The sequence below is a fragment of the Leucoraja erinacea genome, chromosome 4 (assembly GCF_028641065.1).
Source record: "Leucoraja erinacea ecotype New England chromosome 4, Leri_hhj_1, whole genome shotgun sequence".
Classification (NCBI taxonomy): Eukaryota; Metazoa; Chordata; class Chondrichthyes; order Rajiformes; family Rajidae; genus Leucoraja; species Leucoraja erinaceus.
In genome coordinates, this window is record NC_073380.1 from 59,432,187 (window position 1) to 60,008,902 (window position 576,716).

General features: G+C 45.8%; 7 protein-coding genes across 14 annotated transcripts; 3 read left to right on the forward strand and 4 right to left on the reverse strand.

The window, feature by feature from the left end:
• The first annotated feature begins 3,432 nt into the window (after positions 1–3,432).
• Positions 3,433–60,047, forward strand: LOC129696462 (AFG3-like protein 2). Of its 3 annotated transcripts, none has more exons than XM_055634377.1 (17): positions 3,433–3,634; positions 17,366–17,465; positions 24,900–24,971; positions 25,573–25,685; positions 26,895–27,047; positions 29,117–29,191; positions 30,644–30,765; positions 32,724–32,997; positions 34,459–34,596; positions 39,736–39,889; positions 42,894–43,001; positions 45,650–45,775; positions 49,480–49,590; positions 52,765–52,880; positions 55,989–56,189; positions 58,379–58,573; positions 59,288–60,047. In XM_055634377.1, the coding sequence occupies exons 1-17, from the start codon at positions 3,545–3,547 to the stop codon at positions 59,531–59,533; spliced, it is 2,394 nt and encodes a 797-aa protein (XP_055490352.1). In that variant the 5' UTR covers positions 3,433–3,544; the 3' UTR covers positions 59,534–60,047. The 3 variants fall into 3 exon arrangements, with proteins under 3 accessions (XP_055490352.1, XP_055490351.1, XP_055490353.1); XM_055634376.1 differs by having other exon boundaries at positions 3,434–3,634; positions 30,641–30,765; XM_055634378.1 differs by lacking the exon at positions 24,900–24,971 and having other exon boundaries at positions 3,434–3,634; positions 30,641–30,765.
• Positions 60,048–65,014: 4,967 nt separating this feature from the next.
• On the reverse strand, positions 65,015–77,231 carry tubb5 (tubulin, beta 5). Of its 2 annotated transcripts, XM_055634381.1 has the most exons (4): positions 77,074–77,231; positions 76,060–76,168; positions 75,835–75,945; positions 65,015–66,474 (listed from the first exon to the last, which is right to left on the reverse strand). In XM_055634381.1, the coding sequence occupies exons 1-4, from the start codon at positions 77,128–77,130 to the stop codon at positions 65,399–65,401; spliced, it is 1,353 nt and encodes a 450-aa protein (XP_055490356.1). In that variant the 5' UTR covers positions 77,131–77,231; the 3' UTR covers positions 65,015–65,398. The 2 variants fall into 2 exon arrangements, with proteins under 2 accessions (XP_055490356.1, XP_055490354.1); XM_055634379.1 differs by having other exon boundaries at positions 75,835–76,168.
• Positions 77,232–102,747: 25,516 nt separating this feature from the next.
• LOC129696464 (T-complex protein 1 subunit zeta-like) lies at positions 102,748–107,420 on the reverse strand. Of its 2 annotated transcripts, none has more exons than XM_055634382.1 (2): positions 106,777–107,420; positions 102,748–104,632 (listed from the first exon to the last, which is right to left on the reverse strand). In XM_055634382.1, exon 2 carries the CDS (start codon positions 104,569–104,571, stop codon positions 102,997–102,999), a length of 1,575 nt encoding a protein of 524 aa, XP_055490357.1. In that variant the 5' UTR covers positions 104,572–104,632; positions 106,777–107,420; the 3' UTR covers positions 102,748–102,996. The 2 variants fall into 2 exon arrangements, with proteins under 2 accessions (XP_055490357.1, XP_055490358.1); XM_055634383.1 differs by having other exon boundaries at positions 106,706–107,420.
• Positions 107,421–111,965: 4,545 nt separating this feature from the next.
• On the reverse strand, positions 111,966–139,538 carry impa2 (inositol monophosphatase 2). 2 transcript variants are annotated; one of them, XM_055634385.1, is made up of 9 exons: positions 139,339–139,538; positions 130,014–130,147; positions 128,932–129,036; positions 125,777–125,822; positions 119,945–120,053; positions 119,224–119,332; positions 116,250–116,401; positions 115,012–115,168; positions 111,966–112,148 (listed from the first exon to the last, which is right to left on the reverse strand). In XM_055634385.1, exons 1-8 carry the CDS (start codon positions 139,423–139,425, stop codon positions 115,026–115,028), a joined length of 885 nt encoding a protein of 294 aa, XP_055490360.1. In that variant the 5' UTR covers positions 139,426–139,538; the 3' UTR covers positions 111,966–112,148; positions 115,012–115,025. The 2 variants fall into 2 exon arrangements, with proteins under 2 accessions (XP_055490360.1, XP_055490359.1); XM_055634384.1 differs by lacking the exon at positions 111,966–112,148 and having other exon boundaries at positions 114,811–115,168; positions 139,339–139,535.
• Positions 139,539–140,604: 1,066 nt separating this feature from the next.
• LOC129696053 (centrosomal protein of 290 kDa-like) lies at positions 140,605–167,540 on the forward strand. The gene is made up of 8 exons (XM_055633460.1): positions 140,605–140,619; positions 142,886–143,167; positions 147,000–147,139; positions 151,993–152,067; positions 155,354–155,447; positions 162,191–162,365; positions 165,202–165,296; positions 167,394–167,540. The coding sequence occupies exons 1-8, from the start codon at positions 140,605–140,607 to the stop codon at positions 167,523–167,525; spliced, it is 1,008 nt and encodes a 335-aa protein (XP_055489435.1). The 3' UTR covers positions 167,526–167,540.
• A 5,328-nt stretch (positions 167,541–172,868) lies between these two features.
• On the forward strand, positions 172,869–200,432 carry mppe1 (metallophosphoesterase 1). 2 transcript variants are annotated; one of them, XM_055634386.1, is made up of 9 exons: positions 172,871–173,197; positions 181,079–181,187; positions 183,046–183,149; positions 183,917–183,997; positions 185,454–185,562; positions 187,976–188,050; positions 193,081–193,203; positions 194,984–195,124; positions 198,211–200,432. In XM_055634386.1, the coding sequence occupies exons 1-9, from the start codon at positions 172,938–172,940 to the stop codon at positions 198,403–198,405; spliced, it is 1,197 nt and encodes a 398-aa protein (XP_055490361.1). In that variant the 5' UTR covers positions 172,871–172,937; the 3' UTR covers positions 198,406–200,432. The 2 variants fall into 2 exon arrangements, with proteins under 2 accessions (XP_055490362.1, XP_055490361.1); XM_055634387.1 differs by lacking the exon at positions 194,984–195,124 and having other exon boundaries at positions 172,869–173,197.
• A 9,625-nt stretch (positions 200,433–210,057) lies between these two features.
• On the reverse strand, positions 210,058–429,379 carry LOC129696467 (guanine nucleotide-binding protein G(s) subunit alpha-like). Of its 2 annotated transcripts, none has more exons than XM_055634388.1 (12): positions 428,667–429,379; positions 359,334–359,406; positions 357,808–357,862; positions 357,554–357,673; positions 283,042–283,139; positions 220,695–220,749; positions 219,923–219,996; positions 217,281–217,339; positions 216,323–216,443; positions 213,265–213,395; positions 211,527–211,594; positions 210,058–210,568 (listed from the first exon to the last, which is right to left on the reverse strand). In XM_055634388.1, exons 1-12 carry the CDS (start codon positions 429,058–429,060, stop codon positions 210,422–210,424), a joined length of 1,395 nt encoding a protein of 464 aa, XP_055490363.1. In that variant the 5' UTR covers positions 429,061–429,379; the 3' UTR covers positions 210,058–210,421. The 2 variants fall into 2 exon arrangements, with proteins under 2 accessions (XP_055490363.1, XP_055490365.1); XM_055634390.1 differs by lacking the exon at positions 428,667–429,379 and adding an exon at positions 361,219–361,406.
• Between the last annotated feature and the right edge of the window lie 147,337 nt (positions 429,380–576,716).

The window sequence follows — 576,716 nt, forward strand, 5'->3', positions numbered from 1 at the left end:
GTGCGTTAAGTTTGCATACTAATCTCTTATGTGGGACCTTGTTGAAAGCCTTCTGAAAGTCCAGATATAACACATCCACTGGTTCTCCCTTATGCACTCTACTAGTTACATCCTCGAAAAATTCTATAAGATTCGTCAGACATGATTTACCTTTCATAAATCCATGCTGACTTTGTCCAATGATTTCACCACTTTCCAACTGTGCAATACCCAGTCTAGAATAGCCGGCTCTCTCGTTGGTTCCTCTACATGTTGGTTTAGAAAACTATCCCGCATACATTCCAAGAAATCCTCTTCCTCAGCACCCTTGCCAACTTGATTCACCCAATCTATATGTAGATTGAAGTCTCCCATTATAACTGTTTTACCTTTGTTGCACACATTTCTAATTTCCTGTTTGATGCCATCCCCAACTCCACTACTACTGTTAGGTGGCCTGTACACAACTCCCACTAGCGTTTTCTGCCCCTTAGTGTTTCACAGCTCTACCCATATCGATTCAATATCCTCCAAGCTAATGTCCTTCCTTTCTATTGCGTTAATCTCCTATCTAACCAGCAACGCTACCCCACCTCCTTTTCCTTTCTGTCTATCCCTCCTGAATATTGAATATCCCTGGATGTTCAGCTCCCAGCCTTGGTCACCCTGGAGCCATGTCTCCGTGATCCCAACTATATCATAGTCATTAATGGCTATCTGCACGTTCAACTCATCCACCTTATTACGAATGCTCCTTGCATTGAGACACAAAGCCATCAGACTTGTTTTTACAACACTCTTACCCCTTATACAATTATGTTGAAAAGTGGCCCTTTTTGATTTTTGCCCTGGATTTGTCTGCCTGTCACTTTTACTTTTCACCTTGCTACCTATTGCTTCTACCCTCATTTTACATCCCTCTGTCTCCCTGCTCATGCACCCATCCCCCTGCCTTAAAACAGCAACAGAGGGTGGAGAATGGTAGGAGTGAAATAGGTCGCAGTTGTTCTCTCCCCCCCCCCATCCCCGTCGCTCATACACCTCCCACTCAGACTCATAATCGTATAGAATTCATTGGAAAATATTCTGCCCCAGTAACAAATATGCTATTCATTCAATCCATCCAAATAGAGACACAAGACTCTGAAGATGCTGGAATCTTGAGCAAAATACGAAGCGTCGGAGAAATTAATCGGATCGGGCAGCATCTGGGGGAGGAAATGATTAGGCGACTTTTCAAAAATAAGGGCCCCGAGCCGAAACGTCTATTCCCTCCCCAGATGCTGCCTGACCCACTGCGTTCCTCCAGCAGTTTGAGCTTTATTTCAATCCAAATGGAAATTGGAATGCAACATTCTAATTTCTTTGTCCAATTGAAATGGTCTGCTTAGCTTCAAAGTTTCAAATCATATTATATTGTACATTGAGGGTTTTTTTACTGACCTAAATGATTTACATTAGAAAACTGTTATATACTGCTAATCCAATCACGTTATACTATCCTTGACTGTTTATGTAAAAAAAAGGAAGATCTCATCTTTTATCCCTTTCTCGACGCAATCCCAACTTGTAAATATGGTTTTCTACTCTCTACCCTTGTAAAACAGTTTGGTCTGCGTGTGTGTTCAAAATCTTTTGTAGTAGGCGCCAAAAAAATAGTTTGATTATTACAATCTTCCAGAGGGTTTCCTAATCATCTATGAAGGATTTATTTGAATTTTGCATTTCAAATAAACTCAGAGCTGATCCACTGACATAGTTACAATACAATACAATATAATACAACAACAGACAATCAAAATAGATATCATGAATTACTTTTCATTGAAAGTCATGGACCTTTGGAATAAGTTGCCAGCAGGTTTGAATTCATTGTACGTGTTGGAACAGGAGATTAATTCGTTTCTGCAAGTGGAAGGAATCACAGGTTAGGTGGGATAGTATTGTCTGTGTTATGATCTTTGGGGATACATACCAATATTAAGACTTATTCCTTTTGAATCTATATTCCACAGTCTGATGAGCAGGGTGCACATGAGAACATGTCGAATTTAACTATTTTAGATAGTGATTCTCAATATTTTGTCCTATCACCATTCCTTTTGGCTTTGCATCATCTTCTATTACATAATTTGATCTCCCCTGCAGTGCACCCCATCTCGGAGCTTCAATTATGAATCTCCACACCCCCCCCCCCCCCCCCCCCCCCCCCCATTTTCTTTATCTCTTTATATCTAACTTTTCATTGATTTGGGATGCTAGGTTTGTTCTTCTCTCCATAGATGTTGCCTTTCCTGAGTATTTCCAACAGCACATTTTGCATTTATTTAGTAAATTGATATCAGGTTTTATCTTGTGTAGGAAAGAACAGTAGATGCTGGTTTAAATCGAAGATAGACATAAAATGGTGTAACTCGGAGGGACAGGCAGCATCTCTGGAGTGAAGAAATGGGTGACGTTTCGGATCGAGACCCTTCTTCAGACTGAAACATCAAGCTACATTACACTGGCCTGTTTCTTTAATCGTTACTTTGTTGCACATCTTTCATTCATTTGTTCTGTATCTCTCTGCATCATCGTCTATATCTCTCGTTTCCATTCCCCGTGACTTTCAGTCGGAAGAAGGGTCGCGATCCGAAACATCACCCATTTCTTCACTCGAGATGCTGCCTGTCCCGCTGAGTTACTCCAGCATTTTGTGTCTCCCAGGTTTCTTGTTCTTTTTCGAGGATTGCATGACAGCAGGGTTGCCTGATCGATGCTATGGTGGGAGTTGCTTCATCATGTCAGCACAGGACTGGTACACACATCAACGATCTGACCTGTCCCTACATTTTCCAGATGTCACTGTAACATCGGGCTGGTGTTGGACAGGCCTGATGGGTATCTATCTCCCTTGTGTTCGCCGTTTGCCTCACCATTTGAGGATTTCTCAGCCCGCCGAGAGTGAAGGGAGGCGGGGGTCAGCGCATTTCCTCAGGCGGCAGGTTTATGAACTCGTAGGAGTCGAGCAGATAAATGACAAAGAAAATAATCGTGAAGAAGATGAAGAGGCAAAGGGAGGGGCAGAGCATGCAGCAGCGACACAGACAGAAGAGGATCAGGGACATGATAGGAGCAGCGGACGGACGGCTCGGACCGCGCTTTGCCCGGGGCTTGGGCGAGCCCGTGACGTAACTGTGTCCGGGGGCGACGTCACCGCAGGAGCGGCTGCGGCATAACGTTACCGCGGGCGGAGCTGCTGTGTGACGTCAGTGCGCCTGAAACATCACGTGTCCGCGTCCCCCGGGGATGAGTCGCCGACTCGCTCCAGCACAACCGTGTCCCAACTGCCCGACACCGACGTGGGAGGAGCAACTGTGCCGCGTCATCGTGGGAGGGGCGACCGTGTGACGTCACCGCAGGTGGGCCTGTCGCATGACGCAACACGTCGCAGCGTCAGCGCAGACGTCGCCGTCGCCGTCCGCCGCGGCAGGTCGCTGTCATGTCCTCGCCTCAACCCGCCGCCCAGTAACCGCCGCCGCCACCTGAAGCCGGAGAGGAGAGGAGAGGAGGGGAGGGAGTCATGGCGTACCGTTACCTGCTGGCCGCCCGCTGTTGCCGCGGCTTGTGTAAGAGCCCGGGCCCTCGGCGCTGCAGGCCGCCCTGGAGGCCGGTAAGTGGTCAATCAGCCCAATCCCCTCCCTCCGTGCCCATTACCCTGCACCCAGTCCGTGCCCTCCACCCCCTCGCCCCGTGCCCATTGCCCCCCCACCCCCCCCCGTGCCCTTTATGCCCCCCCCCCCCCGTACCACTCCCCCCCCCCCCCCCCCCCCCCCCCGGGTCCCCCGTCCCTGGAGGTACATCCCTTAATAGAAACATAGAAATTAGGTGCAGGAGTAGGCCATTCGGCCCTTCGAGCCTGCACCACCATTCAATATGATCATGGCTGATCATCCAACTCAGTATACTGTACCTACCTTCTCTCCATACCCTCTGATCCCCTTAGCCACAAGGGCCACATCTAACTCCCTCTTAAATATAGCCAATGAACTGGCCTCGACTACCCTCTGCGGCAGAGAGTTCCAGAGATTCACCACTCTCTGTGTGAAAAAAGTTCTTCTCATCTCGGTTTTAAAGGATTTCCCCCTTATCCTTAAGCTGTGACCCCTTGTCCTGGACTTCCCCAACATCAGGAGCAATCTTCCTGCATCTAGCCTGTCCAGCCCCTTAAGAATTTTGTAAGTTTCCATAAGATCTCCTCTCAATCTCCTAAATTCTAGAGAGTATAAACCAAGTCTATCCAGTCTTTCTTCATAAGACAGTCCTGACATCCCAGGAATCAGTCTGGTGAACCTCCTCCTATGGCAATATGGCAATAATGTCCTTCCTCAGATTTGGAGACCAAAACTGTACGCAATACTCCAGGTGTGGTCTCACCAAGACCCTGTACAACTGCAGTAGAACCCTCCCTGCTCCTATACTCAAATCCTTTTGCTATGAAAGCTAACATACCATTCGCTTTCTTCACTGCCTGCTGCACCTGCATGCCTACTTTCAATGACTGGTGTACCATGACACCCAGGTCTCGCTGCATCTCCCCTTTTCCTAGTCGGCCACCATTTAGATAATAGTCTGCTTTCCTGTTTTTGCCACCAAAATGGATAACCTCACATTTATCCACATTATACTGCATCTGCCAAACATTTGCCCACTCTCCCAGCCTATCCAAGTCACCTTGCAGTCTCCTAGCATCCTCCTCACAGCTAAAACTGCCCCCCAGCTTAGTGTCATCCGCAAACCTGGAGATATTGCCTTCAATTCCCTCATCCAGATCATTAATATATATTGTAAATAGCTGGGGTCCCAGCACTGAGCCTTGCGGTACCCCACTAGTCAATGCCTGCCATTGTGAAAAGGACCCGTTTACTCCCACTCTTTGCTTCCTGTTTGCCAGCCAGTTCTCTATCCACATCAATACTGAACCCCCAATGCCGTGTACTTTAAGTTTGTATACTAATCTCTTATGTGGGACCTTGTCGAAAGCCTTCTGGAAGTCCAGATACACCACATCCACTGGTTCTCCCCTATCCACGCTACTAGTTACATCCTCGAAAAAAATTCTATAAGATTCGTCAGACATGATTTACCTTTCGTAAATCCATGCTGACTTTGTCCAATGATTTCACCACATTCCAAATGTGCTGCTATCCCATCTTTAATAACTGACTCTAGCAGTTTCTACCAGGACAAATAGACTCAGATATAGTTGCTTTCCGAAAATTATAACTACTCAAATTCACACATGCACTGACTTCACAGCCCAACACCCGGACTTCCATCTGTATATATGTATATAGCGCCGCAGAATTGTGCACCTATCCCCCCCCCCCCCCCCCCCCCCCCTCCCCCCCCCCCCCCCCCCTTCTCCCTTCTGTTTTTTTTGTTTTTCTGTTTCTTGTTTTTTTGTACTAAATTATATGTATGCACTGAGTACGAGCAGCTTTCAATTTCACTGTACATGTATAGTGACAATAAATGGCATATCTATATCTATATCTAGTTTCCCCACTACCGATGTTAAACTAACTGGTCTGTAATTCCCCGTTTTCTCTCTCCCTCCCTTCTTAAAAAGTGGGGTTATGTTTGCTACCCGCCAATCCTCAGGAACTACTCCAGAATCTAAAGAGTTTTTAAAGATTATTACTAATGCATCCACTATTTCTGGAGCTACTTCCTTAAGTACTCTGGGATGCAGCCTATCTGGCCCTGGGGATTTATCGGCCTTTAATCCATTCAATTTACCCAACACCACTTTCCGGCTAACCTGGATTTCACTCAATTCCTCCAACTACTTTGACCCGCGGTCCCCTGCTATTTCCGGCAAATTATTTATGTCTTCCTTAGTGAAGACGGAACCAAAGTAGTTATTCAATTGGTCCGCCATATCCTTGTCTCCCCATGGTCAACTCACCTGTTTCTGACTGCAAGGGACCTACATTTGTTTTAACTAATCTCTTTCTTTTCACATATCTATAAAAACTTTTGCAGTCAGTTTTTTGTTCCCTGCCAGTTTTCTTTCATAATCTATTTTTCCTTTCCTAATTAAGCCCTTTGTCCTCCTCTGCTGGTCTCTGAATTTCTCCCAGTCCTCTGGTATGCTGCTTTTTCTGGCTAATTTGTACGCATCATCCTTCGCTTTGATACTATCCCTGATTTCCCTTGTTATCCACGGATGTACTACCTTCCCTGATTTATTCTTTTGCCAAACTGGGATGAACAATTTTTGTAGTTCATCCATGCAGTCTTTAAATGTCTTCCATTGCATATCCACCGTCAACCCTTTTAGAATTAATTGCCAGTCAATCTTGGCCAATTCACGTCTCATACCCTCAAAGTTACCTTTCTTTAAGTTCAGAACCATTGTTTCTGAATTAACAATGTCACTCTCCATCCTAATGAAGAACTCAACCATATTATGGTCACTCTTGCCCAAGGGGGCACGTACAACAAGATTGCTAACTAACCCTTCCTCATTACTCAATACCCAGTCTAAAATAGCCTGCTCTCTCGTTGGTTCCTCTACATGTTGATTTAGATAACAATCCCGCATACATTCCAAGAAATCCTCTACCTCAGCACCCCTGCCAATTTGATTCACCCAATCTATATGTAGATTGAAGTCACCCATTATAACTGTTTTGCCTTTGTCGCACGCATTTCTAATTTCCTGTTTGATACCATCTCCAACTTCACTACTACTGTTAGGTGGCCTGTACACAACACCCACCAGCGTTTTCTGCCCCTTAGTGTTTCGCAGCTCTACCCATACCGATTCCACATCCTCCAAACTAATGTCCTTCCTTTCCATTGCATTAATCTCCTCTCTAATCAGTAACGCTACCCCACCTCCTTTTCCTTTCTCTCTATCCCTCCTGAATATTGAATATCCCTGGATGTTCAGCTCCCAGCCTTGGTCACCCTGGAGCCATGTCTCCGTGATCCCAACTATATCATAGTCATTAATAGCTATCTGCACATTCAACTCATCCACCTTATTACGAATGCTCCTTGCATTGAGACACAAAGCCTTCAGGCTTGTTTTTACAACACTCTTACCCCTTATACAATTATGTTGAAAAGTGGCCCTTTTTGATTTTTGCCCGGGTTTTGTCTGCCCGCCACTTTTACTTTTCACTGTGCTACCTATTGCTTCTACCCTCATTTTACACCCCTCGGTCTCTACGCTCACACATTTAAGAAACCCTTTCCCTTTAACTCCATCCACCACTATCCCATTCGACACCCCACCCCCCCTTATTCAGTTTAAAGCCACCCGTGTAGCAATGGCAAACTTGCCTGCCAGAATGCTGGTCCCACACCTGTTAAGATGAAATCCGTCCCTTTTGTACAATTCCCCCTTACCCCAAAACAGATCCCAGTGATCTAAGAATCTAAATCCCTGCCCCGTGCACCAGTTTCTCAGCCACACGTTCAGGTCCCGTATCGCCCTGTTCCTGCTCTCGCCAGCACGGGGAACTGGAAGCAAACCGGAGATAACAACCCTGGAGGTCCTGCTTTTCAACATTTTTCCGAGCTCTCTAAAGTCACGCTGCAGAATATTCATCCCCTTCTTTCCGACATCGTTTGTGCCGACATGCACTACCACTTCCGGATGTTCACCTTCGCCCTTGAGGATTTTCTGCACTCTGTCCGTGACATCCTGGATCCTGGCACCGGGAAGGCAGCACACCATCCTCGCATCCCGTCTGTTGCCGCAGAAACCCCTGTCCGTACCTCTCATCATGGAGTCTCCCACTACAATGGCCTTGCCTGCCTTAGGCCTTGGTTTTGGCTCAACAGCCCTATTCGCATCGCAAGCCAGTCCGTCGCTCAGTGTAAACACGTCTTCTGTCCCAACAGCTTCTAAGCGGGTGAACCTGTTTACAAGAGGTACACCACCCGGGGACGTTGGCATTCCATGCTTCCCTCCCTTTCTCACTGTCTCCCACCTTCTCTCTTCCAGTACCTTAGGTGTAACAATCGTACTGTAGGACTTGGCGAGGAACGACTCCGTTTCTCGTACGAACCGGAGGTCATCCACTTGCTTCTCCAGTTCCCCAACACGGCCCTTCAGGAGCTCTACCTGGATGCACTTTTCGCATTTGTAGCAGCCAGAGGCACCAGCGGTGTCCTTGACCTCCCACATACTGCAAGCATCGCACTGAATCAGCTTGCCTGACATCTCCTTCTTTCGTCTCTACCTCTCAAGCGTATTGCGTGGTCTCCTCAGCGAAGACTCTCGAGCCAAAGACTCACACCTTACTCACAAGGCCGCTCACTCACTGCCGCTCGCTAAGAGCCGTCTTGCTTAAATTGACTGATAAATTGCCTGATTTACCAATTTACAAAGCAAATTCCTCACTTTTCAACTGTTTTCACCCCTCTGACTCACTTCTCTCCTCCCACTTGGGCTAGAGCCAATCAGTCGTATCTCTTGCTAATCTGCTGCTGCTGTCCCTCCCAAATCTACAGCAGTTTATCTCTGCCCCCCCCCCCCGTGCCCTTTATCCCCCCCCCCCTTTTATCCCCCTTTATGCCCCCCCCCCCGTGCCCTTTATCCCCCCCCGTGCCCTTTATCCCCCCCCGTGCCCTTTATCCCCCCCCCCGTGCCCCTTTATCCCCCCCCCCCCCCGTGCCCTTTATCCCCCCCGTGCCCCCCCCCCTTTATCCCCCCCCCCGTGCCCTTTATCCCCCCCCCGTGCCCTTTATCCCCCCCCCGTGCCCTTTATTTCCCCCCCCCCCGTGCCCTTTATATCCCCCCCCCCCGTGCCCTTTATCCCCCCCCCCCGTGCCCTTTTTCCCCCCCCCCCGTGCCCTTTATCCCCCCCCCCCGTGCCCTTTATCCCCCCCCGTGCCCTTTATCCCCCCCCCCCCCGTGCCCTTTATATCCCCCCCCCCCCCCCCCCCGTGCCCTTTATCCCCCCCCCCCGTGCCCTTTATATCCCCCCCCCCCCGTGCCCTTTATCCCCCCCCCCCCCCGTGCCCTTTACCCCCCCCCCCCCCGTGCCCTTTATCCCCCCCCCCGTGCCCTTTATCCCCCCCCCCCGTGCCCTTTTATCCCCCCCCCCCCCCCGTGCCCTTTATCCCCCCCCTCCCGTGCCCTTTATCCCCCCCCCCCGTGCCCTTTTTATCCCCCCCCCCCGTGCCTTTTCCCCCCCCCGTGCCCTTTATCCCCCCCCCGTGCCCTTTATCCCCCCCCCCGTGCCCTTTATCCCCCCCCCGTGCCCTTTTTACCCCCCCCCTGCCCTTTATCCCCCCCCCCCCCCCCGTGCCCTTTATCCCCCCCCCGTGCCCTTTATCCCCCCCCCCCGTGCCCTTTATCCCCCCCCCGTGCCCCTTATATCCCCCCCCCGTGCCCTTTATCCCCCCCCCCCGTGCCCTTCCTCCCCCCCCCCCCCCCGTGCCCTCCTCCACCCCCCCGTGCCCTCCTCCCCCCCCCCTGCCCTCCCCCATGCCCCTCCACCCCCGTCCTTCCGTCACCCCCCCCCCCCCCCATGCCCTGTGCCTCAGTCCCCTTTACCCCCAGATGCCCGATGTCACCCCAGTGCTCTGTGCCACTTGGCGCTCTGCACTCAGCTGCCTAATGCCCTGTGCTGCCCTGCTCCAACCCATGCCATGCTCCATCGCTGTTCTGCTGTACCCCATGCCCTGTGCCTGTGCCAGCCCAACCCTCCTAGTGCCGTGTGTAACCCCTCCCCTTGTGCCCCATGCCCACATTCCTTTCCCCCTTGTGCCTCCGTCTCTGAGCCCCTCACCCCCAACCATATGGCCCCCGCTCTGGCTACGGTCATATAGAGTGTGATTTAGATTGAACTCCTGGTGGAGTTGTGGCCTCCACACGTGGTTCGTGCTATTGACATATTGTGTAACTCCCCAACTTCTCCACATAATAAGTAGCACCCAGTATGTAACGCTTAAATAAAACCTGAGAATATTTACTTCGATCTTTTCAGAATAAGATAGTTTAATCTGCATGTGTGAGGTTATTTCAATGGCTGGGAATCATTTCTTGCAAAGTATGAAGGTCAAAGGGCAAATTGATTAAAGTTATGATGGTTGCCTTTTACTGGTTGTTAAATACCTTGTTGATATTTTAGTACTAGCAGATTATATATTTGTATATCAGGTAGTATCTTGATATAAAATTTTCACTTTGATGAAAATTGTTTTCTTTTAATGTAGTGAGCAGTTTTCAAGTACCAATTTGAAAGTGTAGTCTAAGTTAATAAAATGATTTTAAAGAACCAGGAACAGTTCTGTTTTAATTGTGTTTTTAAGGGATCAATTACAAGGAAGTTATTTGGTTCCAATCTTTGCTTTGGTGGTCTCTAGTGATCAAGCATAACTTTGATGCCAGTTTTGAGGTGATTGTTGGGGCCAATGTGGGGTCTAGAGATTTTTCCAGATTGTGGAAACAAGGAACTGCAGATGCTGATTCAAAATGCTGGAGTAACTCAGTGGGCCAGGCAGCATCTGTGGACAACATGGATAGGTGACATTTTGGGTCGGGACACTTCTTTAGATTGATTCAGATATCAGTCTGGCGAAGGATCCCAACCCGAGACGTCACATTTCTTTGTTCTCCAGGGATGCTGGCTGACCTGCAGAGTTACTGCATCATTTTGGTATGGAGTAGCTGATGCTCAGAAATGACAGCTGATGGATGGGTAATTTATGAGATGATGCTCTCTTCCTGTCATTTACACTGACCTTCTGTGTGCATCTGATGCAGGGACCTGACGTGCTTAGTGCCACCTTGAGTGTTCCTCTATTTTATGGAGCCATAGCCAGGGATTGCCAGTAGCCGGTGGGGATATTGCACCTTTTTCAAGATGCTTTTGTAACCATGTTTGATTCTTTTCTCTTGTCTGCGAGACAATCTGTGCCTATGAAAGTTCACAATGACATTTCTGTTTTAGGATTGTGGTTTGGGGATTGTGAATGCTGTGGCCTGTCCAGACTTGGGTCTGGATCCGGAGGATCAGTTCAGTTTAATTTATTGTCGCGTGTACCGAGGTACAGTGAAAAGCTTTTGTTGCATGCTAACCAACCAGTGGAAAGACAATACATGATTACACCGAGCCATTCATAGTGTATAGATAGAGTGCCCTCCATAATGTAAGTCCTATAATTTATGTATTTGTCCCTGTACTCTACAATTTGAGATTTGTAACAGGAAAAAAACCACATGTGGTTAATGTGCACATTGTCAGATTTTATTAAAGGGTATATTTATACATTTTGGTTTCACCATGTAGAAATAACAGCTGTGTTTATACATAGTCCCCCCCATTTCAGGGTGCCATAATGTGTTTGAATGCCTCCTTAATGCAGGTATAAGAGAGCTCTCAGCACCTAGTCTTTCCTCCAGTCTTTCCATCACCTTTGGGAACTTTTATTGCTGTTTATCAACATGAGGACAAAAGGACCGAGAAACAAGAATAAAACTGTTACAGACATCAGCCAAACTTTAGGCTGACCAAAATCAACTGTTTGGCAAGAGTAAAGTATGGGGGAGAGAAGGAACTGCCAAGATCCAAAGCATACCACCTCATCTGTGACCGATCAGAAACACTCGGGTGTCGATTGTCAATGACCACTGTCCGCAGAAGACTTCATGAACAGAAATACAGAAGCTACGCTGCAAGATGCAAACCACTGGTTAGCAGCAAAAATAGGATGGTCAGGTTACAGTTTGCCAAGAAGAGCCAGCACAGTTCTGGAAAAAGGTCTTGTAGACAGATGAGATGAAGATTAACTTATATCAGAGTGCTGGCAAGAGCAAAATATGGAGGAGAGAAGGAACTGCCCAAGATCCAAAGCATACCACCTCATCTGTAAAACACGGTGGCGGGGGTGTTCTGGCCTGGGCATGTATGGCTGCTGAAGGTACTGGCTCACTTATCTTCATTGATGATACATCTGCTGATGGTTATAGCATTATGAAGTGTATAGACACATCCTAACTTCAAGTTCAACCAAATGCCTCAAAACACATTGACCGGCGGTTCATTCTACAGCAAGACAATGCAGTTAAAATAATGGTCAATTCTTGAGTGGCCAAGTCAATCACCCAATCTGAACCCAATTGAGCATGCCTCTTATATGCTGAAGAGAAAACTGAAGGGGACTAGCCCCCAAAACAAGCATAAGCTAAAGATGGCTGCAATAATGGCCTGGCAGAGCATCACTAGAGAAAACACCCACCCTTTGATTGAGGGGGGATCTTATAGAAACTTACAAAATTTGAAAGGGGTTGGACAGGCTAGATGCAGGAAGATTGTTCCCGATGTTGGGGAAGTCCAGAACAAGAAGTCACAGTTTAAGGATAAGGGGGAAATCTTTTAGGACCGAGATGAGGAAAACATTTTTCACACAGAGAGTGGTGAATCTCTGGAATTCTCTGCCACAGAAGGTAGTTGAGGCCAGTTCATTGGCTATTTTTAAGAGGGAGTTAGATGTGGCCCTTGTGGCTAAAGGTATGGAGAGAAGGCAGGTACAGGATACTGAGTTGGATGATCAGCCATGATCATATTGAATGGCGGTGCAGGCTCGAAAGGCCGAATGGCCTACTTCTGCACCTTGTTTCTATGTTTCTAACTGGTGATGTCCATGAATCGCAGACTTCAAGCAGTCATTGCATGCAAAAGATATGCAACAAAATACTAAACATGACTATTTTCATTTACCTGACATTGCTGTGTCCCAAACATGATGGTGCCCTAAAATGGGGGGACTATGTATAAACACTGCTGTAATTTCTACATGGTGAAACCAAAAAGTCTAAAAATGGCCTTTATTAAAATCTGACAATGTGCACTATAACCACATGTGATTTTTTTCTATTACAAATCTCGTATTGTGGAGTACAGAGGCAAATAAATAAATGATGGGTCTTTGTCCCAAACATTATGGAGGGCACTGTACCTTCATTCTCACCAATCATAACCCGTGTGCAGATAAGGCCAATTAGTGAGTTTGACCTTGGAGTTGTTATTGCGCTCTTGTGGCTGGACCTTCTTGCGAGGCTGCTGGCGAGTGGCCAGCGGTAACAGGTTGTATGCAAAACCAACGTGGGCATGAAGGCCCCCCCGCCCCTCAGCCACTGAATCATACAAGGTGGCAAATGCCTGGCTTTGTCCTGCCCCGTATCGGTCTGGCGGGTTGATTTTACAGCCTAATCTTGTTTGGTACTACAGTGTGGGTGGTCTTTGACAGGAAGTGTTTGGGCCTTGTGACTATGCCAGTTCGGTGGGTGAAGTAGTCAGTTGGTTCTCGACGTATGCTGGCTTTAACCAGTCGACGGATACGGTGTCAGGTTTTCCGTTCTGATAGATCACAAAACATTTGGGTAGGCTTTGGATGATTTTGTATGCTTGCTGAAGAGGTCAGCGGACGGCTTCGTAGCTGCATATTTCGCCGTAATCGATCAATATACCTGCTTGGATCATAGGATCTGTCTGTGGGGATTGGTTCGACAAATTCACCGGGCAACTTCAGAGTTGTGCCGTAAACCATTTCCACCGACGAACATCCTAGGTCTGCTTTCACTGCCGTACGAATGCCAAGCAGAACCAGAGGCAACCGTTCACTCAAGCTCGATGCATCTAAGAGCGGCTTTCAACTGCCGATTGAACCGTTAAATCAGGCCATTCACTTGTGGATGATACGCAGTCGTTCTAATCCGGTTCGTACCCACGAGGTCGGTTCGTGTTTGAAACAGAGCAGATTCGAATTGCAGTCCTCGGTATGTTGTGATCGTACTAGGGATCCTAAAGGCCAAATCCATCGGTCAACAAATTGTTTCCGCTGAAATGTTGATGACTGGGATAGGATTCTGCCATCTTGTGAGCCGGTCTTCTCAAGTGAGCAGATATGTGTAGTTATTTCACAGTGGGTATGGGCCGACGAAGTCACATGCTCAAAACGGGTGTTTGGTGCAGGAAACTCACCAAACGGGGTCCTAGTGTGCCTGGAGATCATTGATTGTTGACACGATAGACAAGTCTTCGCCCATAATCCAAAGTCACACTTGATGAAAGGCCAGATGAAACGTTCGGAGATTAGTTTTATCGTAGCCTTCTTGCCCGGATGTGATAAGTTGTGCAGCGCGCTGAAATCTTCTCGACGCGTCGTCTTGGGTACAAACGGCATTGGTTTGCCAGTGGAATTGTCACACATGATGGTTCTCTCGTGTCACCGATAGGTTCATCTTCCAATTTTCGGGCTTTATGCGTCCGGTGGTAATGGATAAGACAGGATCAGTATGCTGCATGCAAGTCATGGCATAAAAATCCTTGAATGTGTTTGATGCTGGAGCATTGCAGAAAGAAACATAGGCATAGAAAAAGGATCCTTGAATGTGCACCGCCATTCAATTGATGTCCAACTCTCCCGAGAACCCCTGATCCCTTAGCCACAACACAAACTCCCCTTAAAGTAGGCAAGAAGTGGCCTCAACTACCCTCTGTGGCAGAGAGTTCCAGAGATTCACCACCCTCTGCGTGAAAAAAAAAGAACAAAGTCCAAGTGGCAGATTTCCCGCGGTGAATAGCTCCCCACATTTGTATGAGACGTGTATGTGAGCGGTTGGTGATCCGTATAAATAGTGAAGGGACGGCCTTCCAACAGATGGCGGAAATTCTTGACGGCGAGGTACATAGCCAAGAGTTCTCACCCGAATGTACTGTACCTCATCCGAGTGGGTGATAACTTTGCCGAAAAGAATGAAAGATGCTCCCACCTGCCATTGACTCGCTGCTCCATGACGCCTCCCATAGCGTTGACAGAGGCATCTGTGGTGGGTGATAATAAGGCATTGGGCCGCTGATGGACCAGCATAGTTACGTCGGCAATGGTCCTCTTAGTGGCTTTAGTGCAGGAGTAGGCCCTTTGAGCCAGCATCGCCATTCAATGTGATCATGGGTGATCATCCCCAATCAGTACCCTGTTGCTGCCTTCTCCTCATATCCCCTGACTCCGCTATTTTTAAGAGCCCTATCTAGCTCTCTCTTGAAAGCATCCAGAGAACCTGCCTCCACCGCCCTCTGAGGCAGAGAATTCCACACACTCGCCACTCTCTGTGAGGAAAAAGTGTTTCCTCGTCTCCGTTCTAAATGGCTTACTCCTTATTCTTAAACTGTGGCCCCTGGTTCTGGACTCCCCCAATATCGGGAATATGTTTCCTGCCTCTAGTGTGTCCAAGCCCTTCACAATCGTATATGTTTCAATGAGATCCTCACTCATCCTTCTAAACTCCAGAGTGTACAAACCTAGTTGCTCCATTCTCTCAGCATATGACAGTCCCGCCATCCCGGGAATTAACATTGTAAACCTACGCTGCACTCCCTCAATAGAAAGAATGTCCTTCCTCAAATTAGGGGACCAAAACTGCACACAATACTCCATGTGTGGTCTCACTAGGGCTCTGTACAACTGCAGAAGGACCTCTTTGCTTTGAAGGATTGCACTGCATCTTTGGGTAAACACAACGCTTTCTTTGAAGATGTTTTGACTAAACCTTTGAGTAAGTTTGTCAAGGGTAATAGGGAATTGCATAGGTAAATGCGACGTTCAGTAGAAAGCATCATCATCATCATCGTTGAAAACATCAACGTGCACGGTGCCTTACAATGCTATGTATAATAGTGATCGCAGCTTCCCGGCTGGCAACAGGGGAAAAAAGTTAAGCGAGAGCCCAGCTAATATAGATCTTGCTGCTATAGCTGCTCATGAACGGCCACCTAGAAGAAACCCACTGTCTGCGTGGAGTTTGCATGTTCTCCCTGTGTCCACGTGGGGGTTCCTCTGGTTTCCTCCCACTTCCAAAAAGAGTGCAAGCTTGAAGGTTAACTGGCCTCTGTAAAATTGCCCCAGTGTGTAGGGAGTGGATAGGAAAGTGAGATAACACAGCTCGTGTGACCAATTCAGCCTACGTAATACAAATAGTGATCCTCAATTCATCAATTGTGTAATATTCAAGTTGCATTGTGATAACAAGTTTTAGCAGAACTACCTGTGTTGTACAATTGTAGGAAGCAAGCAAGACCATAGCTGGAGTATTTTACGTAGTTTTAAGCCTTTTAAGGTCAGAATCGAATCTGGATCTCTGTCTCCATAATGGGCTTGTCCCACAGGCGACTTTTTAGGCGACTGCAGGAGACTCTGTGGTCACCATATGGTTGCCACATGTTCGCGGGTGGTTACCGGGGAATCCCCTTCATGGTCGTGAGGAGTTCCCACATTCTGGGAACTAGTCGCGGCCTCATTATAGTCGCCGCAAAATTTTCAACTTGGTGAAATATTAGCGGCGACCAAAATGAAGCCGCCATGGAGAGTAGCGAGAATTCACGTGCCGTAGGTGGGTCGTCAGGAGGTCCTAGTAGGTTGCCAGGTCGAAGGTTCTAGTAGGTTCTCGTAGGTTGTAGCCGATGCTGACCGGTGAATTTCATTGGCTCATTGGGAAAACAAACGTAAGCACTAGTTTTCTAAACCAAGGATAACCGACCGGTAATGTTAAATGTCCGCCGAGCTTCACAACCATGTATCTCTGGCTTCTTAAAATTGGTCTCCACTATTTCTCCCCCATTACCGTACACTGTGCTTTAGCCATCTTAATTACAGCGGCAACCTTCCTGTTCATCACGATGTGTGTCTGTATCACCTTGGCTTTGCACCATGTGAATTTCCCTGGGACAGCCCTGTCCCCCTCTTGCCCTGTCCCACACTTGCATAACGGGCTGGTAGGAAGCAATGGGTGCGTGCGTGCTGGCGCGTGTGTGTTAGTTCCACTCTGACAGTCGCCGTTCCAGTTGCTGGTTTTTCAGGTAAAAATCGCCTGAGTGGGACAGGCCCATGAGGCAGCAGTTCTACCATCTGCGCCACTGTGCTGTCTTACGTGCTACTGTTATAAAGTAACATACAGCCTTTAGATTTCTAGCTTGCAGTAACAAAAATAAACTTATTTCTATAGAAAAGACCTTTATTGCAAGTCGGACTTTCTCTAGCCCTAACACCCTTTCCTCCTTTTACCCAATTGTCTTTATACTGCAATTTTCTATCACACAAGGTTTTTTAGGCAGGTAACTACATATAGCAGAACTACCTGTGCTGAGGTTAATTTTGGATGGTACAATTCCCTTTGGACTAAGTCCTACAATCTAAATGATTTATGAAAAGTATTACTTTTTAACATAGCTTCAAATGTATTAGTTGCAGCACAATGGCACTAAATTGGTTTTATTGTTAAAAAGCAAGCAAATATGAACAAGATAGCATAACATCTCAACAAGAACGTCACAGAAATACAATGTCTAGTTGAAGGATTTATGCAATTCTTTTGCAGTCTTCTGGTTGTGCGTTTAACGGTGTGGATTTGGAAGAGAAAAGCCTGCTGACAAATGTGCTTGGTGCCTACCGACGCCTCTGCTCAAGACCCCCAAAAGGTGAGGTGCTTTATAATTCCAATTGTGTATCATAATCACTAAATACTGAGTCTGTTTTTTCAAACATCCGACACATTCATTTAGACTTACGGTTTTAGCGATACAACATGGAGACAGGCCCTTCGGCCCACCGAGTCTGCGCTGACCAGCAATCACCCCTGTACACTGGCACTATCCTACACAGTAAGGACAATTTACACTTTACAGAAGCTAATTAACCTACAAACCTGTATGTCTTTGGAGTGCGGGAGGAAACCGGAACACCCGGAGGAAACCGGAGCTAGTGGAATCAAGGGATATGGGGAGAAGGCAGGCACGGGTTATGGATGGGGGACGATCAGCCTTGTTTTTGTTTTTTTACCTTGCCTTGTAAAGCGACTTTGAGTCCCTGAAAAGCGCTATATGAATTCAATTTTTTATTATTATTATTATCACAATGAATGGCGGTGCTGGCAAGAAGGGCCGAATGGCCTCATCCTGCACCTATTTTCTATGTTTCACCTGGAGAAAACCCACACCCTCTCAGGAAGAATGTACAAACTTCGTACAGACGGCACCCGTAGTCGAGACTGAACCTGGGTTTCTGCCATCATGCACCACCGTGCAGCCCAAATAAGAAAGCTTCTGAAAAGCAAATTGAGAATTCTATATTTTTTTTAAATGAGGCGTTTAGATATCTTTGGCTCAAATTCTAAGAATATCATTGTTCTGTCTGGCACATATGACAATAAATCACTCTTGACTTCATTTTAGAGATTGACCAAGTCATTTTGGATCTATCTGTTTTTTAACAGTTATGTGAACCTCATTTGGTTTTTATTTGAAGATAAGGAAGACTACAGATGCTGGAATCTAGAGCACAAGATAAACTGATGGAGGAACATGTTAGGTCAAGTAACATCTTTGGAGGCCATGGGGGGATGGGGGGGGGGGCTGACGTTTTGGGTCATTCAAGACCCTTTATTTTGCCTGAAATATTGACCATCCCTTTACCTGCACAGGTGTTACTTGATCCACTGAGATCTTACAGCAGTTTATTTATTGTTACCAATAATCTGGGGTTGCTGGAGGTGGACCAGCATTCTGGCAGGCAGGTTTGCCACTGCTTCAAGGTTGGGTTTAAACTAAACAGTGAAGGGGAGGAGACAAACTGGAGATATAGGGATGGAGTTAAAGGGAAAGAGAATATAAGAAAAGTTAAGAAGCTCAGGAAGGGATTTGGAGAGTATGGCCAAGTAAAGTAGGAATTTTAAAATAGGGATCGATGTGAAGGGTGAGGGGAGTAATAATGGATTAAAATTATTATATATGAATGTACAAAGTTTAAGAAATAAAAGTGGATGAGCTTGAGGCTCTGTTAGAAATTGGCAAGTATGATGTTGTGGGAATTGCATAGACATGGCTGCAAGAGGACCAGGGATGAGAATTAAATATTCAAGGGTATACGTCCTATCAAAAAGACAGACAGGTGGGCAGAGGTGGTGGGGTAGCTCTGTTGGTGTGGCATGAAATTCAGTCCCTTGCGAGGGGTGACATAGAATCAGGAGATGTAGAGTTAGTATGGATAGAACTGAGGAATTGTAAGGGTAAAAATACCATAATGGGAATTATCTAGAGGCCCCCAAACAGTAGCCTGGATATAATGTGCAAGTTGAATCAAGGGTTAAAATTAGAATTATGCAATGGGAGATTTCAACATGGCAGGTGGAGTTTAATAGTAGGATTAAACGAGTACTTACCAGTACGAAGTTTGATCTGTATTTTATGAGGAGTTACGGTGAGGGATTAAGTGAAGACCCCAGCTCCAGTGCGCATGCGGCATACTTCGAAGCAGCGGTGTGAAATCACAGAATAGACACAATATTTGAAGTAAGATAGTAAAGATCACGAGACATCAGTTTATTAGCTTGATCTGTATAATGAGGGTGGGAGCGGCGGGCACTTAATCCCTCACCGTAACTCCTCATAAAATACAGATCAAACTTCGTACTGGTAAGTACTCGTTTAATCCTACTATTTTACTTCGGAGTCACGTGAGTGATTCCGTGAAGACTTCAAAGGTCTGTGATTTCAAACCGTGTAACAGTTTTTATTTCACTCACTGCCGAAGTTTATGAGGGAGGAAGTGTTATCGTAATCAACCAGTGGATCTGCTTTCAAAAGAAACAGAAAGGTATTTGTTAACAATAACAACATAACAGAGCTCCTCTGAGCTTAAATTAATATTGCAGTTTGTAATATTCTCCTGCAATTAAATCAGGTTTATCAACGGTTTATAATAAAAAATGTTCTGAACGCGGTTCCCTTGACCATTCTGCTGTATTGAAAATGTGGTCAACCGGGATGTCCATTCGTTCAGCCGCTGATATCAATGCTGCCCTAGTGGAATGGGATTAAATGTATTATTATCTATTCCGGCAGCTTTCAGTACCTGTTTGAGCCACCTTGGAGTGGTTTGGCTCGTACCCCGTTTTGGGTTACTGTGGTTGACCCATAGGCTTTCCTCTCCCTCTAAGATAGTGGGTTGTGTCTATATATAGTAGTAGATGGGTCACCACACTCAACCTGGACTCTGGTGGGTAGGCCCGGAATCCCACCAGTGAATCAGGCGTTCCTGGTCCATATAGCCATATAACAGCACGGACTACAGCACGGAAAACACAGGCGATCTCGACCCTGCTAGTTCGTGCCGAATCCATATACCTGCGAGTTAGATTTTACCAGACCTAAATATGAACTTGATGCGTCTGGGGTAATCACCATGTATCCAGTCTAGTTTATGGAGTGACCGGACTCTTTGAGCGTGTACGAGAGCCATAAGCATGAGCCTTTTTTAAAACACAGATTAAGCAAGCTGAGGGATCTGGCTGGTGCCATTCTCTGAGGTATGTCAATATCACACCAATATCCCATACATGGGTATATACCTGGGTGTTTGGGGCTTATATTATAGTTGCCCTTCATAAGTTTACCTTCAGTGGATGGGATCCCATGCTCTGCTGACATGCGGTTTTAGATAAGCAGATAAGGCGCTCCATGCTGTATTTACGGCACTGTAACTCACCTTTTAGTCATGGTGTAGATGTTCCAGGAACTCCAATACGTCAGTGGTTGAATAGTTCGTTGTCCCTGCGTCGTGGCAGTATTTTACCCATGTTAGCTTTTAGTGACTGTTCGCAGGGATGCCGACATGGTGGTAATGGTTCCTTTGGATAATCCCAGTCCCTGGTAAGGTCTATTCAAAACCTGCACCCAGGAGTTAGATGTTTCCCTGGCATGGGTGGCTTATGCCTGATACTGGGTTGAGTCAGCAACCATGGTCCACTAGGGAAATCCATAGGTGACTCGCCCACCGTGTCGTGATGAACTGGGAACCATGGCTGTAGGCCGGTCGGGCACGTTCAATATCTCGGAGACAGATCCCATCTGTATTGCGAAGTGCCCGACTGATGAGGCAGAAGGGAGGAAGGCAAAGCAGAAATTCCCCCTTCCAGCGTATAGGCATCTATCGCTGCTGCCTCTAATCTGGTTCCTAAGTCACATACATGGGTTACTGGTGATTCCGTCTTGTGCAACCAAATTGATATCTGGCTTTCAAACTGCTTAATAAATTTAGCAGATATTTTGGGTTATGACCATCTATTCAATGTAATCATAAATTGTACCCCGTGACATGGTGTCTCCCACTGTGTTCTAGCTCCCTAGGACATAGGCAGCTGATAGTTAAAATGTCTTTTGACACACCATTGCCAGATTTGTTTGACCAATTTGTTGCACAATAATGATTATTATGCTCCCCATATGGTTGATATAAGCCACCACCATAGTATTATCAATCCGTAACCATGCATATGCTTTTTAGCCCAATAGGCGATCACCAATCCCAAGAAGTTGATGCCCGGTATGTGTAGTAACGATGTTTGTGAATTGGTCCATCTGTTACCTGTGCTGGATATGGAGTTTAGTTGCTCCCCAGCCTAAAGTACTGGCATTGGTTTTTAAAAATAACCAAGTTGGGATTGGTGATGATAATAGGGCTGAAAACTATGCCAAATATATGTCTGCCCACCACCTTAATTGTGATATAGCTTCAGTGGGTACATTCATGATTTGATTATAGTGACCCAAGTGTCTTGGCAAAGTAACAGTCATATGGACGGAATTGTTATTGAAGCCCAGATAATCCTTGGTAGTAACGCTTCAATTCTGGTTTATCTGGGCGTGGGATGAACCTCAGCTTTAGGGAGCTGTTTCGTAGCTAGAACTGCTCCACAGCTAATTCCTTTGTTTCCCCTAATATGAGGATATCATCCAATATGTGCCATGATTATGCTTGTTTTCTTAATATTTTCATGGCCATTTTTAATAGTTTAGGGCGGAGGTTTAGACCATATGAAATACTATATGCTCCCATGGTTGCCCTAACCGGGATATCCATGATCCAGGTAAATATATTTAGGTATCTATAATGATCCTAGTGTATGGTATAAGATAGTTAGCATCTCCCATATCAACGCTCCCCATAGGTATCCTAGGGAGATCAGATGTCTGGCAGTGACAAAACTCCACCTCCATCTTAAAGTGGATATACTCAACAGATTTATTTAGTGATATTAGATCAATGATGATGCTACATTCATCATCTTTTATAGTTTTGGTGAATATATTCGATACAAATTCCAATCTGTTTAGTAATGTGCCTGTTTAGTTCAGCTTGCCTTCTCACTTCTCTTTTCTTAGAGGGAGAAACAGCCCTTTGGGCGCATTGCTGAACTGGCAGTAAAATGCCCAATTTGAATTCGTTTTTATCCTCTAATGCTGTTGAGTATATTTTGGTTATTTGTGACAGCATCCCATGCTTAGCCCACTCCCCATGCAGTTTAGTAGAACACCCTTGTTTTAGTGTAAACTGGGAGGAACCAGACTACCTACCTCCATGCTTGTTGTTTTTCATGAAGGCGTAGTTTGCTGGTATGCTGGTGCTGTCGGTGGGGCGGCGCATCTTCCCACGGCTCCGCTCTGGGCCCCGTCTAAAAAGAACTATGGGGGATCTGCAGCGGTCACCAGGCTTTCACCAGTCCTTGTTTGATATTGCTGGTGGATGCCGAGGGGTGCTGCCAGCTGGGTGTTGGATGTGATGTCCTGCTCGTCCCATAGCCTGCTCCCTCTTCCCCGCAGCAGCGGTTTGCATAGCCCCATATATTCGGGGTTGCGGGCAGGTCTATATGCACCATCGTTCAGTCGAGTATCCCAAATATGGGAACATCTTAGGCGTCAGCACCAAAGGCGAGCAAAGGTGGTAACATCTTGACCTTCTGTAGAATTCGCTGCTTGTCTGTGAGTCTACGAGACCCAGCTGCCTGCGGATTTGCCTCTGGAAAGGCCTGTTCCTGCAGGGCTTTTGTTGGGAAGATGGTCGCGTGGAGGAGCCATGTAGTGGCCCACGACACCCAGTGGCTCTTCCTGATCATGCTCCCCTGGCATACTGCTGTTCTCGTCCGCCTGCCCAGCGCTTAAGCCAGCCCTGGCCTCCTTAGCCCTTAAAAAAGGAGCATAAAGGATGCGCTAAATGGGAGGAGGCAAAGCACTCCACTCCGCTGTTGCATCAATCCCTCGACAAGGGAGATGGCTAGTGCAATAGCACTGGGGTAGGAGTCAGCTCCCTTGGCATTCAGCCAGTGCCCCTTTACACCGGCGGCACAGGGAGCGGCTCGGTGTCGAGTGAGCGGGAGCATTGAAATAGCTCCACCGCTACCGGTGGCTGCCTCCCAGATAAGGACCCTCGTGTGGAGTTGGGCAGGCAGTCCTTCTCCTGGAGGTGAACTTCATGACCTCCTCTGGCTTGGGGAGACAGACATACTTATTTTTGCTGTCTCCAACCTGTTCCAGTTTGGAGGAAGATGGCTCCTGTAGAACCTGTAAATTGGTAAGATTTCCCCTTACCTGTAAGTAGAGGCTGCCTGCCGTTTTCCAGGCGGCGTTGTGGCGGTTCCCGGGCGGTGATTCTCCTGGTCAGGAGTCTGCAGGGCTGCCGGTCGGGTTTTTTAAAATTTCCCGCCGGTCCGCTGCTGTACGGAACAGCTGTTCAGCGGACCGGCATAGCGCAGCTCCCTGCAGCGGTCCGCAGCGTTAGCGGTCCGGGTGGCACCTTTGGTCCGCAGCGTTAGCGGTCCGGGTGGCACCTTTTCCCCGTCACTGTCGGCCCCACGCTGGAGTCGAAACGGGGCCCGCTCACCATGCCTCACTTTGCTCCCGCTGGAGCAAAAACCACAAGGCCCGAATAAGGTAAGTACTTACCTCTCGTCCTTGGATGCGGGAGCTAGCCCGACTCCCGCTGGCTGCCGCGTTCTGCACGCTGTGCGATAATGCCGCATGCGCACTGGAGCTGGGGTCTTCACGGAATCACTCACGTGACTCCGAAGTAAAATCCAAGGAAAGCATTCACTTAATGGTAAGACCTTGATCAGCATTGATGTACAGTGGGATCTTAGTGTCCAAGCCCATCATCCCCTGTAGATGGACTGATGAAGAAGATGAAAATTATGGGTGCCTTCATTGATTGGGGCATCAAGAATAAGAGTCAGACAGTCATGTTGCAGGTTTATAGGACTTTGGTTAGGTCGCATTTGTTGTGTGAAGTTCTGGTTGCCCCCATTACTGGAAGGATGTGGATACTTTGAAGAAGGTGCAGGAGAGGTTTACCAATGCCTGGATTAGAGACTATTGCCTTAAGAAGCGATTGGACAAGCTTGGATTGTGTTCTCTGCAATGTCGGAAGTTGAGGGGATGTGTATAATAAGCATATTTTTATGAGCGGTAGAGATAGGGTAGACATTCAGAACCTTTTTCAATTCTTTGATGGTAAGCGTGCGCTTTTGTTGGGCTGAAGGGCCTGGTTCAATGCTCATACTCGCCAGCTCCCTGATTCATTCGGTTTAAATCATTTGAAGAAGGGTTTCAACCCTAAACCTCACCCATTCCTTCTCTCCAGAGATGCTGCCTGTTCCGCTGAGTTACTCCAGCATTTTGTGTATCTTCGATTTCAACCTGCATCTGCAGTTCTTTCCTAAGCATTTGGTTTTAACTTGGTTTTGTGAATAAGTGTGGAATTAGCAGCATGGGATTCATCACCATGAACAAGTCTTCATCATTGTACCAGAATATGTGCACTTACCTGTTTACCTTACCATAGGAGATATTATAAAGGCGGATACCACTCTGGGGGAAATAAAAACGGGGCAATTGTTTCGAGCAAAATGGATATCTCAAAATATAATTATATTAACTTCTAATTTTTGAATTCTCATTTTGATAAATAATGAGCTCCATTTAGTTCAATGCAATGGTGAATTATGGATTCGAAAGTCCATTATTTAAGAACGTTTAATAATGCGTATACTGTATAGCATTTGAATTAAATTCATATTTCTGCAGGATTTGAAAAATATTTTCCAAACAAATCCAAAAGAGCAAGTGAATCCAAAGGATCGTCCAATGAGGCAAAAGGTATTGCAAGTAGTTAATTGCAAAGATATCCCAATTTATATGATTATAATCATTTGTATTAATTTCAAATTCTGAGTGAGCCTAAATTAACAGGACACATGGATTATTGTGGGTAAATGTCATAGCATGCCTTATGGATGGTATTTACACCTTTTGGAAGTGTTTTCTGACCAGATAAAGTGTATTCCATTAATCCATGTAGAATATCCATTCAATAAAAGAAACAGAGTGCTGCAGTATGTCAGCGAGTCAAGCAGCTTCACTGGAGAACGTTGATGGTGATGTTTTGGGTCGGGACCCTTCAGACTGATTGTAAAGGGGGGGGGAAAGAAATATGGAAGAGAGGAGATGCTGTTCCTTCGGATTATATGTGGCCTCACTCTGGCATTGGAGGAGGCCCAGGACAGAAAAGTCAGTGTGGGAATGGGGAGAGGAGTTAAAATGATTAGCAACCAGGAAATGCAGCAGGCCTTGGAGGATTGAGCGTAAGTGTTCGGGGAAAAAGTGGCCGAGTCTACACGCGAGTCCCACTGTATGGCGACATAACAAATTAAAGATAGAGACTGACTTGCTCCTCTTTGATATCGATGTATTTTCACAGAGACAAAATCTACAAATTCTCAGAGTCCAGGGACAAATGGTTCAGGTGGTGGAAGCGGCGGAAAGAAAGGCGGGCGAAAGGATGATTCTACCTGGTGGGCCAGGTTGCAGAAGGTAACTGCGGAGGACTTTGCTTTCAACCAGCCCTGCAAGTTTCAGTTTCCAGAGTTCCTGACACTTTTTAAAATTCGAAGTAAAATATAGTTTTGGAAACATTTAGCAATTCGGGCAGCATCAATGGAGAAACAAACAAGTTAACATTGGAATTAACGAGATGATTTGAACACCGTATCTCCATCGCAACCTTGGCTTCACTGACACAGAGCTTCCTGTTGTCCTATCCATTTCTCCCCATCCTTTCCACAACTTTCATATTTTTGATGGAGTGTTTTCAACCAGAAATGGTTTGTTTCTCTATCCTCAGAAGTTGTCTGACCTGCCAGTGTTTTCAGTATTTACTTAATATGAGGGACATTTATTATGATTAAAGGTTATAGATTTGCAACATTGGCTTTTTAAAATTCTGTACTAGAATGTGTGTGCTGATGGTAAGGCAAGCGTTTATTGCTCATTTCTGTTATTCCCAGAGTAGAGGTACAGAAAATCAATCTGGTTCTTGCCCCTGATGACTAACTGAAAGTCTAACTTTGTTTTAATTTGTTTTCATGAGAATTGTCAATAGAATTTTCTGTTCTATGTTCATTTGCAGCATTTAAAAGACTTTTGGATATGCACATGGATATGCAGGGAATGGAAGGATAAGAATTGTGTGCTGGCAGATAAAAGTCAAAAGTGCAGGGCATCAAATAGAATTTGATTTCAAGACTGAATTCGGTTGTGAATACAGACATTCCCCAATTCACACAATAGGCAACTAACGTAATCCCTCAATGACGTAAATAATTCTGCACTCAGTCCCGAGTGCAATCAAGGCACTTTGTAATTTCCACAACACTGTACAATCACTCATTTACGTCCGAAAAAAGCCCACAATGGCGGCAGTGCTTACCCAGAAGGCCGCGTGGCACTGAAAGTGTCCTGGACGCAGCCTGATGCTGCTTAATTGCTGTTCTGTGAACGCTTGCATAAAATCTGGCTCACAGAAGATTCATACAACATAACCCTTATGCAAGTCAGGGAATGTGTGTATGTGTAGTGTTTAGAATCAAAATTTACATTGTTAGTATTGTGCCATAATATTGGTTTAATGTTGTATATTTACAGCAGAGCAGATATTCATTTCATAAAACTACTTCATCTTAATTTGTAATAACGAATGAACTATTTACATAATTTCATATTTAATAGCCTTTTACTTTCTAGGGTGATATTCCATGGGATGATAAAGAATTTCGGCTTTACTTCCTTGGAGGAGCAGCATTTTGGGCAACGGTTACTTATTATCTTTTCTTCAGGAATGTTGGTCGTGAGGTTACGTGGAAAGACTTTGTCAATAACTACCTATCAAAAGGAATAGTAAGTGTTGAACCACTGTATATGTCTCGCCACGTACCAAAATCGTGCGGGCTTATAGATAATTGTCGACTGTAAAATAGTGTCCAGGTAGTCAAAAATACTGGAGAAACTCAGCAGGTGAGGCAGCATCTATGGAGCGAAGGAATAAGGCAACGTTTCGGGACAAAACCCTTCTTCAGACTGATGTGGGGGTGGTGGGGGCGGGAAGAAGAAAGCAAGAGGCGGAGACAGTAGGCTGTGGGAGAGCTGGGAAGGGGAGGGGAAGGAGGGAGAAAGCAGGGACTACCTGAAATTGGAGGTCAATGTTCATACCGCTGGGGTGTAAAATACCCAAGCGAAATATGAGGTGCTGCTCCTCCAATTAGCGGTGGGACTCACTCTGGCCATGGAGGAGGCCCAGGACAGAAAGGTCGGATTCGGAATGGGAGGGGGAGTTGAAGTGTTGAGCCACCGGGAGATCAGGTTGGTTAATGCGAACTGAGCGGAGGTGTTGGGCGAAGCGATCGCTTGATCTCACCGATGTAGAGCAGTTGACACCTAGAGCAGCGGATGCAATAGATAAGGTTGGATGAGGTGCTGGTGAACCTCTGCCTCAGCTGGAAAGACTGCTTGGGTCCTTGGATGGAGTCGAGGGGGGGAGGTAAAGCGACAAGTGTAGCATTTCCTGCGGTTGCTAAGGAAATTACCAGGGGACGAGGTGGTTTGGGTGGGAAGGCACGAATTGACCAAGGAGTTGCGGAGGGAGCTGTCTCTGCGGGAAGCCGAAAGGGGAGGAGATGGGAAGATGTGGCCAGTGGTGGGATCCCGTTGGAGGTGGCGAAAATGTCAAAGTATTATCTGTTGTATGTGACAGCTGGTAGGGTGGAAGTTGAGGACAAGGAGGTCTTTGTTACGAGTGGGGTGATGGGGAGTGAGAGCGGAGCTACGGGATATAGAGGAGACCCTGGTGAGAACCTCATCTATAGTCGAAGAGGGGAACCCCCGTTCCCTAAAAAATAAGGACTTCTCCGATGCCCTGGTTTGGAACACCTCATCCTGAGAGTAGGGGATAGTCCTTGCAGGAAGCAGGGTGGGAAGAAGTGTAGTCCAGATAGCCATGGGAGTCAGTGGGTTTGTGGTAGATGCAGGGAGTGGATAAGAATGCAGGGAGTGGATAGGAAGGTTGGATAACATTGAACTAGTGTGAATAGGTGATCAATGGTCGGTGCGGACTTGGTGGCTGAAGAGCCGGTATCCATGCTCTATCTCTAAACTAAACTGAAATGTTATCTTTACTATTTGGTGTATGGGAAATTTGGATTCTCAAGTGCCATGAAATGGGCTAATGGTTTGATTAACTTTAATAATGTTTAGGTCAATTCAGTTTCTCTGGAAACCTGCAGAAATTTAATTGTAATTCCTTAGAAGGCTTAGAAAGTTTGGCATGTCCCCAACAACTGTCCACAACGTCTACAGATGCGCTGTAGAAAGTATTTTATTGGGATGCATCACAGCATGGTTTGGAAACGGCTCCATCCAAGACTGCAAGAAACTGCAGAGAATTGTGGACGAAGCCCAGACCATCACACAAACCACAACCTCCCTTCCATTGACTGCATCTACACTTCCCGATGCCTTGGCAAAGCCACCAGCATAATCAAGGACCAGTCTCATCCCGGTCACTTCTTCTCCTCCCCTCTCCCATCGGGCAAGAGGTACAGAAGTGTGAAAATGCACACCTCCAGATTCAATATACTAAACTAAACTGAACCATTGATAGGATGCATTTCAAATCTATGGGACAAACTATAAACGTTTTATGACATTATCAAACTTGTATGGGAATCATTTTTGTGGAAGTATTTCATGTTAACAGCTATTTCCATAAATAAAGCCCCATTCTTGACTGCAAAGAATCAACATTATTTTATATATGTTATTTATTTTACCTTTATTATAAACATTTGTACTTGCATTTGAACATGTAATAACTATATGGAAGATGGATGCCTTGTACCACAGTTGGCCTGGTGAAATGAAGATGAGTTGTCAAAGAGCTTGTTATGAACTAAAACTTTTCTCCTTGTTAGGTGGACAGGCTGGAAGTCGTAAACAAACGCTATGTTAGAGTAGTTTTTTCTCCAGATAAATTAACCATGGATGGGGTAAGTTTATTTATGCAATATTCTACTTTGAAGATTGTTGTGAATTGAAATGTGCACTATTTAACAGAACTTATGTTTACATGTCTATATGCCACCATTTTACAATAATGAAATATTTTGAGATGCTTATCAAACGTGTTACTGAGCCTCGGGAGATAAAAACAGCAAAGGATGGATTCTATAAATTATTCAGTCCTGGCAATATCCTCGTAAATCTTCTCTGTACCCTCTCCAGTTTAACAACATCTTCCTGTAACACGGTGCCCAGTACTGAACACAATGCTCTAAATGCAATCTCACCAATGTCTTGTACAATTGCAACATGACCTCCCAACTTCAAAACTCAGATGATGGAGACAAATGTAATCAATGGCTTCATCTCCCTTATCTGGGAAGGACAGGCTAAGAGACCCCTTCTGTCATCCCAAGGGTCTTTCTCGACTGCCACCAGCCACTGAGTGTGGCTTTCACCGTGAACCACAACACACATGAGCTTCACCACATTGCAACTTTCAAAGGGAATGGAAGCAATGCCATCGGTACATGTGGACTTCTTTGACCTTGCAAAATCCTTTGAAAGTTGATTGCAAGGGACTTTGGAGCATTTTCTCTCAAATTGATTTGTCGCCTAAAATTCATTTACATTCAGTGTCTTCAATTTGATGACATACGGGTTATGCTTAATCTTTTTCACCATATTACTGCAACAAATCTTCCCGATGGAATTTAACTAATGTACAGGCCAACTCAAAAATTGTTCATCCTAATCACTTCCATTCTTGAAAAAAAGAGACAGAAAGTGCTGAAGTAACTGAAGTAACCAGGCAGCATCCCTGGAGAACATGGATAGGTGACATTTCGGGTCAGGACCCTTCTTCAGACTGATTGTGGTGGGGGCAAGAAAGCTGTAACAGAAGATGGACACGATAAAGGCTGGCAAGCGATGGTGGATACAGGCGAGGGGGATTTTTGACAGCAGATGATTTGACAAAGGCTTGATATGAAAAGACAAGAAGTGTGAGATAAGGATAGAACGGGTATGAATTGTGAGGCCAGAGGAAGGAATATACGTGGAAGGGGTGAAATGGGTGTGTGTCCAGGTGGTGCACAGGGAAGGGGCAGGGGATAGTTTACTGATAGTTGCCTAAAATTGAGAATCCACTGTTTATGCCGTTGGGTTGTAAGCTAGCCAAGCTTGCACTTACGCCCACAATTTGCACCTCCTCTATTAAGAAGGGTCCCGACCCATAACGTCACCTGTCCATTTTCTCCAGAGATGCTGCCTGAACAGCTGAGTTACCCAGCATGTTGTGTCCATCTTTGATATAAACCAGCAACTGCAGTTCCTTTTTATTACCTTTAATTAATTAGATTCAATTTAAGGTGCAATATACACTTTCATTGTAAGAGAGTGTAATTGGTCTGTTGCTCGTGTGCTTGTTTCTACAGCAGTACGTATGGTTTAATATTGGCAGTGTGGATACTTTTGAACGGAATCTGGAGTCGGCGCAGCAGGAACAGGGCATCGAAGGTGAAAGTCGGATACCTGTCGTATATTCCACCGAGAGCGATGGGTAAGATTTTGGTTTCTTTGCTATTAATTTCTCTTTGGAAATGTGTTCTGCGTAACAAAAGCAAAGTCAAAATTAAGAACAGTGTAGTCCTGCACATGCAAGAATAAAGACATTGAGTATTTAGAAGGACCATCACTTTTCTTTTTGTACCTGCCATCCTGTGGAACCATATCATATGTACACCAGGATCTTGATGTAAGCTAACAGCGTACAACCCAGTGGTATGAATATTGACTTCTCTAACATCAAGTAACTCTTGCTTTCCCTTTCTCTCTGTCCCTCCCTCAACCTAGTTCTCCGACGAGTTTCACTGCCCTACTGATTAATTTTACTGTTTCTATGCCTCGTTGTCACCTTCCCCTCAGCCAACAATGAACCATTTCACATTTCCTTCATCATTGTCTGCTTTGATCTGTCGTTTTCACACATTACATTCTCATTGAAACGACACCCGTTCCTTCTCTCCAGAGATGCTGCCTGAGTTATTCCAGCATTTTGTGTCTATCATCTATACTCAGTACTGATGAAGGCCAATGTGCTGAAAGCCTTTTCTGACCACTCTACCGGCCTGTGACACCACCGTGAGATATGCAGGTTCCCCTTGTAGCCGTCTATCTGTTGTCCAGGTGTCCAGGACAAGTGGTTTATTGTCGAGGAGGAACCTCCAACTGCTTTTGCCAGCCATGCAAGCAGTCTCCACGCTTAACTCTCACACCATCTGAGCTGTGATGTTTGGCATCATGGTATGCCGCCTGACCCACTGAGTTACTTCAGCCTTTTGTGTCTATCTTTGGTGTAAACATCTGCAGTTCCTTCCTACACTAATAGTGTAATGTTCAGGGAACATTTAAGATTGTGATCTCAACCTGGGGCTGGAACTTTTACATTTTTTCCTGCCTCTCCCTATTTCCAGTTTTTTCTTCTGCTGCCCCCCCTCCTCCCCCCCCCCCCCCCCCCCCCCCCCCCATCCCCCTCTGCAATGTCTGAAGAAGGGTCTCGACCCAAAATATCACGTATACATTCTCCAAGGATGTTGCCCAACCCGCTGAGTTACTCCAGCACTTTGTAAATTGAGTACAGTCCCTCCAAAGGCTGTGGTGGGATTTGGACTTGGTTTCTGGATAATAAATCTAATAACAAACTGTCATGCGGTTGCATCCTCCCAGAGTTATCCCATCATATTGGCTCCTTGATCCTGATATTCAATTAGATCTGTGCGGCAAGTCTTTCAGAGCCATTGTTCTGCATAATCTGAAATAAAAACAGTACATATTGCAACTACCCACCAGGTGGGGCAGAATCTGTGGATGAGTCGCAGTTAGAGACCATTCATTAAAACTGAAATGTTAACTATTTCTTTTTCACAGGTTCTCTTGACCTGCAAGAATTGTAGGCAATTTCTTCATTCCGAAATGCATACATTTAAAAAAAAAAAAAAAAATTGGGTCCAAAGATAACAGTTGCAAAATGATTGGTGCGCATAAATTTCTATTGAAATTAGAACTCCAACCTTTTAGATTGTGAATCTTGTGTCATTAAGTTTCAGCAATTCAACAATGGGCAATTTTCTGTTAATTAGAAATGTCCATAAAACATTAGAAGAAGAAACAAGGAAGTGCAGATGCTGGTTGACAAAAACGACACAAAGCAAAGATCTTATAGCTCCGCTATAAGATCTTTGACACAAATTGCTGGAGGAACTCCGAGTCAGGCAGCATCTCTGGAGAAAAAGAATGGTTGGCATTTTGGGTCTGGACCCTTCCTCAGAAAAATCACCCATCTTTTTTTTTTTTTCAGAGATGCTGCCTGACCCGTTAAGTTACTCCAGCAATTTGTGTCTTCTATAAAACATTGTATTGTCGTTTTATTTATTACTTGCGTGTTTCAAAACATTGGATTTGGTGCATAAGATTTGATAATGAATTCTCCCATGTTACATTTGAATCGCCTTTGCTCAGCTCGTTTCTGTTGAACATGCTTCCGACTATGCTGATCATTGGCTTTCTGCTGTTTGCCCTGAGACGAGGATCAGCGGGCATCGGCCGATCGGGGCGCGGAATGGGTGGACTGTTCAGTGTGGGAGAAACAACAGCAAAGGTTCTCAAGGACGAAATTGATGTAAAGTTCAAGGACGTGGCAGGATGTGAGGAAGCGAAGTTGGAAATAATGGAATTTGTTAATTTTCTGAAGAATCCAAATCAGTATCAAGAACTTGGAGCAAAAATTCCAAAGGTGAGCTGCCTTGTTTTCAGGCAAAGTCCAAGCTGATTAAGGTATAATTAACAACTAGAAACGAGGAACTGCAAATACTGGCTTATAAAAAAAGGACATTGGAGTAATTCAGCAGATCAGGCTGCATCTCTGAAGCCCATGGCTAGGTGACGTTTCGGGTGGGGACCTTTCTTCAATCCCAGCCCGAAACGTCACCTATCCATGTTCTTCAGAGATGCTGCCTGACCCGCTGAGTTACTCCAGCACTTTGTGTCCTTTTATGGTATAATTAAGGTTTACGGGTAGCTCGTTGAAAGTAGTGCCATTAACCAGTCCTGTAAGTTTTATTTTGGCATTGAGATATCTATTATACTGAGACTTGGAGGTAAAACATTTTTAATATTCTGCAAATATGGGTAACCAGTACACTATATAAACTTGGTTTTCTTGGACATTTACCAGAAATAATTAAAGTGGTCTGCAATACCTTCATGTCCCCACCACTTCCAGTCTTTCACTGATAATGCAGCAGCATCTGTTGTAACTATAAATTTGACTGACTTTTATGTCAGTTCCAGAGGCCTTCTTTGGCAGTTAAATCTTTATTCAAAATTAAAGAAATATATACCAAAGTTCAAAAACCCGCCTGACATTCTCAGTGTCTATATATTAATTAGTGTTATATTCGGTAATGTTTGCAACTATTTTTAAGCCGAGCACCGTTGCCACTCTTGTGGCCCCTGGAGTGATATATCTTTCGTTTGATGGGCCTGGACTCTGTCCCTCAATGTCTCGCAGTGACAGAATCCTAGACTGAGGTCCTCACCCACAGAGCCTTGGCGTTGGCTGCTCCAAGCTTCAGCGAGTCCCTCAATGTTCACCAACCTTTTGAGTGAATTAAAATTGGATAATGTTTAGTCAACATGCTAGGAAGAAAGCAGAGTTGATGTTTTTAAAAATTATTATTATGCTAGGTAATGTTTGAATATGTGGGCCAATTTATGTTGTTGCCCGCGTGAAAACATTTGTTTTGCATTTGGTAAGGTAGTAAGTATGTATGAAATATTTCCACCATGTTACCTTTTGTGTTGATCTACACATTACGCCTGTGATTTAGTAAAAGAGCTTCATTTGGAGGCACCAGAGTGACGCAGCGGTAGATTTGTTGTCTTACTACACCAGAGACCCAGATTCGACCCTGACTACAGGTGTTATCGGTGTATAGAGTTTGTACGTTCTCCCTGTGAACGCATGGGTTTCATCCAGGACCTCTGGTTTCCTCCTACACTCTAAAGACGTACAGATTTGTAGGTTAATTGGCTTCGATAAAATTGTAAATTGTCCCCAGCAGGTAGGATAGTGTTAGTGTATGGGGTGATCATTGGCTGGCATGGACTCGGTGGGTTAAAGCGCCTGTTTCAACGTTGTATTTTTACAGTCTAAAAGATACTGTCTAATGAAGTTTACATCTTTCTCTTACAGGGTGCTATTCTCATGGGCCCTCCAGGCACTGGCAAAACACTGTTAGCCAAGGCCACTGCAGGAGAGGCCAATGTTCCATTCATCACTGTGAATGGTTCTGAATTCCTGGAAATGTTTGTCGGTGTCGGACCTGCCAGAGTAAGTCTTTTTCCACTTGTAAAATAAACCGATATAGTAGTTAAAAATAAAGTGCTGGAGCAGCTCAGCGGCGGGTCAGGCAGCATTTCTGGAGAGCATGGATAGATGACATTTCGGGTCGGGACCCTTTCTTAGACTGAATTTTGTTTGTGGGGGGGGGGGGGGGTGGAGAAGCTGGAAGAGAGGAACAGGACAAAGCCTGGCGAGTGATAGGTTGATACAGATGGGGTTTTTGATAAGCAAATAGTTGAATAAAGGCCAGAGATGAAAAGACCAAAAGGTGTGAGATAAAGATAGAAGAGGTACAAATATCCCTCCCTTGTCTTTAAAGCGCCATGGACTGCTGGAAACTTAAACAAAACAAAGATTAAATGTAAGTTAATATTTGTGAAGCTTGCATTTCTTCCACGGGCAGCCAGGGCACTCGGATGTCCCGATGCGGGTCGTTTCAGCGACTGCGCATGGGGCCAAGATGCTGATTTCACGGCAGGACTACTGGGCTGACCCCCTCCGACCCGATATTTGCCAAATCTGATGAAAATGTGGTAGTGACGCTGGCCTCCGAGAGCAGTTGAACACTACTGGAACTGGCCTGCAAAGTCTGCCTCAGAAACATAGACACATAGAAAATAGGTGCAGGAGTAGGCTATTCGGCCCTACGAGCCTGCACCGCCATTCAATATGATCATGGCTGATCATCCAACTCGGTATCCTGTACCTGCCTTCTCTCCATTCCCCCTGATCCCTTTAGCCACAAGGGCCACATCTAACTCCCTCTTAAAAATAGCCAATGAACTGGCCTCAACTACCTTCTGTGGCAGAGAGTTCCCGAGATTCACCACTCTGTGTGTGGAAAATGTTTTTCTCATCTCGGTCCTAAAGGATTTCCGCTTTATCCTTAAACCCCTTATCCTGGACTTCCCCAACATCGGGAACAAGAAGTCGGCCATGGTTATGGATCTGCCCGGTCTGGCCGGGCTGGTGTTCCAGAGTTCCAGGCAAATTGGACCCATTGATTGGTCGCAGAAGTCCCGATGATGTTAAGATCGGCCACTTCACCAGGCCGAGGCTCCACATTTTCTGTGGACTTGCATGTGTGAATTCAGTGCGCCCGCGTAATGTTGTCCAGATTAAAGGAGGTGCCGGACCACCAGTTGCTGAAAAGTCTGTGGTGGACCTTTACCATGATTGCTCACAGGCAAATAGTTAAGACTGTGGCTGCAAATTACCAGCTAAATGCTAAAGCCTAACACTATAGTTATACAATGCATTCTCTCCTCGAAGCAGGTTGCTATTTGGCTCTCCATTAAAATGTTTTAGTGCTGTATATATTCCATTAGTTGCAAGATAGAGACAGACAAAATATAACACAAAATTAGGGTCTTTCCATTCTGGTATGAATCCCTATCTGAACAATGGTAATAAACATTGCCAATTTGTACCAGCTTCTATTCATTATTAAATGTTGACACTGAGGTGATATGCTAACTTGCACTCTGTGTTCAATGGTACTTGGTGACTGGAGATGCCCAGTGTTTTTTCATTTCAAAAATAAACTTTAGTTAGAATAAAGAGTATATACAAGACAAAAACCGTGCAAAAACTCTTCATGCATTTACAGTGTATATATTCAATAGTGTTATTCTCAGTATAGTTCGCACCTATCTAAAGCACCTTTGCCACTTGTGTGGCCCTCTGGGGTGATATCCCTTCCCTTGTTTGAGGGGTGTCCCCACCAGACTCTGCCCCTCAATGTCTAACAGCAGAAAACATTAGATTGTGGTTCTCTCCCATGGAGCGTTGGTGATGGCTGTACCAAGCTTCAGTGCATCCCTCAATGTATACTCCTGCAATCTGAAATGGGCTAGTAGGCACCATTCCCTGATGGACATCTCTCTGTGCTGGGAGACCTACAAGTTGCTTGTCCTATTTGCACAATACAAGACGGCCTGCAGAGGGTGCCCTGCAGAGGGTGCCAAGTCATTTGGATTCCTAACATGCGTTAATGCACTGTTGTGAGAGAACATTCTTGTTTTTGGGTACTCAGTTTTGGTTTTAGAGATACAGAATGGAAACGGGCCCTTCAGCCCACTGAGTCCACTCGGATCATCGATTACCCGTTCACACTAATTCTATGTTATCCGACTGTTTCATCCACTCCATGCACACTTGGGGGGCAATTCAAAGAAGCCATTTAACGTACAAAAGGAAACCCACATAGTCACAGGGAAAGCAAGTAAACTTCGCACAGACACAATCCAAGGTGGGGATCGAACCCGGGTCTCTAGCCCTGTGAGGCAGCGGCTCTATTAACTGCACCACTGCCGGTACTTATTATTGTGGGTGACTTACAGCTTTGCTAGTTTTGTGATTTGAGTAGTTTCTGCCAATGCAGAAGTGCAGGTTCTTCCACAGAAGATGCGGCTGTCAGGACAGGCGGGTATGTCGTTTGTGAGGTGGTGTGCTGCTTATGTGTGCTCTCAATACCTGATCTAATTGACATCCAGGGCACTCCTCTAAGCTGTCATAGGCCAGAGATTCGCAGAAGTCATAACCCCCTGAAGGCAAGTCCATAACTCCCTGCAAGTGGCATCGCCACTAGATAGAATGGTAAAAACGGCATGTTGTATACTTGCCTTCATGGTTTTGGGCATTGTGTATAAAAGTCGGGAAGTCATGATGCAAGAGTTGGTTAGGCTGCATTTGGAGTATTTGTGCAGTTCTGGTCACCACACTATCAGAAGGATGTTGAGGCTTTGAAAAGGGTGCAGGGGAGGTTTACCAGAATGATGCCTGTATTGCAGAGTATTAGCTACAGGGAGCAGTCCAACTAACTTGGATTGTTTTCTCCGGAATGCTTGAGGTTGCAGGGAGACCTGATAGAAACAGGCCCTTCGGCCCACCAAGTCCGCGCCGACCAACGATCCCCGCACATTAAGACTACACACACCAGGAACAATTTACAATTTTACCAAGTCAATTAATCTACAAACCTGCACGTCTTTGGAGTGTGGGAGGAAACCGGAGATCTCGGGGGAGAAAACCCACAAACTCTGAGCAGACAGCACCCGTAATCAGGATCTAACCTTAGTCTCTGGTGCTGTGAGGCAGCAACTTTACCGCTGCACCATCTGTTCTGTTACTAGAAGCTAGAAGGAGGTGATGGCCATTTGGTCCTTTGAACCTCAATATGATTTTTGCCAACTCTCCATTTCTATACAGGTGCACAACTTTTTATCCGAAAGCCTTGGGACCAGACACTTTTCGTAATTCAGAATTTTTCGGCTTTCAGAATGGAAGATTTTTAGCGTAGATTTTAACGGCTGGCTCAGTGGTAGAGTGCTCGGCTCATATCCGCAAGGTCGCAAGTTTGCGCCTCGATCCCGGCAGTTACTCGATCGCGAGTTTGAGTCTTCAATGTAGTTTTTTCTTGCAGAATAGGAGAGAATAGGGAGGGTTAGGCTGGGATCATTCTCTGCGAGATGATCTTAGTGCGGGAGACAAGTATAGGAGAGGTGTACTGACTGTGTGGGCAGAACTTTGGAAGTGATTGCCCACCATTCTCAAAAGCCGCTGTGTCTCCCTGTCCCTCTAACTCCAGAGGAATCCGCTCCCCGATGGGCCGCTACGGCGACAAGGTGCAGTTCGCCCACAGCCCGAGCTGCGCCCCCCCAAGAACAAGACGTACCTTGCACACCATCAGCTTCTGTGTGTTCCTCTGGAGTTAGAGCAGGGCTGGGCTGGAGTTGCTGATCTGGGATCTCCGTGCTTGCAATGGGCCTGGGGGTCGGTGTCCTGATGAGGGGGCGCAGTTCGGGCTGTGGGCGAACTGCCACTTGTCGCTGTAGCGGCCCATCGGGGAGCGGCTTCTGGTGGTCCTGACGTCTGTCAACTCCTGTCCAGGGGGATGGCCGGAGTCGTCGGGACCAACAGGAACCCGCTCCCCGATGCGCCGCTACAGCGACAAGTGGCAGTTCGTCCACAGCCCGAGCTGCGCCCCCTCATCCGCAACCCGGGTTCCTCTGGAGTTGGAGCGGGGCTGGGCTAGAGTTGCTGCTGGCTGTGAGTCTCTGGGATCTCCGTGCTTGCAGTCGGTGTCCCGTTGGTCCTGACGTCTCCGGCCACCCCCCTGGACAGGAGCTGAGACTGGGAAGTGTACCGCCCTTGCCCCCTCCCTCTGCAACTGCAAATAACCCCACAGTTCCCAGTCTCAGCTCCTGTACCGGAGACGTCACAGCCCGAGCTGCGCCGCCTCATCCGCAACCCCAAGACGTACCTTGCACACCATCAGCTTCTGTCGCTACGGGGAGCGTGTTCCTCTGGAGTTGGAACGGGGCTGGGCTGCTGCTGGCTGTGGGTCTCTGGGATCTCCGTACTTGCAGTGGGCCTGGGGGTCGGTGTCCCGTTGGTCCTGACGTCTCCGGTGACTGGCATTGACCCGCTGGCATCGCCGACGTGAAGACAGTGCAAAGCCCCCGTACCGGTGCAATGGGCGGGGAGCTGGAGAGGAGAGGGAAGGGGTCACACACATGGCCGGGAAGCAGAGGGGTGTAGGTGGGGTGAAACTGAAGGGAGCGACAATTTGCTTCTGCCTGCCCGCTGACTTTAAAAAGTTCCCACGCAAGACTCACGATACACTGTGTATCGTGAGTCTACCGTGGGAACTTTTTAACTCAGCGGGCAGGCAGCAGCAGATTGTCAATTTTTAACCCTCCCGCGCAATATACCCTCACCTTCTCTTTTATGAATGGGGATTTAGTTCCCCTTTCTTCGAGGACCGACCGGAGGTTCCGCTGTCACCTCTGCGGGCTGCCCTCGGTGAACGTCTTCAAGGACCTTTCTTCAAGGACCGAAAAAATGTCCGCTATTCGGAACTTTTTGTTATTTGGAACTTCGGATAAAAGGTTGTGCACCTGTACTATATTCTGCCTTCTCCCCGTGTTCCTTGATGCTATTTTGTATCCAGAAATGTTATGTATCTCAGAAGAGACCTTCACCTTACAATCAGGTATTTTTTTACTTTTGGGTGTCCAAAGACTGAAGAGCATTGAATGCACGGGTTTTCTTATTTTACAAATTGATATAGTAAAATAAAACACTGATTTTAGAAAAGTTACATCCTGTGCCTTTCCCCTTTAGGTGCGAGATCTATTTGTAATGGCTCGTAAAAATGCTCCCTGTATCCTGTTCATTGATGAGATAGATGCAGTTGGAAGGAAAAGGGGTCGTGGTAATTTTGGAGGACAAAGTGAACAAGAGAACACTTTAAACCAGCTCCTGGTAGAAATGGATGGTTAGTAAAACCCACTGGCTGAGCAACGTGTTGTTGAGGCTTTAAATAGTCATGTAGGCAAAGCCGTGAGACTTGTGTAGGTACAAACACAAAGTGCTCTTCCACTCTGGACTTGCCCACATCTGTTCCACTCTTGGACTTCCCCAAATTGTAGTTTCTTATTTCAGCAGAATTGAGGAATTACTTAACATGTTGCATTATCAATCATTGCCCAATACTACAACTGATTTGTGGAATTCAAAATATTTTCTTAACTGCTTAACTGATCTATGATCAATCAGTTATAGAATCAGAGAGAGAGAGAGAGAGAACGCACAGAAATAGGCCATCCAGCCCAACAAGTCTGCGTAAACCATGAGGTGACACAAAGTGCTGGAGTAACTCAGCACGTCAGGCAACATCGTTGAAGAACATGGATAGGTGATGTTTCAGGTCGGGACCCTTCTTCACGGATCATTATATACCATTTATGCTTAACAAGCACTAATTCTATCTTTTATTTGTCCCACATTCTAATCATCCCACCTGAGATCCACCACTCACCTACACACTAGGAGCAATTTATAAAGATGTAGCGGCACCTAGTGGTGGGGTGGAGAGGGCAGAACCCTCTTCATTGGCCTGTGCGGTCATGTGACCACGGGGTGTTGGTTTTCGCAGGTTTTGGGGGTGTGTTGGTTAGTTAGTCAGCGATCCTCCCAGCAACAGGAGCTATTGACAGATAAGATTGATTTAGCTTGGCGTCATGTTTGGCACCAACATTATGGGCCGAAGGGCCTGGTACTATGTTGATTTTTTTGTATTCTAAACCAGAGCGTGCAGAGGAAACCTACTCAATCACAAGGAGAACATGCAGACTCCACAAAAACAGCACCGGAGGACAGGATTGAACCGGGGTCTCTGGCGCTATTAGGCAGCCGCTGCACTAGCTGCCACCTTTAAAAAATATATAGTATTTGCACTACATCAGTAGTTGATAAATGGTTCAATTCTAGTATTGTGTGACGATGGTACATAGTTTAAAGCTGCAAATATAATATGATGGCCCATGATAAAGAATACCATGTGAGCACAGAATCATCTCAACATAAACAAATATTTAAGCTTGAATATTGATGCACTAGAAATATGTAAAATTATGAGGCATAAATAGTAAATTAACCCACAGACCAGCACTTCTGTGGCTGTGGGAAGAAACCAGAGCTGGAGGAAACCCACACGGTCACAGGGAGAATGTATAAACTCCACAAAGGTAGCACCCGAGATCAGGATCAAACCTGGGTTTCTCTGGTTTCTGGCACAGTGGCGCAGCTGATTTCTACCAGCTGTGCCACTGTGCAGCTCATATTTTAGGCAACAAGAGCACTTATCTGTTATTTTCAGAGGGGATTGAACAAAACATTGTTGGTTGTAATTAGGATAATATGTTCATGTAGTAAAAATAAGAGTAGTGTAGTATACTGAATGGTTGTGCCAGATTGGGAGATGATGTTATTGGATCCTGTGAAGAGGAAAGATTGGGAACCTTGGTTGACGAGATATTCACGTATAGTCAAAAAACAAAAAGGAAGCATAAGAAGTAAAATATGGCAGGGCTTTTGAGAAATATAAAGGGCCTAATAGGCTCTGTCCAGGTTTTTGAGGGAGAGAAGAGAGATCGCTGGGACATAGACAGAGATGTTTGTAGGCACAATCATGGTTCGAGTCAAGTATGAGGCATTGGACTTTGGAAGATCAAATGTAAGAGGAATGTCTACAGTTAATGGTGAGACACTAAGGAGCGTTGATGTCCAGAAGGATCTTGGGATGTGGTCCATATCTCCCGGAAAGTGGTGAAGAAGGGATAGGGCATACTTCTCTTCATTGGTCAGGCACTAAATATAGAAGTTTTGGAAGTCATGTTAAAGCTATATAAATATTTGACCAGGCCACATTTGGAGTAACGGTGTGCAGTTGGATATATTGCTGCATTACTGGAAGAAGATAGCAACTTTGGAGAGAATATTAGCTACATGGAAAGTAGGACTAACTTGGTTTGTTTTCTCTGGAGTGTTGTAGATCAAGGGGAGACCTGAGGAAAGTGTATAAAGTTATTAGGGGCATTGATTGGGTAGAGAGTAAGTCTTTTTTACGAGGATAGAAATGCCAAATACCAGAGGGCATAGCTTTAAGATGACCGGGGGAAAGTTTAAAGACATTTTGAGGCAAATTTTTTATTTTACACAGTGTGGTTGGTACCTGGGACCCTCAGCCAATGGTGGAATCAGATATGATAGCAACATTTAAGGTGCATTTAGGCAGATGCATGAATTTGGAAGAAATGGACCATATGCAGGCAGATGAGATTAGTTTAAATTGGCATTTTGGTTGGCACTGTGACTGAGTAGGTTTCTTCTGCACGTTCTGGTTTAGAATTTTTTAAAAATCAACATTGTACCAGGCCCTTCGGCCCATAATGTTGGTGCCGAACATGACGCCAAGCTAAATTAATCTTACCTGCCTACACATGGTCTATATCCCTCCATTCCACGTGTGGTTTCCCCCCTAGATTCTAAAGACATGCAGATCTTGCCCTGAACTGTTCTGTTTAATAATTTTTCATTAATAGTAATAATGAGATTGCTCCCAAAACAGAGCAGAATATCAAATTCAGAACCAACCACAAGATCTGAATTCAGTTTTGTGGAAACCATTTGTTCGCCAAACATAGTGGCAAGATTTATGTAAATAGCACTCTAATTTATAACACTATTTTACGAAAAGCTGTAAAATTAAAAGAAACTTGGAATTTTGTCAACCTGTTCAGACTATGTGATTGAGTGGCAAGTATATTAATGTTATAACAGTGTTGCATTGAAAGTAGCTGAGCCCCGATCTTCCCGGCCTTCCTATTGTATGCAAGCGTGTTTATGATTATGACATGGAAAGAAATTGTGATGATCTTCAGATTTACACGCTTTGTTTTTCTTGAATGCTAGTTTAGAACTGCTGTTGTTTTTGACAGGATTCAACACTGCCATCAATGTGGTGGTGTTGGCAGGCACGAACCGGCCAGACATCCTGGACCCTGCACTGATGAGACCTGGTCGATTTGACAGACAGATTTACATTGGTAAGTCCGAAAGTGTGACATCAGTTTATTTATTAAGTGCAAGCTGCAGCTGATGAAATGTGTAGCTGTTTATGGCAGCTTGTGTTGTGGAGAGTAATAATGGACATTGAAGTTAATGAGGAGAAAAGAACTGCAGATGTTGGCATACACGGAAGATAGACACAAAGTGATGGAGTAACTCAGTAAGTCAGGCAGCATCTCTGGAGAAAAATAGACCCTTCAGAACTTGGGTGACATTTCGGGTCGGGACACTTCTTCGGACTGAAGGACCCTTCATCAGTCTGAAGAAGGGTCCCGACCCCACACGTAACCCATCCTTTTTCTCCAGAGATGCTGTCTGACCTGCTGAGTTACTCCAGCACTTTGTGTCTTTCGTTGAAGTTAATGATGCATACTTCATTCACTGAAAGTTATCCGTGTCGCTATAGCTCTTCAACAAAATCTCAGCAGTGAAAAATAATCTGTCCCTACTAGGTACATTTATTATAGTGGATACTAAATAATGTGGTGTGTTAGTTGATCTCATTTGGGGCTGCAGTTGAAGTGTTTTTGTTGATTTTAAATCAAGCAATATTGGGACAGGGATCGAGGTGGAGCCAGTTGCCAAGAATTCTAACCAATGGCATGTTATACCAAGAGGTTTGTTCATGTAGAGGTCAGTTGGCTGTGATTCTTATCATGGTGAAATACTGCCATTTGCAAAGAAATCTATGCAAGAATAATAGTCACAAGAATTCTGGGAGGATGTTGTAGTTTCTGTGTGTGTGTGTGTGTGTATATATCTATACCTATATCTATCTATCTATCTATCTATCCAAACGTGTGAGGATTCTGCGAGGAAAGAAGTAAGCTGGGTTTAATCCAAAAATCATTTCAAGTTCTAGTTCACATTTATTGGTCACATGCACCAATTGGTACAGTGAATTTGAGTTACCATACAGCCATACGAATAAACACAATACACGATAGAGATTAACATAAACATCCACCACAGTGGAATTAACGTTTCTCACTGTGATGGAAGGCAATAAGGTTCAGTCATCTTCCTCTTTGTTCACCCGTGATCGGGGCCTTTGAACCCTCCGCAGTCGCCGCTACGGACGGCCCAATGTACAGGCCCTCTCGCCGGGATGATAGAAACTCCGCGATGGCAATTCCATGCTGCACCCGCTGCTGAAGCTCTGGGCCGGTCTCCGGCAGGAAAGGCCGCGCCAATCTAGTTGGTAGGCCTCGAGCGGGGGGGGAGGGGGGTCGAAGATGCGACACAGACGCATCTCTGTCCAGGTAAGTGACTGAGAAACGGTTTCCCCCCCCCTTTATTCCCCACCACCACCTCCCACATAAGACATACTAAGAAACATTAAAACATACATTTAGACACACTAAAAATAACAAAAAGGGTGGAAGGACTAACAAACTGCGGTGGCGCCACCCGATGGATCACTGCAGTGGCCAAATTGACTTCGGCTTTAGTTTACAGTAAATCCGATAACTATGTAAGATGCAAGTTCCGGCCTGTTTGCATGGTTTATGTCATTCTGTAGAAATGGAATAACAAGTGGAGATCTATGATCTTTTTATAGGAAGATAAATGTGCAACAACTTGAGCTGCTCGTCCCACATTGGGGAAAAGTGGAAGACAGGTCATTTAGGAACGCTTGTACATTTAAAGAGAACCCATACTTGGAGCAGAAATCTTTATAAGAGGTATTAAAAAGCAGATAACACTGCAGATCCTGGAAATCTGAAATAGCATAATACTGGAAATACTTGGCAGACTTTTATGTTCTTCCTGCAAAAAAGAAACAAACTGTTGGAGGGGCTCAGGATTGGACAAAAGGACAGGCGATGTTTCGGGTTACAAGTCTTGGTGCAGGGTCGCAACCCCAATATAGACACAAAAATCTGGAGTAACTCAGTGGGTCAGACAGCATCTCTGGAGAAAAGGAATTGGTGATGTTTCGGGTTGAGACCCTTCTTCAGACAGTCGGAGAAAGGGAAACGAGAGATATAGATGGTGACATAGAGAGATATAGAACAAATGAATGAAAGATATACAAAAAAGTAACGACGATAAAAAGGGAACAGGTTAGCCATGTGCTAGGTGAAAACGAGTTACAGACAATGAGACATCAAGACGACTTTGAATCTGGTATGATGGGTGGGGGAGGGATGGAGAGAGAGGAATGCAAGGTTTACTTGAATTTAGAGAAATCCATATTTTTATAGCATGGGTTGTAAGCTGCGCAAGCAAAATATGAGACGTTGTTCCTCCAATTTGAGTTTGGCCTCACTCTGACGATGGAAGAGGTCTAAAACAGAAAGGTCAGTGTGGGAACGGGAAGGGGAATTAAAGTGTTTGGCAACCGGGACATCAGGTAGGTCCAGGCGGACTGAGCGAATGGGTTCAGCGAAACGATCGTCCAGTTTACGTTTAGCCTCTGAACAGTCAACTAACCCTTTGCCTTTACAGATGCTGATTGACCTGCTGAGTTCCTCCAGCAATTTGGTTTTAGCTGCAGATTACAGCAACAGCAGTCCCTTCTGCCTCTATTTCAGTTTCTATTACAGCAGTTTGTGCAACATGGCCTGTTTTACTTCTATATGCCCTGTAATATTAATTGGCTTTAACTTTCTCCTTTATAAAGGGCCACCTGATATAAAAGGAAGGGCTTCGATTTTTAAAGTTCATCTTAATCCTTTAAAATTAAAATCTTCCATCAATCAAGAAAATTTGGCAAGAAATCTAGCCGCTTTAACTCCAGGCTTCACAGGTATCTATACATCTTGTAAAATGAATATTGTTTAATGCAATTTGTACAAATATGATCATCTCCTGTCGGTTAGTAAATTTATGGTTATATCTGCAGTTTTAATCTCGTATTAAATCTCATTTTTGTATAGTTATAACATGAATATGGGTAAAATGTTTCCTTTTTAAGAATTGATAACTTGCAGTCTGCATAAAGTCCGACGTTGTTCTTAAACCTCCAAATGAATTTTGACCGTTCTCATGAAATAATGCATGTAGTTTAAACAGCAAAAACTCAGGGTAAATTATGGTAATTGATAAGAAATTGGCATGTCTAGAAAGCAAGGGATACTGATTGAATAGGATCTACACAGGAATAAGTAACGATATACTTTACACCAAGAATTTCTGTTCCAAAGCTTATTGAAAATGTGTCTGTTGTCTTAACAAGACCAAATGATTGGAATTGCATTTATATGAGGATATCCTCAAAACAGCTCGCAACCAACAATGAATGTTTGAAGTATAGAATAGAATAGAATAGAATAGTTTCTTTATTGTCATTGTAACATGGACCATGTACAACGAAATTTAAAATGTCAGCCAGTCAGTGCAGCATTCAAACATTTCTAAAAGCTAACGATACATACACGGTAAAATAATAAAGATAAACAACTAAATAAATATCACGAACACAGCACGCATGCACACCCAACCCTCCATCCTTCTGTCGATTTCACAGTTACCACAGTCCCTGAGTAAAGTAGTAATAGTTACTCGTAACAATGAAGTCAGTAACTAGGGATTCTGGATTGAGGGGGAAAATTCTTTCCCATTTACTGGAATGATACTTGTGTAAGGATAATTGTGGTTGTTAGAGGCCCTTTTCCTAATGCCAAGAGACTAGAAGTTCATCAGGTGATGGGCACAGGACCACTTGTTGTTGGCTGCTGATTTGGTAACTTATCCTCCCTAATTTCAAAAATACATCATTGGTGCGATGCTGTCCATGTTTGCATGTAGCAGGTGCCAGCAAACATCCAGATTTGTACTAGTGTGATGCAAATGACGGTGACACAAATAGGGCGGCATGGTGGCGCAGCGGTAGAGTTGCTGCCTTACAGCGCCAGTGACCCAGGTTTGATCCTGACTACAGGCACTGTCTGTACGGAGTTTGTTCGTTCTCTCCGTAACCTGCGTGGGTTTTCTTCGGGTGCTCCGGTTTCCTCCCACGCTTCAAAAGCGTGCAGATTTGTAGGTTAATTGGCTTGGTAAAATTGTAAATTGTCCCTAGCATGTGTAAGATACTGTTAGTGTGCGAGGATCGCTGGTCGGACCGAAGAGCCTGTTTCCGCATGGTATCTGACATTTAAACCACGTTTAAGATGTTGACCTCCAACAAAAGATGGTCAGACTTCTTGCCATTCCGTGAAACTGCTGTTGCTGAATCGCTTAGCATTGGGATCCTGATGGTGGCCAGTTAAAAGGTGCTGGCATGATATCACCATTGACAGAAACTTAGCTAACCAGCCACATGTATAATGGTTATTGGACCAAAGGCAGAGGTTGGGTAAACTAGAGCAAGCGACCATTAGTCAAGAGAGTCAAGAGTCAAGAGTCAATTTAATTGTCATTTGGACCCCTGGAGGTCCAAACGAAATGCCGTTTCTGCAGCCATACATTACACACAAATAGACCCAGACACAACATAATTACATTTAACATAAACATCCATCACATAACTGTGATGGAAGGCCAAAAAAAACTTATCTCTCCACTGCACCTCCCCCCCCCCCCGATGTCAGAGTCAAAGTCAAAGCCCCCGGCTGGCGATGGCGATTGTCCCGCGGCCATTAAAGCCACGCCGGGTGGTGCGAGGTCGCACACCGGGTCTTGGTGTTGGAGCCCCCGGTGTGTGCTCGCAAAGTCCCGCGGCCGTTCCAGCCGCGCGGGGCAATGGTGTTAGGCCCCGCTCCAGGAGCTCTTCGACCCCGCAACACGGGCGGGAGAATTCGCCGTTGCAGGAGCCCCGAAAAGCAGTCTCCCTCCAGGGAGCCGCGCGGGGTCGTCCGAGCCGTCCGCAGACCCGCAGTAGCAGCCTCCGACTCAGCAGCGGCATCGGCAGCAGCAGCAGCGGCAGTGGCAGCGCTCCTCCACCGCTCCGCCCGCTCCGGTCTCGGCCAGCTCCGCGACGGCAACGGTGAGTCGGCACCAGAGTCCCCGGCTTCTTCCCGTTGGAGGCCGCTCCTCGTTGCGGCCTCAACGACACCTGAGACCCGACGAGAAAAGGTCGGGTCTCCAGTGCAGGGAGAGATTCAAAAGTTTCCTCCCACCCCCACCCCCGCCCCCCCCACACACACACCCCAACATAAAATAACAAAAACTACACAAAAACACAGACAAAAAATAATAAAAACGCGGACAGGCTGCAGAGGCCGCTGCTGGCCAGAGCCGCGAGGCCACTCTACTTATTGATTCTACTCTACTATAATTTCATGTTCATAAATTCTAGGAACAGAATTAGGCCATTCAGCCCCGCATTAGAGGGGCTGAAAGAGGAAACAGGAACCAGGAACCAGCAGAATGGCCCCTTTCTAAGCCGTAAATATTATATTCTATGACAATGTTTTATAGAAGGGAAGTCCATGTTTTGGTTCGCATTGTACAGAATGATTACAACATGGAGGAAGGTTATTCAGTCCTTTTGAATTAATTCTAATTTCTGTAAAGCAATCAACTGTTCCAGTGCCAGCACACTTCACAACCCCACCATTCTATCCAATCCCATCCCATCCCATGAATTATTTTCTTTTTGGTACTTATTCAATTTCCATGTTGTGGACCACAATTAAATTTACCTTCAGCACCACCATTAATATTCCACATCAGACCTTAATCACTGGCTGTGCTTCTTTTTAAGTTCATTTGATTTGAAAATTGCCATTCTATGTCCCTTGGTTATTGGCCGCTCTACTTATTGATTCTACTCTACTATAATTTCATGTTCATAAATTCTAGGAACAGAATTAGGCCATTCAGCCCATCACGTCTACTCCGCGATTCAATCATGGCTGATCCATCTTACCCTCTCAACCCCATTCCCCTGCCTTCTCCCCATAAGCCCTGCTACCCGTACCAATCAAGAATCTGTCAATCTGTGCATTAAAAATACCCATTGACTTGGCCTCCACAGCCGTGTGTGGCAATGAAGTTGTCTGTGGTTTTATGCTCTTAAAATTCCTTTGCAGCTCCTTTTGTTCCAACAGGCACAGCGCCAGCTTTTCCAGTCTGTCCACATAATTAGTTCCTTATTTCTGGAGTCCCTTAACTAAAGCTCTTGAGCACACCCTCTGAAGCCGTTGACTATTTACTAACTTGTGTTACCCAGAGCGGGACAGAATATTGCAGATCAGGCTGAAGCAAGGATTTCTAAATGTTCATCATTGCTACTTTCCTGTTACTCTCTGCCTTATTATCTTTATTACACTTGCAAATTCCATTGGAATGCCAAATAACGTTGTTCTCCATTTCCCTCCCCGTCCCTTGCACGAGAAAATGGTGTATCTGTGCCTGTAAATGGAGAAATTTGTAATGTTTGAATGTTTTGAATAACGTGGCAGTGAGTGAAACATTGTTTTCTGCTGCTGCTGCTGACTCACTCTCTTGGAATGTGATGTTGGAAGTGAATCATATCATGTTTTTTGTTCTTGGTTGTTCTTGCTTCAGGAGCAGACATTGCTAATGTATGCAATGAGGCTGCTTTAATAGCTGCCAGACATCTATCGGAGTCCATTATACAGAAGCACTTTGAGCAGGCCATTGAACGGGTAATTGGAGGTAAGCGTTATTATTGTCACGTATACGGAGATACAGCAAAAAAACTTTGTGTACTATCCAGTCAAATCATACTATACAAGAGTATAGGGGCGGCACAGTGGTGCAGCGACAGAGTTGCTGCCTTACAGCGCCGGGAGACACTGGTCCAATCTTGACTGCGGGTGCTGTCTGTATGGAGTTTGTACATTCTCCCGTGACCGTGTGGGTTTTCTCTGAATGCTCCAATTCCCTCCCACATGCCAAAAACCTGCAGGATTGTAGGTTAATTGGCTTCTGTAAATTGTCCTTGGTGTGTAAGATAGAACTAATATACAGGGATCACTAGTCAGCGCAGACTCGCTGTTTCTACGTTGTATCTCTAACCTAAACTAAACAAAACCGTAGATGTTGTAAAAAGTGACAAATTACCGAACGATTTGAAGCTTCGATGTCTAGAATTAAAAATAACCTGGGGCAGTGATCCCTGCACACTAACACTATCCTACAAACTAGGGAAAATGTACATTTTTACCACAATCAGCTCCTTAGTTTTTTGACATTCAAGAGGAGACTGGTGCCCTGATCAGCCATCTCCTCCCAGTAGGCCTTCTCATTGTTATCAGAGATCAGGCCCACCACCACAGTGTCATCAGCAAACTTGATTATAGAGTTGGAGCTGAACTGGGTCTCTGGCGCTGTGAGGCAGCAGATCTAGTGCTGCCGCCCCCTAAATATTGACCAAGAATTGATTTTTGTTATATTTATAAGTGCTTATTTTTTCAACGATAAAACACTGCAAGTACAAATCTTGTTTCAAGCATATTGACCAAAAATTGATTTTTGCTCTTATTTTTAAGAATTTATAAGAATATATGTTAGTATATATGACAATTAAACACTCTTGACTTAATTTTAATTGTAATGGGAATGTGGGTCTAGTGGATGTGGGAGTGAGGCTGATTGAACCGTTGCTATCTAGTTGTATTATATAATAGTTGCAATTCATTTTTGTAATTATTTGATGTAATTGGATTTGAGTGCTGAGCTTTCCTTAATAATAAGCAGACTGGAAATCATGTGAAAATTAAATCTGCAAGTACTGCAGGGCAATCAACATTTCATGACATGGCAAACAAGTATGAGGAGTCATCGCAACAGGAAGATCATTCTGGTAAACAGGATTCTAGAGGAAGCAGAATTAAGGAAAAAACACCATGCATTGAAACAAAAGAATCAAATGAACAGGAAAATCGTGGCACAATAATAGTAGTCTATGAAATGTGTGATACAGTGAGCTCATGATGGCTGTGGAAATGGTGGGGCTCTCAGAGGGGAAATGGAAGCTGATAAAGCAAAACAGGCTCCTGTGTCTCGTTGGCCAGCGCTGCATCGAGCTGCAGTCTCGCTGCTCCAGCCACTACGCACCCTGCCGCTGTTTGTGTGGAGTTTTTGCACGTTCGTCCTTTGACTGCATGTGTTTCTTACCAGGTGCTCCAGTTTCCTCCCCTTTCTCCCAGAAATGTGGGTTGATGGGTTAATTGGCTTTTGTAAATTGCCCCCAGTGAGAGGATGAGAGGTAGAATCTGGGAAAGTTGACGGGAATGTGGGCAAAACATAATGCAAGGAAAGCATATGAGAGATTGGGATTGCTGTGTCCTGCAGATTTTTTCTGATGGCAGATAAGTGTGAAGGGGTGACAGGTCAGTTGGCTATTGGGTAAAGGGATCGCTCGGTCTGCCAAGGCCTACTGGATATCCTGGTCGCTAACCATTTTAACGCCCCTTCACATTCCCACACTGACCTTTCTGTCCTGGACCTCCTCCATTGCCAGAGTGAGGCCGCATGCAAACTGGAGGAACAGCACCTCATATTCTGCCTGGGTAGCTTACAAACCAACAATTTGAATATTGCATTTTCCAATCAACTAACAACCCAAGCCCCCACCCCCTTTCTGCCTCGCGCACCCCCCATTCTTCCCCCCCCTCCCCTTCCCAGTGCCCCACCAATTTCTCCCCTAATCCTCCACGTGCATTACTTACTCCGACTTCACCAGCGGCAGCAGCGATCCGACCTTGGAGGATCGGCCGCGGGCCCGGTGAACGACATCGTCGGGAGCTTGCACGTTGGTGACCTGTTCTCCGGAGCTCCCGCGACAACAGCTGTGTCCTCTGGACTGGAGGGCCACAGCTTCGGCGGCTTCGACCACCCTGGGCCGCGAGGTTGAACCGGCCCGTCCGCGGAGCTTGGATTCAGCCGCGGGACTGACATTACTTACCATCACCCGGCGGGGTCACAACATCCGAAGCCTGGATCGCCTCGGAGCAGAGGGAGAATAAGAAGGGAAGAGACAAAGACTGAAGACTTTTGCCTTCCATCACAGTGAGGAGTATTCAACACACTGTGGTGGATGTTAATTTGTGTTTTTTGTGTGTTTTGCCATTTTTTTTACTATATGTAGGACTGCAAGGCAACGAAATTTCGTTCAATATGACAATAAAGGCTACTTTGACTTAAGTCATCAATTCTTTTGTCTCATGCCAACCATCTGCCTATACAACATACCCCACGCCTGTGTTCACCCATTATTGTAATCCTCCTCTCTTCCAGCTTTAATTTCTCTTTCTCTCCCGCACCCCCCCCCCCCCCCCCCCCCTACAATCTGCCTGACCTGCTGACTTATTCCAGCACTGGGCCGGATTCTGTTCTTTTGTTCACTCCCAGTTTCTATCCTACCTGCTGCACTTTTTTCCTGAAGCTTTCTTTGTTCCAAACAATGGATACCTTTATTCTTTCATTGTGTTCTCTGCCCTTCTATACTTAATATTGAATAGCTTCAACTTGGTTCCCACATTAAAGAATGATCCTTGTATTCGGAGGCAGTACAATTTACATCTTCACCTTGACCACATGTGCCATGGGTGTTCTAGGATATAATAACACGTAGAAACATATGAAGACATCTTGATGGCCAACAACAATTTTATCTTTTATGTGCTAAAGGTGGAAACTTGTATTATTCTGACTGGAAGTCAATGTTTATTTTTCTTCAATACAAATTATTTGATACTTTCTGGATGTAATGATCATAAACATTTTTCAAGGATAGTTGCATGTTTAATCTGTTGTTTATTTTTCTGGCAAAATGTTGCAGATGTTAGTGTGAATGTTTGTTTTCTTCCTGCTGCTTTATCTTAGGACTGGAAAAGAAAACTCAGATTCTACAGCCAGAAGAGAAGAAAACAGTCGCGTATCATGAGGCCGGCCATGCAGTTGCTGGCTGGTTCCTGGAGCACGCCGACCCTTTGCTGAAGGTCAGATAAACCAAGCTGCCCCATCTACAACTGCCTGCATCTGGCCCATATCCCTCTAAACCTTTCCTGTCCATGTATCTGTCCAAATGTCTTTTGAATGTTGTTAAAGTTTCAGCCTCAACTACCCCCTCTGGCAACTAATTCCATATACTCACCAGCCTATGTGTGAAAAAGTTGCCCCTCAGGTTCCTATTAAATCCTCTCACCTTAAAATCATGAACTCTGGTTCTCGATTCTCCTACTCTGCGTAAAAAGATTTTGTGCAAGCTATTCCCCTCATGATTTTATACACCTCTATAAGATCTCCCCTCATCTTCCTACTTTTCCAGGAATACTGTCCTAGCCTGCCCAACCTCTCCCTATAGATCAGGCCATCAAGTCCTGGCAACATCCTCGTAAATCTTCTCTGCACTCTTTCCAGCTTAACAACATCTTTCCTCTAGCAGGGTGACCAAAGCTGAATACAATACTCCAACTGTGGCCTCAGCCGTTTCTTGCACAGCTGTAACAAAACATCCCAACTTCTTTACTCAATAATAGCCTGAATGTTATCTATCTGTGGCACCACTTTCAAGGAACTGTACGCCTACACGCCTAGTTCAATCTCCCCTCCAACACTCCACCAGAGCCTTACCATTTATTATGAAGATAGGAAGCTTATACAATGGATTGGATTATACTGATCACTAGTCAATGGTAATGTGACACAAGAGACTGGAATCTGGAAATTAAACCACTGGAAAAACTCAATGGGAGAACAAGCGTCTGAAGAGTTTAAGGGGTTTGGAGTTTCATACAGAGAATGGTTAATATCTGAAATTTGCTACAAAGGTGGTAGTGGAATAGTAAAAGGATAGTCAATGTTTCAGGTTGAAAACTTGCAGCAGGACTGAGATTCCAGAGGGGAGATAGTAATATAAACAGATGAGAGGGAGATGACTAGGTCACATAGTTCTCCACATAACCGCTGCCAAGATAGCTATATGACCACTTTCTTTGTGATATGTATCAACAACATAGATGTGAATGTAGGAGGAATGATTAATAAGTTTGCAGATGACATGAAAATTGGTGGTGTGTGAAAATGACATGAAAATTGGTGGGCCCCCATCAAAAATTGTCCTGTTTGTTCCACTGTTTTACATCCATATATCCCTTCGTTATCACCTCTTCCACAGCCAACAATGGACCATTCCACCTTTCCTTGGTCATCGGTGACAGCTCTGATTTGTTCTGACCCTTTTCACATCTCTAGTTTCCCTTTCCCCCGACTCTCAGTCTGATGAAGGGCTTCGACCCAAAACATCACCTATTCCTTTTCTCCAGAGATGCTGCCTGTCCCGCTGAGTTACTTTGGCATTTTGTATCTATCTTTAAGGCATTCGGCATGCTTGACTTAGGAGAATATGAAAGCTGGGAGGTTGTTTTGCAACTTTACAAAACGCTGTTTAGACTGCATGCAATTATGGGCGCCATACCATGGGAAGCATGTAGTTACGTTGGAGAGAGTGCAGGGGACATTCACCAGGTTCTTGCCCAGATTGGAGCTCTTTAGATATGGGAGGAGATTGCATGGCCGGGCTTGTTTTCCCTGGTGTGAAGGGGATGACCGATGAACAGGTGTCAAGGGTTATGGGGAGAAGGCAGGAAAATGGGATTAGGAGTCTGAGAGCCGCCATGATTGAATGGCGGAGTGGACTCGATGGGCCAAATGGCCTAATTCTACTCCTATAACTTGTGAACATGACCTGAGAGGTATATAAAATTATGAAGCTTCTATAGGATACCTGGTCAGAATATTTTATCCATGATCGAGGTGTCGAACCAAAGGGCATAGGCTTGAGATGAGAGGGAAGAATTTTAAAGGGAAATTGTTTTATATTGAGAGTAGTTTATATCTGGAACCTGCAACCAGAGGAGGTAGTGAAATCAGATACAATCACTATGTTTAAGAGACATTTAGACCAACATATGAACAGGCGAGGATCGGAAGATATTCACCTAATGCAGGCAAATGGCATCAGTGTCGATGAGCAGAAAAAGGGTTGCTGAAGGTTACATTTGAGCAGCAAATGACATTTTGAGTCTGGATCCTCTTTCAGTCTGAAGAAGGATATTGACCCAAATTGTCATTGCCCACTCCTCCACGGATGCTGCTTGACATCCACAGTTCATCCAGTAAATTGTTTTTTGCTCAAGATTCCAGCATCTGCAGTCTCTTGTGCTTCCTGTAACATTTGATGACATGTTGAGTGTTATTTTGGGTCAGTATTCCTACTGAAAACAATTTAAAAAAACAATGTGAATAGTGTAAACCAACATTAGCAGTTCCTTCCTACATATTTAAAAAATGACAATGCTTTTTGACCATTAGAAGTGTTGCATTAATATAAGCTGTTAATACACCGCCCTCCGTAATGTTTGGGACAAAGACCAATCATTTATTTATTTGCCTCTGTACTCCACAATTTGAGATTTGTAATCGAAAAAAATAAGAAAAGTACACATTGTCGGATTTTAATAAAGGGTATTTTTATACATTTTGGTTTTATCATGTAGAAATTACAGCTGTGTTTATACGGGAGGTAGATGGCAGTGGGTCTCCAATGAGGTAGATAGTTCTCTAGTCGTTGGTAGGATGGTTCAGTTGCCTATTAGGATGGTCAAGGAATTGTCCCACCCCCACCTCTTTCCCAGCTTTTTCCCCCACCCCACTGCAATCAGCCTGAAAAGGGTCCCAACTTGAAAAGTCACCTTTTTTCCACAGATGCTGCCTGACCCACTGAGTTACTCCATTATTATGTGTTATGCTTAGGCTCCCTGTGCATGATGTCTACTCGTGCATTGCCGTACAGCAACATCTCGGTAGTGTTTCACATTGTTTACGGAGGTAGCACCTGAGTGTAGAAGTATTTCCACCATTGCCTACAGCACATCTCTTGAGCAAATGAAAGAAGAAGGATCTTGCATTGATTTGGTGCCTTTTAGCCACAAACACTCATCTATAGAATATCAGGGCCATGATCGTTTAAGTTTTGACTTTCTAGTTTTGCAGGGCAGTAGATCTACGCAATGAATTCTAAGTTTCTCTTCTTGGATCATTTTAAGGTATCCATCATCCCTCGTGGTAAGGGGCTGGGTTATGCCCAATATTTACCCAAAGAGCAGTACCTCTACAGCAAGGAGCAGCTTCATGATCGCATGTGTATGACACTGGGAGGACGAGTTTCAGAGCAAATATTTTTTGGTAAGATTACCACAGGAGCACAAGATGATTTAAAGAAAGTTACCCAAAGTGCCTACGCCCAGGTATGTTGATGCTTTAACCATTTTTATGAGATATTATTAATCAACTTCAGTTTACTCCAGTGTTGGTGCTAAATAACAATGAATGTATCTGAATGGATTGAATAGGTTGAATAGTGGAGCGCAGTTGCTCAGCGGTAGAGTTGCTGCGTTACAGCACCAGAGACACGGACGGGTTCGATCCTGACTACGGGTACTGCCTGTACGGAGTTTGTACGTTCTCCTTATGACCTCGTGGGTTTTCTTCAGGTGCTCCGGTTTCCACCCACACTCCAAAGACGTACAGGTTTGTAGGTTAATTGGCTTTAGTAAAAATTGTAAATTGTAATTCGGCACCAGTATGAAGGGTAGTGCCACTGGACGGGGTGATTGCTGGTCTGACCTTCAGCAAAGGGTCGGCGTGCTCCAGGAACCAGCCAGCAACTGCATGGCCGGCCTCATGATACGCGACTGTTTTCTTCTCTTCTGGCTGTAGAATCTGAGTTTTCTTTTCCAGTCCTAAGATAAAGCAGCAGGAAGAAAACAAACATTCACACTAACATCTGCAACATTTTGCCAGCAAAATAAACAACAGATTAAACATGCAACTATCCTTGAAAAATGTTTATAAGATCATTACATCCAGAAAGTATCAAATCATTTGTATCGAAGAAAAATAAACATTGACTTCCAGTCAGAATAATACAAGTTTCCAGGGGGGGGTAAGGTTGGTGAATGTCTGGAACTCGATGCCAGGGATGGTGGTGCAGGCAGATACAATAATGCCATTCAATAGGTTTTCGATAGGTAATGGTCAACGCGGACTCAGTGAACTGAAGGGCCTGTTTCCGTGCTGAATCTCTAAAGTTTAAGGCCTCCTTTGTAACATTCTGTCCTCTGCTGCAGATTGACCGCTATTATTTTTTAATTCAGTGCTTGTCCAACAACATGGTCACAATTAAGATTATAATGACCAATGTCAGATTGTTCAATAAAGCAAAGATATAAGAATTCTTTATGCCTGGGATCTCAGAATTTGTTTCCAATTAATGACCCAACCAGGGAGAGGAATTAATTCCTTTCTCTCTGATGATCCCTGAAATCTGTCGCAAGGTGTACACAGAAGATAGATGCAAAATGTTGGAGTAATATGGGTCGGCCACCATATCTGGAGAAAAGGAATAGGTGACGTTTCCGGTCGAGACCCTTCTTCAGGGGTCGGCAACCTACGGCCCCCGGGCTGAATGCGGCCCATAACCCAAAATCATCCGGCCCGCAGGCGGATTTTGTTTCCCGTATTCATCCGGTCCACCGACAGCCTGCCCTGAGCGCGGCCGAGCTCTGGCAGTACGTATCCTGTGCAAAGCCGCCGGCACGGCCGCGCGCCTTCTGTGAACGTGTTTAAGAAAGAACTACAGATGCTGGAAAAATCGAAGGTAGACAAAAATGCTGGAGGAAACTTAGTGGGTGAGATTTCATGAGGCTGCCTCACCCACTGAGTTTCTCCAGCATTTATGTCCACCTGTGAACACGTGATTTGATGCCTGCCATCCGGGACGGTGTGGGGGCGGGATCCATGTGTACACGTGATAGATGTGGCCCGCCATCCGCTCACAGACATGCGTCCCGGCCCCTATGCAGAACAAGGTTGCCGACCCCTGCTTTAAATCTTATGTACAGCACATTATACTGAGAATCATTGCACTTAAAAAATAGCAATTTTGTTTTTGTTTTTATGATTTTGCTTCCTTATGCATTCACGTTATATTGACAATATCTTCCCTGTAAATATTCATGTTACATTAAAAATGCGTTCCTTAAAAATATTTTCCCTGATGAAAAACCTGATGATGAAGCATTAGTAATGTCCACGCGGTATACAGCTGTATTGGATTGATGCTTGTTATTTATGAAATTAGTCAAGTCACAATTGTCCTGAGGCAATCATATTCTCACTTGGGCTCCAAGAGAAATTTTTTGGAAGGGGAACAATGAAGAATAAAACTGATTAGTCAGCACGGTGTTAAGAAATCCTGGAGATGAGTCGTTTGATGCCCTATCTGCAGTAAGATGCCCCAGCTGCACTAGTCCTACCTGCCTGCATTTGGCCCATAACCTTATAAACCCACGCCCATGTTAACTTATCTGTAGGTGAGGTGAGGTACATCAGCATGAGACTCGGTTAACTTTGCATTATTTTTTCCCCTACCTAGATCGTTCAGTTTGGTATGAATGAAAAGGTGGGGCAGGTATCCTTCGACTTCCCACGACAAGGTGAGATTACTTTGGAAAAACCGTACAGTGAGATGACTGCCCAGCTAATAGATGAAGAAGTGCGATCACTCATCAATTCTGCCTACGAGAGGACTCTGAAACTTCTGACGGAAAAGAGAGAAGAAATTGAGAAGGTTAGAAAATATTCCTTTATCCATTAGAGTCCACTAGAGTCATAGTCACACAGCGGGGAAGCAGGCCCTTTGGCCCAACCTGCCCACGCCGACCAAGATACTCCATCTACACTAGTCCCATCTGCCCACGTTTGCATGTGCTGCCTCTTGAAGCTTAGCTATAGCACGGATCTCTGAAATGGGAGGGGACATCAAATGAGTTGTTCTACGTGCATTTCCCCAATATCCATCGGGTCTTTGCCTCAACCCAGGGATAAAACCATTTGAGTTTCCCATGTGGACCTGCATAAAATGCGTTCAAACTGAAATACACTCGCACAGAAATGTCAGTACTCATACTACTTATGTTGCAGAGTATGATGCCCTTTGGTAACTGTCACAACTTTAGATGAGAACATGGCCTAGTGGGCTTCCTCCCACACGGCAAAGATGTGCAGGTTTGTAGGTTAATTGGCTTTGGCTGGTGTGCAGGACAGTTTTAATGTACGGGGTGATCACTGGATCGGTGTGGACAGGGTGGGCCGAAGAGCCTGTTTCCACGCTGTATCTCTAAAATCTAAAGGAAGCATTTTCTCAACCCCTGTCCCTCCCTACCTAAAGCAAAACCTCTATTGATTCACGCCTTCATACTTTATGAAGAGTCCAGTACATTCTACTGAGGCGTCCTCCTTCTATGTGTAGAGCTGTCATTTTGTGCTTCGTTGGACTTTTCAGGTGGCCCAGCGATTGTTGGAGAAGGAGGTACTCGACAAGGCAGACATGATTGAGCTGTTGGGACCGCGACCCTTTGCTGAAAAATCAACGTATGAGGAGTTTGTAGAAGGGACGGGAAGCCTCGATGAAGACACGTCTCTACCCGAGGGCCTAAAGGACTGGAACAAGGAAAGAGAAAATGGGAAAAAAAAATCACAGAAGGACAAGTTGCAGAACACATCACCAGAAGAGTTTGATACTAAATGAGAGCCATTATTCGGCTGAGTGCTTTTAAAATAACGATCCCACACTGGAAAATGATGCTTCCTTGTCTCTGTTCAGACCTGTTGGTTAATCATTTTAACATCTTTATATGGTTCACCAACTGAGCTGTACACGTCCAGTGTACTTTGTGGGTAATTAATTTCTGTTGGTCTGACTGATGTCAAAATGAATAAGAAGCTAAAATAGCAATGTTTTCCATTTGTATTTTAACAAAGATTGATTAACTCCAACACTGGAAGATTCCTGCCTCTGCCTCTGGTGGCTATGTCTGAGAGAATTTTTATTTACGAAACAGCTTTGCTTTGGTTTTCAAGAGGAAATGTGTGTCTACTGATGGGCAGGACCAGGGTGGTAGTAAAATGTTAACGTGCACAGTTTTCAGTACCTTGTGATGGTGATCCTGCTTACAGTTCAGATCTGAGCTGTTGGAGGCATGATTGTAATTAATTTATGTAAATAGTGTTTATTTTGAAATGAAAATAAAAGGTAAAATATTGATTTATTTTTAATCGGTCTTGGGCTGGTGCCCAGGGATAATTTAAAAGGAAATGCTGTAGTAACTCAGCAGGTCAGGCAGGCAACATCCCAGGAGAACATGCATAGACGACATTTTGGGTCGAGACCCTTCTTCAAACCGAGTCTGAAGAAGGGTCTCTGGGTGGCACATCGGTAGAGTTGGTGCCTTGCATTGCCAGAGACCCGGGTTCGGTCCTGACTACGGGTGCTGTCTGTACGGAGTTTGTACGTTCTCCCCATGACCTGCGTGGGTTTTACCCTGGAGCTCCGGTTTCCTCCCACACTCCAAAGACGTGCAGGTTTGTAGCTTAATTGGCTTGGTATAATTGCAATTGTCCCTTGTGTGTGCAGGATAGTGTTAATGTGCGGGGATTGATGGTCAGTGGGCCAAAGGACCTGTTTCTGTGCTGTATCTTTAAACTAATCTCTAAACTAAACTCAAAATATCACCTTATCCATTTTCTCAAGAGATGCTGCCTGACCTGCTGAGTTACTCCAGCACTTTGTCTCCTTTTGTGTTTAAACAGAATTTGTAATTCCTTGTTTCTACTCTTTAATCTTCATCAAAGATTCCCACTATATCAATGCATGGTGCTCAATTCCATCCATAAAATGTAAACTGGAAACACCAATGGATATAATTCCTAAGCAGATCTAACTTTCCTGAAAAGACCGTCAATGTTGGCTGATGATATTTTCAAAAAAGATGTGGTCGGCTGTTGACGTAGACACAGGACTGATTGATCCTCCAGTTTTTCTCGCTAACACCCAGGATTTGCTGCTTTTAGTTTCGATTATGCCAAAATAACAAGTTAGTGGAGAGTTAGTCTAGTCTGTCCACTTGATAACAGGATGATGAAGTTCATAGAATGGAGATTTAGGCAGACGGGAAATTTGATGTTAACCATATGGTTGAATTCAATTGGGAATATTTTAGACGAAGATCAAAGTATTAATCTGTTACGAGTTCTGCCTGTCAGCAATAAATTATGGAATCTTGGGACTAAATCAAAGATAATCTCCAGGCAACCAAAGATACAAACAACACATTTGGAAGGCTTCATAAAAATATTATTTAAATTGTTAGCTATTCTCTATTTTTTGCAAAGGTAAAATGTAACAATGACATGCGGCTTGGTAGGCTAGGACTTTATTCCATGGAGCGCAGGAGGATGCGGTGTATAAGACGATGAGAGGAATATATAAGGTAAATGCACAGAATCTTTTACCTAGAGTAGGGGAATCAAGAATCAGTGGTTTAAGATGAGGGGGTAATCAAGAAAGATTTAACAGGAACCTGTTGGGTAACTTTTTTTACACGAAAAGGTGGTGGGTGTATGGAACAAGCTGCCAGGACAGGTAGTTGAGGGGCCTAATAGGTACTATCACAACTGGGTTACAAAATTTTGAGATTTAAAAATTTAGACAGGTGGCAATTGGTTTAATGTTTGCAATTTTCCCATCAGATAAAGCATAACAATAAGTTTAATTTGACACCTAATTCACTTTCATATCTCAAGTAATATAAAAGTTATGGCCATTTTCATACTCGGAAATTAGCATCTTGTTCCCTATTGATTTTCTATGGACATAACAAAAAAGCTGTGATCGTGGACAGGTAAGAGAACTGAATGAAATTTTCAGTTATCATAGATTGGCAAAGTAGTTAGTTACCCAATTGTAGCTAATTTCAAACTTCAATTTACTAGATCTAAACATCTATCCATTTCTTAATAAATGATTAACATTTTTAAATAGCGCGTGTCCAAATAATATTCACAAATAATTCACAATAAAACATGATTTTTAAATCTCATTTACATCAATTTATAGGCCAAATGGAAGGAATTTAGTGTTCAATTGCTGTAAATTAAAGTCAATTAAATCGGCTTTCTAGTGGGTTCCTGTGAACGTGCTGGTTTAGAACGTTCACATTGCGCTGGATTTGTGCCCTCAAGTGCCCAGAAAAATACTGCGGGATATAAAGAGCCAAAAATGAGCTACTCGCTATAGAAAACTTTAATTACAGGGTTATATACATGCCCCATTTCATGTAAAAATAAGGTACATACCTTTAATTGTTTGCTTTATAAAACCCTGGGGCTGCGAGAATGGGGGCCATAAAAACTAATAATACCTTTTGCGACTTTCAGCGATTTTCCGTTAATGATTTACTAGGCTGAACATTTTTGATTGCAAACAGCCTAGGACAGCGCCAAAATTGGGTAACATGCCTACTGGTATGGTTAGAAAAAAGGGGGAGAACTGATGAGAATGTTGGGAGAATAGAATGGGATTAGTTTGTGTGAGTGTTTGGCACAAACTCGGTGGGCTGAGGGGAGAGTCTTGTTGCTCTGTCAGTGTTAGGTGCTTGCCGATTGTAGTTGCGGCAGGTACCATAACATTTAATATGCATTTAAGCAGGTAAATGATAAGACTAATTTAGACGAATACGAGTCAAATACAGGCAAATGGAGCTAAGCTTAGATGGGGCACTTTGGTCGGCATGGGCAAGTTGGACCGAAGGGCATATTTGCATGTTGAATTACTTTGACTATTTATGTTAATTTATCTCAATTTAATGCCTCAATTTACACTCTTCAATAAAAGCTCCTCATTGATGCTACTCCCAGTTCATATTTCTCTAGTGTACAGATTTTGTGATGAGGAATAAAACAGGAAGTGCTGGAAATACTCCGCTTTGGATCTTTGTCCCTCCACAGATGCTGCCGGTTTTTTAAAATTGAAGATTTGCAACCACTGCAGATTTTACGATTGTCATTTTGAGTTTTTATCTTAATTCCGAGCCAGGAGGGGAAACACTTACACAGATTCAGCCAATTCTGAAGCAATAGGAGGCATTGTCATACATCATGGAAAACAGGCCCTTCGGCCCAACTTGTCCATGCTCATCAAGATGCCCCATCTAAGCTAGCCCAATTTGCCTGTTTGGCCCATATCCCTCTAAACCTTTCCTATCCATGCACCTGTCCAAATAATGTCTAAATGTTGTTTTGTATTAGCCTAAACTACTTGCATATACCCACCACCCTCTTTGTGGAAAAAGTTGTCTCTCAGGTTCCTATTAAATCTTTCCCCTCTCACTTTAAACCTATGCCCTCTAGTTCTTGACTCCCCCCCTCAATCTTTGCACATCCCCTCAGCCTTTCCACTCGTCACTTTAATTTCTTGTTTCATGTATTTTGTGTTTTTATGACTATTGGCAGATCAATTTCACTCCTGGGATAAATAAATGTTCTATTATATGGTATCGTATTCTACGGGGGGGAGGGGGAGGTTGTGTGCATGCAGCCTGTCTGTGCCCCTCAAGATTTTATACACCTCTTTAGGATTGCCCCTCAGCCTTCTGCGCTCCAAGGGATAAAGTCCCAGTCTGCCAAATCCATCACAATGACTACTCGGACAATAGCAGAGGAACAGGTTGGTTACACAAGGAAGTGAAAACTTGACTTCACCCCAGATGGGAATCGAACCCACAATCCCTGGTTTAGGAGGCCAGTGCGTTATCCATTAGGCCACCGGGGCTTCATAAGTACACAAACTGGGGGACACTTTCTTTGACTTCAACATGCGCTGAAGTACCCAGTCACAGTTATGATATCTGGTGCACTCATATTTTGTAAAGTTTACATGCCTTTGAGTCGAATGTTGATCGCTGGCCAACAGATGCTGATCCTCTGACCACCCAGCTTTCTGCTCTGCTGAAAGCTGTCTGCACTTCTGGAACTAATTAAGCTGTAACTGGAACAATGCCAACAACGGCAAGCTGAATCCAATGGATGTTTCTTTCTAGCCACCACCTCCATACTTGTAACAAAGTTAATGCGGCCCGGTGGCGCAGCGGTAGAGTTGCTGCTTTACAGAGCCAGAGACCCAGGTTCGATCCTGACTACAGATACTGTCTGCATGGAGTTTGTACATTCTCCAAGTGACCACGTGGGTTTGCTCCGAGTGCTCCGGTTTCCTCCCTCACTCCAAAGACGTACAGGTTTGTAGGTTAATTGGCTTCGGAAAAAAAATGTAGTGTGTGGGATAGTGCTGGTGTAGGGGTGATTGCTGGTTGGCACGGACTTGGTGGGCCGAAGGACCTGTTGCCATGGTGTATCTCTAAAGTCTGAAATCTGTTCCTTTTCTCTCCTCTGCTTTCTTAAACCACACTTGAGTACCACTGGGTATTATAGAACAGTACAGAGCTAGAGCAGGCCCTTCTGCTTATGATGTATATGCTGTACATCTTGAAGCAAGCTTTTTTATTTAAAACTCAGTGGTGAATGCCTGGAACTCGCTGCCAGGGATGGTGGTGGAGGCAGATACTATAATGGCATTCAATAGGCTTTTAGATAGGCAGATGGATATGCAGGGATTAGAAGGATATGGGTCATGTACAGGTGGACAAGACATGGTCTTGGTATAATGTTCAGCACCAACATTGTGGGCCGAAGGGCCTGTTCCTGAGCTGTACTGTTCTATGTTGATGAGATGAGTTTAACTTGGCATCATGTTCAGCACATTCTCCCATGCTCCAAAGACATGCAGGTTCGTAGATTAATTGACCACTGCAGACTATTCATAGTGTGCAGGTGAGTGGTAGATTTTGGGAATGGATCAAGTGCAGACAAAGAAGATTAGTTTAACTTGGCATCAAGTTTGCCACAGTCGTATCAGGCTAAAGGGCCTGTTCCTATGTTGTACTGTTCTATGTTTAATACCAGGTGTAATGTTATAAGTGAGTGGTGGGCAAGCAATTTAATTGTCTCATTGTCTAAAGAGTCACCTCTTCAGTGCGATTATTTAAAAATGATTGATGTTCAGATATTACAACAGACTTGTTTGTTTACATGTAGCTCATTAGTATTCCCTGTACGTTTCCAGGTAGATAATAAAGCCAATTACATTTTATTGAATGTAGAAACAAAGAACTGCAGATGCTGGTTAATACACAAAACGACACAAAGTGCTGGTGTAACGCAGTGGGTGATGCAGCATCTCTGGAGAACATGGATATGCATATCCTCTGACTGATCAACTGAGTTACTCCAGCACTTTGTCCTTTTTGTGCCAGTTTTATTGAACTGTAAATTATTTCGATGATTGGACTTTTCACTTTCATGCACTTAGGAATTACAGCAAAGGCACTTTAAGCATGTGATGGAGGATAAACAACACAATGGGATTAGTTTCTCATAGTCCAGAGAACACTCGTGGACATTGACAATGGCAGATAGAGTCAAGTGTTCATCAAAGATAATTCAGCGGGTCAGGCAGCATCTCTGGAGAGAATGGATAGGTGACGTTTTGGGTAGAGTCTCTTCAGTTGCTTAATTGAGTCTCGTCTTGTTCCTCCTCGTTTTCCTCAAAGTATTCGTTCTCGTCCGTTGTAGCGTCTTGGTACTGCTGGTACTCGGATATCAGGTCATTCATGTTGCTCTCCGCCTCGGAGAATTCCATTTCATCCATCCCTTCCCCGGTGAACCAGTGCAGGAAGGCCTTCCTGCGGAACATGGCTGCGAACTGCTCCGATATCCGCTTGAACAGTTCCTGGATGGCGGTGCTGTTGCCGATGAAGGTGGAGGACATTTTGAGTCCGCAGGGCGGGATGTCGCAGACGGCCACCTTCACGTTGTTGGGGATCCACTCCACGAAGTAGCTGCTGTTCTTGCTCTGGATGGCCAGCATCTGCTCGTCGATCTCCTTCATGGACATGGCCCCGCGGAAGATGGTGGCCACGGTCAGGTAGCGGCCGTGGCGAGGGTCACAGGCGGCCATCATGTTCTTGGCGTCGAACATCTGCTGGGTGAGCTCGGAGACGGAGAGGGTGCGGTACTGTTGACTGCCCCGGGCCGTGAGCGGGGCGAAGCCAGGCATGAAGAAGTGCAGTCTCGGGAAGGGCACCATGTTGACCGCCAGCTTCCTCAGGTCTGCGTTGAGCTGCCCGGGGAACCTCAAGGAAGTGGTCACGCCACTCATGGTGGACGAGACGAGGTGGTTCAAATCCCCGTAGGTGGGTGTGGTCAGCTTCAGGGTGCGGAAGCAAATGTCGTAGAGGGCCTCGTTGTCGATGCAGTAGGTCTCGTCCGTGTTCTCCACCAGCTGGTGGACGGACAAGGTGGCGTTGTATGGCTCCACCACCGTGTCCGACACTTTAGGGGATGGCATGACGCTGAAGGTGTTCATGATCCTGTCTGGGTACTCCTCGCGTATCTTGCTTATCAGCAGAGTCCCCATTCCCGACCCCGTGCCTCCTCCCAGGGAGTGGGTGAGCTGAAACCCCTGTAGACAGTCACAGTTCTCACATTCCTTCCTCACCACGTCCATCACCGAGTCCACAAGCTCAGCCCCTTCCGTGTAGTGTCCCTTGGCCCAGTTGTTCCCCGCACCTGTTTGTCCTGACAACCAGAGAATGAAGAAAGGATTACAGGTCCACTCAACTCCAAGTACTTTTACCGCACCAAATGTGAGGGGGTAGGGGGTTATTGAATAACTTCAAATAGCACGTTTAGTTTGTGTCTATCTTTGCTTTAAACCAGCATCTGTAGTTCCTTCCTACACTATCTTTAGTTTAGAGATACAGCACAGAAACAGGCCCTTCGGCCCATCAAGTACACACCTACCCGTGATCACCCCATACACTAGCTCTAACCGAAATACTGGGGACAATTTACAATTTTTACCAAAGCCAATTAACCTACAGACCTGTATGTCTTTGGAGTGTGGGAAGAAACTGGACATCCGGAGAAAACCCACACTGTTACAAGAGAACGTACAGACTCCGTACAGACAGCACCCGCAGTCAGGATCAAACCCGGGTCCCTGGTGCTGTAAAGCAGCAAATCTACTGCTGCGTCACTGTGCTGTCCCTTCTGAAGTCCCAGTCTGAAGAATGGTCCTAGCCCACAGCGTCGCCTACCCACGTTCTCCACAGATGCTGCCTGATCCGCTGAGTTACTCTAACACTTTGCGTCCTTCACGTGTCTCTCCCCCCTCCCCCCACCCCCCCCTTCCCATTCCGAACTGTCACACAAAATTTCCAAGAGGATTTGGTCCCCACGGTAAAATTAATTGGACATCAAAATAGGTTTTAAAAGTATTTACATAAGAACAAAGAATCACTGATGCTGGTTTATACAAAGGTATACCAGTCACTGAAAGTAAGCCTGCAGGTGCAGCAGGCAGTGAAGACAGCCAAGTTGGCCTTCACTGCGAGAGGATTTGAGTTTAGGAGCAAGGAGGTCCTACTGCAGCTGTACATGTGCCCTGGTGAGACAGCACCTGGAGTATTGTGTGCAATTTTGCTCTCCTAATTTGAGGAAGAACATTATTGCTATTGAGGCAGTGCAGCGTAGGTTCACCAGGTTAATTCCCGGAATGGGTGGACTGGGCTTGGATTCTACCACTGCGCAACTGTGCCGCATTTGTAACGTGTCTCTTCAGCTCATCCCAGATTTATTTTGTGACGCAGACAAGGAACTGCAGAGTGAGCTGAACAAGGGCTTGACTGCTGACTAAGCTGTACAATTGTAAACTCCCTACGTTGGTCTCTGTAGTCAGCAAGCCTGGCTTTTCAAAAGGGTAATCTACCAATGATAAAGGGTTGAGGTCACTCCTGCTGCATCATCTCAATCAATGGACAACTGCAGCGGAGAACAACATAGTTTGTGTAAACCTTCCAACACCATTTACAAAACAGAAGGCAGTTACGGCAATGTGTGGGGTGGGGGAGTGGGGCAGCAAGATTTAATATACAGTGGGGCAAAAGATACAAGGGAGAATGTTATAATCATTTTAATTCAGGGTACTGCAGGTGCTGGTTAATACAGAAGATAGACAGAAAAGAGATGAGAAATTGGGAGGACATGTTGCAGTTATACAAGACATTGGCGACACACATTGTGAGTATTGTGTTCAGTTCTGGCCACCATGTCATAGAAAAGATGGTGTCGAGTTGGGATGAATACAGAAAGGATTTACAAGGATGATTTCAGGACTCGAGGGTCTGAGTTACAGGAAGAGATTGAGCAGGCTGCTACTCTATTCCTTGGAGCACAGGAGGATGAAGGGTGATCTTATAGAGGTGTACAAAAACATGAGAGGAATTGATAGGGTAAATGAACAGAGCCTCTTGCCCAGAGTAGGAGAATCGAGAACCGGAGGCCATGGGTTTAATGTGAAGGGGAAAAGATTTAACAGGAGTATGAGGGGGTAACTTTATCACACATAGGGCGGTGGGTGTGAGGAACAAGCTGCTGGAGGAGGTAGTTGAGGCATGGACTGTCGCAACATTTAAGAAACCTTTATACATTGATAGGATAGGTTTGGAGGGATAAGGACCAAACGCGGGCAGTTGGGACTCGTGTAGATGGGACACGTTGGCCAGTGTGGGCAAGTTTGGCCATATCCATGTACCTGCCCAGGTGCTTTTTAAACATCGAGGCAGTACCTGCCACAGCTACCTCCTCCAGCAACTCTTTCCACCCGCCATCTATGTGGAAAAAATTACGCACACACACACACACACCCCCTTCCCTTAATGGTAAGGTTAGATGTTAGAAATAAATATTTTAAATCAGGGGATATTTAATATATTGAAGAAGATACAAAAGGAAATGTGGAAATAGTTTTCAATTGAAATTGAATGCTTTCTAAATGCAGTTGAATTAGGAGAATAATTTGCAGGGAAATGAAGCTGATCAATGGGACAACACAAGCTCAATGGGCCGAATGGTTTAATTCAGTGGGAGGCATGGTGGTGCAGTGGTAGAGTTGCTGCATCACAGTGCCAGGGACCCGGATTCGATCCTGACTGCGGGTGCTGTCTGTACAGAAAGTGTATGTTCTCCCTGTAACCACGTGGGTTTTCTCCGGGTGCTCCGGTTTCCCACCACACTACAAAGACGTAGGTTGATTGGCCTAAAAAAAATTGTAAATTGTAAATTGTCCTTGTAATGAGTCGATTCCCTGGTGTGTAGGATAGTACCAGTGTACAGGGTGATAGTTGGTCAGAGTGGGCTGAAGGATCTGTTTCCGCACTGTCTCTCTAAACTAAACTACGCCACAACAATTTGGTGATGCTATCCTATCCATGAGTTATCTTCCGCGGGGAATTTCAGGGGAACGGGGGAGGGGATGGCAGGCGGGAGAAAGCTCTTACAATAAGACAGTTCACTGGCCATCTGGTTTGTGTAAGACAGAGACGATCCTAGGCCCCAAACCCCCCCTCCCCCCAGAGTAATTCCACGGTGAAGTAAATAAATCTGCTGCGGCTGCATCCCTGGGGCCGGACAACCTTCAAAATTACATTCTCTCACAAACGGGCCAAAGCAGCAAAGTGCAAACGCAAGCAACAATTTATCTTAACTGCATCATTCCTTTGCGATGGTGTAATCTTGTCCTCTTGCACAGATGTTATCTGCTTGAAGGCACAGGAGGAGTCGAACTTTAACTCAGACTTCAATCCCACGGGTAAACACATACAGTCTCTTGCCCAGAGTAGGGGAATCAAAAACCAGAGGGCATCGGTTTAAGCTGGGGGGGGGGGGGAGATTTAATAGAAACCCGAGGGGTAACTTGTTTTACACAAAGGGTGGCGGGTGTATGGAATGAGCTGCCGTAGGAGGTACTTGAGGAGGTACTATCACGTTCATAAGTTGTAGGAGCAGAATTGGGCCATTCAGCCCATCAAGTCTACTCCACTATTCAATCATGGCTGATCTATCAGTACGGAGTATTGCGTACAGTTTTGGTCTCCAAATCTGAGGAAGGACATTATTGCCATAGAGGGAGTGCAGAGACGGTTCACCAGACTGATTCCTGGGATGTTAGGACTGTCTTATGAAGAAAGACTGGATAGACTTGGTTTATACTCTCTCGAATTTAGGAGATTGAGAGGGGATCTTATAGAAACTTACAAAATTCTTAAGGGGTTGGACAGGCTAGATGCAGGAAGATTGTTCCCGATGTTGGGGAAGTCCAGGACAAGAGGTCACAGCTTAAGGATAAGGGGGAAATCCTTTAAAACCGAGATGAGAAGAACTTTTTTCACACAGAGAGTGGTGAATCTCTGGAACTCTCTGCCACAGAGGGTAGTTGAGGCCAGTTCATTGGCTATATTTAAGAGGGAGTTAGATGTGGCCCTTGTGGCTAAGGGGATCAGGGGGTATGGAGAGAAGGCAGGTATGGGATACTGAGTTGGATGATCAGCCATGATCATATTGAATGACGGTGCAGGCTCGAAGGGCCGAATGGCCTACTCCTGCACCTAATTTCTATGTTTCTATCTATCTCTCTCAACCCCATTCTCCTGCCTTCGTCCCATGACCTCTGACGCCCTTACTAATCAAGAACCAATCAATCTCCACCTTTAAAAATATCTTGACGCCCACCACTGCCATATGTGGCAATGAATTCCACATATTTCCCACCCTATGACTAAAGAAATTCCTCCACATCTCCTTTCTAAAGGTATCACAAAGTTTAAGAAACACTTAGACAGGTACACGGATAGGACAGGTTTAAAGGGCTATGGGCTAAACGAATGCAGATGGGACTAGCATAGTTGGGGCATGTTGGTCGGAATGAGCAAATTGGGCCGAAGGGTCTGTTTCCACACTGCATGACTCAATGTTATAAATACTGTTCAGACTTTCCCCACAATCCTATAGCATTGGTTAAATCTCACTATGCAGAATTATGGAGATGAATTTACATCATTTCTATTTGTTTTACTATGTGTCATATTCAGCTTGGCTTCATGGTATTCAGTCAAATCTGTATGTACAAAATTGTCAGGGGCTCAGATTCTATTTGGGTACATAGAGCAGCACAGGAACAGGCCTTTCGGACCACAATGTGCACTGCGGACGACTTGATTGTAATCATTCTTTACTCAGAGAGTGGTGGCGGTGTGGAATGAGCTTCCAGTGGAAGTGGTGGTGGCAGGTTCGTTGGTATCATTTAAAAATAAATTGGATAGGCATATGGATGAGAAGGGAATGGAAGGTTATGGTATGAGTGCAGGCAGGTGGGACTAAGGGAAAAAAAGTTGTTCGGCACGGACTTGTAGGGCCGAGATGACCTGTTTCCGTGCTGTAATTGTTATATGGTTATATGGTTATATGTATAGTTTCTCCACTGACTGAATAGCATGCAACACAAAATCTTTTTACTGTAGCTCGAAACTCGTGACAATAATAAACCAAACTAAACTGCTGTATTTGCCTCCACCATTACTGCTTGTACCTGCCAAGTTCCTCCAGCAGTTTGCGATCCGCTCTGGGTTCCACCTCAAGTCTTTATTTAAAATCGGACTTTATACAGCGTGGAAACAGGCCCTTCAGCCCACCGTGTCCGCACCGAACAGTGATCACCCCATACACACACCAGGGACAGTTTATGATTTACAGCACCCAATTAACCTACAAACCTGCACGTCTTTGAAATGTGGGAGCACGCCGAGAAAACGCACGCGGTCGCAGGGAGAATGTACAAACTCCGTACAGGCAGCACCCGCAGTCAGGATTGAACTCGGGTCTCTGGCGCTATGAGGCAGCAACTCCCCTGCTAAGCCACCGTGATGCTCCAAGTCCTTCTAATCATCTACCACGTGAAGTTCTATGCTCAGAATAGTTGGTTAACCAGAACTTCTCATCGTTCCTCAGCTGTTTCTACACATAGTGCAAGTTAGGACACATGTCCAGATTCAGTTCTCCAGCCTAAGCTCATCCAACGCCTGCATCCTCTCAGTGTCCTCACTTCATTTCCCTGCAGTGGGCTCCACGCCAGAGAAACAGCGGCCTTTTGATATCCCAGCCCCCCCTCATTCATCAGCAACATTTTTTTTTTCCAAAGGGCTTATTGCAGCCAAGCCTGTTAATTGTACATGCTCCGGGAATCAGTCCCTGGCCTGATCAGAGGGAAACCTCAACATTCCCTTTGCTCTGCTCACCCTGAAACAAAAGAAGCTGCCTCACATTTACCAGAATGCTGAAGATAGACACAAAATGCTGGAGTAACTCAGTGAGTCAGACAGCAACCCCAGAGAAAAGGAATAGGCGACGTTTCAGGTTGGAACCCTTCTTCAGACCCGAATGCTGCCTGGATTAGAGGGTTTCAGCTATAGGGTGATTTCACGAAAGGTCACTGGAGCGTAGATCCGCACCCACGTGACAGAAAATTTTAACTGGAGGACACTTGTCACTTCCGGTACATGTTAGTGAATGGGAAAACACGCACTTTCACACCCGTTAAAAACATCGAAAACGGCCAGTTTTTGAGCTGCAATTTACTGTGCCAGTCGGGGTGACCGTGAGGCACAGCTACCTAAATTTACAGTCCAAAAAAAAGATAGATTCAAGAGGGAGCTAAAGGTGCAAAAACAGCGGAAGTGCTTAGCGGACATTTGCCGTGGAGATTTAAAGATCCAAAAGATCGGGAATTATCGCGTTTGCTCGCTGCATTTCATCAAAAGTAAGGCATTATTGACTTTTTTATCTTTATTCATTTATATATGAAAAGTTTTAAAAGTGAAAAATCCGTCAGTAAAATTGCAAAATCGCCCATGGTTCTCAGGTGGGTTTTAACATGCAAAATGAAAACGCTTGAAAGTTTACGATTATTTAAATGGTAAATGGAGCTTCAGAAGCATTTTCATTTTGCATGTTAAAACCCACCTGAGAACCATGGGCGATTTTGAAATTTTACTGACGGATTTTTCACTTTTAAAACTTTTCATATAACAAATGAATAAAGATAAAAAAGTCAATAATGCCTTACTTTTGATGAAATGCAGCGAGCAAACGCGATAATTCCCGATATTTTGGATCTTTAAATCTCCACGGCAAATGTCTGCTAAGCACTTCCGCTGTTTTTGCACCTTCAGCTCCCTCTTGAATTTACCTTAGTTTCTATCTTTTTTTTGGACTGTAAATTTAGGTAGCTGTGCCTCACGGTTACCCCGACTGGCACAGTAAATTGCAGCTCAGAAACTGGCCGTTTTCGATGTTTTTAACGGGTGTGTAAGTGCGTGTTTTCCCATTCACTAACATGTACCGGAAGTGACAGTGTCCTCCAGTTAAAATTTTCCGTCACGTGGGTGCGGATCTACGCTCCAGTAAACTTTCGTGAAATCACCCTATAGCTGAAACCCTCTAATCCAGGCAGCATTCGGGTCTGAAGAAGGGTTCCAACCTGAAACGTCGCCTATTCCTTTTCTCTGGGGTTGCTGTCTGACTCACTGAGTTACTCCAGCATTTTGTGTCTATCTTCAGCATTCTGGTAAATGTGAGGCAGCTTCTTTTGTTTCAGGGTGAGCAGAGCAAAGGGAATGTTGAGGTTTCCCTCTGATCAGGCCAGGGACTGATTCCCGGAGCATGTACAATTAACAGGCTTGGCTGCAATAAGCCCTTTGGAAAAAAAAAATGTTGCTGATGAATGAGGGGGGGCTGGGATATCAAAAGGCCGCTGTTTCTCTGGCGTGGAGCCCACTGCAGGGAAAAGAAGTGAGGACACTGAGAGGAGGCAGGCGTTGGATGAGATTTGGCTGGAGAACTGAATCTGGACATGTGTCCTAACTTGCACTACGTGTAGAAACAGCTGAGGAACGATGAGAAGTTCTGGTTAACCAACTATTCTGAGCATAGAACTTCACGTGGTAGATGATTAGAAGGACTTGGAGCATCACGGTGGCTTAGCAGGGGAGTTGCTGCCTCATAGCGCCAGAGACCCGAGTTCAATCCTGACTGCGGGTGCTGCTTGTACGGAGTTTGTACATTCTCCCTGCGACCGCGTGCGTTTTCTCGGCGTGCTCCCACATTTCAAAGACGTGCAGGTTTGTAGGTTAATTGGGTGCTGTAAATCATAAACTGTCCCTGGTGTGTGTATGGGGTGATCACTGTTCGGTGCGGACACGGTGGGCTGAAGGGCCTGTTTCCGCGCTGTATCTACGCTCCAGTGAACTTTCGTGAAATCACCCTATAGGGAGAGGTTGGACAGACTTGGATTGTTTTCACAGGAATGTCAGAGGTTGAGCGGTAACATTTGAAGTATATAAAGTTATGAGCGGCATAGATAGGGTAGACAGTCGGAACCTTTTACCCCAGGGAATCTTTGAGTAAAAAACAAAGTGCTGGAGTAACTCTGCGGGTTACTGCCATATGCGCTGAGCTACAGTGAAAAGCTTTTTACCAGTCAAGGGAAATACTATACATGATTACAATTGAGCCATCCACAGTGTTACAGATACAGGATAAAGGGAATAACGTTTAGTGCAAAATAGAGTCTGATTAAAGATAGTTCCAAGGTCCCCAATGAGGTAAATGGGAGGTCAGACTGCAGTCTAGCTGGTGAGAGGGTGGTTCAGTTGCCTGATAACAGCTGGGAAGAAACTGTCCTTGAACCTGGAGGTCATGGATAGGCAACATTTCAGGTTGTGACCCTTCTTCAGTCTGATTGAAGGGGGGCGGGGAGTTGGAAAAGAGAGGTGGGAATGGGACAAAGCCAGGCAAGTGATAGGTGGATACAAGCAAGGGAGGGGGGGGTTGATTGGCAGATGGGTGGACAAAGGCCAGAGGTGGAAAGGAGATAAAAGGGGGTCAGATGAGGAGTGAAATATAAGACCAGAGAGGGGGATATAGATGGAAGTGGGGGAGGGGTAATATTAACCCTTTGATTCCTTCTCCTGAGGGTCAGGTTTCAGCTGAGCGTAGATTGACCCGACCTCTGGAGCCAAAACAAATGAGAAACCAAATTGTGGAAAATAAAAACTGAAGATGCTGGTTTATACCAAAGATAGACATAAAGGGCCAGAGTAACTCAGCGGGTCAGGCAGCATCTCTGGAGAAACACAATGGGTGACATTTCGGATCGGGACCCTTCTTCAGACATGACTATTCAACAGTCTGGAGAACGGTCCTGACCCGAAACATCACCTATCCTTTTTCTCCAGAGTTGCTGCCCGACCCGCTGAGGTCCTCCAGCACTTTGTGTCCATCATCAGATGAGAGGAATGGCTGCAAACCTTCACCCTGTCACTGGGTCAACAAAGCCCTTGAGTATAGAAGTTGGGGGGGTCATGTTGCAGTTATTTAGGACGTTTTTGAGGCTGCATTTAAGTATGGTGTTCAGTTCTGGGCTCCACGTTAAAAGAAAGATGTTGTCAAGCTGGAAAGGGCACAGAGAAGATTTACAAGGCTGTTGCCAGGACTTGAGGGCCTGAACTATAGGGAGAGGTTCATCAGGCTAGGGCTTTATTCCTTTGAGCACAGGAGGATGAGGGGTGATCTTACAGAGGTGTATAAAATCCTGAGAGGAATAGATCGAGTAGACACGGTCTCTTGTCCAGAGTAAGGGAACCAGGAAACCAGAGGATGCAGGATTAAAGTGAGGGGGGGGAAAGATTTAATAGTTATCTGAAGGGTCACACAAAGGGTGGTGGGTGTATCAATAGGGATAGGAGTAGAATTTAGGCCATTCGGCCCATCAAGTCTACTCCGCCATTCAATCATGGCTGATCTATCTCTCCCTCCTAATCACTGTATGGAACGAGTTGCCAGAGGAGGTAGTTGAGGCAGGGACTATGGCAAAGTTTAAGAAACAATTAGACAGATAAAAATGGATAGGACAATGTTTAGAGGGATATGGGCCAAATGCAGGCAGGTGGGGACTAGTGTAGATGGGACATGTTGGCCAGTGTGGGCAAGTTGGGCCAAAGGGCCTGTTTCCACGCTGTATCACTTTAGAGCCCGGAGACTCACCAAATATGAAGTTATCCGGTTTGAAGAGTTGTCCCAGGTTCCCCGAACGAACACTGTCCATTGTCCCGGGCTCCAGGTCCAGTAGGATGGCTCTGGGCACGTACTTCTGGGCTGCAGGGAGTGAGTGGGGTATTGGCAAGAGATGAGTGGAGAGTCGTAGATTGAAATGCAGCCCCTTCCCCTCCCCTCCCGAGCCCGCCCGCCCGTCCCCAGTCACCCACTCACACGACGCCTCGTTGTAGTACACATTGATCCTCTGCAGCTGTAGGTACGAGTCTCCAATGTAGTTTCCCGCAGGGTCAATGCCATGCTCGTCACTAATCACCTCCCAGAACTGTGAGGGGCAGAGAGGGAGGGAGAGGTTAAATGTCGGGATCGAGGGAGGGGTGGAGGGGAGGGGGAGATGGAGGAGAGATGTTTGGGGGATGGAGCTGAGGAGGACGGGTGTATGGGAGGAGGGGAGATGGGGGAGGAAGGAGCGGAATGGGAGGAAGGGTTGAGGGAGGAGGGAAGGCAGAAGGCTGAGGGCAGAGAGGAGGAAAGGACAGAGGGAAGGGGTGGGAGTGTGGAGGTGGATGGGGCAAGAGTGTGGAGAGGAGGATGTAGAAGTGTAAGGGTGGGGATGGGGGTGTGAGGGGTGAGGGTGGGGGGGGAGGTGAGGTGTGAGGGGGTGGGGGGGGGGTGTGAGGGTGAGGGGGTGGGGGGTGGAGGTGTGGGGGGTGTGAGGGTGAGGAGGGGGGGGTGTGGGGGGTGTGGGGTGAGGGGGTGGAGGGGGGGGTGAGGGGTTGGAGGGGTGAGGGTGTGAGGGGGTGGGGGTGTGAGGGGTGGGGTGGTGGAGGGTGAGAGGGTGAGGGGTGAGGGGTGAGAGAGGCGGGAGGGGGAGTGGAGAAATAGGGTTGGAGGGGGTTAAGAAGGAACTGCAGATGCGGGAGAATCGAAGGTTACACAAAAGTGCTGGAGAAACTCAGCGGGTGCAGCAGCATCTATGGAGCGAAGGGAATGGGCAACGTTTCGGGCCGAAATCCTTCTTCAGACTGATGGGGGTTGGAGGGGATCGGTCCCCGGGACACGAACGACCCAACTCGTAATCGGGGCGTGAAACTCGGCCGAAATGGACAGCTGCAGCCAGCGATGCAAGACGTGGAGGGCGGTGGGGACTGGGGCTGGGGTCTGCAGCGCTTCAGGAGGTGGTAACTCTCCACACAAGCTGTGCCCCGGGCCGGGCCGGGCTGGGCTCACCTTGCTGCCGATCTGGTTGCCGCATTGTCCGGCCTGGATGTGGACGATCTCCCGCATGCTGTCTACTCCTGATGGGCTCCGGCACTGGCTGTCGGCGGCCGCTGCCTCCCGCTGCCCCTTATATACGGGCTGGGCTGGGCTGGGCTGAGCGCATTCCTCCCCCGCCCGCCCCACACAGCACAGAGGCGGGGCGAGGGGCTAGGGGCGTCGGCTCTGTCTCCCCGACCCGTTACACGGGGACACAGGCTGGGCTAAGGAGCAGGGCAGGAGATACAGAAAGCACATCTGTGGAAGGATGTGCTGGCGTCGGAGTGGGTCCAGAGGAGGTTTACCAGAATGATCCCAGGTCCTAACACAACTAGAGAGCGGTCCTGAACTACTCTGGATGGGTCTCCACCCGAAATTACCCCTATTAGACACATAGAAATTAGGTGCAGGAGTAGGCCATTCGGCCCTTCGAGCCTGCACCGCCATTCAATATGATCATGGCTGATCATCCAACTCAGTATCCCGTACCCTGTACAACTGCAGTAGAACCTCCCTGCTCCTATACTCAAATCCTTTTGCTATGAAAGCCAACATACCATTCGCTTTCTTTACTGCCTGCTGCACCTGCATGCCTACCTTCAATGACTGGTGTACCATGACACCCAGGTCTCGCTACATCTCCCCCTTTCCCAATCGGCCACCATTTAGATAATAGTCTGCTTTCCTGTTTTTGCCACAAAAATGGATAACCTCACATTTATTCCACATTTATTCCACATTTATTCCTTCTCTCCTGCCTGTCCTGCTGAATTACTCCAGCATTTTGTGTCTTTCTTTAGTCCTGAGCTACCACCTACCTCATTGGCGATCCATGGACTATCTTGATTGGACTTTACTGACTTTATCTTGCACTAAACATTATTTCCTCTTGATCATGTATCTGTACACGGCGAATGGCTCGATTGTAATCATGTATTGCTTTTTCGCTGACTGGTTAGCACGCAACAAAAGCTGTTCACTGTACCTCAGTACACGTGATAATAAACTAACCTAAACTAAAATGATCGGGTTAACATACGATGAGCGTTTGATGGCACTGGGCATGTACTCACTGGAGTTTAGAAGGATGGGGGGGGGGGGGGGGTAACCTAATTGAAAATAGGTTACCCCCGAATAGTGAAAGTCCTGGATAGAGTGGATGTAGGGAGGATGTTTCCACTAGTGGGTGAGTCTAGGACCAGAGGCCATTTCATTAGAATAAAAGGACGTACCTTTAGAAAGAAAATGAGGATTTTTTTTTTTAGCCAGAGAGTGGTGACTGTGGAATTCATTGCCACAGAAGGTGGTGGAAGCCAATTCATTGGGTATTTTTAAGACTGAGATTAACGGATACATGATTGGTAAGGGTGTCAAGAGTTATGGGAGACGGCAGGAGAATGGGGTTGAGAGGAGAAGATAGATCAGCAATTATTGAATGGCGGAGTAGACTTGATGGGCTGAATGGCCTAATTCTTTGCCTATCACTTATGAACTATGAAGAAGCCTGAAGTCCCATACCACCAGGTTTAGCAACAAGCAAAGGATGAGGAGTGTTCTCATATTGGAGTGCAGGAGGTGGACGGGAGGTGTATAAGTTCATGAGAGGAATAAATAGGGCGAATGCAGTCTTTAACCCAGAGTAAGAAATTAAGTCTTTAACCCAGAGTAAGAAACAGAAGAATAGGCTTAAGATGAGGGGGAGGGTGGAGGGGAAAGACTTAATAGGAACCCAAGGGACTACTTTTTTACAAAGGGTGACTGGTGTATGGAATGAGCTGCCAGAGAAGGTAATTGAGGCAGGTACTGTCACAATGTTTAAGAAACATTTGGTCAGTTACATGGATAGGATAGTTTAGAGGGATATGGGCCAAATGCAGGCAGGTGGGACTAGTGTAGATGGAGCATGTTGGCCGAGGTGGGCAAGTTGGGCCTCTCCTACATTCCTTCCCTGGCTTCACAATTTACAACTAAGCTTAGTTTAGTTTAGAGATATGGCACGGAAACAGGCCCTTTGGCCCACCGAGTCCGCACCAACCAGCAATCCCCACACACTAACACTATCCTATACACACTCAACACAATTTACAAGTTATCCAAAGCCAATTAAGCTACAAATTTGTACGTCTTTGGAGTAAACCGGAGATCCAGCAGAAAACCCACACAGGTCATGGGGAGAACGTACAAACTCTGTACAGACAGCACGTGGTCGGGTTTGAACCCGGGGCTCTGGCGCTGTGAGGCAGCAGCTCTACCCCAACGCCACCGTGCTGCCCTAACTTCAATTGGTCTGTCTCACACCTTCTGCTTTCATCTCTGGGCTTTGTTCCAAACTTTTGTCTATATATTAAAAAAAACTCACCTGTATCCACCTATCACTCATCAAGCTTTATCCTACTCCCACCTCCATCCCAGCTTTCCCCTCCCCCACTGCACCCACCTCCACCATCTGAAGAAGGGTCCCGACCCACAACGTTACTTATCCATGTTCTCCAGAGATGATGCGTGACCCGCTGAGTTATTCCAGCACTTTGAGTCTTTTTTTCACTCCTTCCACTGATCCACACACAGGCCTGAGGTCGGAAGATGGATGAAGTAAGACTGAGTCAGACAGTTAACATTGGCATGAGCAAGGGGGGAAGGGAGGCAAGTGTGTGAGGAATTGATGCAGCCAGACTCTAGCTGTCTGATGCTGGCTCACCATCGAATGACTCAGTATCTTCCCCTAAGTGTACACGACAGAATTGTAAGCAAATGTTTGCTGTTATCACTACAAACAAACTCCTCAAAGCTGATGGATGGATTGAGAACACTGAACATCTTTAGCTTAGTTTAAAGATACAGCATAAAACAGGCCCTTCAGCCCACTGACCATTCTGACCATCGATCACCCGTTCACACTAGTTCTCAGTTAAATAGAATTTATAATCTTTTCATGTTTAAAGCACCTACTGTAAATAGACTACTTCCTCAGTCACAATAGAGAGACTTGCATTTCTATAGCACCCTTCACATCCATTTTAGCATTCCGAATCTACCACCTAGCAGTGTTTAATTTGGTTTAGTTTAGTTCAGAGAAACAGCGTTGAAACAGGCCCTTCGGCCCACTGAGTCTGCGCCGGCCAGCGATCACCCGTACACTAGTTCTATCCTCCACACCAGGTACAATTTTACAGAAGCCAATTAACCTACAAACCTGTACGTCTTTAGAATGTGAGAGGAAACCAGAGCACCCAGAGAAAACCCACACGGTCACAGGGAGAATGTACAAACTCTGTACAGACAGCAACCGTAGCCAGGATCAATCCCGGGTCTCTGGCACTGTGAGGCAGCAACTCTGCCACTAATGATAAGTTCATGTCATAGGAGCAGACAAAGGCCATTCGTCCCATCAAGTCTACTCCGCCATTCAGTCATGGCTAGTCTATCTTTCCCGCTCAACCCCATTCTCCTGCTTTCTCCCCATAACCCTTGACACCCATACCAATCAAGTATCTGTTAATCTCCGCCTTAAAAATACCCAATGACTTGGCCTCTACCACCGTGTGTGCCAATGAATTCCACAGATTCACCACCCTCTGGCTAAAGAAATTCCTCCTCATTTCATTCAAAAGGTGCGTCCTTTTATTTTGAGGCTGTGCCCTCTGGTTCCAGACACTCCCACCAGTGGCAACATCCTCTCCACATCCACTATGATGAAAATAATGAAGTAAAATATATTTTTAAATATGTAAGAATATCGCTATGTGTATGGGAAAAACTAGAGAGCTTAGGTTTAGTTTAGTTTAGTTTAGTTTAGTTTAGAGATACAGTGTGGAAACAGGCCCTTCAGCCCACTAAGTCCTCGCTGACCAGCAATCCCCACATATTAACACTATCCTACACACACTAGGGACAATTTACCTTTATACAAAGCCAACTAACCTACAAACCTGTATGTCTTTGGACTGTGGGAGGAAACCAAAGATCTCGGAGAAAACCCACGTGGTCATGTGGAGAACGAACAAACTCCGTACAGTCAGCACCTGTAGTCGGGATCGAACTCGTGTCTCTGGTGCTGCAAGAGCTGTAAGTCAGCGACTATACCTCTGCACCACCGTGGCTGCCCCAGGAGATTAGACGGTGAGACTTGGAAATTAATAATGGGAAACAAGGAAACTGTGGAGGCTGAGAACAAATATTTTCTAACTATCCAGTAGGTCATACTCCCTCATACCTACTATCTCTGCTCAACCCTGAACCCATATGAGTGTGGTCAGTCCCACAGAACAACACAACTCAGAGCTCAACTAACCTTGTATTGATACTTAGTAACGCTGCTGTCAGTATCATAGAAAATCTTGCCAACAAATACATATTGCAAGAAACTTCAAAAAGACTTACTAACATGTAGTATTATATGTTACAAATAATATGACGTATGGGTGTGTGTGTATGTCTGTGTGAGTGTGTGTGCGTGTGTGTGTGTGTGTTTGTGGAGGGGTGTGTGTGTATGTGTGGGGGGGGGTGTCTGTGTGTGTGTGTGTGGGTGTGTGTGTGTGTGTGTGTGTGTGTGTGTGTGTGTGTGTGTGTGTGTGTGGGTGTGGGGTGAGTGTGGGTGTGTGTGTGTGTGTGGTGGGGTGTGTGTGTGTGGGTGTGGGTGTGTGTGGGTGTGTGTGGGGTGTGTGGGGTTTGTGTGTATGTGGGGGGGTGTGTGTGTGTGTGTGTGTGTGGTGTGTGGGGTGTGTGTATAGTGAGTGTGTGTGCGTGTGTGAGTGGTGTATAGTGAGTGTGTGTGCGTGTGTGAGTGGTGTGTGAGTGGTGTGCGTGTGGGGTGTGTGTATAGTGAGTGTGTGTGCGTGTGTGAGTGGTGTGGTGTGGGGTGTGTGTATAGTGAGTGTGTGTGCGTGTGTGAGTGGTGTGCGTGTGGGGTGTGTGTATAGTGAGTGTGTGTGTGTGTGTGTGAGTGTGTGTGTGTGTGTGTGTGTGTGTGTAAGTGTGTGTGCGTGTGTGTGTGAGTGGCGTGTGAGTGGTGTGTGTGCGTGTGTGAGTGGTATCTGTGTGGGGTGTGTGTGTATAGTGAGTGTGTGTGCGTGTGTGAGTGGTGTGTGTGTGGGGGGTGTGTGTGTATAGTGAGTGTGTGTGCGTGTGTGAGTGGTGTGCGTGTGGGGGTGTGTGTGTGTATAGTGAGTGTGTGTGCGTGTGTGAGTGGTGTGTGTGCGGGTTGTGTGTGTATAGTGAGTGTGTGTGCGTGTGTGAGTGGTGTATAGTGAGTGTGTGCGTGTGTGAGTGGTGTGTGAGTGGTGTGTGAGTGGTGTGTGTGTGGGGGGTGTATGGTGAGTGTATGTGCGTGTGTGAGTGGTGTGTGTGTGGGGTGTGTATAGTGAGTGTGTGTGCGTGTGTGAGTGGTGTGTGTGTGGGGTGTGTGTGTATAGTGAGTGTGTGTGCGTGTGTGAGTGGTGTGTGAGTGGTGTGTGTGTGTGGGGGGGAGGGGGGTGTTGTGTGAGGTGTAACATAAACATCTACTTATTTTTATATGTAACATATTTATTTATTGTGTGACAGACTTTAGAGATACAGCGCGGAAACAGGCCCTTCATCCCACCGAGTGCGCCAATCAGCGATCACCCCGTACACTAGTTCTATCCTGCATAGTGGGGACAATTAACCTACCAACCTGCACGTCTTTGGAGTGTGAGAGGAAACCGAGGCACCCGGAGAAAACCCACGTGGTCACAGGGAGATCTGTACAGACAGCACCCGTAGTCAGGATCGAACCCGGGTCTCTGGCGCTGTAAGTGCTGTAAGGCAGCAACTTTGCCGCTGCGCCACCGTGCCACCCTAGGAACCGTTACCTCCCTGGGACAAAGGTTCTGACTGTCTACCCTATCTATGGCGCTCATAATTTTATCAATTTCTGCAGGCTGCTTATTCCTGTTGGGAATTTTCTTGCCTCATGACTCATGGATAAGTTACCTGCTGCTGGGAGAAGGAAGTACCTTCAGGCCACGTTGTGTAAGAGAAGAAGCCTCAGAAGAATTTATTCCTAACCATGAGTAATTAGATAAGCCCTGAGGACCATCCACATTATTTACTGTAATTGTCAGCGATTATCTTCCTATTTATCAACATACATCACCCTGAAGAACTGTTGATGATTTTGTTTTAATCACCCTGTTATAGGTTTTGGTCAGGCTGTTATAGGAAAGATGTCGTCAAGTTGGAAAGTGCGCGGAGAAGATTTATGAGGATGTTGCAAGGAATTGAGGGGCTGAGCTATAGGGAGAGGTTGAGCAGGCTAGGACTTTATTCCATGGAGCGCAGGAGGATGAGGGGTGATCTTATAGAGGTGTATAAGATCATGAGAGGAATAGATCGGGTAAACGCACGGTTCAATGATGCTTTTATTGGTCACGTGTGTGAAGTGTAAATGCACGGTGAAATTCTTTCTTACATCAATCCAGTAGAGTATTGCCATACAGCTAATTGTACAGAAACAGCCCACTAATCCCGCATGCAAGTGGTGCCATGTTTTGGTGTTTTTAGAGTCCAGCTTGTACTCAGCTTTCTATCCAGGGCAGGGGGGTCGAGAACCAGAGGGCATAGGTTTCAGGTGAGGGGGGAAAGAATGAATATCAACCAGAGGGGCAACCTTTTTACACAAAGGGTGGTGGGTGTGGAATGAGCTGCCAGAGGAGGGAGTTGGGGCAGGTATTATCACAACATTTTTTAAAACATTTGGACAGGTGCATGGAAAGGGCGGGTTTAGAGAGATACGGGCCAAACGCTGGCAGATGGGACCAGTGTAGATGGGACATGTTGGTCGGCATGAGCAAGTTGGGCCTGTTTCCACACTGTATGACACCATGACTCTTGAGTTCATATTGTGTTCAGGTGCACTAAAAAGTAATGGAAAACCACACATCACTCCTCATTCCCACACTTGTTGCATTTTCTTCAGCCATTGAAAGAAGCGTTTGTTTTCCCTACTTCCCAATGTGCCGTGACCATGGCCATGCCCGACAACAGGCTCGGTTCGCCAGGGGACGGGAGGCCAGCACGCCGGCCCCTGCAAGCCTCGTGCAGCGGGAGTCAGGGAAGAGACGGCAACATTGGCAGAGGCTGGACAAAGGGAGGGTAAGAAAAACCGGGGGGGGGGTCTTACCTTCTGCGTCCTCAAGGTCGGCTGCGGGAGGTGCCCCACCCAAGGAACAAAGGCTCAAGAGGGCCGTGTAAGAAGAGGGACAACGGTTCGCGAGACGACCGGAATAGAGGCAACGGCTGCAACGGGCCTGGTACACGTGATAATAATGAAACCATTGAACCACTCATCCCATCCAATGTCAGTTGATTCTCAGAGCAATCCCACCAGTTCCAACCCTCCTACTTATTTTTTTTTCTTTTTCTCTTTTTTGTTTTGTATGGATTTATTGACATTTGATCTGTTCAATTAATTTAATCAATCTCTGTAAAGCACTTTGGTTCAAATACTGGTTTTGTTGAAAAGTGCTATATAAATAAACATTATTATTATTATTATTATTTCCTTCTAGCCTATTCTCTCTGATAAACCTTACAAATACCCTCTGATCTTCGTGACACCTTTGCAAAATAACCCCCTGCTCAGGGTAGGCAGTTACTAAAGAGGACCAACTTTACGAAGCTTTACGTTCCTTCAGGAGGAGATGTGATGGGATTTATATTTTCATGTGGGGGATAGAAAGGGTAAATACGCTGAGTCTTTTATCCAGAGTAGGGAATCAAAAATAAGAGACATAGGTTTAAAGGTGAAAGGGACAAGATTCAATACAAACCTGAGGGGCAATTGTCTTTTTACTCGGAGGGTGGTGGGTGTAAGGAACGAGCTGCCAGCGAAGATAGTTGAGGCAGGTACTTTAACAGCATGTAAAAGATATTTCAACTGGTACATGGATAGGAAAGGCTTAGAGGGATGTAATTACAAGGGACAGCAGAGGATGGTTTACGAAAGAAAGATATAAAATGCTGGCGTAACTTAGCAGGTCAGGCAGTATCTCCAGAGAACATGCATAGGCGACTTTCCAGGTCGAGACTGGAAAAGGGTCCAATAACAAACTGTCACCTATCTATGTTCCGTGTTCTCCAGAGATTCTGTCTGACACAAGGAGTTACTCCAACATTTTGTGTCTTTCTAAGGTTCAGAGAGATATAGGTCAAATGCGGGCAGGTGGGACGAGCTTGGATGGGGTATCTTGGTTGGCGTGGATGTTGGCTTATTTCTGTACTCCATGGCTGTATGACTTGAATAGGGACATCAATTGGGTGACACTGCAGTGCAGCGGTAGTGTTGCCGCCTTAGAGCAACAGAGGACCAGGCTCGATCCTGACTACGGGAGCTGTCTGTGCAGAGTTTGTACGTTCTCCCTGTGACCGTGTGGGTTTTTTCCTGGGCAATCTGGTTTCCTCCCACACTCCAAAGATGTCCAGGGTTTGTAGGTTAATTGGCTTTGGTAAAATTGTAATTTGTCCCTAGTGTGTAGGATAGTGCTAGTGTACGGGGATGATTGGTCGGTAAGGACTAGGTTGGCCGAAGGACCTGTCTCCGTGCTATATCTCTAAAGTCTGAAGACTGTTGTACTGCACAAAGTGATTTAGTTTAGTTTAGAGATACAGCCGTGAGGAGTGAGAAGGGACTCTGTAATTATTGTTGAGGGCAGCAGCTGGTTGTATGTGGAGATGTGAGGAGTGTGATCAGACATTCACCGTAAGGCAGGGGTGGCTTCAGCTGCCCACAGTCAGTTGTTCTTTCATTCAGTGCTCGGCCACAGTGACATGTGCAGTGAGGACCATGTGGGCTGTGGGCTTTGTCAATAGGACAGTCTTGTTTCATGATGGGCAGACACTGTTATTAACACAGGGCGGCAGGAAGTCACACCTGCCCACAGCCAGCCTCATTGGATTCCATGGGTCTTTTCCCAACAATAACATTTACAGAGGCTTAGTTTAGTTTAGTTTAGCTTAGTTTAGTTTAGTTTAGTTTAGAGATACAGCGCGGAAACAGGTCCTTCGGCCCTCTGAGTCTGCACCGACCAGCAATCCCTGCACATTAACACTATCCTACACACACTAGGGACAATTTACACTTACACCAAACCAATTAACCTACTGTACATACCTGTACGTTTTTGCAGTGTGGGAGGAAACCGAAGATCTCAGAGAAAACCCACTCGGTCATGGGGAGACAGTACAAACTCCATACAGACAGCAACCGTATTCGGGATCGAACCTGGGTCCCTGGCGCTGCAAGCGCTGTAAGGCAGCTATCTCTACTGCTATCCAGAACAGTGATTTTAAATAAATAGGCCTTATCTTTCTTTCACTTTTGCAGTCAATTACAATTACAATTAGATTGTCAGCTTGGGGGAGTATTATAAAGATACAGCATGGAAACAGGTCCATCTGTCCACTCGTATACTCCAGTTCTACATTACCCCACTCCCTACACACTAGGGGCAAATTACACAGGGCCAATTAACCTACAAACCCACATGTCTCTGGGATGTCGAAGAACCCCACGCGGTCACAGGGAGAAGAGTCAAGTCAAGTGAGTTTTTATTGTCATGTGTCCCAGATAGGACAATGAAATTCGTGCTTGCTGCAGCACAACAGAATATGTAAACATAACACCAACAGGAGATAAAAGTGCAGTGTGTCTATATGCCATAGACCATATATATACACAATAAATAAACAAACAGATAAAGTGCAATAGACTGTTATTGTTCAGAGCTTGTTTGATGTTGTGTTCAGTAGCCTGATGGCTGTGGGGAAGAAGCTGTTCTTGAACCTGGATGTTCCAGATTTCAAGCTTATGTACCTTCTTCCTGATGGCAACGTGCCAGCTCTCCATGGTCGGCACCCAAGATCCGAATCTAACCCAGGTCTCTGGAGCTGTGAGGCAGTAACTCTACCAGCTGCTTCAGTGAGGCTGGAGGTTGATAGAGAAGTGAATGATAGCAAGTTCAATAGACAAGACAGGCAGGAGCACGGCAAAGGAGCGAGGAAAGACTTGGATTAAATTGCATTTGTTTCCATATAAGGAAACTGCAGATCCTGGTTTACCAAGAATAGACATAAAATGCTGGAGTAACTTGCTGGGTCAGGCTGCATCCCTGGAGGACACGGATAGATGACGCTTAGGCTCAAGGCTGAAGAAGGATCCTGACCCGAAACATGTTCACAAGAGATGCTGCCTGACCTGCTGTGTTACTCCAGCACTTTGTGTCCTGCCTGACGGGTACGGTGGGTGAAGGCAAGGTGTGTAAATGTACAAGGGACTGGGAAATTATGGCTTTTACAGAAATATGGTTAAGGGAGGAGAGGGGAGTGTAAAGTGAGTCAACAAAATCAATCCATCCTTACCTGCATCCTCCTATCACTTGCCAGTTCTTGCTCCACCCCCTTCCCCTCACCTCTCCCCTCCATCCATCTGAAGAAGGGTCCTGACTCAAAACATCATCTGTCCATTTCCCTTCCTAGATGCTGCCTGACCTGCTGTGTACCTGCAGAGTTATATTTGCGCATTAGGAGAAAGAATCATATTTCAACAGGAATGAATGAATCTACAAGCGCTATGAGGGCCTCAAGCATTGATGAAATCTTCCATCCAACGTGAAACACACCAAACCCGCCATAAATGTTCCTTCTGTGCTTTTCCTCTCCATATTTCCTTCAATCTGCTACTGTGCTTTAGACGTTAGAGATACAGCGAGGAAGTGGGCACTTTGGCCCACCGAGTCCATGTCGACCAGCGATCGGCACTATCCTATACATGAGGGCCAATTTACAATTTTACCAAAACCAATTAACCAACAAACATGTGGGAGGAAACTGAAGCACCCGGAGAAAACCCACGTGGTCAAAGGGAGAACGTACAAACTCCCTACAGACAGTACCTGTAATCAGGATCAAACCCGGGTCTCTGACAGTGTAAGGCAGTAACTCTACCACTGCGCCACCGTGCCACCCCTGTGCTGGTGAACTTTGTTGTTCAAGTCTTAAAAGTGAAGAGTGTGTAATTGTGATATGTACCGACAACAGAGCTCACTAGCTGCAACATAACACACTTGTCAACACACTACTCATAGATAACATAGAAACAACAAAAAGCAATTCACTTTGTTCGCTCGTGTGTCAGACGATGTAGCTCGCTGTTGGCTTCCGTCGTTGTCCAACATGTTGACAGAATTGTTGCCCGATGTGTCACGGAGTGCATCGCGTCGTCGCTTCCAGGGATCACCGTGAGGAAGCTTGGCCATGATACGCATTAATTCACTAAAAACCACACATACACACCTGAACCTCCACCGTCTCTCTCACACACAAATATACACACGCGCAAATACATGCACGGTTACGCACTTTATACCCACCGCCTCCATCTCACACACACACACATCAACAACACACTTGAAACCCACCGCCTCTCTCTCGCATGCACACACACACGCACACACACACACACACACACACACACACACACACACACCACACACACACACACACACACACACACACACACACACACACACACACACACACACACACACACATACACACACACACACACACACACACGCGCACACTCACACACACACACACACACACACACACACACACACACACACACACACACACACACACACACACACACACACACACGCGCGCACGCACTCACACACACACACACACACACACCCACACACACACACACACACACACACATGTGCACACACACGAGCTCACACACACACACACACACACACGAGCTCCACACATACACACACACACACACACACACACACACACACACACACACACACACACACACACACACACACACACACACACACACACACACACACACACACACACACACACACACACACACACATGTGCACACACACGAGCTCCACACACACATACACACACACACACACACATGTCAGAGGGTGCAGGATCTTTACGTGTTTTTCACACCTTCAGACTGGGAAGTGCCAGGAGGCTGATGAGGCTGATGAGGGGAAGGGGAATGACCCTGTTCAGTGAGGAGTGAAGTGGGTGGGAGATTGACAGGGACAGGGGCATCACGCTGACAGCTGTGTCCTGAGCTGGTGGTGAGTTATTTCCTCTCAGCTGGTGTCCGCAGTGAGAAAGCACAGCAAGGCTGTCCGCTCATTATTCCCAATGAGTCAGAATGGCAGCCAGCATCATTAGAGACCCACACCACCCTGGCCACGCTGCCATTTCACTCCTGCCATCGGGGAGAAGATATAGGAGCCTGAAAACCGTAACGCCCAGGTTCAGGAACAGCTTCTTCTCAACAACCATTAGGCTATTGAACATTACATACACTAGCACTATCCTGCACACTAGGGGAAATTTATGTTTTTTTACCAAAGCCAATTAGTGTACGCAGTGATCACTGGTCGGCATGGCCTCGGTGGGTGTAATAACATAGAACTGGTGTATGGGTGATCGATGGGTGGCATGGTCTCGGATATGAATCATGTGCAGGCAGAGAGGAGCTGGTATCATGTTCGGCACAGACATTGTGAGCCGAAGGGCCTGTTCCTGTGTTGCCATATTTCATGTTCAAAGTACAGGATCAAACCAAATGCAATTTTGAAAGGAACTGTTGGTTTTTGTTTCGAGTTTCCTGTCGATTTTATTTCAGCCAGTTGATAAGAAGCTGTGTTTTGCGGACCATTGCAGGCATGCAGAGAGCAGCGTTGTTTCTGATGTAAAGCTTCATGAATGCATGGAATGCAGAGCACAGCGAGAGATATGGCCTCACCAGGCCTCTCTGCCCACACTAAGCACCCACACTCTGTGACTTGTTTGTTCAGATCCATGACTGGATTTAAAACTGGAGACCAGCTGATCACACAGAAGGATTTATGTTCAAGTAATATAATTGATATTATATTTCGGGCAGCACAGTGGCGCAGCGGTAGAGCTTCTGGTCAGATAAGCTAGCATAAGTTGCAGGGCTAGAGGGAATAGGGCAAGGAGGGTGGTCCGATGGGCCAAATGGCCCTTTTTATGTCCCATAGGACCATTCAGCACTGGAACAGGCCCCTCTTGTCCATGTCAACCATGTTGCCATATTAGGTTAGTTGCATTTGGCGCATAGCCCCCTAAATCCTTCCTATCTATATATCTGAGCAAATGTCTTTTAAAAGTCAAAATTGTATCCATTTTAGTTTAGTTTAGTTCAGTTTATTGTCATGTGTACCAAGGTACAGTGATACTATTATGGTGCGTGCTATCCAGTCAGCGGACTGACATATACATGATTTCAGTCAAGCCATCCACAGTGTACAGACAAAGGGAATAATGTTTAGTGCAAGATAATGTTCAGTAACGTCCAATTAAAGATAGTCCGATGGTCTCCAATGAGGTAGATGGTAGGTCAGGACCACTCTAATTTTCTATAGCTCTCTCTGATCATTACAGATCATTCCAGATCTGTACAAAAGTATTTTCAGAGGATTGAGACCGAAGGGAGGTGAGATGGTGCTAGAACGTGGCGACTCTTTATCAATCTGGTCCCAGAAGAAGATCTGCTATCATTCATTACAGTATTACAGGGAGCCTAAACGGGATGGATGGCACGAATGGCCTCTTTCAGGGTTGGACAAACTTGGATTGTTTTCTTTGGAGCGCTGGAGGCTGAGGAGGGACCTTATAGAAATATATGAACGGAAATGTGCAGAGCAATGGTTACACAAAAAAAAAGCTGGAGAAACTCAGCGGGTGCAGCAGCATCTATGGAGCGAAGGAGATAGGCAACGTTTCGGGCCGAAACCCTTCTTCAGACTGATCGGGGGCGGGGGTGGGTGGGGACAAGAAAGGGAAGAGGAGGAGTAGCCAGAAGGCTGGAGGGTGGGAGGAGACAGCAGGGGGGCTAAGGAAGGGGAGGAGACAGCAAGGACTAACAAAATTGGGAGAATTCGATGTTCATGCCCCCGGGGTGCAGACTCCCCAAACGGAATATGAGGTGCTGTTCCTCCAATTTCCGGTGCTGCTCGCTGTGGCCATGGAGGAGACCCAGGACAGAGAGGTCGGAGGCGGAGTGGGAGGGGGAGTTGAAGTGCTGAGCCACCAGGAGGTCAGCTTGGTTATTGCGGACCGAGCGGAGGTGTTCGGCGAAACGATCGCCCAACCTCCGCTTGGTCTCACCGATATAGATCTGCTGACATCTAGAGCAGCGGACGCAATAGATGAGGTTGGAAGAGATGCAGGTAAACCTCTGTCGCACCTGGAACGATTGCTTGGGTCCTTGAACGGAGTCGAGGGGGGAGGTAAAGGGACAAGTGTTGCATCTCTTGCGGTTGCAAGGGAAAGTGCCCGGGGAGGGGGTGGACCGAGAGGGAAGGGAAGAATTGACAAGGGAGTTATGGAGGGAGCGGTCTTTGCGGAAGGCAGATATGGGGGGAGATGGGAAGATGTGGCGAGTGGTGGGGTCACGTTGGAGGTGGCGAAACTGACGGAGGATTACTTTTTGTATGTGACGGCTGGTGGGGTGAAAGGTGAGGACTAGGGGGACTCGGCCCTTGTTGCGAGTGCGGGGATGGGGAGAGAGAGCAGTGTTGCGGGGTATGGAAGAGACCCTGGTGCAAGCCTCATTTATGGTGGAGGAGGGGAACCCCCGTTCCCTGAATAGTGAGGACATTTCAGATGTCCTGGTGTGGAACGCCTCATCCGTGGAGCAGATGCGGCGTAGACGGAGGAATTGGGAGTAGGGGATGGAGTCCTTACAGGAAGCAGGGTGGGAAGAAGTGTAGTCCAGATAGCCATGGGAGTCAGTGGGTTTATAGTGTATGTCGGTTAGAAGTCTATCACCTGCAATGGAGATAGTGAGGTCAAGGAATGGTAGGGAAGTGTCGGAGATGGTCCAGGTGTATTTGAGTGCCGGATGGAAGTTAGTGGTGAAGTGGATGAAGTCAGTCAGTTGTGTGCGGGTGCAGGAGGTGGCACCAAAGCAGTCGTCGATGTAGCGGAGGTAGAGGTCGGGGATGGGGCCCTGGTACGTATTGAACAAGGATTGCTCGACGTAACCTACAAATAGGCAGGCATAGCTGGGGCCCATGCGTGTGCCCATAGCTACGCATAGCTAAGCAGAGCAATGTTGTTTTACACAGAGGGTGGTGGGTGCCTGGAACGGCAATATAGAAATATCTATGCGAGGCATACATAGCGTAGTCAGAACCTTTTTCCCAGCGTGGCAATGTCAAAGTCTAGAGGGCATATCTTTAAGGTGAGAGGGGAAAAGGTTAAAGGAGATGTGCGGGGTAAGTTTCTCACACAGAAAGTGGTGGGTTCCTGGAACTATCCGCCAACATTGGTGGAGGAGGCATTTAAGAGTCTTTTGGTTAGACACATGGATATTGAGAGGCATGGATCACGGGCAGGCAGGTGAGATTAGTTTAGAATCTAGGAAAAAAGGAATTGCAGATGCTGTTTTACAAAAAAAAGACACAAAATGCTGGAGTAATGCAGCAGGTCAGGCAGCATCTGTGGAGAACATTGATAGGTGACGTTTCAGGTCAGGACCATTCTTCAGACTGGTATCTTGGCATCATGTTCAATACGGATATTTTGATCCAAAGTATTTTGATCCTAAGTGCCTGTTCCTGTTCCTGTTCTATAATCTATGCACAGTATCTATGATATGGTGTAGAAAGGAACTGTAGATGCTGGTATATAGAAAGACAAAAAGTGCTCAGTGGGTCAGGCAGCATCCGAAGAAGCTCTCAGGACCCTAAACGTCACCCTTCCTTTTTCTCTAGAGATGCTGCCCACTGAGACCCGCTGAGTTACTCCAGTACTTTGCATCTATCTATGATCTATAAACTTTGGTGGAGCCTCAGTAATTATGAACCATGCATTACCTGAAGGCGATGAATATACTTGTGGTGATTATTATTATCATGTAATTGGCTTGCAAATAACATACAAGTTTCAGCATAGCTAAGGCATGCTTCTGTCATCTGCATTTATTTTATGCTTCTCTAAATAGGGAAGAATCTGAAGCAATAACTTATTTTTTACGTCTATAAACTGCAGCTAATGCCCAATGCTAAATTTAGAAGATGCACGGAGCCTCCTGTTACTGGGTGTGTGCAGTGTGGCAGGTGTCAGAGGACCTCCACAGCCCATCAACAGCTGCAGGAGGATAGAGGGTGTGTGAAAGACTCTGCTCAGACCGGGATTTGAACCAGTCATTTGATGCTCTCAGCTGCCTGTCTCCTGGTCTCCAGCCTGCAAACAGACCCCTTCCTCCGTAAACACACACAGAGGGTGGCACAGTGGCGCAACGATAGAGCTGCTGCCTCACAGCGCCAGAGACCCGGCATCAATCCAGATTTCTCTGGTCTTGAAAAGTCTTTCAATCTCCGACTAAAGATCAACATTTGCAGAATCGAATTTTGATTTTCTGCGTTTATAAATTGTTTGATACCTATTTTCCCTGAAGCCTGGTTCTAACTTTAGAACAAAAGGAGAGGCAAAGTACTGGAGTAATGGCACGGTGGTGCAGCAGTAGAGTTGCTTCATTACAGCACCAGAGACCCAGGATCAATCCTGACTACAGGTACTGTTTGTATGGGGTTTGCACATTCTCCTAGTGACCGCGTGGGTTTTCTCTGGGTGCCCTGGTTTCCCCCACACATTCCAAAGACATACAGGTTTGTAAGTTAATTGGCTTCTGTAAAAAAAAATATTGTCCCTAATGTGTGTAGGAAAGAACTAGTGTACGGGTTATCGCAGGTCAGAGCAGGTTCGGAGTGCCGAATGGCCTGATTCCGTGCTGTATCTCTAAACTAATCTGAACTCTGGGGAAACAAAGCAGAAGCATTCACACTTTCATTTACACTTTAGACTAAAAATATAGCACGGAAACAAGCCCTTTGTCCACCGAGTCCGCGCCAACCAGCGATCACGCTGTATACTAGCACTATCCTACACACTAAGGACAATTTACAAATTTACACAAGCCAATTAACCTACTAACCTGTGCATCTTTGGAGTGTGGGAGGAAACCGGAGCACCCGGTGAAAACCCACACGGTCACGGGGAGAATGTGAAAAAGCTCCGTACAGCCAGCACCCGTAGTCAGGATCGATCACTGGTCTCTGGCGCTGTAAGACAGCAACTCTTCCTTTCCGACCGCCAATCTGCCTCATCCTCCACCCCAGGCACTCACCACTCTCCACGTAAAAACCTGCCCACAAATCTTCTTTAAACTTTGCCCCTCTAAATGTAACGCAATGCCCTCTAATATTTGACATTTCCACACTGGACATTTTTGGAATGCATTTAGTTTAGTTTAGATTAGTTTAGTTTAGTTTAGTTTAGAGATACAGTGTGGGAACAGGTCCTTCGGCCCACTGAGTCCGTGCCGACCAGCGATCTCTGTACATTAACAATATCCTACACACTAGGGACAGTTTAATAATTTTATCAAAGCCAATTAACCTACAAACCTGTACGTCTTTGGGATGTGGGAAGAAACCGGAGCACCCGGAGAAAACCCACGCGGTTACAGGGAGGACGTGGAAACTCCACACAGACTGCAACCCGGGTCTCTAGCGCTGTAAGGCAGCAACTCCACCACTGCACCACCTTTTCACAACCATAAAACATTTCTTCTGCTTTGAGATTTTAAAACAGCCTTGGACATGGTGTTGTATCTCGCTCCTTTTGTTGCTGTCTCCTCAGCCACTGGAAGACCCAGATTTCACTGTGTAGCAGGCTCCTGTTATGTGATGGAGCTACCAGAGCCTGCTACATCATCTTGCTCTACTTTTATCTCCATTCCAAGGTTAGCGATAGAGCATGGAAACAAGCCCTGCGGCCATTGAGTCCCCGCCGACCATCCATCACCTGTTCTCATGATGTTATCTCACTCTCGTAGCCATTCCTCACACACCAATGGCAATTTACAGAGGCCAATTAGCCTACAAATCCGCACGTCTTTGAGATATGGGAGAAAACCTGAGCACCCGGAGGAAACCCACATGATCCGAGGGAGAACGTTTAAACTCCACAGACAGCACTCGAGGTCAGAATCGAACCTGGGTCTCTGGTGCTGTGAGGCAGCAACTCTACCACTACACCACTGTGCCATCCTTAATATGTGATTAAAGTGGCCTCTGGAAAAGTCTGATATAGTACGATAGAATTTATTATGTGGAGATTAAAATTGTTTTAAATCAGTGTGAGGAGGGAGTTTAGACTCGATGAAGTACAGATACTGGATCCGGACCCAGGTCTCAGGCGCTGTGAGTTAGCAGCTCTGTCAGCTGCACCACTATGATGAAAGAACAGCTCCAGGAACTGTTTGCCTCTCTGTCCATGCTCGTAGTGCCATACAGCACGGAAACAGGCCCTTCGGCCCAACCCGTCCATGCCGACCAAGGTACCTCATCTATGCTGGTCCCATTTGACAAAGAGGAGTAATGGGGAACAAGGGAACAGAGCCCGTCATTCATCCTGCCCGCTGCTAAGTACAGCTTCTCTTGCCTTGCACAACTGTTGTGGCTACAATAGCTTGCTTGCTAATCTCAATCGAGTAAATGGTTTTGGTTACTGGGGGAAGGGAGAAATCTCTCCAACTGAAGAATGAGGAATTTCTATAAATAAACATTGCTAATTGAAGTTTATTTCAAAGGGAGGCAGCAGAATACACATTCACTCTTCCTACAGTATATTCTTAAAAGGGGATTTAAGTGAAAATAACCTGCACCCTTCCGTATTGTTTATTAAATGTGGTTTACAGTCTCACCAGGGAACTGATGGGCGAATAAGGAGAAACTCTTATTGCTGGCAAATAAGGATTGGGTAATGATTAAAGAGGATTTGAGCAAGAGGTGAGGAAGAGGATTGAGCAAGAGGATTGGGCAATGTTTAAAGAACAACAGAAGATAACTAAAAAGGCAATACGGGGAGAAAAGATTTGGTACGAAGGTAAGCTAGCCAAAAATATAAAGGAGGATAGTAAAAGCTTCTTTAGGTATGTGAAGAGGAAAAAATTAGTTGAGTAAGCAATTTAGAATGGAGATGAGGAAACACCTTTTCACACAGAGTTGTGAGTGTGTAATTCTCTGCCTCAGAGGGCGGTGGAGGCCGGTTCTCTGGATACTTTCAAGAGAGAGCTAGATAGAGCTCTTAAAGACAGTGGAGTCAGGGGATTATGGGGAGAAGTCAGGAACAGGGTACTAATTGGGAATGATCAGTCATGATCACATTGAATGGCGGTGCTGGCTCAAAGGGCCGAATGGCTTACTCCTGTACCTATTGTCTATTGTCTATAGTTAAGACCAAAGTTGGTCCCTTGAAGACTGAAAAAGTGAATTTATTATGGGGAACAAGGAAATGGCAGATGAGTTGAACAGGTTCTTTGGATCCGTCTTCTCTAAGGAGGACACAAACAATCTTCCTGATGTACTAGTGGCCAGAGGATCTGGGGTGGCAGAGGAACTGAAGGAAATCCACATTAGGCGGGAAATGGTGTTGGGTAGACTGATGGGACTGAAGGCTGATAAATCCCCAGGGCCTGATGGTCTGCATCCCAGGGTACTTAAGGAAGTGGCTCCAGAAATCGTGAATGCATTGGTGTTCATTTCCCAATGTTCTATAGATTCAGGATCAGTTCCTGTGGATTGGAGGGTAGCTAATGTTATCCCACTTTTTAATAAAGGCAGGAGAGAGAAAACAGGGAATTATAGACCAGTTAGCCTGATATCAGTGGCGGGGAAGATGCTGGAGTCAATCATAAAAGATGAAATAGTGGCACATTTGGATAGCAGTAACAGGATTGGTCCAAGTCAGCATGGATTTACGAAGGGGAAATCATGCTTGACTAATCTTCAAGAATTTTTTGAGGATGTAACTAGGAAAATGGACAAGGGAGAGCCAGTGGATGTAGTGTACCTGGACTTTCAGAAAGCATTTGATAAGGTCCCACATAGGAGATTAGTGGGCAAAATTAGGGCACATGGTATTGGGGGTAGAGTGCTGATATGGATAGAAAATTGGTTGGCAGACAGGAAACAAAGAGTAGGGATTAACGGGTCCCTTTCAGAATGGCAGGCAGTGACTAGTGGGGTACCGCAAGGCTCGGTGCTGGGTCCGCAGCTATTTACAATATACATCAATGATTTGGATGAAGGGATTCAAAATAACATTAGCAAATTTGCAGATGACACAAAGCTAGGTGGCAGTGTGAACTGTGAGGAGGATGCTATGAGAATGCAGGGTGACTTGGACAGGTTCAATGAGTGGACAGATGCATGGCAGATGCAGTTTAATGCGGATAAATGTGAGGTTATCCACTTTGGTTGCAAAAACAGGAAGGCAGATTACTATCTAAATGGTGTCAAGTTGGGAAAAGGGGAAATACATCGGGATCTGGGGGTCCTTGTACATCAGCATGCAGGTACAGCAGGCAGTGTCGAAAGCGAATGGCCTTCATAACAAGAGGAGTTGTGTACTTCTGCAGTTGTATAGGGCCCTAGTGCGACCACACCAAGAGTATTGTGTGCAGTTTTGGTCCCCTAATTTGAGGAAGGACATTCTTGTTATTGAGGGAGTGCAGCGTAGGTTTACAAGGTTAATTCCCGGGATGGTGGGACTGTCATATGCTGAAAGAATGGAACGGCTGGGCTTGTACACTCTGGAATTAATGAGAGGGGATCTTATTGAAACATATAATTTTATTAAGGGTTTGGAGACGCTAGATGCAGGAAACATGTTCCCGATATTGGGGGAGTCCAGAACCAGGGGCCACAGTTTTAAGAATAAGGGGAAAGGCATTTAGAACGGAGATGAGGAAACAACTTTTTCACACAGAGAATTGTGAGTCTGTGGAATTCTCTGCCTCAGAGGGCATTGGAGGCCGGTTCTCTGGATACTTTCAAGTGAGGTTGATAGGGCTCTTAAAGATAGCGGAGTCAGGGGACATGGGGAGAAGGCAGGAACGGGGTACTGATTGACGATGATCAGCCATGATCACATTGAATGGCGGTGCTGGTTCGAAGGGCCGAATGGCCTACTCCTGCACCTATTAATAATAATAAACTTTATTACGAAGTCAAGGTCCAGACAAGGGGCAACATTACATTAAAAATGCATTGCATATCAAATATCATAAATACATATAAAATCTTGGAATATCACATTAAAACATCATAATTTATATTTATTAAAAAAAAAACCCAAAAAAACCCCACAATACATAAGTTAAAAATCCAGATTAAAAGATGATCAATGTCCTACAACGAGACAACGATACCAGTGTCTCCACAGCTGGGATACGTAGCGTGTAGTGCTAACCCTTATGTTTGTCAAGGCCACAATAAGCACATTTTTAGAGTCATTTATCCTGCAAATGAATTTATACATGTGGTGTCTTAGGATAGCTTCTAAAGATTCAGATTCAGATTCAGATTCAGATTCAGATTCAATTTTAATTGTCATTGTCAGTGTACAGTACAGAGACAACGAAATGCATTTAGCATCTCCCTTGAAGAGCGACATAGCAAACGATTTGAATTAAAAAAAAATAATAAGTGTCCGGGGGGGGATGATTGGCAGTCACCGAGGTACGTTGTTGAGTAGAGTGACAGCCGCCGGAAAGAAGCTGTTCCTCGACCTGCTGGTTCGGAAACGGAGAGACCTGTAGCGCCTCCCGGATGGTAGGAGGGTAAACAGTCCATGGTTGGGGTGAGAGCAGTCCTTGGCGATGCTGAGTGCCCTCCGCAGACAGCGCTTGCTTTGGACAGACTCAATGGAGGGGAGCGAGGAACCAGTGATGCGTTGGGCAATTTTCACCACCCTCTGCAATGCCTTCCGGTCGGAGACAGAGCAGTTGCCATACCATACTGTGATGCAGTTGGTAAGGATGCTCTCGATGGTGCAGCTAGTAGAAGTTCACCAGGATCTGAGGAGACAGATGGACCTTCTTCAGTCTCCTCAGCAAGAAGAGACGCTGATGAGCTTCTTGATCAGAAAGTAAAGGTATTGTGGGTCCAAGAGAGGTCATCGGAGTTGTTGACTCCCAGGAACCTGAAGCTAGAAACACGTTCCACCTCCGTCCCGTTAATGTGGATGGGGGTGTGCGTGCCGCCTCTGGACTTCCTGAAGTCTACAATGAGCTCCTTGGTCTTCTTGGAGTTAAGGGGCAGGTTGTTGTCAGCGCACCATGGTGCTAAGTGCTGGACCTCCTCCCTGTAGGCCAGCTCATCGTTGTTGCTGATGAGGCCAATCACCGTTGTATCATCTGCATACTTGATGATGGTGTTAGTACCATGTACAGGTGTGCAGTCATAGGTGAAGAGGGAGTAGAGGAGGGGGCTCAGCACACAGCCCTGAGGAACGCCGGTGTTCAGGGTGAGGGTTGAAGAGGTGTGTTTGTCTAACCTCACAGACTGGGGTCTGTTGGTTAGAAAGTCCAGTATCCAGTGCAGAGGGAGGGGTCGATGCCCAGGTTACCGAGTTTGGTGATAAGTTTTGATGGAATAATGGTGTTGAATGCTGAGCTGTAATCGATGAACAGCATTCTTACATAAGTGTCTCTGTTGTCAAGGTGGGAGAGGGCGGAGTGAAGTGCCGTTGAGATGGCATCCTCCGTACTCTGTTCTTGCGGTAGGCAAACTGATAGGGATCCAGTGTGGGGGGTAGGCAGCTTTTGAGGTGTGCCAGGACCAGCCTCTCGAAGCACTTGGTGATGATGGGGGTAAGTGCAACTGGGCGGAAGTCGTTGAGGCTTGCCGCAGTGGAGTGTTTTGGCACTGGCACGATGGAGGTGGCTTTAAGGCAAGTGGGGACAACTGCTTGGGCAAGTGACAGGTTGAAGATGTCAGTCCAGACGTCTGTCAGCTGCGCATCACAGGCACTGAGCACGCGCCCGGGGATGCCGTCAGGGCCAGCAGCCTTACGTGCATTAGTCCTACTCAGTGCCACGTACACGTCGTAGGGGGTGAGTGTGAGGGGTTGGTGATCGGCAGGTAGCACAGCCTTGATGGCTGTCTCTAGATTGTCCCTGTCGATTGTCCCTAAAGTGCTGACTCCTGCAGCCACAAACATATTACTGGCACTACACCATCTAGGTTTCCTTAGCAGTGTTCTCATGGCATCGTTATATGCCATCTTTAGTCTCTGCAAACTTGTCTTTAAATAGTTCGACCACAGGTGCGCAGTGTAGAGTGGTGTGCAGTATGCTCTAAATAGTGACATCTTCACCACATCTGCACACGCACCAAATTTACGCAAGAGAATATTCGCCTGTACATACAGCATGCGTCGTTGGTATAAATATCCTCATCATCTGTCATTTGTTCTGTAATAATATGCCCTAGATATTTTATCGTATTACAGACACTGAGATTATTGTCAGACAATTTAAAATCAGGATATTTTAGACATTTATCCTCTTTGGTTCTACAGATCATAACAGCACTCTTACTAACATTATATTTAATGTCATGTTCCACACCATACACAGAACCTATAGTAAGGAGCTGCTGGAGACCAGCGCTAGATGGACTAAAGACCACAAGATCATCTGCATACATAATATGGTTCACTAGAATAGTACCAATCACGCACCCAGTATAACAGGCTTTCAATTGTTTAGACAGATCATCAATATATAGATTAAAAAGGACTGGGGACAAAATTCCCTCTTGTCTAACACCATTGCTAACCCCAAATGGGGCTGAGGGGGGAGGGGGGGGGAGGGACAAGAAAGGAAAAAGGAGGAGGTGCCCGAAGGCTGGGGGATGGGAGGAGACAGCTGGGTGACTGATGAAGGGGAGGAGAGCAAGGACTAACAAAATTGGGAGAATTCGATGTTCATGCCCCCAGGATGCAGACTCCCCAAGCGGAATATGAGGTGCTGTTCCTCCAATTTCCGGTGTGCTCGCTGTGGCCATGGAGGAGACCCAGGACAGAGAGGTCGGAGACGGAGTGGGAGGGGGAGTTGAAGTGCTGAGCCACCGGGAGGTCAACTTGGTTATTGCGGACCGAGCGGAGGTGTTCGGCGAAACGATCGCCCAACCTCCGCTTGGTCTCACCGATATAGATCTGCTGACATCTAGAGCAGCGGATGCAATAGATGAGGTTGGAGGAGATGTAGGTGAACCTCTGTCGCACCTGGAACGACTGCTTGGGTCCTTGAACTGAGTCAAGGGGGGAGGTAAAGGCACAAGTGTTGCGTCTCTTGCGGTTGCAAGGGAAAGTGTCCGGGGAGGGGGTGGTACGAGAGGGAAGGGAAGAATTGACAAGGGAGTTATGGAGGGAGCGGTCTTTGCGGAAGGCAGATATGGGGGGAGATGAGAAGATGTGGCGAGTGGTGGGGTCACGTTGGAGGTGGTGAAACTGACGGAGGATTACTTGTTGTACGTACGTGGCGAAACCACTTGCTTTGTTGTTGGACAGCTTGTTCATGGCATGATACACCTCATGTGACATAATCACCATCGAGTTATTACTTTCAATATTGTCCACCCTATACAAGTCACCTTGGACAGTTGAATAAAGTGCTATAATGTTGTCGCCATAACTCCGCGATATTAGCTGTTCCGGAGATTCCATCTACAGTACATGGTAGAGATGTTTTGCAACTGTTAAGAGCTCTCACTTCCTTCCAAAAATCTGTAGCATTGTTACTTAGGAGCTTCTTAGCCATGGAATCAGCCCTCATAGCTTGCTCATTTTTACAGATGAAGCGAACAGCACACTTATACCTTGCATTAGTGAGGTTCTTGTGCTCAAACACAGGCCCCTGTCTGGGTCTACCTGCCATAGCCCATGATTTGGTGGCTTCACGGGCTTCAGTGTGATACTCAGCTACATGCTTATTCCAGCCAGGTCTGATGTTATGTGTCTTATATTTATATTCTTGCAGTAGGGCTTACTGCCTACATATAAGGCGCTTACTATATCATTATACATGGAGCAGATATCTCTCCTATGCTTCATATCTTTACAATTAACATTACTACACATTATTGCATCTTTAGGTAGATGAATATTGCTTAAGGATTTATCTGTATTGTCTATTGTCTATTGTGATCAGGATTCAGTGAAAATGGTTTTAAAGTTAGAGAAACAAGGAACTGCAGATGCTGGTTGAAGTAGGTTCCCGGCCCCGAGTTAGTTTACTTTAGAGGTGCAGAGTGGAAACAGGCCCTTCAGCCCACTGATTCCGAGCCGACCATCAATCATCCGCACACTAGTTCTACGTTATCCCAGTTTCACATCCTACACACTAGGGACAATTTACAGAAACCAATTAACCTACAAATCCACACGACTTTGGAGTGTGGGTGGAAGCCCAAGCATCCGGAGAAAACCCACACGGTCACAGGGAGAACGTACAAACTCCGTACAGACAGCACCCGTAGTCGGGATCGAAGCCGGGACTCTGGCGCTGCACAGGGACAGGCCCTTTGGCCCACAATATCTATGCCAAATGAGATGCCAGGATCTATCTCATCTGCCTGCTCGTAATCCATACCCCTATATTCCCATCTAAAAGCCTCTTCAACACCACTATCATAGGCGAGTGTGCAACTACATGGCATATGTTGCAGGTGAGAGGGGAAAGAATGAAAATAAACCTGATTTAATAGAGAACCCTTTTACTCGGTGCATATATGGAACATAGGGCGGGTGCAATTACAGTTAATGAAACATTTGGACAGGTACATGGATAGCAAACATGGCTTAGAGAGATATTGCCAAACGCAGACAAATGAGATTAGCTTGGATGGAGTTGGGCTGAAGAAGGTTTCCATCCTGAAACATTACCTATTCATATTCTCCAGAGATGCTGCCTGAGCCGCTGAGTTACTCCAGCACCTTGTGTTGCTCCTATATATGACTCTTTGGAGACTTTGTCGCTCCTGTTGTGACAATGTTGTCCACCAGCAGAATGTTGCGGACTATGGCGGTGCTGGTGTGTATCAGTTGGTGTTTGACCGTGGCGTTATCCCAGACGGGGGTTTCCCAACCTTCCACCAGCCCGCCGGTGGACAGATCGATGCCCACCGGGAGTGTGGTCCTCTCCTCCGCCTCCAGAGCCTTGCCCACCGTCTCCTGGGGGTGGTAGCCCGCGTTCTGTGCCAGTGTCTTTGGAATGACGAGGATGGCATCGGCGAAAGCACGGAAGCCCAGCCTGGCCGCGCCCTTCACCTTGGGCTGGGCGTGGTTGGCCAGCCAGTTACCAATGCGTATCTCCACCGCCCCCGCACCGGGCATGGCACACCCGTCCTCGAAGGTGTTCTTCACCGCCAACATGCCGCACCGCACGGCTTCCCGGAGCTGGCCGGTGACGTGCTGGTTGGGGCCTCTGATCACCACCGTCACCGAGCGGGGGTTGTGGCATCCTTCGATGAAGGTGTACGTCCTCTCCCCCATGGTCTGCTGGTGCACCAGGCCGGCCTGGCCCAGGATCTCCGTGGTCAGCTCCACCACAGAGCTCACTGTCTGTCCACCGCAGGCCAGGGGCAACCTCTCCATGTCGCTCCTCTTGGTTCTCCTCAGAGCCACCACACCTTCCCTGGCGAGTTCCTCCAGCGCCAATGGGTCAATACCCTTCTGGTTGACCACCACAAAGCCCTTGCCCGAGTGGCCACACACCTCCCTCTTCAGCGCAAGGATCTTGTCCACTTTCTCTTGGGCAGTGCGTCTCTCCGCCTTCGTGAAGCTCTCCCGATCCTCCACGTCCTTGTGGAAGCAGCTGGCGTTGTCCCTCGGCCTCCCGAGCTCCAACGCCATGTTGAGGCCAAGGATGAAGGCGTCCTCCACCCGCCTCCTCATGCCAGGGTGACGGGCACCGTGCTCCAGCACCAGCCCCTTGACCAGCGTTGTGTCCAACTCCATCCCCTGACTCATCTCCACCAGTCCCACCAGCCTCAGGTCCACCGGCTCCCTCCGGTGAGAGATGGCCATCACGGCCTCCACCACCAGCTGGGTCAGACCCTCGGCCAGCATTGGGCAGAGCTTGGTGCCAAGAGAAGTCCGTGCCACCTTCCTCATGATGGAGTCCTCCTGGTCCTCCCACAACTCATCCAGGCAACCGATGGCTTCCTCCTTGGCCGCCTCCAGCCCCTCCACGATGAGCCTGGGGTGGACACCCTCCGAGACGAGGATCTCGGCCCGCCTCAGCATCTCACCCACCAGCAGCACCACGGAGATGACGCCGTCACCCGCGGTGTCGCCCATGGTCACCGCCGCCTGGGCAACGAGGGAGGCGGTGGGATGTTGCAGCCGCATCTCCCGCAGGAGGGCCCCTCCACTCTTGGTCATCCTCACCTCACCGGCCTCGGACACCAGCATCTTCACCGTGCCCCGCGGTCCCAGGCTGCTCTTCAGCAGCTCCTGCAAAGCCCTGGCCGCCGTGACGTTGATGGCGAGAGCCTCTTCTGCCGCTCGTCTCCGCCACATTGCCGTGGCTTCAGCACGGTGGCACTGACCGGTCACTTTATCCTGTGGCCAAGACCAGGAGCTGGGGGAGTCATAGAGTCATAGCATCATAGTTATTGAGTTATGAGTTATAGTCACAGAGTCACAGTTTATAGATTCATAGAGTCATATAACACGACCATGCTTCGGCCCAACGCCCACACCGAGCAACATGTCCCATCTACACTAATCCCACCTGCCGACGTTTAGCCCATATCCCTCTAAACCTGTCCTATCCATGCAACTGTCTAATTGTTTCTTAAACGTTGTGATGGTACTACAGTACCTTAATTACCACCTCCGGCAGCTCGTTCCATACACCCATCACCTTTCGAGTGACCCCTCGTGTTCCTATTAATTCTTTAACCCTTCACCTTAAAACTCTGGTTCTCAATTCCCCAAATCTGGTCAAGCGACTCTGTGCATTTACCCGACCTATTCCTCTCATGATTTTGTACGTCTCTATAAGTTCTTCCCTCATCTTCCTGCGCTCCAAGGAATAAGGGCATAGCCTGCTCAACCTCTCCCTATAGTTCAGGCCCTTTAGCCCTGGCAACATCCTCGTAAATCATCTCTGCATCTTTTCCAGCTTGACAATATATTTTCTATAACATTGTGCTTTAAGAGTCAAGAGTCAAGAGTCAATTTAATTGTCATTTGGACCCCTAGAGGTCCAAACGAAATGCCGTTTCTGCAGCCATACATTACACACAAATAGACCCCAGACACAACATAATTACATTTTACATAAACATCCATCACATAGCTGTGATGGAAGGCCAAAAAAAACTTATCTCTCCACTGCACTCTCTCCCCCCCGATGTCAGAGTCAAAGTCAAAGCCCCCGGCTGGCGATGGCGATTGTCCCGCGGCCATTGAAGCCACGCCGGGTGGTGCGAGGTCGCACACCGGGTCTTGGTGTTGGAGCCCCCGGTGTGCGCTCGTAAAGTCCCGCGGCCGTTCCAGCCGCGCGGGGCAATGGTGTTAGGCCCCGCTCCAGGAGCTCTTCGACCCCGCAACTCGGGCGGGAGAATTCGTCGTTGCAGGAGCCCCGAAAAGCGGTCTCTCTCTAGGGATCCGCGGGCTCCCGGCGCCGCTGTCCGCAGACCCGCAGCAGCAGCCTCCGACTCAGCAGCAGCCTCCGACTCAGCAGAAGCAGCAGCAGCAGCGGCAGCAGCAGCAGCAGCGCTCCTCCACCGCTCCAACCGCTCCGGACTCGGCCAGCCCCGCGACGGCGACAGTGAGTTGTAGCACCTGAGTCCCTGGCTTCCCCCTGTTGGAGGCCGCTCCTCGTTGCGGCCTCAACGACAACGGAAACCCGACCTGAGAAGGTCGGGTCTCCAGTGCAGGGAGATTTTAAAAAGTTTCCCCGATATGCCCCCACCCCCCCCCCCCCCTCAATGGCACACACACACACCCCAACATAAAATAACAAAAACTTAAAAACAAGACAGAAAATAATAAAAATAATAAAGAGTCAAGACTCTTGACTCTTGACTCTTGACTCTTGATTGACGGCGTTGAAGTAGAGATGGTTGCAAGCTTCAACTTGCCAGGAGTAAATATCACCAGCAACTTGTCACAATGAAAAACACAAACAATAATAAACTAAACTAAACTGAAGTTGGGGACTCCCACTAAATAGTTAAGAGGAAGGTTGTTGTGAGGAGAAATGTAGTTAGTTAAGAAGAACGAACAGGACGATAGTGAAGGTTTAGTTTAGTTAGTTTAATCTTTTGTCACGTGTACCGTGGTACAGTGAAAAGCTTTTGTTGCGTGCTAAACAGTCAGCAGAAAGACAAAACATGATTACAGTGGAGCCATTTACAGTGTACAGACACATGATAAGGCAATAACATTTAGTGCAAGATAAAGCCAGCAGAGCCCGATCAAGGATAGTCCAAGGGTCATCAAAGAGCTAGATACTAGTTCAGTACTTCTCCCTAGTTGTGGTAGGCTAATTTAGTTGCCCGATGACAGCGGGAAAGAAACTGTTCCTGAATCTGGAGGTGTGCTTTTTCATACTTCTAAATAAACTAAACTAAAATAAAATAAACTTCTCCCGTCCAGTCCCGCATGGTGTGAGCATAGCCAGCTACATACAGAGCACTATCACCTTCTTATCTTGTCTCCTTGCACCAAAAACAATTTGCAACGTTATTGCACTTGCTTTGCCGATGTACTTACTTGCTGCAACCCTGCCACAGCAGCAGTTCAAACTGTGCAACACAAGGAAGTAGTCTCAATAATGACTCACTCACATCCTCACAAGCAGGATAGGATATCGAGCATTGTCGCTGGCAACAGCACACATGGAGGTTGGGATCTGAATCAGAAGCAGAACATGCCACAAACACTCAGTGCATCAGGCAGCATGGTATCAGTTTATTATTGTCACCTGTGCCAAGATGCAGTGAAAAAGGACCGGCCCACCCTGGTCACTCCTCCCTCTTCTCCCCTATCCCATCCAGCAAGAGATACAGCAGTTAGAAGACGCATACCTCCAGATTTACCGACCTAATCTAATCGTGGTCTTGTACACCCGTATAATCAAGGACCAGTCTCACTCTCTTCTCCCCCCTCCCATCAGGCAAGAGGTACAGAAGTTTGAAATAGTGTGACACGCCTCCAGATTCAGGGACAGTTTCGCCCCAGCTGTCATCAGGCAACTAAACCATCAACTTCTTATCGAGTCCACATCACAAGATTAGAAATTGTTCAGCCAAAGCTGAGCACACTTCTTGGCATCTGCATACAACGGCGTCTTGTGCTTGTCGGTGGTGGTGGAAAGATTGGTGAAAACAGGGCCGCGACGTGAACGCTCTTTCCTTGACCCCCCTCTCGCCAAGTAAAGTGTGGTCCTGACCTCCCATCTACCTCATTGGAGACCTTTGAACTATCTTTAATCAAACTTTATTGGACCTCAATGTTATGTCTTGTACTAAATGCTGTAGCCTTTATCCTTTATGTGTGCACTGTGGATTGTAATCATGCATAGACTTTTCTTTGAATGGATAGCACGCAAACCAAAGCATACACATGACAATAATAAAATAAACTAACCTAAACTATCCAGGCAAATCATATCGTCCATGAGTACATTCAAGCCATACACAAGTACAACAGGTAATGCAAAAAGTAAAGTACTAAATATTTTAAGTTTAGTTCCGTTTAGTTTACAGTTACAGCAGGGAACAGGCTCTTCATCCCACTGAGTCTGCGCTGACCAGGGATCTCTATAGGCTAGCACTATCCTACACACAATTTATAATTTTACCGAAATGAATTAATCTACAAACCTGTACATCTTTGGAGTGTGGGAGGAAACCAGAGCACCCAGAGAGAAACCCCACACAGGTCACGGGGAGAACTTACAAACTCCGTACAGACAGCGCCCGTGGTCAGGATTGAACCCTGTCTCTGGCACTGTAAAGCCGCAACACTGCTGTGCCACTGCTGTAACATACAGTGCTGGCCACTGTGCTGGGCCGGTAACATACAGTGCTACAGGATTATAGTTACAAATTACAGAGAAACTGTAGACAAAAGGGGAGCACAGAGATGCATCTGGTGGAGCTGCTGCCTATCAGTGCCTGAGAACTAGGTTTGATCCTGATCTTGTGCTGTCTGTACAGAATTTGTATGTTCTCCCTGAGACCTCGTGGGTTTTCTCCGGGTGCTCCGGGCTCATCCTAAAGACATGCGGGGTTGTAGGTTACTTGGCCCTCTGTAAATTGCTCCTAGCATGAAGGGAGTGGATGAGAAAGTGGGATAACGGAGAACTAATGTGAACGGATGATAGGTGATCGGTGATCGGTGATCGGCATTGACCCTGTGAGCCGAAGAGCCTATGTTTCTACGCTGTATCTCTAAATTAAACTAAATACTAACATCTTAACTTTTCTCCTTGGTAAAAGTTGGATCTAAAAGTCTATTCTCTCAGTGATTCCACAATATTATTATTGGGATAACATATGATGAGCGTTTGAAGGAACTGGGCCTGTACTTGCTGGAGTTTAGAAGGATGAGGGAGACCTCATTGAAACTTACCGAACAGTGAAAGGCCTGGATAATGTGGATGTGGGGAGGATGTTCCCATTAGTGTCTAGGACCAGAGGCCACAGCCTCAGAATAAAAGGACGTACTTTAAGAAAGGAGGTGAGGAGGAAGGGTGGTGAATCTGTGGAATTATGTTCTTGATTAGTACAGGTGTCAAGGGTTAGTACAGGTGTCAAGGGTTATAGGAAGAAGGCAGAAGAATGGGGTTGAGAGGGAAAGATAGAACAGCCACGATTGAATGGTGGAGCAGAATTTATAGACAATAGACAATAGACAATAGGTGCAGGAGTAGGCCATTCGACCCTTTGAGCCAGCACCGCCATTCAATGTGATCATGACTGATCATCCCCAATCAGTAACCCGTTCCTGCCTTCTCCCCATATCCCCTAACTCCGCTGTCTTTAAGAGCCCTATCTAGCTCTCTCTTGAAAGTATCCAGAGAACCGGCCTCCGCCGCCCTCTGAGGCAGAGAATTCCACACACTCACAACTCTCTTTGTGAAAAAGTGTTTCCTTGTCTCCGTTCTAAATGGCTTACTCCTTATTCTTAAACTGTGGCCCCTGGTTGTGGACACCCCCAACATCAGGAACATGTTTCCTGCCTCTAGCGTGTCCAAACCCTTAACAATCTTATATGTTTCAATAAGATTCCCTCTCATCCGTCTAAACTCCAGAGTGTACAAGCCCAGCCGCTGGGCCAAACTGGGTCAATGGGCCAAACTGCCTAATTCTGCTCCGAGAAATAATGAACATAACTCTTCTGAACTGTAAGAATATTTCTGCCACTTGCTATTTCTAAACAGAATTTACTTAATATTTGAAACAAAAATCTTTTCTCTCTACTGTGTTTACCCCATCTTTATTATCTGGGCAAACTGCTCATTTTCTATTTTACTCGTGCATTTTAAAAATATCCAGGAATATTTAATTCCCACTGCTCGCTAGATTTATTTCTATTTTGCCACTAATTCACCCATGAGTCTTGTTACCAATGCCACATGTTGATATAAGAGCCTTCTTCAACTGTTTCCCAGCTCAGGTTTGAATTGGAAGTATATTTTTATTTGAGACATTCTGCCCATTCCTGACAGACTCTGGTTATTTTGATTGATTGAATATTATGTTTGTCCCATGTGACAAGTCACAGTGAAATTCTTTGCTTGCATACCTAAGGTATGCAAATAGTCGCTACCTAAAGGCCGCTTACAACATTACAAAGTACCCCCGTGTCAGGGACATCCTCGGAAATCTTCTCTGCACCCTTTCAAGCTTTCCAGGTGATGGAGAAAATCAACTTTCTCAGATAGGGCTGTTAATTTTGAGGCAGATTGTTCATAGGTGATATCAGTCAGCAAGCAACTCTTCACACAGCGCTCTTGGCAGGGACCCTCTCTGGGGGAAACAGACTCAAATGTTGATGACTTCCTCCTGTTCCTGTCGTCTCAGGGAATGAACAGTTGCTATTCATTCCCCAGATCCTATTTGTGTAGGGAAGTAATTGTTACCCTTCACTATGGTCCTGTACTTTCTCCTTTACTAACCAACCTTGCCCTCACTACCACCCAAACAGATCTTCTTTGCACACACGTGAACTGAATAGCACGTTTCTTTGTATTGAATTCTGTATTTACTTTGTGTACTAGTCATGTCTCTACTATTTATTTCATTCCCCTTACATGTTTTTCCTCTACCTGCTAAATTTTTGTAAGGTGTCCTTGAGACTCTTGAAAGGCGCCCATAAATAAAATGTATTATTATTATTATTAAATAACATTTAAATTTATTTAAATAATTTGTACGCGTATAACAACACTGGAGCTGAAATGGCGCAGTGCTAGATGTGCTCTATGGTGGCAGCTAGTGGCTGAAGCTGTTAACTGCTCACAGGCCCAAACATCAAGCTGTTACGTCGAGACTAGGAACAGCAGATGCTGGTTTATAAAAAAAGTCAGTTAGACTGCGATGATTTAAAAAGGTCCTGACCCGAAACAACATAATTCCATTCTCCACAGATGCTGCCTGACCCAACGACTTCCTCTGGTACTTTGTATTTTGCTCAAGATTCCAGCATCTGCAGCCTCTTGTGTCTCTGAGATCAATCCTGCTGGGCTGCACTCAGCTTGGGCAGTTTACAACCCAGCAGTGTGAAAGGCAATCTCCCTAATTTCAAGTAACTCCCGCATAACCTCTCCGCCTCCCCCACCCCATCCCACCCACCTGAGTCGTCCTACTGGTTCCACTATTCACATCCTTGTATCACACCTTCTCCAGCCAACAATGGGCCATTGTGGACTCTACCCTTCCCGGGATCATCTGTTGCTGGCTCTGATTTGTTCTGGCCTTGACTGAACTCCAGTTTATCCCCTCACCCTGGTATTTCAGTCTGAAGAAGGGTTCTGAAGAAAGGTTGGAAGGGATACGAGCCGAGCGCACACAAATGGGACCAGCTCACCTATACAGGTCGGTCAGCATGGATGGGCTGGGCCAAAGTGTCTGTCTCTGTGCCACGTATCTCGAGCAATATCTACCAAAGTGTACCTCAATCGTTGATCTCGTCACTACCAAACGCCATCCATTCAGGTAAGTAAACAAGACTGTCCCTGTAGATTTCCAAAGGCAGTGAATGTGTCATACTGGACAAACAGTGCAGTGTGTCCATGTCTTATAAGTGAATATTGCACTATTCACAGTGCAGTGTCCCCGTCTCAGTAGTGTGAGTATTGCACTGTTCAGTGCAGTGTCCCTGTCTCAGTAGTGCGAGTGTTGCACTGATCAAACAGTGTACTGTCAAAATTCATCCACAGTTTTCATTTCCGTTGTAAGGGGCTTTGATATTTTCTGCTGCAAAGTCCTTGTTTTCATGGTACTGATTAAATACTTTGATAGTCTTCAATAGTGTTTGATAGAAAATAGTGGAATCAAGATCCAGAGGACATAGGTTTAAGGTGAGGGGGGAGCGGGGAGAGAGATTTAATAGGAGCCAGAGGGGTATCTTTTTCATGCAAATGGTGGTGGGTGTATGGAATGAGTTGCCGGAGGAGGTAGTTGGGGCACGTACTATCGCATTTACATGGATAGGACAGGGTTAGAGGGATAGGGGTCAAACGCAATCAGGTGGGACTAGTGTAGATGGGACATGTTGGTCAGCATGGGCAAGTTGGGCTGAAGGGCCTGTTTCCACGTTGTGTGACTCTATAACTGGATTACATTTTGGACATAGGGATCTTTTCTAACCTTCTCAACTTCTTTCTTTTCCATCTTGAATCTTAATGTACCACTGAGAAGAACGGTGTCCAAAAGAGTGAGAGATTTGAACTGCTACAACAACATAAATCTGTTTATTAATGAATAATCAAATTAGATTTTATTTCAATTGTTTGTCACATTTTCAGTAAACCTGGTAAAACCCTAACACAAGATGATTCTTTTAAAAACAAGGATTTATTTTTCAAGTAGTCTGGAAATCCTTGTTTGCGTGGTTGACCTTGCGGCAAAAAACTCCTGCAGTGAACAGAATGAAAATCAGATGCAAAAATGGTTTGGCTTCAAACTATGTTCGTGAAGGTGGGGAGGGGGGGGCGGCGGTGGCAATTTGCAATAGGCTGGAATTTATCTACTTGTGGGAATCGATCACAGTCAATAACAAATCAGGAGGTTAGTTCAGATCCAGCTCAATATTCATTACCATGCAATAAACCCACTTCCTCTCATCTCTTTCTTCACTGTCTTCCTTAGTTTTTGGCCTCTTCAGCACTAACACATATAATGACTTGGCAACAAGTTTGTTGAATACCCAGGTTTGCAAACTCCTTCTCTTTAGTTTAGTGATACAGCATGCAAACAGGCTCTTTGGTCCAGCGCCGACCATCGCTCACCCATTCACGCTAGCTCTGTGTTATCCCACTCTCTCAATCCACTCCCTACACTAGAGGGCAATTTACAGAAGCCAATTAACCTATAAATCCACATGCCCAGAATCAAGGGTCACAGTTTAAGAATAAGGGGTAGGCAATTTAGGACTGAGATGAGGAAAAACCTTTTCATGCAGAGAGTTGTGAATCTGTGGAATTCTCTGCCACAGTAGGTAGTGGAGGTCAATTCACTGGATTTTTTCAAGAGAGAGTTGGATTTAGCTCTTAGGGCTAAAGGAATCAAGGGATAAGGGGAGAAAGCAGGAAAGAGGGTACTGATTTCGGATGATCAGCCATGATCATATTGAATGGCCGTGCTGGCTCGAAGGGCCGAATGCCCTACTCCTGCACCTATTTTCTGTTTCTTTGGAGTGTGGGAGGAAACAGGAGCACCCAGATGAAACTCACGTGGTCACAAGGAGAACATGCAAACTCCGCACTGACACCCAAGGTCAGGATCGAACCTGGGTCTCTGGTGTTCTGAGGCAGCAACTCTAACCCTGCTCCACTGTGCCGGCCTCTTTTAACTCCTTTGTCAGTGTGCTTTAGCAATGTGAGCCCCCAAAACGACCACACAAGAGATTTTCCCAATCCGAAGACACAGGATAAAAATACACCCATGGGTTGGGCAATGGTGGTTTTACACTACCTCTGCTGTCATTTGAGGGTGATGTGACCGGTCTTCACGAGCAAAGGGATGGCTAACAGCAAGCAGTGCCAGTGAAAGTAAGCAACAGGGTGCAACCCACCATTGGCAAATGGTTTAAAGTTGCAATGCGAATCTGAAAAATGGACATCTAAAGTGATGAGCAAAGATCCTGGAAATCCAAAACAGAAATAGGTGGAAAGGACAAAAAGTGCTGGGAGTAACTCAGTGAACAGGCAACATCTTTGGAAAACGTGGATAGAGGACGTTTCAGCTCAGAACCCTTCTTCAGACTCAACATGGATAGGTGACAAAGTGGGTTGAGACCATTCTTCAGGCGGCCACATATTCTCCACTTTCTCCCCGCTCCTCCAGCTGTATCCACCTATCACTTATCAAACTTTGTCCCGCCCCCACTTCTCTTCCTGCTTTCACACCCCACCCCTAACTACAATCAGTCAGAAGAAGGGTCCCGACTCGAAATGCCACCTGTCCACATTCTCCAGAGATGTTGTTCAACCCGCCGAGTTACTCCAGCACTTTGTGTCCTTTTGTGTAAACCAGCACCTGCAGTTCCTTGTTTCTACACAGAAAAGGGGTGGGAGACGTGAGTAAGTCAGGCCACATCTACAGAGAGCAGATTTCTATGAAGAACTTTAGACCTGAAATGTTAATTCTGTTTCTGCCTGAAATGTGATCTGGTCTGGTCCGCAATTGGAGATGCAGCCCCAGTGATTCCAGCTTGATCCTACTGCCCAGGTGGAGTTTGTACACTGATTCCTCGGGTGCTCCGGCTTCCTCCCACATGCAGTCCATTGGGTTGTGGCTAGTGTAAATTGCTCTTGATGCCAATGGCTGGTCGGAGATTCAGGGGGATGTGAGGAACTAGGTAGCAAGGACAAACGTGGCATATAGCAGGGACATGAGGGGCAGCAAAGTGGCGCAGCAGTAAAGTCGCCGCCTTACAGCCCCAGAGACCCAGGTTCGATCCTGACTACAGGTGCTGTCTATATGGCATTTGTACGTTCTCCCTGTGACCTACGTGGGTTTTCTCTGGGTGCTCCGGTTTCCTCCCACACTCCAAAAACGTGCAGGTTTGTAGGTTAATTGGCTTCTGTAAATTGTTGCTAGTGTGCAGGATAGCGCTAGCGTACGGGGTGATCGGCGTTCGGTGTGGACTCGGGGGGGGGGGGGGGGGGGGGGGGGGCCGAGGGGCCTGTTTACGTGCTGTAACTCTATTGTCCATAGTGGGGGGGGATATACGTCTGATGGGAAGCAGCATAGACCTGATGTGTCAAGTGGTTGCCCAGGTTGTAAAAAAATATGAAAAGATATTGAATATTTAAAGAGTCTTCAGATTTCTAGGTTATTGCAGCACCACCTGTAAGTTTTCCCTCTCTCTGACTGTCCCCATCAAGGATATCTTTAGCATAAATGTCCTGCTGTTGGCTGGAACTCGGCAAGCCGGGCAAATCTCTAATTTTACTCCCTGTTCAATTTTATGTTCACCAACCAACTGACCAACCCACTGGTCTCTCGTCCTCCCCGCTTCCTACCCCCCACGTGCAAGATATTTTGGTTGAAGTTAGACGGAGCTAAATATGTAGGAGTGTGGGGCTTCCAGCCGACTCGTGCCACCAAGCAAGGATGAACCTCTTCCCCATGTGATAAACTAGTACAACCCTTATTACAGAAGTCGCCGGAGTCCGCAGGCTTCATTGACAGCGGCCGACCCATTAACTGGTCCATAGATGGCACTCGGCAGCTGCCCGTCACCAGTGTGTTAGTCGGACGGTGGTTTCACTACCGATGCCATCGTCTTTATTTGGACTGGGAGTCGATCGCTTCTTCCGTGCTGTCATCCCGCTCGTAAGCCACCGGCTCCAGTTCCCGGGCAATCCGTTGTGCCAACTGGGAAGTGCCGGCCGCAACCACCCGACGGGACATGAGGTCCAGAGGTCCACCTGGAAACAGGAGAGAGAGAGAGAGACAGACAGCTGAGGGAAGCTCAATCTCTCAGCGGCCTACACCCAACACCGGCAGGTCTTTGTGTAATAAAAACAAACTACACATGCTGGTTTACACCAAAGATAGTCACACAATGCTGGAGTAACTCAGCGGGTCAGGCAGCATCTCTGGGGAACATGAATAGGAAACGTTTCGGGTCGGGACCCAAGAGATCATAAAAGGGGTCGAAAAGCAGAAAAAGAGGGTGACAAAATCTAGAAGATGGACATAAAATACTGGGGTAACTCAGCGGGTCAGGGAGCACCTCTGGAGGAACACAAGTGGCATTTCGGGTCAGAACCCTTCCTTGCGTTCCAACCCGAAACGTCACCCGTGCCTTTTCTCCAAAGATGCTGCCTGACCCTCTGGGTTATTCCAGTATTTTGTGTCTAACTTCAGTGTAAACCAGCATCTGCAGTTCCTTCGAAGGGCCGAATGGCCTACTCCTGCACCTATTTTGGCAGATGGGTGTACAAGGGCCAGAGATAAATAGAAGATAAAAGGGTGTCAGGTAAGGAGAGAAGAGGAATGTATTATAAAGCCAGCTGAGTGATACAGGTGGAAGGAGAGAGGTGTGGGGAGGGGATTGGGGGAAGGATGGGTGGGAAAGCCTGGATAGAGTAGATGTGGAGGAGATGTTTCCACTAGTGGGAGGATCTAAGACCTGAGGCCATAGCCTCAGAATCAAAGTGTGTACCTTTAGAAAGAAGATGAGGAGGATTTTCTTTAGTTGGAGGCTGGTGAATCTGTGGAATTAATTGCCACAGTCGGCAGTGGAGGCCAAGTCAATGGATATGTTTAAGGCGGAGATTGACGGATTCTTGATTAGTACAGGTGTCAGGGGTTTTGGGGAGGAGAATGGGGTTGAGAAGGAAAGATAGATCAGCCATGATTGAATGGTGAACTAGACTTGATGGTTCGAATGGTCTAATTCTATTCTTAGAACTTACGAACTGGGAGGTGGTATAGGAAAGCGAGAGGGGGAGGAGGGGGGGATGTTCATTAAAATAGGAGTATTTAGTTGCCAACAATTCCTACCTGCTGTGTCAATCAGGATGCCGCCAGCCTCCCTGACTATCACTGCAGCAGCTGCCATATCCCAGCAGTGTAGGCCAAACTGGTAGAAGGCCTCCACATCTCCCGTGGCAACGTGGCACAGGTCGAGAGCAGCACTTCCTATGATCCTGATCCTGGAGGAAGCAACGGAGTAAAATCACTCAAGGTCCAGGGGTCCTGGTGCCGTCCGGGATAGAGACGACCATCTCAACGACATCTCATCCACCATCCCAACATCTCAATCCTTGCACGGTGCATCATATGGCATATACACGGTGCACTTAGTTTAGTTTAGAGATAAAGCACAGAAACAGACCCTTCAGCTCGCTGAGTCCGCGCCAACCAGCGATCACCCTGTTAGCTAGCACTACCCAACACACGAGGGACAATTTACAATTTTTACCAAAGACAATTAACCTACAAAACTTGGACATCTTTGGAATGTGGGGTTGATTAGTGTAAGGGTGTCAGGGGTTATGGGGAGAAGGCAGGGGAATGGGTGTTGAGAGGGAAAGATAGATCAGCCATGATTGAATGGCAGAGTACACTTGATGGGCCGAATGGCCTTATTCTACTCCTAGCACCTATGAACATAAACTTATGAACCCGGAGCACCCAAGGAAAACCCATGCAGTCACAGGGAGAATGTACAAACTGTTCAGACAGCACCCATAGTCAGGATCATCCCGGGTCTCTGATGCCGTAAGGCAGCAACTCTACCACTGCGCCACTATCGTTAGTCACCTCAGCTATTGCAATGGCAGCTCCCAAACCCACAGTCTCTATTGCCAAGAACAAGCTCTTGGGTATATGCAAGCATTGCCACTTTCAAAGGTCATGCCATTCTAAAGCATAACACAAAGTGCTAGAGTAACTCAGCGGGTTAGGCAGCAGCTGGTGAGGGAATGAGGGAATGTACAGGCCATGTTACGGATTGGGATCCTACAGAATGATTGCAGCTGGGGGGGGGGGGGGGGGGGGGGGGGAAGAAAGCTGGAAGAGGTGGAGGCAGAACAAAGCTAGGCAAGTGATAAGTGGAGACAGAAAGCACTGCAGATGCTGGTTAATACACAAAAAAACACAAAGTGCTGGAGTGACATACGATGAGCGTTTGACGGCCCTGGGCCTCCACTCGCTGGAGTTTAGAAGCACGAGCAGGGACCGCATCAAAACTTACCAAATAGTGAAAGTCCTGGACAGAGTGGATGTGGAGAGGATGTTTCCACTAGTGCGAGAGTCTAGGATCAGAGGCTCAGAATAAAAGGATGCACCTTTAGAAAGGAGATGAGGAGGAATTTCTTTAGGCAGAGGGTGGTGAATCTGTGGAATTCATTGTCCCAGACGGCTGTGGTGGCCAAATCAATGGGTATTTTTAAGGTGGAGATTGATAGATTCTTGATTAGTACGGGTGTTAAGGTTTATGGGAAGAAGGCAGGAGAATGGAATTGAGAGGGAAAGACAGATCAGTCATGAATGAATGGCTGGTAGACTTGATGGGTTGATGTACTTCTGCTCCTATAACATGGATTAACTCAGTGGTCAGGTAGCTTCTCTGATGGAACATGAATATGTGATCTTTCAGGTTGAGACCCTTTTTTAAACCAGCTAGGTGGATACAGATGAGGGGAGGATTTGCTCGGCAGATGGGTGGACGAAGGCTCAAGATGAAAAGGAGGCAAAAGGGAGTCAGATAACGAGAGCAATGAAATGTAAAACCAGAGGGACAGGGGAGGAAAAAGGGGTGGGGTGGGGGCAGAAATGGTGCACACCAGGGAGGGGGTGGGGTGCAAAGGAAAGAGAGCGCAGGCACTGGGCAGTAGGCGGATTACTTAAACTTATAGAATTCAAGTCCCTGGAACTCCCAACCCACCAGCATCGTGATTCAAGGCAGAAGCCATCACCACTTCCTCAAGGAGTGATTGAGGACAGGAAATTAGTTTAGTTTAGCTTAGTTTATTATTGTCACGTGTGTCGAGGTACGGAGAAAAGCTTTTTGTTGTGCGCTATCCAGTCAGTGAAAAGACTATATGTGATTACAATCAAGCTGTCCACAGTTGCAGGATAAAGAGAATAACATTTTGTGTAAGATAAAGTTCAATAAAGGCAGATTAAAGATAACACAAGGGTCTCCAATGATGTAGATGGGAGATCAGGACTGCTTCCCAGTTGTTGAGAGGATGGTTCAGTTGCCTGATAACAGCTGGGAAGAAACTGTCCCTGAATCTGGAGGTGTGTGTTTTCACACTCCTGTACCTCTTGCCTGATGGGAGAGGGGAGAAGAGGGAGTGACTGGGGTGAGACTGGTCCTTGATTATGCTGGTGGCCTTGCCGAGGCAGCGCGAGATGTAGTTGGAGTCAATGGAAGGAAGGCAGACACAAAAGTCTGGAGTAACCCAGCGGGACCGGCAACATCTCTGGAGAGAAGGAATAGGTGATATTTTGGGTCGAGACCTATCTTCAGACAGAGGGAAGGTTGGTTTGCGTGATGGTCTGTGCTCATTAAAAATTAATGTCAGCATCATCCGTAAATAACTGTATATTTAGTCAACACAAATATTCAGTCTTTGATACTTTAATAATGGTATTGAAGTCGGGAAGCTTCAGTCGCAGAAGGTTTCGACCTGTCCCGACCTGGGGTCCGATTGCCCGGCGCTGGAGAGCTGAGATCCCCCGCCCGATGCAGGAGCTTGATTGCCTCGACACGGAGGGCCCGCCGTCGGCTATGGGAGCCAAGATCATCCCGTCAACGGAAGGCTCAAGGCTCCCAACCACGGGAGGAGTTTGAACTTTTTTCCGCATTCCATCACGGTGATGGATATTCATGTTAAAATGTATTTTGTGCGTCTTGTTGTTTTTTATTGGTATGACCGTGTGGCAAATCAAATTCCTCGTATATAGCAAATACTTGGCTAATAAAGTATAATTATTATGATTAGCAGAGTTTAATCCTCCTTACCCATGCGCCTGTACTGAGATCAGCTTCTCCATATTGTTGAACAGCATCCTTACTGCCGTTGGTTCTCGAATTGACCCAAGTTCAGTTAAAATCAGAGCTTTCGATATGTCTGGAACATAAAACAACATTCAGTGCATCAACACCAACCCCAATCATCAGCAGAATTGGCTGCAATGTGCCCCAAGGTTTCCCCACACCAGTCATGGAATCGTACAATTGCCATTAGTTTTAGAGATATAGCGTGCAAAGAGGCCCTTTGGCCCACCGAGTCCTCACCGACCAGTGATCACCCCGTGCACTAGTTCTATCCCACTTTACCATCCTGCACACGAGGGGCAATTTACAGAGGGCCAATTAACGTACAAACCCGCTATTCTTTGGGATGTGGGAGGAAACCGGAGCACCATGTTAAGACCAATTCCCGGGGGGGAGGGGGAAAAGGAAATCAGTCACATTACATCAGTCTAAAGAAGAAGGGCTTCGGCCCGAAATATTGCCCATTTCCTTCGCTCCATAGATGCTGTCTCACCCGCTGAGTTTCTCCAGCATTTTTGTCTACCTTCGATTTTCCAGCATCTGCAGTTCCTTCTTAAACACATTACTAATGTAACGGGATTTGTTTCAACACAGAAGGTGATGAGAGCCTGGAACGCATTGCCAGGGGGTGGTGAGGGAGGCAGATACGATAGCGGTGTTTAGGCGACTTTGAAAGTTAACGGACCTTGTTGTTTGGATGCTTGAAGTTTCTCTCCATTACAGAACGCTCCGTGACCTCTTCTGCCCGTGTACATCTTCTCCTTGACGCAGTTATAGATGATGCCCAGCTCAAGCTGTCCATGCACAGCAAAGGAAAATGAACAAAGAACAGATACAAGGTGAACAAAATACAGAATACATCTAAAGCCCAGATAAGATGGGAGAGAAACTGGACCAACAGTATTGCGTCCTAATCTGAAATTTATTTTACTTTGGTTTCATTGACAAATAAATTGGCCTCCTCATTTGCTTTTTCCCTATTTTGCAGAGCACTGTAAACCAATTCCTTTGAAAAGTGATTGCATGGAATATAGAAACATAGAAAAATAGATGCAGGAGCATGCCAGTCAGCCCTTCGAGCTAGCACCGCCATCAAATATGATCATGGCTGATCTTCTTATATCAGTACCCCGTTCCTGCTTTTTCCCCATATCCCTCGATTCCTTTAGCCCCGAGCTAAATCAAACTCGCTCTTGTAAACATCCAGTGAATTGGCCTCCACTGCCTTCTGTGGCAGAGAATTCCACAGATTCATAACTCTCTGGGTGAAAACATTTTTCCTTTTCAGTCCTAAATGGCCGACCCCTTATTCTTAAACTGTGATCCCTGGTTCTGGACTCCCCCAACATCGGGAAAATTTTTCCTGCATCTAGCCTGTCCAATGCTTTAAGAATTTTATATGATTCTATAAGATATCCTCGCATCCTTCTAAATTCCAGTGAATACAAGCCCAGTCGACCCATTCTTTCATCATATGTCAGTCCCGTCATCCCAGGAATTAACCTGGTGAACCTACACTGCACTCCCTCAATAGCAATAATTAGGTGACCAAAATTGCACACAATACTCCAAGTGCGGTCTCACCAGGGCCCTGGACAACTGTAGTAGGACCTCCTTGCTCCTGAACTCAAATCCTCTCGCATGCTTACTTTCAGTAACTGATGTACAAGGACACCCAGGTCTCGTTGCACCTTCCCTTTTCATAATCTGACACCATTCAGATAATAACCTGCCTACCTGTTCTTGCCACCAAAATGAATAACCTCACATTTATCCACATTGTACTGCATCTGCCATGCATCTGCCAACTCACTCAACCTATCCAAGTCACCCTGCAGCCTCATAGCATCCTCCTCACAGCTCATACTGCCATCAGCTTTGTGTCATCCGCAAACGTGGAGACGTTACCTTTAATTCCCTCGTCTAATTCGTTAATATATATTGTAAATAACTGAGGTCCCAGCACCGAGCCTTGCGGCACCTCACAAGTCACAGCAAATAGTCCCCATGCAAGTCTGAAGAAGGGTCTCGAACCGAAACATCACCTATTCCTTTTCTCCAGAGTTGCTGCCTGACCCGCTGAGTTACTCCAGCCTTTTGTGTCTGCCTTCCTTCCATCGACTCCAACTGCACCTCAGCTTTTTGTGGCTATCTTCACATGCAAGATCTCATTGGTTTTACCCCATAAAGGCCTGTTGCAGCTGTCCCCTCAATCCATATCATTCTCTCCTGCCCCGGCCTTCAGCCTTCTATGAGAAGCGAGTGTGAATTCTTGAAACATTGATTTGCATTTGATAGTTGGGAGTGAAAAATAATATGACTTGGTGTTTCCAAATCTATATCTATTCCAAAGTGTGGTCGTCCTAACATGGGATTAGCTTCCTTTAGTGGTCACTGCGATCATAATCCACCGTGACCAGTTCAGCCCTTTCTCTGCTACCTGTAGAGATTTCATCCATACAAAACTCTGAACTCAACCGAAGAGGGCTACAGGTGTCGGCACTCCATCTGGTGAATAGATGGTTAAGTGGAAATGTGGGTGTGCCCAGAACCACATCACCTGGGCCACTGAGAACAAAGGGGGGGACCCAGCGGGGGAGGGGGGGCATGGGGGATCACCTGCAGCTATGTGTGGTGGCAGACCTGGTTCAACACTGCGAGCAGAAGATAAAACTGTTCGATTAACTGTTTGTAACTTTGTCTGCACCAGAAAACACGGCAACTCTTGTGTACTGCCTTGGTGAAGTCTGCTGTATGATTTCACCAGGTTGTTCATAAGTTATAGGAACAGAATTAGGCCATTCGGCCCTTCAAGTCTACTCTGCCATTCAATCATGCCTGATCCATCTTCTTAACCCTATTCTCCTGCCTTCTCCCCACAAGCCCTGACACTCTGGTAATCTCCCTCTTAAAAATATCCATTAACATTCTCCACAGCCGTCTGTGGCAATGAATTCCACAGATTTGCAACCCTCTGACTAAAGAAATTCCTCCTCATTTCCTTTCTAAAGGTACGTTCTTTTATTCTGAGGCTGTGGCCTCTGGTCCTAGACTCTCCCATTAGTGGAAACATCTTCTCCACATCCACTCTATCCAGGCCTTTCACTATTCAGTAAATTTCAATAAGGCCCCCCTCAACCTTCTAAACTCCAGTGAGTACAGGCCCAGCGCACTCAAACGCTAATTATATGTTAACCCAATCATTCCGGGGATCGTTCTCGTAAATCTCCTCTGGCCCCTCTCCAACACCAGCACATCCTTCCTCAGATATGGCGGCCCAAAACTGCTCACAACACTCCAAATATGGTCTGACCAGTGCCTTATAAAGCCTCAGCATTATATCCCTGTGTAAAAAGGGATCGCCCTGCCAAAAAAAGCATTCCACTGTATTGAGGTACATGTGACAATAAAGCATAGTTGCATCATCGAATCTTTGAGCTGTCAGGTGCCCAGTTCATGCCACCAAAAGTTCTATCAACCACCTTAACCACGAGGGCCTGTGCAACTGCAGTCTCACCTTCCACCTTAGCTATCCCCCGTTCTCCTTGGGTAAATCTAGTGTCGGTGGCCTGCTCATGGTTACCATCTCCGGCAGGTCCATCCTTGTCTACTCTTCTGAATTGCTCTAGGAGCTGCCACCTAGGTCTTATTCTTTGCTGCACTCTTGCCCTCGGTCGCGATGACCACAAATTCAGGAGGGGCAATGGTGGGTCACGTGTTCCTCGGGCCAGGCGGTTCAAGGGGCTCAACTGGTTAAGCAACGAGACTCGATCCTGAACACGTTATGGCACGATCTCGGCATGGTGGCGCAGCAGTAGAGTTGCTGCCTTGCAGCGCCAGAGAACCAGGTTCGATCCTGACTACGAGTGCTGGCTGGACCGAGTTCGTACATTCTCCCTGTGAGTACATGGGTTTTCCCTGGGTGTTCCGGTTTCCTCCCACATTAGAAAAGCGTACAGGTTTGTAGGTTAATTGGCTTCAGTGAAAATTGTAAATTGCCCCTAGTGTGTAGGATCGTGCTATTGCACAGGGTGAAAGCTGGTCATCGTGGACTCGGTGGGCCTCAAGGCCTGTTTCTGCATTGTATCTCTGAACTAAACTAAAATACATAAATACAACCATCAAAGTCCTACAATAGTTAGAGATAAAGGGAAGAATATAGTTCTCAGTATAGAACTAATCGTATGTCTGTCCATTGTAATGCGTGCTAGTATAACAGGGGTCGCTGGTCGGCACGGACTAGGTGGACTGAAGCTGTGTCTCACACACAGAAGTGGCCCACTTTCGCCACGTGGTAGACACTGTCACAATAATGCTCACAATTCATACGTGCAGCAAAGAAACTGGAGCTTTCGCTGTTGCACCAGGGATTTTTTGTTGGCCATTTTCTCAGCTGTAGAAACATAGAGAAACATAGAAAATATGTGCAGGAGTAGGCCATTTGGCCCTTCGAGCCTGCACTGCCATTCAATATGATCATGGCTGATCATCCAACTCAGTATCCCGTACCTGCCTTCTCTCCATACCCCCTGAACCCTTTAGCCACAAGGGCCACATCTAACTCCCTATTAAATATAGCCAATGAACTGTGTGGCCTCAACTACCCTCTGTGGCAGAGAGTTCCACAGAATTCACCACTCTCTGTGTGAAAAATGCTTTTCTCATCTTCCTTTATCCTTAAACTGTGACCCCTTGTTCTGGACTTCCCCAACATCGGAAACAATCTTCCTGCATCTAGCCTGTCCAACCCTTTAAGAATTTTGTAAGTTTCTATAAGATCCCCCCTCAATCTTCTAAATTCTAGCGAGTACAAACCAAGTCTATCCAGTCTTTCTTCATATGAGAGTCCTGACATCCCAGGAATCAGTCTGGTGAACCTTCTCTGTACTCCCTATATGGCAAGAATGTCTTTCCTCAGAGTAGGAGACCAAAACTGTACGCAATACTCCAGATGTGGTCTCACCAAGACCCTGTACAACTGCAGTAGAACCTCCCTGCTCCTATACTCAAATCCTTTTGCTATGAATGCTAACATACCATTCGCCTTCTTCACTGCCTGCTGCACCTGCATGCCTACTTTTAATGACTGGTGTATCATGACTCCCAGGTCTCGTTGCATCTCCCCTTTTCCTAATCGGCCACCATTCAGATATAAGTCTACTTTCCTGTTTTTGCCACCAAAGTGGATAACCTCACCTTTATCCACATTATACTGCATTTGCCATGCATTTGCCCACTCACCCAGCCTATCCAAGTCACCTTGCAGCCTCCGAGCATCCTCCTCACAGCTAACACAGCTCCCCAGCTTCGTTTCATCTGCAAACTTGGAGATGTTGCATTCAATTCCCTCGTTCAAATCATTAATATATATTGTAAATAGCTGGGGTCCCAGCACTGAGCCTTGCGGTACCCCACTAGTCACTAGAGACGTGTAGGATGGAAACAGGCCTTTCGGCCCAACGCGTCCATGCCGACCAAGATGCCCCATCTAAGCTAGTCCCATTTGTCGGCAGTTTGGCTCAAATCCCTCTAAACCTTTCCTATTTTAGTACTCGTCTAATGCCCCTGTCCCACTTAGGAAACCTGAACGGAAACCTCAAGAGACTTTGCGCCCCACCCAAGGTTTCCGTGCGGTTCCCGGAGGTTTTTGCCAGTCTCCCTGCCTGCTTCCACTACCTGCAACCTCCGACAACCACCTGCAACCTCTGGAAACCGCACGGAAACCTTGGGTGGGGCGCAAAGTCTACAGAGGTTTCCTAAGTGGGACAGGGGCATTAGGGTCTTTTAAATGCTATTATGGTGCTTGCCTCAACTATCTCCTCCAGCAGCACATTCCATACATTCACCACCCTCTGATCCATAAAGGTCTGAAAGCTCCAACTATACAACAGCCTTGAAAAAAAAAACTAGTAAAATTTCGCACCAACACCAATTCCTGAAGTCTCAGTGTGTGCAGTCCCATTGCCCAGTGGTGCGAGGAGCTGCCTCACAGCTCCAAGGTCACGGGTTCTATCTCCACTCTGACACAACTCCCCAGCTCAAGGGGCAAGAGTGTTCAGAGCTTTTCACTGTACCCAGGTACACGTGACAATAAAGTTAACTCAAAACTGTTCATTAGCTGATCTTGGGTAAGGTGGAAAAGTGGCAATTAATAGCTTGCAGGACCAACCAATGATTCCTTGACCACTCCCCAACCTCACCAAGTTAGGACAGGCAAGGTTAATTACGTGGACCGGAACAAGAGAAATCTAGACAAGGGCACTGGGACCCAGGAAACAGTTAACTCTTCAGGACAGGGGTGGCAGGGTGGTAGCGTTGCTGCCTTACAGCGCCAGAGACCCTGGTTCAATCCTGACCACGGGTGCTATCAGCACGGAGTTTGTACATTCGCCCCTCGACCTGCATGGGTTATCTCCGGGAGCTCCAGGTTCCTCACACACTACAAAGACATACAGGTTTGTAGGCTAATTGGTTTGGTAAAATTGTGAGTTTTAGAGATCAAGGTGGTATTCGTTACCTCTTTGTTGACAGCCAGTCCAATCGAGACTGCCACCACTGGGTTTCTGAAAGAGAGAGACAAGTGTCAAACATTCCATTCTTCGACTTACAGTGCAGTTAGGCCACAAGGAACTGCATGTGCTAGCTTACAAAACAAAAGACACAAAAGTGCTGGATTAACTTAGCATCTCTGGACCGCATGAGTTTTCTCCGGGTGCTCTGGTTTCTTCCCACACTCCAAAGGACGTATAGCTTTGTAGGTGAATTGGCTTGGGTAAAATTGTAAATTGTCCCTAATGTGTAGGATGGTGCTAGTGTGTATGGGGTGATCGTTGGTCAACTTGGACTGGGTGGGCCGAAGGGCCTATTTCCATGCTGTACCCCCTAAACTAAACTTTCAGACAGTAGGTTCCAGCCACCCACTACTCTCTGGGTCAAGATGTCTTTTTCTTCCAATCTCCTCGAACATTTCCCCAAATTACTTCAGACTTTGAGGGGGGACCTCTTTGAAATTTACCAAAAAGTGAAAGGCCTGAATAGAGTGGTGGTGGAGAGGATGTTTCCACTTGTGGGAGAGTCTAGGACCAGAGGCCATAACCTCAGAATAAAATGATGTACCTTTAGAAAAGAGATGAGGGGGAATTTCTTTAGTCAGAAGGTGGTGAATCTGTGGAATTCATTGCCACAGACGGCTGTGGAGGCCAAGTCGATGGATATTTTTAAGGCGGATATTGACAGATTCTTGATCAGTAAAGGGCCTGTCCCACTTTCACAACCTCTGCCGAGTTTGCCTTTGACTCATACTCGCAGCATGGTCATCACACGGTCATAGGAGGTCGTAGGTAGGTCGTAGCAGGCTGTGATGCTAGTCCTAGGTACTCGTGGCATCAAGTAGGTCGGGGCATTTTTCTAGCATGATGAAAAATGTCCAAGAGTAAAAAAGGGCGTGAATTAGGTCGTGAAAGTGGGACAGGCCCTTAAGGGTGTCAGGGTTTATGGGGAGAAGGCAGGAGAATGGGGTTGATAGCGAAAGATAGATCAGCCCTGATTGAATAGTGGAATAGACTTGATGGGCCGAATGGCCAAATTCTGCTGCTAGAACTTGTGAACTTTGGTTTTGAATGTTTCAGTTTCCAAGGCTGACTAGAAATAGGTTCATTTTCCCACCTCAGAATTTACAAAGTGAAATTCTCAGTTCAGATTCTCATAGGTGTCAATAATTGATAGCCTTGTAGAATGTACACTTGAACATAAGAAATGGAAGAAAGATGTGTCTATTTGGCCCACTTCAGCCTGCTGTCCCATTCAATGAGATCATGGCTGATCTCATACCTCACTTTTCTGCACTAATCCCCTATCTCCTGATTTCTTTAAATCCTAAAATTCTCATTCCACCCCCAGTTCTTTAAGAATGTTGTATGTGGTGCTCAAAACCCACAAACTGAGCACTGATCAATTTCTATTTGTGCATGGGTAGGGCTGGTCAATATTGTGGGAGCTGGGGAAAATAAAGAGAGTAAAGGTGTGGGTGGAAAGAAGTCAAAGAAAACAATAAAATGAGATGTGCAGAGTTACAAGAAGGTAAACAAAGATTTCCCAAAGTACTGGATCTCCCGGTTGCTCACCACTGCCTCTCCCATTCCCACTCTGACCTTTCTGCCCTGGGCCTCCTCCATTGCCAGAGTGAGGCCACACGCAAATTGGAGGAACAGCACCTCATATTTCGCTTGGGCAGCTTACAACCCAGTGGTGTGAACATTGAATTCTCTAATTTTAGGTAACTTCTAGCCAATATTCTCCCTTCTTCCATCAGGCAAGAGGTACAGAAGCGTGAAAACGCACACCTCCAGATTCAGGGACAGTTTCTTCCCAGCTCTCATCAGGCAACTGAACCATCCTTCCAACAACTAGAGAGTGGTCCTGAGCACCTATCTACTTCATAAAGAACCCTCAGACTATCTTGCACTAAACGTTATTCCCTTTATCCTGCATCAGTACACTGTGGACGGCTTGATTGAGATCATTATAGTCTTTTTGCTGACTGGATAGCGCTCAACAAAAAAGCTTTTCATGTACCTCAGTACATATGGCAATAAACTAAACTAAACTAGAGGGATTTCTCCCCACAGACTGTGTTGCCAGGATTCAAACAAGCAACTGACACCCTCAGTGAGAGAGAATCAGAGAGCAACTGTGACATTTGGGCGTAAAACTCGTTGCCTGGCAGTTTGCACAACAAGCTTGCTTCTGACCTGTGCGTGCTTGAGTAATACCAACATCAATGATGAAATCTGCCACTCCCTCATTAAAAGAAACAGTTCAGGCCAAACTTCACCAGAATTCCCTAATATGTGGCTGAGGTCCCATCTGTGTCAGTGCACATTGTTTCCAAACCACAAAACACCATGGTCTTGGAGCTAGCAGGAGACAATAGAGAACAGTGCAGCAACAGGAACAGGCCCTTTGGCCCACAATATCTGTGCCAATTAAAGCACGGGCAGCACAGTGGTAGAGTTGCTGCCATACAGCACGAGAGACGCATGTTTGATCCTGACCACGGGTGCTGTCTGTGTGGAGTTTGTACGTTCCCTCTGTGGCCACATGGGTTTTCACCGGGTGCTCCAGTTTCCTCCCACACTCCAAAGATGTACAGGCTTCGGTAAATTATAAATTGTCCCTAGTGCTTAGGATAGACCTAGTGTATGGGGTGATCGCTGGTCAGTGTGGAATCTGTGGGCCGAAGGGCCCGTTTCCACGCTGTATCTCCGAACTAAACTAAAACCCCAGCTAGTCATTCTTTCCCCATGACAACACTGCTCCCATCTCTGGCAATGTCACTGTTAGTATTGAGGCAGCACAGTTCACACTAGTTCTACGTTACCTCACTTTCTCATTCACTCCCTACACACTTGCGATAATTTACAGAGGCCCAGTAATCTATAAACCCGCGTGTCTTTGGGATGTGGGAGGATACTGGAGCACCCGGAGGAAACCCAGGTGGCTGCAGAGAGAACGTGCAAACTCCACGTGGGCAGCACCCGTGGTCAGGATCGCACCCAAAGTCAGGATCGCACCCGGGTCTCTGGCGCTGTGAGGCAGCAGCTCCACCAGCTGCACCATTGTTTCTAAGAGGAGAACAGATTGAAATGAAACTACTGGAGGCATGACTTTTACCCATGTACAAAGTTGCACGTTCCGTCGATGGGGTCTATTATCCAGGTGGGATCGTCAGTCAGAATGCATTTGTCACCAGCTGCCACCGATTCTTCTGCAATGAACCTGCAACAAGGAGCAATGTGCAATTAAAGTCAGTCTTTGACACTGTGTGGCAGCAGCTCCACCAGCTGTGCTGCCCCATGCACTCATTATAAATGTGCTAATTCCCACCCCAAATATTGAGCCAAAGAAACCCATTGTCACCAATGAAATTGTATTTGGTCAGCTGTCATTGTATTTTAACCTAAGAAGTTTTAAAACCTCAGCTTATTTAATTTTCAAGGAGATTCTTCCACTTGGTCCATTTGCATATTTGCTGGTGATGAATAAAGTCCAGTTACCTCAGCAGTTTTTGTTTCCATGCTGTATCTCTAAACTGTCTCCTCGGCCCACTGAGTCCACGCCGACCAGCAAAACCTGTACACTAGTTCTATCCTACACACTAGTGACAATTTACAGAGGCCAATTAACCTGCAAATTTGCCCGTTTTTGGGATGTGGGAAGAACCCGGTGCACCCGGAGAAAACCCACGAGGTCACGGGGAGAACGTACGAACTCCATACCGTAGCACCCATAGTTAGCATCAAACTCGTGTCTCTGGTGCTGTAGGGCAGCAACTCTACTGCTGTGCTGCCATTAAAGATACAGCGTGGAATCAGGCTGTGGACTCAGCCAGGGCTCACCATAACCATTGTACGGCCATAGTGTAACCAATTGTGGTCCTTATTGATCCATGTCCGATCATTCTTGTAGAGAAACGGAACTGGTTGCTGGTTTAGAAAGAAAGACACAAAGTGCTGGAATAACTCAGAGGGTCAGGCGACATCTCTGGAGAACATGGTTAAGTGATGTTCTTCACACTCTGGTCCCGACCAAACACGTCACCAAACCCTGTTCTACAGAGATGCTGTCTGAATCGCTGAGTTACTCCAGCACTTCCTGCCGAATCATTCTTCACTGATAACATTCACGTCAAGTGGGAAATGGTAGAAAATAAAAAGATATGTTGAGCGTATAAATCCAATTCAACAATCACTCACCTGTGTGAAGGAAACTTTGTGTGTAGAGTAGAGATGATGAGCTTTTCCACCAGTTGATCTGTTTCTGTGACAAGGTCTGCCGCCGAGGACTTTGTTTGCACTCGTTTTTCAATCCTTAATGCTTCTCTGATTATCTTAGAACAAAGATAGATGAGTGTCTCGTCGGCCCTTCACTCTGCTACAACTGCAGAATCGTACAGTGTGGAAACAGGCCCATCGGCCCAACTTGCCCAACATGTCCTGTCTACACCAGTCCCACCTACCCGTGCTTCTATCACCAGCCCATATCCCTCTAAACCTGTCCTAGCCATATACCCGTCTAAATGTTTCTTAAATGTTGCGATAGTTCCTGCCTCAACAGCCTCCTCCGGCAACTCGTTCCATACACCCACCACCCTTTGTATAAAGAAGTTACCCCTCAGATTTGTATTAAATCTTTCCCCTTAAACCTATATCCTCTGTTTCTCGACCCCCCTACTCTGGGCAAGAGACTGTGCGTTTACACGTTCTACTAATCTCACGAATTTGTACACCTCTATAAGATCGCCCCCTATCCTCCTGCATGCCAAGAAATAACGTCACAGCCTGCTCAACCTCTCCCTATAACTCAGGCCTCCAAGTCCTGGCAACATCCTTGTAAATCTTCTCTGCGCCCTTTCCAGCTTGACAACATCTTTCCTATAACATGGTGCCCAAAACTGAACACAATACTCTAAACGTGGCCTCACCAACATCCTATATAAATGTAACAACACCTCCCAACTTCTTTACTCAATATTCTGAATGATGAAGGCCATTGTGACAAAAACCTTTTTGACCACTCTATCTACCAGTAACGCTACTTGCCAGGAAAATTGTCATTCACTTTACTCGCATTTCATAGCATGGTAGAGTCCTACATCATGGACACAGGCCCTTTGGCCCATTGAGTCCTTGTTGACCATCAAGCATCCATTTTACACTTGTCCCATTTTATGCACAGCACATTCTACCATTTGCTACACAAAATGGACGATCGACTGTGTAGTAAAGAGGTCATATAGCCTTTGTTGTTGTGCCCGATCTTTGTAGAACATTCTAGTTAATCCCATTTCCCCGCTTTTTAGCTTCAAATAATAATTATTAAAAAATTCCTTTTGTAAGTTACAATCGGACAGGTACATGGATAGGAAAGATTTTACTTTAGAGATACCGCACAGAAAATAGTTCCTTCGGCCCACCAGGTCCGCGCCGGCCAGTGATCACCCTGTACACTAACACTCTCCGCAACAATAGGTACAATTTTACCGAAGCCAATTAACCTACAAACCTGTCCATCTTTGGAGTGTGGAAGGAAACCAGAGCACCCGGAGAAAACCAACGTACAAATTCCGTATAGACAGCACCTGCAGTCAGGATCGAACCCTGGTCTCTGGCGTTGTAAGGCAACAACTCTACCACTGCGCCACTGTGCTGCCCCAATGGTTTAGAGGGATAAGTTCCAAATGCAGGCAGGTTGGACAAATGGAGATGGGACAGCAATAAGGAGCGATCCACACAGGTACTAAAATGTTACAAGAGAGGGTTCTTCCAAGAAGAAGACAATTCTTCATTGGCTTCAAAGCCTGACATTTAAGTAAAAAAGGAATAGTTTCTGATTGGAAACATGCCAATTATTTTAAGCCCAAACTACAAAGAATAATGAAACAAATGTGAAATGCATATTATCTGAAAGGGCTGACAAAGTTGACAGGGCATAATCTAATGCCAAAATAGCAGCAAATCTTATGCTGCTCATTATTTTGTTCAGTTTATTGTCACGTGTACCTATGTCTTATGATTCTCAGCCATTCATTCACCACCACCGATACAGAGCAGTTGTAGTTTGTATAGTCTGTACGATACACTGTTTTGACAAAAACCCTTCTAAACCCACAACCTCCACCACAATAGTTTAGTCTAGTCTAGAGGAGACAAAGTGCGGGAACAGGCCCTTCCGCCCATTGTGTCCTCGCCGGCCAGTGATCCCCGTACATTAGCACTATCCTACACACTAGGGTCAATTTACAATTATACCAAGTCAATTATCCTACAAACCTGTATGTCTTTGGATTGTGGGAGGAAACCGAAGGCCCCAGAGAAAATCCATGCAGGTCACGGGAAGAACGTACTAACTTCGTACAGACAGCACCCGCAGTCAGGATCGAATCCGGTTCCCTGGCACTATGAGGCAGTAACTGTACCACTGTGCCATCCCAATGAATGACATTACTCCACAGTCAGAGAGCCATGGAGTACAGAAACAGACCCTTCGATCCAACTCGTCCATGCCACTGTGTTGCATCGTGTGGAAGGCCAAGGGCAGCAAAAATATGGGAAAACCATCAGCTAGAAGCTGCCCCCCTCCAAGCCACAAATCCTCTTGACTGTACTTTCATCATCGCTGGTTCAAAATCCTGGACCCTCTACCTCGCAGCATGGTGGATATATCCATACCTCAATGTCTGCTGCTGTTCAACAAAGTAGCTCACCACCGCCTCCTCATGGACAGGTAAGTGCTGGCTCAGCCTACGAAGCCCATATTCCCTCAATGAATAAACTAGAGCTGCACATTTGTAATTTGAGTAACGATGATCAGGGTTGGAGCATGTATGTGCCCCTGTTGTAGTAATCCCTTCACATGTCCCTGCTCTTTCCGAGTCTAATCTTCAATTGATCCTTCACAAACATTGCAATGAGACTTTTGGATATGCGTATGCAGGAGGTGGAGGGATATGGATTATGAGCAGGCAGATAACAGATGATCTTGGCATCATGTTTGGCACAGACATTGTGGGCTGAGGGGGCTTTTCTTGTGCTGTACTGTTCTATGGTTAATTAGACTTGCAAAAACTAACACTATAAAGTTACTAGCTCCGATTCTCAATTTTTGCCCAACAACAAAAAATATACTTAATCAAAAAATTTCAAAACGCAAGTTTACCCAAAAACATATGTTGTTGAATACTGGACAAATCTGGATCTTAGCATTTGCTCGTTATAGTTTTAGTTTTAGAGATACAGCGTGGAAACAGGCCCTTCGGCCCACCAAGTTCGCATCAGCAATCACTCGTACACTAGTTCTATCTTTAGCACTATCCTATACACTAGCGACAATTTTCAGAAGCCAATTAACCTACAAACTTGCTCGCCTTTGGAGAGGAGGAGGAAACTGGAGAACCCGGTGAAAACGCACCCAGTCACAGGTGCTGGCATAGACTGGATGATATCAGGCTTTAGAGATACAGCATGGAAACAGGCCCTTTGGCCTACTAACTCCAGGCTGACCAATGATCAACCTGCATACTAACACTATCCCACACACTAGGGATAATTTACAATTTTACCAAAGCCAATTAACCTACAAACCTGTTTGTATTTAGAATGTGTGAGGAAACCGGAGCACCCAGAGAAAACTCACATGGTCCCAGGGAGAAAGTACAAACTCCATACAGACAGCACCCATTGTCAGGATCAAATCCGGGTCTATGGTGCTGTAAGGCACCTCTGTGTAGCAGATTATGTGCAGGCAGATAAGGGTTGGCATCATATTCAGCACAAATTTTGTGGGCTGAAGGGCCTGATCTTGTACTGTACTGTTCTATATTTTACCCAGCAAAGAAAAATGTACTTAATGAAAATTAATCAAAGTAATTCCTGTTATCCTTCACCATAACACTGCAGGGGTGAACATGGGGGTGCCTGGGATTGTTTGGTCCTGCTTGCTTTGTATAAATAGTCTGACAACTAAAACTGCTGAACTATTAACTTCACCAACTGATAACTTCACAATGCAAGGAACTAACATCCTCACAGCTCCTTCGAAAAAGGTCATGAAATAAACAGTGGAGACACAAGGAATTGCTGATGCTGGAACCTTTGGAACAAAACACAAGTGCTGTTGCCTAACATGATGATTTCAATGGTGCTTTATTGTATCATGTGCAAAACGCAGTGAAATTTAAAAAAAGAAAAAAAGAGATTCTCGAGTTATCAGATTTGGCGCCATTTCTAAAGTTCCAAAGTCTGGTCCGCTCGCTCGGTCTTATGGAGCAGCACCCAACCCAGGCGAGCCCCAGGCTGCTGCTGGGCCTCCAGCCATCACCTCCATCTGGATCGTTCAGCAAACTGACGTCTCTCTTCACGCCCGGCCACCTTTGCGCCCCAAGGGCACCTCCCGCAGCCGACCTTGAGGGAGCTTAAGTTAAGACCTCAGTTCACTTTCCTCCAGTACTTTATGCTCTGCTCAGGAAATAAACAGTGCAAGGGCTGAGAAGGAAGAGTAAATTGGAGCCTGCAAACTCATCAAGCCCGCCCTGGCTCTTTGCTAGAGCGCTGCAGCTTATCACACTCTCCCATAGCTCTGTAAATGTTCCTATCCATGTTCTCCAGAGATGTTGCCTAACCCACTGAGTTACTCCAGCACTTTGCATCCCTTCAAGACAATTTTGATCTATCCTGACCAGAAACCTTGGATAAACAGGGTGATTCAATCTCCGTTAAAGTCCACATATGAGTTTGCTCAAGTAGGGCGATTTTGCACTGTACAAGGTGGTCAGTTATGATTTCCACAAATAAGTTTAAAACATTTTTAATTTCTAGAGATGTAGCGTGGAAACAGGCCCTTCGGCCCAGCGAGTCCATGCTGATCACCCATATGCTAGTGTTATGTGATCCAATTTTTGCATCCTACACACTTGGGGGCAATTCAGTCTTGACAGCACCCAGAGTGAGGATCAAACCCGGGGCTCTGGCAGTGTAAGGCAGCGACTTTACCCCCGCACCACCATATCAACAAGGCCATCAGGGATGCCAAGAGATGATGTCAAAACAAACTGGAGATTCAATTTAATCAAGTGGATGTCAGGCAGCTGTGGCAGGGCCTTAATACCATCACCTGAAAGCCAGGCTAAATCCTGAAGTCAGGGGCGATCTCTGACAATGATGCATGTCAGTGCCTTTTACTTCCGTTCTGCAAAGAGGCAAATAAAATCCCCCCTGGGCAAGTTCCACCTCCCCCCACCCCCAACCCCCCCCATTTGGTCCATGCATCTTGATAGCGGAAGTCAGGTGACAGGCCTGGATGGATGGAGTCCCTGGACCGGTTCTGAAATTGTGCGTCAACAAACCAGCCACAGTCTTCACCGACATTTAGGGAGGCATGGTGGCACAGCAGTAGAGTTGCTGCCTTACAGCGCCAGGTTCGATCCTGACTACGGGCGCTGTCTGTACGGAGTTTGTACGTTCTCCCTGTGACCACGTGGGTTTTCTCAGGGTGGTCCGGTTTCCTCCCATACTCCAAAGATGTACACAGGGTTGTAGGTTAATTTGTCTTCAGTAAAATAATTGTAAATTGTCACGAGTGTTTAGAATAGTGTAGTATATGGGGATCGCTGTTCGGCGTGGACTCAGTGGGCCGAATGGCCTGTTTCCGTGCTGAATCACTAAACCTCTCACTTCCATACTCTACCGTCACCATCAGCTTCAAGGAAATCTCCATCGGTCCAGTCTCCAAGAGAAATAAAGAGATTGTTTCTCAATGACTGCCACCTAGTAACTCTAACATCAACCACAGAAAATGCTTACAAATGTTGGTAATGACCCACATTTTTCCCAGCCATTTGGATTATCCAAATCTCCTGCCTACAGGAAAGATAAGTTTTGTTTAGTTTGCAGACACAGAATGGAAACAGGCCCTTTGGCCTACTGAGTCCGTGCTGACCAGCGATCCCCATACACTGCACTATCCTAAACACTCGTGACAATTTACAATTTTTTTAACTGCAGCTAAATTAACCTACAAACCTGTACATCTTTGGAGTGTGGGAGGAAACCGGAGCACCCGTGGAAAACCCATGCAGTCACGGGAAGAACTATGTACAGGCAGCACCCTTGGTTAGGATCAAACCTGAGTCTCTGGCACTGTAAGACAGCAACTCCACCGCCACGCCACCCTATAGGTCAATGGAGGACGCCATCTCTCTGGCGCTACATTCATCCTGGGTCACTTTGACAATAAGAACCTATGTTAGAAAGCTATTCATTGATTATAGCTTAGCCTTCAACATCAAGTAGTAACGAGATATGAGTGTGGCCATGGTAACGTGGGTCTTTGATTATATTGGCTGCCTTTTTGAGGCAATGCCTCCTATTCCTTCGATGGTGGGGAGGTCATGACCCACGACGGACCAAGCAATATCTACCACGTTCTCCAGTCTTCTCCATTTCTGGGCGTTGGAATTACTGAACCAGACCATGATGTAAGCAGTCATTATGTTCCCTGTCCACCTGTAGATGTCGGGTAGAGTATTCAGCAATATTCCAAATCTGCTAAGTAAGGAGACGGGCGATGTGCTGGACCCAGGATGATCTTCAGAGATATGCACACCCAGAAGATGCAGGGAAATTGTTCCCCATGTTGGGGGAGTCCAAAACCAGTGGACACAGTTTAAGAATATGGGGTAGGCCATTTGAGACTGAGATGAGGAAAAACATTTTCACCCAGAATTGTGAATCTGTGGAATTCTCTGTCACAGAAGGCAGTGGATGCCAATTCACTGGATGTTTCCAAGAGATAGTTAGATTTAGCTCCTAGGGCTAATGGAATCAAGGGAATGTTGGGCGAGTCCAAAACCAGGGGCCACAGTCTTAGAATAAAGGGGAGGCCATTTAAGATTGAGGTGAGAAAAAACTTTTTCACCCAGAGAGTTGTGAATTTGTGGAATTCCCTGACACAGAGGGCAGTGGAGGCCAAATCACTGGATTTAAGAGAGTTAGATAGAGCTCTAGGGGTTAGTGGATTCAAGGGATATGGGGAGAAGAGGCACGGGTTATTGATTAGGGACGATCAGCCTTGATTGCAATGAATGGCAATGTTGGCTTGAAGGGCCAAATGGCCTCCTCCTGCACCTACTTTCTATGTTTCTGTTTCTATGATATTGGGTAAAAAGCAGGAATGGGGCACTGATTTTGGATGATCAGCCATGATCATATTGAATGGCAGTGCTGGCTCGAAGGGCGGAATGGCCTACACCTGCACCACCTATTTTCTATGTTTCTATACTTCCGCATGGTAAGAACAGACAAAAAAAATGTTGTTAAACATTTTGTACCCTGCATCCATTTATCCAACTGGCAATCATACCATACAATTAACATAGGGCATAGAAGTACAGCACAGGAATGGGCCCTTTGGCCGACAATTTCCATGTTGAACATTATGACAAGATAAACTAATTCCATCTACCTGCACGTATTCAATATCCCTCCATTCCCTGCACATCCATGCCCTTATCCAAACGCCACTATGGTATCTGCCCCCACTACCACCCCGCTACGCAGCACGCTCCACACTCCCACCACCCTCTGCAAAATAAAAAATACCCTGCACATCGCCTTTAAACTTTGCCCTTTGCGCCTTAAGATTATGCCCTCCAGTCTTTAACATGCCTTTCGTAAGGCATCTGGACTCTCCTTCAATAGGCATGTATTAGTTCTCAACTGCTCTGTGGGACATGCAGTCTCACATTCAAATCACGTAGAGTGCAGGCTTACTCCTGCATTATTCACTGTATTTTACTGGTAATTTTTGACTACCTCAACATGAAAGCATGTACATCTTCTCTGTAAAATCTTAAAACCTCTACACCCCAGCCCCTATAGGGTGATTTCACGAAAGGTCACTGGAGCGTAGATCCGCACCCACGTGACCGAAAATCTCAAGTGGAGGACATGCTATACATCCGGTACATGTTAGTGAATGGGAAAACACGCACTTTCCCACCCGTTAAAAACATCGAAAACGGACAGTTTTTGAGCTGCAATTTACTGTGCCAGTCGGGGTGACCGTGAGGCACAGCGACCTAGATTTTCAGTCCAAAAAAAAGATAGAAACTAAGGTAAATTAAAGAGGGAGCTGAAGGTGCCAATCCAGCGGAAGTGAACAGCGGACATTTGCCGTGGAGATTTAAAGGTCCAAAATATCGGGAATTATCGTGTTTGCTCGCTGCATTTCATCAATAAAGATAAAAAAGTAAATACTCCATTACTTTTAATAAAAAGCAGCGAGCATACGCGATAATTCCCGATATTTTGGATCTTGAAATCTCCACGGCAAATGTCCGATAAGCATTTCCGCTGGATTTGCACCTTTAGCTCCCTCTTGAATTTACCTTAGTTTCTATCTTTTTTTTGGACTGTAAATTTAGGTAGCTGTGCTCGCTGCACATTTCATCAAAAAAGCGTGTTTTCCCAAAAAAGTCAATAATGTCCTGCACCTTACGTTTTGATGACCTTTCGTGAAATCACCCTATAGAGACAAAATGCTGGAGTAACTCAGCGGGTCAGGCAACATTCCTGGAGAAAAGGAATGGGTGACATTCAGAAAATCTTCAGAAGGGTCTCGACCCGAAACATCACCTATTGCTTTTCTCTAGAGATGCTGCCTGACCCGCTGCATTATTCCAGCATTTTGTATCTATCTTTGGTGTAAAGCAGCATCTGCAGTTCCTTCTTACACACTGTGTTGTTCTATGTTCTACAACTCCTGCTGTTTTCTTGCTAGGATGGGAAAGGTTTAGAGGGATAAGGGCCAAACGCAGACTGGTGTAGATGGAACATCTTGGTGGGCACGGGCAAGTTGGGCCGAAGGGCCCGTTTCCACGCTGTATGACCCTGGGACGCTGACTAACAGTACGATTAAACTACCACCGGTGTGATTTAATTTCTGTCGAGGCGTAGACTCTACTGCGCGTCCCACATTGCAGTATGTGGTCTCAAGGTCCTGATGACATTCAGAAAGCAATCGCCCTGACTATACGAGGAACCAGCGTTTAAAGGCAGGCAGCTCACACTACTTCCTGCCATCATTTCCTGTATATGCACGGTGTAGGTTTGGAGGGAAAGGTCTTACAAGGAACAACAAGGCTTATTGCAAATATTAATATGACACAGTAACGTAGGAACAGTCGCTTTTGCAAACTCCCCATCCCCCCCTTTTTCCGGCCTAGTAACCAGTTAATGCAAAGCTAGCTTTTAGCATTATAATCAATTTTGTTTGTTTTTTTTTCTTTATTACGAAGCAAGCAACCGACCAGAGCATTTGGATTATTGCCAATTTAAACCCAGTATTTCTGTTTACAAAATGCAAGAAAGACAGGCTCCCTCTCTGCTGCAAACTAGCAGAAAGTGGGTGTGCTGCTGAATGCAAACTAATCCAGAGATGTCATGAGTTGGATTAGAGGCGGGCAGCTTGTCCCATTGAGCTGCCGACCCTCCCTGAGCAGCGCCTGGGCACCTGCACACTCACCTGGCCGGCGTCTAGCGCCACTTGCACGGCCGCTTGGAGGTACTCCTGCAGCGGCAGCTCGCTGCCCTTGTCCCCCGAACCTGCCATGCCCTGGTCCGCTCCTCGACTGGGCTTGACTGATGGGTCGGTCGCCTGGCTCTCTCATCCAAACATACTGGAACACACAGAGACACAAATCCACTCTCTGCTGCTCCCTAGTGCTTTCACTGTTCAGCAACATCGCTCAACAGCAGCAGCAGCAGCAGCAGCAACAACAACAACACTTGTAGGGAGGAACTGCAGATGCTGGTTTAAACCTGAGATAGACACAAAATGCTTGAGTAACTCAGCGGATCAGGCAACATCTCGGGAGAGAAAGAACGAGTGACGTTTTGGGGCGAGACCCTTCTTCAGTCAGAGAGTCAGGGGAAAGGGAAACGAGAGATATAGAACAATTGAATGAAAGATATGCCAAAAAAGTAACAATGATAAAGGAAACGGACCATTGCTAGCTGTTTGCTAGGTGAGAACGAAAAGCTGGGGAGGAGGGATGAAGAGAGTGGGAATGCATGGGGTTACTTGCAGTTAGAGAATTCAATACTCATACCACTGGGTTGTAAACTGCCGAAGCAAAATGTGAGATGCTTTTCTTTCAATTTACGTTCAGCCTGACTGACAATGGAGGAGGTCTAGGACAGAAAGGTCTGTGGGAATGGGAAGGGGCATTAAAGTGTTTGGCAACCGGGTGATCAGGCAGGTTCAAGGCCCTGCTCCAGGTACTCATAAACCCCGCAACTCGGGCGAGGGAAGTCCCCGTTGCGGAAGCCCCGAAAAGCGGTCTCCCAGCAGGGACTCGCGGGCTCCTGTTGTTCCTGTCTGCCAGACCTGTGGTAAGCCTCCGAATCCCCGGGGTCGGGTCGCAGCAGCGCTCCACCACCGCTCCTCCCGCTCCGAACTCGGCCAGCTCCATGATGGTGAGTAGGTCCGCAGCTCCGTGACTGGGGCCCCAGGTCGTTCCTGCCGGAGGCCACTCCACGGTGCTAGGCCCCAACGACAACGGAGACCCGACAGAGAAAAGGTCGGGTTCTCCATGCAGGGGATAGATTTTTTAAAGTTTCCCCCGCCCCCCGCCCCCCCCCCCCCCCCACCCATACCCACACCCATACACAAAAAAAAAACTACATTCAAACGAGACAAAAAAATAATAAAAAAGACAGAAACGGACTGCAGAGGCCGCAGGGCACTCCACGGCCATTTCTTGCTTTGTACATGATTTGCGAGTCAAAAATGCAAAACCGGCCGGTGAACTTCAAAGTTTCCCCCCGATGTGCCCCCGCCCCCCACACACATACCCAAAATAAATAATAAAAACTACATTCAAATTAACAAAAAAATAATAAAAATAACGGGACAGACGGACTGCAGAGGCCGCTGCGCCATTTCTTGCTTTGTACATGATTTGCGTAGTCTTAAATTTAACCGGGTCGGTGAACTTCAATGTATGTGACTTAACATAGAAACATAGAAATTAGGTGCAGGAGTAGCCAATTCGGCCCTTCGAGCCTGCACCGCCATTCAATATGATCATGGCTGATCATCCAACTCAGTATCCCGTACCTGCCTTCTCTCCATACCCCCTGATCCCCTTAGCCACAAGGGCCACATCTAACTCCCTCTTAAATATAGCCAATGAACTGGCCTCAACTACCCTCTGTGGCAGAGAGTTCCAGAGATTCACCACTCTCTGTGTGAAAAAGTTCTTCTCATCTCGGTTTTAAAGGATTTCCCCCTTATCCTTAAGCTGTGACCCCTTGTCCTGGACTTCCCCAACATCGGGAACGATCTTCCTGCATCTAGCCTGTCCAACCCCTTAAGAATTTTGTAAGTTTCTATAAGATCCCCTCTCAATCTCCTAAATTCTAGAGAGTATAAACCAAGTCTATCCAGTCTTTCTTCATAAGACAGTCCTGACATCCCAGGAGTCAGTCTGGTGAACATTCTCTGCACTCCCTCTATGGCAATAATGTCCTTCCTCGGATTTGGAGACCAAAATTGTACGCAATACTCCAGGTGTGGTCTCACCAAGACATAGAAACATAGAAACATAGAAATTAGGTGCAGGAGTAGGCCATTCGGCCCTTCGAGCCTGCACCGCCATTCAATATGATCATGGCTGATCATCCAACTCAGTATCCCGTACCTGCCTTCTCTCCATACCCCCTGATCCCCTTAGCCACAAGGGCCACATCTAACTCCCTCTTAAATATAGCCAATGAAGTGGCCTCAACTACCCTCTGTGGCAGAGAGTTCCAGAGATTCACCACTCTCTGTGTGAAAAAAGTTCTTCTCATCTCGGTTTTAAAGGATTTCCCCTTTATCCTTAAGCTGTGACCCCTTGTCCTGGACTTCCCTAACAACGGGAACAATCTTCCTGCATCTAGCCTGTCCAACCCCTTAAGAATTTTGTAAGTTTCTATAAGATCCCCTCTCAATCTTCTAAATTCTAGAGAGTATAAACCAAGTCTATCCAGTCTTTCTTCATAAGACAGTCCTGACATCCCAGGAATCAGTCTGGTGAACCGTCTCTGCACTCCCTCTATGGCAATAATGTCCTTCCTCAGATTTGGAGACCAAAACTGTACGCAATACTCCAGGTGTGGTCTCACCAAGACCCTGTACAACTGCAGTAGAACCTCCCTGCTCCTATACTCTCAATCCTTTTGCAATGAAAGCTAACATACCATTCGCTTTCTTTACTGCCTGCTGCACCTGCATGCCTACCTTCAATGACTGGTGTACCATGACACCCAGGTCTCGCTGCATCTCCCCCTTTCCCCATCGGCCACCATTTAGATAATAGTCTGCTTTCCCGTTTTTGCCACCAAAATGGATAACCTCACATTTATCCACATTATACTGCATCTGCCAAACATTTGCCCCCACTCACCCAGCCTATCCAAGTCACCTTGCAGTCTCCTAGCATCCTCCTCACAGCTAACACTGTCCCCCAGCTTAGTGTCATCCGCAAACTTGGAGATATTGCCTTCAATTCCCTCATCCAGATCATTAATATATATTGTAAATAGCTGGGGTCCCAGCACTGAGCCTTGCAGTACCCCACTAGTCACTGCCTGCCATTGTGAAAAGGACCCGTTTACTACTATTTATTAACGAATAATAAATTGGTATGTTCAAGATATCCAACGTTATTGATAATTCTTATTGCTCTTTTTCGCAATGTGCATAACGGCTGTAGGTTGGTTTTGTAGGTGTTACTCCATATCTCCACACAGTAACTTCTTCAGACTCAATTCAATCTGTCCGAAGAATGGTCCCAAACCGAAACGTCGCCAATCCGTGTTGTCCAGAGATGCTGCTGATGATGGAGAAAGGAGATGCTCCAGCGCTTTGTGTCCTTTTGTGCAAACCAGCATCTTCAGCTGTTTCTGCAATTCAATCCAACAGATCTTCACCCAAGCGCTGTGCAGCTCTCCCGCCGACAGGGGGCGCAGCAGATACCTCTCTATTCCCTACTCACTACGCAGTCGCGGTTTGATCCTCCCGCCAGCAGAGGGCGCAGCCGACACGTCCCCACACAGGCGCAGTGCGGACCTCCCGCCGGCAGGGGGCGCAGCAGACACGTCTCCACGCAGGCGCAGTGCAGACCTCCCGCCGGCAGGGGGCGCAGCAGACACGTCTCCACGCAGGCGCAGTGCAGACCTCCCGCCGGCAGGGGGCGCTCGTGTGGAGGCCGCGGGGCGCCGCCGTCGCCTGGCAACAAGAGGCCCGGGCGCCGCTGCCGGAGCCGCCGCCGGCCATGGACGTCCCGCCCATCCACAGGTGTCTCTGGGTGAGTAGGTGCGAGGGGACAGAGGTTCACCCCCCAACTCCCGACCATGAACGATGCACCCGCCCTGCGCCATTCCCGATCGTACCAACCCAATCCTAGCATTAAGCATACCCAACACAACCCAACACAACCCAACTCATCCCAATCCATGGCATCCCAATCCATCCCAACCCATCCCAGCCCAACCCAACCATTCCTAATCCAACCCTACCCTGCCCAACTGTATCCAGCCCTAATCTAGCCTGCCCAGCCCAATCCAATCCATCAAAACCTAACCCATCCCAGCCCATCCCTGCTCTAATCAGCCCAACGCTCCCCTCCCCAAGCTTTACTCCATCCTAAACTACCCTGTCCAACCCTGCACAGTCCAACCCAGCCCTACCCTACCCGGCTCCACCCTGCCCATTGCTTCCCTACCCAGCCAACCCAACACAGCTCATCCCATCCCAACCCAACCGAGCCCAACCCTTCCCTGCCCAACTCAACTCAACCCTTCTCTGCCTCTACCTTGCTCCTAACTCACCCTTTCCTCCAGCCTACCCTCTTCTCCCTGCACCAGCCCCATTCACTAGTGGTGACAGAAAGGGGAGCTGAGGTAATATACTGAAAGGAAGGTGTAGAAGAACAAGATTGACCATTTCACAGTCCCAGCTGCAGCTGGCCATAAAAGCCTGTTGCAGTTGTTGCCTCCATCCGGTCGTCCCATGAACCGTTGTCCTTCCCCTTGTCTGGTCATCTTCAACCTTTGTGGCCCGGGGGTGCTTCCTGCAGCCGACCTTGAAGGCACAGAAGATAAGACCCACCCCAGTTCTTCCTACCATCCCTTGTTCAGCGTCCATTGCCAACGCCGACTCCCTCCACCTCCTCTCCAGTTCCCATTCTTCAGGGCGAGCAAATGTTGGGCTCAGCGGCTTCTCTCTCCTGGCTCCTCGGTGGGAGAGCCAGGCCACCCATCATGGTATAGCAGGGCTGCCAACATTGGGTGAGAGTTGGGAGTGAGAAATTGCGAGAGACCAAGCCCGAGGGAGCATATAGCGGCCAGGGGGGGACGGGAGGAGGGATGGAAGGAGGAGGGCATCCCCCTCCCATTGGAATTGTGCAATATGGTGCATACTGCAGCGAGTCTTTTAACTTACACTTGAATACAATATATATACTTTAAATTGGATTGGAGCGTTTTTGAAAGGGGGGAGGCTGTGCGATCACTGACCACTGGCCTTGGGGGTACCCGGTGAGGGAGTGGAGCATCCGAGTGGGAAGAGGGTGTGGAAGTAGGATGTCCCCCCTCCAATGGTAGGAACTTTTTGAAATTTGATGTATTAAAATCATGTTTTAGTGCACTGTAGAAGTATGATTTCAATGTTTTTTGTATGAAGTATTTTTAAGAGGTAACTTTATCCACACAAAGGGTGATGGGTGTATGGAACAAGCTGCCAGAGGAGGTAGTTGAGGCAGGGACCATCCCAACATTTAAGAAAAAGTTAGACTGCTACATGGATAGGACAGGTTTGTAGGTATGGACCAAAAACAGGTAGCATAGCTGGGACATGTTGGCGGGTGTGGGCAAGTTGCGCCGAAGGGCCTGTTTTCACACTGTATCACTCTATGACTACATTATACCTCCACCATGCATGAATGATTCAAAATCAGGTGATCGAGTTTTATTGCCATATACTCAAGCATAGAAACATAGAAAATAGGTGCAGGAATAGGCCATCGGCCCTTCGAGCCAGCACTGCCATTCAATATGATCATGTCTATTCATCTAAAATCAGTACCTTTCCTGTTTTCCCCCCATATCCCTTGATGTTGTTAGCCCCAAGAATTAAATGTAACTCTCTCTTGAAAACATCCAGTAAATTGGCCTGCACTGCCTTCTGTGGCAGAGAATTCCACAGATTCACAACTCTCTGCGTGAAGAGGGTTTGTTCTCATCTCAGTCCTAACTGCCCCCACCCCCCCTTTATTCTTAAACTGTGACCCATGGTTCTGAACGCCCCCAACATCGGGAACATTTTTCCTGCAGTTATAGTAAGTGAAAATCTAGCAGGCAAGCAGGATGCTTTCTCCAACCACCCCCATTTGAAGTTCACAATCTTCCACCGTTTCTACCCAGTGCTTGGTACTTACTTCCAGCAGCCACTGGTTGTCCTCCAGGATGCGCTCTCTCTCTCCTCTCAACCCCCCTCTCTCTCCCCTCCATCTCTCTCCTCTCTCCCTCTGTTTCTCTTCTCACCCCTCTCTCTCCCCTCCCCTTCCCTCTCTCCTCCTCCCCTCTCCCTCTCTCCTCTCTCCCCCTCTCTCTCCCCTATCTCCCTCTTCGTCCCACCTCACTCTCCCCGTCCCACCTCACTCGTCCCCTCTCTCCTCTTTCCCCTAACTCCCTCCCCTCTCTTTCTCTCTCTCTCTCTCCCTCTTCTCTTCCCCCCTCTCTCTCTCCCCCTCGCGTCCCCTCTCTCTCTCTTTCTCCCTCCCTATCTCCCTCTCTACACTCTCCCCTCTCCCCCCCTCTCCCCCCCCCCTCTCTCTCTCTCTCTCTCTCTCTCATCTCTCCCTTCTCTCCCCCATATCTCCCTCCCACCTCACTCTCCCCCTGGCTCTCTCTCCCCCTCTCTCTTTCTGTCTCTATCTCTTTCTCTTTGCCCCCCATCTCTCTCTCTCTTTCCCCGTTTCTCTCTTTCCACCTCTCCCTCTTCCCCCTCTCTTTTACCCACCCTCTCTCTTTTACCACCCTCTCTCTTTTACCACCCCTCTCTCTTTTACCACCCCCCTCTTTTACCACCACTCTCTCTTTTACCACCACTCTCTCTCCCATTATCTCCAATCTTCCCTACTCCTCCCATTATCTCCTATCCTCCCTCTCTCTTCACTCTTTCGTCCCTCTCACCCCTCTCTCTCTCTTCCCCCCCCATCCCACCTCACTCTCCCCTACCCTCTTTCCCCTCCCTCTTCTCTCTCTCTCCATTCACGCTCCCCCTATCTCTCTCCTCTCACCCCCCTCTCTCTCCCCACTGTCTCCCTGTCTCCTTTTCCCCTCTCTCTCTCTCCACCTCCCTTTAAGAGTCTGTCCCTTTGGCACAGAGACTCTCGTGGCAGCGGCGCTTCAGACGCCTCCGATGGCCCAGGCCACTCGCACTGTCCGCAGTTCTCAGGTCGGCTCGCCTGCCCCGACCCCGCAAAAACGAATTTAAAAAATACCCGCGGTTTTTTGGGTTACGGGTCGAAAACCCGTATATTGCATATTGGGAACAGTTTGCAAAAGATCTAAACACACTACTGAGGACTCCTCGTATTTATACTTAATTTATGGCCATTCCGAAACCCCCCCCCCCAGGTTTTACAACTGATTCACCTGGTTAATTCCATCTCCGGCTGCTTGGTTGGATGTGCAGTTGGCGGCTGCACATCCAACCAAGAGAAGAGGCGCGACGTCACTCACAGCCGCCAACTGACGCGCTTCCCCGAACCGCACAGATCCCTGGCACGCGGCGCTAAGGGACAAATTGCGCAGGGACTGAACTCAGCGTGAGAACTCGGTCGTGAGCGTGAGGGCGTGAGAAATTGCTCCACGGCGTGAGTCTCACGCCGAAAGCGTGAGAGTTGGCAGCCCTGGTATAGCCATGGCTCACCAGGACCTTCAGCCACGAGCATCTCGTCGATACCTAAGATGAGTAAGGGTGTGAAAACTTATGGTGAAAAAGCAAGAGAATTATGTTGAGAGGGAAAAATCGATCAGCCGCGATCGTATGGCAGAACAGACTCCTTGGGCCGAATATCTTAATTCTGCTCTCATGTCTTCTGGTTTTAACCCAGCTCCTGTATGTTTCTATAGCTTTGTGCTGAGAATGATCACCTGCAGAGGAAACTGAAGAAACTCCGTCAGAAGAATGAACTGCTGGAAAGTGATCTCTCAGAAATCCAGGAAAAGCATCGCCTGCAACAGATGATGAGGGATTTAGTAACCACCAGAGAGTGAGAGCCCTTAAGGCATCAATTTCTTCTACTTGTGTAAAGAGACAGCATTAGTAGTTCTTTAGTATCATGTACATGTACAGTGACACTCCACAATTTTACCCAAGGAAAAGGAAAGTGTATAAATGCACCCCCATGTTATGGCAGTTCGGATAATGGAAGTTTGCCCGAACAGATTTGCCACCAATAAAATTGAGATACAGAATAAAACTTGTCCTTACGGATTTCATGTAAAGAAAAATAAATAAATGAACACAAAATGTGTACAGAGAACTGAACGAGTGTACAAGGACAAAGGTTGCACTTGTCGGTTTACAGCAGGAGGGCATTAAGAGATTTTCTTTGGAAACTGACAAGGCAATCTCGGCAATTGATACTTGCACGATGATAGTTTCTCAAACAAGGTACTATAAATTTCTAGCTAATTAAAAAAAACACCCTTTTAGAAACATAGAAACATAGAAAATAGGTGCAGGAGTAGGCCATTCGGCCCTTCGAGCCTGCACCGCCATTCAATATGATCATGGCTGATCATCCAACTCCGTATCCTGTTCCTGTCTTCTCTTCATAACCCCTGATCCCTATGGACACAAGGGCCACATCTAACTCCCTCTTAAATATAGCCAATGAACTGGCCTCAACTACCTTCTGCGGCAGAGAATTCCAGAGATTCACCACTCTCTGTGTGAAAAATGTTTTCCTCATCTCGGTCCTAAAAGATTTCCCCCTTATCCTTAAACTATGACCCCTGCTAACAATACAATCCGTATTCCCTTGCCTGTAGACCACATGGCTGTGGGGCTAATACAGAGAGGAAAACCCCCCAAAGATAACTTTCACATAACATGGGATTCAATCGAGGCGGGGGGAAGAAATTGCAATGCATTTTTCTAGTACCGCAACCACTCCTTAACGTGAGGTTTCACTGTACCGTGTTATTAAACCTCTGTCCATGCAAATCTCCACACTTACTGTTGGCTCAGTCCACAGTTAATAATTGTGACCTTACTTGATTTATTTTAATTATAGTATTATAGTTGATGTCATAGGTGACCTATCTCCACCTTCCCATCTTAAGATTTAAATAATTCTCACACTTGATTTAACTGATGCTACTGTGTTAAGCTTTTCAAAAAAAATGCTTTGTACTCTTTGTAAGTAAATACATAACTTCATATATGTACATAATATATATGCATAGGAAGGAATCGCAGATGCTGGTTTAAATCAAAGGTAGACACAAAATGCTGGAGTAACTCAGCAGGACAGGCAGCATCTCTGGAGAGAAGTAATGGATGATGTTTCGGGTCGAGATCCTTCTTCGGTCTGATGCCTGACCCGAAACATCACCCATTCCTTCTATCGAGAGATGCTCCCTGTCCTGCTCAGTTACTCCAGCTTTTTATGTCTATCTTTAATATATATGCTTAACATATTTACATAATAATATATATATACAAATATATAACTGCAACTGACATGCAGCGAATGGAGGGATATGGGTTATGTGCAGGAAGATGTGATGGTTGTGGCATCATGTTCAGCACACACATTGTGGGCTGAAGGGCCTCTACCTATGCTGTACTATTCCAAGTCATAACTGCCTTGTTGTGATGAGTTCTAAATTATCCAGTTTCTCTGGTCCTGTACAATTATTTCTTCCAATGCTCTCTGCTACTTTAATAGTATCATTTTTACCATGGATATAAATTATATCTACGCCTCTTATACACACAAAATGCTGAAGTAACTCAGCGGATCAGGCAGCACTCTAAATGGATGTGACATTTCTGGTCAGGATCCTTCTTTAGTTATGGAAAGAAGGGTCCCGACCTGAAACATCACCTATCCATTTTTTCCAGAGATGCTGCCTGATCCGTTGAGAGTTAGTCCAGTATTTTGTGTCTTTCTTTGATATAAACCAGCATCTGCAGTTCCTTGTTATTACTATCTACACATCTGCTCTTTACCTTCCTCCCCACCAGAATAGTCTGAATGCTCACTGTGTCTTTATCAAATGAAAGTCAAAAATATTCCTGGCACCATTGGATTTCTGTGCCTCCCTTAACCTTGAACATTAATTTCCACTGATGGAGTGATTTGAAAGATACCGCATGGAAACCGGCCCTTCGACCCACAGGGTCCACACCAACTATCGATCACCCATTCACAGTAGGTCTATCTTATCCCACTTTCGTATCTATTCATTAAACACTGGGCATAATTTCACGAGGCCAATAGCCGACAAACCTGCATGTCTTTACAATGTAGGAGGAAAGCAGAGGGCCCGGGGGAATCCCAAGAGAGAACATGCAAACTCCGCATAGACAACACCCGAGGTCAGGATCAAATCCGTATTTCTGGCGCTGTGAGGCAGCAGCCCCACCAGTTGTGCCACTGTGCGCCCATAGAAAACATCTGGCGGGCAGTGGTGGTATTCGAACCCACACCTCCAAAGAAACTGGAGCCATATCCAGCACCTAGACCTTACGGCCATGGTACCAATACCAAAACCTGTTGTTGCCACGTGTTTCCTCCAAATAAATGGTGTTGCTATGGGCCCCACATATCATTGGTATACTTGTCTTTTTAGAAACATAGAAATTAGGTGCAGGAGTAGGCCATTCGGCCCTTCGAGCCTGCACCGCCATTCAATATGATCATGGCTGATCATCCAACTCAGCATCCTGTACCTGCCTTCTCTCCATACCCTCTGATCCCCTTAGCCACAAGGGCCACATCTAACTTCCTCTTAAATATAGCCAATGAACTGGCCTCAACTACCCTCTGTGACAGAGAGTTCCAGAGACTCACCACTCTCTGTGTGAAAAAAGTTTTTCTCATCTCGGTTTTAAAGGATTTCCCCCTTATCCTTAAGCTGTGACCCCTTGTCCTGGACTTCCCCAACATCGGGAACAATCTTCCTGCATCTAGCCTGTCCAACCCCCTAAGAATTTTGTAAGTTTCTATAAGATCCGGTAGGCGGCGCGACTCTGGTCAGCAGCGGCCTCTGCAGCCTGTCCGCGTTTTTATTATTTTTTGTCTATGTTTATATGTAGTTTTTGGATTTTATGTTGGGGGTGTGTGTTGGGGGGGTGGGAGGGGGGGGGGGAAACTTTGAATCTCTCCCTGCACTGGAGACCCGACCTTTACGCAATACGGGTCTCAGTTGTCGTTGGGGCCTGTACAACGAGGAGAACCTCCAACAGAAGAAGCCGGGGACTCTCCTTTTGCTATGACTCACCTCACCATTCGCTTTCTTCACTGCTGGCCGAGACCGGAGCCGGGTGGAGCGGTGGAGTAGCGCTGCCACCCAGGCCGCTGCTGCTGCTGCTGCTGCCACTGCTGCTGCTGATAGAGGCAGCTGCTGCGGGTCTGCGGACGGCACCAAATGGAGCCCTCGGATTTACCCGCTTTTTCGGGGCTCCTGCAACGGCGACTTCTCCCGCCCGAGTTGCGGGGGTCGAAGAGCTCCTGGAGCGGGGCCTAACACCACTGCCCCGCGCGGCTTGGAATGGCCGCGGGACTCTGCGAGCGCACGCCGGGGTCTCTAACACCAAGACCCGGTGTGCGACCTCGCACCACCCGGCGTGGCTTTAATGGCCGCGGGACAATCGCCATCGCCAGCCGGGGCTTTGACTTTGACTCTAACATCGGGGGGGGGGTGGGGAGAGTGCAGGGGAGAGATAAGTTTTTTTGGCCTTCCATCACAGCTATGTGATGGATGTTTATGTAAAATGTAAATTATGTTGTGTCTGGGGTCTATTTGTGTGTAATGTATGGCTGCCGAAACGACATTTCATTTGGACCTCCAGGGGTCCAAATGACAAATAAATAGACTATTGACTATTGAGATCCCCTCTCAAGCTCCTAAATTTTAGAGAGTATAAACCAAGTCTATCCAGTCTTTCTTCATTAGACAGTCCTGACATCCCAGGAATCAGTCTGGTGAACCTTCTCTGCACTCCCTCTATGGCAATAATGTCCTTCCTCAGATTTGGAGACCAAAACTGTACGCAATACTCCAGGTGTGGTCTCACCAAGAACCTGTACAACTGCAGTAGAACCTCCCTGCTCCTATACTCAAATCCTTTTGCTATGAAAGCTAACATACCATTCGCTTTCTTCACTGCCTGCTGCACCTGCATGCCTACTTTCAATGACTGGTGTACCATGACACCCAGGTCTCGCTGCATCTCCCCTTTTCCTAATCGGCCACCATTTAGATAATAGTCTGCTTTCCTGTTTTTGCCACCAAAATGGATAACCTCACATTTATCCACATTATACTGCATCTGCCAAACATTTGCCCACTCACCCAGCCTATCCAAGTCACCTTGTAGTCTCCTAGCATCCTCCTCACAGCTAACACTGCCCACCAGCTTAGTGTCATCCGCAAACTTGGAGATATTGCCTTCAATTCCCTCATCCAGATCATTAATATATATTGTAAATAGCTGGGGTCCCAGCACTGAGCCTTGCGGTACCCCACTAGTCACTGCCTGCCATTGTGAAAAGGACCCGTTTACTCCTACTCTTTGCTTCCTGTTTGCCAGCCAGTTCTCTATCCACATCAATACTGAGCCCCCAATGCCGTGTGCTTTAAGTTTGTATACTAATCTCTTATGTGGGACCTTGTCGAAAGCCTTCTGGAAGTCCAGATACACCACATCCACTGGTTCTCCCCTATCCACGCTACCAGTTACATCCTCATCCTCATTTTTATTCAATATGTTCTGTTTACAAAATATGAATAGTAGAATTGTAATTTCAGGTTTATTCAGATTGTAGTTGAATTGATGTTGAAGGCATTATAGAATAATACAAAACTTCACAATTTTATACACATAAAGTGCTCAGATGCAGACTGAACCTCAAGCATGGCTCAAAGCTGGGCTTAATGCTGCAAAGGCAGATGTAAAGCGGAAGTAAGTATTTATCCGAGCGTAATAAAGAATGTAATAGAAATGTGTTCTATGGTACAAAACCACATGAAATAAAAATTATCCATAGGAGGCCAAGAATAGTTTCTTTAAAGATGTTGGCCGACGTTACTTTAATTTTTACATGTGTCCCATGAATTCTTTTACTGTCATCTTTCCTGGAAATCTGTTGTCCTTTTTGTAAACCATTCTCAGACGATGAAAGAATCTTCTGAATGAAACACCATTATTTTAAGGAACTAATGTAGAATAAATATAGATTTATGTGGTCCATGTCTCCAGAGCCAGTTGGGAATGATTGCATGTTTTGAGAAAATAGGTGCATTTTGCAGTATTCAGATCTGTGAGTAGTGAAATCTGGAAGCACCTTTTCCACACAAAGGGTGATAGTAATCTTGTTGTGTATTTGGATGCTTGGAACAGACTTTAACAAGGCTCGGACACGGGAGTACACTAACAAGCTTCTTTATTCCAGGACGCCACCTTGAGTCTCCCCCACACATGCGTACTTGCACAAGACATCACATATACTAATTACATATGCTAATTATATCACATACCTAACACTCCTCCCCCTTTAACTTGGAGGCAGGTAACACCATTTCTATTACATACTGTACCTAACAAATCTTATGTTTACTTCACCAAAGACTGGGGTCAATTTAAATTGTCAAAACTGAAGTTGATGGGTAAATGTGTCAATGCACAACGCATTCATGTAATTGAAATACAAGTTATCTTTTAACTAATTTAGTTTAGAGATACAGTGAGAAAACAGACCCTTCGGCCCACCGATTCTGCATCGACCAGCAATCAACTGTACACTAGTTCTATCCTACACACTAGGGACAATTTACAAAAGCCAAATACCCTACAAGCCTGCACATCTTTGGAATAAGGAAGGAAACCGGAGCACCCGGAGAAAATCCATGTAGTCACAGGGTGAACGTACAAACTCCGTACAGACAGCACCCAAGATCAGTACCATCTGTACAGACAGCACCCAAGATCAGGATCGAACTAGGGTCTCTGGAGCTGTGCCACTGTGCCGCTCTAGTTGACTAATGGAATAAACTATAAATTCTGATGCCTTACCCATGATCTTACCCGCTTGTGTTTTCTTTAAGTTGCCTGTTCTGGGAATCTTTTGCCAAGAAAAATGTTCATAACGTTTGGTCTGAACTATGTCTCAAACTACATGAGACATATTTATTATGAGACATAGAGCTATACCACATGAAAACAGACCACTTGGCCCAACTCATCCATGCCGACCAAGTTGCCTAACCATGTAAGTTCCACTTGTTTGGCCTGGTTAATATGCCTCCAAACCGTTACTATCCATGTATCTGTCCAAATGTCATAATTGTACCCATCTCTATTATTTTCTTTGACAGCCCATTCCATATGCGCACCATCCTATGTAAGAAAAAATTGCCTCTCAGTAGTTGCACCTTGCAAATATTTTGCACCTTAAACCTATGCTCTTTTATTTTAGACTCTTCAATTCTGAGGAAAACTGTGGTCATTTATCTTATCTATGCCTCTCATGATTTTATATAACTCTATAACGTTACCCCTCAGCTTCCCACGTTCAAAAGAAAAGAGCCTCTCCTTATAACTCAATCCCTCCAGTTCCGAAAACATTCTGATAAATCTTTTCTTTGTACCCTTTCATTTTTAATGACATCCTTCCTATAGCAGGGCAGCCAGGGATGGAAGATTGCAACCTTCACGTGGTCCGCCCTGTTTCGACTAATGCAATCAACTAGACGTGCACAAACAGAAGATCAAATAGAACAAGTTGTCCTACAACTTTAAGCTGTGCATGCCACACGAAAGAAGAAGAAGCAGGGCAGCCAGAATTGTACCTAGTATTCTAAATGTGGCCTTAGCAATGTCTTGTACAGCAGTAACATGACATCCAAACAATGGGCGGCCCGGTGGCACAACGGTTTAGTTGCTGCCTTATATCAAATGCAGCGCCGGAGATCAGGGTTCGATCCCAACTACGGGTGCTGTCTGTATGGAGTTTGTACGTTCTCCCCGTGACCTGCGTGAGTTTTCTCCAAGATCTTCAGTTTCCTCCCATACTCCAAAGACGTATAGGTATGTAGGTTAATTCGCTTGGTAAATGTAAAAAATTGGCCCTAGCGGGGTTAGGATAATGTTAATGTGCGGGGATCACTGGTCGGCACAGACCCAGTGGGCCTGAAGGGCCTGTCTCCATGCTGTATCTCTAAAAAAAACAAAAAAACTCCTGTACTCAATACCCTGAATGATGAAGGCAAGTGTGCTAAACACCTTTATCACCTGTGTCAGCACCTTCAAGGAACTATGTACCTCCATCTCTAAATCTTTCTGCTATAAAACACTTCCGAGAGCCCCGAGGTTTAGGTTTATTACTGTCACGTTTATCAAAGAACAATGAAAGCTTTTTCTCGCAAGCGATCAATCAGATTAGATAATACTATAAATACAGTACATACAACCGTCAAACAAGTGCAATAGATAGGGCAAAGGGAAAGTAAAGAGTGCAGAATATAGTTCTCAGCATTGTAACACATCAGTTCCATAGATTATGTAAGTCCTGCCCAGGTTTGTGTTACCAAAATAGAAAATCTTGTATTTATCTGAGTTAAACTCCATCTGCCATTCGTTGTAATCTTCGATTATCTTATTCACTGTCCACTATACCACTAATTTTTGTGTCAACAACAAAATCACTAACTGTGCCAGCGACAATCCCTAAACAAATGTGTAAAGGCATTTTAGATTCTTATGTGGCTTATGGGATTGGATTTCTTGTTTAAACATTTAGCTTGTGTGTTTGTTAACATGTAGAAAACTCATTACTGAATATGAAGTTAGTTATTGTCCTATACCATAAGTGTGTATAGGTAGTTTAGATACCAGTTTGGCATTGGGCTTGGTTCTCTTGGTTGGGTGCTTATCCTGGTGTTATAGCAGAAGTACTTTGTGTTTTAACGGTAATTCAAATCATTAATATAAAGGGCAATAGTAATAAACAATAAACAATTAACGTGAACTCAATAGTCAGCACAATTCAAAATTATAGGAACAGCAATAAGCTCAGTGGTCAATGGCCTACTTTTGGTGCTGCTCGTTGGTTAGGATATCAAGAATTGAGCCATGGCACTTAGGGATAAACTGGGGACAGCTGGATTATGTGGTGGTTATCTTAATCAAGCATGTGTTATTTTAGAAATATTCGATCTGCAACTAAAGATAATCCCATTAATTTCCCCAGCCGGTTGTTGCATATGTACAATGCCCTGCAGAAGCGATACGAGGAAGAAATTAAAAGCAACAAAGAGCAGAGTGAAACCATTTCAAGAATCACTGTGAGTTATTCATTTTTTTAAGGTTTTTTAGTTTTGGAGAAACAGCATTGAAACAGGCCCTTTGGCCAACCGAGACCACACTGATTGACAATAGTACACAAGTTCTATCTTACACACTAGGAACTATTTACAGCAGCCAATTGACCTACAAACTGCTCTTTTAGTTTAGTGTGGGAGGAAGCTGGAGCACCCGGAGAAAACCCAGGGAGAACGTACAAACTCCGTACTGGCAACACCAGTAGTTAGGATCAAACCTGGGTCTGCGGCTTCCACGACGCCACTGTGCCACAGTTATTCTTAATTTTGTTAGTATTTATGCATGCCAATATAATGATGGGCGTAACATACACAGTACAGGAATTGCAAGAGTAGTCCAATTTGAATTTGATCCAAAACAGGAGTACAATTATATTTTGGTTAATGGTTCATCAGTTCTTCATTCCAAGAATCATTTGGATGTTACACATAAATTAAATTATTTATATCGGTAGCAGCAGTAAAATAAAAATAACATAAATGTCATAATTTCCTTCTGCAAAACATCTTTGCAGTGTTTATCATTCCATGATGCCGTCAGTTGCTGCTTGATATTTATGGGTATCGACATTCCTGCTGCTCTTCATGCTATTTTTGGGATTTCTAAACATCCCATGTTAGATTAAAAACATTAAATCTGAGACCTATCTTCTTTGCTATTTAGTGCTGATATTGTATTTTGGTTAAGCGTTTTATTCTTCTGAAGTAATATAACTTAAATTCTCTTGTAATCATCTATATATTCCTTTTTATCAGACTGCATTTAGTAAAAATGCTGAAATCTTTAGATCTATAGTGAGTGTACCTCTTTTGACGGAACTTTTCTATATTCTTGCTTGTCTATATTATGTTATAGACAATAGACAGCACAGAAACAGGCTCTTCGGCCCAACTAATCCGTACTGCCTAAAATGACCATCTAAGATAATCCCATTTGTCTGCATTTGACGGAAATTCATCAAAACCTTTCCTATCCGTACATCTGTCCATATGTCATTTAAATGCTATTATAATACCTGCCTCTACATTCTATTTACCTACTTCTCCCTGTGTGAAAAAGTAGCCTCTCAGTTTCCTATAAAATGTTTCTACTTTCCGGTTAAACCTATGGTTTCTAGTTCTTGATTCCTCATATGTGGGGAAAAAGATCCCTGGATCCCATGCGATCTAATCTTCCAGAGCAGTCTACCATGCAGAACCTAATCAAAGACTGTGCTGAAGTCCAAATAGACCACACCAACAGCAACCTTCTTGTTTACTTAGAATCCTTTCCACTACCTGACCTACCACAAATGCTAGACTCACTGGTCTCAGGTTCTCTCCTTAAATAAAGGCACACCATTAGCCAACCTCCAGTCATCCGGCACTTTACTTGTAGCGAACTATGATGCAAATAACTCAGCCGGGGCCCCTACATTTTCTAAATCTTCCCACAATGTCATAGGATGTACCTGAACAGACCCTGGAAATGTATCTACATTAATTGTTTGGGGCGGTACAATGATGCAGCAATAGAGTTGCTGCCTTACAGCGCCAGAGACCTGGGTTTGATCCTGACTATGGGTGCTCACAGTACAATGCTCCCTGTGACTGTAGGTTTTCCCCAGGTGCTCAGGTTTCTTCCCACATTCCAAAGACGGCAGGTTTGTAGGTTAATTGCCTTCTGTAAATTGCCCCTAGTGTGTTGGATAGAAGTGGTGTACGGGGATTCGCTGTTCGACACAAACTCGGTGGGCCGAAGGGCCTATTTCCATACTGTATCTTTCTCTCACACACAAATGTTTTAAGATGTCTTCCACCTCCTCTACTGTAATGCAGACAATCTCCGAGACATCCCATTAAATTTCCGTAGTTCCCTCATTGTAAGTATTTACTCAAATCAGCTGCCCCGGACATTTTTTATGATTGGTTTTATTGTATTTTAACGTTGTGTTTTTACCTGCTTTTAACTATTTATACTGTTCCATCAGGGACTGGATGTTTTTAGTGTTATTATGTGTGAAACGTTTTAAATTTCATGTGCGATGCTCCGCTATTCCCTGGGAAACGTCTTTTAATTTTGCACTGTACAACTGTTGTTTGCAAGATGACAATAAAGGTTGATTGATTGATTGATTTTGAATTTTATCTTCTTCCTGTGTAGTCAATTGACAATATTTGCACAGTTTGAAGTTTGATCTGTATTCTATGAGGAGTTACGATGAGGGATTACGTGAAGAACCCACTCAGCACGCATGCGCGGCATACTTCAAAGCAGCGGTGTGGAATCACAGATAGACACAGTTATTGAAGTAAACATAGTAAAGACAAGTAGACATCAGTTTTTGAATTTGATCCATATTATTGAGGGTGGGAGCGGAGGGCACGTAATCCCTCATCGTAACTCCTCATAAAATACAGATTAAACTTCAAACTGGTTCTCGTTTAATCTTACTATTTTACTTCGGAGTCACGTGAGTGATTCTGTGAAGATTTCAAAGCTCTGTGATTTCAAACCGTGTAACAGTTATTATTACATCACTGCCGAAGTCTTTGAGGGAGGAAGTGTGTTATCGTAATCAACCAATGAATCTGTTTGTAGAAAAACACAATGGTATTTTTTAACAATAACAACAATGAAATTAAATTGCTCCCCTGGGCTTAAATTAAATATTTGCAGTCCGTAAAATCTTTCCTGCAAATAAAACAGGTTTTGCCAACGGTTTATTATAAAATTTCTGAACTGTCTTTCCCCCGACCATCCTGCTGTAGCCAGGATGTGGTCTACAGGCACGTCCATTCTTTTAGCCGTCGACGTGGATGCTGCCCTGGTGGAATAAAATTTGTACATGTTAGTGTTTATCCCAGCAGTTTTTAGCACCTGCTTGAGCCATCTCGCAATGGTTTGGCTCGTCACCCGACCATAAGGTTTTTTTTTGTACTGTGCATAGTCCCCAACTGATGAGGCAGAAGGGAGGAAATGCATAGAAGAAGAATTTCCCCAATCCAGCGCGAACGCATCTACCGCTGCTGCCTCAGGGTCTTGTTCCCAAGCGAAATACATAGGTACCTGGTGATGCAAATAAATCGATATCTGGCGTGCCATATTGCTTGATAACTTTTGCAAATTTTTTGGGGTTTAACATCCATTCGATGTTGTCATTAAATTTACGTGACCTGGTGTCTGCCACTGTATTTAGCTTACCTGGCAGGTAAGTTACTGATAGCCAAATATGTCTTTCGACACACCATTGCCAAATTGTGTTGACCAACTTGTCGCATGATACCGATCGTATGCCGCCCATATGGTTAATGTAGGCCACCACCGTAGTATTATCTATTTGTAACCGTACATGCAAGTGATGCATATTTGTGCATATGCTTTTAAACCATAAAAGTCACCCAACATCTGTAGATAATTAATGCCCAGTGTAAATGGTAACGATGACTCTGGGTTAGTCCATCTACTACTTGTTAGTGATAGGTTGAAATTATGCCAAACGTTTTTTACCCACCACTGTAGTTATGATATTGCTTCAGTGGGTAACTTCATGACACGATCATAATGACCTGTATGTCGTTTTCGTGCCTGTACCTTTGCTCTTTGTAAGTTTTGACAGTGCAAAGGTCTGAATTGGGTAGCCGGAAATGCTCCTACCATTTTCCCAATTACTCTGTTACTTGTCGAATAGTTGGGAGTACGTGGACCATTTTGTCTCTTGGCAATGTTACAGTCACGTAGACTGAATTAATTGTGAAGTCCAAGTAGTTCATGATTGTGGATGGCTTCAACTTAGATTTATCTGGATGTAAGACAATCTCAGGGTTTCGAATAACTGTTTGGTAGCTGATACAGCTAACATAGTCAATTCCATAGTCTTGCCTATTTTTTTATGATATCATCAAGATATGCCATGACAATATGTTTTTGTCGTGAATATTGCCAGAGCTGGTTTTAGTATCTTGGTGAATAATCTTGGTCTGATGTGACCCGTTGGGTAACGCCTTAAATTGCCAAAGCTGCCCCATCCAGGTAAATTTCAGGTATCTGCGATGATCCTTGTGAATGGTACTAAATAGTAAACATCTTTAAGATCAATGATTGCCATGAGTATCCTTTGGAAATTAGTTGTTTGGCAGTAACAACCGTTTCCATTTTGAAATGTATATACTTAACAAACATATTTAGTGAAGTTAAGTCAATGATGATGCGACATCCACCATCTTTTTGGGTTTAGTGACGAATATTTGATACGAATTCCAAGGGTTCATGTTTCCCTTTGTAATTAGTCTCACCAGTTCAGCTTGCCCCTCTCGTTTCTTTAACGGTGAGGGAAAATACCCTCTGGGGTAAATGTTGAACTGGTGGCAATTTTTCTAGTATGAATTGTATTTTGTATCCACTAAAGCCATTGAGTATATACTGATCACTCGTGATAGACTCCCGTGCTTCTTAAAACAGGTGTAATCTCCCCCCTGTTAGTATTAAGCCCCTATTTTCTATACATTGGTAGGAACCAGACCCACCTACCTCCATGGTTATGGGTATTCTTCTGTTTCCTGCCGGTCCAACGAGTCTTGCACGTTGTCTGACGTGGCGGTGATGTTGGGGGGTGGCGCATTTTGCATGGGGCCTGCTCTGGGCCCTGGCCTGAAAGGCTTACGGGATTGGCATGCAGGCCCCGAGCTTTCACTAATACCATGAGGTAGACCCTCCTGGTGGACGCGTTAGAGGTACTGCTGACTGGTTTACGTGTGGTGCTCATTCCAGACCCTGCCCTCTTGCACCGATATTTTGGACACTTCGTCCAGTTTTTTAAGCTTGGTTTGGTAACTTAGCCAGACAGCAGGATCTGTGGTTGTGAGGTCGGCGTTCTCACAGTCCTGTAAAATGTTTTGAGTTGAGGGCAGGTTTTATAACTTCCTGAGAAGTTGCGGAGCACTGCGAACAGTAGGGTCAGGTGTTTTGCCATACTACCCTGACCCTCTGCAAAAATGATAACCGACGCCAGGGATATCAAATTCATTTTAAGATATTTGGGTTTTTAAAAGCGATGCTCAATGACCCCCCAATAACGGTGGGCACTTTGAGTAAATGCAATTTAGGGGAGGTGTGATGAAATCCAACACCTGTCTTGGAGAGGTTTTTTGAAAAGAACAGGTAGTAAGCTGGCCGTCAGTTGAGACTGAAAAGCCATCTCGCTAGTGGTGGAGCCACATAGCGGCCACACCCAGCAGCTCTTCCTGATCCTGTACCTCAAGCATACTCCCGATGTTGTTGAGCCAGTGACCCCTCTTCTTGACCAGCCCAGCTCTGGTTCCCATCAATCCCTCGACAAAGGAGATGGCCAGTGCTGTTAGGCACTGGAGTGGGAGTGTTAGCTCCCTTGGCGGACTTGCCCCTGCTCCTGAGGCAAGTCTCGCTGGAGTTTTTAGCTCCATGACCTTCCTCTGGCTTGGAGAAACAGACACTCTTGTTTCTTGTTTGAAGTGCTGATCCCATCTTCCGTGTCTGTCTCCAGCCTGAGGTTGGTCCTGACCTTGCTGTTAGAGGCGGTCTGCCGTTTTCGGGCGGCATTTCAGCGGTTCTCGGGCGGCGAGTCTCCTTGTCGGGAATCTGCAGGGGTGCCGGCCGGTTTTTAAATTTCCCTCCAGTCCGCTGCTGTTGGTCAGACAGCTGTTTAGCGGACCGGGCATCAGCGCAGCACCCGTGGCTGTGGACCGCAGTGTGTGCGGTCCCGTTGCCGCCTCTCCCCCCTCCACTGTCGGCTCCTCCCTGGAATCGAACGGGGGCCGCTTCCCTCTGCTGCTTTGCTCCCCCTGGAGCAAAAACAAACGCAAAGACCGACTTTACTCTGAAGGTAGGTACTTACCTAACGTTCCTTGCCTTCAGGCTCGTATCGGGAGCGCCTGACCCTCCTGCCGCTGTTGCACTGCTGGCGTTAATGCCGCGCATGCGTGCTGAGCGGGTTCTTCACGGAATTACTCACGTGACTCCGAAGTAAAATCCAACCTTTGCTACCATCACTTTTATCTTTTCAGATTAGAATACTTCATTCAGGTTCAGGATACTCAGCACCGCTATAGAATTTCATTGTAAAGTCTGTCAACGAGTGTCTTTGCAGATTGTATTAACAGCAGGGGTGTAATGCTGTTGCTTTACAGTACATTTGTCAGACTGTATTTGGAGTAATGTGAACAGTTTTGAGCCAGGGATTTTCTGAACAGGGATGTGCTGCCGTTGGAGAGGATGTTTATGAGAATGATTCTAGGGATGATTCGGTTAACGTATTTTAAGCGTTTGACGGCTCTAAGCCTGGAATTTAGGATGAGGGGGGAACTCATTGAAACTTGTAGAGAGGATGGTTCAACTGAAGGGAGAGTCTAGGACCAGAGGGCACAGTCTCAGAATAAAAGGACGTACCTTTGGAATGGAGATGAGGAAGAATTTATTTCGCCAGAAGGGGATGAATCAGTGAAATTAATTGCCATAGATGACTGTGCAAGCCATCTTTGTGTATTTTGGGAGACCGATTCTTGATTAGTAAGGTGTCAAAGGTTACAGGGAGAAGGCAGGAGAATGGAGTTGAGAGGGAAAGAGAGATCAGCCATGATTGAATGATGTAAAATAAAAGTCAAGTAAAGTCCCTTAATGCTTGGCCAGATCTTTTTATTTAAACGACTACACTTACTGTTTTAGAGATGTGGCGATATTTTGCCTCTTCCAGGTGACGATTCACGAGTTAGAACTACAGCTTGTGACAGCGAAGCAAAGAATTCAGCAGCTGGAGAACCTGCCCGTGGGCAGAAGGCGAAGCATGTCAACTGCAGAGAGGGACTCTGCACCTGCCAAACGTGTGTCCCGTGATGTCACTGCTTGCTCACATGGCTGCAATAACATCGGTGAGGCTTCAACTGGGTGTATTGCCTCCTGGAGATCCCGACCTTTAATGCAACGCAGCAGTGCAGATGCTAGCACTAGTGTCCACTCCTCATCTGTAAATATAGTGGACGGCACAGTGGCTCAGTGGTAGAGTTGCTGCCTTACAGCGCCAGAAAACCAAGTTTGATCCTGACTACAGGTGCTATCCGTACGGAGTTTGTATATTCTCCCCGTGACCGTGTTGGTTTTCCCCGGGTGCTCCAGTTTCCTCCCACACTCCCAAAACGTACAGGTTTGTAGGTTGACCAGTAAAGATTGTAAATTGTCCCTAGTGTGTAGGATACTGTTAGTGTACGGGATCACTGTTCAGCACAGACACTGTGGGCCAAAGGGCCTGTTTCCACCCTGAATCTCTAAACTATATGGGAGTAACTATTTGGGACGGCTGGTGGAAGAAGTGCCATAGGGAAAGGCAGCTGACTAGGGTCATGGTGATCAGGAATATGTTTACTTGCTGAGAATTTATTTAGCCATTAATGCTACCCAGGCATTGAAACGCACTCTCAGCATAAATTGAGCCTGTAGCTCAGTGGCATAAATGGCCTGAAAAAGGTCCCGACCTGAAAAGTCACCTATCCATTTTCTCCAGAGATGCTGACCTGCTAAATTACTCCAGCACTTTGTGTACATCTTAAGCAAGAAAGGTGGTAATTCAACCTGCTGTGCCTGCTTCAGCTCTTTTGAAGAATGATCCAATTAGCCCTACAACCCCCTCCTCCCTATATCACTGCAATTTTAGTTTTAGTTTAGTTTAGTGATACAGTGTGGAAACAGGCTCTCAGCCCTCTGAGTCCACGCCAACCAGCGATCACCCGTGCACTAGTTATTCCCTAAATTGACCAAAGTAGATAACCTCACATTATATATTATACTCGTTATAATCCATCTGCTGTTATTTAACACACTCAACTCTCCTCTCTGTAAACCTTTGCTGATACATGTGTTCTGACATCCTAATCTTGCGTATATTTCTGGAGTGAGTTGATGGTCCATTTGGTCCAAGCAGTATTTTAATCAATATAAATTGTACAAAGTTGATGCACCGGCACTGGTCCCTGAGAAGCCCCACTATTTACAGCCCAGATCTTACACAATTTCATTTTATGAGTACAATATCAAAACGGATTTCTCATTGTCAACTGTGTAAGTTACATAATTGAAGAACTTTTATAAATGTTTGCCATATGATTCATGTAATTGTGTGGACCTTGCCTAGTCATGCTTTCTTAAGCGCTCTGTTATCACTTCATAAGTATGATATCCAGTGCTTTCCTAATGACTGATGTAAACTGGCATGTCGTTCCTGCTTTCTCTCTCCCTCTGATTCTCCTTTAGTTCTCCCTGATTCAATTCAACGATACTTTATTGTCACCTAGGCGCAGTGAAATTCATTGTTTTTGCATACAATCCGGATAAAATCATGCAGCAGATTTCCGCTAGGCAGTACACAAAGAGTCGCCATGCTCTGGCGTCGCCAAAGTTTCATAAGTTCTTAGAACAGTCCTTTCTTCTCGTAGTGGTGAAGCAGGCTGTCGCCGCACATGGCCACAGGTGGGTCCCATTTCTCTCTCGGCTGCCCCCGTCACTCCTGCTCCTACGTTCCCTGCTGATCCAAATGCACATTGATTTTCTCCCACGATATTTCTCGAAAACCATCCTCATCACCGACATTAAATTAGCTGATCAGTAACTGCTGGGTTTGTCCTCCTGTCTTTTTAAAGAAAGAAGCAATGTTTGCAATCATTCAGTCCTTTATTCCCACCTCTCTACCTATGAAGGATTGGAAGATAGTCCAGTCAGGATGTAAGGATATGTGTGGAATTTTGTTTTTTTTTGGTAGATGTTTTTTAAGACATTAAGAAAACCCCCTCTGTAACTAATTGCAATAATTCCTCCAGATGATATAGTTCTGATATCCTCTATATCGCACAAATTCTCTTTTTAAAAGGGGGAAAAAAGTAGTGTGATACAAATTAAATTTGACCTAGTTCTGAGCTCCTGATCTCAAAGATATTATCATGGTAAAACACAAATGGGAACTCATTTTTTCTTCCTGGAGGGAGGCCTTGACAGAAAAAGACCTTGAGAGAGAGAGCAGGGGCAGAGAGAGAGAGGGAGGGTTTCCAAGATTATCTGCTGTATTGGAGCTTTGGTTAGGCGGCGGCCATATTTGGAGTATTGTGTGGAGCAGTTCTGATCGACCCATTGCAGGAAGCATGTGGAGGCTCTGGGGAGGCTGCAGAAGCGGTTTACCAGAATGCTGCCTGGATTGGAAGATATTAGATGTAAGGAGAGGTTGGAGCCTTGGATTGCTCTCTCTGGAGCATTGAAGGTTGAAGAGAGACCTGATAGAGGTATATAACAATATGGGAGGCATAGATAGGGTAGATGGTCAGAATCATTTACTCAGGGTGGCAATGTCAAAGATGAGAGAGCAAGGGGATTTTGGAGGCAGAAATAATAGTAGCATTTAAGAGGCTTTTAAACCTATGGGGAAAATGGTGAGATATGCATCACATGCAGGCTGAGGATATTAATTTAACGGCATCACATTCAGCGTGGAAATTCTGGGTCAAAGGGCTTATTTCGGTGCTGTTCTGTGTTCTAAATTACGGGATCATTGTGGTGATTGGGTTGAGAAATACTACAGAGAGAGAAAAAGCAGAGGAAATTTGTTAATATAATTAAATCAATTTTAAAAGTATTAAATAACTTGTTTGCAGGTACATTGCCAGATTTAAACCTCCTATGTTTGGAGCGTTGTATTTTTATTTCACTATTTGTGGTTTGCTTTAGAACTTCTATTCAAGATTGAAAAGCTGAAAAATGAAAGAGACAAACTAACAAAGGAGAAAAACAACTTGAAGAATGAGCTGGCTGGATTGGATAAGGTAATGTGTAGAAAGCAACTGCAGTGCTGGTTTGTTCTGAAGATAGACACAAAATGCTGGAGTAACTCAGCGGGTCAGACAGCATCTCTGGAGAGAAAGGATGGGTGATGTTTTGGGTCGAGACCCTTCTTCCGACCCTTCTCCAGTCTGAAGAAGGGTCCCGACCCGAAACATCACCCATGCTTATTCTCCAGAGATGCTACCTGACCCGTTGAGTCACTTCAGCAGTTTGTGTCTATCTTGGGTAAGGTAATGATTTTTTACAACTTGTGTACAATTTTCAAACCTGTAATTTATGTTACTGTTATGTTACTGGCCTTGCTTAGCCATCACGTCACTATCCTTCAACCTCCGAAAGTGTTGACTTTAACCATTCAGGTCTCCTGAGATGAACACTTCAATTGTGAAATATATTCTATACCATGAAGAATTATATCCCATTGCTGGTATGATTGAGAACTAATGAAACTCAGTTTATGATGGATTATGTGGAGTAGACCCAATAAGTAACCCCTGCCTTCTCTCTCTTCCCCCCCCCTCCCTCTCCCACACTAATCATCCTACTAGTTCCACTGTTTGCATCCTTGTATCGCTTTGTTATCACCTCATCCACAGCCAACAAAGGACTGCTATGGTTTCCACCCTTCCTTGGTCATCTGTTGCCAGCCCTGCTTTCTTCTGGCCTTTTCTTACCTCCAGCTCCTTCCTCCCTACGTTCATTGTGAAGAAGGGTCCCGACCTGAAACGTCACCCATCCTTTCTCTCCAGCGATGCTGCCTGACCCAACTCCAGCACTGTTGGAGTTTTGCAATACAGGTGAAGAGATTGTGATGCAGCATATAGTCTGATTTTGAAATATTCCATGGAATGGAGTTAAAATGTATGATGCCACGTGTCTATCTGTTACATTTCTGAAGTGTGCATTGCTTACTGCCTTCATTAACCATTTCTCATGCAATTCATTTCAATAGCCTTTTCTCCAAACTTTTACATTTAGCATGGAAACACATTTAACTGCAGATGCTGGAATCTTGAACAGACTGCTGGGGAAGGGGTCCCAACCCAAAACTTTGTCTGTCCATTTCCCTCCACAGATGCTGCCTGATCCGCTAAGTTCCTCCAGCAATCTATCTTTTACTTTTAACATCCAAGCTTGTCATTGCTGATTGATTTATCCTTTTCATTTAATTTAGTTTAGTTTAGTTTAGAGATAAAGTGTGGGAACAGGCCCTTCGGGCCCACTAAATTTGTGCTGAACAGCGACCCCTGGTTCTAGTTCTATCCTACACACGGGGGACATTATACAGAAGCCAATTAACCTACAAACCTGCACGTCTTTGGAGTGTGGGAGGAAACCAGAATACCCGGAGAAACCCACGCGGTCACACGGAGAAGGTACAAACTCTGTATAGACAGCACCAGTAGTCAAGATGGAACCTGAGTCTAGGGCCTGGTAAGGCAGCAACTCTACCGCTGCGCCACTGTGCCGCCCCCAAACTCTTCACTTGTTTTTGAACCTAACTTTCTTAAACATTTTTTGTTTTAAGGAAATCTTTTTAAAGTAACGTGTACAATTGCTGTTAAAGAGGGATAAGTCATGAAATTAGCATACATAGAGTTCTCGTCTAAGCTGTGTCTAATCTATAATCAGGAGTCACCTTGTGGCTAAGGTATTGCTGTAGTGTAAACATTGGCAGGTTATACATTGCCTGGATTCCAACGCCCAGGAGGTTAATGTTTAGCACGGTTTTACTATTAGTTACCTAATTGTTGCATTCATTGTCCTTTGGTGCCAGTAGAATATAAATTACAATTCAGTTTGCTATGAAACAAGGACCAAGTAATATTAAGATACAATGTGTAGGAAGGAACTGCAGATGCTGGTTTGCACCGAAGATGGAACAAAATGCTGGCGTAACTCAGTGGGCCAGGCAGCATCTCTGGAGAGAAGGTATGAGTCTGAAGGGTCTCGACCCGAAATGTCACCCATTCAATCTGCAAACATTCCTTCTTCAACCATTGAAAAATCACATTTTAATAGGATATCCAGTTTATTGACTTTGTAAACTAATTGTACATTTTGTATGGGCATTGCAGGGATTCTTTGAAGAAATTGAAGATTTGAAGTATGCTCTGCAGGAGTCTGGCAAACTGAATAAAGAATATGAAAAGTGTTTGCAAAAATTGTGTGAAAAACAAGGGCTTCCATTTCCCATGGTCACAAAATAAAAGAAAATGAACTAACATTTAATCAATATAAAAGTATTTTTATATAGTAATAAAAAAAAGCAAAATAAAACAAAAATATAATTGCTGGAAAACTGATAAAACACGCAGGGTGCAAAATAGTCAGTAGGAGCATATGTCCTAGGGGCAGGAGGGGGGTGGGGGCAGGTTGCTAGAGATGACCTAAAATTGGAGAATTCACTGTTTATTCCATAGGGTTTTAAGGTACCAAAGCGGCATATGAGGTGCTGTTCCTCCAGAGTGTGGCCTCACTCTGACAGTGGAGTAGGCCCAGGCCAGAAAGGTCAGTATAGGAATGGGAATGGAAGCTAAAATGGTTAGCTACTGGGAGGTCTGCTAGACCTTGGTGGACCAAGCGTAAGTGTTATGCAAAACAGTCATCAATTTATGAACACTGAATGCAGTTGATGAGGTTAGAGGACGTGAACTTCTCTCACCTGGAAGGACTGCTAGCGTCCTGGATGGAGGCAAGTGAAGAGGCATAGGGACATACCTAGATCATCTCTTGTTACATCTCCTGCAGTTGCAGGGCAAAGTACCTGGAGAGGGCTTGGTTTGGTGGGAAGGGATGTGTGAACCAAGGAGCTGTGGAGGGCACAGTCTCTGTGGGAGGCAGAAATTGGTGGGGACGGGGAGATGTGACTGGTGGTGGGGTCACGTTGGAGGTGACGGACATGTCGGGGGATGTTGGACATGGAGGCTGGTGGGGTGAAAGATGAGGACCAGAGGAACTGGTGCTTGGGTGATAGGTAACGTTACTGACCTCTTGGCGCATCGTTGTGTGTAGTTCTGGTCGATTGTGTTGCAGCTATGGTCACACCATTACAGGAAGGATGTGGAGGTTTTGGAGAGAGTGCAGAGGTTTACCAGAATGCTGCCTAGATTAGAGGGTATAGGCAACAAGGAGAGATTGGACAAATTGGATTGTTTCCTCCAGAATGTCAGAGGTTGAGGGGAAACTTGTTCGAATTTATGAAATTATGAGGCATAGATAGGGTAGACAGTCAGAACCAGGGTGGAAATGGCAAATATTAGAGGGCATAGCTTTAAAGTCAGAAGGGGATTGTTTATACACAAAGATAGGGGTGGGTCCCTGGAACACGCTGCCAGGGATGGTGATGGAAGCAGATATGATAGTGGCATTTAAGAGGCTTTTAGATAGGCACATGAACAAGTAGGACATGGAAGGATATGGATTACATGCAGCCATCAAGGATTAGTTTAATTTGTCATGTCAGTGCAGACTTTGTGGGCTGAAGGGCCTGTTCTGTGTTGTACTCCTCCATGCTATGTTAAATAAATGCTTCATCCCTCTCAAGGTCCAGGCGTCTCAGTCCCCTGTTTAAAGCACACCGGTGCCCTGAATTCTCCACATCACTGCACCTAAGGACCAACCAGCGAGTAACAAAGTTCTACCTGAGTTTATAATCTATGTTTCTTATATCAAGTATCCTTTATTGTCATTCAGACCTTTCAGTTTGAACGAAATTTCGTGCCTTGCAGTCATAACATAGAATAAAATAACAAAAACACACAATAAACACAGGTTTAACATCCCCACAGTGAGTCCACCAGGCACCTCCTCACTGTGATGGAAGGCAAAGTCTTAAAGTCCTTGTCTCTTCACTTCTTGTTCTCCCTCTGCACTGAGGTGATCCAGCCTTCCGATGTTATGACCCCGCCGGGTGATGGTAAGTCAGTCCCCGCGGCTGAATCCGAGCTCCGCGAATGGGCCGGTTCAAACTCCGCGGCCCGGGGCGGTCGAAGCTGCCAAAGCTGCCGCCCTCCAGTCCAGCGGACGAAGCTGTTGTTGCGGGAGCAACCTGTGACCTGCGAGCATTTATACTTCCAGCATTTGAGATTTAACCTCATTAACTTCATGAGGTTATGAACTTCATGTCCTCATAGGGGGCGCCGTCCTGTATGGTATGGCTGCCCAGCCTGCAGCTGTCCGTTTTCTCTCTCCTTTTTTATTTTTAGTTAGTTGAGTTTTTTGTTCTGGAGTTCTAGCCTTTTCTATGTGGGGGGAGGGGGAAACTGCTTTCAGGGTCCCTACCTGGTCGGAGAGGCAGCTTTTCTCCGGGCTGCAGCGTCGACCCGTCCTCGCGGCCTACCAGCGGGCCTGGAGCGGCGTTTCCTGTCGGGGACCACCCAGAACCTCGGCTTCGGCAGCGGCACAGCGCTGGAGCGCTATCGCGGAGCGGGCGATGCCCTAGCCGGGTCGCCGCGCTGGAGCTCTGGTGAGCTGAGACCGCCGATAAAAACATCGCGGAGCTGCGGTTCTGAGGAGCGGCCAGCTGCGGGTGGCGGCGCTGACTTTTCATCGGGAGCCTAGGATCTCACGACGAGATCGCCAGTAGTGGAGCTCCATCCGGTGCGGCCTTGTTGGCTTCGGAAGCCGCGGCCTCCAGTACGGAAGCGGCCGTTCCAGGTGTCCCATGCCGCTGTGAGGATTCTCCCGACGCTTGAGCACCATCACCCGACAAGAACGGCCTGGAACATCGGGCCTCCGTGGAGGCAACTGTGGAGGCCTCAATAGGCCTGACTATGGGTGAACTGGGGATGGGGACTGGACATTGTGCCTTCCCTCATAATGGGAACCATTGTGGGGGGATGTTTTTATGTTTAAATTTCTTTATTACTGTTATGTCTGTATTCGTTCTTTATGTGCTGCATGGCAAGAAGCATTTCACTACACCTAGCTGTATGTGACCAATACATGTGTATGTGACCTGATACATTTAAGGATTTCTGCAATTGGAAGGCAATATCTTGCTGCACGCAAAATCTTTCTAAATAAACATCCATTTAAAATAACATTCATTTGTAGTGGGGTAGCTTTTTATATTCCACTTATCATTGTACCCTCCACACTTACTGTATGCGTTGACCTGTCATTATCGCATTCATTTTACTGTACTTCATGTATTTCTGCAATCTATAATCTATCAGCAACCTTTATATTGTGCTGATAATTTGGCTTTGAGGGTTCAAATTCCACTGTCGCAACAATGGTCCTTTATTCAATGGTACTTTATTTTACTTTAATGGCAGTGGAATTTAATCTCAGTTACTTATCAAGATTAATCTATGAATTTTAGTTTTGTATTTGACAAATTAACTTACAGCTTGTTGAAACGTGCTCCTCATTTGCACTGTGAGAAACAAAGTGCTGGAGGAACTCAGCAGATCAGGCAGCATCTGGGGAAGGACATGCACAAGTTATGTTTGAGGTCTAGACCAAAGACAAGTCTCGATCCATAACACCGTACCCTCCACAGTTGCTTCCTGACCTGCTGAGTTCCTCCAGCAGTGTGTTTTTTGCTCATGATCCCAGCATCTGTTTCCTGATGTAAAGATCATTAACTTTTACTTTCATTTGTGTCACTGATAATCTCACTTCCTTGTTCTGTATACGGAAGAGAATATATTGACTGGTTGCATCATGGCCTGGTTGAGCAACTCTTCTTCTTGTGTATGGCGTGCACAGCCTAAAGTTGGAGGACAACTTGTTCTATATGATCTTATTTGATATTTCACGCCGGGTTGATTGCATTCCTCGAAACAGAGCGGACAACGTGAAGGTTGCAATCTTCCACCCCGTTGAGCAACTCGAATCCCAAGAAAGAAGGAGATTACAAGAAGTAAGGGACACTTCATCATGGGCACTGACCTTCCCACATCGAATAGGAGCCGATCTATAGGAGGCACTGCCTCAAAAACCCAGCCATCATCATCAAGAACTCACACCATCCTGGCTACGCTCTCATTTCACTCCTGCTATTGGGAAGAAGGTATAAGAGCCTGAAATCTGTATCGCCTAAGTTTAGAAACAGCTTCTTCCCCGCAAACCAGCAGGCTCTTGAATGCAACAAACTCCATCTACCATTTCTCCGTCCATTTCCGTAGTTTTTACCATTTTGTCCAGCTCTCTCTCAGCATCAGGGAGTGTGTTAGATTTACAGTGCAAGTTTGACCTACTGTGTAAACAGTTTTGGTCATTTGGTCACTTTAAAAATTGTTTTGGAAATAAAGGTCTTTATATCTCTATCCTCAGACAGCTTCTGTTTTGTGGTTACAGAGGTTTCTGAATGTGGGCCCCCTAGACTCTGTCACCTGATGGGATGGGTATTCAAAGTGCATCCTGCTTTAGTTTAGTTTAGAGATACAGGCCCCTTGGCACACTGGGTCCATGCCGACAGGCGATCCCCGTACACTAGCACTATCCTATACGCCAGGGACAATTTATATATATTTTTTTACCAAAGCCAATGAACCTACAAACCTGCACATCTTTGGAGTGTGGGAGGAAACTAGAGGACCCGTAGAAAATCTGTGATCACAGGGAGAATGTGCAATGAGATGGCATGGATGGAACCCAGGTCTCTGGTGCAGTGAGGCAGCAACTCTAGTGCTGTGCCACCGTGCTGCCCCTATGCCAAATAAAGCATTTCACTCTACCTTGGCACTGTACATGTGACAATAAAGTATCATTGCATCATTGTGTTTTGCTCAAGGTCATGCTGTTTTTTTATCCACAGTCGCTGCCTGATCTGCTGAGTTTATCCTTGCAATGTCTAAACAATTTGTTAGTTTGCACATGCTTCAGGAGAGGGAGGTGATGAGTGAAAAGTTTGCAGAAAGCAAATAATATGCAATTAAAATACAATGGTATGTTGCTACGGAGCAGGGTGGTTTGAGAAATTTGTGATGTGAGGAAGGGTCAGATGAAGATTATTTTTACGGTGGGAGACACCGAATAACCGAATGTGCATCGCCATTTTTAAGTACGTGCATAGGAATGTTTTTATCCAAAAAGTTGAGTGGATGATGTGACGAATACACATTGCGCTGTGTGCGGTTCAGCGCGGGCGTAAGATATTTTAAAGTGAAATAATGGTTAAAAATGCGGAAATAAAGCGCTTATTGCACCGCGTGAATTAATGACGTGAGCCCACTGCTATAATCAGTGAAACACGCGTGAAAATAACCCAATGTGGCTTTTTTTTTGCAAATAAGAAAAAAAAAGCAACTACGACCTCTAACGACGCAACAATCTGAATTAATTTTGCAAATGTGAAATGAATTTGTTTTCGCCTTATTCCGTGCAATCACGTCAAATTTTACGAGGTTAATTTTCCCCTTGCTTTGCATTGATGTGTTTTTAATTTTTCACCCCGACTTTGATCGGTGCATTTCGCTTGTTAATCGCTCCGTTGAGCTGCGGCACGCAGTCCCGGTGGAAGGAGGAGTGCAGAGAGGGGAGGGGAGGGGGTGAGAGGCGAGGGAGAAGGGGAAGGGTGAGGGAGAAAGTCGGAGGGAGGGAGGGAGTGTGGAAGGAAGGGGGAGGGAGAGAGCGCCGCACTGTGTGTTTGTGTGTGAGTGAGTACTGTGATGCTGGGCAGGCGGTGGGCGCACCCCGAGCAGTTTCTCCCCCTTTTGCTCAGGCTGCTGGCTCTGGGCTGCGGGGTGGTGTTGATCTGTGAGCTGGCCATTTACTACATGGTACTGCTGCGTTGTGGCTGGCCCCGGTTGAAAGCTCCGGCTGAGCCCGGCCAGGATAGACCCTCAGCGCCAGCGCTCAGGACTTTGTTCCTCGCAGACACCCACCTCCTGGGAGCCCTCAGGGGGCACTGGCTGGACAAACTCCGGAGGTAAGAGATTCATTGAATTAGTGCCTTGTTTCAGCACAAGTTGAGATCAACGCGCTCTGAATTCCTTGTCGCCTTTGCATATGACCATTTTGCAGCAGAATTTATCTTTAAATTGTATCTTACATTGCAAACGTGGACAACTGCACGAGAGAAGCGTGGATCCGGATTATAGGCACAATTTCGATATTACCAAATATGTCGACAGTTGCCGGTGACTGCCATCCGGCGAGTTAGCACCAGACAAGAACAAGATATTTACAGTGAACACTTGGTTCGGTATAAATATATTGCTCAATGCATTTAATTAATCCAGAATTACACGACTAATTTCATTCATGGTGACCACGGAACTATTGGATTGTGTTTTTTAAACAAAGAGTATCTGATTTACAAATCCAATTGAGGGAAGGAAGATTGTTTGCCAAATCTGGTCTCACACCAAGTGATTGACTTTAACAGTCGCCATTGAAAGGACTTGGCATGTATAGGCGAGGCATGTTTTCCATATCATGTTATTAAATCTGGTTCAACAACTTGAACAACTGGATGAAAGGGAACAACATATTTGGTTTTCACAAAACTATTCCATTAATCTAAATTGGAGAGATTAAGCTTCAAGAAATGAGCCTACATCTCAAACTTCAAGTAACCCTTGCATCCCCGCTCTCTCCGTCGTTCTAGTTTTAATGACGTCCTGTTGAGTTTCATTGTCTGTAAACTCATTATCACCGAGCCCACAGCCAACACTGGACCATTGTGGGCTCCACCTTTCCTTGATCATCGTTACTTTTTTTGCATATCTTCCATTCTCTCTATATCACTGTCTATATCTCTTTTTTCCCCTTCCCCCGACTCTGTCTGAAGAATGGTCTCGACCCGAAATGTCACCTATTCCTTTTCTCCAGAGATGCTACCTGACCCGCTGAGTTACTCCAGCTTTATGTGTCAATCTTTGGTTTAAACCAGCATCTGCAGTTCTTACCCACTACACTGGGCAGTGTCCAGTGACAAATGATTTGTGATGTTTATACTCCTCTTTGGTGAAGTTTTCTTCCTGTACTGTGCTCATCTGAACTTTGTTCATATAACCCATCAATGTCAGGGAGCCTAAGACTTGTACATATATGCCTTTTCCTCCGGGTGACAATAGACAATAGGTGCAGGAGTAGGCCATTCGGCCCTTCGAGCTATTCAACGTAATCATGGCTGATCATCCACAATCAGTACCCCGTTCCTGCCTTCTTCCCATATCCTCTGCACTATCAAGCTCTCTCTTGAAAGAGAACCAGCCTCCACTGCCCTCTGAGGCAGAGAATTCCAGACTCACAACTCTCTGTGTGAAAAAGTGCTTCCTCATCTCCGTTCTAAATGGCTTACCCCTTATGCTCCAGTTTCCTCCCACACTCCAAAGACCTACAGGTTTGTAGGTTAATTGGGTTCTGTAAATTGTCCCCTAGTGTGTCAGATAGTGCTAATGTATGGAGCGATCGCTGGTGGGCATGTACTCGGTGGGCCGAAGGGCCTGTTTCCACGCTGTACATCAAAAGTCTCAAGTCTTTATATTATTCAACCTTTAATTTAACCAATCTTAAAAGATGATGCAGCTTTATAGGAGATTGGTTAGGCCACATTTGGAATATTGTGTGCAGTTCTGGTCGCCCCATTACACGAAGGATATGGAGGCTTTGGAAAGGTACAGAGGAGGTCTGGCAGAATGTGTAGGAAAGGACTGCAGATGCTGGTTTAAATCAAAGGTGGACACAAAATGCTGGAGTAACTCAGCTGGAGTAACCGGCAGCATCTTTGGAGAGAAGGAATTGGTGACGTTTCAGGTCGAGACCACTTTCGGATGGCTAGGTTTAGCAGAATGTTGCCTGGATTAGGGGGTATTTGCCACAGGGAGTGGGTAGATAGACAATTTGTTTTCTCTGGAATGCCAGAGGTTTCGGGGAGACCTGATAGAAGTATATAAAATTATGAGAGGCACAGATCGAGTAAACAGTCACAACCTATTTCCCAGGATGGAACAATCAAATACTAGAGGGCATAACTTTAAGGTAAGAGGAGGCAAAGATTAATGGAGATGTATGCGGAGCGGACTTTTTTTGCAGAGGGAGTGAGTGTTTGGAACACGCTGCCAGGGTTGGTGGTTAAAGGCAGATATGATAGTGGCATTTAAGAGGCGTTTGTATAGGGATACGGATATCCAGGGAATGGAGGGATATGGGTTATGTGCAGGCAGCTAAGAGATGGCATCATGTTTGGTACAGACATTGTGGGCTGAAGGGCCTGTTTTTGTGCTGTACTGTTTTATGTTCTATGACAGCAATCTTACCTGAAAAGAGGATTGAAAAGGGTGGTGGATGTCGTACGAGAAGACAATAATTTACCAAGGTCCTGTCGGTGTCAAAAATTACTTACATTTTGTGAAATTGGATTCTAAGCGTATGTCACCCTTTCTAATAGAGCCATACAGCATGGAAACTGGCCTATCTACTATGTAGGAAGGAACTGCAGATGCTGGTTTAAACCGAAGATAGACACAAATTTGCCCTCAACCCGAAAAGTTACCCATTCCTTCTCTCCAGCGATGCTGCCTGTCCCTCTGAGTTAGTCTAGCATTTGGTGTCTATCTTCAGCCTTTCTACTTTGTTGTCCATACTGTCCATCAGATACTCACCGAGACTAATGTAGATGTTTAATACTGTTTGTTTACTCTACTCCCAAGAGGCCTAGCTTAAATCTTTGATCCCAAGCTGCTTTCTCGGCTAAATCATTTCAGTTAGCATGTTAGTTAGGGGGCTGTCCCACTTGGGCAACATAATTGGCGAGTTTAGAAGAGTTTGAAAAAATGACATGTTGAAGATCTCCTTCGACTATGTAGAAGACCTCCTTTGACTATGTTGAAGACCAGCTTCGACTAGCTACGATTAGCTATGACTTCGGGAAAATTGGACACGGAATAGTGCAGAGTGAAGACGACCTCCTTCGACCTCCCTTCGACAATGATGAAGACAATCTACGACTACCTTCGACTACTCTCGATTACCTCCGACTAACATGCCGACCTACTACTACCTACCACGACTAAACCTACGAGTAAAAAAAGTATCGATTTTTTTCCATGGCGACCTTTTTTTACTCGCGGGCATTTTTTAACATTGAAAAAACGCCGCGACCTAGCTGAGGCCTCGAGTACGCGGGGACCACTCTCGAGCATGAAGAAGAGTTACAAAGACCTACGACCTTGTGTGGACCACGCTGCGAGTATGAGTCGAGGGCAAATTTGCCAGAACTCGCGGATTAGGAAGTCCAAGTGGGACAGGCCCTTTGGAGTCATAGGATCTATAGCTCCCTGGCTTTTCCTTGCAGCCCTTCTGAAATAAAGGTACAACATTAGCCGCCCTCCAGTCTTCCGGCACCTCGCTTGTATCTAATGAAGATTCATATTTCTCAGCCAGGATGCCTGCAATTTCTTCTCTGGCTTCCCACAACGTCCTCGGATATATCTGATCATATCCAGGAGATTTATTTACCTTCATACATCGTATGACGCCTAGCACCTACTTGACCGTAATACTGACTGTCCTCAAGACATTTTCCTTAACTGTCCCAACTTCCCCAGTCTCCATGTCTTTCTCCACAGTAAAAACAGAGGAGAAATACTCATACAAGCCTGACAGAGCCGAACATACATTGAACAGTACAGTACAGTGTCTCGACCAAAACGTCACTCATTCCTTCTCTCCAGAGATGCTGCCAGTCCTGCTGAGTTACTCCAGCATTTTGTGTCTTATCTACAGTACAGCACAGGAACAGGCCACAATGTGCATCCGGAACATAATATCGTTAAACTAATCTCCTCTGTGCATGCACATAATCTATGTGCCTATCTAAAAGCCTCTTAAATGCCAGTTGAGTATCTGTAACCAACCACACATTTAGTTCAGTCTATACTGACTAGCAAAAAGATGTTAGCCAGTTCCAGTTCATCAATTTCCCAGTCTCATCTTGCCTCACAGTTTTTTCTGCAGTGACCCAATGCTCTTGGTAGATTCATAGAATCACAGCACGGAACCAGATCATTTGGCCTAACTTGCCTACGCCTACCAACCTGCCCCATCTGCACTAGTCCTACACTAGTCCTACCTGCCCATATCCCACTAAACCTATCATATCCATGTACCTGTCCAAATGTCTCTTAAATGCTGGTACCTGCCTCAACTTTCTACTTTATAATCTCATTCCAAAACCCCATCACACTTTGTGTTTTAAAAAAAGTTACCCCTTGGATTCCTATTAAATTTTTCCCCACTCAGCTTAAACCTATATCCTCTGGTTTCTCGATTCCCCAACTCTGGGTAAAACATTTTGTGCATTCGTTCAGTCCTTTGGTTTAGCAACATGTCTCTTTGCACAACCAGTGACAAAAATCGCAACACATGTTTTGTGGGTTCTGTGTGTTCTGGTGAAAATACAAAAGAACAGCTGTCCCACTTAGGCGATTTTTGGGGCGACTACAGACGACTGCTGCAAAATTTTCAACATGTTGAACATTTCTCGGCGACAGTGGCGACAATTTTTGCTGACGTAAGGTGACATACGTGTTGTCGTAGGTCGTCATAGGTGCTGTCGTAGGTGTCAGTTGTCGTAGGTGAATTCCATTAAAACTAGTCCCTGGCAGTCGCCTAGTGGGACACGGTCTTGAAGCAATCAGGGAAGAACGCTGAGGATACTCCAGCAGGTTAGGCTGCATCTGAGAGAAGATTAAAATAACCAACCGTTGAGTTACTCCAGCACCGTGCCTTTGCCATCCAACTTCTGCAGTTTACTGTGTTTAAAATCAAAGCGAGTTTTGCTGCCTGTTCCGCTGAGTTACTCCAGCATTTTGCGTCTACCTTTGATTTAAACCAGCATCTGCAGTTCCTTCCAACGCAAAAAAAAGTAGATGCAGGTGGGAGCAATGAGCCTGCCAGGGTTGTCGTGTTTGTGGATTTTGAGTAGGACATAGTAATGGGCAGTGTGGATCTGAAGAAGGGCCCATAACCACAGCTGCTGCCTGACCTGCCGAGTTCCTCCTGCACTTTGTTGATTGAAACTTCATTTAGCTTCTTTTCGATTTAGATTCTTTTCACATGCTGTTGAGCAGGTCATAATTTTTGTGCAGGAATGAATTCCAGAAACTGGTTTACACCAAAGAAAGACATAAACTGCTGGAGTAACTCAGCGGGTCAGGCAGCATCTCTGGAGAAAAGAAATAGGTGACATTCTTTGGAAAGAGAGAGGCTAGAGTAATGAAAATGTACAAAGAACAAATGAATGAAAGATATGAAAAGAACGAATCAAAGCCAGCATCGATGATCAAAGAAAGGTGTGTAGCCCACAATGGTTCATTGTTGTCTGTGGAAAAGGTGATAAAGAGTGGATACAAACAGTGAAACTAAGCAGGATGACAGTGAAACTAGTATGACGACTAGGGTGCGGGAGAGGGAGGGAATGCAAGGCTTAGATGAAATTAGAGAAATCAATGTTCATACCGCTGGGTTGTAAGCTGCCCAAGGCTGTTCCTCCAATTTGTGTTTGGCCTCTGACAGTGGAGGGGGCCCAGGGCTGACAGGTCAGTGTGGGAATGGGAGGGGAGTGAAAGTGTTTGGCAACATTTTTGTGTTTTTGTGCTTTGATATGCAAGATCTTCCAGGTTTGTGCATGTTCAGATTATCACTACAACTTTAATTCTATATTATTCTTCTAATTTACGTTGTAGTTTGAAGAATTACCGCAGTTATGATAAAATCCAGGACACATTCCAGTATAGAGCTCTCTGCTCTTCTACACTTCTTCATTAAAAGGTCAAGGCTGGCCTGGAGCACTGTAAACTATTCTGGTTACTACACCCGAGGGTGTTTTGGAGTCAATACAGCATAAATGTGTCAGAGTGATATCTGATCTTTAAAAGGGTCAATTCTGAGCGTTTACATGAACGAGAGTTATATTCCTTGGAATTTATTAGATCAAGGGGTTATATGATTTTTAGATTTTATGGGGACTAAGGTAGGGTGAGGCTGTATTTGGAGAAATGTGTTCAGTTTTGTCACCCGGCTGCAGGGAGGATTGTGTTAAGCTGAAAAGAGTGCAGTGAAGATTTATGAGAACATTCAACTGATCTACATCAGTGAGACCAAGCGGAGGTTGGGCGATCGTTTCGCCGAACACCTCCGCTCGGTCCGCAAGAACCTACCTGACCTCCCGGTTGCTCAGCACTTCAACTCACCCTCCCACTCCGAATCCGACCTCTCTGTCCTGGGTCTCCTCCATGGCCATAGCGGGCAACACCGGAAACTGGAGGAACAGCACCTTATATTCCGCTTGGGGAGTCTGCAGCCTGCGGGCTTGAACATTGAATTCTCCCAATTTTGTTCGTCCTTGCTGTCTCCTCCCCTTCCTTAGCCCTCGGGCTGTCTCCTCCCATCCTCCAGCCTTCGGGCTCCTCCTCCTCCTTTTTCCTTCCTTCTCCCTGCCACTCCCTATCAGTCTGAAGAAGGGTTTCGGCCTGAAACGTTGCCTATTTCCTTCGCTCCATAGATGCTGCTGCACCCGTTGAGTTTCTCCAGCTTTTATGTGTACCTTTATGAGAACATTGCCAGGACATCAGGGCCTAAGCTACAGGGAGAGGTTGGTCAGTCTAGGACTTTATTCCTTGGAGCGCAGGAGGATAAGGAATGATGTTATAGAGGTGTATAAAATCATGCTGGGAATAGATAGGGTGAACACAGTCTTTTACCCAGAGTAGGGGAATAAAAAACCAGAGGACATTTGTTTTAAGATATGAGGGGAAAGAGTTAATAGGAACCCAGGAACCCATTTTTTAACACAGGATGGCGGGTATCTAGAACGAGCTGCCAGTGGAGGTTGTTGAGGCAGGTACCATAACATTGAAAAGTCACTTGGACAGGTACATGGATGGAAAGGTTTAGAAGAATAGGGGCTAAATGTGGACAGGTGTAGATGGGGCATCCTGGTCAGCGTGGGCAGGTTGGGCGGAAGGGCCTGTTTCCGTGCTGTTTGACTGTAGGTGAGCAGGGCTCAGAGTTGTGAAAGATTAGGGCTCATTCTGGAATGGAGAAATCTTTATAACATGGCCTGCTCTGTGTTCTTGGCTTGTCCTTTCAAGCAGACAAATCTTCCTTCAAGTATCTCGATGTACAATAAATCCTTTCAGCAACAGCGGATTTCTGTTATAGAAGATTAACGGAGGCTCCCGTTTCGAGCCCCTCCCCCCCCCCACCTCCGCTAGTCACCCAATGGAGCTGGTGCCGTGTGGCAGGGGCTTCGGTTGTGGGAGCGAACAGCGTGAGCAGCATGAAGACGGCGTGAGTACTCGGGCCCGCCCCTGGTGCACAGTGGGGCTGGGAGTTGTGTGGCTCCCCGGCCTGTGAATTCATGCTTGTTTAACCTCCTCCTCTGACGCCGCCTGGCTTTCCTCCCGGCCTTGGGTTAAAATTTACCCCCCTCACTCGATTATAATGGGCATATCCCCCCTCCCCCCCCTCCTCTACCCAACCGGTCCGTTATAGCGAGGGTTTACTGTGCATTGAAAGCGGAGATTCTTGATCAGTACGGGTGTCGGGGGTTATGGGGAGAAGGCAGGAGAATGCGGTTGAGAGGGAAAGATAGATCAGCCATGTTTGAATGGTGGAGTAGACTCCGATGGGCTGAATGGCCGATTTCTGCTCCTAGAATTTATGAATTTACGAGTGGCTTTAAAGTGTCCTGGTCATAGGTATCTAGTGATAAACGCTGTGTTAAGTACAGGATGCTTCCAGCACACTGCCTGAATAAATGACTGCCCCATGTGTTTAATGCCCTGTTCTCTATCCCTAGGGAATGGCAAATGGAGCGGGCCTTTCAGACGGCTCTGTGGCTCTTCGAACCAGATGCTGTGTTTGTTCTTGGTGACCTCTTTGACGAAGGGAAGTGGAGCTCCCCCAAGGTATGGTTACATTTAGTTTATTCTAGTTTAATTTAGTTTAAATGGTCACGTGGACTGAGGTACTACGTATAGCTTTTGTGTACTACCCAGTCAGTGTAAAGACTACGCATGGTTACCGTCGAGCCGACCACAGTGTACAGATACAGGATAAAGGGAATAACGTTTAGTGCAAGATAGTCCAGTAAAGTCTGATTAAGTGTGTAGTAATGAACTGTAGATGCTGGATTATACCGAAGATAGACACAAATTGCTGGAGTAACTCAGCGGGACAGGCAGCATCTGTGGAGAAAAGGAATAGGTGACGTTTTGGGTCGGAACCCTTCTTCAGTCTGCTGATCAGCTGAGTTACTCCAGCTTTTGTGTCTCTCTGTCTAATGTCCGATTAAAGATAGTTTGAAGGTCTCCGATGAGGTAGATTGGAGGTCAGGATCGCTCCCTAGTTGGTGACAGGATGGTTCAAATGCATGATAACAACTGTCCCTGAATCTGGAGGTGTGCGTTTTCAAACTTCTGTACCTCTTGCCTGATGGGAGAGGGGAGAGGGGAGAAGAGAGAGTGACCAGGGTGAGACAGGTCCTTGTTTATGCTGGTGGCCTTGTCGAGGCAGCGTGAAGTGTAGATGGAGTAAGTGGAAGGGAGGATGGGTTCTGTGTTAGAGAATCTGACAGTGACATGGAACACTTGTAATCACCTTCTGTGAAGGTCCAGCAGGCCCTGTGGTACATGGTACAATCTGGATGGGCAGTGACTTGCCAGTGATTCCAACTGACTAGCCCTACTTGTGAATGCATATTCACCAAAACTTGCGCTTCTGCAAATAGTTTAGTTTAGCGATATAGCACAGAAACAGGCCCTTCAGCCCACCGAGTCTGCGCCAACCACTGGGAAACGTTGATTCCACTGTGAGGGATGTTTATGTTAAATTCTGTCATTTATTGTGTTCTTTTTATTTGTATGGCTGTAACGTCGATGTCCGCACCGCTGTGTATGGCTGCTTGTTGTCGCATCTTGCCGCTCCTGTTTGCCCTAGCTCTGTTTTGTGTCTACCTGCTCTGGTCTGTACAGCACTTTGGTCAAACGTGAGTTGTTTATAAATGCTTAATAAATAAATATTATCATTATTATTAACCAGCAATCCCCACACATTAACACTATCCTACACACTAGGGACAATTTATACATATTGAACCAAGCCAGTTAACCTTCAAATCTGTACGTCTTTGGAGTGTGGGAGGAAACCGAAGATCTTGGAGAAAACCCACGCAGGTCACGGGGAGAATGTACAAACTCCGTGCAGGCACCTCCCGTAGTCGGGATCGAACCCGGGTGTTTGGCGCTGTAAGGCAGCAACTCTGCCTCTGCGCCACTGTGCTGCCCAACGGTGGATAAGGCGGTGTTCGTGGAGAGTAACATTTGGGGTTGTTGCCCAAAAGTGCTCTGTACCCTGATGGATCTACTGCGTACTTCCTGAATTATTTTTATTTCAGATTTCCATCCACGATATTTTGCTTCTTTAAGACCAAAACAGTCAGGGCAAACGGAGAAGACTCCAGGAGATCTTGAAGGGCTGAGACTAGTTTTCCACCAACTAATTGACAGCAAAATGGAGACAAGGAAGTGCAGATGCTAGCTTACAAAAAAAAGGCACCAAGTACTGGAGTAACTCTGTGTGTCAGGCAGCATCTCTGAACATGGATAGGTGACGTTTCCTAATGCCAGGAATGTGTTTATTCTATAGCGTGGATCGTACAGTGCAAGAATGGATCTACAAGTCTTAGCTCCTTTAGATCTAAGGGTGTCCCATGTTAATAAAATGTGAGGCTCTAATTATCTTTCTCCTTCAATGGATATTTAACAGGACTTTAAAGAAGACGTCAGGCGTTTCCGAATGATGTTCAGACATTCTGCCAGCACAGAGTTGTTTGTGGTTGTTGGGAATCATGACATTGGCTTCCATGATGAGTGAGTGGAACAATATCGCATAATCGCAGTGTCTGAAAGCTCCAGGTTGCTTTCATTCCCATTTCTGTCTGTCTCTCCATCTGCTCTCTATCTTTAGTTTAGTTTGGGGATGCAGCGTGGAAACTGGCCTGGCCCAATGTGTCCACGCTGACCAACAATCACCCATACAATATTTCTATGTTATCCCAGTTTTGCATCCTACACTCTTTAGATTTTAGAAATACTGGCCCTCTGGCCCACTGAGTCCGTGCCGACCAGCGATCCCCGTACATTAGCACCATCCCATACACTAAGGGCAATTTGCAATTTACCAAAGCCGATTAACCTACAAACCTGAACATCTTTGTAGTGTGGGAGGAAACTGGAGCACCAAGGTCACGTGGTCACATGGAGAACGTGCAAATTTCATACAGGCGGCACCTGTAGTCAGGATCGAATCCACATCTGTGGCGCTGTGAGGCAGTGACTCTACCGATTTGCCGCCCATAAATAAAATTATTTCAGAAATACTTCATCTGATTATGCCAAAGTTGGGAAACTTGGTACAAGGCATTTGCCAATATCAAATGGGCAGTCCCATCAACCCTGATGCAGGGTCTCGACCCGAAGCATCAACAGTTCCTTTCACATCACGTCCCTCGCCCCACCGCTCCAGTAGATGCCGCTTGATCGGGTTGTCCTGCATGTACTCAACTTAAATTTGGAAATGTTGAGTTTGTACAAAGAGCTTTATTAATGCCGTGCTCCTCTTTGACTTGCTTTCACAGGATGGATTGGTACAAACTGCAGAGGTTTGATGATATATTTAACTTCTCCTCCGCTAAAGTGGTGTCCAGGAAAGGAGTGAAGTAAGTGGACTCCTGTCATTGTTATCTCGCTGTCAATGTGCCCAGATTCATTCAAAAGTAACTTGTATTCCGCAAGGATGTGGATAGAGTCAAAAAAACAGATTCAGGGACAATTTCTTCCCAGCTGTGATCAGGCAACTGAACCATCATATCACAACTAGAGAGCAGTCCTGGGCTACTATCTACCTGGTGACCCTCAGTCTATCATTGATCGGATTTTACTGCCTTTTTCTTGCACTAAACGTTATTCCCTTATCATGTATCTGTACACAGTGTATGGTTCGATTGTAATCATGTGGTCTTTTCGCTGACTGGTTAGCACACAACAAAAGCTTTTCACTGTACCTCGGTACACGTGACGATACACTAAGCTGAACAATGATATAGCTTGGAAACAGGCTCTGGGTAGGTTTAGGTCTATTGTTGCCTTGTGTACCGAGTACCGATCGTAGAGTTGCTACCTTAGCGCCAGTGACCTGGGTTCGATCCTGACTACGGGTGCTGTGTGTGCGGCGTTTGTACGTTCTCCATGGCTTTTCTGGTGCTCTGTTTCCTCCCACATCCCAAGGTTTGTAGGTTAGTTGGTTTCTGTAAATTGTCCCGAGTGTGTAGGATAGTGGTAGTGTGCGGGGTGATCGCTGGCTGACACTGACTCGATGGGACAACGAGCCTGTCTCCATGCTGTATCTCTAAACTAAACCGCACTACACAAAAATAATAAATCAATAAGCATTGCCAATCTGTTAATGACAAGCTTGGGTTTTATCTCCAAACTAAAACTCAGCTTTAATGAATGTTAGCCTGGAACAAGAATTGGCATGAACTGGGTTTGATTTGACTGCCTGTTGTCGACAGCTGGTACAGCAGTTGGCGATGTAGAGAGGTCATGATTAAGCTGGCATTTTGTGTTTTCACTTGAACTCGACCTCGGTTAAGCGCAGACAAAATGGAACTCGCTGGCATTCCGTATGAGCGTTTGAAAATACTGTATCAAAAAACAGAGTGATGGCACAGGGCACTACAGCTCCAGAGACCCGCCTCCGATCCTGAGTACGGGTGCTGTCTGTACGGAGTTTGTACCTTCTCCCTGTGACCGTGTGGGTTTCCTCCGGGTGCTCCGGTTTCCTCCCACATTCCAATTCGTACAGGTTTGTAGGTTAATTGACCTCGGAGAAAATTGTAAATTGTCCCCAGTGGGTAGGATAGTGCTAATGTATGGGGATCGCTGGTTGGGGCAGACTCGGTGGGCTGAAGAGCCAGTTTCCACACTGTATATCTAAAGTCTGAAGACGGGTTCTATCACAATGTTTAAGAAACATTTAGACAGGTGCATGGATAGGACAGGTTTAGAGGGATATGGGCCAAACGCAGGCAGGTGGGACTGGTGTAGGTGGGACATGTTGGTCCACGCTGTTTGACTCTATGAGAAGATTGACGTTGCCCTTTGTGTTTGCAGTTTTGTGCTGGTTAACAGCATTGCCTTGCAAGGGGACGGTTGCTCCATTTGTGAGAAAGTAGAAAACGATCTCCATCAGCTCTCCCTGGCACTGAATTGCTCCCGACAGGTGGGTGGACACCATGTGTAGAGCTGGGGCCATGCCAGCAGACATTCATTGGAATGAGCATGAATTTAGTGGTTTGCCAGAGCGCTGCCTATATAAAGCTGCAACGTGATCCAATAATGGTTTTTGCAAGGGATTTGGATAAATGCGTCAAATTGGTCACCTTCCAGGATCTTTGGGAAAGAGCAGGTGAACTAATTAAAATGTTTATAAAAGACTAATTTTGTGCAACTAATTAAAAAAAACCCAGCTAAAGTAGCTTCCTTGCATTTTATACCACTTTGACCAAGTGAAATAGCACCAGTTAATATATCGTTTAATAGGACCTACTGTGATATGAACATTAAATTCTACAATTTTGAATTAACTAACCTACTGATCGCCTCTTCCACTTCACCCTCTCCCCCGTCTCTTCCTTGTCCTCAACATGGACTCGCATCCATTTCTCCCCCTTCCACCTACGTTCCTTCCTCTGACTTAACTATTTGGACCTCTTCTATCCTTATCTCACCTTTTGTCTTTTCACCCAACCGTCTGCCTGTCAAAAACCACCCTCTCCTGTATCCACCTCTCACTCGCCCGACTCTGTCTCTTCCAGCTTTCTGTCCTCACAATCAGAATGAATAAAGCCCCAACCTGAAACGTCACCTCTCCATGTTCTCCAGAGATGCTGCCTGACCCACTGAGTTACTCCAACACAGTGTGTCTTTTTTTGTAAACCACCATCTTGTTTCTCCTCTTACATTTGTTTCTACTCGTATAAGTAATTAAAGTTTGATGCACAGTTATGTTATTGATCTATGGCAGTGACGTTTATTCAACAAAGAAATGTAAGAAACCTTCATTTCAAAAGGAAAATCTAAGACTACATGTGGTATAATTGTGCTGGCCGTGCTTTAACCCTTGAACTCTGCATTCCCTTTTGACCTCATCTTTCCTTTGATGCTTCCTGCCCTCACCTCCGGCCTAGTTTTAGACCACTCCACCCTTTGCCCCTGCACTCCTCAGCCACCCACTGTGGTGAATTCCTATTGCCTTGGGCTTGTGGGAACCTTTCTACTTAACTTGCCCATCCCATTCCCGACAAGTCTTTGTCAGTTATGGTAATTGTTGCTTTAGAATTGTCTTTCTAGTGTCCTTGCCCTCCTTGCCCACACTCTGGCCCACTTTGGCAATCTCCTCCTCGTTCCACTATTCTGCCCACTGCTGTCCCCATGAACTCTGCAGGGCGACCAGCAACCTTCATTTCCTTAGTTTAGTTTAGAGATACAGGCCCTTCGGCCCACTGAGCCTGCACCGACCAGCGATCCTCGCACGTTAACACTATCTACATACACTAGGGACAATTTTACATTTTTATATCAATTTACACACGTCTTTGGAGTGTGTGAGGAAACTGAAGATCTCGGAGAAAACCGGTGCAGGTCACGGGGAGAACGTACAAAATCCGTCCAGCCAAACACCCGTAGTCAGGATCAAACCCGGGGCTCTGGTGCTGTAAGGCAGCAACTCTACCGCTGCACCACCGAACAACCCTCTCTCTACCATTGTCTTTCCGCAAAATGTCCGTGGACTTCCAGGTAGAGGCTTTAGTCTTCACCAAGAGTCATGAGTGCTTTATTGTCGTATGTGCAATAACATAAACAAAGACTGAAGTCCTTAGTGTAATCAGGCCAGCTCATAGTTTAGTCAAGAATGTTTTACTGGTCATATGTTCCAAAACGGAACAAGGAAATTCTTAAGGGTTCTTTGTCTGTCCCTTTGCCTTCTTGTACTTCCCAACAGCAACACTTGTCTTCAGTTCTCCTCCAGTCCTGCTGCTTCCTGGTGCTGCTTCTTCCTCTCACTTACCCTTTAAATTCCTGTCAGCCCAATGAAGTCTTTGAACCTCACCAATTCATGTCCAATATTTATTTCCAAGACTCCCTGTTTAAAATATAGAAACAAGGAACTGCAGGTGTTGGCTTACACAAATGGACATAACTGGAGTAACTCAGCGGGTCAAGCAGCCTCTCTGGAGAGCGTGTCCCGACCCGAAGCATCACCTACCCAAGTTCTCCATAGATACTGCCAGACCCGCTGAGGTACTCCAGCACTTTGTGTCCTTCCATGTTTAAAATATTTGGCTAACAGCTCGCATTTTTGTTGAGACAACTAGCCTTTAACAACATGTGTTAACTGGCTTTCTAATGGGCTAATCATGTGCACACTTGATATTGATATTGAATTGTACAAAATCGAAGGGAAATCTTTCATTATGTTTAAGAATGAAGAGTGTTTAATTGTCATATGCATCGGGAATAGAACGTTGAAATTGTTATTCGCTGCAGCTATACGGGCCACATTAACGCCACAACAAATACATGTACAATAAACAGTAATACAATGTCTATAATATAGTATGTTTTGCCAACAGTTGGATCCAAATCATTCCGGTGGGAATTGTAAAGATAAGGACATATTCCCTGAATCAGCTCCGATTTTACTCCAGGTAGGAGTCCTTTGTCGTTCATTCTTGGATGATGTGGAATCTGGCATTGGATTCATCGTGTCTTCCCAGCTTTCAGTCTGAAGGGTCTCAACCCGAAACGTCACCTATTCCTTTTCTCCAGAGATGCTGCATGACCAGCTGAGTTACTCCAGCATTTTGTGCCTGTCCACAGTATATACTTGTCCTGACACGTTGCTTGACACTTTATTCAGAGATGCAACCCAGTCTGTGTAGGAGCTGGTCCTCCCCTATCTAACACCCTTGACCATCATCTTCACAAAGTGATGTCTCTCGTATCCAGGATTTCCCAAAGGTTTTGGGTAACCCGAGTAAAAGTACGTCAGATTAGGAATCATAGGTTCATAAATGATACGAACAGAATTAGGCCGTTTGGCCCATCAAATCTACTCTGCCATTCAATCATGGCTGATCTATCTTTCCCTCTCAATCCAATTCTCCTGCGTTCTCCCCATAACCCCTGACACTGGCATTAATCAAGAATCTATCAATCTCTTCCTTAAAAATATCCATTGACGGCCTCCACCACCGTCTTTGGCAATGAATTCCACAGATTCACCACCCTCTGACTAAAGAAATTCCCCTTATCTCCTTCCTAAAGGAACGTCCTTTAATTCTGAGGCTATGCCCTCTGGTCCTAAACTCTCCCAGAATCGGCTGCATGAGAGGGGTGTTGGGTTGATGGGTTGAGGAGAGGGGTGGAATGATAGGGAGTGGCAGGGTTGATGAGGGTGTGAGTGGAAGGCGTTGGGGTCTGGGAGGAATGCCGTGTGGCTTAAAGATCGATGCAAGGTTCAAAGTGCTGGCGTAACTTATCGGGTCAGGCAGCATCTCTGGAGAAGCAATGTCTAGAGTCCTGACCCGAAATGTCACCCATCCATTTCCTCCAGAGATGCTGCCTGAACCTCTGAGTTACTCCAGCACTTTGTGTCTATCTTTGGTATACATAGAAACATAGGAAATAGGTGCAGGAGGAGGCCATTTGGCCCTTCGAGCCAGCACCTCCATTCATTGTGATCATGGCTGATCGTCCCCTATCAATAACCCGTGCCTGCCTTCTCCCAATATCCCTTGATTCCACCAGCCCCTAGAGCTCTATCTAACACTCTCTTAAATCCATCCAGTGACTTGGCCTCCACTGCCCTCTGTGGCAGAGAATTCCACAAATTCACAACTCTCTGGGTGGAAAAGTTTTTTCTCACCTCAGTCTTAAATGACCTCCCCTTTATTCTAAGGCTGTGGCCCCTGGTTCTGGACGCGCCCAACATTGGGAACATTTTTCCTGCATCTAGCTTGGCCAGTCCTTTTATAATTTTATATGTTTCTATAAGATCCCCCTCATCCTTCTAAACTCCAGTGAATACAAGCCTAGCTTTTCATTCTTTCTTCATATGACAATCCCGCCATCCCAGGGATCAATCTCGTGAACCTACGCTGCACTGCCTCAATCACAAGGATGTCCTTCCTCAAATTAGGAGACCAAAACTGTACACAATACTCCAGATGTGGTCTCATCAGAGCCCTATACAACTGCAGAAGAACCTCTTTACTCCAATACTGAAATCCTCTTGTTATGAAGGCCAATATTCCATTAGCTTTCTTCACTGCCTGCTGTACCTGTAAGCCAACTTTCAGTGACTGGTGTACAAGGATGCCCAGGTCTCGCTGCACCTCCCCCTTACCTAACCTAACCCCATTGAGATAATAATCTGCCCCCTTGTTTTTGCCACCAAAGTGGATAACCTCACATTTATCTATATTATACTGCATCTGCCACGCATCTGCCCACTCACTCAACCTGTCCAGGTCACCCTGCAACCTCCTAACATCCTCTTCACAGCTCACTCTGCCACCCAGCTTTGTGTCATCCGCAAACTTGCTAGTGTTGTTCCTAATTCCCTCTTCCAAATCATTAATATATATGGTAAACAGTTACGGCCCCAACACCGAGCCTTGCGGCACTCCACTCGCCACTGCCTGCCATTCTGAAAAGGGCCCGTTCACTCCTACTCTTTGCTTCCGGTCTGCCAATCAATTTTCTATCCATATCAACACCCTACCCCCAATACCATGTGCTCTAATTTTAGTCACCAGTCTCCCATGTGGGACCTTATCAAAGGCTTTCTGAAAGTCTAGATACACTACATCCACTGACACCCCTTCATCCATTTTACTTGTCACATCCTCAAAAAAATCTAGAAGATTAGTCAAGCATGATTTCCCTTTCATAAATCCATGTTGACTTGGACTAATCCTTTTACAGCTATCCAAATGCCCCATTATTACCTCTTTACTAATTGACTCCAGCATCTTTCCCACCACCGAAGTCAGGCTAACTGGTCTGTAATTCCCCGTTTTCTCTCTCGCTCCTTTCTTGAAAAGTGGGATAACATTAGCTATCCTCCAATCCACAGGAACTGATCCTGAATCTATTGACCATTGGAAAATGACCACCAATGCGCCCACTATTTCTAGAGCCACCTCCCTGAGGACCCTGGGATGCAGACCATCAGGTCCAGGGGATTTATCATCCTTCCGTCCCATTAGCCTACCCAATACTATTTCAATATTAATTTCAGTTCCTCTACCCCCTTAGATCCTCTGTCCTCCAGTACATCTGGGAGATTGTTTGTGTCTTCCTTAGTGAAGACAGATCCGAAATACTTATTCAACTCTTCTGCCATTTCCTTGTTGCCCATAATAATTTCACCCGTGTCTGCCTTCAAGGGACCCACATTTGACTTTGCCACTCTTTTTCCCTTAACATATCTAAATAAGCTTTTATTGTCCTTCTTTATATTCCTGGCCAGCTTCCCTTCGTACTTCATCTTTTCAGCCCGTATTGCCCATTTAGTTTCCTTCTGTTGTCCTATGAAAGTTTCCCAATCCTCTGGCTTCCGTCTACTCTTTGCTGTGTTATACATCTTTTCTTTTAGTTTTATTCTATCCCTAACTTCTCTTGTCAGCCACGGTTGCCTCCTACTCCCCTTAGAATCTTTCTTCCTTTTTGGAATGAAATGATCCTCCGTCTTCCGGATTATGCCCAGAAATTCCTGCCGTTGCTGTTCCACCGTCATTCCTGCTAGGATCCCTTTCCAGTCTACCTTGGCCAGCTCCCCTCTTATGCCTTCATAGTCCCCTTTGTTCAACTGCATCACTGACACTTCCTATTTAACCTTCTTCTTCTCAAATTGCAGATTAAACTAATCATATTATGATCACTACCTCCAAGCGGTTCCTTTACCTCGAGTTCTCTTATCATATTTGGTTCATTGGACAACACTAAATCCAGAATTGCCTTTTCTCTGGTCGGCTCCATTACAAGCTGCTCTAAGAATCCATCTCGGAGGCATTCTACAAACACTCTTTCTTGAGGTCCTGAACCAACCTGATTTTCCCAGTCTACCTGCGTATTGAAATCTCCCATCACCACAGTGGCATTACCTTTGTTACATGGCAGTTTTAACTCCTGCTGCAACTTACACCCTACATCCGGGCTACTATTTGGGGGTCTGTAAATAACACCAATTAGTGTCTTCTTGCCTTTACAATTCCTCAACTCAATCCACAGTGACTCTACCTCATCAGTCCCTATGTCTTCCCTCGCAAGGGACTGAATTCCATCCCTCACCAGCAGAGCTACCCCCCCTCCTCTGCCCACCTGCCTGTCCTTTCTATAGGATGTATAACCCTGAATATTAAGTTCCCAGGCCCGATCCTCCTGCAGCCACGTCTCAGTAATCCCCACAATGTCATATCTATCAACCTCTAACTGAGCCTCAAGCTCATCTACTTTACTTCTTATACTTTGCGCAGTCATATACAATACTTTTAATTCCTTACGCATCTCACCTTTCACATCGATCCCTATTACACTTGGCCATACTCTCCTATCCCTTTGTGATCTTCCTTTCCTGTTACTTCTGGGGTCATTAACCATCCCTTTACTCTCTTTCCCTTTAACTCCATCCTCGATTATCCCATTTGACACCCCACCTCCCTTATTCAGTTTAAAACCACCCGTGTAGAAGTGGCAAACCTGCCTGCCAGAATGCTGCTCCCCCACCTGTTAAGATGCAATCTGTCCCTTTTGTACAGTTCCCCCTTACTCCAAAACAGATCCCAGTGACTTAAGAATCTAAATCCGTGCACCAGTTCCTGAGCCACACATTCAGGTCCCGTATCTCCCTGTTCCTGCTCTCACCAGCATGAGGAACTGGAAGCAAACCGGAGATAACAACCCTGGAGGTCCTGCTTTTCAGTATTTTTCCAAGTCACGCTGCAGAATATTCATCCCCTTCTTTCCAACATCGTTTGTGCCGACATGCACTACCACTTCCGGCTGTTCACCTTCGCCCTTGAGGATTTTCTGCACTCTGTCCGTGACATCCTGGATCCTGGCACCAGGAAGGCAGCACACCATCCTCGCATCCCGTCTGTTGCTGCAGAAACCCCTGTCCGTACCTCTCACAATGGAGTCTCCAACTAAAATGATGTTGCCTGACGTATAAATCAGCATCTGCAGTTTTTTGTTTCTACAGTTTGTCTCCCAAGCCTCTGGAGAACATAGTAGGTTTTGTTTCAAGTCATGATTGATTGTAGGGAGAGGAAAGAAAACTGGAATGGAGGGGGGAGGGGGGGGGGGAGGGGCAGGACAAGGCAATGGATTGATGCAGGTGAGAGGGGTTTTGATGGAAAGATGGTTGAACAAAGGCCAGACATGAAAAGACAGAAGGTGTGAGACGAAAGGATTGAAGAGTTGTGAATTATGAAGCTAGAGGATGGAATGTAGGTGGAAGTGGAGGAGAAAGGGAGAATGGGTGTGGGTCCAGGTGGGGGGGATAAGGGGGAGGTGGATAAGGGGAAGAAGGGGAGGGTTCTCCCAGAGAAAACCTATGCAGGTCACGGGGACAACCCGGGTCTCTGGTGCTGTAAGGCAGCAACTCTGTAACGCTGCGCCACCGTGCTGCCCTCAGGTTTGTTGTTATCTTGATGGTGTTTGTCTCTTGCAGCATTATCCCCTCTATCGAGTCAGTGATGCCGAGTGCACGGGCGAGGACTCTGCTTCCCCTGAAGAGAAGAAGCTGCTGTTTCGGGAGCGGTACGACACCTTGTCTGTTGAAGCTTCTAACATGGTAAGGCATGCCTCTAAACGCACGTATTCCTTGGAACGCAGGACGATGATGGGTGGAGTACAAGATCATGAAAGGAATAGATCAGGTGGACGTGCAGAGTCTTTTATCCAGAGTTGGGGAATCGAGAACCAGAGGATATAGGTTTAAAGTTCGGGGGGGAAAGATTTAATCGGAACTGAGGGGTGACGTTTTTTACACAAAGGGTGGTGTGTACATGGAACGAGCTGCTGGAGGAGGTAGTTGAGGCATCACAACTATCGCACTGTTTAAAAGACATTTAGACAGGTACATGGATAGGACTGGTTTGGAGGGATGTGGGGCAGGTAGGCAGGTGTGACATGTTGATCAGTGTGGGCAGGTTGGGCTGAAGGGCCTGTTTCTACACTATATGAATCTAGGTGAGAGATGTGTCTGTTTGGTTATGTCTGGGGCCTCCTGGGAACATCCAGTTAGTTAATGAGTTCTAGCTAGATGTCCCATCTACACTAATCCCACCTGCCCGCATTCAGCCCATATCTCTCTAAATCTTTCCTATCCATGCCCCCGTACAAATCTCTTTTAAATGTTCTTATAGTACCTGCCTGAACTACGTCCTCTGGCAGCTCGTTCCATACACCCACCACCCTCTGTGTGAAAAGATTGGCCCTCGGGTTCCTATTAAATCTTTCCCCTCTCGCCTCAAACCTATGTCCTCTGGTTCTGGTTTGCCCTACTCTGGATAAAAGACTCTGTGCATTCACGCTTTACTCTGTTTACTCTATCTATTCCCCTCAAGATTTTATACATTTTTATTTATTTTGGACCGTACTTTGGACAATGGAAGTGTTTAATTTAGAGATACACCGTGGAAACAGGCCCTTCGGCCCACTGAGTCCGTGCCAATCACTAGTGCACTAGTTCTATCCTACACACTAGGGACAATTTACAGAAGCCAATTAACTGACAAACCTGTACATCTTTGGAATGTGGGAAGAAACCGGAGCACCCGCAGAAAACCCACGTGATCACAGAGAGAACATACAAACTCCGTACAGATAGTATTGGAAGTCAGGATTGAACCCGGGTCTCTGGTGCTGTGAGGTAGCAACTCTACCGCTGCGCCACTGTGTTGCCCTTTTCGTTGTGTCACTGACGCCAAAAGATGGCGACTCGTGTATGTGTAAGCTAGGCAAAAATAAGCACGGTGGCGCAGTGGTAGAGTTGCAGCAGAGACCCTGGTTCGATCCTGACCACGGGTGCTGCCTGTACGGGGTGTGTATGCTCCCCCAGTGACTGTGTGGGTTTTCTCCGGGTGCTCTGGTTTCCTCCCACATTCCAAAGATGTACAGGTTTGTAGGCTAATTGGCTTGATAAAATTGTCCCTATAGTATGTGGGATGGTGCTAGTGTACAGGGATCGCTGGTCGGCACGGGCTTGATAGACCAAAGAGCCTGTATCCGTGCTGTAACTCTAATCTACACTAGATTTCACTGTACAGGGCACACACGATTATACAGAACCACTGAGCTAGTAAATGGGCAGGTTTGTAGGTTACTTGTATATTACATCTACAGTGTACAATAGATGAGAAGTCGGTCAAATCTGAAAGGAATTGAATGGTATGTGGGGAGGAGGAGGGTACAACAAGGAAACTATCCCATGGTACAAGTGTATGCATGATGAGCGTGGTGATGAAGATCTAATGGGACTCGGGCTTGTTATTGATTTCTGCTTTAAGGGTTGGGGTGAGGATTGGCTGCCAGTACCTGGGTGCTGATGAGTGTCTCTGGCTTCTTTCCAGCTGCTGTGGTGGCTTCAGCCCCGCTTGGTCCTGAGCGGCCACACGCACAGCGCCTGCACCGTGCAGCACGGCTCCCAGCGGCCCGAGATCAGCATCCCCTCCTTCAGCTGGAGGAATCGCAACAACCCCAGCTTCCTCCTGGTAGAGTCACGCACTTCCGTCCATGGCTGAAAGCATTTTCACATCCAAATGTACCACAGCGGCTGATGCAGCTTCTGTGTGGTGGTGGTGTGGTAGACACAAGGAACTGTAGATGCTGGTTTACAAAATGAAGACACAAAGTGCTGGAGTAACTCAGCGGGTCAGGCAGCATCTCTAGAGGACATAGGTGACGTTTCTGGTCGGGACCCTTCCTCAGACAGACACTGCGGACGCTGGAATCTTGAGCAAAACACAAAGTGTTGGGGGATTTCAAGCACTTTGTGTTTCAGTGCAGTAGATTAATCCTAAGGAGGATTCTAAGGCGGATTAATGCTATTACCAAGGAGAAGGTGCTTGGGAAACTGAAAGGTCTGAAGGTGGATAAGTCACCTGGACTGCACCCTAAGGTTCTGAAAGAGGTGGCTTTAGAGATTCTGGAGGCATTAGAAGTGATCTCTCAAGAATCATTGGAGTCAGGAATAATAATTGGAAAATTGCAAATATTACCCTGCTGTACACAGAAGGGAGCAAAGCAGAAGCTGGTTAGTCTGACTGCAGTGGTGGGTAAGATTTTAGAGTCCATAATAAAGCATGAGGTTTCTGAGTACTTAGGATTTCATGATAAAATAGGTCGAAGTCAGCACGGTTTTGTGAAGGGGAAGTCTTGCCTGACGCACCTGCTGGAATTCCTTGAGGGACTAAATAGCAGGACAGACCAAGGAGAGTCAGTAGATGGTGTTTACCTAGATTTTCAGAAGGCCGGTGATAAGATGCCACATTCGAGACTACTAAGGAAGATGAGTGCCCATGGTATCAAAGGACAGGTACTAGCATGGATAGCAGGTTGACTGGATGACAAAAGACCAAGAGTGGCAATAAAGGGGGCTTTTTCTGGTTGGCCGCAAGGGTCGGTACTGGGGCCACTGCTCTTCACGTTGTTTATTAATGATTTGGATGAGGGGATTGAAGCCTTTATTGCCAAGTTTGCAGATGAGACAAAGATAGGTGGAGGGGCAGGTAGTGTAGAGGAAACAGGGACTCTGCAGATGGACAGGTTGGCAGAGTGGGCAGAAAAGTGGCAGATAAAACACAGCGTAGCAAAGTGTGGAGCCATTCATTTTGGTAGTAGGAATAAAGGCGTAGACTATTTTGTAAAAGAGGGATATGGGGAGAGGGCAGGAGAATGTGATTAAGAAGGAAAGGTAGATCTGCCATGATTGAATGGTGGAGTAGACATGAGGGGCCAAAAGGCCTAATTCTGCTTCTTTCACATCTGAACTGGACAAATGATTGTCATAGAACATAGAAGAGCACAGCAGAGAAGCAGGCCGGAGTAGGTAGTTGAGGCAGGCTCTATTGCAGCGCTTAAGAAACAAAACAAGGAACTGCAGGTTTACAAAAAAAACAAAGTGCTGGAGTGATTCAACAGGTCAGGCAGCATCTCTGGAGGACATGGATAGGTGAAATTTTGGGTTGAGGCCCTTCTTCATAGAGGTCTTTAAAATGATGAGAGGGATAGACAGAGTTGATGTGGACAAGCTTTTCCCTTTGGGGAATAGGGAAGATTCAAACAAGAGGACATGACTTCAGAATTAAGGGACAGAAGTTTAGGGGTAATATGAGGGGGAACTTCTTTACTCAGAGAGTGGTAGCGGTGTGGAATGAGCTTCCAGTGGAAGTGGTGGAGGCAGGTTCATTGGTATCATTTAAAAATAAATTGGATAGCCATATGGATGAGAAGGGAATGGAGGGTTATGGTATGAGTGCAGGCAGGTGGGACTAAGGGGAAAAAAAAAATTTGTTCGGCACGGACTTGTAGGGCCGAGATGGCCTGTTTCCGTGCTGTAATTGTTATATGGTTATATGGTTCAGACAGAAACTGCAGATACTGGAATCTTGAGAAAAAACAGTGTTGGAGGAAGTCCAGCACTTTGTGTTTCAGTGGATTAATTCCAGCACAGGAAGAGGCCATCCGGCCCACAATGTTGGTGCTGACCATGGAGCCGTGGAAAACTAATCTTGTCTGCCTGCAGTCTTCCTACAAAGAATGGAAGATTGGTCAGAGAATTGTGAGTCTTTGGAATGTTTTCCCTCGGGTGAGAAGTGGGTTCCCATTTTCCTTCAAGGCCGAGTAGGATGTGATCTTATTTTGCTCAAGATGTCATCGTCTGCAGTTCTTTGTGCCTCCATTTTAGAAACATGCAGGATTGAAGTGGCTGCTTCTCTGAAGCTGTTGAATTTAGTGTTGTGACTGTAATGCAAACAATCAGAAGACTCCATCTTATCTGAGCTACTGTGATGCAGTATTTTCCTCAAATAAAAAGGAACCTAGATGAGGGAAAAAATATACCGAATGGTTTGTAAGAAGATGTTTTTGTTTTCTGTGGAAAATAACCCACAAACTTCGGAGGAGGTAGTTGAGGCAGGTACTATCGCAACGTTTAGAAACATTTAGACAGATACATGGACAGGATATGTTTAGAGGGATAAGGGCCAAACGCAGGCAGGTGGGACTAGTGTAGATGGGCCATGTTGGCCGGTGTGGGCACGTTTGCCTGTTGCCCTGTTTCCACGGTCTGTAACTCTATGACAAAGCACTAAAGTAACTCAGCGGGTCAGAGGGAAGAACATGGATAGATGAAGAAATCTACAGTAGAAACAAAACTGCAGATCTATAAACCGCTAGTTTATACCAAAGATAGCCACAAAGTGCTGGAATAAATCAGCGGCTCAGAGATGCAGCCTGGAAACAGGCCCTTCCGCTCACCGAATCTGCGCCAACAGCGATCCCTGCACACTAACGCTATCCTGCACATACTCAGGACAATTATACAATTATTTTTACAATTCTACCAAGCTAATTAACCTACAAACCTGTACGTCCTTGGAGTGTGGGAGGGAACTGGAGATCCCACAGAAAAGTCACGGGGAGAACGTACAAACTCCATGCAGGCAAGTGCCCGTAGTCAGGAGTGAACCGGCATCTCTGGCGCTGTAGGGCCGCATCTCTACCGCTGGGCCACCGTGCTGCCCACTTGGCCGTACAGTCCCTACAGATTCTGATTTGTTCTTTCTTTTCTCTACAGGCCACTATTACAGCGACTGACTTTGCAATCCACAAGTGTTTTATGCCAAGAGAGAGCACTGTATTCACCATTTACATGGCAGCGGGCGGTATGGCCGTCCTCCTGATCGTGTTACATTTCCACCTGTTCCAGTGGGCGATGCATAACCTGACTCACAAACTCGTCAACCTGATCAAAGGCCACCGATGTGACTAGCTGCTCCTGTCAGTATCTGGTGATCTGCATTGGGTGAGATTCTGTGGGCTATGCTGATATTCCTTTGAAGTAAGGAAATATCTGTGAAGCTCTTCCAATCTCATTGGATTGCTGCAGGTCAGAACTGGCAGAACATGTAGGTGGAGTGTAGATTATCATCAGCTGGGGAAGTGAGCGAGCTGGTCTTTCCACTTAAATGAACAGGAGAAAAAGTGTCACAAAACAAGTCCCGCTCCACTGTGGAGACGTAAGGAACTGCAGATGCTGCTTTACAAAAACGGACACATAATGCTGGCGTCCCTCAGCAGTCTGAAGAAAGGTCCCGACACAAAACATCATCTATCCATGTTCTCCAGAGATGCTGATAGAAGGAACTGCAGATGCTGCTTTACAAAGAAAAAAGTCACAAAGTACTGGAGAAACACAGCGGGTCGGGTTGCATCTCTGGAGAACATGAATAAGTGATGTTTGGGGTCAGGACTCAAGAAGGTGTCCCAGGCCGAAACTGTCACCTATTCATGTTCTCCAGAGTTGCTTCCTGACCCACTGTTTTACTCCAGCACTTTGTGTCCTTGTCTGTCGTGTTTCACAAGATAACACCGAGTACTAACATCGCCCATTCACCACTCGAGGGAATGTTTGGCCGAGATACGTGCCTCTGTTACCCGCGTGGTGTTTAATAACAGACAGACATTGTTTAATGTGGGTTCAAGGAAACACACACCAACAATACAACCAGAACCTTGACTAAACAAACTTCATTGTCCACATTGCAATATGATTTAAAATGCGTGTAATCTAGTGAGTTACCAGGTTCACTTTGAAACTCATTGTCGGCTTATAAGTCTTGCATCAGTGGTAAGGAAGTTATTTGGAAGTGTTCTGAGAAATTTATCTGCACTTTGAAAGGAAGGGATAGCCAGCAATGTTTATTAAGGGGAGATTATTTGTCTTGTCTAATTTGATTGAATTTTTTAAAGAGGATTTATATTATTTATGATGACCAACTGGAATGGTTGATAGTAATGGGTTATGATAGTAATGATTATTTGTTTTGGAGAGCAAGAGGGTTATGAAGGCATATTCCTACCAAATGATTGAACTAGTAGGGTGTTTGCTTTGCTCTGCAAACAGATTGTTTTCTGAGTTTAGTGTAATCTAGAGACAGGGCACGCAAACAGGCCCTTCGGCCCACAGTGTCCAGGCCGACCATTGATCACCCATTCACTCCAGTTCTATGTTATCTCACTTTCCCAACACGGGGAAATTTAGAGGCCAACCGACCTACAAACCTGTACCCCACATCGAGTCCACGCTGACCAGCGATCCCCGCATACTAATACTATTCTGCACACACACTGGGGACAATTTACAATTATACCCAAGTCAATTAACCTACAAACCTGAATACCTTTGGAGTGTGGGAGGAAACCCGAGCAGCACCCGGAGAAAACCCACGCAGGTTACAGGGAGAACGTACAAACTCTGTTCAGACAGCACTCATAGTGAGGATCAAACCTGGGACTCTGGCGCTGTAAGGCAGCAACTCTACCGCTGCCTCACCGTGACGCACAACTGCAGCATTTTGGCTCTCCGTGCTCCTGCCTGACTTGTGCAAGGCCCCATCATAGTGAACGAACCCTGCCTAAGAACACCAACCCTCAACACTAATTTATGGGTGGGACCCATTCGGCCTCTTGGACTGTACACAGAACATTTTCCTGTCAAACGCTGGAAGAAACGCTGGAACGCTGCGGTGAAGCAGGAAGATTCAAGTACATCGGTGTTGTCACTTTTGCAGGGAATACCACTGAGTATACCACAGGGTAACTAAACTGAGACAGAATATAAGCTCGGCCATTGATGTTGTCTGATCATCTAAATTCCTTTCATTTTCATCAAGAATACCATATTCTGAAATTCTACATATTGTGCCATATTGATCCAATGTGCAATCGATTTTTACAGTTTTAAAACTAATATTTATATTTGTGACTTGTTAAAAATAAAGTTACTAGAAAAAGGAACCTGTCTTATGTTTTGAAACTCGGGTGAAAGAGCAGAGGGAAGAGCTTCTCTTTCACTGGCTTTGTTCCCTTATAGAGTCACACCGCACAGAGACCGGCCCTTTGCCTCTCGTCCACGTGGACCTTCAAACACGTGTTTACACCACCTCTTGTTTTATTTTTCCTATATTCTCATCAACTACCATCGCAGATTCTACCACTCACTTACACACCGGTGGTGGGGGTTTATAGTGGCCAAAATTAAGGAGTAATTTCTTTAGTCAGAGGGTGGTGAATCTGTGGAATTCATTGCCACAGACGGCTGTAGAGGCCTTTAAAGGATATTTCTAAGTCGGAAATTGACAGATTCTTGATTGGTACGGGTGTCAGAGGTTATGGGGAGAGGGCAGAAGAATGGGGTTGAGAGGGGAAGATAGATCAGCCACGATTGAGTGGTGAGCAGTTTTGGGCCCCATATCCAAGGAAGGATGTGCTGCCTTTGAAGAGGGTCCAGAGGAGGCTTACGAGAATGATCCCAGGAATGAGTGGGTTAACATATGATGAGTGTTTGACGGCACTGGGTCTGTACTCGCTGGCGTTTAGAAGGATGAGGGCGAAACCTCATTGAAACTTACCAAATAATGAAAGGCCTGGATAGAGTGGATGTGGAGAGGATGTTTCCACTAGTGGGAGAGTAAGACCAGAGGCCACAGCTTCAGTATAAAAGAATGTACGTTTAGAAAGTAGATGAAAATTCCTTTAGTCAGAGGGCGGTGAATCTGTGGAATTCTGTGAGAAATCTGTGAGAACCAGGCTTTGAGGCCGTTAATGGATATTTTTAAGGTGGAGATTGAAAGATTCTTCTCATAAATAATTTGTTTTATTATTTCAGGCTTCCTTGCCTTGAATTGGGAAAGGTGAGTTAGGTGTTTATCAATCACCAATTATATGGTCAAAGACACATCCATAATAATTGTGAGCGACACAACCACAAATTCATGTCACCTTCACCTTGAACGACTGCTCAGCCTGTATAACCTGAAGCTGGTTCCAACATGCTCCATCTACATATCCCTCTGTCGGTGAAGGGTCACCTATTCCTTTTCTCTAGAGATGCTGCCTGTCCTGTTGAGCAGGTTAGGCAACTCCTGTGGAGATAAAAACTGAGATAACTATTCAGATCTATGAACTGTAATTAGAACCAGGAAAAGTAATTTCAAGTCTGGGTAAAGAGATGCAACACCTGTCCCTTTACCTCCCCCCTCGACTCCATTCAAGGACCCAAGCAGTCCTTCCAGGTGCGACAGAGGTTCACCTGCATCTCCTCCAACCTCATCTATTGCATCCGCTGCTCTAGATGTCAGCTGATCTACATCGGTGAGACCAAGCAGAGGCTTGGCAATCGTTTCGCCGAACACCTCCGCTCGGTCCGCAATAACCAACCTGACCTCCCGGTGGCTCAGCACTTCAACTCCCCCTCCCATTCCCCATCCAACCTCTCTGTCTTGGGTCTCCTCCATGGCCAGAGCGAGCAACACCGGAAATTGGAGGAACAGCACCTCATATTCCGCTTGGGGAGTCTGCATTCTGCAGGCATGAACATTGAATTCTCCCAATTTTGTTAGCCCATGCTGTCTCCTCCTCTTCCTCAGCCCTCGGGATGTCTACTTCCATCCCTCAGCCCTCGGGCTCCTCCTCCTTTTTCCTTTCTTCTCCCCCCCCCCCGAAACATTGCCTATTTCCTTCGCATCATAGATGCTGCTGCACCCGCTGAGTTTCTCCAGCATTTTTGTGTACCAAAGTAATTTCAAGGATTAGTTTAGTTTAGAGATATGGTGTGGACTAGGGACAATTTGCATTTAGCTAACATGAAGTCAACATGACCAGCATCACCACCACAATAATACAGCACCAACTTCGATGGACTGCCATGTCATCCGCATGTTCAACACACACATCTCCCTAAACAAATCCTGTACTCTCAATTGAAGGAAGGTCGGCGAGCCCCTGGCGGGCCAAAGAACTGCTTCAAGGACAACATCAAGAACAGTGAAGAAATTCCACATCGCATCGAGCAACTGGGAGCACATTGCACTGGACAGGCGCTCCTGCAGGAAACCCATGCAAGAAGGAGCTGCACGTCACAAAATGGGACTACACCTTGTCTCAGAGACAAAGCGACAGCACCGTAAGGAGAGAGAGAAGGGGGCTCGACGACTACCAACCACCGCCAGTCTCCACTGCCCACGTTGCACCAAGGTGTGTGGATCGCGGATCGACTTCTACAGACACCTGCAGACCCACAAGTAGACGACCCTATGGAGAGGACAGTCATACTCTTCCAGTGACCACCAATGATACCAAGCCAATTACCCGATAAACCTGTACAATAGACAATAGGTGCAGGAGTAGGCCATTTGGCCCTTCGAGCCAGCACCATCATTCAAAGTGATCATGGCTGATCATCCCCAATCAGTACCCCATTCCTGCCTTCTCCCCATATCCCGACTCCGCTATTTTTAAGAGCCCTATCTAGCTCTCTCTTGAAAGCATCCAGAGAACCTGCCTCCACCGCCCTCTGATGCAGAGAATTCCATAGACACACCACTCTCTGTGAAACTAAGGAAGACGACAGTGAAGCTAGTAGGGACGACTAGGGTGGGGGAAGGACAGGAAGAGGGGATGCAAGGAATACTTGAGGTTAGAGAGATCAGTATTCACACCGCTGGGTTGTAAGCTGCCCAAGTGAAATATGAGGAACTGTCCCTCCAATTTACATTTGGCCTCACTCTGACAGTGGAGGAGGCCCAGGACAGAAAGGCCAGTGTGCGAATGGGATGGGGAGTTAAATGTTTGCCAACCGGGAGATTGCATTTTGTATTGGTGCGATTTGGGAGGGTGGATGAAGATTCATTAATCAGAGTAGATCTGGCCCTCTACACTTCCCTTGCCTCTGCGATAGTGCAGTAAAAGCTTAACCTGGCTGTAGATCAATTGTAAATATGGGCATAGAAATGGCAGATAAGAGTTTATCCGGAACATGTGTGACGGGTTGTACTTTGGCAGGTCAAATATTAGACAGAGAGAGGGATCTTGGGGACCAAGTCCATAGTTTGGGCAGCACAGTGGCCCATTGGTAGAGGTGCTGCCTTACAGCGTCAGAGACCTGGGCTCAATCCTGACTTACAGGTTTGTAGGTTAAATGGCTTTGGTAAAGATTGTCATTTGTCCCTAGTGTGTAGGATAATGCTCGTGTGATCACTGGTCAGCTCAGACTCACGTCTGTTACTGCACTGTATCTCTAAAACTAAAACATAGCTTTGTGAAAGTGGCTGCACAAGTAGATAAGAGTGATAATGTAGAAACAATGAAGTGCAGATGCTGGTTTACCATGGAAAGGCACATGGTGCTGGAGTAATTCAGCGGGTCAGGTGGCATCCGTGGTGAAGATGGATAAGTGGCGTTTCAGGTCGGGACCGCTCTTCAGACTCAAGTAGTAAAGAAGGCACATTGCCTTCATTGGTCGGTGCATTGAAATAAAAGTTGCAAGGTCGTCAGGTTAATGCGTTAGGCCACATTTGGAGTATAGTGTACATTTCCGTTTGCTGCAATACAGGGAGGATGTGTTGCCAAGATTATAAAGTATTAGCTACAACGTGTAGGAAGGAGCTGGAAATGCTGATTTATATCAAAGATAGACACAAAATGCTGGAGTAACTCAGGCAGCATCTCTGGGGAAAATAGGTGATGTTTCAGGTTGGAACCCTTCTTTAGACGTTATGGATGGCCAGACCAAATCAGGACCATCAACAGATGACCTCGGGAATGGTGGAGCCCATAATGGTCCATTGTTGGCTGGGGAATATGTGCTACGAAAGGGATACAGGATATGTTCATACCACTGCCAACCAGCTGTAAGAAGTTGGACAAACTTAGCTTGTATGCCCTGAGATTGTTTAAAGCTGAGAGACGATCTGATAGAACTATATAAAAATATGAGAGGCATAGACTGGATAGATAATTAAAAGTATTTTTTCCTTGGGTAGAAATGTCAAATATTAGAGGGTGCAACTTTAAGATGAGAAGAGGAATGTTTATTGGAGATTTAGAACGCTTTATTTTATACAGAGAGTGGTGGCTGTCAGAACTGCACTTCTAGAAGTGCTGGAAACATATGTTATAGTGGTGATTAAGGCGCGTTTAGACGGCCACAGGAACAGACAGGGAACGGATGGACGTAGACTATGTGCAGGCAGATATGCAATTTCAGTTAGCGTGTTGGGCCAGACGTTGTGTGCCAAAGGGCTCGTGTTCCTGAGCTCCTGAGCTGTGCTGTTCTATTTTGATCGGACTTCACTTGCTTTATCTTGCACAAAACGTTATTCCCTTTATCATGTATCTGTACACTGTAAATGGCTCCAATTGTAATCATGTATTGTCTTTCCGCTGACGGGTTAGCACACAACAAAAGCTTTTTACGGTACCTCGGTACATGTGACAATAAATGAAACTAACTAACTACTTTTGCTGGGGAAAAGGTGCTCTGACCCAATCTTAACCAGAATTAACGCTAAATATGTACACAGGGAATAACTAGTGCTGGGGAGGCACAATGACACAGCAGTACAGTTGCTGTCAGACCCGGATTCAATCCCGACTACGGGCGCTGTCTGTATGGAGTTTGTACATTCTCCCTGTGACCACGTGGGTTTTCTCCGGGTGCTCCGGTTTCCTCCCACATTCCAAAGATGTACAGGTTTGTAGGTTTTGGTAAAAGATTGGTTTTGGTAAAAGATTGTAAATTGTCCCTAGTGTGTAGGATAGTGCTGATGTATAGGGATTGCTAGTCGGAGTGGACTCGATGGGCTGAAGGGCCTGTTTCCATGCTGCAGCTCTAAACTAAACCAGTATAAATATGGTGATTGGTTTCCAGACTATTGTGACCAGTGACTCCTTGCTGTGTACACAACACTGTTGTTCTAATAATGAGCGGTCTTTCTTCCACAGCGGCACCTTGTGGTTTGGAGGCCATCACTGCTTGTCCATTTGATGCAAATCGTTCTTTCTGGTTCTTGTTTACGTCAGTAACCTGGATGGTGAAGGGAACCAGAGAGCCAACAGCGATTCGCTGCAGTTGGTGAACAGCTTCCTGTGTTCATTTTCACGCAGCTCCTTGTCCTGTTAAACTGCTGGATTGAGTTGTATCTTTGGCAGGGTCGACCGTGATTGTGCAAAGTTAAACAGGCAGACGTTAAATGATTTACCAAATGCTCCTGTTTGCTAGTTACAGATCCGATACAAAGTCATCTACTGAAGTATTGAGCAAAACACAAAGTGCTGGAGGAACTCAGCGGATCAGGCAGCGTCTGTGGAAGATACAGGAAGGAACTGCAGATGCTGGTTTATACCAAAGGTAGACACAAAATGCTGGAGTAACTCCGCGGGTCAGGCAGCATCTCTGGAGAAAAGGAATAGGTGACATTTCAGGTGGGAACCGAAGAGTGTGAAGAAGGGTTCCGACCTAAAATGTCACCTATTCCTTTTTGTACAGAGATGCTGCCTGACCCGCTGAGTTACTATGGCAGGCACACTGTGTCTATCTTCTGCATCTGTGGAGGGAGTGGACAGACAATGAATCGGGTCGGGACCCTTTTACCGAAACATTGACTCTGTTTCTCTCAGGTGACCTGCTGAGCACTTCCAATATTTTCAAATGTTATTTCAGATTTTCAGCATCAGTCATGTTTTGGTTTCATAGAGCCTGCTTGCGCGATAAATTGCAAATCTAGTTAAAAATCTATAGTTTAGGATTTTTCACACAGGGAACCAGTTTTCCCATTACGACATGACACTGTTTAGCGATACAGCCTAGAAACACGGCCCTCGGCCCACCCAGTGCACAGTCATGGCCGACCCATAGTCCAGTGATCACCCTGTGCACTAATTCTATGCTTGACACTAGGGATAATTTACAGAAGCCAATTAACCTGCAAATGTGGGAGGAAACCGGATCACCAGGGGCAAACCCTTGTGGTCACGGTGAGAATCTACAAACTACGTACAGCCAGCACCTGTAATCAGGATCGGACCCGGCCCTCTGGCGCTGTGAGGCAGCAACTAATCCGCTGCGTCACCGTGCCGCCCTTTGACATGGTGCGTTTCATTTCTTAGTCACACATCAACTTAATTACATGTAATAATTAATTGCATGTTCAGACACAGGGCTAATGTAGACACAAGGAACTGCAGATGCTGGGATCTTGCATAGAATACAAAGTGCTGGAGTAACTCAGCGAGTCAGGCAGCATTTGTGGAGAATGTTTCAGATGACGTTGGAAAGGGGTGATGTTTTGGGTCGGGACCCTCTTTGGACTGATAGTCGTAGGTGGGAGAAAGCTGGAAAAGATAGATGGGGTGCGACTATGTCTGGCAAGTGATAGGTGGATTCAGATTGGGGGGGAGGTTGGGGAAATTGATTGGCAGATGGGTGGACAAAGGCCGGAGACGTAAAGAAGACAAGAGGGTCTCAGATAGGATGAGATGTGGAGTGAAAGGTAAAGCTAGAAGGAGCGGGTGGAAGGGGCGGGGAGGGAAGAGGAGGTGGGATAGTGGGAGAAATCGGTGCGCACTGCTGGGATAGGGGAGGAGGTTGGCCACAGGAAAAGGTGGGGGGGGGGGGGGAGTGAAAAAAAGAGAGAAAAATAGAAAAATGTGGGGTGTTAGCTAAAATTGGAGAATCCAATGTTCAAATAAATCTTAGGGGTAATTTGGATTTCAAACCCCTCGGTTGCGATTTCAGAATTTTGTTGAGAGTTCTGAGAGAGCGGCACGGTGGCGCAGTGGTAGAGCTGCTGCCTGACAGCACCAGAGAACCAGGTTCGATCCTGACTGCGGGTACTGTCTGTATGGAGTTTGTATGCTCTCTCTGTGACCACGTGGGTTTTCTCCGGGAGCTCCAGTTTCCTCCCACACTCCAAAGACATACAAGTTTGTGTGTTAATCGGCTTCGGTAAATTTGTAAATTGACCCTGGTGTGTAGGATAGTGTTAGTGTTCGGGGTGAACACTGGTCAGTGCGGACATGGTGGGCCGAATGGCCTGGTTTTGTATCTCTAAAACTAAACTAAAATAAAGTACAGCTATTTTAAAGAAGTTCTCCTCTCTTCTGTGAGAACTCTATGAGACCCTCTCTCATTGCTCCCACTCTGTGATTCCTGCCACTCTCCACAGCCTTTCGTACAAACTTTCTGATGCCCTAAGAGTACCAAGGGGACAGAAGGCGCCCTATGAAGCTTCTCCAGCCTGTCATACCCTCAGAACATAGAACAGCACAGGAATAAGCCCCTCAGCCCACAATGCTTGTGCCTGCACATAATGCCAAGTTCAACTGATCTCATCTGCCTGCATATGAGCCATATCCCTTCATTCCTTGCACATCCTTGTGTCTACCTAAAACCCTCTTGAAACGTCACCATCGTATCTGCCTTTACCACCACCCTCTGTAAAAGAATTGCCCCGCACACCTCCATTATACTTCTCCCTCTCACCTTATAGCTGCCCCCTCTAGTGTTGGACATTGCCACTCTGGGAGAAAGGTTCTGACTACCCTATCGATGCCTCTCATAATGTTATATACTTTCTATCATCTGCCCTCAACCTCAGACGTTCCAGAGAAAACATTTATCCAACTTCTCCCTGTAGCTGAAACCCTCTAATCCCTTGACAGAAGGATTTGGTCTCTCCACATCTACCTATGTTTAGAGATGTAGTGTGGAAACATGCCCATCGAGTCCACGCCGACCATCGATCACCTGTACACTAGTTCTATGTTATCCCACTTCCGCAATTTGCAAAAGCCAATTACAGAACAAACACGCACGTCTTGGGAAGGTGGGACAAAACCAGATAAAAGCCCAGGCGGTCACAGGGAGAAACAGGCACACACACAGCACCTGTAGTCAGGATTGAACCCGGCCTCTGGTTCTTTACTGCTACCCTATACCTGTACAATAGAGCTAGATTTTGCAATGATAGGCGTTAATTAAGCACACAGAACATAACAAAAATACTTAAAATATTATACACAGGGGAGGCTGAGGGAGAGAGTTGTACCATCGGGTCTCCATTTTAAAGTAATATAGAATTAACACTTCCTGGGTTTCTGTTATTGTAGCTGTAATTTCTTTTAACATTGTACAAATTGTACAAGTTATTCCGGACACATGAAAAGTATATACTCACAGAGACATAAAACACCTAGGTATAAAATATAAAGCAGTGTAATAGTTACTAAAAAGGACATGCCTTATTGCTACAGCAATTTTTGCTTATTTTTCAAACGGTTCCACCACTTGTTCTGAGAATGTGATTTGCATAAATTATTCAAGTCTGAGAAATTTTCACACATCTCAAATTCTACAATATTTAAAATAAACTTTTCTAACATATCTCTTTATTAAAAGAGAAATAAAAATGTAATTCTCTTAGGCCAGACACAAAGGTTTACACCTTAGGTTTTTTTTTTGTTTCTGTTTCTACTGACTTGCACAATAATAACTGCAGATGGTACAAGAATTTAAGAACCTATCTAATGGTACTCGACACTTCCACAATGCCTGGCGCATTTGTGAAGGTCAATGAATGACCAAAGAATTACCAAACATGTATACTTCTAGCAAAAAAACCTTGGTTCCCATAGAAATAATTCCACGTCGCTTGATTGGATTCTAATATGTTAAAGCTGAAAATCCAAAACAAGGCATGATCTTGCAACACCTCATCACCTGTGATCTCTTCTTGTAAAGGTAAGTGGTTAGTTTGCATAATTTATACATTTGTTTTTTTTTACTAAAGAGCGTTTTCCTTCTTTATAAACCAGGAAAAAAAAACCTAAACTCTACAGATAAACGTCCTATCTGCAGCCACAGCTGTAGAAAGAGGTTTTTCGACATAAAGCTGTACAATGCAATCAAACATACTTACATCTTAGCTCATTTTACAAGTACAGCCATAATCAAGGCACAGAGATCATCTACAAGTATTCTTTTCAATAAAGTTGTACAAAATAATACATTTTACAGTCTGTACAAGATAATAATCCAGCAGTGAAACAAACAGGAAAATAAAGGAACAAATGCTCGGGCTATCAGCCTTTTTGCGAGTCAACCCGAAGAGGTTCACGATGGACAACTTGAACAAACATTAGTGTGTGGTGGTTTCAACCTAGGTGGCTAGGCCAAAGCAGTCCCTGTTCAAGATCTAACGTGTGATGAGACTCCAAAGCTCCAGGACCTCAAAAATATCTCCTACAAGTAGGACTCAGACATCCTGCCTCTTTACTATTCCTGTGCCTCAGTTGGCTTAAGACGAGGTCCTTTTTTCAGCCGAACTGCAATTGTTAACGCAGAAAACTGTGAAACTATTAAACGTTCTGGGTGCTGCTACATTGTGTGATCTTCCTCGATAGTTTATTTGTTTTAAATTACCCTGATGCAAAAAAGTGCATTGTCGTCCTAATATATATTTTCCCCGTCAAGTACTCTTGAGCATTGTGTTGTAGAGAAACCCAGCGAGAGAGAGAGAGAGAGAGAGAGGTTGGTAAATGGGCTGTGGTCAGTTGCCCAGTTGCGGGGCGGGACTACAGGGGGGGGGGGGGGGGGGGGGGGGGGGGGGGGGGGGGGGGGGACAAGAGTGATGAGTTTGTAGGGAGATGGGTCTGAGGTACATACTCAGACTTCAGTCAAGACATGAGAGGTAACCAGAGGTCTCGGTGGAACCAGTGGGTTGGGGGGGGGGGTGGGGAATACGGCGGAGTTTTGAAGAAGAAAACAAAACGAACACAGAGCGTGGTGCACTAAATAAAGTGAAGTCAGGAATGAAGAACAAAATGGCGTCGAGAGAGAGAGCAACATTGACACACGTCTCTCGCATTTCTTCCACCCCTGCGCGGGTCACGTCGAGGGTACGGAAACCAGCAGAGTCCAAAAACCAAGGGGTCAGATTGATTCTCCATCATAACAGCTCATATTGCCGCAGGTGCATTCTCTGAATAATGTCCCGACAATCGTTGAATACCCTGCGAATGTTTTCCGTGTCCACCGCGCAGGTGAAGTGCGGGTAACAGTAGTGGCGTCCATCTCCGCTCGCTGTACTGATCCTCTGCAGGAAGAGAGGGAAGCCTTCAGACGAGAGATACAGCACAGAAACACCGAAGACAGTGTCAACCGGGACCGACGGTCCCTTCCTACACAGCGTTGACACAGGTCCTTTGGCTCCACCGATCTGCAGTGACCAGCGATCCACCCTGTACTCTAGATCTACCCTACATACTAGGGATCATTTACCGACATAACCTACAAACCTGCACGTCTTTGGAGTGTGGGAGGAACCCGGAGGAAGCCCATGCGATCACATAAACTCCGTACAGACAGCACCCGTAGTCTGGATGCAACCCGGGTCTCTGGCGCTGTGGGGCAGCAACTCTACCGCTGTGCCACCGTGTGGCGCTCTGCTCTAACACTGAGGGTAAGACAGTGGGAGGGGTGGTGCTTCTGGTAGTGGACTGAGCACTGAGGATGGACACTCAGAGCTGTGGATGAAGGAGGAAGGTGAGGAAAATATTTTGGCATTCTACAAAGAGAGTGGTTCTAACCCGGGATTTCAGGGCTTTGTGGAAACAGAATCAATTAAGCGCAATTGGATAGGCGGGAATGATTGGCTGGGTTTTTGGCTGAATTGATTGATTGAGAGTATGGAAACAGGCCCTTCAGTCGACCGAGTCCAAACTAACCATCGATCACCCACTCACACTAGTTCTACAAACCGGAGGCAATTTACAGAGTCTAATTAACCTACAAACCTGCATGTCTTTGTGACGTGGGAGGAAACTGGAGCACCCGGAGGAAACCCACGTGGTCACAGGGAGAACGTGCACACCCCACACAGACAGCAGCCGTGGTCAGGATCGAACCCAGGTTTCTAGCGTTGTGAGGCAGCGACTCTACCAGCTGCGCCACTGCGGGGAATTAGCTGGGGATTGGGGCTGCTCCACAATGGGTCAGCATGGACTCGATGGGCTGAATGGCCACTATGGCACCTCCCGCGATGGAATACTCACAAGAAACTCGTCTCGTACAAAATATTTTGCTCTTGTAACTCTGGCATCTTCTCCAGGTTCTGGTGTTGCTGCTCCCAAGACATAAAAGGTACAAAGGTCACAATCTTAAAACAGATTTGCTGACTTTTCTGGCAACTGCCAAGGGTCACTGAACCGTTCAATGAAGTGCAATGTTCCTCAGCTCTGCAGGACGAAGGATTCCCAACAAGAATCCTGTACAGATCAGGAACAGCAGGTTCTTGATCCAACAGGATCGTGGACAACCCTTTCCCTGCTCGTTCCCCATATCCCTCCATTCCCCGGATTCCAAAACACCTGGTGCTGGTTTCCATGTCCCCAATGATGACGAAATATAATTTAGTTTACAGATACAGCGTGGAAACAATCCATTCGGCCCACCGTGTCGATCAAAGATCACTTGTACACTAGTTCTATCCTGCACACTAGAGGGTAATTAACCTACAAACCTGCACATCTGTGGAACATGGGTGGAAACCGGAGCACCCGGAGTAAACCCACACGTTCCGGTGAACACCACAATGCAAAGATAGCAGTACAAGTCTGGAGCTCTCTGATGCAACAATTGCAGAAATAGATTATAGAAAAAGAAACACACACACACACACACAAAGTGCTGGAGGAAACTCAGCGGGTCCAGCAGCATCTCTGGAAGACAAGGATAGGCGACATTTCAAATTGGGACCCTCAAACTGAAGAAGGGTCCCGACCTGACATGTCAGCTATCCACATCTTCCAGAGATGCTGCTTCACCTGCTGAGTTCCTCCAGCACTTTTGTTTCCCTAATTTGTTACTGTAATTGTTGCTTGAATTACTCTAGAACTTGTGCTTTTTTTGGTAAACCAGCATCTGCAGTTCCTTGTGTCAATAGATTAAGGACGGTGGGACAAAGGCAGACGTGATTAGCCATGATTATAAGGGGCAGGCTCGTGATGTCTGATGGTCTACTCCAGGTTCTCATGAAGTCATAGAGATACATATGCCCACTGACCAACATGTCCCATTTACACACGTCCCACTTGCCTGTATCCCTCTAAACCTGTCCTATCCTTGTACCTGCCTAAATGCTTCTTAAACGCTGTGATAGTCCCTGCCTCAACTACCTCCTCTGGCAGCTTGTTCCATACACCCACCACTCTGCGTGAAAAAGTTACCCCTCAGATTCCTATAAATTCTTTCCCCCTTCACCTATGCCCTCTGGTTCTCGATTCCCGCACTCTGGGCAAGAGACTCTGTACATCTACCCAATCTATTCCTCTCATCATTTTATACACCTCTAAAAGATGTACACCTATATATATATATATATATATGTATATATACATCCTTCTGTACTCCAAGAAATCGTCCTCGCTAGCTCAACCTCTCCCTATAGCTCAGGCCCTTGTATCCTGGCAACATCATCGTAAATCTTCTCTGCACCCTTTGTAACTTGATCATTCCTGTAACATGGTGCCCAGAAATGAGCACAATACCCTAAATGTCTTATACAACTGCAACATCACCTCCCAACTTCCATACTTAATACTCCGACTGATGAAGGCCAATGTGCCAAAAGCCTTTTTGACCCCCCATCTACCTGCGACTCCACCTTCAAGGAACTGTGAGGGGCGACCATAATCACTGTGAATGGTGGAAGGCGCTTGGTGAACAGCCCCATCCCATTCTGCACCCCCCCTCCTGTTCCTAAGGGGACTCAGGGACACTAGAAGCATTTACCGTCATCTGGAGTGGTGTAACGCGTGTACTCCGGAAAATAGTCTTCTATTTTGGATTTCCCCGCCAGCACTTTCTCCGCCAGTAGGTCTTGTTTGTTCAAGAAGAGGATGACGGAGATTGTTCGCAGCCACCTAGTGGAAGGGAAGAGCTGTGAGTGCACAGGAGACTGGCTGACACTGTTCCTAGGAGTCAATATCACCAGCAACTTGTCATGGACCACCCATATTGAAGCAATGGCCCACGCCTCTACTTCCTCAGAAGGTTTAGGAAGTTCAGCATGTCCCCAACAACACTCACCAGCTTCTACAGATGCGCCGTAGAGAACATTTTATCGGGGTGCATCACAGCATGGTTTGGGAACGGCTCCATCCAAGACCGCAAAAAATTGCAGAGAATTGTGGACACAGCCCAGACCATCACACAAGCCAACATCCATTCCATTGACTCCATTTATATCTCATGCTGCCTCGGCAAGGCTAGCAGCATAATCAAGGGCCAGTCTCGCCTCCGGTCACTCCCCCTTCTCCCCTCTCCCATCAGGCAACAAAACACACACCTCCAGATTCAGCAACAGTTTCTTCCCAGCTGTTATCAGTAAACGGAACCATCCTACCAACAACTAGAGGGCGGTTCTGAGCTATTATATACATTATTGAAGACCCTCGGACTATCTTTAATCGGACTTTATTGGATTTTATCTTGCACTAAACATTATTCCCTTTATCCTGCATCTGTGCACTGTGGATGGCTTAATTGAAATCATGCATTGTCTTTCCGCTGACTGGTCAGCATGCAACAAAACGCTTTTCACTGTACCTCGGCAGACGTGACAATAAACTAAACTATGACTAAAATAACTATAGTTATATCTGATGCAGTAACAAGTATACTATCAGTATACTATCAGGTTGCATCATAGTTTGGTTTGGGAACACTGGCAAAGACTGTAAGAAATTACAGAATGTTATAGATGTAGCCCAGTCCATCACACAGACCAGACCTCCCACCATTGACTCCATCTACACTTCACATTGGCTCGGAAATGCAGCCAACATAATCCAAGATGTTCCACCCTGGTCATTCCTTCTTCTCCCTGCTCCCGCCTGGCAGAAGGGCCTTCTCCCCATATCCCCTGACTCCGCTATTTTTAAGAGTCCTATATAGCTCTCTCCTGAAAGCATCGAGAGAACCTGCCTCCATTGCCCTCTGAGGCAGAGAATTCCACACTCACCACTCTCTGTGAGAAAAAGTGTTTCCTCGTCTCCGTTCTAAATGGCTTACTCCTTATTCTTAAACTGTGGCCCCTGGTTCTGGACTCCCCAACATCGGAAAACATGTTTCCTGCCTCTAGCGTGTCCGAGCCCTTAACAATCTTATATGTATCAATGAGATCCCGTCTCATCCTTCATCCTGACAGCAGAGCCTAGGTGGAGTGGCGGTGCTCCTTGCCCTCCGGACCCTGGCTACAAGGGACGCTCCACTGGTCCCTCTACCCTCAACAGGAACGACGCTGCTCTTGGCCTTGGAATCCTTCTCCAGGTCGTCTAAGAAGGACCCGAGCTGACGGCGGTCGTTCACCTTCACCTCCATGCCCCTCCCCATCCTTTTGAGGATTCAGGTTCAGCGAGCTATGTTTGGCCACTGTAGGGAGGCCAGTCTGGGCCGATGTTGGGCTCCTTCGATGGCCGTGATGAACTTGCGGATTTCCTCCACCAGAATGAGTAGAGTACCTCTACCCCATTGTGGACTTTGGACTTTGTCTATGAATCTGATGCGCTACAATGCTGAGAACTATATTCTGCACTCTGTATCTTCGCCTTTGCTCTATGTATTATACTTGGGTTTAACATGATTGTATTTATGAACCGTATATATAAACCGTTTGAATCTTCCACTTTGCTCTATCTATTGTACTTGAGTTTGATCAGATTGTATCTACGCAAAGTATATTTGATCTGTTTGGACAGCATGTAAAACAAAGCTTTTCACTCTACCTTGTTACACGTGACAAGAATAAATGGAAACCTAAATGTGGCTCAAGCCTGACTAGGTCATTAATTCACCGCAGCCTCCGTTCCCACCTCCACCTTGTGCCGGGCAGTTAGTTCTAATTGTCAAATTCTTAAGAAACTTCAAGTTATAGAAAATCATGTTAGAAACACAATTGTATCAACGGAAAATAAGGGGTTAGGGGCTCCAGAGTATCAGACTCGCAACAATAAAGCTATTGTTCCTCCAGGATTTACAAAAACAAATATCTTTATAATTGCTATAGTTTATTTTAAATATTGCACGTTAATGTCTGCACCTATCATTGTTTAATCGAGGATCACAGCACGAGTGCTAATAGAAGTGATTGCTTGTTAATTTCAATGACTAACCGCAGTGAAACTATCAGCTATGATCCAAAGGGACAATAGTGTTTAATTACTGTGGGGAGGTTACAAGGAAACAGTCTTTCTCCTAGACTGTTTTTCCTCAAGATAGTTTTTTTTCTGCTTGTTAATTTGCAGAGTATTTTTAAGTGGTTTTCCAGTTCCTGATCAAAATCACATTAGAATCATTTTGGTTTGTGTTATACCCTAATTCCCTAATTCATTAATCATGTTATGTCCAATTTGTGTTCCTGACGTGCATGTTTGAAGCAAAAGTTTTAGTTTAGTTTAGTTTAGAGATACTGGGTGGAAACAGCCCTTCGGCTCACCGTCCACACCAACCAACGATCACCCGTGACTAGTTTTATCGTACACACTGCCCCAATTTACAGAACCCAATTCATCTAGAAACCAGCACGTCTTTGGAGTGTGGGGGGAAACCGGTGAACCCGGGGGGAGCCCACGCGGTTACAGGGAGAATGTACAAACTCCGTACAGACTGCACCCGCAGTCAGGATCGAACCGAGGTCTCTGGCGTTGTAAGGCAGCCACTCTACCGCTGCGCCACGGTGCCGCCCCTTTCAAAGGACGGCTTTAAAAGGTCATGGACATCAGATCTAGAGACACTTTGTAAACTCTAAGACAACGCTAGAAAGAGCGGTGAGCTTAGGCTTTCACCCTACCTGTTGTTCCAGATGCTTTTGAAGAGATCGAGAGCTTCTCGGAGTCGATTGGTGTTGTTGTCTTCCCGTATCACCATGTTATAGCTACTGCTGGCCACCACAAAAATGATAGCTGTGACGTCTATGATTGGATGGTGGTAGGCGACCCAGTGCAGTCCATGTAGGGGCAGGAGGAGACAAGGGAGAGGAGGAAGAGAGCAGGAATATTAAGGGGGCCAGCAGCCAAAAAAAACAATGACAACTGAACTCGCTCGCTGCTGCAAGGAGCCCCATGGTGGATTTTACAACCAACTGATGTAGTTTAGAGATACAGTACTGGGTCCTGAGGTTCACCGAGTCCGTGCCGACTAGCGATCATCTATATATTAATTCCATCCTACACACTAGGGACAATTTACAGAAGCCAATTAACCTACAAACTTGCACGTCTTTGAAATGCGGAAGGAAACTTTAGCACCTGGAAAAAACCCACACCGTCATTGGGAGAACATACAAACTCTGTACAGATAGCATCAGTAATCAGGATGGAACCCAGGTCTCTGGCACCTTGTGGCAGCAGCTCTACCACAGAGCTACTGGGCCGTTCTAAAACTTAGTTTAGTTTATTAACCAATGCAGTGTGGAAATGGGCCCTACGGCCCACCGAGTTTGCACCACCCAGCGATCACCCATACACTAATTCTATGTTATCACAATTTTGCATCTAACACAAGGGACAATTTACAGAAGCCAATAAACCAATTCACAAACCTGTAAGTGTTTGGAGTGCGGGAGGATACTGGGGGCACCTGGAGAAAACCATGCATTCACAGGGAGAACGTACAAACTCCATACAGACAGCACCCGTGGTCAGTATTGAATCTGGGTCTCTGGCGCTGTGAGGCTGCGACTCTACCACAGCTCCACCGTGCTAAGAGGCAAGGGTTTGTATTTGAAAGACTCCTCCCTGTTTACTAACCATTGAAGCACTGAATCCACTTCCTCCTCTCGTCTCTCTGTCCTCCCACGTCGAACATACTGGAAGAGAGAGAGATGGCACAGTTGAGCTCCATCATAGTGAAACACACGCACTATTACACAGTGACTTCACAACACTGATGACAGAAAATGTTGCCACTTTGACAATAGAATGATTTTTTGGTGTCTGCACTGTGCTGAAAGATGCTCACTGTCACATCACTTTCTGCTGGAAAATAGGACTCAAAATTCATCCACAGCGAATGGATTGATGAAGCTTTTCCTGTGAACAAATTAGGAACCAAGTTCACCGCCGTAACCTCCAACTTTTCCAATCCCACACTGGTATTGCTCAGAGCTTGGAGAATTCTCGTTGGCATCTGACAGTCAACAGATATTACCTATCCATATTCTTCAGAGATGCTGCCTGACCTGCTGAATTACTCCCGCACTTTGCGTCTTTTTCTGTAAACCTTGATCTACAGTTCCCTACACACTGGGGGGCAATTTACAGAAGCCAATTCACCTACAAATCTGTACGTCTTTGGAATGTGGGAGGAAACCGGAGCACCCGGAGAAAATCTACGCGGTCACAGGGAGAACATACAAACCCCATTCAGACAGCACCCTTAGTCAGGATTAAACCCGGGTCTCTGGCGCTGTTAGGCAGCAACTCTATGGCTGCACCACCGTGTTGCCCCGAGCCCTCGGATAACGCCCTGAACTAATCACAATCTGTCACAGCTGGGATTTAACTCGTCTAATCTGTCTGATCAGTTTTTAAATGTGCTAAAATCTCAATGTCACTGGATGCACATTCGTGTGGCTGTAGTACCACATCACTCCGCACATTCACTTGTTAGGGAGTACCTATGTACCTGTCTCCCTTTATTATCACAGCCAACAATGGATCATTGTGGGCTCCACCTTTCCTAGGTCATCGGTGTCGGCTCTGATTTGTTCTGTACCTTTTCATACCTCTCCTTTCCCTCTCCTCTGAGTCTGAAGAAGGGTCTCAACTCGAAAAGTCACCTGTTCCTTTTCTCAAGAGAAGCTGCCCGACCCGCTGAGTCCATCTTTGGGGGCAACTATTGTAGTAAAGCCATGGTCCCTGCACAGAGCTTTGGAAAGACTACTGTTCAATGTTGACCACTCTCTCCTTGAACGACATTCAGACAGGAGCATCAGGCATGATTCTGTTTGAAGAGAGCTTGCACAGCAATGTTTTTCTTTACTCGAGGAAACCTTCGCAATCAGTGGGTATTCTCATCACAATATTCAATGCATGCTGAGGATAGAGGCTAGTATCTTTTGTAGGAGGCACTTTATTCCATCTGTGGAACTCACCAATCTTTCAATTGATTGAAAGATACAGCATGGAAACAGGCCTTCAGCCCACCGAGTCCACACTGACCAACGTGGTGATTCTGGTTCACAAAATCCAACTAACAGATATAGGCAGATGGGGTAGATGACATAGGTCGATGCAGGTAAATGAGAATCAAATCATGGAATAACCCTAACCTCATTGAATGACGTATCTGGCTCGAGGGAATAGTGACCTACTCTTATTCCCACCTACAATCGTATGGGGAATCCCTCTCAGACTGCGTTGTCAGCCCCTTTCTTTACTCCTTGTACACCCACGACTGTAGAGCCATGTACATATCCAATTTAATTTTCAAATTTGCAGACGACACCACCATTATGGGTCGGATATCAAATAATGATGAGACGGAGTACATACAGGAAGGAGATTGAGAACCTGGTGTCGAGACAACAACCTTTTTCTCAATGCGTCAGCGGTTATGGGGAGAAGGCAGGAGAATGGGATTAGCAGGGAGAGATAGATCAGCCATGACTGAATGTGTAGTAGACTTGATGGGCCGAATGGCCTAATTCTACTCCTATCACATGATCTTACATGATCAATGTCAGGAAAACAAAGGAGATAGTGCTGAACTTCAGGAAGCAAAGCAGTACACACTGACGGCACCGAAGTAGACGTTCGAAAGCTACAAATCCCAAGGAGTCAATATCACCAACAACTTCCCCTGGACCACCCATATTGAAGCAATGGACACGAAAGCCCACCAACACCTCTACTTCCTTAGAAATCATAGGAAGTTTGGCAAGTCCTCAACAACTCTCACCAACTTCTACAGAAGGGCCATAGAAAGCATTTTATCAGGATGCATCACAGCATGGTTTGGGAACAGCTTCACCCAAGAAATCCAGATTCAGCGACAGTTTCTTCCCAGCTGTTATCAGGCAACGGAACCATCCTACCAACATCTAGAGAGCGGTCCTGAACTACGATTTACCTCATTGGAGAACCTCGGTCTATCTTTGATCGGACTTTACTGGCTTAATCTTGCACTAAATGTTATTCACTTTGTCCCTTTATCATGTATCTGTACACTGTGGGCGGCTCGATTGTAATCATGTATTGTCTTTCTGCCGACTGGTTAGCACGCAACAAAAGCTTTTCACTGTACCTCGGCACACGTGACAACAAACTAAACTTAAAATCAACCATCCCCCCCTCTCCCATACGGCATTATATTCTTGTTGAAGGAACCATTATTGGGAGAGTTGGGTTGACCTTGCCACGGTTGGAATTACAAGTGTGATCATACTCACTGAAAATTTACTTTGTCAACTTGAAATCTTGTTTCAAAAATCCCTGATGTCAAAACTCTGCATCGAAGCAAATCCTGTCGGAATGAAAAAGAAGGCCATTCACAAATAATTCTGGCTCATTCGAGGCTCTGCCAGTAAACCAGACAACAGACTCGTAATTAATAAAGGGAAGACAAACTTCTTTACACAAATCATGTCAGAAGGAGCTGCAGATGCTGGTTTATACCGAAAGTAGATAAAATGCTTCATAACATGCTGGAGTAACATGCCTTGGCTTACTCGATCTCCAGGTTGCCAAACATTTCAACTCCCCTTCCTATTCCCTTACTGACCTTAGACACACAAAAAACTGGAGTAACTTAGCGCGTCAGGCAGCATCTCTGGAGAAAAGGAATGGGTGATGTTACGGGTCGAAACCCTACTTCAGACTGAAGAAAGGTCTTGACCCGAAAAATCACCTATTCCTTTTCTCCAGAGATGCTGCCTGACCCGCTGAGTTACTCCTGCACTTGTGTCTATTTGTGTATTAACCATCATCTGCAGTGTTTCTACTACATACAATGATAATACTTTACTCAGTTACAATGGCCAATCGGCAATAACGGATACCATTCGGCCCCCTATCATCCATTTTAACGAGGGTTTAATATATTTACCAGGACAGTTTACAGTTTCATTCACTCAACAGAAACCCACAGAGTACTGTGGGCTGGAGGGAACAGTACATCTATTACACTGTGGCCACGCACAGGTTAAAGATTCAGCCACTCACCTGATCAGACGGGGAATAGTCATTTTGCTGCACTTGGTCAATTCTGTCTAAGAAACTGGAAAAGAAAATCAAAATATCGCAGTTTAACTCCGTTTTTCATAAATAGAAAGGAATATAAGACTGTTGTTTGCAGCACGGTGGCGCAGCGGTAGAGTTGCTGCCTTACTGTGCCAGAGACCAGGGTTCGATCCTGACTACGGGTGCTGTCTGTACGGAGTTTGTACATTCTCCCTGTGACCGCGTGGGTTTCCTCCAGGTGCTCCTGTTTCCTTCCACACCCCAAAGACCCGCGGGTTTGTAGGTTCTTTGGCCCTCTGTAAATTGCCCCTGGTGTGTAGGGAGTGAAGGGTAAACTAGGATCAATGGTCGGCATGGCACATCAGGAATGGGGAGAATTTACCTGGACGCTGTTTCTGGAGGCAGTGACACCCCCCAGAGTAACTGCTTCCAATGTGGTCCGTGGTCACGAGGAGGGTGTGATTATTTGTGAGGCAGGTAGGGGAACAGGGGGTGAGGACTGAGTTAGAGGAGCCTCAGCCCTTGAGCTTGTCAGGCGTGTCTGAGATTCCTGCTCCCTGTGCAGACGAGTGTTGGGGCTGTAGGAAGGATGAGCAACCTGACATGGTGTGATTCAGGAGGCCATTCGAGAGGAGATGGGGGTGGGGGGGGAAATTGTCGTTGTCATTGGGGATAGAATAGTTCGGGGCATTGACACTATTCTTTGTCGCAAGGATCGAGAGTCCCAAAGGCCTGGTGCCCGGGTTCAGGACATCTCGTCTGGCCTGTAGAGAAACTTGGAGTGGGAGGGGAAAGATCCGGTCGTTGTGGGGAATGGGGAATGGGGAAAGAGGTTCTGCTGAGGGAATTTGAACAGCCAGGTGCCACATTGAAAAGCAGAACCAAAAAGGTAACAATCTGTGGATTGCTACTTGAGGCGTGTGCAAATTAGCACAGGGTTTAGATCAGTGTTTCTTAAACTATTTCAATGTCATTCACCGTTGAGTCTTTATCACAAAATTTCATTCACTCTCGACTCAATTTTATTATGTTTTTTTTGGTAATTTTTGTCTTATTCTCCCTTGTGTGTAATTTTATATTTAATTTATTTTGTCACATGAGCGAAAAACATAAATTAACTCATTTCTTAAGTGTTTATTTTATTCAACTTTTTGAACATCCTAAAAATATGTAAAGAAAACTAGGTGAAAAAAAAGTTTATTTACCACTGCAGTTGGAAAATCATTCTATTAGAATGATAAAAAAAACATTCCAACATGTAAACACAGGGCTTCAGCCCCATCCTAGCCTTTCGGGCTTTGAGTACTGCAGTTTTTTCTTGGAAAACTAGCTCAAAAAACCATGGAGTATGTGATTTAATATATTAGTATCCAACTAATATAACTTTGTACAGCTCTCCCCAAATAAAGCTCACAATACCACGACATATCAACATTGGTAGCTAAATTGCTACACAAAGTAAAGTTACAGTTCAACAGTTGCCTATGGGGATCCTCCAGTGTTGTCATTTATACATTTATGATTCCACTAGCTCGTCTGGTCTTCCCAAAAAGGTTATATTACAGTAAATTTGGGAAATATCCTGTTACTTTGAAATTAGAAAAATCACAGAGAGAAAACAGCATATGAAATTTCTAGCTCCACTGCCATTAAAAGCAATCAGAGTTTACTAACCACTCTCATGGCAATGCCTTTTTTAAGTATAGAAAAAATATATAAATATCTGAATAAATTAAGTCATTCACCCTTCATTCGCCCCTCAAGTTTCATAATAAAATAATTTCATTTGCCCAAGATTGTAGAGTTGAACGTGTGGCCCAAAGACTGGTGTGGAAGAAGGGGTTTGAATTTGTGGGACACTGGCACCAGTATTGAGGAAGGATCGAACAGTTCCAATGGAACGGACTCCACATGAAACCAGCTGGGACCAGAGTCCTGGCAAACCGTAAAACCAGGGCTGTGGATGGAGCTTTAAACTAAATCGTGAGGGTGGGGGGTGGGGTCGACAAAATGGATGTGTGTGGGTGGAGTTAAAGGGAAAGAGAGTGCTTGAGAAGTTACAGACGTCTCCAGAAGCAATTGGATGGAAAGTTTCAGAAGGGATAAGAGAATAAGGTCAAGTAAAATCAGGACTGATGTGAGAGGAGGGGCTGTGAACACAGTATTAAAGGTGTTATATCGTGGGGAGAAGGCAGGAACGGGGTACTGATTGTGGATGATCAGCCATGATCACAGTGAATGGCGGTGCTGGCTCGTTGGGCCGAATGGCCTACTCGCTGGAGTTTAGAAGGATGAGGGTGAACCTCTGAAACTTTCCAAATAGTGAAAGGCCTGGATAGAGTGGATGTGGAGAGGATGTTTCCACTAGTGGGAGAGACTAAGACCAGAGGTCATAGCATCAGAATTAAAGGACGTTCCTTTAGGAAGGAGATGAGGAGGAATTTATTTAGAGGATGGTGAATCTGTGGAATTCTTTGCCACAGAAGGCTGTGGAGACTAAATTAGTGGATATTTCTATGGGGGAGATTGACAGATTATTGATTGATATGGTCGTCGGAGGTTATGGGCAGGAGAATGGGGTTAAGAGATAAAGATCAGCCATGATTGAATGGCAGAGTAGACGATGGGCTGAATGGCCTAATTCTGCTCCAATCACTTATGAATATGAACTCATGGGCTGAAGGACCGGTTTCCATACTGTTTCTCTAAACTAGTCTCTGCCTCTTGCCTTGAAATAGCGACCTTGTAAAGTACAACAGTCTTTAGACTTCAGAGATACACAGCGGAAACAGGCCCTTTCGCCCACCGAGTCCGCGCTGACCTGAAATCATCCCATACACTAGCATTATCCTACATACTAGGGACAATTTACAATTTTACCAAAGCCAATTAACCTACAAACATGTACGTTTTTGGAATGTTGGAGGAAACTGGAGAACCCGGATAAAACCCCATGCAGTCACAGGGAGAACACACAAACTCCATACAGACAGGATCGAACCCGGGTCACTGGCGCTGTGAGGCAGCAACTCTCCCGGTGCACCACCGTGCCGTCCTACATGCTCTGCTCCAGCCACTGATAGGCCTAACACTGACCTTTGTTTCAGGCCCCCAGCATCAGCCTTTCATTTCAAAGGCCCAGGTTGCTGCAGATGTTTGTGGTTTTAGATCAACGATGTGGATGAGAATGTAGAAGGCATGATTCGCAAGTTTGCAGATGACACTAAAGTGGGTGGTACTGCAGATAGTGAAGATGTTGTCATTAGATGACAGCAAGATCTTGATCAGTTGGCCAGGTGGACTGAGGAATGGAGTTTAATGCAGATAAGTCCATTTGGGGAAGTCAAACCAAGGCAGGACCTTCAGAAGTCTTTTGGCACATTGGCCTTCATCAGTCGGGGTACTGAGTATAGAAGTTGGGATGTTATGTTAAAGTTACACAAGGGGTTGGAATATTATGTTCTGTTTTGGTCGCCCTGTTATGGGACGGAGGTCGTTAAGCTGGAAAGAGTGCAGAGAAGATTTACAAGGATGTCGCCAAGTCTTGAGGGCTGGAATGGTCAAGGTTAGGCAGGCTAGCAGTTTATTTTATGGAGCGCAGGAGGTGAGGGGCGATCTTCAGAAGCGTTTACGTTCATGAGGCGAATAGATAGGGTGAATGCACAGAGTCTTTTACCCAGATTTGGGGAATCAGAACCAGGGGACATAGGTTTAATGTGAGAGAGGAAAGATTTAATATAAACCTTAGGGGCAACCTTTTCCACTCAGAGAAGTGAATGGGACACACTGCCAGAGTGGGTAGTTGAGGAAGGCACATTGACAACATCTGAAAGACATTTGGAGAGGTATATGGATAGGACAGGTTTAGAGGGACATGGGCCAAATGTGGGTGGGATTAGTGGAGATGGGACATGTTGGTTGGTGTGGGAAAGCTGGGCCGAAGGGCCTGTTTCTATGCTGTAGCGTTTGACTAGTTGCTGTGCCACTCTGCTGCCCTTGTGCGGCCTGAAGTCACCGCTTAGCGCAAAGAATGACATCACATAACAGACATGGGCAATGTCAAAGGAATGTGTTTCACAGTGTCCATGCCGAATATAAACAAATTCTATATTAATCCACTGTCAGAATGAGGATAAATGCAAATTGGTTGGACAGCACCTTATATTTCGCTTGGGCAGCTTACAACCCAGTGGTATGAATATTGATTTTTCCAACTTCAAGTAACCCTTGCTTTCCCTCTCTTTCCGTCCCTCACACGTCCTAGTTCTCCAACTAGTTTCACTGTACTCCTGATTAGTTTTACTGTTTCTATGCCTCATTGTCACCATCCCCTCTGCCAACAATGAACCATTCTACATTTCCTGGATCATTATCTGCTTTGATCTGTTGTTTTCACACCTTACCCTTCCACATCTCTAGACTCTGTCTCCCCTGACTCTCAGTCTGAAGAAGGGTCTCGACCCAAAACATCACCCATACCTTCTCTCCAGAGATGCTGCCCGTTCCTCTGAGTTACTCCAGCATTTTGTCTATTTTCGGTGGAAAGCAGCCTCTGCAGTTCCTTCCTACACATCTATATCAACCTCACAGCGTGCATGCAGACCCACAGGCAAAGTGGAAAATTGACCATTCAAATGGGCTCCTGAGAATTGTGGACTAATTATACCTAAAGAACGTCTCTTCATAGAGCAGTCATGACGTTTTTCCAAAACACAAATTTGCTTATCTATTTTGTGTGCGACCAGTAGAGGGCGCGAAAGTGCTTTTCATCTGAACGCTGTTTACCGTAAACCTGCTACGAGAGGAACAGCAATATTCAACAGCTATTCCAGTTTAATTTTGAGATATAGCGCGGAAACAAGCCCTTCAGCCCATCGAGTCCACACAACCAATGATCACCAAGTACACGAGCACTATCCTACAGACTAGGGACAATTTACATTTTTACAAACCTGTACGTCTTTGGAGTGTGGGATGGAACCGGAGCACCCAGAGAAAACCCACGTGGTCACAGGGAGAACGTACAAACTCCGTATAGACAGCACCCATAGTCAGGATCGTTCCCGGGTCTCTGGTGCGGTAAGGCAGCAACTCTACCACTGCGCCACTGTGCCGCACCACCTTTGATACCATTTAAGCCTCCCGTGGCCAAGTTGATTTACACAAGCAAATCGGGCAGAAAATGGGCGGCGTGAAGAGATCAGAGATTGACCAGCAACTAGGATCGATGGAGATATTTAAGGGATAAGGAGATAACTTGTAAAGGAGGGTAAAAAGGGGTGTTGAATATCCTTGGCAAGTAAGGCAAAAGGGAATCCAAAGGCATTCTCTAAGTATATCAGAACAAGAGGACAGTCAGGGAAAGAGCGCGTTCCCTTTGGGACCAAAGTGTAATTAATGGGCCGAAGGGTCTGTTTCCGTACTGTGTGTCTAAAGTCGAAAGTAAAGCCTCGTCATTTCCTCATCACTCTTCACTGTCCCATTTGGTTTTGCGGGAGAGAGACACAAAGCAAGGAACTGGGAGCAAACAACACTGAGCGGAGGAATTACAGGTACTTCCCCAGCATTTGCTAGGCTGCTGGAAATCTGTACTCATCCTGAGCTACAGGATGAGGTTGAGCAGGCTAGGACTTTATTCATTGGAACACAAGATGTGTACAAGATCATGAGCAAAATAGAGAGGGTAAACGCACAAAGACTTTTACCCAGAGTAGGGGAATCAAGAACCGAAGGCCATAGGTTTAAGGTGAGAGGAGGAAGGATTTAATAGGAACCTGAGGGGCAATTTTTCTACACAAAGGGTCATCATAAGATCATAAGGATTAGTAGTATTAGGTCATTCGGCCCACCAAATCTACTCTGCCATTCAATCATGGCAGATCTCCCCCTCCTAACCACATTCTCCTGCCTTCTCCCCATACCTCTGACATTCGTGGTGATGGGTATATGGAATATGCTGCCAGAGGAGATAGTTGCGGCAGGTACTAATTGGACTTTACTGGACTTTATCTTGCACTAAACATTAATCCCGTTACCGTATATCTTTTTGCTGTGGACAGCTCGATTGTAATCATGTATAGTCTTTCCTCAGGGTTAGCATGCAACAAAAGCTCGGTACATGTGACAATAAATTAAACTAAACTAATCTAAACTAGACTAAAGAGGTTTTTTCATGTTGGCTACGGATGATCAGTGGTGTTCCGCATGGGATGGTGTTGGGTCCGCTACTTTTCACTTTATACAATATACACAATAAAATCTTTACATTATACCTCGTTACATGTGACAATAACTAAACTACTATCACAATGTTTGAAAAGCATTTGGACAGGTACATGAATTTATAAGGATACAGGCCAAACACAGGCAGGTGGGACAAGTGTAGATGGGGACATGTTGGTCGGCATGGGCAAGTTGGGCCGAAGGGCCTGTTTCCACGCTGTACGACACTCTCAGTGTCTCTAAATCCCGGGAAACTGCAGACCCTGAGCTGGACTATTTTTCCTTCTGTAAGTGTGTTTGGCAATAACAAAACCAAGCCAACAGCGACGGACTCACCCTGTAATACTGCTTAAGGAAGCATTAGCACGAGCAGATTTGATCGGAATGCAGCAATCAGTCGTTGTTTTCCATGTTTGGTATTTTTAGTATTATTCTCTGCTTGGATTTCTATTTTCTAATTGACCACGTTCTATTTATAAAGCACCAATTTGAACTATTTTCTCCCAGTTTTCGTCTTGGGTGGTCTAGGTCCCACCATCTTGTGTGTATCTGGCCAGAGAACCAATATTAGCCAACGTGACCTCGTTTCAGCTACTAGGTTCCGAGCCATCTCCCAGCCATTTAAGGCCAGAGCACCAGGGATTGATTCGGCCCTGTCACCATGGCAACGGGAAAGTCCCCAACATAGCCTGGCAGAGTCATGAGTCTCACTGAGCACTGGTGGGACTGTAGCAGGGCAAGGGTTAAACACGCATGGTTTCCCTCACAAGATATGTTCAGCTACTTCCTGAAAAGAAACACGTCTTGAAGGTCAGACCAAAATATCTGCACTGTGGTTAATCACATCTTAGCATTGCACCGAAAAAAGCAACTAAGTGGGTGAAAGGCCTCTGAATTTGTCGAAACTGCAGATAATGGTTTACCAAGGAAAGACACAAAGTGTTAGAGTAACTCAGCGGGTCAGGCAGCATCCCTAGAGAACATGAATGGGTGACATTTTGTGTCGGGACCCTTCTTCGGACTCCATGAAAAGGTGACATTTCAGATTGGAACTCTTCTTCAGACTGAAGATGGGTCCCGACCCGAGATGCCATCTTTCCATGTGCTCCAGGGATGCTGCCTGAACCACTGAGTAACTCCAACACGTTATGTCTTTCCTCTGAATATGTGGATGGAAATGTTAGCAGATTTGAAGGACTACAGTTCATTTTAATGCCCATCTCCTGCAGAAGGGTCAAGAGTGTCATATGTCTCAAAACCAAATAATGACATTTTTACTTACAGCAGTAGAACAGATATGTAAACATAGTACTGTGTAAACACCATGATAAACAAAAAAAGGTCTGTATATGTATGTATATATACTCACACACACACAGATGTATATATATGTGTAGGAAGGAACTGCAGATGTTGGTTTATACTGTAGATAGACACAAAATGCTGGAGTAACTCAGCGGGACAAGCAGCATCTTTAGAGAGAAGGAATGGGTGACTTTTCGGGTCGAGACCCTTCTTCAGATGGAAGAAGGATCTCGACCCGAAATGTCACCCATTCCTTCTCGTGACCGCTGTGAGCGGGGAGGGGAAGAACAATGGAGGACCCGGCGTGGGGGGGAGAGGGGACAAAAGGGGGAGCCGGCGTGCTTTGTAACTTTGTCAGTGCCTTAGGTGGCTGCTATTTGTATACATTGTGTATGCAAGTAAAGAATCTCACTGTGCCTAGTCATATGTGACAATAAGATGCTGCCTGTCCCACTGAGTTACTCCAGCATTTTGTGTCTATATATATATATATAGACACCGCTGGTGAGGGAAACCACCGCGTGTTTAACCCTTGCCCAGCCAATATAAATATATATACACATTATGTATATATATATAGTATAGACAGGAAATCAGTTTAACTTGGCACTATGCTTGAAACAAAACATGTGGGCTGAAGGGCCCGTTCCAGTGCTATACGACTCTATGCTACTCCATTTGCTGAGTGTTTAACTTCATCATTGACTGGCCCAGTCCTGGAGCTTTGGCACATTTGCACAGTCTGGTTTCCTGACCATGAGAAAGAGCTTATTCCCAGTCCTCTATCTGTTCCTTTCAAAGCCTTCCATGAGTTTGCCTGAAACATTCCCATTTCCAATTAGGAAAAAAAACTGAGTATGCAGAAAAAAACGAAACAAATCCCGAGAATACAAAAAACTTTCCGCATCATCCTTCAGGTCTAACACCCTTCCTGAACTGTGTCCTCTTGGTCAAGACCCTGAAAATTACTGACTTCGTACCACAGCTAACATTAATATATAAAATCATGAGAGGCACAGATAGGGTAGACAATCAGAAACATTTCCCAAGGTGGAAATATTAAACACTACAGGGCACAGTTTAGAGTAGTTTAGTTTAGAGATACAGCACAGAAACAGGCCCTTCGGCCCAACGAGTCTATGCCGACCATCGATCACCCATTCATACAAGTTCCATGTTATCCCACTACACATTAGGGGCAATTTCTTTTTTACAATGGCCCAATTAACCTACAAACCCATATGTCTTTTGGATGTGGGAGGAAACACGAGCACCTGGAGGAAACCCATGAGGTCACAGGGAGAAGGTATAAACTCCACACAGACAGTGACCGAGGTCAGCATTGAACCGGGAACTCTGGGGCAGTGGGGTAGCTTCAAGGTGAAAGGCAAAGATCTTATAGCTCCGCTATAGGATTTTTGGTGAAAGGGGCTCACTCCTCCACTGTCAGAGTGAGGCCCAATGCAAATTGGAGGAACAGCACCTCATATTTCGCTTGGGGAGGTTTCTCTAGCTTCAAGTAGCCCTTGCTTTCCTTCTCTCAAAGTCAAAGTCAAAAGTTAAAGTCAATTTTATTTGTCACATGCACCCGAAAGTGCAGTGAAAAGTCCCTCTCCCATCCTAGTTCTCTGACTAGTTTCACCATCCTCCTAATTTTATTGTTTGTATGCCTCGCTGTCACCTGCCCACCAGCCACCAATGAACCATTCTATATTTCCTTGATCAACCTGCTTTGATCTGTCGTTTTCACACCTTCCCCTTCCATATCTCTCGTCGCCCTCTCTCTTGACCTTCAGTCTGAAGAAGGGTCTCGAATCGAAACTTCACCCATTCCTTCTCTCCAGAGATGCTGCCTGGCCCGCTGATTTACTCCAGCATTTTGTGTCCATCTTCTATAACTCTATACTGTATGTAGGCCACAGCATATGTTAACCCAGCCGGCATGTTAAAGTGCACATCCACTCCTCCAGAGGGCAGTGGTGAACACTGGCTGCCCCCAATATTGTACGTAGCACTCCCATTGATTAATCCCTCCGCTCACTCAACGCTTTGGATGAACAAAATTAAATTACTTTAAATGTAAAACATTCTTTGAGATTAAGTACTAGAACTTAAGGAGTGCCCTCAGGGACGGCACGGTGGCGCAGCGGTAGAGGTACTGCCTTTCAGCACCAGAGACCCGGATCCTGACTACGGGTGCTATCTATACGGAGTTTGCACGTTCTTCCTGTGACCATGGGTTTTCTCCGGGTGCTCCGGTTTCCTGCCACTTTTCAAAGATGTACAGATTTGTAGGTTAATAGGCTTTGGTAAAGTTGTAAATTATCCCTAGTGTGTACGATACTGCTAGTGTGCGGGGATCGCTGGTCGGCGCAGACTCAGTGGCCAAAGGGCCCATTTCCATGTTGTATCTCTAAACTAAACTAGAGCAAAAACAATCTGCGACACAAGAGTCCCTTTGCAGCCTCATCATGCAGAAAGCATAGCGCTCTGGTCGCAGAAAACACTCTCAAGAGCAAAACGCCCAGGCCTGCATCACCGTAGCAACGTCAAACATGGCGGCACAGTGGTGCAACAGGTAGAGCTGCTAACTGACAGCGCCAGAGACCCAGGTTCAATCCTGACCTCAGGTGCAGTCTGTATGGAATTTGCATGTTCACCCTGTGTCTGCGTAGGTTTCCTCCGGGTGTTTCGGTTTCCTCCGACATCCCAAAGCCATACAGGTTTGAAGGTTAATCAGCCTCTGTAAATTGGCCCAAGAGTGAAGGACGCAAAAGTGAGATAACATAGACCTGGTGTGAACGGGTGATCGATGGTTGGCATGGACACGGTAGGCCAAAGTGCCTGTTTCCGTGCTACATCTCTAAACCAAATTAGAATTTGACACTGACCTACAAGGTGACGCCGGGTCCATTCACCAAAGACTTAGATTCAAGGGTGATTTAAGAGGTTTCATAAAGGCTGATACGTGGAAATCCAGATAAAATCTTAGTCATACAGCACGGAAGCAGGCCCTTCGACCCAACTTGCCCACGCCGACCAAGATGCCCCATCCACACTAGTCCTACCCACCCACTTTTTGACCCATAACCTCCCTAAATGTTTCCTATCCATGGACGCTGGAATTGTGATCAAAACACAATGTGCTGTGATAAGGATTCGCTTTAGTCAGAGGGTGGTGAAGGGAGAGGGAGGGAGAGAGGGGGAGAGAGAGAGAGGGAGAGAGAGAGGGAGAGAGAGAGAGAGAGAGAGAGAGAGAGAGAGAGAGGAGGGAGGGGAGGGGAGAGAGAGAGGGAGAGAGAGAGAGAGAGAGAGGGAGAGAGAGAGAGAGAGGGGGAGAGAGAGAGAGAGAGAGAGAGAGAGAGAGAGAGAGAGAGAGAGGACGACGACGACTTGGGATGTGTGTGTACAGGTTGTTGAAAATGCTGTCAATGGGTATAGATGGCATGAAACTGATAGGCACACTAATTTTGTCTGAGGTGCGGAGACACTGAATCTACCTGGAGATGCCTGTGTACAGGCTGGGCTTGCACAGGCTTACTAAACCTGTACCCTGGCCAAAGCAGTCGCCTCATCAAAGTCAGTACCGACACAATGGGCCGAGTGGCCTCTTCCCGTGCTGTCAAGGTCATTGATTCCATGGCTTGAGTATAATGCTGAGCTCTAAACCACTGTTTAGTTTAGTTTAGGGACAGTGCGGGGAGGAAGAAGAGAGGTGGGTGTGGTAGTTAGAGGTCACCTAAAATTGGAGAATTTAATATTCATACCATTGGGTTTGAAGCTACCCAAGCGGAATATCATTTGCTATTACAAGGCAGTACTCCAGTATTTTGTGTCTTTTTTTGTAAACCACCATCTACAGTTCCTTGTTTCAACTCTAGAAATTCTTTATTGGGTTTGAACTTCTTGAGAAGAAAGCTCTGATCGCTTTTGACACCAGCACTCTCCATTCCGTTGCAATTAGGTTGGAAGGAACTGCCGAGATATGTCCCTTGGTCAAATCCTAAATTATTAAAGGAGTGTTTCAATTCACCAGAATGACCCGGTTATCTTAAATAACATACTGTAGAGTCCTCTAATTTTTAAAGAATTGCCAGAACAAAGTGGCCAGGCGTTTATCTTGAGAAATATAAATCTTTGTTAAATTTCTCTATATAGAATTGGTTGCTTTAATGGTCTGGCTCGGCGCCATGTTTTATCCAGAGCTTGGTCTTGTGTTGGGGCATAAATGCTGACACATTGATAGTTCCTGACAGCCAGGGATAGTGCAGTGAAGCTACCTGCTGCTTTGGGATTATACAGGAATTGGCAGCTGTGAATTCGCGGGAATACGAATACCTTTCTCTCCTCTATGATTCATGACTTAGTTTAGTTTAAAGATACAGCGAGGAAACAGGCCCTTCAGCCCACTGGGTCCAGCGATCCCCGCACTGTCCGACACACACTAGGGACAATTTACAATTTTACCGAAGCCAATTAGCCTACAAACCTGCGCGTCATTGGAGTGTGGGAGGAAACCAGAGCATCTGGAGAAAACCCATGGAGGACATGGAGAACATACAAACTCCGTACAGACAGCACCCATAGTCACCTGGGTCTTTGGCTGTAAGGCAGCAACTCTATCTCTGTGCTACTGTGCAGCCCCAAAACAAAGAATATAAAATTGCTTTGAGCTGTTGGACTGCTAATGAGAGGCTTGTTTGAGAGCTCGCATAAGGAGTGTTTTGGGCATTTAACTGTTGAAGTGACTGTGTTAATCCAGCTTGTTGCCGTGGGAGTAAACTCTCAGCTGGAGGAATCAGCAGCTTTGATGACATCGATTCAGAAAGTCATACAGCATGGAAACATGCCCTTCGGCCAAACTTGCCCACACTAATCAAGATGTCCCATCTACACTCGTCCCACCTGCGTGCTTTGGCCCATATCCCTCTGAACCGACCTTATCCATGTATCTGTCTAAATGGTTCTTGAACATTGCAATAGTACCTGCCCCAACTACCTTCTCCAGCAGCTTGTTCCATGCACCCACCACCCTCTGTGTAAAAAAGTTACCCCATAGCTTTCAATTAAATCTTTCCCATCTCACCTTCAACCTATGTCTTCTGGTTCTCGATTCTCTTACGCTGGGGAAAAGACTCAATGCCTTTGCACAATCTATTCCCCTCATGATTGTGTACACCTCTATAAATCACCCCTCATCCTCCTGCTGTCCAAGGAACAGTCCCACCCTGCTCAACCTCTCCCTATAGCTCAGGCCCTCGAGTCCTGGTAACATCCTTGTAAATCCAAGATGGACACAAAAAGCTGGAGTAACTCAGCGGGAGAGGCAGTATCTCTGGAGAGAAGGAATGGGTGACGTTTCGGGTCGAGACCCTTCTTCAGACTGGTTAGGGATAAGGGAGACAAGGGATATAGACGATGATGTAGAGAGATAAGGAACAATAAATAAAAGATATGCAAAAAAGTAATGATTATAAAGGAAACAGGCCATTGTTAGCTGTTTGTAGGGTGAAAACGAGAAGCCAGTGAGACTTGGGGTGGGGGAGGGATAGAGAGAGAGGGAATGCCGGGGCTACCTGAAGTGAGAGAAATCAATATTCATTCCACTGGGCTGTAAGCTGCCCAAGCAAAATGAGAAGCTGTTCCTCCAATTTGCATTTAGCCTCAGGCGGGCAGAGTGAAGATGTTCCTCGAAACAATCGCCCAGTCTACGTTTGGTCTCGCCGGTGTATAAGAGTCCACATCTTGAACATCGGATACAGTAGATGAGGTTGCAGGAGGTGTAAGTGCCCAACCTGGAAGGACTATCAGGGTCCCTGGACAGAGTCGAGGGAGAAGGTATAGAGACAGGTGTTGCATCTTCTGCCGTTGCAAGGGAAGGTACCAGGGGAGGGGGTTGTTTGGGTGGGAAGGGATGACCTAACCAGGAGTTGTGGAGGTAACGGTCTCTGTGGAAGGCGGACAGGGGTGGAGATGGGAAAATGTGGCTAGTGGTGGGATCCCGTTGGGAGATGGCAGAAATTTACGGAGGATTATGTGTTGTATGTGTTGTATTCCATGGCTGATGGGGTGGAAGGTAAGTACTAGGGGGACTCTGTCTCTGTTGCGACTGGGGGAGCGGGAGCAAGGGCGGAGCTGTGAGGTACCGAGGAGACACGAATGAGGGTCTCATCTATGATGGGAGGGGGGAACCCCCCCACATCTCAGATGTGCTGGAATGGAACACATCATCTTGGGCGCAGACGCCGAGGAATTTGGAGTAGGGGATAGTGTCTTTGCAGGAAGCAGGGTGGGAAGAAATGTAGTCAAGGTAGTTGTGGGAGTGATTGGGTTTGTAATAGACGTCAGTCAATAGTCTATTGCCTGTGATGGGGACTGTGAGTTCACCGTTTAAGAATAAGGGGTAAACTATTTAGAACAGAGATGAGGAAACACTTTTTCACACAGAGAGTTGTTAGTCTGTGGAATTCTCTGCCTCAGAGGGCGGTGGAGGCCGGTTCTCTGGAAACTTTCAAGAGAGAGCTTGATAGGGCACTTGAAGATAGCGGAGCCAGGGGATATGGGGAGAAGGCAGGAACGGGGTACTGATTGTGGATGATCAGACATGATCACATTGAATGGCGGTGTTGGCTCAAAGGGCCGTATGGCCTACCTATTGTTTATTGTGAGATCAAGAAAGGGGAAGGAGGTGTCGGAGATGGTCCAAGTAAATTTGAGTGCAGGATGAAAATTGGTGGTGAAGTTAATGAAGTCCATGAGTTCTGCATGGGTGCAGGAGGTAACACCGATGCAGTTGTCAATGTCATGGAGATAGAGTTCGGGGATAGCATCAGTGTACGCCTGGAACAGGGATTGTGCAACGTGCCCTATAAAGAGGCAGGCATAGCTGGGGCCCTTGAGGGTGCCCATAGCTACGCCTTGGAGGGAGTGGAAGGAGTTAAAGGAGAAGTTGTTAACGGTGAGGACCAGCTCCACTAGGCGGCGTAGAGTGTTAGTAGAGGGAAACTGAATGGTTCTGTGGTCGAGGATGAACCATTCCTTACCCCTCCATCCCCCACCAGGAAGGCCTCAAATCCCTCTATACAACTGCAACATGCCAACCCAACTTCTATACTCTGTCCACCATCAAAACATAAGCTGTAGTTGGGACTGACTGGAGGGATTTGAGGCCTTCCTGGTGGGGGATGGAGGGGTAAGGAATGGGTGACATTCGGGTGGAGACTGATCTGAATCCAGACCTCCTCATAAATCTTCTCTGCACCCTTTCTCTCCACCCTTTCAAGCTTGACAATATCATTTCCATAACATGGTGAACACAAATGTGGCCTCACCAGCACCTTATACAACTGCAACATGCCAACCCAACTTCTATACTCTGTCCACCATCAAAACATAAGCTGTAGTTGGGACTGAGCTTTCCAGCCCTAAAGCAAACCGTATCAAATGTGAGAAGCAATTAAAAGCCTGCGCAGCTGGAAATATTTCTGAAAGCTGTTCCAAATATAGTTTGATAATGCAGCGGGTGGAAGTTGGGGAATTTTGTATTTGTCTGCATCGCTCCAGGATTAATTCCTGGAAACATTTCTGTGCCATACTCACCAGTGGTTTAACGTGAAGTTTCCAAACGCCGTTATCAGGTTCCATTCCGGTCTTGATTCTCTCAAAAGCCCAGCGATTTATGTCAAACCGCTGACTCTTATTAACCAAACCAGTTCACTCCCATGCAACGCAGCAGGAGGCTGTTCATTAGTTCATACGTTCTAGGAGCAGAATTAGGCCATTCGGCCCATCAAGTCCACCCCGCCCCTCAATCATGGCCAATCTCTCTCTTCCTCCTAGCCCCATTCTCCTTCCTTCTCCCCATAACGCCTGACTAATCAAGAATCTCTCAATCTCCACCTTAAATATCACCCGTGACTTGGCTTCCACAGCCGTCTGTGGCAATGAACGCCGCAGATTCACCACCCTCTGACCAAACTCTCAGCCCATCGTGCCCCATGCCAACTCCCATTCCCTCATTAATTTTCACTGTGACCTATTCTCACCAGGTACCTGTCAATTCCCCTTCCCCTTCCCTGCCCCCATTCTATCCCATAATGCTTGACTTGACTTAACTCTCGTGTTGACAGTGCAATCCTTGCACCATTCTGCTGTACCACACTGTTATTGTTGCATTTATTACTACTGTATGTATGCTGTTTACTGTATTAACTACATGCCATCACACTCTAGTGTAATTGTTGTCCAGTTCCATTACAGGAACCTCAACCTCACCGCTTTCCATCCAGCACACCTTTACTGTCCGTCGTATCAGGGTGGCTGGAAGATGGAAGGATGTGCCGTCAAAAGCATTTTATCGGGATGCATCACAGCATGGTTTGGGAACAGCTCCATCTGAGACCGCAAGAAATTGCAGAGAAATATGGACACAGCCCAAACCATCACACAAACCAACCTCCCTTCGGTTGACTCCATTTACACCTCATGCTGCCTCGGCAAGGCCGGCAACATAATCAAGGACCAGTCCCACTCCCTCTTCTCCTCTCTCCCATCAGACAAAAGGTACAGAAGTTTGAAAACACACACACCTCCAGATTCAGGGAAAGTTTCTTCCCAGCTGTTATCAGGCAAGTGAACCATCCTACCAACAACTAGAGAGCCGGCCTGACCCATCTATCTCTCTGGAGATCTTTGAACTATCTTTAATCAGACTTTATCATACTTTCCATGGCACTAACGGTTGTACCTTTATTCTTTTACTTTGCACTGTGGGCGGGCGGCTTGATTGTATTCATATGTAGTCCTTTTGACTGGTGGCATGCAAACATACGTAGTAAAGGTGACAATAATAAACTAAACATAGCACTCTATAGATAACACATTAATAAACAAACATAAAATATTAAATTTAAAAAAACAATATAATGCAAAAACAAAACAAAGCCCAAAGTCCCGGGCAGTTTGTAGTTTAGTTGGAGTTTGTAGTGTTTAATAGCCTGATGGTTGTTGGGAATAAGCTGTTCCTGAACCTGAGCGTTACAGTTTTCAGACTGAAAGACACAGGAGCTTGAAGGCTCAGACATCCAGGTTTAAGGATTGTTTCTGCTCCTGTGCTGTCAGCCTCATGAATCAACTTCCCCTTCCCAGTGGTGCTGCCACATACTCTCGCTCTCAACTCCATCTCATTCAGACTTTGCCCTTCCCTCGCTTACCTCTCCCGCTTACCTCTCCCTGACCCTCCCTCCATCTACCTCTCCCTGACCCTCCCTCCATCTCCTCTCCCGCCCCCTCTTCCCTCCCCCCTCTTCCCTCTCCCTCTCCTTCCCCCTCCATCCTTCCCTCTCCCTTCTCCTCTTCCCATTCCACCTCTCCCCCTCAGCCCCTTCACTTCTCTCCACACAGACATTAAAACACTATATAGACGAGCACTTTAAGAGCACAAGAGTGTGGACCAAGAGCTGAGAGGCAGAGGACAGTTCTGTTTTTAAATCCAGGAACCCTCTTCTCAATCTCCCTACCAGCTGTAAGGACGTGGATGAATCAGACGTGGTTTTTATTACCATCACAAAGTAGTTTCCTGGCCATCTTTCCTCAGACTTGGTTTTTATTCCAGGTGCATTTAATTGACTGAACTGATGTTTCCCAGCTGCTGTGGTGGGAATTGAACTAAGGCTCCAGAACAGTCATCCAGGCCTGTGCATGCTAGTCCTGTAACCTAACCACTGTGTTACCACACCAGCAACTCAAACATTCACTTCAACTACCTCTTTAGCCAGGTGTGAAATGGCCCGGAACTAATCGGAAACATCTTTGGAATGTAACTGTATTCGGGCAAAGTCAAGCATAGTATCTCACCAGCCTTTTCCTGAGAACGTTTACAATCAGACGCTAACTCTGCAAAGCCACAGAAGTCCATTCAGGGGGACATTCCTATTACACAGGCCATTCGGCCCTTCGTGGTTGTTCCCGCATTCAGTAAGATGGTAGTTTATTAAATTGCACATTCACAGAACATAGAACAGTGAAGCACGGGAACAGACCCTTCAGCCCACGAGGACTCTGCAGAACAGCATGCAGATACAAACTCGTATCTGCCTGCACATCACCCATAGGTCAGTAGTTATCTAGGAAATATTCCTAGGATTGCCACATTTCTCTGAGACCTGTGAAAGGGGAGGGGCAAGACAGAGCGTGGCATGTAATAGGAAACAAGCGAGGGGGAATGCTTGACTGGCAGATGGGTGGAACAAGAGCCAGGGATAAGAACAGTAGGCATGAGACAGGTTTGAAGAGGTGTGGATTGTGTAATCAAGGAGGGAATTAGCAGCAGGATGGGGGGAGGTCGAGGGGAGAAATAGGTGGGGTGTCCAGTGGGTCCCGGGGCGAGGGAGAGAGCAGGGGTATGTGGCAGTAAGGGGGGGGGGGGAGGAAGGGTAGGTGGGTGTGTAGGAGAGCCCGTGGGGGGGGGGGGGGGGGGGGTAAGGGAGCAAAGGGCAGGGAGGGTTACAATGGCCAGAGATTAAAACTGAAGGTGTGAGACACGGAGTTGTGAATGTGGCGTAGGGGACGAGAGAGGGGGAGGGGGAGAAATAAGCACGAGTCCACTTGGGCGCCGAGGGGGGGGGGGGGGGGGGGGGGGGGGGAGGAAGAAGAAGGGGCAACTGTGGAGGAGATGGTTACCTGGTTACCCACCTAGCTACTCATTTACAATGTCTTTTTCACTGCAAATGGTGAAGAAGTACTTCTTCACCAAGGAGCCACTAAGCCTAACTTGTCCACACAGGGTGGCGACGACAGAAAAGACAGCCAAATGCTCATTCTAGAGAAAAACTGATTGATGGATGCTGCGGGGAGTTGTACTTTGTGGATAGTGACATACGGCACGAAAACAAGCCCAACTTGGCCAAGATGCCCCAGCTAAGCTAGCTCTATTTGCCTGCATTTGTCCCATATCCCTCCAAACCTGTTCATGTACCTGTCCAAGTGTCTTTTAAATATTGTTATAGTACCTGCCGCAACTACCTCTTCTGGCAGCTCGCACCATATAGCCGCCACCCTACTGAGTGAAGAATTTGCCCCTCAGGTTCCTATTAAATCTTTCCCCTCTTTTGGAATGTAGATACAGCACAAAACAGGCCCTTCGGCCCATCGCGTCCGCGTTTGACCAGTGATCACGCCTACACTAACACTATGCTACGTTCTACAGACAATTCACAATTTTACCAAATTCAATTATCCTACAAATTCATATGTCATTGGAGTGTGGGAGAAAACCGGAGCACCCGGAGAATACTCATCAGAGGGCGAACGTACAAACTCTGTACAGATGTCACGTATTCAGGATCTAACCCTGGTCTCTGCCGCTGTAGGGCAGCAACTCTACCGCTGTGCCACCCCTTAAACCCATGTCCTCTGGTTTCCCTACTCTGGGACAAACTTAAACTGCATGCATTTTATGAGAAAAGCAGTTTTACGCTACAAAGGAATGTTTTCCTTGGCAGGATGTATAATTCAGACCTGCTCAGCCCAGTGTTCCATTGCAGAGGCCACAATATGCCAGTAATCAGTCATCAGAAGGACATCATTCACTTTGCAGCCATCCAGTGCTATTCAAACGCAGCCAAAATCTGTCTTTTACCTGTAGCTTAACAGCCCCCCTGAAACAATCGCCCTCTATCTGAACAAAGTTCTCTCCCCCACCCCCTCTTTAGACTTTAGACTTCCAAGATACAGCGGGGAAACAGACCCTTTGACCCATCAAGCCCGCATCGACCACTGATCACCCAGTAGTCTAACACTATCCTACATACCAGGGACAATTTATAATTTTACCAAAGCCATTCAACCTACAAACCTGGGCGTCTGAGGCGTGTTGGAGGAAACCTTAACACCCTGAGTAGACCCCCGTAGGACACAGGGAGAACGTACAAACTCCATACAGACAGCACCACTAGTCAGGATCGAACCCGGGTCTCTGGCGCTGTAAGGCAGCAACCTTTCTACAGCGACACCGTAGTAAGGGCGTCAAAGGTTATGGGGACAAAGCAGGAGAATGGGGATGAGAGAGAAACATTGATCAGCCATGATCGAACGGCGGAGTAGACTCGATGGGCCGAATGGTCTATTTCTGTGCCTATGTTTTATGGCCTTATCTTGTGAGATTTGGGAATTTGAAAGGGACAGCAAAAAGGAAGCAATGTTAGTCAGTGGGATGTCACACGGAGGTGTCCAAACGGAATACCCCCTCCAGTCCATCATGGGGACTGACCTCCCCACCATCAAAGGGATCTACAGGAGTCGCTGCCTCAAAAAGACAGACAGTTTTCTTTAAAGAATTAAAACCATGAACTACAAAAGGCAGAGTGAATCATCATTCTAAACAATGACTGCTGATCTTAGTCGCAAGCGTTTTATGGAAAGTTTCCCTATGTTTAAGAATTCCTTCTGGGAAATATTTCTAAGATTGCTACATTTCTCTCCACCAGTGTTTACAACAGATTAGGCAGTCCAGGCCTATTTTTTCCTGTGTCGTCTTTCATTGTCCCCGTTAGAAATCCCACTTGCTGCTGGATTCCCCCATGATTAAATCTTTCCTTTCGAAACAGGGCAATGGGGTGGAATGAAGGAGATGAGTTCATGTGCAGGGGTCGCTGGTCGGTGCGGACTAAGTGGGCCGAAGGGCCTGTTTCCATGCTGTATCTCTAAACTAAACTAAATGAGGAGGGTTTTAGTCCCAACCACAATCCCTCCACCTTAACGCCTGAGAGAATATTACTTCCATAAAAGGGCAGGCAGGGCTGTGAAAGTATATTGATACTTTATTGATCCAGATATTGAAAAGGGCAAAGGGAAAGGATTGCTGAGCTGACTGGACGAGCGCAATCACATTTTCCCTTTGACGATCTCTCTCGTTTTAGTCGTTCTCAAAGTCTGATCAAAACAGCAAGAAACACACTACTTGCACAAACAAAGCCAGAGATACACAGTGTGATAAATGGGGATAGATACAAAATACTGCAGTAACTCAGCGGGACAGGCAGCAACTCTGGAGCGAAGGATTGGGTGACGTTTCGGGTAGAGACCCTTCTTCACCCAGTCTCGACCTGAAACGTCACCCATTCCTTGTCTCCAGAGATGCTGCTTGTCCCGCTGAGTTACTCCAGCATTTTGCGTCTATCTTCGGTGTAAACCAGCATCTGCAGTTCCTTCCTACAATGGGGGATTTACTTCACACCTGCTTGGCAGTTGACTTTAATCTTTTTTAGAGCCAAATTAGGCTATTAGGTCCATCGGGTCTACCCTGCCAGGCAGTCATGGCTGACCTATCTTTCCCCATTCTCACGCCTTCTCCCCAACACCCTTACTAATCAAGAATCTGACCATCTTTGCCTTAAACATACCCAATGTCTTGGTCTCCACTGTTGTGTGTAGCACTGAATTCCAGATTCACCATCTTCTGACTAAAGAAATTGCTCCTCATCTCAATTCTAAAGGCACGTCCTTTTAATCTGAGGTTGTGCCTTCTGGTCCTAAACTCTCCCACTAGAGCAAATATCCTCTCTGCATCGACTCGTGGGCGGCACTGTGGTGTAGCGGTAGAGTCGCTGCCTTCCAGAGCCAGAGACCCGGGTTCGATCCTGACTACGGTTGCTGTCTATACGTTCTCTCCATGACTGTGTGGGTTTTCTCCGGATGCACCGGTTTCCCCCCATGCTCCAAAGACGTACAGGCTTGTTGGTTAATTGGCTTTGGCAAAGCTTGTAAACTGTCCCTAGTGTGTGTAGGATATGGCTGGTGTATGTTGTGATCGCTGGTTGGCGTGGACTTAGTGGGCCGAAGGGCCTATTTCCGTGCTGTTTCTCTAAACTAAACTAACCCACTCAATATAGGCCTTTCATTATTTGTTACGTTTCAATGAGATCCCTTTCAGACCTCGAAACTCGAGCGAGACTAGGCCCAGAGCCGTCAGATGTTCCTCATACGTTAGTTAACCCAATCATCGCCAGGAAATTGGTCTCCAAGGCAACTGGTACAATCAGCTGAAGCTGACTTCTTGAATTCACAATCACAGTGTGATCGTTTTGCTTATCTTCATCATAAATTAATGTCCCCGAATCACATTTCCTTTCCAAAAGCAGTATCAGTCATTGGGTTGTGATTCTCTAAAGCGTTCCTTTTAAACAGAGTCAGTGGCGTGTTGGAGGAAAAAAGCCTGAACTGAATAATGTACAACCATAGCTCACACCAAGTGACACAGAATCCAGCGACATGCATCTAATTTGCCTGGCTGTTCCCATGGAAACCATAATGCTTGTCCCTGTGATAACATAAACATGGCAAATGGATTCCATTTACCAATCATAGAGTCATACAGCACGGAAACTGACCCAGCTCGTCCATGCCAACCAAGATACCCCATCTAAGCTAGTCTCATTTGCTCACGTTTAGTTTAGTTTAGTTTAGAGATACAGCGTAGAAACAGGCCCTTCGGCCCACCGAGTCTGCGCTGAACAGCAATCACCCCGTACACTAGCATTATCCTACACACTAGGGACAATTTACAATTTTTACCGTATCCAAGTAACCTACAAACCTGCTTGTCTTTGGAGTGTGGGAGGGAACCGGAGTACCCGGAGAAACCCTATGTGGTCACAGGGAGAACGTACAAACTTCACACAGACAGCACCTGTGGTCAGGATCGAACCCAGATCTCTGGCGCTTTAAGGCAGCATCTCCACAACAATGACTGTTTTTGCGCACGTTCTCATTCAGCTCAAGTAATTATTTTTAAGCGACGCAGAGGTAGAGTTGCTGCCTCACAGTGCCAGAGACCCACGTTTGTAGGTTAATTGGCTTCTGTAAATTATAAATTGTCCCTAGTGTATAGGATAGTGCTAGTGTGCGGGTGAATCTTGGTTTGTGCGGACTCGGTGGGCCAAAGGGCTTGTTTCTAAGCTGTATCTCTAAAGTCTAAAATCCAATCCAAACTCAAGTCAGGGTATCACAGTGGAGCAGACAGGAGAGCTCTGGTGTCCTTAGGGAGATGGGCTGAATGGCCTGTAGGATTCTATTAGCAAGATCACTCTCCAGGCCAGCGCAGGGCATGCCATCGCGCACCTGATGTGCAAAGGCATTGAGGGGGTTTGTCGTGATACACAATTGAATCCCTAACCTCCTGCATGGTCTCGAGCCCTCCCTGTCTTGCATTTTATGAGATCTGGGCGGCACGGTGGCGCAGGGGTAAAGTTGCTGCCTTACAATGCCAGAGACTGGGTTCGATCTTGACTACAGGAGCTGTCTGTACAGAGTTTGCACGTTCTCCCCGTGACCTGAGTGTGTTTTCTCCGAGTGTCCTGGTTTCCTCCCACACTCCAAAGACGTGCGAGTTTGTAGGTTAATTGGGTTCAGTAAAAATAGTGTGCAGGATAGTGTTAGTGTATGTTGATCGCTGGTGAACGAGTCTGTATATCTCATGATTCTTATCTGATTTTATCTTCAAACTGACAATGGTTACTAAAGTGAGAGAAAAATTATACCTGCAACATTTCAGAAATCACACATGACAAGCACACTGCAAATGCTGGGAATAGTTGTTAGGTTACAGGATGGCAGATTTTAAACAGAGAACAATTTTCCTCAGCAGTTTAAAGAACAAAATGTGCCAATTAATTAACCATACAACAGCATCTAAGATTTATTGGGTATTACAAGTACTTCTGGATTCAGTCATTTTATACTAGTTACCTGGAAACCACGGCCTAAAGTCCTAAATTAACTGTAAACCCTTCGCAAATCTCCGCCTGAATGTGTTACTGGATAAGGATATAGTTCGAAACAAAATCTGCACCACTGTTTCCTAGGAATCAAAATAATTACTGAAAAGTATCCTAAATATACATCCCTTGAAAATAATAAAATAATTTTACTTCCAATTACATCCAAACATCTGCAGTAGAAAGAATAAAACCTTGTCTAAAGTTATTCAATCTTTATTCACACATAATCAAGGGGTTTGTTTCAACTCCAACCATTTTGTGTCTGACTCTGAACAAGCTTGTTAAATCACAATGGAGGCACGAGGAACCACTGATGCTGGAATCTTGAAATGAAACACAAAGTGCTGGAGGAACTTAGCGGGTCAGGCAGCACCTGGGTAGGGAATAGATGGGCAACGTTTCAGTTCAGGACTGCAGGAAGGATCTGAAGAAGGGTCCTGACCCCAAACATCCTCTTATTCACTGTCCATTTCTTCACAGTTGCTGCCCAACCTGCTGAGTTACTCCAGCATTTCGTGTTTTATTAAATCTCAAACCTCTCCAGTTCAGATAAAAAGTAGTGGAATAGAAATGTGAAGTGTTTCTCTCTGGGAAAAAATGCTGTCTGAACTACCATAATAATTGTTTACTGAGATTTCAGATCAGATCAGTTTATCATTGTGCACACCATGGTGCAATGAAATTCCTTGCTCACACAAGCAATGATAAATACAATAAACACAATGGAAAATGGTGCAAGTTTGGTGCAAGGGTTGCTGCCTTACAGTGCCAGTTTCGATGCTGACTATGGGTGATGTCTGTATGGAGTTTGTATGTTCTCCCTGAGACCGCGTGGGTTTTCACTGGGTGCTCCGGTCTTCTCATACTCCAAAGACGTACAGGTTGGTAAATTAATTGCCTTTGGTACAATTGTAAAATTGTAACACTACCTGCATAAGATAGTTCTAGTAGTTCTAGTGTACGGGGTAATCGCTGGTCGGCATGGACTCGGAGTGGGGGGGGGGAGGGTCAAAGAGTCTGTTTCTGCACTGACTCCCAAAAGTCTAAATACAGTGTAATCTGAACTTTTTCTACTCAACAAGGATAACCAGTTTTCTGCCTCGTTGTTAGGGAATAATTATTCCTGCATAATCACCACTGTGACGCAGTTTTAAACAAAACCTGTGTTCAAAGATGTGATGCACGGATTTTTTGGCCACTACGGGGTTTACAGCAAATAGACAAGACACCAGGTTTATGGAAATAGAAACAGTAAATGCTGGAAACACTCAGGCATCATCTGTGGAAAGGGCGACAGAATTCATGCATCAGTCCATAGAACCTTCACAAGAAAAGTTTGTTTAGTTTAGAGATACAGCGTGAAAACAGGCCCTTAGGCCCAACGAGCCTGCACCAACCAGTGATCAGCCCGGACAGCAAATCTATTCCACACACTAGGGACAATTTACAGAAGCCAATTATTAATCTCCAAATCGGTACATCTTTGCAGTGTGGGAGGAAACCGGAGCATCGCATATTTATCCCCATTAAACACCATCTGACATTTTTCTGCCCATATCTTCAACTGATCTATATTCTGTGATATCATCTGATAACATTCTTCACCAAACATAACGTCACCAATTTTTGTGTTGTCTGCAAACGTAATCAGCCTGTTTACATTATCATAAACGACAGAGGTACCAGCACTGATCTCTGCAGAACATCGCTGGTCCTCCAGTCCTCCAGTCAAAAAATCCTCCATCCTTACTCAAATCTGTTTAAAGAGATTGAGCCAGGACTTCTATAGATGTGGCCAGGAAAAGCAGGTGCTGGTTTCCACCGAAGATAAACATAAAATGCTGGAGTAATTTTGCAGGAGTGGCAGCATCTCTGGAGAGAAGGAATAGGTGACGTTTCGAGTCGAGACTCTTCTTCAGACTATAGATGTACTATTGAAAGTTTCCAGAGTGATTCAGGCCTGATACTGCTATTCCAACACACCAGCGGCTGGAGAGAGTGGTGGACTCAGCCCGGTCCATCAGGGGCATAGCTCTCCCCTCCATCAAAAGCATCTACATGAGGCGCTGCCTCGAGAAAACAGAATTTACTATCAAGGATCCCCACGATCCAGGGCTGTGCCCTCTTCTCATTGCTACCTAGGGTTGCCAACGTTCTCATTGCCAAATAAAGGACGAAAGGTCAAAATACGGGACAAATTCCTGACGGCAATTCGTTGACCGACTCGGCTGTGGCTGGGTGAATAATGAGTTGGCCCGGGTGCTGGACTGCACACAAAGCCCAGCCGGCGGGCCAACTGAGGAGTTTTGGCCCGCGCGACGTCGCGGGCGAAGTCCGGCATCCCATCCAACTCATGAACCGATGATCGGCCATGAGAAGGAGGGGTGGTGGTGTCGGCGGTAAGCGAAGGTCCGAAGGTTGGACAGCAGGGGCGAGCTGCTGCTGCACTATGTTGGGACGGGTGAGGCGGGGCAGGACACAGCGCTCAGACCTGAAATCCCCTCGACCCGAGTAGTATCACTCAAATACAGGACTTACATGGTTTACATAGCGAAGGTTTACATGGTTAATTCCCGGGAGGGCGGGGCTGTCATATGCTGAGAGAATGGAGCAGCTGGGCTTGTACACTCTGGAGTTTAGAAGGATGAGAGGAGTTCGCATTGAAACATATTAAATTGTTAAGGGCTTGGACACGTTAGAGGCAGGAAACATGTTCCCAATGTTGGGGGAGTCCAGAACCAGGGGCCACAGTTTAAGAATAAGGAGTAAGCCATTTAGAACGGAGACGAGGAAACACTTTTTCTCACAGAGAGTGGTGAGTCTGTGGATTTCTCTGCCTCAGAGGGTGGTGGAGGCCGGTTCTCTGGATGCTGTCAAGCGAGAGCTAGATAGGGCTCTTAAAAATAGCGGAGTCAGGGGATATGGGGAGAAGGCAGGAACGAGGTACTGATTGGGGATGATCAGCCATGATCACATTGAATGGTAGTGCTGGCTCGAAGGGCCAAATGGCCTACTCCTGCACCTATTGTATATTGGGACAAGGGCAGACAAACCAATTTGGCCCAATATACAGGATGTTCTGGCTAATGCGGGACAGTTGGCAACCCTAGTGCTACCGTTGGGCAGGAGGTACATAAGCCTGAAGTCCCACACCAGCAGGTTCGGGAACAGCTACTTTCCTTCAACCATCACATTCTTGAACCAAAACGACATAAAATGCTGGAGTAACTCAGTGGGTCAGGCAGCCTCAGGAGAACATGGAGAGGTGACGTATCAGGCTGGGACCCTTCCTCAGACCCATAATGTCACCTATCCAGAGATGCTGCCTGACCCACTAAGATTTTTTCCAAGCAAAATAAACTTTGTTTAGAATAAAAAATTTATACAACACAAAAACTGTGCAAAATTCCTCCAACATTCTCAGTAGCGATACATACATTAATTGTCATTGTATTTGGTAGTGCTCTGGGAACTATCATTATGCCACACACCCTTGCCTGTCTGAAGAAGGGTGTACACCCGAAACGTCACCCATTTCTTCTCTTCAGAGATGCTGCCTGTCCTCTTACTCCAGCACTTTGTGTCTACCCTTGGCACACACGTGCCCCCCCCTGGGGTGATATCTGTGTTTGAGGAATATCGCCACCACACACCCTGCCCCTCACAAATACAGCAGGGGAAAGGCCCTAAGCTCCCCATATCAAGGAATATGGGGAAAAAAATAGAAATGGGGTACTGATTTTGGATGATCAGCCATGATCATATTGAATGGTGGTGCTGGATCGAAGGGCCGAATAGCCTACTCCTGAACCTATTTTCTATGTTTCTAAACTGACCCGCTAAGTTACTTGGGACACTTCCTTTTGTGTAAACAAGCAACTGCAGTTCCTTGTTTCTACCTTCTTGAACTGACCTGTACAACCCTCATCCTACTCCGACAACAGAACACTAAGGGATCACCACCTCTTGCATGCTACCATGGACCTGTTTATCCCTACTGTTTTTTTGCACAAATGTGTCTTTTTTCATCCTGCTGTCTTGCAGAATGTATGTAATTTTTGTATTAATTATATTTCATTTATGTTATTGTGTCTGTTTGAGTCTATGTGCCTGCTATGCTGCTACAAGCAACATTTTCATTGTGCAGTTTCACCAACTATTTTCCAGCACCCTTGGTTCCAGAGCCTTCCCGTATTATCCGTTTTGCCGGACCAACAGAGGTCAGGGCCTGGGGAGGGGGGGGGGGCGAGAAAAAGTTGGCTATGGGAACTTATCCGCCGGCTCCGGCCGGGCTGACGTTCCAGAGCCCAGGCCTCAGTGGGCAAATTCGACCCGCCGATGGTCCGCGGAAGTCCCAATGAGGTGGAGATCGGCCGCCTCTCCCGGCCCAGGCACCACATTATCGGGGGGACTTCCGGGTGGGATTACAAGTGTGCCTTCGTAATTTTGTCCGGATTAAAGGAGATGCCGGATCACCAGTTGCCGGAAAATCGGCGGTGGACCTGTAGTTCACATGTGGAGCCTAAGACTGAAAAGCTGATGACTTGAAATAAACTTTAATAATCGTTTGTGTTTCTGTTTAAATAGGCTTTTAACAATGAATCTGAACACCCAAGTCACATGTCTTTTCCAGATTATCCATCCAGGTCATTAAAGACAATTTGTTCAGGGACACACCCACCACACTGTTGTGACTAAGTTGGGCAAGCGACAGCTCAGGTAAAAACTTTCAAAGCATGATTTACAGCGGTAATAAATAAAAGACTTAAGACTTGAGAAACATTATCTATTCTTTTTCTCCATAGAACTAGTGTGAATGGCGGTCAGCATGGATTTGGTGGACCGAAGGGCCTGTTGCCAGGCTGTAAATAAATAACTAAATAACTAAATAAATAGAAACTCGAAAGGGATAGAACAGAGAGATTTGGGTGTGTTTACAAACTATTTATTGTAAGACGATATCCAGGCCATTATGAATAGAGACATAAAGTACAGGAGCAGAAAAGTCAAGATGAACTTTAATAAAATGCTTGTTAAGCAACAACCAGAATATTGTTTCCCGTTCTGGATGCCAGACTTTAGGGCAAAACAGATGGAAAAAGAGGGTGCAGACGAGATTTCTCAAAATGACTTTAGTTTTCAGACGGACTGGAGGTGGTGGATTGTTCTCCTTGGAAGGGAGGTGGTAGGGAGGAAGGAATGAATTAATGAAGAAATAATGACAGGAACAGATGAAGAGAGAATATTCCCATTGGCAGAGTAGATCAAAATGTAGAGGGCAAATAAAGAAGAAGCTCGGCAAAATAACCTGAAAACAGGAAATCTAGTAAACACAGAGTGTTGGAGCAGCCCAGCAGGTCAGGGAGCATTGCAGGAGGACATAGATCGGTGAGATTTCGGGTCAGGATCCTTCTTTAGTTCTCCTTGCTGCATGTGCAGTGATAAAGTCCTGCAGCCTGGAAACAGGCCCTTCGGCCCAACTCCCATGCCCACCAACATCTACACGTCCCACCTGCCTGTTTTGTCCCACATCCCTCTAAACCTGTCCTATCCATGTATCAATGGAAAAAAGGGAAGCAGGTTCCTTGGTTCCACAAGAAATAGTTTTAGTTTAAACACAGCGAACACATAGATCTTGAAATAGAGTGCCAGACGAAGAATAGACAGATTAAACTGCTGAGTGCTGAAGGGAGTGGATAACTATCCCAAATAACTTGCAGGCAGGAGGGGGAGAGAGGTGGGGGGAGGGGGAGAGAGGGGGTGGGGATGATGAGGGGAGAGAGGGGGGAGGTGGAGTGAAGGGGTGGGGGGGGGGATGAGGGTTGGAGGGGATAGAGATGAGTGGGAGATGAGGGGGAGGGGGTAGGGGGGGGGGGTAGTGGATGGGGGGAGGGGGGTAAGGGAGAGGTGGGGGTTGGGGTTGGGGGGGGGCTGAGACTGGCCTGATCTTTCTTGTATTCTTGTATTCAGCCAGTGAGTTGCCGCCCTGGATCATCACCATTCCTTGATGTCCCGGGCAAGACCTGGATGAATATTTGCCTGAATAAAACTTGCATGTGTTTGTCCTTGGTGCTGCGTCCATTTACTTTGTGGCATTATTTTTAAAGTGAGTGAGTGGGAATGCTATTTTTGGAAGCGACTGTGAATTTGAGATTGCAAGCAGCGTGCATGGGGGGGGGCTTGCTGCAGGCCGGAGAGGTGGTAGGAGACGGAGAGAAGGGCACCACTGCCAACCCTCCCTTTTGTTTACTGCACATTGCCGGGATACTCCCTTTGACTGACTCAGCTTGGGCCCATGTGACTCCGACCCAGTTCCTGCCCTGCAGTGGTGCTGCTAAAAATAGCCCTCAGCTTGCCTTGGCTCTGCCACTGGTTTACATAAGCACTTAGGGGGATGGGGCCCTCACTGGTGGATACACAACAGGCAGCAGAGTCGGTCCGCAGCGCAAACCTTCCAACCACACACAAAATTAAACCTGGCAGCACTCAGCCGCATTCAGCCATGGGCGAGTTCACCCAGAGAGAGAGAGAGAGACAGAGAGAGAGACAGACAGAGACAGAGAGAGAGAGACAGAGAGAGAGACAGAGAGAGAGAGAGAGAGAGAGAGAGAGAGAGAGAGAGACAGAGAGAGAGACAGAGGACACAGAGAGAGACAGAGAGAGAGAGAGAGACAGAGAGAGACAGAGAGAGAGAGAGACAGAGACAGAGAGAGACAGAGAGAGAGACAGAGAGAGAGAGAGAGACAGAGAGAGAGAGAGAGAGAGAGAGAGAGAGAGAGAGAGAGAGAGAGAGAGAGAGAGAGAGAGAGAGACAGAGAGAGAGAGTGAGAGAGAGACAGAGAGAGACAGAGTGAAGAGAGATAGAGACAGAGAGAGAGAGAGACAGAGATGCAGAGAGAGGGGGAGGGACAGAGCAAGAGATAGACAGAGAGAGAGAGAGACGGAGAGAAATTGTGTGACACAGAAAGTGCAAAAAAGAAAGAGAAAGATAGTGAGAGGAAGAGAGGGAAAGAGAGGGTGGAGACAGAGAGAGAGAGGGAAAAGCAAGAGGAGAGAGGAGAAAGGAAGAGGAAGATGGAGAGAAAGAAAGAGAGAGAAAAGGGAGTGGGAAGGAGAGAGAGAGAGAGAGAGGAGAGCGAGGAGAGGAGAGAAAGAGAGAGAGATAGGGAGAGAGAGAGAGAGAGAGAGGGAGAGAGAGATAAAGGGAGAGAGAGAGAGAGAGAGAGAGAGAGAGAGAGAGAGACAGAGGGAGCAAAATAGAGAGAGCCCCCTCTGGATTTGTTCTGCTCTCGAGATAAAACCTTCCTCACTCCCGGAAGTAAAACAGAGCAGTCAGATGCCGTGGATCAATTTGTTGCTTTTAATAATTTAGACGCAATGCTTGACACAATCAATTTAACGTTACAGAAGACATCATTGTTCAAGTTCTTTGCATCTTATCAGGCTATGAGTTGCTGTTGCTCAGTGCTGCACTGTTCACCTCCACCAAGACTATTGGTTAATGCTGATGCATCACTAAATGATTCCGTGACCAAAAATGGTTAGAAACATTACTGTGGTGCTCACGTACATCTTACCTATTTGGTATTTCTGTCCCGGTCTCTTCAACTGGAAGGGAGATGTATTTGATCTGGTGTTTTAAATGTACAGACACATTGAGAAATGTGCAATCCTGTCATGCATTTAATTCCTTTGTGCACATACCATAGTTTATTATTGTCACGTGTATCGAGGTACAGTGAAAAACTTTTGTTTGCCTGCTACCCAGTCAAAGAAAAGACTATACATGAACACAATTAGGCCTTCCTCAGTGCACAGTCAAGTCCAGTTTATTTGTCACATACACAGACAAGATGTGCAGTGAAATGAAAGTGGCATTGCCTGCAGATTGTGCAAAAAGCTACAGAACAGAATAGAACAGAATCAGTATTTACATATTAGAAAAAACTCCCAGCAATTTTAAAAAGACACAACACAACAGTAAATTGGTACAGTAAATTAGTCCCTGGTGACATAAGAGTTTACAGTCCTAATGGCCTGTGGGAAGAAACTCCGTCTCATCCTCTCTGTTTTCACAGCATGACAGCGGAGGCGTTTGCCTGACCATAGCATAACGAATAAAGAGTACATTTAACGCAAGATAAAGTCCGATAAAGCTATTATTAATCAAAACTGAAAGATTGGGTTTAGATATGACTGATACAAACAACTGTTCTTTGCTGGAGACACAAGGAACTGCGGATGTCAGAATCTGGTGTAGAACAAGTGCTGGAGTAACATGATGGGTCATGCAGCATCTACGGAGGACATGGATAGGCGACAATTCAGAAGGGTTCCAACCCAAAACGTTGCCTATCCAAGCCCACTTCACGGAGAGGTCTGTGACTCACTGTCTGAAAAGGTGCAGAAACCTTTGTTGTCGCCATCGTGGTCCGTTGTGGGAGGCGCACCCGGGCAACAAAAATGGACGGGCAAGGAGAGGGACGTGGCGTCCAAGGAGATAGCCGGAGGCCCACATCAGCCTGGGACTTGCCTGGAACAGGCACCCCGCATAAGAACTGGAGCGTGGACTTTGGAAATGGCACCAAAACATGTTGCCTCGTGCATGCGGGCTCAGTAGGCTATTCCTGTACACTTGCTAATCGGGGATCGGGGGGTATAATGGCAACACTCTACTGGACTGGTTGTAAGATAAAGAACTTTCACAAAGGAGAATGGGGTTGATAGGGAAAGATAGACCAGCCATGATTGAATAGCGGAATGGGCGATGAGTCAAATGGTCTAATTCTGCCCCTATAACATGAATCTATGAACAGATTTTGGTGGTATACCAAATTGGATGATATACAGATAGATGCTCAAATGTTTGTTCAAATAAGTAGGTTTCAAAAGAGTCTTAAAGAGCAGTTCAACAGCAGACCTTCATGTTGGTGGTGGCGGTCGGAGGGAAGGAATGGTGCTGGTGAGCAGGCTTCGGGTTCACCTCCCGTGCTCTAGGTGGCACTCTAGGTGTTGCAAGTTTGGCTGCGGGAGGCTCCCCGGGGCACGGAGGCTGAGCGGTGGCCACGTGAAGTGACCGGGTTGAGGTGCCGGTGGAGTGGGCCGCTAGAGGCCCTGCAGCAGCCTGGGGCTCGATTAGATCAGGCGCCGCTCCAACAGGCCGAGCACATGGATTGGATGCAGCCTGCAGCGGCACAGAGTGGCGGAGGACATCAACATCATCTCCAGGCCCTGCAACCCCAAACCAGTGACACCGCAATGACTACGGGCCTTTATGGCCGTTACAAGCCTAAATTTTTAACAACTTTCAACGAAGGGTACAAGATGGCACCAGAAATATGGAGACTCTTGTGTACTGCCTCAGTGTAAACTACTATTCTTAAACTCCTTTATTTAAGTATGATTGTACCTATGGGTGGTAAACGTTTTACTGAATTGTGTACAAAAAAAGGATCTAGGTACATGTGAGAATAAAATACCATTGCATCATTAGAGCTGAGAAAGCCGACCATCGATCACCCATTCACACTAGTTGTACGTTGTCCCACTTTCTCATCCACTTCCTACACAAGGGGGGCAATTTTCCTGCAAACTCAGCTGTGTTCAGGGTGTGGGAGGAAATTGGAGCACCTGGAGGAAATCCACACAGGGATAACATACAAACTCCACACTGACAGGTCCTGAAGTCAGGATTGAAATCAGGTCTCTGGCGTGGTGAGGCAGCAGCTCTGCCAGCTGCACCACTGTGCTGCCCTTAATGTAGAATTGAGACTTTAGAGACATAGCGTGGAAACAAGCCCTTCTGCCCACTGAGTCCACACCGACTAGCGATCGATCACCCCTTACCCGAGCACTATCCTACACATTAGAAACAATTTTACAGAGGCCAATTAACTTACAAATCCGCACGTCTTTGGAGTGTGGGAGGAAACCGGAGCGCCTGGAGAAAATCCATGTGATCAGAGGGAGAATATACAAGACTGCACCCGTAATTAGGATCAAACCCGGGTGTCTGCCTGCGGTACAGTGAAAAACTTTAGTTACGTGCTAACCAGTCAGCAGGAAGACAATACATGATTACAATCAAAGCATTTACAGTGTGCAAATACATGATAAGGGAATAACGTTTAGTGCAAGGCAAAGCCAGCAAAGTCCGTTTAAGGATAGTCAGAAGGTGATCAAAGAGGTAGATAGTAGTTCAGCATTATTGGAGTTACTGCAACTCTTTGTGTCTTTCTTTGGAAATCAGCATCTCCTGTTCCTGGTTTCTCCAGGGTTACAAGCTGAGCCCCCACCGGCGAGGGGATTTCTAAATAAGCGGCAACATGCCTTGATGCAGGATAGTAGTGGCAAAGACCATCCATCAATATCACAGCAATGATCAATATTTCAACCAGATCCCTGTAAATAAGATCCCTATCTCATCGGCCCAGCTTACTGGAAGGGAAACTTGACCTCACAGGACGCAGTTCCAGTAAGGGTGCAGTGCCAGCTGATTGTGTGAAACCATTGTGTGCCAGGGCTACACATGTAGGCTGGAGACAGAGTGCTTTAGAGAGACTCAGGGAAAATAACTGCGCTGAATGTCCGGATACCTTTTCAAATTGATTTAACTGACGTTTTTACACTGATTTACTTTCACCCACTTTAACGATCACAAGGCCAATCCTTCAGGCAAAGGGTAGAACATTAATTTCTACACTTACCGTGTTGAGGATTGTGTTGTTTTGGTCGCCCTGCTGTAGGAAGGATGGTTTTTCTAAACATTTTTTTAGAGATAACGCACGGAAACAGGCCCTTCAGCTCACCGAGTCCGCGCCGACCAGCAATCCCCATACACTAGCACTATCCTACACACTAGACAATAGACAATAGACAATAGGTGCACGAGTAAGCCATTCGGTCCTTCGAGCCAGCACCACCATTCAATGTGATAATGGCTGATCATCCACAATCAGTACCCTGTTCCTGCCTTCTCCCCATATCCTCTGACCCCGCTATCTTTAAGAGCCCCATCTAGCTTTCTCTTAAAAGTATGCAGAGAACCGGCCTCCACCGCCCTCTGAGGCAGAGAATTCCACAGACTCACAACTCTCTCTGTGAAAAAGTCTTTCCTCATCTCCGTTCTAAATGGCTTACCCCTTACTCTTAAACTGTGGCCCCTGGTTCTGGACTCCCCCAACATCGGGAACATGTTTCCCGCATCTTGGTTCGCATGGACGAGTTGGGCCAAAGGGCCTGTTTCTGTGCTGGGTGCCTATGACTCAGCAGGAATTTGTCATCTCCGATGCCATGTTAAATGTTTGCTGGGAATCGTGAGCGGGAGGCAGATGAGCAACAACAAGAGAGTTTTCAAGAGAGAGTTAGGTAGAGCTCTTGGGGCTAACGGAATCAAGGGCCTGTTTTCGGGCAACATGTGGGACTCTGCCACCACACTTAAAGGGCCAACTGTTTAAAATCCAAGAACGTTAAACAGTGGGCTTGGGGAAAAAGCAAAAAACATAAACTTCTGGAGGAACGCAGCGTGTCAGGCAGCTTCTGTGGGGGACGCAGCGTGTCAGGCAGCTTCTGTGGCGTTTTAGGTTTATTATTTCACATGTACCGAACTTTGCTTGCATGCTGTTCAATTCAGTTAGATAGAGTTATAGTTTAGTTTAGTTTAGAGATACAGCGTGAAAACAGGCCCTTCGGCCATTGAGTCCACGCCGACCAGTGATCACCCCGTACACTAGCACAATCCTACACACTAGGGACAATTTACAATTTTAACATAGCCAATCAATGTACAAACCGTGTACGTCTTTGGAGTGTGGGAGGAAACCGGAGCACGCGGAGAAAACCCACGCGGTCACGGGGAGAACGTGCAAATTCCGTACAGACAGCACCCATTGTCAGGATCAAACCCGTGTCTCTGGCGCTGTAAGGCAGCAAATCTACCACTGACCTACTTTGCTGTCCTTATAGAGTCATTGAGCATGGAATAAGGCCCTTCAGAGCAACTAGTCCATGCCAACCAATATGTCCGAATTAAACTAGTCCCACTTGCCTGCGTTTGGCCCATTTTCCTCCAAACGCTCCATCCATTCGTATCCATGCAATTGTCTAAGAGTGTTTTAAATGCTGTTGTAGTACCTGCCTCAACTACCTCCTCCAGCAGCTTGTTTCATATACCCACCACCCTCTGAGTTAATTGTATCACACCAGTTCCAGAGACAAAGTCTAAAGTCTGCAATGAGGTGGAGGAGAATTGGACTGTACCCTTTACTTGTCCAGAGCATGTTGTCACAAGCCTGTCTCCCACAATTTTCGACAAACATTTCAAGTGCCGATGGTGAGGTCAAATTCTAACTTAGTATTAAGCATAAAACTCCCCTTTCCAACCAGGCAAAAGGTATAGAAGTGTGAAAATGTGCACCTCCAGATTCAGGGACAGTTTCTTCCCAGCTGTTATCAGGCAACTGAACCACCCTACCAATAACCTGAGAGCAATCCTGAGCTACTATCTACCTCATTGGAGACCCTCAGATTATCTTTAATCGGATTTTACTGGACTTTATCTTGCACTAAACGCTATTCCCTTTATCGTGTACCTGTACACTGTGGACTGCTCGATTGTAATCATATGTTGTCATTCCGCTGTCTGGCTAGCACATACCAAAAGCTTTTCACCATACCTCAGTACACGTGACAATAAACTAAACTAAATTAAACAAAATTCAGGGTGACTGGTGCCACATTCAAAGGTGGAAGGAAATGAACAGATGAGGTTTTGGGTCGGGACCCTTCCTCAGACTGATGGAGGAGATGGGAGATGACCGGTAGAGATGGTTGGCAAGTGATAGGTGGATGCAGGTGAGGGGTCATTGGCAGATGGGTGGAGATGGTGTTGGCTGGAGGTAAAAAGGAGACGAAGGGGCATCAGATGACAAAGGGAGGAAGACCCGATAGTGGCTTTGAAGAGGTTTTTAGACCGGCACATGGAGAAGCAGGGAACGGAGGGGTATGGATCATGTGCAGGCAAGTGTAGCTTAACTTGGCATCATGTTTGCCGCAGATATTGTGGTTCGAAGGGCCTGTTCCTGTGCTCTACTGTTCCATGTTGATTGACGGATACTTTATATTATCATATGCGAACTGTCACAGTGAAATTCTTTGTTTTGCTTACGATGCACAAAGTATGCAAAGAGTTGCCACTTATAGGGCACCGTCAAAGTTACAAACTATTAATTATAGTCCCCAATACTCCCTCTTTGTTCACAGCACCCCCCCCCCCCCCCCCCCGCCGGGCTGACTTTGTTCCCGTTGAGGTTTCGTACCATCAACACTTCGTGAAACACATCCAAATAATTTTTGAAGCAGGTCAAAAATAAAATATTTATTTTTATAAAATTGCTTCCCCACCATCCCAGGCTACAGCAAACTGTAAATGAACAGGGTCTATTTTCGCTCTGACAGTGCCTATTAAAATAAAAATGAGACTCATATTGGTGAGGAGGTATTTAAAACTGCTGAGCACCAACTGATACGATTAGAAGATATATTTTAACCACAATGGTTCAACTGTTGATGAAGTGCACAGATAGCAAACACCCTTGAGCGTTCAAGAGAGTAACGCTCTATGCAGCTTCAGAAGGGTTCTTGTCCTCCTCCGTCCGCCGCCATCTTGAAAATGGCCCTTTGACCAGCATCCGCCCGCTGTCTCTCCCCACCCTCCTCCCCGGTTCCCGGTCTTCAGGGTTGAGCTGGACGACTCGGGGTGGGTCGCGGGAGCTACTGCCGCCCCACACAACTCCGCATCTCTGCCTGGACCTACTGCTACTGATCGTGGCAGCTCTCAGAAGTGAAGCAGACACAGGTCTGGCTAGTACTTGAGGGATGTCTTTTTTACATAGGTGGGCATATGGAACGAGCTGCCAAAGGAGGTAGTTGAGGCAGGTACTATAACAACATTCAAAAAACACTTGGACACATACACGAACATGGAAGGCTTAGAGGAGTAGGGTCCAAACGCGGGTTGGGCTGAAAGGCCTGTTTCCATGCTGTGTGGCTCTATTTCTGGTGTCCTGAGAGTCATATATCTGTACAGCACGGAAACAGGCCCTTCGGCCCACCTTGTCCATGCCAGAAAATATTGGCATAAAGGGCTAATTTAATTTGCCTGCATTTGGCCCATATCCTTATATGAACAGTTCCAGGTACATGAATAGGACAGGTTTTGCGGAATATAGGCCAAACGCAGGCAGTAGGTGGGATATGTTCGGTTTATACTCGCTAGAATTTAGAAGATTGAGGGGGGATCTTATAGAAACTTGCAAAATTCTTAAGGGGTTGGACAGGCTAGATGCAGGAAGATTATTCCCGATGTTGGGGAAGTCCAGAACTAGGGGATCACCATTTAAGGATAGGAGGGAAGTCTTTTAGGACCGAGATGAGAAAATCATTTTTTACACAGAGAATGGTGAATCTGTGGAATTCTCTGCCACAGAAGGTAGTTGAGGCCAATTTATTGGCTATATTTAAGAGGGAGTTAGATGTGGCCCTTGTGGCTAAAGGGATCAGGGGGTATGGAGAGGTACAGGATACTGAGTTGGATGATCAGCCATGATCATATCGAATGGCGGTGCAGGCTCGAAGGGCCGAATGGTCTACTCCTGCACCTATTTTCTATGTTTCTATGTTTCTATGTTGGTCGGCGTGGGCAAGTGGGCAACAGGTGGGCCTGTTTCAGTGCAGTGCGACTCGAACACTATGAATGAGTGATTGATACTTTATTATCACATCTGGATAGCATGCAACAACAAAAGCTTTTCACTACCTCGGTACACGTGACAATAAACTGAACAGAACATGTCACAGTGAAGCTCTTTGTTTTGCAAACCATACACAAAGTATGCAAAGATTCGTCACATACAGGCGCCGACAAGTTACAAAGTGTTCAATGTAGTCTCAATGGTCCATCTTGGTTGTCAGTGCCCCACACTGGCACCCGCCGCGGGCCCGGCCAACCCTCGACAACCACCGCACCTTCGCCAGACCTCCAGCACCCACCACCGATCCATCCAACCTCTGGCACCCATATGCCATGAAGCAAGCCCTGTTGCCCATACACTACAGATCAAATAGGAAGCAGACCCCCCCCCCCCCCCCCCCCCCCTCTGTTCCCACACCCTTTTCCTCTCCAACAGCACAATGCAGAGGTGACGCCTGTTCTTTGTTCAGTCATGTTGTGACTGAAGTGTTTGGTTGCTATCAATTGTCTCCACATAGCAACAGATGCAATTAAATGGACACTGCACACTGTGTATCTCCACTCCTGCATCCGCACAAGCAACAAGAGAATTCATTCACTATTCCCTTCCTATTCTCTAATTTTGTGCTGAGTTTAAATTCACTGAACGGGAGGAGGGGCTTTGCAAATCAATTTTAGATATTTAAAGACTTTTATACCCTTTAGACTTGGGCGACACAGTAGGTAAGGTTGCTGCCTTACAGCGCCAGAGACCCAGGTTCAATCCTGACTACGGGTGCTGTGTTTGTGGAGTTTGTACGTTTTCTCGGTGATCACTTGGGGCCGGAGGACCTGTTTCCACGCCATATCTCTAAAGTCTGAACCTTTTTACCCTTAAATTACAAAATAACCTTTGGTAAATACAATCTCGCGCGCTCACTTTCTAATATACCTTTGTCCTCACGTGTACGTACACTCAGACGGGCATAAATGAACACGCAAACATGTGTGTGCATACATGTGTGTGCCTACGATACGATATGATAGAACTTTATTTATCCTGGGAGGGAAATTAATTTGCCAACAGTCATAAAAAACACAAAATACATGAAACATGAAATTAAAGTGACGAGTGGAAAGGCTTTGGGGATGTGCAAAGATTGAGGAGGTGGGGAGTGGGGTGGGGCGGGGTTGGTGAGCCTCAGTCTCAATCTACCCCACGACAGAAGGAGAAGGAGTTGAACAGTTTGATAGCCACAGGGAAGAAGGATCTCCTGCATCTTGGTGGAACCAGTCTGTTGCTGAAGGTGCTCAGGTTGACCAATATGTCATGGAGGGGGTGAGCTGTATTGTCTGGGATGCATCACAGTTTGAGGAGTATCCTCTCCTCCAAGACCACCTCCCATGAATCCAACTCCCACCCCCAGGACGTAGCCAGCCTTCCTGATGAGTTTGTGGATCCTATTGGCGCCTGCAGCCTTCGCCCTGCTGCCCCAGCGCACGGCAGCCAAGCAGATGGCACTGGCTGCCACCGATTGGTAGAACATCTGCAGCATCTCACTGCAGACGTTGAAGGAGTGGAGCCTTCTCAAAAATGACAGACGACTCCGTCCCTTCATGTACAGGGCCTCAGCGTTCCTGGACCAGTCCAGTTTACTGTCCATGTACACTCCAAGGTATTTGTACTCCCTGGTAAACTGTACATCCACACCATTGATGGAGACATGGGTATTCCTCTCCTCTTAAAGTCCACCACTAACTCCTTAGTCTTGTCGGTGTTGAGTTGTAGGTGATTCAGCCCACACCACTCAACAAAGTCGTTGACCACACCTCTGTATTCAGCTTCCCTCCACTCACTGATGCAGCCCACAATTGCAGAGTCATCTGAAAACATCTGCAGGTGGCAGGAGACCAAGTTATATCTGAAGTCCGAGGTGTAGATGGTAAACAGGAAGGGAAAGAGGACCGTCCCCTGTGGGGCCCCTGTGTTGCTCACTACTATGTCCGAAACACAGTTCTGTAGCCTGACATATTGTGGTCGTCCAGTCAGGTAGTTGGTGATCCAGGACACCAATGGAGCATCCACCAGCATCTTTGTCAGTTTGCTCCCTAGCAGTGCAGGCCGGATGGTGTTAAAAGCAATGGAGGTCAAAAAACATAACTCTCACAATGTTTCCCGGCTTATCCAGATGAGCATAGGAACGATGGAGCAGGTGGATGATGGTGTCCTCAACCCCCATCTTGGTTTGGGGAGCGAACTGCAGCGGGTCCAAGTAGGGTTTAACCAGGGGCTGCAGGTGAGTAAGCACCAGCCTCTCCAGGGACTTTGTCATGTGTCAAGTCAGTGCCAATGGTCTGTAGTCATTGGAGGAGCTGGGGCACATCCTCTTTGGTCCAGGAACCAGACAGGATGTCATCCACATCACAGGAACCATCTCCAGGCTCAGGCTCAGGCTGAAGATATGCTGCAGTACTCCACACACCTAGGGCTGACACCATCTGGACCACAGAGTGCGTCCCAGTCTGTGTTCTCATGGACACATTCATAAGCATACACAGGTTTAGCGTGTGCAAATACACATGCACACAGGAATGCATGCAAGCAGGCTCACATGTATTAAACACACATTCATGGTATACTTCCACATGCATGTCCAGACACATGCATTTGCATAGTTACACAAACAAGACACGTGTATGGGCATACAGACACACACACAATCATATGTACTGACCCGCTGTAGAAAGCACACATGAATGCAGACACACACATGTACGCACGCAGATACACAAATGTGTGTGTGCATGTGTACCCAGACATAAGGACATCATAGTCATACAGCATAGAAACAAGCCCTTCGGGCCAAACTGACCAACATGCCCCATCTACACTAGTCCCACCTGTCTGCGTTTGGTCCATATCCCTCTAAACCTGTCCTATCCATGTACCTGTCCAAATGTTTCTTAAATTTAGGAGATTGAGAGGGGATCTTATAGAAACTTACAAAATTCTTAAGGGGTTGGACAGGCTAGATGCAGGAAGATTGCTCCCGATGTTGGGGAAGTCCAGGACAAGGGGTCACAGCTTAAGGATGAGGCGACAGATAGCACAATGGGCTAAGAGTTCGGCTGGCGACCGGAAGGTAGCCGGTTCAAATCCCGCTTGGAGTGCATACTGTCGTTGTGTCCTTGGGCAAGACACTTCACCCACCTTTGCCTGTAATGGAATGTAATTACGGCGGCAGGCGCGGGCACACCGCGACGCCCTGTGTCTCCCTTTCAAGGGAGATGCTAAAAATGCATTTCGTTGTCTCTGTACTGTACACTGACAATGACAATAAATTGAATCATTTCATTTTTTATTTTTTTTATAAGGGGGAAATCCTTTAAAACCGAGATGAGAAGAACTTTTTTCACACAGAGAGTGCTGAATCTCTGGAACCCCTCTCTCCCGCGCGCAAGATAGAGGTAGTCGAGGCCAGTCCATTGGCTATACCGTTAAGAGGGAGTTAGATCGTGGCCCTTGTGCACCCTAAGCTTGGGATCAGAGGGTATGGACACAGAAAGCAGGTACGGGATACTGGTTCCTGGGAGTAATCAGCCATGATCTCTATTGAATGGCGGTACCAAGCTCGAAGATCAAGAATGGCTCTACGTCTCTGCTTCCTAACTTTCTATGTTCTATCTGTTTCTCAATGCTGGTGATACTACGCTGCCTCAGAGAGCTACAACTCTTCCGGCAACTGCTCGTTCCATTCACCCACCACCCTCTGTGCGAAGAAGTCACCCCTCAGGTTCCTATTAAATCTTTCAAGCCTCCTCCTCACCTCAAACCAATATCCTCTGGTTCTTGACTCCCTTACTCTGGGCAAAAGACTGGGCGTTTACCCGATCTATTCCTCTCATGATTTTGTACACCTCTATAAGATCACCCCTCATCCTCCCGCGCTGCAAGGAATAGAGACCCAGCCTACGCAACCTCTCCCTATAGCTCACACCGTCTAGTCCTGGCAACATCCATTAACTCTTCTCTGCACCCTTTCCAGCTTGACAACATAAAACATGTGTCCACACATAAAAGCACACAAATACACACTCAGGTATACTTGTGCACACACAGACTTAGGGATTTGTGGATGCATGTATGTACACACTCAGGTATAAACCCAACCACACATGCAAACTCACCGGCACTCATGCAGACATAGAGGCAGGTGTGTACTCAAACATACACAAACTTGCAGCCAAATCCTGTAGATATATTTAACATATCCACTCAACATAGTTTATCACGGCATGCATCAGTTGGCAGCCAAATCACTGGAAACAAGATAAAGCAGTTAAAACTGGCAAGTACTTTGAAAGTCAGCACAACCAGTGTCCCGTTGCTAGTAGGGAGACTGCCATCCCCTATGGCCTCCTGCTCCAACCACTCTGCTTGCTCCCTTCACTGCACACCGTGCCACAGTAACTCAAACAGGCAACCAGCAAGGCCTCTATGAGGCTCTGCGCATTAGGCTGCTCTGGAAGGTTAGATCGCATGGGATCCACTGAGAGGCAGCTGGCTGGATAGAGGTAGAAACAAGGAACTGCAGATGCTGATCAATACACAAAGGGACACAAAGTGCTGGAGTAACTCAGCGGGTTGGTCATCATCTCTGGAGAACATGGGTAGGTGACGTTTCGGATCAAGACGTCTCAAGAAGTGTCCTGACCCAAAATATCACCTATCCATGTTCTCCAGAGATGCTGCCTGACCCAACACTTTACTTCGGACTGGATAGAGGATTAGCTTCATGGAAGGAAGGAGAAGGTGATGGCGGAAGATTGTTGCAGGTTTGTATGTTAATCAGCATCTGTAAATTGCTCCTAGTGTGTAGGGAGTGGAAGCAAAGGTGGGAAAACATAGAACTAGTGTGAAGAGCTCCGTCCGCCGGCCTGCATCCTACAACATCCTGAAGCCGCAGCCTCCGGTAGGGAAGCACCGATTCGGCACTTAACTTCCGGACCGGTGGGCCTGTCATCTGACCACCCGCAGTGGCGACTGCGGAGGTTATGGCCTCGACCACGGGGGAAAATGGAGGAGGACTGTCTATACTTTGTGCCTTCCACCACAGTGAACAATGCTGTGGTGGATGTTTGTGTTAAATTTTTATTGTGTATTGTGTGTTTTTTTTAATTGTACCGCTGCTGGCAAGTTCATTTCACTGCACTTTATTGTGTATGTGATGAATAAATCTGATTGTCTGTCGATGGTCATCGCGTACTCATTGGGTGAAGGTCCTGTTTCTTTTCTGTAACTCTAAACTAAATGTTGGCATTATATTTCTGAGCCATTCTGTGTTTGAAGAATCTGTTTGAAAGGTACTATAAGGGATCCTTGAACTTCCCGCGTCTTTCCTCGGCTTACTCAAGGATTGTACACGGTCACCCTCCAAGTCACCCATTGGCCGTCCACTGCCACCCCTCGCTGCCACTCCCCCCCCCCCCCCCCCCCCCTCACTCACTCACTCACTCACTCACTCACTCACTCACTCACTCACTCACTCACTCACTCAGCAGCCCCCAGCACATCACCAACCCCCCACCATCACCTCCATCCAAGGACCCCAGCAGCCGTACCCGGTGAAACAGACGGCCACATAGGTTATAGGCGCCGACTTAGGCTATTCGCCCCATCAAATACTTCAGCTCACTGTCGAGTTTATGATATGGATTCTTTTTTGAACAAAGTCGAGCTGCAATAATCCACATTAGCGATACGATACGATAGAACTTTGTTTAATTGATTTGCCAACAGTTATAAAAAACACAAAATATGTGAAACATGAAATTAAAGTGACGAGTGGAAAGGCTTTGGGGCAAAGAGCCAAAGAGTGCGGAGTGTGCGGGTGGTGAGTCTCAGTCTACCCCACGACAGAAGGGGGAGGAGTTGTACAGTTTGATGGAGGGGGTGAGCTGTATTGTCCGGGATGCATCACAGTTTGAGGAGTATCCTCTCCTCCAAGACCACCTCCCATGAATCCAACTCCCACCCCCAGGACGTAGCCAGCCTTCCTGATGAGTTTGTTGATCCTATTGGCGCCTGCAGCCTTCGCCCTGCTGCCTCAGTACACGGCAGCCAAGAAGATGGCACTGGCTGCCACCGATTGGTAGAACATCTGCAGCATCTCACTGCAGATGTTGAAGGAGTGGAGCCTTCTCAAAAAGTACAGCCAGCTCTGTCCCTTCATGTACAGGGCCTCAGCGTTCCTGGACCAGTCCAGTTTACTGTCCATGTACACTCCAAGGTATTTGTACTCCCTGGTATTAGACACAAAATGCTGGAGAAACTCAGCGGGCAGGCAGCATCTCTGGAGAGAAGGAATGGGCAACGTTTTTGGGTCTGAAGAAGGGTCGCGACCTGAAATGTCACCCATTCCTTCTTTCCAGAGATGCTGCCTGTCCCGCTGAGTTACTCCAGCATTTTGTGTCTACCCTCCACATCCATTCTATCCAGGCCTTTCACTATTTGGTAAATTCACCTCCTCTAACTTCCCCATTCTAACCAAACTGCCTCCCGCTCCCCAGGTACTTTCTCCCTTCAACCTATAGAGATGTGACACCTGTCCCTATATCTCCACCCTCACCTCCATCTACAGGCCAAGCAAGGTTGTGATGACTCATTAATCTACACCGCGTTACCAGATTATCTCTCCCATTGTTACGCAAGAGTCACGGTGACCTGACCCAACCAAAGCTGTGACATTCTCACCGTTCTGCACCTAACCTCCTGACCTACAAGGAGAACATGATAAGTCATTCTCATCCACACTGAACGGTGACTATCCCTGCTCCCTGCACACTGCACATCGATTCTGGAACACCAGAAGTCAGCACAGACTTCAGACTCCATTACAAGCTCCCAAATTAATAATATCTCTTCATGTTTTGCGTGCATTTGAGTGAAACAAATCGTATGTAGAACATAGAACAGCACGGCACAGGAATAGGCCCTGTGGCCCACAATGTCTGTGCCGAACATGATGCCAAGACCAACTCTTATCTGCCTGCACGTAATCAATTCATAGCTCATAAGTTCTAGGAGCAGAATTACGCCATTCGGCCCATCGAGTCTACTCCGCCATTCAATCATGGCTGGTCCATCTTTCCCTCGCAACCCCATTGTCCTGCCTTCTTTGACAGTGGGCGACCACTGCTCAGACCACTGTGTCCCCGCTGCAGCATGCAACTGTGCGAGTCTGACCCTAGCAGATACAGCGGCATGTTGGGGAATGGTGCAATGGTTGATTCAGGGCTGGGATGAAATAGAGAGAGAGAAAGCAAGAGACAGAGTGAGAGTGTAGCTTCAAACTACTTTAATTGGGTTTTACTGGACTTTATTTGCACTAAACATTATACCCGTTATCCTGTATGTGTACACTGTGAACGGTTTGATTGTAATCACGTATAGTCATGTCACTGGCTGGTTCGAACACAACAGAAAAGCTTTTCATTGTGCCTCGGCACACGTGACAATATTAAACTGAAGTAAACTTTGAAGAAGGGTCTTGAACCGAAACATCACGTATTCCTTCTCTCCGGAGATGCTGAGTTACTCCAGCTTTTTGTGTCGATCTTCAGTTTAAACCAGCATCTGCAGTTCTTTCCCACACGCCTCCATAGCTGCTGCCTGGCTCGCCGAGTGTTTCCAGAATCTTCTGGTTTTGTGCCGAAATGATTCTGTCTAATCAGATCCAAATGCTGTATTCGATGAGTAATTGATTTCTTTTGTCCACATATTACCATATCCTGACCGACCAAGTCATGGAAAATAATACTTTTAATCGCTATGAATATTGGTCTGGCTAAAAAATAAGCAAGACCGTATGGGAAAAGTGGTAATATAAAGACATTTATACCTCATGAGGAGGCAAGTTTATTAATCTCAGAGGCTATTTGCTTACGTTAAGGAAATATATCATTAAAGTCATAGATCACAGGTCTGTTCACATGGAGTTAATTCTGGCAGTGTTAAACTCTGTGGATTAGTTGTGTTCAAAGGAACTGCAGATGCTGGATTAACTCAGCGGGGCAGGCAGCATCTCTGGAGAGAAGGAATAGGTGACGTTTCGGTTCGAGACGGGTCTCAAGAAAGGTCTCGAGCCGAAATGTCACCCATTCCTTCTCTGCAGAGATGCTGCCTGTCCCGCTGAGTTACTTCAGCTTTTTGTGTCTATCTTCTGTGGATCAATGGTTGTATTATATAAACGCATTATTCCTTATCAGCCAAAGGGGATGATCTGAAAGGAACACATTATGCATGCATTATGTAAACTGCACATTACATTAGTTTAGTTTAATTCAAAGATACAGCGTGAAAACAGGCCATTCGGCCCATCGGGACCACGCCTCGCGGCAATCCCTGTGCACTAGCACTATCCTACACACTGGGGACCATTTACAATCTTTACCAAAGCCAATTAACCTCCAAACCTGTACATCCTTGCTGTGTGGGAAGAAATTGGGGCACCCGGGAAACACCCACGTGGGCACGGGCAGAACGCATAAACTCCATACAGACAGCGCCCGTATTCAGGATCAAACCCGGGTCTCTGGTGCTGTAAGGCAGCAACTCTACAACTGCACAACCGTGCCGCCCCTTGAATTAGTCCTGACCTCCAGTTTTTGTCGTACCCACCATTGGCAAGTTGGTCCTTAAGAGTCACAATCATAATGCGTGGAAACAGGCCCTTCAGCCCAACTTGCCCAAACCGGCCAACTTGTCTCATCCACGCTAGTCTCACCTGCCTGCGTTTGGCCCACATCCCTCAAAACCTACCCTATCCATGTGCCTGTCTAAATGTTTCTTAAACGTTGCGATAGTCCCTGCCTCAACTACCTCCTCTTGCAGTTCGTCCCATACACCCACCACCCTTTGTGTGAAAAAATTACCCCTCAGGCTCCTATTAAATTTTTCCCCTCTCACTTTGTGTGCTCTATGACCTCTGGCTCTTGACCCGCCCTTTCCTGGTCAAGAGAATCTGTGCGTCCACCCGATCTATTCCTCTGATGAATAGAAGCCGGTCTATTTTAAATAGTAAAATCCCCCTTTTAGAACAGGCTTTTGGTGTTGAATCCACATATGTCCTTCTACGGTTAGGAATCAGATTCTGTTTGATGAGGCTCCTGCATTGTGCCTTGGGACACATTTGCTGCAATAACAACACAGTGTTGTTGGCACCAGTAACGCTTTAGTTCAGGGGGAGAAGACCTCTTATTATGTTCCGATGGCTACTCCATAAATCCGATCTGGCAGCTAACAAATGCAGTGCAAACAACCTGAAGATAACATGAGAGCAAGGCTCATTAAGGCCCTGTTGGAGTCGTCCTGTATTGTGCAAAATCTCAGAGGAATTCCTGGAAATAGAAGAGAAAAGCTATTCCTCTCGTGATCTCTCTCGCAGACAGTCATTGGAGCTCATTTAGTTTAGTTTAGTTGAGAGATACAGCGTGGGAACAGGCCGCTCGGCCCACCGACTTCGTGCCGACTGGCGGTTCCCACACACCAACCCTATCCTACATACTAGGGATTATTTACGGGTTTTTTACCAAGCCAATTAGCCGACAAACCCTGCATGTCTTTGGAATGTGGGAGGAAACTGAAGCACCCGGAGAAAAGCCATGGGGGTCACATGGGGAACGTACAAACTCCGTACAGGCAGCGCCTGTAGTCAGCATCACACCTGCTGCTGTAAGGCAGCAACTCTACCGCTGCACCACTGTGCTGCATGCTCTCTCTCTCTTGTCGGTCAACTGCATTAGCCACCCATGAGACGGAAATCAAGTGCTTAAAATAATAAATTAAACGAGTATACATCGAGTCATGCGGCACGGAAACAGATGCTTCGGCCCAACGCCCACGCTGACCAAGGTGCCCTACTATAGTACTTGCACCTGCCTGCATTTGGCCCCATATCTCTCTAAATCTTTCCCATTTGTGTACCTGTCCAAATGTTATAGTGCCTGCCTCAATTACCTCCTCTCATTCTATACACCCATCACCCTCTGAGAGAAAATGTTGCCCATCACATTCCCCACCAACATTAAACCTATGTCTATTGGTTCTTGATTCCCCTACCCTGGGAAAAAATCTCTTTGCATTCACCCTATCTATTCCCCCATGATATTATACACCACACAGAAAAGGTGGAGGCCAAAACTGTGGCATCTAGACGTCGCCCAGTTAAACCCTTTACACCGTGTGTAGGATAATGCTAGTGTACAAGTTCTCCCACTGCGTCATTTAGTTTAGTTTAGAGATACAACGCGGAAACAGGCCCTTCGGCCCATCGAGTCCGTTCCGACCAGCGATCCCTGCACACTAACACTATTCTACACACACAAGGGACAATTTTTTACATTTATACCAAGCCAATTAAACTACCAACCTGTATGTCTTTGGAGTGTAGGAGGAAACCAAATATCTCAGAGAAAACCCACGCAGGTCATGGGGAGAACGTACAAACTCGGTGCAGACAGGCACCCGTAGTCAGGATCGAACCCTGGTCTCTGGCGCTGTAAGCAAGTAGTTCAACCACTGCACTACTGTGCCGCCCATGTGGGAACATAAACTATCACATCTCAGTGGGATTACCTTAAATTATCGTCCAAAGTCCACTAGCCTCAGTGCCAATGTTTAATGTGCCCATGAAGCAGATGTCCTACCAGCTCTGTGGCAAAACTTCATCACTGGTCCCACTGTGGGCCTGCCACTCCCTACTATCTGATGACCTGTCCAAATGGCTTTTGCCTGCATGGCTTGTTTCCTTCCCCAGGAGGTTCGTAAGTCACAGGAGCAGAATTCGGCCATCCAGCGCATCGAATCTACTCCGCAAATCAATCACGGCTGATCTATCTGTCCCTCAACCACATTCTCTTCACTTCTCCCCGTAACCCCCGACATTCTTACTAATCAAGAATCTGGTCATCTACGCCTGAAAATGTCCAATGACATGATCTCCACAACCGTCTGTGGCAATAAATTCCACAGATTCCTCGTCATCTCTTTTCTAAAGGTATGTCCTTTTATTCTGAGGCTATGGCCTCTGGCGCTAGACTGTCCCACTAGTGGAAACATCCTCTCCACCATCTGAAAGAAAATACAAGAGTCTGAAAACTGTGACCACCAGGTTCAAGAATACCTTCTTCCCATGACCACCAGCGTTTGAACACTACACAACACTATCCTCTGTAGCTACAAACTTCTGTGAACTGTGTCTTTGGCAGCACTAAGAGCTTTGGTTTGTGTATTTGTATTTGTATCGATGGGCGAAGGGCCTGTTATATTGGTCCGAAGGGCCTGATATAGGCCCTGATACAGGCCCTTTGGACCAATGATTCAGTGTCAACCAGTAAGCCCTTCACACTAAAACTAAACTAAGTCCTTAAGTTCATAAGTTATTGGAGACCCTGCTTCAGACCCGAAACATCACCCATTCCTCCTATCCAGAGATGCTGCCTGACCCGCTGAACCAAAACCTTGCAAAACGTACTGAAATGAAAAGGCAGCATCAGCGTGAAGATTCCTACACTACTGGCTACTCGTGGCAGTAGGGCAGGGAATCTGCTATCCTAACCTGACCTTGTACCCACATGAATGTTGCCCACACGTAACTGACCCCTGAAATGACATGTCCACTTGCTCTGAATAATGGTGTCACCCATAGCCCATGGAACTCTTCACACATATCCCTGCAAATTTGAGCCCTAGTACCTCCCTTCCATTTACTCCATCTCCACCTTACGCTGCCTCGGCAAGGCCACCACCATAGGCACACACGGTCACTCCCTCTTCACCCCTCTCCCATCAGGCAAAAGGTAAAGAAGTGTGAAAACGTACTCCTCCAGGTTCAGGGACAGTTTCTTCCCAGCTGTTATCAGGCAACTGAACTGTCTTCTCACCAACTAGAGATCAGTCCTGATCACCCATCGACCACATTGGAGACCTTCAAATTATCTTTAATTGGACTTTACTGACATTTACCTTGCACGAAACGTTATACCCTTTATCCTGTATCTCTAGATGTAGATGGCTCGATTGTAATCATGTGTAGTCTTTCCGCTGACTGGTTAGCAAACAAAAGCTTTTCACTGTACCTCTGTACACGTGACAATAAATTAAATTAAACTTCTATGTAGGAATTGCTTGTTACACGTCTGATAAAACTCATTTTTGCCTCCCTCTCGCCCCCCCTCCCTCCAAACCAAATGTATTTCAGTTCTCAAGATTCATATCTGGAAAGGGTGCTGAGAAGATTTACGAAGACGTTGCCAGGACTCGACGGCCTGAGCTACAGGGAGAGGTTGAGTAGGCTGGGACTCTGTCTCCTGGAGTACAGGAGGAGGAGGGGTGATCTTCTAGTGTACAAAATCATGAGAAGAATAGATCGGGTAGAGTAGACGCACCAAGTCTCTCGCCCAGAGTAGGGGAATCGAGAACCAGAGGACATAGCTTTAAGGTGAGTGGGGAAAGAACAGTCTGAGATTGCGCGGCTGTTTTGTGAGGGATGTCGTGTCATGCCCAGAAGGAGAAGGAATGAATGAAGTACCCCTCAAAGAAATATACAGGCTTCAGAATGATGCAGACTGGCCTTGAACAAATGAGGATTCACCCCAAATTGTTCCCCATTTTTGAGTTTTAGTTTTAGTTTTAGAGATGCAATCCGGATATAGGCCCTTTGGACCAATGATTCAGTGCCAACCAGCGAGCCCTTCACACTAACACTATCCAACACACACTAGGGCCAATTACAGTGTATACCAGGCCAATTAGCCTACAAACCTGCATGTTTTTAGAGTGAGGGAGGAAACTGGAGCATCCCGGAGAAACCCACGGAAGTCACAGGGAGAACGGACAAACTCCGTACAGATAGTACCCGTAGTCAGGATCGAACCAGGGACTCTGGCGCTGCAAGGTAGCAACTCTACCGCTGAACCACTGTGCCTCCCCTGGTAACTGGGATGTATGTGGGATTGTTGAGGCCTGTAAGTATCTCTGAAGCAGACGTTTCCTTCACAGCTGGACGGTCATACCTGCAGCTGTATGGTCACCCGACCAACCACGTTAAAAGGAGGTGGAAGCATTTTCCACTTTAAAATGATGTTTAAATAGAATATTTCGGACAAAATATTTTTAGACTGCTGATGCCAACATCTATGCAGCACCACTAAAAACTTTGAGACGCACCATCAAGCTAAACCTGATACGGTGCCTATAAAACCCTTCTCCCTTATGAAGATCTGCTATTATTAAAAAAAAAGGAAAATAAACTCTTTGTAAAACTGGATAGTTTTAAAGGCAAAATGATCTCCTCTCCCTTTCAAGTTATTGTTAAGGCACAAGGCAGAACTCCCTCTGCATTAAACTAAACAGATGACTCATGCAATACCTCGGATGATATTTCCACTGTGCAGTTTGATGACCAAGCGCAGACACATAGCTGTGGATTTCCTATCGTTGGGTAGTGGAATAAAATAGCAGGCATACTTCACGAAGGGCTCTCAAAATCTTCCAGACAGTTGGCCGTTCTTCCAGTCCGCACTGGCTAAGTCCAGGGTCAAACCCCTAAGACATCAGGGAAGGTTACTTTACACAGGCTGTGAATGCGAGGAGGCAGCTGGATCTAATGGGAAAGGGAAAATCTTTGGCACAGCATCTGGTAGCCCTTAATTTATTAACTCTGTTAAACTTTACTAACCCAACTATTCGACATTTGGGGTGGCACAGTGGCAGAGTTGCTGCCTGGCAGTGCCAGAGATCCTGAACACGGGTACTGTCTGTGTGAAGTTTGTACGTTCCCTCCGTGACCTGCGTGGGTTTTCCCCGAATGCTCCGGTTTCCACCCACACTCCAAAGACGTGCAGGTTTGTAGGTTCATTGACTTCGGTAAAATTGTAAATTGACCCTAGTGCGTGGAGGACAGTGTTAGTGTGCGGGGATCGCTGGTCAGAGTGGACTTTGTAGTGGACCGAAGGGCCTGCTTCCGCGCTGTATCTCTAAACTAAACTAATCAAGTAAAAGCTACTTGGCCCGTTTGCTTCCCACGCTCCCACACCACAAAGTTACAGTGGATACTTTAGAATCCCCTGGGTTAACCAGCTGACATTTCAGACCTGCCCACAGCCTAAACAAACATCAGTGACAGGAAATCTGTCATGGAGGTTTTTTTTCCCATTTTACAATTCAAAGTTGTGACATGACAATATTTCTCCAACTTGGTCGAAACTAACAAATATGAATTGCAATGTTTGAACCAGGTCAACCAAATACAACTACACTAATAGAATCTTTATTAAGGCTTTAGAGATCCAGTGTGCGGAAACAGGCCCTTCAGCCCACCCAGTCTGTGCCAACCGGCCATCATGCCTACACTAACCTACACACACTAATGTCCCTGTCCCACTTAGGAAACCTGAACGGAAACCTCTGGAGACCTTGCGCCCCACCCAAGGTTTCCGTGAGGTTCCCGGAGGTTTTGGTCACTCTCCCTAATGGTGGAATGTGGTTTCCGCGTAGTCGAGGCTTCTTCTATGTTCCTGCGATTATTTAAAAAAAAACAAAACCGGCCTCTACTAAAAATAGGTTGCCATTTGGTCGAACCCAGTGGAGTGGGGTTGCTATTTACTTACAGGCAGTCGAAGGCAATGTCTTTCGTTGACCGGCCATTTGCTGACTGACTTAGAAGATCCGCCGGAAGGTAAAATGCCCGCTAACTTTATTAAACTTCTTAAAACTGTCTCCAGTTCTTCTCCTCCCCTTCTCCCCCCCATCTCTCTCCCCCCCATCTCTCTCCCCTTCTTTCCCCTTCTCTCCCTCCCTCCCGCGCTCTCTAAAGGACTTACCGTGCTCTGTGGCAGCCGTTTACCTTCCTCTTCATCGCGCAGACAGCGCTCCTCCGCTGTCCCTGGCCCCCACCTTCGCGATGTGTGTGTGTGTGTGTGTGCGCGTGTGTGTGTGTGTGTGTGTGTGTGTGTGTGTGTGTGTGTGTGTGTGTGGTTGGTAGCAAAGATCCTGTGGGATCTTTGGTCTGTAGAAGCAGCCCACACTTCGGTCGATGCTTTCCAGGCAAGTGACCAAAACCTCTGGCGACTCATGGAAACCTTGAGTGGGGCGCAAGGTCACCAAAGGTTTCCGTTCAGGTTTCCTAAGTGGGACAAGGGCATGAGGGACAATTTTGTAATTTACTGGAACCAATTAACCTATAAACCCGTACGTCTTTGGAGTGTGGGAGAAAATTGGAGCTTTTCCTTAACTATTTAAAAACTAATATATCATCTATGGTTCCCAGTCCCAAAGTGCCTCACCACTGACATCTCAGTCTCTTGTTCTGCTCTATTTTTCAAGAGTAGTTTGAACTTAGCTCTCTCCCCATTCAGAATATCAATGTATCTTCATGTATATTGCCCGAGGCTACTTTCCTGAACACATTTAGCAAATTCCACACCATCTAAGCCCCTAACATTCTAGCAGTCCTAGTTCATTTTAGCAATATTAATCTCAGTTGAAAAAATGGCTTGGTCAAATCAACTAATTCCTGCCAGATTGGTGGGTTTTCAATGAAAAGTGTTTTCATCACATACGCATTCTATAGCGCCTGTCACAAACTTATTCTTCCTCAAAGCACTTTGAGTCATAGAGTCATAGAGTTAGAGTTGTACAGTGCAGAAACAGGCCCTTCAGCCAACCCCATCCATGCTGACCATTGTACTTATCTTATGTGCCATTTACCTGCATTTGGTCTGTCACCTTCTGATTAGGTCCTCGGTTAGGTCTTAAAAAATGGTGCCAAAACCTGACGACTTGCGTAAAGTCACAGTGTACTCTTCCTATATACTTGTACTTAATAGAGTAATACATCGTAGACACAGGCGCTTCGGCCCAACTTGCCATGCAGACCAACATGCCCCATCTACACTAGTCCCACCTGCCTGTGTTTGGCCCACATCCTATCCATTTTAAATGTTTCTTAAACATTGCAATAGTACCTGCCTCAACTACCTCCTCGGGCAGCTCGTTCCATACCCCTACCATCCTTTGGGTAAAAAGGTCACCCCTCAGGTTCCTATTAAATCTCCCCCCCCCCTCCACACACCTTAAACCTATGTACCTATGTCCTCTGGTTCTCGATTCCCCTATTCTGGGCAAAAGAAGAACTAAGATTGTGCTGATGTATAGTAATATTTTCACTGAACTGGGACAATAAAGTACCATCGAACCATTAAATGTTGTGATTACCTGCCTCCACTATCTTTTCAGGCAGAACATTCCATATTCCAAATTTTCCCCTGGTGAACCCAATCCCCCTCAAATCCCCTCTAGAATTCCTACCTCTCAGCTTATATCTTTGCTTTTTTGTTTTAGATACCCCCATCAAGAGGAAAAAAATGGTGCTGTCTGTTTATCCCCTTCGTAACTTTGCGCATCACTCAGCCTCCTTCTCTCTAGGGAAAACAAACTCAACCGATCAAAAGTAACTGGCCCAGCGGCAGAATTGCTGCCTTACAGTGCCAGAGGCCCAGGTTCCATCTTGACTATGCGTGCGTCAGTACAGAGTTTGTACGTCTTCCCTGTGACCCACGTGGGTTTTCTCTGGGTGCTCTGGTTTCCTCCCATACTCTAAAGACATACAGGTTTGTAGCTTAATAGGATTTGCTAAGTTGTCAAATTGGCTCTGGTGTGTAGGATAGTGCTAGTATACGGAGAGATCACTGGCTGGCACCGGCTACTTGGCCCGAAGTACCTGTTTCCGAGCTGTATCTCTAAAGTCTAAACAGAAATGTTCCAAATCGAGGTCTTATTTATGAACAAAATATGCACCAAATGGTGCCCTTGGACTTCCAAATACCAGAGGCCAAACCACTGTATAAAACATAGTAGCCAAAGAACTGGGTATAAAATCATAGTGACGTAATGTGGAATCGTTTTACCCGCTGTGCAACATGTGTCTGCTCAGGCCTTCATCTGCCAAAGAGCAAAGAAGTTCCCAGAACACATGTGCTATAGTTTTTCAAAATGCATTTGCGATGTTTGTTTGGTTGCTTGTTTGTTTGTCTTTTTGCACAAAGTCTGCGAGCATTGCCACTTTTCATTTCACTGCACATCTCGTATGTGTATGTGACAAATAAACTTGACTTGACTTGATGTGGGTGAGATGCCAAGGGTGCCTAAGAAGCCTGACCCTACTCTTGTTCAGGAGATGACTGACATGATTAATTGAGAATGAACTTCACAGTCTTCATACTGTTACCCTGGAAAGTCCAAGTTATCTTCATCTCACTCATCTAATATCTAACTCACCAATTTCAGACAGCATTTCACACTTTCTGTTCTTGCTGCATTCAAGGTATTGTCATTTTGTAATTTCTGCATTTCTGCTTCTCCCATTTGCGCAAAATGCGGGCAAATGGGACTAGCTTAAATGAGGGGCCTTGGTCTGTATGGGCCGAAGGGCCTGTTTTTCTGCTAAGGCTCAATGACTCAATGTCATGTTCTTTACTCCCAGTGAGTTTTCCTCACAATACTGTTCTCATTTACCAATTAATCTCCCGGGCCCTACACACAGACGTAGACCTTTTCTCTTGTAACAAAACAAAAATGTTTTAAAGATTTGTGAAGTATTTATCTTGGTGCAAACCCATAGATGTGTCCCAGTCAAAATTAAACCAGACGGAGGCCTCTTGTGGCTTAATGCCTAATCATTCGTGCAGCTAACATGATCCAATAGATATTTGATGAAGTATCTACACACTTAAGACTTCTCCCCAATCTGTCTGTCTCACTCAGTACAGTTTGCACACCACAATCGATGCACATTCTGGGAGGCCAACAGCAAGTGCCACGATGCAAATCTTCTACTAGATTACAAGCACGATTTTTCATTGTACCCGCGCCACGCCACACCAGCTAATGACAACAAACTGACTTGTTGATTCAAGATGGCGGTGGCAGCCATTGACGCAGTAGAACAATGGAGCCAGTGAGTGGGCAGCGGATGCACCTCCCGCACATGTGGTGGCGCTCTGGGTGCTCTGAGGTCAGCTGCGGGCGGCAACCTGGGACACGGAGGTCGAATGGTAGCCGTGTGAGGCAAGGGGTGGTGTGTTCCTGGGTCGATGTGTCAGGATCGGGGCGTTGGTGGAGTGGGCCGCTGGAGGCCTTGCAGCGGCCTGGGACTCGATTAGAGGGCGGCACTTCAAGGGGCCATGCTCATGGATGGGACGTAGCCTGCAGTGGCACGGAGCAGTGAAGGACAATGACGGCATTGCCTGGCCAGGCTGACTGACCTCTGCCACTGACACACTGCTGCCAGCAAGACAAGGAAGGGGTGATATGGTCAAGATAAGATTCTACATTTTCAACAACTTTGGAGTAAAATCATACAAAATGATGCTGGAAACACTGACTCTGGTGTACTGTCTCAGTGTAATCTACTATTCTTACACTCTTGCATGATCATGCCTATGTATAGTCAGAATTTTACTGACCTGTATGCAAAAAAATAATTTCACTGCACCTAGGTATATGTTACAATATAGTACCATTGGACCAGAACGTAATGCAAAACAAGACTACAGTCACAAATACAGCAGAGCTATTTTAAAATCCTGTTTTGTAAACAGTCAAAACATATTTCTGAAGGTGTAATTAATCCAGCTCGACAATATCATTTGCATTGCGATGCATATATATATGACACTATGAAGAACATAAACAGAAATATATATATATATTTAAATCAATGAAACATTGCCAAGTAATAAATGGGAATACCAGTTTGCCGTGGAAATAGTTATCAGACTCAATTAGGATTTTACCACTTGGGTAATAGCATGGGCACTCTTATTCTCTGCTTAAGTGACAGAATAAACACATTTTCACTGCAGATGCTCAATACAATCAGATTCAGATTCAATCTTTATTGTCATTGTGCAGTGTACAGTACAGAGACAACAAAATGCAGTTAGCATCTCACCCAGAAGAGCGAACATAGAATAATGAGCAGTAAAATATATATATGTACAAACAGTAATACAATGGCAGCTCACCAGTGACAGCAGAGTCAGAGCGAGAGAGAACTACACAATGTTTGGTCCTATAAATACTGGTAGAGCCACTGCCTCACAGCCCCAGTGACTCCAGTTCGATCCTGACCTCGGGTGCGGTCTGTGTGTAGTTCGCACATTCTCCCTGTGACTGCGTGGATCTCCGGTTTCCTCCAATATCCCAAAGACGCATGGGTTAGTAAGTTATTCACTCTCTGTAAATTGACCCGAATGAGTAGGGAATGGATGAGAAATGGGGATAACATAGAACTAGTGTGAACAGTTCGAAACAGTTCGAAGGGCCTGTTTCCATGCTAAACTATCTCTAAACTAAAGCTAAACTAAACATGTAAAAGACATTTGGACAAGTACATGGAAAGGAAAGATTTTGAGCAGTATGGACTAAATACGGGCAGGTGGGACTAGTGCAGATGGGGCACCTTGGTGAACAAGGGCAAGTTGTGACAGAGGGCCTGTTTCCGTGCTGTATGACTATGAAGACCACAAACAGGCCCCACAGCCCATCCACTTCATTCTGACCATCTACCACTGATTTAGACTTAGACTTAGATCCTTTATTTGTCATTTACACTGATCCTACATTAAACCCTCCTTTTATACTCTCCATATTCTTACCAATCCCCCCAGACTCTACTTATCTACACGCTAGGGGTAATTTACAATAGCCAGTTAATCTATGTGCTTGCACGCTTTTGGACGCGAGAGGAAACCAGAGCACCTGAAGGAAATCCACACGATCACACGGAGAACATGCAAACTCCACACAGAGAGGTGAGGATTGAGCGTGGGTCTTTGGCGCTGTGAGGCAGCAGCTCTACCAACTGCACCGTTGCACCACAGTGCTGACCAAACAAACACAGTCATAGCTGGACACTGATTCCACAGCCCAATGCAGAGCAATGCAGTTGAGACCCTCTAATTCTTCACCACTCTGCTACCTCACAGAGCTACCGGAATGCCAACAAAGTACACATCAACTTTGGCTCGCACTTCAGAAACATTGCTGTCCTTTCACGGAGTTGAGGTCATTGTAACATTTTGTAAAACCTTCAAACACTTCAGCCTCACTGTGCAGTTTAAGATAAGGAGACTTCTTTTTTGAATGTAGTAGAGCTGCATCAATCCACTTTAGCGAAGGTTCATGTTCATAACTTATAGGAGCAGAATTAAGCCATTCTGCCCAGCAAGTCTACTCCGCCATTCAATTATGGCTGATCCATCTTTCCCTCTCAACCTCATTCTGGAGGGCTTCTCCCCATAACCCGTGACACTCTTACTAATCAAGAATCTTTCAAACTCCACCTTAAAAATATCCATTAACGGCCTCCACAGCCGCCTGTGGCAATGAATTCCACAGATTCACCACCCTCTCAGGGCCGGCCTTAAGCCGATTGGACCGATTTTTCCAAATTGGGACCTGCGCCCAAGGGGGGCCCCGCGTTAATTTTCCGTATTTCATATGGAAATACAAATTTGCTTTGTTAAATAAAGTTTAAAAAAAACATTTGCCATACGGATTTTTTTACAAAACTTACATGGATAACAAGTGCTACACGGCCATCAGACACAAACGATGTGCTAACTACTACTGTAGCACTTATTAACAGACAGTAGTTAACAAGTAGTTATACAATGTGCCATCAATGCATCGATCCATATTCCTCAGTAGACAAAAATGTTGGAGAAACTTAGCGGCTGAGGCTGCATCTATGGAGCGAAGGAAATATGCAATGTTTCGGGTCGAAACCCTTCTTCAGACCCGGCTATTTCCTTCGCTCTATAGATGCTGCCTCAAGCCCTGTCCCATTGTGCGAGTTCACCCAAGATCTTAAAATCTCTGTGTTGCATCTCTGCCCCTATCTTCAAATTCCCACTTTGAAATAAAATACAACTTTCGACTTAAAAATTTTGCAGCAGGATCGCGATTAGTCGATTCCCATGCATTTTCAATCATCGTTCGATTCAGTGTAATTTTCACACCTGGTATATGTAGGTTTTTTTTAAGATACAGTACATTACAATAAATTTTTTCAAACATACCTGGCACTAAATGCACGAACATTAAGGTGGTTACAAACGATAATAAATGAATATAATTTCAAAGTGAAATAGGAGATTTCCGTGGAAAGAAACATAGAAACATAGAAAATATGCCATTCGGCCCTTCGAGCCTGCACCGCCATTCGATATGATCATGGCTGATCATCCAACTCAGAAAGAATATTTTACCAGAATATAAGGTGAGGTCGCTGCAAAATGCTCACTTAAAACAATACGCCGTCAACTCAGGATTGTTTTTCTTAGCCCCTGAACGGTGTTTCACTCTAACCTCGTACCTCGCGTATTAATCGTTTCATAGCCTAATAGCCATTAAGGGAATAGGAAAAAGTTCTGGGATAGAAACGCCATAGAAAATAGGTGCCATTCGGCCCTTCGAGCCTGCACCACCATTCGATATGATCATGGCTGATCATCCAACTCAGAAAGAATATTTTACCAGAATATAAGGTGAGGTCGCTGCAAAATGCTCACTTAAAACAATACGCCGTCAACTCAGGATTGTTTCTTAGCCCCTGACAGGTGTTTCAATCTAACCTCGTAGCTCGCTATTAATCGATTCATAGCTAATAATTTACATTCCTCGTCCGTATTGAACTTCTAAAAATGCAAACGCTTCAGGTTACGCTTCTTGTGTAGTGGTAAGGGGGGGGGGGTGGATTGCTCAGATAAAATACCATATATTTGCATTTATATAGCGATCCTGCTGCGAAATTTTAAAGTCGAAAGTTGTATTTTAATTCAAAGTGGGAATTGGAAGATATGCGGTTAAAACTCACTGCAGCGGCAACGTTCCAAATGATCACATTCCAGAAACACCCACTCGCAAGATGATTTAAATGCTCATTTTTGTTGGACAATCATGTCATAAGAGCTTCTAAATCATCTATATTTTGTGTTATTGTCTATCCATAGTTAATATTTTTATACTAAATATACACAACAGTTTTAGCCAAATGTATTGTGCAAAACATAATTTTGATTATCTTGAGTGGATGTTTCTAGATTAATTTATGGGAATTAAACATTAAATTCCTTCCGTCTGGCATATAAATTCATGACAGTGAGATTTAAAAATCATGTTATATTGTGAATTCTTGTGTGAATGGGATTAGTTTGTTATTTGGATACTTAGGCTATTTTTAAAAATTATCTTTTTCTTAAGAAATTGAATCTACAGGACATTCTTAATGGGAAAGTAGTGGGCAGAAAGGCATGTCATGCGTGGTTTGAAGAGCAAAAACTTGTAGTTTACAATGCCAAAATTGAAAAGTTGAGGAAAAACAAGGTGTACAGAGTTGTTTATTGGTTACAATCTGAGGAGTATGATGATGTTACTGGTTATGGTATGCCAATGTACCAGCTAGCAATTGATCTTCTCCATAAAGACTTGGTATATTGCTAGAAATTGTAATTTATTTACATATCTGTTACGGACTTACAGCATATAATACAATAATATTCAAGTTCTGATCTTGAGAATATCACATTTTTGAATTTTCAAGGCAGTCTGGGTGTTTATTACTATTTCCGTCACAATGGTCAATTTTGTAATTAGCTACAATTAGGTAATTAACTAATTATATGCTTTAATTTCAGGTCATCCAAGTAAGATGTTTTATATTTGTTTCAGAATGCTTCAATCTATAATAACTGAAAATTTCATTCAATTCTCTTAATTTTTAAGAAAGTTATGGGCTTTTGACTGTCCTCGATCACAGCTTTTGTGTTAAGTCAATGGAAAAGCAATAGGGAACAAGATGCTAATTTCCGAGTATGAAAATGGCCATAACTTTTTTTAATACTGAAGATATGAAAGTGAATTAGGTGTCAAATTAAACTTCTTTTTATGCTTTATCTGATGGTAATAAATTACAGACTTGATTTTTAAAATCTCAAAATTTTGTAACATTGCTAGAAAATGTACCTGAATCTTGGAGGCCGAAGGTTAGGTTGTGAGCCAAGAAAGATAGACTTTGTTATCCCTCAGTACACCAACATCAAGAACGATGTTGCTGTACTGAGGGATAGCCAAGTCCATCCATCATTGCTAGCAGCTGATGGGAAGCGGCTGTAAAGTGTGAAGCGGCTGTAAAAGACAGCGCTGCTGGGGGTGGGTGGGAGAGTTTCTTTCACAGCGTGTGGATAGTCTGTCCAGGGGTAAAGTTGCGGGGAGGGCAGGAGCGTTGAGAAGGAGGGGGTCGGGGATCATCCACTCAAGAGCGGGTCAGCGGGCGATGGATAACAGGACAGCGGGCGGTGGAGCTTACTCCGTGTGTCAGTGCGAGTAACCTCAATTGATCCCTTGTTCGCGCTGACACAGGAGTAAGCTCCACTGCCCGCTGTGATGTTATCCATCACCCGTTGACCCACTCCACTCTATCATCTTTGCTCTTGAGCTGATCCCCTCACTGTTCAGACGGAGAGCACTGCCAGAGGTGAGCGGGCTGGCAGAAGGCGCTGAGATGGCAGTCGGTTCCGCTGTCCATTGATGGCGGCCGCTCATAGCCACGCGAGCTGCTTCCCTCCTCGGCCACAATGTGGTTGCTCCGCGCCCGGAGCGCCGCAGCAGCGGTGAGTGAGTGAGTTACTGGCATGAACCCTACCTCCTCCTTCTCAACGCTCCTGCTATCCCTGCAAACTTTACCCCTGGCTAGGCTCCCCACACGCTGTGAAAGGAACTCTCCCCCGAATTGTCATATTACTCACGACACGCGACTCATTTATAATTATTTATTTATATTTCTATGAAAATTGTCCCCAATTGGGCCCCGCACATCCTAAGACCGGCCCTGCACCCTCTGACTAAAGAAATTCCTCATCTCCTTTGCAAAGGTACATCCTTTTATTCTGAGGCTATGATCCTAGACTCTCCCGCTAGTGGAAACATCCTCTCCACATGCACTCTATCCAGGCCTTTCACTATTCGGAGGTTTCCCCTCATCCGTCTAGACTCCAGCGAGTACAGGCCCAGTGCCTTCAAACACTCATCATATGTTAACCCACTCAACCCTGGGATCATACTCGTCAACCTCCCCTGGACCCTCCCCAGCGCCAGCACATCCTTCCACAGATGTGGGGCCAAAACTGTTCACAATACTCCAAATGTGGTCTGAGCAAATGGTGGTGTACTCACTACTGTGCACAATCGATGAGCTGGTACTCGTTGGACCTCTCGAAGCACGCCTTCACACCCTCGTCATCCCAAAGTGCTTTTGCGTGATCAAAAAATTCCTGTAACAGGAGGAAAAGTTCTGTTAAATAAACATGATACAAAACTAACAGGTGACTTTTATTTATCAAATTTATCAAATTGAAACATGCCACTTTATACCATGGAGATACAAGGAACTGCACATGTGGGGTTTACAACTGCTACAATTTACAACTTTTACTGAAGCACTTTGTGTCTCTTTATACCATTTCTGTTTTTCATTCACTCACAGTTTCTATCATCTACCTGTTTCATTCTTCGAAATCCACCTCCCCTTACCTGGCTTTAGTTCAAGAGTCTGAAGGAGCGTCCTGACCCGAAATGGTACCCATGCTTTTATCTCCAGAGATGTGGCCTGACCCACTGAGTACTCCAGCACTTTGTGTCTATCTTCAGTGTAAACCAGCACCTGCATTTCCTTTCTCCACAGGATTTAATTTAGTTTATAGTTTAGTTGAGTTCAGAGATATAGGTCGTTCAACCCACTGAGTCTGTGCTGAACAGCAATCACACCATATCCCAGCCATATCCTACACACACTTGGGACAATTTACAATTTTTACTGAAGCCAATTAACCTGTACGTCTTTGGAGTGTGGGGGGAAACCGGAGCACCCGGAGAAAGCCCACGCAGTCGCAGGGAGAATGTGCAAACTCCGTACAGGCAGCAACAGTAGTCAGGATCAAACCTGGGTCTCTGGCGCTGTGAGGCAGCAACTCTACCATTGCTCCATCGTGTCGCCCCAAATCTTTACACCTTTGTACATGTCTTTGTACATGAGAGAGTTAGATTTAGCTCTTAGGGCTATCGGAATCATGGGATATGCGGAAAAAGCAGGAACGGGGTACTGATTTTGAATGAACAGCCATGATCATATTGAATGGCAGTGCTGGCTTGAAGGGCCGAATGGCCTACTCCTGCACCTATTTTCTACGTTTTTATGTCCTGCCCATGGACTTCAGATGAGGTTGCTCCTTACTGGCTACAAAGGTATGGATTTATGTGTCTGACTGATGACAATTTTATCTTTCAAAGAGTAAATTATTTTTAAATCAAAGGAATCCAATCTTCCAGATTGAGCCTGGAGATCCATTGAACTAAGAACAAAAGAGGAGAAAATGCTTATAAAAATAAAGTAACAAAGACCACACTTCTCCTGCACCACTTCATTTAGTCGAAGGACGGTCTTTAGAATTTCACCAACTTCAATTCCCCTGACTAATGAATCTTATCCAGTAAATAAAAAATGCTTTTCAATCTACTGGTGTTTCAGAACCACTCAATTATCAAAATTATAGTTAAAAATAGATATTTCTGTGCCCAGTAGTAAAGATTGACTATCTTGACATCCTCACTCTGATTTAAGTACCTTTTCTGACAGGTTGTTGATTAGTCATACAGCTGAGAAACAGGCCCTTTGGCCTAACTTGCCAACATGTCCCATCTATACTAGTCCCACCTGCCTGCGTTTAGCCTATATACCTCTAAACCTGCCTTATCCATGTACCTGTCTAAATGCTTTTTAATCATTGCGATAGTATTACCCTCAACTACCTCCCCCAGCTGTTCATCCCATTCACCACGGTGGCGCAGCGGTAGAGTTGCTGTCTTACCGCACCAGAGACCCGGGTTTGATCTTGACTACAGGTGCTGTCCGTACGGGGTTTGAACGTTTTCCCCGTGACCTGCGTGGGTTTCCTCCGGGTGCTCCGGTTTCCTCTCGCACTCCAAAAACATACAGAATTAGAGGCTAATTGGCTTTGGTTAAATTGTAAATTGTCGCTTGTGTGTAGGATCGTGTTAGTGTGGGCGGCTCGGACTTGGTGGGTTGAAGGGCCTGTTTCTGCGCTGTATCCCTAAACTAAACCCTTTGTATGAAAGTTACCCCTCAAGTTCCTATTAAATCTTCCCCCCCACACCCTAAACATATAGTTCTCGATCCCCTACTCTGGGCAAGAGACTCTGTGCGTCTACTCGATCTATTCCTCTCATGATTTTGTTCACGATTATCAACGCTTTAACAATTTTTCTTGAATCCCATTGCTAGCTTCAATGAGCAGATGAGTGAGAAAGCCCATACGGTCATGGGGAGAACGTACAAACTCAGTAGACACAGCACCCATAGTCAGGATTGAACCCAGGTCTCTGGTGCTATAAGGCAGCAACTCTACTGCTGCACCACTGTGACAAACAATTATCATATTTGTGGGAGCATCCTGTCTGAAGGTTAACCCATCAATAATGTTAGCGGCCAACATTTCCTGAATTATAAAAGTAACTACACAAATAATAACTGTGAGTCTACCAAGTGCATTGGAACAATCTTTAACGTAAAAGATGCCATGTAAAAATTAGTCTTTCTTTCTTATTGGAGTTAAATGTAACAAATTGCTAGGAGATCACCTTAATATTTGGTATGGGTATTTTTATGGCAGAGATGACCAGATACTTGATTAGTAAGGGTGTCAAGGGTTATGGGGAACAGGCAGAAGAATGGGATTGAGAGGGAAAGATAGATCAGCCATGCTTGAATGGCGGTGTACACTTGAGGGGCCAAATGACTTACATATGAACTACGTTGAAGGAGGTATTTCAGTCAAAGTGTTGGAGGAAGGAAATGCAGATGCTGGTTTATATAGAAGAAAGACACAAAATGCTGGAGTAACTCAGTGGGTCAGGTGTATCTCTGGAGAAAATGAATATTTGACGTTTTGACACGAAAAGCCTATTCCAATTTTTCCCCAGAAATGATGCCTGACCCATGGAGTTACTCCAGCATTTTGTGCCTAATTTCAGTCAATGTTACATCAACACCCGGGTAATGGTTGAAGAGTCATTAAAAGTCTTTAAAAACTGCCACCCTGGTACCCAAAGGATTAAATTACTGACTGCACACGAGAACCTTCCCCAGTAGACCGCGTGTTTGTGCCGCTCGCTACATCCATTGTGGGTTGAACACCAGGGAATGTGCTCCTCTGACTACTCACAGATCTGGGATACTTTCTTCTACTTAGGCAGTGTCCCAACTCGAAACATCACCCATTATTTTTCTCCAGAGTGCTATCTGACCCGCCGAATTGCACCAGCACTTTGTGCCGTATTTACTGTGACCCAGCATCTATTCCTTGTTTCTCCTCAGCCTTAATTTGGATGATCAGCCATGATCATATTGAATGGCAGAGCTGGCTCAAATGATGGTAGGTATATGAAACGGGCTGCCAGAAAATTGTGGCAGAATGGTGCAGCGGTAGAGTTGTTGCCTTACAGTAGCGATGTTACAATACTTACCTTCATCGTCACTGCAGTTCTGCCACTGGCCATGTGGGGAGGGGGGGGGGGGGCGGGATTAAAATGCCGTTTTGTACTGCCTATCGGAGGTGGATTTCCTCGGGCTGCTAAACTGGAATAATCGATCCGCCTCCCATTCGCGCTATTTTAAAAAAATATCGCTGTACAATTTAATATTTGGATTAAAATAAAAAGTGACTTTGAACGCCCTCAATGCCTACAACGTGACGAATCGCAAGAATGGGATGAAACAGAGTGCAAGTCATCTATTTTACCTATAATCTTGCTTCTTGGGATGGCTTTAATTTAATTTTACGTTGCGAAAATGTGATTTGGGCCCCGTACAAACCGGCAATGTTTTTCCTGCCGATATGGGGTTCAAATTCACCGCAAATGCAACGTTCCAATGGATCACGTTCCAGAAGTAAGATGATTAAAATGCCCATTTTCTTTGGAGATAAGCCGTCTAAAGTGTCTATATTTTGTGTTATTCTCTCTCTCCATGATCATTATTTTTAAACTAAATATTCACAACAATTTGAGTCACATGTGCAAAAAACAATAATTTGATTTTATTTTGGGTAGATGTTTCTAGATTAATTTATGGGAATTAAACATTAAATTCCTTCCATCTGGCATATACATTCATGACAGTGAGATTTAAAAATCATGTTATATTGTGAATTCTTGGTTTGTTATTTGGATACTTAGGCTATTTAAAAAAAATATCCTTTTCTTAAGAAATTGGAATCTACAGGACATTATTAATGGGAAAGTAGTGGGCAGAAAGGCATGTCATGTGTGGTTTGAAGAGCAAAAACTTGTAGTTTACAATGCCAAAATTGTAAAGTTGTGGAAAAACAAGGTGTACAGAGTTGCTTATTGGTTACCATCACAAGGAGTATGATGATGCTACTGATTATGATATGCCAATGTACCAGCTAGCAACTGATCTTCATAAAGACCTGGTCTATTGCTAGAAATTGTAATTTATTTACATATCTGTTACGGACTTACAGCATATAATACAATAATATTCAAATTCTGATCTTGAGAATATCACATTTTTGAATTTTCAAGGCAGTCTGGGTGTTTCTATTTCCGTCACAATGGTCAATTTTGTAATTAGCTACAATAAGGTAATTAACTAATTATATGCTTTAATTTCAGGTCATCCAAGTAAGATGTTTTATATTTGTTTCAGAATGCTTCAATCCATAATAACTGAACATTTCATTCAGTTCTCTTAATTTTTAAGAAAGTTATGGGCTTTTGACTGTCCTCGATCACAGCTTTTGTGTCAAGTCAATGGAAAAGCAATAGGGAACAAGATGATAATTTCCGAGTATGAAAACGGCCATAACATTTTTAATACTGAAGATATGAAAGTGAATTAGGTGTCAAATTAAACTTATTTTTATGTTTTATCTGATGAGATAAATTGTAGACTTGATTTTTAAAATCTCAAAATGTTGTAACATTGCTACTTGCAGTGCTGCAGACCCGGGTACAATCCTGTCTATGGGTGCTATTGTACGGCGTTTGTACATTCTCCCCATGACCGCGTGGATTTTAATTGGGTGCCCAGGTTTCCTCCCACACTCCAAAGACGTATAGGTTTGTTGATTAATTCACTTCTGTTAATTATAAAATTGTCCCTAGTGCGTAGGTTAGTATTAGTGTACGGGTTGATCGCTGGTCAACGTAGACACGGTGGGCCGAATGGCCTGTTTCCGTGCTGTATCTCTAAACTAAACAAAACTTAAAGAGGTACTAGAGGCATTTCCTATCACAACATTCAAAATTTGGACAGGTTCATGGATTAGAGGGATAGGGGTCAAAAGCAGGCAGGGAGGACTAGTATAGATGGGGCTTATTGGGCAGCATGGGCAGGTTGGGCTGAAGGGCCTGTTTCCCCACTATGACTCAATGCCTCACTAGTACATGAGATTTAGTATAGTTTAGAAATACTTCCCTTTGGCCCACTGAGTCTACACCGACCAGTGATCCCCGCATACCAACACTACCCTACACACTAGGGACAGTTTACAATGTTACCAAGCCAATTAACCAACAAACCTGTACGTCTTTGGAGTGGGGGAGGAAACCGGAGATCCTGGAGAAAACCCATGCAGTCACAGAGAGAACATGCAAACTCTGTACAGACAGCACCCGTACTCAGGATCGGACCCAGGTCCCTGGCGCTGTAAAGCAGCAACCGCTGTAAAAGCACTGTACCGCTGCGCCACCGTGCCAGAGGATGCTGGTTTAACAAAAAAAAAAGGCACAAAGTGCTGGAGGTACCATAAATGTGGTCTGACATACACAAACGTGTCTGTAGCCAGGCACTTAATGGGCACAACAGAGGCTGCTTGTGCTCATGTTGACTCCCAGCAGTTGCCAGAGTATGAAGAATTAATCACCTTCCCGTGGGCACAGCTATGATCTTTTCATTCCAAAGACATGGAACCATGAGTTATGCTGGACTGAAACCTTCACTGCCTCTTCCAGCACACTTCACAGTGCCAATGGCCTGGGCATTCACTGGGTCCTCATTTCCCTTTGACCAATCTCTGCCTCAAGCTAAATCTAGTGCTGCCTTTCAGTCCTCATTCCTGTGTGTATTACTCACATGGAGGCTCGATTGTTGCACCTCAGTCAAGGTAGTCGAGTTTAGTTTATTGTCACGTGTACTGAGGTACTGTGAAAAGCTTTTGCTGCGTGCTAACCAGTCAGTGGACTGACTTCCATGGCTATCTGAACTACACTTCTTCCCACCCTGCTTCCTGTAAGGACTCCATCCCCTACTCCCAATTCCTCCGTCTACGCCGCATCTGCACGCAGGATGAGGCATTCCACACCAGGGCATCTGAAATGTCCTCATTCTTCAGGGAACGGGGGTTCCCCTCCTCCACCATAGATGAGGCTCGCACCAGGGTCTGTTTCTTAGTGTGTTATGTGTGGGGGGTGGTGTGTGGGGGGTGAGGGGGAAACCCCCGCCTCCTCCATGCTGCTCTCTTTTCTTTCAGATCATCCACCGTGGCCTAACATCGAGTATCGGGCGGCCTTTCCTCGGAGAACAAGGGGAGCTTCAGTCCCCCCTGGATCCTCACCGGAGCGGGTGAGACCTTGGGACTCGCCCCAGTGCTCCATTACGCTGGCCCGCGGCAGCTGGCAAATACAACAGAATAATCCTGGTGTCAGTTTCGCCACCCCCGTGGAGGACCCGGGGGAAGAACGTGACGCCCCACTCGCTTCACCGTGGGCGCGGTATGGACTTACCATATCCCCATCTCCCCCAGATTGCGGTATCTGCGGCTGCGGCACGGCAGGTACTTTAAAACTTTGACCGCCGGCCCGCACCAAGAAGCCCGCTCCCTCCATAAGAGCCCCTTGTCACCTTGACTTTGACTTTGTTCTTCGCAGCAACGGCTTTCACGGGGAAAATGTAGGAGGACTGGCCCGCCTTACCACCCCCCCTCCTGTGGTGGATGTTTTGTGGGCACTTTTTCCTTGCAACCGCATTACCAGAGATTGGTTGTGTGGCAACATCTATCTATCTATCTATCTATCTATCTATCTATCTATCTTGTCCCTTTACCTCCCCATTCAAGGACCCAAGCAGTTGTTCCAGGTGAGACAGAAGTTTACCTACACCTCCTCCAACCTCATCTATTGCATCCGCTGCTCTAGATGTCACAGATCTATATCGGTGAGACCAAGCGGAGGTTGGGCGATCGTTTCGCCGAACACCTCCGCTCGGTCCGCAATAACCAACCTGACCTCCCGGTGGCTCAGCACTTCAACTCCCCCTCCCACTCCTTATCCGACCTCTCTGTCCTGGGTCTCCTCCATGGACACAGCGAGCAACACTGGAAATTGGAGGAACAGCACCTCATATTCCGCTTGGGGAGTCTGCATCCCGGGGGCATGAACATCGAATACTCCCAATTTTGTTAGTCCTTGCTGTCTCCTCCCCTTCCTCAGCCCTCCTGCTGTCTCCTCCCATCTCCCAGCCTTCGGGCTCCTCCCCCTTTTTCCTTTCTTGTCCCCCCCCCCCCCCCCCCCCCCCCCGATCAGTCCGAAGCTGCTTTTTTGTGTACCAGTGGAAAGACAATAACTGATTACAATCGGCCCGTCCACAGTGTACAGATACATGATAAAGGGAGTAACGCGAATAAAGTTTGGTGCAAGATAAATGGCAGTAAAATGCGATGAAAGACAGGTACGATTAAGGCTAGGTTCGAAGGTCTCGAATGAGGGAGATGGGAGGTCAGCACCACTCTCTAGTTGTTGATAGGATGGTTCATTTGTTTGATGACAGCTGGGAAGAAACTGTCCCTGAATCTGGAGGTGTGCGTTTTCACACTTCTTTACCTTTTGCCCGATGGGAGAGGAGTGGAGGGAATGACCAGGGTGAGACTGGTCCTTGATTATGTTGGTGGCCTCGCCGAGGCAGGGAATCTGGCACCCTGTTTAGTAGTTGCCGAGTGTCCGTGCCAGGCCTCATGTTGCTTGGTGTGGTCTTGTCCAAGCAGCAGAATGAGGGTCAAGGATTTGTCTGCCATTTTCCCCTGCTTCCTCCACCCCTGGATTACACGTGTTCCAACTACAATTCCATCCTTCACTGTTTGGGTCCATTCAAGTTTCGAGACGTCTGCCAAGTGCTCGCTGCTCACTGCATCACTGCTCTCTCAGTATAGAGACCTTCGTCCATTCTTCAAGATACCAGTGGGCTGAGAGAGGGCCTTTTCCTGTGCTCTGTGACCATGACTATGAATTGTAGTCGTTATAATATTAAAAAAAACATTTGGACAGGAACGTAGAGAGAAAGGATATGGAGGGATATGGGACAAAGATAGGCAAGTGGGTCTAGCTTAGATGGGTCACCTTGGTGGTCGGCATGGGATAGTTGGGCTGAAGGGACTGTATGACGCTTAGGTTCAAATGCTTCATATTGTATGATGCCTAAGTTCAAGTACTTCATAGAGTTATGTGCAGGAAGGAACTGCAGATGCTGGTTTAAACCAAAGATAGACACAAAATGCTGGAGTAACTCAGCTGGACAGGCAGCATGTCTGGAGAAAAGGAATGGGTGACGTTTGGAAGGGTCTCGACCCAAAACTTAACCCATTCCTTCTCTCCCCAGATGCTGCCTGTTCTGCTGAGTTACTCCAGCACTTTGTGTCCAGCTTGAGAGCATTAATTGTGTTCAGGACTGATCACCAGATCAAGATTAACGCAAGCCTGATAAAGCTCAGCAAAAGGCTTCTAACTCCTTCTTGCATGGTGCAACTCCTCGACAAGCCCACCACAAGCCAGCAGATGACTACATTGTCTTGAGCTGTTGATTGGGATCAAATGTATGTGCCCACGATGCACCCATCCCTATCGAGACGAGCTCTATTTATAAACGGGTGCTTCATTATGGTTTTTTTTGTAACACTCTGGCACGCACAAACAGATTACATCTTTGGGGAGTCAGGAGCAGAGGAGATTCACTTGGGAAAGCCCACACGGGAACAGAACGAGCGGTTTGTGTGTTTGCTGACAATGACTTTTGTTTGCTCCAACTCTCCGGTAGCTCAAATTTAGCTCAAACAAAACAAAAACAGAAAACCCCACCCAGTTAAACCCTACAGTCGCGGAGACCCACGAGGGCCCCTTCCACACCACGTCATACACCTGGAAGTTCTGGCTCCAAAGAAATAAGGTCAAAGATGTGGTTTACATGCTCTGGGCAGTACATGCTTCCAACAATGGGCCTGCTGCATTCAATTGCCTTTGGCATGTTACTGCTCTAGAGATGTGGTATGGTTACAATTTCCTGCAGCTTAATCAAGACCCATCATGGGTCAAGAGTCTATAATTGCCAAATGGATTTGGCCCATATCCTTCTAAAATGTTCCTGTCCAAGCAACCAACATAACCAAAGAAGACAAAGTGCTGGAGTAACTCTGTGGGTCAGGCAACATTTCTGGAGAACATGGGTAGGTGACGTTTCTGGTTGGATCCCTTCTACAAACTGAGGAAGGGTCCTGATCCAAAACGTCACCTAGAGACTGAAGAAGTGTCCCGATACGAAACGTGGTCCTATTTCTGACTGGTACATCTATAGACTCGATGAACAATCAACATGGAAGAGTACAGGAACATGCCCTTTGGCCCACAACGTTTGTGCCAAACACGCTGCCAAGTCCATCTGTTATCCACCTGTGTATAATCCATATCCCTGCATTCCCTGAGTCGATTCATGTCTCGCAAATGCAGCCATCAGATCTGTCTCAACAGAAGCTACAGAAACTCACAAAATTTTTAAGGGGTTGGACAGGCTAGATGCAGGAAGATTGTTCCCGATGTTGGGAAAGTCCAGGACAAGGGGTCACAGTTTAAGGATAAGGGGGAAATCTTTTAGGACCGAGATGAGAAGAACTTTTTTCACACAGAGAGTGGTAAATCTCTGGAATTCTCTGCCACAGAATGTAGTTGAGGCCAGTTCATTGGTTATATTTAAGAGGGAGTTAGATGTGGCCCTTGTGACTAAAGGGATCAGGGGGTATGGAGAGAAGGAAGGTTCAGGATACTGAGTTGGATGATCAGCCATGATCATATTGAATGGCGGTGCAGGCTCGAAGGGCTGAATGGCCTACTCCTGCACCTATTTTCTATGTTTCTATGTTTCTATGTAACCGCTGATCCCAGCAGTACGTTCCAGGCACTCACCACCCACTGTGTAAATAAACCCGCCCATCTCCTTCAGACATTGTCCCTTTCATCGTCTGGTATTTGATTTTTCTATCCTGGGAAAAAGGTTCTGACTGTCTACCCTATCAATGCAGCTCATCATTTTATATATCTCTATCCGGTCTCCCCACAACTCCAGTGTTCCAGAGAAAACAATCCAAGTCTGTTCAACCTCTCCCTGTAGCTGATACCCCCAAGTTCAGATATCATTCTGGTAAACCTCCTCCACATCCTTTACAAAGCTTCCACATCCTTCCTGTAATGGGGCGGCCACAATTCAAGATTCAAGATTCAAGATTCAATTTAATTGTAATTTGGACCCCTTGAGGGCCAAACGAAATGCCGTTTCTGCAGCCATACATTACAAACAAATAGACCCAAGACACAACATAATTTACATAAACATCCATCACATCGCTGTGATGGAAGGCCAAAAAAACTTATCTCTCCACTGCACTCTCCCTCCCCCATGTCAGAGTTGTCAAAGCCCCCGGCTGGCGATCGATTGTCGTATAAAGCCACGCATCTGCAGTTCTTTGTGTTTCAGGCCCATTTTGAGCTCTTTGAATACAGAAGTCGCCGTTGAGGAGCCCTCGAAAAGTCTTCCACCCCGCGGGCTTTTCGTCCGCCAGAGATGTGGTCGAATCTCCTCGGGCCGAATTACTGCAGCGCTCCACTTTCGCTTATCTTTGCTATTAACTCCGCGACGGTGAGGTGAGGCGGCACCAGAGTACCCGGTCGTCTTCTGTTGGAAGCCACACCTCATTGCAGCCCCAACGACAACGGAGACCCGACGAAGAAAAGGTCGGGTCTCCCGTGCAGGGAGAGATTTAAAAGTTACCCCTTCCCTCCCACCCCACCCCACCCCCCACCCACCCCAACACACACATCCCCCCACACACCAAAACTATCCTACACACACTGGGGACAATTTACAATTTTACCAAGTCAATTAGCCTATGTCTTTGGAATACTGGGAGGAAACCAGAGATCCCAGAGAAAACCCTACGCAGTTACAGGGAAAACTTACAAACTCTGTACAGATAGTGTCTGTAGTCAGGATCGAACCCAGGCCTCTGGCATTGTAAGGCAGCAACTCTAACGCTGCGCCACCGTGCTGCCCGTAAAGTTCTGCAGTTCTTGATTCTAAATGTGACATCAGCAGTACTGCAGTGATGCATCGTAGCAATGGGTCTCACAGCCAGGAACCATTCAAATATATTTATTTACTGTGAAGTAAGTTTATGATCACACTTCCCTCAGAGAAGCACACTAGATGTTAGTGAAAAGGCACTTGCCACACAAATTGGTGCCATAAATAATGTTCCTAACTTCTACAAACTAACAAGCCAGCCACAATGATCAACAGGAGCAGCCTATAGTCAGACCCTGTGAGTGAAAATGCAAAGCTTTTCGTTTAGTTTATACCCTTTATCCTGTATCTGCACATGTGGACAGCTTGATTGCAATCATGTATTGTCTTTCCACTGACTGGTTAGCATGCAACAAAACAGCTTTTCACTGTACCTCAGTACATGTGACAACAAACTAAATTAATTACATTTTTGAGATGCAGCATGGAAACACTTATTTCACCGAGTCCACGCCATGCATCAATCACCCGTTCACACTAGTTCTATGATATCCCAGATTCACATCCACTCCCAACACACTAGGGGAAATTTACAGAGCCAATTAACCTACAAGGTTTACAAAGTCATTGGGATGTGGGAAGAAATCGGAGCACAGTGAGGAAACTCACGTGGCTGCAGGGAGAACGTGCAAACTCCGCACAGACAGCACCTGTAGTCAGGATTGAACCTGGGTCTCTGTGAGGCAGCAACTTTACCCGCTGCGCCACCGTGCAGCTATTATACCATCCATGAGGAGGTATTTGTTCCTCTAAGATCAACTCTAAGATCAGAGGCAGCAGGGAGTTCTACCTAGGCTCTGATAGACACAAAGTACTGGAGTAACTCAGCAGGCCAGGCAGCATCTCCAGAGAAAAGAGATAGGTGATGTTTCGGATCGAGATCCTGCCTCAGACCGGGCCCAAAACTTCACCTATCCTTTTTCTCCGGAGATGCTGCCTGACCTGCTGAGTTCCTCCAGCACATTGTGTCTATTTTTGGAATAAACCTGCATCTGCTGTTGTTTGTACTTTCTAACGACTCAATCAGTAGACACAGGGGAGAGATATCAGATCCCTAGCCATTACAGATTTTATAAAAACCTCAGCATTCCCTCTTCAGGCAATTAGAATCTGCTTAATTAGAACCTCTAAACCTGTCCTATCCATGTACCTGTCGAATTGTTTCTTAAACATTGAGATAGTACCTGCCTCAACTACTTCCTCTGGCAGCTCGTTCCATACATACACCACCATTTGCGTGAAAATTAAGAAACAGTCCCTGAAGATTCTCTGAAAAATCAAAACTACCCAGCCAGAAAAAGCAAAAAATACATATATTGTTGAACAGTGCCAAGTGTGGATAAATAGCTCAGCAGCTGCTTGCCATACTTGGCTTATTCTGCCTCACACTAATTGTCAGCCTCCTCCACGGGTCTCTCTAAAACAGGGACTCACGCTGGGATGTCAGATCTTGTTCAAGTCCACACTTCCTGGAGAGTGTGGGGAGGCCGTTTGTTGCTGGCGGCAATCTCAGTCCAACGCAATCCTGTCCACTTCTCACATGTCCGTGTGTGGCGGGGGGGTGGGGTGGCGATCGGTGTAGGTCCTTCTGTAACTGGTGCCAGCTAGAGAAATAGTGTGGCTTCCCTCTGTATTCAGTGAGAGAATTAAGGGAGGGCACTGCTAAATGGGGAATTAGGGGAGGGCACTGGTAAATGGGGAATTAGGGGAGGGCACTGGTAAATGGGGAATTAGGGGAGGGCACTGGTAAATGGGGAATTAGGGGAGGGCACTGGTATAAGGGGAATTAGGGGAGGGCACTGGTAAATGGGGAATTAGGGGAGGGCACTGGTAAATGGGGAATTAGGGGAGGGCACTGGTAAATGGGGAATTAGGGGAGGGCACTGGTAAATGGGGGAATTAGGGGAGGGCACTGGTAAATGGGGGGGGAATTGGGGAATTAGGGGAGGGCACTGGTAAATGGGGAGTTAGGGCAGGGCAATGGTAAATGGGGAATTAGGGCAGGGCAATAAATACAGATTCAGGGAATGGCACTAATAAATGGAGAGAAAGGGGGAAGAGAAAGGGGCCAAGAGAAAAGGGGTAGGGGGAGAAGGGGGAGAGGAAGAGGGGGAGCACAAGAGGGGAGAGAGCATGAATAGAGAGTGTGAGGGGGTAGAGCAAGAGAGCGGGGAGGGAGAGGGGGGAGAGAGAGAGAGAGGGAGAGAGGGGCGAATGATGGCTTTCAGTTCAGTCTTTGCCTTCTGCCCAACAACAAAATACTCCCGGGCAGCCGAACATTTCCAGCTTTTCCCATCTTCATTTTAATCTCTGCCCAAGTTCCTTCGAGTTTGAATCCAAGAGGACTTGGAAGTTTTTCAACCCCCTCATCGCTGCCTGAAGCAACTGAATGACTTCATTAAAACATCATTGTGTTCAGTGCTAACGTCAATTGATTGATTCAAAGATACAGCATGGAAACAGGCCCTTCAGCAAACCGTGCCTGCACTGACCATCGATCAACCGCCTACACTTGTTCTACGGTATCCCACTTTTCCATCCACTCCTTGCTAACTAGGGGCAATTTATAAAGGGCCAATTAAGCTATAGATCAGCATCATTTCTTTAGTATTTGTGAGGAGATCGGAGCAGCCGGAGGAAACTAATGCAGTCAGGGAGAACATGCAAACACACACAGTGGAGATCGAAGTTGGATCTCTGGCACCGTCTGCACAGCCAGCAAGTCTACAGTGGTAGAGCTGCTGCCTTACAGCACCAGCGACCTGGGTGACTCCAAAGATGTGCAGGTTTGTTGGTTAATTGGCTTAATCCGCTTTAAAAATGACTTGGCCTCCACAGCTGTTTGCTGCAGTGAATTCCACTCATTCACCACCCTCTGACTCAAGAAATTAAGACCTTATCTCCCCCCCTCCCCTCCCCTCCCCACCATCCTTCATGAAGCTTTACAGTTCACAACTATGTATTGCTTTTGTGTTCACACCTGTTTCTATCCAATAATCTGCCTATCAAGGAACCCCCGTGCCTGAGGTAATATGTTTTCGGCTAAGATTTGTCCGGCCCTCTCTTCACTCCCTGACTTTTTAACCCCCCCCCCCCCCCACACACAACTGCAATCAGACTGACGAAGGGTCTCGACCTGAAACATCACCTATCCATTTTCTCCAGAGATGCTGCCTGAGTTACTCCAGTATTCTGTGTCTTTCTTTGGTGTAAACCAGCACCTGCAGTTCCTTGTTATTACTCCTTCCTTTGTACATCTTTTTGATGTCACAGTAACATCACCATTCTGGTGTTCGCTTTGGTATTGGATTCTTATTTCACATGTTGTGAGGTACTTTTTTGCATGCTACCCAAAGTAGTCGTACCATTACACAAGTATTGTTACCCCCCCACACGTTAGCACACCGGGGACAATTTATAATGTTAACTGTAGACCATTAACCTACCTCTTTGGAGTGTGGGAGGAAACCGGAGCACCTGGACAAAAACCCACACGGTAACGGGGTGAACGTGCAAACCCCATACAGAGAGCACTCGTAGTCAGGCACAGCAGAGTTGCTGCTGCCTTACAGCCCCAGAGATCTGGGTTCGATCCTGACCACTGTTGCCATCTATACGGAGTTTATACGTTCTCCCCGTGACATGCGTGGGTTCTCTCCGGGTGCTCCAGTTTCTTTGCACACTACAAAGACGTCCAGGCTTGTAGGTTAAAATTGTAAATTGTCCCTAGTGTGTAAGATAGTGTTAGTGTGCGGGGATCGCTGGTTGGCGTGGACTCGCAGGGGGCGAAGGGCCTGTTTCCAAGCAACATTTCTTAACTAAACATCTCCTTTAAACTTTGACCCTCACCTAACAGCTACGCCTCAAGTCTTTGACATTTCCACCCTGGGAAAACAGTTCTGACCATCAGAAAAAAGGAATGATGTCCTAAAACATACCCATTTCCCAACTACTTTTAATTTAACCACATCTTTAACCTCCTTAGATGGCCACACATGAATCACTGTACTTGTGGAATTTTGTTTTTCAGTTTTTGAATATTTTTAATTACTTCTTTACAAGCTTGCCATATTTAATTTTTAAATCTCTTCTCGAATTTCCCAATGACTAATGGATGCCTCATGGTTCAGTTTAATTTCAAGACTCTGTGACCGCCGACTGCAACATCGTTGAGCTGCGGCTGCAGAGCGTCCAGCCGCGGGCGGGTGGCACTGGATTTAAAATACCGCGGAGCCTGGGATCCGAGATCGCCAGAGTCGGAGGTCCCACCGGCGCGGCCTGAGAACTTTGGACAATGCAGTCTCCGGGGAGGAAGCGGCCGCTTCAGTCCAAGCCGCTGAAGAATGTTCACCCGACGCCGATGATCCAGCTTCGCGGCAAGAGGGCCTGAAAACACCGGGTTGGCTGAGGAGGCCACATATAGACCCCGACCTCGGGTGGACTATGAGGAGGAGAACTGGATATTTTTAGTGCCTTCCCTCACAGTGAATTCTACTGTGGGGGGACGTTTCTTGTTGATTTCTATAGTGTACTGTTCTGTGTCTTTTTTCTTTTTTATTTTATATGGATTTATTGACATTTAATCTATTCAATTAGTTTAATCAATCTCTGTAAAGCACTTTGGTTCAAAGTGATTTTGTTTAAAAGTGCTATATATAAATAAATATTACTTACTTACTTACTTACTCTCAAATTGTATAAAGAAAATGTACCATATTGTGATCGCATTTCATCTGGGTGTCTCTCCTAGAAATTATTAACTAATCATTTCTCAGTAAAATAGCCCAGTTCCATAGTTATCTCCATGACTTCTTGCTTCAGTAAAAGTTATCCTCAACATTTCTTACACGAAGTGGCAGAGTAGCAGAGCCTTACAGCGCCAGACCCGGGTTCGACCCATAAAGGGCTGTCTCACTGCGGCGACCTAATCTGCGAGTTTCGAAGAGTTTGCCCTTGACCCAAACTCACAGCATAGTCGACACGTGATCCTAGGAGGTCCTATGAGGTCGCTGGAACTCTCCTTCATGCTCGAAGGAAGTTCCCGCAGACGGTCGATCCAGCTCGAGGTTTTCCAGGCGAGTGCCTTCGAGCTTGAAGGTCGAAAGCAACTCTTCTAAACTCGCGGATTAGGTCGCCGCAGTGGGACAGCCCCTTAACTACGGGTGGAGTCTTTAGGGAGTTTGTACGTTCTCCCCGTGACCGCATGGGTTTTCTCCGGGATATCCGGTTTCCTCCTACACTCCAAAGATGTACAGGTTTGTAGGTTAATTGGCTTAAGCAAGAATTGTAAATTGTCCCTAGTTTGTAGGATAGTGTTAGTGTGCAAGGATCGATGGTTGGAGCAGATTCATTGGGCCTGAAGAGCCTGTTTCTGCGCTGTACCTCTTAACTAAACTAAACTAATTTGAAATTAGACACAAAATGCTGGAGTAACTCAGCAGGACAGGCAGCATCTCTGGAGAGAAGGAATGGGTGACGTTTCAGGTCGAGACCCTGCTTCAGATTGATGTCAGGGGAGTGGGCGGTACATAGATAAAATGTGGTCGGAGACAGTAAGACTGGTGGGAGAATTGGGAAGGCGATGGAGAGAGAGGGAAAGCAAGGGCTACTTGAAGTTAGAGAAGTCAATGGCGCTCATACTGCTGGGGTGCAAGCTACTCAAGCAAAATCTGAGGTGGTAAATCAAAACTAAATTGAGTTGCTCGATCTGTATAAAGATTGAAAATCTCTTGATTATCGAATCATTTTTGCAAAATGCTTTTTTAAAGTTGTTTCTCTCCCTAACTGTGTAGCTGGTGCCAAGGGTTGATAAACTACTCCAAGCAGTGTTTATTATCCCTGTTTATCTCTATCCATCCTGACTCTAATTGTTTCTCTTCTGGGACAAGATTATTTGCTATTATTTTCTTTCATTCATCCTTTATTTTAGGGCATCTTTGCCTCGCGTTCCTTCTGACTGTTCTTTCCAAATGGTTAGACTCATAGAGTCATACAGTGTGGAAATAGCCCCAACGCCCACACCGGCCAACATGCCCCAGCTACACTAGTCCCACCTGCCTGCGTTTGGCCCGTATCTCTCTAAACCCGTCCTATCCATGCACCTGTTTCTTAAATGCTGCTCATGTCTGTTCTGTCATTCAATAAAACCCAGTAGTCACAGGGATTACGTGGAAACACCACACAGATAGCACCCGCGGTCAGGAACGAACCCGGGTCTCTGTTAGTGTAAGGCTTCACCTCTACCGTTGCGCCCACAATTTAGTCTAGTTTAATTTAGAGATACAGCTTTTAAATAGACCCTTCAGCCCACCAAGTCCATGTCGGTCATAGATCACCCGTTCTATGTAAAAGGCACCTAGTTCTATGTTATTCCACTTTGATTCCCACACCCTGCACACAAAAGGGAAATTTACAGAGTTTAACTAACCTACAAACCCGCACGTCTTTGGGATGTGGGAAAAAAATGGAGCACCCGGAGGAAACCCATGCTGTCACAGAGAGAACGTGCAAACTCCGCATGGAGAGCACCAGAGGTCAGGATCGAACCCGGCTCTCTGGCGTTGTGAGGCAGCACCTCTCCCGCTGCCCATTATGCCAATGTCCTTTGACCAATCTGACTATTGGTTTCAACTCCACTTTCTTGACTGCCCCGAGGTCATCTAGTAACTAAAAATCTATCTCGGTTTTCAACGTGTTCAACTAATTCACCCCCAGAGTACCCCTCGGACAGGACAGTGGTAGAGAAAGCCTTTGCTTCACAATGCCCCCTCAAAGAAGTTCATAAATCATAGGTGCAAAAGTAGCCCATTGAGTTTACTCCACCATTCAATCTTTCATTTCCAACCACACTCTCCTGCCTTCTCCCCGTAACTCTTGACACCATTTATTAATTGGCACACAATTAAGTATCTGTCAAGCTCCACCTTTAAATTACCCCATGATGGCCTCCACAGCAGTCTGTGGCAATGAATTCTACAGATTCACTGCCCTCTGACTACAGAAATGCCTCCTCATCTCCTTTCTAAAGGTACATTCTGAGGCTATGCCTTCTATTCTAGACTCCCATGAGTGGAAACATCCTCTGCACATCCACTCTATCCAGGCCTTTCACTATTCGGTAAGATTCAATGAGGTCCCCCCTCATGTGAAGAAAGGTCCCCAATCCTTTTTCTCCACAGATGCTGACTGACCCACTGAGTTACTCCAGCACTTTGTGTCTGTCTGTAGTATGATTTTTGACTGGATAAGCTTTGCGCTTATCTAGGTACACGCGATGATAATAATATAAACTAGCCTAGATTACGTGGACGTTTTGAGTCGGGATGCTTCTTCAGACCCTTGCAGCAAAACCCTCTCTACACGGACAGCACGAGGGGTCAGGATCGAACCCAGATCTCGGGCGCTGTGAGGTAGCACCTTTACTGCTACGCCACTATGCCAATGTCCATTGACCAATCTATCAGTTGCAACTCCACTTTTTTGACTACCCCCCACCATCTCTCAGCTTGCAGCACAACGTCCTCTCTAGTTTTGTGCTCAGTCCCTCTTGCAACAACCATTAATAACAAATGCTTTGTGCATTCACATTCAACAGCTTTAATTTGAGCTCTCTCCTATTTTGCGATGCATTAGTGTGTTTGTGCATTACTGCCCCTTCCTCTCACACATCACCATTTCCTCACTTAAACTCTCCCCTCTTTTATTCCTTTAAGTTCTAATTATCCAATTCACAGAGGACTGGTTTCGGTTCATGCTCAACGGAAAGCTCTCTCGGTGGAATAAGCTCTCTCTTTACTTGTGTCAGCAGCTATGTTTCCGATCCACTTAGGGCTCCGCCGATTAGAGCGTTGTTCAGTTAATAATCCCAAGTTCATTATCATTGCATTTTAATTTGGTCCTTTGATAGAATCTCGATCCTCTTCCCAGCACTGTTGTTGGGTGTTAGGTGGACCACAGCGAATGTGGCGTGGAGCTGGACAAAGGATGACCTTGCAGGTCAGAATTAGGCCATTCGACTCACCGAGTCTACTCCACCATTCAATCATGGCAGATGTATCTTTCCTTCTCAGCCCCATTCTCCTGCTTTCTTCCCATAACCCCTGACACCTTACTAATCAACAATGTCAATCTCCACCTTGAAATCCATTGACTTGGCCTCCAGAGCCGCCGAGCTCATCCTCCTGCGCTATAAGGAATAAAATCCCAGCCTCTTCTACCTCTCCCTATAGCTCAGGTCCTCAAGTCCTGGCAACATCCTCGTAAATCATCTCTTCACATCTTGGTCCCCATACCTGTCTGACATGCAATTGCACCCATTAATTCTTCACTCCTGCTCAAATCCAGGCCAGCGCTCGACCTCAGTGGTGCGACTGCCTTCGGGACCTCACTGTCCAGGTAACCCCCCCCCATGCTTCTAGGGGCAGCAAGGTGGCACAGCGGTAGAGGCTGGCAGCAAGGTGGCACAGCGGTAGAGTTGCTGGTTTACAGCGGCAGATGCCCGGGTTCGATCCTCACTACAAGTGCTATCAGTTTGGAGTTTGCACGTTCTCCCCGTGACCTGCTTGCGTTTTCTCTGGGTGCTCCGGTTTCCTTCCACTCTCCAAAGATGTGCAGGCTTGTAGGTTAATTGGCTTCGGTAAAATTGTAAATGGTCACTAGTGTGTTGGATAATGTCAGTGTGTGGGGATCGCTGGCCAGCGCAGACTCGGTGGGCCGAAGGGCCTGTTTCCACGCTGTACCAAAACTAAAATAAACTAAAGCATATTCAATGATCTACATTACTGACTTTTATCTTTTGGATAGCTGTAACCTTAGTGTCAAACTCTCACTAATTTACACTAAACCTCTGCCAGTAAAAGTTAGACAAAGGATGATATCCTATAAACCATAATATCGAGGAACAATTTACCACCTCTTTCCCCTTCTCCACTGGATTCTAATAACCAAGTTTCCAAATTTAGTAACCTGTTAAAATCACACACTATTCAAAAACACTGTGCAAACCACTATAAATTGGCTGTGATCACTAGGTAAATAAGACCATGAGACACAGGAGCAGAATTAGGCCATTCAGCTCATCAAGTCTGTTCCGTCATTCCATACTGGCTGATCTATCTATACTGGCTTATCTATCTTTCCCTCTCAACCCCATTCTCCTGCCTTCTCCTCATAACCTTTGACACCCTTACAAATCAATAACCTGTCAATCTCAGCTTTAAAAATACCCAATGTCGGGCTCGACAGCCGTCTGTGGCAATGAATCCCACAGATTCACCCTGATGAAAGAAATTCCTCCTCAGCTCCATTCTAAACGTACGTCCTTTTATTCTGAGGCTGAATATTGAGAAAAATGATTATTAAATATGCAAGGAAATGTCCTTTTCAATATTGTCACTGCTGCGTAAAAATGTCATTGTTCTGTTTTGGGACATATGACAATTAAATACTCTTGACACTTGAACCAAGGTTAATGCAGTCTTTTCCATGTATTTGAGCTGAATTTTACTAAGAAAGCAGAATAGATGAACGCAAGAGGAAAAAATAATCACATTTTGGCCTGTACCCAGATTTTCCTAATCGTATCGTATCATGTTATTGTTAAAAATACTTAATTTCCACAGAATCAACCATTTTCAAGGGAGAGTAAGATTTAGCTCTTAGGGCTAAGGGAATCAAGGGATATGGGAAAAAAGCCAGAACGGGGTACTGATTGGGGATGATCAGCCATGATATTATTGAATGGCGGTGCTGGTTCGAAGGGCCAAATGGCCTGCTCCTTCACCTATTTTCTATGTTTCTATAATTGAAATGACAGGATTTACATTTTGACCTAACTCACAGCTGGTAAAACCAGATGGCTCTTAAAGGTTCATCGTAAACTTTGGAAAGTTGTTGTCATACAAGGAAAACATCAAAGGGTTAGCAGACACAGGAGATCCCTCACCTTCTCTGCCTGCATTAGCAACTTGCATGCTTGCTTTTATTACTGTCAAATGTACTGAGGTACTGTGCAAAGCTTTGTTTTGCATGCAATCCAATCAGAATGGCACGGTGGCGCAGCGGCAGAGTTGATGCCTTACAGCGCCAGAAACTCAGGTTCGATCCTGACTACTGGTGCTGTCTGTAACGACTTTGTGTGTTCTCCACGTGACTGCATGGGATTTCTCCGGGTACTCCGGTTTCCTCCCATATTCCAAAGACGTGCAAGTTTGTAGGTTAATTTGGCTTTGGTAAAAACAATTGTAAATTGTCCTTAGTGTGTGGGATAGTGCAGTGTATGGGGATCGCTGGTCGACCGTTTTTGTGCTGTATCTCTAAACTAAACCAAAATAAGATCAGATATACCACACATAGATAAAATCAGTTCAATCTCAACTACAATAGATAGACCAAAGGGGAAGATACCGGGGGCAGAAAATAATTCTCAGCGTTGGAGCGCATCAGTACCTTAGATAAAGTCCAATGTCCTCAATGGGGTAGAGGTGAATCGGTCAGTGGCTTATGGAAAGCCTGATATGAGAGGGGAAGAAGCTGTTCCTGAATCTGATGGTGTGAGATTTTAAGCTTATGTACTTCTGCCATACAGAAGGGAGAAGAAAGAATGACCGGGCTGTGAAGTCTTTAATTATGTTGGCTGGTTTTCTGGGGCATAAGTGCAGATGGAATTAATGGTGGGACATCTGGTCTGGGTCTGTGGGCTGGGCTACATCTACAACTCTCTGCCATATCTGCCTCATTCTTCAGGTCCTTATCCCCTGAGGTCGAACATTCTCTCCCCTCCACAGTATGGGCAGCACAGTAGCACAGCAGTAGAGTTGCTGTCTGACAGTGTCAGAGGCTTGGGTTTGATCCTGACCACGGGAGCTGTCTGTGCAGAGTTTGCAGATTCTCCCAGTGACCTGCGCCGGGCCCCTACAACCAACCGAGTCCATGTCAACTATTATTTATTTATGTTTAAGAAGGAACTGCAGATGCTGGAAAATCGAAGGTAGACAAAAATGCTGGAGAAACTCAGCGGGTGAGGCAGCATCAATGGAGCGAAGGAAATAGGCAACGTTTCAGGTCGAAACCCTTCTTCACACCAAACAGGAAGTCAAGTCAAGTCAACTTTATTTGTCACATACACATACAAGATGTACAGTGAAATGAAAGTGGCAATGCCTGCGGCGTTGTGCAAAACAACAGAACAGAACCAGTATTTACATTAAAAAAAAGACATAACAGTAATTACGGGAATCCAGAGCACCCAGAGAAAACCCACGCGGTCACAGGAAGAACGTGAAATCTTCACACATCGACAGCACCCGAGGTCAGGATCGAACAGGCGCTGTGAGGCAGCGGCTCAACCAGTTACCCAAGGATTGGGTAAAATAAACAGGAAGCTTCTTCCCTTGTTGAAGAGAGACAGATCCACAGCCTTAATCCAAATTAACGACTAAGAAAATCACGATTAATGATCAAAACTATGCGGATCACAGGCTTATTTAACATTCTTATGTGAAAAACATAGAGCAACAACATATATAATGAGATCACGCTCCTTGTATACTTCAGTCCCTCTCTAACACATTCAAAGCGTTCACATGACCATCAATCTGCAGACTTCCAGGAAAGCTAATGGGCACAGTGGCGCAGAGTTGTTGCCTTGCAGTGCCAGAGATCCAGGTTCGATCCTGACCGTGGGTGCTCGCTCTCTGCATGGAGTTTGTACGTTGTACGGGTGCTCCGGGTTCCTCCCACACTCCAAAGGCGTGCAGGTTTGTACGTTAATTGGCATTGGTAAAATTGTAAATCGTCCCTAGTGTGTGTAGGATAGAACTAGTATATGTGGGATTGGTTGGTACGGACCTGGTGGGCCGAAGGGTCTGTTTCCACAATGTATCTCTAAAACAAATATTTTACAACCCGTGCTAACTGACTTTCACACTATGAAATTCATATGTATTAGAATATAAATGTTATAATTCCAATTAAAAAAAAGCAGAATATTTAATCCTCAATATGCCGAGATTTTTTGTTTCAAGCAGAGTACAATTTGGCCTTAAAGAACTAGTCGGTTCATAGAAAATAATTTTTCAATGTGTATTCAATCACCATAAGGAAATGGTCTCATCTCTTTCACGGATAAGAGGAAGTGACCAAGGCATTCAACTCAATTTCCAATATTCCATGCATTTCTTTAGACCAGTGTTTCTCAACCGGGGTTCCCCGGAACGCTGGGGTTCCGCGAGAGGGCGCTCGGGGGTTCCGTGAGAAATAGTGATAAATAGGCTAATCATATGTAAATGCATTTTTCAGTCATTTTTGTGTTTAATTTCATATTCATAATTTTATTACACACGTACGGCATATTTAGCGACGTCTATTTAGCGATGTCATATTTAGCGATGTCTTTACGGCGCCAATGTGAAACGGTCTTTAGTGGTCAGTGGACAGGAGCTGTACGTGACGGATTTGTGTATCATGAAGTGACTCATTCGAGTACAGACATCAGTCCTGTCTGTGCTTCCTGGCATGCTGGTATAGCCCCTCATTCACTCACCTTATTTAGTAATTTTTACCTATCATTTAGGGATGTTATATGAATTTTAAAAATGTAAGTATGTTTATATTTATTTTTGTTAGTTTATGAAAAGTCTATGTGTGTTGTTTTCTCTCTCTCCCTCTCTCTCCTCCAAGGTTAGTTCTTCTGTATGGGGATCACTGGTCGGTGCGGACTCGGTGTGCCAATGGGCCGTTTCCATGCTGTATCTCTAAATTCAACTTAACGAAAAGTTATTTGTTTACTTGGTTAATTGTTAATTCTTTATTAAAGTTTCCAATAGTCCATGGTGCATTAGAGACAAGAGAGGGCATAATTAGTGGGTCAGAGGTGTATTGTTGAATTAATATTACGTGATCCGTTGGTCCGGCACAACGTATAATCCAGCAAGGCTCTAAAACCAAGGGTGCCGGAAAATCGGTGGTGGCCCTGTATGTTCAATCAAACCCTATTCAATATGAAATGCGTAAGAAGGAACTGCAGACGTTGGTTTACATCGAAGATAGGTACATAGAAACATAGAACATAGGTGCAGGAGTAGGTCATTCGGCCCTTCGAGCCTGCACCGCCATTCAATATGATCATGGCTGATCATCCAACTCAGTATCCCGTACCTGCCTTCTCTCCATACCCCCTGATCCCTTTAGCCACAAGGGCCACATCTAACTCCTTCTTAAATATAGCCAATGAACTGGCCTCGACTACCCTCTGTGGCAGAGAGTTCCAAAGATTCACCATTCTCTGTGTGAACATTTTTTTTCTCATCTTGGTCCTAAAGGATTTCCCCCTTATCCTTAAGCTGTGACCCCTTGTCCTGGACTTCCCCACAATCAGGAACAATCTCCCTGCATCTAGCCTGTCCAACCCCTTAAGGATTTTGTAAGTTTCTATAAGATCCCCCCTCAATCTCCTAAATTCTAGCGAGTACAAGCCGAGTCTATCCAGTCTTTCCTCATATGAAAGTCCTGACATCCCAGGAATCAGTCTGGTGAACCTTCTCTGCAATCCCTCTATGGCAATAATGTCCTTCCTCAGATTTGGAGACCAAAACTGTACGCAATACTCCAGGTGTGGTCTCACCAAGACCCTGTACAACTGCAGTAGAACCTCCCTGCTCCTATACTCAAATCCTTTTGCTATGAAAATGCTGGAGTAACCCAGTGAGTCAGGCAGCATCTCTGGAGAAAAGGAATAAGAGACGTTTTGACTTGAGACCGAGTCTGATAATGGGTCTCGACCCAAGAAACGTCACGTATTTCTTCTCTCCAGAGTTGCTGCCTGACTCACTGGGTTACTCCAGCATTTTGTGTCTATCTTCAATAAGAAAGGATTGCTTTGTCTTTATCTTCCCAACATTAGTAGAATTAGGAGGTTGCAACCTTCACGTGGTCCACCATGTTTCGACGAAAGCAATTAACCCGACGTGCACAAACAAATAGATGTAGTGTTTTGTTAGGCTGTGCACGCCATACGCAAGAAGAAGAAGAAGTAGAACAAAGGTGCGGCTTCTTCCTTTGTATGGGTCACTATGAAGCAACCACTACAGTTTTAGAGCCAGGATGTTGTATCTGGGGTGAGGTAGTCTGAGGATTCCTCAGAATCCCCGATGAGTATCACTCGTCACGTCCTGCCAACTGAAGTACATTCTCAGCTCTCCGTCTCACATATCCCAAACAATGTCTAAACACAAAGCTAAGGCCAAATTAAACGCAAAACTAAATCCAAAACTACTATAATATGGATAGGCAGGGCTCTGAAGGAGGTTCTCGACCCAAAACGTCACCCATCCCTGCTCTCTAGAGATGCTGCCTGTCCCGCTGTTACTCCAGCACTTTTTGTGTCTATCTGTGGTTTAAACCAGCATCTGCAGTTCCTTCCTAAACAAATAAGGAGGGAGATATATTTCTTAATGACAAAGGGATCCATGCATATAACTGGAACAAGGTACTAAAATGGAGGATAGGCTGTAAAAGTGGGCCAGATCAGAAGGGCTGAATGGCCTGTTCCTACTTTCCATGTTCTTGGGCTTTGAATTGTTGCAAAGCCTGTTGAGGAGTGGCGGTGAGGAAGCTGGTCTGTGCGACAGACAATGCGTTGCCAAAGATGTCCGTTCAATTATGTAAAAATGAAACCTGAAACCTCGGCCACAGCTTCAAGTTCAGCGGCAGCTCGAGTTCAAACACACCGAGGAACAAAATAAGGAATCTAAAAATAAACCTTTGGAAAATCACATGATGGGCTTTCTAGTGCTCAGCTATTCATTGTCGCCAGTCGAGCACAAGAGGTGATGCACGATAAAAAAATAAATGTGAGGCCATGCACATCAGGAAAGGGGGAAGTGACTGGGTCTCTTTTCATCAACATAGAACAGTACAGCACAGACACAGGCCCTTCAGCCCACAATATCTGTGTCAGACATGATGCCAAGATAAACTCATCTGCTCGTGATCCCTATCCCATTCCCTGCATATTCCCTGCATATCGTGTCTGCCTCCACCACCACCTCCGACAACAGGGTAGGAAGCAAGGCTACAGACTGGCCCAGATGGGCATTAGATAGAGTGGACAGAGATGAAATGCTTCCATCGCTGGGATGGCGGTGGTGCAGCGGTAGAGTTGCTGCGGCACAGCGCCTGAGACCCAAATCCTAACTACGGGTGCCGTCTATACGGAATGTGTACGTTCTCCCTGTGACCGTATGGGTTTTCTCCAGGTGCTCCGGTTTCCTCCCACATCACAATGACGTGTGGGTTTGTAGGTTGATTGGCTTCTGTAAAATTGCAAATTGTCCCTAGGATAGTGCTAGTGTACAGGGTGATCGCTGGTCGGCGTGGACTCAGTGAGCTGAAGGCCCTGTTTCTACACTGTATCTCTAAAGTCCAAGACATAACTGGAGGCCCCTATTATAAAAGGGTCAGCAATAAATCCACCAAGAAGTTCAGAAGAAACTTCCCGCTTTTACTGGTGGTCCATTACAAACAAGCACCAGAGAGTGGTGGCCATGTGGGATCTGCCTTCTGAGGAAGGGATATGAACTGTTTCTCCCTCTGCACACATTTACCGGCTTGCTGAATATTTATTTCAGATTTCCAGCCTTTACAGCTCGTTTTTTGTTTTTAGAAGCGCTCGATAGTAAGTGATCATCAAAAAAATCCAATGTGAACTTTAAATTTGACTTTTAAACTTCAGAGATACAGCGCTGAGACAGCCCCAATGGCCCACTGAGTCCGCGCTGACCGCGATCAGTCCACACACTAGCATTATCCTACACACTCGGGACAATTTACAATTGTTACCAAAGCCAATTAACCAACAAGCCTTTGGAGTGTGGGAGGAAACCGGAGCACCCGGAGAAAACACACTCAGGTTACAGGGTTGTAAGGCAGCAACCCTACCACTGTTCCATTGTGCACTAAAATTCAGAAGATACATGTTAACCTAAAGGATGTAGAGATAATGGTCTCACTACTAGAGACAGCATAGATATTCTTATAATTTGTTTATAATTTGTTTGGTTGTTTTGTTGTTTGTCTTTTGCACAAAAGTCCGCGAGCATCGCCACTTTCATTTCACTGCACATCTCGTATGTGTATGTGACAAATAAACTTGACTTGACTTGATAAGGAGGTTGGGGAAAGGAGACACCAATAGGTGGAGGCTTGAGGTGAACATAAACACAGGTTAGGTATATATTAGATATTAGAGATACAGCATGGAAATAGATTCGGCCCATCGAGTCTACGTTGACCATCGATCACCCGCTTACACTAGTTCTATGTTATTCCACCTCCTCATCCACTGCTTATAAGGGCAATTTAATTTAGAGGCGTGGTGCCAAATCATGGTGCCTCTTGCATGCATCAGGGATGTGCTTAGGTATAGGAATACTCTACTGGACTGTGTCAGAAAATAATCTCACTGTGCTTTTGCACGTGTAACAACAAAAATACCGTTGACTACCATAGAACCCCATGTCTTTGGAATGCGGGGGTACCAAGTGGAAACACACACAGTCACAGGTAGAACATGCAAACTCCACACAGACATCACCCAAGGTCAGGATCAACCCCAGGCAGCAGCCTAGTTTGGTTTAGTGATACAATGTGGAAGCAGACCCTTCGACCCTCCTAGTCCGCTCCGACCAATCATAACATGTACATTAGTTGTATTCTACACACTAGGGACAATTTACAGAAGCCAATTAACCTACAAACCTGTACGTCTTTGGAGTGTGGGTGGAAACCCGAGCACCTGCATGAAACCCACATGGTCACGGGTAGAACGTACAAATTCCGTACAGGCAGCACCCGTAGTCGGGATCGAAACGGATTCTCTGGCGCTGTAAGGCAGCAACTCTACCGCTGCACCATTGTGGACTTACAACTTCCCGCCTTGAGGAAATTAAAACAAACTCTTGATTTTATGTAGGTGAGGTGTTTTAAGGCTAATTTTGCTGATACTTCCCAAATTTTATTCTCAGCCCACCTGCGCCACATCACAAGATGCCTACGCACAAACATTTATCCCCATTTAGAAAACATAGTACATAGAAAACATAGAAAAATAGATGCAGGAGTAGGCCATTCGGCCCCTCAAGCCAACACCGACATTCAATGCTGAGATCATGGCTGATCATCTAAAATCAGTACCCTGCTCCTGCTTTTTCCCCGTATCCCTTGATTCCTTTAGCCCTAAGAGCTAAATCTAACTCTCTCTTGAAAACATCCAGTGAATTGGCCTCCACTGTCTTTTGTAGTAGAGAATTTCAAGATTCGCAGCTTTCTGGGTGATTTTCTTTTTCTTCCTCTCAGTCCTAAATGGCCTACTGCTTATTCTTAAACTGTGACCCCTGGTTCAGGACTCCCACAACACCGGGAACATTTTTCCTGCATCTAGCCTGTCTAATCCCTTAAGAATATTTATATGTTTCTATAAGATATCCTCTCATCCTAAATTCCAGTGAATACAAGCCCAGTCGACCCATTCTTTCATCTCAGTCCAAAATGGTCAGTCCCGCTATCCCGGGATTTAACCTGGTGCACTTTGGTTCTGTCTTCACTAAGGAAGACAGAAACAATCTCCCGGAAATACTAGGGGGACCGAGGGAGGAAGGAACTGAAGGGGATCCGTCATTAGTCAGAAAATGGTGTTAGGTAAACTGTTGGGACTGAAGGCAGATAAATCCCCAGGGCATGATGGTCTGCATCCCAGAATACTGAAGGACGTGGCCCTAGAAACCATGGATGCATTGGGTGATCATTTTCCAACGTTCTCTCGACTCTAGATCAGTTCCTGTGGACTGGAGGAAAGCCAATGTAACTCCACTTTTTATGAAAATAGGGAGAGAGAAAACAGATTTATAGACCAGTTAGCCTTACATCGGTTGTGGGGAAGATGCTGGAGTCGATTATTTAAGATGTTATAGCAGCGCATTTGGAAAGCAGTGATGGGATCAGTCAGTCAGCATGGATTTATGAATGGCGGTGCTGGCTCGAAGAGCAGAATGGCATACTCCTGCACCTATGTTTCTATGAGCCTACACTGCACTCCCTCCATAGCAATAATGTCCTTCCTCAAATTAGGAGACCAAAATCAGTATGGATAGAAATGAGGAATTGTAAGGATAAAAGGACCCCAATGGGAGTTATTTACAGGCCCCCCAAACAATAGCCTGGATATAGGGTGCAAGTTGAATCACAAATTAAAATTGGCATGTCGCAAAGGTAATGCTACGGTTGTTACGGGAGATTTCAACATGCAGGTAGACTGGGAAAATCAGGTTGGTACTAGACCCAAGAAAGGCAGTCTGTGGAGTGCCTTCGTGATGGATTCTTAGAGCAGCTTGTACTGGAGCCTATCAGGAAGAAGGCAATTCTGGATTTAGTGTTGTGTAATGAACCGGATTTGATAAGGTAAAGGAGTCATTAGGAGGTGGTGACCATAATATGATAAGTTTTAATCTACAATTTGAAAGGGAGAAGGGGAAATCAGAAGTGTCAGTATTACAGTTGAACAAAGGAGACTATGGAGCCATGAGGAAGGTGCTGGACAAAGTTGACTGGAAAGAGACACTAGAAGGGATGACAGTGGAACAACAATGGCAGGTATTTCTGGGAATAATACAGAAGGTGCAGGATCAGTTCATTCCGAAGAGGAAGAAAGATTCCAAGGTGAGTAAGGCGCGACCGTGGCTGACAAGGGAAGTCAGGGACAGTATAAAAATAAAAGAGAAGTATACCATAGCAACGATGAGCGGGAAACCAGAGGATTGGGAAACTTTTAAAGAGCAACAGAAGATAACTAAAAAGGCAATACGGGGAGAAAAGATGAGGTACGAAGGTAAGCTAGCCAGGAATATGAAGGAGGATAGTAAAAGCTTCTTTAGGTATGTGAAGAGGAAACAAGTTGACAAATGTGGGTCCCTTGAAGACAGAAAAAGATGAATTTATGATGCGGAACAAGGAAATCGCAAACGAGTTGAATATGTACTGTGGATCTGTCTTCACTAAGGAAGACACAAATAATCTCCCTGATGTACTAGTGGCCAGATCTAGGGTGATGAAGGAAGTGAAGGAAATTCACACTGGGCAGCAAATTGTGTTAGATATACTGATGGGATTGAAGGCTGACTAATCCCCTGGGCCCGATGGTCTGCATCCCAGGATACTTAAGAAATTGGCTCTAGAAATCGTGGACGCATTGGTGATCATTTTCCAATCTTCTATAGATTCAGGATCAGTTCCTGTGGATTGGAGGGTGGCTAATTTTATCCTACTTTTTAAGAAAAGAGGGAGAGAGAAAACAGGGAATTATAGACCGGTTAGCCTGACATCAGTGGCTGGAATCAATTATAAAATATGAGGTAGCCGCACATTTGGATAGCAGTAACAGGATCAATCCAAGCCAGCATAGATTTACGAAGGGGAAATGTTTGACTAATCTTCTGGAATTTTTTGAGGATGTAACTACGAAAATGGACAAGGGAGAGCCAGTGGATGTAGTGTACTGGACTTTCAGAAAGCATTTGATAAGGTCCCACATAGGAGATTAGTGGGCAAAATTAGGGCACATGGTATTGGAGGTAAGGTACTGACATGGAGAGAAAATTTGTTGGCAGACAGGAAACAAAGAGTAGGGATTAAAGGGTCATTTTCAGAATGGCAGGCAGTGACTGGGACCGCAGCTATTTACAATATACATTAATGATTTAAATGAAGGGATTAAGAGCAACATTAGCAAATTTGCAGATGACACAAAGTCTGGGTGGCAGTGTGAACTGTGAGGAAGATGCTATGAGGATGCAGGGTGACTTGGACAGGTTGGGCGAGTGGGCAGATGCATGGCAAATGCAGTTTAATGTGGATAAATGTAAGGTTTTCCATTTTGGTGGCAAGAACAGGAAGGCACATTGATGTCAAGTTGGGAAAAGGGGAAGTACAACGTGACCTGGGGGTCCTTGTTCATCAGACACTGAAAGTAAGCATGCAGGTACAGCAGGCAGTGAAGAAAGCGAATGGCATGTTGGCCTTCATAACAAGAGGAGTTGAGTATAAAAGCAAAGAGGTCCTTCTACAGTTTTACAGGGCCCTAGTGAGACCATACCTGAATTTTTGTGTGCAGTTTTGGTCTCCAAATTTGAGGAAGGACATTCTTGCTATTGACGGAGTGCATCGTAGGTTCACGTGGTTAATTCCCGGGATGGCAGGACTGTCATATGTCCAGGGGCCACAGTCTTAGAATAAAGGGGAGGCCATTTAAGACTGAGGTGAGAAAAAACCTTTTCACCCAGAGAGTTGTGAATTTATGGAATTCCCTGCCACAGAGGGCAGTGGAGGCCAAGTTACTGGATGGATTTAAGAGAGAGTAATGCCCCTGTGGTTCCAGGAGGTTGCAGGTGGTTGTCGGAGGTTGCAGGTAGTGGAAGCAGGTAGGGAGACTGACAATAACCTCCGGGAACCGCACGGAAACCTTGGGTGGGGCACAAAGTCTCCAGAGGTTTCCGTTCAGGTTTCCTAAGTGGGATAGGGGCATTAGATATAGCTCTAGTGGCTAGTGGAGTCAAGGGATATGGGGAGAAGGTAGGCACTAGTTATTGATAGGGAATGATCAGCCATGATCACAATGAATGGTGGTGCTGGCTTGAAGGGCCGAATGGCCTCCTCCTGCACTTATTTTCTATGTTTCTATGAAAGAATGGAGTGACTGGGTTTGTATGCACTGGAATTTAGAATTATTAAGGGATTGGAACTCTAGAGGCAGGAAACATGTTCCTGATGTCGGGGGAGTCCAGAACCAGGGGCCACAGTTGAAGAATAAGGAGTAGGCTATTTAGAACATAGATGAGGAAAAACGTTGTCACCCAGAGTGTCATGAATCTATGGAATTCTCTGTCTCAGAAGGTCGTGGAGGCCAATTCTCTGGATGCTTTCAAGAGAGAGTTAGATAGAGCTCTTAAAGATAGCGAAGTCAAGGGATATGGGGAGAAGGCAGGAACGGGGTACTGATTGTGGATGATCAGCCATGATCACAGTGAATGGCAGTGCTGGCTCGAAGGGCCGAATGGCCAACTCCTGCACCTATTGTCTATTATCTATCTATTGTCTATAAAATTGCACACAATACTCCAGGTGTGCTCTCACCAGGGCCCTATACAACTGCCGTAGGACTTCCTTGCTTCTAAACTCAAATCCTCTCGTAATGAAGGTCAACGTGCAAATTGCTTTCTTCACTGCCTGCTATACCTGCATGTTTACTCTCAGTGACTGATGAACAAGTACACCCAGGTCTCGTTGCACCTCCCCTTTTCCTAATCTGACACCATTCAGATAATAATCTGCCTTCCTGTTTTTGCCACCAAAGTGGATAACCTCACATTTATCCACATTACACTGCATCTCCCATGCATTTGCCCACTCCACCCAACCTATCCAAGTCACCCTGAATCCTCCTCAGAGCACACACGCCCACCCAGCTTTGTGCATCCGCAAACTTGGAGATGTCACATTTAATTCCCTCGTCTAAATCGTTAATATATATTGTAAATAATTGGGGTCCCAGCACCAAGCCTTGCGGCACCCCACTAGTCACTGCCTGCCATTCTGAAAAGGACCCGCTAATTCCTACTCATTGCTTCCTGTCTGCCAACCAGTTCTCTATCCATGTCAATAGCCTACCCCCAATACCATGTGCTCTAATTTTGCACACTAATCTCTTGGGTGGTCCCTCAAAAAATTCCAGAAGATTAGTCAAGCATGATTTCCCCTTCATATATCCATGCTGACTTTGACCGATCCTGTCACTGCTTTCCAAGTTCAGCAGGCAATTAAAAGAAACGCATTGTAAACAGATCATGTGCTTGGGCACCACACCTGTGGCTTGTTTGCTCTAGTCTAGGACGCTTAAATTGGTGTGCAGGACTTCATCTAGCCACCCCGTTGGTGGTGTGGTGGTGGAACGGCACGGTGGCGCTGCGCTAGAGTTGCTGCCTTACAAGACCTATTGTCTTGCCAGACGCCCGAGTTCGATCCTGACTATCGTCTTTGTCTGCATGGAGTTTGTACGTTTTCCCCGTGACCTGCGTGGGTTCCTTCCGGATGCTCCAGTTTCCTCCCACACTCCAAAGACGTGCAGGTTTGTAGGTTAATTGGCTTTGGTAAAAAAAAGAATTGTAAATTGTCCCTAGTATGTAGGATAGTGCTGGTGAACACGAGGGGGAGGAAGGTGGTCGCTGGTCAGCACGGACTCGATGGGCCAAGGGTTCTGTTTCCGCACTGTATCTCTAAAGTCCAAAGTAAGTGTGGGATTTTCTCCTTGGGCTCCAGTTTCCCCCACCCCTCCCCCCTCCCCAATCACAGGGAGGTGTAGGCTGGTAGAACACAGAGGATAGAACATCGTACAGCACTGGAACGTTTGTGCCACGCACAATGCTAAGTTAAACCATCTAAAAGCCTTGCAAACACCTCAGCTATTGTATCTACCTCCACCACCCACCCCTGGCAGCTTGTTCCCGGCACCCACCAAGCCTTTGTGCAAACGCAACAGAAAACCTGCCCTGCACATCTCGTTTAAACTTGGGGTAAATGGCTGCAGAAATTGCCTGGTGTGTTGGGGTGAAGCAGAATCGGAGGGAGAGGAGGGCGGTGTGTGTGTGTGGGGGAGGGGGAGGTGTAATTGATGAGTATCGGGATGAATGATAAGAGATTGTGGTAGGATTGGTGTAAGTGGGTGGGTGTTTCAGTTTTTGTTTGGTTTTAGAGATACAGTGCGGAAACAGGCCTTTCAGCTCACACTTGTTCTGTCCTATACACTAAGGACAATTTACAGAAACCAATTAACCTACAAAACGGAAGATGGACACAACACGCTGGAATAACTCAGCGAGAAGGAAGGGGTAAGGTGTCGGGTCGAAGGGTCTCGACCCAAAACATCACCTATTCTTTCTATCCAGAGATGCTGCTTGTCCCGCTGAGTTACTCCAGCATTTTGTGTCTATCTTCAGTGTAAACCATCATCTGCATTTCCATCTTACACACAGTCATAGAGAGAACATAGAAACTCCACGTAGACAGCACCCAGGGTCAGGATTGAACTTGGATCTCTGGCGCTGTAAGGCAGCAACTCTACCGTTGCGCCACTGTGCCACACCACTGTGTCGGCTGGTGCAGGCTCGATGGGCCAAAGGGCCCCAGTTTCCACGCTGGTATACCTGGTCTATTTGGATAGCATTGCAAAACAAAGCATTTTATTGTACATGTCGCATTGATAAACTTAAACCTATTATTCTTGGTATACCGCTTCCTGACAAACACTAATACATTTTTACACTCCGTACAACCCTCGTACTGAACCGTAAAAAAACAAAGAATTTCAACCCTGGGATGAATGTAGTTCCCAAAGGAGGAATTCTGGGAGTTGCTGGTTTTGAACACAACAGGGATGAGCTCCCAGGCTCTTTACTAGTAACCACTTTTAGCCACAAGAGAGGCCCATGCAGGAAGCTGCGAGTCACCAAAAGGTCAAAGTTCACACTACGATCCCAGCTCTCATCCCATACAAACTTCCTAAGGAAGCATTCCAGGCATCGCTCCCACCACGGCAGCTGAGGAATTCAAATATAGTTAATGAAATAAGCCAGAGTTCTTCAAATGAACAGAATCAGCGATCGTAACGTTACCAGACTGTCGTTAAAAACCCATGTTCTCCTCAGGAAATGGAATCTGCCACCCTTCCCTGGTCTGGCCAACACCCAGCTTGAGACCCAACAATGTGGTGGACTCTTCACTGGCCTCTGACATGCTCAGCAAGTCATAACGGTGATAGACAATGCCAGATGAGCACTGTCTCCCTGTTTTATTGGGACAGGCAGCATCTCTGGAGATAAGGAATAGGTAACGTTTCGGGTCAAAACTCTTCTTCAGACCCTTTCTCTAACTTCAAGTAACCCTTGCATCTCCCCCTCTCTCTGCCGCATCCCTAACCTAGTAGTCCTATTGGTTTCACTGTTGTCCTGTAGAGTTTCAGTCTGTATGGCTCGTTATAACTGAGCCCACAGCCAACAACGGACCATTGTGGGCTCCACATTTCCATGATCATCAATACTTTTTTTGCATGTGTTTCATTCATTTGTTCTACATCCCTCTATATCACAATTTATATCTCTCATTTCCCTTTTCCTTGACACTCAGTCCGAAGGGTCTCGACCTGAAACATCACCTATTCCTTTCCAAAGATGCTGCCTGACCCGCTGAATTACCCCAGCTTTTTGTATCAATCGTTGTTTTTAACCAGCGTCTGCAGTTCCTGCCTGCACATATTGCCAGCTTTACGTCTGTAAAATGAATAAGAAATAGCTCGGATAAATGCACAGAGCCTCTTACGCAGAGTAGGAAAATAACCTGAAGACATAGGTTTAAGGTGAGAGGGGAAAGATTTAACGGGAAGCTGAAGGGCCACTTTGTCCCCAATGAGAATGGACTTGTCCACAGTGGAAGGTGTTGAATGTGCAGAGGTAGGTGCAATGCCTTCAAGTCCACTCCAACATTCAATCATGGCTAATCTATTTTTGCCTCTCAACCACATTCTCCTCATAACCTTAGACGCTCTTAAGGGCCTATCCCACGAGCATGCGACTGCATGTGGCAAGCGTGACCTAACGTGGTCGCTTGAGCCGTACGGCCTCACGGGGCCGGTCCCACTTTGATCGCCGGAGCCGTATGGAGTTCTGCGGAGCTGGTCCCGACATTGCGCGGGGCTCCGAAAAACTGCACTGTCCAAAATCTCCGCGCGGCAACGGCCTGCCGGCCCGCAACTACATTTACGCCGTACGCACCGCCTTGATGGGCCTCGTTACTTCACGTCAACTCGTACGGGATCACTCGACCTCTGCGCGGCCCCCCGCTTCTGGCCGCATGCAGTCGCATGCTGGTGGTACAGGCCCTGTACAGAGATCACTCGACCTCCGCGCGTCCCCGCTTCCAGTTTGGTTGCGCTTGCCGCATGCAGGTCGCATGTTCATGGGACAGGCCCTTTAATAATCAAGAATCTATTGATACAATAGAACTTTATTTATCCCAGGAGGGAAATCGGTCTGTCACCAGTCATAAACACAAGATACATGAAACATGAAATTAAAGTGACGAGTGGAACGTCCATGATTGGGGATGTGTAAATGTGTAAAGATTGGGGGGGGGGGGGTCTACCCCACGACAGAAGGGTGAGGAGTTATACAATTCGATCGCCACAGGGAAGAAGGATCTCCTGTGGTGTTCTGTCCTGCATGTTGGTGGAACCAGTCTGTTGCTGAAGGTGCTCCTCAGGTTGACCAGTGTGTCATAGAGGGGGTGAGCTGTATTGTCCAGGATGCTCTGCAGTTTGAGGAGCATCCTCCACTCCAAGACCACCTCCCGCGAATCCAACTCCGCCCCAAGGATGGAGCCAGCCTTCCTGACGACGCTTGATCCTGTTAGCGTCGGCAGCCTTCGCCCTGCTGCCCCAGCACACGGCAGCAAAGAAAATGGCAAACTCCACTCAAAAAATACCCAATGACAGCCTCCACAGCCATCTGTAGCATGAATTCCACAGATTCACCACCCTCCAATGAAAGAAATTCCTCCTCATCTCCTTTCTACAGGTACATCCTTTTATTCTGAGACTGTGCCCTCCAATCCTAGAGTCTCCTACTAGCGGAAACATCCTCTTCACATTCACTCTATCTAGGCCTTTCATTAGAATCTATGTAGATGGAATCAATGTCAGGGAGTGTTGTCTGTCTGATGGACTGGGCTACCTGTACAACTCCCGGTAATCTCTTGCAGTCTTGGGCAGAGCTGTTCCCAAATCAAGCCCAGCTATTAGAGTATGGGTGCATCTTGTAGCAAAGATTATTTAATCCACTCCCCCCCACCGCTACTGGCCTCCCCGGGTCTGGTACCGACTCAAGTAGTGTGCTTTCCAGATTATCTTAAAGCCAAGAGATCGAAGTGATAACTTTAATAACAGGCCCACATTTCGTCCTGAGTAAAACTGGAACATTCTGCAAAGAGAATCTCAAATCCACACACAAACAGGCTTAAGAGAATCATATTCCTGGCAAAGTCTTATTGAATGTAAATTGTTAACCATTCCCCGTCTTCACAACAGCCAACACCAAGCGTTGCCATATCTGTCAGATGCTTTCCCTATTCTGCTCTGACATATGCAGTTGGCAACGTACAATGTGGGGGAGGTGTTAATGAAACAGAGGATAAAGGGTGAAATCCTCTTCTTCACCACTATCAGCTTCATAAATCACTGGAGCAGCATCATGCCATTTTGTCCATTTGGAGCAGCACGATGGTGCAGCGGTAGAGTTGCTGCCTTACAGCACCAGAGACCAGGGTTCGATGCTGACTACAGGTGTTGTCTGTACGGAGTTTGTATGTTTTCCACGTGACCTGCGTGGGTTTTCTCAGGGTGCTCCGGTTTCCTCCCACAGACGTCCACATTTGTAGGTTAATTGGCTTCTGTAAGTGGTACAGGGTCCCTAGTGTGTACGGGGATCGCTGGTCGGCACAGACCCGGTGGGCCTGTATGTCTAAACCAAGAACATGGGTAGGTGACATTTCAGGACAGGACCCCTCTTCAGCAGAAGATGTCAAACAGTATAATCTTAACAAAGTCGGATGTGGGCTTTCAGATGATTGACAGAAGGGTGAACTGTGCGGCAGATACAGTCCTGTGCGGAGAAATGCGGCAAAAGTAGTCCATATTGAAAGACAGCATGTCTTTTTTAAAGTATAGATGATGCCCGTACAAACACATTGTGAAGGGTAGGAAGCCATTGCAAGGTGGTTAAAATAAAACAACGTGTGCAAGGCATTAAATATGAAAGGAAACAAATCATGCTGGGAGTGCTATACGGTGGTGCATTGGTGGAGTTGCTGCCTTACAGCGTCAGACACCCGGGTTCAATCTGACGATGGGTGCTGTCGGTTCCGCCCAACTTGCCCACATCACTAGAATCCCATCTACACGAGTCGCACCTGCCTGCATTTGGCCCATATCCCTCTAAACCTGTCCAAATCGGTGTACCTGTCCAAATGTCCCTTAAACATTGCGATATTCCCTGCCTCAACTATCTCCTCTGGCAGCTCATTGCATACATCCACCTGAGTGTAAAAAATTTACCCCTCAGGTTCCTATTAGATCTTTCTCCTGTCATCGTACATGAATGCAAAGTTCCCACTGCATCATCTGTATATGTGGCCTTGTACACAGAATAGCTGATTGTTTATCCTACCTTGTGAAGGAACGAAATGCACAAAAGAATAATGCTCTGATCGACATATTTGCAGAGTATTCCACTGCTCTGTAAACATGACCAGGCATCAGGTGCGTTCACTCTGTATTTAGATGCTACACAATTACACTGCCAGCTCGCGAGGTCATCGCTCCTAGCCCATAAACAACAGCAAGCAAATGGTCCCAGCTTCCTCTAGTTGTTTTGTCCACTATTGGAGCATAAGACAGCACAGTAACAGGCCATTCAGCCCACAATTCCTTGCGGACCATGAAGCGGTAGAGCTGCTGCCTTATAGCACCAGAGACCTGGGTTCAATACGGACGACGAGTTCTGTCTGCACAGAGTCTGTCTGCAATGTGATCTCCAATGAGAAATCAAGAACTCGAGGTTTAAGGTGAGAGGAGAAAGATTTAATAGGAACCTGAGGGGCAACGTTTTCACAGAAAGTGGTCGATATAGGTGACAACCTGCCCAGAGGACGTCGTTGAGGCAAGTACAATAACTCCATTTCAAAGACATTTGGACAGGTACAACTGTAGGCCAACTAGGTCGGTATGGACTAGGTGGGCCGAAGGGCCCGTTTCTCTGCTGCACAGATATATGTCTATCTGCTAAACCTGATTTTTTTTCTCGACTCCAGTTTCCCCTCCTTCCCCCTTCTATCTTTCAGTCTGAAGAACCAAAACGTCACCTATCCCTCCTCTCCAGAGATGCTGCCTGACCCGCTGAGTTACTCCAGCATTTTGTGTCTACCTTCAGTATGTCAGCATCTTCCAACACGCCGATAATAATCAAAGTGGTTTGATGTCAAATATTGATTGCTCATGCCACAATATGGATACTTTGCCAGTCCCACCTGTGTACGTACGGCCCTATATAATGAAAGTAAATAGTTGTTGGGATGAATGAGGAATACTGCCAAGATGCGTGTAACTCAGTCCCGAGACCCATGTCTTGCACTGGGCTGGGAAGTCTCTCCTGCAGCCAGTTTCCAAGCAAACTAAACAGCAATATTTTCCGAATCGTCTTCCAACTCTTTCTAGCGAGGAAACAGCAGTCGGGAAGAAGACACACTGAGAAACTTAATATTAGACACAAAACGCTTGAAAGATAATCACAGAATCCTCGCATGATACAGCGCTGTAAAAGGGTATCCGATCTTTCAAGCTCGTGCCAGCTCTTTTGAGTCAGTGATCTAATTAGTCCCACTCTCCTGCCCTTTTCCCACAGTTTTAACATTCTCTTATTCCCATTTAATTCCCTTTTGTGGCTATTTTTGTGCCTCCATCCACCAGACGGAGAGACAGCGTGTTCTTGATTGAACAGTGAAACACCACCTCCTGTTTCCCGTTAATTATCCTGCTCACTGGTTACCGACCAAATTGCCATTAGATCTATTGTCTCTGGGAAAACATCATGTGCTGGAGGAACTCAGCAGGTCAGGCAGCATCTGGGGTGGGAACGGACAGGCAACGTTTCAGGTCAGGTTTCATCCACCCAGCACGCGTTGAGTGTAAACCCCTTAAATCTTTCTCCTCTCACCTAAAACCCAGGTTCTCCGACTCTAGATTCCTCCACTTTTGGGGCTCACGGTGGTGCAGTTGTAAAGTTGCTGCCTTGCAGTGCCAGAGACCCGGGTTCAATCCTGACTACGGGTGCTGTCTGCACGCAGTTTGTACCTTCTGCTTCGGGAGCTCTGGTTTCCTCCCGCACTCCAAAGACGTACAGGTTTGTCGGTTCATTGGCTCAGTAAATTGTCCCTAGTGTGTAGAACAGTGTTAGTGTGCGGGGATCGCTGGTTGACGCAGACTTCGTGGGTCGAAGGGCCTCATTCAGCGCAGTACCTCTAAACTAAACTACTCGGGATAAGAGACTGTGCATTCACCCTATCAATTCCCCTCATGTACACCTCTATAAGATCACCCCTTAGGCTCCCTGTGCTCTAAGGAATAAAGTCCTAGCCTGTCCAATCTCTCCCTACAGCTCAAGCCTTTGAATCCTGGAAAGACTGAAGACATTGGGCACACCTGGCACAAGGAAGATTTAGCTTGAATCTCTGGGGTCAGTGAGCCAATACCTCACCCATCCCAACCTGATCTGTTCACTCTTCACCTTTCTCACTAACATTTGGTGTGGCATCTCATTGATTTTCTCCTAAAAATCCCAATATACTAGGTCTACTTGTTCCCCTTTATCCACCCTCTTTGTTATACTGGAGGAAATGTTAAACACACCAGTTAAACGTAAGTGATGGGAAATGATTGGAATTAATTCTAAGGAATGTTATAAAGTCTACCGTTAGAAAAGCCCATCTTAATCAGCACAGGTGTTAAGGGGAGTCCATGAATAAATCAGTTTGATTGAATTCTTTCAGGGACGTAACAAGAGCAAAGTGTCTATGTAGGATCTGCATCAAGACTGGAGTAAGTCAGCAGGTCAGGCAGCATCAGTGGAGAGGAATAAGGAAGGAGGTGGCGAGGAGGGGGGGGAGAGAAGGTGGGGGGGAGAGAGAGGAGGTGGGGGGGAGAGAGGAGGTGGGGGGGGAGGAGAGGAGAGGGGGGGGGGAGAGGAGGGGGGGGGGAGGAGGAGGTGGGGGGGGAGAGAGGAGGTGGGGGGGGAGGGAGGAGGAGGGGGGGAGAGAGGAGATGGGGGGGGGGAGGTGGGGGGGAGGAGGAGGGGGGGGGGAGGGGGAGGGGGGGGGGAGAGGGGGGGAAAGGGGGGGGGGGGAGGAGGGGGAGAGGAGGGTGGGGGGGAGGAGAGGAGGGGGGGGGGGGAGGAGGTGGGGGGGAGGGAGGAGGGTGGGGGGGAGAGAGGAGGTGGGGGGGGGGGAGAGGAGGTGGGGGGGGGAGAGGAGGTGGGGGGGAGAGAGGAGGTGGGGGGAGAGGAGGTGGGGGGAGAGAGAGGGAGAGGAGGGGGGGGAGAGGAGGTGGAGGGGAGGGAGGGAGAGGAGGTGGGGGGGAGGAGGTGGGGGGGGAGAGGAGGGGGGGTGAGGAGGTGGGGGGAGGAGGAGGGGGGGGGGGAGAGAGGTGGGGGGGGGGAGGAGGTGGGGGGGGGAGGAGGAGGAGGGGGGGAAGAGAGGAGGTGGGGGGGGGGAGGAGGAGGAGGGAGGGGGGGGGAGAGGGGGTGGGGGGAGGAGGAGGGGGGGGGGAGGTGGGGGGGGAGGGGAGGAGAGAGGTGGGGGGGAGAGAGAGGAGGTGGGGGGGGGGGGAGGGAGGTGGGGGGGAGAGGAGGGGGGGGGGGAGGGGGGGGGGGGGGAGGAAGAAAGGAAGGGGGAGGGAAAGGAGAGGGGGGGGAGGGAGCGGAGTGGGGGGTGAGGAGGAGGGGGGGGGAGAGGGGAGGTGGGGGAGAGGGAGAGAGGGGAGGGGTGGGAGAGAGGAGGTGGGGGGGAAGAGAGGAGGTGGGGGGGGAGAGAGGAGGTGGGGGGGAGGGAGGTGGGGGGGAGAGAGGAGGTGGGGGGGGAGAGAGGAGGTGAGGGGGGGAGAGGAGGGGAGGGGGGAGAGGAGGAGGTGGGGTGGGGGGAGAGGGAGGAGGTGGAGGGGGAGAGAGAGGAGGAGGGAGGGGGGAAGAGGTGGAGGGGGGGAGGGGGGGGGGAAGAGAGAGGAGGGAGGAGGAGGGAGTGGGAGAGAGGGGGAGGGAGGCGGAAAGAGGAGGAGGAGAGGGGAGAGAGGAGGAGGGAGGGAGAGAGGAGGGGAGGAGAGGGGGAGGAGGAGGGAGGGAGAGGGGCGGAGGGAGGGGGAGAGAGGAGGGGGGGGGGGGGGGGGGGGGGTGGTGGAAAGCCAGACGCATGGCTGCAGCCTTTCATTTCATCAACCTGCCCGCAGCTTTCCGTCGCTGAAGCCATGTGCTACACTGCAGAGCCTGTCACTCTGCATCTCGGCAGCCGTCTGCGTCTCCGAGCTAAAAATAATTCCCTCACACCAGGCTGTGGGGATAAACGAAAAGGTACCAAGAGAGCGAGGTGTATTCGTACAGTGGATGTTCTGAGACCAGGCCTTGCTGCACACACCCTTCATCATGGAGTTTTACAGCGTGGAGAATGGCCCCTCGACCCAACCTGCCAACATGTCCCATCTACACTAGTCCCACCTGCCTGCGTTTGGTCAATTTCCCTCTAAACCCATCCTATCCATGTAACTATCTAAATGTCTTTTAAACGTTGTGATAGTCCCTGCCTCAACTACCTCCTTCCTCACCTTGTACCATACACACACCACTCTTTGTGTGAAACATGTTCCCCTCAGGTTCCTTTTCGATGATCTCTTCCCCTCGCCTTAAACCTATCAATCTATCTCCTCTGGTTCTCGATTCCCCTACTCTGGATAAAAGATTCTACCCGATCTATTCCTCTCATGATTTTGTACACCTGCATAAGATCATCCCTCATCCTCCGGCGCTCCAAGGAATAAAGTCCTAAACTGCTCAACCTCTCCCGAGAGCTCAGACCCTCTGGTCCTGGCAACATCCCCATAAATCTTCTCTGCACTCTTTCCAGCGAAAACATCATAGAACATTTGTAGTTATGTGTGGATGCTTCTCATAGAAGCAGAGTCATAGAGTTGTACCGTGTGGAAAGCAGCTAGTAGAGCTGCTGCCTCACAGCGCCTCACAGGTTTGATCCTGATCTCGAGTACTGTCTGTGCGGAGTTTGCATGTTCTCCCACAGACCAAAGGCGTACAGGTTTGTAGCTTAATTGGGTTCTGTAAATTGCCCTGAGTGTGAACGGGATGGCATGGACTCGATGGGCCGAAGGGCCTGTTTCCAAGCTGACCAAGATATGCCATTTACGCTAGTCCCACCTGCGCATATTTGGCCCATAGCCCTCTAAACCGTATCTATCCATGTACCCGTCCACCAGGCACCTGTGACACTGCACAGGGCAGCCATTCGGCCCGTCGAGTCCATGCTAGCTCATGCTGGAGCAATCTCATCATTTCCATAACCCAACCCTTTCCCCTTAACTATGAGAAGCAATCCAAACATTCTCAATGTAAACATTCGCCCATATTCCTTCCCCAATAATCCTACATTTGTTGCCCCGATTCCAGATTGCTTTCTCAGACCAACCATTTGCTCTGTCGTGGCCCCATTAAATTCCTTTGCTTCATTCCTTCAACTTCCCAGAATCTCTCAAGTGAAACAAAGCCCAGCACAAAGTGCACACCTCCATGCCATTCTGGCCACTCTACTTTAGGAAGAATGTGGAGACCTTGGTGTGAAATGTTTACCTGAACGGCTCAGTGGAAGAAAGATTTCCACCAGCAATTTACCTGTGAAGAAGGGCCTCGACCCAAAACATCACCCATTCCTTCTCTGCCTGTCCCACTGAGTTACTCCAGCATTTTATGTCTATCTTCCGTGTAAATCAGCATTTGCAGTTCCTTCCTACACGTGGAAAAGGTCATTCGGCCGATCGAGTCGATGCCAAGCATCTAGCTCCCAGTTGCACTAATCCCACTCCATTCCCCCAAGCTTGTTCATGTTCTCCTGATGGGCTCTGGTATCATTCTAGGAAACGTTGTTTAATAAAAAGATTTTCCCATGTATGCATTCCAGAAAGACACGGTCATTGCCAAGATCCCTTTGAAATGTCTGTCGGTCTAAATCTGCACAGACCCAGATACTCCGACGAGAAGCTGGAATTAAAGTGAAGTTGTTTTCATTTGAGTTGTGGGATCTCCACGGAACTACCTTTGAGGGCGGGGGGAGAGAGGGGGGGGGGTGGTGCGGAAGAGGGGGGGGGGTGGAAGATGGGGACAGTGACGGGGGGAAGGGAGAGAGACGGGGGAAGACGGAGGGGGAGGGGTAAGACGGGGGGGGGACGGGGGGGGGGAAGAGGGGGGGGGGAGAGGGGGGGGGGAGGGGGGGGGGAGGGGGGGGAGGGGGGGGGGTGGGGGGGGGGGGGGGGGGGGAGGAGGGTGGGGGGGAGGGGGGGGGGGGTGGGGGGGGGGGGAGGAGAGGGGGGGGGGAGGGCGGGGGGGAGGGGGAGAGGGGGGGGGGGGAGGGGGGGAGGGAGAGGGGGGGGGGAAGGGGGGGGGGGGGAGGGGAGGGGGAGGGGGGGGGGGGGGAGGGGGGGGGAGGGGGGGGGGGGGGGGGGGGGGGGGGGAGGGGGGGGGGGGAGAGGGGGGGGGGGGGGGGGGGGAGGGGGGGGGGGGGGGGGGGGGGGGGGGGGGGGGGAGGGGGGGGGGGAGGGGGGGGGGAGGGGGGGGGGGGGGGGGGGGGGGGGGGGGGGGGAGGGGGGGGAAGGGGGGGGGGGGGGGGGGAGGGGGGGAAGGGGGGGGGGGGGGGGGGGGGAGAGGAGGGAGGGGGGGGGGGGGGGGGGAGGGGGGGGGGGGGGGGGGGGGGGAGGGGGGGGGGGGGGGGGAGAGGAGGGGAGAATAGGGGGTGGGAGGAAGATATGGGTGATTTGATGGAGGGTTCTGACCTAAAACATCGCCTATCCATGTCTTCCAGGGATGCAGCCTGCCTGCTAAATGAGTCCGGCACTTTGTGTGCTGCAACAGATTCCAGCATCTGCAGTTCATTGTGTCAACTGTTAAGCCCTTTACTGTTAACCACACAGATCAAAGCCAAACATGGCCAAAACACCGTGACAACCCGCTTTATGCTGGCTGGTTGCTATGGAAAAGATGTTACCATAAAAACAGGAAGCATTTCCATAAAAGTGAAGGCAAGCTCTGACTTCTATCCGACTGGAAAAGACAAAATGGCTTGTGGGTGGACAGGAGGGAAAATAAAGAGGCAAAATTGCTTGCCGACTACATTACTCCTGAAAGATGTGATGCCTACTAGTTCAGTTTCATTTAGAGATACAGGCCATTCAGCCCACAGAGTCCACACTGACCAGCGATCCCCGCACATTAACAGTATCCTACACTAGGGACAATTTACATTTACACCAAGCCAATTAACCTACAAACCTACACGTCTTTGGACTGTGGGAGGAAACCGAAGATCTCGGAGAAAACCTACACTGTCACCTGGTGAGAACATACAAAGAAGGGGTGCTGACAGCACTCGTAGTCGGGATCGAACCCAGGTCTCTGGCGCTGCAAGTGCAATAAGGCAGCAACTCTACCGCTGTGCCACCGTGCCGCCCGTAGTTGTAATATGATCTCCTTTATAGATGCAGGCTTGAGTGATAGGGAGAGTTTGGATATTGATAGAAAGATACAGCATGGAAATAGGCCTTTCGACACACTGAATCCACACCAACCATCGATCACCCGTTCATAGACACAAAGTGCTGGAGTAACTCAGCGAGACAGGCAGCATCTCGGGAGATGACGTTTCGGGTCGAGACCCTTCTTCAGATTGAGAGTCAGGGGAGAGGGAGACTAGAGATAAGGAATGGTAAGGTGTGAGACAAAGAGACGAATTTCAAGGAAAATGTAGAATAGACTCCATAGAAACATAGAAAATAGGTGCAGGAGTAGGCCATTCGATCCTTCGAGCCTGCACCCCCATTCAATATGATCATGGCTGATCATCCAACTCAGTATCCTGTACCTTCCTTCTCTCCATACCCTCTGATCCCTTTAGCCACAAGGGCCACATCTAACTCCCTCTTAAATATAGCCAACAAACTGGCCTCAACTACATTCTGTGGCAGAGAATTCCAGAGATTCACCACTATGTAAAAAATGTTTTTCTCATCTCAGTCCTAAAAGATTTCCCCTTTATCCTTAAACTGTGACCCCTTGTTCTGGACTTCCCCAACATCGGGAACAATCTTCCTGCATCTAGCCTGTCCAACCCCTTAAGAATTTTGTAAGTTTCTATAAGATCCCCCCTCAATCTTCTAAATTCTAGCGAGTACAAGCCGAGTCTATCCAGTCTTTCTTCGTATGAAAGTCCTGACATCCCAGGAATCAGTCTGGTGAATCTTCTTTGTACTCCCTCTATGGCAAGAATGTCCTTCCTCAGATTAGGAGACCAAAATTGTATGCAATACTCCAGGTGTGGTCTCACCAAGACTCTGTACAACTGCAGTAGAACCTCCCTGCTCCTATACTCAAATCCTTTTGCTATGAATGCTAACATACCATTTGCTTTCTTCACTGCCTGCTGGACTTGCATGCCTACTTTCAATGACTGGTGTACCATGAAACCCAGGTCCCGTTGCATCTCCCCTTTTCCTAATCGGCCACCATTCAGATAATACATTGTTAGACTGGTCCGAGAACTATGAGGGGGAGGAATGGAGAGAGAGGGAAAGCAAGGGCTATTTGAAGACTAAGGGGAGACTAAGCGGAGGTTGGGCGATCGTTTCGCCGAACACCTCCGCTCAGTCCGCAATAACTTACCTGAACTCCCGGTGGCTCAGCACTTCAACTCCCCCTCCCATTCTCAATCCGACCTCTCTGTCCTGGGTCTCCTCCATTGCCAGAGTGAGCAACACCGGAAATTGGAGGAACAGCACCTCATATTCCGCCTGGGCAGCTTGCGTCCTGATGGCATGAACGTTGAATTCTCCCAATTTTGCTAGCCCTTGCTGTCTCCTCCCCTTAACCCTCGAGCTGTCTCCTCCCATCCCCCCATCCTCGGGCTCCTCCTCCTCCCTTTTTCCTTTCTTCTCTCCCCCCCACCCCCCATCAGTCTGAAGAAGGGTTCCAGCCCGAAACGTCGCCTATTTCCTTCGCTCCATAGATGCTGCTGCACCCGCTGAGTTTCTCCAGCAATTTTGTGTACCTAAGGGCTATTTGAAGTTAGAGAAGTCAATGTTCATACCGCTGGGGTGTAAGCTGTCCAAGCTAAATAGGATGTGCTGTTTCTCCAATTTGCCTGGCCTCACTCTGACAATGGAGGAGGCCCAGGACAGACAGGTCAGTGTGGGAATGGGAGGGGGAGTTAAAGTGTTGAGCAACCAGGAGATCAGGTAGGTTTAGGCAGACTGAGCAGAGTTACACCACATTATCCCACTTTTTCCATTCGATCCCCACATCCCAAGTCAAGTCAAGTTTATTTGTCACATATGCATATGAGATGTGCAGCGAAATAAAGCAATTAGTAGGAGCAATTAGTAGAGGTCAATAGGCCAACAACCCCACAAGTTTAGTTTAGCTTAGATACAGCACGGAAACAGGCCCTTCTGTCAGAAAGAAGGAACAAGCCGATAGCAATCCCAAAGACCTAGCATAAAGCAAAGGGGTACTGTCATGACTTTTCACAGCGAATCTCTGCAAGGATAGTTCAAAAAGACAATTCACGTTCTCACCAATAATGTGAATGGATCCTTTTTACATTATACCCCTGCAATTCTTACTACATTATACTCTGTGCGTTTCAGTGCCAGCATGTGGAGATGGGGACTCCGCCAGAGCCCGGCCTGTGAATGCGGAGCAGAACAACAGACAGCCAACCATGCCATCTCTGGGTGCCCGCTCTACCACCCACCAAATGGAGCTCAGGGCCTGGCAGACATTGACGCAGAGCCAACAACCTGGCTGCTCAACACCCGGCTTGAGATCTAACTATTTCTTTGGTTTATGTTTCATTCACAAGTAGAAGCAGACCCTTGCAACATGTTGATGGGTTCATTTGTGTTTCTACTGAAGCTTTTAACTAGCTTACTTATTTTCAAAGTCACAACTTCATTAGGACTTTATTCCTTTGAGGTTAGTTTAGTTTCGAGATACGACTTGGAAACAGGCCCTTTGACCCACCGAGTCCCACAGCAATCCCTGCACATTAGCACTATCCTACGCTCACTCGGGACAATTGTACATTGTCCCCACCCCCTCCACACACACCTGGATCTCTTGCCATCAGGCAAGAGATATCGGAGCATCAAAGCCCGGACTACGAGGCTGCTAAACAGCTTCCTACCACAGGCTGTGAGGCTGCTAAACAGTCACTCTGCACTCACAGTCACTTGACTAGACTCTGCGGCTGGCACGGACACTTTAATAACTGGCACTGGCCACTCAAATCAGCGGCCCCGGACATTTTTTTATGATTGGTTTACTGTTTTTAACATTGTGTTTTTTTACCTGATTTTAACTATTTATTCTGTTCCATCAGGGACTGGATTGTTTTTTTAGTGTTATTATGTGAGAAGTGTTTTAAATTTCATGTGCGAGGCTCCGCTATTCACTGGGAAACGTCTTTTCATTTTGAACTGTACTTGTTGCTTGCAAGATGACAATAAAGGTTGATTGATTGATTGATTACACCAAGCTAATTAACTGGGGAAACCCCAGGCAGTCACAGGAAGAACGGACAAACTCTGTACAGACAGCACCTGTGGTCAGGATCGAACCTGGATCTCTGGCACTGTAAGGCAGTAACTGCTGCAGCACCATGCCGCCGTATGGGTAATGGATACGTTTCGAGTACACTACGAGGGGAGATCAGCCATTGCATACGATGGCCTGAAAGCTTTAGTGTGGGTCACCCATCACCCTCAGTAGAGCGACCGCTTACGACTGAGAAGAAATGATGCCAGCAAAGGGCACTCTGAGGTCCCAGCCAGTGAATCACAAGCATCGCCAAACAAACACAGCCATGGTTACACTGTTTTTCAAAACCGTTGAGTATATAATACAAAGTCTCGGGGAAACAAGGGTTTTTACAAGGCGTTTTACAAATCATAAGCCCATGGGGTACAAGGGAGAGCAGCAAGTTGGATTAGAAAGTAGCTGTGTGAGAGAATCAAGAGCCAAGAGTTGAAACAAAGAATCCTGCTGGATCTTCCAGTTGCTAACCATCCCACACTGACCTTTCTGGCCTGGGACTCCTCCACTGTCCGAGTAAGGCCATGCAAATTGGAGTTTGCTGTCTTACACAGTTGCTGCCTCACAGTGCCAAAGACCTCACTTCGATCCCGACTCCAAGTGCAGTCAGTATGGAGTTTGTACGTTCTCCCAGTGACTGCGCAGGTTTTTTCCGGCTGTTCCGGTTTCCTCCCACACTTCAAAGACGTACAGGTTTGAAGATTACTTGGCTTCAGTAAAAATTGTAAATTGGCTCCAATCCTAGCGATGAGACTCGACTGGCGAGACCTACGTCGGGCAGAGCCACAGTGTGGGTGACCCCATTGTCCGAGGTGGGGACTGGAGATTCAAGGGTGGTCTGTTGCCTCTGGTCTGGATTCAAGGGAGATGCAGACGAGACTCAAGGGTGGCCTGTTGCCTCCCTGGTGCCAGGGTTCAAGATATCACAAACCGAATACAGAACATCCTCGCGAGGGAAGGCGAACAGCCGGCAGTAGTTGTGCATGTGGGCACAAACGACGTCGGGAAGAAGTGGAAGGAGGTTCTGCATCGCAAGTTTTTTCTGCCCCTGTCCCACTTAGGAAACCTGAACGGAAATCTCTGGAGACTTTGTGCCCCACCCAAGGTTTCCGAGCGTTTCCCTGAGGTTTTTGTCCGTCTCTCTACCTGCTTCCACTACCTGCAACCTCCGGCAACCACCTGCAACCTCCGGAAACCGCATGGAAACCTTGGGTGGGGCGCAAAGTCTCCAGAGGTTTCCTATGTGGGACAGGGGCATTGGAAGAAGACTGAAAAGCAGGACTTCTAGGGTGGTTATCTCTGGATTACTTCCAGTACCTCGTGCTAGTGAGGACAGGAACAGGGAGATAGGGGATCTGAATGTGTGGCTGAGGGGCTGGTGCAGGGAGCAAGGATTTAGATTTATAGACCACTGGGATCTCTTCTGGGATAGGGGTGACCTGTACGAAAGGGACGGGTTACACCTTAACTGGAGGGAGATCAATGTTCTGGCAGGCAGGTTTGCAAGAGCTACATGTGTGGGTTTAAACTAAATAGTGGGGGGGAGGGAGTTAAAGGGGAAGTGAGTACAGGAAAAGTTACAAAAGACTCTCAAATTAATGGGAAGGAAAGTTCGAGAAGGGATAAGAGAGTAAGGTCAGGGCCAATAGTGACCGGTGTGAGAGGGGAGGTGAATACCGAAGTCAAAGTGTTGTATATGAATGTGCAAAGTATAGAAAATAAAGTGGACGAGCTTGAAATGGGCAAGTATGATGTTGTGGGAATTACAGAGACATGGCTACAAGAGGGCCAGGGCTGGGAACTGAAGGGGGTGGGATAGCTCTGTTGGTGAGGAATGAAATTCAGGCCCTTGCGAGGGGTGACATAGATGTGGAGTCAGTACGGATAGAACTAAGGAATTGTACGGGTAAAAATACCCTAATGGGAGTTATCTACAGGCCCCCAAACAGTAGCCTGGATATAGGGTGCAAGTTGAATCAAGACTTAAAATTGGCATGTCATAAAGGCAATGCAAAGGTTGTTATGGGTGATTTCAACATGCAGGTAGACTGGGAAAATCAGATTGGTACTGGACCCCAAGAAAAGGAGTTTGTGGAGTGCCTCCGTGATGGAATTTTACAGCAGCTTGTACTGGAGGCTACCAGGGAGAAAGGAATTCTAGATTTAGTGTTGTGTAATGAAACTGATTTGATAAGGTAACGAGGTAAAGGAGCCAATCATTCGGAGGTAGTGACCATAATGCGATAAGTTTTAACCTACAATTTAAGAGGGAGAAGGGTAAATCAGAGGTGTCAGTATTATAGTTGAACAAAGGGGACAACGGAGCCATGTGGAAGGAGAGAAAAGATGAGGTACGAAGGTAAGATAGCCAAGAATATAAAGGAGGATAGTAAAAGCTTCTTTAGGTATGTGAAGAGGAAAAAAATAGTTGAGACCAAAACTGGACCCTTGAAGACTGAAACAGGTGAATTTATTATAGGGAACAAGGAAATGTCAGACGAATTGAACAGGTAAATTGGATCCCTCTTCACCAAGGAAAACACAATCTCCCCGGCATACTAGTGGTCAAGGATCTAGGATTACGGACGAACTGAAGGAAATTCACATTAGGTAGGAAATGGTGTTGGGTAGACTGATGGGACTGAAGGCCGACAAATCCCCAGGGCCCGATGGTCTGCATCCCAGGGTACTTAAGGAAGTGGCTCTAGAAATTGTGAACGCATTGGTGTTCATTTTCCAATGTTCGATAGATTCAGGATCAATTCCTGAGGGTAGCTAATGTTATCCCACTTTTTAAGAAAGGCGGGAGAGAGAAAACACGGAATTATTGACCAGTTAGCCTGACGTCGGTGGTGGGGAAGATGCTGGAGTCAATTATAAAAGATGAAATAGCTGCACATAGCTATTTCATGGATAGCAGTAGCAGGATCGGTCTGAGCCAGCATAGATTTACGAAGAGGAAATCATGCTTGACTAATCTTCTGGAATTTTTTGAGGATGTAACGAGGAAAATGGACAAGTGGGAGCCAGTGGATGTAGCGTACCTGGACTTTCAGAAAGCATTTGACAAGGTCCCACATAGGAGATTAGTGGACAAAATGAGAGCACATGGTATTAGGGGTAGGGTACTGACATAGATAGAAAATTTGTTGGCAGACAGGAAATAAAGAGTAGGGATTAACGGGACCCTTTCAGAATGGCAGGCAGTGACTAGTGGGGTACCGCAAGGCTCGGTGCTGGGAACGCAGCTATTTACAATATACATTAATGATTTAGATGAAGGGATTAAAAGTAACTAGCAAATTTGCAGATTAGACAAAGCTGGGTGGCAGTGTGAACTGTGAGGAGGATGCTATGAGGATGCAGGGTGACTTGGACAGGTTGGGTGAGTGGGCAGATGCAGTTCAATGTGGATAAATGTGAGGTTATCCACTTTGGTGGCAAAAAAAAAGGAATGGTGTCAAGTTAGGAAAAGGGAAAGTACAACAGGATCTGGGGGTTCTTGTTCATCAGTCACTGAAAGTAAGCATGCAGGTACAGCAGGCAGTGGAGAAAGTGAATGGCATGTTGGCCTTTATAACAAGAGGAGTTGAGTATAGGAGCAAAGAGGTATTTCTGCAGTTGTGCAGGGCCCTAGTGAGACCACACCTGGAGTATTGTGTTCAGTTTTGGTCTCCAAATTTGAGGAAGGACATTCTTGCTATTGAGGGAGTGCAGCGTGGGTTCACAAGGTTAATTCCAGGGTTTGCGGGACTGTGATATGTTGATAGAATGGAGCGGCTGGGCAAATGGAGCGGCTGGGCTTATATACTCTGGAATTTAGGATGAGAGGGGATCTTATTGAAACATATAAGATTATTAAAGGTTTGGACACACTAGAGGCAAGAAACGTTCCCGATGTTGGGGGAGTCCAGAACCAGGAGCCACAGTTTAAGAATAAGGGGTAAGCCATTTAGAACGGAAATGAGGTAAAACTTTTTCACACAGAGGGTTGTGAATCCGAGGAATTCTCTGCCTCAGAAGGCAGTGGAGGCCAATTCTCTGGATGCTTTCAAGACAGAGCTAGGTAGAGCTCTTAAAGATAGCGGAGTCAGGGGATATGGGAAGAAGGCAGGAACGGGGTACGGATTGTGGATGATCAGCCATGATCACAGTGAATGGCGGTGTTGGCTCAAAGGACCGAATGGCCTACTCCTGCACCGATTGTCTATTGCACCGAGTATGTTGGATACTGCTAGTGTTCGGGGTGATCGCTGGTCAGCGCGGACTCAGTGGGCCGATGGGCCTTTTTCCGTGCTGTATCCCTAAACACAATACAGATGTGCACCAGTCCGTTGTTATGTAACACTGGGGGTGTAGTGTTAGTAGATGCAGGCACATCATTACAGATGCACTAGGGCACAATACAGATGTGCGCAGGTCTGGCCTTATATAACACAGGGGTCTAGTTTTAGTGGCTACATGTCTGCAGCTGTATTTAGCCACTTGAGGAGGGAGAAGGTTAAACTTTCCCCAAGTCTCATTCAACTGCCCGGTGCCCCACCATCATAAACTTGAGGGAGAGCCAAGAATGTCATCAGACCTGACCCAACAAACCTCTGATTCCCAACAAGCTTCCATTGTGATTATATAACTACTTAAAACAAATTTAAAAATAGCATCCCAAAAAATGGGATAATTTTCAGTGGCTGAATAAAACATTCCATAGTTACATAAAAGATTCATTAAGTATGGTTTGGTTTACTTTGTCACGAGTACTCAGATATAGTGAAAAACGTTGTTTGGGTGCTATCCACTCAAATTGTACCACACACGAGTCCAATCAAGTCACACACAAGTACACGGGATAGGGCAAAAAGAAACATAGCAGAATGGAGAATACACGTTGGAATCGGGAACCAGAGGTTTACGGTGAAGGGGGAAAGATTTAATAGGAACCCAAGGGGCACCTTTTTCACACAAAGGTTGGTGGGTGTATGGAAAGAGCTGCCGGAGAAGGTAGTTGAGGCAGGGACTATTGTAACATTTAGACAGATACATGGATAGGACAGGTTTGGAGGGATATGGGCCAAATGCAGGCAAGTGGGACTAGTGTAGGTGGGACATGTTGGTCGGCGTGGGTAAGTTGGGCCGAAGGGCCTATGTCCATGCTGTATGACTAGTGTTTGGGGTGTCAGAACTCCTGATAAATATTTTATTGGAATAAAGATATAAAAGAGGGGAATGATTGTAGTGGATGATAACAGATGGTCTTCTGGGACCAGCACGCAAAGAGTCACCATACTCCGGCGCTATCTTGGAATGACAAGGCCCAACAATGCGCGGCTGAAATGCTCACACCATCTGCAAGAATTAAGCTAAGGTACCAACGAAACAATGCTCAAACAGGGTTATTTCAACTCCTTTTCAGAGAACACGCATGGTGCTTGTTACAACACAACCACAAAGAAAGGAACGATGCACACAGAGGCGGCACAAACCCTTGCCTCCTGGCATGGTGGTGCAGCGGTAGAGTTGCTGCCTCACACCCGGGTTCGATCCTGACCGGGTGCTGGCTGTACGGAGTTTGAATGTTCTCCCTGTGACCACATAGGTTTTCTCCAGGTGCTCCGATTCCCTCCCACATACCATAGATGTGCAGGTTTGTAGATTCATAAAATTGTAAATGGTACCTAAGATACCTAAGTGAAGTATAAGATATCAAGTGGACGAGCTTGAGGCTCAGTTTAAAATTGGCAAGTATGATGTTGTGGGAATTGCAGAGACATGGCTGCAAGAGGACCAGGGATGGGAACTGAATATTCAAGGGTACACGTCCTATTGAATAGACGGACAGGTGGGCAAAGGGGGTGGGGTAGCTCTGTTGGTGAGGAATAAAATTCAGTCCCTTGCGAGGGGTGACATAGAAATAGATGAAGAGTCAGTATGGATAAAACTGAGGAATTGTAAGGGTAAAAATACCCTAATGGGAGTAAAATTGATAGTAAAAGCTTATCTATAGGCCCCCAAACAGTAGCCTGGAGATAGGGTGCAAGTTGCATCAAGAGTTAAAATTGGCATGTCTCAAAGGTAATGCTACAGTTGTTATGGGAGATTTCAACATGCAGGTAGACTGGGAAAATCAGGTTGGTACTGGACCCCAAGAAAGGGAGTTTGTGGAGTGCAGCTTGTACTGGAGCCTACCAGGGAGAAGGCAATTCTGGATATAGTGTTGTGTAATGAACTGGATTTGATAAGGGGATTCAAGGTAAAGGAGCCATTAGGAGGTAGTGACCATAATATGATAAGTTTTAATCTACAATTTGAGAGGGAGAAGGGAAATTCAGAGTCAGTCAGAGAAAGTCAGTATTACAGTTGAACAAAGGAGGCATGAGGGAGGTGCTGGCCAAAGTTGACTGGAAAGATACCCTAGCAGGGATGACATTGGAACAACAATGGCAGGTATTTTGGGGAATAATACAGAAGGTGCAGGATCAGTTCATTCCAAAGAGGAAGAAAGATTCCAAGGTGAGTAAGGGGCGACCGTGGCTGACAAGGGAAGTTAGGGACAGCATAAAAATAAAAGAGAAGTACAACATAGCAACGATGAGCGGGAAACCAGAGGATTGGGTAACTTTTAAAGAGCAACAGAAGATAACTAAAAAGGCTATACGGGGAGAAAAGATGAGGTATGAAGGTAAGCTAGCCAAGAATATAAAGGAGGATAGTAAATAGCTTCTTTAGGTATGTGAAGAGGAAAAAAAATAGTTAAGACCAAAGTTGTACCCTTGAAGACAGAAAAGGGTGAATTTATTATGGGAAACAAGGAAATGGCTGATGAGTTGAACAGGTATTTTGGATCCGTCTTCATAAAGGAGGACACAAACAATCTTCCTGATATACTAGTGACCTAGTAATAAAATCTGACAATGAGCACTTTAACCACATGTGATCAGTTCCTGTGGATAGGAGGGTAGCTAATGTTATCCCACTTTTTAAGAAAGGCGGGAGAGAGAAAACAGGGAATTTTAAGCCAGTTAGCCTGATATCGGTGGTGGGGAAGAGTCAATTATAAAAGATGAAATAGTCGCACATTTGGATAGCAGTAACAGGATCGGTCCGAGTCAGCATGGATTTATGAAGCGGAAATCATGCTTGATCAATCTTCTGGATTTTTTTGATGATGTAACTAGAAAATGGACAATCGAGAGTCAGTGGATGTAGTGTATCTGGCCTTTCAGAAAGCTTTTGATAAGGTCCCACAAAGGAGATTAGTGGGAAAAATTAGAGCACATGCTATTGGGGGTAAGGTACTGACATGGATGGAAAGTTAGGTGGCAGACAGGAAATAAAGAGTAGGGATAAACAGGTCCCTTTCAGAATGGCAGGCAGTGACTAGTAGGGTACCCCAAGGCTCGGTGTTGGGACCGCAGCTAAGAATATACATTAATGATTTTGATGAAGGGATAAAAAGTGAAATTAGCAAGTTTGCAAATGACACAAAGCTGGGTGGCAGTGTGAACTGTGACGATGATGCTATGAGAATGCAGGGTGAATTCAACAGGTTGGGTGAGTGCGCAGATGCATGCCAGATGCAGTTGAATGTGGATAAATGTGAGGTTATCCACTTTGGTGGCAAAAACAGGAAGGCAGATTATTATCTGAATGGTGTCAAGTTGGGAAAAGAGGAAGTACAAGGGGGTCCTTGTTCAACTGCAGTTATTTGCGTCTATCGCCCATATTCTGGATATTGATCCAGAATATCAGCAAATCCTATAGTTGCAGAGGAATTATCCCTTGTTACTCAGCCAGAAAAAGTAATCAATTTGGTCACATTGGGAGACTCCGACACAAAATTTGGCAGCGCCATTTCCAACTCCACAACAACAAGTGGACTCCAAGCATTTTTGTTGGCTGCAGTACAATTAGCAATGTCCAATGCTTGATTTAAGTGTAATATTACTGTCTCGTCCTATTTGTTGCAATTCAATATCCTTTATCTTAGTTTTAAGAGTTTTTAGTTTCAGAGACACAGCACCAAAAGAGGCAACAAATGCCGGCTGTGGCAGTTACACCTCACCCGCCCCACGAATATAAAAAAACACCAGATGGGTTACACTTCCAGAATGTGTCCCACTGAAATATATAAGCAAGAGGTATTGAAATGATCACACAATAGAACAGTGCACCACAAGAACAGGCCATTTTCCCACAATATTAATGTGAACATGATGCAAAAACCAGAACTTCTCTGCCTGAAAATAACCCATATCTCCTCATCTCCAAAAGACTCTTATTTGCTGTTAACGCTCTGTGTCTTTTTTGGTAAAGTAGAATTGGTCGTTACTTACGGCACCCTCCATAATGTTTGGGACAAAGACCCATCATTTATTTATTTCCCTCTGTACTCCACAATTTGAGATTTGTAATAGAAAAAAAATCACGTGGTTAAAATGCACATTGTCAGATTTTAATAAAGGCCATTTTTACACATTTTGGTTTCACCATGTAGAAATTACAGCAGTGTTTATACATAGTCCGCCCCATTTCAGGGCAGCATAATGTTTGGGACACAGCAATGTCATGTAAATGAAAGTAGTCATGTTTAGCATTTTGTTGCATATCCTTTACATGCAATGACTGCTTGAAGTCTGCGATTCATGGACATCACCAGTTGCTGGGTGTCTTCTCTGGTGATGCTCTGCCTGTATTGCAGCCATCTTTAGCTTATGCTTGTTTTGGGGGTCTAGTCCCCTTCAGTTTTCGCTTCAGCATATAAAAGGCATGCTCAATTGGGTTCAGATCGGATTGACTTGGCCACTCAAGAATGGACCATTTTTTAGCTTTGAAAAACTCCTTTGTGCTTTAGCAGTATGTTTGGGATCATTGTCTTGCTGTAGAATGAACTGCCGGCCAATGAGTTTTGAGGCATTTGTTTGAACTTGAGTAGATAGGATGTGTCTATACACTTCAGAATTCATTATGCTACTACCATTAGCAGTTGTATCATCAATGCAGAAAAGTGAGCCAGTACCTTCAGCAGCCATACATGCCCAGGCCATTACACCCCCACCACCGTGTTTCACAGATGAGGTGGTATGCTTTGGATCTTGGGCAGTGCCTTCTATCCTCCATACTTTGCTCTTGCCATCACTCTGATATAAGTTAATCTTCGTTTCATCTGTCCGCAAGAACTTTTTCCAGAACTGTGGTTGCTCTTTTAAGTACTTCTACTTCTGTAACCTGGCCATCCTATTTTGGCCAGTGGTTTGCATCTTGCAGTGTAGCCTCTGTATTTATGTTCATGAAGTCTTCTGCAGACAGTGGTCATTGGCAAATCCACACCTGACTCCTGAAGAATGTTTCTGATTATTATAGAGAGAATTCTTCTGTCATCAGCTGTGGAGGTCTTCCTTCACCTGCCAGTCCCTTTGCGATAAGTAAGCTCACCAGTACGCTTCTTCTTAATGATGTTCCAAACAATTGATTTTGGTAAGCCTAAGGTTTGGCTGATGTCTCCAACAGTTGTATTCTTGTTTCTCAGTCTCATAATGACTTATTTGACTTTCATTGGCACAACTTTGGTCCTCATGTTGATAAACACAATAAAAGGTGATGGAAAGACTGGAGGGAAGACTAGGTGCTGAGAGCTCTCTTACACCTGCATTAAGGAGGCATTTAAACACATCTGAGCAATTACAAACACCGTGAAGCCATGTGTCCCAAACATTATGGTGCTCTGAAATGGGGGGACTATGTATAAACACAGCTGTAATTTCTACATGGTGAAACCAAAATGTATAAAAATACCCTTTAATAAAATCTGACAATGAGCACTTTAACCACATGTGATTTTTTTCTATTACAAATCTCAAATTGTGGAAATACAGAGACGAATAAATAAATCATGGGTCTTTGTCCCAAATATTATGGAGGGCACTGTAGAGTAACTCAGCAAGTCAGGAAGCATCTCTGGAGAAAAAGGATGGGTGACGTTTTGGGTTGGAACCCCTCTTTGGATTTCTACACACTCTGCTGTTCCTTGTCAACCACCGAAGGGCCGCTTCCATACTGTATGACTCTATGATGCATGAGATTGCAGCGTGGAATTCTTTCCACAATAGATTTGAGACAATTCCTTGAGATCAGATTTGTTTATTGTCACGTAAGGCAGGGTGCAATGAAATTATTTGTTCACATGAAACTCTCAGAGTAAACTGTAGACATACAGCGATGATAAATATAAGGAGAGTAGCCTAGCAGCAGAATGGTGCAAGACTGCAGTGCAGTCGTAGGATAACACAGAACTGGTGTGAACGGTTGATGGTTGGCATGCCCTCAGTGGGCCGAAGAGCCTGTTTCCATGCTGTCTCTCTAATCTGGTGCAAAAAATATTGACGTTCGGTAAGAGCTTAAAGGAACGAGGTAGAATTAAGAGCAAGGGTATGTGGCAGCATCTCTCGGAAGGGAGTGAGAAAGAGGTGATTGGTTCAGGGGTCTGATGGGTCTGATGGCAGTGGGGAAGGAACTGTTCTTGTTTAAGTACTAGGCCCCAGGTCCTTTGCCAGCGATCGTCCCTCTCCTCTCCTCTCCGAGCCTTCTGGCTTTGTTCCCCCGTGGGAGCGCCCCCCCCCGGGGCACGAAGGCTCGGAGAGGGGGAGAGACCGGTCAGGGTGAGGACAGGCCGCAGAGAGGAGGTCAGGCTGCCGAGAAAAAAGAGGGACCCAGTGTGGGGGGGGAATGACAGAACAAAGAGGGAACATCGAGACTCTGAGTACTTTCGTAGCTTTGCCGGCGCCAGATACGTGACGACTCTTTGCGTACTTTGTGTATTGTATGCAAAAACAAAGCATTTCACTGTACCTAGGTACATGTGACAGAGTACCATTGAATCAATGAATCTAATTACTTGCACAAGGCTCAGACCAGCTTCTGCAACTTATATATTCAGCAACAAATGATGCCTGGGCAGTTTTTTTCCCCCCAAGAACAAGTGTGTTTCATTTTTAATTTTTAGCTTTGCAACACAGTCCTGTTTGTGAACCGCATAGTTTTGGTTTTGAGAAGCCGAGGTGAACGATGACACGATAAGATGGCGTCGCGTGCACAACGCGAGGCTCTGCGTCTCCGTAGTTTTTGCAATTTAGTTTTTTTTCTGTTAATAATTACCTTAGTTTTCGCCCGGAGCACTGGAGCGAAGACTCTGTACGGCCGTCAGGAGCTCCTGGAGCTCGGCCGTCTCTGCACAACGAGCCCCAGAAGCGACTTTCAACTGCCGCCGGAGATCGCCAGGACACCGTGGTCTAGCGGGTCTGCGCCCCCGACAGGAAGTACCCGGAGGCGGCGCAGGGACCGCAAACAAAGGCGTGGGAAGCGGGGAGGCCATCGAGCTAGGCTGCAATCAAATCCTCACCAGCCAGCTCTGCCCAGCATTTTCCTCGCGAATGTCCGGTCCTTGGTGAGTAAAATAGACGAACTAAGGCTGCGGATCACCACACACAGAAGGATCGCCGACTGCAACGCCATGGTATTCACTGAAACATGGCTCAAGGACAACATCCCAGACAACGCCATTGAGCTGGAGGGACGCACTGTCTTCAGGGCCGACAGATCAGTGGAGGACTCCGGTAAGACCAAGGGCGGCGGACTATGCATTTATGTGAATAACACATGGTGCACGGACGTTGTTAAGATTGGTAGTCACTGCTCTGCTGACCTGGAATACCTGATGTTAAAGTGCAGGCCATTCTATTTGCCCAGGGAATTAACATCGACTGTTATCATTGTAGTCTATGTTCCCCCGGACGCTAATGCCAGGCTAGCAATGGAAGAGCTGCAAGCTGCTATCAGCAAACATCTATCTGCTCACCCAGAGGGGGCATTTATTGTTGCGGGTGATTTCAACCACTCCGACCTTAAAACAGTACTCCCCAGGTTCCATCAGCATGTTTCCTGCCCATCCAGAGGAAACAATGTTCTGGACTTAGTTTACACTAATATTACTGAAGCCTACAAAGCCCTCCCCCTCCCCCACCTTGGACAGTCTGACCACCTCTCCCTGTTCCTGCTCCCCAAATACACACCTCTGATCAGACATGTGAAACCTACCATGAGGACAGTGAAGGTTTGGCCTGAGGGGGCTGTCTCTGACTTACAGGAGCAGTTTCAGCAGACAGACTGGAGTCTCTTTGCTACTCAGTCCACCTTCAATTCACAAGTGGACATCAACTCGTACACCTCAACAGTTCTGGACTATATAAAATTCTGTACCGATAATGTCACTACCCACAAGGAGATAAAGACTTTCCCTAACCAGAAGCCGTGGATGAGCAGGGAGGTCAGACTCCTACTGAAGGCTCGCGATGCCGCTTTCAGATCTGGCGACGCTGAGGGATACAGCTCATCCAGGGCCAATCTGAAAATGGGAATTAGGACTGCTAAACTCAATCATAAACGGCGGATTGAGGAGCATTTCCATAACAACTCTGACCCCAGGCGCATGTGGCAAGGAATCAAATCCTTGCCGATTACCAGAAAGTTAACACCCCTCCCCCAGACAACGCCACCCTGCCTGACGAGCTAAACCACTTCTATGCTCGCTTTGACCGGGACAACAAAACCCCAGCCATTAAAGTTGCTCCACCCCCGAATGAACAACCTCTCAGCCTCTCCACCTCTGCTGTACAAGATGCACTGAGCAAGGTGAATGAGCGCAAAGCTGCCAGCCCCGATGGCATCCCTGGCCGGGTGCTTAGGGCATGTGCTGGACAATTATCCCCAGTCCTCGCCGACATTTTCAATCTCTCACTGGCCCAGGGTGTTGTCCCCACTTGCCTCAAGACATCAACCATCGTGCCAGTGCCCAAACAGTCAGCTACAGGGAGTCTCAACGATTTCCGCCCAGTGGCACTCATCCCTGTCATTGCAAAGTGCTTTGAGCGGCTGATCTTGGCTCACCTCAAAGCCTGCCTCCCCCCCCCACACTGGACCCCCATCAGTTTGCCTACCGGACCAACAGGTCTACAGAGGACGCCATATCGGCGGCCCTACACTCTGCCCTGACCCACCTGGACTACAATAACTCCTACATCAGGTTGTTGTTCATCGATTTCAGCTCTGCCTTTAACACCGTCATCCCCGCTAGCTTGATCACCAAACTCAGCGGACTTGGCATCTCCACCTCCCTCTGCAACTGGACATTGGACTTCCTCACTAACAGACCACAGTCTGTTAGGGTCAATAACCTCACCTCCTCCACTATAACACTGAACACCGGAGTGCCACGGGGCTGTGTGCTCAGCCCTCTCCTCTACTCCCTCTTCACCCACGACTGCATCCCAAAGTATGGATCCAACGCCATTATTAAGTTTGCTGACGATACCACGGTAGTAGGGACTGATCAGCGACAACGATGAGTCAGTCTACAGGGAGGAGATCCAGCACCTGACAGCCTGGTGTGCCAACAATAACCTCGTCCTCAACTCCAAAAAGACGAAGGAGATTATTGTCGACTTCAGGCAGACCAGAGGAGGCAGTCATACCCCCAACCATATAAACGGGACTGAGGTGGAGCGCGTCTCCAGCTATAAATTCCTCGGAGTACATATCTCGGAGGATTTGTCCTGGTCCCTCAACACCTCCAAGCTGTTCAAAAAGGCACAGCAGCGCCTTTACTTCCTGAGGAGGCTCAAGAAAGCCCACCTGTCCCCCCGGATCCTGACCAACTTTTACCGCTGTACCATAGAGAGTATCCTGACCACCTGCTTCACGGTATGGTACAGCAGCTGCACTGCTGCGGACAGGCACTACAACGGGTGGTGAAAACCGCGCAGCACATCATTGGTGCCCCGCTCCCTGCCATGGATGCCCTCCACCGAAAACGGTGTCTGAGACGGGCTGGGAAGATCATCAAAGACCCCTCACACCCCAACCATGGACTGTTTGCCCTCCTCCCATCAGGGAGGCGGTACAGGAGCCTCAGGTCACGTACTAGTAGGATGAGGAACAGCTTCTACAACAATACAATCACATTGCTGAATTCGGAGTCCCGCCGATAGATTTCTCCAGTCCCTCCGTCCCCATTGTTTAATTATTCTGTATTTTTTGATTATTCTGTATCTTCTCTCTTTCTATTTTTTTTATTTCTTTATGCACAACTACTACGGACTGACGCAAAACTGTATTTCGTTGTACTCATACTTGTATTTGTGCGATGACATTAAAGTTGAATTGAATTGATAGCTCTCAACCCGCCAGGCCAGTGGAAACGCTCTTAGCCAAAGCCTTCAAATAGAAATGGAAGATCTTAATTGAGGTCCACAGCTTCAACCTGATTCAGCAACTGGAACGCCCAGGAATGAAGGAGAGCATTAGACATTGCCCTGTCCACCACAAGTACTGACTTCTCCACCATCGAAGGGATCTACAGGAGTCACTGCCTCAAAAAGGCAGCCAGCATCATCAGAGACCCTCCCCACCCTGGCCACACTCTTATTTCACTACTGCCATCAGGAAGAAGGTTTGGTGTCTGAAAACCGTGACCACCAGGTTCAAGAGTATTTTCTTCCCCCAACAACTATCAGGCTCTTGCACAATTCCACGTACACAACACTAACCTCTAGTAATGTGAACTTCTATGGACTATCTTTGGTTGCGCTAAAGACTCAGAGGTTTTTTTACACGTATTATGGTTCTTTTATTTATTCATTTTTAATTTGCTAATTTCTTCTTAAAACCTGTAAACTCAACATCGTTTTTCTGACTTATTTATGAAGCGCCAGAGACCCGGGGTTCGATCCTGACTACGGGTGCTGTCTGCACGGAGTTTGTACCTGCTCCCTGTGACCACGTGGGTTTTCTCCGGGTGCTCCGGTTTCCTTAAACACTCCAAGCACGTACAAGTTTGTCAGTTCATTAGCTTCAGTAAAAATTGTGAATTGTCCCGAGTGTGTGGGATAGTGCTAGTGTATGGGGTGATCGCTGGCCGGCGCAGACTTGCTGGGCCGAAGGGCCTGTTTCTGCGCTGTATCGTTAATGTAAAGCCAAAGAGACAATTCCATTCAGAACGTGCCACTTCATTTGAGACGGGCCAACAGGTGCCATGAGAGGCATAGATATGGTAGACAGTCAGAAGTTGTATCAAATACTAGAGGGTATTACTAGCTTGTTTAAATACCAGAGGGACAATGCTTAAAGAAGATGTACGGGGCACATTGTTTAACACAGAAGGTGGTGGGTGCATGAAAATTGCTGCCAGGAATGGTGGTGGAGGCAGACGCTATTATGGAATTTTGGATTGAGACATGGATGTGCAATGGATGGAAGGATATGGATTCTAAGAGTTATTCTTAGCTCATTTGCACACAGAATTTTTTGAATATGCTGTTTTTTACATGAACGATAAGGTACAATTGGATGGTTGGAAAATACAACATGGAAACAGACCCTTTGACCCACAGAGTCCACGCCAAACATCGATCATCCGTTCACACTAGTGCTATATTATCCCACTTTTGCATCCACTCCGTACACACTAGAGTAATTTACAGAGGGCCAATTAATCTTCCAAATCCACACGGCTTTGGGATGTGGGAGGAAAACGGAGCATCCGGGAAAAACCCATGCTGTCTGTACGAAGTTTGTATGTTCTCCCCGTGACCACATGGGCTTTCTCCGGGTGCTCTGGTTTCCCCCCAAACTCCAAAGACATGCAGGTTTGTAGGTTAATTAGCTTCAGTCAAAATTGTAAATGGTCCCGCGTGTGTAAGATAGTGCTAGTTTACGGGGGTAACTGCTGGTCGGCACGAACCCAGTGGGCCGAAGGGTCTGTTTTCGCACTGTATCGCCAAAGCATAAAAGTCTAATATCCTCTGTTCATTCCCTGATTTTTTTGGCATTCTTCAATACACTTTTTAAAAGATGTAACAGTGGGCACGCCATTGTACCGAGATAATGGTTCTGATTGAGATTCAGTTTGTTGCCTCAGAGATTTACTCAATATAACATTTACTTTGAAGTATTCCTATCCTAATTCCATGCCAGCAACATACCTCACGCTGATAAGTACGTTATAGGAGCAGAATAAGGTCATTTGGCCCATCAAGTCTACTCCGCCATTCAATCATGGCTGATCTATCTTTCCTTTTCAACTCCATTCTCCTGCCTTCTCCCCATAACCCCCGACACCTGTACTAATCAAGAATCTGCCAATCTCGGCCTTAAAAATATGTATTGATTTGGCCTCCACAGCCGTCTGTGGCAATGAATTCCACAGATTCACCACCCACTGACTGAAAAAAAAATATCCTCCTTTCTAAATGTATGTCCTTTTATTCTGAGTCTATGACCCCTGATCCTAGACTCTCCTATGAGTGGAAACTCTCCACGTCCACTCTATCCCGACTGAGGGCAGATTTACAGTGCTGGTCATGTATTTTATTCATAGCTGTTCTATTCAAGCATCGTAAACTACTAATAAACTACTAAAAGGGATGGCACAATGGTGCAACAACAGAGTTGCTGCCTTACAGCACCAGAGACCTAGGTTCAATCTTGACTATGTGTGCTGTCTGTATGGGGTTTGCAGGTTCTCACTGTGACCATGTGGGTTTTCTTTGGGTGCTCTGGTTTCTTCCCACACTCCAAATACGTGCAGGTTTATAAGTTAATTGGCTTCTGTAAAATTGCCCCTAGTATAGATAGGGCTGATCATTGGTCGGCACGGGCCCAAGAGCATGTTTTCACGTTGTATCTCCAAACTGAACTAAAACCTCCACGTCCTTCCTGTAATGGGGCGACCAGAACTGTGCACTAGCCTCTGAGAACAGTAATGGAGTCTTCTGGCTGTGAATATCAGGAATAACTCATGAAGAAAATAATAAAAAACTAATCGTTAATCTTAATCTTATATGTGAAGACTGTCCTCCTACAAGGTAATGATTACACCGATGAAATATTTTCCAAGCACTTCAGTTCCTTGTATTGCTGATAGAGCTGGTGCCATTCTAATTTACTATCGTAAATAAATATCTCAAGACACTATCTGGGCAAAGATTGGACACACTAATCCGATGCACTTCAGAGGTCCAGCGATGAGTCAATGACTCGTGAGCCTAAAGTTATACATTGGTGTAAATGTCCTGAGTGAATACGGAAATGTGTGTGTGTATCTCTCACGGACCAAGTGCAACTCCGCACCATGACAGCTATGCCCCATTAACAATTAACAAGTTTGTGCTCGCTTTTAAAATAACTGGGCTCCCAAGAACCTTATAAACCTCACCTAAGATACAGGAGCAAAAAAAAAATCAGAAAAGGTCACCTGAAAGTCATTATTGATACAAAAATAAAATCAAGTTCTTGATACAGATGGATAGTCCAGCCTGCACTTGAACCAATTCGGTCTATGTGTGTTGAATGATGCTCAGGATAGCATAACAGAATGTCCAAAAAGACACATTGTGGAAATAGGCCTTTCGACCCACTGAGTCCACACCTACCAGCCATCGCCCGTATACTAATTCTATCGTACACACTAGGGACAATTTACAGCATCCAATTAACCTACAAACCTGCACGTCTTTGGAGAGTGGGAGGAAACCGGAGCACCCGGAGAAAACCCACGTGGTCACAGGGAGAACTTACAAATTCCGTACAGACAGCACCCGTGGTCAGAATTGAACCCGGGTCTCTGGCGCTGTAAGGCAATAACTCTACTGTTGCGCCACCGTGCATAGAACAGTACAGTACAGGAACAGGGGGGGTTCAGCACACAATGTCTGTGCCGGACATGAGACCATGCTAAACTAAGCTCATCTGCCAGACAGAATATCATTGGCGGACCTATACAAATGTACTGCACAGGAATGAAAGATACGTGTAGAAATGTATTGTTCAAAAACTTCTTGGTTCAGTTTCTTTTTATTGGGCCCTGCACTGTGAACACACTTTATAGCTGGCTTTACAATTAATTCTATAATTAGAAGCAAACCTCTCAAAATTAACAGAGTTAAAAATATCTGAGGTTACTTATTGATCTCTACGCAGGTCAAGAGTTTTACAAAGTATTTCTGCCTAAAGTTGCATAATAGTTCACACAGATTCTACCATCAGCCCAGTTTCCTTCAATGACCATTCCTTCCACTGTTTCATTAACTGCAACCAAATCATAGGCATGTGGTCTGTCGAAAATGGGAGATTATTCTTTTCATTGATCACACTGAAATGTCAAAGTCTTACGTTTGAATGGGGCAGAAGGCATTGGTTTGAAGAGTTTATTATTGCACATTGTGTAACAGTTCAACATTTTGTGTAAATTGATGGGGCGGTGGGTGTCACTTTGGGAGGAATAATAATAATACATTATACTTATGGGCGCCTTTCAAGGACTCTCAAGGACACCTTACAAAATTTAGTAAGCAGATTACAAAACATGTAAGCAGAATGGAAAAAAAAAAATATATATATATATATATATACAACAACAAAAAATAAAAAATAAATAGTAAGGACATCAACAATACCCAATTCAGAGAGCGAGCAGCGGTAGCTAATCGCACCAGCGTTACTCTCCCTTCCGGCAGCCATCTTGGAAACGGAACAATCAAAACACATTTTAACATTGAACATCCACCATAGTGACTCCTATACACTCCTCACAGTGGTGGAAGGCAAAATAAAGTTCAAGTCCTTCCCCTAGCTCTTCCTGGGTCGTGGGCCTCGAGCCCCCGTTGATGGGACGATCTTGACTCCCGTAGCCAGCGTTCAGGCCCTCCGCGTAGAGGCGCTCCACTCCCGCATCGGGGGGAATGTCAGCTCCCCCGCGCCGGGCGGTCGTATCTCACGTCGGGGCTGGTCGAGCCCTCCGCGGCGTTGGAGCACCCGACTCGGCCTCACCCGAGACCACGAGCCCTTGATGTTAAAGTCTGCGGTGGTCACGGTGGGAGCGATCCCAGGCAAGCGACCCGCTCGGATGTTAAATCTGCGCCCTGGGGTGGGGCTCACGACAGTCCGAGGAGGCTTCCAGCTCCAGCGATTGTAGGCCGCAGCACCCGGAGAATGTGATCCGAAAATTGATCACATCTCCGGGAAGGTAAGAACATGAAAAAAGTTTCCCCCACTCCCCTCCCCCCACATAAAACACACCAAAGAACAATAAAACAAACTTAGAACAAAAAAAAAAAAAAAATAGCAAAAAGAATGAAAAGACAAACAGACTGCCGGTAGGGCTGCCACATCTCCCCTGTGGCCAAACCCGTACCCTTTATGAATGATGTGGAACGAGGGGGGCCGTCAAGTACACAGGTGAGGGTCGACAGTGGGGCGTTGCAGAGGGGGGGGGGGGGGGGCGTCACAGCAGAGTTAGAGGGGCCGTCGGAGAGTGAGGAGTCTGAGACTATTCTCTGGAGCGCAGGACGATGAAGGGCAAGTTTATAGAGGTGTATAAGATCCTGAAAGAAATCCTGTGAGGAGCCTGGCCGATTTTGAGGGATTTGGGGTGTTTTTCCTATGAATACCCCAATTTTGCATTATAATCAATTCCCTAGTGAACTGAGTATGTTTAAAGGGAGCACAGGGTAGGTGGCCCTAGTGGGTTAAGAGGTAGGACAGAAACCAAAGCTCCAGAAGATTTCAAGGACGGCACAGTGGCACAGCAGTAGAGTTACTGCCTTACACCGCCAGCGACCTGGATTCGATCCACACTATGGGTGCCGTCTGTATGGAGTTTGTTCGTTCTCCCTGTGACCCCCGTAGGTTTTCTCCGGGTGCTGCGGTTTCCTCCCACACTCCAAAGACGTACAGGTTTGTAGCTTAATCGACTTTGGTAAGTTGTAAAATTGTCCCTAGTGTGTAGTGAACGGGTTGATTGCTGGTCGGTGTGGACTTTGTGGGTCACACACGCACACACACCACTCCGACAACTGCTCCCATATACCCACCACCCTTTGCGTGAAAAGGTTACCCCTCAGATTCCTATAACGTCTTTCCTTCCCCCTTATTCTCGATTTTCCCGCTCTGGGCAAGAGACTCTGTGCGCCCACCCCTGTATTCCTTTCAGGATTTTAAGCACCTCTATAAGATCACCCATCATCCTCCTGTGTGACAGGGAATAGAGTCCCAGACTGCTCAATCTCTCCCTGTAGCTCACGCCCTCTAGTCCTGGCAACACCTTTGTAAATCCTCACTATATCATTTCCAACTTAACCGCATCTTTCCTATAACACGGTGCCCAAAACTGAACGCAATACTCTAAATGAGGCCTCACCAACATCTTATACAACTGCAACATGACCTCCCAACTTCTATACTCAATACTTTTTGACCACCGTATCTTTGATAAAAATTGTTCCAGAGAAACAACGCCCATTTATATAGCATCTTTGATGTGACAAAATGACACAATCTGGGCCACTAAAAATATCATAAAATGCCTTGACCCAACAATTATATTTGAAGATAGTCTCTGAAAGGTGGTGTAGATTGGTTATTGCATGTGAACCGATCATAGTAGAGTAGCATCACTAACCCCACCTTACTGTATGCTTTATATTAACACCCACTTCCTACATTAAGTAGTCTTGGAAGCGGTAGTGATGAACTAACAACTAACCACCTGCTGTACCATGATACCAAGTGTTACAATTAAAGATGACTTTAAACTCCAGACCTGTGTATCATCAATCATTTACATGGTGTCAGAGTGGGATACTTCACTCTGACTGTTGTACCTGCTGAGACGGTGTGTGACCCTAATGTCTTACTGCGTAAATTCCGGGAACTATGCGACCTACCCTCAAACCGTATCTTAGAAAGAGCAACATTTTTCGTGGAACATCAGCTTCCCGACAAGCCTGGTGAAAGATTTATTTGCGATTCGAAATATATGGCTCAGCGATGCCGTTTCGGGGTTATGTCCAACGAATACTACAAAGAGGCACACAATGGTCACCCAGGTACTGAGGCCACGTTGGCCCACGCACAGAGCATGTTCTACTGGCCCGGTATGGCCAAGTACATACGGGACAGAACAGCTTCCTGTCCCATCTGCAACAGTTTGTCACCACACCAACAGAAACAGCCTCTGCTACAACAACCCCCACCAGCACTGCCTTGAATGCCGCTGGCAGCAGACATTTTCGAATGGCACGGTAAACACTACCTAGTCCAAGTTGACTCCTACTCCAACTGGTTCGAAATCGATTTACTGCCCACCATCACATCCGACGTGGTCATTCAAAAGCTACAGAGACACTTTTCCATATTCGGCGCATATTCCATATCCTACCTTGTCAAGGTTGATGGTGCCCTGTACAGACGGAGCCACCAATACTTGCTGCTTGTAAAAGAACCTTGTCCACCACCAGCCGATCCTTTTGCTCCAACCCTGCTGTTTAAACCCTCTGCTGCTGCTAGTCCCGTTCTCCGCCCCAGCCGGCAACCCCGTCTAACAAAACACTACCTCTCCCGCATGCTCACCCTACCGGTCGCCTAAAGTGGCCCCAGCTGCTTTTTCCCTTCCGGGTTCACTATGTCCCTCCCCCACTCATTTTTCTGGTACGGAGGGAGAGGGGTTGGTGCGTACGCGGTCGGGTCGTATTAGTAGACCGCCCGCCTGACAGATGCGGCGAGTACGTTTAAATTTGTGCTTAACTATATTCGCTCTTTACGGGGAAGGATGTAGATTGGTTATTGCATGTGAACCAATCATAGTAGAGTAGCATCACTAACCCCACCTTACTGTATACTTTATATTAACACCCACTTCCTACATTAAGTAGTCTTGGAAGCGGTAGTGATGAACTAACAACTGACCACCTGCTGTACCATGATACCAAGTGTTACAATTAAAGATGACTTTAAACTCCAGACCTGCGTATCATCAATCATTTACAGTGGGGGGAAGGAGATGCTTTCGGATGTAAATGTTCGAACCCGAAACCCAAATACTGGAAACCTCTTCAAGTAACAGAACCAAACTAATTTACCTTCAACACAATTCAAGACTAGGGGAAAATTGTTAGTTTTAATCATATATGCAGAATTAAATAACTCACTGTCATACAACATGGAAACAGGCCCTTCGGCCCAACTTGCCCAGTCTGACCAAGATGCTCCATCTACACTAGTCCCACCTGCCCACATCCCTCTAAACCTTACCAATCCATGCACCTGTCCAAATATATTTCAAATGTTGTGATTGAACCTGCCTCAACTAACTCCTCTGGTAGCTCGTTCCATATACCCACCCTCAGTGTGAGAGCATTGCTCTTCAGGTCCCTATTAAATCCGACCCTCCTCACCTTAAACCTGTGTCCTCTGGTTCTTGATTCGCCTCTGTGGGTAAAGGACTGTCCATTCACCCTTATGATCTTACACATCTCTACATCCTTAAAATCACCCCTCAGCCTCCTGTGCTACAAGGAATAAAGACCTAGCCTGCCCAACCTCTTCATGTAGCTCAGACCCTCGAGTCCTGGCCACATCCTTGGACTCTTTCCTTCTCTGCAGTCTTTCCAGCATAACAACATCTTTCCTACAACATGGTGACCAAGTGTGAACACAATACTTCATATGTGGCCCCAATGAACATCAGGCCAAATGAACTGTTGAAACCCACCTAACTGCTGGATCCAATCTTAAACATAATTACAATTGGTTTAATAAACAATATTGCACTAAGGTCTCCACAATCTGCAACAAAGGAAGGAAATAAAATAACATATTTCACAATTTTTACAGGTTTTCTTTACTCAAGAAAATTGATAATGGGCATTTTTTAAAATTAAAAATTGAGAATAAGCTCAATATTAAGAAAACATCTACAACAGTAACATTTCCATCAATATTTTCCATTTAAAATCTTTGCATTTCTCCCAACAAAACTATACAGCACATTCTCTCAGCGCAGTAAACTTCATCTCTAGTTTCCCTCTCCCCCGACTCTCAGTCTGAAGAAGGGTATCGGCCCAAAACGTCACCCATTCCTTTTCTCCAGAGATGCTGCCTGTCCTGCATAGTTACTCCAGCATCTTGTGTCTATCTTCAGCGTAAACCAGCATCTGCAGTTCCTTCCTACATTAAAGAAATGGACTTTGGCAAAAACCTAGCACCTGCAGTTCTTTGTTTCTACCAAAGTAAAGTAAGCTCTTACACAACATCGGGATAAGCTTGTAAATTTTACAAACAGTGAGCTAAACACTTCCTAACAACCATCTGAATTGCACCACAAGGGAAAATAACGATAGGCCATTTCTATTCAGCTTTGTGGCATCTCTGATGCAAGCTGTCCTGAAAATTCATAATCGAGGCATTAATGCAGTGAAGCTTGACTAATCTTCTGGTATTTTTTGAATATGTAACAAGGAAAATGGACAAGGGAGAGCCAGTGGATGTAGTGTACCTGGACTTTCAGAAAGCATTTGATAAGGTCCCACATAGGAGATTAGTGGGCAAAATTAGGGCACATGGTATTGGGGGTAGAGTGCTGACATGGATAGAAAATTGACAGGAAACAAAGAGTAGGGATTAACGGGTCCCTTTCAGAATGGCAGGCAGTGACTAGTGGCGTACCGCAAGGCTCGGTGCTGGGACCGCAGCTATTTACAATATACATCAATGATTTGGATGAAGGGATTCAAAGTAACATTAGCACATTTGCAGATGACACAAACCTGGGTGGCAGTGTGAACTGTGAGGAGGATGCTATGAGAATGGAGGGCGATTTGGACAGGTTGGGGGAGTGGGCAGATGCATGGCAGATACAGTTTAATGTGGATAAATGTGAGGTTATCCACTGGTAGCAAAAACAGGAAGGCAGATTACTATCTAAATGGCGTCAAGTTGGGAAAAGGGGAAGTACAACGAGATCTGGGGGTCCTTGTACATCAGTTTATGAAAGTAAGCATGCAGGTACAGCAGGCAGTGAAGACAGCGAATGGCATGTTGGCCTTTATAACAAGAGGAATCGTATATAGGAGCAAAGTGGTCCTTCTGCAGTTGTACAGAGCCCTAGTGAGACCACACCTGGAGTACCGTGTGCAGTTTTGATCCCCTAATTTGAGGAAGGACATTCTTGCTGTTGAGGGAGTGCAGCGTAGGTTTACAAGGTTAATTCCCGGGATGTCACACAGAGAGTGGTGAATCTCTGGAACTCTCTGCCACAGAGGGTAGTTGAGGCCAGTTCATTGGCTATATTTAAGAGGGAGTTAGATGTGGCCCTTGTGGCCAAGGGGATCAGAGGGTATGGAGAGAAGGCAGGTACGGGATACTGAGTTGGATGATCAGCCATGATCATATTGAATGGCGGTGCAGGCTCGAAGGGCCGAATGGCCTACTCCTGCACCTAATTTCTATGTTTCTATGTTTCTATGTCGGGACTGTCATATGCTGAGAGAATGGAGCAGCTGGACGTACACTCTGGAGTTTAGAAGGACGAGAGGAGATCTCATTGAAACATATAAGATTGTTAAGGGTTTGGACACGCTAGAGGCAGGAAACATGTTCCTGATGTTGGGGGAGTCCAGAACCAGGGGCCACAGTTTAAGAATAAGGAGTAAGCCATTTAGAACAGAGATGAGAAACACTTTTTCTCACAGAGAGTGATGAGTCTGTGGAATTCTCTGCCTCAGAGGGCGGTGGAGGCAGGTTCTCTGGATGCTTTCAAGAGAGAGCTAGATAGGGCTCTTAAAAATAGCGGAGTCAGGGGATATGGGGGAGAAAGCAGGAACGGGGTACTGATTGGGGATGATCAGCCATGATCACATTGAATGGCGGTGCTGGCTCGAAGGACCAAATGGCCTACTCCTGCACCTATTGTCTATTGGAGCAACTTTGCAGCAATGCTGCATCATTACTGATACTGGAATAGTATTACAATCGGCTGGTTCGATGGGTGACAAACACCATTTGCCGCATCCTACAATAGAGGGATGGATGGTAATACAGTGAACAGGCTTTAGCCTGTTGTGAAGTTTTTTTCTAATCAGTATAATCAGGAGCTGCACATGATCACAGCAGCTTACTGTGCACCAGAATGAAGCGTGCAATCACCCATGATACCATTTTGCATGCTGCCTTCAATGACACAATATAACCAACTTTGCATAAGTTTTCTTGTTCAACAGCAAGCCGTGCCAGTCAGGAATGGACTGCAAGGACCATCTGACAGACAATCTTTCAGCCCCTTTTAACATTTTCCGGTACTGTATTTTCATTCGTATTTCTTCTGCCCAGCTGTTATCAGAGAACTGAGCTATCCCACCACATCTACAGAGCAGTCCTGAACTACAATCCATCTCATTTGGAGACCCTCGGATTTTCTTTGATTGGACTTTACTGACTTTATCTTGTACTACACATTACTCCTTTATCATGTATCTGTGCATAGTGAATAGCTTGATAGTAATCATGTATTGTTTTTCCGCTGACTGGATCACACGCAACAAAAGCTTTTCACTGTACATCGGTGCACATGACAAAAACTAAATTGGAACTTTGAAGAAGAGTCGCGACCTGAAACGTCATCCATTCCTTCTATCCAGAGATGCTGCCTGTCCCGCTGAGTTACTGCAGCATTTTGTGTCTATCTTCAAACTAAACTTCTATTCTCTGAGACTAGGGAGAAAGCCAAAAGAAGGCAAGAGAAATTGCCAAACACACTGAAACAACATCTGAAAGAGAAAATCCAACAACCGATCTGTGAAAGGTAAACGGTTCTTACCTGTGTGTATTCAAAGTCGGAAAGAAGGGCAATGCTCTTAATATAATCCAATCGAACCTGGTGCTCAGGGTTGGCTAACTGGACCGGAGGTATTAAAGTGCTCATTGCTGAGACTATCGTCTGAAATCGGATAGGAAACAGTTACGGACATTAATCAGAGAATGTTTATTTGAGTGACAAAGCTGGATTTGTTGTGCTCAGTCACATCAATGTGTAATTGTTGATAGAATGAGCAAAACCATCAGAACACTTACCACGATGGCATCTTTAATATTTTTCCTAATATCTTGCACTTTCATCTTCTTTTCTCTGTGTTAAAAATAACAGGAATGGCTTGAGTTATTCAAGGTAAATGTTGATTTGGAGGTGCAGCGTGGACGCAGGCCCTTCGGCCCACCAACTCCATGCTGACCATTGATCTTCTCTAACACTGTGTCCAGTGTAGACTAGGGACAATTTACAGAAGCTAATTAACCTACAAACCCGCACATCTTTGGAGTGTGGGAGGAAACCGAAGCCCCCGGAGGAAACCTGCAGGGAGAACATACAAACTCCGTACAGACAGCACCCATGGTCAGGATCAAACCCAGGTCTCTAGCGTTGTGAGGCCTCCACCCTGCTCCATACATGTTCATTTGTATTCAGCAATAAGGGATCTATCATGGTTGTAGAAACAACTCATGTTGATATTTAGCTACCTATCAACCTGGAGAGAGAGCGAGATGTCACTTTGTTGCTGCTACTCTCAAGATATCCCAAATGTTACTGCAATATCATTAGATAACTACTTGCAAAACCAATTTATCTAATGTTCTCAAAAAACAGTTCAACTGTATGGAGGGGGGGTCTGAAGAAATGTCCCAACCCAAAACGTCACTGTCTCCAGAGATACTGCCTGACCCGCTGAGTTACTCCAGCACTCTGTGTCTAACTTTGGTATATACTAACAAACATCGATCCAGGATACACAAGAAACTGCAAACACTGGAATCTTGAGGTCTAAAGAGGGGTCCCGACACGAAAAGTCTAGAGCGCGGTCCTGATCTAACATCTACCTAACTGAAGACCCTCAGACTCACTTTAATCAGACTTTACTGGACTTAACCTTGCACTAAACATTATCCTGTATCTGTACACTGTGGATGGCTTGAATGGAATCATGACAGGATAGCAAGCAACAAAGAAGCTTGTCACTGCACCTTGGTACACGTGACAATAATAAACTAAACTAAGCCAATCCATTTCTTCCAGAGATGCTGCCTGACCCGCTGAGTTCCTCCAGCATTTTGTGTTTTACTAAACATTCCTCTCATCCCACCTCCTCTCCCCAATCCATATCCAACTGACCCACCATAGCCCCTTCATGCAAGTCGTCGACCTGAAATGTCAACCATTCCTCTCCCCCTCCAAAGATACTTCATAAGTTCGTCCTAAGTCAAGTCTACTCTGCCATTTAATCGTGGCTGACCAATCTTTTCCTCACAACCCCATTCTCCTGCCTTCTCCCCATAGCCCCTGGCACCCACACAAACCAAGAATAGTTATTTTGAGGTCATTTGATATCAGTGATAACCTAAGTTGATATCCTGACCCGAAATGTCACCTATCCATTTTCTCCAGAGATGTTGCCTGACGCAATGAGTTACTCCAAGATTTTGTGTCTATTTTTCATACAGCTCAGTCCATTGAGTTCATCCAACAGATTTTATTTTATCCCCTTCCCCATGCAACTGTGCCTTAAACCCTAAACACAGCAAGCAGCAAAAAAAAACAAACTTACTCAGCATTAAATCCATTGACGTGCAAGATTCGCATTTGCTTGACAATTGTACTTTTTCCAGATTCACCAGCCCCTGAAAAAGAAGCAGATACAAGCAAATTAAAAAAAATAGAATCATCAATACAAAACTATCTTACTATTCTGCGTATGTGAGAGAGAGAAACAACGTACATGTGTATGACCATATGGATGTGTATATAAACATACATTGTATTTTTATATTCCTTTCTGGAATTAACACCATCATATCTCCATTTTGGAGGTGGTGAATCTGTGGAATTCATTGCCACAGACGGCTGTGGAGGCCAAATCAACAGATATTTTTAATGTGGAGATTGATAGGTTCTTGATTAGTACGGTTGGTAGGGGTTACAGGGAGAAGGCAGGGAAAGATTGATCGTCCATGATTGAATGGTGGAGTAGACTTGATGGGTTAAATGGACTAATTCTGCTCCTATAATGTATGAACATCTTGTATTATCTTAAGGATTGACAGAGAGGAGGGCTCCTGTCACAGTACAATGGAGCATGGGCCATGCCAATAGAATTAGGTTACGCGTAGGAAGGAACTGCAGATGTTGGTTTACACAGAAGATAAACACAAAGTGCTGGGTTAACTCAGCGGGTCAGGTAGCATCACATGAGAAAAGGAATACGTGACGTTTCGGGTCTAGACGCTTCTTCAGGGGAGAGGGAAATTAGAGGTATGAAAAGAACAAATCACAGCCAGCACTGATAACCCAGGAAAGGTAGAGCCCACAATGGTCCATTGTTGGCTGTTGAAGAGGTGATTAACGAAGGGTCATGAACAGTGAAGCTGGTAGGGGGAGTGGGGGAGTTGGGGGGTGGGGGAGCATCAAGTTACCACATTTTGATAACACAACTTTCTTGGCACAATATTGCAACCCAAGACAATATGGTGAGGAGAGGCACGCTGACAACATTGCAACACAGATGCATCAAGCTGCACTCCATTGACATGCTGTTGCAAGATCAAAAACGCATGGAGCACAGCACTGACATATTGCAATATTATGACAACGTGCTAATTCAGACTCACATAAGGTTGCGATTTAAAGGAAGGGAAATCAATCCTATTCACGTTGTGTTGCAATACATATGTACATCAAGGAGTCCTGCATTGGCACTACGTTGCAATATAGGTTTCAAGGAGCAAGCCATTCGCATTACCTTGCAGTACAAGCATATATCAAAGTGCATTCATTCAACTGATATTGTATTGCAATACAACAGTACAGCACAGGAACACTAACCAACCCTGGATGACATATTTAGGTGGACTCCATTGAAATACCGTGGTGTAAAGACACAGCAAGCATTGATGCAAGGATACATATATTGCAGAACAGATGCAAGGAGGAGCGTTTCACTGATATTCTGTTACAACTTAGGATGACCGAGCACTCCGCTGGCACAATGTTGCAATATAAAGATACATTGTGGAGCGTGCCACTGACATATACAACAAGGCGTATTCTTTTGATGTGATATTGCAATATAAAGATGATGTTGCAGTATATTTTCGAAGAGCACTCCGCCGACACTGCGTTGCAACAAAACGCTACATCAGGATGCACTCCGTTGACATCATATTGCAATAAATTAAAAAAAAAACACCAAAGCTTTCCTGAAACATGATTCTGAAATACAAAGCGGCAATCGCAGGGGTACACACTCCGTGGAGCCCTCCACTCGCACGGCTGCAGTGCACACACACATCAAAGTGCAGTCCATTGGTATTATATTGCAATATGAAGATACGCCGAGCGCTGCGCCGGTGTTGCCACTGAAGGAGCAGATACACGAGAGGAGCTCCATTGTAACATGATGTTGCAAGAGCGGTCGCTTGCTCCACGGCGCTTACCCAGCAGAAGCAGCCGGTGTGTCGCTTTGTACGCCTGCCTGTCTTTTTGCAATTGCTTCTCGATTTTCTTGTTGGCTTCTCGCTGGGCTTTCTCATCGTGCCGCTGATCCTCCGTCTTGCTGTTGCCCAAACAACCCATGGCTGTCTCTGGACTCCTCGCCCTGCCTTTCACCTCACCTCCCCTCCCCTCCCCTCCCCACCCCACCCCACTCCACTCTCTCTTTCTCTCTCCACACTCTCCCTCCCCTCCTCTCTCTCTCCCCCCCCTCCTCCTCGCCCTATCTCCTCCTCCCCTATTCTCCCTCTCTCCCCTCTCCCTACCCCCTCACCTCTCCCACCGCCCTCCCTCTTTTCTTACCCCCCCTCTCTCTCCCCACCTCCTCCTCCTCCTCTCTCTCTCTCTCTCTCTCTCCCCACCCTTTCCTCCCTCTCTCTCAGATGGTTTCAGATACAAAATTGCCACTGATGCACAAGCAGGGAGCGCGCCCTCTGGGTTGCTGGCTCTCTCTCTCTCTCTCTCTCTCTCTCTCCTTCCTTCCCTCCCTCCCTCTGTGCAACGGCAGGGAGGGAAGAGAGAACCAGTTGCCCGTCACAAACGCCTCCACCCCCCCTTGGATATTTTACCCAAAGAAACCTCCAAATAATATTTTAAACAAATGCACTACCGTCCTCCGCTAAACCCCAAACACGCAATAGCTGGAATAAAAGCAGAAATGCAATCATCAAACAATCCAGCCAGAAGTCGCCGTAGATAATGGGCAAATGTTTTTTTTAAAAACATGCTAAAAATAACCCAGCGCGGGAGCGCGCACGGGCTGCAAGGGAGCCGAGCCGAGCCGGGGGCGAGCACAGAGGCTCCGCCTGCGCGGCCACGGGCGCGTCCCCGCGGCTCCCGCACAGGGCGGTGCGGCTCCTGCACCATCCCCGCACGCCCGGGCGCCCATCCAAACCCTCACAGCGGCGCCGCGCCGCGCCGCGCATCCACCGCCGCTAATGCAAAGGAGGTTAGAGGAGAAAAACAACACTGTTCCGATGACACTTCGAAGCAAAAACTGTTCTGATGCTGATACCTCTGAGTGCCCCTTCCCACCCCGCACCCGGTAACTTGCCAAATTAAACTATTGGGACAATGGTGTGCCTTCACACTGTAAGCAAACACACACATTTCATTTATATATTCATATTTTGCATAATAAAACTTATACATGAAATATATTCATGCATGCACACACATGTATGGTATAAATACATTGTATATAATACAATATGTACATATATATATGCACTAAATAGATATAGCATGCCTATATAGTGCATATATGTATACAATGCCTGTGTGTGTGTATATACACTCACACACACAAGCATATGCACACTATATAGTTACATACATATGTATGGTGCAAATGCATTTATTTAGTATATATCGCATACATATATATAATGCATATATGTGTATGTATACAATACATATACGTATACACACACACACACACATATATATATATATATACAGTGGCTTGCAAAAGTTTTCATACCCCTTGAACTTTTCCACATTTTGTCACGTTACAACCACAAACGTAAATGTATTTTATTGGGATTTTCTGTGATAGACCAACACAAAGTGGTGCATAATTGTGAAGTGGAAGGAAAATGATACATGGTTTTCAAATGTTTTTACAAATAAAGAACTGAAAAGCGTGGCGTGCAAAAGTATTCAGCCCCCCTGAGTCAATACTTTGTAGAACCACCTTTCGATGCAATTACAGCTGCAAGTCTTTTGGGGTATGTCTCTACCAGCTTTGCACATCTAGAGACTGAAATTTTTGCCCATTCTTCTTTGCAAAATAGCTCAAGCTCAGTCAGATTGGATGGAGAGCGTCTGTGAACAGCAATTTTCAAGTCTTGCCAGAGATTCTCAATTGGATTTAGGTCTGGACTTTGACTGGGCCATTCTAACACATGAACATGCTTTGATCTAAACAATTCCAATGTAGCTCTGGCTGTATGTTTAGGGTTGTTGTCCTGCTGGAAGGTGAACCTCCGCCCCAGTCTCAAGTCTTTTGCAGACTCTAACATGTTTTCTTCCAAGATTACCCTGTATTTGGCTCCATCCATCTTCCCATCAACTCTGACCAGCTTCCCTGTCCCTGCTGAAGAAAAGCATCCCCACAGCATGATGCTGCCACCACCATGTTTCACAGTGGGGATGGTGTGTTCAGGGTGATGTGCAGTGTTAGTTTTCCGCCACACATAGCGTTTTGCATTTATGCCAAAAACTTAAATTTTGGTCTCATCTGACCAGAGCACCTTCCTCCACATGTTTGCTGTGTCCCTCACATGGCTTGTGGCAAACTGCAAACGGGACTTCTTATGGCTTTTTTTCAACAATGGCTTTCTTCTTGCCGCTCTTGCATAAAGGCCCGATTTGTGGTGTGCATGACTAATAGTTGTCCTGTGGACAGATTCTCCCACCTGAGCTGTGGATCTCTGCAGCTCCTCCAGAGTTACCATGGGCCTCTTGGCTGCTTCTCTGATCAATGCTCTCCTTGCCTGCCCTGTCAGTTTAGGTGGACGGCCATGTCTTGGTAGGTTTGCAGTTGTGCCATACTCTTTCCATTTTCGGATGATGGATTGAACAGTGCTCTGTGAGATGTTCAAAGCTTGGGATTTTTTTTATAACCTAACCCTGCTTTAAACTTCTCCACAACTTTATCCCTGACCTGTCTGGTGTGTTCCTTGGGCTTCATGATGCTGTTTGTTCACTAATGTTCTCTAACAAACCTCTGAGGCCTTCACAGAACAGCTGTATTTATACTGAGATTAGATTACACACAAGTGGACTCTATTTACTAATTAGGTGACTTCTGAAGGCAATTGGTTGCACTGGATTTTATTTAGGGGCATCAGAGTAAAGGGGGCTGAATACTTTTGAATGCCACACTTTTCAGTTTTTTATTTGTAAAAAAATTTGAAAACCATGTATCATTTTCCTTCCACTTCACAATTATGCGCCACTTTGTGTTGGTCTATCACATAAAATCCCAATAAAATACATTTATGTTTGTGGTTTTAACGTGACAAAATGTGGAAAAGTTCAAAGGGTGTGAATACTTTTGCAAGCCACTGTATATATAATACAATGCCTATATATATATGTGTGTGTGTACCGGCACAGATATGCATGCAAATACACAAGCACACACATATATATTTATACAAAAGTAGACAAAAAATGCAGGAGAAACTCAGTGGGCGAGGCAGCATCTATGGAGAGAAGGAATTGGCGACATTTTGGGTTGAGACCCTTTTTCAGAATGTCACCTACAGCAGGTACCTCAGGAACTGGAAAGATACCACCATTGGCGTCCCCACATAAGTTCATAAGTTCTAGGAACAGAATTAGGGCCCATCAAGTCTACTCCATTATTCAATTAGGACTGATCTGTATTTCCCTCTAAACCTCATTGCCTCGCCTTTGCCTCCAAACCCCTGACACATGTACTAATCAAGACTCTGTCAATCTCTGCCTTAAAAATACCCAATGATTTGGCCTCCACAGCCGTCTGTGGCAATGAATTTCACAGACTCACCACCCTCTGGCTAAATAAATTCATCCTCATCTTCTTTCTAAAGGTACGTCCTTTTATTCTGAGGCTGTGCCCTCTGGTCCTAGACTCTCCCACTTCTGGGAACATCCAGATTTGCTCCAGGTAATTGCAGCTGCAGTCCAATGTGTCTCCAGTATAGATCTACTTCATCGCTCTTCACCCAATGCAAACACTATTGCAAGAATCTATCTGGTGAACCCTCCTTGGATAGGGAGGGTACATTTGGAGAAACATTCCTGGATAGGGAACTGACATAGGGAATCAAGCATTTAATCAGGGGGCATCACAACATTCAGCATCACAATCAGTTTGGGACCAGCACCATCCAAGACTGCAAGAAATGGCTGAAGAAGGGTTTCGGCCCGAAACGTTTGCCTATTTCCTTCCCTCAGGCAAATATATAGAAGTGTAGATGCTGCAGGCATTCAACCATCTTACAGCAACCTCCTGATCTACTACCTTCATTGGAGACCCTCGGACTTTCTTTGATCGATCTTTACTGGCTTTATCTTGCACTAAACGTTATTCACATTATTCCCTTTATCGTATCTGTACATTGTGGATGGCTCAATTGTAATCATGTGTAGTCTTTCCGCTGACTGGTCAGCACGCAATAAAAGCTTTCACTGTACCTCGATACACGTGACAGTAAACTAAACTCAAACTCAACTCAACCAAACTTGTTCACAATATTCCAAGGATCAACCTGGTGAACTTTCCTGAACAGGGAGATGGGCCTGTACAAAACTTTCCAGGTGCATTCTCAATATAATTGGAGCACCAGTACTGTTGTACCGAGATTCTCTTATAATAATAAACAACAGACCATTTACTTTCCTAATTCATTGCTGCAACAGGTTACCAGGACTCGAAGGCCTGAGCTACAGGGAGAGGTTGGGTAGGCTGGGGCTTTATTCCTTGGAGCATAGGAAGATGAGAGGTGATCTTATAGAGGTGTACAATATCACGAGGAATAGATAGGGTAAATGCACAGGCTTTAACCGGAGTAGGGGAAACCCGCTATTCAAAACATTGAATTAGACTTTAGAGATACAGCACAGAAAAAGGCCCTTCGGCCCACCGGATCTACACCGACCAGCAATCACCCCATACACTAACAATTTTATACACCAGGGACAATTTTCAATTTTACCATAGCCAATTAATCTACAAACCTGTGTTTAAGAAGGAACTGCAGATGCTGGAGAATCGAAGGTACACAAAAAAGCTGAGTTTCTCCAGCTTTTTTGTGTACAATCTACAAACCTGCATGTCTTTGGGATGTGGAAACCAGAGCAAACGAGAAAAGTCAGTCAAGTCAAGTTTATTTGTCACATACCATACTGGTGAGATAGGGTTTACAACCAAACAAACTATAAACACAATCATAACACACATATTCTTTTACATAATAAATAATGGAAGGACAAACGTTCAGTAGAGTTAGTCCCGAGATAGGCGTTTACAGTCCGAATGGCCTCTGGGAAGAAACTCCTTCTCAACCTCTCCGTTCTCACCGCATGGCAACGGAGGCGTTTGCCTGACCGTAGCAGCTGGAACAGTCCGTTGCAGGGGTGGAAGGGGTCTCTCATGATATTGTTGGCTCTGGAGTTGCACCTCCTGATGTATAGTTCCTGCAGGGGGGCAAGTGAAGTTCCCATAGTGCGTTCGGCCGAACGCACTACTCTCTGCAGAGCCTTCTTGTCCTTGACAGAGCAATTCCCAAACCAGATGGTAATGTTCCCGGACAAGATGCTTTCCACCGCCGCTGCGTAGAAGCACTGGAGGATCGTCAGAGACACTCTGAATTTCCTCAATTGCCTGAGGTGGTAAAGGCGCTGCCTTGCCTTACTCACGAGTGCTGAGGTGTGTGATGCCCATGTCATATCCTCGGAGATGTGGACTCCCAGATATTTAAAACAGTTCACCCTATCCACAGGATCCCGATTTATCCTCAATGAAGTGTACGTCCTCGGATGATGTGCCCTCCTAAAGTCCATGATCAGCTCCTTCGTTTTTTTGATGTTCAAGAGGAGGCTGTTATCCTGGCACCAGAGTGCTAGACCAGCCACCTCCTCCCGGTAGGCCTTCTCGTCGTTGTCTGAGATCAGGCCCACCACCACAGTGTCATCAGCAAACTTAATTAATGAGTTGGAGCTGAACCTAGCCATACAGTCATGTGTGTACAGGGAGTACAATAGGGGGCTGAGGACACAACCCTGGGGCGATCCTGTGCTCAGGGTGAGTGACTTTGATGTATTCCCTCCCATCTTGACTACCTGGGGCCTGGCGGTGAGAAAGTCCAGGACCCAGGCACACAGGGAGGTGTTGAGCCCCAATTCCATTAGCTTCTTAATTAGTCGTCACAGGGAGAACGTACAAACTCCGTACAGACAGCGCCCACAGTCAGGATCAAATCCGGGTCCCTGGCGCTGTAAGGCAGCAACTTTACCACAGCGCCACCGTGCCGCTCTTCTTCCACTGAATCCCTCTGTTTTATCTGCCGAGTTCTCCCTTTACATGGCGCTGCTGTTTGATAGATTGAATTTGCCCTATGAATGACCCTGTTAATTTAATAACTGAATTCTCCCATAACCATCTCCAATGGACAATATGTATGGAATTGCCACATGGTAGGGCACATAGAAGTGGGCTAACATAGAACTAGTGTGAACTAGTGGGCATTTAAGGTGAGAGGAGAAAGATTTAAAAGAGGGGCAAGTTTTTCACATGCAGTGTGTAGGGTGCATGGAATGATATAAACTCTTCCTGTTTTATTAGTTTTGAGATACAGCATGGAAACAGGCCCTTTGGCTCATCGAGTCTACACCAACTATCGATCACTCATTCACACTAGTTCTATGTTAGCCCACTTTCTCACCCACACCCTACATTCTGGGGACAATTTACAGAGAACCAATTAACCTACAAATCCCAACTATTTTAATAACTCAATTTTTCCAGTAACCATCTCCCACTGACTCAATATGGAATTGCCACTTGGTAGGGCATAAGTTTAAGGTGAGAAGATAAAGCTTTAAAAGAGATCAGAGGGGCATGTTTTTCACACAGAGGGTGGCTTGTACATGGAGTGAGCTGCCAGAGGAGGTGGTAGACGCAGGTACAAATACAACGTCTTGGATAGGTACACAGATGGGAAAGGTTGAAAGAGATGTGGCTCAAACACAAGCGTATGGGATTAGATAGATAACTTGAGATGAACTGAGGGGCCTGTTTCCATGCTGTAACTAACTAAATCCCACAGATCTAACCAGTCAATTCTCCCAGTCACCGACTCTCATTATTTTAAGAACTAAATTCAGCAAGTAACAGTATCTAATAGTTTTAATGACAATATTCTGTGTGGTAGAGTTGTTGCCTTACAGGGCCAGAGACCCGGGTTCGATCCTGAATACGGGTGCTGTCTGTACAGTGTTTTGTACATTCTCCCCGTGACTGCGCAGGTTTTGCCCGGGCGCACCAGTTTCCTCCCACATTCCAAAGACGTACAGGTTTGTAGGTTAATTGGCTTTGGTAAAGTTTGCAAATTGACCCTAGTGTGTGTAGGATAATGCTAGTGTGCGGGGATCGCCAATCGGCGTGGACCGGTGGGCTAAAGAGTCCGCTTCCGCGCTGTACCTTTAAACTAAACTATTTAAAGGACAGAATTCTCCCAGAAACAGCCTCCCGTCACTTTGATAATTGAGGTTGCTCAGTTACTGTCTAACATTTACTACAATAATTGACTCCTGTCACTGTTTGAATGATTGAGTAATCCAGCAAATTGTCTCTGCAGTTTTAATTAGAGACCTCTCCCACCTACTATCTCCCATTTTTTTTAAATAACAATTTCTACCACTAACTGTCTCCCACTTTTTTTTCAAACAAGGATTCCTTCCAATAACTGTCTCCTGTTAATTTAATGTGGGACACAAAGTGATGGAGTAATGCAGCAGATCACACAGCATCTCTGGAAGATGTGGATAGACATGTTTCGGGTCGGGACCTTTCTTTAGTCAAAGGGAGGAAGCTGCAAAAGAGACGTGTCTGCAGGACTAAGCCTGACAAGTGATAGGTGGATACAGGTGAGGGCCATGGGAAAGGGGGTTTAGTTGGTAAATGGGTGGACAAAGGATAGAGACGTAAAGATCATCAAAGGGTGACGAAAGGAGGCAAAATGGAGACACAATGCCAGATGAGAAGAGGAGTTAAATGCAAAACTAGAGGGAGGGGGCGCTGTAATGGCGGCAGCTCTGCCAGCAGCGTGTTAGTTTTTCAACTTTTTTTGTTTTTTTTGGTGTGTTTTAATGTTTGTTTTAAATGTTTCTTTGTATGTGTTGTGTGGGGGGTGGTGTGTGAGGGGGGGGGGGGGGTAAGGGGCAAACCGTTTCGATCGCCTCCTCCATGGAGAGGCGACTTTTTCCATGTCGCCTGCCCCGTAGCCTAACATCGAGGATCGGGCAGCCTTTCCCAGAGAAGCGCCCGGGGCTTCAGCCTTGGGCGCATCGCGGACTCTCGGCGTGGAGCGGGCGAGCCCTCGCAGGAGGGGAGCGCTCCGTTCGCTGGCACGTGGAAGCCTGAAGCCGGGGTCTGCAGAGCGCCAGCTGGCGCGGCGTCTGCAGCCTGGGATCCCTCGTGGGGACCTGGGAGAAGAAGAAGCTTCCACCGCCTGCGGCTTATTTCTACCACGGGCGTGGCGACGACTTACCATCAGGAGTGGGGTCCCTCGCCGGTGACCCCTGAAGAGGAGCTCCAACCGCTGGTCCAGCGGTCTGTGGTGCTTCTGGCTGTGGCGCGGCGGGAACTTTAAATCTTCGACCGCCGGCCTGCGGCCTACACCAACTTGAGGCCGCGGTCTCCGGTAGGGAAGAGCCGATTCTGGACTTACCTGGACATTTACCTGTCTAGATGCCCGCAGTGTCGGCTGCGGAGGGTTGAGGTCCCGACCACGGGGGAAAATGGTGGAGCACTGGCCAATTTCTGTGCCATCCACCACAGTGATGAATGCTGTGGTGGATATTTGTATTAAATTTTGATTTTGATTTTGTGTGTTCTTTTTTCATTGTACCACTGCTGGCAAATTGACGAATAAGTGACGAATAAAACTGATATTGAGTGATATTGAGGGATGTAAGTGGAAGGGGGCAAGAGGGGAGGGGGGGGGGGGGAAAGGGGGGGGGGGGGGGATAGTTGGGGAAACGGGTGGGCAGGAGGCACAGGGAACAGTGGGGTGGGGGGGGGGGGGAGGAAGAAAAGGGAATATAAAAAGGACATACAGACACTCCCAGACTTATGGGATAGGCGACACGTAAACCTACGGAAACTCGGATTTACATAAACAATTCTGTACTCAGTCCCTAGTGTTAACACGGCAGTTTGTAAACTCCACAACACTGAATGATTACACAAGGTTTTATTGAAAACAAGCCGGCAATGGCGGCAATGCTACCCAAACGGCGAGAGTCGGTGATTCAGACTGGTGTAACATTTAGTTTATTTAGTTTACTGTCATGTGTTCCGAGGTACAATGAAAAGCTTTTGTTGCGTGCTAACCAGTCAGCGGAAAGACAATACATGATTGCAATCGAACCATCCACAGTGTACAGATACATGATATTGGGAATAACGTTTAGTGCAAGGTAAAGCCAGTAAAGTCTAATGTAGATAGTCCGAGGGTCTTCATTGAGGTAGATGGAAGTTTAGGGCTGCTCTCTAGTTGTGGTAGAATGGTTCAGTTGCCTGATAAGTGTGAAGACACTGTAGATGGACACAAAGTGCTGGAGTAACTCAGTGGGACAGGAAGCATCTCACTGAATCTGGAGGTGTGCGTTTTCACACTTCTATACCCTTTGCCCGATGGGAGAGGGGAGAAGAGGGAGTGGCCAGTGTGCGACTCGTCCTCGATTAAGCTGCTGGCATTGTCGAGGCAATGGAAGGGAGATTGGTTAGTGTGAATGGAAGTGGGCTGTGTTCACACTTCAATTCAGTTCAGTTTAGTTTATTGTCACGTGTACCAAGGTACAGTGAAAGATTTTGTTGCGTGCTAACAAGTCAGCAGAAAGACAACACATGATAAGAATCAAACCATTCACAGTGTACCGATACATGAGAAGGGAATAACGTTAAGTGCCAGGTAAAGGCAGTAAAGTCCCATCAAGGATAGTCCTACGTTGATGGAACGTAATCCTTACGTAAATCAAGGAGTGGCAACACAACTATTCTCCTATAGATTGTCACCCATTATTTTAGTAACTGAATCCTAGCAGAAACTCTCTTCCCATGGGTTATTTTTAAAACAAAATTCTTCCAGTAACCGTCTCCCACTGTTTTAATTAGTGAATTCTCCCAGAGACGCTCTGTTGTTTTAATAATTTAATTCTCTCAGTAACTTCGCCTGCTAGTTCAATAACAGAATTCTTCCAGTAAATCTCTCTCAGTTCTAATGAATGTTTTTAGTCCCGGTGAGTGTTTCCCACTGTTTTTACAAGTGAACCTAGCCAGTAACACTCTTCATCCTTTTTAATAACTGAATTCTCCCAGAAACTGTTTCCTTTTGTTGAATTGAGTTCTCCCATTAGCTGTCTCCTGCTGTATAATAATTGAATTCCCACAGTAACTGTCCTACTGTTTATTAAATAAATCCCCCAGTAATTGCCTCCGCTATGTTGATAACTGAATTCTCTCATTTACTAAGAGATGATTTTACAGTGGTGGGGGGATGGGGGGCACAAATGGGGTGAATGCACACTTTTCCCCCCGGGGTAGGGGAAATCAAGAACTAGAGGGCATAGGTTTAAGGTGAGAGGGGAAAGGTTTCATGGGAGCCTGTGGGGCAACGTCTTCACAGAGAGGGTGGTTAGTTTATTTAGTTTAGTTTATTATTGTTATGGGTACTGAGGTACAGTGAGAAGCTTTAGTTTGTGTGCTATCCAGTCAGCGTCAAGCCGTCAGCATACAATCGGGCCGTCCACAGTGTACAGATACAGGATAAAGGGAATAACAAGGTAAAGTCCAGTAAAGTCTGATTATAGTTTGAGGATCTCCAATGAGGTAGATGGGAGGTCAGTGTCACAGTCTGCCCTCTCCTCATTCTCATCCACTTCACCTCCCAGTTCTTTTCCACCGGTCCCTCCTTCTCCTCGCCTGCCACTCCCCTCTCATCAGCCCAACTCTCCTCACCTGTTGCACTCAGTTGCCTCTGATCACCAATTAACCCGGTATATAGACTCGCCTCACCATTCACACAGTGCCAGATTGTTCTCAGCATTCATGCAAGACTCTCCAGCGATTTCCCGACTGCCTACACGGATTCGAACCTGCCTGCCCGCCTGCCCCTGACCATTCCGTCCTTTCGTCTGTCCCTCGCTGGTTTGTTTGCATCGTGTGTTGGATCTCCTGGTTACCGGACCTTCCGCTACCCCGACTACGTCTCCTGTCTGCCCCTTCGGAACCCTCGCTCAATCCTGAGCCTCTGTGTGAGTACGGTGTACCCATTCCTGTGTTTCTACTCTGTGCTGCTATTGGGTCCAAGCTATACCCGTTACAGTACAATCTGGCCAACAATGGACTCAGCGCACACAACGTCTCCATCAAACCGCTTCGAGAGGATTGAGCACTCGCTCCTGCAGCACGAAGCTATGCTCACTGCCTCCAACTCCAAGGTTCGACAGGCTGTGTCAAGCCATGAGCAGGCATTGGTTGCACTAGCCACCCAGGTCCAACGGCTGATGACCACCCTCGCCCAGGCTACACCCCAGGCTTCGCCTCCGGCTCCGACAGCACCAGCTCCCGGTCCGCCAGGACCATCACCTGAGCCCCGGGTGGGAACCCCGGAGTGCTACGCTGGAGACACGGAGGGCTGCAACCCATTCATCACGAACTGTTCCATTCTCTTCGCCCTACAGCCCTACACCTTCGCCCAGGAAGCGGCGAGAGTGGCGTTTACCATTAATCACCTGACTGGCAGAGCTCGGCTGTGGGGAACGGCTGAATGGGAGCAACGCACGCTGGCTTGCTCCTCTTTCCAGGCCTTCGCCGCAGAGCTTCGCAAGGTGTTCGGTGAGGTTTCGATGGGTCTGGACGTTGCGGGAGGTCTGCTGGGGTTGAGCCAGGGGAACCAGAGTGTCGCTGACTTCGCCATCAACTTTCGCACCAGGGCCCGTCAGAGTGATTGCAACGCCCCGGCCCAGCGTGACGCTTTCTTGCTGGGTTTGAAGGACTATATCAAGGATGAGTTGGTGTCCCACGACCTTCCTTCTTCTCTGGATGGGCTTATCAAGCTAACGACCCGTCTGGACCGACGCATCCTGGCGAGACGTCGGGAGAGGCGACAGGGGCAGGCGGCCCGCCAGCTATCCACCCAAGCTCGTTTTCCTCCGGAGACTGGACTACCCTCGTCGGGGCAACCATCGAGGCAACCCGAACCCATGCAGGTGGGTCGCACCAGTCTCACCCCCGGGGAACGTCGGCGTCGGGGGAACCTCTGGCCTGGCGGATCATTACATCTCCAAGTGTCCAGTAAAGGGCCAGACTCATCAATAGCGGAGGAATTACTGGTGAGTCGAACCTCTGAACTTTCCTCTGCCCGACGCCCTCTTTGTCATGCCCGTCTGCTGTTGTCTGATGGTTCTCACACCCTCGCCACCTTCATAGACTCTGGTTGTGACATTAATCTTATGGACATGGAACTAACCCGTCAGCTAGGCATCAGTTGTGTTCCCCTGCCTAAACCTGTTCCCGCCAACGTCCTCGACGGCCATCTCCTGGGGACTGTTTCTCACCAGACGGTCCCAGTGTGCATGCTCCTGTCTGGTAATCACCATGAGACCATCCAGTTCCACATCCTGTAGTCTCCCCGTCTTCCCCTCATCCTGGGTTACCCCTGGCTTCGGCGACACAACCCCAACATCGACTGGAGGACGGGGGTCATCTTGGGTTGGAGCCCTTCCTGCCACCAAGTGTGCCTGAAGCAAGCCTCAGCTCCTCAACCGGCCACCTGCTCCAGTTCTGCTCCAGATCTGACGGGGGTCCCAGCCGAGTACCATGACTTTGGGGAGGTTTTTAGCAAGTCTAGGGCCACCTCCCTTCCTCCTCATCGGCCCTATGACTGCGCCATAGACCTCCTGCCTGGTTCCGCTCCTCCTAGGGGTCGCCTTTACTCCCTGTCCGCCCCTGAGAGAGGCGCCATGGAGAAATACATAAACGACTCCTTGGCTGCTGGTCTCATCCGTCCCTCCTCGTCTCCTGCTGGGGCTGGGTTCTTCTTCGTGGAGAAGAAGGACAAATCTCTGCGTCCCTGCATAGATTACCGGGGGCTCAACGGCATCACGGTGAAGAATCGCTACCCTCTCCCACTCATCTCCTCTGCTTTCGAGCTCCTGGAGGGGGCCACCATCTTTTCGAAGTTGGATCTACGCAACGCCTACCACTTGGTCCGCATCAAAGAGGGAGATGAGTGGAAGACCACCTTCAACACTCCCACGGGACATTATGAATACCTGGCGATGCCCTTTGTCCTCACCAACGCCCCGGCCGTCTTCCAGGCTTTGGTCAATGACGTTCTCAGAGACATGTTGTAGGTATGTTTCAAAGCGTACCTGAAGCGTCGCTGAAAATCCCAGCCCGTGTGCGCGATTTTGGTGCCGTTTAGAGGGGGGCGGGTTTAAAACGCGATTTTCTCTAGGCTATTCCAATCGAAGATGTTCAGCCTAGTTAATTATTAACGAAAAATCGCTGGAAGACCCCGTCGCAAAAGCTATTATTGGTTTTAAAGGCCTTGTATAATAGTTATAGTAGTTTAAAAATCAATCTCTAAACCCGCGACCACCGGCAGCCGTCAGGGTCGCATAGAGCAGACAACAGAAGGTAGGCTGTTTATTTTACATTAAAAAGGGCTTCTTAAGATTCCTTTATACAAAGTTTAATATTGCGAGTAGCTCATTTTTGGCCCAGTATATCCCGCAGTATTTTTCTAGGCATTTGAGGGCACAAATCCACCGCAATGTGAACGTTCTACATTGCGGTGGATAAACCAGCGCGTTCACAGGATCCCACTAGAAAGCTGATTTAAATTGACTTTAATTTACAGCAACTGAACACTAAATTCCTTCCATTTGGCCTATAAATTAATGTAAATGAGATTTAAAAATCGTGTTTTATTGTGAATTATTTATGAATATTATTTGGGCACTTAGGCTATTTAAAAGTTAATCATTTATTAAGAAATGGATAGATGTTTAGATCTAGTAATTGAAGTTTGAAATTAGCTACAATTGGGTAACTAACTAATTATATGCTTTAATTTCAGGTCATCCAAGTAAGATTATTTTATATTTGTTTCAGAATGGTTCAATCTATGATAACTGAAAATTTCATTTGGTTCTCTTAATTTTTAAGAAGGTTATGGGCTTTTGACTGCACACGATCACAGTTTTTTTGTTATGTCCATAGAAAATCAATATGGAACAAGATGCTAATTTCCGAGTATGAAAATGGCCATAACTTTTTAAATACTTGAGATATGAAAGTGAATTAGGTGTCAAATTAAACTTATTTTTATGCTTTATCTGATGGGATAAACTACAGACTTGATTTTGTAAATCTCAAAATTTTGTAATTTTGCTACATGTTGAACAAGTACGTGTTCATCTATATTGATGACATCCTCATATTTTCACGGACCAAGGAGGAACACGTACACCACATCCAGGCAGTCTACATCGGCTCCTAGAGAACTCGCTCTTTGTTAAAGCTGAGAAGTGCGAGTTTCACTCCCCGTCAGTCTCCTTCTTAGGATACATCATTGGCCAAGGGAACATCAAGATGGACCCCGTCAAGGTCTCTGCTGTCACCACCTGGCCTGTTCCTGACTCCCGCAAGCAGCTCCAAAGGTTCCTGAGGTTCGCCAATTTTTACCAACGGTTCATCCGTGGCTACAGTACTGTGGCCGCACCCCTCACAGTCACTCACCTCCTCCAAGGTTCCGTTCCGGTGGTCTGCCACAGCCGACGAAGCTTTTCAGACACGCAAGACATGGTTTACATCGGCCCCCATCCTCCAGGTTCCGGACTCAGAGAGACAGTTCGTGGTGGAGGTGGACGCCTCTAACGTGGGGGTGGGAGCTGTTCTGTCCCAGCGGGCTGCTGGGGACCAGAAGCTCCATCCATGCGCCTTCTCCCGACGCCTGACCCCTGCTGAGAGGAATTATGACATTGGCAACCGAGAACTGTTGGCGTTGGAGGAATGGCGTCACTGGTTGCAGGGAACCGAGCAGCCTTTCTTGGTTTGGACTGACCACAAGAACCTTGAATAACTCCAGTCAGCCAAGAGGCTCAACCCTCGTCAGGCCCGCTGGTCTCTCTTCCTCACCCGCTTCAACTTCTCCCTCTCCTACCGACCTGGGTCCCGCAACGTGAAGCCCGATGCCCTCTCTCGGCAGTTCCTGGCGAAGGAGGAGCCTGCCTCTGGCCCCGAGACCATCCTCCCGTCCTCGCACAGGGTTGCCTCCCTCACCTGGGAGGTGGAGGAGAAGGTCAAGGCGGTCTTGGAGAACCAGCCGGGGCCCAGCGCATGCCCTCCTGATCGCCTGTTTGTGGTTTCTGCCCTGCGGTCCGACGTCGTTCAGTGGGCCCACAGCTCTCGACTCGCCTGTCATCCTGGCATTCAGCGGACCAAGGAGATGGTGCTACGGAGGTTCTGGTGGGCATCACTGGAGGAGGACACTCGGGAGTTTGTCGATGCCTGTCCCGTTTGCAACCAGCACAAGGTCTCACACCAAGCTCCTGCGGGTCATCTGCTTCCACTGCCTGTACCCCATCGACCATGGTCCCACATCTCCCTGGACTTCGTTACCGGCCTGCCCCCATCCAGTGGTCACACCACCATCCTGACCGTGGTCGATAGATTTAGCAAGATGGCTCACTTCGTGCCTCTGCCCAAGCTTCCGACAGCCAAGGAAACAGCCGAGCTCATGTTACTCCACATCTTCAGGCTCCATGGTCTCCCTGTCGATGTGGTCTCCGACCGGGAACCCCAGTTTGCCTCTGTGTTCTGGAGGGAGTTCTGCACGCTTGTGGGGGCCACCGCGAGTCTGACGTCTGGATTTCATCCCCAGTCCAACGGCCAAACTGAAAGGAAGAATCAGGAGATGGAGACGGCGCTGCGGTGTATGGTGTCCAGGCATCCCTCCTCCTGGTCCCAGCAGTTGTTGTGGGTGGAGTACGCCCACAACACCCTGACAAGCTCGGCCACTGGGCTCTCCCCTGTCCAGTGTGCCTATGGGTTCCAGCCTCCACTGTTCCTGGTACTGGAGAAAGAGGTTTCCTGCCCGTCCGTCCAGGCCTTCATTCGTCGCTGCCGCAGGACGTGGACCCAAGCCAGGGCGGCTCTTCTCCGCTCCGTGGACCGTTACGCCACGGCTGCCAACCGTCACCGCACCCAGGCCCCCACCTACCTCGCGGGCCAGAAGGTGTGGCTGTTGACCCGGGACCTTCCCTTGAGGGTGGAGTCCAAGAAGTTGGCACCCAAGTTCATCGGTCCCTTTGAGATCCAGAAGGTCAACCCAGCGGCTGTAAGGCTCAAGTTGCCTCGTTCTATGCGGGTCCATACTATGTTCCACGTGTCCAGAGTTAAGCCAGTCCGAGAGAGCTCCTTGGTCCCCGCAGTCCCTCCTCCTCCACCTCATCGACGGAGGCCCCGCCTTTACGGTGCACCGCCTCCTGCGCTCCCGCCGCCGCGGGGGGGGGGGTCTCAAATACCTGGTCGATTGGGAGGGTTACGGTCCAGAGGAGAGGTCCTGAGTTCCTGCTCGACACATCCTGGACGCCTCCCTCATCAGGGAGTTTCACCGGCATCATCCCGACCAGCCGTCCAAGTCCGCCACTCCTAGTGGGGTCGCAGCCCCTGAGACTGTCCCCTCTTCCGTCTGAGGCGCCCAGTGACGACGAGACGGAGCTTTCCTCTGATGCCATGGAGGAGGATGCGGACATGGATGTCTCGGACTAATATTAGCCCTCCTCCAGTCCCCCTCCTCCCACCCAACTCTGCGTGGGATTGGGTTTATTTTCTTTATTATTGTTTTTTTTTTTGTTTTGGGACGTCAGGAGCCGTCCCTTGAGGGGGGGGGGTTTCTGTCACAGTCTGCCCTCTCCTCATTCTCATCCACTTCACCTCCCTGTACTTTTCCACCGGTCCCTCCTTCTCCTCACCTGCCTGCCTGCCACTCCCCTCTCATCAGCCCAACTCTCCTCACCTGTTGCACTCAGTTGCCTCTGATCACCAATTAACCCGGTACATAGACTCTCCTCACCGTGCACACAGTGCAAGATTGTTCTCAGCATTCATGCAAGATTATCCAGCGATTTCCCGACTGCCTACACGGATTCGAACCTGCCTGCCCCTGACCATTCCGTCCTTTTGTCTGTCCCTCACTGGTTTGTTTGCATCGTGTGTTGAATCTCCTGGCTACCGGACCTTCCGCTACCCCGACTATGTCTCCTGCCTGCCCCTCTTCCGAACCCTTGCTCAATCCTGAGCCTCTGTGTGAGTACGGTGTACCCATTCCTGTGTTACTACTCTGTGCTGCTATTGGGTCCAAGCTATACCCGTTACAGTCAGAACCGCAGTGGACATTTTGGGTCAGGACCCTTTAAAGGGCGGCACAGTGGCGCAGCGATAGAGTTGCCGCCTTACAGCACCAGAGACCCAGGTTTGATCCTGACTACAGGTGCTGTCTGTATGAAGTTTGTACATTCTCCCCGTGACCTGCGTGTGTTTTTCCCGGGAGCTCCAGTTTCCTCCCACACAACAAAGACGTACAGATTTGTAAGTTAATTGACACCAATATAAATGTAAAATTATCCCGAGTGTGTAGAATAAGTGTTGATGTGTGGGGTCGACATGGTCTCAGTGGGCCAAAGGGTCTGTTTCTGCGCTCTATCTCTAAACTGAACTAAATTAAACTAAAGGGTACAACAAATAGTACAACATATCACATTGAGCTGCCAGAAGAGGTAGTTGAGACGTGCACAAAAACAGCATTTAAAAAACATTTGGAGAGGTGCATGGATAGAAAACTATGGAGGGATGTGGGCCAAACGGGGCCATCCTGGTCGTCATGGATGAGCTGGGCCGAAGGGCCTGTTTCTGTGCTGTATGATTCTATCATTACTGATTTCTACTTTTTCAGTAGCTGGATTCTTCCAGTAACTGCCTCTTTCAGTTTACATCCATGCAGGGATCCAGAGCACAGCGGACAGTAGGACTTAAAGCTCCTGGCGATCAGAGGCCATACTTTGACGGAAGGCCTGGCCCGCCTGCCACGGAACCGGCAACCCACGCAGGGTCGTCCGACGCTCGTCTCCTGCTTGACTCTAGAAACCGGGGAGGAGCGAGTCAACGGCTGCGGTGGACGCTGGACAAAGGGCCGTTTTCAAGATGGCAGCGGATAGAGGAGAGGATCGGTGTCGTCAGGACGACGGGCCTTTAAAGCCAAGATCAGAGCGCACTCGTAAGAACTTTGAAGGCACCAGAAACATGGCGACTCTTTGCGTACTCTCTCAGTGAAGTCTACTATTACACTACAATCGTTGCACTTTTGTACTTATCTATGATTGTGATTATCTATAAAATGATTTTACTGGATTGTATGCAGCAAAGGATTTCACTGTACCTAGGGCCTGCGTGGTGAAGGGGTGGCACAGTGGCGCAGCGGAAGAGTTGCTGCCTTGCAGCACCAGAGACCCAGATTTGATCCTGACGACGGGTGTTGTCTGTACAGAGTTTGTACACTCTCTCTGTGACCGGGTTTTCTCCGGGTACTCCAGTTTCCTCCCACATTCCAAAGACGTGCGGGTTTATAGGTTAATTGGCTCCAGTAAATTGTCCCTGGTGTGTAGGATAGTGTATGGGGCGATTGTTGGTCGGCATGGACTCGATGGGCTGAATGCACACCGTATCTCTAATGTCTAAAATTCTCCTAGACACTTCCTCCTCATGTTTTAAATAATGGATTTCTCCTAGTAACTCTGTCCCACTATTGCAATAAATGAAATCTCCCAGTAACACATGGATATGCAAGGAATGGAGGCATATTGATCAGGCAGATAAGGGTTGGTCTGGGCATCATGTTTAGCACAGACATTGTGGGCTGAAGGGCCTGTTGCTGTGCTGTACTTTTCTATGTTCTATGTAACACTGACTAATTTAAAAAAAAAAGTTTTGTCCACTGTAAATTAATGGTTAGCCCAAATAAATGTTCCTATAATGTAAATATTTCATCTCTCCCACTATTTTAATACAATTCTACCTCTGTCTCACACTTATAAGTACTGAGTTCTCCAGGAACAGTCTGATTCTGTTTAAATAACCAAACTCTAGCAGTCGCTGTCTCTGACTGTCTTAATAAAGGGTTTCTCCCAATGACTGCTCCGGCAATCTTTCCTCGGAACTGTCTACTTCTTTTCAAATAACTGAATTTTCCCAGTAACTACCTTCCACAGTCTAATTGCCTTTTTCCCCAGAGCCTGTGTTGCAGTTGGAAAGAGGGATTTCTCCAGTAATAGTCTCCCACCATTTAAATAAATTGAGTCTCTCTGTATCTGACCTCCAACCTTGCAATATATTAATTCTGCCTGAAACTGCCTACCAAGGTTTTAATTACTGTATGCTCCCAGTGTCTATTTCATTAACTAAATTCTGCCAATTACAACCTTCCACTTTTTTGATGAGGAATTTCTCCCACTTACTAATCCCAATTCCTCAGAGAAACTGCCTCCTCCTGCTTTAATAATGGAATTTTCCTGGTTACCATCTCTCATTTACGGGTTTAGTTTAGTTTATTGTCATGTGAACCATCCTAGCAACAGCCTGGCAACAACTAGAGAGCGGCCCTGAGCTACTATCTACCTCATTGAAGACCCTTGGACTATCTTTAATTGGACTTTACTGGACTCTAAAGGGCCTGTCCCACTTTGGCAATTTTTTATGTGACTGCTGGGGACTAGACTAGACTAGACACGGTTGCCGGAGTGTTGCCTGTATGGGTCGTTAGTACTCTTCAGTCGTCCAAAGAATCGTAGCGTTTTTCTGGTCGCCGCTGGATTTTAAAATGTTCATAACTTTCCGGCGACAGTCGGCGACCGTGGTCTTGTCATAGCTTGTCTTCTCCTGACGTAGGTGCTGTCGTATTTTGTCATAGGTTGTCGCCAGGTGATGTAGGTTGTCGCCGGTGCTGACTACGGTGAATTCCATTGTCGTAGTCGCTGGCAGTCGCCTAAAAAATCGCCTAGTGGGACAGGCCCTTAACTTGCACCGAAGGTTATTCCCTTCATCCTGTATCTGTTCACTATGGACGCATAATTTTAATCATGTATAGTCTTTCAGCTGCCTGGTTAGCATGTAATTAAAAGCTTTTCACTGTAACTTGGTACACGTGACAATAAACAAAACTAAACTATCCAAATAGATCAAATATACCATGGACATATATACAACTAATTCAAACTAAGATGGCACAAATGGGAAGATTCAGAGTGAAGAATATAGTTCTCAGCATCGTAGCGCATCAGTTCCATAGACAACGTACAATATGGTGGACGTGAATCGGTCTGTTCTCAAGCTTATGGAAGGACCGTTCAGAAGCCTGATAACAGAGGAGAAGAAACTGTTTAGTTTAGAGATACAGTACAGAAACAGGTCCTTGGGCCCACCAAGTCCTTGCCGACCAGCAATCCCCGCACACTAACACTATCCAACACACAATAGGGACAATTTATAATTACACCAAGCCAATTAACCTACAAGCCTGAACGTCTTTGGAGTGTGGGAGGAAACCGGAGATCCCGGAGAAAACATACGCAGGTCAAGGGAAGAACGTACAAACTCCGTACAGACAGCACCCATGATCAGGATCAAACTCGGGTTTCTGCCGCTGTAAAGCAGTAACTCTACCGCTGCACCACTGTGCCTCCCTAAGAACATCAGACTGGTCTTGATTCTGATGATGATACTTCTTTAACATACAAAATATTTACTCCATCAGTTTTAATAAAGGATTCACCTAGTTACAATGGTTTGCTGTTAATATTGTATCATCTCCCATTGTTGTAATAAATGTATTATCTCAGGTACTATCTCCAATTATTTTAGTAACTGAAATCTCCTAGTTCTGTCTTCGTTTCTTTAGTAATTGAATTCTCCCAGTGATTTCTCCTAATATATTTATATCTGCCATTCCCAGTGACCATCTCCAAATGGTCTAACACAGTATCTGATTTTGCTACAAAACCTGCTGCTGCTTTTAATAATTGATTTCTCATAATAATTGCTTCCCATTGTTTGAATTAATTAGTTGCCCTGCAACGCGCTCTCTCTCTCTCTCTCCCTCTCTCTCTCCCTCTCTCTCTCTCCCTCTCTCTCTCCCTCTCTCTCATGTTCCTTTAACTGAATTTTCCCCAGAAAATGATTTATTTCTGTAATCGTCATCTAAATTCCCAGTTTCTTCAATGAAATAAATTCTCCCTGTAATCTCCCCACATACATTAAAATACAAATTCTCTCCAGGTGATTTAAGAAATTAATCCTCCCAGTAATTTTCTTCCACTGTCCTAATAAATACATTCTCTCTGTCACTTTCTCCCCCCAGAAAACCTTTCCAACCATTTCAGTTAATTATCCCAGTAACTCTCTATAGCAACTAAATTCTCTCAATAGCTGCCTCTTACTTATTAACATAGAAAATAGAACATGTCATAAGAAATATGGAGTTTCATCTAAACTCCAGTGAGTACAGGCCCAGTGCCAGACAAACACTCATCATAGGTTGACCTACTCATTCCTGGGATCATTCTTGTAAACCTCCTCTGGACCCTCTCCAGAGTTAGCACGTCCTTCCTCAGATATGGTGCCCAAAATTGCTCACAATATTCCAAATGCGGCCTTACCAGCACCTTATAGAGCCTCAACATTACATCCCTTTTTTTGTATACAAGTCCTCTTGAAATAAATGCAAGCATTGAGTTTGCTTTCTTTACTACCGATTCGACTTGTAGATTAACCTTTCGGGAATCCTGCACCAGCACTCCCAAGTCCCTTTGTACCTCCGATTTCTGCATTCGCCCCATTTAGAAAATAGTCTACGTGTTACACCAGTAGAGCACAAGAACAAACTCTTCAACCCACAATGTCTGTGCCAAACATGATGCCAAACCATCACTTATCTACCTGAACATAACCCATATCCCTCCATTCCATGCATATCCATGAGCCTGTCCAAAAGGTTTTTAAGTGGCACTATTATATCTGCTTTAACAAGTGATAACTCTGTTCCTCCAGTATTTTGTGTTTTGCTCAAGATTTCAGCATCTGCTGTTTCTTATGCCTCCATTTTACTGCATTGATAATAGCAACTGAATTCATCCATGTTTCATTGAATGAATTCTTCCAACATCTGTCTCCTGCTGTTTCAATAAATGAATTCCCTCTACTTCTGCCTTCATGACTGAAGTCTCCCACTAATTGTCTCCTAGTTTTAATAATTGAATTCCCACAAGAGCTGCCTTTCTCTATTTTAATAACCAAATTCTTCCAATGACTGGGCCCTGATGTTCTAATAAATCAGATGTCCCTGCACTATCTCCTGATATTATAATACATAAATTCTTGCAAAAGCTGTCTTCCTGTGTTATAATAAATGAATTATCCCCATAACTGTCCCTGGCTATTTTTTCTGAATTATTTCTCCAGAAAATGCCTCTTGCTACTTTAATAATTGCAATTCTCCCAACAGTTTTAATAAAATTGCTATAATAACTGACTTCCAAACTGATATATAACTGAATTCTCCCATTAACTGTTACCATTATTTTATTAAAGAAATTATTCCAGTAATTATGGCACGGTGGAGCAGCGGCAGAGTTGCTGCCCTTACAGTGCCAAAGACCCGAGTTCCATCCTGACCACGAGTGCTTTCTGTATGGGCTTTGTACGTTCTCCCCGTGACCACCTGGGTTTTCTCCGGGGCTCCGGTTTCCTCCAACACTCCAAAGACGTACAAATTCGTCGGTTAATTGCCTTTAGTAAAATAGTAAATTGTCCCTAGTGTGTAGGATAATTCTAGTGTATAGGGATCGCTGGTCGTCGCAGACTCGGGGAGGGGGAGGGCGAAGGGCCTGTTTCCACGCTGTATCTCTAAACTAAACTCTGTTGTTTTAACATACTAATTCTTTAAACAACATTGGCGGTTTGATAAACAAACTCTTCCAGCAACTGTCTTGCACAATTTTACAGTTGAATTTTCCCATAACTGTCTCCTGCCCGTTGTAAAAATGAAATCTCCCAGTAACTCTCTTCCATGACTTTAACAAGTGCATTATCCCAAAAACAATATCCATGTTAAGATAAAGTAATTCTGGCAGTAACAAATGAATACGTAACTGTTTCCATCTGTTTTATATATGAATCATTCCAATTAAAGTCTCCCAATGGTTTAATATAGGAATTCTGCAAAGAATCATCCCCTGTACTTTTAATAACCCAATACTCCGAGCAACTTCCTACCATTTTTTTAATAATTAAATTCCCAAATTAGCCAAATCCTGCTGACCTAATAACTGAATTCTCCCAATCACTGTCTCCGCTGATTTAATAGATTAATTCTCCACATCACTGCCTCTTGCTGATTAAAAGATGAATTCTCCCAGTCACCGTCTCTGCTGATTTAATAGATGAATTCTCTAAACCATTTTATCTCAACATGGATAGTGTTTTGGGGATAATGCACTTGTTAAAGTCATGGAATATAGTAACTGGGAGATTTCATTTTTACAACGGGCAGCAGACAGTTATGGGAAAATTCAACTGTAAAATTGTGCAAGACAGTTGCTGGAAGAATTTGTTTATCAAACGCCAATGTTGTTTAAAGAATTAGTATATTAAAACAACAGATAGTTTGGTTTAGAGTTACAGTGCAGAAACAGGCCCTTCGGCCCCCCGAGTCTGCGTAGACCAACGATCCCCATACACTACCATTATCCCCGTACACTAGCAGTCTCTTGCTGATTTAATAGATACATTCTCCCAGTCAGTATCTTGCTGATTAATAGATGAATTCTCCCATTCACTGTTCCTGCTGATTTAATAGCTGAAAGTTCCCAAATCACCCCCTCTTGCTTATTTAATAAATGAATTCACCCAGTCACTGTCTCTTGCTGATTTAAGAGATGGATTTTCCCAGTCAGTATCTTGCTGATATAGAGGTGAATTTCCCCTGTCACTGTCTGCCTCCTAACTGTCTCTATGTCACTACTTCACCACCTTAGAATTAAATTCTCCTTGAGTCTTCTATTTTCCAAGTAGCTGTCTTTCACAGGTGTAATTACTGAATTCTCTCAGCAGCTTTCTACTACGTACTGATTTAATAAAATAATGTTCCCTCCAACCATCTCCTATTGTTTCAACAAATGATTTCTCCCTGTAATTTGTTCCACTGTAATTACAACTGAATTCTCCCAGTAACCATCTCTCTGAGTTTATAACTGAATTCTCTCAGTAACTGTTTTCCCACTGATTTAATAATCATATTCTCCCTGTACCTAGATCCCACTGACTTTACACTTGAATTCTTCCAGTAATTATCTTCCACTATCACTGAATTCTCCCAGTAACTGTTCCCACTATAGCAGATAGTTTTAAACTGAAACTCCAGTGTTACCACATCCTTCCTATGTGTTGGTGGCTGGAACTGTATGGTGTAGTCTGACCAAGGCTTTATAAAATTGGAACATATCCTTTTTGCTACTGTACTCAAAGAGCTGACTGACAAAGGCTTTATATGCCTGCATGCTTTTCCAACCACATTGTCTACCTGCGTTCAATGATCTCCGGACTTCTACTCTGAGGTCCTTCTGTTCCTCAAGACGACCTCTGCCCTTGCACTCACACTACATATTCTAGCTTCATTAGTACTCGCAAACCGTGTCATCTGAATTTTGCCTGGAAAATTGAAAATTTTGCATCTGCCATTTTTCAGCTAATTTCATCAAAACAGCAATGAGTTTGGTTTAGTTTGTTATTGTCACGTGCACAGAGGAACAGTGAAAAAGGTTTTGTTTACGTGCTATCCAGTCAGCGAAAAGACTATACATGATTACAATGAAGCCGTCCACAGTGTACAGATACAGGATAAAGGGTATAATGTTTAGTGCAAGATAGATGCCAGTAAAGTCCGATTAAAGATAGTTTGAATGTCTCCAATGAGGTAGATGGGAGGTCAGGACTGCTCTCTAGTTGGTGAGAGGACGGTTCAGTTGCTTGATAACAGCTGAGAAGAAACTGTCCCTGAATCTGGAGGTGTACGTTTTCAAACTTCTGCACCTCTTCCCTGATGGGAGAGGGGAGAAGAGGGAGTGACCGGGGTGAGACTGGTCCTTGATTATGTTGCTGGCCTTGCTGAGGCAGCGTGGTTTAGTTGGAGTCAATGGAAGGGATTGGTTTGTGTGATGGTCTGGGCTATGCCCACATGATCTTCCACCTTCCACACGATCACCAATCCTCCTGCCATCCATGAACCTATTGATCTTGCTCCACGTCCATACCTTTGACATATATTACAAACAACAAGGGCCCCACCACTGATCTTTGGGGGACACCACTAGTCACAGGAATCCAATCCCAAAATGCAACCTTTAACTTTCCAACTGATAATCCTCTCCCTCAAACTTATCCTCCACATTGGGCAGCAACGGTGGCGCCTGATATATGTCTCCTGTTCATTTATTTCCCCACTAACTCAATTCTATTGCTTTAAATTCAATTCCTCCAGTTTATATTCTTCAAAGGTTTCAAAGGTCTTTCGCATATCACTGTACCAATTAAGGTACAGTGATATGCGATCTTCTGTTGTTTACTCCGATTTCTCCCAGTAACTTTCCCATATTGTTTTAAACTGAATTCTTCCAGTAAATGTCTCCTGTTGTATTATTGATTCACTCTCTTGGTTTCCAACTTGAGAATCAGTAACGCTTGAATTCATCCGTTTTCCCCAACTAATTTGATAATTGAATTCTACCAAGGAACCAACCATTATACTCTGTAACTAACTGAATTCTCCCAGTTTGATTTGATTTGAGTTTAGTTTATTGTCACGTGTACCAAGGTTCAGTGAAAAGCTTTAGTTGCGTGCTATCACATGATAACAATCGGGCCGTACCATGTACAGATACTGTAAATGATAAAGGGAATAACTTGAATTACTTTCAGTGCAAGATAAAGGCAGTAAAGTCTTATCAAAGATAGTCCGAGGGTCTCCAATTAGGTAGATAGAATCTCCAGCTGGTGATAGGATGGTTCAGTTGCCTGATGACAGCTGGGAGGAAACTGTCCCTGAATCTGGAGGTGTGCGTTTCACACTTCTGTACCTCTTGCCTGACGAGGGGAAAAGTGGGAATGGCCGGAGTGTGACTTGTCCTTGATTATGCTGCTGGTCTCGCTGAGGCAGCGTGAGGTGTAAATTGAGTCAGTGGAATGAAGGTTGGTTTGTGTGATGGTCTGCGCTATGTCCACTGTGACCGTCTCCCATTGCTAAATAATAGAATATAGAGTCATAGAGTGAGACAGTGTAGAAACAGGCCCTTCAGCCCAACTTTCCCACACCAGCCAACAATGTCCCTGCTACACTAGTCCCACCTGCCTCCATTTGATCCATATCACTCCAAACCTGTCCTATCCATGTACCTATTTAACTGTTTCTTAAATGTTGTGGTAATCTGTTGCCATTCATCATTTGTTCTTGCCTTTTCTCACTTCCCCCCACTTCTATCTTTCAGTCTGAAGAAGAGTCCCGGCCCAAAACATCACCTATTCCTTTTTTCCACAGATGCTGCCTGACCAGCTGAGTTACTCCTGCATTTTGTGTCTATCTATGATACAAAGCCAAGCACTTAACCACATAAGCCATTTTCCTCTATTCCCTGCATATCCATATGTCTTTTAAATGCCACTAACATATGCCTCAACCACCACCCAGCAGTGTGTTCCAGGCACTCACCACCCTCAGTGGAAAAGACTTGTCCCGCACATCTCCTTTAAACATTGCCCTTAAAGCTATGCCCTCTAGTGTTTGATGTTTTCATCCTGGAATTGTTTTTTTCCATAATTTTAAACTAAGGATATTCTTAATCTATATATGATTTCTCCCACTAACTCAGTGTTTTGGTAAATGGAATATCCTAATTGCTGCTGTTTAAATTTGTTGCTATAAATGAATACATCTGCTGCTTTAATGAGGATTTCTCCCGATAACAGCACCGCACTGTTTTAATAATTATATTTTCCTGCAATTGTCGTTTGCTCTGTTCAGAATTGAATTTTCTCTTCAAGATTCTTGTACTGTTTTATATCTAGTATATTATATCTAGTATTTAATATTAAAGAGTTAATTAGTTAACAAACTGTTGGCTAGTATGCCTTTATGGTGGGATGATCATAGTATAATAGAAAAAGGCAGAATGTGCCAAAAGCATCATTTGGGTAGCACGGTGATAGAGTTGCTGCCTTACAGCGCCAGAGACCCGGGTTCAGATGCTGTCTGTATGGAGTTTGTACGTTCTCCCTGGGACCACATGGGGTTTCTCCGGGTGCTCCGGTTTCCTCCCACATTCCAAAGACGTGCAGGTTTGTAGGTTAATTGGCTTCAAATTGACAATTAGTTAGGGTAAATTATCCCTAGTGCGTAGGATGGAACTAGCGTGTGGGTGATCGCTGGTCAGCGTAGACTCATTGGGTCGAAAGGCATGATTTCACACTGTACCTCTAAACTAAACTAAATATGGTGCTGGTTTAACTCAGCAGATTAGGCTGCATCTGCGGAGAACATGCGTTCAGAAGAAAAAGCCAGAAGAAGGATCCCAGCATGAAGCTTCACTTGTCCATGATCGCCAGAGATGCTGCCTAACCGGCTGAGTTCCTCCAATACTTTGTGACTTCGTTTAATCCGAGACCTACATTACAACTTTAAAGGAATATTAAGAGGCAAGAGTAGATGGGAAGAAAATATATTAAAAGATATGCCAGTAAACAATGTCTATGTTTAAAAAAAAAAGAATACACATGGTTTATAACCAAAGTATCTTTCTTGAAAGTATAAAATCTAATAGCAAAAGTGGTTCAGCTGAGATTAACAAGAGGATTTAAGGATTATATTACATCAAAGGGGAAAGACTTATAAAGCAGTCAAAATAGTAAGCTTGAACATCAGGAAAGTTTCCGAATTCACCGTTGAGAAATGGGAAAGTACAAAAGAAGTCTAGCCAGATTCTGTACATATGCAAAAAGCAAAGAAATAACAGATATTTCAGTGCGGCCCTTAAAGTCTGAGGCAGTGGAAATCAATTTGAGGCATAAGGGAAAGGCAGAATTTTTTTTGTGGAATCTCGGTATCATACAGCATGGAAACAGGCCATTCAGCCCAATACATCCATGCTGACCAGTGGGCATCCTTCCGAATTAATCCCATGGCCCCACACTACGTCCATGGCCCACTCTGCCAAAGTCCGTACAGACAGCACCCTTATTCTGGATCAAGCCCGGGTCGCTGGGGCTGTAAGGCAGCAACTCTACTGCTGCACCATTGTGCCACTTCAGACATTCTCTGCATCTATCCATGAATTAGTTTCATATTCAGTAGTGTTCGCAACTATCCTTATACCACGTAATTGCGACCTCCTGAGGTGATGTCCCTTCCCTTGTTTGATGGGTGTCCTCTCTGTCAATGCCCCTCAATGTCCAGCAGCGGAAGGACCAAAGACTGTGGTCCATCCACCTCTGGAATGGGGAAAGCTTTCCTGCACACTATCCTTCATGATTTTATATATCACAATCTTTGTCCCCTCTAAACCTCCTCCGCTCCAGGGAGAAAAGAACCAGTTTCTCCAATCTCTCCCCGAAACAATTGTATTCTCACAATAACTATTGTTTTAACAAATGAATTCTCCAGGTAATTATCTCCCAAAGTTTTCATACATAAATTCTTCCACTAGGTGGCTCCATGGTCTTAAAAATGAATTCTGGCAGGAACTTGCTGCCACTATTTTAATAAACTGATTCTCTCTGTAACGTTCCCTTCCTGGTTTAATAGGCAAATCCCCACAGTTTTCTGGGTAATGTAGTTGGGGAAATACAGAAACAAGGAACTGCAGATGCTAGTTTACAAAAAAAAGACACAAAAAGTGCTGGTAACTTCAGGTCAAACCTGGCACGTAATTGGTGGATACATATGATAGACACAAAGTACTGGAGTAACTCAGCGAGTCAGGCAGCATCTCTGGTGAACATGGAAAGGTGACGTTTCGGGTCAAGACCCACGAATGTTCTCCAGAGTTGCTGCTTGACCCGCTGAGTTACTCCAGCACTTTGTGTCTTGAATTATAAAGGGCAGCGGGTATAAACTGGTTATCGATAAGGAAAGCATTGGACTGGTCTATCTTTCGTAATGCTTATTAATGCTTAATACTGATCCAGTTTAATGAGCTGGTTCACCAGCAGGGAAGATAAGCTGTCGTCCTTACATGCTGGATGTGAATCAGGACTTCACCAGTGCCCTTAATTGGCTTCTGAAAGGGTCATTTGGTTGCTGGTTAATTAAATAAAGGCAGTAACTACCTGGTTACTTACACTTCCTAACAACGTACATATGAAAACAGTGGCTCCTTAAGTTTGGGGTTCTGCCCTGAAATTTCTGTCTGTGCAGACCATAACTGCACAACTTGTGGACGTTGTACAAGGCACAACTCTAGTGTAGGCAGGAACTGCAGATGCTGGTTTATATTGAAGATAGGCGCAAGGTGCTGTAGTAACGCAGCGGGTCAGGCAGCATTCCTGGAGAAATAAGGATGGGTGACGTTTTTGGGTCGGAAATCTTCTTCAGACTGGAATATCTTTTGCTTCCTTTCCATCTCTAGCCTTTGTCGCTATCTCCACCCATCACCTGTATCCACCTATCAGTTGGCAGGCTTTGTCCCACCCCCACCTCTCTGTTCCAGCTTACTCCCCCCCTACTCCATCAGTATGAAGAGTCCTGACCCAAAACGCCATCCGCCCACTTCGTTCCATGGATGCTGCCTGATCTGCTGAGTTCCATACAAAGGTGCATCTTAATCTGCAGATCACATCATCCATCGAATCACAAGTGAGCATCCGTCCATCTTAACACACGTTGTCCAAAATCTGAAGAAGTGACCCAATCTGAAATATTGCCTGAGCCCATTCCCTCCACAGTTATTCAGCACTTTGTATTTTGTACAACTTCTTGTAAGTGACATAAACCACCCAACTGAACTTAAGGTGTTGCCACTAAAACGTTGCTAAAATTCTTAGAGCATTTAAAGGGATAGGTCGAGTCATAGAGGCACAGAGTCACATATCATGGAGACTGGACACACAGCCCAACTGGCCCATGTTCTGCAACAAAGTCACCAGCAATAAATGGTGATATTTTGACGTTTTATTCATGAATTGGATGTCACCTGCAGCTTGTGTTAACAAGGTCAGAGCACTTCACTCTGCATCATCGAAGGGATCTATAGGAAGCACTGCCTGAAAAAGGCAGCCAGCATCATCAAGGCCCCACACCAGTCTGACCACACTCTCTTTTCTTTTCTCCCAATTCCTGGGCGTGCATCTCTCTGAGGATCTGTCCTGGACCCAGCACATTGATGCAATCATAAAGAAAGCCCGTCAATGCATCTACTTCCTGAGAAGATCAAGGAGAATCGGTATGTAAACAAATACTATCTTAAACTTCTACAGGTGTACAGTAGGGAGCATATTGACTGGTTGCATCACGGCCTGGTTTGGCAACTCAAGAGCCCAGGAACGAAGAAGGCTGCAAAACGTAATGAACACGCCCAGTCCATCAGAGGTACTGACCTCCCCACCATCGAAGGGATCTACAACAGCCGCTGCCTCAATAAAGGCAGCCAACATCATCAGAGATCCACACCATCCTGGCCATGCTCTTATTTCGCTGTGATGGTATTTCAGTCTCAGTCACAGAGGCCGACGCCAGGAAATCCTTCAGAGGGGTGAACCCTCCAAAAGTGCCTGGACCTGATGGTATACCCGGTCGTGTTCTAAAAACCTGTGCGGACCAACTGGCTGGAGTATTTACGGACATTTTCAACCTCTCACTTCTGAGGTCTGAGGTTCCCAACTGCTTTAAAAGGGCATCAATTATATCAGTGCCCAAGAAGAACAAGGGGATGTGCCTCAATGACTATCGACCTGTGGCACTAACGCCTGTGGTGATGAAGTGCTTTGAGAGGTTGATCATGGCACAAATCAACTCCTACCTCGACAAAAACCTGGACCCACTGCAGTTCGCTTACCGCCACAACAGATCAACGGTGGATGCGATCTCGCTGGCCCTCCACTCCGCACTGGACCACTTGGACAACAAAAGCTCATATGTCAGGCTGTTATTCATTGATTATAGCTCGGCATTTAATACAATCATCCCCTCCAAGCTGGTTGCCAAACTCGCAGAACTGGGTCTCTGCGCATCCCTCTGCAATTGGATCCTCGACTTCCTCATTCACAGACCACAGTCTGTTCGTATTGGTGGAAATGTGTCAGGCTCGATAACAATCAGCACGGGAGCACCTCAAGGCTGCGTGCTCAGCCCCCTGCTGTACTCACTCTATACTCATGACTGCGTAGCCGGTCATAGTGCGAACTCCATCATCCAGTTCGCTGACGACACCACTGTTGTGGGACGTATCACTGATGGGATGAGTCAGAGTATAGAAGAGAGATAGAGCAACTGTCCATATGGTGCCAGCACAATAACCTGGCCCTCAACACCAGCAAAACCAAGGAACTGATTGTGGACTTTGGAAGGAGTAGGATGGGGATCATCCCAGCTACATCCAAACCTATCCATGCACCTGTCTAGCTGTTTCTTAAATGTTGGGGTAGTCCCTGTCTCAACTACCTCCTCCATTCCATCCATCCATCCATCCACCACCCTTTGTGCGAAAAAGATATCCAGGTTCAGGAACAGCTTCTTCCCAACAACCATCAGGCTATTGAACACTACAAAGATCAATTAAACTTCGAACTACCAACTGTCATAGTTGCACTAGGGACTTCAGGCTTTTGTTTTGTATTAGGATTATTTTCCATTGAATAATGTGTTTATAGACCTGTTAAGCTGTTGCAAGTAAGAATTTCATATTTGCGTTTCCGTACATATGACAATTAAATACTTTGGGCCTGGCCTCTTCCCAATAATTATCAGGCTATTAAACACTAGCCTGTGGGGAGAAGCTGCTTCTGGACCTGTAGGTCCCAGTTTTCAGCCGCCTATACTTTTTCCCCTATAGGAGTAAAATGAGAGCGTGTCCAAGGCTGTTATTCTGTGTAACAAGCCCAATGTTAGAGAGTAGAGTTGGCCATTTGCATTAACTTGTCAAAGTATTTATACACCTCACAAGTCCGTTCCCGTTCCATCTACCCCATCTTAGCATTACTCTTTCCCTTTCTCCTCGCACGCACCAGGCTAATTTCTGCATGATATTGCAATAAACTACAGCTAAATTATATGTAGGAAGGAACTGCAGATTCTGGTTTACACTGAAGATAGACACAAAAAGCTGGAGTAACTCAGTGGGACAGGCACCATCTCTGGAGAAAAGGAATGGGTGATGTTTCGAGTCGAGACCCTTCTTCAGCCTAATTATCCTCAGAGAGACAAACGATTAAATGGAGGGGAAAGGTATGGCTCAAGATGAGTGTGGAATCTACAGCGAGGATAATTCACAACAAACAAAGGAATCGTTTACTGATCGAAGCAAATCCTTTCACAGCAGAGACGAACGGCCGAGGCCGATGTTACAAAGAACAGTGAAGGAACGTGGTGCTGATGGTACATCCAGTTCCTAAAGAGTTTACACTAATTGGCCCATCAGGAGCTAATCATGCAGCTGAGAACCAGAGGGCACAGCCTCAGAATAAAAGGACACACCTTTAGAATGGAGATGAGGAGGAATTTCAAGATGGGTAACTTCATTTGTGTAACCCAATGGCATTGCTGATGTTGAGGCGGAATACCGGAATCACCCATTCCTTTTCTCCAGAGATGCTGCCTGTCCCGCTCACTTACTCCAGCTTTTTGTGTCCATCTTTTGTGATGTTGAGGATGGCGGCTGTGGTACCAATCCAGTGGGCTGGATTGTATCAAGCTTCTTAATTAGTGTTGAGGATGGGGAACTGGTTGAGTGTGCTGCATGGTCCTGCAATAAACTCAGCCAGATCCAGCACGTGCCAATGGTTGTTTGGAACAGTTGGCACATCATACACAGATGTTGGGATGGAGAGAGAGGCCATCACAAAGCAGATAAGGTAGTTTCCAAAACTCTAGATACTAGATACTAAACCTTCTTCATCCATCTGCCAAAACACACCACTCTGCTGATACCACGAATTTATATGCAGAATGATATAGAAACAGCGTGGAAACTGGCCCTTCAGCCTAACTTGCCCAAACCGGCCAACAATGTCCCTGCTACACTAGCCCCACCTACCTGTGTTTGGCCCATTTCCCTCCAAACCTGTTCTATCCGTGTACCTGTTTAACTGTTTCTTAAACATTGGGATAGTCCCAGCCTTAACTACCTCCTCTGGCAGCTTATTCCATACACCCACCACCCTTTGTATGAAAAAGTTACCCCTCAGATTCCTGTTAAATCTTTTCCCCTTTCACCTTAAACGTATGTCCTCTGGTCCTCGATTCATCTACCCCGGGCAAGAGACTCTGTGCATCTACCCGATCTATTCCTCTCATGATTTTATACACCTCAATAAGATCACCTCTCATCCTCCTGTGCTCAAGGGAATAGAGTCCCAGCCTTCTCAACCTCTCCTTTTAGCTCAGACCCTCCAGTCTGGCAACATCCTCGTAAGCCTTCTCTGTAACCTTTCCAGCTTGACAACATCTTTCTTATAATATGGTACCCAGACCTGACCATGGCATGTTGATGCCTAACGTGCCATCTCACAGACTATGAGGAGGAATTTCCTTAGTCAGAAGGTGGTGAATCTGTGGAATTTATTGCCACAGACAGCTGTGTTGGCTGTCATTGGGTTTTTTAAAGTGGAAATTAATAGATTTTTGATTAGTAAGCGTGGCAAAGGTTTCATGGAGAAGAGAGGAGAATGGGGTTGAGAGGGAAAGATAGAACAGCCATGATTGAATGGTGGAGTAGACTCAATGTGTGGAATGGTCTAATTCTGCTCCTATTACTTATGAACCTTTCACTGTGATCATTGGTAAATTTGCTAAAACATCAGTAATTTCTATGGAATCTCAGGCACCATTGTGTACAGGAGATGGCTCTGCATTGTCAAAGATGCTCGTTGCTTCTGGTCCAATAACTGTTCCGCAAGCATCTTCTCAACATGGTCTTTTCAGTAAGGCAGGATATTAAAGAAGCAGGCTGCGCTGTCTCAGTGCAATATGTAATTATATCAGTATAGCCTGGCTCGTCAAAAAGTGTAGAGAATTCACACAGGAATTTTCACCATAATCACATTTCCTTGACCCATTGCCAAAGGCGCCATCAGCAATTAATTCTTCGAGCCTGATCCCAGATGGCTTCCTTGCTCCTTGGCTTTGTGGTTTTTATCTGCCTGTTGTCAAGCAAGGCGTTGTGAGGCAAACGTGTGATATTATTCTACAACATAGGGCGGCATGGTGACGCAGCAGGAGAGTTGGTGCCCAGAGACCCGACTACGGGTGCTGTCTGCACAGAGTTTGTACGCTCTCCCTGTGGCCTGCGTGGGTTTTCTCCGGGATCTCAGGTTTCCTCCCACACTCCAAAGACGTACAGGTTTGTAGGTTAATTGGATTGGTATAATTGTAAATTGTTCCCAGTGTGTTCAGGATAGTGTTAGTATCCGGGGATTGTAGGTCAGTGCGGACTCGGTGGGTCGAAGGGTCCGTATCTTTAAACTAAACTAAATTGTGCATCTATTCATGTTTGCTTTGACTGAAAGGGCACAAAGTGCCAGAGTTAAACAAGCAGGTCAGACAGCACCTCTGGAGAGCATGGTATATTTTACCACTCACCTATTATTTTCAGTGGTAATTTATCTACCAATTCCCCAATGATGCATCCCAATCACTGACCAAATGGTTTATCAAATTGAGATAGAGATACAGCATGGAAATAGGCCTTTAGGCCCACTAATTCCACGTCGACCATCAATCGATCACCTGTTGACATTAGTTCATGTTATCACGCTTTCTTCCCCCTCTATAGTAGGGGGAATTTTACAGAGGCCCATGAACCTACAAACCCACATGTCTTTGGAATGTGGGAAAAAAATAGTACAGATGTCAGAGGCTTATGGGGAGAAGGCAGGAGAATGGGGTCGAGAGGGAAAGATAGATCAGCAATGGTTGAATGCCGGAGTAGACGTGATGGGCCGAATGGTCTGATTCTGCTGCAATAACTCATGAAGTCATGAAAACTGGAGCACTGGGAGGAAACCCATGCAGTCATGGGGAGAACATGCAAACTCTATACTAGCAGCATGTGAGGTTAATTTAGTTTAGTTTAGAGATACAGCGCAGAAACAGGCCCTTCGGCCCACTGAGTCCATGCTGCATCTTTAACACCATCTTACACACACCAGGGACAATTTACTATTATACTGTGGTGCGTGGGTCTCAAAAGGAGGCACGAAGTCCAATGTTTGAGAAGCACCTTTATTGAATTCCTCCCGGTTGAAGGGAAGACGAAACCAGAGGAAGATGGCACCCAAACCCTGCCTTTTAAACCCTCCGGCTGAGGGCCGCCTCCGGACTGCACCACTCCTGTGCCGAGGGGTTCGGCAGTATAATGGCACGACCCTTAGGAGCCGCCACAATACTGAGCCAATGAACTTACAAACCTGTACGTCTTTGGAATGTGGGAGGAAACTGGAGATCATGGAGAAAACCCACGCAAGTCACGGGGAGAACGTACAAACTCTGTACAGACAGCACCCGTAGTCAGGATTGAACCTGGATCTCTGGTGCTGTAAGGCAGCAACTCTACTGCTGTGCCACTGTGCTGTTCCTATGGCTGTTAGATCGAACCTCTACTAGCTGTGCCTCCATGCCACCTCTTGATGATTAGGTTTCCTCCCACAAAATGAAGATTGGTATTAGTAGTGTGTAGGAAGGAACTGCAAGTGCTGCTTTTCACTGAAGATAGACCATAAATGCTGGAGTAATCATAACTTTCACCAAAACAAAGATCTACAAGTAAACTTGATTCCGAAGTTCATAAGTTCTAGGAGCAGAATTAGGCCATTCGGTCCATCGTGTCTATTCCACCATTCAATCATGGCTGATCTATCCTTCCCTCTCAACCGCATTCTCCTGCCTTCGCCCCATAATTCCTGACACCCATCACTGGGTAACAATCAAAGTTGCGATGAAACCATACACACACTGAAGATCTGTCCTGGGCCCAGCAGATTGATACTTCCTCAGATGTTTGAGGAGATTTAGTATGTCGACAAATACTCTTGAACTTCTACAGGTGTACAGTAGAGAACAGATTGACAAGTTTCATCATGGCTTGGTTCGAAAACTCAAATGCCCAAGAATGAAGGAATGCCCAGTTTAAAAAATGTGGTGAACATTGTCCAGTCCATCATGGGTACTGATCTCCCCACCACCTACAGCAGTCGCTGCCTTAAAAATCACAGCCAGCATCATCAAGGCCCCACACCACCATGGCCACGCTCTCATTTCACTCCTGACATTGGGAAAAAGGTATGTGAGTCTTAAAACTTTAGCGTTCAGGAACAGCTTCTTCCCTACAGCCATTGGGCTATTGAACAGTACAAACTCCTACTAAACTCTGAAACTACAAACTGCTTGGGTTGCACGAGGGACTCTTTGTTTTGTTTTGTACTATCTTGTATTTTTTATTTATTAAACAATATGTCTAAGCTCATTATGTTACCTATTGAGTACTGTGTTTTACAACCGTTGTGCTGCTGCAAATAAGAATTCCATTGTTCCGTTTCATTACTGATGAAAATAAACACTCTTGACTCTCCATCTCTTCCCTGTACTTCAATTCATCATTGTTCAGATTCAGATTCAGATTCAATTTTAATTGTCATTGTCAGTGTACAGTACAGAGACAACAAAATGCATTCGAGTTACAGAGCTCGGTCGATGGTGGTCTCAGCAAACGTGTAAATGTAGTTACAGCAGAATTTGGCTGCACAGTCTTTTACTTTAGACTTTAGAGATACAACGCAGAAACAGGCCCTTTAGCCCTCTGAGTCGACACCGAGAGGCCCATCACTAGAGCTGCTGCCTCACAGCGCCAGAGAACCTGGCACGATCCTAACTATGGGTGCTGTGTGTACAGAGTTTGTCCGTTCTCCCTGTGAAAGCGTGGGTTTTATCCAGGTGCTCAGGTTTCCTCCCACATTCAGGCTTCTATAAATTGTCCCCGGTGTGTGTTGGTTCAACTAGTGTATGGGATGATCGCTGGTTGGCACGGACTCGGTGGGCCGAAGGGCCTGCTTCCACACTGTATGACTAAACGCTAAACCAAACCGATTAGGCAGGCAGTAACTCTGGGGAACAAGGATAAGTCACGCATCAGGTCAGGACGCTTCTTCAGACTTGCAGAAGTGCCTTCGTTTATCACCAACACCATTGATCAGTTGCCTAAAAAAAAGCTGATTTGTGCACAGGGATCTTAACAGCAAATGGGCATCACCTAAACATTTGCAAAGCATTTCATGATGTTAGAATAGCAAGGATCGGCTCCGGAAAAGGCCTCTGGCACGTTCAAAGTGATTTACAGTACGCTACACCACGGATGTTCTGCACAGCTAAAAACACACTCAAACCGTCTGCACAACACATTTTACAAAGACTTACATAGTCACGAGAGACATTGTTATGCAGGAAGCTACTTGGTGAGGGTGTCGGTGGAACCAACTAGACGTGTTTAATGGCAGTTGCACCAGACATACAAATACATCCCTTCCACAGCGAACAATGGACCATTGTGGGCTCCTTTGCCATCGGTGCAGGCTCAGATTTGTTTATATCCCTAGTTTCCCTCTCCCCTGACAGTCTGAAGAAGGCTCTTGATCCAAAGCGTCACCTATTCCTTCTCTCCAGAGATGCTGCCTGACCCACTGAGTGTCTGAGAATTTTGTGTCTATCTTAGGCATACAAATTAATTTCTTTGTCACCTTCACTGTGGTGCAGGGTTCTATGGGCCACTAATAAGGGCCTCTCAGGAGATTTCTTAGTAAATAGTTAATCCCCTGCAGTGGAGAACATGGGAGGCAAGATTAGATGCACTGTTGGATGCTACGTGCTGGAGTAACTCTGCGTGGTGGTGCAGGAAAGGTTCAGAGGGATATGGGCCAGACACAGGCAAGTGGGACTAGTGTAGATGAGTAATCTTGGTCAGTGTGGCCAAGTGAGCAGAAGGGCCTGTTGCTGAGCTGTATGACCCATAATGTAAGATGGAGAGCCAGAATGCACGCTGCAGTTAGAATCTGTAGAGAAGGTCACAAGGGAAAGGTGAGATTAAGGTTTATTATTATGTCACATACGGCGAAAAGCTTCAGATCACATAATACTATGCATAATACACAATATGCATAAATACAATCGTCAAACTCAAGTACAATAGGTACAGCAAAGGGGAAGATACAGAGCACTGGAACGCATTAGTTCCATAGACAAAGTCCAATGTCCGCAGTGGGGTAGAGATGAATCGGACAGTACAGTACCCTTGCTCGTGTACTGTTAATGGCAAGACCCTTGGCAGCATTGATGTGCAGAGAGATTTTGGTGCAAGCTCACAGAAGGTGGCAGCACAAGTAGATAGGATGGTTAAGACGGTGTATGGTCTGCTTGTCTTGGGGGCATTGAATACAAGAGTCAATAAATCAACGCAGTTGTGCAGGACAGTGGTCAGGCCACATTTGGACTATTGCATGTATTTCTGGTCACCTTACTACAGGAAGGAATTGGAGTCTTTGGAGAAGGTGCAAAGGAGGTTTGCACAATGCTGCCTGGATTAGCTTTCAGCTACAGGGAGAGGTTTTCAGACTCAGATTGTTTTCTCTGGAACGTCAAAGGTGGAGGGTAGACGATAGAAGTATATAAAATTATGAGAGGCGTAGATAGGTTAGCCAGTCAGAACCTTTAGGCCCAGGGTGGAAATGTCCAACATTAGAGGGCAGAGCTATAGGGTGAGAGGGAGAAATATTAATGGAAATGTGCGGGGCACTTTAAAAAATATATACATAGTGGAGTGGTGGTCTGGAACGCACTACCAGGGGAGGTGGTGGAGGCAGATACGATAGGGGCGTTTAAGAGGCTTTTGGATAGGCACATGGAAGTGCAGGGAATAGAGTGATATGGATCCTGTACAGGCAGGAAAAGATCAGTTTAACTTGGTATTATGTTCGGCACAAACATTGTGGGCCAAAGGGCCCGTTCCTGTGCTGTGCTGTTCCATGTTCTTATGGTCGTAGCATGCAGGAGCCTGATAACAGAGGGGAAGAAACTGTGGGTGAGTCTGGTGATGCACGCCTGCGTTCAGGCTTCTGCACCTTCTGCCCCACGGGAGTGGCGAGAATGAGAAATGAGTTTGGGGCGAGTGTGATAGAGACTGAGGAAGGGAGAATTGGTTAAAATTAGGACGCAGACCTGAAACGAGCTGGAGCAGCAGGGAACTGTGGTGAAGTGCGCAGGCAGTGTGAAGCTGTAGGTGGTGGAGTCTAGTTCAGTTTATTGTCACGTGTACAGAGGTAGAGTGAAAAGCTTTTGTTGCAAGTCTTTACAGTAGGTGAGACAGTGAGAGCTGACCAGTGATCACAGTGGCACAATGCTGCCTAATTACAGCACAGTTCCACTGTGGAGAGAAATTCATTCTGACTGGCTATTCTATCGATATCTTTCAGAATTGTATACACTCCCATCAGGTTTCCCATCAACCTCTGGCATTCCAGACAAATTAATCCTCTTCTGCACCCTTTCCAAAACAACAGTGGAATTGCTGCCTTTCAGCGCCAGAGACCCGGGTTCGATCCTGACTATGGTGCAATCTGTAGGGAGTTTGTGCGTTGTAGGTTTTCTCCGCATGCTCTGGTTTCCTCCCACGCGCCAAAGACGTACAGATTTGTAGGTTGATTGGCTTTTGGTAAGTTGTAAAATTGTGTCATGTGTGTGGAGGATAGCATGAACTGGTCGGTGCGGACGCGGTGGGCCGAAGGGCCTGTCTCCATGCTGTATCTCTAAAGTCTAAAGCAAGTGATGGATGCAACAGCTTGAAAACAAGGCAAACAGTTGGGAGGGTGAGCATTGAGGGACCGTTAGGTGGAAATTAAACGTCGGCAGGGAGCTTCCCGAAGACCGATCAGAGAACAACTTTCTGCAGAAATGGAGCTGCGAAATATAATAAGGTCTATTAAAAATGTATGGGTTCTTTTCCGTTTCAAGCTTGGGTGTCTGATGCCTTGCTCTCAGTTGAGTACTGGCGGTTCACGATCTCCTTTCACTTGCTGCAGCCATCTCAGGAGACAGAGTAGGGCGCAGGCCCGAATCTGAACCCACACACCCTCGCTGGCAGTCAAAGCAATAACTCCAGGCGCAACTATAATACAATAGTTCCACTGCTCTCTCCCGTGTATCCATCAAGTGAATGATTTTTGAACTGGGCTTTCCAAACTTGAGAGATGCGTGTGATGTTGAATAGCCTCTCATTCGTTAGGGATACAGCATGGAAACAGCCCCTTCAGCCCACCGAGTGCGCGCTGATCAGCAATCCCCTAGCACTACCCTACACGCGCGGGACAATTGCCATTCTTTTTTACTGAAGTCAATTAACCCACAAACCTGTACTCCTTGGAGTGTGGGAGGAAACCAGAAAAAATTCACAGTCACAGGGAGAACGTACAAACTCCATACAGACAGCACCCGTAGTCAGGATCGAACTCGGATCTCTGGCACCGTAAGGCAGCGGCTCTACCACTGTGCCATTTTTGGAGAGCTTCACCTTTGCAGAAGCGGACAGCACAGGCGTTCATACGGTGGCGCAGCGGTAGAGTTGCTGCCTTACAGCAGCAGAGACCCAGGTTCGATCTTGACTAAGGGTGCTGTCTGTACAGAGTTTGTACGTTCTCCCTGTGACCGCGTGGGCTTACTTCGGGTGCTCCGTTTTCTCCCACACTCCAAAGACGTACAGATTTGTAGGCATATTGAATTGCAAGTTGTCCCTAGTGTGTGGGATAATGCTAGTGTACTGGTCATTGAGAACCCGGTGGGCCGAAGGGCTTGTTTCTGTGCCGTATCTCTAAAGTCTAAAATATTGTTTAAAAAAAAGTTGAATGGAGAGGTGGACAAGTGGCAGATGCAAAAGCTGGCTGTGTGCGAGGTTAGGCCTGGGGCCTGGCTCACTGCCCGGCTTCAAGCCAGCTGGGTGGGGCTGACCTTGTGGATGTGGCCCAAGACGCTGGGAATCCACTGGGTTGGGCAAGCGGAGAACTCCCAACACCAACCTCGGTGGGGGAAGCGTTCCAAACCACTTACATTAAAGAAAGGTGGCAGGGATTTTCTTTTCATTTACTAATTCGTCAGAGGCGAGCGTTGCGGGGCAAGCTAGCAGGCACAGAACATCGATGGAATGATTTTCTGGCACAAAGTCAACAATACTATGGGTCAGGAGTTACTCATGGGTCAGACCAGATAGATTAGTTATAGTTCAATCTGACACAAAAAATCACCTGTTCCTTCTCTTCAGAGATGCTGCCTGACCAGCTGAGTTACTTCAGCATTTTGTTTCTATCTTTAGTTTTAGTTTAGAGATACAGCGTGGAAACAGCACAGCGATCACCCCATCCACTAGCTCTATCCCACACGCTAGGGACAATTTATAATTTTTACTGAAGCCAATTAAGCGACAAACCTGCACGTCTTTGGAGAGTGGAAGGAAACCGGGGAAAACCCACGCGGTCACAGGGAGAACGTACAAACTCTGTACAGACAACACCTGTAGTCTGGATCAAATCCTGGTCTCTGGCGCTGTAAGGCAGCAGCTCTACCGCTGCGCACCGTGCTGCTCTTGTCAGAGGCTATCATTGCAGGCAAGTCTAGCAGGCACTGAACGTCGATGGAATGATTAACTGGGATTAAGCCAACCTTAGTTCCTCGCGTCTGGAGTTACACACAGGTCAAACCAGGCATTTTTAGTTTAGTTTAGAGATACAACGTGGAATCAGGCCCTTCGACTAACGAGTCCGCACCAATCAGCGACCACCGTTCGCACTAGTTCTAGCCTACTCACTAGGAAGAATTTCCAGAGTCCTATTAACCTACAAACCTGCACATCTTTGTCGTGTGGGACCAAATGCGAATAGGAGTGTGGCATTTTGTTTTAAGAAAGCAGGAAAAAGCCTGGTAACTAGGTTTGTGAGTCCAACACCAGTGATAGGATAGATACAGTTTCCTTTACAAATGCAGCATGGAATCAGGCCCTTCAGCCCATCAAATCCAAGCTGGCCATCGATTACCCGTTCACACTAGTTTAACGTAATTACACTTTCCCATCCATTCCCCACACACTAGGGGCAATATTACAGAGGCCAATTAACCTACAAAACCGCATTTCTTTGGGAAGTGGGTGGAAACCAGAGCACCTGAAGGAATCCCTCAGGGTGAATGTGCAAGCTCCACACAGCCAACACTAGAGGTCAGGATGGAACCGAGGTCTCACACGCTGTGAGGCAGCAGTTCTATCAGCCGGTCACTTGGCTGCTCTTAGTTTTACTCTCTTTTGCGATTTATTGTCGCAAACATCATACCAACCCATGAGAGAGAACTCCAGCACCATACATCTCAGCTATATCTTTTAGCTTAGTTTAGAGATGCAGTGTGGAAATAAACATATTGGCCCACCGAGTCCATGTCAATCAACGATTCCCATACACTATCCTTTATTGCCATCTATTTACAACACTGGGTTTCATTGCTTCTGTATTAAAATGTATGTCACTGCACCACCAAGTGGCCGCTGAAATTAGGTACATCTGACCACCCGAAGATGTGGATCCAGTTATTTTTATATAAAGCAACCAATTCTGAAAAAGGGTCCCATTCCTTCTCTCCGGAGATGCTGCCTGTCCCGCTGAATTACTCCAGCCTTTTGTGTCTACCTTTAAGATAATACTGATATCCCCGTTCACCAACATGAAGTCTGTCTCAACAGAGAGGACATTTCTTTGGCCGTGCTTAGGAAATTTTGGCCTCTGTCTGACAATTTATATTCAGACTGAGAGAAAACCCAGGCTGTTACAGGGAGAACGTATAAACACCGTACAGACAGCACCCGTAGTCAGGATTGAACCCAGGTCTCTGGCGCGTTGATGCAGCAACTCTACCGCAATTGGTAGCTGCCTGGGCACCTGGAGAAAACCCACGCAGGTACAAACTCCATACAGACAGCATCCGTAGTCAGGAGGAGGAGGAGGATGGTGGGGGGGTGGGTGAGGGTGTGTGTGTGTGTGTGTGTGTGTGTGTGTGTGTGTGTGTGTGTGTGTGTGTGTGTGTGTGTGTGCGCGCGCTTGTGTAAATAAAGTATTATAGGTTCAGTTCAGCTTTAAGCTGGAGATATTCTTTGACAAGCACATTTGGAATTACGAAAAAACATGTTGTATAAAACAGTTCACTGTTCAACAGCCTTGAGTAACTAGACATGGTTTCAATGGAGAATGCACCAAGTGTCCCTAGACCCTTGTTACCTGACATGCTGAATACTGCAAGGATTTTCTTGGTTTTCTTTCACATTTCCAGCACCCACAGCATTTAGCTTTTGCATAATTTAGCTGTAGCTGGATGATTTGTGCTGATGAATAATATTTCAACAGCTACCACTGCCAGGGATATTGGAGACTGCAGGAAAAAGCTGACAGGCACACTTCATGCAGCATCAAAGTTTGCACCCCAACACACGCAAATAACGTTACCAAATGTAAACTTCCTACCTCCGACTCCACATCCGTTTTATGAACTCTGCTATGGCAGTCACAGGAACTCAACAAAACAGGAGCAAAGTGGCTCAACTGTTTAATATGAGCCATGCTTAACTCTCCTGGGCTTACAACACCTCTTCTGGGTCTGATGAAGGGTCTCGACCAAAACGTCACTTATTCCTTTATAATCCTACTACTAATCAAGAACCTATCAATCTCCACCTTAAAAATATGCATTGACGGCCTCCACAGCTTCTGTGGCATTGAATTCCATAGATTCACCACCCTCTGATAAAATAAATTCCTCCTCATCTCCTTTCTAAAGGTACGCCCTTTTATCCCGAGGCTGTGGCTTTTGCTCCTAGACTCTCCCACTAGTGGCAACATCCTTCTCTCCAGAGATGCCTGCCCGAGACTTTTAGATAGGAATGGAATGGCTGTATGTGGATCATGTGCAGGTAGATGAGATCAGTTTATCTTGGCATTGTGTTCAGCACACACATTGAGCTGAAGCAGTCTCAGTTACTCTGGCATTTTGTGTCTATCTTCGGTGTAAGCAAACATCGGCAGTTCCTTCCTATGCCTTTTCTGGGCTGGTCCCTACAGTAGTGACCCGCACGTATTGGGGAAGGCGACGGCAGGAGGCCTGCAACAGCCTGGGGCTTGTGTGGAACGGGCACCGCCCATAATACCCAGAGCGTGGACCGGACTCTGAAAATGGCGCCAAAACATGGCGCCTCTTGCATGCAGGGTCAGTGGACTATTTCTGTGCAATTTGGCACTCGGCGATGTGCCTAGGTACGGCAAAACTCTGCCGGACCGTTTGTAAGAAAATAATTTCACTGTGCTTTGCACGTGTAACAATAAAAAGCATCATTAAAGGGGCAGCGTGGTAGCGCAGCAGTAGAGTTGCTGCCTCACAGCGCTTGCAGCGCCAATGACCCGGGTTCGATCCCGACTACGGAGTTTGTATGTTCTCCCTGTGACCGCCGAGATCTTCGGTTTCCTCCTACACTCCAAAGACGTACAAGGTTTTTGGTTCATTGGCTTGGTATCAAAAATGTAATCGTCCTTAGTATTAGTGTTAGTGTGTGGGGATCACTGGTCAGCGCAGACTCGGTGGGCCAAAGGGCGATATCTCTAAACTAAACGAAAATTAAAACCACCATTAGACCTAAATTCCCCAAACTCGTCTCCCTTCTCTTTTAACTTTACAAATTATTGGAGCAGAATTAGGCCATTCGATCCATCGAGTCTACTTCACTATCCAATCATGGCTGATCAATTCTTCCCTCTCAACCCCATTCTCCTGCCTTCTCCCCCATAACCTTTGATGACCTTACTAATCAAGAACCCGTCAATCTCCGCTTTAAACATACCAGATGCTTCAGAGGAGATATGACATATAAAATTATGAGAGGCATAAATAGGGTAGACAGCATGGAAACAGGCGCTTTGGCCCACCGAGTCCGCGCTGACCTCCGATCACCTGTACACCAGTTCTATCCTACACACTGGGAACAATTTACTGAAGCCAATTAACATACAAGTGTGCACATCTCTGGAATGTGCGAGGAAACTCACGCGATCACAGGGAGAACATGCAAACTCCATACAGACAACACCCGTAGTCAGGATCGAATCCGAGTCTCTGGCGGCGCAAGGCAGCAACTTTACCGCCCCGAGATTCACCCAAGATCTCACCCACCCCAGAAATTAGTCTTTAGCCAAATTGATAACAACCAAAATAAATGTCCCGAGAAGACTGGTTGCAATGTTGGCTACAGGACCCGACAACCTTTGATTGTAATGCCATGGACCCAAGAACTAGCCACACCAAGAAAGGAATATATCGGGTAGCCGCACAGAGTCTTTTGCCCAGAACCAGGGGACATAGGTTTAAAGTGAGTGGGGGAAAGATTTAAAAGGAACCCGAGGGGTAACATTTTCATACAAAGGATGGTGGGTGGGTGTATGGAACAAGCAGCCGAACAGGGTAGTTGAGGCAGGTACAATCACAACGTTTAAGAAATATTTAGAGAGGCACATGGATTGGATAGATCTAGAAGGATATGGGCCAAACGCAGGCAGGTGGGACCAGTGTAGATGGGACATGTTGGCCGGTGTGGGCAATGCCACACAATGTGTGCACTGTATTTCTCTTTGACGTCTAGCCAAGATGTTCCAGCACAGTTGCAAAATTGGCATCTAGCCAACCATGTGGATCATTGCCCAGGTACATCCTGTTCACAAAAAGTAGGACAAATCCAATGAAACTAATTACAGCCCGATCATTCACTTTGGGAAGTCAACCCATGGTGTCATTCACAATGAATGATAGGGCCCCAGGGGAGTGGTGTAGAGCAGAGGCATCTAGGAATACAGGTGCACAATTCCCTTAAAGTGGTGGCACGGGTTGCTAGGGTAGTCAAGATGGCTTTCGTTACATTAGCCTTCATCAGTCAGGGTGTCGAGTACAGAAGTTGGGACATCATATTACAGTTATACACAACGTTGGAGGCCGCATTTGGAGAATTGTGTTGTTTTGGTTACTCTGCTAGAGGAAGGATGTTGATAAGCTGGAAAGAGAGCAGATAAGATTTGCAAGGATGTATCCAGGACTCGAGGGCCTGAAGGGAGAGGCTGGGCAAGCTAGGACTTTATTCCTTGGAGTGCAGGAGGATGAGGGGTGATCTTATAGAGGCATATGAAATAATGAGAGGAATGCACACTCTTGCCCAGAATAGGGGTATCAAGAGCCAAGAGGACATAGGTTTAAGGTGAGAGGGGAAAGGCTTAATTTAACCTGAGGGCAACATTTTCACTCAAAGGGTGGTGGGTATGTGCAATGAACTTCCAGAGGAGGTAGTTGAGATAGGTACAGTTACAACATTTAACTGGGACAGGTCCATGGACAGGAAGGGTTTAAGAGGGATATGGACCAAATGCAGGCAAATGGGACTTGTGTAGATGGGGCATCTTGGCTGGCATGGACAAGATGGGTCAAAATGCCTGTTCCCATGCTGTATGTCTCTATGTCACCTCTCAATCAAGTGGTGGAAGGTACTATCCAGTGACACTTGCTGAACAATATTACTTTTCGCCAAAGCCCAGTTTGAGTTCTGCAAAGACTGCTCTGTTCCAGATCTCTTTGCACTCTTCGTATTAACGTGGATCAAACAGAGGACGTTCAGAGCAAAGGAGAGTGTGACTGTCCTCGACATTAAGACAGCGTTTCACCAAGTTTCACCATCAAGGTGTCAATGAGTATCCGGGTGACAAAACTCCAGTAAATGGAGTCATACATTCCATGCAATAAAGTAGATGTCAAGAGTAGCATCATCGACCAAAGGCCCATGTGGAACAATCATGCAAGGAGGGTCTCCACCCAAAACATCACCAATTCCTTCTCTCCAGAGATGCTGCCTGTCCCGCTGAGTTACGACAGCATTTTGTGTCTAACCATGTAAATATGGGCGATCGTTTCGCCGAACACCTCCGCTCAGTCCGCAATAACCAACCTGACCTCCCGGTGGCTCAGCACTTCAACTCCTCCTCCCATTCCCAATCCGACCTCTCTGTCCTGGGTCTCCTCCATTGCCAGAGTGAGCAACACCGGAAATTGGAGGAACAGCACCTCATATTCCGCCTGGGCAGTTTGCATCCTGATGGCATTAACGTTGAATTCTCCCAATTTTGCTAGCCCTTGCTGTCTCCTCCCCTTCCTTAACCCTCGAGCTGTCTCCTCCCATCCCCCCACCCTCGGGCTCCTCCTCCTCCCTTTTTCCTTCCTTTTCCCCCCCACCCCCCATCAGTCTGAAGAAGGGTGTCGGCCCGAAACGTCGCTAATTTCCTTCGCTCCATAGATGCTGCTGCACCCGCTGAGTTTCTCCAGCACTTTTGTGTACCTTCGATCTTCCAGCATCTGCAGTTCCTTCTTGAACACATGTAAATATGTTGGAAGGATGATAGGCCAAGGGAGCAGGGAGGGAGGGAGGGTGGAGGAAGGCAGGCCAGGGGGTGGGGTGTTCGATCTCTCTACCCAACAGCACTGTGGCACTAACTTTACACTACCATTTTTGACAGCGGCACAACAGTAATGTTGCTGCCTACCCAGGTTCGTTCCTGACGACGGGTGCTGTCTGTACGGCATTTATACTATCTCCCTGTGACCTGCATAGGTTTTCTCTGGCTGTTCCAGTTTCCTCCCAAATCCAAATGTGTGCAGGTTTGTAGGCTAATTGGCTTAAAGGATAGAACTAGCGTATGGATTATTGTGGTTGGTGTGGATCTGGAGGGCCGAACGGCCTGTTTCCACACTGCAAGTCTACACTAAACATGTACTCAAGGGATTACCTCAAGAAGCTCCTCTAACCATGGCGACCTTCTCATGGGTGCTCCTTACAGCAATGCCGGAGAATGCCGGGGATAAAATGAACCATTTATCAGTAATGTTAACCATCATTCACTTCCCTTTCAAGTTGCCAGGCAACCAAAGCAGAGCTCAAGTGGAGTCTGGTCATCCACTCAACACTAGGCAGATATTTTTCATACAAGGCAAACATTTTCTATTAATCTATCGGCGACATTTCAATGCCACCTCTGCTGAATTGTCATTCTCCGAGCCAGAAACACAAGCCCCCACCATTGCTGGAAGATAATATTAGCGACAAGTGTAATAATGAGACGAGAATGGAATAAGTACGTAACACCTCCCACGCAGGTTTCGGGAAGTAGTGATGCGCACCCTCGGCATCAATTAAACTGGACGGCAGCATCTGTGTTCAACATACTAAACACGCGTGGCTGCTAAATGCTAATCATGACAATAGGACAAATTTAAAATTAGAATTAGATCCTTTACTTGTCATTCAGACCTTACGGTCTGAACGAAATGTCGTTACGTGCAGCCATACATACAATAATAAACAGAACAGACAGTAAACACAAATTAACATCCACCACAGTGAGTCCACCAAGCACCTCCTCACTGTGATGGAGGCAAAAATCTTAGGGCTGCTGTCTCTTCCCTCCTCTTCTCCCTCTGCGCTGAGGCGATACCCCACCGGGCGATGGTAAGTCAGTCCCACGGTTCACCGAGCTCCGCGAACGGGCCGGTTCAAACTCCGCGGCCCGGGGGTGGTCGAAGCTGCCGCCCTCCAGTCCAGCGGACGCAGCTGTTGACGCTGTCGTCCACTGGCCCGCGGCCGAACCCCGGACTCAGGCCGCCGCCGCCAGAACGCCGTCTCAGACACCGGAGCACCGTTCCAGCCCCGAGCCGGGTCGCCCTCACGTGAGTGCTGTTCCACCCTCGAGCCAGGCCGCCCTCACGGGAGCGGCCCAGCACCAGGCCGCCCTCACGGGAGCGTCTCAGCCCCGCACCAGGCCGCCCTCACGGGAGCGCCGTTACCCTCGAGCCGGGCCGCCCTCATGGGAGCGGCGTTACCCTCGAGTCAGGCGCCCTGACGGGAGCGTCGTTACCCTCGAGCCGGGCCGCCCTCACGGGAGCGTCTCAGCCCCTCACGGGAGCGCTGTTCCAGCCCTGAGCCGGGCCGCCCTCACGGGAGCGAGCCCAGGGCGAGTCCTGACAGGCTCTGCCTCCGGAGCCTCGAGGTCGCCAGCTCCGCCATTAGGCCTCAGCACAGACGGAGGCAGAGAAGGGGGATACGACAAGAAAGCCCTGTTTCAACCCCCAACCCCCCCCCCCCCACACATAACACAAACCTAAAAACCAAAAACGTAACCAAACAAGACGTAAAAAACAACACAAAAAAGTAAAAACAAACGGACTGCAGGCGAGCCGCAGCCATTCACCAGCGCCGCCACTTCAAATAGACTGAAAGTCAGGTATGTACAATTATAACAGGCATAGATAAGGTAGACAGACACAGTCTGCAGAAGGATTTGGATCGGTTAGGAGAGTGGGCAAAGTGGTTGCAGATAGAATACAGCCTGGCAAAGTGTGCAGTCATGCCCTTTGGTTGTAGGAATAAAGGTGCTGACTCATTTCTAAATGGGGAGAGGATTCGGAAATGGGAGGTGCAAAAGGACTAGGACTTGGTGGAGGATAGAACTATAAAATAATAGCGGGCACAGCTTTAAGGTGACAGGGCCAAATATTAAAGGAGATGTGCAGGACAATTTTCTCTATTTACACGAGAGTGGCGAGTGCCTGGAACACACTGGAGTGCCGGGGGCAGATCCGACAGTGACACCGAGACTTTTGAATAGGCACATGAATATGCAGGGAAGGTGGACACAAAGTGCTGGGGTAACTCAGCGGGTCAGGCAGTGTCTCCGGAGAAAAGCAATAGGTGACATTTTGGGTCAGGACCTTTCTTCAGAGGATGCATTACGTGCAGGCAGATACTGCAAGAGTTGGTCTCGGCATCATGTTCAGTACAGATATTGCCAAAGAGCCTGTTCCTATGCTGGGTCTGCATTATATGTTCAATAAGGTCTCAAGCAATGAGCCCATGTCCCCAAGCTTGGGGAGACAAAAGTCTGCTGTTAAGAATATAGGTGCAGCCTCTGTCTGTCACATATAAAAGTTGGTATATTACAGTAAGTTTTGCAATCTCTGTGATGCTAGATTCCTCAGAACTCAAGGATAAATCACAGCCCTGACTACCTTCAAAAGGTTGTACAGACATTCTAAAGCACTTAAAGTGAAATCCTTATTGATTTGTAAATGGAGTATGGAGATGTTAAGGAAGCCAAGTTAAGCCAACAAGTTCATAAGTTCTAGGAGCAGAATTATGCCATTCGGCCCACCAAATCTACTCCGCCATTCAATCATCACTGATCTATCTTTCCCTCACAACCCCATTCTCCAGACTCCCCCCCCACCTCCATAACCGCTGACACACGTACTAATCAAGAATCTATCTCCACCTTAAAACATCCATTGTTTGACCTCCACAGCCGTCTGTGGCAATGAATTACACAGATTCATCATCCTCTGACTAAAGAAATTCCTCCTCATATCCTTTCTAAAGGTACGTTCTTTTATTCTGAGGCTATGGCCTCTTGTCCTAGAATCTCCCATGAGTGGAAACATCCTCTCCACATTCACTCTATCCAGGCCTTTCACTATTCTGTATAATTCAATGAAGCCCCCCTCATCCTAAACTCCAGCGAGTACAGGCCCAGTGTCTTCAAGCGCTCATCATATGTTAACCCAAGCATTCCTGGAATCATTCTCGTAAACCTCCTTTGGACCAGTGCCAGGACATCCTTACTCAGATATGTGGTGAAAATTTGCTCACAATATTCCAAATGCAGGCTGACCAGAGCATGTAATGCCTCAGCATTACATGCCTGTTTTTGTGTTCTAGACCTCTTGAAATAAATTCTAGTATTGTATATTGCCCCTGTCCCACTTAGGAAGCCTGAATGGAAACCTCTGGAGACTTTGCGCCCCACCCAAAGTTTCCATGCAGTTCCCGGAGGTTCCCGGAGGTTCCCAGAGGTTTCTGTCAGTCTCCCTACCTGCTTCCACTACCTGCAACCTCCGGCAACCACCTGCAACCTCCGGGAACTGCATGGAAACCTTAAGTGGGGCGCAAAGTCTCCAGAGGTTTCCTAAGTGGGACAGGGGCATATTTATCTTCCCTACTACCGATTCAACTTGTAGCGACTGAAGAGGCGCAAGCTACTAGTTTACCAATAAGATACTCAAAGAGCTGGAGTAACTCAGCGGTCAGGCAGCATCTCTGGAGGACGTGGATGGGTGATGTTTCAGGTCAGGACCCTGCTTCAAACAATCGTGGCTCTGGGAGAGAATCTGGGTCAGAATGCTGTCGAAGAGCAGGAGAGAGGCCTGAATCACGGAGGGGAGGGAGTGAGAGAGGGTCTCACAGACTCCTATCAGACAGATGAGGAGAACTTCAAAGCCGGCATACCTTGAGATGTATTGGGGAGTAAAATGGGGCAGACACATGGAACTGCAGATGCTAGTCTATTAATTTCTCTGTCACTGTCGTAAGGCTGAAAATTCAGTAATTAAGAGAGCAGGAAAGAGTTTCTGGCAGAATTCAGAATCGCCTTAAACCCAAACATATGGACAGCATCACTAATGGAATAAGTCTCTGCAAACTCTGCAAGTTATTCCTGTTTATATTATCTACGCCCGTCATAATTCTTTACTCGTTGTAGCACACTGACAAAGTAGCTTACAACACAGTGGCGCAGAGGTAGAGTCACTGCCTTACAGCGCCAGAGACACAGGGTTCAATCCCGACTACGGGCGCTGTCTGTACGGAGTTTGCATGTTTTCCCTGTGACCGCATGGGTTTTCTCCGGAATATCCGGTTTCCTTCCACATTACAAAGACCTGCAGGTTTGTAGGTCAATTGGCTTCTGTAGAAATTACCCCTAGTGTGTGCAGATAGAACTAGTGTACAGGTGACCGTTGGTCAGCATGGACTCGGGGGGCCGAAGGGCCTGTTTCCACGCTGTATCTCAAATAACTAAATCCTAAAACAGAAGAAACCCAATACTCCTGCAATTGCCAAGGCGGTGAACACTACGCACTTAATACAGGTCTATAGGATTAGTTAGTATAGTACAGTGAACATGGTGGGTCGAATGGCCTATTCCCGTGATGCAGGTCTGTGACTCCATGACAACAGCATACTGAATGACCAAATTACAAAACATCTCCATTTAGTCACCAAGGGTGATCAAGTTTCCAGATGTCTCTCAATTTAACCCTCCATCCCACTCTGACCTCTTTCTTTGACCTGTTGGGCATGTCCAATGAAAATCCAGGAACAACACCTCATCTCCACAAGAGTATAAAATGCAGAAGGAAAAATAAAAGGGGAACTGGTGCCAGGTGTTTACATGCAGGGACCAGACTGATTGCAGGAAGCCAAGTGAGGAAGTTACAAAAAAAAAAGGAAATAAGGCAGGCAAAGAAAGTGAAAAATATCCAAAAATACAAAGGAATCCAAAAATACTCACAGAGCTCAGAGAGTGTGGAAACAGGCCCTGCAGCCTGAAGAATCTGTGCCGACCATTCATACTAATCTTACACTAATCTCAATTTATACTCCTCACAGCTCCCGCAAGACAAACAGTCACCCACACAGTTGGCGCGGTACACGAGTTCATAGTTATAGGAGCACAGTTAGGTCATTCGGCCCATCTACTATGCGATTCAATCATGGATGATCTATCTTTCCCTCTCAACCACATTCTCCTGCCTTCTCCCCATAACCTCTGACACCCGTACTAATTAAGAATCTGTGATATTAAATCTGTGATCTTAAATCGCCACCTTAAAACTATCCATCACCTTGGCCTCCACAGTAGTCCGGGACATACAGAGCCAGAGACCAGTGTTCCATCCTGACTACGGGTGCAGTCTGGACAGAGTTTGGACGGTCATCCCATGCTCCAAAGACGTACAGGTTTGCAGTGAATTGGCCTTGTATTCTGGGATGTAGGAGTGCAAGAAGCCAAGAACTAGTGTACGGGTGATCGTTGGTTGGTCCAAGGGGCTTGGTTCCATGCTGTCTCTCGAACCTAAATTAAACCAGGGGCAATTTCCAATGGCCAATTTACCTGCTGACCCTTACATTTTGGTATGTGTAACGGAACTAGAGCACCCGGTGGAAACTCATGCAGTCACAGGGAGCTCAGGCAAACTCCACAAAGACAGCATGGGTAGCTTACAACCCAGTTATGAAAACCGAATTCTCTAATTTTAAGTGACCTAATAACACTCCTTTTCACTCTTGCTCCCTTCCTCTCCCCTAGGAGTCTGGAAGCCACCAGGTGTTGTATCCTTGTTCATAAAAGGGTGTAGGAATAAACCCAGTAACTACACTATAGTTTAAACACAGTAGTGGGGAAAGTTCCAGAAACAATAATCAGGGCCAGAATTAGCTGTTACTAGAACAAGTGTGGAGAATTGGAAAAAGCCAGCGTGAATTTGTGAAAGGCAAATCACGTGGCTGACTTGATAGAGGGTGCTGATGAAATAACAGCGAGGGTGGATGGGAAAAGGGACTGATGTGGAATATATGTATAAGCTGGAGTAACTCAAAATAATAGAGTAACAAATCGCTGGAGTAACGCAGTGGGCCAGGCAGCGTTTCGAGTCGGGACCTTCTTCAGATCAGGTTTGAAGAGAGGGTCCCCCGCCTGAAACTTCACCTATCCAGGTTATCCAGAGATGCTGCCTGAGTTAGTCCAACATTTTGTGTCCATTTGTAAAGCAAAATCAGCAGTTCCTGCGGATATAGGCTTATCGTTGTTTTCTCCTGAATGCAGGAGGTTGAAGTGAGATCTGATAGAAACATATAACACTATGGGAGACAAGGAGAGGATACAGTCAGAACCGTTTTCCCCAGGGTGGCAATGTAAAAGACTACAGGGCATATCTTTAAGACGAGAGGGGAAAGTTTAAAGGAGATGCGCAGGACAAGTTTTGTTTTGCACAAAAAACAAAATCCTTCGAGGGTGCCCGTGGTGGACACACATATTGTATGCTGTGGGGCCCAGTTTCTGTGCTGTACTTTTGTATAGGCGACGTTTCGGATCAAGATTCATCTACAGACCTCGACCCGAAACGTCACCTATTGCTTTTTTCCAGAGATGCTGCCTGACCCGCTGAGTTACTCCAGCTTTTAGTGTCTATCTTCGGTGTGAACTGGCATCTGCAGTTCCTTCCTAGGCTGGAATGGAATAAAAGGGATTGCAGGGAGAAAGAAGTAGAACATTAGGAAAAGATAATCAGAAACAGCGTATTGGTGAAATATGTATTTTCAGATTGGAGAAAGGAAGAGTTTACTGAGGATCAGTATCAGCTCGTTACTTTTCTTAACATACACTGATGATGTGAACTTGGCTTTATAGGATGATTTACAAATCTGCAAATTACAAAACCTGGAAGAGTAGGAGGCTGTGAGGAGCGTACACAGAGTCCGTGCTGACCAAACATTACCTGCACACTAATTCTATTCTACACCCGAGTGACAATTTACAGAAACCAATTAACCTGCAAATCTGCACGCCTTTGGAATGTGGGTGGAATTTGTAGCACTTGGAGTGGAGTGGCGGCGCGGCTCTGGCTGCAGCGGCTCACCGGCAGTCCCGTTTGTTTTGTGTTTTTTTGTGTTGTTTATTTTGTTTTGGTTAGTCTAGTTTTTGGTTTTTAGTTTGTGTTTTGGGGGGATGGGGGTTGAAACGGGGTTTGCAGTCTCTCCCTGCGGGGGAATGCGACCGTCAGGACTCGCCCTGAGCTCGCTCCCGTGAGGGTGGTCCGCCTCAGGGCTGGAAGAGGTTGGGACGCTCCCGTGTGGGCAGCCAGCCCGAGGGTGGAACGAGACTCCCGTCGGAGCGGCCGAGCTCGGGGAGGTGCGGCGCTCGCAGCCCGAGGGAGGTTCGGCGCCCATGTCGGGGCGGCCAGGCCCGGGGATGCGACGCCCAAGTCGGGGCAGCGACACCCAAGTCGGGGCAGCCCGGACAGAGGGAGAAGTGACGCCCAAGTCGGGGCGGCCCGGTCCGGGGGAGGTTCGGCGCCCATGTCGGGGCGGCTCAGCCCGAGGCGGATGACGGTGCGGTACTCACGTGAGGGTGGCTGGGACAGTGTTCTGGTGGTGGTAGCCTGAGTCCGGGGTTCGGCCGCGGGCCAACGGCTGCGTCTGCAGGACTGGTGGGCGGCAGCTTCAACCACCCCGGGCCGCGGTGTTTGAGCCGCGGGACTGATTTATAACATCGCCCGGGGGGTATCGCCTCAGCGCAGAGGGAGAAGAGGAGGGAAGAGACTGCAGACCTAAGACTTTTGCCTCCATCACAGTGAGGAGATGCTGGGTGGACTCAGTGTGGTGGATGTTAATATGTGTTTATTGTTGTTTTTATTGTATTATATGTATGACTGCTGCAATTTCGTTCAGACTTCGGTCTGAATGACAATAAAGGCTATCTATCTTTCTAAAACCCACACTGTCATGGGGAGAACGTACAAACTCCCTACAGACAGCACCCATAGTCAGGATCGAACCCGGGATACCACTGGCAGATATCGCCATAACATGCTGGAGTAACTCAACGGGTCAGGCAGCATATCAGGAGAAAAAGGATGAAGTTTTGGGACTCTTCCTATAGTTTTCCTCCATGGATGCTGCCTGACCCGCTGAGTTACTCCAGGCCTTTGTGCCTATTTTTTTTAAAACACCAGCTTCTGCAACTCTTTGTTTCTACAATGAGAGACATGAGTCAGGAGTGGGTGGATAAGTGGTGTGTGAAATTAAAATGAGAAATGTGAAGTATCATACTTTGGTATGAAAAAGGTGAAAAGGCTGAAATGGCCTACTTTTGCACCTATTTTCTATGTTTCTAAATAAGAGGGTTCCATTTTTAAAGAAACAGAACACAGGAAGATGGGCAGATCAGTTTGATGAAAGATATTTATTTGTAAACCAGCATCTGCAGTTCCTTGCTTCTACATTCTATGTACACAGTTACTTAGTTTGAGTTTTAGAGACACAATGGGGGAACAGGCCCTCCTTTAGTTACATTGATTGCCTGGATAAACTGGAGCGGTTCTCCTTGGAACACAGGAGCTTGCAGAGGTTAAACACCTCTGCCTGTGTACACACGGATAAAGGAGTTTAAAATCACGATTGTTTTTCGACAGAGTCAACGGAAACAACTCACATCAGCCGAGTGTTCAAAAACTCAATGATGTACAATGGAGGTGATCGGGAACATAAAACTAGTTTTTTTTTTGCATGCTGGGTTCTTTAGGTGTGGAATACACTGTCAGTGGAAGCTGCAACTACAGTCCTTGGTTTTAATAACTTGGAGATACAACGTGGAAACAGGCCCTTTGTGCCCTCGAGTCTGTGCCGATCAGCGATCACCCTGTACACGAGTTCTAACCTACACATTAGGGGACGATTTATAAAAGCCAGGTAACCAGCAAACCTGCACGCCTTTGGAATGTGGGACGAAACTCACGCGGTCACAGGGAGAATGTACAAACTCCATACAGACAGCGCCCGTAGTGAGAATCGAACCCGGTCTCTGCTGCAGTAAGACAGCAAGCAACCACTGCGCCGACATAAGACAGAGTAGCAGAATGAGACTATTCAGCCCATCAAGTCTGCTCCACTATTCAATCATGGCTGATCCATTTCCTCCAGAAGAAATACATCCACCAGGGTTGCTGCCTGACCCACTGAGCAATTATTTCCTCTATCCCACTTTCACAATCCCCTGCTCCCTCGCACTGTCTCTCCAATCCTCTCCCTCATCTCCTCCCTCTACCCCTCTCCCTTCCTCTCTCGAACCCTCTCCCTCCCTCTAACCCTCTCCCTTCCTCTCTCGAACCCACTTCCCTCCCTCTCATCAACCCCATCTCCCTCTCTCTCTAGCCCTCCCCACCCACCCCCTCCCCCACACACACACATACATACAGCCCACCCTAAAGGGCAACAATTCTCATTTTAATTTACTCGAGGCAGTTTTTTTCCGCATCATCATTTGATGGGTTTTTTTCAGTGCACAGAATCGGAAGTATCAATATTACTCAGCCAAATGAAATAGCAGGAGCTTGCCCCACATTGACTCTCCAGCACCGAATACAGGCTGCACACATTTAGCCCAGCACTTTCATGCAGCATTTACAAAGGTCACAGGGAGTATGCAGGCCTATTGTTTTCAAACTGAGGCAACGTCCTTTATAAGGACATTGGTGGTGAGGCAGTAGCACAGAAATAGAACATTAATATTGAAACAAACATAGTCATATTGATTAAACCAGCCTCCCTCCATCTCCTCTTCATTACATACAGCACAGACTACTGTTTGCTTGCTCATTGCACTCCGCTGTGCATTAGGAATTCATAGCTCCGCATAAAAAATGCAACACTTGTGTTTATGAGCACATATACATATCCACAAACATCACTGGGCCCTAGCTCATGTTATAGGAGGAGAATTAGGCCATTCGGCCCATCAAGTCTACTCCACCAATCAATCATGGCTGATCTATCTTTCCCTCTCCATTCTCCTGCCTTCTCCCCCATGGCCCCTGACACCCGTACCAATCAAGAATTTATCAATCTCTACTTTAAAAATATCCATGGACTTGGCCTCCACAGCTGTCTGTGGCAATGAATTCCACAGATTTACTACCCTCTGACTGAAGAAAATCCTCCTCATCTCCTTTCTAAAGGTATGTCCTTTTATTCTGAGGCTGTGGCCTCTGGTCCTCTGGTCCTAGACTCTCCCACTAGTGGGAACATCCTCTCCAAATTCACTCTATCCAGGCCTTTCACTATTTGTAGTGAGTCATAGCTCAGTAAGCTGACTGCACTGTGAATAAGGCCTCGCTCTCTTCTCCTATGCATCCTGAACCATTTAAACAATTAGGTTTAAAGACGCATCTAATTCATCACACAAATCGTTCCAACGATTCGTTGAAAGGGAATAATGAGCTTTGAGCTGCAATCTGTGGCCAGCGAATCCCCGGCCAATCATGCCCCACGCATAGTGAAAGGCCTGGATAGAGTGGATGTGGAGAGGATGTTTCCACTAGTGGGAGAGTCTACGACCAGAGGTTATTGCCTTAGAATAAAAGGACATATCTTTAGAAAGGAGATGAGGAGGAATTTCTTTAGACAGAAGGTGGTGAATCTGTGGAACTAATTGCCGCAGAAGGCAGTGGAGGCAGTCAATGGATATTTTTAAGGTGGCGATTAATAGTTTCTTGATTAGTACGGGTGTCAGGGGTTATGAGGGAAAGCAGTAGAATGGAGTTAAGGGGGAAAGATACAGTGCCCTCCATAATGTTTGGGACAAAGACCCATCATTTATTTATTTCCCCCTGTACTCCACAACTTGAGACCTGTAATTCACAAATTTTATTTAGTCAGATTTTATTAAAGGCCATTTTTACACATTTTGGTTTCACCATGTAGAAATTACAGCAGTGTTTATACATAGTCCCCCCCATTTCAGGGCACCATAATGTTTGGGACACAGCAATGTCATGTAAATGAAAGTAGTCATGTTTGGTATTTTGTTGCATATCCTTTGCATGCAATGACTGCTTGAAGTCTGCGATTCATGGACATCACCAGTTGCTGGGTGTCTTCTCTGGTGATGCTCTGCCAGGCCTGTATTGCAGACATCTTTAGCCTATGCTTGTTTTGGGGGCTGGACTCCTTCAGTTTTCTCTTCAGCATATAAAAGACATGCTCAATTGGGTTCAGATCGCGCGATTGACTTGGCCACTCAAGAATTGACCATTTTTTAGCTTTGGAAAAACTCCTTTGTTACTTTAGCAGTATGTTTGGGATCATTGTCTTGCTGTAGAATGAACCACCAGCCAATGAGATTTGAGGCATTTGTTTGAACTTGAGTAGGTAGGATGTGTCTGTACACTTCAGAATTCATTATGCTACTACCATCAGCAGTTGTATCATCAATGAAGATAAGTGAGCCAGTACCTTCAGCAGCCATACATGCCTAGGCCATAACATCCCCACTACTGTGTTTCACATATGAGGTGGTATGCTTTGGGTCTTGGGCAGTTCCTTCTATCCTCCATACTTTGCTCTTGCCATCACTCAGATATAAGTTAATCTTTGTCTCATCTGTCCACAAGAACTTTTTCTAGAACTGTGGTAGCTCTTTTAAGTACTTCTTGGCAAACTGTAACCTGGCCATCCTATTTTTGCGGCTAACCATAATGTTTGGGACACAGCAATGTCATGTAAATGTCACGTTATATGGTTTATATGGTTATATGGTTTAACCAGTGGTTTGCATCTTGCAGTGTAGCCTCTGTATTTTTGTTCATGAAGTCTTCTGCAGACAGTGGCCATTGACAAATCCACACCTGACGCCTGAAGAGTGATTCTGATCTGTCGGACATGTGTTTGGGGATTTTTCTTTATTATAGAGAGAATTCTTCTGTCATCAACTGTGGAGATCTTCCTTGGCCTGCCCGTCCCTAAGCGATTATTAAGCTCACCAGTGCTCTCTTTCTTCTTAATGATGTTCCAAACAGTTGATTTTAATAAGCCTAAGTTTTGGCTGATGCATATAACAGTTTTATTCTTGTTTCTCAGTCTCATAATGGCTTATTTGACTTTCATTGGCACAACTTTGGTCCTCGTGTTGATAAACAGCAATAAATGTTTCCAACGGTGATGGAAAGACTAGGTGCTGAAAGCTCCCTTATATCTGTGTTAAGAAGGGAATTAAACACACCTGAGCAATAAGCGAGTTCGGTATTCCGAAAAACGCAAGGAATCATGGGATTTGTCAAAGGTCACTCGCTATAAAGAAAAAGCAAACAAAGCGCTGGCTGCATAAACTTATGTAAATTCTCATCTTTATTCATGATTTATGTGTAAAAAGTGTTTATGTATAAAAATATATTTAATCTGAGGAACGGGAATGCCAGTTAGCGGGAGAGCGGGGGCAGATGCGAGTGGGTGACAGGGGGAGACACTGGAGCGGCGGCTGCCCACAGCCAGAGCGAAGAAGAAGCGCTGTCCCACCCGGTCAACCCAAAGCCCCGTACCGACAGGACAGAGGAACTCTCCTGCAGACACCCACCCAATAAAAGCCCCTCTCCCGTTCCCTAGTCCCTGCCTCCTCTCTCCTGCCATCTATCCCTTTGACCGCCGCTCCTTTGCGGGAAACGTTGCTCAGCGATTCCCGTCGCTGCACCGACTGAAGCCGGAGCTCCGGGTCTGGGGAGAATCGCACCTTCCCTCCCCCACAGCGAGTGGGACCAGAATTCCTCGGCATCGTCACAGGTCATAGAACGACCTCGTCGGGCCGGTGACCGTCGGCTGCACTTCTCCCCTTTTCCGGGAGCTGTCGGTTGGCCCCCTCGGTACAGCGACGGGAATCCTGTTGGTCTGGGGCTGTCGGTTGGCCCGACAGGACGGCGCTGGCTATGGGCCGCCGCAGCTCCGAGGCCGAGGGGGTCCAAACACCAATCACCCCATAACACTAACACTATCCTACACACTGAGGACATTTCGCAATTTACTGAAGCGAATTAACCTACAAATCTTTGGAATGTGCTTGGAAACCGGAACTCGTGGGGAAAACACACGCGCTCACGTACAGACTCTGCATAGACAGCATCCATAGTCAGGATCAAACCTGGGTATCTGGCGCTGTAAGGCAGCAACTCTACCACTGCACCACTGTGCCACCTATAGAGTCATACAGCACAGAAACAGGCCTTTCAACCCAACTCATCCATGCCGACTAGGATGCCCCATCTAAGCTAGTCATCTTTCTTGCGTTTGACCCACATCCTTCTAAACTACCAGTAGAGTTGCTGCCTTACAGCACCAGAGACCGGGTTCAATCCAGACTACAGATGCTCTCTGTACGGAGTTTGCATGTTTTCCCTGTGGGGGTTTTCTCCGGGTGCTCCAATTTCCTCCCATATTCCCAAAGATGTGCAGGTTTGTAGGTTGATTGGTTACTGTAAATTGTCCCGAGAGTGTAGGATAGAACTAGTGTGCAGATGATCGCTGGTCAGGGCGGTCTCGGTGGGCCGAGGGGCCCGTTTCCATGCTGTATTTCTAAACTAAACCTTTCCCATCCATGTACTTGTCCAAGTTTCTTTTAAATGTGATTGTAGTACTTCCCTCATCAACCTCCTCTGGCAGCTCGTTCCATCTACTCACTATCCTCTGATAAACAGGTGCCTCTCGGGTTCCTTTTAAATCTTTCTCCTCTCACCTGAAATCTATGATTCTTGATTATCCTACTCCGGGAAAAAGACACTTTGCTTTCATCCTATCTATTCCCTTCATGATTTTATCCACCTCTATAAGATCACCCATCAGCCTCCTGTGCTCCAAAGAATAAACTCACAGCCTCAACATAAGTCCTGGCAACATCATCGAAAGTCTTTGCTGCGCTATTTCCAGCTCAGTCTCTATTTTCCCTCCAATATGAATCCGTAGCCTTTCACCATATTTGAGAAACTCAGAGCACGACATGCAAGTTTGTGGTAGGAACTAGTTTAGGTAGCATGACACATTGTATAGTCTACAGCAGAGACCCAGTGGTATGGATATTACATAACCAGCAACCCAGAGGTATGAATATTGATTTCTCCAATATCAAGTAACCCTTGCTTTCCCTCGTTCTCCGTCCCTCCCCCATCCTAGCCAGCTTGCTGGTTTCACGGTTCGTATCCCTTCATTATCACCTCTTCCACAGCCAACAATGGACCATTGTGGGCTTCACCTTTCATTGGTCATTGGTGCCGGCTCCGATTTGTTCTGTAACTTTTCATACCTCTAGTTTCCCTCTCCCCTGATTCTCAGTCCGAAGAAGGATCTCGACCCAAAACGTTACCTATTCCTTCTCTCCAGAGATGCTGCCTGACCCGCTGGGTTACTACAGCATTTTGTGTCCATCTTCAGCAGAGACTACAGACACTTTAATGGAGCGTTAAATAAACTTTGGATCCAAATATTGCAAAATCAAGATTATCTGATTCAATAAGTGAGAGGCAGGCAGCTGTGTGACACGGATATGATCCAAGTGAGCAGAATACACTAAATGCCAGAGCAAAGTTACAAACGATACAAAGATACAGTAATCAAAGGACTAACAGAAAGTCTTTTTTTTATATAAAGGACAGGAATTGAGAAACAAAACACAAAGCGCTGGAGTAACTCAGCGGGTCAGGCAGCATCTCTAAAGGACAGCATCTCTGGAGGACATAGAAACAAGGAATTATCAATGCTGGATAATACACAACACACAAATTGATGGAGTAACTCAACAGGCCAGGCAGGATCTCTGGGAACCTTCTTTGGATTGAATGGGTGTGGTGGGGGGGGGGGGGGAAGAAAACTGGACGAGAGGAGGGGCAGGGCAGGGCAAGGTCCCTCATGTAATAGGTGATGTTTCAGGTCTGGAATCTTCTTGAAGAGTCATCTTTCCATGTCCTCTTGGAAAGGGAACATCAAAAACTCGATAAATCCTGTCCATGCAGTGCAGATTCACTAATAATCAAAATAAATATGAAAGTACTAAATCCTGCTGAAACTAGTAATGTCTACAGCAGATGAAATGCAAACTGAATCGTGGTATTCTAAATAAATAATACTTTGATTCCACAGAAGCTTAGTGTAAAGGTATCGCATGGAACCAGGCCTCTGGGCCAACTGTGTCCATGCCGACCAACGACCACCTGTAGACAAGTGTTTCACTGCACTTCGATAGGCGTGACAATAATATCTGCACTAGCACTAGTTCTGCTATCCCTGTTTCGTATCTTACACACTGGTGGCAATTTACAAAAACAGGAGGCAGCTGAGGCAGGTAATACCACACCATTGAGAAACCATTTAGACAGGTTCTGTACATAGATAGGATAGTTTGGGAGGGATCTGGGCGAAACACAGGCAGGTGGGACTAGTGTAGATGGGACGTTTGTCGACATGGGTAATTTGGGTCGAAGGGCCTGTTTCCACTGACTCTATAACCAACTTTAGAGATACAGCTTGCAATTGGGCTCTTCGGCTCACTGAGTCCGTGCTGACCAACAATCCCATCAAACTAACACCGTCCTACACACTAGGGACAATTTACAATTTTACTGAAGCCAATTAACCTACAAACCTGCACGTCTTTGGGATGTGAGAGCACCCACACGGTCACTAGGAAAACATGCAAACTCCTCACAGACAGGACACGTGGTCAGGAACGAACCCAGGCGCTGTATAGCAGCAACTTAGCACGAATAGCGAAGTAACTGCCGTATATATTTTGCCATGATGTTCAAAAAACAGGGGGGGGGGGGGTGTAATCACCAAACAAGAAGCAAGTCATTTAGAAATTATATCAGGAAGCACTATACTTTCCAGAACAAGGTTGCAGGAAATCTATAACGTCCTTCCTGAAAAGACTGGGCTCTGAGACAGTGGGAATATTCACAACAGCCACACAGTATTGACAAGGTTACAGACCTGAACTCAAACAATCCAAAACCTGTCTTCCCACTAATTGCCTATACAGCTTGCATGGCATGCAAGGTGACTAACACACGCAGGTGTCAAAGTTCTCCCTTGGAGCGTTTTAAGCCCCTGTCCCACTGTACGAGGTAAACCCGAGTTTTTCCCTGATTCGAGCTCAGATAATGTCCATAGCGGGACGTAGGAGTTCGTGGATGTCTCGTAGCGGCTTGTAATGCTAACGGTAGGTATAAAAAGTTTTTAAAAATTTCTTCACAAGTATTTTTTGACGTGGACATTTTTTGCAGGGATGGAAAACCGTCACGAGTTACTGGATGTCCCGAGTGCCTACCGTTAGCATTACGAGCCGCTACGAGACATCCACCAATTCCTACGGACCCGCTACGGACATTCGCCGAGTTCGAATCAGGGGAAAACTTAGGAGAACTCTTGAATGACCTCGTACAGTAGGACAGGGGCTTTACAATGCACCACAAATTACAAGCGCTTTACAACCTACATCCAGTAGCTTGGACCCGTCTGCTGTAATAGTTCTCTCATGACAACAGGGAATACACTCCGTTGATAATGGACATGCAAGATGCTATAGAAATACACAAGGACAAGTTTTGCTGGACTAACTCAGCAGTACAGGCAGCATCTCCAAAGAACATGGATTGGCGACATTTCGAGAAAGGCCTCGGCCTAAAATGTCTCGGCCCGACACGTCACCTATCCATGTTCCCCGGGATGCTGGCTGACCTGCTGAGTTATTCCAGCACTTTATTTCCTTGTGTAGTAATCAGCATCTGTAGTTCCTTGTTTTTCGACTATAGAATTCTGTTTGCACAGAATTTCAGTTTAAAACAGCATTTTAGGCCATCATGGTGGTGGTGCAGTGGCTGCCTGACAATGCCAGAGACCTGGGTTCGAGCCTCGCTACGGGTGTTGTCTGTTCAGAGTTTGTACACTCTCCTCGGGACCTGCGTGGGTTTTCTCCAGGTACTCCGATTTCCTCCCACGCTCCAAAGACATGCAAGTTTGTTGAAGTTGATTGGCGTGGGTAAAATTGTAAATTGTCCCTAGTGTGTAGGATAGTGTTAGTGTGCGGGAATCGCTGATCAGCACCGACTTGGCAGGCCTGGTCCGCGCCCTATCTCTAAACTAAACGCAAGTCCATTTCTAATTCACACCAATGTGATTGATAACATAAGAAAAAGTTTGAGTGCTTTCTATTAAATCTTGCCTTCTGGTCAACAGATATTAGATCTTTTTTTTCCACATGTGTTTGGTTTATTTGTGTAACCTGGACACAGGTTACATCGTCCTTCCAAAACCCAAGAACATTCTAAATCACCTCAGCATCTTTCCTTCAGGGATCTGCTTTGTGCCCTCGCTCTGCATTCTATACTAAAAATACATTTCTTCTGTGACACAAAAAACACAGTCCTCTGGTAATCTGGGTGCAATTAACCATATGTGACATGTCCCAACCCTAAAAATCGCACATCAGACAAGATATAGAGCTTTTAAAGTTTTAGTTTTTAGATTTTTAGAGATACAGTGCAGAAACAGGCCCTTCGGCCCACCGTGACTGTGCCGACCAGTGATCCTTGTGCACTGGCACTGTCCTACACACTGGGGACAATTTACAATTTACAGACACCAAATTAACCTACAAACTGTACGTCTTTGGAGTGTGGGAGGAGACCGGTGAAAACCCATGCAGTCACAGGGAGAACGTACAACGTTCGTACAAACAGCACGTGTAGCCAGGATTGAAGCTGGGTCACTGTAAGGCAGCAACTCCACTGCTTTAATAGCTATTGATTAACATCAGCAAGAATTTCTCTCTCAACCCCATTCTTGGGCCTTCTCCCCATAACCCCTGGCACCCGTACTAATCACAAACCTATAATCTCTGCCCTCAAAACATTAATTGACTTGGCCTTCACAGCCATCTGTGGCAATGAATTCCACAGATTCACCTACCTATGACTAAAGACATTGTGCAACATGACTCCTCACAGTGCGTGCTCGTAATAGTCTCCACAAACTCCTCAGCATTTGAAGATTTGAATGGCAAGCTGATATAAATTCTTAGGAACGAACTGAAGCTACCACAAGCAGCTAGAGTTAATATAGGAAATAGGATCAGAATTAGGTCACACAGTCCCCTGGGACATTCAATAAGAACACGGCTCATCTGATCTTAGCCTGAGCTCCATTTTCCTGATCCCCATAACGCTCGGCTTCCCCGCAGCCAAAAGATTGTCGCAATATTACAACCTCTATGGCTCTCTAGAATACGCAATTCCAGACTCATGGCCCTACAAGAGAAAAATTCTACCTCATCCCGACCTTAATGGGTGATTTAGTTACGAGATACACCAGACCTTCGTCCCACCGAGTCCACACCAACCATCAATCGCCCATTTGCACTAATTCCATGGTATCCCACTTTCTCATCCACTCCCTACATACTCAGGGCAATTTTGCAGAGGGCCAATTAGCATACAAACTCGCATATCTTTGGGATGTGGGAGAAAACCAGAGCACCTGGAGGAAACCCACCCAGTCACAGATAGAAGGTGCAAATACCACCAGGAATGGGAAATGTAGTGTTCACCCACTGAACTCCAGCATCCCCTCTGTCCCCCCACCTCTCACTCTTCCAATGAGTATAGGCCACATTTGTCTCACAAGACAACCTCTCTATACCAGAGACAATCTAGTGTTCCCTATCTGAACTAGAGTCATACGGCATGAAAACAGGCCCTTCTGCCCAACTTGCCCATGCCAACCAAGATGCCCCATCCACACTAGTCCCACCTGCCCACATTTAGCCTCTAAACCTTTCCTATCCATGTACCTGTCCAAATGCCTTTTAAGGTTAGTTTAGTTTATTGTCATGTGTACCAAGACAAGTGAAAGGCTTTTGTTGTGTGCTGTTATGGGTACCTTCCTCATCTGCCTCCTCCAGCAGCTCATTCCATATACCCACCACCAACTGTGTGAAAAAGTTGCCCCTCGGGTTCCTATTAAATCTTTTCCCCTCTCACCTTAAACCTACGTCCTCTGATCCTTGATTCTAGGTAAAAGACTCTTGAACCGATCATGATCAGCCCTCATGATTTTAGACACCTCTATAAGATCATATCTTGGACCGCAGGAGGATGAGGGGTGATCGTTTGGAGATGTACAAAATCAAGGGAAATTAATAGGGTAAACACAGTTTAAAAAAAAAAATCCGAGTAAGGGAATCGAGAACCATTAACAGGAACCTGAGTGCCAACTTTTTTCTTATACACAAAGGGTGGTGGGTGTATGGAACAAGCTGCCAGAGATAGCTGAGGCAAGTACTATATTAAGAAACATTTAGACAGGTACATGGAAAGTACAGGTTTTGAGAAATACGGGCCAAATGCAGGCAGGTGGGACTAGTGTAGATGTAGCATGTTGGTCAGCGTGCATAAATCGGGCTGAAGGGACAGTTTTCACACTGTACGACTATATAAAATCATCCCTTCCTGCAATCCAATGAATAAAGTCCTAGCCTGTACAACCTCTCCCTACATATAGCTCATCCCTTCATGTCCTGGCAACATCCTAGTAAATCGTTGCACTCTTTTCAGCTTAACAGTGCACAGGAATAACGGTGAACAAAACTGAAAGACAAGGAGACCAACAGTAGTGGTTGGAAACTGCATAAAGAACTTGAAGGTACAATTTGCACAAATTTGGGGTGAACATACAAGATGGGGTCTTCCACCCACATCTTTGCCCGAGAGACAGGTGGCTATAGAAACCTTACCTAAGAGCAGCAGGCGATGTGTTTGCTTGTACTCGCGTTTCTGTTGCTTTAACATCTTGTCGATGCATTTGCTGACCCGTTTGGCCTCTCTGTCCGCTTCAATGTCCTGCGGCTGTGGTTTGTCGACCTTGTCCCTGTCCGGCCCTTTGCTGCCCTGCGGCGGAGGTGCCCGCTCTCCCTCGGCACCGTTCTGTTGCGGCTGCCAGTCGTCCGTCTCCCTGCGGCGGAGCTGCAGCCCCAGACCGTCGGCGCTCCGCAGCCTGGCCGCCGTGTCCCCCTGGTGCGGCTGCTCGGCCCCGACCCCAGGGCGCAGCTCCGCGTCTGGGCCGCTGCAGCCGCCGCTGCCCGAGGGATCACTGAAGAGCCGCGGTCGCAGACTGTAACACATCCCCATGTCGCAAGTAGCAGCAGGTAAACCCCCTCCCTGCCGCACCCCCCTTCCATCAGCGCCTCATCCTCACGTTTGCAAACTCACGACTGCAGCCGGGGACGTCTTTTGATATATTAAAACATTACACATGGGAAAACCAAAAAAAAACTGCAATTGAAAATGATTTAAAATCGCCAGTTTTCCATCGTGCAACCAGCAGGGCCGACGTTGGAGACACAAATCAGCTGATCCCAGCCGCCAGTGGTCTACCTTACCGTAAATACTGCAAGCTTTTGAGCTCTCTCTGCAAACCACCTTCTCTCTGAAGCCCTAACAATGGTGTGCACAACCCCTTCTCGCTCCTGCAAACCTCCCAGCGAGGGGGAGTTACACACCATCTCTCTTTAACATATATATTCAACCTCCCTTTAACAAAAATAATCTTACAATTGCAATTGTTATTCTGGTACAAGGTCAGCTAGTGCTAGAAGTAAAGGCGAGATCTATTGGCCTGAGCTATCGGGAGAAGTTGAGCAGGCTATGACTTTATTCCTTGGAGTACAAGACTATGAGGGGTGATCTTGTAGAGGTGTATAAGATCATGAGGAATAGATGAGTTTAATTTGAGTTTAGTTTATTGTCACGTGTACCGAGGAGCAGTGAAGAGCTATTTGTTGCATGCTAACCAGTCAGTGGAAAGACATTGTTAAAGAGGGAACTGCAGATGCTGGAGAATCGAAGGTTACACAGAAAAGCTGGAGAAACACCGCTGAGTTTCTCCAGCTTTTCTGTGTAACCAGTGGAAAGACATTACTTGATTATAATCGAACCATTCACAGGATACAGATACGTGATAAAGGGAATAACGTGAATAACATATAGTGCAGCATAATGCCATTGGAATCCGATCAAGGATAGTCCGAGGGTCTCCAATGAGATGGATAGTAGTTCAGGACCGCTCTCTAGAAGTTGGTAGGATGGTCCAGTTACCTGGTACCAGCCGGGAAGAAACTGCCCCTGAATCTGGAGGTGTGCATTTTCACACTTCCATACCTAGAATCTATTACCGGAATAGATCCGGTAAAAGCACAGAGTCTCTTGACCAGAGTAGGGCAATCGAGAGCTAGAGGACATGGGTTTAAGGTGAGGGGAGAACAATTTAATAGGAACCTGAGGGGTAACTTTTTTCCAGAAAGGGTGGTGGGTGTATGGAATGAGCTGCCGGGGAAAGTAGTTGAGAAAGTTTAAGAAATATTTGGACAGGTACATGGATAGGACAGGTTTAGAGGGATATGGGCTAAACACAGGTAGATGTGACCAGTGTAGATGGGACATGAATAGGCCCAGGGCCGGCCAGATGTGCGGGGCCCAATTGGGAACAATTTTGGTGAGTCCCAGGTTCCCAGCCAAGGTCTGTAGAATCATAGAAATATAAATAAAGTTTATTATAGACTTTATATCTCTATGGTAGAATGGAAAGTAATCAAAATGTGCGCTTAAAAAATGCCTGCGAGTTAATGGACCAAACAGATCTAAGCTACATTTTAATATAAAATTGCATACATGTAAGCCTACAAGGAACAAACAAAATGCGTAGATCACCTCTGAAAAGTACATAGTTACAATACCACTTGTTTTAGTGACTGTGAAATGAAAAAAAGTAATTTAATTAAATAGATCCTGGAAAACCAATAACCATTGGTGAAAAACCAGTCCAGGCATTAAATTTTGGGCTTCAGCCCCATCCTACCCTTTGGGCTTCTTCCCCATCCTAACTTAGTTGTGTGTGTGTGTGTGTGTGTGTACGTTAATTGTCTGTGCGTAATGTGTGTGTGTGTGTGGGAGGGAAGGAAAGAAGGGAGAGAGGGAGAGAAGGGAGGAAGGACAAAAGGGAGGGTGGGAAGTAGAGAAAGTAGAGTAGGGAAGGAGAGAATGGAAAAGAGAGAGAGGAATGAGGGAGGGAATGAGAGAAGGGAGGGAAGGGGAGGAGGGAGGGAAGAAGGGAAGGGGGCTGGCGGCGGGAGCGGATGCCGGGGTCTGGGTGTGAGCTGAGGCTGATGTTTGTAAACGTTGCTCCAACTCTGGCCCGGCCCGGCCCTCCCTGTAGTGTTCACCGCATCTTCCCGTGGATAGAGAGGTGGTCTCCCTCTCCCCGGGAAGCCGGGACTGTGTGCGTGATGCACGGAGACTGGAGAGGCAGGAACGCTGCCCCGGGACCGTGAGCGAACGACCCACCCTCCCCCTCTCCCCTTCTCCATTCCCCCTCACACCCCCCTCCCCGTCTACCTCTTTCTCCCCCCCTCCACCCCTCTGCTCTCTCTCCACCCCTCTCTCCCCCCTCCACCCGGGGTAGATCTACCCGAGCTGAGAGTCGATTACTCTGGCTGAAGCCCTGTGCATGAAGTGACGGAACCGGCTGTAATTTTTGAGAAGGCTCCATTCCTTCAATGTCTGCAGTGAGATGCTGCAGATGTTCTACCAATCGTTGGCAGCCAGTGCCATCTTCTTGGCTGCCGTGTACTGGGGCAGCAGGGCGAAGGCTGCAGGCGCCAATAGGATCAACAAACTCATCAGGAAGGCTGGCTACGTCCTGGGGGTGGAGTTGGATTCATAATCATAATCATAATAATCGTTTATTAGCCAAGTGTGTTTTGCATCATATGAGGAATTTAATTTGCCACACTGTCATACCAATAAAAAGCAACAAGAAACACAAAGTACATTTTAACATAAACATCCACCACAGTGACTCCTTCACATTCCTCACTGTGATGGAAGGTGAAAAAAATTCAATCTCTTCCCTTCTTTGTTCTCCCGCATTCGGGAGAACCCTTCCGTTGGCACAAGGATCTGGGCTCCCGTAGCCGGCGGTCAGGCCCCCCCCGCATCGGGGGGATCTCAGCTTCCCATGCCGGGCGATCGGACCCCGGATCGGGGCAGGTCGAACCTCCTGAGACTTTGGAGCTTCCCGACATCAGTCTCTACCCGAGACTGCGAGCTCCTCGATGTTGAAATCCAAAGGCGCAGGAGCGTCGATCCCAGGCAAGGGATCGCAGGCTCTAATGGTAAGTCCGTGGCCCCGCGGTGGGGCTCAAAGTCCATCTCGAGCAAGCCCTCCAGCTCCATAATGTTGGGCCGTAGACCGGAGATACGATCCGGAAAACAATCGCATCTCCGGCAAGGTAAGAGATTCCCTCGACCACCCCACCCACCCCCCACATAAAACAAACCAGAGAACATTAACACAATTTAAAACACACTGAAAATAACAAAAAAGACAAAAAGACAAACAGACCGTTGGCGAGACTGCCATCGCTGACGGCGCCACCTGGTGGAATGGGAGGTGGTCTTGGAGGGGAGGATGCTCTTCAATTGCTCAGCATCTTGGATAATATAGCTCACCTCCTCCATGACATACCGGTCAACCCGAGGAATATCTTCAGCAACAGACTGGTTCCACCAAGATGCAGGACAGAACACCACAGGAGATCCTTCTTCCCTGTGGCTATCTTCAGCCTGAGAAACAGGGGAGAGGAAAACTAGAGATATGGAAGAGTAAGGTGTGAAAACGACAGATCAAATTCTCTTGCTGTGTTCTCCTCTCTCCGACGAGAGTTCTGCAACACCCTCTCTTGCTATTTTGATCTTTCGTTTTCACACCTTGCCCTTCCATATCTCTAGTTTCTCCCTCCCCACATCTCTGAATAAAGGTCTGGATCCGAAGCATCACCTATTTCTTCTCTCCAGAGGTGCTACCTGAGTTACTCTGAGTTACTCCAGCATTTTGTGTCTATCTCTGGTCTTGGTATTGATTTATTACTGCCACATGTAGTGAGATAATAGTGAAAAACTTGAGTACATCACTATCATCATTGGCAGTAACTTGAAGTTGAGTATGATTGTCTCCGGTGGGGTCCTATCTATGAGTTTTTAGATGGGTGAAGAGGTCGGTCCTCGAGCCACGGACCGTATTGCATCTTTCTGGATGCCTGTGCGTGGCATCTATTAATGTGGGGAGACTGGTGAACCATGAGCCGCATGGTTGGGAGTCTCAGCCTTCTTAGCTGTTGTGGAGCGCCACCTGGTGGCCAGTCACCATCCTCCACCCGGAGCTCTATAATCTTTGGTAGGCAGCTTCTTCTTGGGCCTTGCATCGTCAGCAACCTCCACCTTGACCCTCCCGCCCGGCTTGACCCAGACTGTTTAGCTCTCAGGATCCTAGGCCCATGCTACCTTCTCCACCACATACGGAGTATTGTCTACAGTTTTGGTCATCATGTTATAGGAAAGATATTGTCAAACTGGAAAGGGTGCAGAGAAGATTGAGAAGGGTGTTGCCAGGATGTTGCTGCTGGTGGGTGCAGATGAGGAGTAGAATTAGGGGAGGGATTAACGGGAATGGGGGAGGGCAGAATAAAATTGGTGATAGTAGGGTTAATGCAAGCGACTGTTTGATGGGTGTAGACTCGGTGGCCTGACGGCTCTCTCTCTTTCACTCTCTTTTTTTCCCCTTTCTTTCTCTGGGTTTATTCACCAGCTCACCCCAGTTCAATCTGAAGTCAGCAATGTTTCCACCATAAAGCAGCACGTTGTATCTGGAACCTTGCACGTTGATGTAAAACATTTATTGTTCGTGTTCACATTGAGGAAGTGGCCAGCGGAATGGAAATCCCCTGAGTGGGAGGTGAGCTGGGGAGATGTGTAACCTGACATTCTTGTGTAGGAAAGAACAGCAGATGCTGGTTTAAATCGGAGGTAGACACAAAAGCGGAATCAGGGGATATGGGGAGAAGGCAGGAACAGGGTACTGATTGTAGCTGGTCAGCCATGATCACATTGAATGGCAGTGCTGGCTTGAAGGGCCGAATGGCCTACTCCTGCACCTATTGTCTATTGTCTATTGTCTAAAATGGTGGAGTAACTCAGCGTGACAGACAGCATCTCTGGAGAGAAGGAATGGGTGACGCTGCCTGTCCCACTGAATTACTCCAGCATTTTGTGTCTACCTGACAATCTTGGTTTGAAAGCCTCCTTCATTGATGCTCTCCTACATTCAAAAAAAGACCAGCTAGAAATATCTCAAAGGTTGCAACACCTCTGCAAGGGTGGAAAGTGTGGATGATCATGAACCTGGGCTGGATATTTGCATGCTCCCCCGGTGACTGTCTGTGACTGTGTGGTCTTCCCCCAATGGTCCACATCCTAAAGGCATGTTGGCTGATAGGTTCATTAGAGCCATTCAATGTGGAAACAGTCTCTCTGGCCCAACTTGTCCTGGGACTAGGGGAGATTATGTGTTCGGCACGGACTAGAAGGGTCGAGATGGCCTGTTTCCGTGCTGTAATTGTTATATGGTTATATGGTTAACTTGCCCACGACGACCAACACTAGTCCTACCTGCATGCATTTGGCCCATATCGCTCTAACCTATCCTATCCGTGTACCCGTCTCCATGTTTCCTAAGCATTGCAATAGTACCTGCCTCAACTACCTCCTCCGGCAGCCCGTTCCACATACCCACCACCCTTTGTGTGAAAAAGATACCCCTCAGGTCCCTGTTTAATCTTACTCTGTGCTTTAACTTGATCTATTCCTCTCACGATGTTATACAACTCCATAAGATCACCCTCATCCTCCTGTGCTCCAAGGAACAGAGTCCTAGCCTGCTCAACCTCTCCCTATAGCAGGCTCTTGAGTCCTGGCAACATCCCCGAAAATCTTCTCTGCACACTTTCCAACTTGTTAGCTGGCTGGGAGGTAAGTTGCCCTTAATCCAGGCAGATGAAGGAGAATTAGGGCAGAATTGATGGACTCATGATACAATGGTACACATGGCTTTGTGGCACAGCTGGTAGAACTGCTGCCTCACAGCGCCTGAGATCTGGGTTTGGCTGCTGTCTGTATGGCGTTTGCACGTTCTCCCTGTGGGTTTCCTCCAGGTGTTCCAGTTTCCAGTTTGTATGCTAATTGGCCTCTGTAAATTGTTCCGAGTGTGTAGGGACTGCATGTGAAAGTGGGATAACATAGAACAAGTGTGAAACAGGTGATCGATGGTTGGCATGGGCCGAAGGGCCTGTTTCCACGTTGCATCACTAAACTAAACTAAAAATTGGAAAATAAATAGAGTGGTGGGACTAATGGGCATGCTCTACGGAAGGATATCATAAACCTGTTCACATAGTAGTTGACAGATAGAACCTGATCATAATAAATTGAAGATAGGCACAAAGAGTGAGTCAGGCAGCATCTCTGGAGAAAAAGGAACGTACAAACTCCTGCAATGTCTGAGGAAGGGTTTCGACCTGAAGCGCCACCCGTTCCTTCTCTCCAGAGTTGCTGCCTGTTTTGTTGCTGCCTGCGTTACTCCAGCATTCTGTGTCTACCTTCGATTTAAACCAGCATCTGCAGTTCTTTCCTGTTCAAACTCCATACCGACAGCACCCGTAGTCAGGATTGAACTGGGATCTCTGCTTCCGTAAGGAAGCGACTCTACCGCTGCGCCACCGTACCACCCTCGCACCACCACTGGTTGCATGAAGGACTTTGGTTTTTTTTTGCCAGTATTGCAGTTGTTAATTTAGTGAACTTTTGTTTATTATACATCACGTATATGCATTGTGTTTATGGACCTGTTATGCTGCTGCTGCAAGTAAGAATTTCATTGCTCTGTTACGGTAGACATGACAATTAAAGTAATGTCTTTCAAGGGGAAGAATGGATAACGTGGAAAGTTGCCAAATTGCTTTTGAAGAGCAATCAACAATTTTCTTTTCATGTGAAGGAGCAGATAAATTAAGGCTGAATGCTGGTATAATTGTGGTACTTGTGGACCTAGCATCACAGGAGGACTTTCCCTCTTTCTTATTCCACACTTTCTTATGTTAACTATGCAAATAAACTTCAAAAGGGCGTGTAGTTCTACAGACATACTTGGCGAGAAGTGGTTTAAATGCAAATCGTTGCCTAATATCGAGGTCACAGAAGCAACGCACCTCGGAGATGGGAAAACCACAATCAAAACAGAACACGTCCTAAGGACCTTTCTTTGTCATTTGTTTAAGAAAGAACTGCAGATGCTGGAAAAATCGAAGGTAGAAAAAATGCTGGAGAAACTCAGCGGGTGAGGCAGCATCTATGGAGAGAAGGAATAGGCGACGTTTCGAGTCGAGACCCTTCTTCAGACTGATGTCGGGGGGGGGGGGGGAGTGACGTTTCGGGTCCCAGCGCAAATTAGAGGAGCAGCACCTCATATTTCACTTGGGTAGTTTACACCCCAGCGGTATGAACATTGTCTTCTCCAGTCTTGTCTTTTTTTCAGACTTTCTCCCTCCTTCCCCTCCCCTTCCCAGCTCTCCCACAAGCCTACTGTCTTCCCTCTTCCATTCTTTTTCCCGCCCCCACCCGACATCAGTCTGAAGAAGGGTCTCGACCCGAAACGTCGCCTATTCCTTTGCTCCATAGATGCTGCCTCACCCGCTGAGTTTCTCCAGCATTTTTGTCTACCTTTCTTTGTCATTTAATCTCTTCTGCCTTAATCCCATCATTGACCTTTTCTTCTGGTCTTAAAACTTAGTTAATCTTTAGTTTTTTCTTGTGGAGTAACAAATGCTGGAGAAACTCAGCGGGTCAGGCAGCATCTGTGGAAAACATGAATAGATAACGTTTTGGGTGGGAACCTTTCTTCAGACTGAATGTAGGGGAGGGGGTGATGGAAGGAAAATAAACAGGAGACGAGAAAAGGGCCAGGCAAATCAGGGTCGGCAACAGATGACCTCAGAAAGGGTGGAGCCCACAATGGCCCATTGTTGGCTGGGGAAGGTGTGATAACAGGAGGGATCTATGAATTTGTCGCCAGGCCTGATGTGTTTTAGCCAGTTCTCGCCTCTAGATATTCTTGGTCATTTTGATTAGCTATTTGTGATTCCATCATTGGTTTTGTTTCACGTGACATTATTTATTATTTATTTTTTCTCATTGCTTTAATCATAATCTCTGAAATATGCAAGAATCCAGTCTTTAGACTTTAAGAGGGATATGGCCACATGTTTATAAGTTCTAGGAGCAGAATTAGGCCATTCGGTCCATCGAGTCATGGCTGATCTATCTTCCCCTCTCAACCCCATTCCCCTGCTTTCTCCTCATAATCCCTGACACCCTCACTGATCAAGAATGTGGATAAATGGGACTGATCAAAATGTAGAAACAAAGAATTACAGATGCTGGTTTACGTAAAAGGTCACCAACAGTCTCTTCAATTAGCATTTACTCATTGATAACCTGTTGCCGACCCAAAACGTCACCTATTCATGTTCTCCTGAGGTGCTGCCTGGCCTGTTGAGTTACTCCTGCACTTTGTGTCCTTTTTAAAATAAATGGGACTTGCTAAAATGGGCATCTTGGTCATCACAGGTACGTTGGAGGTGGAAATCAAAGAGGCTGTTTCTGTTCTGTACGAGGCTATGACCCTAGAATATTAGTTTGGTAAATAAGGAAGATGGTTAAGTATTATCTAAATCACTGGTAAGAATTCAACAATGATTAAAAAAAACATGTCTTGAATATTTGTTCTGAAGATTTGCAGCTCGTTCTACATCTATGATTAACCAGTGAATTAATGATATAAAGTGGCTGTAAATGCTGGAACTGCGTAAAACCCAACATAAAACAATTAGTCAAATGCTGTGCATAATTGGATGTAAACTGATGAAATAGAATATCTGCATTGGATGTAGATTTACCAAAGAGGTCTTTCTCACCTGACAAGGGCTTGTTTTAAAACTAATTTGACTAATTAGACCACTAATTTGACTTTCACTGTCCTTGGATGCTTTTCCCATAAGTTAGCACTTGAAAGGTCTGCTTTTTTTAATATTTGTTTTAATTTATTAGGATTTAGCAAAATATATTTTTTTGGTTATTGAAATAAACTTTAGTGAAAAGACACATTAACTTTCAGTCTTAATAAAATTAAGGTTTATTACATTAAGCTTTATTATGTTCAGCACGTAACAAAAAGCTTTTCACTGTACCTCTCTTCACGTGACAATAAACTAAACTAAAATAATAAAGTTCAAATTAATTGAATTTGGCAATGACAATGATGCAAGCATATTAATTTTTAGTTTAGTTTATTATTGTCACTGAGGTACAGTAAAAAACTTTTTGTTGCGTGCTATCCAGTCAGCGAAAAGACAATGTGCATGATTACAATGAAGCCATCCGCAGTGTACAGATACAGGATAAACAGTATAACATCTAGTGCAAGATAGCATCCAGTAAAGTCTAATTTAAGATCGTTCAAAGGTCTCCAATGAGGTAGATGGGATGTCATGACCTCTCTCTAGTTGGTGAGAGAATTGGTTTAATTATTAAAATAATTATCATCATCTATTTCACGCTACCTTGGGTATTGCACCATCAAATGGAATTAGTCAGGAGCCTAGATGCAAATTCTGAAACCCATGTGAGATATTCTTTTAGTAATATATGAATTAAAATGCAAACCCTTCTATGATTACCAGCACAGAATTAGACAATAGACAATAGGTGCAGGAGTTGGCCATTTGGTCCTTCGAGCCAGCACCGCCATTCATTGTGATCATAGTTGATCATCCCCAATCAGTACCCCGTTTCTGCCTTCTCCCCATATCCCTTGACTCCGCTATCTTTAAGAGCTCCATGTAACTCTCTCTTGAAAGTATCCGGAGAACTGGCCTCCACCGCCCTCTGAGGCAGAGAATTCCACAGACTCACAACTCTTGTGTGGAAAAGTGTTTCCTCCTCTCTGTTCTAAATGGCTTATCCCTTATTCTTAAACTGCGGCCCCTGGTTCTGGACTCCCCCAACATCGGGAACATAATTGTATCAGTGAAAATAAACCACTAGTAATATTTTTAAGTGGCCGTTTGGATTGGTTCCTTGATTTCTGTTACCGAATTTATATATAAAATGAAAATAGTCTGAACTGTATTGTGTGCAGTTCTGGTCACCCCGTTACTGGAAGGATGTGGACTTTTTGGACAGGGTGCAGAGGGGGTTCACCACAATGTTGCCAGGATTAGTGGGAGGTTGGACAAACTTGGATTGTATTTTCTGGAGGTTGATGAGAGGCCTGATGGAAGTATATATAATTTGAGAGATATTGGTAAAGTAATCAGTCAGAACAGTTAGGGTGGCACAGTGGTGCAGCAGTAGAGTTATTGCCTTATAGTGCCAGAGACCCGGGTCCGATCATGACTACAGAGTTTGCACATTCCCCCTGTGGGGAACTGCATAGGTGTTCCAAGGTGGGCTGAGTGAACGCCTACGCGATCTCCCGGTTGCCTAACACTTTAACTCCCCTTCCCATTCCCAGACTGACCTATCTGTCCCCCCCCCCCCCATCAGAGTGAGGCCCAACACAAATAAGAGGAACAGCACTGCATATTTCACTTGGGCAGCTTACAACCCAGCTGTATGAATATTTATTTCTCTAACTTCGTATTCCTTACATCCCCTCTCTCTCCATCCCTCCCCCACCCTAGTCATCGTACTAGTTTCACTGTTGTCCTGTTGAATTTCACTGTCCGTATAACTCGTTAACACCTAGCCCACAGGGGGCACGTTACGGGCAGGGGGCACCGCAGGCGGAGGAGAATAAGGAGCAGCAGGAGGAGGTTTCGGCTCTCTGACCGCCAACAGGTGCTGGCGGCTGCGACGGTAGACAGTGCCCTCATAGTCCACCAAGTAGGAACGCGGCGAATCGTCGACCCCCACCATGGTAGCGAGCTTGGAGAAACCGGTAGACGTCTGCAAACGGACGACCTGGCCAGGAAGTAGTGGGGAGAGAGGACGGCTGGACTTGTCGTGCGAGCGGCGTTGAATTTCGTGCTTCTGAGCGATGCGCTGCTGGACGGCAGAAGGCTGCAGGACCCTGGGCACCAGAGTTTGCTGGACAATCGGTATCGAAGGGCGAATAACACGGGACATGAGCCGTTGGGCAGGCAATTTAATAGTACAGTCTCTGGATATGTTCCGAAGGTTCAGCAACCCCTGGTAGAAATCACCGTTAGAGAGATAGGACTGTTCAAGCAGGTGCTTGGCACTGCGCACAGCCAGGCCATTGCTCTGTGGGTACTCCGGACTGCTGGTGTAGTGATCGAAGTTCCACTTTGTAGCGAAGGCTTTGAACTCCGCGCTGGTGAACTGGCGGCCGTTGTCAGTCTGTAGCCGGACAGGGGATCCAAAAGTGGCGAAGTGGCGGCGGAGCTTGCTGATGACCATCTCCGAGGTGATGGCAGGGAGAAGGTCCACCTCGAACCAGTTTGAGTAAGAATCCACCAAAACGAGGTACTGCTTTCCACGCCATTCAAAAATGTCGGCAGCCAGCGAGGACCAAGGCATGTCAGGGGCAGGCTGTTGTAGCAGCGGCTGGCGCTGCTGATGCGGGGCAAGAGAGTTGCAGTCCGGGCAGGAGGCCACTCTGGCCTTGATGTACTTCGCCATGCCAGGCCGATAGTACTGTTCCTGGGCATGCGAGACAGTGGTGTCGGCCCCCGGATGCCCCATGTGGGCAGCATTGAAGTACAGGTCGTAGAGGGATGCAGGGACGACAACTTTGTGGCCTTTGATGATAACGCCATCGATGAGCACCAGCTCATCACGAACCAGAAAGAAGGGGTAAATGCCAGCAGGTAAAGAGGTGCGTTTGACAGGCCATCCACGCCTGATGACAGCGGCAAGCTGCTGTAGATCGGGGTCGTCAGCGGTGTGTGCAGCCAGGCATTGGAGCTGCTTGGAAGTGACAAAATTCACGTTCAGCACCTGTAGGTCATCCTGTTCAAAGGGGTGCTGGTCGCGTGAGGTCCGGGGAGCCCGGGACAGAGCGTCAGCCACATGCATCTCGGTGCCCCTTTTGTAGACGATTTTAAAGTCAAAGCGCTGCAGCTGCAGCATCATCCGCTGCAGCCTTGCGGGAGCAACGTGAATAGGTTTGTTAAGGATCGTCACCAGAGGTTGGTGATCCGTCTCGACAGTGAAACTGTTGCCAAAAAGGAAGTCACGAAATTTTGAACAAGCGAACACAACCGCCAGCAGCTCCTTCTCAATCTGCGCGTAGCGCTGCTCCGTGTCCGTCATGGTCCTAGAGGCATAGGAGACCGGCTGTAGAGAACCATCATTATGCGGCTGCAGACAAACAGCACCCAGGCCAAAACGTGAGGCATCACACGTCACCACCACCGGACGCTGCAAATCGAAGAACCTCAGAGTGGGTGTGCTGATCAACTTTTTCTTCAACAGGTCGAAAGCTTGCTGGTGGTGTGGGAACCAGGACCAGGCAATGTCTTTTTTAGTCAGCTGTCTCAGGGGCGCGCTCAGCTCGCTGAGGTCAGGAATGAACTTCCCCAGGTAATTGAGCATGCCCAGGAAGCGCTATAGACCGGCAATATCGGTGGGGGCAGGCAGTTCAAAGATGGCGCTCGTCTTTTGTGGGTCGGGCTTCAACCCTTTGGCCGTGAAAATGTGGCCAACGTACGGGACCTCGGGTACGCGGAAACGGCATTTTGACGGGTTCAGCTTGAGATTTACCTGCCTGGCGCGGTCAAGGATTCTGCGGAGGTTGCGGTCATGCTCAGCCACATCTCTGCCGTAGACCAGAATGTCGTCCACAATAATCGCACAGGGCAGACCTGCAAACAGTTGCTCCATGGAGCGCTGGAATACCTCGCTAGCGGAGTTGATGCCGAACGGCATCCGCAAAAATTTAAACCTGCCGAAGGGTGTACCGAAGGTTGTTAAGTCAGAGGAGCGTTTGTCCAAGGGTATTTGCCAAAATGAGCTCCTGGCGTCGAGGACAGAAAACACCGTTGCTTGTCCGACTTGGGCGGCGACGTCTTCAACGGTCCGCATTGGGTAGTGGGGCCGCTTTATAGCCAAGTTCAAGTCCTTGGGGTTGATGCACATCCGTATCTCATTCTTTCCTTTCTTCATTGTAGCGACCATAGTGGAGACCCACTCGGTGGGCTCGCTGACTGACGCCAGAACACCCATATCAACCATGTCCTTTAGCATTGCCTCTACCTTGTCCTTCATGGCGAATGACACTCTGTGCGGCGGGCGAATGACAGGCATCACGGAGGGGTCAGTTGCAATCTTGTACACTAGCGGCAGCTTCCCCAGCTTACCGTCAAAAAGGTCTGGATACTCGGATAGCGGATCCATCACAGCTTGAACCTCGTGAACTGTCCGGTCAAAAGACACCAGACCGAGATCCTGGCAGGCCTGGTTGCTCAGCAAGGTGACACAGTCGCAATCCAGAATAAAGAACGACAGGTCACAGGATGATTTCTGCAGCACACAGTGGAAAGTGGCCCTCCCCACAGGTGTTAGTTCCTCTCCCCCATAGGCGCGCAAAACAGAGCGATCGGCAGTCAACAGCTCATTATTTCTTATCTTGTTGAACAGTGATGTTGACATAACATTCACTTTTGCACCGGTATCCAGCTTAGCAGAGAATGACTTGTTATTCACCGTGATGAGCACAAAAGGATCAGGGAGGCTAGAGAGGCTGTGAAGGAGAGTGTAAACACTTGACTCCCATGGAATATTTGATCGCCGAATCGTGGGCAGTGTCTGTAGTAGACTGAGAGTCCATTTCACTATCAACTTGCTGAAGGTTGTTTAGGATTTGCCTAGTAGCTGGCGGAACTTTCCCACGGGAACGGCATGCGGCAGCAAAATGATTTAATTTCTTACAGAAATTGCAGGATTTTCCGAAAGCCGGGCTCTGAGACTGAACGGGTTGGGCATAGTTACAATTTGGACACTTAGGTGCCCGCGGGTCCCGAGATGGACGGGCGGGCCGCGGTGGAGGGCGGGAGCTGTCCTGCAAACGTCGTGGCCCCGTAACACCAGTCAGATTGACAGCGCGGCTGTCAGATCCCCTCACCCCATGTGTAGGGGTTACCACCTCAGCGATGCGACACGCATGCATTGCCTGAGTCAGTGTCAGGTCAGGTCTTTGCAGCAAATCAGCACTTAACTTCTGGTCTAACATGCCAGTAACTAGAATGTCCCTGGTGAGCTGGTCACACATATTTTCGAAATGGCACCGCTGAGCAAGGTAGCGCAGGTCAGCGATGAAACACTCGACAGGCTCTTCTGGCTGTTGCTTCCGCGTGAAGAACCTAGACCGCTCCAATATGCGGTTGGAGGGCAGGTCGCAAATCTCAGCAAATTTACGCAAAAGACATACCGGGTCGTCGGCAGACTCAGCGGGCACAGCGACCTGGCCGTTGACATCCAGAACCTCTGGATCATAAACGAAAGCTCGAGCTCTCTTCATGGCATCTGGACCTGCTAGATTAAGCAGGAGGGAGGCACGGACCGCAGCAGGGTCGTTTCTGTGCACAATATTGACATAGTGAGTGTAGTCCATCACAAACGTATTCCATCGCTCTGCAATGTCCGCATCAAAGACAAGGGGAGAGGGTTTCCTGCACGAGGAGGCCATCAAAACTGATAAGGAATACCGGGCAAATTATAAAATAAAAACCGGTAAACGGGAGACGCGAGTCTAACTAACTTTCTGACACCATGTAAAGGAGTCTAGTCTGACACACTATAACCTTTACTAGAGTCTTTAATATAGCACATGGCACACACGTCCCAGTACTGGCTGCACCCAGCCTTCAGACGTACCAGGACAAAATGGGAGGAGGAGAAGGGAGGAAATCATAGTTATACTGATGTGAGAGGGCGTGTTAATGGTGATGAGGTAGCTACATTATAGGTTGCATGCATAAACCATCTACAGTAGGTATATGGAACGAGGTGCCAGGGAGGCAGGTATTATCACAACGTTTAAAAATAATTTGGACAGCTAATGGATCGAATAGGTTTGGAGGGATATGGGCCAAACACAGGCAATTGGGACTAGGGAGCCACAAAGTGCTACAGTAACTCAGCGGGTCAGGCAGCTTGTCAGGGGAACATGGATAGGTGACGTTTCGGGGTTGAGAGCCTTCTTCAGATTCAGTTCTCAATATCGCTTTTACAAGTGTATTGTTTGAGATGAAACACTGCAAACTAATAGGAGTCCACTGGAGAATGGTGCGAATGGGAACAGTCAGTGGGGAAAGTGCTTTGTGACAATGCTGTAGAGGTGGCTGGTGTAATACAGATCTCATCTCATGAAGAGAGACCACAGTTGTGGCAATCCCCATCAAAGCCAGCCGATGGCGCTGTGTGCTTTTAAAATGAAATGTAGTGTTTTTAATTAAGGAGACCTGGGTGTCCTTGTACATCAGTTACTAAAAGTAAGCATGCAGGTAAAGCAGGCAGTGAAGAAAGCTAATGACATGTTTGCCTTCATTGTGAGAGGATGTGAGTTTAGGAGCAAGGAGGCCCTACTGCAGTTGTACAGGGCCTGGGTGAGACCCCACCTGGCGCATTGTGTACAGTTTTGGTCTCGTAATTTGAGGACTTTATTGCTAGTGAGGGAGTGCAGCGTAGATTCACCAGGTTGATTCCCGGGATGGCGAGACTGATATATAATGAAAGAATGGGTCGACTGGGCTTGTATTGACTGGAATTTAGAAGGATGAGACGGATCTTATAGAAACATATAAAATTCTTAGAGGATTCTTCTTCTTCTTACGTATGGCGTGCACAGCCTAAAATTGTAGGTCAACTTGCTCTATTTGATCTTGTTTGTGTAGGTATGTTGCAAAGCCTACCTGAAGCGTCGCTGAAAATCTGTCCTAGCCCGTGTGCGCGATTTTGGCGCCGTTTAGAGGGGGGCGGGTTTAAAACGCGATTTTCCCTAGGCTGTTCAAATCGAGGTTTTTCAGCCTAGTCAATTATTAACGAAAAATCGCTGGAAGATTCCGTAGCTAAAGGAATCAAGGGATATGGGGAAAAAGCAGAAAAAGGGTACTGATTTTGATGATCAACCTTGATCAGGAAGGCCGTCAGCATCCATAAAGACTCCTCACACCCTTGTAATGGACTGTTTGAACTACTTCCTTCCGGCAGACGTTACAAGGCCTTCTACACCCGCACCTCCAGACTCAGGAACAGCTTCATCCCCAGAGCTATAGCGGCTCTGAACCGGCCCTGCTGAGTGCCCCCATGGACTGTCTCCCTCGGATGGTCACGTCGCACAGACACATCTGCACTTTAGTCTGTTTTGACTGTTTTACTGTTTTAATGTTCTTTTTACAAACCTTGTTCTCGGGGTATCTAAATCTAAATTTTATTAGTTATTTAAGTTATGACATCGGATGGAAGCTGCATACCCAAATCTCGTTGCACTTATGTGCAATGGCAATAAAATATATTATTATTATTATTATTATTATTATTATTATTATTATTATTATTATTATTATTATTATTATTATTATATTGAATGGCTGTGCTGGCTTGAAGGGCCGAATGGACTACTCCTGAACCTAATTTCAAAGTCTGTTTCTATGTTTCAGACTGAATCAGGGGAGAAGAGATTACAGAGATAAGGAAATGTAAGGTGTGAAAACGAGACAAAGAGGATGGAGGCCAAGGAAAATGTAGAATAGATCATTGTTAGCTATGAGAAGTAAACAACAAATCAAACAGAGATAAATTGTAAATGAGGATAGTCATACTAGTCTGAGAACTGGGAAGGGGGAAGGAAGGCAAAAGTCACGAAGGTAGATAAGTTAATATTCACCCCGCTGGGTGTAAACTGCCCAAGCGAAATATGTGTTATTCCTCCAATTTGCACTGGGTCTCACTCTGACAATGGAGGAGGGCCAGGACAGAAAGGTCAGATTGGGAATGGGAGGGGAAATGTTAAAGTTAAAATGTTTAGCAACGGGAGATCAGGTAGGTTTAGGCAGACTGAGCGAAGGTGTTCAGCGAAACGATGGCCGAGCCTGCCCTTGGTCTCGCCGATATACAAGAGTCCACACCTGAACTACGGATACAGTAGATGAGGTTGGAGGAGGTGCAAGTGAACCACTGCCTCACCTGGAAATACTTGCTGGGTCCTCGGACGGAGTCAAGTTGGAGGTAAAGGGACAGGTGTTGCATCTCCTGCGGTTGCAGGGGAAGGTACCTGGGTAGGGGGTGGTTTGGGTGGGAAGGCACGAGTTAACCAGGGAGTTGCGGAGGGAATGGTTTCTGCTGAAAGCGGAAAGGGGTGGAGATGGGGAAGATGTGACTAGTGGTGGGATCCCGTTGGAGGTGGAGCAGATGCCGAAGGATTAGGTGCTGTATGTGACAGCTGATGGGGTGGAAGGTGAGCATTAGGGAAACTCAGTCCCTGTTGCGACCGGCAGGAGGAGGAGAAACAGCGGAGCTGCGGGATATTGAGGAGACCCTAGTGAGAGCCTCATCTATGATGGAAGAGGGGAACCCCTGTTCCCTAAAGAATGAGGACATCTCATCTCCGATGAAATCTCACATCTCAGTAGAAGCAGGGCCGGCCTTAAGCCAATTGGACCAATTGCTCCAATTGGGTCCCGCGCCTAAGGGGGCCCCGCGCTAGAGTAATCTACTCTCGGCTCGGGTAGATCTACCCCGGGTGGAGAGAGAGTAGAGGGGTGTAGAGAGAGTAGAGGGGTGGAGGGGGAAGAAAGGGGTAGATGGGGAGGGGCTGTGAGGGGGAATGGACAAGGGGGAGGTGGGTTGTTCCCTCACGGTCCCAGGGCAGCGCTCCCGCCCCTCCAGTCGCCGTGCTTCACGCACACAGCCCCAGCTTCACCCCTCTCTCTCCCCGGGGAGACGCGGTGAACAATACAGGGAGGGCCGGGCCAGAAAACAAGCCTCGGCCTCGGCACACACCCGTCATCCACTCATGCTGCCGGCTGGTCATCTCCCTCCCTTCTCTCCTTCCCTTCTCTCCCTCCCTTCCCTTCTTCCCTCCCTCCCTCAGCTCCTAAGGCTGGCCCGGAGTAGAAATGAATTGGACAGTACCCTTGCTTATGGAGGGACCGTTCAAAAGTCTAATAACAAAGGGGAAGAAGCTGTTCCTGAGTCTGATGGTACCTTCTGCCTGATGGAAGCAGGAAGAAGAAGGAATGACCAAGATGGGACAAGTCTTTGATTATGTTGGCTGCTTTTCCTAGACAGCGTGAAGTAGATGGAATTAACGGTGGGGTATCTGGTCTGTGTGATGGACTGGGCTACATATCTCTAAACTAATAGTTCAGCAATAAGAGGAGTTATTTATCCATTCTTTTCAGATAACTTTTGAAATCAAGAAGCTCTCTAGCTTCTGATGTTAACACATACACAGTGACACCAGTCATTCAATTAACATAATTGATAAATGATTGAAACGATAGTAAGAAGTTATAATAAGTTGATCGGTTCATATGTTATAGGCACAGAATTAGACCATTCGGCCCTTTGACCATTCATTCAGCCCATCAAGTCTACTCCGTCATACAATTGTGACAGATCAATCTTTCCCTCTCAACCTCATTCTCCTGCCTTCTCCCCATAACCCCCGACACCCTTACAAATCTAATTATTGGCCCTGTTCCTCAATGAAATCTCGTTCCCCGTGCCCACTCCGTACATTCAGGTAACTGTAATTATTCAGGTAACAGGTAACCATTCCATCTCCAACTAGAGAGCGGTCCTGACCAACCATCTACCTTGTTGTAAAAATATCTTTAATCGGACTTTACTGGATTTAATCTTGCACTAAGCGTTATACTCTTTACCCTGTTGCTATACTCTGCGGGCGGCCTGATTGTAATCACGTATCGTATAGCCTTTCTGCTGACTGGATATTACGCAACAAAAAGTTTTTACTGTATATGAGTACAGGTGACAATAAACAGAACTAGGGGCTTGTGGCCAATCGTACCTGTTCCACTTTCCCCTCAGTTACAATATAAAAGCAACTCGTTCAGAAATTTCCTGCCACTTCTCTTTCAGTTTACAAGGAGCCAAATGTCCTGTTAATTCTTTATTAAGATTATAACCAGGGTGTGAATTTTATGGTTTTGGTCTATTAAAAAACAAATATAAAATTGCCACCGAAGGACGACATAGAAATGTGTCTTTATTTCAGCAAAGAAACTCTATGTTGGGGAATAAATGTCTAATGTCCCAACGTGGACACTGATGTGGTTTTCAATATGCTGACCAACATTGTATGATTGTTGAGATTCAAGTCAGGAATGTTTTATTGTCATATGCGCCACAACAAACCAATGACATTCTCAAGAAAGATGCAAAGGGCCGGAGTAACTCAGCGGGTCAGGCAGCATCGCTGGCCAGGGAGAGTGAGGAGGTCATAGAGAGGAGTTATAGGGAGGTGGTCACTCGAAGACCACGGGAGGCAGACAAGTCGGTCACGGTTAGGAGCGGCAAGGGGCAGAGGAAGGGACTAGAGAGTACCCCGGTGGCTGTATACCTTGGAAATAAGTATTCCGTGAGTACTGTTGTGGGGGACAGCCTACCTGGGGGTAGCGACAGCAGCCGGGCTCCGGCACAGAGACCGGCCCTGTTGTCAGAAGGGTAAGGAAAAGAAGAGGAGGGCAATAGTAATAGGGGACTCTATAGTTAGGGGGTCAGATAGGCGATTCTGTGGATGCAGTCAGGAGACCCGGATGGTAGTTTGCCTCCCTGGTGCCAGGGTCTGGGATGTGTCTGAACGTGTCCAAGATATCCTGAAATGGGAGGGAGAGGAGCCTGAGGTCGTGGTACATATAGGTACCAATGACATAGGTAGAAAAAGAGAAGAGGTCCTGAAAGGAGAATTTGGGGAGTTAGGAAGAAGAGAGAAGGAGAAGGACCGCAAAAGCAACAATCTCAGGATTACTGCCTGTGCCACGCGACAGTGAGAGTAGGAATGGAGCGAGGTGGAGGATAAATGCGTGGCTGAGGGACTGGTGCAGAGGGCAGGGATTCAAGTTTCTAGATCATTGGGACCTCTTTTGGGGAAGGTGTGACCTGTACTAAAAGTACGAGTTGCACTTGAACCCGAGGGGGACCGATATCCTGGCGGGGAGATTTGCAAAGGCTACTGGGGAGATTTTAAACTAGAACGGTTGGGGGGAGGGACTCAAATAGAGAAAGCTAGTAGACAGTGTGTGAGGCAGGAGGCAGAGAAGGGAAGCACTCAGACCCAACATGTAGGGGAGAAAGAAGAAAAAGATAATAAACAGAGAATAAGAGGTGGTGGGTTTTTTAAATGTGTATATTTTAATGCTAGGAGCATTGTAAGAAAGGTGGATGAACTTAGAGCCTGGATTGACACCTGGGAGTATGATGTTGTGGCGATTAGTGAAACATGGTTGCAGGAGGGCTGTGATTGGAAACTAAATATTCCAGGATTTCATTGCTTCAGGTGTGAGAAGGAGGGGCAGGAGGTGGAGGTGTTGCATTGCTTGTCAGGGAAGATATTACAGCAGTGCTTTGGCAGGATAGATTAGAGGGCTCATCTAGGGAGGCTATTTGGGTGGAACTGAGAAATGGGAAAGATGTAGCAACACTTATAGGGGTGTATTATAGACCGCCTAATGGGGAGCGAGAATTGGAAGAGCAAATATGTAAGGAGATAGCAGATATTAGTAGTAAGCACAAGGTAATGATTGTGGGAGATTTCAATATTCCACACATAGACTGGGAAACACATTCTGTAAATGGGCTGGATGGTTTGGAGTTTGTAAAATGTGTGCAGGATAGTTTTTTGCAGCAATACATAGAGGTACACACTAGAGAAGGGGCAGTGCTGGACCTCCTGTTAGGAAATGAGACAGGTCAGGTGGCGGAGGTATGTGTTGGGGAGCACTTCGGGTCCAGTGATCACAATACCATTAGTTTCAATATAATTATGGAGAAGGTCAGAACTGGACCAAGGGTTGAGATTTTTGATTGGAGAAAGGCTAACTTTGAGGAGATGCGAAAGGATTTAAAAGGAGTGAATTGGGACTTTTTGTTTTATGGGAAGGATGTAGTAGAGAAATGGAGGACATTTAAAGGTGACATTTTAAGAGTACAGAATCTTTATGTCCCTGTTCGGTTGAAAGGAAAGAGTAATAATTGGAAAGAGCCATGGTTTTCAAGGTGAAATTAGACACGGTTTGGAAAAATAGAGAGATCTACAATAATTATAGGCAGCATGGAGTAAATGAGGTGCTTGAGGAGTACAAAGAATGTAAAAAGAATCTTAAGAAATAAATTAGAAAAGCTAAAAGAAGATATGAGGTTATTTTGGCAAATAAGGTGAAAGTAAATCCAAAGGGTTTCTACAGCTATATTAATAGCAAAAGGATAACAAGGGATAAAATTGGTCCATTAGAGAGTCAGAGTGGACAGCTAATTGCAGAGCCAAAAGAGATGGGGGAGATATTGAACAATTTATTTTCTTCGGTATTCACCAAGGAGAAGGATATTGAATTATCCGAGATAAGGGATACAAGTAGAGTAGCTATGGAAACTATGAGGATCAAAGAAGAGGAAGTACAGACACTTTTGAAAAATATAAAAGTGGATAAGTCTCCAGGTCCTAACAGGACATTCCCTAGGACATTGAGGGACGTTAGTGTTGAAATAACTGGGGCTATGACAGAAATATTTCAATTGTCATTAGAAACGGGAATGGTGCCGGAGGATTGGTGTACTGCACATGTTGTTCCATTGTTTAAAAAGGGTTCTAAGAGTAAACCTAGCAAATATAGACCTGTTGGTTTGACGTCAGTGGTGGGCAAATTAATGGAAAGGATACTTAGAGATAATATATATAATCATCTGGATAAACGGGGTCTGATTATGAACAGTCAACATGGATTTGTGCCTGGAAGGTCATGTTTGACTAATCTTCTTGAATTTTTTGAAGAGGTTACTAGGGAAATTGATGAGGGTAAAGCAGTGGATGTTGTCTATATGGACTTCAGTAAGGTCTTTGACAAGGTTCCACATGGAAGGAGCTGATCATGGACTTTATGAGGGCACATCATCCGAGGACGTACACTCCATTGAGGATAAATGGGGATCCTGTGGATAGGGTGAACTGTTTTAAATATCTGGCAGTCCACATCTCCGAGGATATGACATGGGCATCACACACATTAGCACTCGTGAGTAAGTCAAGGCAGCGCCTTTACCACCTCAGACAATTGAGGAAATTCAGAGTGTCTCCGAGGATCCTCCAGTGCTTCTACGCAGTGGCGGTGGAAAGCATCTTGTCCGGAAATATTACCATCTGGTTTGGGAATTGCTCTGCCAAGGACAAGAAGGCTCTGCAGAGAGTAGTGCATTCGGCCGAACGCACTATGGGAACTTCACTCGCCCCCCTGCAGGATCTATACAACAGGAGGTGCAACTCCAGAGCAAATAAAATCATGGGAGACCTCTTCCACCCCTGCAACGGACTGTTCCAACTGCTACGGTCAGGCAAATGCCTCCGTTGCCATGTGGTGAGAACGGAGAGATTGAGAAGGAGTTTCTTCCCAGAGGCCATTCGGACTGTAAACGCCTATCTCACCAGGGACTAACTCTACTGAACGTTTTTCCTTCCTTTATTTATTATGTAAAAGAATATGTGTGTTATGATTGTGTTTATAATTTGTTTGGTTGTTTGTCTTTTGCACAAAAGTCCGCGAGCATTGCCACTTTCATTTCACTGCACATCTCGTATGTGTATGTGACAAATAAACTTGACTTGACTTGACTTGGTTAAGAATGTTCAATTGTTGGGTATTAATGGTGAAGTAGCAAGATGGATTCAACAGTGGCTGAATGGGAGATACCAGAGTGTAATGGTGGATGTCTGTTTGTCAGGTTGGAGGCCGGTGACTCATGGGGTGCCTCAGGGATCTGTGTGTTGGGTCCACTATTGTTTGTCATATACATCAATGATCTGGATGATGGTGTGGTAAATCGGATTAGTAAGTATGCAGATGATACTAAGATAGGTGGTGTTGTGGATAATGAAGTAGATTTTCAAAATTTACAGAGAGATTTAGGCCATTTTGAAGAATGGGCTGAAAGATGGCAGATAGAGTTTAATGCTGATAAGTATAAGGTGCTAAAAATCAAAATAGGACGTACATGGTAAGTGGTAGTGAATTGAGGAATGCAGTTGAACAGAGGGATCTAGGAATAACTGTGCATAGTTCCCTGAAGGTGGAATCTCATGTAGATAGAGTGGTAAAGAAAGCTTTTGGTTTGCTGGCCTTTATAAATCAGAGCATTGACTATAGAAGTTGGGATGTAATGTTAAAATTGTACAAGGCATTGGTGAGGCCAATTCTGGAGTATGGTGTACAATTTTGGTCGCCAAATTATAGGAAATATGTCAACAAAATAGAGAGAGTACAGAGGAGATTTACTAGAATGTTGTCTGGGTTTCAGCACCTAAGTTACAGAGAAAGGTTGAACAAGTTAGGTCTTTATCCTTTGGCGTGCAGAAGGTTAATGGGGGGACTTGATAGAGGTTTTTAAAATGATGAGAGGGATAGACAGAGTTGATGTGGATAAGCTTTTTCCATTGAGAGTAGGGAAGATTCAAACAAGAGGACATGATTTGAGAATTAAGGGACAGAAGTTTAGGGGTAACATGAGGGGGAATTTCTTTACTCAGAGAGTGGTGGCTGTGTGGAATGAGCTTCCAATGGAAGTGGTGGAGGCAGGTTTGATTTTATCATTTAAAAATAAATTGGATAGGCATATGGACGGAAAAGGAATGGAGGGTTATGGTCTGAGTGCAGGTAGATGGAACTAGGTGAGTAAGTGTTCGGCACGGGCTAGAAGGGCCGAGATAGCCTGTTTCCGTGCTGTAATTGTTATAGGTTATATGGTTATATGGAGAAAATGGATAGGTGGTATTTTGGGTCAATGACAATAGACAATAGGTGCAGGAGTAGGCCATTCGGCCCTTCGAGCCAGCACCGTCATTCAATGTGATAATGGTTGATCATCCCCAATCAGTACCTCGTTCCTGCCTTCTCCCCATATCCCCTGACTCCGCTATCTTTAAGAGCCCTTTCTAGCTCTCTCTTGAAAGTATCCAGAGAACTGGTCTCCACTGCCCTCTGACGCAGAGAATTCCACAGACTCACAACTCTCTGTGTGAAAAAGTGTTTCTTCGTCTCCGTTCTAAATGGCTTACCCCTTATTCTTAAAGAGTGGCCCCTGGTTCTGGACTCCCCCCAACATCGAGGACATTCTGCAGACGAAACGTCACCCATCCATTTTCTTCAGAGATGCTGCCTGAACCAGCTGTTACTGCAGCGTTTTGTGTCTATCTTTGATATAAACTGGCATCTGCAGTTCCTTTTTACAACAATCGAGTATAATGGTTGTTGGGAAGAAGCTATTCTTAAACCTGGTGAACGCGGTTTTTAGACTCCTGTATCTCCTTCCCAGAGCAGTACATGGGGGAAGCGGTGGAGTTGCTGCCTTCAGGACCTGTTCCACTTAGGCAATTTTTTTAGGCGACTACAGGTGACTAGGCTGTCGCCACATGGTCGTCGGGGTGTAGCCTCTATGGTCGTGAGTAGTCGCCCAAAGAGTCGTAGCGTCTTTAGGGTTGCCACTGGAGTTTCAACATGTTGAACATTTTTCGTAGACAGTCGGCAACAGTGGTTTGACGCCAATGTAGGTGTTGTCGTAGTTGTCGCCAGGTTAACGTAGGTTGTCACCGGTGCTGACTTCGGTTTTTATTCGTTGTTATAGTAATGATTCTATTTTCAATTTTATGTCGAAGGGGCGTCTAGTCGCCAATAGTTGCCTAAAAATAGCCTAAGTGGGACAGGCCATTTAGAGTGCTAGAGACTCAGGGTCAATCCCGACTACAGGTGCTGTCTGTATGGAGCTTGAACGTTCTCCCTGTGACAGTATGGGTTTTCTCCAGGTTTTCCGATTCCTACCAAACTCCAAAGATGCACAGGTTTGCAGATTAATTGGCTTCGTTAAAAGTGGTAAATTGTCCCCAGTGTGGAGGATGGAACTAGTGTACGGGGCGATCGCTGGTCTGTGCTACTCAGTGGGCCGAAGGGCCTGTTTCCTCAATGTATATCTAAAGTCTACAGTCGAGAGTCTACAGTAAAGGGAGGAGTGATATGAGAGCATTGCCTGGGTGCTGCGGGTCTATGATGATGCCGGCTGTCCTTAATGGGCAGCGCTTCCAATACACCCTTTCTTTGGTGTTGTGGTCTGTACACGTGGTGAACAGGGCAGTGGCCATTTTTATTCTCCCCACATTCTTATCTTCCTTCTCTTGAGTTTGAAGAAGGGTCCTGATCCGAAACGTCACCTATCTACGTTCTCCAGTCATGCTGCCTGGCCCACTGTGTTACTCCAGCACTTTGTGTCCTTTTGTGCATCATCTGCAGTTCCTTGTCTCTACTTCTTGTTAATTCATCCAGAATCTTCCAATCGCCACACACTGGGGGGGGGGGCTTACAGCGGCCAATTAACCTACCAATACGCACGTGTTTTGGGGATGTGGGAGGAAACAAAGCGCTAAAAGGAAATCCATGCGGTCACAGGGAGAACGTGCGAACTCCACACAGACAACACTGGAGGGTTGGGATCGAACCCGGATCTCTGGCACTGTGAGGAAGATGGAACCATAACCCAGTGGTGCGATGGGATGAAAGAGGTGCGAAAGATAAATTCACAGTGCTGTAAAACAAAAGCTGCTCTTGATGACACGAAGGCAAGTGAACATTTTATTGAAGAAATAATTAAAGCAAAGCTTGAATCAGTTTGTAATTGTGCATCGATTTTGTTGTGGTTTATTGGGAACGAACATTGATGCGAGTCTTGGCTCATTTTTATTGACCTAAAGTAGACAGTGTTGATGAATAACAATAAAAAAAGATGAAGTAACTCCTCTGTCGATCCAAAAAAAACCCGGAACGATCCAAAAAAACCCCGGAACTCCTAGCTTCAATGACCTGGGCTTTAATCCTAACCTCAGATGCTGCTGGTGTGGAGATTGCACGTTCCCTGGATTTCCCTGGATCTCTAGTCTCCTCACACATCTAGCCACATACTCAGTGGTATGAATATTGATTTCTCTAATTACAAGTAACCCTTGCATTCCCTCTCTCCCTGTCCCTCCCCCACCCTAGTCCTTTTGCTAGTTTCACTATTTATATCCTGTCGTTATCATCACCTCCACAGCCAACAATGGACCATTGTGGGCTCCATCACTCCTGAGTCATCGGTGCCAGTTCTGATTTGTTCTGTACCTTTTCGTATCTCTCCTTTCCCTCTCTCCCTTTGACTCTCAGTCTGAAGAAGAGTCTCGACCCAAAACGTCACCTATTCCTTTTCTCCAGAGATGCTGCTTGACCCGTTGAGTTACCCCAGCATCTTGTGTCAATCTAGGAGAAAATCAGCATTCGCAGTTCCTTCCTACACCAAAGATTTGCAGGTTGCTTCCTTCATACACCACTGTCAGTTACCCCAAGGGTAGTTGGGTCACAAGCGATCAGTGGGGGGGGGGGGGGGGTTGATAGGCATAGAGCTAAAGATTCAGGCAAATAGAGAGCAAACAGGCCTTTCAGCCCAACTCAACTACGCTGACCAAGGTGCCCCATCAAAGCAAGTTCCATTTACCCACGTTTGGCCCACATCCCTCTAAACCTTTCCTATCCATGTACTCATCCAAGTGTCTTTTAAATGCTGTTATAATACCTGCCTCATCTACCTCCTCTGGCAGCTCGTTCCATACACCCACCACCCGTTGTGTGAACTCTTCAGGTTCCTATTAAATCATTCCCCCCTCACCTTAAACCCACAGTATATCCTCTGGTTCTTGATTCCCCTACTCTAGGCAAGATATTCAATGCATCTACCCAATCTATTCCTCTCATGATTTTGTACTCTATAAGATCACCCACATCCTCCTGCGCTCCAAGGCATAGTCCTAGCCTGCTCATCGGCTCCTTATAATCCCAGGCCCCCCGAGTCCTAGCAACATCCCCGTAGATCTTCTCTGTGGTAGCAATATAACGAGTTAGTTTGCCTGTATTTGCTTTACCTAGGACCTGTGCCACTAAATCATAATGATGACACAACGATCTAACCTTGCTATTGGGAAGATAGAAACACAGATAATTAACCATGGAGTGCACATAAAAATTGGAAGGGCACCAAACTGCAATTAGAAAAGGAGGAACATCACTTTATATGTTCAGTGTGTTTTCCTGAGAAATAATAGTGAGATGCATATGCATAAATACTAAATAGAAATACCTTCGTCTGCTCAGTCTCTCTGCTTGATCAATACTCTAAGGAACATTAAGTAGTTAGATAACTGTTTTAACTTCAGTTTGCTCCACTCAGGGTTTCATTTCTATTACATTCTTACTGAGGAGAATAGTTTTTGCTGGTAGATCTCTTTCATTATAGCTCTGACAACCCAGGTTCAATCCTGACCTCTGGTGCTGTCTGAGTGGAGTTTGCATGTTCTCCCTGGTGCTTTTGTTTTATCCTGCATCCCCAAGGTTTGTAGATTTGTTTGCCACTATAATTTGGGTAGGTGGGTGATGGTATTGATTGATTGTTTGGTTGAAGTGATGGAAAGTTACAGCATTGACACAATTCTTTATCCCACCGATCCCACTCCGGGCAATATACAGAGGGCCAATTAACCCTCAATCCCGCAGGTGTTTGGGATGTGGGATGAAATCGGAGCAGCCGGAGAAACCTCACGCGGTCACAGAGAGAGCATGCAAACTCCACATGGGCAGCACCCAAGGTCAATATCGAACCCGGGTGTCTGGTGCTGTGAGGCAGCAGCTCTACCAGCTGCTCTGCTGTGCTACCCCAATCTTGAGTTATAATGACTCGTAGTGGGATAACTTAGAAATAGTTGGTGGGCCAAAGAACCTGTGTCATTGCAGTATCTTTCAATCTCTTCAATCGATCAATCAAAATGAGTTTGGGTAGGAGAAGGCAAAAACGGTTGCTTGATTGTTGACACAGACTTAGTGGGCCGAAGAGCCTGTTTCTATCTCACATTTCTTCACGGCTTAATAAAAATCCTCATTCAAAATATTTTACCTGTTGAATTCCGAATGATCTTTGATCTGATTTGTTGTATTTACTGCTGGGTTGTGCAGGGTGTTCTGGTTGTAGCCACATGGGGGCAGGATCACTTTAGCTTGGCTGGATTATTGAGGGAAGACAACACTTTATACGGATGAGGGGAAAGTGGGAACTCATTGAAAATTATCGTATCGTGAAAGGCCTAGATAGAGTGGATGTGGAGAGGATGTTTCCACTAGTGCGAGAGTCTAGGACCAGAGGGCTCAACCGCAGAAAAAAGGAAGTACTTTGAGACAGGAGATGAGGATTTCTTTAGCCGGAAGGTGTGAATTGTGGCCACAGATGGCTGTGGAGGTCAAGTCATTGGGTATTTTTAAGGCGGAGATTGAAAGATTCTTGATTAGTAAGGGTGTCAAGGGTTATGGGACAAATGGTGTCAGGGGTTAGGGAGGGCAATGGGATACATGAGCCATGATGTAGAAAAATAAGAAAAACAGGACGGAACAATTGGAACTAGAAAAACAGATTAAACAGCTTGACTTAGAAAATGCGATTGACCCAACTACTGCAAAACATAACGATAGCCGCATTGAAATTTAAATTAAATCAGATCCTTTCTGCAAACATTAATAAGATATTTCAATATATTAAGCAAAAAAACTTAGAATTTGGTGACAAACCACACAAACTTCTGGCACGCCAGCTCCGCAAAATAAGGAAAGACCATACTATTCAAAAAATTAGATCAGAAAAAGGAGAGTTGCTCACACTGCCCAAAGATATTAACGAAAGATTCTTAAAATTCTATCAAAACCTATACTCAAAAACAACAGCCGATCCTGCAAAGATTTAAAGTTTTCTTGAAAATTGCAACCTCCCATCCCTTAATGAGGAGGAACGAGAACAATTAGATGCTGGAATAACAACAAAAGACATTGAAGAGACTATTAAATCACTGAAAAGTGTGAAAACACCAGGTCCGGACAGGTCTAGTAATTAATTAAAAAAAAGATTCAATGATTCAACCTCCCCACGCTTATGAGCCCTTTATATTTATGCTTTTAAGGAATAGACCTTACCACAAACCCTTGCTGAATCAACCATTACACAGATATACTAGACGATTGTTTGAATAGACATGCTGACACAAGTAAGTTAATAGCTTACATTTATAACTCTCTCTTAAATGTGGATACCCCACCTTCTGAGATGTATACGCGAGCATGGGAAGATGAGTTGGGTTTATTAATTTCAAAAGATATATGGAACGAAAGCCTACTGTGCATACATTACCAATTGAAAAAGCAGACCAATTCTTCAAAACATGATCTCCTTACACTGAATTTCTTCCACAACAGAATGGTTGAACACAATTTTAAACCGATGCTAGGGATGGGGGTCGGGGCGGGGGGGCAGGGGGGGGGGGGGGGGGGAGGGGCCTCTCCGACAGTGGGGCATATCTTCATCTGACTAACATTTTTTTTTCTCATTTTTTTTCTTTTTTCTTCTCGCACTTCTTTGGTAGTTTAGGGGTCTGTTCGCCTCTCTTTTGCATTTCTCTTCTTTTTCTTCATTCTTTCCTTTTATCTTTTTTTAAAATTTATGTATTAATGTTAAAAATGAAGCTCTACGAAAATGGTATAACTTTCATGACAATTGCTTTATTCTTGTACAATTGCTTCTAATAAAATAATTCCAAAAAAAAAGAAACTGGCAAGGACGATGTTGTGGGAATTACTGAGACATGGCTGCAAGAGGGCCAGGGCTGGGAATTGTATATTCAAGGGTATACGTCCTATCGAAAGGACAGACAGGTGGGCAGAGGGGTGGGGTTGCCCTGTTGGTGAGGAATTCAATTCAGTCCATTGAAACAGGAGATGTGGAATCAGTATGGATAGAACTAAGGAATTGTAAGGGTAAAAAGACCCTAATGGGACTATTCTACAGGCCCCTAAAGAGTAGTCTGGACATAGGGTGCAAGTTGAATCAGGAGTTAAAATTGGCATGTAGCAAAAGCAATGCTGTTGTTGTTATGGGAGATTTCAAAATGCAGGTAGACTGGGAATATCACGTTGGTACTGGACCCCAAGAAAGGGATTTTGTAGAGTGCCTTCATGATGGATTCTTAGAACAGCTTGTATTGGAGCCTACCAGGGAGAAGGCAATTCTGGATTTAGTGTTATGTAATGAATCGGATTTGATAAAGGACCTTGAGGTTAATGAGCCATTAGGAGGCAGTGACCATAACATGATCAGATTTAATCTACAACTGGAGAGGGAGATGGGTACATCGGGGGTCTCAGTGTTGCAGTTGAATAAAGGGAACTATGGGACCATGAGGGAGGAGCTGACCAAAGTTGACTGGAAAGATACACTAGCAGGGATGACAGTGGAACAAAAATGACAGGTGTTTCTAAGAATAATACAGAAGGTGCAGGATCAGTTCATTCCTAGGAGGAAGAAAGATTCCAAGGGGACCGTGGCTGACAAGGGACGTCAGAGACAGTATAAAAATTAAAGTGAAGAAGTACAACGTAGCAAAGATGAGCGGGAAGCAAGAGGATTGGGTAATGTTTAAAGAACAACAGAAGATAACTAAAAAGACAATACGGGGAGAAAAGATGAGGTACGAAGGTAAGCTTGCCAAGAATATAAAGCAGGATAGTAAAAGCTTCTTTAGGTATGTGAAGAGGAAATAATTAGTTAAGACCAAAGTAAGACTCTTGCAGGTGGGAGATTGTCCTGATGAGGTAATAAGACACAGTGTGGCGCCATCTTGTGGCCAAGCCACTTCGGTCACGAACCATCGTTCGTCAAGTTCGAGCTCTCGCATGAACTGGCGTGATCTGGGCCGACCAATCAACGCCGATATGGGTGGTCAGCTGACGGGGTGCGGTAGACGATGGAGCTAGTCTTCACTCGGCAGTCAACGCGTTAACACACCTTGCCCTTTTGTACTGATATTAAATTGAGTGTATAGACAACACGTGGACCTCTTCAACAGCAAGATAATCTGAGAAAAATACCACAGCATTCTTTTAGATAAATGGGTTAATATATATATATATATTTTTTTTAATTTTTATTTTTTTTATTAGAAGTACGGTAAGTTACAATAATACACAACACATATGTCTTAATACATTTTTTGTACCGCTTCATTTTTTGAGCTTTAAGAAAAAGATAGAAGTAAAGGAAGTAAGGAAAGTGCGCAAGAGTCGTGAAGGTGCAAGAGAGTGTTGGGAAAAGAAAGCCCCTTAGAAAAGAAGTTAGAGAAGGAAGTAAAGAAAGAAAGTAGACCCTAGAAAAGAGGGAAAAAGAAAGTAGAAACAATCGCTCTATTATAACATTAAACTCCGCAGAAAGGGGACTATCAACCAAGTCTGTTTTTGTTGTTGCCAGATCCTGATACCATTTATTTATTTATTTATTTATTTATTTTTAAAATTACTATTGCACCTCATGCTTGTAATAGTTCCAAAAACGTAGACCACGTCTTTTGGAATTGGTCTGCTTTACCTGCTAAGAGGAATCTCATCTCTTCCAGATGTAATGTTTCAAACATATTTGATATCCACATTTTTATTGTTGGTGTGGGCGCATTTTTCCAGATTTTAAGTATGAGCTTTTTTCCCATTATTAGCCCGTAATTGAGTAAATTCTTCTGAAACACGTTTAGTTCAGGGTTACCTTCCGATATTCCAAAAATGATCCATTCTGGTTTTGGTACCAGTTTTATTTTGATTAATTTTGTAAAGATGTCGAATATTTCATACCAGAATGTTTGGATTTTTGTACAAAAAACAAAAGAATGCGCTATGGTAGCTTCTTGACACAGACATTTATCACAGATGGGTGAGACATTAGGGAAGAGTTTATTTATTTTAGTTTTTGAATAATATAGTCTATGTAATGTTTTGAATTGGATGAGAGTATGTCGTACGTTGATCGAACATTTATGCACCTGTAATAAGTGATTATCCCAGCTCTCTTTTGAAATGTTTATAGCTAATTCTTGTTCCCAGTCTCTTCTAATTCCATCAGTTGTGGGTATTTCTATGTTTAAGATGATGTTATATAGGTACGATATTAGATTAGCTGATTCCGCCTTTGTCTTCATTGCTTCATCCAGTAAGTCGGTAGGCATATTATGATAGTCTTTTGTATATTTTTTCAGATAATCACGAATTTGAAGATATTTAAAATATTGATTATTTTTCAAATTATATTTCAGTTGTAGTTGTTGAAATGATAGTAATTTTCCCAATTCATACAGATCTTCGAGCGTTTTGATTCCCATTCTTTCCCATTGTATAAATTATTTGTCTATAATTGATGGTTTAAACGATGGATTATTAACTATTGGTATTAAAAGAGATAGGTTTCTTAATTTTAGATTTTGTTTTATTTGTTTCCATGTTCTAATTGTGCTATGTATAATTGGATTTTTATTATAATTTTTGTTATTCAAATATATTGGTGAGAGGAGAGTCGCTCCTATATTACACGGAGAGCAGTCCCCTCTTTCCATTACAATCCAGTCCACCTGCTGGGCAGAATATTTGACCTACTTAATATCTAATCATATAATGATAACATTTTCCATTCTTTGTCCTAGCTGTGGTATTTATTGAGCACTGGCTCCATCTCTTAATTGTAGCAATGTTACAAAATGTTGAGATTTTAAAAATCAAGTCTGCAATTTATCCCATCAGATAAAGCATAAAAAGAAGTTTAATTTGACACCTAAATCACTTTCATATCTTCTGTATTAAAAAAGTTATGGCCATTTTCATACTTGGAAATTAGCATCTTGTTCCCTATTGCTTTTGCTTTGACTTAACTCAAAAGCTGTGATCGAGGACAGTCAAAAGCCCATAGCTTTCTTAAAAATTAAGAGAACTGAATGAAATGTTCAGTTATTATGGATTGAAGCATTCTGAAACAAATATAAAACAATCTTACTTGGATTGTTACAGAGAAAGGTTGAACAAGTTAGGGCTTTATTCTTTGGAGCGCAGAAGGTTAAGGGGGGACTTGATAGAGATTTTTAAAATGATGAGAGGGATAGACAGAGTTGACGTGGAAAAGCTTTTCCCACTGAGAGTAGGGAAGATTCAAACAAGGGGACATGACTTGAGAATTAAGGGACTGAAGTTTAGGGGTAACATGAGGGGGAACTTCTTTACTCAGAGAGTGGTAGCTGTGTGGTATGAGCTTCCAGTGAAGGTGGTGGAGGCAGGTTCATTTTTATCATTTAAAAATAAATTGGATAGTTATATGGATGGGAAGGGAATGGAGGGTTATGGTCTGAGCGCAGGTATATGGGACTAGGGGAGATTATGTGTTCGGCACGGACTAGAAGGGTTGAGATGGCCTGTTTCCGTGCTGTAATTGTTATATGGTTATATGGTTATATGGATGACCTGAAATTAAAGCATATAATTAGTTAGTTACCTAATTGTAGCTAATTACAAAATTCAATTACTAGATCTAAACTTCTATCCATTTCTTAAGAAAAGGTTAACATTTTTAAACAGCCTGTGTCCAAATAACATTCACACAAGAATTCACAATATAACATGATTTTATAGGCCAAATGGAAGAAATTAGTCATGAATTTATAGGCCAAATGGAAGAAATTAGTGTTTAATTCCGGTAAATTAATGGCCATTTAAATCATCTTGCGAGTGAGATTTTGTGGAACGTGATCGTTTGGAACCCCATATCGACAGGAAAAACATTGCCGGTTCGTATGGGGCCTTAATCACATTTTCGCCGATGACATTTTGATTATTCAATTCAATTCAATTCAACTTTAATGTCATCGCACAAATACAAGTATGAGTACAACGAAATGCAGTTTTGCGTCAGTCCATAGTAGTTGTGCATAAAGAAATAAAAAAAAAAATAGAAAGAGAGAAGATACAGAATAATAAAAAAATACAGAATAATTAAACAATGGGGACGGAGGGACCGGAGAAATCTATCGGCGGGACTCCGAGTTCAGCAATGTGATTGTATTGTTGTAGAAGCTGTTCCTCATCCTACTAGTACGTGACCTGAGGCTCCTGTACCACCTCCCTGATGGGAGGAGGGCAAACAGTCCATGGTTGGGGTGTGAGGGGTCTTTGATGATCTTCCCAGCCCGTCTCAGACACCGTTTTCGGTGGAGGGCATCCATGGCAGGGAGCGGGGCACCGATGATGTGCTGCGCGGTTTTCAGCACCCGTTGTAGTGCCTTCCTGTCCGCAGCAGTGCAGCTGCTGTACCATACCGTGAAGCAGATGGTCAGGATACTCTCTATGGTACAGCGGTAAAAGTTGGTCAGGATCCGGGGGGACAGGTGGGCTTTCTTGAGCCTCCTCAGGAAGTAAAGGCGCTGCTGTGCCTTTTTGATCAGCTTGGAGGTGTTGAGGGACCAGGACAAATCCTCCGAGATATGTACTCCGAGGAATTTATAGCTGGAGACGCGCTCCACCTCAGTCCCGTTTATATGGATGGGGGTATGACTGCCTCCTCTGGTCTGCCTGAAGTCAACAATAATCTCCTTCGTCTTCTTGGAGTTGAGGACGAGGTTATTGTTGGCACACCAGTCTGTCAGGTGCTGGATCTAAGAAGCAAGTTTATATGTAAAATAAACGACTTACCTTATGTTTTGTTCCCTAAGTGAGATCCGTCCCGTTGTCGGCGTTGACGGCGTTAGAAGTAGCTTTTTTATTTTACTCCAGGGATTAAATTGTCCCGCGATTTTTAAAAAAGATTTCCGAGAACGGCAGTCGGAACGATTTTTCAGCATCAGGTAGTAGCCCGAGAAAATATATCTCGGACAGGCAGGAGAAAACGGCATTTTAATCCCGCTCCCCCTCAAATGCGCCAAAGCCGCGCACACGGCCAGTGACAGAACTGCAGAGCCGCTGAAGGTAAGTTTTGTAACATACCTATTAATTGCACAGTTAACATCAGTCAAGTGTCCATACTGTTACAAATACTGATGGTGACCATCCATCACCCGTTGGTATGGGTTCTATGTTATCCCACTTTCTCATCCACTCCCGACACACAAGGGGCAATTTACAGAGGCCAATGAACCCACAAACCTGCACGTCTCTGGTGCTGTGAAGCAGCAGCTCTACCAAATGTGTCAATGTCATGTGAAGAGGTTAAACATTTGGTTCCTATTTTCCATTCTCTGTGAATCCCCCCTTTTGAGAGACAGGGGTAGGTGAGAGAGGTGAATGAAACATGTACTTGTACAGGCTGCTGGTAGGATGATGGGTTGTGATTGGGCTGGGTGATTACTGCTGCGTAATTGTGGACTGCAGTACAAGGGTTCAGCCTGATGTGTAAAAATGATTTGAGTGCCGCACCTGGAATATAATGTGCAGTTATGGTCTCCGAAATTGAGGAAGGACATTCTTGCTTTTGAGGGGGTGCAGCGTAGTTTCACCAGATTAATTCCCAGGATGGCAGGACTGACATATGATGAAAGAATGGGTTGACTGAGTTTGTATTCACTGGAATTTAGAAGGATGAGAGGGGATCCAATAGAAGCATATAAAATTCTTAAGGGATTGGACAAGCTAGATGCAGGAAAAATGTTCCCAATGTTGGGGGAGTCCAGAACCCGGGGTTACAGTTTAAGAATAAGGGGTAGCCCATTTAGGACTAAGATGAGGAAAAACATTTTCACCCAGAAAGTTGTGAATCTGTGGAATTCTCTGCCACAGAAGGCAGTGGAGGCCAATTCACTGGATGTTTTCAAGAGAGAGTTGGATTTAGTGCTTAGGGCTAACGGAATCAAGGGATCTGGGGAGAAAGCAGGAATGGGGTACTGATTTTGGATGATCAGCTATTATTATATTGAATGGCGGTGCTGTCTCGAAGGGCCGAATGGCCTATTTTCTATGTTTCTATGAGACCATTCTTCAGACTGGAGGTGTAAACTTGCTAAACACTGATACCAGCGCTTTGAAGGGGCGAGTGTGGAATCCAGGTCTAAAACACAAACTCTTCTCAAGTCTCCAAGTCAAGGAGTGACATGTGAGGAAATATGCAGAGGTTGGCACTTCCTCGGGTGCCTTGACCTGCGAGGTGGTAGAGTCATGGCTTTGGGAGTTGCTGTCGGAGTATCCTGGGGAAGTAAATGCACTGTATTCTGTAGATGACACAGACTGCACCTACTGTGTGGCATTGACAGAGAGATTGAATATTTAGCTTAGTGGATGGGGATTTTGTCATTACACACCACAGTGTTTGCAGGTTTTCCCTGTGACGGTGTGGTTTTTCTCCGGGTGCTCCGGTTTCCTCCCACATTCCAAAGGCGTGCAGGTTTTTGGTCAATTGGCTTTGGTAAGTTGGTAAATTCGGTAAATTCTGTAAATTGTCGTGAGTGTGTCGGATAGAACTCGTGTACTGTTGAGTAGTGATTATTGGTCAGCACGGACTCAGCGGGCCGAAGGGCATGTTTCCAGGCTGTATCGCAAAAACGACAACTAAAGCAACAAAACACTTTAGAATGTGATGGCAGTGTATCACGGAAAATTATTTTGGACCGCACAACATTTACATGCTAGTTCTGATTGCATATGAAGTGATGTGTCATGGTGTCGGATGGCTCTCCAGACGTCCACATCTGCACCAGGTGCAGCGAGATGGGGCTCCTAAGGGACCGTATTAGGATCCTGGAGCAGCAGCTCGATGACCTCTGTCTGGTCAGGGAGAGTGAGGAGGTCATAGAGGGGAGTTATAGGGAGGTGGTCACTCCAAAACCACGGGAGAGAGACATGTGGGTCACACTAAGGAAGGGCAAGGGGCAGTGGCAGGAACGAGTGAGTACTCCAATGTCGGTAAACCTTGCAAATAAGTACTCCTGTTTGAGTACGGATGGGGGTGACAGCCTACCCGGGGGTAGCGACAGCGGACGGGCCTCCAGCACAGAGACCGGCCCTGTTGCCCCGAAAGGTAGGGAAAAAAAGAAGAGGGCAATAGTAATTGGGGACTCTATTGTTAGGGGGTCGGATAGGCATTTCTGTGGACGCAGTCGGGAGACCAGGATAGTGGTCTGCCTCCCTGGTGCCAAGGTCTCGGACGTGTCTTAATGCATCCAAGATATCCTGAAATCAGTGGGAGAGGAGCCTGAGGTCGTGGTACATATAGGTACCAATGACATAGGTAAAAAAAGGGAAGAGGTCCTGAAGGGAGGATTTAGGGAGTTGGGAGGAGAGTTAAGGAAAAGGACCAAAAAGGTAACAATCTCAGGATTACTGCCTGTGCCACACGACAGTGAGAGTAGGAATGGAGCAAGGTGGCGGATAAATGCATGGCTGAAAGACTGGTGCAGAGGGCAGGGATTCAAGTTTCTGGATCATTGGGACTTCTTTTGGGGAAGGTGGGACCTGTACAGAAAGGATGGGTTGCACTTGAACCCGAGGGGGACCAATATCCTGGCGGGGAAATTTGCAAAGGCCACTGGGGAGACTTTAAACTAGAATGGTTGGGGGGAGGGACTCAAATAGAGAAAGCTAGTAGACAGAATGGGAGCAGAAAAGGGAAGCACTCGGACTCAAGAGGAGAAAGAAACAAAAGGAAATAAACAGAGAAGAAGAGACGGTTTCTTAAATGTGCATATTTTAATGCTAGGAGCATTGTAAGAAAGGTGGATGAGCTTAGAGTCTGGATAGACACCTGGAAGTATGATGTTGTGGCGATCAGTGAAACATGGTTGCAGGAGGGCTGTGATTGGAAACTAAATATTCCAGGATTTCGTTGCTTCAGGTGTGATAGAATTGGAGGGGCAAGAGGTGGAGGTGTTGCATTACTAGTCAGGGAAGATATTACAGCAGTGCTTTGGCAGGATAGATTGGAGGGCTCGTCTAGGGAGGCTATTTGGGTGGAACTGAGAAGTGGGAAAGGTGTAGCAACACTTATAGGGGTGTATTATAGACCGCCAAATGGGGAACGAGAATTGGAAGAGAAAATATGTAAGGAGATAGCAGATATTAGTAGTAAGCACAAGGTAGTGATTGTGGGAGATTTCAACTTTCCACACATAGACTGGGAAACACATTCTGTAAATGGGCTGGATGGTTTGGAGTTTGTAAAATGTGTGCAGGATAGTTTTTTGCAGCAATACATAGAGGTACCTACTAGAGGAGGGGCAGTGCTGGACCTCCTGTTAGGCAATGAGACGGGACAGGTGGCAGAGGTATGCGTTGGGGAACACTTCGGGTCCAGTGATCACAATACCATTAGTTTCAATATAATTATGGAGAAGGTCCGAACTGGACCTAGGGTTGAGATTTTTGATTGGAGAAAGGCTAACTTTGATGAAATGCGAGATGATTTAAAAGGAGTGAACTGGGACATTTTGTTTTATGGGAAGGATGTAGAAGAGAAATGGAGGACATTTAAAGGTGACATTTTAAGAGTACAGAATCTTTATGTTCCTGTTCGGTTGAAAGGAAACAGTAAAAATTGGAAAGAGCCCTGGTTTTCAAGGGAAATTGGACATCTTGTTCAGAAAAAGAGGGAGATCTACAATAATTATAGGCAGCATGAAGTAAATGAGGTGCTTGTGGAGTATAAGGAATGTAAAAATAATCTTAAGAAAGAAATTAGAAAAGCTAAAAGAAGATATGAGGTTGCTTTGGCAAGTAAGGTGAAAGTAAATCCAAATGGTTTCTACAGCTATATTAATAGCAAAAGGATAACGAGGGATAAAATTGGTCCATTGGAGAGAGACAGAGTGGGCAGCTATCTGCAGAGCCAAAAGAGATGGGGAGATATTGAACAATTTATTTTCTTCGGTATTCACCAAGGAGAAGGATATTGAATTATGTGAGGTAAGGGAAACGAGTAGAGTAGCTATGGATACTATGAGTTTCAAAGTAAAAGAAGTACTGACACTTTTGAAAAATATAAAAGTGGATAAGTCTCCAGGTCCTGACAGGATATTCCCTAGGACATTGAGGGAAGTTAGTGTAGAAATAGCCGGGACTATGACAGAAATATTTCAAATGTCATTAGAAACGGGAATAGTCCCCAAGGATTGGCGTACTGCGCATGTTGTTCCATTGTTTAAAAAGGGTTCTAAGAGTAAACCTAGCAATTATAGACCTGTTAGTTTGACTTCAGTGGTGGGCAAATTAATGGAAAAGATACTTAGAGATAATATATATAAGCATCTGGATAAACAGGGTCTGATTAGGAACAGTCAACATGGATTTGTGCTGGAAGGTCATGTTTGACTAATCTTCTTGAATTGTTTGAAGAGGTTACTAGGGAAATTGACGAGGGTAAAGCAGTGGATGTTGTCTATATGGACTTTAGTAAGGCCTTTGACAAGGTTCCTCATGGAAGGTTGGTTAAGAAGGTTAAACTGTTGGGTATAAATGCAGGAATAGCAAGATGGATTCAACAGTGGCTGAATGGGAGAAGCCAGAGGGTAATGGTGGATGGCTGTTTGTCGGGTTGGAGGCAGGTGACTAGTGGGGTGCCTCAGGGATCTGTGTTGTGTCCTTTGTTGTTTGTCATGTACATCAATGATCTGGATGAAGGTGTGGTAAATTGGATTAGTAAGTATGCAGATGATACTAAGATAGGGGGTGTTGTGGATAATGAAGAGGATTTCCAAAGTCTACAGAGTGATTTAGGCCATTTGGAAAAATGGGCTGAAAGATGGCAGATGTAGTTTAATGCTGATAAATGTGAGGTGCTACACCTTGGCAGGCCAAATCAAAATAGGACGTACATGGTAAATGGTAGGGAATTGAAGAATACAGTTGAACAGAGGGATCTGGGAATAATCGTGCATAGTTCCTTGAAGGTGGAATCTCATATTGATAGGGTGGTAAAGAAAGCTTTTGGTATGCTAGCCTTGATAAATCAGAGGATTGAGTATAGAAGCTGGGATGTAATGTTAAAATTGTACAAGGCATTGGTGAGAGCAAATCTGGAGTATGGTGTACAATTTTGGTCGCCTAATTATAGGAAGGATGACAACAAAATAGAGAGAGTACAGAGGAGATTTACTAGAATGTTGCCTGTGTTTCAACAACTAAGTTACAGAGATAGGTTGAATAAATTAGGTCATTATTCTCTGGAGCGCAGAAGGTTAAGGGGGGACTTGATAGAGGTCTTTAAAATGATGAGAGGGATAGACAGAGTTGATGTGGACAAGCTTTTCCCTTTGAGAATAGGGAAGATTCAAACAAGTGGACATGACTTCAGAATTAAGGGACAGAAGTTTAGGGGTAACATGAGGGGGAACTTCTTTACTCGGAGAGTGGTAGCGGTGTGGAATGAGCTTCCAGTGGAAGTGGTGGAGGCAGGTTCATTGGTATCATTTAAAAATAAATTGGATAGGCATATGGATGAGAAGGGAATGGAGGGCTATGGTATGAGTGCAGGCAGGTGGGACTAAGGGAAAAAAGTTGTTCGGCACGGACTTGTAGGGCCGAGATGGCCTGTTTCCGTGCTGTCATTGTTATATGGTTATATGGTTATTATATGTGATCCACATTGCAATTTACTCTGTGGGCTAGATGGATGAAAATATATCTCGATAAGAGCAATTACTGCAATCGCATTAGGGAGTGCAACCTTGAAATGCTTTTAGATTGAAACTTCCTCCCACTCAGTTAATGCACTGTTACACCAGTCCACACCATTGACACTTTAGACTTTAGACTAGAGCAACGACATGGAAACAGAACCTTCGGCCCACCAGTGATCACTCTGCACACTAGCACTATCCTACGCACAAGGGACAATTTACAATTTCCAGAGGCCAATTAACCTATAAATCTTTGGAAAGTGTGAGGAAGATGGAGCACCCCGGGGAAACCTCACTCGGTCACAGGGAGAACGTACAAACTCCGTACAGACAGCACCCATTGTCAGGATCGAACCCGCGTCCCTGGCGCTGCAAGGCAGCAACTCTACCACTGTAACACTTCTAAAAGGCATATCCTTCCCCTAGTCATACAGCGTAAAAAATGTCCCTTTGGCCCAATCTGCCCATGCAGATCGAAAGGTCCCATCTACACTAGACCCACCTACCTGCCCACATCTCTCTAAACCGATCTTATCCATGTACGTGTCAAAACATTTTTGTGATAGTACCTGCCTCAACGACCTCCTTTAGCAGCTTAGCTCTCTCTGTCTAAAAAAAAATACCCCTCGGGTTCCTATTAAATCTGTCCCCCCTCACCTTAAACCTTTGTCTTCTGGTCCTCGATTCCCCTACTCTGGGTAAAAGATTCTGTGCATCTACCTGATCTATTCCTCTCATGATTTTGTGCACCTACATATGATCACCCCTCATCCTTCTGCACTCCAAGGAATAAAGTTCCAGCCTACTCAACTTCTCCCGAGAGCTCAGGCCTTCCAGACTGGGCAACATCATCATAAATGATGCCTTGTGTCCATTCAGTGAAATTGAGTGTGCCAGGATCATTTGCTAAACATCAGGTAGTGGAAACTAGGCCCCACTCTGATGATCTGAGATATTTGTTAAAAATTAAAATAGATTTAAATAACAATAAAATAAATAAAGAAAATAACATAACTGCACATTCATCTGATGTACGACGAGGAGTGTAAGGAGGCATTAATGGCTCATTTCTCTCCAAAACCTCCAAGGGCATCCAGAGGCAAGGAGCCTGAACTAAAGAGGGCAGGGAGTCCCTCAAAGGACAGAAGTCAAGTGCAAAGGGACAAAGGTCAAGGACAAAGTGACAAAAAGGAAGGACATTAGCTTTGAGGATTACACAAAAAAGCTGGAGAAACTCAGCGGGTGCAGCAGCATCTATGGAGCGAAGGAAATAGGCAACGTTTCAGGCCGAAACCCTTCTTCAGACTGATCGGGGACGGGGGTGGGCGGGGACAAGAAAGGAAAAAGGAGGAGGAGCCCGAAGGCTGGGGGATGGGAGGAGACAGCAGGGGGCTTTGAGGATGTGGAATCGATATGGGTAGAGCTGCGAAACACTAAGGGGCAGAAAACGCTAGTGGGAGTTGTGTACAGGCCACCTAAAAGTAGTAGTGGAGTTGGGGATGGCATCAAACAGGAAATTATAAATACTTGCAACAAAGGTAAAACAGTTATAATGGGTGACTTCAATCTACATATAGATTGGGTGAATCAAATTGGCAAGGGTGCTGAGGAAGAGGATTTCTTGGAATGTATGCGGGATAGTTTTCTAAACCAACATGTAGAGGAACCAACGAGAGAGCAGGCTATTCTAGACTGGGTATTGAGTAATGAGGAAGGGTTAGTTAGCAGTCTTGTTGTGCGAGGCCTCTTGGGCAAGAGTGACCATAATATGGTTGAGTTCTTCATTAGGATGGAGAGTGACATCGTTAATTCAGAAACAAGGGTCCTGAACTTAAAGAAAGGTAACTTTGAGGGTATGAGACGTGAATTGGCCAAGATAGACTGGCGATTGATTCTTAATGGGTTGATGGTGGATATGCAATGGAAGGCATTTAAAGACTGCATGGATGAACTACAACAATTGTTCATCCCAGTTTGGCAAAAAAATAAATCAGGGAAGGTAGTGCATCCATGGATAACAAGGGAAATCAGGGATAGTATCTAAACAAAAGATGAAGCATACATACATTTTATATACTTTATCCACTTTATAAAAAGGGAGGGAGGGAGGGAGAAAACAGGAATTACAGACCAGTTAGTCTAATGTCGGTAGTGGGGAAACTGCTAGAATCAGTTATTAAAGATGGGATAGCAGCACATTTGTAAAGTGGTGAAATCATTGGACAAAGTCAGCATGGATTTATGAAAGGTAAATCATGTCTGACGAATCTTATAGAATTTTTCGAGGATGTAACTAGTAGAGTGGATAAGGGAGAACCAGTGGATGTGTTGTATCTGGACTTTCAGAAGGCATTCGACAAGGTCCCACATAAGAGATTAGTATACAAACTTAAAGCACACGGTATTGGGGGTTCAGTATTGATGTGGATAGAGAACTGGTTGGCAGACAGGAAGCAAAGAGTAGGAGTGAACGGATCCTTTTCACAATGGCAGGCAGTGACTAGTGGGGTACCGCAAGGCTCAGTGTTGGGACCCCAGCTATTTACAATATATATTAATGATTTGGACGAGGGAATTGAATGCAACATCTCCATGTTTGCGGATGACACGAAGCTGAGGGGCAGTGTTAGCTGTGAGGAGGATGCTAGGAGGCTGCAAGGTGACTTGGATAGGCTTGGTGAGTGGGCAAATGCATGGCAGGTGCAGTACAATGTGGATAAATGTGAGGTTATCCACTTTGGTGACATAAACAGGAAAGTAGATTATTATCTGAATGGTGGCCGATTAGGAAAGGGGGAGATGCAACGAGACCTGGGTGTCATGGTACACCAGTCATTAAAAGTAGGCATGCAGGTGCAGCAGGCAGTGAAGAAGGCGAATGGTATGTTAGCATTCATTGCAAAAGGATTTGAGTATAGGAGCAGGGAGGTTCTACTGCAGTTGTACAGGGTCTTGGTGAGACCACACCTGGAGTATTGCGTACAGTTTTGGTCTCCTAATCTGAGGAAAGACATTCTTGCCATAGAGGGGGTACAGAGAAGGTTCACCAGACTGATTCCTGGGATGTCAGGACTTTCATATGAAGCAAGACTGGATAGACTCGGTTTGTACTCGCTATAATTTACAAGATTGAGGGGGGATCTTATAGAAATTTACAAAATTCTAAGGGGTTGGACAGGCTAGATGCAGGAAGATTGTTCCCGATGTTGGGGAAGTCCAGAACAAGGGGTCACAGTTTAAGGATAAGGGGGAAATCTTTTAGGACCGAGATGAGGAAAACTTTTTTTACACAGAGAGTGGTGAATCTCTGGAATTCTCTGCTGCAGAAGGTAGTTGAGGCCAGTTCATTGGCTATATTTAAGAGGGAGTTAGATGTGGCCCTTGTGGCTAAAGGGATCAGGGGGTATGGAGAGAAGGCAGGAACAGGATACTGAGTTGGATGATCAGCCATGATCATATTGAATGGCGGTGCAGGCTCGAAGGGCCAAAGGCCTACTCCTGAACCTATTTTCTATGTTTCTATGTTTCTAAAAGTCAAATGCCAAGTGACGAAGGTCAACTGCAGAATGCCAAAGGGAAAAGGCAATGGAAAAAAAGTCAAAGGCAAAGAGAAATTGCCATCCAAAGGGCAACCCTAACTATTCAAGCTGCATTCAGGGGTACAAAGGTACGGAGAGAGATCCGGAATGAACAGAAGGCAGCAACGGTAATCCAAGCAGCATTTAGAATGCACGGAGTATACCGTCAATACAAGGCAATGAGATTGGCGGTATAATAGTACAAACCCATTATAGGGCACACCTTCAAATGGAAAGTGATTGCAAAACATACATGAAGGTACGCAGCAGTGTAGTGCTGCTTCAGGCTGCCTACCAAGGAATGCTTGTTCGAAAGCAATTGCGTTGCATGCACAAATCTGCCAAGGTCATACAGACTTATTATCAGATGCATAAACAGCGTCAGTATTTCAAGAAACTATGCTGGTCTGCCATTGCGGTACAGCAATGATACAGAGCATGCCAGAGAAGAAATGTCCAAGTGCGACTTGGTTTGAGAAAAACAGTGGTTTGTATTCAGGCCTTATAGGCTGAAATGATAAAAAAGGCTTAAATGATAACCATATAACCATATAACAATTACAGCACGGAAACAGGCCACCTCGACCTTTCTAGTCCGTGCCGAACACATATTCTCCCCTAGTCCCATATATACCTGCGCTCAGACCATAACCTTCCATTCCCTTCCCGTCCATATAACTATCCAATTTTTTTTTTTTTGCTGAGAGAATGGTGAGAGAATGGAGCGGCTGGGCTTGTACACTCTGTGGAGTTTACAAAATTGGTCAGGATTGGATATAGGAAAGACTTCCTCAAACGGAATTATACAGCAGTTGTAGTGCAGACTCACTATCTTGCTTATAAAACAAGAAAACTATACAGAGCACAAATCAAAGCCACTGTTGTATTGCAAAGACAATATAGATCTTATTTGCTGAAGAACCAGAGATGTGACAAGTGGACAAATAGATGAACAACAGAAAGGGCTTAAACAATAAAAAAAAGGCTTAAACGATGTAGGAAAGACTTCCTCAAACTGAAATATACAACAATTGTAGTGCAGTCTCACTACCTTGCTTATGAAGCAAGAAAACTATACAGAGCACAAATCAGTGTTTTATTGCAAAGACAATATAGATCCTACTTCTTGATGAAGAACCAGAAAGGTGACCTAAGAAGACAAATAGATGAACAACAGAAAAGGCTTAAACGATACAAAGAAAGGTTAAACAAATGTGTGACAATGAGTAGAAAGCTGCTAATAGAAAAGTCTAAAGAAGAGAGGCTTGTTGGTCAAGACAAAAGTTTGCAGGACCGATTGCGATTAGGCCACTTCACTATAGTCCAGCATGGAGCCTCCTTCACTGCGCAATGGACAAATAGTTATACATTGCAGAATCTCATTAAACAACAAGAGCAGATAAATAAGCAGAGAATAGAAATTGAACAGAGGAAGCTGCTAGAAAACAAAAACTTGCAGCCGGATCCCACCTACAGAGAGGAAGACAAAGCAAATACACGAACCAGAAAATGATAACACATAAAGCAAGGGATAATGTATTTGGTTTGAATAATAATACCATTGTGCAACTGTGTATTGGTCAATTTTTGAATTTGAATTTTATTCCCTTATTGTCATTCAGACCTTTCGGTCTGAATGAAATCTTGTTGCCTGCAGTCATACACAATAATAATAAACAACAAAACATACAATAAACACAAATTAACATCCACCACAATGACTTCACCAAGCACCTCCTCACTGTGATGGAGGCAAAAGTCTTAGTCTCTGTCTCTTCCCTCCTTGTTCTCCCTCTGCGCTGAGGTGATCCAGGCCGAAGATGCCGCCCTCCAGTCCAGCGGACCTCTGTGATGTCGCCGCTGCCGAAAGCTGGAACACCGCCTCAGCAAGTCGGGCCATCGCTGCATCAGCTCCGAGTCCCGTCGCCTCAGCAAGTCGGGCCAAGCTCGGGCCACCGCTGCCTCAGCTCCGAGTCCCGCTGCATCAGCTCCGAGTCCCGCTGCCTCAGCTCCGAGTCCCGCTGCCTCAGCACCGAGTCCCGTAGCCTCAGCTCCGGGCCGCTGCCGAAAGCTGGAACGCCGCATCAGTGAGTCGGGCCACCGCTGCCTCAGCCCCGAAGTCGGCCAGCCTCGCGTTGTAAGTCCTGGCTGGCTCTGCCTCTGGAGCCTCGAGGTCGGTCGCAGGTTGGAGACCGCCAGCCAATGATATGTAGGTAAAGAACATATACCGTGCAGGTGAAATTGAGTTAAAAGGGGAGGAGTGCGGTGTATGTAATAGAAATGGTGTTACTTGCCTCCAAGTTAAAGGGGGAGGAGTGTTAGGTAGGTGATAATTAGCATATATAATTAGTATATGTGATGTCTGGTGCAAGTACGCATGTGTGGGGGAGACTCAAGGTGGCGTCCTGGAATAAAGAAGCTTGTTAGTGTGCTCCCGTGTCCGAGCTTTGTTAAAGTCTGTTCCAAGCATCCAAATACACAACACACCACTTGGACTATCTGATACCTTTCTCGCCTTTCATGATCTCTCTGTCTCCATCACAGGGAACCATCTCTTGACTGACATCTACTACAAATCCACCTACTCCCATAGTTATTTGGACGACACGTCCTCCCACTCTACCTCTTTCAAACATGCTCTCAATGTTTCCGCCTCCGCTGCATCTGCTCCAAAGATGAGGCTTTCCATTCTAGGACATCCGAGATGTCATTGTTCTTTAGCAAACGTGGTTTCCCCGCTGTCATGGATGGATCCTTCACCGGTGTCTCCTCTATGTCCCGCTGCTCTCGTTCTCCTTGCCCAGACGGAACAAGGATATTCCCCTGGTTCTTATCTTTCATCCGATCAGCCGCCGCAGCCAACACATCATCCTCCAACTTTGCCGCTACCACCAATGTGATCCCACCACCTGTCACATCTTCCTGTCCCCACCTTTTTCAGCCTCGCTCCACAACTCCTTGCTTCACTCATCCCTTCCCATCCAAACTACCCTCTCCCCAGGTACTTTCTCTTGCAACTGCAGGAGATGTCACATCTGTCTCTACACCTCCTCCCTCACATCCATCCAGGGACCCCAGGAGTCCTTCCAGGTGAGACAAAGGTTCTCATGTACTGCCTCTTACCTCATGTATTGCATACAGTGCTCCTAATGTGGCCTCCTTTATATCAGCGAGACCAAGCGTAGACTTAGCGACTGTTTCACCAAATACTTGCGTTCGGTCCACCAGATCGCTAACCATTTTAACTCCCCTTCCCATTCCCATACTGATCTTTCTGTCCTGAACCACCTCTGTTGCCAGAGTGAGGCCACACACAAATTGAAGGAACAACACCTCATATTCTGCTTGGGTAGCTTACAGCCTAACGGTAAGAACATTGAATTCTCCAACTTCAGTAACTCACCTACTAACAACCCCCCACCCCCTCCTTTTCTTCCTCATCACCCCCCACCGCCTCCATCTCTTCCCTGTCCCCCATCTAGATTCAGGCAATTAGTCTGAAGAAGTGTCTCGACCTGAAACGTCACCTATCCATGTGCTCCAGAGATGCTGCCTGACCCGCTGAGTTACTCCAGCACTTTATATGCTTTTTTGGTCAACTGCGGTTCCTTGTGTAGAGGTTTGACTGAGTTCAGGAAGCATTGACCTGTATTGCTGCTGTATAACCACTGTCATTGCAACCAAGAAGGAATATCCCTCCTGACTGAAGGGATATTTTGTTGAGTCAAACCATTGCTTATGACCGCATTGTGACCGATTTCACAAGTGAATACTTAGTTCAATTGATGGATGTAAAGTAACACTCTTCTTTGAGTACCATTGCTGCTAAAGACTTTACTGATGGCTAACAAGAGTTAATGTAAGGCTGTATATTCATGCTGCAATACCAGAGGGAGGATGGTGAGTACTGTGCATTATATTTATCACCTGTCCTGTAACTGGCAGAGAGGTTTCAAAAGGCCTCAAGTATGTGAATGCTCATAAAGTTCATAAGGTCAAGGAGCAGAATTGGGCCTTTCGGCCCAACAAGTCTACCATTCATTCATGGCTGATATATCTTTCCCTCTCAACCCCATTCTCCTGCCTTCTCCCCATAACCCCTGACACCCATACTAATCAAGAATCTGTCAATCGCTACCTTAAAAATAACCATTGACTTGGGCTTCCACAGCCGTCCATGGAACTGAATTTTACAGATTCACCACCCTCTGACTAAAGAAATCCCTCCTTGTCTCCTTTCCAAAGATACGTCCTTTTATTCTGAGACTATGGCCTAGACTCTCCCACTAGTGGAAACATCCTCTCCACATCCATCCTGTCTAGGCCTTTATTAATTGGTTGGTTTAAAGAGATTATCCCTCATTGTTCTAAACTCCAGTGAGTACAGGCCCAGAGCCATCAAATGCTCCTCATACATACACCCCTGGATCATTGCTGTATACCTATCCGGATCTATCCACACCTTTCACTATTCGGTCTGTGTCAATGAGGTCCCCCTCATCCTTCTAAACTGCAGTGAAGATGATATGGATACACCAGTGCTTCTTCCTCCCACCTCTGTTCCACATAGGGTGGCACGGTGGCGCAGCAGCAGAGTTGCTGCCTTACAGCGCCAGAGACCTCGGTCCGATCCGGACTATGGGTGCTGTCTGTACGGAGTTTGCATGTGATAGTGTGGGTTTCATCTGGGATACTTTAACTCATTGCCTGCTAGGAAATGATCAATTCATTTCAGAAATCTGAAAACGTCCTCAAGACTCAGTGGCTCAGCAGTAGAGTTCTGCCTCACAGCGGCAGAAACCTGGGTTCATCCCGATTATGGGTGCTGTCTGTATGGAGTTTGTATGTTCTCCCTCTGACCTCGTGGGTTTTCTCTGGGTGCTCTGTTTTCCTCCCACACTCCAAATTCATGCAGGTTTGTAAGTTAATTGGCCTCTGTAAATTGACCCTAGTGTGTAGCATAGAACTATGGAGAGGAAGGGTTCGGACTTAAAACAGCACCCATCCTTTTTCTCCACAGGTGCTGCCTGACCTGCTGAGATACTCTTTGTGTCTTATCTTTGGTATAAACCAGCATCTGCAATTCCTTTCTACTCGCAGTTTACGGTGATTGCGGGCTTGGTGGGTCGAAGGGCCTGTTTACATGCTGTATCTCTAAAGTAAACTTTAAACTAAACTAGACTAAGTGGGACCCGTTGGGTACCATGTTCCCATGGGAGGGCCGGGCCCCCAACACAATATTCAACCCCCCCCCCCCCCCACCAACAACCATTTGCAGTGCTTAAGAAGGAACTGCAGATGCTGGAAAATTGAAGGTAGACAAAAGTGCTGGAGAAACTCAGCGGGTACAGCAGCATCTATGGAGCGAAGAAAATAGGCAATGTTCCATTTGCAGTGCAGTAGTTCAAAGCAACCCCCACCCCCACCAACAGCCATTTGCAGTGCCGCAGTTCAAAGCAACCCCCACCAACAACCATTTGCCGTGCAGCAGTTCAAAGCAACCACATTTTCATTTTCAAACCACATTAAGGGCAATCACAGTTGAGTAGACAGTGTTATTCACAGCTCAGGGAGACATGATCCTCTCGCTTCCTCCATCTTGCAGAGACTGAGTGAGGCACAACACTTCTGGGTTTTATAGTCCCTCACCCCTCCCACCAGCAGGGGCAACAGAGAGAATCCCTACATTTTTATAACATTAATAACTCTTTTATTTGTAATCGATGGGAAAAATCCTCTTGTCCTGCACAGCGGAGGGGGACTGAGTAAGATGGTCAAAAATCACAGCCATAAGTGGCAGCGTTTGTTCTAAAATCACGAAACTAAAAACAGGAAGTGGTCAAGATCTTACTTTTAGTAATATAGATATGGTCCTCCAGCCCTTCTCTTTCACCACTGTCAAACAACTGTTCCGCATTTAATGCACCCAGGGTTCCTCATTGAATTTGGGAGGGAGAATGCAGGTTGTTCTGCTGCAACGTGACAATAGCATGTCGAAGAAATCAAGTGTTATAGAAAATTATGTTATCAAAACTGTTATGCCAATGGAAAAATAGGGGATCACTGCTAGAGAGTTTCAATAGACAATCTATACTATAACTAAAACTCTCATCGTGACCACTTCCGGTCTGCGTTGCAATTAAATTTGTGTAAAAATGCTACCCTATATCACTAGAATTTTATTGCCACCTTATTCAGCGTTCTCCTCTGCTCCAAGCACACCAAACATTGTTCCGATCGGTGAAATAATAGAAAAGTTATGAAGGTTTAAATAATCGTGTGATCAGCATATTGGTCTTCTTGCCTGTCAGTCACCATGACGGTACCGCCCCTTCCGGGGCCAAGGAGAATAAAGCCCCGGAGGCCGGGCGTGAGTCCAGAAGTTGGGCGTCAGTCAGGAAGCCCGGAAGCCCGGAAGCCCGGCATCCCGGCCCGGAAGCCATGAGTGAGACGCGAGTCGAGCAGCCGTGTGTGAGTGAACTGTGGCTCCAGGAGCCGTGCGTGAGTGAGTGACTGTCCAGAGAGCCGTGTGTGTCCAGAAAGCCGTGAGCGTCGAGAAAGCCGTGAGCGTCGAGAAAGCCATGAGTCAGTGAGTGAGTCCAGAAAGCCATGAGTCAGCCGCGCCTGCGCAGTTGGGGGCTATGGGTAAGTGGTGGAATATTGTGTTGGGACACCAGGCCTTCCGTGTGAGAATGGGAACCAATGGGTCCCACTTAGTCTAGTAGACAATAGGTGCAGGAGTAGGCCATTCGGCCCTTCGAACCAGCACCGTCATTCACTGTGATCATGGCTGATCATCCACATTCATTACCCCGTTCCTGCCTTCTCCTGACTCCGCTATCTTTAAGAGCTCTAACTAACTCTCTCTTGAAAGCATCCAGAGAACCGGCCTCCACTGCCTTCTGAGACAGAGAATTCCACAGACTCACAACTCTCTGTGTGAAAAAGTGTTTCATCAACTCCATTCTAAATGGCCTACCCCTTATTCTTATACTGTGGCCCCTGGTTCTGGATTCAGATTCACAATAATTTTTTTCCCTGCAGGAATTCAAGAAATAAAAAGCTTTTTAAGAGCTACAAGTTTATTTTTGTTACTACAACCTAAAAATACTAAAGGCTGTATGTTAAATTGTTAAGTAGCTTATCCTTGCACAAGTGTCAATGGAAAAGTGTGCTTGTTAATTACAATGGCATCCTGTGGTGAAACTGCAGACTGTGATCATAAGACAGAATGGTGTCAGATTATTGTGGGGGGGTTATGTAGAGACATAGCGACAGAGAGTCTACAGCATGGAACATTTGGACCAACTTGCCCACACTGACCAACATGTCCCATCTACACTAGTTCCACCTGCTTGCATTTGTCCCATATCCCTCTAAACCTGTCCTATCCATGAACGTCTAAAGGTTTTTTAAACGTTCCGATAGTGCCTTCCTCAACTACCCACTCCGGCAGCTTGTTCCATACACCTACAACTATGTGTAAAAAAATTGCTCCTCAGGTTCCTATTTCTCTCATGATCTTGTACACCTCTAAACGATCACCCCTCATCTTTCTACGTTGCAGGAATAGAGACCCAGCCTGCTCAACCTCTCCCTGTAGCTCAGGTCTTCGAGCCTTGGAAATAACCTCGTAAATCTTCCAGCTTGACATCTTTCCTATAACATGGTGCCCAAAAGTGAACACAATTCTCTAAATGCGACCTCACCAATGTCTTATATCACTGCAACATGACGTCTCAACTTCTATACCCAATACTCTGACTGTTGATGGCCAATATGCCAAAAGCCTCTCCCTGTGATGCCATTTACAATGAACTACATACCTGCATACCAACATCAAGTTTCCTGGAAACATTTTTTCCTCGAGGCAGCTTTTTTGTCTGCTTGTCAATTTCCAAAGCAACTGTTAAGTGGTTTTCTAATTTCCGATCAAAATCTTGTTGTGACCAATTCGGCCGCCAGCATCTGCAGTCGCTTATGTGCTTGCCAAATGTTTTATGCGCCACTGTACTGCCTAAGGCGAAATATTCTCCTTTAAGTGTTAATTCAAATAAGCATTCTGCATGTCAATAACATTGACTGGTTTGAGTTTGAACTGACCGGCCCTCTCAAGGGGACAATCCAAATAGTTAGCCAGTGTGTCGTTTTATTTTAAGATGGCGAACCATCAATGAGAAACATATTCCGCACAGGCTGGGGGTTGCTTTTTTCAGCAACTTAAACATACGTCTGTGCACTTCGCTGAACACTTGTGCCCAATCCGCCAAGGCCTACTGGCTCTCCCGGTTACTAACCATTCTTACTCCCCTTTCCATTCCCACACTGATCTTTCTGTCCTGGGCTTCCTCCATTGCCAGAGTGAGGGAACACGTAAACTGGATTGGAACAGCACCTCATATTCTGCTTACAGCGTAACGGTGATCACCAAAGGTAATTAGTTAGCAATTTCACGTAACTAACCTGCTCTGCCTTCCTATTGCCATTTTTCTTCCCATTCGCACAGATTCATTGAATATTGCAAAATAGCAGACCATTTGACCTATTATGGGATCATGTTCTCCAACCCAATGACATAGAGATGATCAGTCAGGAATGTTTCAGTAAAGGAGGGAACATAATTGACTGGAGATTAACAATGTTTACATCACGAGGGTACGTAAGAATTAAAGATAATAATGATTGCATGTTTTGATTTTTCTGGCTCCAAAAACCAATTAAATGTGTAGAGGAAAACCCAATGTCCTCAAACTACACTTGTTGAATATGACCTTGCTTTGCGATCTTTCCTCTCTAAAAAAAAATCAACAGAAGTAGTGGTGTCGATTCTAGAATAAAGTGCTGTTTACGTCGGGGTAATGGACAACTCAGTGTCCTTCCAGTTTCTCATCACCCTCACTGACAGGGTAATGGCTTCAAACTCAGTACACTAGAGCCTCGGCCATTCTCCGTCACACATTGAGAGAGGGACAGGGAGCGGGGAACCATGGTGGATGTCTACAAGGATCAACAGGATGTAAACTCCAGGGCACTGCCTTACACACTGACCCTTGACTGAAGCCTAGGGACTGCTCAGAACAGACAAGTCCGCCCTCTTTAAACTGACTCCCCTCCTCGTCCATTCTGCTGGAGCCCTTCCTCAAATCCCACCGGGAACAGTTGAGCATCCCAGTTAAAAGGTGCAGCAGTACAGAACGGTGTCCAGGGCATTTGGTGCCATCTCTCTGACACACACATGTAGACAAGAAAGCGTCAGGGGCACGGGGGTGGTGGTGATGGGCAGACACTGACTGTGGGAAAGTCCCTGTGTGGAGGCTGATCCTGTCTTGATTTAGATTGTGCTGATTGGAATTATTACGGTCTCTCTCTGTATTACCCTCTTGATTTCACATTGTTTGTTACACCAAGGTTTGGAAAGCTCACAATGTGTTCTGTGCTTCCAGTGATGAACTGTAACATTGCAGTTTCATCAGCTCAATAAACGAGCATCAAAACAAAAAGGATCTTGATGTGAATGACTTTGTGTGTGTGTCTGGTCTCCATTTAAAACCCAGTGCACTATCTGTGCCTATCTCTCAGTCAACTCATGGCACAGCCCATTGTGGAGCTGACCTGCTGGCAGTATGATCACTTTAGCCTGAGAGACGATGAAACAACCCGGGTGAATGTGTATCCGTGGGGAACTGGAGAGAACTCCATTGACTGTATGAGATGCTGTCCAGCTCCTCTATTTGATCCATAAAACAGGCCTTCATTCACAGTTGGCTCAAGAGTAACTCGGGAGAGGAACTTGGTAACTCGGGAGAGGAACTTGGAACATCGCAGAAATGAGAAGTAAATGGCAAACTTAGACATACCCGTGGGAACTCGGTTAAACTCTTGATCATAAACTTGGAGTCTCGTACACAACCACAAGGCTTTCACTCAGGGTCACTCGTGGGTCAACTCGCACCGTGAGACAGGTCTATGAGGGTCTCCAATAAGGTAGATAGTAGCTCAGGACCGCTCTCTAGTTGTTGATAGGATGGTTCAGATGCCTGATAACAGCTGGGAAGAAACTTTCTGAATCTGGAGGTGTGCGTTTTCATACTTCTGTACTTCCTCCCTGATGGGAGAAGAGGTCCTTGATTATGCTGCTGGCCTTGTTGAGGCAGTAAAACATAATCAAGGATGAGTCTCACCCCGGTCACTCCCTATGTTCTGTTCTATCTTCTATATTCAATAAAGTGGAGCCCGAGTTTTCATTTGTCCTTACAAGGTAAAGGTCATAAATATTCCGTTGTGACTGATTTCCCTCCCTTTCCTACTTTGACCATGTCTTGTAACGTCAATATTAATTTCTGTAAAATTTTGATGAAAAGTCGTAAACCTAAAACTTTATCTCTTGTTTCTTTCCATCTGCTGCCTTATCTGCTGAGAATTTACAGCATTATCTAGATGCAATTTTTTTTTGATGTTTCCTTAAATGACTTGGCAGGTACATGGATAGGAAAGGTTTAGAGGGATATGGGTCAAAGGTGGGCAAATGGGACTGGCTTCGACGGGGCAACTTGGATGGCATGGACGGGTTGGGCCGAAGGGGCTGTTACCGAGCGGTATGACTATGACATGAATAATTTCCAGTTGATGATACAGTACCGACCCACCTCAACTTATGTAAGGGTTAAGTCCCTTGGACCCTTGTGTAAGTCAGATGTTAGGTGAGTCACAAGCTGAAGTGCTACCGTGCGTTTATATTTACAATTCGTACTGTGCAGTAACAGTGGGAGACCAGCTTGGACCTCTGACACAGAGAGCACGGGGGGCTCCAACACAGAGACCACGGGGGAGCTCCAACACAGAGACCACGGGGGAGCTCCAACACAGAGACCACGGGGGAACTCCGACACAGAGACCACGGGGGAGCTCCAACACAGAGACCACGGGGGAACTCCGACACAGAGAGCACGGGGGAGCTCCAACACAGAGACCATGGGGGAGCTCCAACACAGAGACCACGGGGGAACTCCGACACAGAGACCACGGGGGAGCTCCAACACAGAGAGCACGGGGGAGCTCCGATGTGGAGACCACGGGGGAGCTCCGATGTGGAGACCAAAGGAGACCACGGAGAGAGCATCCATGATAACTGCTGACTGGCTTGCAAAAACGGCCCAGACGTGCAACTTAGAATTAAAGCAGTTGGTTAAACAATTGCTCAAGTATATGCGAGTTTACATAAGTCATCTATTATAAGTCGAGTGTGCTTGTATTAGCTATAAAATGAGGTTGCACAGACTTGGATTCTATGCAGTGCGTGGGTGAATTTCTTACACACTGGTCTGTCCTGAGTATGTAGCCAGTGTCCCAAGTGTCTCTGCTCCACCCAATCTCCTGGTTGCGGCCAAAAGTATTTACTTTCTGTAGGGGTTTTGCGTTTCCCTTTATTTCCCTTCGGGCCCAACTGCCCGAGTTATTCTCTCCCTTGTCGGAGGGTCAAACGGCAACCACTCCACTCGAGCGGTTTCCAAGAGAGAGAATACAACAAAAGGGATTCCCCTAGGTTCTAGACCTCAAAATTATGGTGGGATATGATAAAAGGTTGAATTGACCAGAGTGTGCTGATGAGAGAAAACAGAAACCAAGACGGACTCAAAGCAAGTCTAAAATTTACAGGCTTTATTAAACAATGAGAAATCGAATCTCACCAACACTACATAATACGTGGCTAAACTTATGCTTTAAACTAAGACTATGGACGGAAAACTATCGGGCACGTCGTAAAACTTACTTTACACAATTTTACTCCCCCTTTCCCTTTATCTTCTCAATCTCTATCCTATTTCGGGAATTTCACCAGGTCACTGGGGTACTTACAGTTGGGCTCGCGAGTCGTCCAGCAGAGCAGAAAGAGAGAGAGAGTTCTGGCATGACTCCTGTTTTTATACCTGAGCTTACTTTGAAACCGTCTTCTGGATGAAAAGGGTTCTTTTGATGATTCCCAGTTTCGATCTGGCATGAACAATAGGCTTCCGATGATAAGGGGTTTGCTGATGTCATGATCCCTCAGCCTGATCGTTATCCCATCGCCTGGACGGGCTCCTATTGTCTCGATGGATGGGTCATCCAAGATGGTGATTGAGTTTGCTGCTGGCCTGTTTACCACCGTCTGCTGAGGCTTGATTCCTTCCTTTGTGTATCCAAGATAATCTCGTTATCTCCGTCTCAGCCTTTCCTCCCCACACCATTCGCCCAGTTGTTTGATGCGCAAGTCCACAGGCCAGACAGGTTTGTGGATTGGGGGGGTTTCCGTTGCAGCCAGCAAATTTGTCTTTTTAAAATGTCCATGTCCTTATCCGAGTTCTTCCATGATTTTGGAGGATTTGCCCCAATAACTTACAGTATGACTATGACATGAATAATTTCCAGTTGATGATACAGTACCGACGCACCTCAACTTATGTAAGGGTTAAGTCCCTTGGACCCTTGTGTAAGTCAGATGTTACGTGAGTCACAAGTGCTACCATGCGTTTATATTTACAATTCGTACTGTGCAGTAACAGTGGGAGACCAGCTTGCACCTCTGACACAGAGAGCATGGGGGAGCTCCAACACAGAGACCATGGGGGAGCTCCAACACAGAGACCATGGGGGAGCTCCGACACAGAGACCATGGGGGAGCTCCGACACAGAGACCATGGGGGAGCTCCAACACAGAGACCACGGGGGAGCTCCGACACAGAGAGCACGGGGGAGCTCCGACGTGGAGACCAAAGGAGACCACGGAGGGAGCATCCATGATAACTGCTGACTGGCTTGCAAAAACGGCCCAGACGTGCAACTTGGAATTAAAGCAGTTGGTTAAACAATTGCTCAAGTATATGCGAGTTTACATAAGTCATCTATTATGTCGAGTGTGCTTGTATTAGCTATAAAATGAGGTTGTACAGACTTGAAATCTATGCAGTGCGTGGGTGAATTTCTTACACACTGGTCTGTCCTGAGTATGTAGCCAGTGTCCCAAGTGTCTCTGCTCCACCCAATCCCCTGGTTGCGGCCAAAAGTATTTACTGTGTGTCCAGTAGGCTTTACAATATTTCTGTCGTTGTTACAAATAGTAAATACTTCAGATAGACTGGGCAGGGTGAGCTGTCACAGAGGGGTTTATTTTCTCAGACACAAGTGGCGTTCGAAGTTTGGTAACTTACCTGCATTGTCACCTGTGACAATTAACGATCTGATCGGTCTCCGTAGAGCATAGGACATGAAACAGTACACCACAGGAACAGGCCCATAGGCCCCCAATGACTGTATGAAATTAAACAAATCTCCTCTGCTGTTAGATAGGCACGTGGATATGCAGGGAATAGATTATGTGCAAGCAGATAAGAGTTGATTTTGGCATCACAGACATTGTGGGCCGAAGGGCCTGTTCATGTGCTGTACTGTTTTATGTTCTATGCAGTTTGTTTCTCATTCAGCTCTGCACACCCATGTGCCTACCTAATGCCTCTTAAATGCAATTATTGTATCTGCTTCCAGCACCACGCTTGTCAGCGGGTTCCAGGCATCCGCCACTCTGTGTAACAAATAAACTTGCTCTCCACATCCCCTTTAAACTTTCCCACTCTGAACTTACTGCCCTCTTGCCTTTGACATTTCCACCCTGGGGGAAAAAGGTTCTGAATTTTTTTACCCCATCTGTCCATCTCCTAATTTGGTATATGTTCATCAGGTCTCCCCTCCACCTTCAGCGACCGTGAAAACACAGCAGGAGGGTGTAAAAGATCAGGCATGGTCTTACTGACAAGCATAGCAGAGATGCGTGGGTGAATGATTGGGTTTGGCTTGGTTTGGTTAATGTATTACCACAGGTAAGGTGGTGCAGCGGTAGAGTTGCTGCCTTACAGCGCCAGAGATCTGGGTTCATCCTGACTACGGGTGCTGTCTGTATGGAGTACCTACGTTCTCCCCGTGACCTGCATGGGTTTCCCCCGAGTGTTCCTGTTTCCTCCCACACTCCAAAGGCGTACAGGTTAGTAGATTAATCGGCTTGGTATAATTGTAAATTGTCCCTAGTGTGCAGGATATTGTTAGTGTGTGCAGATCGCTGGTCGGTGTGGACTCGGTGGACTGAAGGGCCTGTTTCTGCGTTGGACCTCGAAAGTAAACTAAACTAAAAAGGTACAGAGACACAGCAGTGGGGCGCAGGGGTGGGTGGCAAGAAAACTAGAAGAGTGCAATTAGCCTGAACAAGGGTCCCAACATGAAACGTCACCTATCCATGTTCTCCAGGGATGCTGGAGTGAACTAAATCAGTTCCGTTTCTTATGCTCAAATAGAAATATGACAAAACTATCCATCATTTCCAGTGGTCTCATGAAAGCAAATTCAAGTACAACACGTAGAAAGGAAAAGAAAACAAAGAAAACAAAGAAAAACACAAAGTGCTGGAGTAACTCAACGGGTCAGGCAGCATCCCTGGGGAACATAGTTAGGTGAATTGTCTGTTCAGAAACTTTCTAAAGTTTTCTAGCCCCCTCCCTCCGCACTCCACCACAATCAGTCTGAAGAAAGGTCCCTATCCTGAAATGCCACCTATCCACGTTCTCCCGAGATACTGCCTGACCCGCTGAGTTACTCCAGCACTTTGTGTCCTTTAATTTTGTAAAACCAGCATCTGCAGCTCCTTGCATCTACAAAAGATGCAGAGAACGGGATATACAGTAGATCTCAACATTGTTACACATTACTTTCAGAGGCTGCTGTGGATGATGAGGGGGAGGACAGAAGTTCAATCCCACTGAAACTGAAGGTCAGGTTATACAGCTTGAAATTTCACTAGCGTGGGGCTGATTGATTTAATTGCAGTAAGGTGCAGAGGGAATAATTTAAAGCATCTGCAGTATTGAACATCATTCATCTCGATACTTTGCTACTCTCTGTGGATGCTATCAAGGCCTTTGGCAGAGTGAGTTTGCCGCTTTTATTTGCTGCCCTTAATGGATTCATCTTCCCGGAATCCTTCGCATGTTTACTATGTTATTACCTCATCCAAACAAGTGATTCAATGGAATACTGTTCCAGTTATAGTCACAGAGTGGAAACAGGCCCTTCTGTCCAACTTGCCCACAGCAACCAAAATGCCCCATCTACACTAGTCCCACCTGCCCATTCTTGGCCCATAACCATCTAAACTCTTCTATACACTTTCTGCTTAATCTGGGATTGTATTTATGTATCGTGATAATTTAACGAACTGTATGCAAAAAAAAACGAATTTCACTGTACCTGGTACATGTGATAATAAAGAACCATTGAATCATTGAACTTAGAGTCTTAGAGTCACACAGCATGAAAACAGGCTCTTCGGTCCAACTTGCCTCCACTGACCAACACCTACACTAATCCCACCTGCCTGTGTTTGGTGTACATCCGTCCATACCATGTACCCATTTACCTGTCCAAATGTCTCTTAAATGTTACGATAGTGCCTGCCTCAACTACCTCCTCCAGCAGCTCGTTCCATACACCCACCACCCTTGGTCTAAAAAAATTAACCGTCCCTCTTTGCACACCCCATCCTCCTGCGCTGCAAGAAATAAATTCCTAGCCCGCTCAACCTCTCCCAACTGCTTTAGGAGTTGGCAATTTGTATCCAGATAGCTGTGATAACTGAGTGCTGGCTTGCACTAACTCAGTTTCAATATGGAAGAGGCTTCATCATGTCCGTAAGACCCTGAGAATGCTGGCTGCTCAAATATTAATCAGACCAGCACTCTGTCCATTAACATCACTTAATGGTTACTGACCATGGCAGCTTCGCGCTAAATGAGTCACTCACTAGCATCGTCCACGAAAGCGAATGCAAAATCAAATGAATTATTTTATCTTCAACTCAATGTAAAACGGATTTAGTTACTGGAACTTGTTTAATTTTCCCTCAATTTAGTTTTAGATTTAGTTTAGTTTAGAGATACTGCGTGGAAACAAGCCCTTCGTCCCACCATGTAAATGTCGATCTGCTACATAGAAACATAGAAAAATAGGTGCAGGAGTAGGCACTACCGCGGTGCCACTGTGCCAGTTCTCACCTTTTCTGAAAATGGTTCTAACCAATGTAAATTTGTTCTAACCAATAGACCATTCACACCCCGGTCATTCCCTGTTTTCTTCTCTCCCGACAGAAGATGCAAAATCTTGAAAGATTCCAGGACAGCTTCTTCCATACTGATCAGACTTTTCAGCGTGCTTCTTTCTCACAAGCTAAGGGATGTATTCCCAATTTCCTCAATCTACCACCTTACAGACCTTGCACTTTTTTTCGTCGGCAGTTTCTCTGTAGCTGCAACAATCTGTTTTCTTTCTCTTTTAATTTTCTGTGATTTTTTTATTGTAATTACATATGGATGTTTTTTCCAACAGGAAAGCATACGAAAGAAAGAGTTTCACTGTATCTCTGTACATGTGACAATAAACTGCAATAATAAGTAGCGGCACGGTGGGTGCTGCTGGGAGGGCAGCTGCCTCCCAGCACAGGACACCCATAATTTGATCATGACCTCAGGAGCTGTCTGTGTGGAGTTTGCACATTCTCTGTGTCTGGTGTATGGAACGAGCTGCCAGAGGTATGGGTCGAGCTGCCAAAGGTATGGAACAAGCTGTCGGAGGAGGTCGTTGAGGCAGGGACTATCACACATTTAAGAAGCAATTAGACAGGTACATGGATAGCACAGGGAGGTGGGACTAGTGTTGATGGGGCATGGTGGCCGGTGTGGGCAAGTTGGGCCAGAGGGCTTGTTTCCACACTGTACGACTATGACTCTCTGGTGTCAGTAATGATGACTGTTGATTGAAAACGTTTCTGGTTCCCTGATTTGTGTCGGAGTAAGAACATTTGTTCTCTTGACCCAGTCTCAACATGTCACTCGAAACCCATGAAGATGATTAACGGGGTAGATAGTCAGGATCTTTTTCCTGAGAAACATGTTTCAAATACAAGAGGGCATGAATTGAGAAGAATTGGTTTTAAAGAGGATCTGAAAGGTGATTTATTTTTATACAGAGGATTATTAATATCTGGAATGCACCTTGATAGGAAGTGATAGAATCAGACAAAGTTGCTATGGTTTAGATGAAATTAGACAGTTTAGCTTAGTTTAGTTTAGTTTCTTGTCATGTGTGCTGAGGTACAGTGAATAGTTTTTGTTGTGTAACATAGAAACATAGAAACATAGAAAATAGGTGCAGGAGTAGGCCATTCGGCCCTTCGAGCCTGCATCGCCATTCAATATGATCATGGCTGATCATCCAACTCAGTATCCTGTACCTGCCTTCTCTCCATACCCCCTGATCCCTTTAGCCTCAAGAGCCACATCTAACTCCCTCTTAAATATAGCCAATGAATTGGCAATTACCTTCTGTGGCAGAGAGTTCCAGAGATTCACCACTCTCTGCGTGAAAAATGTTTTTCTCATCTCGGTCCTAAAAGACTTCCCCCTTATTCTTAAACTGTGATCCCTTATTCTGAACTTCCCCAACATCGGGAACAATCTTCCTGCATCTAGCCTGTCCAACCCCTTAAGAATTTTGTAAGTTTCTATAAGATCCCCCCACATTCTTCTAAATTCTAGCGAGTACAAGCCAATGTACTGGTGTACTAACCAGTCCGTCTATATTCGCGGAAAGACTATACATGATTACAAATGAGCTGTCCACAGTGTATAGATACATGATAAAGGGAATAATATAAATAACGTTTAGTGCAAGATAAAGTATAGTAAAGTCTGATTAAAGATTGTCAAGGGTCTCCAGTGAGGTAGATGGCAGCTCAGGACCACTCTCTAGTTGTTGGTAGGATGATTCAGTTACCTGATAACAGCTGGAAGAAACTGTTGCTGACTTTGGAGGTGTGTGTTTTCACTCTTCTGTACCTCTCGCCTGATGGGAGAGGGGTGTGATTTGTCCTTGATTATGCTGGTGGTCTTGCCGAGGCAGCATGAAATGTAAATGGTATCAATGGAAGGGCTGGATTGTGTGATTGTCTGGACTGTATCCACAATTCTCTGCAATTTCTTGCTTATATGGGCAAGGCATAGAACATAGAAGTATAGCACAGGAACAGGCACTTCAGCCCTTAATGTTTCTGTGGTTCCTGTTAGAAATGTCCACATTCACAAATAAATTAAAAACCAATCATAAGAAGCTTTGTTCAACCATTGAAAATTAATTAGTGCCAAGTAAGTTTCCACACTGTATTGATTACTCCAGATTAATTTATGGTTAAAAGCTTCAAGTGTCAAGTGCACATGAACAAAGTGTTTCCACTGATACATCAAACTGGATTTAATTTTACATGTGTCCATGCCTGGATTATAGGGCTTTGCTAAAGGGATACGTTGGACAGACTTGGATTGTTTTCTCTAGAACAGTGGTTCCCAACCTTTTTTTTGCCCTCCCCCCCCCAATCACCTCTAAAACCCCAATTGCCCCCCCCCCCCCCCTTGCTTTCCCTTGAGAGAAAACGGAGGAAATAGACATTATAAGGGTAACTTAGCAAAAGCTCTTTGAATCGCCATTTCTAAATCCAATTCAATAAATAAGGTTCTCCCATGACCTCGCGCGCTTCGTGTGACGTGCATGAAGAGCGATGGCGTGGTGATTATGTAATAACTACACAATAAAGATCTTTTTTACCCCAAAAAAATGATTTACTCAAAATAACATCTGAAACATAAACTACATATGGAGTTACCTGATGGAAAATCCAAAAAAATTAAAATCGAAAATTTGGACCCAGACCTCCTCAGTCGCGCTCAATTGCCCCCCTTAAAAATCAAATTGCCCCCCTGTGGGGCGTGCACCCCACGTTGGGAACCACTGCTCTAGAACATCAGAGGGTGAGGGGGAGACTTGATAAAAGTATATAAAATGATGAGAGACATAGAGGGGGTTAGACCGTCAAAACCCTTTTCCCAGTGAAATGTCGAACACTAGAGGATATTCCTCTAAAGTCAGAGAAGAAAAGTTTAACTTCAGGGTCTCCATCCGAAACGTCGCCTATTCCTTCTCCCCGTAAATGCTGCCTCACCTGCTGAGTTACTCCAGCATTTTGTATCGACGTTAAAGTTGAATGGAGATGTGCAGGGCAAGTTTTTTACATAGAGAGTGGTGGGGGCCTGGAAAGCATTGCCTGGGTGGTGGTAGAGTCAGGTACGATAGTACAAATGTTTACCAGGCTTTTCGCCAGGCACATGGATATGCAGGAAATGGAGCCAAATGAATCGTGTAGAGGCAGATGACATCTGACTCCTTAGTACAATCAGTCTGAAGAAGGGTCCCGACCCAACGCGCCACCTATCTACGTTCTCCAGATACGATGCCTGACCCGCTGAATTACTCCAGCACTTGGTGTTTTTTGTGAGACTTCTCGTGTTCAGCTGATCGAACACCTTCAGAAAGTGTTAAAAGGTGTATAAAGGAGATGAGGAGGAATGTATTTAGTCAGAGGGTAGTGCATCTGTGGAAGTCATTGCCCCAGACGGCTGTGGTGGCTAAGTCAATGGATATTTTTAAAGCGTAGATTGATAGATTCTTGATTAGTCCAGGTCTCAGGGGTTATGGGGAGAAGGCAGGAGAATGGGGTTGAGAGGGAAAGATAGATCAGCCTTGAATGAATTGCGGAGTAGACGATGGGCCGAATGGCCTATTTCTGCTTCTAGAACTTATGAACCGATGATTGTAGGTCAGTGTCAGAATATATTTTATGAAATAAAAGATCTCCACCATCAAAATCAATGTTCACTTGTAATGTTGTACATTTTCTTTGCTGGTAGCAAGACCATGATTGGGTAATGTTATAAAGTCATCATCTGCAAATCTGACTTTTGATTGACCCTCTTTGTTGCAACTTGCAGAATCATTGAAAAGGTTGTTAGTTATGAGTACTCAGAGTAATTTTATTGATATCAACATTCTGTTGTGTTATTTGAATGCATCTTACTTTGCCAGTGTTTCAGACTCATCTTATTCTATGATATAGATTGTCTATACAGCCCATTACCTCACCAGTTGTAATTTCTGTATTCTTTTTGCCAGGCGATCAATGACATAACCACTTTTTTATTGATATTCCGGTCAATGAAGTCGCCTTAGAACGGTCTGCCATTTTAGTGTATTTGCTGATTTGCAGTAACAGATGAAGTGGGATGTATTGGCTGCATCTATGACTCAAAGTCAGCAAAAGTCCGCTCCGTAACTTCCACTGCCCAACACGTCCGTGTGCCACCGGTCTCATGTCGCTTCTCACCCAAGGAAAGATATCTCGTGAACTCTGACCTGAATTAACTCAGGGCGTTGACACCGTTCGCAGATTGACTCCATGTTCTCCAGAGATTCTGCCAGACCTGCTGAGTTACAGCCGCATTTTGCGTTCTATGCAAGATTCCTTCTGTGTGTGTACAACCTCAATCCTACCTCGGCAATGGAACTCTGTGGGCCACCCCCTGCTCTACCATGGACTTGTTGTTTTAGTTTTGTTCAGTTTAGTTTGGATACAGCGTGGAAACAGTAAAGTATAAAGTCTAATGCTGGACATGTGAGGCACTGAGTCCACGCCGATCAACGATTACCCGTACACTAGTTCTATGATATCTCAGTTTCACACCCTACACACTAGCTGCAATTTACAGAAGACAATTAACCATAAACCTGCACGTCTTTGGAGTGCAGGAGAAAACCGGAGCACTCGAAAAAATCCCACGCGGTCATAGGGAGAACGTGCAGGCAGTACCTGTGGCCTGGATCGAACCTGCAAGGCAGCAGCTCTACCACTGCGCCACTTTGTTGCATAACCCACGCCCTTGATGAGACTGGATGCTGGCTACTTGTAGGGTGGGATGAGAGAGAGGATCTATTTGGATTGCAGGCAAAGCAAAGCTTTTCACTCTGCTTTGGGCCACGTGACAATAATAAACCCGAACTCCAGATTCAGGGATAGTTTCATCTCAGCTTTTTCTCAGCCAGCTGAACCCTCCTCTCACCAACTAGAGAGTGATACTAACATCCCATCCACCTCATTGGAGATGTTTGAGCTATCTTTTATTGGACTTTATCTTGCACTAAACGTTATTCCCTTTATCCTTATCTCTACACTGTGGACAGCTTGAGTGTAATCATGTATTTATAGTCTTTTTACTTACTGGATAGTACGCAACAAAAACAACTTTTCACTGTGAAAACGTTTCACATGTGACAACAACAACAATAATAATAATATTATAATGATCATAATCATAACAATAATACATTATTATAATAATAATACATTATTATTATTATTATTATTATTATTATTATTATTATTATTACTATTATTATAAACCAAAACTTGTTAAAAAATAAAATCTCCAATTATTTCTCCTGCTGTAGATGAAAAGTCGTCAATTTTAAATGTTATTTCAGTTTCTCTCCCCACTGATGCTGCCTGACATGGCCACACCTTTAGAAATGCTTGTTACTGGCATGTGTTGTGTAAAAATCTTTCTCCTGTATTTTAGTATTTCCAGCCTGCATCAATGTATTTAAATCTCTAAAGTAATTTATTTAAAGCATAGCTTTAATGTAAGAGATCTCATGAAGAAATTCATCGGATCTCTGAAGAAATTTCCAGAACGTTTCCTCCCACATCCCAACGCCTGTGGGTTAGTAGGTTAATTGGCCTCCGTAAATTGCCCTTAGTGTGCAGGGAGCAGGAAAGTGGGATAACATAGAACTAGTGTGAACGGATAATTGATGGTCGGCGTGGACTCGGTGGGCCGCAGGTTCTGTTTCCATGCTGAACTAAACTAAACTAAACTAAACTAAACTAAACTAAACTAAACTAAACTAAGCTAAACTAAATGAAAACAAATTTATCACAAATTTAACAAATTTAATTTTGTTCCACAAATCAGGTTCACTCTATGGTTTTCAAAGTATTTGTTCTCAAAGAAATATTTTGCTATCTAATGTGTTTAATTGGTATTTAATGTTACTTTAGGTTTAAATGTTCAGTGGCATGGCAATAACGAATTATTTTATTTAATAGAAGCTTTGACAGAGCTGCAAAAGGACTTTCTTCCTTTATTTCATTAGGGCTTTGAAGTTACACTTATTTCTCAAGAAATTCTGCCTTGAACTGACCTGCACCACCCTGTCAGAAAAAGGTCCTCGACCCCAAATGTTGCTCATCGATGCTCTCCAGAGATGTTGTCTGACCTGCTCGGTTACTCCAGAACTTTATGTTCTCTGCAAGATTCCTCAATCTCAATCCTACCTCAGCAATGGAACACTATGGACTACTTTTTGCACTACCATGGACTTGTTTTTAGTTTAGTTTAGTTTAGATACAGTGTGGAAACAGGCCCTTCAGCCCATTGAATCTGCCCGATCACTGGTTCTATGGTATCCCATTTTCATATCCTACACTCTAGGGGAATGGAGTGAAGCCATTTATCCTGCAAACCTGCACGTCTTTGGAATGTGGGAGGAAACTGGAGCACCTGGAGAAAGCATACTCAGTCCCAGGGAGAACGTATAAACGTCACACAGAGCAGTTGTAGTCAGGATTGAACCCGGGTTCCTGGCGCGGTAAGGCAGCAATTCTACCGCTGTGCCACTATGCTGATCCAGTTTTACACTAATATCTTGCTTTCTGCACTGCCTTTTTCTTTTCACTGTCTTGTAGCATTTATTTGTAATATATCTACAATTTATGTTTTTGTGTGTTGTCTGAGCTAATGTCACTGCGGATAGACACAAAGTGCAGGAGTAACTCAACAGGTCAGGCAACATCTCTGGAGATCCTTCATCGGTCTGGGTCTCTGGCACTGTAAGGTAGCAACTCTACCACTGCGCCACCGTGCCTCTGACAAACTAAATCCCAACGTTTCAGCTGACGACCACAACAATTAGAGCATTTGGATCATTCCGTTAGGTTTTAGGAAAAGAGGGAAGAAAAGATAAGGGATGGAATTTTGGAGCTATGTGTGAATTGGCTCCCAATTGGAGTTCTCCTGCCAAATGGAAGCAAAATGTTGGGATGGAGGGGAAGGAAACAATGAACATTTCATTGAAACTGGCTGAGGAAACAGGCAGCATCAATCTACGTAATTTCCAAAGCAGGAATTCCGCTTTCAAGGGAAATTGTCCTGATGAAAGGAACTCATCAGCATTTGTGTCCATGTGTTAAGCAATGCTGAAAGGAAGTTATGTTGAGCTCTGTATAACCTGGTGCAGGTACAGCTGGAATGGGTATTGAACTACAGGAAGGATGTGGAGACCTTAAGAGAGGGCACAGAAAAAGGACCTCCTGGATTTACGTCAGAGGAACGGAACTATTATTCACCATAAGGCAGAGAGATTATTCAGTGGAAGTGTTCAACGTCACCAAGGCCCTGGCCAAATTAATAAAGGAGAACTGTTCTCATTGGGGGGAAGGTTCAAGTTGGTGATTTAAAGGTGAATTCAAAAATAAAATATGAGACGTTTAAGAAATATTTAAGAAATGATTTAAGAATCATTTAGACTGGTACATGGTACATTGCAAGGCTGTGCCCTATGGTCCTAGACCCTCCCACTAGTGGTATATTTACTATTGTAACGTTTAAGAAACATTTGGACAGGTACATGGATAGGCCAGGTTTAGATGGTTATGGGTCAAACACAGGCAGATGGGGTTAGTGTAGATGGGACATGTTGATTGGCGTAGGCAAGTTTCCATCCTCTATGACAGACTATATCATGTGCAGGTTTGTAGGTTAATTGGCCTCTGTAAATTGCACATAGTCTGCAAGGAATGTATGCGAAAGTGGGGTAAAACAAGAACTAGTGTGAACCGGTGATCAATGGTCAACATGGACTCGGTGAGCTGAAGGGCCTGTTTCTTTGCTATACCAATTCAATCACATGAAGACACACACCATCACTTAACAAGGGAAGAAGTTCTGGAATTCACTTCTTTACTTTTCCTTGGAATAATGGTATGGAATCTTTGAGAGTCACGGTGGCACAGCTGGTAGAGCTGCTGCCTCGCAGAACCCGAGAACCCAGGTACGATCCTCGGGTGCTGTCCGTGTGGAGTTTGCACGTTCTCCCTGTGACTGCATGGATTTCCTTCGGCTGCTCCGGTTTTCTACCCCATCATAAAAAAGTGCGGGTTTGTGGCTTCTGTAAATTGTGGAAAATGTGGAAGAAGTGGGTGGGATAACATAGAGCTAGTGTGAACGTGAGATTGATTGTCATCTTGGGCTCGGAGGGCTGAAGGGCCTGTTTCCATTCTGTATCTTTCAATCAATTTAATCATATGAAGACACACATCTTCACAATAACAAGGGTTGAAGTTCTGGAATTCACTTCCCAAAGGACCGGTGGAGGCAGATTCAATCCTAACCTTCTTAAGAAATTGTGTCAGTATTTGAAGGAATATGGTGAAGATTTACAAAGATGTTTCCAGGACTTGAGGGGCTGAGCTGTAGTGTGAGCTGGGCAGCTAGGACTTTAGTCCTCGGACCACAGGAGGTTGAGGGGTGATTTTACAGAGGTGTATAAAACCATGAGGGGAATAGATAGGGGAATGCCCAGAGTCTTTTATGTAGGGTAGGAATATTAAAAAACATAGGTTTAAGGTGAGAGGGACAAGATTCAATACAAACCTGAGAGACACCATCTTCACTCAGAGGGTGGTGGGTATATGGAATGAGCTGCCAGAGGAGGAGGCAGATACTATAACAGACACCTGGACAGGTATATGGAAAGAAAAGTTTTATAGGGATTATGGGTCAAACGCGGGCAGGTGAATTAGCATAGATGGGGCATCTTGGTTGGCATGGACCAGTTGGACTGAAGGGCCTTTTTCTGTGCTTTACAACTCTATGACTTCATGACTATGAATTCTAAGGATTTTAAGAAAGAGCCCAGCAATATAAGAGAAGGGTTTACACTTGAAAAGACCAGCAGGTCTTGGGGACGGCACAGTAGCACAGTGTTACTGTTGCTGCCGTACAGCACCAGAGGCCTGGGTTTGATCCTGACAACGGGTGCTGTCTGTGCGGAGTTCGTAGGTTCTCTCTGTTACCATATGGGCTTCCTCTGGGACCTCTGGTATCCCCCCACATCCCAAAGGAGTACAGGTTTGTAGGCTAATTGGCTTGGTAAAATTCTAAATTATTGCTCGTGTGTGTAGGATAGTGTTAGTGTGCGGGGAAACATTGGTCAGCGAGGATATGGTAATCCGAACGGCCTGTTTCTGCATTATATCTCAAAACTAAACTCTAAAACTAAACTAAACCAGAAGCTTAATGGGTCTTCTGGGCTGTCTCTGTGCTTTGAGGATCCAATCAAAGTCAAAGTAGCCTTTATTGTCATTCTGACCCTGTGCCTATTTATTATAAATCACAGTGACTGCCAAGGGAAGGGTGATAGTGCTGTTCCATTCATGTTTATAACAGTATTTTTCCTCTAATCGTTAAACTTTATATGAAAAAATTGAAAGCAGGGAGGGACATGGAAATCATGAGTAACTGTTGTTATAAGGTTTTATTCTCCCAAAGGAGAATTTTTAAGGAACTGATATTTTAAGACTTCAGATAAATGTGTGATTGTAAGCCCCACTTGACTCACTACCTGCTGGGTAAAGTCGTTAAAACAAATTTACTGTAGGAGTAACTGCACCCCAATGGAAACAAAAATTATATTTCATGTTTTGCAGTTGAACAATGTTTAGTTTAGTTTAGTTTAGAGATACAGCGCGGAAACAGGCCCTTCAGCCCTCTGAGTCCGCACCGACCAGTGATCCACAATTTTAACCAAAGCCAATTAACCAATTTTAACCAAAAGCCAGCTGTGGCGGGGCCTGAATGCAATCACCTCCTACAAGGCGAAACCAGGAGGCAGCTCGAATGTTGGCGAAACATCACTCCCTGATGAGCTCAATGCGTTTTACGCACGCTTTGATAGGGAGAATACTGATGTGCCTTTCCGATCCCCCATTCGCTGTGATGGCATTTCAGTCTCAGTCACAGAGGCTGACGTCAGGAAATCCTTCAGAGGGGTGAACCCTCGAAAAGCGCCTGGACCTGATGGTATACCCGGTCGTGTTCTAAAAACCTGTGCGGACCAACTGGCTGGAGTTTTTAACGGACATTTTCAACCTCTCACTTCTGACGTCTGAGGTCCCCACCTGCTTTAAAAGGGCATCAATTATACCAGTGCCCAAGAAGAGTAAGGTGATGTGCCTCAATGACTATCGACCAGTGGCACTAACGCCTGTGGTGATGAAATGCTTTGAGAGGTTGATCATGGCGCAAATCAACTCTTACCTCGACAAAAACCTGGACCCACTGCAGTTCGCTTACTGCCACAACAGATCAACGGTGGATGCGATCTTGCTGGCCCTCCACTCCGCTCTGGACCACTTGGACAACAAAAGCTCATATGTCAGGCTGTTATTCATTGATTACAGCTCAGCATTTAATACAATAATCCCCTCCAAGCTGGTTACCGAAGTCGCAGAACTGGGTCTCTGCGCATCCCTCTGCAATTGGATCCTCGACTTCCTCATTCACAGACCACAGTCTGTTCGTATTGGTGGAAATGTGTCAGCCTCAATAACAATCAGCACGGGAGCACCTCAAGGCTGCGTGCTCAGCCCCCTGCTGTACTCACTCTATACTCATGACTGCGTAGCCAGTCATAGTGCGAACTCCATCATCAAGTTCGCTGATGACACCACTGTTGTGGGACGTATCACTGATGTGGATGAGTCAGAGTATAGAAGAGAGATCGAGCAACTGTCCATATGGTGCCAGCACAATAACCTGGCCCCAACACCAGCAAAACCAAGGAACTGATTGTGGACTTTGGAAGGAGTAGTATGGGGATCCACAGTCCCGTTTATATCGATGGGTCAATGGTTGAAAGGGTCAAGAGCTTCAGATTCCTAGGCGTGCACATCTCTGAAGATCTTTCCTGGTCCGAGAACACTGATGCAATTATTAAGAAAGCACATCAGCGCCTCTACTTCCTGAGAAGATTACTGAGAGTCGGTTTGTCAAGGAGGACTCTCTCGAACTTTTACAGGTGCACAGTAGAGAGCATGCAGTAGAGAGTTGCATCGTGGCTTGGTTCGGCAACTTGAGCGCCCTGGAGAGGAAAAGACGATAAAAAGTAGTAAACCCAGTCCATCATCGGCTCTGACCTCCCTATCACAGTCGCTGCCTCAAAAAGGCTGGCAGCTTCATTAAGGACCCTCATTATCCTGGCCACACACTCATCTCCCTGCTACCTTCAGGTAGAAGGTACAGGTGCCTGAAGACTGCAACGACCAGGTTCAGGAATAGCTACTTCCCCACAGCCATCAGGTTATTAAACTTGGCTCGGACAAATCTCTGAAAATTAATAACCCATTATCTGTTATTTGCACTTTATCAGTTTATTTATTCATGTGTGTATATATTTATGCAATGGTATATGAACACACTGATCTGTTCTGTAGTCAATGCCTACTATGTACTGTTGTGCTGAAGCAAAGCAAGAATTTCTTGTCCTATCAGAGACACATGACAATAAACTCTCTTGAATCTAACCTACAAACCTGTACGTCTTTGGAGTGTGGGAGGAAACCGGAGCACCTGGAGAAAACTCACGCAGGTCACGGGTAGAACGTACAAACTCCGCACAGTCATGCCGAACTCAGGTCTCTGGCGCTGTAAGGCAGCAACTCTACTGCTACGCCTTGATTTAGTTTATTATTGTCACATGTACCGAGGTACAGTGAAAAGCTTTTTTCATTGCATGCTATCCAGTCAGCGAAAAGACTGTTTACAAGACGGTGTACAAATGCAGAATTAAGGGAATAACGTTTAGTGCAAGATACAGTCCAGTGAATTTTGATTAAAGATAGTCCAAAGGTTTCCATTGGGGTAGATGGGAGGTCAGGCCCACTTTAGAGTTGGTGATAGGATGGTGCAGCTGCCTAATAACATCTGGGAAGAAACTGCCCCTGAATTTGGAGGTATACAGTTTCAAATATCTGCACTTATTGCCTGATGGGAGTGGAAGAAGAGGGAGTGACCAGGGTGAGACTGGTCCTTGATTATGCCGAGGCAGTGGGTGGTGTAGATGGAGTTAATGGAAGGGAGGTTGGTTTGTGTGATGATCAGCTGACTCTATGCTGCTAAGGTTTAGTTTAGTTTAGAGATACAGCATGGAAATGGGCCTTTTGTCTGCGCCGACCAGCAATCACCCGACACAGAGATGCACAAGTTCTATCCTACATTCTAGGGGCAATTCACAAAGGTCAATTAGCTTACAAACTTGCATGTCTTTGGAGTGGGAGAGGAAATCAGAACACCCGGAGAAAACCCATGTGGTCATAGGGAGAACATACATCCATACAGACAGCACACGTAGTCAGGATCGAACTCGGGTCTCTGGCGTTATAAGGCTGCAACTCTATCGCTGCGCCACTGGGCCGCCATAAACTACCTATCAATATGTTAACTTGAGACTCTTGCAGGTAGATGTAAAAGAGTCTGCCATCCCAAGGAAGGGCTGAGGAATTAGTCCTAGTCCACAGAAATTCAGGTCTTTCTTGTTGAAATGGCTTGTCAGAGCTTTCGTAGGGTTCAAGTTCTTTTAATGGTTTAAAGGACTTAATGTTCCCCACTGTCCTGGCCAACTTTGCTCCCTCAAACACTCACCGATCCACACATTTGGACGGCACGGTGGTGCAGCGGTCGAGTTGCTGGCTTACAGAGCTTGCAGCGCCCGAGATCCGGGTTCGATCACGACTACAATCGACTACGAATCTGACTACATTCTCCCTGTAACAATGTGGGTTTTCTCCGAGATATTCGGTATCCTCCCATAATCCAAAGGTTAATTGGCTGGTATAAGAGTAAATTGTAAATTGTCCCTAGTGTGTGTGTAGGGTAGTGTTAATGTGTGGGGATTGCAGGTTGGTGCGGACTCGGTGAGTCAAAGGGCCTGTTTCCGCACTGCATCTCTAAACTAAACTAAACTAAAGATGGACACAAAATGCTGGAGTAACTCAGCAGGACCGGCAGCATCTCTGGAGAGAAGGAATGGGTGACGTTTCGGGTCGAGACCCTTCTTCAAACTAAACTAAACCTCACCCTCGACTTGACTTGTCTTGACGACTTGAGTACACAAACTAGATAACAAGAATGATGAAATGGTGCGGAACTGTCATTGGCATTGTGACGGGGGAACTCGACAGAGATCCTGACCATTAGTTTTTGGATCTTTAGATTTTGCAGTAGATCAGCTGCAACACAGTGCTAATGAGATTTCAGTAAGCTTTATTGCATTGCAGTATAGGAAGCCCTGTGGCCTTGTGAAAAAAAATGTTTGCATTTATATTGACCTTCAGGATGAATGATCATGTTAAGTGGTGGAAAAAAATCTATGCTTTCATTGCATGTAGAAACATAGAAACATAGAGCATGTGGTCCATTCCTTAAAAATTTATTGCAATAACAATAGAATTTATCATCAAAAACTGTCCCCCTTCCCACCTTTGCCCAGGACCCTGGCCAAAATGTACTTACATAGAGACAGAAACAAGCCTTTTTGTCTAATTTGTCAACGCCAACCCAAATTCCCCATCTAAGTTAATCCTACCTGCCTGCATTTAGGCCACATCTCTCAAAACCTTTCCTATCCATTTACATGTCCAAGTGTATTTTAAATGTTGTCATAATACCTGCCACAACTACTGTATTTTCTTTGCCAGCTCGTTCCATACCCACCAACCTCTGAGTGAAAATTGCACCTCAGGTTCCTATTAAATCTTTCCCCTCTCATCTCAAACCTATGCCCTCTGGTTCTTGGTTTCCCTACCTTGGGTACACGACGTCATAAAACAGCGCAGCACAGGAGCAGGCCCTTCAGCCCACAATGGCCACGCCGAACATGATGCCCTGACCATGCTCTCATTTCACTCCTGCCATTGGGAAGAAGGTATAGGAGCCTGAAAACTGTAATGTCCAGGTTCAAGAGCAGCATCTTTCCTTCAGCCATCAGGCTTTGAAACACTATGACCACCAAACAAGCTCTGAACTACATAGCCTTGGGGGCATTAGTTTTGTCTTTTGACACTATTATTGTATGTTTGTTTGTTTTATGTGTGTGTGTTATATGTACATAGGCCGACCATTGACACCCGTCCCACCTGCCGGCATTTGGCCCATATCCCTCTAAACATGTCCTATCGATATATCTGTCTAAATATCTCTTAAACGTTATGATAGTACCTGGCTAAACTACCTCCTCCGGCAGCTCGTTCCACACAACCACACAATTTGTGTAAGAAACGTTCCCCACAGGTTCCTATTAAATCTTTCCCCCCCTCTCGCCATAAACCATGTCCTCTGGCTCTTGATTCCCCTAGTCTGGGTAAAAGACTCTGTGCGTTTACCTGACCTTAGTCCTCTCATGATTTAGTACGGCTCTGAAAGATCACCCGTGCTCCAAGGTCTTCAGGGTCAGGCTGGGGTCGGGTAACCGATGACCACCCTGTTCTACTCCACCATTTTAATCTTGAATTCCACCATTTCCTTCTTTTGTTTCCAACCATTTTTCCACATCCCAGGGACAGGTTTTCTTGCTCCCTCATTAATAATGACTTCCATCGTGCCTACCAGGAAATTAAAACATTTGGCGACACGGTAAAGTGAAATGCAAGGTCTCTTTGTCGCAGTCTGCCAGCTGTCAAAGAGTCAATAGTGAGGAGAATGGAGAGCATTGATTTTACAGTGTTGTGCAGTCTTATTCAGAGACATTGAAATCACCAGCCCCTTTGACTAACAGCTTAAACTAGCATGTGTATCATTATTTATTAACCACGCAGTGCTGTAGCAATGAAAATGTATCACACAGATCCATGAGAGCAAGTTCATAAGTCCTGGGCTAATAAACTTGCAAAGGATTTACAATTGTAGAATGAAGGAGCGTAACGGGCATGTCCTACTTTCACAACCTAATTCACAACCTTTTTTACCCGTGGACATTTTTCATCAGGTTAGAAAAACGCCCCGACCTACTTGATGCCATGAGTATCTACGACTAGCATCACAACCTACCTACGACCTACCTACGACCTCTTACGACCTCGTGAATACCATGCTGCGGGTATGAGTCAAGGGCAAACTTGGCAGAGGTCGTGAAAGTGGGACAGGCCCTTAACTGGAAGACAGATGACCCTTTGATAGAGCGCTGACTTCATTGTGCAGGGGATCAATATGTGTTGGGGGAGAGGGTAGTTCACAAGTTCACAAATCATAGGAGCAGAATGAGGCCATTCGGTCCATCGAGTCGACTCTGCCTTTCGATCATGGCTTAGCTATCTTTCCTTCTCAATCCCATTTTCCTGCTTTCTACCCATAACCCTTAACCCCCTTACCGATCAAGAATCTGAAAATCTCTGCCTCAATGACTTGGCCTCCACAGCCGTCTGTGGCAATGACTTCCGCAGATTCATTACCGCTGACTAAAGAAATTCTACCTCCTCCTTTCTAAAGGTACATCCTTTTATTCTGAGGCTGCGCCCTCTGGTCACAGACTCTTCCACTCGTTGAAACCTTATTATCGCAATGTGTAAGAAACATTTAGATAGGTACATGGATAGGACAGGTTTAGAGGGATATGGGCCAAGCGCAGGCAGGTGGGACTAGTATAGATAGGACATGTTGACCTTTGTGGGCAGGTTGAGCCGAAGGGCCTGTTTCCACGCTGAATGATTCTATGACTATGACATCCTCTCCACATCCACTTTATCCAAGTCTTTCACTATTCAAGAATGGACTGATTGAGTGCACAACAGTTGTCCCTTCTGCGGGTTGGAGATGCTTTAGCTTCCACATGTGAGGACAAGCTTCCACCCTGGTGTGGCAAGAATCTGTGGCCAGATCGGAGAACAGGAAACCCAAAGATACCCCCTGGGATTTTCTACTCAATGATGTGCAAGGAACAGCACGGTGACGCAGCAGTAGAGTTGCTGCCTTACAGCGCCAGAGATCCTGGACTACGGGTGTTGTCTGTATGGAGTTTTTACGTTCTCCCCGTGACCAGCGTGGGTTTTCTCCGGGATCTCCGGTTTCCTCTCACACTCCAAAAACGTACAGGTTTGTAAGTTAAATGGTTACAATACGATACGATACGATAAAACTTTATTCATCCCCGGAGGGAAGTTGATCTGCCAACAATCACAACACACGAGGTACACGTAAACTTGAAATTAAAAGTGAAAACAAAAATAAAAAGGCAAGTGACGGTTGTCTGGCTGTCGTGTGATCAGCGCCTTCACCAGAATGAATGAACAAACAAACAAGCGAACGCACTTATCCCCTGGACAGAGGATTCCAAACTAGAGTGCGACCCTCATCCCCCACACTGGGTCCCCATTTGTTCTCACACCGTCCCTCAGGGTGGTCCCCCATGCCGGGTCCTCCATTGTTCTCCACGGTAGTCCTCCCAAGCTGGGTCCCCATTGTCTTCCCCACCGTCCCCTCTCATGTTCCACTGCCACCGAAGTTCCCGCTGCCGCCAAGGCTCCTGCAGCCTCTGAGGCCCGATCACCGCCAAGGCTCCCTTTGCCGTTGAGGCTCAAGCTGCCACCGAGGCTCCCATCGCTGCTGAGGCTCCTTCAACCCAGGTAGGCCTCGCCGCCCAGCTTCTCCACGGTCCCCTGGAAGACCGGCGGGGCGAGTCGGGCCTACCAGGGCACATTCCGGTCGTCAATCGTCGCTCTGGTTTTCAGCGCCGCAGTGGTTGAGTGGGTAGATGGGGCCCGCGTGGCTCCCCGGGACAGTTTGGTATCATCGTAAATTGTCCCTGGTATGTGTAGTATGGTGTAAGTATACAGGGCGCAGACTCGGTGGGCCGAAGGGTCTGTTTCCTCCCTAGATTAAATTAATCTAAACACAGAATGTAAAAGAACCTTCTAGCCACCTTCTCCGCAGATGCAAAAAACAAACTGTAGGTAGTACGGATGTGGGAAATTGGTTCAATGGAGATGGGCAAAGAGGTTTGTATTAATTTGATGAGCTGCAGGGCCCATTTCTGTGCTGTAATATGACTCTAGCTTTCTGGTTAAGCTACCTCATGTAACCCCGTTTTTTCCTAATGAGAGTGACGTTGTATAGTCTGTAGCATGGACACAAATCTGGGAAGATCAACTATAAGATTATGAGGGGAAGAGATGGGGTGAATGACCAATCTTTATCCCCACAGTAGTGGAATCAGGAATCTGAGCACATAGGTTTAAAATGAGGAGGGAACGATGCAATAGGAAATTGAGGGGTTCCTGCTTTATGCAAAGGGTGGTAGCTATATGGAATGGGCTGTCAGAGAAGGTAGTTAAGGCAGTTATGATCACAATGTTTAAACACATTTGGACAGTACAAGGATAAGATAGACTTCAGACTTCAGACTTCAGACTTCTGACTTTAGACTTTAGAGATACAGAGTGGAAACAGGATTGGCCCAATGATCTACACCGACCAACAATCATCCCATGCACTAGCACTATGTTACATACTAGGGACAATTGTGCACTTTCACCTCCTGGGTCGCTCTGGTCCACAAAACGCCCCAGGGCATTGTCATTCACTGTGTAAATCCGGCACAACTTACCGAACGTAGCAGAGTTTAACAAACTTGGTGAACTTGTCAGTGTGAGGCCACGTGCAAGCTGGAGGAACAGCACCTCATATTTCACATGGGTAGCTTACAACCCAATGGTATGACAGAAATATTTCAAATGTCATTAGAAACGGGAATAGTCCCCGAGGATTGGCGTACTGCGCATGTTGTTCCATTGTTTAAAAAGGGTTCTAAGAGTAAACCTAGCAATTATAGACCTGTTAGTTTGACTTCAGTGGTGGGCAAATTAATGGAAAAGATACTTAGAGATAATATATATAAGCATCTGGATAAACAGGGTCTGATTAGGAACAGTCAACATTGATTTGTGCTGGAAGGTCATGTTTGACTAATCTTCTTGAATTTTTTGAAGAGGTTACTAGGGAAATTGACGAGGGTAAAGCAGTGGATGTTGTCTATATGGACTTTAGTAAGGCCTTTGACAAGGTTCCTCATGGAAGGTTGGTTAAGAAGGTTAAACTGTTGGGTATAAATGCCGGATTAGCAAGATGGATTCAACAGTGGCTGAATGGGAGAAGCCAGAGGGTAATGGTGGATGGCTGTTTGTCGGGTTGGAGGCAGGTGACTAGTGGGGTGCCTCAGGGATCTGTGTTGGGTCTTTTGTTGTTTGTCATGTACATCAATGATCTGGATGAAGGGGTGGTAAATTGGATTAGTAAGTATACAGATGATACCAAGATAGGGGGTGTTGTGGATAATGAAGAGGATTTCCAAAGTCTACAGAGTGATTTAGGCCATTTGGAAAAATGGGCTGAAAGATGGCAGATGGAGTTTAATGCTGATAAATGTGAGGTGCTACACCTTGGCAGGACAAATCAAAATAGGACGTTCATGGTAAATGGTAGGGAATTGAAGAATACAGTTGAACAAAGGGATCTGGGAATAACCGTGCATAGTTCCTTGAAGGTGGAATCTCATATACATAGGGTGGTAAAGAAAGCTTTTGGTATGCTAGCCTTTATAAATCAGAGCATTGAGTATAGAAGCTGGGATGTAATGTTAAAATTGTACAAGGCATTTGTGAGACCAAATCTGGAGTACGGTGTACAATTTTGGTCGCCCAATTATAGGAAGGATGTCAACAAAATAGAGAGAGTACAGAGGAGATTTACTAGAATGTTGCCTGGGTTTCAACAACTAAGTTACAGAGATAGGTTGAATAAGTTAGGTCTTTATTCTCTGGAGCGCAGAAGGTTAAGGGGGGACTTGATAGAGGTCTTTAAAATGATGAGAGGGATAGACAGAGTTGATGTGGACAAGCTTTTCCCTTTGAGAATAGGGAAGATTCAAACAAGAGGACATGACTTCAGAATTAAGGGACAGAAGTTTAGGGGTAACATGAGGGGGAACTTCTTTACTCAGAGAGTGGTGGCGGTGTGGAATGAGCTTCCAGTGGAAGTGGTGGCGGCAGGTTCGTTGGTATCATTTAAAAATAAATTGGATAGGCATATGGATGAGAAGGGAATGGAGGGTTATGGTATGAGTGCAGGCAGGTGGGACTAAGGGAAAAAAGTTGTTCGGCACGGACTTGTAGGGCCGAGATGGCCTGTTTCCGTGCTGTAATTGTTATATGGTTATATGGTTATATGGTATGAACATTGAATTCTCCAACTTTAGGGAACTTCTGCAAACACCTCCCTTCCCCCTCCCTCTTCCCTGCCCCACAACACCCCCCCCCCTTACTCCCCCCCCCCCTCCTCACTCCTTTCCCATGATCCTTGGCTGACCTTGCACCAGTTTTCTTCCCCCCTCCCTCCTTTACTCCCCCTTCCTCCAATAAAAGTCAGCAAAACCAGCTTCACAGTTCACAACTATCTCAAAGTCAAAGTCAAAGTCAATTTATTTGTCACATGCACCAGAAGGTATTGTGAAATGAATTTGCCAGCAGCGATACACTTAAAAAGAACACACAATACACAATAGAATTTAACAGAAATATCCACCACAGCAATCCTCACTGTGGTGGAAGGCAACAAAGTTGTCCTTCTCCTTTGTTCATCTGTGGTCGGGGCCATGAACCCTCCGTCATCGCCGCAATGGACGGCCAGATGAACAGGCCCTCTCAATAGACAATAGACAATAGGTGCAGGAGTCGGCCATTCCATGTGATCATGGCGATCATCCCCAATCAGTACACCGTTCCTACCTTCTCCCCATATACCCTGACACCTCTATTTTTAAGAGCCCTATCTAGCTCTCTCTTGAAAGCATCCAGAGAACCTGCCTCCACCGCCCTCTGAGGTGTTTCCTCGTCTCCGTTCTAAATGGCTTACTCCTTATTCTTAAACTGTGGCCCCAGGTTCTGGACTACCCCAACATCGGGAACATGTTTTCTGCCTCTAGTATGTCCAAGCCCTTAACAATCTTATATGTTTCAATGAGATGTTCTCTCATCCTTCTAAACTCCAGAGTGTACAAGCCTAGCTGTTCCATTCTCTCATCATATGACAGTCCCGCCATCCCAGAATTAACCTTGTAAACCTATGTTGCACTCCCTCAATAGCAAGAATGTCCTTCCTCAAATTAGGGGACTAAAACTTCACACAATACTCCAGGTGTGGTCTCACTAGGGCTCTGTACAACTGCAGAAGGACTTCTTTGCTCCTATATTCGATTCCTCTTGTTATAAAGGCCAACATGCCATTTGCTTTCTTCACTGCCTGCTGTACCTGCATGCTTACTTTCATAGACTGATTTACAAGGACCCCAGTACTTCCCCTTTTCCCAACTTGACGCCATTTACATAGTAATCTGCCTTCCTGTTTTTGCTACCAAAGTGGATAACCTCACATTTATCCACATTAAACTTCATCTGCCATGCATCTGCCCACTCCCCCAACCTGTCCAAGTCACCCTGCATTCTCATAGCATCCTCCTCACAGTTCACACTGCACCCAGCTTTGTGTCATCTGCAAATTTACTTTGAATGGAGGAGGGAGATGGCAGCCCTGCCGGCAGTCTGTTTGTTTTTTCATACCTTTTTCATACCTTTTGTTATTTTTAGCGTTTGTTTAAAGTTTGTTTTAATGTTCTTCTGTTTGTCTTATGTAGGGGAGGGGGGGGGGGTCGGGGGAACCTTTTTTTTTTCAAGTTCCTACCTTCCCGGAGATGTGATCATTTTTCGGATCACATTCTCCGGGCTCTGCGGCCTACCAACGCTGGAGCTGGAAGCCTCCTCGGACTGTCGTGAGCCCCACCGTAGGGCGCAGACTTAACATCGGAGCAGATCCCTTGCCTGGGATCGCTCCCACCGCGATCACCGCGGACTTACCATCAAGGGCTCCCATTCTCTGGAGAGGCTTGTCGGGAGCTCCAACGTCGCAGAAGGTTTGACCAGCCCCGATGCGAGGCTCGACAACTCCCTGATGCAGGAGCTGAACCCCTCAACGCGGAGGGCAAGAAACCCGGGAGTCAAGATCATCCCATCAACTCTGGCTCGAGGCTCACCACCGGGGAAGAACAAAGGTAAGGACTTGGAACTTTATTTTCGCCTTTCATCACAGTGAGGAATGTGTAGGAATCACTGTGGTGGATGTTCATGTTAAAATGTGTATTCTGAGTCTGTTGCTTTTTTAAATTGTATGACTGACCTGGCCAGTGAATTTCACTACACTAATTGGTGTATGTGACAATAAATGAACATGAACTTATGAATCCCTTTATCCAAATCATTGATGTATATTGTAAATAGCTGCGGTCCCAGCACCGAGCCTTGCGGTACCCCACTAGTCACTGCCTGCCATTCTGAAAGGGACCCGTTAATCCCTACTCATTGTTTCCTGTCTGCAAACCAATTTTCTATCCATGTCAGCACTCTACCCCCAATACCATGTGCCCTAATTTTGCCCATTAATCTCCTATGTGGGACCTTATCAAATGCTTTCTGAAAGTCCAGGTACACTACATCTACTGGCACTCCCTTGTCCATTTTCCTAGTTACATCTTCAAAAAATTCCAGAAGATTAGTCAAGCATGATTTCCCCTTCGTAAATGCATGCTGACTTGGACTGATCCTGTTACTGCTATCCAAATGTTCGGCTATCTCATCTTTTATAATTGACTCCAGCATCTTCTCTACCACCACCGATGTCAAGCTAGCTGGCTTATAATTCCCCTGTTTTCTCTCTCCCGCCTTTCTTAAAAAGTGGGATAACATTAACTACCCTCCAATCCACAGGAACTGATCCTGAGTCTATAGAATATTGGAATATTATCACCTATGCATCCACGATTACCCGAGCCACTTCCTTAAGTACCCTGGGATGCAGACCATCAGGCCCTGGGATGCAGACCATCAGGCCCTGGGATGCAGACCATCAGGCCCTGGGATGCAGACCATCAGGCCCTGGGGATTTATCAGCCTTCAATCCCATCAGTCTATCCAACACCATTTCCTGCCTAATGTGGATTTCCTTCAGTTCCTCTGTCACCCCAGATCCTCTGGCCACTGCTATATCAGGAAGATTGTTTGTGTCCTCCTTAGTGAAGGCAGATCCAAAGTACCTGTTCAACTCATCTGCCGTTTCATTGTTCCCCATAATAAATTCACCTTTTTCGATCTTCAAGGGTCCAACTTTGGTCTTAACTAATTTTTTCCTCTTTAAATACCTAAAGAAGCTTTTACTATCCTGCTTTATATTCTTGGCTAGCTACCTTCGTACCTCATCTTTTCTCCCCGTAATTTCTTTTTGGTTATCTTCTGTTGTTATTTAAACATTACCCAATCCTCTTGCTTCCCAATCATCTTTGCTACGTTGTACTTCTTCGCTTTAATTTTTATACTGTCCCTGACGTCCCTTGTCAGCCATGGTCGTCCCTTTCTCCCCTTGGAATCTTTCTTCCTCCTAGGAATGAACAGATCCTGCACCTTCAGTATTATTCCTAGAAACACCTGCCATTTTTGTTCCACTGCCATCCCTGCTGGTGTATCTTTCCAGTCAACTTTGGCCAGCTCTTTTCAAGAACTACAGGAGAAATATCATTTGAAAGCAAACAATCTTTTTAGATACCTTCAAATCCAAGATTATATGAAAACATACACACAAGACTGTCCTTTTATGGGTCCAGATATATTAGACGATTGTCTGAATAGACATGCCGATACAAGTAAGTTGATATCTTACATTTACAACACTCTCTTAAATGTTGATACCCCACCTTCTGAGATGTATTGGCGAGCATGGGAAGACGAGTTGGGTTTATCTACTTCAAAAGTTATATGGGAGGAAAGCCTACTATACATACATTACTGTTCTTTAAATGTCAGGCATTGCCTGATACAATTTAAAATATTGCCTAGGTTATACTATTCAAAGATTAAATTGAATAAGATCTTCCCACTGTCTCCCCTATCTGTGATAAATGTCACCTCCAAGAAGCTACCTTAACACATTCCTTCGCATCCTGTATAAAAATACAAAAGTTCTGGATGGAAATATTCGATATCATCCCTAAAACACTTAAAATTAAACTGGAATCAGATACAAAACTAATAACTTTAGGAATGTCAGAGGGCTGTTCTAAGTTAACGACATTCCAAAGATGTTTCCTTGACTATGGCTTAATAGCCGCGAAAAAACGTATACTTAAATTCTGGTCTTTCACTGAATTTCTTCAACAATAGAATGGCTTGTTTTTGAACACGGGGTGGAAGGGAAGGATAGTGGGACATATCTCCCTTTTTTTCTTCTTTTTTTTTCTTCTGGCACTTCTTTGGCCGTTCAGGGGTCTTTTCTTCTCTCTTTTTTGTACTTTTCTTCTTTTTCATCATTCTTTCCTTTTTACCTTTTTTCCCGATTTATGTATCAATTTATAAAATGTTAAAAATGAAGTTGTACGAAAATTGTATAATTGTTATGCTGATTGCTTTATTCTTGTACAATTGCTTCTAATGAAATAAACATTAAAAAAACAACTTTGGCCAGCTCCTCCCTCATGGCCCCATGGTCCCCTTTATTCAACTGCAACACTGACACCTCTGATCTACTCTTCTCCCTCTCCAATTGTAGATTAAACTAAAAAAGACATGGGCAGCACCATGGTGCACCGGTAGAGTTGCTGCCATTCACTGCCAGAGACCCGTGTTTGATCCTGACTACAGGTGTTTGTCTGTACGGAGTTTACACATTCTCCCCGTGACCTGTGTGGGTTTTGTCCGGGTGCTCTGGTATCCTCACTCACTCCAAAGACGTACAGGTTTGTAGGCTAATGGCTTGGTATAATTGTAAATTGTCCATAGTGTGTATAGGATAATGTTAGTGTGCGGGGATTGCTGGTCGGCGCAAACCCGGTGGGCAGAAGGGCCTGTTTTCGCGCTGTATCTCTAATTTAAACAAAACTAAACACAAAGTGCTGGAGTAGCACAGCAGGACAAGCAGAATCTCTCAAGAACATGGATCGGTAACGTTACCATTCGGAATCCTTTTTCAGACTGGCTGTTCTGAGTTTGCTGGTACATGGTTTTAAGCTTCTGTATCTTCTACCTGGTGAAAGTGTGGAGATGTAGGAACGACCAGGGTGGGAAAGGTCCTTTATTAGAATGAAGTGTAGATTAGGTCTTTGGTGGGGAGCCTGGCTGTGTGATAGACTGGGCTATATATACAAAACTCTGCAATATTTTGCTGTCTTGGGCAGAGCTGTTTCCAAACCAAGTTGTGATGCACTCCGACAGAATAAGTGAAAAAATCTACTAGACCCGTAGCTTGGAGAAATGAATGACTGAATGCCCAGGCAAAAAAGGAGGGATGTCTAGATAATAGAAGGAACTGCTGTGGAAATGGTGCACAGCTGGAGTGGCATTGTCATATTACCCGAGACTAAAGCTTAAGACTTAAAGTCAACACAGTGACACAGCTGGTAGAACCACTGCCTCACAGGGCCAGAGACCCAAGTTTAATCCTGAGATCGGATGCTGTTTGTGTGGAGTTTGCACGTTCCCCCTGTGGGACTGCGTGCGATTCCTCCGGGTGCTCCGGTTTCCCCCCACATCCTTTTTCTAGATTAATTGCCCTCAGTAACTTGCCTTCTGTTTGGTAGGGAGTGGGTGAGGGAGAGGGATAACACAGAACTAATGTAAGTGGGTGATCGATGGTCAGGGTGGGCTGAAGGGCCTGTTTCTATGCTGTATCTTTTAAACTAAACTAAACTAAACAAAGTCATCTTGTTTTTGTGCTTTGATAGATATAGCTCAATAAGAGAAAGCTAATCACCGGAACATTGTAAATTGTGTAGGTATAATCATTGATAATTTCTGATCATGAGAAACTGAGATGCCATCTTATATAGTGGGGATAGATTCTGGCCATAACAAACAAATGAATGGTAAATAATTTAGAACACTTGATGAGTCATTTAGATTGATCAAGGCGGCCTTGTATTGCACTTACTTGTTAATGGAAGCATCAGAACGTCTAGATAGTCGAGATAAACTGTTGGCTTGGCTGATAGTTTTGTTCGACATAACCCGTGAATTTGTGCAATTGAATTTTTGTGGTGAATGTTCTGAAAAATAATGCAAATTCAGATTACAGACGTGTTGTTACAATTTATATGAAGGCACTTGATATATATGATTGGGAAAGCTGTTTGCTCTGCAGTGGCGAAGGTTGAGAGATGATATGGAGTCGTAGTCATACAGCAGGGAAACAGGCCATTCGGCCCAACTTGCCCATGCTGACCAAGATGCACCATCTTCATGTCCCACCTTGCCTATGTTTAAGTTCATAAGTTCAAGTCATAGGAGCAGAATTAGGCCATTCGGCCCATCGAGTGTATTCCGCCATTCAATCATGGCTGATTTATCTTTCCCTCTCTACCCCATTCTCCTGCCTCTTCCAGTTACCTTTACCAACCTTACTAATCAAGAACCTGTCAATCTCCACTTTACAAATACAACACAAAGCTTCTCATGTTCCTTCTATAAATTAAACAAAACTAAACACCCTATCTCGGCCTTTCTTTATTCTGTAGGTTTCAAAGGGATCCTCCCCGATCCTTCTAAACCCTTGAGGAACACGGTGGACCAACTCCTGTTCCTATTTTCCTGTGTTCTTTTGTTTCCTGAAGGCAGTGAAGAGACAAAGCCGGCCCTGTTGCTTTACACCTGGGGTCACATTTAACCTAGACCACGTAAGGATGACAACTTTCCATTGGTGAAAGAGATTAGGGAAACAGATGGACTCTTAATGACAAGAACCAAAACCAAGCTTCACAGATATTTTTCTGTGTTCACATATTTGTTTAATCACATGAAGTGTAATTTTAGTTTTTACTTCAGGTGGTTACTGTGGTTTAGGTTGATTCAAAAAGAAATTAATCAAAACATGAACATCTCAGGGTGGCACTTTTTAGATTAGTTTAGAGATACAGCGTAGAAACAGGCCCTTCAAACCATCGAATCCCCACCGACCAGCGATCACCCCGTATACTAGTTCTAGTTTCTACACTCTAGGGACAATCTACATAAGCTAATTAACCTACAAACCTGCATGTCTTTGGAGTATGTGTGGAAACCGGAGCACCTGGTGAAAACCCACATGGTCACAGGGAGAATGTACAAACTCCATACAGACAGTACCCGTAATCAGGATCAAACTAGGGTCTCTGGTGCTGTAAGAAGCAACTCTACCGCTGTGCCACTGTGCCACCCAAGTGGGATTTGAACTCTTGCCTTCAGTTTGTTAGCCTAGGTCTCCAGATGTGAGTCCAGTAATTCGACCACCTTGTTACCAAGCTATGAGAAACTGCCGAGGTTTTCTACCTTTCATTTTTCTCTCCATCTCTGCAGGGACTTGGCTTTGGTTAACTTGATGGCTTCCCACATTGTGGCTAGTTAATTGACTTTGTGGTGAATTAACAATGACTAAGACATGTACTTGATAGTTCCATTGCATTCTCAATTAAACCTGCTGCTATCATCTCTTTAATATCCAATCTGTAATTGCAGAGCTGGTAGTGTTTCCGTTATTTACTTAGCTTGAATAATTGCTTCAGGACACCACATACCATTTCACCCACACGGGTTAGTGTTGGAGAGCAAATCCAGAGTTTGAAGACGTATTTGTATCACAATTGCTGTGAAAATCGATAAATATCTTTAATCCATTTCTCCCTTCCGATATTGCACAATGGTCTTAAGACTGTGATGGGAAGGGACGTCAGGAATGGTTTGTGCAGGAAATATTCTAGTATAATGTCCAGCACAGTAATTGTGGGCCGAAGGGCCTGTTCTTATGTTCCTATGCTCTATGTTCAGATTTTTTCTCTATTCATGGCGGCACTGTGGCGCAGCGGTAGATTTGTTGCCTTACAGCCCTTACAGCAACGGAGACCCTGGTTCGATCCCGGCTACGGGGGCTGTCTTTACGGAGTTTGTACATGCTCCCTGTGACTGCGTTGGTTTTCTCTGAGATCTCCGCTTTCCTTCCACACTCCAAAGGCGTACAAGTATGTCGGCAAATTGGCTTGGTATAAGTGTAAATTGTCCCTAGTGTGTGTAGGATAGTGTTAATGTGCGGGGATCGCTGGTTGATGCGGACTCGGTGGGCCAAAGGGCCTGTTTCCACGCTGTACCTCTAAACTAAAATATTAATAACATATATGGAATACTGGAAAACTATGCATCATTAGAAGCCGCGTCCTGGATTTAACGGAAAAGACATGCTCAGGAATCCGCTGACTACATCGCGGTTGACCCACATCACCTTCCAGTTCCAATTTGCAGTAATTATCTTTGCAGATTAGTCCTAGACTGGCTGAAACAAATGACTATACAATAGCTTTGAATTAGCAGAGTAATGCAATGTAATATTTGGAACACTTAAATAAAGTGATATGGACCCATAACAAAGTGCTGATGACAAGTATTATTGAAACACTAAAATATTTATTTTACAATATTCAGCCATGCAAACTGGCTCAAGGTTCTTGTTGAAGAATGAGATGCAAACTGTAATCGGTCACATTTAAAATATTAATCCTTTAATGTCATTTTTCAGACACCTGGATAGACATGAAAACAAAGAACTGCAGATGCTGGTTAATATACAAAATGACACAAGTTCTGGCACAACAGCAGGTCAGACAGCATCTCTGGAGAACATGGAAAGGTGATGTTTTGGGTCTCCGAAACGTCACCTATTCATGTTGTCTAGAGATGCTGCCTGACCTGCTGAATTACTCAAGAACTTTGCATCCTTGAGATTGATATATATGTTGAAACTATTTATGGACGTGTGAACAAAAACTGGGTCTGTCTATGTACTATCTTGGAAGCATGGTTTGTGCAGGAAATATTCTGGTATAATATCCAGCACAGACATTGTGGGTCGAAGGGCCTGTTCTTCTGCTGTACTGTTCTATGTTCTATGTTCAGATCTTTTCTCCATGCAAAAAGAGGCCATTTGTTCTATCCGTATGCATGCTTCCTCAAAAAGAGCTAAGGCTAAAGGTTACAGTGAGAAGACAGGAGAATGGGGTTGAGAGGGAAAAATAGATCAGTCATCATTGAATGGCGGAGTAGACGGGGCTCATGTTGTCGGCCTCCCCGTGGTGAGCCCTGTCAACTGACCTCAGTCAGGCGAACGACAACAAACAGAGACAGCAACAGCGCCGCAGCTTGGCGCCAACCCAGAGGATGCGGCCTTTTCAGGGCGGGCACCTACCGATGTCGAACCGGATGGCATCACCCTCTTCTTCTTCTTTGTCTCTCCACCAGATGTTAAGTACTCTCCTAAGGCAGGTGTTAATGAATGTTTGCAGTCTGTTTGTAGTGTGTTTTATTGTTTTCCATGTCTCTGATCCATTCATCACCTGTTTCACATTTGAGTTAAAGATGTGTATTTTGGTGTTGATTAAGATGTGTTTTGAGCTCCAGATCTTCCTGAGCATGTTAAACACCACCCTAGCTTTATTGATTCTACTTTTTATGTCTGCCCCAATGTCCACAACACTGCCTAGGTCTGTGAATATTTCTACCTCCTCTAGAGCTGTGCTGTGCTGTGCATAAGAATAGGGTTGTCAGTTTTGGAGTGGATCCTCATAACCTGTGCCTTTGCTGTATTGTGTGTAAGACCAAGTTTTGTTGCAGCTTGTGAGAGTGTGTCCATCTTCTCCTGCATTTGTATCTGTGTGTGTGAAAAGAGAGCTATGTCATCTGCAAAGTCAAGATCATCTAGCTGCTCCCACATTGTCCACTGAATTCCAGTTCTTTTCCCTTCAGTTGTTTCCATCATGATCCAGTCAATTGCCAGGAGGAACAGGAATGGTGACAATAGACACCCCTGCTTAACGCCCGTCCTGACACTAAAGCTCTGAGAGAGCTGGCCCGCATGCATAACTTTGCATGAGGTTCCATCATATGTGTTCTTGATTAAGTTTATGATCTTGGTGGGAATACCATAGTGGTCCATTAGGCACCATAGTGTTGTCCTGTCTAAGCTGTCAAACGCTTTCTCAAAGTCAATGTATCCGGACGTGTTCCATTCAATAGGCTGCTCAATGATGATGTGTAATGTTGCTATGTGGTCTGTGCATGAGTGATCCTTCCTGAATTCTGCATGCTGGTCCCGTAGCCTCTTGTCTACAGCTTCCTGAAGACGGTAGAGGATGACCCGGTTGAGAATTTTACTGGGTACAGAGAGTAGGGTGATCCCTCGGTAGTTGTCACATTTTCTTAGATCACCTTTTTATGGCAGTTTCACGATTTATCCCTCTGCCCATTCTGTGGGTGTCTTTTCCTCTTCCCAAATTATCCCAAATAATCCATAGTCGATATCTACTTTCAGAGCTTCAGGTGGAATATTGTCAGGGCCAGCAGCCTTGCCAGTTTTCTGTTGCTTGATTGCAGCCTTTATTTCTGATTTTGTTGGTCTGTCATACTTAATTTGTAGTGGCATCCTGGCTTTGGGAATGTGTGTCTGTTACAGCCGGTGGTGGCCTGTTCAGGACTTCTTCGAAATGTTCTACCCATCTGTCGAGCTGCGCCTCCTGGGTTGAAAGCATTTGACCGTTCTTGTCTGTAATTGGTTTATTACTATGCAGATATGTCCCGGACAATTTCCTTATGATGGTAAATAACTGCCTCATGTTCCTTTGAGTCGCGGCAATTTCTGCCTCTTTGGCTAGCCTCTCCACCTGTGTTCTCTTGTCCCTCATGATCCTTCTGTCACCCACCTTGCCTGTTGTACGGCGGCAGGCGCGGGCACACCGCGACGCCCTGTGTCTCCCTTTCAAGGGAGATGCTAAAAAATTTCGTTGTCTCTGTACTGTCACTGACAATGACAATAATTGAATCATTTCATTTCATCATTTCATTTCATTTCTTTGTGGCACCTGTTGTACTCCTTTTGGGCTAAAGCCTATTCAGCTCTTGTTCTTGAGTTGTGCACTTTCACCTTTAACTTTCTCCTCTGTTGGATTGTGTTGAGGGTTTCTGGTGTTATCCACTCTTTGTGCTTTTGGGTCCTTCTCTCCAGCGCCTCCTCACAGGTTGAGATCCAAGCAGCTTTTAGGTGTTCCCGCTCCTCATTTATTGTCCATCCTTCCTTCCTCCTCCGCTTTAGCTCTGTGTTTACCCTTGAACTTCACCACTTGAGCACTACTGAGGTATTCAATGTGGTATTTAGCTATTTGGCTTTTGGCCTGGTGGTGTCACTTCAGCCTTAGCTTGAATTACCCTACCAGGAGGTGGAGGTCTGAAGCTGCATCTGCTCCTCTTCTTGTTCTGACATCTTCCATGGACCTTCTGAACTTTTTACAGATACAAATGTGGACAATTTGATTTTCTGTGACACAATCTGATGACACCCAAGTTGTTTTGTAGATTGTTTTATGAGGGAATACACTTCTCCCAATCACTAGGTTATTTTTTAACACAGGTCTCAACAAACATCTCGCCATTTTCATTCATTTTCCCAACTCCATGCTTTCCCAACACTGCCTCATTTCCCTCGTTTTGGCCTCCAACCTTAGCGTTGCAGTCACCCATCAGGATAATGAGCTCTCTGCCTCCAATATTACCAATTAGGTGGTTCAAGCTGTCATAGAACCTGCCCTTGACCTCATCCTCTGAATCATTGATGGTGCATAACATTGGATTATGTGGGCTTTCACTCTCTTGTTGTTGGTTTTGAATGTTGCGGAGATGAGGCAAGAGCTGATGGGATCCCATGCTGTTAGAGCCTTTCTAGCATCCTTCATCATCATGATGGCCACTCCCTCTGTATGCTTCACTCCCTCCTCTTCCTGCCCGCTGTAGGTAATGGACCAGCTGACCAATTTGATCTCCCCTGACTGTGTCCATCTTGTTTCATCCAAGCCCAAGACTGAGATTGTAGCGCACCATATTGTTGGCAATTGTGGCAGCCTTGCCAGTCTGGTACATGGTTCGGATGTTCCATGTCCCCACAAGGATGGATTTCTTTGGTGTCAGAAGGTGTTTCAGCTTCCCAGCGCCCTTGCGGGTTTGGCTGGGAAGAGTCACGTTCCTCATCGCTGTGGCACCTTCTTCAGCCAAGTGTGTCATTTGGTTTTCATTCGTCAAAGTTTCTGTAACTCACACTTTTTTCCAGGGTGGGGTAGTTAACCCCACGCCCAACCCCCATCCTGGAGGACCAGGGACTTCTTTGTCTGCCTTCTCACCCGAGACCTGTCTGGTCTGGTTGAACCTGCCAGAGATATGAAACCCCATCCGGCATAGCTCTCAGGATCACTGGAGTACACAAGCCTCTCCTCCATGTCAAGGTTGTAGTCCAGGAGAGGATGGCATCACCCTGCTGCAGCTGAATTCTGCTGCCTCAAACGCAAGAAGAAGAAGGCGGAGTAGACGCAATGGGATGAATGGCCAAATTCTGTTCCTTTGTGCTAGGTCTTAGTTCTCAGTATTAAAGTGTTGTAAATCTACCCATTTCCCCACTGTGTCTATATCTCACTAAATTCCATTACCATGCTCCCAAGTTTAGTCTCATCTATGGACCTTTGGGTTCTGGTCCAATATTTCGACCACTGCTGCTGGAAGAGCAAACAGATGTTGGCAGGCAAGGCAGGGGGATTAGTGGGTGAATCTAAAGAGACTACTTCAAATTTACATTTGGCCCCAGTGAGACCACATCTGGTAGTTTTGGCCTTCTGATTTCAAAAGAATATTCATATCTTGGCAACTGCACAGATCAGGACTGTAAAGTTGATCCACAGACTCAAGGGAATGACGTTGAGGAAAGATTAACTACACTGGATCTTTAAAGGATGCTTCGATGAATATGGCAAAATTGGTTCAAAGTATGGAAAGTTTGGATATCTGGGATGCGAGCAGGGATTACTGCTATATTTATAATGTCAAGACAATATTTTTACAGATTAAGGAGAGCATTTAAAAGAAAGCGGAAAATGGATGAGGAACCTTCACACTGGAAGGAGGCCTGGCACATCGAGTATTTGCCAGCACTAGTGGTCGATAAAGCAACCCTAATGCGCTTCAAGACAGAACTCGCAGGTAATTGTCTACGAATGAGATCGAAGGTCATTGGAAATATATATAGGAAAACACTGTGGAAGGATGGATGAGAGTAGAAAGTCATAGAGTCTCTCAGCATAGTAACAGGCCATTCAGCCCAAGTCATCCATGCCGACCAACATGCCCCATCTACACTAGTCCCACTTGCCTGCATTTTGCTCATATCCCTCTAAACCTATCCTATCCATGTAATTGTCCATTGGTCTTTTAAACGTTATGATAGCACCTGCCTCAATGACCTCTTTAGGCAGTATTTGGATTATTGCGTGCAGTTCTGGTCACCCTATTACAGGAAGGACGAGAGTACAGGCACTCCCCAATTTACTTAAGGGTTACGTTCCCGTGAACCCTTGCATAAGGCAGATTTTTCATGAGTCAGAACCACCATCTCCTCCCCCTGCCCGGAATAACTCACTCAGAGTATTAACTACCTCACCTGCGTCCAGCTGCATCCGGGGCACTTTCCGCGGCGCACGCCCTTCTGGGTAAGAACCGCCACCATTGCCGGCTTGAGTTCCATCTTGCCGATGGGGCACTTCCTGCTGCACACGGCCTTCTGTCGGTTTGCGTCAAAGCCAGAACTTTTTTCCCCAGGGTGAAAATCTCACGGGCTAGAGGGTATAGGTTTGAAGTGAAAGGAGGAAATGTAAAGATGATGTGTGGGGCAAGTTTTTTTACACAAGGGATGTTAGATGCCTAGTACCCGCTGCTGGGGGTAGTGGTGGAGGCAGATGTAATTGTGACATTTAGGAGGCTTTTAGATAGGCACAGGGATATGCAAGGAATGGCAAGATATGGAGCATGTGCAGGCTGATGAGCTAGTTGGCCTTGGCATCATGTTGGGGACATTATGGGCTGAAGCGCCGTTAGACTTCAGAGATACAGCATGAGAACAAGCCCTTCGGCCCACCGGGTCTACACCGACCAACGATTACACTGTATGCACTAGCAATATCCTACACACTGGGGACAATTTACAAATTTTTACTGAAGCCAATTAACCTACAAACCTGTACATCTTTAAAGTGTGGGAGGAAACTGGAGCAACTGGAGAAAACCCACGCAGTTACAGAGAAATCGTAGAAACTCCATACCCGGGTTCAAACCTGACCACGGGCATTGTTTGTAAACAGCACCCATGGTCAGGTTTGAAGCTGGGTCTCTGGCGCTGTAAGGCAGCAACTCTGCCGCTGCGCCACTGTGGCACCTATTCCTCCACTGTACTGTTGTATGTACTATCTTCAATCGATCAGTTGTCTTACACTTCATTGCTAGAGACAACAAGGCAGTGTGTAAATCAATTGGTTGAATTATCATTTAAAAGACATTTGGTCAGGTACACGGGGAGGATATGTTTAGGGGCCAAACGCTGGCAGGTGGTAATAGCCTAGAATGGGTATCCTGGTCGGCATGGGCAAGTTGGGCCGAAGGGCCTGCTTCCAGGCTGTATATGACTATCTCAGGAGCTTGTCATGCCAGCAGGATAGACTGTTTTACCCCCCGCGTACCCCTGGATAATATTTAGGGACGGTGATTTGATTTCTGGTGAAACTGCCATTCTAAAGAGACTTGTATGCGTCCAAAACACATTATCACATTGCCTTTTGTGTTGAACAACAGAATGCCAAATTGATACCCTTGCAGTTAGTAATCATTTGCAGATACCAATGACCTTGGTAATGCAATCAACATATTTGTATTTTAAAAATTCATGATGCCTGATAACATCCTTCACAGTAAACATTTTCCCACTATGCTTACAAATAAATGGCCAGGGTAATATTCAGTAAATTGTTTCCTATGCGACTAATGAAATTTACAGTGTTTCATTTATAATTCAGTTAAAAAATATATAAATTGGTGCTATAATATTATCAGTGTCATTTGATAAAGGGCAGACAATATAACTGCAATGTTACAAATCTCGAGTGCAAGTGCATTTTATCTTTCAGTGTGGATATTCATTTTCTCTGTCCCTAATGCAGGTGCAGTCTGATAAGGAAAGAACCAGTTCCTATAAAGCACGTGGAAGAGAAAGAGTTAATGTTTCAAGTCTGGGAGCCTTCATCAGAGCTTAATCTGAACTTGCAGAACCATGGAGTTTACCTTCATAAGTCATGCGAGCAGAATTAGGCCATTCAGTCTATCGAGTCTTCTCGGCCATTCACTCATGGCTGATCTATATTTCCCTCTCAACCCCATTCTCCTGCCTTCTCCCCATATCCCTGGATACCTTTACTAATCAAGAACCTGTCAATCTCTGCTTCACAAATACCCAATGACTTGGCCTCCACAACCATCTGTGGCAATGAATTCCACAGATTCCCCACCCTCTGACTAAAGAAATTCTTCCTCATCTCCTTTATAGAATCATAGAGTTATACAGTGTGTCCAACTTGCCCAGACTGACCAACATCTTCCCACGCCTGCATTTGGCCCATATCCCTCTAAACCTGTCCTATCCATGTACCTGCCTATGAGTGAAGAAGGGTTTCGGCCTGAAATGTTGCCTATTTCCTTCGCTCCATGGATGCTGCTGCACCCGCTGAGTTTCTCCAGCACTTTTGTCTACCTTCGATTTTCCAGCATCTGCAGTTCCTTCTTAAAAACTAATTGTTTTAAAGTGCGATAGACTCTGCCTCAACTACACCATCTGGCAGCTTGTTCCATACACCCACCATCCTTAGGGCAACAGATGGCGCAATGGGCTAAGTTTTCGGCTGGCGACCGGAAGGTAGCCGGTTCGAATCCCGCTTGGAGTGCATACTGTCGTTGTGTCCTTGGGCAAGACACTTCACCCACCTTTGCCTGCGTGTGAATGTGTGTGAATGTGTATGAGTGATTGGTGGTGGTCGGAGGGGCCGTAGGCGCAGATTAGCAGCCACGCTTCTGTCAGTCTGCCCCAGTTCATGGTGATAAAAAGCATGGAGTCTAAAGTAGGGTGGTCCCAGCAAAAGCCAAAATAGACAGCACTGTATAAAGAACTGTCCTCAAGGCATTTGACAATGGGATTGGCTCTGACAATACGGCGTCAGAATATGCCCTTGCAAATTGTCACGGATGTCAATGGAAATTTAAAATCCAGACTAAAACGCTGAGTTGCAGTACAGCTATGTTGGCAATGCATAGGTTTGCCAAACAGTTTAGACCTTGACATCAAAACTCCCTTGGAGGCCAAGTCAATGGATATTTTTAACGTGGAGATTGACAGATTCTTGAGAGGGAAATGTAGATTTTACTTCGGAATCAAGTGAGTGACTGAGAGGGAGATATAGATTTTACTTCGGAGTCAAGTGAGTGACTACGTGAAGAACCCGTCCAGCACGCATGCGCGACATGAGCGTTCACGCAGTGCAACAGCGACGAACGGGAGTACAGGCGCTCCCGCTACAAGCTTTAAAAAGACGAATCATCAGGTAAGTATTACTCTGAGGTTGTTATTAGAAAACTTGTTTTGCTTTGTGTTCTCCAGACTAAGAAAAAAGTGGAGAAAATGAGCAAGGTACGACAAGGGAAAAAGACCGCCCCCGTTCGACTCCAACAGAACAGGAGCGTTCCATTAGTGGGGGGCGTCAATCCACATGTCTGTAACATTGCCAAAAGATAAAGCAGCAAAATTGGCACAGACGTGTAACAATTTAATGGTTAGCGATCGACCAACCATTCGACAAGTGGCAAGAGTAATTGGCAAAATAGTAGCAGCATTTCCAGCTACACAATTTGGACCTCTGCACTATCAAAACCTACAAAGGGCAAAAGTGCAGGGGTTAAAATGACATACAGGTCATTTTGACCGAACCATGAAATTACCCATTGAAGCAATATCAGAGCTACAATGGTGGATAGAGAACATTTGGCATAGTTCCAGCCCTATCATCGTCAATAACCCAATGTTAACTATACAAACAGATGCCAGTGCTCAAGGCTGGGGAGCAACCAATAGCACAGGTGGTAGATGGACTAACCTTGAATCATCTCTACTTCAGACACTGGGCATAAATTATTTGGAAATGTTGTGTGCATTTTATGGTTTAAAAGCATATTCTATGAATATGCACTACTTGCATGTTCGTTTACAGATTGACAATATGTGGTGGCCTATATTAACCACATGGGCGGAATAAAATCGATATCATGTGACAATTTGGTCAACACAATCTGGCAATGGTGTGTCGATAGACATATTTGGCTATCAACAACTTACCTACCAGGTAAGCTAAATACAGTGGCAGACACCAGGTCACGCAAATTCAATGATAACACCGAATGGATGTTAAATCCAAAAGCATTTGCTAAAATTACAAAGCAATATGGCACACCAGATATCGATCTCTTTGCATCCAGGCTAAATCACCAAGTACCAATGTATGTCGCTTGGGAACCAGACCCTGAGACAGCAGCGATAGATACCTTCAGGCTGTACTGGGGAAAATTTTTCTTTTATGCTTTTTCCCCCCTTCTGCCTCATCAGTCGGGTACTACGCAAAATACAAATGGACTCTGCTTCAGGTATTTTGATAGCACCCGACTGGCCTACACAGCCATGGTCCCCAGTGCTCCTCGACATGGTCATCGAAACCCCAATGACCTTTCCCAGTAGCCCAGACCTATTGACTGACCCGGTATCAGGCATAAGCCACCCATGCCATGATAAAATTATGATAAGACCACTGCTGGGCCTGGGACTGTCTGACAGGACCATCAACACAATGACAGCATCCCACCGTATGTCCACAAGAAAACAGTACCTATCGAGCATCAGGAAGTGGGAAAGATACTGCTCGAACACAGGAACTACATACTCATCTACAACCATAACCAATGTACTGGAGTTCCTGGCAGGCCTTCACCACAATGAAGGACGTCAGCCTATCTAATACAGGCACCAGGACTCATGAGAGGTATATTCAACTCCAATCCCCCTAGACCTAGGTACACCCAAATCTGGGATGTCAGCGTGGTCCTGACATACTTAAGGGGATGGTCACCAACCAGGTCTCTCACCCTGGAACAGCTAACCCTGAAGACGGTCATGCTTATGGCGCTTGTCTCAGCACAAAGAGTCCAGTCCCTCCATTTACTCTGACTGGACAACATGGTTATAACACCAGACCGTGTTTCATTCACCATTCAGGAGCTGGTAAAGCAGAGCAGGCCAGGAACACCAGGCCTAGTTATGGATTTCCGGGCATACCCACCTGAACCACGGTTATGTGTCATGACCCACTTATTAAATTACATCAACACAACAAGAGAACCCCGAGGGAGAGAAAAAGCCTTATGAGTCAGCCACAAGAAACCTCATGGTCGGGTGACGAGCCAAACTATCTCAAGATGGCTCAAGCAGGTACTGGGAGCTGCTGGAGTAAATACTGACTCCACCAGGGCAGCATCCACATCGGCGGCTAAGAGGATGGACATGCCAATGGACCACATCCTGGGTACAGCAGGGTGGTCTATGGAGAAAACGTTCCAAACGTTCTATAATAAGCCGCTGGCAGAACCTGTATTGTTTGCAGAAAGAGTTTTAGAATCTGCAAATATATAATTTAAGCCCAGGGGAGCATTTTTATTTTTTGTTATTATTTAATAAATACCATTATTGTTTTACAAACAGATTCATGGTTGATTACGATAACATACTTCCTCCCTCGAATGACTTCGGCAGCGAGTGAAGTATGAACTGTTACACGGTTTGAAATCACAGAGCTTTAAAATCTTCACGTAGTCACTCACGTGACTCCGAAGTAAAATAGTAAGATTAAACGAGAACTTACCAGTTCGAAGTTTGATCTGTATTTTATGAGGAGTTACGATGAGGGATTACGTGCCCTCTGCTCCCACCCTCAATTATAGAGATCAACTGGTATTTTAGATCTCCTTTTCTTTACTATGTTTATTTCAATAACTGTGTCTATCTGTGATTCCACACCGCTGCTTTGAAGTATGTCGCGCATGTGTGCTGGACGGGTTCTTCACGTAATCCCTTCATCGTAACTCCTCATAAAATACAGATCAAACTTCGAACTGGTAAGTTCTCGTTTAATCTTACTATCAGTCATGGTTGAATGATGGAGTAGACTTGATGGGCTGAATGGCCAAATTCTTCCCCTAGAACTTATGAACTCTCAACTTCTAGAACAGAGAAGTCTATTGAGGGCAGCATGGTGGTGCAGAGGTAGAGTTGCTGCCTTACAGCACCAGAGACCCAGGTTTGATCCTGGCTATGGCAGCTGTCTACAGAGAGTTTGTGCGTTCTCCCTGTGACCGTGTGGGTTTTCTCCAGGTGTTCTGGTTTCCTCCCTCAATCCAAAGACGTGCAGGTGAGTTGGCTTCTGTAAATTGTCCCTAGTGTGTGGGATAGATCTAGTATATGGGTGATCACTGATTGTTGCGGACCTGATGGGCCGAAGAGCCTATTTCCATGCTGTATCTCTGAATTAAACACTAACGTATAATTTATATCTTATGTCTTTGGGTGTCTGGGATGTTGCTGGAAGCAAGATTTTGCATTGTTTCTTTGCCTCACCACACTTGTGCAAATGACAATAAACTGGACTAGACTTGGTTTCATTTCATCTTTCCATTGTTAATCCAGAAAGACCCCAGTTGCCCCCCATCAAGAATAATAAAAAATATATGTTTATTCTGTTTTTAACCTTAGTACTTTCACACACCTAGCTGAAACTAATCCTGTCAACTATCCTGAAATTAACCTATTGTACTGATAATGTGTTCATTGCATGGTGACAGGAGATTATAGATTTTCTTTTACCATTACAATATTGTGTCGTGTAGTAGATTAACGCACAATATTTCACCTTGGGGAATGAGTTTAAATCAAGTCTACGCTGACAGGGTGAATGTTTTTTCGTCTGTGACAGAACTTAAACATGATCAATCCAATACATAGCAGCCCTGTGTCGCCCCTTGCAAAACTGCCTCAGAATAATTATTGAATTATCAATCCCATTTCAAAGTGCCATGAGTTGGAGCAGATGAGGGGGAGGGTCAGAGTTGCTCTATTACGATCAGCATAGAAACACAAGGTGGAGGAGTCATGTGTAGAACACAGAGTGCTGGGGTAACTCAGCGGGTCAGGCAGCATCTCTGGTGGACATGCATAAAAGACGTTTCAGGCCGTGATCTTTCAGAGTTATATGTTTGGTTGGAGCTGAAGAAAGGGTAAAGTAAAATAGTAAGATTAAACGAGAACTTACCAGTTTGAAGTTTGATCTGTATTTTACGAGGAGTTACGATGAGGGATTACGTGAAGAACCCGTTCAGCACGCATGCGCGGCATACTTCAAAGCAGCAGTGTGGAATCACAGATAGACACAGTTATTGAAGTAAACATAGTAAAGACAAGGAGACATCAGTTTATCAGTTTGATCCATATTATTGAGGGTGGGAGCGGAGGGCACGTAATCCCTCATCGTAACTCCTCGTAAAATACAGATCAAACTTCAAACTGGTAAGTTCTCGTTTAATCTTACTATTTTACTTCGGAGTCACGTGAGTGATTCCATGAAGACTTCAAAGCTCTGTGATTTCAAACCGTGTAACAGTTATTACTTCACGCACTGCCGAAGTCCTTGAGGGAGGAAGTGTGTTATCGTAATCAACCAATGAATCTGTTTGTAGAAAAACACAATGGTATTTTTTAACAATAACAACAAGAAATTAAATTGCTCCCCTAGGCTTAAATTAAATATTTGCAGTCTGTAAAATCTTTCCTGCAAATAAAACAGGTTTTGCCAACGGCTTATTATAAAATTTCTGAACGGTCTTTCCCCCGACCATCCTGCTATAGCCAGGATGTGGTCTATAGGCACGTCCATTCTTTTAGCCGTCGACGTGGATGCTGCCCTGGTGGAATAAAATTTGTACATGTTAGTGTTTATTCCAGCAGTTTTTAGCACCTGCTTGAGCCATCTCGCAATGGTTTGGCTCGTCACCCGACCATAAAGTTTTTTATGACTGACCCACAAGACTTTTTATCTCCCTCGAATATTTTGGTTGTGTCTATGTAGGATAGTAGGTGGGTCATGGCACATAACCGTGTTTCTGGCGGGTAAGCCCGGAATTCCACGACTGGATTAGGTATTCCTGGTCTGCTCTGTTTGATCAGTCCCTGGATAACGACAGAGATCTGGTCTGGAGCTGTGAGCATGCTGTCCAGTCGCAATAGGTGTAGTGTGATGGCTGACTATTTACTAAATAGTAAACATCTTTAAGATCAATGCTTGCCATGAAGCATCCTTTGGAATTTAGTTGTTTGGCAGTAACAACCGTTTCCATTTTGAAAAGTATATACTTAACAAACATATTTAGTGAAGTTAAGTCAATGATGATGCAAGATCCACCATCTTTTTTGGGTTTAGTGAATATATTTGATACGAATTGCAAGGGTTCAGGTTTTCCCATGATACCCTTTGTAATTAGTCTCACCAGTTCAGCTTGTCCCTCTCGTTTCTTTAACGGAGAGGGGAAAATACCCTCTGGGGTGAATGTTGACCTGGTGGCAATTTTTCTGGTATGAATTGTATTTGTATCCACTAATGCCATTGAATATATACTGATCACTCGTGATAGACTCCCGTGTGTTAGTATTACTCTATATACTGGTAGGAACCAGACCCACCTACCTCCATGGCTATGGGTATTCTTCTGTTTCCTGCCGGTCCAACGAGTGTTGCACGTCGTCTGACGTGGCGGTGACGTTGGGGGGTGGCACATTTTCCATGGGGTCCGCTCTGGGCCCTGGTCTAAAGAAAGACTTTCGGTGATAGAATGCGGATCCCGAGCTTTCATCAGTCCCATATGGTAGATGTCGACTGATGGACGCGATGGGGTGCTGCTGCGTAGGAATGATCGGCTTTGGTTTGCTCGTCCCGGCCCTACCCTCATGCCACCGAAATTTTTAAAAAACCTTTTTCATGTCCTTCATATGCTTTGTGAGTTTTTTGCCAAAGAGCAGTGGGTCTGGCTCAGTGGCTGGGGTATGCACAACCCCGCAAATGTAGGATTTTTATGGCAGGTCTTATGATTTGTTTACGAAGGTTGTGGTCATCTCCGTATTTGGCCACGGAACGAGGAAAACGATGTGATGGTTGACATCAGGCTTTTAACGGCCTCCTGCACATGGGGTTGCCACGTAGCGGTCCACCACACCTAGCAGCTCTTCCTGTTCCTGCACCCCTTGCATACTCCCGAGATCTTCAGCCATTGTCCCCTGTTCTTGACCAGCCCAGTCCTGGTCACCAAAGCTACCCTCGGGTAATGAGGAAGCAATGGACAGTGCACAAGGCACTGTGGAGGGAGTGCCTGAACCCCTCCTGCGAGAGCGCCCCTCACGCAGCACGTCTCGTTGGAGCACCTGCTCCAGGAGCCGCTCCATGTGGCTCAGGCGGCTGTCTCCCCTCCCCATGCGGGTGGAGAGACGTCCCTGTCCGACAAGTCGGAGCCACCGGCCGGACGCCTCTTCCGTGGCTTTACTTCCAGCCCGCTGCTCAGGCGCTAGCGGGCTGGGTTCGGCATGGTGTCGGGATAGCAGAGCGCCGGGTAAGCGGTCCTACCGCCTTGTTGCTGCCCCCCCCCCCAGATGGAACGCTCCTCCGTGGAGTCGAGCGGGGGACAGGTCTGTTCTGTTGCTGCCCCCCCCCCCCCCCAGATCGAACGCCCCTCCATCTAAGAGCCTTTCTTCTCTGCCTGAAAGCAGAAGGCTCCCTGTGAAGCCGCGCATGCGTGCTGAGTGGGATCTTCACGGAATCACTCACGTGACTCCGAAGTAAAATGGGAACAAAAGCTGTCTTAATCCACTGACTTTTGTAATCTTCTTGACCGTGTGTGTGTGAGAGTGTGTCTGATAGTGTGTGTGTGTGTGTGAGAGAGTGTGTATGAGTGTGTATATGAGTGTGTGTGCGCATATGTGTGTGAGAGTGTGTATGAGTGTGTATGCATATGTGTGTGAGAGTGTGTATGAGTGTGTATACATATGTGTGTGAGAGTATGTAAGAATGTGTGAGTGTACATAATTCAAGGGGCACTGTGGTCTCCTCAAGCTCCTGTTAAGTTGTTCAGTGTTCATTGATCACTAAAGGGAATTGAAAGCTAGCGTGGACTACAGTTCCCCAGTAAAAGTACATTCTATAATGGACACTTTGTAGAGTTAAGTATGTGAAAATAGTGGCTCGTTATATTTTAGCGAATTTGGAAAGCATTAGTCAAACGAAATATAATCATTCACTCTTCAGGCTAATCACACAGTGTGTATGTATATAATGTGTGTGAGAGTAAGTTTGTAAGAATGTGTGAGTGTACATAGGAGTTTCAAGGGCCACTGTGGTCTCCTCAAGCTCCTGACAAGTTGTTCAGTGTTCATTGATCACTAAAGGGAATTGAAAGCTAGCGTGGACTTCAGTTCCCCAGTAAAAGTACATTCTATAATGGACACTTTGTAGAGTTAAGTATGTGAAAATAGTGGCTCGTTATATTTTAGCGAATTTGGAAAGCATTAGTCAAACGAAATATAATCATTCACTCTTCAGGCTAATCACACAGTTCCTGTAATTAATCATGTGGATAAAGTTAAAACTGTCAGTAGAAAAGAAACATAGGAGTTTCAAGGAGCCTCCATGTAAAAGCTGCAAAGGGATTGACAAGCACAGAGGGTGACAGAGTAAATGCTGGTAGTGTTATGGGCAATTGTTGGTCCGCATAGACATGGTGGGCCAAAGAGCCAGTTTCGGTGCTGTGAGTCTTTTGGCTGGAGACAAGAGTTCAGACAAGTCAAGAGGGTCTACTTGTCATATGTACAGACCACAGAACAATTGCATTTTACTTGCAGCAGCATAACAGGCCTGTACATAAATTATAGAACATAGACCAGCACAGCACCAAGAACATAGACCAGCACAGCCCACAATGTCTGTGCCAAACATGTTGCCAAGACCATCACTTATCTACCTGCACATAACCCATATCCCTCAGAGATACAGCATGGAAACAGGTCCTTCAGTCCACCAAGTCTACGCTGACCATTGATCACCCTCTCACACTAGCTCAATGTTATCCCACTTTCGTATGCCAATTAACCTACAAAGCTGCACGTCTTGTGGGATGTGGGATGAAGCCGGAGCACCCGTAGAAAACCGATGCGGTCACAGGGAGAACGTGCAAATTCCACACAGACAGCACCCGAACTTGGGTCGAACTTGGACCGCTGGCACTGTGAGCAGCAGCTCTACCAGCTGTGCCACCGGCCCACTTTAGCATTCGGGCAAATGCCATTCTAAAGTTTGGAACAGGCAGAAAGTTTGCAAACTTAATTTCCAAAGTAGGCAGGAGCTCTACCACCATGTTACTATTCATAAATTCATAAGTAGACTTGATGGGTTGAATGGCCTAATTCAGATGCTATCTTAGGAATTATGATTTTTAATTGTCCATGGCAGAGTGTGAGTTTGATGTCAGTTATGTGTGATGACTCTTTTCTTAGGAGTCTTAAACCAGCTCCAAGCAGCCCTGACAATGAAGATGTTCTCCATAATTCTCTCCTTGCAGTGCGATATAACTCAATCTAATCCCTACAACTGCTTTGTTTGTGCAAATATCTTTGTAACACAAACACAAAGCAGCTAAAGGAATACTGCACCACTTTTCACCCGGCGTAGGAAAGATTTAGAGGGAGATGGGCCAAACGCAGGCAAATGGGACTTGATGAGATGGGGCATCATGGTCGGGCATGGACGAGTTGGGCTGAAGGGCCTGTTTCCGTGCTGTATAACTCTATGAAAGCCATTGAAACTGGGCATGTACACAAGCCAACCTCGCAGGCCGGAGGAACAATAGCCACAGCAGGGAAGAAGGCCTGACATCAATCAGCCCGCGATCGCTCCATTACTTCACACCATTCTCCAAGGGTAGAGCCTGAAGCCATCAAACTAATAATTTCCAGGTGGCAGGATGATATTTCAACATCATTTATAGATGGAGAAGCAACAAGCTGGAATACAATATATGGAGCCCAAGTAATGTCGTCAGTCCGTCTCTGCTGTGTAGAAACATCAAGGCTTGAACATTATTATCCACTACCTTGTATTGATTAGTTCAAATGTTAGATTAAAGGGCAGATGATTATATTATATAAAACAATTTAATAGCTCTCTTGTGCTGTTATTTTAAGCAGCTGATTGAGAAAGAGACTCCATTTATATCGGCACAAAACTAATGAACTTTATTAGATCTTTGAAAGTGCTGCTGTGTACAAAATAAATAAGTTTGTGCGTGCCATACAAAGAGGACACAGTTGTGTTCCTGTATTCTGCTTTATAGTATTTCAAGGGATAAAGGAGGTAGGGTCAAATTTTATAACTGCACTAGACCAAGTGCAGACCGTTGGGTCTGTTCCCCCCACCTGCGGTTGTGGGGGGGGGGGGGGCGGCATGCAGCGTCACACACACTAACTATCCCCCCCCCCCACACATGCTAATTACTCCCTTGATATTATATTAATATTATTAATTTGCTCCTTTTACCCCATAACCACCTTATCTACGTCACATCTAGAGAGGGGGGGGGGGGGGGGGGGGGGGGGAGCGAGGGCAGTGAGAGTGAGGGCAGAGAGAGAGAGAGGGCAGAGACAGCGAGAGAGGGGCAAGAGGGAGATCAGTGCCGAGAGAGAGAGATAGTGGGCCCCAGGGAGAGGGAGGGAGAGAGAGAGAGAGAGAGGAGGAGAGGAGTGAGGGGGAGAGAGAGGAGGTGCTGAGAGGGGGTGAGAGGGGAGGGGGAGGGAGGGGGGGGGGGGAGGGGGGAAGAGGGTAGGGGGTGTGGAGGGGAGGGGGGTTTAGGGGAGGGGAGGGGATGGGGGGGGGAGGAGGGGAGGAGGGGGAGAGGGGAGAGGGAGAGAGGTGGAGAGGGAGGGAGGGGAGGGAGGGGGAGAGAGAGGGGGAGCGAGGGAGAGAGGGGGGGGGGGAGAGAGGGGGGGGAGAGAGAGGGGGAGAGAGAGGGGGAGAGAGGGGGGGAGGGGGTGAGGGTGAGGGGGAGGGTGAGGGGGAGGGGGAGGGGGGGGGGGAGGGGGGGAGAGAGGAGAGAGGGTAGAGGGGATAGAGAGGGGGAGAGAGAGCGGGAGAGAGTGAGGGGGGAGAGAGAGGGGGGTGCTGAGAGGGGGGTGAGAGGAGAGGGGAGGGGGGAGAGGTGGGGGAGCAGGGAGGGGGAGGGTGGAGGGGAAGGGGGTAGGGGGGTGTGGAGCAGAGGGGGGTTTAGGGGAGAGAGGGTGGGGGAGAGGATGGAGGGGGAGAAAAAGGGGGGAGTGGGGGGGGGGGGAGGGGGGGGGGGGAGGAGGGGGGGGGGGGGGGTGGGGGGGGGAGGGAGAGAGAGGGGAGGAGAGGGTGGGGAGAGAGTGGAGGGGAGGGGAGAGAGAGAGAGAGTGCCTTTTTTACTTCAACCCAAACCCCCTAAACAGCATTTGCAGGCAGTGCCTTTTTACTGCAAACCAACCATATTTTCATTTTAAAACCACATTAAGGGAAAACAGTTGTGTAGACATGTGTTCAGTGTTATTCAGAGCTCAGAGAGACGTGACCTCCATCTTGCAGAGACTGAGTGAGGCAAACCACTTCCTAGTTTTATAGTCCCTCCCCCTCCCTCCAGCAGGGGCAGCAGAGAGAATGGTGAATTAAAAAAAAACACATTAATATCTCTCTGATTTTTCATCGATGGGAAAAATCCTCTGGTCCAGGAAGGCAGACATGGGCTCTGAGTAAGGTGGCCAAAAATGACGGCCGTAGGTGGCGGCGTTCTCTCGGAAATCGCAGCACAGTGGGCCAAAAGCGGTCAAGATCAGACTTTTAGTAATATAGATTTTTAGGTAGCTTCTCCATGGATTGTCACCTTGTCGTGGTAGAGAAGCTTGTGTCGTCCTGAGATCCTGAGAGCAATGCCGTCTGAAGCTATGCTCCTGGTAGGGCCACCCATGCTGGTAAGGTCGAGGGGGAGGTCTCTGACAAAGAGCAATCCAACCCAGACGTCAACGGTGGAACTATCGGAGGACAATGGCTGACCTTAATGGAGCCTCACAACGGCTGGGAAGGCGGATGAAGGCTGCAGCAGAAAAGGGTCTCCGGTCGGCTTGGACTCCATGAAACTGGATCCCGACGCAGATCTGTCAAGTACCGTGGGGTGGCTGTCTGTGCACTAGTCTCCCCACGTTAAACGGTCACACACAGGCGTTCTCCATATAGGGAGTAACACCCTGGAGATACCCATGGTCAGCCATGACCGAAGGGGGCCCAAGAAAGAAAAGTATATAGCTTGTATCTAAAATGATGAGAGCCATACAGTGGCCTCCATAATGTTTGGACAAAGACCCATCATTTATTTATTTGCCTTTGTACTTCACAATTTGAGATTTGTATTGGAAAAATATCACATGTGGTTAAAGTGCACATTGTCAGATTTTAATAAAGGCCATTTTTACACATTTTGGTTTCACCATGTAGAAATTACAGCAGTGTTTATACATAGTCCCCTCCATTTCAGGGCACCATAATGTTTGGGACACAGCAATGTCATGTAAATGAAAGTAGTCATGTTTAGCATTTTGTTGCATATCCTTTGCATGCAATGACTGCTTGAAGTCTGCGATTCATGGACATCACCAGTTGCTGGGTGTCTTCTCTGGTGATGCTCTGCCAGGCCTGTATTGCAGACATCTTTAACTTATGCTTGTTTTGGGGGCCAGTCCCCTTCAGTTTTCTCTTCAGCATATAAAACGCATGCTCAATTGGATTCAGATCAGGTGATTGACTTGGCCACTCAAGAACTGATCATTTTTTAGCTTTGAAAAACTCCTTTGTTGCTTTAGCAGTATGTTTGGGATCATTGTCTTGCTGTAGAGTGAACTGCCGGCCAATGGGTTTTGAAGCATTTGATTGAACTTGAGCAGATAGGATGTGTCTATACACTTCAGACTTCATTATGCTACTACCATTAGCAGTTGTATCATCAATGAAGATAAGTGAGCCAATACCTTCAGCAGCCATACATGCCCAGGCCATAACACCCCCACCACCCTGTTTCACAGATGAGGTGGTATGCTTTGGATCTTGGGCAGTTCCTTCTATCCTCCATACTTTGCTCTTACTATCACTCTGATATAAGTGAATCTTCGTCTCATCTGTCCACAAGACCTTTTTCCAGAACTGTGGTTGCTCTTTAAATTAATTCTTGACAAACTGTAACCTGGCCATCCTGTTTTTGCATTTAACCAGTGGTTTGCATCTTGCAGTGTAGCCTCTGTATTTCTGCTCATGAAGTCTTCTGCAGACAGTGGTCATTGACAAATCCACACCTGACTCCGGAAGAGTGTTTCTGATCTGTCGGACAGGTGTTTGAGGATTTTTCTTTATAATAGAGAGAATTCTTCTGTCATCAGCTGTGGAGGTCTTCCTTGACCTGCCCGTCCCTTGCGATTAATAAGCCCACCAGTGCTCTCTTTCTTCTTAATGATGTTCCAAACAGTTGATTTTGGTCAGCCTAAGGTTTGGCTGATGTTTCTAACAGTTTTATTCTTGTTTCCCAGTCTCATAATGGCTTTCTTGACTTTCATTGGCACAACTTTGGTCCTCATGTTGGTAAACAGCAATAAAAGTTTCCAAAGGTGAAGGAAAGACTGGAGGAAAGACTAGGTGCTGAGAGCTCTCTTATAACTGCATTAAGGTGGCAATTAATCACATCTGAACAATTACAAACACCCGTTTAAGAAAGAACTGCAGATGCTGGAAAAATCAAAGGTAGACAAAATGCTGGAGAAACTCAGCAGGTGAGGCAGCATCTATGGAGCGAAGGAATAGGTGACGTTTTGGGTCGAGACCCGAAATGACATCTATTCCTTCACTCCATAGATGCTGCCTCACCCGCTGAATTACAAACGCCTGTGAAGACATGTGTCCCAAACATTATGGTGCCTCTGACAATGTGCACCCTGCGACACCCGCGCATGTCGCCAGGGTGTTGCCTGTATGGTCATGAGTAGTCCCCTAGTCACCCAAAGAGTCGTAGCGTCTTACTGGTCGCCGCTGAATTTTCAACATGTTGAAAATTTTTGCCGACCTATGACGGGCGCCGGCAGTCGCCGAAAAAGTCGCGTAAGTGGGACAGGCCCTTGAAGCAAGTACTATCACAACATTAAAAAAAATGTAGACAGGTATATGGATAGGATAGTGTAAGAAGGGACTGTAGATGCTGGTTTACACTGAAGATAGACACAAGATGCTGGAGTAACTCAGCAGGTCAGGAGGGCATCACTGGAGAGAAGGTATAAGTGATGTTTCGGGTCGAGACCCTTCTTCAGACCTTTCATCAGGATCGAGACCCGAAACGTCACCTATTCCTTTCCTCCAGAGACGCTACCTGACCCACTGAGTTTCTCCAGCATTTTGTGCCTTTCACATGGATAGTGTAGGTTTAGAGGGATATGGGCCCAAGTAGCAGATGGGACCAGTGTAGATGGGGCATGTTGGTCAGTGTGGGCTAGTTGTGCCGAATGGCCTGTTTCCACGCTGTATGAGTCCATGGCTGTTTGACACCAACATCCTCTGTGGGTCCCGCAAGATGGCCAGCTGTAATTTGACCAAGAGATGTTCACACTTTTTAACACCAGCCTGCGCTAAGGAGCTAAAATTAAAATGTTCTTTGCTGCACTGCCACACTTTCTGAGTTGCTTCAGAGAAGATGATGAGAGCTAGCCTTGGCCGAGGCCCAGGAGCATTGTTTTGTTGTTTTTAAGAACATCTTCTAATGGTTCATCCTTGGAAGATCTAAAAGGATTAATTGGTTTTGAGAGGTCAAAAGACACGAAAATAACTTTGGCTATAACCTCTTGCCAAGTGGAACAATATTGTAAAAGGACTAATTAAATTTTAAAGTATAACAATTGCTGGGCATAACATGTAAGACTGCAGCTAAAGGAGAGGTCACTTTGATGTAGCCAGTTAAAGAGTCACGTCCTGGTCACAAACTAAAATAGCTGCTGGTGACTGACCAATTTAGTACTTGCTTTTGGATTTGTTGCAAAATTAATAGAAAGATTAAACGAGAACTTACCATTTGAAGTTTGACCTTTATTTTATGAGAAGTTGAAGTGAGGGATTACGTGAAGAGCCCGCCGCCCGCATGCGTGTCAATCTTTAGAGCAACTGTATGAACCACAGACCACTTGCATAAACTTAAACTATAGAAAGATTAATAATCGTTGAGTTGCCGAATGATCTTTATGAGATTCAGGGTTGGGAGTGGAGGGCACGTAATCCCTCACTTCAAGTTCTCATAAAATAAAGATCAAACTTCAAACCGTAAGTTCTCGTTTAATCTTTCTATTTTATTTCAAAGTCACGTGAGTGACTACGTGAAGTCTTCAAAGCTCTGTGGTTTCATGCAGTAACCCAATCTGTGTGTGAAACACTTAAACATAAATGGTAGAAAAGACATGGGTTATTAACTTGCATACATGACCATTGCTCTTAATCGGACCACAGTCTCAATTGACTTTGAGTTAGACAATAACTCATGCAACACTGTTCAGAATTCTATCTTCAAACATCCTGGCATATTCAAGCAAATTTTAACTTCTCAAAGCGCGCTATGTAAGCCTCCTGCTTTTGCAAGAAGATGATCAAATGGGAATATCCATTCTATTGGCTGCTAATGAGCCATCAGCAATGTCTTGGGAAAACTATTAAATAACAATGAAGAAAACTATCCTTCGTCTCATCGGTACTAGCAAGCTCAGTGTACCTGTATACATAATAACACCCCCATTCTCCGATCTGGTGGGTATGATGTCAACTCCAAATTGTACGTAACCGTGCCCATTTTGCTTTATGAGATCATTCCCATAACAAGCTACCCTCATGTCAGTTATGACCCAGAGACTGAGCCAGAGATTGAGTAAAGACTGTGTTCTTTGTGCTGAAATCAGTTGCTAAAAGCATAATCAACTTAAAAGATACTGCTCCCATTAGGAATACAGTAGATGAATATCTGCATAATAATTTACTGACATACATTCCACACTACTATGAGTCTAGGCTTTTAGACACCCTGCATAACGTTAGTCAACAGCGGGTGAATAACCAATCATTTATTGTCTCACTTATGGGATAAAGAGAATGACAAAGCAGCACAAGCAGTGTCAATTGTGCTATAACATGATCGTTTCTCTAAGCCCAAACTGGTGAATCTCCTATCCCTAAAGGGATGGCAAATGGCCAGTAGCTCCTTCATATGATTAAAATGAAGCGTATCCCCCATTAGTTCAGGGATTCGATTTCCTTATCAATATCGACATAGTTGGAGTCACCTATGTAAGAATCTCCAACACTCCCCTCTTCTGAGCGGGAGATATTATAACACAACCCTGAACCAGGTGTTGCTCCCACAGACATCTGACTGACACGGCCTGTAAATGTCTCCTGACCTAGCAGCACATTTCCTTTTTTTACTTTATTTATTTATTCATCCATTTATTTTTTTTCTTTATATATTTGTTTGTTTGTTTATTTATATATTTATTTTACTTATTAGACAGGTTGCGCCTGCTAGTGACTCCGAGTCCTTGCTCCTTTCTGGAGCCTCAACGGTGTTTCTTAGGGGAGGAAATAGAACGCAACCCTGAACCAGGTGTTGCCTCCTCAGGCCTCTGGCTGACTCCCTTTTGGAGCTCCAATCTGTATAGGCATTGCCCGTCAGATACTCCGAACAGCCACCTGCTCCAGTGGAGCCCCATTCTGCCACGGCAGCCGCTGTCCCGGTCGAGCCGGTAGCGCTATTTTTAAAACCGCCAGCTCCAGCTGAGCCTCCGTGGCGTTTGCGCTATTTGTAGCCATCAGCTCCTTACAGAGCCTCCACAGCATTCGTTGTCCGGGCCTTAGCCGGCAGCTGCTATTTTTAAAACGGCATCTCCCGCGGAAGCTCCACAACGTTCGCTGTCCCGACCACGCCGGCCGCTGCTATTTTTATCTGGCCAGCTCCACAGTGCCTCCACAGCGGCAGCTGCACAAGCTGTGCCTGCTTCTCCGGGCCTCCTGCCCCTATTTTCGGAGCAGCGGCCCGTTCGTGAAATAATTTTTTTCTCTCACCTGTTGGAGGAGTTTCGAACTGCTCCGATTCTCGCGCCATGCGTTGACGCATGTGGGTTGGCGGGCTCTTCACATAGTCACTCACGTGACTTCGAAATAAAATTGTTTGAGTTTAAAGTAAAAGGGATAAATTGAGTGTACTGGGATTAGTAGGCGTGTAACGGTATTGTAATCTTTTGCTGATACAGGTGCACAACCTTTTATCCGACGATCCAAATAACGAAAACCTCCGAATAGCGACATTTTTTCGGTCCTTGAAGAAAGGTCCTTGAAAACGTTCACCGAGGGCGGCCCGCAGAGGTGACAGCGGAACCTCCGGTCGGTCCTCGAAGACAGTGTATCGTGAGTCTTGCGTGGGAACTTTTTAACAGCGTGCAGGCAGCAGTAGATTGTCGCTCCCTTCAGTTTCACCCCACCTACACCCCTCTGCTTCCCGGCCATGTGTGTGACCCCTTCCCTCCCCTCTCCAGCTCCCCGCTCATTGCACCGGCGCGGGGGCTTTGCACTGTCTTCACGTCGCGATGCTAGCAGCACAGTGCCAGTCACCGGAGACGTCAGGACCAACGGAACACCGACCCCCAGGCCCACTGCAAGCACGGAGATCCCAGATCAGCAACTCCAGCCCAGCCCCGTTCCAACTCCAGAAGAACACGCTCCCCGTATGGGCAGAAGCTGATGGTGTGCAAGAATAACGTCTTGTTCTTGGGGTGGCGCAGCTCGGGCTGTGGGCGAATTGCCACTTGTCGCCATAGCGGCCCATCGGGGAGCGGATTCCTCTGGAGTTGGAGGGGGAGGGGGGGGGGGATATTGTGCTGTTTGATCGCCCCCTGCTATCCCAGGGACAGGGAGACACAGCGGCTTTTTAGACTGGTGGGCAATCACTTCCAAAGTTCTGCCCACACAGTCAGTACACCTCTCCTACACTGCATTTCATACAAACATTTATTCTGCAAGAAAAAACGACATTGAAGACTCAAACTCGCGACCGAGTAACTGCCTGGATCAAGGCGCAAACTCGCGACCTTGCGGATATGAGCCGAATACTCTACCACTGAGCCAGCCATTAAAGTCTACGCTAAAAAATTTCCATTCCCAAGACCGACAAATTCTGAATTACGAAAAGTGTCTGGTCCCAAGGCTTTCGGATAAAAGGTTGTGCACCTGTATTAAGTGAGAACCTTAAAGTCATTGCCAATTGATGCTGGGACCCATATTGTTTGTGTTATATATTTACAACTTGCTTGTGACCCTAGGAGGAAGGATTAGTAAGTTTGCGGATGATATGAGAATTGGGGATATGAGAAAGCTGTCAGGGCTACAGTAGGATGGAGATCAGATGGAAAATTCGACGGAAAGTTCGCAGATGTAATTTAATTTTGACAAGTGTAGGGTTTTGCATTTTGGGAAGTCATATGGGGTAGGACATACACAGTAACGTACTTTAGTTTAGTTTAGAGATACAGCGTGGAAACAGACTCTTCGGCCCACAGAGTCTGTGCCGACCAGCAATCCCAGCACATTTACACTACCCTACACACACCAGCGACAATTAGCAACTTTTACCAAGCCAATTACCATACAAACTAGTACGTCTTTGGAGTGTGGGGGGAAACCGGAGAACCTGGAGAAAACCCATGCAGGTCACGGGGGAACGTACAAACTCCATACAGCCAGCACCCTTGGTCCGGATCTAACCCGTATCTTTGGCGCTGTGAGGCAGTAACTGTACTGCTGTGCCACCATGCCGCTCCTATGTTGTAACTTTATAAAACATGGATTAGATGGCACTCGGAGTTCATAGCTTCTTCCTGTGACTATGGGTTTTCTCCAGCTGCTCAGGTTTCCTCCCACACTTCAAAGACACACAGGTTTTAGGTTAAGTGGCTTCAGTAAAAAAAAAAAAATTGTCCCTAATGTGTAGGATAGTGCTAGTGTATGGGGTGATCACTGGTCAGCACAGACTCGGTGGGCTGAATGGCCTGAGCCTGTCCTGCACCTCTTGCCTCACAATGAATCTCCTTCCGTGAATGATGTCAGTGTCAGAGAGTCATACAGTCATATAGCATAGAAACAGGCCATTTGGCAAAATTGGGCCTAATATGTATGGAATGGAGGAGAAAGTGTGAACAGGTGATCGATGGTCAGTGTGGACCTGGTGGGCTAAAGGGCCTGTTCCCATGCTGTATATCCGAACTAAACTAAACTTCACCATGCTGACCAATACTGTATGTGCACCTAAGTCAGTGCCATTTGACCCATATCCCTCTAAAACTTTCCTATCCATGTACCTGTCCAAATGTCCTTTAAATGTTGTAATTGTATCCATCTAAACAGATCCCTCTGGCAGCCTGGTCCATCTACCCACCAGTCTCTGTGTGAAACTAAAGTGAGTGACCTGAGTGAGTCAAGTATTTTTTATTCTATAACCAGCAAGGCTATCATTACTGAGACTAGTTTAATTTGCTTATCATTCTTTCTTCCAATAAAAAACGGTGGCATGGTGGCACAGTGGCAGCACGTGGCGCAGCGGTAGATTTGCTGCCTTACAGCACCAGAGACCTGGAGTCAATCCTGACTACAGGTGCTATCTGTACAGAGTTTGTACGTTCTCCCCATGCTCCGGTTTTCTCCCACACTCAAAATACATACAGCTTTATAGATTAATTGGCTTCGGTAAAATTGTAAATTGTTCCTAGTGGGTGTAGAATATTTTAAATATTCCACGCTGGTTGGTGTGGACCTATTGGGTGGAAGGGCCTGTTTCCGCGCTGTATCTCTAAACTAAACTAAACTAAACTAAACTAAATTAAATTAAATTAAACTCCAGTTTTATTTAATTATTTATTAGATTTTCAATTCCCAGCTGCTGTAGTGCCATTTAAACTCACATCTGTGGTCCAGAACACTATCTATTCGTCCACTAGCTTTAGCCGTGTGTTAGAACAGCCTCTCCATATTAACCATCAGACTCTTGAACCACACTGCACAGCGCTAACCATAACCCTACCTCAGCACTGAACTACTATGGACTTTGTACAAGGATCATGAAGTCAGAGAGTCACGGAGCAGAGAAACAGGCTCTCAGCCCAACCACACCAACCTGCAGGCTGGTAGAATTCCAGAAAGAGGATGAAAACTTGTTGATTGACCCAAAATGCTGGAGTAACTCAACAGGCCAGGCAACATCTCTGGAGAAAAGGAGTGGGTGACGTATCAGACCGAGAACCTTCATCAGACTGAGAGTCAGGGGAGAGGGAAACAAGAGATATAAAATGGTATAAAGAACAAATGAATGAAAGATATGTTGAAGAACAAATCAAAGCCAGCACCGATGATCAAGGCAAGGTAAAGCCCATAATGATCCATTGTTGGCTGTAGAGAAGGTGATAATGAGTGATGCAAAGAGTGAAACTAAGCTGGACAACAATGAAACTCATAGGACAACTCAGGTGGGGGAGGGACGGAGAGAGAGGGGATGCAAGGGTTTCTTGAAAGTAGAGAAATCAATGTTCATATCGCAGTGTTGTAAGCTGTGGAAGCGAAATATGAGGCGCTGTTCCTCCAATTTGCATTGGGCCTCACTCTGACAGTTGAGGAGGCCCCTGAAACATCGGACTGCCGTAGCAGTGACTGGGGAGGGTTCAAAGGCCCCGACCACGGGTGATCAAAGAGGAAGATGCCTGAACTTTATTGCCTTCTCTCACAGTGGGAAATGTTGATTCCGCTGTGGGGAGATGTTCACGTTAAATTCTATCGTGTATTTTGTTCTTTTTATTCGTATGGCTGTACGGTAACTCAAATCTCACTGTACCAATTGGTGCATGTGACAATAAATGTAACTTGAACTTGAACTTGGACAGAAAGGTCAGTGTGGGAATGGGAGGGGTAGTTAAAGAGTTTGGCAAGCGGGAGACCTCGTCGGCCTACGCTGACTGAGCGAAGGTGTTCAGTGAAATGGTCGCCCAGTCTGCACTTTGTCTCGCTGATATAGAGAAGTCCACACCTGGAACAGCATGTACTGTAGATGAGGTTGGAGGAGGTTCACTTGCTAGTGCACTTGTCTTCGGTGTAAACTGCAGTTCCCTCACACAGTTCCCTCCACCCGTACACTCCTGCCCAGTCCCTCAGGTCAGCTGGTCAGCTGCTCCTGGAGGTACCGAGGTCTAGTCGGAGGCTCAGAGGGGATAGAGCCTTCTCTGTTGCTGCTCTGGCACTCTGGAACACCCTGCCATTGCACATCAGACAGGCCCCCTCACTGTCCATCTTCAAATCCAGTGTTAAAACACATTTGTACTCCCTGGCTTTTGACTATGCCTGAGGCTTTACTTCTGTTTTTGGTGTTTTTGATGTTTCTTTATTTTCCATGTCTTTTTCTACTATTTCTTTTGATTGTTATTTTTGGTGTGTATTAACTTTTTTGTCAATGATTAGTGATGTACAGCACTTTGTTGCAGCTATGTTTGTTTTTAAAGTGCTCTATAAATAAAATTATTATTATTATTATTATTATTATTATGAAAACTTGTTGGCTAGGATTCATACATTCTGGGACCTGCCTTTTATTAAAAAAGACAAGGGATTATAAATTAACAATCCACAGCATGTTTTTGTTTGGCCTTACAGGTCCACCACTGATTTTCCGGCCAACGAGTTTGATCCCGACTTGGTGCTGCCTGTACGGAGTTTATACGTGCTCCCCGTGACCACGTTGGTTTCCCCGGGTGCTCCAGCTTCTTCCTGTTTTTAGGTTAATTGGCTTTGATAGAAATTATAAATTGTAAATTGTCCCGAGTGTATAGCATAGTGCTAGTGTACAGGGTGATCGCTGGTCAGTGTGGGCTCAATGAGTCGAAGCGCTGTATCTCTAAAGTTTAATGCATTTTTGAAGAACATGGATAGGTGATGTTTTAGGTTGGGACCCTTCTTCAGACTGATTATAGGGGAAAGAGGAGGTGGGAGATAGCTGGTAGAGATGGCAGCATCTGCAGCTCCTTGTTTCCACATTCTCATCACTCTCAGTAAAGATGCTTGTCTTGCTATTCCTTGGATTTAATAGTGACCACCCTATATTTAACATTTTCTGGTTATCCAACCTAAGTGTTATGGGATGTATAACACATTGTTAGATTAGAGCATAACAATGCATCTTATATTTCTGCCATCCCACTATTCAAACAGGCAACTTAATGACTCTGCCATTACAAAATTGCTGAATATTTCAAAACATGAAACTTGATAATGATGAAAACTACCGCATAAAACAATCTTCAATCACAGCTCCCACTAAAAGGCAATTTCTATATACAGCAGTTGGCTAATTGTTTGCATTCACGACTTTTATCATCGCCCAATTGAAAGATGCTTTGGCCAGTTAAATAGGTTGCTCACTATTCCGTTGTGGTTTTTAGATGGTCTCTGTTCCTGCACTTGCATGAAATTAGTGGACAATTTATCACACTCAGTCCAGAGAAAAATACCCTTGACTGATGCTATCAGCCAGGGATAGACTTCTGAGCACCAATTGTACAGAAAATTCAAAGTCTGAATGCACATCAGTTAAACAATGAAGTTAGTGTCTCAAAATGGATGTCACAGAGGTGCAGTGGGAGAGCTGCTGCCTCACAACGCCAGAGACCCGGGTTCGATCCTAAATTCGGGTGCAGTTTCAACGTTCTCCCTGTGCTCCGGTTTCCTTCCTGATCCCAAAGACGTGTGGGTTTGCAGGTAAACTGGCCTCTGTAAAATGGCCTATGGTGTGTGAGTGATTGAGTAAGTAGGACAAACATAGAACAACGTGAACAGCTGATCAATGGTCGGCATGGAATTAGTGGGCTGAAGGGCCTGTTTCCATGCTATATCTCTAACATTTAAAAAAACTAATAAAGTGAGTCTGGATCAGATGTCTATGCATTTCCTCAATCCATACCTATTGCAGCAAGTATTTAGAGTCATAGATTTATAGTCATACAGCTTGGAAATAGGCCCTTCGGCCTAGGTTGCCCATGCTGACCAGGATGCCCCATCAACCCTGGTCCCACCTGCCCCTAATTTCACTAATATATTTGGATAATTCAACTAAAACATTTAGTGCTTACTAAATTTTATTGAGTTATCAAAGAAAGGATTATTCAGGGCCTGTTTCTATGCTGTAAGACTCTATGACTCACTCCACAGGTGCTGACTGACCTGAACAGTTTGGTACAGTTTTATTTATTCAATTTGAACAGCACAGCGGTAGAGTTGCTGGCTCACAGCGCCAGAGACCTGGGTTCGATACTAACTATGGGTGCTGTCTGTAGGGTGTTTGAACGTTCTCTATGTGACCGCGTGGGTTTTCTCAACACTCCAAAGATGTACTGGTTTGTAGGATAATTACTAAATAAAAATTGTAAATGATCCCTAGTGTGTGTAGGATAGTGTATGGGGGATCGCTGGTCTGTGCAGACTCGGTGGGCCGGAGGGCCTGTTTCTGCACTGTATCTCTAAACTAAATTAAACTAAATCTGCCTTGATCTAAGAAAATACTACCAAAGGTTTGTTGTTTAACTCATTCCATCAGCTTTCTTTCGATATGTAAGTTGAGTTCCAACTCCTGCTGAAGGAGGGAGGATGGCGTTGAGTTGCCTTGAGTGTTCCAATTACAAAAGCACAGCTATCCATGTCTCACCGCATCAGTAGCTCACCACTATCACTTTAGTCGTGGTCTATGACTAGATGTTCAGCAACAGCTATGACTGTATGTGTCCGTATTCTCCAATATCCTCCATTGTCAGAGTGAGGCCAAATGCAAATTGGAGGAACAGCACCTCATATTTCATTTGGGCAGCTTATGTAAAGAGTCAACTCGAACACACATCAAGATACAACACATGTTTATTAAATCTACTTACAGCAAGAATCTGCAGACATTACATCTCCGAGCTGCTACTCATATAAACTAGCGTAGGCAAGCTTTTGATAATATGAAGCACACACTAGGTGGAGTCACTACTAACAAACACTATAATTGGCTAGTATGAAATAGCCAATCTACATCCTTCCTTGTAGTAACAAAACGAAGCATCGGTTGCTAAGCAATATGGGTGGAATGTTAATAATACATTAGCAAAATTACCAAAATCGCCATATCTAACGTGTGGCATGCAAACCCGCCCAGCCCGTGTGCGGTATGAGTCCCCCTCACCTCCTTTCACTGGAGAAGATACCGGGGAGAGAAATGGGGAAACGACTGGCGACCCGACAGGCAGAGAGGGTGACGAGATACGCGAGCTAGTCTCAAACGCCGCAGGGAGATCGCAGTGGAAACGATAGGTGGCAGTGGGAACGCGGGACCGACTGTGGGAGGGTATATGAAACGTGAGACATCAGGATATGGTCACAGGATGCGGTTCCTTCACCGGAAGGATATGTTGACGGTTTAGTCTGTAGATGACTCCGTCCGCTTCGACCAGATAAGAGCGTGGCTCTTTGTCAGGGCGTAGATGTGTCCCAGACGTGCATAGCCCTTGTTTGTCTGAGTGGCTTGCTAGATTTGCGAAGAAGCATTTCTGCGTGTCACGTTTGAATTGTAGTTACTTCTGAACTGCAGGCGGGGAACGAACTTGTGGCTGCAAAAGCTGCTGGCAGTGGAGCGCGGGTTTGGCGAGATATCAGTCGTTGGGCTGGAGAACCCAGTATGGGATCCCGTGCAATATTCCTTAGGTTGAGCAAGTCCAGGTACACGTCTGGCCTCCAACTGGAAGCGTGGGTTCGAATCCCACTCCTGACACCATGTAATGAGTCAACTCGAACACACATCAAGATACAACACATGTTTATTAAATCTACTTACAGCATGAATCTGCAGACATTACATCTCCGAGCTGCTACTCATACTAACTAGCGTAGGCAAGCTTTTGATAATATTGAGCACATAATAGGCGGAGTCACTACTAACAAACACTATAATTGGATAGTGTGAAATAGCCAATCAACAGCTTACAACCCAGTGCTATGATATATTGATTTCTCTAGCTTCAAGTAACCCTTGCATCCCCCCTCTCTCTCCATTCCTCCCCAACCCTTGTCCTACTAATTTCACTCTCATCCTGTTGTTTCACTGTCAGTATGACATGTTATCCTCTACCCCAAAGCCAATAATGCACCATTGTGGGCTTATCATTACTTTTTGCACATCTTCCATTCGATAGACAATAGACAATAGATGCAGGAGTAGGCCATTCGGCCCTTCGAGCCAGCACCACCATTCACTGTGATCATGGCTGATCATCCACAATTCATTTGTTCTATGTACCTTCTATATCTCTCGTTTCTCTTTCCCCAGTCTCTCAGTCTCAAGAAAGGTCCCGACCTGAAATGTCGCCCATTACTTCTCTCCAGAGATGCTGCCTGTCCCGCTGAGTTATTCTTGTGTTATTTTTTTCAATTTGGATCATATAGACACAGTTAGCTTTTTAAATGTGTTCTGCACTGCAGGTTTTGAGTAACAAGAACTCAGTGTGTCAATTATACTGAGGGCAGACGAACTGTAGGAATATTGTTCGTGCTATTTATTTTCGATTGCAGATCTTGGAGATTCCAGCAGCCACATGTCAATGAGCAGGAACTGCCGAGTATCTTGTTCAGTTCCACGGCCAGAACTGCGCAGAGTCGAGAGGGGAGTTGGCAATCCCCTGTCAGTCATGCAGTCAACTTGATCAAACTTTTCCCTTTGCTTCTGTATGAGAAGAAAGGACATCCATTCATAGATTTCCTTTATTATCCTTTATTCGGCTTGTTTTGCTTCAAGGCTAATGTTCTTTTTGGTTATTTTGATTCATAGATCCAGGGTGGCACAGCGGCGCAGTGGTAGAGTTGCTGCCTGACAGAGCCAGAGAACCAGGTTCGATCCTGACTATGGGTGCTGTCTGTACCTTCTCCCTATGATCGTGTGAGTTTTCCCATGACTTGAATTTCTCATTTTCCAATGAGAGAGGATGTTTTCACTAGTGGGTGAGTCTAGGACCAGAGGTTATAGCCTCGGAATATAAGGATATCCCTTTTGAAAGGAGATGAGGCAGAATTTCTTTATTCAGAGGGTGGTGAAACTGGAATTCATTTGCCTGAGATGGCTGTGGAGGCCAAGTCAATGGGTATTTTTAAAGCAGCGTGACAGATTTTTGATTGGTAACGGTGTCAGGGGTTATGGAGAGAAGGCAGGAAAATGGGGTTGAGAGGGAAAGATAGATCAGTCATGATTAAATGGCAGAGTAGACTCGATGGTCCAATTGGCCTAATTCTGCTCCAGTAACATGAATTTATAACTGGTCTATTGATATCACTTTTCTATCTTGTCTCCCCACAGTATCAACATTGTAACTTATCATCAGGACTTTTTTTAATCAAACCTCCTACATTTCTTAATTGTGCCTACAAAGGCAGGAACAGAGCACACCAACAAAGGCAGGAACGGGGTACTGATTGTGGATGATCAGCCATGATCACATTGAATGGCGGTGCTGGCTCGAAGGGCCGATTGGCCTACTCCTGCACCTATTGTCTATTGTCAATTGCCTCCTAAATGTAGCAGGCATGAATGAGAAAATTTCTGGTGATACAACAATAAGTTGATGTGTATCATCAAGAGCAAGGGTCATGGCATTGAACCATGTGCAACCCGAGTGTTCACAGTTTCCAACATCCAAGCGCCATTCACCCTTTAACCTTTACTTCCTGTCACACTGGCCTGAAGAATATAAATAGAAATAGAAGTAGGAGTGGCCCATTCGACTAATCTTGCTTGCTCTAGCATAGAACAGCACATAGAACATAGAACAGAACATAGGACATAGAACAGAACAGCACAGGAACAGGCCCTTCAGCCCACAATGTCTGTGCCGAACATGATGCCCAGACAATCACTCATCTGCCCATACACAACCCACATCTCTCCATTCCCTGCATATCCATATGCCTTTTGTGTCCATCTTTGGTGTTAGCCAGTATCTGCAGTTCCTTCCAGCATATTTAATCTTTTAAATGAATCTGGTTCAATCAGCATTCCCCACATTATTCCAGGCACTATGTAACAAACCTGTACTGCACATCTCCTTTAAACTTTGCCCCTCTCATCTTTAAGCTATGCCCTCTAGTATTTGATTTTTCCATCCTAGGTAAAATATTCGATAAGATCAATGCTGATCCTTTGCCCGAGTGTCAATTTTCTTGACCAACCCTATACCCTTTAATTCTCTCAATAGCTGAAAATCTATCATTCTTCAAGGTCAAGAGTCCAGGGTGTTTAATTGTCATATGTACCGAAACAATGAAATTCTTACTTGCGACAGTGTATCAGGTCTGTAAACACAGTACTCAAAAGATTTAATTTAGTTTAGTTTAGAGTTATAGCATGGAAACAGGCCCAGCGAGTCCACGCCGACCAGCAATCCCCGCACACTAACACTATCCTACACACAGCAGGGACAATTTACATTTATACCGTTCCAATTAACCAACAAAACCTGTACGCCTATGGAGTGTGGGAGGAAACAGGAGCACTCGGAGAAAACCCACGCAAGTCAATGGGAGAACAATTGTACAAACAATTGTACAAACTCTGTACTGACAACAGCAGCAGTCAGGATCGAACCCGGGTCTCTGGCGCTGTAAGGCCACAATTCTACTGCTGCGCCACCGTGCAATCACATATTAATATAATAAACAAACAAACATAAAAAAGCTTAACAAATAAAAAAGCCCACGTTAGTACAAAAGCTCAATGTCCCCAGCGCAATCATGACAGTTCATAGCTTGACATTTAGCTGTTTTTTTTTACCAGTTTTGCATGTTGCATTTCTTCCTCCTTGGTTAAAACCTGACCCTGTCCTTCACCAATTTGCTTTCTGAAAGAATGCAGTGCCACTAAATGTCACTGATTCAGTACGATGCTATTATTACCGTTGATACAAACTAAGAACAGGTGTAAGCTGCATTCACCGTGCTAGTGGAATTATGAGGGACAGAAATTATTTAATCCATGCATTGGTACCCGCCAGGCTCGGGTAAAAATTGTAAATTGTCCCTGGGATAGTGCGAGTGTATGGGTGATCGCTGGTCGGTGTGGACTCGAGTGGCCAAATGGTCAGTTTCCACGCTGTGTCTCTAAATTAAGCTGAACTAAACTAAAATGTTCTAAATTGGCTGAAATGGTAAGAAAGTCAACAGACAAACAGATAGATATCCAAAAAACAGTATTAGTTCATTGATATCCTTCCTTGTTATCATTGTTAAATGATGTCAGCCAGCCAATAACCAGACTAAACTGGAGGATTTAATATATTCTATTTTTTAACTAGGTTTTATTAGTAAGCCTGGAGCTCAATGCTCTTAAGACAGTGGAATTGATAGTAGACTTTAGAAGAGCTCCCCCTCCCCACCCCCCACTCACCATCAACAACACCACAGTCACATCTGTGGAGTCTTTTAACTTCCTGGGGACCATCATCTCCAAGGACCTTAAATGGGGGGCCACCATTGATTCCACAGTCAAAAAGGCACAACAGAGGATGTACTTCCTGTGGCAGCTGAGGAAACACAATCTACCACAGGCAATGATGGTCCAATTCTATACGGCCATCGTAGAGTCTGTCCTCACCTTCTCCATCATGGTCTGGTTTGGCTCAGTCACCAAGCACGACATCCAGAGGCTGCAGCAAATCGTTTGATCAGCTGAGAAGATTATTGGCTGCAACCTATTGACAAACTGTACACTGCAAGGGCCAGGAAGCGAGCGGGTAAGATCATCACTGACCCCTCTCACCCTGGCCACAAACTCTTTGAATCACTTCCCTCTGTAACGCGACTGCGGACTATCAAAGCCACCACAGCCAGACATAAAAACAGCTTTTTTCCACGAGCAGTAGCTCTACTCAATAACCAAAAGTCTGTAGTCTCCTTTTGCTTTGGTATTTTATTTAATTCACATGTTAATCAATAATTTTTTATTCTTAATGTTTTAATGTTTTATGTTTTATTCTTAATTGTACTGTATGTCATGTTGTTACTTGTGAGTGGAGCACCAAGGCAGATTCCTTGTATGTGTACATACTTGGCCAATAAACTTATTAATTTATTCATTCAAATAACCACATATGTGTCACATTCTATATCAAGAATAGGATATGCCTATTCTTTTTCCTCAGGGGGGGATATCCAGAACAAAGAAGCCATACGATGATGTAGCTTGTTGGGCCTGTCCAGTCCCGATGACCCTGTGATTTTAATCTTCAAGGCAGACATCAGAAGATCCTTGTAGAACAGTATAATGGTGAGAGGTCGAAGACGTCCGCAAAACATTCCAGCCTGTTGATCAGTCAGGTTCTGAGAATGCAGCCAAGTGAACCATTTATGATTCACATGATATGAAGGTTCACCCTCGACACAAAGTGTAACTTAGCGGGTCTGGCAGCATCTCTGGGAAACATGGATGTATAGGTGATGGATAGGTGATGTACCGGGTCGGGACCCTTCCTCAGACTGCGGACATCTTCAACCTCTCACAGTTATGGTAGGGTGTCCCCACCTGCTTTAAAAGGACCAAGGAGCCAAAGAAGATCAAGGTGCATGCATCTCGAACTACCGACAGGCGGCAACCATGTCTGTCATGATTACTTTGAGAGGTTGGTTATGACTAGAGCCAGGATGTTAAGGCGCTAAAAATCTCTGAAATAGGCAGGCAAAAAGGCAAATAAAAAATTACAAAAAAAGGCATGAAAAAGGCATTAATTGGCAAAAAAGGCATAAAAAGGCATAAATTTCCACAACCAAAATATGGTTAAAAATAATAATTATAAAGGTATACTACATTATTGCCTGGTTGTACATAACTACTAGCATTTTTTTCAAATGATCTGGTGTTAAACTATGCCGTCTGTCAGATAGAATATCCTTCAGTTGTGAAAAACGTCTTTCTACCCCAGCTGAGGTCACTGGTGCATTCCTGAAACAAGTTACAAACACTACATTCATGTTGATATCTTGTGCATTACAACTACGTTTGAGAAATTTAGCTATGTTTTGTACTTCTTCAAGATCCTTGTTAGCTAAAATCCCCCTCTCACATTTTCCTTGTATGTCTTTACCTACATCGCCAGGAACTTTAAGTACAAAGTACAGCAAGTGAAGATGTAAACAACTGAGCAATAGTTGTGCTTTTTGACTTCTCCAATACTTCCAATGTCAAGAAATATTTCTTTGATGGTTGACCTGCTTCCAGTGTACCGATGACCATATTGGCAACATATCTCCCCAGAGCATCGGTTGTCTCGTCTATTGAGATCCATATTTTGATGCGTGCAACTTCATCTCTAATTTTCTGCACAGCAATGTTGAAGTTGCTGTCAACATAATTTTTCTGTAATGATGACTCGCTTGGTATAGGTTCCTTTGTGTATTTCCCTAAAAAACCTCTGAGAGATTTGTTTTCCAATTTCCAGTGGAATTCCAGCATCAATGAATGCTTTGCACAGATCACTCGAAAATTCAGATTTGCGATTGGAGCCAGCAGTAAATGTTGAGGAGACAAGCTTGCGTATTTCCTACCTTCAGTTTCTCTGCTGTCGACTTGCTGGGAGACGAAATATTTATTCTCATAATTCACTGCTTTCTCATATGCTTTGCAAAACTGCACACAGTTGTCTGTAGAGAATATATCACTCCCGTACACACTCACCAAGTCGTTCAGTTTTTCACAAGGCGTTAACTTGACTTTAGGCATTTTGACGCTTGCAGGGGTAGATCCTACAGGAGCGGGGATGCAGACCTCTGCAGGCAAGTCAAGTACATGCTGAGAAGAGGAATCAGAGCTGCCAAGGAAAGGTTCTCTGAGAAGTTGAGGATCAAGTTCTCAGCAAATGACTCTTCTTCAGTGTGGAAGGGCTTGCAAGATCTCACAAGCTACGAGGAAAACCCCCCGCTCCTTGGGCAATCGTCAGTTGACCAATGACCTGAACGAGTTCTACTGCAGGTTCGATAAACATAAACTTAACTCTGGTACACCCACAGCCCACACCCCATCCCCAACCAACACTTCGCACCATTTCACAGCTTGATTCCAGTTTGAAAAGACAAGACCCTTTCCCACGCACCCCTCTCCAATCACAACTTAACACCCACTTACAGCCGGGTTTCGACCTGGTGCTATAAATATTCTTGCAAGTTACATTAAAATGGCAAGAAAAGGCTGATTTAGACACTCAATTGTGAAAAAGGCAATATCTTCCTGAAATCATCAAAAAAGGCATGAACAGGCACATGGCATTTATGGCAAAATCCTGGCTCTAGTTATGACGCACATCAACTCCTGCCTTAGTAAGGACCTGGAGCCCCTCCAATCTGCCCACTGCCACAACAGACCGACAGTGGATCTTGCTGACTCTCCACTCTGCGCTGGCCACTTGGACGACAGGAGCACATACGTCAGGCTCTTGTTCAACGGCTAGCACTTGGCATTCAACACCATCATCCCTTTCAAACTCATCATTAAACTCAGTGAACTGGGTCTCTGCTCCACCCTATGCGACTGTTTGTACGCTCTCCCCGTGACCGTTTGGATTTTCTCCCGATGCTCCGGTTTCCTCCCACATTTTAAAGACGTGCAGGGTTGTGGGTTAATTGGCTTCTGTAAATCGCCCCCCGTGTGTAGGATGTGAAAGTAGGATATTTAGAACTAATGTAAAATACTGATCAATGGTCGGTGTGGACTCGGTGGGCTGAAGGGCCCATTTCCACGCTGTATCTTTAAAAGTAAAAGTAAAACATTCCCTTCGGTCCAACTTGCCCACACCGGCCAACATATCCCACCTACACTAGCCCCACCTGCCTGCGTTGGGCCCGTATCCCTCCAAACCTATCCTATCCTTGTACCTGTCTAAATGTTTATTAAATGTTGTGATAGTACTTGCCTCAATATCCTCACCTGGCAGCTCATTCCATACATCTACCACCCTTGGTGTAAAAAAGTTGCCCCTCGGGTTCCTATTAAATCCTTCCCCTCTCACCTTAAACCTATATCCTCTGGTTCTTGATTCCCCTACTCTGGGTAAAAGGCTCTGTGTGTTTACCCTATTTCTTCCTGTCATGATTTTGTACACCTCTATAAGATTGCCTCTCATCCTCGTCGGCTCCAAGGAATAAAGTCCTTCATTGGATGTATAGTTCAGTTTAGTTTATTGTCACGTGTACCGAAGTACATTGAAAAAGCTTAAGTTGAATGCTAACTAGTGAGCAGATAAACAATATATGATTACAATCGACCCATTTATAGTGTATAGATACATGATAAGGGAATAATGTTTAGAGCGAGGTAAAGCCAGCAAAGTCCAATCATGGATAATCCGAGGGTCATCAAAAAGGTAGTTAGTAGTTCAGCATTGCTCCTTAGTTGTGGTAGCGTGATACAACAAGCTACCACAGGTAACACCAATTCAGAGTACAGGAGAGAGATCAATAACCTGGTCATGTGGTGTCAGGACACCAATCTTGCTTTCAAAAATAGCAGCACCAAGGAGCTGATTGTTGTTTCAGAAAGGAGAAGCCATGATTGATTGGCAGAGTGGACTCAAGGGCTGAATGGCCTTATTCTGCTCCTATGACATCAACATTAACAATCAGCAATGATCCAGTTGAGAAACGGGAGGTGAAGAGATGAAGAACAGGTATACCATTTTGGATACTGTTGAGGGAGATTGCTCATCAGGGGAATGCAGCAGCAGCCAAGTTCATGGCACCATGGGTGGCTCTGTGGCACATGAGGGGGGGAAAAGAGTGGAAGGGCAATAGTAATAGGGGATTCAATTGTCAGGGGAATAGATAGGTGTTTCTGCGGCCGCAAACGAGACTCCAGGATGGTATGTTGCCTCCCTGGTGCAAGGGTCAGGGATGTCACTGAACGGCTGCAGAACATTCTGGAGCGGGAGGGTGAACAGCCAGTTGTCGTGGTGCATATTGGCACCAACGATATAGGTAAAAAAAGGGATGAGGTCCTACAGGATGAATTTAGGGAGCTAGGAGATAAGCTTAAAAATCTCTGGATTACTACCAGTACCACGGGCCAGTCAGAGCAGAAATAGGAGGATATTGCAGATGAATACGTGGCTTGAAAAATGGTGCAAGGGGGAGGGATTCAAATTTTTAGGGCATTGGAACCAGTTCTGGGGGAGGTGGGACCAGTACAAACAGAACGGTCTGCACCTGGGCTGGAATGGAACCAATGTCCTTGGGGGAGTGTTTGCTAGTGCTGTCGGGGAGGATTTAAACTAATGTGGCAGGGGGATGGGTACAAGAGCAGAGGGGCAGGGGGGTGTAAAATGAAGGTAGAAGCAATAGGTAGCAAGGTGAAAAGTAAAAGTGGCAGGCAGACAAAACCAGGGCAAAAATCAAAAAGGGCCACTTGTCAACATAATTGTATAAGGGGTAAGAGTGTTGTAAAAACAAGCCTGAAGGCTTTGTGTCTCAATGCAAGGAGTATTCGTAATAAGTTGGATGAGTTGAACGTGCAGATAGCCATTAATGATTATGATATAGTTGGGATCACGGAGACATGGCTCCAGGGTGACCAAGGCTGGGAGCTGAAAATCCAGGGATATTCAATATTCAGGAGGGATAGAGAGAAAGGAAAAGGAGGTGGGGTAGCGTTGCTGGTTAGAGAGGAGATTAACGCAATGGAAAGGAAGGACATTAGTTTGGAGGATGTGGAATTGGTATGGGTAGAGCTGCAAAACACTAAGGGGCAGAAAACGCTGGTGGGTGTTGTGTACAGGCCACCTAACAGTAGTAGTGAAGTTGGAGATGGTATCAAACAGGAAATTAGAAATACGTGCGACAAAGGCAAAGCAGTTATAATGGGTGACTTCAATCTACATATAGATTGGGTGAATCAAATTGGCAGGGGTGCTGAGGACGAGGATTTTTTGGAATGTATGCGGGATAGTTATCTAAATCAACATGTAGAGGAACCAACGAGAGAGCTGGCTATTTTAGACTGGGTATTGAGTAATGAGGTTAGTTAGTAGTCTTGTTGTGCGTGGCCCCTTGGGCAAGAGTGACCATAATATGGTTGAGTTCTTCATTAGGATGGAGTGTGACATTGGTAATTCAGAAACAATGGTTTTGAACTTAAGGAAAGGTAACTTTGAGGGTATGAGACGTGAATTGGCCAAGATTGACTGGCAATTAGTTCTAAAAGGGTTGACGGTGGATATGCAATGGAAGACATTTAAAGACTGCATGGATGAACTACAAAAATTGTTCATCCCAGTTTGGCAAAAGAATAAATCAGGGAAGGTAGTGCATCTGTGGATAACAAGGGAAATCAGGGATAGTATCAAAGCGAAGGATGATGCGTACAAATGAGCCAGAAAAAGCAGCATACCGGAGGACTGGGAGAAATTCAGAGTCCAGCAGAGGAGGACGAAGGGCTTAATTAGGAAAGGAAAAATGGATTATGAAAGAAAACTGGCAGGGAACATAAAAACTGACTGCAAAATTTTTATAGATATGTGAAAAGAAAGAGATTAGTTAAAACAAATGTAGGTCCCTTGCAGTCAGAAACAGGTGAGTTGATCATGGGGAACAAGGATATGGTGGACCAATTGAATAACTACTTTGGTTCCGTCTTCACAAAGGAAGACATAAATAATCTGCCGGAAATAGCAGGGGCCCGCGGGTCAAAGGAGTTGGAGGAATTGAGTGAAATCCAGGTTAGTCGGGAAGTGGTGTTGGGTAAATTGAATGGATTAAAGGCCGATAAATCCCCAGGGCCAGATAAGCTGCATCCCAGAGTACTTAAGGAAGTAGCTCCAGAAATAGTGGATGCATTAGTAATAATCTTTCAAAACTCTTTAGATTCTGGAGTAGTTCCTGAGGATTGGCGGGTAGCAAACGTAACCCCACTTTTTAAGAAGGGAGGGAGAGAGAGAAAACGGGGAATTACAGACCAGTTAGTCTAACATTGGTAGTGGGGAAACTGCTAGTCAGTTATTAAAGATGGGATAGCAGCACATTTGGAAAGTGGTGAAATCATTGGACAAAGTCAGCATGGATTTACGAAAGGTAAATCATGTCTGACAAATCTTATAAAATTTTTCGAGGATGTAACTAGTAGCGTGGATAGGGGAGAACCAGTGGATGTGGTGTATCTGGACTTCCTGAAGGCTTTCGACAAGTTCCCACATAAGAGATTAGTATACAAACTTAAAGCACAAGGCATTGGGGGTTCAGTATTGATGTGGATAGAGAACTGGCTGGCAAACAGGAAGCAAAGAGTAGGAGTAAACGGGTCCTTTTCACAATGGCAGGCAGTGACTAGTGGGGTACCGCAAGGCTCAGTGCTGGGACCCCAGCTATTTACAATATATATTAATGATCTGGATGAGGGAATTGAAGGCAATATCTCCAATTTTGCGGATGACACTAAGCTGGGGGGCAGTGTTAGCTGTGAGGAGGATACTAGGAGACTGCAAGGTGACTTGGATAGTCTGGGTGAGTGGGCAAATGTTTGGCAGATGAAGTATAATGTGGATAAATGTGAGGTTATCCATTTTGGTGGCAAAAACGGGAAAGCAGACTATTATCTAAATGGTGGCCGATTGGGAAAGGGGGAGATGCAGCGAGACCTGGGTGTCATGGTACACCAGTCATTGAAGGTAGGCATGCAGGTGCAGCAGACAGTAAATAAAGCGAATGGTATGTTGGCTTTCATAGCAAAAGGATTTGAGTATAGGAGCAGGGAGGTTCTACTGCAGTTGTACAGGGTCTTGGTGAGCCCACACCTGGAGTATTGCATACAGTTTTGGTCTCCAAATCTGAGGAAGGACATTATTGCCATAGAGGGAATGCAGAGAAGGTTCACCAGACTGATTCCTGGGATGTCAGGACGGTCTTATGAAGAAAGACTGGATAGACTTGGTTTATACTCTCTAGAATTTAGGAGATTGAGAGGAGATTTTATAGAAACTTACAAAATTCTTAAGGGGTTGGACAGGCTAGATGCAGTAAGATTATTCCCGATGTTGGGGAAGTCAAGGACAAGGGGTCACAGCTTAAGGATTAGGGGGAAATCCTTTAGAACCGAGATGAGAGAAGAACTTTTTTCACACAGAGAGTGGTGAATCTCTGGAACTCTCTGCCGCAGAGGGTAGTTGAGGCCAGTTCATTGGCTATATTTAAGAGGGAGTTAGATGTGGCCCTTGTGGCTAAGGGGATCAGAGGGTATGGAGAGAAGGCAGGTACGGGATACTGAGTTGGATGATCAGCAATGATCATATTGAATGGCGGTGCAGGCTCGAAGGGCCGAATCTACTCCTGCACCTAATTGCTATGTTTCTATGTTTCTAAGAAGAATTTCATACCCACATCAAGCAGAAAATGTAATATAATTCATAAAATTAATTCATTTTTATTGTTACCAGTCCTAGCAGGTTAATGTACTTTTCTGTCAGTTTAGTTCATCCAACACATGCCCATGTTATTCCTCTCTCACCATTACTCTTGGTTATTGTTAAAACAATTAGGAAACAAAACTGCATCCAAAACTCTTTAAGGAAAATTAGTGTTGTCCACAGGCATTTTAACATTCATCCAAAGTCTACACAATCCCTTCCTAAGTATGCTCTATACAATCTCTGAAAGCTATCGATGTACTGATTTAACAATGTTAAATCTCAACCTCACCCTCAGGGATATCAGTCGCTGGATAACAGAATCAGCAGATTTTTTTAAAGAAGCACTGATATCTAAGATTTTGTTTCTTCCTTTTCCACTTGTTACCACATCTGCTGAAGGCCTTTGTAACTCATCTGAATTGCCATTCTATCCATGAGAGTGGAGCAGCATGCCATATGGTTCTCTGGTTCCATTCCCAGCGAGTTAAATTAAGATTACCTCTGAGTCACTTACCCACAGATTGATTTGGGCACAGCTCTGCCTAACACCCTAATTGTAGAGAGTTGTGGATGTAGCCCTGACCACCACACAGACCAGACTTCCCACCATTGACTTCACCTAGAGTCGTAGTCATAGAGTCCTACAGCGTGAAAACAGAAAGCACCCAACTTGCCCACACCGACCAACATATCCCATTTACACTAGTCCCACCTGCCTGCATTTGGCCCATATCCCTCTAAACCCGTTCTATCCATGTACACCGGTCCAAATATTTCTTAAATTTTCCAAAAGTACCTCCTCAAATACCACCTCCGGCAGCTCGTTCCATACACCCACCACCCTTTGCGTGAAAAAATTACCCCTAAGATTCCTATTAAATCGTTCCCCCCTCACCTTTGTCCTCTGGTTCTCATTTCCCCTACTCTGGGCAAGAGACTATGCCCACCCGATCTATTCCTCTCATGATTTTATACACCTCTATAAGATCACCCTTCGTCCTCCTGCGCTCCAAGGAATAGAGTCCTAGACTGCTCAACCTCTCCCTATAGCTCAGTCCTTCAAGCCCTGTCAACATCCTTGTAAATCTTCTCTGCACCCTATCCAGCTACACCTTATACTGTCTGAGAAACGTAGCCAACATGATCAAAGAGTTTTCCTTCTTCCCCTTGCTCCCATCCAGCAGAAGGTACAGAAGCTTGAAAGTTTGCACCACAAACAGCTGAACAATCTATTTCACTCTGTTATCAGGCTTCTGAATGGCCTTTCCATAAGACATGGGCATGTCCAATTCACCTCTACCTCATTGACAATGGACTTTATCTATGGAACTGGTGCACTACAATGCTAAGAAGTATATTCTGCACACTGTATCTTCCCCTTTGCTTTATCTATTGTACATGAGTTTGACTTGATTGTACCAAAGTATGCTAAATCTGATCCGTTTGGACGGCATGCAAAACAAAGCTCTTCACTGTACTTTGGTACATGTGAGAATAATAAAACTAAATATAAACCTGAACCTAAACTGTACACTGACAATGACAATTAAAATTGAATCTGAATCTGAATCTGAATCTGAAACATGACAAAAGAACATCAAAGTTCAAAGTTGCTTGCAAACTCTAAATGCTTCCATGTGCATAGTTCACAACTCCAATGCTTCTGGAATTGCCATCTTCCGAGTCTCCTTGAATGATCTATCTGTACGTAAACCCTCAGACCCAAAGCCCACAACCTGAAACTGCACTCTAGGTTCTCCTAGCCTTTCGAGAGCATCCTTACCAACTGCATCACAGTATGGTATGGGCAACTGCTCTGTCTCCGACCGGAAGGCATTGCAGAGGGTGGTGAAAATTGCCCAACGCATCACCGGTTCCACGCTCCCCTCCATTGAGTCTGTCCAAAGCAAGCGCTGTCTGCTGAGGGCGCTCAGCATCGCCAAGGACTGCTCTCACCCCAACCATGGACTGTTTACCCTCCTACCATCCGGGAGGCGCTACAGGTCTCTCCATTGCCGAACCAGCAGGTCGAGGAACAGCTTCTTTCCGGCGGTTGTCACTCTACTAAACAACGTACCTCGGTGACTGCCAATCACCACCCCCCCCTTATTTTTTATTTTTTTATTCAAATCGTTTGCTATGTCGCTCTTCAAGGGAGATGCTAAATGCATTTCGTTGTCTCTGTACTGTACACTGACAATGACAATTAAAATTGAATCTGAATCTGAATCTGAATCTGAATCTTTCCTGGGTGTGCCCAGACCACACTGCATGTAGAAGAATAAATGTGGGACATAATCTACTCTTGGTTCATTAATTATGTATAAAATGAGATTTAATTACTTTGCCCATCTTTAGAGCACTCACAGGGACGTATGACTTCACTACATAGAGCCATTAGAGCAGAATTCTGTTCTCCTTCGCTTGCTCAAAGTACATTGTACAGCATTGTGTAAATCCGCAGAATGTGCTTTCGTTGTTGAGGATAGAACTGATATAAAAAGAGCCGTGTTCTCCAGAGATGCTGCCTGATCCACTGAGTTACTCCAGCACTTTGTGTCCTTTTGAGTAGACCAGCCTATGTACCAATGAGGTGGGTCAAACCTTTTCTTCTGAGTGAGAGAGGTGAAGGCTCAACACCTCCAGATTCAGGGACAGTTTCTTCCCAGCTGTTATCAAGGAAAATTAACCATCCTACTGTAAAGAGGAGTCTTGAACACACTGTGTCTTTACTACTATTTATTGATAATACACAACCGTTACTGCCCTAGCTGTACGTGGTCTGTCACAGAAGCTAGAGAGAGATCAATGGGTGGGGAGGTTGCAATTATACTTCTGATATGGGGAGTGGTTAGTAGTGGTGAGGTCACTATATTAAAGGTACATGCACATGATCTACATCCTTCCCCTTGGAAACAAAAGCAATACAGTAGTGACGGGGCGATCACGTCTCATACGCTACGAGCAGGTAAGCAAACAGTTGAACAAACAGATGAGCAACCAGCTAAGCAAATTCACCATAGCGGACAGGCGGCTTAACCAGCCGGCCGGACCAGGTACGCAGCTCGCCATCTCCCCCCTCTGCAGGAAGAGCAGGGGCTGGAGCGGGTGCGGGTGACCGAACCGGGGAACCTGGAGGAGAAAGAGTAGGCGGAGGCAGAGGAGGGGATGCAGGCGCAGCAGCCGGTGGATGGGCAGGGGAACGAGGGCTGCAAGGTGGAGAGCGGGGCTGGAAGAGCTGAGATGGCAGGGACTGAGGCACGCGTGGGGCGGCAGGCATAGTGTCAGACAAGCCGCAGATGTTGGCGGGAGCGGCGGTTGACAGTACCATCATGGTCGACCAGGTAGGACCGCGGTGAACCAGCATCACCGACGACGGTGGCAAGCTTGGAGTGACCGGAGGGAGACTGCATCCGGACGACTTGGCCGGGGAACAAACGAGGCAGGGGACGGCAGGACTGGTCATGGGAGCGCTTTTGCACTGCGTGCTTGAGGGCAATGCACTCCTGGACAGCAGCAGGCTTGAGAACGGAGGGCACGAGGGACTGCTGGGTCACAGGAAGTGGAGGTCTTGTGGTGCGAGCCATCAGCCGCTGTGCTGGCGAGCCCAAGGCAGGGTCGCCGGAGATGTTTCGCAGATTGAGGAGGGCCAGGTAAAAATCGGATTCGGACAGTCTGCAATGCTCCAGCAAGTCTCCAGTGCGCTCTGCCAGGCCGTTGCTCTGCGGGTACTCTGGACTGCTGGTGTAGTGTCGGAAGTTCCAGCTGGCAGCGAAACCCCGAAACTCGGCACTGGTGCTGCCCTAGCTGTACGTGGTCTGTCACAGAAGCTAGAGAGAGATCAATGGGTGGGGAGGTTGCAATTATACTTCTGATATGGGGAGTGGTTAGTAGTGGTGCGGTCACTATATTAAAGGTACATGCACATGTCATCTACACCTACCACAACTGGAGAGTGGCCCTGAACTACTATCTACCTCATTGGACTTTAATGGACTTTACGGGTTTTATCCTGCACTAAACGTTATCATGTATCTGTGCACTGTGGATGGCCCGAGTGTAATTATGTATTGTCTTTCCGCTGACTGGTTAGCACGCAACACAAGCTTTTCACTGTACCTCGGTACACGTGACAATAAACTAAACTAAACTAAAGGCCATGCCTAGATTGGAGGAACAGCACCTCATATATCACTTGGGTAGCTTAGAACACAATGGTATGAATGTTGAATTCTCCCATTTTTTAAAATATTTTTATTAGAAGCAAACATATTATGGTAAAGTATAGTTACATATTATAGTAAAAACTTTTCATATACATCAATCATACATTATTAAAATTTTCAATTATCGATTGATTCTGCTTTAGTGTTTTTTTTTATATAGATAGAAAGAGAGAGAAAGAGAAAAAAAAGAATTACAAATATCAAAAAAGAGAAAAGGTGGAATGAATTACTTATAATACGTCATTGGAGATAGGTTCGTAGATTATAAAGTATAACTTTTCATCTAATCCTGAGTTCAAGCTTCAGTTGGGTTTTCGCGCTGGGCCAGTCTATCCCTTCAAAAGTTAATGAATGGAGCCCATATTTTAACAAAAAGTTCTTGTTTGTCCATTAAGACAAGTCTAATTCTTTCTAGATGTAGGGTTTCTGACATTTCCACAATCCACATTTTAATTGTGGGGGTTATAGGGCCTTTCCAAAATGTTAATATTAATTTTTTCCCAGTTGAATTCTCTCATTTTAAGTAACTTCTGCTAGCATTTCCCCTCCCCTCCCTCCTCGCCCCCTTTCTCCACCCTGGTTGTTTAACCTGTTCCACAATTCTCCACATTGTATCCCTCGAGATCACACCTTTCCTAGCCAACGAATGGCCTACCCTGCCTGAGGTGAATTTCTGCTGGCCTAATTCATCCTAGTCTTCTCACAGCTCTTCCCCCCCCCCCCCCCCCCCCCATTTCCTATTCACAGTCTGAAGAAGGGTCCCGACCCAAAACATCATCTATCCTTTCTCTCTAGAGATGCTGCTTGACCTGCTGAGTTACACCAGCACTTTATGTCCATCTTTGGTATAAACCAGCATCTGCAGTTCTTTGTTTCTACATTATGGAAGCTGGCTGGGTCCATTTAGTCTGGTGTGTATTCTCCATCCTGGCTTTAATGGAGAAATATGTTTTATCCGTATAATATATTAGATATATTATACAAATTAACATTCCAGATTAAAGATTACTCTATATTATATAATTTTTACTTTAATGTTAGATATTAAAGCTTGTACTTTAATACATAATTATTTAATACTTAATACATACCTACTGGACGTCCTCAGAAGTGTGTGAATGAGGCTGTATAAATGCAGATCAACCTGGAGTTGTCCTATGTCTACCTCTCCATATCCTATGACTTGATGATCCTTATAACCGTGATGACATTGCATTGAAGAACTGGAGGAGTCTAGTGAAGAGCGTGAACATGCTGAGAAACTGATGAAGCTACAGAGTCAGCAAGGATGCCATACCTTACTCCAGAAGATTAAGAACCCAGATCAGAAAATATTAATTTCTCTAACTTCAAGCAACCCTCTCTCTGTGTCCTTCCCCCACCCTTGTTCTCTGACTAGTTTCACTGTCCTCCTGATTAATTTCACTGATTGCATGCCTCGTTGTCACCTTCCCCTCAGCCAACAATGAACCAATCTTCATTTCTTTGATCATCGTCTGCTTTGATCTGCCAATTTCATGCCTTACCCTTCCAGATTTCTAGTGCCCCCCCCCCCCCTCTTCATTCCCAGTCTGAAGAAGGTTCTCAACCCAAGATATCACCCATCCCTTCTCTCCAGAGATGCTGCCTGGCCCGCTGAGTTACTTCGGCATTTTGTGTCTATCTTCAGACCCCGGTGAATGGGGAAGTGGTTTGGATGCAATGGTCTGCTCCCTGGAATGGGAGTAGAGTGTGTACCCCAGAAGGGTGTGAAGGAGGCTGTATAAATGCAAGGGTTTTGCTCTTTTAGCAAGTTCCCAGTGGGTGGCAGAGACTGGTGCTGGCTGCAAAAACAGCTAATAACTGCAGTTAATGGAAATTCCAGGTGGTTCTCATTGCTCTGGGAAAAATGTACAGTTTCAACAAGAAACAAGAATTGGACTGTTTTCTTCGTAATTGACAACTCACTAATGGGATCACATTCTCCGAAATCCACGCTTTAAAGCCCTGAGGTTTGGCCAGCAGTAATTCATTACGGAGAAAACAGGCAATCTCTGTTTTTAATTAAAAGAGGAATTTCACTCCTCTTTCATTCCACCTCTCCATTGATTCCGTCTCTTTGACTATATCTATTACTTTGAGCACTTTCCCTGGGCTGACGGTGAGACTTCAGCAGTTACATGCCAGTCCCACCTGTAACTCCACCCTCACATGCCTTGTACCTTAAAGGTTCACAACTTATTGATGTAGATCGTAGGGTACTGCCAATATCTGAATGCTAGCTTTACTTTAGTTTAGAGATAGGGCGTGGAAACAGGTACTTCGGCCCGCTGAGTCTGTGCCGACCAGCGATTCCCGCGCAATGACACTAAATGCATCTGCAATTCCTTGTTTCCACCACCCAAAGTCTGCTGCTGTATGGCATGGTATGGTACGCTTGCCTTCATCAGTCGGAAAAAGGAGTGTAAGAGTCAGGAAGTCATGAAGCAGTTTTATAGGACTTTGGTTAGGCTGTATTTGGAATATGTGTGCAGTTTAGTTTAGTTTTGTTGAGAGATCCAGTGTGAAAACAGACCCTTCGGCCCACTGTGCCTGTGCCAACCAGTGATCCCCGTACACTAACACTCCTTACACACCAGGGACAATTTGCAGTGTTTACCGAAGCCAATTAACTTACAAATCTGTATATCTTTGGAGTGTGGGAGGAAACTGGAGCACCCGGGGAAAACCCACATGGTCATACAGAGGATGTACAAACTCCATACAGACAGTACCCATAGTAAGGATTGAACCTGGGTCTCTGGCGCTGTAAGGCAACAACTCTACCATGCCAACTTACTTGTGCTATGTATACTGATGCTAAGTATTATAAGGTGCATGTTCCAGGCCAGAAACTAAAGAGGTGGAACATTATAAGACATTTTCTTACCTGAAGCAGGGAGTCGTGATTATCAGGAAGTAATTCACCCTTAGTGTTTGGTGTAAAGTGTATGCAAGTGTGTTGGCTGTGGTTGTATTGATTAATTGAGTGATAGAAAGATATAGCATGGTATAGTAATATATAGATATAAGATATAGTATAGATAGTCTCATTCAGTCCCCGAGTCCATGCTGACCATTGATCAGGCCGCCTGTCCATGTTGTCCAGAGATGCTGCCTGACCTGTTGCGTTACTCCAGCTCTTTGTGCTTTACATGAGATTCCAGCATTGGCAGTTTGTTGTGACTATATTTAGTTTAAAGTTTAGAGGAAGCTGCTTGTCTGGAATGTGGAAAGAAATGTAAGCACCTGGAGGAAACCCACACAGTCATGGGGAGAATGTACAAACTCTGTACAGACAGCACCCCATAGTCAGGATTGAACCTGGGTACCCCATGAATTTCATGTGAGCAAGGCATTTCATTGCACCCTGGTGCACGTGGCAATAAAGTAATCTGAATCTGAATCTAAACCTGACCCTGTCAAGCCACTTAAAAATGTATGTTCCAATGAGAACATCCTCAGATTAGTTTATTGTCACGTGTACCGAGGTACAGTGAAATGTTTTTTGTTGCCGGCGAACCAGTCAGCGTACAGACTATACATGATTAGAATCAAGTCGTCCAAAGTGTACAGATACAGGATAAGGGGAGTACAGGGCCTGTTCCACTGTACGAGGTAATTCAAGAGTTCTCCCGAGTTTCCCTTGATTCGTACTCGGAGAATTAAGGTTTTATCCACTCGTAGGTACACGGGGCTCTCGTGGACATTTTTAAACATGTTGAAAAAACTTCACAAGCTTAAGGCGTTTCCTGAGTACCTGCCATTAGCGTTACGAGCCGATAAGAGACATCCCGAGCTCCGACTTACCCGCTATGTACATTCTATGTAAGTACCACGGGTTTGATTTTTTAAACTCGGGAGAGCTCTTGGGTAAACTCGTTTAATGGGGCAGACCCTTAACACTTAGTGCAAGGTAATGTCTAAAGTCCAATTAAGGATAGTCCGAGCATCTCCAATGTTCAAGGGAGGTGGTAGCTCAGAACCTCTTAGTTGTTGATAAGATGGTTCAGTTGCCCAATAACTGCTTTGGAAGCATTGATGTTTAGTTTAGTTTAGTTTTAGTTTAGAGATTAAACATGGAAACAGGACCTTCAGTCCAAAAGGTCCATGCCGACCAGCGACCCCCACACACTAACATTATCCTACACACACTAGGGCCAATTTATAATTTTACCAAGCCAATTAACTTACAAACCTGTAGATCTTTGGAGTGGATTTCTCATCGAATTTTTATTTCATACTGTAAATAAGATTCAAAGTGAAAAGAAATATAAAATATGGACTTCCGGTGGCGCCATGGAGCACTAAGGCACGGCATTGAGCTTCTCTCCCGCAAAAATTGCAAAAAAGCTGTTTTAAAGTCAGTACCAATTAAAAAAAACTCACCGGAGCTGCTTGGTGTCGTGTAAAGGTGACATCATCATGAAGGTGACATGAAAATCGGGGAGATTAACGGTAAAAATCGGGAGTTTTAAATGAGCAAAGAAAAAGGCTCAAGGGCACCTAAGAAAAATTAGTCTTCAGCTCGAGAAAGTATTGGATACTCTGCAAACGACAGAAGAAGGCTCAGAAGAAGAAGAATCTTACAGCCAAGGGTCTCTGCTTGAAATGGCGACAAAAGGAGACAAGAAGGAGAAGGAGGTAAAACAAATGCTTTTAGAAATGACTGCTACAATTAATATTCCACTGGAAAAGATGCAGAGTATGGAGTCTCATATGGAGAGTAATAGGCAGAGTATGGAGACTAATATGGAGAGAATTTCTCAAAAAATTGATAATACTTGCAGTGAGTTAAAAGAAATGAAGAAGCAATATAAGGAATTTGATTAAAAAAAAAGTCAGAGTGTGTTAGAATCGAAAATGATTATAACAAGAAATTTAAAGATGTGAAGGATGATATCGGAAAACTGGATGAAATAATGGAAGAGATGGAGAATGAGATAAAAGAGACGGTCACGGAAATAAGGAGTTTGAAAAAATCACAGAAAACTGAAGAGGAAAAACTTGGAAGAATGACTGACAACTGTCTGGACTTAAAGGCCATTCTCACGTTACGAGCTGACACAAGAGGTTTCTCCACTCATTGTTGGCCCTATCTGTCACCCACCCCCACCTACACCCCTCTGCTTCCCGGCCATGTGCGTGACCCCTTCCCTCCCCTCTCCAGCTCCCCGCCCATTGCACCGGCGCGGGAGCTTTGCACTGTCTTCACGTCGGCGATGCCAGCAGGTCCGTGCCAGTCACCGGAGACGTCAGGACCAACGGGACACCGACCCCCAGGCTCACTAGGCCCACCAGGCCCACTGCAAGCACGGAGAACCCAGAGACCCACAGCCAACAGCAACTCCAGCCCAGCCCCGCTCCAACTCCAGAGGAACCCGGGTTGCGGATGAGGGGGCGCAGCTCGGGCTGTGGGCGAACTGCCACTTGTCGCCATAGCGGCCCATCGGGGAGTGGGTTCCTGTTGGTCCTGACGTCTCCGGCCACAGGAGCTGAGACTGGGAACTGTACCGCCCTGCAGGTGAGCAGGAGAGTGGGGTTGTTTGCAGTTGCAGAGGGAGCACCGGCGTCAAGGGCTTTACAGTGTCCCACGTCTCGAGCCAGCTGTCCAGTGAGGCTGGCTGGAGACATCAGGAGCAACGGGACACCGACCCCCAGGCACACCAGGCCACTGCAAGCACGGAGATCCCAGAGACCCACAGCCAGCAGCAACTCCAGCCCAGCCCCGCTCCAACTCCAGAGGAACACGGTCCCCGTAGGGGCAGAAGCTGAAGGTGTGCAACTACACTTGTTCTTACCGTGGCGGCCCATCGGGGCAGCTCGGGCTGTTGGCGAACTGCCAATTGTAAACCGTTATTGCCCATCGGGGAGGATTCGCATCCTCTGGAGTTGGAAACAAAGAGGGGTATTGTGCCGTTTGATCGCGTTACAAAATAAATAGCAATTAAAAAGGGAATACACAGAACAATTGACACTGGTGGGCAATCAATAACATTCAACAAGTTCTGCCCACACAGTCGGCACACCTGGCTCTACTGCAGTGTGGGGGGTTTGTGCGCGATCACTTGGCAGGGGAGAAAGTTCATTTATCCAACCTAACCTGTGGGAGAAGCTGTCAGCCCCAGCTGGTTTTGCAGCCCCCCCTCCCCAACCTCTCTCCAGATGGGAGGATGGTGAAAAAAGTCATGTGATGGGTGGTAAGGGTCTTTGATGAAGGAGATGGCTCTGTTGAGCATCTGTCTGATTGCACATCCGTCCAGCACAGGGTTCAAAGATTTAATGCTGCGGTCCTCACTATCCCCGCAGTTGGTGCCGTGTAGACCTTGCAGCTAAATTCAGGAAAAACATGCCGTATGTCTGTGTGTTCTCAAACAAATCATAAGTATAACTGCTCTAGCACTGTGATGGTGCACCTTTTCAGTCTTTGTAGGGGGTCACATCAGTAGATGCTGGGCTCTCTCGCGCTGAGCTGTGGTCTTTAAAACAAAGTGGACGGATGGTCAGGTCTTCTTTGACACTGTTGCTTATTAAAACATAACACTCATGTTGCTTATTAAAACAAACTTCAATGTGGATTGGATCAATGGTGAGTTCCTCGCCCTCCTGAACTGGGAACATCGCTTAGTTTTTGACAAGTTAAGAATGAGGTTGTGGGACTGCCACGACCCGTGGGCACTCGGTTAACATCTTCCTTTCACTTGTTATATCGTGCTCAACCACGACCCTTTCACTCGGGTTACCTCTTGCATCAGCTGATGACGTGAGAATGGTCTGGCAGTAGAGGCGTGTGTCGAAGACAAAAACAGGATTCTCGGAGTAGAACACAGCCTTGAGGTGAGCCAGTGAATCTCAAGCATGTACTTTCGTTTTTGATTTACTCAAAGATGTCTTTGAACTCTGCTGCCGAAGAAGGAAGAATAGACCCGCTACACGAGTTGCATCGTGTTGCAAGAGGAACAAACTTCTCCACCAAGGCAGATAATTGTGTTGAAAATTCCGTGATATCTCTTCAGTGGAATTTATTTTGATCGAATTATTATCCATGGGAAGAAGCTGACATCGAGGTTCAGTTTGTGGGGATAATATTCGAGGTAGACCGTGATGTACCTGCATAGGTAGTCCGGAGAATGAATCGAAATTGTACACACCGGCAAGACAGGGCACTCTGAAGGAAAGTCGTTATGTTAGATATGGGATTTTTTTCTCGGAACAGGGAACGTCTGATAACGGCACTTAAGACAATTACAGATCCCGGAAAAGCTGGCTAAAGTGCAGATGATAAAAAAGAAAAACATCCTTCAGTGTCGACAAGGAAGAAGATTCTTAGAACGCATAATTCTTGTCCGGAGTTTTGCTTTGTGGTTAAAATGGCGGAAGGCCTTCCAGGCAACTATAAAGCGGACTCTCTGGAATGGTTATTCTGGGAGAGCGCTGGCCATATTTCACCTTGAACGAAAAGCTCAAAGTTTAACCCCTTGGTACCTGCTTGTATGGTAGTTAACCCCTTTGTACTTGCTTGTATGGTGGTGGTAGCTGCTTGTATGGTAGTTAAAGAATGGGATATTATGTAAGAATCCTGGGTGGATATATATGGTAAAATTTAGATTAGATTATGATTAGATGAATTAGAAAGACATATCTATATTACTAAAAGTCTGATCTTGACCGCTTTTGGCCCACTGTGCTGCAATTTCCGTGAGAACGCTGCCACTTACGGCCGTTATGTTTGCCACCTCGATTAGAGCCCCCGTCTGCCTTCCTGGACCAGAGTATTTTTCCTATCGATAAAAAATCAGAGAGAAATTCATGTTTAAAAAAAACATGAATTCTCTCTGGTGCCCCTGCTGGAGGGAGGGGGAGGGACTATAAAACCAGGAAGTGGTGTGCCTCAATCAGTCTCTGCAAGATGCACTGCCTGCAAATGGTTGTTTGGGGGTTTGGGTTGAAGTAAAAAGGAACTCTCTCTCTCTCTCTCCCCTCCTCTCTCTCTCCCTATCCCTCTCTCTTTCTTTCTCTCTCTCTCTCCCCTGTCACTCTCCCTTTCACTCGCTCTCCCTATGCAATCGCTCCAGAGTTCCCTACCCCCCCCCTCTCACCACCCCAAAATCCCTCCAAAGCTAACTCCTCCTCTTATGCCCTCTACCTCCCCTCTCCCAGCTGCTCAGACTCTCTCCTCGCCCCCTCTCCTAATCCCTAAAATCCTCCTCTCCCCCCTCTGTCTCGAAATCCCCTCTCCTCTCCCCCCTCCTCCTCTCCTCTCCCCCACCTCTCCTACTCCCCCCCTCTCATCTTCCCCCCTCCCCTCTCCCTCCTCCCCCTCCGTCTCTCTCATTACAAGGAGATGCAATCATTTTTGCTAATAATTTGGGATGACCACCCAACTCCCTGGATTCTGAGGTAGTTGGTTGCACCTATCGATTCAGGAATACTATCTTGAGACAATGCAAGATGATAGACAAAAAAGAATGGAGGAATTACTCTCTGGTAGTTGCTGAAGGGAGGGGGGGGGCCAACGAACCACAGGAAGAGGGGGTAAAATTTTTGCCCTGCAAAATCTTTGCAAAGCCTGCATAATGTTTTTGCAGGAAACGCACACGAAACAACAAACACAAATGATATTAAAGGCGAAGTGGATAGGCCAAACATACTACTCATTTGAATGAATGATTGAATGAATGAATGATGAATGAATCTCTTTATTGTCATTGCACATGGTACAACAAAATTTAAAAGTCAATCCCACACCCCCGATTCACAAGAGCTCTTTCTCTCTATATAAGAAAAGGTAAAAATATATACATATTAAAAAAAAATTACAGATAAATAACAATAGCAGCTGAGGTAGAACCATTCAGTTGAATGTGAGTGTTATTTCTTATTTTGCATTGTTAAGTTCACGTATGGCTATGGGGTAGAAGCTGTCTCTGAGTCTGTTTGTGTGAGTTTTGAAAGACCTGTACCGTCTGCCAGAGGGCAGCAGGTGGAACAGGTTGTGTCCAGGGTGGGAAGGGTCCTTCAGGATGTTGGCTGCCCTGCCAAGGCAGCGAGAGCTGAAGATGTCCTTCAGGGAGGGCAGTGGGCAGCCAGTGATTTTTTGTGCGGTGTTGATGACCCTTTGAAGGGCTCTCCTGTCCGCTGCAGAGCAGCTGGCATACCATGTGGTTATACAGTACGCCAGCACACTCTCGATGGAGCAGCGGTAGAAGCTTCTCCTCCAGGTTGTTTTTCCTGAGGATCCTCAGAAAGTAGAGTCGCTGCTGGGCCTTCTTGACTGCTGTGGTGGTGTTTGTAGTCCAGGAGAGATCCTCCGTAATTTGTGTGCCCAGGAATCTGAAGTTTGAGACCCTTTTCACACAGTCCCCATTGATGAATAGGGTTTTGGGGGCTGCACTGTTCTTACGGAAGTCTATGATAATTTCCTTTGTTTTTGTGGTGTTTAGGATGAGGTTTTTGTGTGAACACCACGCTGCCAGTCTTTGGACTTCCTCCTTTTACTTCTAAATCTAGAGGTGCAGCTATTCTTATTCGAAAAGGTTTACCTTTTAAATTAAAGAATACTATATCAGATAAAGAGGGAAGGTATATTATAGTTTCGGGAGAAATTTATGCAACCCCACTAACTATGATAAACATTTACGCTCCGAATTTTGACAACCCCCAATTTTTTGATAAAATTATAGATATAATATCAGGGTTTAATTACCAAAATGTGATAATAGGGGGGACTTCAACTGTGTTTTAGATTCATATCTAGATAAATCAGCAAAACAAAGGAGGAGTAATTTAAAATCTAAGACTAGTGAACTTCTAAATACATATATAAAATATACTAATATAATAGATGTATGGAGATCTGCTAATCCAGTTGGAAGAGAATATTCGTTTTACTCTTCGGTACATAAAACTTATTCAAGAATTGATTATTTTTTAGTGGATATGAAATTAATGCCATATACAATCAATCCAACATACCACATTAGTAGTATCTCAGATCACTCTCCGTTGACATTTTCAGTAAAATTTGGGGGAATGCCGGGTAAAAAATCTTTTTGGAGGTTTAATACACATATTTTAAATGACTTACAAGGCTATCAATATTTAAAACAACAAATTAAACTTTTTTTTGATACAAATGATACAACAGGTACCTCACCTTCTTTACTATGGGAAACTTTTAAGGCATTTATTAGAGGAATTATAATTTCATATCAAAGTTTTCAAAATAAAAAGAATAAGACAGAACAAATGTTGTTAGAACAAGAAATCAGACAGTTAGAGTTAGATAATGCTAAAGATTCCACGACAGATAAACACAATAAGATAATATTACTGAAATTTAAACTTAATCGAATTTTATCGGCAAGAGTAATAAGACTATTCCAAATTACAAAACAGGAACATTTTGAGTTTGGTGACAAACCACATAAGCTTTTAGCTCGCCAATTGAAAAAACAAGAAAAGGAAAATACTATAACTAAAATTAAATCAGAGAAAGGTGAATTACTAATACTACCTAAAGATATTAATAATAAATTTGCTCAATTTTACCAACATTTATACACATCTAAAATTAAAATAGAAGATAGCAAAATCTTCCAAAACTGGACCTTTTGGAACAAGAGGAACTTGGAGCTCAAATTACAATCAAAGAAATAGGTGAAACAATAAAATCGTTGAAAAATGGTAAGACACCGGCACCAGATGGTTTTAGTAATGAATTTTATAAAAAATTCCATGAGATAACGACCCCTTATTTATTTAATTTATACTCCCACGCTTTTAAAGAAAACAAACTACCTGAAACACTAACAGAATCAACTATTACACTTATTCCAAAAAAAGATAAAAGATTTAGGATCCGGCTCATACATCACTTTTAAATACAGACCAGAAAATCTTAGCAAAGACTTTAGCAAGAAGATTAAGCAAATATATTAGTAAATTGATAAACCCTGATCAAACGGGGTTTATACCCAAAAGATACTCATTTAATAATTTGAGACACCTGTTTAATATAATGTACTCGCATAAAGTAGAGGAAGAAGATATATCAATTATTTCTTTGGATGCAGAGAAAGCATTTGATCAGGTAGAGTGGCAATACTTATATAAAGTACTGCAAAAATTTAATATGGGAGAGAATTTTATAACATGGGTAAAATTATTGTATGATAAACTGATGGCAAGAATTTTAACTAACAACATGTTATCTCAAACATTTCAACTATCAAGGGGTCATAGGCAGGGATGTGCATTATCACCCCTGCCATTTGCCCTTATGATAGAACCTCTGGCTGAAAGTATATGAATTCATCCAAATATTCAGGGCTATAATACTAGGGACTCAAAGAATAAAATCTCATTATATGCAGACAATATACTTTTATATATTACAAAGTCACAAACGAGCATACCAAATTTATTAAATTTAATAGAATTTGGGTCTTTTTCTGGATATAGAATAAACTGGAATAAAAGTGAAATCATGACATTAAAACCTCAAGAACCTACACACTTATTGAAGTTCCCCTTTAAAATCGCAACAGAAAAATTTAAATACTTGGGTATTCAGATTACTAGAAAATATAAAGCATTATTCAACGCTAATTTTACACCTTTATTAAATAAACTTAATACATTGATTAAATTTTGGAAAACACTTCCTTTATCATTATTAGGTAGAATAAATGCAATAAAAATGATCTTCCTACCACAATTACTATATCTATTTCAGTCTATACCGGTATATATACCAAAATATTTAAAAAAAAAAATTAGACTCTAATATTACTAATTTTATTTGGGACTATAGATCACATAGAATTACAAAAAAACACTTATGTAAACCAAAAGAGGTCGGGGGACTTTCACTTCCGAATTTTTTGTATTATTACTGGGCAGTCATATTAAGAATATAATTTATTGGCTGGATAGTTCTACCCAACAGACAAAATGGATAAAAATGGAGAAAGAGAAATGTCGTTCTTGTAATATAGGAACGATCCTCTTCTCCCCGAAAAAAACTGAATAACACAATATATAAGAAGAACCCAATTATATATGGTACAATAAGAATTTGGAAACAAATAAAATTATCTTTAAAATTAAGAAATTTATCATTGTTAATGCCAATTGCGAATAACCCTTTATTTAAATCATCTCTTATTGATAAAACATATAATCAATGGAAAAGTCTCGGAATTAGAAGGATCGGGGATATGTACAAAATGGGAAACCTACTATCATTCCAACAATTACAATTAAAATTTAAACTGAAAAACAACCAATATTTTAAATATCTTCAGATTTGCAATTTCATGAAAAAATATATACAAGGATATCAAAAAATAACTCATGAATTATTGGAAGAAGCAATGAATATTGAAGCTGACTCAAAAAAATTAATATCATATTTATATAATAGTATTCTAAATATAAACCTACCATCGACAGAGGTACTTAGAGAAGAGTGGGAACGGGAACTAATGATAAAAATTACGAAGGTTACATGGGAAAAGTATTTGATATATATTCACAAATGTTTGAT

What these genes read in the sequence shown, in the direction of transcription:
- LOC129696053 (XM_055633460.1), top strand. An exon ending in CCATCCACAGGTGTCTCTGG is followed by an intron (nt 143,168 to 146,999) that starts GTGAGTAGGTGC and finishes ATGTTTCTATAG; the next exon opens with CTTTGTGCTGAGAATGATCA. An exon ending in AAGGCAGATGTAAAGCGGAA is followed by an intron (nt 152,068 to 155,353) that starts GTAAGTATTTAT and finishes TAATTTCCCCAG; the next exon opens with CCGGTTGTTGCATATGTACA.
- mppe1 (XM_055634386.1), top strand. Translation starts at nt 172,938, where the DNA reads ATGCTGGGCAGGCGGTGGGCGCACCCCGAGCAGTTTCTCCCCCTTTTG. An exon ending in CACTGAATTGCTCCCGACAG is followed by an intron (nt 185,563 to 187,975) that starts GTGGGTGGACAC and finishes TTTTGCCAACAG; the next exon opens with TTGGATCCAAATCATTCCGG. An exon ending in ACAACCCCAGCTTCCTCCTG is followed by an intron (nt 195,125 to 198,210) that starts GTAGAGTCACGC and finishes TTTTCTCTACAG; the next exon opens with GCCACTATTACAGCGACTGA.
- LOC129696467 (XM_055634388.1), bottom strand. Translation starts at nt 429,060, where the DNA reads ATGGGGATGTGTTACAGTCTGCGACCGCGGCTCTTCAGTGATCCCTCG. An exon ending in GTTGACAAAGTAAATTTTCA is followed by an intron (nt 217,340 to 219,922) that starts GTGAGTATGATC and finishes TCTCTCTTCCAG; the next exon opens with TATGTTCGACGTGGGAGGAC. An exon ending in TTGTACGAGACGAGTTTCTT is followed by an intron (nt 210,569 to 211,526) that starts GTGAGTATTCCA and finishes CTCTTCCTGCAG; the next exon opens with AGGATCAGTACAGCGAGCGG.
- LOC129696462 (XM_055634376.1), top strand. Translation starts at nt 3,545, where the DNA reads ATGGCGTACCGTTACCTGCTGGCCGCCCGCTGTTGCCGCGGCTTGTGT. An exon ending in GCAGGCCGCCCTGGAGGCCG is followed by an intron (nt 3,635 to 17,365) that starts GTAAGTGGTCAA and finishes ATTCTTTTGCAG; the next exon opens with TCTTCTGGTTGTGCGTTTAA. An exon ending in CCCAAAGTGCCTACGCCCAG is followed by an intron (nt 56,190 to 58,378) that starts GTATGTTGATGC and finishes TCCCCTACCTAG; the next exon opens with ATCGTTCAGTTTGGTATGAA.
- tubb5 (XM_055634379.1), bottom strand. Translation starts at nt 77,130, where the DNA reads ATGCGGGAGATCGTCCACATCCAGGCCGGACAATGCGGCAACCAGATC. An exon ending in GCAACCAGATCGGCAGCAAG is followed by an intron (nt 76,169 to 77,073) that starts GTGAGCCCAGCC and finishes TGCCCCTCACAG; the next exon opens with TTCTGGGAGGTGATTAGTGA. An exon ending in ACCGGATAACTTCATATTTG is followed by an intron (nt 66,475 to 75,834) that starts GTGAGTCTCCGG and finishes TCTGGTTGTCAG; the next exon opens with GACAAACAGGTGCGGGGAAC.
- LOC129696464 (XM_055634382.1), bottom strand. Translation starts at nt 104,571, where the DNA reads ATGTGGCGGAGACGAGCGGCAGAAGAGGCTCTCGCCATCAACGTCACG.
- impa2 (XM_055634385.1), bottom strand. Translation starts at nt 139,425, where the DNA reads ATGGCAGGTTCGGGGGACAAGGGCAGCGAGCTGCCGCTGCAGGAGTAC. An exon ending in TGGCGCTAGACGCCGGCCAG is followed by an intron (nt 130,148 to 139,338) that starts GTGAGTGTGCAG and finishes CTTTGTTCTAAG; the next exon opens with ATAATCAGAGAAGCATTAAG. An exon ending in ACAAAGTTTCCTTCACACAG is followed by an intron (nt 129,037 to 130,013) that starts GTGAGTGATTGT and finishes TCCTTGTTGCAG; the next exon opens with GTTCATTGCAGAAGAATCGG.